Consider the following 570,158-nt stretch of genomic DNA (forward strand, 5'->3'; position numbering starts at 1 on the left):
CCTCCTGCCGACACCAGGATGGCCCGACCCCAGGTATGGGGGGAGACTTGGTTGCTCTCGTGGCTGGATGCATTGCCGTAGATGAACCTCGGAGCTGGGGAGAAACTGAACGCCGAGAGCGGCCCTCCAGGACGGCTGGGACCAGTCCCTCGGGCTGGAGATGAGACTGACTTCAGAATCTCAGTGGAAAACGGGCAAACACTCAGCCGTGCACGCGGGCGAGGCTGACCAGTTCTCCTCATCCAGCAGAGGGCGGGCCATCCGCAGAGACACAACGGGAGGTTGAGGGGGGACCGCAGGAGGCGGGGGAGCGGAATGGGAACCCAGAGGGAGGCGAGGAGCGAATGAATGAATGAGTGACTGAGGACTTGGGAGAGTGATGAGCGAGAGGGAGAATAAGCGAGGGAGGGAAAGAATGAGTGGGGAGGGAGGGAGAACGAATGCATGGAGGGGAGGATTAGAGGGGAAATGAGGGACAGGGAAGGAAGGAGGAAATAGATTTACTAGGGCTTTACTCGTCCCCAAAAATTCCTTCATTCATTCGCTCAGCCCGTCGGGTCTCAGGAGCAGTGGCAGGTGCGAAGACGCACTCCTTAGTCGGGGGCCGAGGCCGTTCTCGGCAGAGACCCGCGCCCAGGCTTCGCTACACAGCCCCTGCGCCCCCGAAGATCCGGTCCCCGGCCCGCGGTCGCCGCCGCCGCCGCCGCCGCCCCCGCCGCCTGAGCAGCGCCGCGCCTGCGCAGTGCGAGCACATGACCGGCCGCGCCCCGCCCCCGCCTCCCGCGAGTGCGGCCTCGGCTTGCAGCGGCGCCAGGTGAGCTGCCGGGCGCGGGCTGCGGCGGCGATCGCGGACCCGGGTGGCCGGGGACGGGCGGCCGTGGCGCCGGGCGAGCGGCGCGCGGGGGCGCGCGGGGCGCGGGGGCGGTGGGCGGCCGGGTGGCGCGGGGCAGCGGCCGGAGGTGAGTCCGCGGCCTGACGTGGCGGGGGCTCCGCGGGCGGGACCCCCGCGGGGGCAAGCGGGGGACGCTGCTGGGGCCGGGAGCCGGTGCTCGCCGCCGTCCGAACGGTCCGCGGGGCTGCGGCGGGGCCCGTGGGCCTCGGCGCACCTGCACTAGCCGTGTCGTTCGAAGCGGATCCGAGCGCGGCCTTTCTCGGGTCGCGACCCTCGGGCGCTGCGCGGGCGGGAGCTGCAACAGGCGGGTGGGTCGGGGCCGCGCTGCGAGTCCCGGCGTGACCTTGGACCTCGGCCTCCGGGGCCTCGGTTTCTTCGGCTCCGTGCCCTGCGGTCTTCCCGGGACTGCAATCCAGGGAGCCCCGAGCCTCGGCAGCTCGCGCGGGGCCGGGAGAAGTTGCCGAGGAGACTGTCCGTGCAAAACCTGCCGGGGGTGGCCAGGACGCGGCCGCGGGTTCCGACTCTTTGCAGTGGGCGCGGGCAGGCCCGCGGAGCCACCGCAGCCTGCAGCGGGCTCCTCCCTGGGAGGTGGGGGGGTTCCTCTTTCTCGACCCCTTGGGGCTGGGCCTGCACACCTGGTTTGGCGCGCTTAGTTGCTCCGCGACTCTGCTTTCTGGAGGCATCCAGAGTGCTTCCCACATAGGCACCCCGACCAAGGCTCCCCCTCCAGAAAGAGACCCGTTGCCCCTCCAAAAATAAAACCGCACTGCTCCTTCAGAGATAAGGACCTACTGCCCCTTCAGAAATAAGAACCCATTTATCCTCCAGAGATAAGAACTCACAGCCCCTCCAGAAGGACCCATTGCCCCTCCGGAGATAAAAACCCACTGCTCCTCCAGAATTAAGAACCCATTGTACCTCCAGAAATAAGAACCCACTGCCTCTCCAGAAAAGAACCGATTTCCCTTCCAGAGATTAGAACCCACTGCCCCTCCAGAAATAAGGATCCAGTGCCCCTCCAGAGATAGGGACCCAGTGCCCTTCCAAAGATAAAGACCCATTCCCCCTTCCAGAGCTAAGAACCCATTCCCCCCTCCAGATACAAGGACCTAGTGCCCTTCCAGAAATAAAGACCCATTTCCCATTTCCCAGATTGCCCCTTGCCCTTTGTTGCGGGTGTGGCTCTTTCTCCCCAGTACTGGCATTCATTGAGGACAGGCTTCATGTTTTGACCTCACAGAGAGGGCCGGCCTGACTCAGGGGATGGTATTGAGTTGACAGTTTTTAAAAATGCTCTTGACTCTTTTATGTGTGAGATTATCAAAAATTTATTTTACGGTTCTTGGTTTGTACCTACCAGAGATATAAAAGTGGAGTTCTTAGTTTCCTTATTTTTGCTTTTGTGGGGTTTTACTTATTTTTAATTTATTTTTTTTGGGGGGGCTACACCTGGCTTGTGCTTAGGGCTTTCTCCTGGCTCTTCGCTCAGGGATCACTCCTAGAGCTGCCTGCAGAGCACATGGGGTACTGGGAATCAAACCTTAGTCAACTTCATGCAAAACAAGCACCTTAACCTGCAGTAATATCTATCCCATGCCAGTTTGAAACAACCGAAAATCGAGGGCCTTGACTGTGATTGCTACTGCAGGAGGAAATTAAGTGTAGGGAAGGGCTTCCGGATATAGAGCAGCCTCTGTGAAGAGAATAGAAAGATGAAGAGCACTGAGTGAGCTCCTGAGAACATTTATTTTATTTCTTTCTTTTTTCTTTTTTTTTTTTTGCTTTTTGGGTCACACCCGGCAATGCACAGGGGTTACTTCCTGGCTTTGCACTCAGGAGTTACTCCTGGCGGTGCTCAGGGGACCATATGGGATGCTGGGAATCGAACCTGGGTCGGCCGCATGCAAGGCAAACGCCCTACCCGCTGTGCTATCGCTCCAGCCCCTCCTGAGAACATTTCTTGATTTCAGAAAGACAGGCATGAGAAAGAAATGACAAAGGATGTTCTGCATCCCACTTTTTTTTTTTTTTTTGCAATATGGTCAATTACAGAAATGTGGTTATACTGTGAAATTCTGTTTTCCATCTGTTAAGTCAGCAAAGAGTAAAAAGAAACACTCAGTAATTCTTGTACTTTGCTGGTGGACATATAAATTGGCTCCGTTTCTATAGATGCCAGTCTGGCATCATACATTTATTTTTATTTATTTATATATATTTTTTGCTTTTTTGGGGTCACACCTGGTGAGGCACAATGGTCATTCCTGGCTCTGCACTCAGGAATTACCCCTGGCGGTGCTCAGGGGACCATATGGGATGCTGGGACTCGAACCCGGGTCAGCTGCATGCAAGGCAAATGTCCTACCCGCTGTGCTATTGCTCCAGCCCCATGGCATCATACATTTAAATGGCAAATACATGTTCAAAATAAAATGACCTTTGGAGCCCCGAGAGATAGTATAGCAGGGTAGGGTGCTTGCCTTGCATGGGGCTACGTGGGTTTCATCCCCGGCATCCCATATGGTTCCTGGAGCCCCACCAGGAGTAATATCTAAGTGCAGAGTCAAGCATAACCCCTGAACATCACTGGGTGTGGCACAAAAAATTTTAATTTAAAAAGTTTTAGGGGCTGAAGCATAGCACAGCGGGTAGGGCATTTACCTTGTACGTGGTTGACCCAGGTTTCATTCCCAGCATCCCATATGGTCCCCTGAGCACCACCAGGAGTGATTCCTGAGTGCAAAGCCAGGAGTAACTGGCTGAGCATTGCCGGGTGTGGCCCAAAAAGGAAAAAAAAAAATTTTTTTTAAATGATCCAGCATTTCTTTTCTTTTTTTATTTTTTTCCAGCAGTTCTTTATAAAAGAAATTTTCCTCAAAACTGATGCCTGTGTGTTGTATCTAAATAACTTTCAGTGGGGCTGGAGAGATAGCACAGCGGGTAGGGCGTTTGCCTTGCACGCGGCCGATCCGGGTTCGAATCCCAGCATCCCATATGGTCCCCTGAGCACGGCCAGGGGTAATTCCTGAGTGCAGAGCCAGGAGTAACCCCTGTGCATCGCCAGGTGTGACCCAAAAAAGCAAAAAAAAAAAAAAATAAATAAAAATAAAAAAAAATAAATAACTTTCAGTATAAAAATAATGGGAGAAATCCAGATTTATCTCTGGAAAAAAAAATGATAAAATGAAAACATGGCTCCCCAAGAACTGGACTGTGGGAGAGATATGAAGCGATCATATGCAGAAGATCATAAAAGGAATAAAATGTTATAGATTTCCAGAATGTTATAGTTCACATTTCCCTGTGAACCCCCAGATGCCACTTGGAAAGTTGTGGGGGGGAAGTTCATGCAGTTTTCCCAGAGAGAGGCTCTGATTGCGGGATAGGTGGGAGGGAAATTGAAGTCTCACTATGTGCCTTTCTGTGCCTTCTGAATTCTAGTCATGTGAATGTTTTATATTAAAAAAATAAGTTGGAGACCTTAATTATTAGATGTTTCACACGAACAGAAAAGTGCAGACACTAATGACCTCTCCATGTCCTTATGCATCATCTTACTCCTTCTGACCTTTGCCCCCTGACTCAGAGCATCCTGCGGTTTGTGGTTGCTTCTGGTTAGTTCCAAGTCCAGCAGTAAAGTGTGTGTGGTAGATTTGTTTTACTGATTGGATTTCTCACACTCCTATTTAAGTCACTTTACACATTTTTGAATGTACTGACTCAATTATTGGGAGGCAATCTTGAATTTAAAGCATTCTGCCAAGGGATAGAGTGACATTACAGTGGGTAGGGCTTTTGCATGCCTGCCAGGAGTTATCCCCGAGCATAGAGCCAGGAGTAAGCCTGGAGCACAGCTGGGCATGGCCCCAAAACAAAACAAGAAAAAGGAAAACTTGACAGCAGGCAGCTGAGAGATAGTATAGAGAGTAAGGCGTCTTGCATGTGTCTGTGGTGTCCACAACCCTGGTTTGAAACTGCTACCACATCAGGTCTCCTTAGTATCTTCAGGGGTCACTCCAGTGTGGCCCAAATGCTGCCTTCTTAAATAGCGTCCTTCGTACTACCTGTGGTCCTCCAGTACTGCCAGTGGTCACTTCTGAGCCAGCTGAGCAGTGCTGGATATAGCCCAGACCACCTCACCACCCCAAATGAGTGAAACACCATGCAAAAAAGAAAGAAAACCCACCAAAATGCACCAAAGAGGAGGTGCAGCAGTAGGTCCTGCTGAAGCTACTGTATCTGACTCCGATACCCAGCAGGCCCTGGTTACCCTCCCCGCGTCCCCGTTACCCGTGTAGCTCTGCCCTGGGTCTCCTGACAGCCACCTGCTCAGGCCTTGTGACTCTGGCGCCTTGTTTTGTTCTTTCTCAGTAAGAGGGCGGCAGAGTCCTGGAGAACCTGGTCTGTGCTGGTGCTCTGTGTTCATCGGTGACCAATGTCAGGTTTCCCCACTGGGATTCCTGCTTCGATTCCCCCTGCTTATGCTCACGGAACCCGAGAAGCTTCTCGGTCAGGCCATGGAGTTGGGGCGCCAAGCCAGGGTCTGAAGACGAAAGGGAGGGGTGGAGGGGTGCGAAGAATCTCAGCAATGAAGAAGCCCGAGTCTGGACAAGCCGTGGGGATGGGGAATCTGGGTGTGAGGCAGCAGGGACTCCAGGGGCCCCGGAAGGAGGAGCCGGAGCCAGGAGCCGTGGGGCCCCCGGGAGCAGAGAGGTCCCTCGGGCACGGGCTGGACATCCGTCCCTGCCTCACTCGCGTCTCCTCTGTCTTGCCAGCTGACGCCCGCGGTGGTGAGGTCTGGTGTGGTGGCGAGGATGGCGGAGGAGCAGGAGTTCACGCAGCTGTGCAAGTTGCCCACGCAGCCCTCGCACACGCACTGCGTCAACAACACCTACCGAAGCGCTCAGCACTCGCAGGCGCTGCTCCGCGGGCTGCTGGCGCTGCGAGACAGCGGCATCCTCTTCGACGTGGTCCTGGTGGTGGAGGGCAGACACATCGAGGCCCACCGCATTCTGCTGGCTGCGTCCTGTGATTACTTCAGGTGAGCTGGCCGCCCCCTGTTCCCCTGAGCCGGTCACGCAGCTGAGATGCCAGCTCTGCCAGGTCTGTGTGCTGGCACTGGCCGCCGGACAGAGGGGCTGGCAGAAGCCCCCAGGTTGCTCCCACAGAGCTTCTCTCATTGTTCCTGTCAACAGGGAGGTGCAAACGGTGGGTGTGGGGGGCGGGGCCTTGGGATTTTTGTGTTCTCCTCTGAGAGGTTCTGTGTCTCTAGGGCATGTCTTTTGTTATTTGTTAGTTTGGGTTGTTTGGCTTTTGGGCCACACCCTGTGGTGCTCAGGGGCTACAGCACCTGGCTCATTGCTCAGGGTCACTCCCGCCCATGCTTGGGACCCTGTCTTGTGGTGGTGAGGCCTCCTGCACGTAGAACAGGCACTGGGCAGGTGGCATCGTCTCTCCAGACCCACATCTCTTTCCTTTAAAATGATTTTACTTGTAGTGGTTTTACTTGGCATATTTCACTTTCAAGAAATGAACTTTCTGCCCAAGAACAGTGTCTTGGTGTCAAGTTAGTTCTCTTCCTACATTACTCTGGCTTCCATTGAGTATTTCACTGAGGAAAACTTCAGATCTGTGAAAAAGTTGAGCACAGTAATGCAACCTGTATACCAATTGTTAAAGTTTTGTCATGTTTTCTTTCTCTTACTTATACATGCTTTTTTTTTTTCTTTTTTTTCTTTTTTGTGTCATACCCAGCAATGCTCAGGGGTTACTCCTGGCTCTGCACTCAGGAATTACTCCTGGCGGTGTTCAGGGGACCATATGGGATGCTGGGAATCGAACCTGGGTTGACGGCCTGCAAGGCAAACGCCCTACCCGCTGTGCTATTGCTCCAGCCCCTACATGCTTTTTTGTGTTTTTTTTTTCTTTTTCTTTTTGGGTCACACCCAGCGATGCTCAGGGGTTACTCCTGGCTCTGCACTCAGGAATTACTCCTGGCCCTGCTTGGGGGTCCATATGGGATGCCAGAGACTGAACCTGGGTTGGCCATGTGCAAGGCAAATGCCCTCCCCACTGTACTACCGCTCTGGCCCCTTTAAGTGTTTTTTTTTTTAAGACACTATGATGCTTTGCAACTTATCTTTCAATATCACCTGCCTCCACACCCCTCTCTGCCCCCACAGTTTTCTCATGCTGCCTGGAAGCGCCCATGTGCCCTGGGCCAGTGTCAGGACCTCTAGTTGCCTGTGGGCACTGAAGGCAGCCACTTGATAACATAAGCATGTTTTCCAGAGGCTGCAGGAAGTGACAGGTCACTCTTCTGGCCCTTTCCCTGGCTGACATTCATCTGGCTCCACCCTGGGTTCTTGCAGCTTCTGATGCTTTACATTCTGTGTTCCCTTATCCACCCATGGGTGTCTCATGGCTGTTTAACCCTGTCCCTCCATATGACATACTGGGTAGAATTGGCATCCTATCCTCATTTCACACAGGTAAGGCTCAAGGAAGGCGAGCCTTACCCGCAGCCAGCAGGAAGTGATGGGAGGGAAACTGGGAACATTGGTGGTGGGAAATGTACACTGGCGAAGGGATGGGTGTTGGAACATTGTATGACTGAAACCAGATCATGAACAACTTTGTGTCTCCCGGTGATTAAAAGAAATCCAACTCTAATTCTTTTTTGAGCACTTTTGTATTCAGATTTCAGTTGTAGTTTGTATATTGTAATTTTTCAAGATGATCAAGTGAAAAATATTATTTGGGGGGTTTGGGCCCCACCCAGTACTGCTCTGGGGCTACTTTGTGCTCAGGAGTGATGCCTTGGGCTGCTTGGGGGACCATGTGCAATGCCAAGGATCACTGCTTGGCTATATGCAAGGGTTTACTCTAGGACTCACATGTAGTTAGAAAAAAGGGGTGGGAGGACTGTAGAGTCTAGTGTTTGGGGGACTATAAAGTGCCAAGATTGAACTCAGGCCTCTTGCATATAAAGCATGTGCTCCCAGATCAAAGGGATAGTACAGAGATAAACTAGTTTGATCATTGCCACTACATATGGTTCCCCAAGATTCGCCAGGAGTTATCTCTGAGCACAGAGCTAGGAATAAACCTTGACCATAGCCGGGATAGAAAAATTAAAGAAATAAAGCAGGACTGGAGTGATAGTACAGTAGGTAGGGCATTTGCCTTGCACGCGGCAGACCCGGGTTTGATTCCCAGCATCCCACATGGTTCCCCAAGCACTACCAGGAGTAATTCCTGAGTGCAAAGTCAGGAGTAAACCCTATGCATCACCGGATGTGACCCAAAAGGCCAAAAAAAAAGAAGAAGAAATAAAGCATGCACTCCAGCCCTTTGAACCATCTCCCCAGACTGCAAAATTATGTTTATATTTGGACTGTCAAAGCGTCTAAGCAGTGTTTGATGATGCTGATGGCCACTCCTGGCAATTCTTTGATTTGTTTGTTTTTGTTTTGGGACCACACCCAGCAATGCTCAGGGGTTACTCCTGGCTCAACACTCAGGAATCACCCCTGCTAGTGCTCAGGGGACCATATGGGATGATAGGAATCAAACTCTGGTTGTTTTGGTCTGCTATGTGCAAGGCAAATGCCCTACCCACTATACTATTGCTCTGGCCCCACTCCTGGCAATTCTCAGCCAACCTGGCCAGTGATTCAGTGTTTGGACCTGAGGATACGGCACGGGGGACTACTAGGGCCTCTATGGTGGTGCTCGAGAGCCTCTTGGACTGCACTTGGTGATGTAGGAAGCCACATGATGCAGGGGAATTGAGCCTGGATGTGCACCCTAACTTCTCGTACTGTCTTCCAGGCCCGGTGCAAGATATTTCTATTTTTTCCCTGCCTTCTTTATTTTACTTTTTATAATCACTGTGAAATTACAAAGTTACTCATGATTGGTACAAAGTTACTCATGATTGGGTCTCAGGCATATGTTGTTTAACACCAATCCTTCACCAGCTCCCATTGCCCTCCACCAGTTTTCCCCTCTCTCCACATTTGCCTCCCATTCACCAGAGACCCTGTGCAAAATATTTCTTAATGGGCACCTGAGAGATAGTATGGCAGGTAACATGCTTGCAGGGCAAGTAAACCTGATCCAGGGGCTGGAGCGATAGCACAGCGGGTAGGGCATTTGCCTTGCACGCGGCCGACCCGGGTTCTAATCCCAGCGTCCCATATGGTCCCCTGAGCACCACCAGGGGTAATTCCCGAGTTAAGAGCCAGGAGTAACCTCTATGCATAGCCGGGTGTGACCTAAAAACCAAAAAAAAAAAAAAAAAAGTAAACCTGATCCAGGTTTGATCTCAGCACCTCATACACCACTTCCTCACCCCCCCACCCCCACCCCATACCCGAGCCCTGCCAGGAAGGAATCCTGAGCACATTGAGTATGGCACAAAAACAAAAGTGTCTTAATGTTTGGAGTCTCCAGTTCACCAGAGGGAGTGTATGAAAACAGAGTCCCCGTGACGCCTGGGCAGATGTGGTCCTCCAGTTCACAGATCTTGGCTTTCCTAAGCTTTGAAGTATGGTGGACACTTGAGCACATTTGAGCACGTCAGATGCTTGGTGGAGCTAGCGTGCTGAGAGCCTCTGAAGGGAGGATGCAGCCAGGAAGACCCAACCCTAGGGCCCACCTGGCTGGTGTTGGAGGGGTCCCCGGGTGTGGGACCTGCTGGATCCTCTGTGGAGCCATCCTGCAGGATGGAGCTTTTGTCCCCAGACAGGCTGTCCCAACTGTCACCGTTCTGTTGCTCTTCCGCAAGGACAGTGGCAGATGCCACCTTCTAGTGATCAGGCACCGGCTGTGGGCCTGTGGGCCTAGTGCAGGCTGTGTGCACAGGAGTACTGCATGGGCCCCTGGGCACCACCAGGAGCAGCCCTGAGCACCCAGCCAGGCGCTGTGTGTCCTAAAAACAAAAATTAAAAAAAAAAAAAAAAACCAAACCCCAAACCCAGCAACCAACAAACCAAAAAACAAAAGCTACTTTCTGTGTGGTTCTCAATTTTCTGCAGGAGCAGCTCCAAGGTCTCTCCGTAGCTGCTCTCAGGCAGCCCCTGGCAGGAGGCACCTGCCTTAAAAATGGGGAGGGGGGCCGGAACGATAGCACAGCGGGTAAGGCGTTTGCCTTGCACTCGGCTGACCCGGGTTCGATCCCCGGCATCCCATATGGTCCCCCAAGCACCGCCAGGAATAATTCCTGAGTGCAAAGCCAGGAGTAACCCCTGAGCATCGCTGGGTGTGACCCAAAAAGCAAAAAAACAAAAACAAAAAAAAAAAATGGGGAGGATTAGGCTCAGGTGTGTGTGTGTGTGTGTGTGTGTGTGTGTGTGTGTGTGTGTGTGTGTGTGTGTGTGTGTGTGTCCGGGCCACAGTGGGTTTGGAAGCATCCACTATGGGACACATGCCACATGCTGAGGAGAGAGGACACCACACTGGGCACAGGGTAGCGGCATTCGATAGTCTCCAGCTGCTTCCTCCACCCCGGGGAGGTTGATGGTGATGACAAGGCAGGTGAAGGAAGGAATGAGGGCCAGGCTGGTTGGTCTCAGTTGCAGTTTATTCCAGTATCCTCTCTATACACTCCCGTCTCTCTCTCTGCTTCTTCCCCCCCATGTTACTTCATTCTCCTTCTCGCTCTGGATCTGGATCTCAATATGGCTTCTCCAGATCTGGCACTGGGACTGGCCCCCAGCCCACTCTTTCAGCCTAGTTAAATCCCCAAGAATGAGGGGTTGGGGCTTACACATAAGTGTGGTCACAATCAATAGGGGTAAAGTTCTTTCCCTCAGAGGATGCTTCTTCTAGGACAGATTCTCTTTCAGCAGGACACGCACCCAAGAGCGGAATCCCATGGGTGTGTTTCTCCTCTCCTTGTCCAACTAACATATAAGCATTCATAATATTAATCATTTTGTATGGACATAGCAAGAGATGCATTAAGCTTATAGAATTGCTTTCCTGGGGGTCACTTCAATCTCAGACTACAGTGCTTAGGCCAGATTAGTCTTTCCTATCCCTAGCAGGGCCCTAGTCTCGTCGTTACTTTTGGATCATAACATGACATGTCCATGACCAAGCTCTTAACTTATAGTTAAGCATTAGGCACTTTGGCCAGGCCCATCTCGATGCCAGGGTAGCACATAATTCACCGCTTGCCCTGGGTCCGTCCCGTCCCTCGTCGGGACCCTGCCTTTGGGGTGCTAGGAAGTAAGGGCAGCTGAGGCTTAAGTCGAGAAAGCAGATGCCCGGGAGTGAATAATATTCGAAGCCAATTAAATCCCATGTTACAAAAGCATATTAACAACTGTCTTTCTTTGTCCATACAAAAAGGACATTGCTTTAAAGTAAACTATTCAAAAGACATGAGAAGAGGAGAAAGGCTATATATATATATATATATATATATATATATATATATATATATATATATATTTATATATATTTTGCTATTTGGGTCACACCCGACGATGCACAGGGCTTACTCCTGGTTCTACATTCAGGAATTACTCCTGGCGGTGCTCAGGGGACCATATGGGATACTAGAATTCAGGGGATGCTGCAAACGCCCTACCCGCTGTGCTATCGCTCCAGCCCCGAGAAAGGCAATATTAACTTAAAATACAAGTTCAGTGTCCCAGAAAGGTCTGACCTTACAAATTGACAGAGTCTGATTAGGGGAAAAGCTGATTAACTGGTTGGGGAAGAGAGCATAGAGAAGTGGTTACAGATAGACAAAGGAATGGGAGTGACTCAGGAGCACTTTGATGGGCGTGACCCGATATACCTAAGCTCCTTGTGGCAAGGAGAACAGGACATACCAATGTTGTCTAAAATTGTTTAGAGATTATTACCAGATAAGCCCAAACTCTGTGGCAAGGGAGAAAGGACAAACCAATGATATCCTACAGTTGGTTTTGTTTGTTTGCTTTGGGACCATTCCTGGCAGTGTTTGAGGGCTTGTTCCTGGTGGTACTCAAGGATCAAACTCAGGCTTCCTACGGGTACAGCACGTGACCCAGCCCTTTGTGCCATCTTCCCGGCTCTGCTTCGGTGGTTGTTAGCTACAGCCCACTGTAGCCCACTGTGTGTCTCCTTTGGTTCCTTGTGCTCCTCTACTCTGCCCTGTACAAAACTCCTGGGCTGGTTCCTGCTCTCCTCCCTGCATTGTGTATGCAAGGCCCTAGGGACTCTTTCCATGCACCACCTCCTGGAGTCGGCCGTCCTCCCTGGGTGGAGCATCTGTGAAGCTGTTGCTTCACTCAGTTCATTTGATTTAGAAGATGTTCATACAGGGCTGGAGCGATAGTAAAGCTGCTAGGGCACTTGCCATGCATATGGTCCACCTGGGCTCCATCCCTGGCATCCCATATGGTTTCACGGCCCTGCCAGGAGTGATCCCTGAGTGCAGAGCCAGGAGTAAGCCCTGAGCACCAATGGGTGTGAACCAAAAACCAAAAAAGAAAATTTAAGAAAGAAAACTTGGATAAAATTAATGATTTTAACCCCTTCCCCCCCCTCACACACACACACAGAAGAGAGATATTTTACAGAAGAGCACAAAGCCCAGATGTGTCTCTTGGGAGTTGTGCCTTTTATTATTTTTTGTTTTGGGTGACCACACCCCACGGTGCTTGGGGGGAATCATCTGGTGCAGGGACAGAACGTTGCCTCATGCAAGGCAAGCACTTTACCTGCTGTTCTGCCTCTGCAATCCTTGAGAGGCCTGCATTTTATTTTTTGGTTTGTTTTTTTGGCCACACTCTGACTCTGCACTCAGGGATCACTCTTGGAGGGCTCAGGGGGCCCTCTGTAGTACCAGGGATTGAACCAGGTCAGCCACATGCAGGGCAAGTGCCTTCCTTACTCACTGTACTGTCTCTCCAGCCCCGGGCTTTGTGCCTTGCAAGAACAAATCCCAATGCCATTTAAATTTCCAAGGCAGGGAAAAAAGAGGTTCAAAAAGGAGGTTCTTAAGGGCCCGAGTGATAGTAGAGTGGGTAGGGCATTGGATCTGGGTTTGATCCCCAGAATCCCATATTGTCCCTTGAGCACTGCCAGGAGTAATTCCTGAGTGCAGAGACAGGAGTAACCCCTGAGCATTGCTGTGTGTGACCCAAAAAGCCAAATGAAAAAAGAGAGATTCTCAAAATTTACATAACATTGGCATCAAAATTGGGCAGACAGGCATCAGGAGATTGCTCAGTGGTAGAGCACTTGCCTTGCATGTGGGAGGCTGCAGGTCTGATACCCAGCACCAAACGGTCCCCCGAGAACTACTGGAAGTGACTGGGTATGGCCCAAACCCGACATCCCCTCAAAAAGTATTGGTTAGGCATCGACATGCAGAAGAGAACTCCAACTTGTTTATTCGTGATAGTGTGGCTATCTCAGTGAGACTTGGCACCCAGAGCTCCACTGGGCCCCATAGAACTTGCAGAGTTGTAGACCCTAGCCTGAATAACAACAGCAACAATTTTTACCTGAACAAAAAGTTAGTTCCATTTTAAGGAATCTTTCTTACAATGCAAGACCTCTATCAGTCAAAGGCAAACTAGCCTCTGCAAGCACAGTAAGCTGGCCTATGAGAGCATTCAGTATCCATTCCCACAGCTAAAGTACTTTCCCCATACACACACATACACACACACACACACACACACACACACAATTGAAAGCACAATTTGAAATTGAAAGTCTTTTTTCCTCCACTTTGTTGCTAAAAACCCTGGGTAGGACTTTGGTTTTCAACCATGGCAAGTTGGCTAGTCATGTACTGTGCATGTACAGTCAGTACTGGCCCATGGGTTAGTGCCTTGACAGCAAGGCAGCCACTGTCCCAGAGATTTCAGAGGCTTCCTGGAACTGTTTTTGTTCATGGATAGATGCCTAACCCTTGATCTTTGTTGACGAGGTGGGGGCTGGAGGAGTGGCCGGGAAACTGGGTATTTTTTTTTTTTTAATAAATTTGGCCTGAATGGATTAAACCACCAAACCCACCCTGAATTACCCAAGCCAGTTTATATTATCGACCTTTTAAGTGTGCATCTCCATACATTTTACTCTGGAAATATTGAGCAGTTTGGATATGAAGTGCTGAACAGGACCCCATGGAGTGTGACCTCAAACAGGGCATGGGCCCAGTGTTATTCTAATTGAAATCTGAATTCTTCTTCAAGGAGTGGGGGAGTTCTGTGGTTCCTGCACACACTGACACAGGAAATATCCCCTGACCTTACATCAGAGGCGTAACTACCTTGTACCGTGGGACATCCAGACTACCCTTATTGTCCCTGTGCTGGAGAATATTCTGTGGTACTCTTTTTTTTTTTTCTTTTTGGGTCACACCTGGCGATGCACAGGGGTTACTCCTGGCTCTGCACTCAGGAATTACCCCTGGCCGTGCTCAGGGGACCTCTATGGTACTCTTTGATGAGTGCCCTGCTGCTGAGTACCAGTGAATAGTTTGTTTTTAAAAATTGTGATTTAGGGGCTGGAGCGATAGCACAGCGGGTAGGGCGTTTGCCTTGCATGCCGCCGACCCAAGTTTGATTCCCAGCATCCCATATGATCCCTTGAGCACCACCGGGGTGATTCCTGAGTGCAGAACCAGGAGCGACCTCTGTGCATCGCTGGGTGTGACCCAGAAATACAAAAAAAAAAAGTTGTGATTTAAAAACATGGGGTGGAGAGATGAGATAGTACAGCGGTTAATAAGGTGCTTGCTTTGCCCACAACCAACCCAGGTTCAATCGCCACCACTCCATATGATCCCACTAGTCTGCCAGAGTGATTCCTGAGTGCAGAGCCAAGAGTAAGCCCGGAGCACAGCTGGTGTGATCCAGAAATCAAAAAATAAATAAAATAGAAGTAACATAGCAAGGGGATGGAGAGTAGGAGAGCAGGCAAATCACTTACCTTGCCTGTGGTTGACTCCAGTTCAATCACCAGAATTGCATATGGTCTTCTTAACAGCACTAGGAGTGATCCCCAAGCACACCTGGTGTGGCCCCCAAACCAAAATACACAAAAGAATTAGCCAGGACATAAGAGACAGTACAGGGGTTAAGGCACTTGCCTTGCACATGGTCAACCCCTGGTCAAAGTCCTAGCACCATATACGTTCCCTAAGCACTGCAAGGGGTCATTCCTGAGCAGAGACCCAGGAACAGCTCCCAGCATTACCATTGTGCACCCCCAAAAAACAAAACCAAAAAGAAACAAAGCAAAAACAGATTTTACCCTTTGACCTATTTCTGTGTCAAGCTGTTAAATACAGTCGCACATCCAGTCTCTCGCAGATTTTCCTCTTGCAAAACTGAAACTCTGACCCCATTAGCCACCTGCAGTTCCTGCTCCCCCAGCCCTGGAAACCTCCCATTCTGCTTTCTGCTTCTATGAATGTTACTGCCCTCGGAACCTCTTGCGTCTTGTGTAATCATAGATCTGTCCTTTTGTCACTGACTTCTTTCTCTTAGTGTATTCTCCAGGTTCACCCATGTCATAGCATATGTCAGAATTTCCTTTTTTTGGGGGCTACACCTGGTGGTGCTTAGGGGTTACTTTTGACTTTTCACTCAGGGATCACTGCTGGAGGTGCTCAGGGGACCATAGGGGATGTTGGGGATTGAACCCCGGTCAACTGTATGCAAGGCAAGTGCTTTATTTGCTGTACTATTGTTCTAGCCCTATAATTTACTTTTTCAGGTAGAACAGTTGTTCACATGTGAATCCACTTATTTATAATTGAGCACTTGAGTTGTTTCTGTCTCATATATATATATATTTAGACTTTTCCTCCATTTGTAATTTGTGTTTTGGACCACATCAGTCATTGTTTAGGGCATATTCCTGGATCTGTGCCTAGGGATCTATCCTGGTGGTGCTTGGGAAACTGGGGATCTAACCAAGATCATCCATACACATGGCATTGCCAGCGGCCATGAGAGGAACCGGGAGGAGTGGCGGCAGTGGTGGTGGGAGAAGCGCCTGGAAGGTTATGTTAACGCTGACTGCAACCTGCAGGTATCGCACGCAGCAGCAGGGCCCGGGAAGCGGCGCCAGGCTGAGGTGAGGCTCCTCGGCACAGGGACGGCACCACCAAGACCAAGCCCTGGAGGTGGCTGTGCAGCTGAGCTTTGGCGGGCTCCAAGACACACAGCGGCCCAAGTGCCGGCTGTCTTCCCACTGAGCCCACCCCCAGCCACCCCCACTGTCATCCCCACCTCCCCGATTCCTCTGGGTTCCCTGCCCTGCACAGAGAAGGACCTTGACCCCGAGGAATGGACAGGTTCCCCGCCAGTCTAGTGTGTCGAGGGGAGTGCTTGGAAATGGGTGGGGATTGCTGCCAGCAGGAGGGAGTTTCTTGTCACCTAAAACAGTCATTTCATATGTACAACCCTGGGGTTTTATTGTTACTGATATTGTCCAGTTCATTAAAAATTTCACTGTATCACTGTCATCCCATTGCTCATCGATTTGCTCGAGTGGGCACCAGTAATGTCTCCATTGTGAAACTTGTTACTGTTTTTGGCATACTGAGTATACCAGGGTAGAAAAATTTCAGAGAAGGAAAAAAGAGTGAATCCCACTCTGCCAAGGAGATGATTTAGAGCATGTGCTGTGTGCAAGGGAGCCCCAGATTTTGTCCCTGGCATCACGTGGAGTGTCCCTGAGTACTTTCTGGAGTGACTCCTGACCATTACAGAGTGTGCCCTCATTTTTTTTCTTTAAAAAAAAAAAGGGTGTGGGGCTGGAGAGATAGCACAGCGGGTAGGGCGTTTGCCTTGCACGCGGCCGACCCGGGTTCAAATCCCAGCATCCCATATGGTCCCCTGAGCACGGCCAGGGGTAATTCCTGAGTGCAGAGCCAGGAGTAACCCCTGTGCATCGCCGGGTGTGACCCAAAAAAAAAAAAAAAAGCAAAAAAAAAAAAAAAGGGTGAATTGTACAGAAAAGCTAAACATTGGAAACAAAGACTGGAGCAAAAGTACAGCAGGGAAGGCGTTTGCTTTGCACACAACCGTCCCAGGTTCAATCCCCAGCACCGCGTATGGTCCCCAAGCTCTGCCAAGGGTGACCCCCGAGCACAGCCAGTATGGTCCAAAAAACAAACGAAGAATAGAAAAATGAACGATGAACACTGTGCCTTCCACCTAGATTCATTAGCTAGCATTTGCCTTGTTCTCTTCAGAGTAAGTTGAAGATATGACAGATCTCTTTACAATGCTTTGCTCTTCTAAGGGGATTTACCTCTAGCATCTTTAATACAATTGCAAAGCTAAGAAAGCTTATGCACATTCTATAATTTTATCCTCTAGTGAGTGCATATTCAAATTCCCTAAATGTCACTGATTCCTCCACCCCTCTCGGAGAGCCTGGCAAGCTACCAAGAGTATGGAGCCCACACGGCAGAGCCTGGCAAGCTACCCGTGCGTATTGGATGTGCCAAAAACAGTAACAATAAATCTCTCAATGAGAGATATTACTGGTGCCCGCTCGAACAAATCAATGAGCAATGGGATGACAGTGACAGTGACAGTCACTGATTGTCCCCCAAAGGTCTTGTACCTCCTCCCCTCTCCATTTGGGATCCAAACACTTTCCCGGATCCATTTATTTATTTATTTATTTATTTATTTATTTATTTATTTATTTATTTATTTATTGCTTTTTGGGTTATACCCAGAGATGCACAAGGGTTACTCCTGGCTCTGCATTCAGGAATTACTCCTGGCAGTGCTCGGGGGACCATATGGTATGCTGCGATTCGAACCTGGGTTGGCCGAGTGCAAGGCAAACGCCCTACCCACTGTGCTATTGCTCCAGCCCCTTTCCGGATCCTTTTGGGAGCCGCAGGGGCCTTGGATTACCGGCAGTGATGCTCAGTGTTTACTCCCTACATTGTGCTTGGTGGGGGCGGGGGATTCCCAGTGGTGCTTGGGAACCACACAGTGCTAGGAGGTTCTGGTCATGCAGAGCACAGGCCAGGAATGTGTCAGAGGACCACTGAGCCTTGGAAAGCATGCTGGGGGCTGCCTGTGGGACAAACCTCTGAGACTCATCCCAGGATTCATGCACCAGACCTGCTAGAGACCCTGATTTGCAGAGACAAGCCTTGCCATCCGTAGAGTTGGGAGCACTCACCACCCCTCGGCGTTCTGATGGTTTAATGAATTTCCAGTAAAAATTCCAGGAAGGCTTCTTGCAGGGGATTGCCCAAAATGGTTTGAAAATCCAAAATTCGCAAAGCAAAGCCAGGTTTTTGAGAACAGAGGCAGTGGAAGGCGCCTGCCCTGCCTGATGCGTCCTTCAGAGCAGCCAGATTGAACCTGCCACTGACGCCTGGAGGAGGGGTGTCACCGGGGGTGGGGGCAGCGGCACCTGGAGAGCAGAGCGGCGTCACCAGAAGACCCATCACAGGTGGGCCGAAGCAATAAGAAATGCCAGGTTGATCTAATTCATGTTTTCCAACATGAAAGGCTAAACAAACAGAAAGAAGCTAGGAGGAAGCAATTTTGAGTATAATCTCAGAAGGAGAGTCTTTCCAAATATGACAAAGCTCGCAAAAAAAAAAAGGAGGAAGGAAGGAAGGAATGGGAGAAATAGTACAGCAGGTAGGGCATTTCCCTTACATGTGACTGACCCAGGTTCAATTCCCGGCATCCCATATGGTCCCCCAACCACTGGGCATTACAGTGCCCAGCAGTAATCCCCTGAGCATTGCCAGGTGTGGCTCAAAAGAAAAAAGGAAAACAAGTTTATCTTCAGGGGGAAAAAGTCCTGCCTGGAGGAAAAAGCATAAAATCAGAAGATTTGAAGTGTATTTTAAAAATAAATAACTAACTCATCTTCCATGGATACATTTATTTGATTTGACAAGACCAAGAGTCTCCTAGGAAATGAGAAATAATCCTGATCAATCAGAAAGGAGTGTAGCGGGGGCCGGACCAATAGCACAGCGGGTAAGGCGTTTGCCTTGCACTCGGCCGACCCGGGTTCGATCCCCGGCATCCCATATGGTCTCCCAAGCACCGCCAGGAGTAATTCCTGAGTGCAAAGCCAGGAGTAACCCCTGAGCATTGCTGGGTGTGACCCAAAAACCAAAAAAAAACAAAAAAGAAAGGAGTGTAGCGACAGCTCCTACAGTCCAATAGACTTGGTCCTGTTGGCTGTCAGGGTTTTCCCCTCCAGAGCTGGTGAGGAAATAAACCTGCTCTTCCTCCCGTTTCACTGTGAACAGTCATGTCGGGAGAGGCGGGAGCAAAATTGTCAAAGCAGCAATGTGGAAAGGCCCAGTTGCTTTCACAGCAGCGAATCATGGCACACACATAGCTATGTGTCAGGGGTATAGGACTCCCCGTTGGGTGAAATACTGGCAGAGAAGTGACACCCAATCTGTGCCCCCGAGAAGCAGGCCGAGCCTTGAAGACCACCCTTACAGTAACAGGATGATGCCAGTCGGGAAACCTTTCTGAGGTGTAAGTAAGTTAAAACATGAGGAGAAAAAAAAAAAGGTGTGTGGAGTACTGGCGGGCAGGGAAGCTGATCGCCAGGGACTGAGGGGAGAGAGACACTGTCATAGCAGCCTTTCTTATATTTCAAGTCTTGCACCATTTGTACTGTTACCTAGTTGAAAATATTGAAATATGGGGCCGCAGATAGTACAGTGGGGAAGTCCCTTGCCTTGCACATGGCTGATCCAAGTTTGATCCCGGCACCCCAAAAGCCCCCACCCACATCCCAAAACCTCCATCAGGAGTTTTCCCTGAGCATGGAACCAGAAGTAAACCCTGAGCACGTTCAGGTGTGGCCCAAAAAACAGAAAGAAAACAAAAAATAGCCACACTGTCATCTTCATGCTGTGGGAGTTGGGCTCCTGTTTCCGACTGACTGCCATCCTCTTCCTGTAAGCGCCCTGAGCAGCCTCTATCAGCTCTTCCCTCCTCCTGAGCTGCACCGCTGCCCAGCCCCCAGCACACCATGGTGGAAGTGTGTGTGTGTGTGTGTGTGTGTGTGTGTGTGTGTGTATGTGTCCGTGCGCACACACATGTGCGTGTGCATGTGCATGAGTGCATGCGTGTGCGCCTGCATACATGCTCCTTCCTGGTCCTGGGGGTTTCAGCTGCACTTGAGACACCCCCCTCCGGGGCCCAGGCTTTCAGCCCCTGCACTCTGACCAATAGAAACCCAAATCTGTGAAGAGCTCACAACTCTTGTGGGAAATTCCCCGATTGTATCTCCAACTGGGCTTCATTCCAGACTCTTCCTTTACCCTGGGGCTCAAAGGACCTGGCCCCAGCTCTCCCTTTCCTCGTTTCTTCCTCACCCTGCTACCTTGCTGTTGGGGCGAGTGTGGAGGGGGCAGGCTGAGCTCATCCGGGCCCCAGGAGATGGTTGGTGCAGGCCCCGTAACCGAGCATCCCCACAGTGTCACATGACTTTTGCTGCCGTTCATCTTCCTCCCTCGGTTGAGCAATGCTGTCTCATTGCTTCACTAGTTCTTCTGCTCATTGAATGCCCCTGGCATTTCCTGAACACTCAATAAATATATGTCCAATTTTTAAGATTTCTCATTCCCCACTAATTCACTGCTTCTCTTATAAACCCCCTGGGGTGTCTGGAGACAGGGTGATGTCTCAGACAGCCACCCTGCCGTGGCCAGGAACTCTTGAGTTACCGTTACCGTCTCTGCACTGATAGGGGCTGTGGACACACGGCTGCCACATCAATCCCCTGGCCCGATGCTGCCCCTCTGTTTGGCCGGGGCAGATGCCCCAGCTGGTAACATTCCCTTGTCTTGTCTTCACTTTGCAGAGGGATGTTTGCCGGGGGGCTGAAGGAGATGGAGCAGGAAGAGGTCCTGATCCACGGAGTATCCTACAATGCCATGTGCCAAATTCTGCATTTCATCTACACCTCAGAGCTCGAGCTCAGCCTCAGCAATGTCCAGGAGACTCTGGTCGCTGCCTGCCAACTTCAGGTGAGGTTCGCCCATTTGACAGGCCGACTCCTGGGCAGCTGGAGTGTCCCACAGGGCTGCACAGTATACCATGGGGTGTGACCCCTGCAGGAACTGCTCAGATAGACCCGCTTACTCTGGCCTTTGCTCCTCCTGTGCCTTTTTTTTCTTGTTCCCCTCTTCCAGGTCTTCCTCCCAAGGTGTGTGTGTGTGTGTGTTTAGTGTGTGAGCTAAACAGGAAGGTGGTCTGAAGGCTCTTTGTAGTGTGAACTGAAATGTATGTGTATTTGTGTGTACATGTACATGCACACAGGTGGTGCCAAGGGTCAGACTGTGGCTGACCTATATTCAAGGCACTCCACGTACCCACTGATGAGTTAATGAAGTTGTGCCAGAGCAGTCTTTGTTTTCCTTTTTTGTTGGTTTTTTTTTCTTTTTGAGTCACACCCAGTGATGCACAGGGGTTACTCCTGGCTCACTCAGGAATTACTCTCTGGCGGTGCTCAGGGGACTATATGGGATGCTGGGAATCAAACCTGGGTCAGCCACGTGCAAGGCAAATGCCCTACCCACTGTGCTATCGTTCCAGCCCCTGTTGGTTTGTTTTTTGGAGCACACCTCGTGATGTTCAGGGCTTGGGGGAAAGGCATGCAGTGAGAGGTGCCCCTGCCCTTTGTGCCGTCCTGCTAGCCCCTAGTCAGAGATGTCTTTGCTCCTGGGGTCTCTGGTATTGTTGCTTTGCTAGCCTTCATCGGCTCCGCACTGCTTCCCTCCAGTGTTCAGCCACCCATAGCCTCACTGTCAGGGTGCCTCTTCTCCATGTCTGACGCCCCAGTCATGTCTCTGGCCTCCCGGTGCTGTGCCCATTCCCTCGGCCCCATAGGCAGCGTGTGTTCCTTGAGCTCGTCTGTCTGTCTGGTTGTCTCCATTCCTTTTTCCCAGCCCAACCCTGCCCCTACCCTCCAAACCGTTTTCCCAAATCAAGTGTTTTTCTCCCCTTCCCCTCAACTCCCACACCCACTGCAGTGGTCACGGGTGCAGCTCCTCTGTCTGTGGGCTGGCTGGAGGGGCCACAGGACATCAGGGGGTCCCACTTTACCTGAGCTGCTCTGACTGTTCAGTTTGGGTGGAAACATACTGGGAACCTACACAATGTTGCTGTTCCACCTCCCCCATCCTCCCCCCCCAACACACACACACACACACACACACACACACACACACACACACACACGCTACTACAGGCATCCTGTGTTCCAACACCAAATCCTTCGACAACGTTGCTTTTTTTTTTTGCTTTTTGGGTCACACCTGGCGATGCACAGGGGTTACTCCTGGCTCTGCACTCAGGAACCACTCCTGGCGGTGCTCAGGGAACCATATGGGATGGTGGGAATTGAACCCCGGTCGGCTGCGTGCAAGTCAAACGCCCTCCCCGCTGTGCTATAGCTCCAGCCCCGACAATTGTTGCTTTTAAAGCAAAGGTCGGGGCCACAGTGGGGCCAAGGTCAACAGACACTGCATCATGTTTGCTCGTACATTATGTTTGCTCTTAGAATAGGTGGGGGGTAGGGCTTGTTCCCCATCCCCCTGCCCCACCAGCCACCTCCCACCCTCCATGTTTTATGGACTCTAGGTCAGAATCTCTTGTCTCTAAAGAGATTGGAGGGTCTGAAACCCAGCCAGATCGTTAGAAGAAAATGCATTTTATTTTCACCAGGGGGGTTAGGGGCTTGAGGCCACCAAACAGGAAGGAGCAATATGTTCCACGGTCCTTTCTCAGACCAGGCAGGGCAGCCTGCCCCCTGCCCAGAACTTGGTCTTTGCTCTCCCACTGTATGACATATAGTAGTGGGTTTTTATTATTATTATTATTGTTATTATTTGGTTTCTGGGCCACACCTGGTGGTGCTCAGGGCTTACTTCTGGCTCTGCACTTGCAGATCACTGCTGGGGGCAGGGGGACCATATGGGGTGCTGGGGATCGAATCCAGGTCAGCCGCATGCACAGCAAGCACCTCAGCTGCTAGACTCGCCTATCCCTCCCGCCCCCAAATTGCAGTGTTTTGGGATAAGAGGCAAAGCATAAATGCCCAAATCAGAGAAAATGAATGGTCAGGTGAAGCTATTCAGGACCTAGTGAAGCCAGAGGAAGACCTTGTGGGACAGGCAAGTGCAGGCACTTCACAGGTCTTCATGCGATGGTAGCACATCACCGGGAAAGCACTAGAACCCTGAAGCACGGAGTTGGAGAGAGAGTTCAGGGGCTAAGGCACTCGCCTTGTGCAAGGACAACCTGGGCTAGGGAAAGAATACTGAATGTCACAGTGATTCTGCACTCTTTTCCCTAAAGAATTCAGCAGCACTGGGGCCAGAGTGCTAGCGCAGCGGGTAGGGCGCTTGCCTTTCACACTGACAACAGAGGTTTGATCCCTGGCACCCTAGATGGTCTCCTGGACACCACCAAGAGTGATTCCAAAGTGCAGAGCCAGGAGTCAGCTCTGAGCATTGCCAGGTGTCCTGCAACTCAGGAGCCCAGGAGCCCCTCCCTGCACTCCCTGGCACCCAGGACCCAGGCAGAGTTTTGGACCAGTTTTCTAGGGAGCCTGGTGAGTGTCAGGGCTACTCAGCAGTGGGCCTTGTGGGGATAGTTCAGGATCTGCTCCTAGAGCCAGGGCGGTTGGGATGGGGGAGGGGGCAGCTCTGTCCAGGCCTCAGGCAGCAGTGGGGCAGCCGGGCAGTGGGTGGCTTGTGAATGGGCTGCTAATGCTCACTGCTTCTCTTGAGACCCCAGCTTTCAGGCTGGCTAACGACTGACTTATATCCAGGCGCTGCTCTCTGCTTGGAAATTTCTGTGCATAGTCCCATATTCCATGGTTATTTTTCCTTCTTTATTCCTTTTTTTTATGGATAAGGAAACTGAGATACAGAGATTGAACATTTATCACAAATCCAGGGCTGGAGCAATAGGACCGCCGGTAGGGCATTTGCCTTGCACACGGTCTACCCAGGTTTGATCCTGGGCATCCCACGTGGTCCCCTGAGCTCCTCCAGGAGTAATCCCTTAGTGCAGAGCCAGGAGTAACCCATGAACAGTGCTGGGTGTGGCCCAAACACTCCCCCCAACCCCACCCCACACACACATGGAAAAAAAGAAAAAAGAAAAGAAAAGCAAGAAAAGAAAGAAAATGTCCTGCAGATCCCTCCCCAGTCAGCCGTCAGGGGCCCAGTGGACTTTTTCATGTTGGGGCAGTGTGGGTCCACCAGACCAGCGTGACGAAAAAGCTGGGGATGGCGGAGGGTATAAGGCCGCACACGAAGGCCACAGAGGTAAGGGCCGGGCCGCCCTCCCACGCCTCCTGCTCCTGGACGCCCTCCCCAGCCCAGGTCCCAACGGCCTGCCTTCTCCTCGCAGATCCCAGAGATCATCCATTTCTGCTGCGACTTCCTCATGTCCTGGGTGGACGAGGAGAACATCCTGGACGTCTACCGGCTGGCAGAGCTGTTCGACCTGAGCCGCCTGACGGAGCAGCTGGACACCTACATCCTCAAGAACTTTGTGGCCTTCTCTCGGACTGACAAGTACCGCCAGCTGCCCCTGGAGAAGGTCTACTCGCTCCTCAGCAGCAACTGCCTGGAGGTGTCCTGCGAGGCGGAGGTGTATGAGGGCGCCCTGCTCTACCACTACTCCCTGGAGCAGGTGCAGGCCGACCAGGTGCCCCTGCACGAGGCCCCGAAGCTCCTGGAGACAGTGCGCTTCCCCCTGATGGAGGCCGAGGCGCTGCAGCGGCTGCACGACAAGCTGGAGCCCAGCCCGCTGCGGGACACGGTGGCCAGCGCCCTCCTTTACCACCAGAACGAGAGCCTGCAGCCCAGCTTGCAGGGCCCGCACACGGAGCTGCGCTCGGACTTCAAGTGCGTGGTGGGCTTCGGCGGCATCCACTCCACCCCGTCCACGGTGCTCAGCGACCAGGCCAAGTACCTGAACCCCCGGCTGGGAGAGTGGAAGCACTTCACGGCCTCCCTCGCCCCCCGCATGTCCAACCAGGGCATCGCGGTGCTCAACAACTTTGTGTATCTGATCGGGGGGGACAACAACGTCCAGGGCTTCCGAGCGGAGTCCCGATGTTGGAGGTAGGAAGAGACCGCGTCCATCCCTTGGTCTGGGCGTGGCCCTGAGATGGGGGAGTCCCCGGGCTCAGAGGGCTGGGCTGGAAGCAGGTCCTACAAGGACATAACCCCGCCCCCTGGGCAGGGCCGATCTGGATCTCCCTGGGGCTGGTTTGGGGGCCCCCATTGCTGTGGACTCTCATCCATGTTCATCCAGAGAAGGCCTATGGGCAGGGACGCCAGGTGAAAAGGGACCATAAAATGCCCTCTCTGGTTCCCTCACCCTTTCAGAAATTCCCTGGCAGGGAGCCGGAGAGATAGTGCTGTCCCACTAGGCCCAGTTTGGACCTGCACTTGACTGGCCACAGGGGAGAAAAGGTCAAAGGCAGGAAGGGTGGCTGACGGGAAGGGCCCTGTTCCTTCTGTCTGTCTCTCTCGCTCTGAAACCCCACTCATCTCCACTCTCCACTGCCTCCCCCACATGCCGTGGCAAGCATGACATCCTGGGGCCTCTCTTTTCTAGAGCACACAGCTCTGCACCCAGAGAAGCAGGAAGGCCGAGGGGCTCCACCCCCAGACTCACACCCTGCCGAGGTCTTTACATTACCCATGTACAGGGACATCCCCAGAGGAGGGGTTTGAGGGGCGTCATGGGCTGTTGCAGAGTCCGGGCTGCTGCTGGCCCTGTTGGTTTGTGGGACTGCCATTCCAGAAGTGCAGGTATTTGGGCTGAAGATGGCAACAACATTCGGTTTCCAGGTCCTTTCCAGAAGACCGTGGTTTGATTTCTGGAGATTTTGCTGCACGTGGGAAATCACATTCCTGTGTGCTGTTTGTTTCCTGCGGGGAAGGGGGTTCTGGTTTGGCCATAACCCTAGGAAGCAGGTCTGGTGATGGAGGAGGAGATAGCCACCCCTCAAAGGCCCCAGGAAACAAAGCCTCTATTTTATTTATTTATTGGGAGGTGGGGGGTGAGTGGGCCACATCTGGTGTTGCTCAGGGCTTACTCATGGTTCTGCACTCAGGAATCACTCATGACAGGCTCAGGGGACCATATGGGGTGCTGAGGATCAAACCCGGGTCTCTGCATACAAGGCAAGTGCCCTACCCATTGTACTGTTGCTCCAGCCGCAAAGCCCCTTATTTATTTTCATTATTTATTTTTTAATCTGTTATTTAAAAAAAATTGTTTTTTATGTAGTTGTTTTTAATTAACTTTTGTTGTTGTTGTTGTTGTTGTTTTTTCTTTTTGGGTCACACCTGGCGATGCACAGGAGTCACTCCTGGCTCTGCACTTAGGAATTACCCCTGGCAATGCTCAGGGGACCATATGGGATGCTGGGAATCGAACCCGGGTCAGCTGAGTGCAAGGCAAACGCCCTACCCTGCTGTGCTATTGCTCCAGCCCCTTTAATTAACTTTTTGGTTTTTTAATTGAGTCACGGTGAGATACACAGTTGAAAAGCTGGTCGTGATCTGGTTTCATACAACAATCCAACACCCATTCCTCCGCCAGTGTTCATTTCCCATCACCTATGACCCCAGTTTTCCTCCTGCCAACCCCCTTCCAGCCTTCCTTAATGGCTCTGTGGCAGACGTTTTCCCTCTCTCTCTCTCTTCCTGCCCCCCTCCTTTCCTTTTGGGCTCTACGGTCTGCAACAAAGGTACTGAGAGGCTCTCATATTTGTTCCTTTACCTACCTTCATCATGCAGTTCCTCTCCAGAGTGCTCAATTCCAGCTCTCTTTGTCATAGTGGTCCCTTCTCTACCTCAGCTGCCTTCTCCCCCAGCACTTGAGGCAGGCTCCAAAGCGTTTTCTTTAAATGGATGGAAACGAAGGCTCAGGACAGTGTGATTAATGCGGCGGCTGGAGAGTGTTCAGAAAGGAGGAAGCAATGCTGTCATTGTCCCCCTCGCCCAAGGCTGTCCCGGTGGGCGTTGAAGCCCCGGCCCAGGCTTTCCTCCAGCCAAGTCTCAATCCTATTTCCTGGGGTTTATTTTCCTTGTTGGAGACCAAGGCCACAGGCCTCCAGGGCGATTGTCCCACACAGAGGCCACCCCTGGGCAACAGCTGTTGCTGCTTCTTGTTCCCAGCTGGTCACGCCCTGAGGGCCGTGTCAGTTCCTCTCTGGACTGCTCCAAGTTTCCCTTTCATGGACATCTGCCGGGTGGCCTGAGATGGACTCAGTCCTCGTCACCAGTGATGACATCTCACACTCCAGTGGGGGGGTCCCTGTGTGTGACCTGTGATGGCAGACCCTGAGGGGCAGGTGCAGTGTGAGGGGACGCCAGGGGTCTGTCATCTACAGAGTGAGTTTTTTATTTTAGTTTTTGGGTACAGTGCTCAGGGTCAGCCAGAGTGCAAGCCAAGAGCTGTACCGCTTGGCTGTCGCTCAAGCTCACCTGGAGAGTGCAGAGCCCTGAGCACCACCTCCTGTGGCCCCCAAACCAAAACTAACCCAGAGTGCCCGTTTCTTCTTCTCCTTGCTGCTCTCCTGGCTCACCAGTTGCAGAATCTTTTTCTCAGAATATAAAAAAACAAGATTAAAAAAAAAAAACTTAAAAAAAAATTTTTTTTGCCTCCAGTGATCCTCCCTAGGACCCTAGCTGTATATATAGCTCATGCTCTCTACCCTGCAGCAATCTGATCTCTGGGCATTTAAACAAGAAGTGGTAGCAGTTCAGGTGGGGTTTCCGTCTTGACCAGTTAGGGAACTCTAAGGGCATATGTTGAAGTGTCAGGCAGAAACCACATACAAAAAATTCCCTCTGTCTTGGAGCAAATGATATTTATCTTCAATATTTCTCTGGTGTTTCTCTCTCTCTTTCTCTCTCTCTCTCTTTCTCTCTCTCACTCCCTTCCTCCCTCCCTGCCTCCTTCATCTCTTTTCTGATTTCATCTGTATCACCTACATTGTCTTTCCCTCCCCTCCCCCCCGGTGGGCAGGGTGTTGGGCCATACCCGGTGGTGCTCAGAACTTACTCCTGGCTCTGTGCTCAGGGAACCATATGTGGTGCGGAGGATTGAACCAGAGTCAGCCGCATACAAGGCAGGAGTCTTAACCCACCCACGTAGCTTTTGGACCATTTCCTAGTACAGCTGTACACAGGCTACTGAGTATTGACTTGTACCCTGAACTGACTTTGAATAATAATTTTTTTCCCCAGACCTTTTGGTGATTGTTAATATTTTAAAGAATTTTTCAGGAGCTGGAGAGATAGATAGCAGGTAGGGTGCTATCTTGCACACAGCCAACCCGGATTCAATCCCTGACACCACATATGGGCCCCAGGCCCCACCAGGAGTGATCCCTGAGTGCAAGAGCCAAGAGTAACCCTGAGTACCACTGGGTGTGGCCCCAGGAAAAAACAAACAAAATGTTTTAGCATCAGAAAAAGAGCGTTCAAAGGCTGAGCTGTTATTTGTATGTAGCCCCACATGGTCCCCCAAACTCCAGGGATTACTACTGGGGGTGATCTCTGAACAAGGAGAGGAGTTGGGAGTAGCTCTCAAACACGCTGTGGTTCCAAAACATAAAGTAAAACACAGTACTAAGGTTTTAGTAACAGAGCTTGCTCTTCAAGCCTGTGTTTGCCCTTAAACATGAATCTCGCTTGCTTGTCTCCATGTTTCTTTTTTTTTTTTTTGCTTTTTGGGTCACACCCAGCAATGCTCAGGGGTTACTCCTGGCTTTGCACTCAGGAATTTCTCCTGGTGGTGCTTGGGGGACCATATGGGATGCCGGGGATCGAACCCGGGTCGGCCGAGTGCAAGGCAAACGCCCTACCCGCTGTGCTATCGCTCCGGCCCCCTGTCTCCATGTTTCTTTGCTGGCCTGTTTCCACTGTAGAGGAGCCCATGTTCTCTCTTATTTTTATTTTTATTTTTTTGCTTTTTGGGTCACACCTGGCGATGCACAGGGTTTACCCCTGGCTCTGCATTCAGGAATTACCCCTGGCAGTGCTCAGGGACCATATGGGATGCTGGGAATCGAACCCGGTTCAACCGTGTGCAAGGCAAACGCCCTACCCTCCTGTGCTATTGCTCCAGCCCCACCATGTTCTCTCTTGAACGTGTATTTTTCCATTTCCTTCCCCTCCCCTCACATCTTTCTTTTTTATTTTTATTTTTTTTTTTTTGCTTTTTGGGTCACGCCTGGCGATGCACAGGGGTTACTCCTGGCTTTGCACTCAGGAATTACCCCTGGCAATGCTCAGGGGACCATATGGGATGCTGGGATTCGAACCCAGGTTGACAGCGTGCAAGGCAAACACCCTACCTGCTGTGCTATTGCTCCAGCCTACCCTCACATCTTTCTAAATAAGTTTCAATAAAAACTACCTTGCGTCACAAAAATAAATGAAAAAACACAAGAAAAATGGCTTTGACAATAATGAACTTGAAACACTAATATCATAATCATGGAACTGTGTAAATCGTGGAAATATAAAGAACATTTCAACATTCTATAAAAACAGAGGACTGGAGCAAAAGTCCAGCAGGTAGGGCATTTGTCTTCCATGTGCCCAACCCAAGTTTGATCCCTGGAACTCCTCTGAGCCCACCAGGAGTAATTCATAGGTACAGCCAGGAGTTTGTAACCCTTGAGCATCACTGGTTATGGTCCAAAAATAAACAAACAAATTTTAAAAATATTTAAACGTCTGGGGGCCGAAGTGAGATAGTACAGTGGATACAGCACTTGCCTTCCATGCGGTCAACTTGGGTTCCATCCCTCACATCCCATATGGTCTTCTACAGCACCATCAGGAATAATTCCTGGGTGCAGAGTCAGGAGTAACCCCTGAACATCACCAAGTTAGGCCCCAAAACAAAACAAACAGAAAGAAAACATTTGAATATTCTCATAAAAACAAAAATTTACTAAGGCTGTCATAACTTTTTGAGGTGTGTATGGCTGTGCTCTGGATTTATTCTTCTTTGTTTTGTTTTTTTGGGGCCATACCCACCCATTGATGTTCAGAGCTTACTCCTAGCTCTGTGCTCAGGGATCAATCCTGGTGGATCTGTCCTCAGAACATTTTTTTGTATCAACTCTCAACTTCACTTCTGAATTTGTGATAGAATAATACAAAATCTTCATAAAAGTAACTGAAACTTTATATACAAAAAAAAATGAAGATTTTTTTTTTGGTGGGGACACCATTCCTGACGATGTTCAGGGGTTACTCCTAGCTCTCTGCTCAGGAATTACTCCTGATCGTGCTCGGGGATGCTACGTGGTGCTGGAGACAGAACCAGGGTGAGCTGCATGTAAGGCAAACACCCTACCCGCTGGCCCCAAGGGGAAGAAAAAATGTTTTTTTCTTTTTGGGTCACACCTGGAAATGCACAGAGGTTACCTCCTGGCTTTGCACTCAGGAATTAAGACTCCTGGTGGTACTCAGGGGACCATTTGGAATGCTGGGAATCAAACCCGGGTCAGCCGCATGTAAGGCAAATGCCCTACCCGCTGTGCTATTGCTCCAGCCCCCGGGAAGAGAAATTTTTGAGAATAAGCGTTATGTACAGCAGAGGCAGGACCCAGCACCTCCTGACCTGCGACAGGGCCTCCCTGACTCGACGCCTCCCACCTGGCCTGCCCTGCCCAGCCGGACGTCTCCTGGCTGTCACTCAGGTATCATTAGAAAAGAGCTCTGCCTGGCCTCAGGCCTACAGCCTGGCAGGTGATGCTCTCACCTTCCTTTGTTCTTGGTGGTGCCAGGGAAAGTCTTCCCAGGGGTGCCACAGGCCACTCTGATGAATCTCCACCTGGTAATGCCAGGCATGAGTGCTCAGCCCTGCGAGTCAGTGTGCCCATTCCCGGTGCTAGGACTTACCAGGCAGTGCTTGGGGACCAACCAACAGAGCTACACCGGCTGGTCCTTGGAGGTCCTTCTGTGTGGTGGCAGGGATCAAACTCTTGGTCTCGCGTTTGCCACACTGACTCTCCGCCCTCTGAACTGGTTCCAGCCTCTCTCCTCCCCGGCCCCTCTCCTCCCTCCCTGGCTCTCTCCTCCCCAACCCCTCTCCTCCCTCCCTGGCCCTCTTCTCCCCTGCCCCTCCTTCTCTCTCCCCTGTGGTGCCTGTGCTAACGTGGAGCACTCGGTGCTGTCTTCTCTGCAGACCTGCGTCACAGGGTCGGTCCCTGCCTCACACGCGTCACCCTGGTTTAACCCTGTCAGCAGCCACGGCATGACCTGCCCAAGCCAGGGACCGTCTGAAGGCCAGGGAATTCAGAAGTGATCCTCGGGCTAGAGTGCATGTCTTGCCCATGTGAGGCCCGGGCACCGCAAAACAGCCCCCAAACAAACTTGGCCAGGGGCTTCTCCAAATGTCCTTCAGGTTAGCAGAGCCCCCATGTGTGTGCACAGGCATTTAGGGTTCCTCTTGGCCGCTCTTCTAGGTAGGGGAGAGCACCCCACTGCACAGCACAGGAACTGAAGCACATGCAAGAGCACAGGACATGTCTGCATGCCCCCTGAGAGGGGCTGGACCCCAGATATCAGGAGGGGCCCCAGGCATGTGCCCCTCCTGTGAGCTCCACCATGAGGCATCTGTGTCCTTTAATCCCAGCTGGCACTGGGGACTGGCCAGGTGGTGCGGGAGGAGGAAGCGGCTTGGGAGTATCTCAGCGGGCGAAGGACAAGAGGTAGCTCTCCGCCGATCAGCCTGCAGCGGTGCAGGCCACAGGGAGTTCTGTTCCCTCCTCCCAGAGCAGCCCAGGTCTACTAGTGGTGTCTGGAGTTGGTCTTTTGGTGAAGGAGTACAAGTGCTGACCTTGTGCTCCTGAAAGAGGCTTTCCCCCAACCGCTCACAGGCTGTGGGGCAAAGGTACCCCAGGACCGGAGAGGGAGTCGCAGATTAAGGCTCTAGCTTTGTAGGCTGCCAGCTTCAGTTTGACCTCCGGCATCCCATTTGGCCCCCCAGACCCCACTAGGAGTGATCCCTGAGAGCAGAACCAGGAATAAGCCCTGAGCACTGCTGGGTGTGACCCCAAAACAAACAAACAAACAAACAAACAAACAAAAAACCAACCCAAACAGGTATTAAAGAGACTCTCTTGGGATGAGAAAGATGCTGTGCTTTACATTACTGGGAGCAACCCTGAGCTTCCCACTCGGAGTAAGCACTCTGAGCTTCCCACTCCCCTAAGCACAGCCAGGCATGGCCCAGAAAACCAGAATGTAACAATAATAAAAGAGATGGGGCTGGAGCCATAGGGTGTACCAGGGTGTTTGCACTCAGCCCAACCCGGTTCACCACCCCCCCCCCAGCACCCTTATATGGACCCTGAGCCTGCCAGGAGTGATCCCTGAGCACTGAGCCAGGAGTAAGCTCTGAGCAGTGCCAAGTTGGCCCCAAACTCAAATATAATAATAATAATAATAATAATAATTAATAATAATATGAGAGGTTGCAGAAGCAGGAACTCAGATGGGGTTGTGCCTGGGGAAAGGCCGTGACAGGTCGGGGGCAATGGGCCTTGAGCCCAAGGCTTTTAAAGACTTGACCCTGAGGGCTCTGTGGTTGTCCATCCCTGGCTCGTCAGTTCCCTCCAGGTCCCACCAGGGCACCAGGCTTGGGGCCCGGGGAGAGAGAGAGCAGGGAGACCCCAGCAAGGGTTCTGAGCCCTGGACAAGGGTGAAGTGCTGAGTAGAGGGGTGTGGGTGCTGGCCGGAGACGTGGGGACTTCGGTGTGTGTTCAGGAGCTTGGCCAGGTAGGATGGCACAGGGGCAGAGGGGCCAAGAGGCTCTGCTCAGGACCAGGCAACTGAGGGGGTTTCACAGGCGTTTGGTGGTCAAGTCGGAAAGCAGCAGTGGGGGTGAGCACGAGCAGCCTGGAAAGGGGAGAGGGACTTGCGGCCTGTGGACAGCTGCTGTGACAGGCGGTGGGAAGGGGGCCCTGGCGCCAGGACAGCTGCTGTCCCCTCTCAGCCTCTTCTCCTGGGACCCTCACAGCCCAGGGCATGCCAGGAGCCTGGGACGCTACCCTCAGGATTCCTACCATCCAGCACCCTCAGGGAGGGGGCCCTTGAGTGGAGAGACAGCCCCGCTGAGGAGGTCGGGAGGCTGAGGGATGGGTGCAGGGTGGGCCGAGACGGAGGTGGAGCCTGGAAGCCCACCACACCTGCAAAAGAGCGTGGCGTGGCGTGGCCTAAAAACCGGGTGGGGGGGTGGCACGCTGGCCAGGGTTGACTGGGCTCCCCCATGCCCTGCCTGCGTGTGGCTGGGTGGGTGCATGGGGGGAAGATGGAGCAGGAGCGCGGGGCCCCGGCGGACTCTCGCCTGTTAGCGACAGGCTCTCTCCTCCTGTCCCCCAAAGGTACGACCCGAGGCACAACCGCTGGTTCCAGATCCAGTCCCTGCAGCAGGAGCACGCCGACCTGTGCGTGTGTGTGGTGGGCGGGCGCATCTACGCTGTGGCCGGCCGCGACTACCACCACGACCTCAGCGCCGTGGAGTGCTACGACCCCGCCACCAACGTGTGGACCTACGTGGCCTCGCTGAAGTGGGAGGTGAGGCGGCCCCTCCGCAGGGCATGGGAAAGTGGCAGGAGGGGGGGTCCCCAAGGGCAAGGTCGTGGGGGTGGCGCTGAGGGTCACCCTGCTCCCTTCTCCCCAGAGCATTAGCTCTCTTGTGGGGCCTGTGCTGAGACTTGGCTCACACCCCCTTGCCCCCAGGCAGAAACTCATTTGAATCCTGCCCCTTGCCTGTGGCATAGCTAAGGGGTGGACAGTGGGGCCACTGAGAATCAAAAATCACTGGAGAATTTTCATCATGTATTTGTTTTACTTCATTGCTTTTTTTTTTTTTTAATTTGGGGCACCCTGCAAGGTTCAGAGATGACTCCTGGCTCTGCACTCAGGAACTACTCCTGACAGTGCTCAAAGAACCCTCTGGGATGCTGGGGATGGAATCCAGGTCAGCCACGTGCAAGGCAAACACTCTACCTGCTGTACTATATTGCTCTGGCCCTACATCATGTGATTTTTTTTTCTTTTTGGGTCACACCGGGCGGCGATGCACAGGGGTCACTCCTGGCTCTGCACTCAGGAATTACCCCTGGCGGTGCTCAGGAGACCATATGGGGTGCTGGGAATCGAACCCGGGTCAGCCACTGCAAGGCAAACGCCCTACCCACTGTGCTATCACTCCAGCCCCCATCATGTGATTTTTAAAATGCCCAGTACTGCTTACACAATACCTCGATGTAGGGGCCAGAGTGATAGTACACCAAGTAGGGTGCTTGTAGCCCCTGATTCAATCCATAGCACCCCATATAGGGTCTCCTGAGCACCGCCAAGAGTGATCTCTGAACACAGCCAAGAATGAGCCTGAGCACTGCTGGGTATACCCCCCACCCCACCTAAACAAACAAATAAAAAATCCCACCACAATACCTGGATGTATTCCAATGTGAGGATGTTTAAAATTCATTTCATTGTACAAAGGGAACCCTTCAGGAAGGTGCCTCTGTGTTGCCCCATGGACTTTGTGTATGTGGGTCCTGGGTCCCCAAACTAGACATGAGACTCGGCCAAGGTGAAGCCTGACCGATCCCCCTCACCCGGGGGGCCAGCCTGTGGAAAGTGGGTGTGCCCCTGCTGGCACCAGCATTGCTGTTTGTCGGGCTCCTGCTAGGCCCCCAGCTCCCCAGAGAAGGTTTAGGGTTAGGGTTAGGACCCTGCAGGACCTCTGCCTTCCTAGACTTCTCCCCATACCTGCCCCGCCCCCCTGACCCTGCGCCCAGCCCCTGGGGTCTGAGACTTGAACCCCAGGGAATAATGGTCTCTCTGATGGCCCCACAACCCAATTTGACTGGTTTTGGCACCTCAGCTTCTGGGGGGGAAGGAAGCCCCCTGGAGGGGTGTCCACCCCCACCCAGAGGAACGGATTCTGCATGGACAGGATCCCGCCACGCTCCTGGTTGAGTGGGGGAGGCGGAGAAGGGCCCTTTGTCTGGGGTCCTGAGGAGGAGCTGCAGTTCTCAGTATGGCCACAGAGAGGCAGCCTCTGTCTTCAGCCTGCATCCCTCCACCTTCCTCCATCCATTCAGTCAGCAGCTGGTTAGTCAGCATCTGCCCTGATTCCCAGTCCTAGAGATCCAGTGGGGACAAAAGATGACAAAGGTTTAAACCCCACGGTGTTGACAGCCTAAAAGGAGATACCTCTGTTGACCACCCAGCAATTCAGTAGAGTAACTGCACATCATGGTAAGTGCAGTAAAAGGCGTTAGGAGGGGGCTGGGCTAAAGAATGCCCAAGGAGGGCCGGAGAGATGGTGCAGCACATAGGGCGCTTACCTTGCACAAAGTCAACCCGGTTCAGCCCGTGAACCCCATATGGTGCCCCCTTAGCCCCACCAGGAGTGACCCTAGAGCACAGAGCCAGGGGTAAGCCTTGAGCACTGTTGGCTGTGACCCAAAAACCAAAAAAAAAAAAACCCAAAAATTAAATGGAAAAGATTGCTCAAGGGGGATTTGAGAGACAATACAGGCAGTGGGGCTGGAGCAATAGCACAGCGGGCAGGGCGTTTGCCTTGCATGAGGCCAACCCAGGTTTGATTCCCAGCATCCCATATGGCCCCCTACGCACCACCAGTGTAATTCCTGAGTGCAGAGCCAGGAGTAACCCCTGTGTATCGCCAGATGTGACCCAAAAAGGAAAAAAAAAACCACAGGCAGTAAGGTACATGCCTTGCATGTGGCCAGTACCCTGTTCAATTCCGGCCTTGCCTGAATCCAGAGCCAGAAATAGGTTCTAAGCACCGCTGGGTGTGTCCCAGCTCCTCCCAATGGGATCTGCAGGGGAGCTGGACCAGAGGGATGGATCTCAGTAAACAGCTTGGGGAAGGTACAGCTGGGCTGTGGCCAGTTGTGCTACGGCCTAAAGGAAAGTGGGTAACCTTTTGGAGAGGGGAAGGACCCTGGCTCCGACTTCAAAGTTGATTCTGATGAAGAGCAAGTGTGGGGCGTGCTGTGGAGAGAAGAGGGTTTAGAGGAACAGGAGAGCACTGGGAGATGGGGGGGTGTAGGCTGGTGGGGGGGGGGTCACAGAGGAGGAGGAGGAGGCAGTCCAAGAATTCAAGGTGTAATTTGAGAGGCAAATTGAGTGGACTTGCTGGCAGGCCAAGTCTCAGAGAAGGAATGAAAAGGAAAGATCCTGGAAAAGGAGCCTTCGCTGGCCATGTCACTCACCCAGGGGACACACGTGGGCTTAGACATAGAAGAGACAAGTTTCCACCCAGAACGTCACGACTGAGAACTGTCATGGACACCCACAGAAAGTGTCTGGTTGGACGTTGAAAGCGCAGTGCTCGGGGAGCGGACAGCCTGGAGAGAGAAACGTGAGAGTCCATCTGTACTGGCCGAGGGGCTTTTCAGAGGGATGGGGGCTGGGGAGAGGGTAGGTGGGCACAGGTGGGAAGTCCCTGGAGCACCAGCTGAGAGCATGTCCCAGAGCAAGCAGGAACACAGTGTCCTAGGGAGACTGTGTCCACAGAGCCTGAGGGGACAGGGCCACACTGCCAGCTCAGAGACCCGTAGGACAGATACACATGTGGCTTCTTCCCCATGTCATGTCCTTCTGCTTCCCAGGACACCCCCATGACGTGAGTCCCTCCAGCGTGGCAGCAGTAAGAACTGGTGACTGCCCTCCTGGGCCAGGTGTGCCCCACCCTGGCAGTAGGCAAGAGCCAGTTGCCCCCAGGCTTGTCCACAGGGCTGAACCCAGGCGGGGCTTTGGGGACTGTGGTGATGCTGGGGAGTCATCCCTGGGTTGGCAGGATGCAGGGCTGGTCCCTGAACCCGTCCTCTCTCTCTCCCGCCTCTGCAACCTGGAGCACGGTCCCCAGTGCCACCCGTTATACCAAGCTTGATTCTGGCAGCACTGCTGATGGTGTCCTCTGGCACCCTGCACCCTGTTTTGTGTGAGCCCCAGCGAGCGCTGCAACCAGGCGCGGCCCCTGGTTACTGCGACAACAGCAACAGGGAAGGGAAGCAGAAAGGCTGTTTTGGTTTTGGGTTTTGTTTTGTTTTTTTTTAATAACATAAAATAAAATAAAAATTAGAAAATCCTAGAGAAAAATTGTCATACAAACGTGTCCACCAAAACAAACTCAAACTAGAATTCAGTAACAAAAAATTAACAGAGGGACTGGAGTGATATCACAGTGGGTAGGTCGTTTACCTGACACGCAGCCAACCCGGGTTCTATTCCCAGCATCTCATACGGTCCCCTGAGCATGGCCAGGAGTAATTCCTGAGTGAAAATCCAGGAGTAACCCCTGTGCATCTCCAAATGTGATCCAAAAACAAAAAAACAAAGTTAACAGGAAAATCCCCTAACAGTTGAAAACTAAAGAAAAGACTTGTAGAGGCTGGAACAACAATACAACAAGGAGGGCATTTGCCTTGCATGAGACTGACCCAGCTTTGATCCCCGGCATCCCATATGGTCTCTCGAGCACCACCCAGAGTCATTCCAGAGTGCCAGCCTGGGTCGGCTGCATGCAAGACAAGAGCCCTACTGGCTATATTAATCTCTCTGGCCCCAGAAACAGATTTGTGTGGGGGATTTGTGGGGTGGCGCTACACCGAGCAGTGCAGGGCCACTCCCGGCTCTATGCTCCAGAGCCCCCCGATGGTGCTTAGGGGGCCATCCAGTGCCCAGGATGGAGCCCAGACCCGCAGTACACAAAGCATGTTCAGCCTCTTGAACCTTCTCTCTGGCCCTGAACCACACTTCAGGCTCATCCGCAGGCCAGACAGAGAACAAAAACTCCCTGAGAAAGCACAAGACCCAGGGCTATGGACTCCGCTTTAATCTTCAGCACTGCAGGGCCCCCCGGCATAGCCCCAGGGCCCCCAGGCACTGCTAGGTATAGCCTTAGAGTTCTCTTGGGCACTGCTGGGGTAGCCCTAGGTTGGCCGAACCCAAGCAGCTCCGCATGCTCTCAGGTCCTTGGGTTGAGCCAGCCCGCCCAGTTGGCCAAGTCTCCCTGGAAATGGGCCGGTCACTCCCAAGCACTCGGGAGACCAAAACAAAAATTAACAATTGAACTGAATGGAAGTGGAAAGGCAAAATTGAAAAAAATAAATGATGCTAGTGAAAGGTGTGCCGAGAGGAAAATTTATAGCACTGAAAATAACCATTAAAGAAGAAAAGAAACCCACATCATCAGTCTGAGCGCCTACTTCAATAACCTAGAAATATTTGGAACAAAATGTGGGGCTGGAGTAATAGTACAGTGGGCAGGCCTTGCACATGGCTCACCCGGGTTCTATCCCCGGCACCCCATATGGTCCCCCGAGCTCACCAGGAGTGATCCCTGAAAAGCCAGAAATAGGTGCTGAGCACCACTGGGTGTGGCCCAAAAAGGAAATTAAAAAAGGAAATGAAAACTTTGGAGTCTGGAGATAAGACAGTGGTGAGGACATGTGTCTAGCACGCGTCCAACCCTGGCTGACTCCAGCACCATCTGGCTCCCTGAGCATTACTGGGCTCAGCCCTGGAGACCTCTGAGCACTGCCAGGGCAATTCCTGGAACCACAGGCCCGAGCAGCACCACATTCTCGGCCCGAACATTTAGCTACTGGTCCAATTGGCCAAGAGTTGCCAAGAGGCCTTCTGGGCATTGCTTGGTAGCCCCCTACCCATACCATAAAAAGACAAAAACAATTAAAACTTCACCTGGCATATACTTATGGTGGCTTTATTGGTGATAGACAGAAATTGGAAGCGAGTCAGATGCCCTTCAGCATGTAAATGCTTAGTGAGTTCTGGGAGATAGACAGCTGGGATAAAAAGGAGCAAACTGGGACCAGAGAGTACAGCGGGTAGGGTGCTTTCCTTTCACACAGCTGACCTGTGTTTGATCCCTGGCACCACATATGTTCTCCCAGGCACTGCCAAGAGTGATCCCTGAGCAGAGAGCCAGAAGTGAGCTCTGAGCACCGCCAAGTGTGGCCTCTGCTCCCCTTCAAAGCAGAATCAAACTTTGGGTCCATGCAGTGAACCGGGTGAACTCAGTTTAGTATAAAAAGCCAGTCTCAAGAATCCCATCTTGGGGCTGGAGCAATCGAACAGCGGGTAGGGCATTTGCCTTGCACTTGGTCAACCTGAGTTCAATTCTAAGCATCCCATACGGTCCCCCGAGCATCACCGGGAGTAATTCCTGAGTGCATGAGCCAGGAGTAACCCCTGTGCATCGCCGGGTGTGACACAAAAAGCAAAAAAAAAAAAAAAAAAAAATCCCATCTCATCCAAGATCCTATTCATATGGTCTCTTGAAATAGCAAAAACTCTAGGAACAGAGAACAGATCAGTGGTGACCCAGGGTGAGGAAGGGAGCACTAGAGGCCCTGGATCAGTCACCAGTAAGCACTACTGGGCGTGTCCCCAAGCACTTCCAGTTATAGCCCAATCCAATTCCCCCCCCCCAATAAGGGGTTCTGGCAAGAGGGATGAGGGTGTAGCTATAAATGGTGCCGTGCAGGACCCTGTGGAAGCAGAGACGGGTCTGACTTCCCAAGTCCTCCCAGGCTAGTTTGAGAAGCGCTTAGCCCTGGGGAAGTTGTGTGAAGGGTATAAGGCTTCTGTGTTACCTCTGACCGTTACGTGTCGGCCTACACTTACCTCCAAACGAGAAATTTTAAATAAACAACCTTCCCCACCCCCACTGATAGGAAACTAGGCCCATCACAGCTCCTGGACCCTGCCTGCAGCCACGTCCCAGCCTGGTATGTGCCCACAGCCTTTGTGACCAGACTTGTCACACCAGCCCTGGAGCCTCCACAAACCCCAGGGCTTCTTCCATTGGTGCCTGCCGGCAAGGCCCCTGGGTGCCGGGTAGAGGCCTGTGCAGAGCCAGTTCGGGAGAAACACTCACGGAGGAGGTCCCAGAGGTGGGGGCAGGCATGGGCGAGCAGTGGCATGGAGGGGGCCCGCAGGCACAGCAGGAAGCTCTAAGGTTGAGGTCTGGGGAGGAAATCAGGAACAGGCAGAGGTGTCCTTTGTCCTTTTCCTGCTCCCAGTACCTGTTGCCAGAGCGCCAATGTCCTTTGAGCTTGATTTTGCATCTCACTTTTTTGTTGTTCTGTGTTGTGTTTTGTTCGGGGGCCACACCTGGCAGGACTTGGGAGGAAGGGGCTGCTCCCAGCTCAGTACTCCGGGGTCACTCCCAGCTGTTCTTGCTGTGCTGGGGGCAGTGGAAAGTGGGGGGACACGACGGCACCATGTGATGCCAAAGATCAAGCCCGGAGCTCTCACATGCAAGGAAAGTGCCTCTGTCCTGTGAGGCCTCTCCCTGGCCTTCACTTTTTTCTGCTTTTCATGAAGTAGTATTGTAGTATTGCTTTGTTGCATCATGGGAGCCGCAGGTAGGCGTCGTTGTGAATCCACCCATGTCTAAACTCCAATGATCTGTCAGCCGACCTGTGTCACTTAGCCAGTGGCAGTGAGTCTGGGGTCTCCCAAAGCGCTGTCTCTTCTCTTGGGTCAGGAGCCCTGATAATAGCATTTGGGTTGGTGCAGTTCACCCTCACGGGTGTCTTTCTTTTTTGGAAGAGAGACGTGCAGGGGGGAGGGGTTGGGGCCACACCCTGAGATGCTCAGTGTGGCTCTGCACTCAGGAATTACTCCTGGTGGGGTTCAGGGGGCCATATGGGATCGAACCCAGGTCATCTGTGCAAGGCACACAGTACCCCCTGTACTATCGCTCCAGCCCCGCAGGTGTCTCTCGAAGGGGTCCATGACATGCAGAGGCTCCTGCTCTGTCCATGGTTTCCTACTCAGTGGTGGGAAGAGCAGGTGTCTGGCTAGAACCTGGGGAGCGTTCCTGCAAGGCTGTGAGGGGGCATCTGCAATGCCATGGAGATGGAGCCCCCTGGGCAGCTGAGGGAGATGACAGCCCCTGCCAGGGCCCCGGCTGCCCTCCCTTTGTCCCAGGGGTGCCCTTCCCCACCTGCGTCTCTCTGGTCTCACCAGGTGTACGCGCATGCGGGCGCCACGCTGGAGGGGAAGATGTACATCACCTGTGGCCGCCGGGGTGAGGACTACCTCAAGGAGACTCAATGCTACGACCCGGACAGCGACACCTGGGACATGCTGGCCGACGGGCCCGTGCGGCGGGCCTGGCACGGCATGGCCACCCTCCTGGACAAGCTGTACGTGATTGGAGGCAGCAACAATGACGCGGGCTATAGGGAGGACGTGCACCAGGTGAGTGGGGCCGACAGGGCACACGGGCAGGCCCGTGGGAACTCCACCCTTCGTAGAAGGTTAACTGCTGTGTGTGTGTTTGAAACACAGACTGGGAGAAACCATTATTAATAGTACTGCGAACAACAGAATCTCAGTCTTTAAAAAGAATAAAACCAGTGCCGGAGCAATGGTATAGCAGGCAGGGTGCTTGCCTCACTTATGGCTGACCTGGGTTTGATCCCAGCATCCTGTTTGGTCCTCAAGCACTACCAGGAGTGATTCTTGAGTGTAGAGCCAGGAGTAGCCCCCGAGCACTGCTGGATGTTGCCCCCCCCAAGAAAAAAACCCAAAATGATAAAATTGGGCAGTGCTGGGACCACACAGAGCAGGGGTAGGGCTTCTTCCAGGCTCTGCCAGGGGTCACCTAGGTGTGCTGCATGCTAGGCCAGCGCCTTAGCCTCTGTGCTCTCTCCCTGGTCTTAACTGGCTTTTTTGGGGGTTTTGTTTGGTTTTGATTTGGGGCCATACCCAGAGGTGGTCAGAACTTACTCCTGGCTCAGTGCTCAGGAATCACTCCTGGTGGGGCCATAAAATAGGAGTCTGCTTTTTTAAAAATTTTTAAATTTTTTTTTGCTTTTTGGGTCACACCGGCGATGGACAGGGGTATACTCCTGGCTTGGGGGACCACATGGGATGCTGGGAGTTGAACCCGTGTCAGCCGCATGCAAGGCAAAACGCCCTACCTGCTGTGTTATCACTCCAGCCCAAGGAGTCTGCTTTTTAGCTTATTACAATAAAACAGCACAACATATGTGCTTACTAAAAGGAAGTCACACTGGGGCCAGCAAAATAGTATAGTTGGGTAGGGCACTTGCCTTGCATGCACTGTCTAGCGTTCAATCCCAGGCACACCTTATGCTCCCTCAAGCCCTGCCAGGAGTGGTACCTGGTGTGACCCCTCACTCCCCAAAAATCAAATAATAAAAGGAAGTCACACTAAAATATCTTCCCAGAATACTGACTTTGCTGATGAACACCAAGTCTTCACAATACCATGCCCCTTGCTGTAGGGCTGGAGAAATGGTAGTGGGGTTAAGAGCATTGGGGTTAGTACATTGCACGTGGCTGACCCAGGCTGGGTTCGCAGCATCATGTAGTCCTCCCATGACCAAGCACAACTGGATGTATCCCTGGGCTCTCCCCAACCCCCTCACTCCACTGAAGTGGCTGGGTGACCCCCAGCACTGCAGGGCCCGAGCAGCACCAAATCCGTAAGCCTCACATTGAACGATGGGCCTTATTGGTGGAGAATCATGAGGAGGGGCCCTTGGACCCCCTGAGCACCACTTGTGACCTCCCTGCCCCCAAGATTAAAAAAAAAAAAAAGTGATGACACAGGGCATGTGGGAAACACCACATAAGGCTGGCGAAGAGGAGCCCTCATGCCCGGACTATCGGTGGTGAGCTCAGGGCCCCCTCACCCCTGTTTGACTCTGGCCTTGGCTTTGCAGGTGGCCTGCTACAGCTGCACCTCGGGGCAGTGGTCGTCTGTCTGCCCACTGCCAGCAGGGCACGGCGAGCCTGGCATCGCGGTGCTGGACAACAGGATCTACGTGCTGGGTGGGCGCTCGCACAACCGCGGGAGCCGCACGGGCTATGTGCATATCTACGACCTGGAGAAGGACTGCTGGGAGGAGGGGCCCCAGCTGGACAACTCCATCTCGGGCCTGGCCGCCTGCGTGCTGACCCTGCCCCGCTCCCTGCTCCTCGAGCCGCCCCGGGGGACCCCCAACCACAGCCAGGCCATCCCAGACTTTGCCTCTGAGGTGATGAGTGTTTCTGACTGGGAGGAATTCGACAACTCCAGTGAGGACTAGGCCAAGGGCAGGTGGCAGCGGGGCCCAGGCCAGAGCACTTTACCCCAGGCTGTGGGTGACCCTTCTGCTCTTCCTCTCTCCTCTGACTCCCCTCCCTGGGGGCCCGCAGTCGGTATTGGTAGGGCTCTGGTTTTCCCTGCAGTGGGGAGGGCCCCCCTCACCCCTGCAGGGGCTGCCTGGGACTCCCAGCTCCCCATTCTGGTCCCTGCCGGGTGGAGAAAGCACCCTTCTCGGGAGGGACCTGTACCTGGACAAGGGGGCAGTGGCCTCCCGAAGCCCCTTCTGAAGGCAGGTAGGGGGCAGGACACGTTTGCTGGCCTGCCTGCAGCCAGGCTCTCGTGCTGGCGAGCTGCCAGCAGCCGAGTGGCCAGACTGGCCTGAGTGATGACCTCCCCCCACAGCTGGCTCTTCCACTCCACCTTGTTGATAAATGAAATAAATCGTCTTACAAAAGGTGTGTGAATGGTTTTCCTGTCGCTGTGGCCTCCCTTCCTGTTGCCGCTTGTCCCCGCCGGCGCCGCCGCCAGCTGCTGTGGCAGGAAGCAGATTTCCAGGGCCAGGAGTGTGGGGGGAAGAGGGAGGGTGGCCCCAGGAGGGAAGAGCATAGTCCAGCATTGGCTCAAAGGACACCCCTGGAAACCTGCCCATGTCCGGGGCACCTGCCTGGAGCACTGTCTCTGGAGTTGCTCTCTGGATTTCCGGCAGCTCCAGTTAACAATCTGGCACCGGTGGGAGCCCCGTGCTCCACGATGCAAGCAGCCCCAGCGCCTGGGAAAGTGGCCCATGTTAGAACATGAGGCGGAGGCACGGTTCTGAAGTCCGGCCGGACCCGTGGGCCTGTACTCGGGCCCTTTGCTCCTCCTCGGTCCCTCGCAGCGCCTCAGGGGCCACGCTGGTGCCGCAGGTAGATAGGTTGGGCCCCAGCACCAGTGCCTGCATAGCGGGCAGCATCTGGTCATCAGTCCGTCTTGCCAGCTACCATTCCTGCAGCCCTGCTGGCCCACAGAGGGCGTGACGTGACCTCCTGAGGCCTGCCCCCTCAGCCCCTGCGCAGAGTGGGTGCAGGGGGACAGAGGTTTCTGAGCCCTGGGCCTGCTGTCACGGGAGGAGAAGTGGGGGCAGCTGGCACGAGTGGGCAGCTCTCTGGGCTCTCCCTTTGGGAAACCCTGTGGATTAGGGAGGGAGGTGAGACCACTACCAGTGCCTGTCCAGGGGCCCCCTTAGCCCTGAGGAAATGTGTCCTTGTTCCCTAAGTCCAGCAGGACACCCTGCTCTCACACCTGGGGGTAGCAAACCCATAACACCTCAGTGAGTCACTCCAGTGGGACAGGAGGGTCACATTTCCCAGGGTGGGCTTCCCATGCCCTGAGGGGTCGGGACAGACTCAAGCAGGACTCCCACCATGGAACTGGGAGCCCCCACATCTCACAGACCCCCTGCGGGGAAGAGCAGTGCCAAAGGTGTACCCCAGGGTTGGGCACATCCCTAGCTTGGGGTCTATCCTAGAGCCACTGAGGCACAGACATAGGTTTGTGGGAGACCTTGGTGCGGGGGTCTATGACTGAGACTTAGTGGGGGCCGGAGAGTACAGCAGGTAGGGCGCTTGCCTTGCCCACGTGGCTGACCCCACTGTACACATGGTCCCCAACATCTCCCTCCTGCCCCTCCCCCCAAAGCACTATAAGGCTGGACTGAGGAGATGGCTCAAAGGGAGGAGCACGTGTTGCTTGTGAGAGCCCTGGGTCTGATCCCCAGCCCCGCTTGGCCCCCTGAGCACCAACGGGAATGACCCCCCCACACCCAGCACCACGGTGGGAGTAGTCACTGAAGACCACCTTAAAACCAGAGGGACTGGGGAAGGCACTGAGGAGAGAGGAAGGTCAAGCAGGGACTCTTATTCACTCACAATTCACCTTTTTCTGGAAAATGTCATTTAGGAGCTGAAGAGATAGTACAGGGGTGTTTGCCTTGCACCATGGGGCTGAATCAGAAGCCCTGAGTGCTACTGGGTATGACCCAGCCCCCACTCCCAAAGTATCACTGTATCACTGTCATCCCATTGTTCATCTATTTGCTGGATCGGGCACCAGTAACATCTCTATTGTGAGACTTGTTACTGTTTTTGGCACATCAAATACGCCACAGGTAGCTTGCCAGGCTCTGCTGTGTAGGCGGATACTCTCGGTAGCTTGCCGGGCTCTTCGAGAGAGATGGAGGAATCAACCCAGATCGGCCGCATGCAAGGCAAATGCCCTACCGGCTGTGCTATCGTTCCAGCCCCCAAAGTATCATTTATACCACCATCAAGGGACCAGCAGTTTGACCTACTGCAGCACTGGCTGGCCACCACCTCACTACCCTCAGCCACACACACCGATGGTGATGGAGACCTACCAGTGGTGATGCTCACCACCTTCTACTCGGCTACCAGATGTGGAGCTGCTGCTTGCCAGCTTGGCGATCAAACATGCTGGAGCCGTGACTGCAGATTTGGGGACTCTGTTTGCTAACAATGTGCTGGGAGCAACTGAGAGCTCAAGAGGGGCTCCTGGGCAGATTGTGGGTTAGTATGTATTCTGCATCCGCACCAGCCTCAGCATGAGATGGACCCATCACTATGGAGACACCTCAACCCATGCAACTGCAGCTGCAGAGCCAATGTCACCTGCAAATGGCTGTGCATGTCCTCGGGGCAGTCCTCAGCTTCCTGTTCCTGCTCATTGTACAATACATCCTGCATCATAGGCAGGACCTGCAACACCGACTACGTTGGCCTGGCTCGGAGATATGCTGCTTGGCTGGAAGAGCAAGCTGGTCTTGGCTGGTCGGTGTCGTGGGACCTTGCCTTTAACTTGGCCAAGCACTGTAGTGTGGCTGCAGGAAGCAGCTCCAGCCCGGAAGACAGGCAATTCTGAGCCAGCGGAAGTTCCCACTGCTCTGAGAAACTGTTAGGCTGCATCATTCCAGAGACAAATCCTGAATCTGACTAATTCCATGGCTTCATCACTTGAACAAAATAAAACAGGACTGGAAAGAGTTTGAGGCTAAGCTAAGGCATGTGCCTTGCATGTAGCTGACTCTGGACCCTGAGCCTCTCCAGGTGCAGCTCTAGAGGGCCCTGAGTACACTGGGGCAGCCCAGATACTCCTCAGCATCGCATGGTCTGATCAGCACAACATCCTCAGGCCCTCATGTTGCACTCCCAGCCCAGCTGGTTAAGAATTTGCTAGGAGTTGCTCCTGGCCTCCAGAGCACTGCTTAGGAGTCCACCTCCCCAATTAAAAAAGAAAAGACATATAAGACCAAGGGGAATATAGGGGAGGGTGAAGGGCAAGTCCTGGCACACGGCCAGGGAGTTGGGTAGCAGCCTGGCATTCAAGCACGCCTCCCACACCACCTCCTGTTTCAAGAACTGGGCAGCCTGAGCCCTCTAGCTGGGCACACTGCCAACTCTGCATTCATGCCTTTGCTCAAATGCTCAGCCCTTTCCTGCCCAAAAAATCTGCACCTCCAAGGAAGCCATCCTGGCTGGGATGGGTGAGCCTCAGTTGGCACACTGGCAACAACTGAGGGAGCCTAGCTACCTACAGTTGCCTCTGCTTTCTAGTTCCCTGGCCCCAGGCCAGGTTGGAGTCCGTTACTCCCTCCTTCCTTACCTCCCAGTCTCTCAAGGGGCATGGAGGTCATTTGATACCTCTGATTTCTGGACTGTCATCCACTGCCTGGACGCATGGAGTTTCTGAGCCAGGGCTGGACAGTCCTTTTAATTGATTTTTTTTTTTTTTTTGGCTTTGGGAGACACCCAGTGGTACTCAGGGCTTACTCCTGGCTCTATGCTCAGGGATCAGTCCTGGTGAGGCTGGGGGGACCCCATGGGATGTTGGGGATTGAACCCACGTGCAAAACAAGTTGTCCTGCCCACTGTACTCTCTCCAGCCCCTGGTCACAGTCATGGTCTGAGAGCAGTGGGGATGAGATAACAAAGTTGCTTTCAAGGGAAGAGCTCTGACCCCTGCAGGCGGCCTGCTGTTAGGGTGGGGACATCCTCTAGAACGCCAGTCCTTTACAAAGATGGAAATTTAGGGCCCCAGCGGGTCTGAGGGGAGAGATGATGAAGTCTGAGGTGCATTTGTGAACTCAGTCCTGGGGGTTCCTCCAGTCCAGGGGTCTGTCCTTCCAGAGTGAGAATCAAGTGGTATACCCCAAGCTGGGGCTCCATAGGCCAGGCCAGACACAGGAGGACACTGCTGGCCCAAGCCTGTGCCAGGCTCAGCTACCCAGAAGTGGCTGGCCTGTTTACTTGTCCTGAGAAGTGTTTGCATTTGTGACCATACGGCAAACTGTCCCTTCCAGCCCACTGCTCCTGAACCCATGCACCCCTGGGAGAGAGTCCTAATGCCCCTATCCCGCCCTCCCCACCCCTGCCAGCTTGCTCTGCACTTGGTCCCAGGAGTGAAGCCTAGGGGTGGGGCCTTCCGCAGCAAGTCCTTCCTGCCACAGCAGGACCCTCCACCTCAGCCCTTTCCTCACCTGCTCCTTCACCCCAGGATGCCCCAGGTCACCTGCTCCCCAAGAGAAGCAGGTGCTGTCTTACCCAGGCCCTCCCACCACCAGCTGCCAAGTCCTCAAAGAGCTCATCCTTGCTGGGGCTTGGGGGCCGCTCATTGTCCTACCCCCAGTTCCATTTGCTCTCTGTGCTCTAAGGCCACCCCTCTGCTCCATCCAGGGTCCCTGCTCCTGCCACTCCTCCTAGATCTTGTTCCCGTTCCATCTAGGCCCCGTCACCTTCCCTGCCACCTACCGTCCTGATTGCCTGGAGCTCCCACTGACTCCTGCCCTGACACTCCTTCTAGACTCTACCTCTTGGGGCTCTCCAGTCTTCACAGGCTAAATCCCTCTCATGGGCTCCTTGGCCCTCCCTGATCCTGTGACAAGGATCTGAGCTGTCAGTCTGAGAGGTCTCCAGTGGCCTCGCTGGCTCTGTGCTTCTATCAGAGGTCATGGCTGGGCCACTGGATCTCGCTGGGACTTCTCCCCTGCCCTCCCCCCACCCACCCCCGGCTCTCGGCCATACCAAAGCAATCCACAGGCCTCAAGCACCCTAGTCGGGCTGCCTTTGCCACTTTCAATGGTGCCCAGCGCGCCAAGATTAGCTGACCACTCAGCGGACACTAGAAGACGTTTGGAATTGAGGCTCTTGGCCTTGACCTGGGCCCTGTGCGGGGGCCGCCCAACCCAGGAGGGATCCGAGGCGCTGGGGGCCGGGCGGCGGGGCTGGGGCGTCCGCCTGGGTCTCGCATCTACTTCCCGTCCCGGACGGGCTCGGGCTCTCGAGGGAGCGCGCGGGAGCGGCTCCCGCCGTGGGTGCTTGGGGAGTCAGAGGCGGCGTCGGGCGGGGATTCCGCCCGCGGCCCCGCGGCCCCTCCCTCCCCGGGCCTCCTCCATCCAAACTCTCCCGCAAGTCTGCAAGCGGCCGCGAGGGGCGGGGGCTGCGCGCAGGGGCGGCGGCGCGGCCGGAGGGTGGGGTCTGGCGCGGGGCGGGCGCTGCCGCCTGGCCGGCCGCGGCTGGCCGGGGATCAGGGAGCCGATGTGGAATTTCCTGCCCGGCCCGGCGCCCCTCCTGCCGCCCCCCGCCCGGCCGCGCACTCCGCTTCCGGCCGCTCTCGCTGCGGCCTCACCCGCGCCCGCCCCGCGCCAGCCCCGCGCCGCATGGAGGGCGCAGGGCCCCGGGGGGCCGGGCCGCCGGGGCGCCGGGGAGCCGGGGGCCCGCCGCTGCTGCCGCCGCCGCTGCTGCTGCTCTGGCTGCTGGCCGGCCCCGCGGCGCCCCAGGAGCTGAACCCGCGCGGCCGCAACGTGTGCCGCGCGCCCGGGTAGGAGCCCGGCCTGGCTGGGAGAGGGGGCCGCGGGGGACGCTCGGGGCCGTGGGGGGTGGTCGGGAAGGGGGTCGCCCGGGACCTCCCCGCGGCCGCAGCTCAGAGCGCCGGCCCCTAGGAACCCCTGGCTGGTGCCGCTCTGCCGCAGGCGGAGCCGGGGCGCACTGGACGGCAGTGCACCCGAGGATACCCGGGGCTCGTGGCCAGCGGAGGACAGAACGGAGTGTCGTGGGTGACACGCCGTCCGAGACTGCATTCCTAGAAAAGGGAAACTGTGGGCCAGCCTGTTGCGGCAGGAGGCCGAGTCGCCAGAATGGCATGTGCAAAGGCCCCTGCACGAATGCGGCTGGCGTCGGGAGGGGGTGAGAGGCGACTGAGAGGCGCCCCGCGAAGTGGGAGCGGCTCTGCGGGACCGTGTCGCGTCTCAGCAGAAGCGAGTGCGGCGGGTGGAGGGTTAGTGATGGAGCGCGGCTCCGGGCAGGGACTCGGACAGCGCTGGGCACCGTGTCCGCAGGATGCGGCGCTTCCAGGTGGGGGGTCCTGGGTGCATCGAGGGACAGCAAAGGTGAGGCTCCACGAGGAGCGAGCTGGAAACGCCAGAGCGGGGCTGACGCGGACCAGACCCTGCCGAAGAAGGGCGGGGGTCTCCGGACCTTCCACCGAGGGCGAAGAGGAGACGCCGGGCGTGGGCGCGGGGTCTGGGGGCCTGGCAGGCCGGTCAGAGGCCACGGCGAGGTCAAGGACGTGTTCACGGCCAGGCGGGAGCCGGCGTGGGATGGGGGGCTGCGGTGGCGAGACTTAAGGTGCTCGGCGTGAGCGGGGAGCTGGAGAAGCAAGCTGGAGGGGCTCGGGGCTGGTCCCGTCGGGGCGCCCGCAGCGGCAGGGCCCTGGGAGGCCGCTTTGGGGGGCTCCGCGGTGGCAGCAGACAAGGGGCTGCGGAGGGGGCTGCGCGGGGTTTCCAAGATCGGCTCCCGTGGAGCGCAGACCCCTCCCCGCCGCGAGCCCCGCCTCCGGGGCGGGGGCCGGCCTGGCCCGCCATCTGCTTCGCATCGCCGCCGCCGCCGCCTCCCGGGCCTCCCCGGCCCCAGGAATGCAGTGGCGGCGGCGGGCGGGGCCGCGCCTGCCCGCCGCCGCCAGCCTCGCCAGCCCTCCTTCCCGGATGGGCAGCGGAGCTGGGGGACCCAGTGGCACGGGCCCCGCTCCTGAGGCAGCCTTATTCAGTAGCCCGGAGCCGGGGTCCCGGTCCGCCCCTTGCTCCTGTGTGCGCCTGGCCAAGTCGCTTGACCCCTCTGGACCCGCCCCGCCAGCACCCACCTCATCTTGTTTGAGGGCAATGACTGAGACCAGGTGGGAGCACAATCTGGGCAGCCTGGGCACTGCCCTCCCAGAGGGGAGCCATCTCTGTCCACCTTGGAGGTTCCCCCTGTCCTACTAAAGAGAATGGGCACCCGACCATATCCTTCGCACGTACTGTGTGTGCCAGTGGTCGCAGCTGCGCTCACGGCCTCTCTTGTCTGTGTCCAGGAGCAGTGCTGGGGCCCCCTTTCGAGCTCTGTCCTAGAGGGTGACCTGGCTGAGAGGGGGCAACCAGGGTGGGTGGTCCCTGGGGAGAGGAGGTGGGGTTCCATGGTATCTGGGATGTGGTCCTGAGTGCAGGAGGAGCCCGCGGGGAACAGTGGAGAGGCTAGAGCTTAGCCCACTCTTCCAGACTTGGGTGTTAGTCTGGCCATAGGGAGGAGCCGGAGGCCCTGATGAATGGGCAGATGAATGGGTGTGGGGGCTCGGAGTGGAAGGTGGGTCTCATTTGGAGACAGCAGGGAGGGTGACAGCCACAAGCCGGCAAACTCTCAAACTCTCGGGGCTGGAGTGATAGCACAGCAGGTAGGGCATTTGCCTTGCATGCAGCCCACCCGGGTTCGATTCCCAGCATCCCATATGGTTCCCTGAACACCGCCAGGGGTAATTCCTGAGTGCAGAGCCAGGAGTGACCCCTGTGCATCGCCAGGTCTGACCTAAAATGGAAAAAAAAAAAAAAACCCAAGCTGGCAAACTCTCAATTTGACTGTTTTGGGAGTCCACATCCAGAAGTGCTCAGGGGCTCTTGCTAGCTTGTTGCTCAGGGATCACGTCTGGCAGTGTTGCAGGGTTGGAAAGCATGCACACTGTCCCTACCCTCAATTTTGGGTGGGCCCTGGGGTATCTTGCAGCATTGGCCATCAGGCTCCCCGGGGTCTTTCCAGATGTGGAGAATGCCCTGTGTTCTGATCATCTTCCTCCATCTCATTTTTCTAAGGGGTTTGAGCTCTTTCTAGCCCCGCTTGTCTGCCAGCCACTCCTGGAAGGGAAGGAGGCTTTCCTCCAGCCACACTCCTGTTCTTCGTCACTTACCTGAGTTTTACCCTGCTAGGATGGAGCCTAGTGTCTACCCTGCTGGTGGACACAGGGACTTCCTGGAGCCTGCCCAGGATGGCAGGGAAGTAAACAGTAGTCTTAGTGGGACTCGCAGTTTGTGTCACACATGTAACATATCACCTCTTTCTCAAGCCATTTCTGGCAATGTCTGAAACTACCCTCCGCTCTGTGCTCCCAGTGGTACATGGAGGACCATGAGGTGCTGGAGATTGAGCCCTGGCCTCCTGTATGTAGGGCGTGTGCTCAACCCACACCCCCTGAGCTCTCCATCTTCTCTCTCTCTCTCTCTCTCTCTCTCTCTCTCTCTCTCTCTCTCTCTCTCTCTCTCTCTCTCTCTCTCTCTCTCTCTCTCTCTCTCTCTCCCCTCTCTCTCCACACCCAGCAATACTTAGGGGTTAGTCCTGGCTCTGCACTCAGGACTTACTCCAGGTGGTGCTTAGGGAACTATATGGAACACCCACGTAGGCTACTGTACAAGGCAAGTGCCCTACCCACTGTACTATCTCTCCAGCCCCTTCTCTCTTTTTATTTTTATTTATTTATTTTTCAGTCCCTTCAACAGTACTTAGGGCTTGTTCCTGGCTTTGTGCTCAGGGATTACTCTGGTGAGAATAATATGGGGGCTTGAATCTAGATTGGCCGCTTGCAAGAAGGACCATACCTGGTGTTCAGGGCTCATTCAGTCTAGTGGTGATCAGGGGACCACACAGTGCTGGAGACTGAACCAGGATCAGCTACATGTAAGGAAAGCACCGGATCCCCTATTCCCTCTCTTCAGCCCTATTTATACATAAGAAGCCTGAAGCTCAGAAGGCAGGTGGTAGAGGCAGGCTTGGTGTGGCTCTAACATCATAATGTGGGGTGGTTGCAGCTGTTATCTTTTCCTCCTGGGACAGGCTGAGTCCCTGCCAGAGCCACCACAGCCAGTTCCAATCCAGGTCCTTTTAAAGAAGCTCATTCAGTCTCTAAGTGAAGGGCTGGAGGGGCGGGGGGGGGGGGGGGGTGGGGGAGAGCACAGCGGGTAAGGCACTTGCCCTGCGTGTGGTTGATCTAGGTTCCATCCCCACCCCATATGGTCCCCTGAGCACCATGAGGAGTAATCCCTAGGCACAGAGCCAGAAATAAGTCCTGAGCACTGCTGAGTGTGGTTCAGTGCCCACCCTCACCCCCCCCAAAGTGTCAGCTGTTGCTGTATCCTTCAAGTTAGGGCACAGATGTTTTAGGTCCAGTGGTACTCTTGACCTATAGCCTGGGTGCCTCTCCTCTGCCTCCTTTGCCTTGCAGATATGTGAGACCCCAGCAGCTCTGTGTTCATGTGGTCCAGCCCAGCACGTCACTCATGTGCCCTGTCCACTCGGGCAGGACCTCCAAACCTTTGTGTCCGCATACCCTGCATCAGCCTAGGGTTGCAGAGACTGTACCATCCCTGAGCAATTTCTTTATTTCTTGTACCATTACATCATGTACCTTGCGAAGCCAAATCAAATGAAACAAGTTTGGACTGGGGACGGGGAGGCTGGGGGTGTAGCTGGCAGTACAAGCACATCCCTTGCATGTGGAAGCCAGGGGTTTGATCTCTAGCACTACAAAATAAATAAGATACATTTTTTTTGAAGTATAAATAGAATTTTGAATCTCTCCTTTCCCCAAGTGTTAATTTTTTTAGTTTCTCCCTTTGATGGGGGTGGGGATGGGGCTTCCTGGCAGGTCATACTGCTCCAGAAAGTCCTGCCCGCAGGAGTGGACACCTCACTGTATCCACACCATCCTGCCCATCTTGGTGCTTGGCCCCTGCTGAGCATCAAGGTATGCCCTGGCCCTTCTTGTCCTGAAGCTGTCCCGGTCATGTCACAGCTGGATCCACAAACACCCAGGGATGCCCCAGACGATCGGGTTTGAGCAGGTCCAGCAGGCACAGCCTCTCCCCACCCCCCTCTCGGTGCTGCTCCTCCTGGGATGCTGGTTTCTCTTTTTTACAGGTCTGGTGAATGGGGAAAGGGCCACGGAAGAATTTAGTGGGGTTTGGCGACCGGGATGGCTTGGAGAGGGAAGCTCTGTTGGTTGGCTCTCTGCCGCCTCCCAGTGTCTGCAGCTGGAACTCCTATTTTCTTGGGGTGGGGGAAGAGGCCGTTGGCGGCCACACCTGGTGATGCTGGGGCTACTCCGCCCACCCACCCCCCCCTTACTGGGAAGAGGATCGCTCCCCGCAGTGCTCAGAAGTTATTCCGTGTCAGGGATCCAGCCTGGGCCTCTCGAATGCTAATTACGCACTTAGTCTTTGACCCTGGACCTCATATCTGGGGATCCCCTGAACCTGGGGAGTCTTCTGACAGTGCCTGACATCGGTCTTGGCCACCGCATCCCTGGGGTAGACGGTGACTGGCGAGACAGGGAGGTCTGGCGGAGGTGACTGGCGAGCCTTTGGGACGGGTGCAGGAGAAAGAGCTTCAGGCTCAGTCACTCTCTCCGCCTGCAGCTCTCAAGAGCCCACGTGCTGCGCCGGCTGGAGGCAGCAGGGGGACGAGTGTTCAGTTGGTGAGTAGGGCATCCTGGGGACCGGGCAGTGGGCACGGAGAGGAGGGGAGAGTGTGGGAGCTGGTCGCAAGGCAGCCTGGGTCCCTCTCGTCCGCAGCGGTATGCGAAGGAAACTCGACATGCTCGGAAAACGAGGTGTGCGTGCGGCCGGGCGAGTGCCGCTGCCGACACGGATACTTCGGTGCCAATTGCGACACCAGTGAGCTGCGGGTCCCGGCGGGGGCGGGGGCTGGGCTGTGGGGCGGGGTCCGAGAGTGGGGCCTGGGCAGCGAGGTGGAGCCAGCGAGTGAGGCGGGGTCTGATGCGGGATGTGCTCCAGCTTGGGGGCGGGTCCCGCGGCGCGGAGGGAAGAGGGGGAACGCGCGGGCCGCTTCGCGCCAAGTCTGGGGCTCTCTCCTGAGTGTCTCCCCAACCCTTCCCTCTCCGCTCACCCCTGCAGAGTGCCCGCGTCAGTTCTGGGGTCCCGACTGCAAGGAACTGTGCATGTGCCACCCACACGGGCAATGTGAGGACGTGACTGGCCAGTGTACGTGCCACGCGCGGCGCTGGGGCGCACGCTGCGAGCATGCATGCCAGTGCCAGCACGGCGCGTGCCACCCGCGAAGCGGCGTGTGTCGCTGCGAGCCTGGCTGGTGGGGCGCGCAATGTGCCAGCGCGTGCTACTGCAGCGCCACGTCGCGCTGCGACCCACAGACGGGCGCGTGCCTGTGCCACGCAGGCTGGTGGGGCCGGAGCTGCAACAATCAGTGCGCCTGCAACTCGTCACCCTGCGAGCAGCAGAGCGGCCGCTGCCAGTGCCGCGAGCGCACATTCGGGGCGCGCTGCGAGCGCTACTGCCAGTGCTTCCGCGGCCGCTGCCACCCTGTGGACGGCACGTGCGCCTGCGAGCCGGGCTACCGCGGCAAATTCTGTCGAGAGCCGTGCCCTGCGGGCTTCTACGGCCTGGGCTGCCGGCGTCGGTAAGAACGATCAGCCAACAGAGGAGGGTGGGAGGGAGGGACGGGTCGCGGGGGCGGATGTAACCGGGAGAGGTGGCTACTGGTCCCGCCCCTAGCCTCCCCTCCCTTCTCCAGATGCGGCCAGTGCAAGGGCCAGCAGCCTTGCACGGTGGCCGAGGGCCGCTGCCTAACTTGCGAGCCAGGTTGGAACGGCACCAAGTGCGACCAGCCGTGCGCCACGGGCTTCTACGGAGAGGGCTGCGGCCACCGCTGCCCGCCGTGCCGCGACGGGCATGCTTGCAACCATGTGACCGGCAAGTGCACGCGCTGCAACGCGGGCTGGATCGGCGACCGGTGAGCAGCAGTCTGAGCCTGCTTTGACCCCAGACGTTTGAGCTGCGCTTCCCTCAGTGCCCTCCCCTGAGGGGAACAGCCTCCCCTCCCCTTCCCCCGTTTCCGTTGACGCCTCCTTTTCTCCTTCCGAGGTGTGAGACCAAGTGCAGCAATGGCACTTACGGCGAGGACTGCGCCTTCGTGTGTGCGGACTGTGGCAGCGGCCACTGCGACTTCCAGTCTGGGCGTTGCCTGTGTAGCCCCGGCGTCCACGGAACCCAGTGAGTACCCAGGGGCCCGGAAACGGTTGGGGGAGGGAGACCTGCTTGACCTAGGGCTCCAGCCAGACCCCAGGTCCTGCTGTGTTGGCAACGGAGACGGAACTCATGCTTGGCCCTTGGCTGCGGCCCTCGCTGACCCCGCGCTCCCGCAGCTGTAACCTGACCTGCCCGCCGGGACTGCACGGCGTGGACTGCGCCCAGACCTGCAGCTGCCATGAGGACTCATGCGACCCGGTCACCGGTGCCTGCCACCTGGGTGAGTGGGTAACAGGCGCTTAGAGTGGGGCCAGAGTACGGTCCACCCGCGCTGACCCCGTGCCTCCTCTACAGAGACCAACCAGCGCAAGGGCGTAATGGGCGCGGGCGCGCTGCTGGCCCTGCTCCTTGGTCTGCTGCTCTCATTGCTCGGCTGCTGCTGCGCCTGTCGGGGCAAGGACCCCGCTCGCAGGTGAGGCCCCCAGATTTCCCCCAGGCCCCGCCCCCGGGTGTGGTTTTGAGCCGCTGCGGCCCAGGCTCCGCTCCGTGTGCTGTGTATTATTCCGAGCGGGGCCGCGTGCAGACCCCGCCCCTTCATTAAAGTCGCCCCTACCCTGCAGGGACCTTGCGCTGGGCAGGAAGAAAGCGCCCCAAAGATTGTGCGGACGCTTCAGTCGCATCAGCATGAAGTTGCCCCGGATCCCGCTCCGCAGGCAGAAGCTGCCTAAGGTTGTAGGTAAGGAGTGGCATGGAGTCTCCCCGGGGGATACCTCCCAACAGAAGGCTGCTGAGGAATGATCGGGAAGAAGGGTAGAGCATGGGCAATGAACGTTCGAGTCGGTGTTTGTGGGGAGGAAAAGGACGTCGGTGTGATGCGGGCTGGCTGGCGGGGAGGAAGGTGGGACTCCAAGTGTGCATGATCGCATTGGGTAGGGCATGTCACTCACGGGGATACACTCTGAGCCCTGGTGGGGTGCTGTTAGATGAACTCGACCTGAGATCTGCCTCTATCCTGCTGAGTTGTTCCTGGAAAGCAGGCAAGATTTAGCCCCAACCCCCAATTCCCTACCCGGTAGTCTGTGAGCATTGACACCCATCAGAAGAGGTAAAGAAGCCCCCAAGATAACATCTTGGTCCCCAGCAGAGTAGAATCAGTGGACACAGGTGTGGCGGCAAGTTTTCACATGCCTTCTGTAAAATGGGAGGCAGGCCAGCCAGCCTCTGGGATTTCCCCTTGTGGGGTATGCATCCCTAGAGCCCAGTCCTGGAGGTGCAACCTGTTTATGTGGGTGAGCACTGCCTTTGGGGGCTCAAAAATGCTCCAAGGCTCTTTAGGTCCCAGGAGGCAGGGTCCAGAGCAAGGAAGGCTCTGAGGTCTTTGCCAGTCGGGTGGTCTAACCAATAGTGTCTCCCCAGCATTTTCCTTTTGGAGGGTGCAGTGCTGGGATCAAAGCCAGGGCCTCATAGGCAAGGCATTTGCTCTACCACTGACCCACACCCCCAGCCCATTTTGCTAACACTTTTTGGTTTGGGGATCACACCCAGCAGTGCTTGTGGGGATCTTGTGGTGCTGCGTATTGAACCCAGGGTTCCTGCATGCAAAGCATGTGCTCTGGTTCATTGAGCTCTCTCCCCAGCTGCTTCTCCTACACTATAATCAGGACTTTTCAGGACCTGGCTGTTCAGACTAGCAGGTTTTACGCCAGCTGTTCCCTCCTCTCTCTTTACTGGGTTCATCTCTATCTGTTCTCTGGCTCAGTGCCACTCTGGTGTTGAATGGCTGATCCTACCAATGATCCTACAGTAGTGCTGGTCGTAGCCAGTGTCTTTTGTGACAGAAGGGCCAGGGAGGGCTCAGGCTGGGGTAGTACAGGGCTCCTGCCCCCTGTGCCTCATTTTGTCCCCAGTAGCCCATCACGACCTGGATCACACGCTCAACTGTAGTTTCCTGGAGCCGCCCTCGGGCCTTGAGCAGCCCTCACCATCCTGGTCATCCCGGGCCTCCTTTTCCTCTTTCGACACCACTGATGAAGGCCCTGTGTACTGCGTGCCCCACGAGGGTGAGTGCGCTCTGCTTGGGCCTCACTCCAACCCACTGAAGTGTTCTGGCCCAAAAGAGTCCTGTGCTAGGGGTCCAGTATCCGGGGCACAGCTGGTGGGTGCTGATGGTCTGGGAAGATAGGTGGTCTCCTATTGCTAGTCACGACCCAGGTTAACTCCTGCCAGGAGAGGTCTCTGGGCTTGGTTAGAAAGGAGCAGAGGGGATCGGAAGAGGGTCTTACAGGATCTGGTAGCACATCTTTGCCCACAAACATCAGGAAGGGCCCTGACTGGCTGGGCTTCTGGCTTCCTCTCCTGAGACTCCCTGGGTGGCCTTGGGTAGGCCTTTGAGTCCTATTCCCCCCCCACCACCACCCCAAGAATTCAGGGCCAATTGGGTTCAAAGGTTCAATTCTTGGGTCCAGGATTAAAATGCTCCTCAAACCCAGCTGGGGTCCTCCAGGGCTACCCCCAATGGTGCTGGGGTGCGGGCTTGAGTGGGATCCAGGCACCCACGGCAAGCCAAGTGTGGCTCCAGCATTTTGAGCCATCTCTCTGGCCCCAGTAATCTTATTTTTCTTTTTGTTTGTTCAGAGCCTTTTGGGTAGTGGTCAGAGGACACACTTGACTGTACTTAGGGCTTACTCCTGGCTCCCTCAGGGATCATTTCTGACAGGGGACCATCTGGGGTGCCAGGCATCAATCCTGGTCCACTCTGCTATCACTTGGGTCCCAAGAAGCTTTATTTCCTACGAAGCCTGGTTTCCTAAAGAAGGATTATAAATCCCCTGCAGGAGTTCAAGGGTCAAGTCTGAACACTGTGACACTCACTGCCCTACCTGGGGTGTGATGGGGAGGCATATGTGGTTGGACCAAAGTTGGGGCTCCAACAGGAGGTGCCTCTCGCTCCTGAGCTGCGCACCCTGGAGCTCTGAACTCAGCTGATTAGTTAGAACACCCGAGCATGTCTGGCTAATAAGCATGAAGGAGAGGTGATGAGAAGGGGAAGCCCAACAGATAGTAGTACCCTTACCCAAGTGGGTCACCGTTCTGCTCCTTCTTGTCAGAGACAGCGGCAGGGAGCCAGGATACGGAGGTCCCTATCGCCCCCACCGGGACGCCGGCGACAGCGTCATCGCCAGGGCCCTTGACCACGCCACCAGTGACGGCCGAAGAGGCGTCGCCTCTCCCCGCGTCTTCCGATAGCGAGCGGTCGGCGTGCAGCGCGGACGGGCCTGGCGGGGCGCTCTATGCGCGCATAGCGCGGCGCGAGGCCCGGCCGGCCCGGGCCCGGGGGGAGCCGGGGGGCCTGTCGCTTTCGCCTTCGCCCGAGCGCAAGAAGCCGCCGCCCCCGGATCCTGCCACCAAGCCCAAGGTGTCCTGGATCCACGGCAAGCACGGCGCCGCTGCCTCTGCCCATGCGCCCTCGCCACCACCCCCGGGCTCCGAGACCGCGCCCAGCCCCAGCAAGAGGAAAAGGACGCCCAGCGACACGTCGGCGCGGCCAGAAGAGCCCAGCAGCCCCCGGGCCCGCGACCCGACGCCACGGCCCCCGGGGCTGGCCGAGGAGGGGCCCGCCGCGCCTTCGCCGCCCCGGGCTCGGGCGCGAGGCCGCGGGCCGGGCCTCTCTGAGCCCACGGACGCGGGCGGCCCCCCGCGCAGTGCGCCGGAGGCCGCCTCCATGCTGGCCGCTGAGCTGCGCGACAAGACTCGCAGCCTGGGCCGCGCCGAGGGGGCCCTGGGAGCGCAGGGCCCGCGGGAGAAGCCGGCGCCGCCGCAAAAGGCCAAGCGTTCGGTGCTGCCCGCCTCGCCGGCGCGCGCGGCCACCTCCACTCCCGAGGCTCCCGGGCCCGACAAGGCGGCCACGGCCGGCGTGCCCGTCCCCGATACTCCCCGGAAGAAAACCCCCATCCAGAAGCCGCCGCGCAAGAAGAGCCGGGAAGCGGCAGGAGAGCCTAGTAGGCCCGGAGCGCCCACCCTGTAGCCGGCGGCGACCCCACCGGCAGTGCCCGCAACTCCCCTGGCTTAGCAGCGCTGCTTGGCACCCCGCGCCCCGCATCTGCTGGGCGTCTCCCGCGCGACCTGGCGGCAGGCGGTATCTCATTGGCTCGCGTCCCGGCGCTCGAGCGGGAAGGCCCCTTTCGATTGGCCAAGACCCTAGCGGTTAGCGGAAAACTCCCTTCCCATTGGCCGAGCTAAGGGCGGGTTCTGCCCAGAAACGACCTTTTATTGGTCAAGCTTGCACTTGGCTGGGGCTTCTTTCTCATTGGCTGAGGCCAGAAGCACTTCTGCCCCGCTGCCTCTCTTTGGCCAGGGCCTGGCGCCTCTGGCTGGAGGCTACTTTCCTTGACCAGATCCCGAGGCTCTTCCTTTGGCGTGGTGTTTGGTTAACTGGAGCCTGGGGAGGAGGGCTGGTCTCTGCTCCTCAGGGGGCTCAACGCTCCCAGGTTCAGCTGTCCCACCCCAATACCCCCCAGCCCTGGCCCCTTAGCTGTCAGCTGGTTTTGATGGCCTCCCACTACCCCAAATGCGTGGGAATCCGAGGGGCCACCCCACTGGCCTAAGGAGATGTATTTATAGGCCCCCGGCAGGGCCACCTCCACCCCACCAGGGTGCCCCAGGATGGGCTCACCCTGGCAAGGGCTTGGCCAAAGCTTTCTTAATAAAGTGCCTTTTCTCCACCTGTGCTCCTTTTCCCTGTCTTGGGACCTTGGACAAGGAAGACCATTTCCCAAAAGAAACTGCATTGTGGGGCTGGATAGTACAGGGCCTAAGGCACTTGCCTTGCATGCAGCTGACCCTGGTTCTATCTCCATCATTGCATATATCCACCCCATCCCTTCTCAGCAGCCTCTCCAGGAGTGATCCCTGAGCACAGAGCCAGGAGTAAGTTCTGAGCATCTCAGGTGTAGCCCAAAATCAAAAGGGGAAAAAAGAAAAAGACAAAAACTAACCCCTCTGGTAGGCCTTCACACCCTAAATGCTGTAGTGCTGACTCAGCCATCCTGAGTGTGGTTCTCAGGGAACCATGCTCAAACTGAGTTGAGTCTGTTTTATCAGGCTTATTGTGCACCATCTTTGCCCCCCCCCCCCACACATACACACACCCTATCTTGGGTGCCTCCCTATCTGGGAAGTGTGGGCCAGAAGAGATGGGGTGAAGTTCTGCAGCTACACGGGAAGTTGGGGAGATCACTTTTGACCCACGCTTTCCCTGCTGGTCTTTGCTATTACACTGGGGCTCTGAGTTGTTTGGTGTGGTCGGGGAGGGTCAGAGGCTGGGGCCAGGGGGCAGTGGCCACGGACACAGCCTGCAGCCGGGGCCCCTGTCTGGCACAAACAAGACAGCATGGCAAAGACAGAGCCCTGCTGTCTGCCTCAATGGGCTCCTTGTCCTCAGCCGGAAACTCACCGCCCCCCACCAGTCTGGGCGAGGTGGGGGAGGGGAAGCATGCCTGGCCCGGAGCCATGGCTGGCCTCCCAGGCAGCCCCCTACAGTCCATCCCCAGCCATTCCCTACTCTGACCTGGCCTTCTGGCCTTGAGTGTAGGCCCATCTGTCCCCAGGTGTCATTACTGATTCTGGTTCCGGGGAGCATGTGGACCTCCAGTCCCCCAGACTAGGCTCCTCCTGCCTCTACTTCAGCCCACTTTTGATTCTTGGCTCTTCAGGTGGGGAGATTCCGCCAAGTTCTCTCTCCACGATCTCCCTGTGCCTGCCCAGGATTCTGACCAGTGCTGGAGCACAGGGACCTCCCTTGAGCCTCTAACCTGTCTGGATACAATAATTAGGCCAACTTTGGGCCCCCCTGGGGGTTCAGCCACCCCGTGCCACTGGGGAGACATCTGCCCTTGCTTGCACAGACAGTTCCTGCGTCTGGCCCGGCCGGCGGCACGGTGCGCTTCTTCCTCTGGCCAGCCGGTGCTGAGCCACAGGCCTCTGGCTGGCTGGCCTCCCGTCGTGCAGGGAGCTTGCCTGGCTGAGTATTCAGGAAGGGCACAAGCATGGGAAGGGCGGTGGGAGGCCCAGGGGTTCCGATCACACACTGGCGGTGCTCCCCCTACACCCAGCACCACCAGACCCCTCGATGCCACTCCCTGACTTTGGGGCTCTGCCTCATGCCAGCCAGGACCCCCAGTGTCAAGAGACTAGAGGGCACCCCCAGCCTGGCCTTCTCCAGGGCTTTTCTTTACCAGCGGCGGAGCCCTCCCGGGATCCAAGACTCAGATCTTCAAGACCCCCTTAGAGTGGGGGCCTCACAGAGCAGGGCCCGGCTGCGCCAGCAGCCAGCTGCTCTGCCTCCCCACCCCCACGGGCCAGATGCTGAGCCTGAGGCAGGACCCAGGCGGAGAAGCCCCGTGGACGTGCTGGGTGGCCACCTGGGGAGGGAGCTGCCAGATCCCTCAAGGTCCTGCTTCCCCCCAGCCCCCACAGCCACCCCCTCCTTCCCCGCCCCCCTGGGCCTGCAGCAGTGCCAGCTCCCAGGGCAGGCGCCACGAAGGGAACCGCGGCTGCTGGAACCTCTGTTGCCATGGGGACGGGGACCACAGGACCCACATCTGGTAGCGATTGAGGAGGAAAAATTATGAGTCGTGGAAAACGCAAATATTTTTTGTAGCACAGAGCAGAAAGGAGCGGGAGGAATGTGGGACCGGAGGAGGCCGGAGCCCGGCTGACTGCAAACAGGGGCACAGCACACACCGCATAGAGGGACAGAGGCACAGACACGCAAGCAGGCCCGCAGCACACACACACACACACACACACACACACACACACACACACACACACACCCTGGACCCACTACACATAGAAGCACAGAGACAAACATGCCCAGATACACATACATATATGCCAGGGCAACCACAGAAATAGCAGAGCCAAGCGCTGAACACACACACTCACACATACACACATGCACACACACACACACACATACCAGCACTGCACACACATTCTAAATCCACAGACACACAGACACACACAGGCTCACCGTGTCATACAAACCCACACCAAATATACACACACAGGTTCATCACCCACCCACCACACACACACACACACACACACACACCAAATTCTCACACAGAGGCAGAATAAAAACTCACTCTCTAATAACCTTTGTGTCCCTGAACCCAGGGACACCAAGGGACAGGAACATTCACTGCAATGCACACCCACATACATCACAAAGAAAACCTAAGACAGGCACAGCCCTTTCACAGAGCGCACATACAGAGACACAGGCCCTGCCTTGCCACCCCACACAGACATACACAGAACCACAGAGGCACGAGGGGATTCACTGGATCCCAGATCCTCAGTATCCATGGACACATCCACCAAATGCACAGATGCACCCCAACAGATGATAACAGTGAGACTCCACGTTCCAGGGAATTGCAGCTGAAAGAACATCTCTGTCATCCCATAACCACCCTTGCTCTCTGCACCCTCCTTTACCTGTCTGAGAAAACTCGGCCCACCCTTTCCTTGCAGATGTTCCTAATTAGTGAAGTTTCTTCCTGCACTGTAACCATGTAAATTATCTGGTTCTCTCTGCTCTGGCTTTGAGACCCCCATGTGGCAGGTCTTGGACCTGGCCATCAGACAGGAATTTATCACACGTGGATCAGGAGCTTCCTCAAACCCCAGTGTTCCAAGGACCCTGTGTGTACCCTGGTTCTGGTCTATGCTCTGTTCCTTGGTCTACTGGTAGTGTGGTGGGAATTTGATTTTGATTCTTTGTGAGGACTTGTTGATTTCTGGGGCCGGATTCCTTTGGCTTTGTGGTCTGACCACCGGTCTCCTCTCTTGGGTGAGAGACAGCGGAGTGTGTGGTTTATTAATCTTTTCTGTTCTATGTCCATGTGTCTGTTTTGAGATTAAATCAATGAAGAGTTTGTGCCCTCTGGGAAGAGAGTTTGAAGATGTGGCCGGAAGTCGGAAAGACTCGTGCTGTCAGTAAAGTTTCTTTACGAGGGGTGGAGATGCAGCTTAAAAGAATTAGAGAGACAGAGAGGGGGTGCAGGCCAGCACCCAGGTTCTAGCCCCAGCACCATGTGATTCCCCCCTCAGCATCTCTGGGGAGCCCCTTCAAAATAGTTGTTTGTGGACTTGGAAGCTGGGTAAGGAGCTTACTTTGCATGCAGCCAACCCAGGGTTGAATACCTGGCATCCTATATGGTCCCCTGAGCACTGCCAGGTGTGACAGCTGAGTGCAAAGCCAGGAGGAACCCCTCAGCATCACCAGCTGTGCCCCAGAAGTGCTTCTGGACTATTCCCGTCTCTGTACTGGCAGTGCTCGGGGTACCATATGTGGGCACCAGAGATCAAATTGGGGTTGGCTGCACGCAAGGCATTTTGCTCTGTGCTATCTTCCCAGCACCCAACCATTTTTAATTTAAAAAAATGAAGTGATTGACTGGACAGAATGTGATCTGAGCAGGTGAGTTGCGGGCTGGGACACCCAGACCCTAGAGCACCTCACAACCTGGCCCTCCCCCTGCCAGCTCATAGCCTGAAGCATGGCCTGGTCAGGGGTCAGCAGCAGGCCATGCATGGGGTTAGGAGAGCAGAGAGAGCCCATGCGCAGAGGAGAGTCATCGTGGGGAGGGAGCAGAGGGGGCATGGGCCATGGACAGTGGTACTTGCCTTCGTGGAGATGGTGAAGATGGTCCATCTCCAGGTGAGTGCATTCTTGTGCAAGTCCAACTGCAGTGAAAAAATTGGTTAATTGGGGCTGGAGTGATAGTACAGTGGGTATGATGTTTGCCTGGCCAGAGGCCGACCTGGGTTCAATTCCCAGCATCCCATATGGTCCCCCAAGCACCACCAGGAGTAATTCTTGAGTACATAGCCAGGAGTAACCCCTGTGCATCTCTGGGTGTGACCCAAAAAGAAAAAAATAAGTTGGTTAATTTTATAACAGCTCAGAGCAGAAACAGGTGCCAGAGAGCTAGCCCAGGAGATGGGTGTGTCTCTGGGCATGTGCCGTGCATTCGACTGTTCTGGATTGATCCCTGGCACCATGTGGGTCCCTGAGCATCACTGGACATGGCCCTGGAGGCCTCTAATCATTGCCAGGATGACCCTGGCAATCCCTGACACCTTAAGCCCCAAGCAGCATCACATCCTGGGCCTGAGTATTGAACCCATGGCCTGGTTGGCTAAGAATCACTGGGAGTCAGTTGAGCACTGCCTGACTCACCCCAGCAGAGACAATCTAAGTTGTTGTCTGGAGGCAGAGTACAGAAAATGTGGTTCAGTCTAACCTGCTGAGTCAGGAATGTGGAATCCATTCAATACAGTGCAATTCAACCACTTGAAAGGAAGGGAATTCCTTGTTTTTTTGGTGGAGGTAATCACACCTGGGGATGCTAAGGACTTACTCCTAGGTCTGTGCTCAGGGATCACTCCTGATGGTGCTCAGGGCACGATATGGGACGCTGGGATTGAACCTGGGTTGACTCTGTAAAGCAAAGTACTCTACCTGCTGTACTATGCTCTGGCCCCAAGAAAGGGAATTCTGGAATTTTCTACAACTTGGATAAGCCTTAAGGACATTGTGATGAGTAAAAGAAGCCAGTCTCAAAGAGAACTAACACTGGGGCCAAAGAGACAGTACAGAGGCAAGGCGCTTGCCTTGCTAACAGCTGATTCCAGCTGGGTTCCTGGTACCACATAGTCTCCTGAGCACTTCAGGAGTTGAACTCCCAAAAACTGCTGAATATGACCCCAGATCCTACCTCCCTAAAATAAATAAGAACATAATACTGGGCTGTGGATATATACTTCAGTGGTAGAACATGTGCTCTGCATGTCTGAGACCCTGGGTTCCATCCCCAGTAGCACACACACACACACACACACACACACACACATACACACACACACTGTATGGTCCCGCTCATGTGGGGTTCTTAATGTAGCCATATCTATAGATACATAAAGTGTAAAGCCTGGTTTCCAGGGGCAAGATTCAGGGAAGAGGAGAATGGGAAGTGATTTTTCAAGAAATGAGTTTCATGTGTATGAGATGGGAAGCCCTGTGTTGATCTGTACAGTGATGGTGCTGGTGTCTAATGCCACTGAGCTGTTCACTTCCAGATGGCGGGAATGGTAAAACTTCATGTGTAGTTTCACACACACACACACACACACACAGCCCCCTGGGTTGGTAGTGACTGGGGGGGAGTAATGTGGGAGGCAAGGATGGAGGAAGTACATCTAGGCTGGGCAGTGAGGGCCACAGAGGGCAATAGACACGTCGGCTGCAGGGACAACCATCCCACAGGACCCGTAGGCCTCCATCCACATTTGAAGCATTCCTAGCTCTACCCCAACTCAAATTTAAAATATGTTATGGTCACTTTTTTGTGAGCGTGGGTATGTATCTCAGTGGCAGAGCATATGCTCTGCATGCTTAATATTCAGATGTTAACCAAAAACTCCAGTGGTCGTACTTGGGAATACTATTGACAGGATTCAGCAGGTTAGACTGAATGCTCATTTATTGCACTATGGAACTTGGAGTTACTGGGCCTTCAAGGATGCCACGATAGACACTAAAGCAGGCATTTGGCCTTTTATCTTTCTAGACTTGAATCCAAACTAAATAGGCTATATTTTTATTTATTTATTTTGGGGGTTTGAGGCATGTTGGGGGCTACTCTTGGCTCTGGGATTAGGAGTTCTGGTGGTGCTTGGGGGACCATAGGGTTCTGGGGATAACTGGAATCAGCTACATGAAAGGCAAGTGCCTAGACCCTGTGCTGTCTCCCAGCCACAGGAATATATAATGTAATAGAAGACAAAGCTCAGAGTCAAGGAGATAGGACAGAAACTTGCCTTGCACTCAGCCCAGCCAGGGTTTGATCCAGTTACAGTGGAATGAACTGAAGGACCATGCTTTGTCTTTTGGTTTTGTCTTAGGAGTTACACCTGCTGTGCTTAGGGCCTACTGGCTTTGCTCAGAGATCTCTCCTGGTGGGCTCTGGAGACCATATGGGATGCTGGGGATCGAATCCAGGTCATCTGCATGCAAGGCAAACACTCTATTCACTATACTATCACTCTAGCCCCTGCTGTTCTTTTAGTTCTCCACAATTTTATCTTTTCCTGTCGAGTCATAGTTTGGGGCCTTTTCAGATCAGTTTCCTTAATTCAGTGAAACTCTATATTTTTTTGGTCTGGGGGGTCATACCTAGAGGTACTCAGAGCTTACTCAGGGATCACACCTGGTGGGGCTTGGTGTGATCCCTGAGCAAGGATCACACCAACCTACTCACACCTACCCCCGCAAGTAGGGCCACATGGGGTGCTCGGGATTGAACCAGGTTGCCTATATGCAAGGCAAGTCTTACCCCTGTACTAGCTCTCTGACCTTTAAAACACGATAGCACAGCAGGTAGGGCATTTGCCTTGCATGCGGCCGACCTGGTTCAATTCCTCCATCCCTCTCGGAGCCTGGCAAGCTACCGAGAATATCCTGCCCGCACAGCAGAGCCTGGCAAGCTGCCCATGGCATATTTGATATGCCAAAACAGTAACAAGTCTCATAATGGAGACGTTACTGGTGCCTGCTAGAGCAAATCGATGAACAATGGGACAACAGTGCTCTTGGACCACATTTAGTAATGCTCAGTAGTTACTCCTGGCTCTGCACTCAGGAATTACTTCTGGTGATGCTCAGGGGACGATATGGGATACTGGGAATCAAACCTAGGTCTATACTAGCTCTCTAGCCCTCCTTTTTATTTTTTTTTCAATGAGGGCCATACCTCCAGGTGCCAGGGCACCAGGAGCCACTCCAAACCGTGCCCAAGGCCACCAGGACCACACTCTGGGTGCTGGGGGACCATGTAGTGCCAGAGATATAATTTGGGGCTATGCCAGGTAAATTCCCTACTATTTGAGCAGTATGCAGTCCCCAGTGATTTCTGTTTAAGGTCTGATCTGCATCATTAGAGGGTGAGATGTATCAGCCACTGAGTGTGAGAGCCCTATTTTCTACAACTGGACCTCCGAGATGGAAATGGAACTATGCTGCCATCTAGTGGTTGCTGGTGGCAGCCACTTGAAGCGCATTAATGACTAGACCCCAGTTCTCCAGCTCCCAGCAGTGCTCAGCTTACCCCCGCAAGTAGGCATATGCAGGCGAGAGAAGCCAGGAGGACAGGTGAGTGCACTGGAATGACGATAATTCTATATAAAAAAAATGAGGCAGGGGCTGGAGCAATAGCACAGCGGGTAGGGCGTTTGCCTTGCACGCGGCCGACCCAGGTTCGATTCCCAGCATCCCATATGGTCCCCTGAGCACCGCCAGGGGTAATTCCTGAGTGCAGAGCCAGGAGTAACCCCTGTGCATCGCTGGGTGTGATACAAAAAGCAAAGCAAAAAAACAATGAGGCAGGGGAAAGAGAAATAGTACAGCAGGTATGGAGTTTGCCTTGCATGCAAACGACCTGGGTTTAACCCCAGGCATCCCATATTGTCTCTTGAGCCGGCCAAGAGTGATCCCTGAGTACAGGAATAAGTAAGCTCTGACTTCCACTGCCAGTGACCCAAAACCAAAAAATAAAGTTTCAAAAGGAAAAAAGCAATGCAATTAGAATATGGAAAAGATACAGTTGGCTTTTGTATCTCAATGAGACTGGCACCACAGCCCAGTGAGAGAGTAGGCAACCCAAGGTGTGTGCAACAATGTGTAACCTCTGGCTACTGAAACAGTGAAGAGAAGGGAAAGGGAAGGAATAACATGCAGAGTCTGAATCCAGCTTCACTAGAAAAGACAGGGTCAGAGAGGTAGTACAGAGGATAGGGCACTTGCCTTGCAATACAGCCAACTCTGGTTTGATTCCTGAACACAAGCAGAGGTCACTCCCGAGAAAGAACCAGGAGTAACCTGAGTACCACCAGGTGTGGCCCCAAGCACCCCCGAAAAAAAAAAAGCTTATGTGAGGGGCTGGAGTGATAGCACAGCGGGTAGGGCGTTTGCCTTGCACGCGGCCGACTTGGGTTCGATTCCCAGCATCCCATATGGTCCCCTGAGCACCGCCAGAGGTGATTCCTGAGTGCAGGGCCAGGAGTAACCTCTGTGCATTGCCGGTTGTGACCCAAAAAGCCAAAAAAAAAAGCTTATGTGAAAATGAAAAACAAAAAAAGAAAGAAAAGTGTCTACAGGTAATGACAGTGAAGAGATACTGAGGTTATTTTTATTATTAAAATCATCTGACTTTTTACAAATTTTTATAGGACTAATACATGTATTATTTATATAAGAAAAAGAACATTTATATATAAATAAAAACATCTTCCCCTTAATAAAAAGATGACATAGGGTACATTTAAATAACTGAAAACAAGCGCTGGAGCAATAGTCTAGGGGGAAAGAGACTTGCCTGCTTGTAGCTACCCTGGTTCAATGCCTGGAATGCCTGGAATCCCAGATGGTCCTCCAGCAGTGCTAGGAATGACTCCTGAGCACAGAGCCAGGAGTAAGTCCTGGCACTGCCAGGGTGTGACCCAAACCTCTTTCCCACCAAATTTAAAAAGTACATATGATAAAAAACAAATCAAGTCTAGATTCTGCTTGCCAATGCAGTTATGAAACAGAACTATTCTTTTTTTTTTTTTTTTTGCTTTTTAGGTAACACCTGGCAATGCACAGGGGTTACTCCTGGCTTTGCACTCAGGAATTACTCCTGGCGGTGCTCAGGGGACCATATGGGATGCTGGGAATGGAACCCAGGTCAGCCACGTGCAAGGCAAATGCTCTACCCGCTGTGCTATCACTCCAGCCCCAAAATAGAACTATTCTTACAGGCTGGGGCCAAGAGGCCAGTGCCCAGAGTGACATCCCTGGACCTACTAAAATAGAACCTTTTCACTCTGTCCCATGAGATAGTTCTGGGCTGGACCCCTAGGCTGGCCCCAGACACTTGGGACGCAACAGATCTGCAGGAGCCCTACATGACACTCTGCACACAGACTGCTGGGAAACTGCCCTCCAACAGTGCCTGGGCCCGGGAGCAGGACACCCAATGAGGCAAGTCTGCTAAGAAAACATTCAAGAATCCTAACACAGGGGCTGGAACGATAGCACAGTGGGTAGGGCATTTGCCTTGCACATGGGTGAGCTGGGTTCGATCCCCAACATCCCATATGGTCCCCTGAGCACTGCCAGGAGTAATTCCTGTGTGCATGAGCCAAGAGTAACCCCTGTGCATCACTGGGTGTGACTCAAAAAGAAAAAAAAAGAATCCTAACACAGGAAGAGGCTCCTGGGAACCCATATCTATTAGTGAAAAAAATGGCAAAAACATCAATATCCAATCAAGGCTCTGACAGAACAGATACACTATCAGGCTTCTCTTTGAAACTACTCTAAACACAATGTAGTTTTTTTTTGGGGGGGGATGGGGAACTGTTAGATGGTTAAGTGGGAAAGAAGATTGGGGAAAAATAAAAGCCATAAATGCATTATGTTTAAAGCTATGTAAAAATGCAATATGCAAGAAGCAGAAGGTAAGGGACCAAAGTGCACGATGCAGTTCTCCAAAATGTGGTTACTCAGCCTTCATGATTTAAAAAGTATAATCAAAGTGTCTCTTGAACTAGAGAACACTGAAAAACTCAGAGGATTATCCCTGGATGGCAGTGTATCGTTGCTAAAAACATGATGGAAACCACAGATTCCTGATGAATTGTCTCTGCAAAGAGCCTGATTCTGGGGGGCTCCCTGCCTGGGGGCTCCTCTCAGGGATCTGTGCTGGTGAGTTCTGTTCATTGGAGCAGATGCCCCAGCTGCAGTGAAGGCACGCTTCTAGAAACTCCATCCTGCTGCTGCATGGGGCTCCCGGGAGGCATCCTCCTCGTTTCTCCCCACCGATCTGAAGGCCAGGCCTGATGCTGGCCTGTCCAGCCACGCTGGTGCTGGTGGCACTCCTGACAGCTTCACGGACATGGAGTCCAGGGGACCAGCTTTCCCCCAAGTCCCACTGTTAAGACTATTCCCCCCGCCCACCTCCTGGAGGGGAAAAATATTCACTTGCAAGTGCCACTGTTCGTAAGTCTTCGGTTTTATTGTGAGCATAATAGCTAACCCTAACAGTTTACAGGTGTAATCCCTGATCAAAACTGTGCCAGGAGACTGCCCCAGCGCACGGTAGGCTGACTTGCCTCCTGTCTGCAGGAAACAGCCATTCCCATGGCCTTCTCAGTAGCTCCCAGACCCATCAGGGAGACCAGTGCCTCCAAGTGCCCACATTCCCCACTCCTGACACGTGACCCTTCCTGGGGAAGGGAAAGGCCTTGGAGCATGGGACCCTGGGGCAGGCGAGAGCCTCTGTGCTCGGCAGAGGGCAAAAGCCACGCTAATTTCCCGGTTTGGTTCCTGGTGGGAAATTCCTGCTGGCCGGAGTCTCCACGGCACACAGGAGTTTTGCAACGTTCAGGGTGTTTATGGGTTCCACGCTGCTCACCCCCGGACTCCCTGCTCCCAGGAGGCTACCGGGCATGTAGTAGGTGCCCAGTAAGTGCTTGTCAAACTGGATGGCAAAGGGCTTTTCGGGGCCCTGAGCTGTCTGGTGCTCCCGGAGGAGGCTGCCCCAGCCCAGCTCTGCGCAGGGCTCGCGCTTGAGCTTGAGCACCTTGGCGTCCCCAGAGTGCACCTTCTGGTGCTTGAGCAGGCAGTGGTTCTGGCTGAAGGCCTTGCCGCACTCGGCGCACTTGTAGGGCTTCTCGCCCGTGTGCACGCGCTGGTGCACGATGAGCGAGGAGTGGCAGCTGAAGGCCTTCCAGCACTTGCTGCAGTCATAGGGCTTCTCGCCCGTGTGCACGCGCTGGTGCACGATCAGGTATGAGTGGGAGCTGAAGGCCTTGCCGCACTCGTTGCACTTGAAGGGCTTCTCGCCACTGTGGATGCGCTGGTGCACCAGCAGGTACGAGTGGCAGCTGAAGCCCTTGCCGCAGGCGCTGCACGTGAAGGGCTTCTCGCCCGTGTGCACGCGCTGGTGCAGCGTCAGGCGGGAGCGGCTGTTGAAGGCCTTGTCGCACTCAGTGCACTTGAAGGGCTTGTCCCCGCTGTGGATCTTCTCGTGCACGCTCAGCGACGAGTGGCACGTGAAGGCCTTGCCGCAGGCGCTGCAGGCGTAGGGCTTCTCCCCGGTGTGGATGCGGTGGTGGCGGGTGAGGTGCGTGCGCTGGCTGAAGGCCTTGCCGCACTCGCCGCAGCGGTAGGGCTTCTCGCCCGTGTGCACGCGCCGGTGCATGCTGAGCAGCGAGCTGCAGCTGAAGGCCTTCTCGCAGACCGTGCACTTGTAGGGCCGCTCGCCCGTGTGGATGCGCTGGTGCACGTTCAGCGACGAGTGGCAGCTGAAGGCCTTGCCGCACTCGCCGCAGAAGAAGGGCTTCTCGCCCGTGTGGATGCGCTGGTGCTCGATGAGGTTGGTGCTCCACGTGAAGGCCTTGCCGCACTCCTTACACTTGTACGCCTTCTCCCGGCCGTGCCAGCGCTGGTGCAGTGCCAGCGCCGCGCTCTGCCCGAAGGCCTTCCCGCACTCGCTGCACACGAACCGCTCCTCCCCGGGGCCCTGCCTGGGCTGGGGCCCCGCCGGGGACTTCCTGGGCGCCCCTGACTTGCACATGCTGTTCCCGGAGCGCGGGAGCTCGGAGGCGGCCTCCGCCACAGGTTGCAAAGTCCCTGGGCGCTGAGGGGCAGGCAGCTTTCCGGGCACGGGGAGGCTCTGCGGGGCCAAGAGAGCAGCCCTCAGGGGGGATGCTGCCTCTGATGCCTCTGGTCCCAGCCAGCTGTCCTCTGGAGGGACGTCCCCACAGCTGTCCAGTAGCCGCCTCCCCAGCACGGCCTCCACTCTGGCTGGAGCTCCTGTCGGGCTCTCCCAGGACCACCCAGCCCTGGGACTGGAGCCGTGGGGGCAGGTTCTCAGCAGCCACCCAGTCACGTGCTCCGGAGCAGGCTCGTTCTTGCAGACCACCGGCAGGGGAGAGGGCTCCGGCTCTGCAAGAGACAGAGAAAGTGGTTCTCTCAGCCCACGAGGCGAAGCTGACACTAAGAGCCCAGTCATGAGGAGAGACGTGGAGGGCACAGCGAGGAGAAACCAGTCAGGCAGAGAACGCGTGCCCCTGGGCAGGTGGCTGCAAGTCAGCTTGCGAGGAGATAAGTGGATGGAGCCGCTGCAGAAGCCAAGGGGATCCCAAAGACAGACACCTGGGACTCGGGAAGGGGTAGTGCCAGGAAGTCTAGAGGGGCACCAATGATGAAAGGGAGATAACGGGGATGGGGCAGATGGCTCAAGGCACTGAAGTGAATGCTCTGCATGTGGGAGCCCATGGTTCCATTCCTGACATGGTTCCTGGAGAACCAGGCTAGGAGGAGCCCCCCGAGTGTCTGGTGTGTTTGGGCCTCTGACATCTGTCCATCCTTTTGGTTTGGTTCCTAGCGGGAAATTCCTGCTATGATTCGGCCTCTTGCCAGTCTCTGCCTGTAGTGCTCATTGCTGACTTCCCAGAAGCACTCCGGGCACCCTGTCAGTGCTCCAGTGGCCTGGGCAGCAGTGTGAGAGACCACTGGACCAATGGGGCAGTGGGGGGTGACATGGAGAGGCTGAGGTGATGTCTCCATACCCTGCTCACCTGGACAAGGTCCTCCAGGGACGCTGACGGGCACCCACCACGGCTCCTCACCATGCTCCAGATGGGAGATGATGTCTGGCTTGCACACTGGAGGCCCTGCTCGAGGGGAGAGTGGGTGTGGCATGCACTGTGCTGTTTCAGAATGAGGCACACTGTACCTTGTAGGGTCCCCAGACAAGGCGCCCCCCACAGGGGCGTGCATTCTAGGACCCCATCTCCTTCAGAAAGCTCCAGAGCGGGAGAGCGAGTAAGGCTGCCAGTCCTGCCCACCCCCTCCCTCTCCGCGGGGGCTGCCATTGCCAAGCAAGGACACCGTGGTACCATGCGTCCAGGGACAGAGATCACATATCCCATATCTTGCCTGCCCTGGCCTGGCTGCAGGGGTGAAGCTCAGGGCTGTCTTACCCAGGGCCAGGAGGTTCTGGTAGTTCTCCAGCATCACATCGCGGTACAGGGCCCTCTGCAGGGAGTCCAGCTGCCCCCACTCCTCCTGGGTGAAGTCCACAGCCACATCCTTGAAAGTCACCGGTTCCTGGAATGACACCCATATTCTCACTCTGACCTAAGGGCAAAGGATTTGCCTCTGGGGGACCTCCCAGGCAGGGACGGAGGTGGTCTAGGTGCCGCCTGGGCCAAAGGGTGCAGCGCACACATCTGTGGGTGCTGAGGGGTGCCCACGGGCTGCTGCTGTGATTGATTCTGAATACAGAGTTCCACTTCCAGGGTCAACAATGCCCAACTCACAGCACTTGTCAGAATAATATGAAGAGCCCTGAAACCCTATTTACATCTCAGCACTGCAGACGGGCCCTGTGTATTCAAAAAAATGAATATAAAGCCACAGTACTCTCTCTCTCTCTCTCTCTCTCTCTCTCTCTCTCTCTCTTTCGCTCATTCTCTCTCTCTGTCTCTCTCTGTCTCTGTGTCTCTCTGTCTCCGACTCTCTGTCTCTCTCTCTCCCTGTGTTTGGTGGTCTCACGTCACTTCCTCCACCGGGGACAGCTGATGGCAATGGGGTGGGGGGTGGGGGGAAATACAAAGAAGGAAATGAGGGCCAGGCTGGTTGGTATCAATTGCATTTATTCCAATCTAATCTCCATTCTCTTCTGGCTTTCCTTCCCCCAATCTCTTTCCCTTTCCTCGCCCCCCACTCTTACAGCCTTAATTATATCCCGAATAATGAGGGGTTGGGGTAACAATTACCCATAGATGTGGTCATACAATCAACAGATGTAAAGTTCTTCCCTCAGGGGAAGCTTCTTCTAGGACGTTCAGCAAGATGACACACCAACGGGTGAAATACCATCTATGGGCACGTTTCTCCTTTCTTTAGTCTAACAACTATATAAACATTCATCTTAATTCTACTCTTAATAATATTAGTCATTTTATATGGACACAGAAGGAGATACATTAAGCTTATAGGGTGGCTCTCCTGGGGACATCTTGCCATATAGATCTCAGACTATAGTGCTCAGGCCAGATTAATCTTTCCTAACCCTAGCAGGGTCCTAATCCAGTTGTTACTCTTTGGATCATGAGAGAATTTTCCCATAAGTATTATGGCTCTTGGCCTGGCCCATTTCGATGCCAAGGGTAGCTCACAGCTTGCCCTGGTTCCATCTAGTCCCTCGTCAGGACCCTGCTTTTGGGGTGCTAGGAGTAAGGGCAACTGAGGCTTAATTCAGAGTCAATTAACTCCCAAGTTGCAAAAGTATAGCATTAACTGTCTATCTATGTCTATACAAAAAGGACATTGCTCTGAAGTAACTATGCAAAGGACATAAGGAGAAGAGAAAAGCAATATTTCACTTTCTGAATACAAATCCAGTGTCCAGTGGGGATTTGTTACAGATAAACAGAGGAATGGGAGTGCCTCAGGAGCATGGTGAGGGGTATTACTCAGTAACCCTAAACTCCCTGGGGCAAGGGAGAAAGGACATACCAATGTTAAGCCTAAAATGTTTAGAGCTAGAGTCCAATAAACAAAGGAATGGGAGTCTCTTGGGAGCTCTGTGATGGGTGTAACCCAATAAACCCAAACTCCCTGTGGTCAGGGAGAAAGGACAAACCAATGTTAAGCCATATTTAGAGCTATACTCCACCAGGGCCCCATCCCGACAGGAAGCTACTGCACCCCCTCAGGAAGGAAGGAAACCTGTACTTATCAAGTGGATTTCCACTGGGGAGCTGCTGTATCCTTCCTGCCCCAGATCCCAGGCCCCTACTCTGGACCTCTTCCCATCCTCCCCACACCCAGGACCAACACTGATCTTGGGGGACCCCCACTACTATCCAGGTCCCAGACATAGTTCCAAATTTCACTACAGGGCCAGAGTGATAGCACAGTGGGGAACGTGTTTGCCTTGCATGTGGCCAACCCGGGTTCAATCCCCAGCATCCCCTGTGGTCACCCAAGCACCTCCAGGAGTGATTCTTCAGTGCAGAATCAGGAGTAACCACTGAGCATCACTGGGTGTAGCCCCAAAACAAAACAACAAAAATGTCACTAGCGCCCCGGAGGAGTTCTGGGGGTAGAGTCTGCTCTGGACCCCCCCACCCCGCCTCTGCACCCTTCCAGCTCCAATCCTGTGGTACTGGTGCCCCTGGTGGTGGTGGGGGGGCGCATATGGGCTCTGAGACTCACTGCCTGCCTGCTGGCTCTTAGCAGAAGCAAGACAAGGCGGGAGGTTGGCAGGAGAGAGAAGTGGCCAAGACCCCATGAAGGCTCCTGCACCCAAGAGGGAAGCACTGACCTCAGGACTGAAACCTGAAGATGCAAATGTGTGGCAGACAATTATGTAACTCCCCAGCCACTGTCATGGGAAACCCAAAACCAGGCGTTTGGGATTTGCTCCATGAAAGTTCACATTTTCTGCACGGGATGCAGACAAGTTACAGAGAAGAGGAAATGAGCATAAACTATCAGCAGGCAGTTCACAGAAGTCTCTGAAAATGACCGATAAGAACCAGAGAGGTGCTCAGTCTCACGAGGACTGAGCATGTGAGGCAGAGAGAGGCCACTGCAGAGAAATATCAAATGCGAGTGTGGGCCCGCTCTGAAAACACTGTCTCTGCGTCTTCAAAGTACGTACAGAGTCGCCGACCTGGCGGGTGGCAGAAAACACCAAGACCCCATCCCTGGGCAAGAACAGACCACAGAGTCCTGGGCACTGTGTAGGTTGGACCACAGCGTCCCAATGTGCAGTGCTCAGGAGCACCCCCTGATTCCAGCCCAGAAAGCCCTTCTGTGCAAGGACCAACTGCAACTGATAATTTCTGCAGCCACGTGAGGACGAGCGGACTGCTATCCCATGAGCTAACACCTTCTTGCCAGGGGTCCGCAGTGTCCTCAACACAGGACTGCATGGACTTGCAGGACTGCAACTGACCCAGCCAGAGATGGAGACCAGGATATGGGAGCGGTGATGAGCCACCATCTGCAAGGTACCCCTGGGAACCACTCACATTCCCTTCACCAGGCCTCCTGAGGGCAAGAGGTAAATGATGTAGGCAGGATTGGGAAGGCGGGCCCCCCCCCCCACTTCAGGCAAGGGCAAAAGCCAACCTTGCAGAAAAAAGGAAAAAAAGGAACTAAGGCCTGAAAAGACCCTCGCCTATCTCCTGCAACAGACCCAAGAAGCTCCTGCAGAAACAAAAGACCAGAAATGGAATTTCAAAGATCATCACTACTCTCAACCCCCATGGTAACCTCCTTAGCAAGAGACTTTGACCTAGGTAGAAGCCCACATGGGGGCAGGTTGGAGAAACCCTATAAAGGCCACCTTGAGCACATGTGTCGCCCACATCTCCTCTCTTGAGGTATGTACTTTCATGCTTTACTGTCTAATGCTGGGATGTGTACAGGGGCTCTCCCTGCCCTTGGAGAAGCCCAAGTTCTCTCTTGAATGCGTCTGTCTGTCTGTCTGTCTCTCTCTCTCTCTTTCTCTCTCTCTCACTCTCACTCTCTCCCCCTCCACACCTTCAAAAACCCTCCAAATAAAATATATTTATTTCATTGCTTGTCTACTCCTCAAATTCCTTTCTGCAAGTCGAGACATGAACGCAGTAACCCTGGGTCCCGGATGGCAGAGGCGGATGGGGAGAAAATGACTCTCTTTCTCCTCCCCGTTTCATATAAGTCACCCGTGGGGCCCACCAACATCATCAGTAAAGTCTGCAGATTTGGGGAGGGGGGGGAAAGAGGGATCGTGTCCCCTGTGACTGAGAGTCCTGCCAGGGAAGTTGCCAACCCACTTCAAAAAACAGGAAGCAGAGAGGGATGGAGAGAGGCGCTCACCTTGGGGCCAGCATCCTGCAGACCCGCACCCAATTCATCCTCTGGACTCTCCTGCAGGGCAAGGGCGAGCTCCTGGGAGGGTGGAGCTGGGAAGGAGAAAGGAGTCAAGGAAGCCAGGAACCCCGGGACATCACCGAACCTGCGCCTACCCCACCGCGAGAACCGCAGGACACCTGGGAAACACTCCCCCCTCCTCCTAGAACCCGTATGGTCTGATACAACCGTTAATTCCATTGCCGTGTTTCCGACACTCCAGTTACAAGGAAAGACGCTCCAGTCCCTTTCTCAAACGGCAATCTGGGAGCGCTTGCTGGGAGCCTCTGAGAAACCAGCCTGACCTCTCTGGTGTCAAGGCTTCTCCAAACAAACCCAGCGATGCACTATTGCAAGAACCACAGTACCTGGCTCCTCAGGTTTCTGTGCAGGGGTCTCCATGGCGCCCCCAGCAGCGGCCCCAGGAGGCGTGGGCAGTTAGGCAGCCTCTTGCGCTCCAGGCAGGCCCGGAGGGGCGGGTCCGGCTCCCGGGACTCAGGGTCAGCTTCTGTCCGGGCGACCGAGCGGTGGCACACCACTCACGGCTGCATGAGCACGTACCCCGAGACCGGGGTCAGGCGGGCTCGGCCAGCGCCCCGCAGCCCCGGTAGATCTCTCCCCATCACCCGCGCCTCGCGCAGCTCCTCATAGTTCTCCAAGGGACCCGGGGCGGGCTTGGGCTCAGCCGACAGCAGGCGCGGAGCGGGGACAGCACACGGGCTCGGGGCACACTGATAGACCGCCTAGCGCTGGGGCAGATGCTCGTGTCTACTCGCCTCCTTCAAAAGGACAGCGACCACCACAAAGAAGCAACCCGGCGGCCCCCAGCAGGAAAGTGCGTCTGCGCAGAACTGCCGTGAACTACAACTCCCGAAGCCCCTTGCGCCGCGCAGGTCGCGAATTTTTTTCCCAGATGTCGTCTGGCGCTCTGCTATGACGTCTGCATCGCCTGCTGGGAACTGTAGTTCAGCTGTCATGTTGAGCCGCTACAGGCGTCTCTAGTTGTAAGTGGACAAAGGGTGCGGTGCCAGGGATAGTAGAGGTGGTGCGCTGGTGGGCTCTAGTATCACTCAAAGGCTTTCCAGGGGCACTGCCAGCACAGCTTCTGCAGCTTCTTTTTTTTTTTTTTTCCTTTTTTGATTTTGGGCCACACACGGCGGTGCTCGGAGCTTACTCCTGGCTCTACGCTTACTACAATTATTCCTGGCAGGTTCAGGGATCCATATAGGATGCCGAGGTTCAAACCTGGGTCAGCCGCATGCAAGGCCAGTGTCCTGCCCTCTAGCAATATCTCTTCAGCCCCTCTTTCTTCTTCTTAAGCTGAATAAGAATGGATACTGTATCTCTCCTCTCCTTTCTCTGTCTGGATCTCCCTCATCTCTTTCTACCTTTTTTTTTTTTTTTTTTTTTACATCACTGTATCACTGTCATCCCGTTGTTCATGGATTTACTCGAGCGGGCACCAGTAACGTCTCTATTACACTCAGCCCTGAGATTTTAGCAGCCTCTCCTTACTCGTCCTTCCCAACGATGGAGGCTCTTTCAGGGTCAGGGGAATGAGACCCATTCTTACTATTTTTGGCATATTGAATATGCCACGGGTAGCTTGCCAGGCCCTGCAGTGCGGGCAGGATACTCTAGGTAGCTTGCCGGGTTCTCCTAGAGGTATTTTTTTTACATAGGTCCAGAAAAAAAAAAAAAGGTACTGCACTTGATTTTATCTGAAAAGCAGAAAGTCTGTCTGTCCTTCCTTCCTTCTCTTTTTGTTTTTGACCACACTCAGATGTGCTGTAGGCTTACTCCTGGCTCTACACTTAGGAATCACTCCTGGAGATGCTCAAGAGACCATATGGGGTGCCCGGGATCAAACCTGAGTTGGCCAGATGCAAATGAAGCACTTAATACCTGTACTATCACTACTTCATACCCACTGCCCCTGCCTATCCTTTCTTGAGTAAGTTTTGGTAGTTGGTCTTTCTAGGAATTAGTCTATTTCATTTGGTTAGTATTAATGTTCCCTCTTTGTTTTGGATTTTCATCCTTTACATCATCTCTTCTTTATTCTTAGTTAACCTAACTAAAGATTTGTCAATTTAGTTGATTTAAGAAAAAAAAAACATCTTTCTGTGTGCTGAAAGTAGATAATGGACCAAACATGATGACCTCTCAGTGTCTGTGTTGCAAGCCATAATGCCCAAAAGTAGAGAGAGAGTATGGGGAATATTGTCTGCCATGGAGGCAGGGGGAGGGTGGGAAAGGGGGAGTATACCAGGGATACTGGTGGTGGGGAATGTGCATTGGTGGAGGGATGGTGTTTGATCATTGTGCTATTGTAACCCAAACATGAAAGCTTGTAACTATCACAGGGTAATTCAATAAAATAAAAAAAAATCTCATTCATTACTTTCTCATTTTTCACATCTTATTTATCTTTACTCTAATACTTTAATACTTTGCTGTTGTTTCTGTTTGCTTTTTCTACTCTAACAAGGTGTAAAGTTACATTACTGTGCAACAGAAGTTTTCTGCTTCCTTTGCTTTTTGTTTTGGGCCACAACCAGCAGTGCTGGGAATTACTTCTGGTGCAGTGCTCAGGGGAAGCACCCAGTGACGCCCATGTGGTTCTGGGGGTCAAAGCCAGGACTCCCAAATGCAGTGTTGCTTCAGCACTTTGGGCATCTCCCGGCCTGCCTTCTTCTTTTTTAATGAGTTACTTGCTGCTATAATTCTCTCTAACCAGCACTTCTGCTACATCCCTGAAGTCTTGGTATGTTGTGTTTTAATTTTCATCTCACTCAAAATATTCTCTAATTTCCCTTGTGATTTCTTCCCTAATTGGGTACTTAGGAGCAATGGAAATTTTCCAAATTTTCATTGCTTTTGACTTTCAGTTTACCCCTATGTTCTCAGAAAACAAATTTTGCATTATTTAACTCATTTTAAATGTATTGAATATTGTTTTATGATCTCTCTTAGAGAATGTCCTATGTCCTTTCTGTATTTGCTGTTGTCGGATAGAATATTCGACAGATGTCTTTGTTTCTTGGTTTTTGTCTCATCCAGTTGTGCTCAGGGCTTACAGCTGACTCTGGACCAGGGGTAACTCTTGCCGGTCTTCAAGGGACCATGTGTGGTGCTGGGGATCACACTGGGGCCCTCTGTTTACAAGGTTAACCCCTTAACCCCCATTCTCTCCGGTCCCACATTCTACACATGTCTGTTAGATTTTTTTTAAGATTTTTGGGTCACACCCGGCAATGCTCAGGGGTTACTCATGGCTCTGCACTCAGGAATTACTCCTGGCAGTGCTCAGGGGACCATATGGGATGCTGGGAATCGAACCCGGGTCAGCCGTGTGCAAGACAAACGCCCTACCTGCTGTGCTATCGCTCCAGCCCCATGTCTGTTAGATTATTTGGTTTATAGTGTTCTTTATTTCTGAAACGTTGTGCTATTCTGCTCACTACTGAAAGCAAGATACTAAAGCCCACGACTCCTATTGCTGAACTATTCTCCCTTTATATACAATTGTGTCCATTTTGCTTCATATATTTTTGAGGCCCTGTTGATAGGTACACTTATGTTGTTCAGCTCATTATGTTTAGCATTGTTATGTCTTTTAGATGGATTGACTCTTTCATTATTATATGATGCCCTTTTCTGTCTTCATTGCCAATGTTGATTTGGGGGCTACTCCCATGACAATGCTCAGGGGGTACTCCCTGTGGTGCTTGGGGGATCAGGCACTGAGGGGCATCAAACCAAAAACCAGGAATCAAATCTTGCTGGGGTTTCTAAGAAGCTCCTGTTCTCAGGCCTGTTTCACCCTATTCATACATTTGCTTCCCAGGTCTTGGAGATGAACAGCTATCAGCTATCAGAGGGGGCTACATCAGGTCAGGCCAACAGGGCAGGCCATAGGAGAAGCCTGAGTGACATGGTGCTGCTCTGACTGACCCATCCTTGGGAGTCGGTAGGTGGTGCTGGGGGTGCGGGAAACATGGTGCCAAGGATCAGACTCAGGGGTCATCGTGCCAGGCAGATGCTCCAGCGCTCTGAACCGGTCCCAGACACACTCAACCGAGCAGACACACTCAACCGAGCAGAATCATACACTGAGCATAGGCAAGCGTCTTCAGAAAGAAAGGATGAGTGATGGAGGGACACAGGGGCCATTCCTGGTGGGGAGTGAGGCTGGTGGTCGCTGTGCTATGATGTTTCGGGCATCCATATACTTTGCACAGTATTTCACAGGTCATTGCATATTATTACCTTAGACACACACTCCCCAAGGAGAATACAGTTACCTGTCATGCAACTGTGAGGAACCATTCTGGGAAAGGCGTCACTGGGTGGTGTGTTGTGAATGTCCTGGAGGGAAGTTCCTACATACCCGGGGAGGATCAGCAGCGACACATCAGCCCCCACCGTGTGGCTGACCCGGAAGTCACAAGGCAGTGACATCTGCAGTTGATCTTCAGTTTCCATTGGTGACAGGACCCTAATGTGGGTGTTGGGAGAGAACCTTTGCTCGTGAATGGGCTTGACTCCCTGACAGAAGCTGACCCTGAGTCCCGGTCTCCCACCACCCCCAGGCCACAGGGAAAGGGCTGCTTAGTGGGGTGGCTAGGGTGCAGTGCAGGCTTCCCTGGGACCGCCTGTGCACTCCCCATGTGCCCGTCTGCCTGCTGATCCCTGCCTCATGCCCAGCTCTCTGTCCTCTCCCTCCAGTCCCTTCCCTGCCATGGGGTGCTCAGCCCACAGGGAGCACAGCTTCTCCAGAGCCAGACCAGGGCACAAGATGGTGGAGAACATGTGGGACCCTCCTGGTGGGGACCCTGACCATCCTCAAACCTCCCCCGGCAGAGGGACAGCAAAACATAACCAGGGCTGGCAGGGTTGGTCTGGGCATCTGGGCTCAGGCAGGAAAGTGACACACTCAGCCTTTCTGATGGCACACACGGGTGGCTGCAGAGTGAGGCTGGGGAGGCAGCTGCACAGTGCCAGGCAGCGAGACGGTGACCCCGAAATTCTTGGCTGGGTTTCTAAGAAGTTCCTGTTTTCAGGCCTGTTTTGCCTTACTCACACACTTGCTTCCCAGGTTTTGGAGGTCAACGCACATCAGAGGGGGCCCTCAGGGCAGGCCCTCAGGGCAGGTCCTCAGGGGAGGCCCTCAGGGGAGGCCATCAGGGGAAGATTCCCTTGATGTCTCTACCCAGATTTTGTCAGTATGTTTTTTTTTTCTTTTTGGGTCACACCCGGGGATGCACAGGGGTTACTCCTGGCTCATGCATTCAGGAATTACTCCTGGTAGTGCTGGGGGACCATATGGGATGCTGGGAATCGAATCTGGGTCGGCTGCATGCAAGGCAAATGCCCTACCCACTATGCTATTACTCCAGCCCCTTGTCAGTATGTTTCAACCAAATTATTGTGTGTGTGTGTGTGTGTGTGTGTGTGTGTGTTTGGGGGGTGCTCAGGGGTTAGTCCTGGTTTTGCTCTGAGAAATGACTCTCTATGGGCTCAGGGGACCAATGGGAAGCCGGGGATCGAACCTGGGTAGGCTGTGTGCAAGGCTCTACTGTCTTCACTCTCTCTCTCTCGGTTCCTGTTTTTGTTTTTGCTTTTTGGGTCATACCCAGCATTGCATAGGGGTTACTTTCTGGCTCTGCACTCAGGAATTACTCCTGGCGGCGCTCAGGGGACCATAAGGGATGCTGGGAATCGAACCCGGTTGGCCGAGTGCAAGGCCCTACCCGCTGTATTATCACTGATAATACTGTACCCGCTGTATTATCACTCCAGCCCCTTGGTTCCCATTTTGACCACATTATTTAGCACCTTTGATTTATTGCCTTTCTCTCCCTCCCACCCCAGGCATAAAAAGTAAAACCTTTTCTTGGGGATGGGGCACAGAGAGGAGTTCTGGGGGTCAGGGAAGGCTTTCTGATGGGAGCCACATATAAATCCTGGGGCTGAGAGAGCAGGACCACCCCAGCCCCGTGGGACTCTGAGCCCAGGCTTTGCAGAAGGGGGTGAGTGTGAGGGTTGGAGAGGTGGGGGGGTTGTGGGATGGGACAGAGGGGTCCTTCTCAGATCTGGGTTTAAGAGACTTGCTTTGCAGACAAGGGCAAAAACCCAGAGCTGGAGAAATAGGCCAGGTGGGGGCCATCTGGGCCCAGGGGCAGATGTGGGGGTGGGACGTGCCACAGTCTGGGGTCACACAGTGACCATGCCAGTGGTGCCTTAGCAGCATTCGAGGAGGTTAGAGAAGAAGGAGGATTTAGAAGTGACAGTGCAGGCCCCCAGCCCCTTGACAGGGGTCAGTGCGTCCCAGTGATTGTGAGACAGGACTCAAGCCTGGGTGTCGAAAACCCAGCGAGCTGTAGGAGAGGGGGCACCCCTGAAAGCTCCGGGAGGGAGGGGCTCAGAGGTCTGCCTCTCTGCCAGGTGCACCCAAAGCAGGGCCAGGCAGGAACCTGGGTCTGACCCCTTGGGAGCCAGGCCAGGCCCCCAGGGCACACACAGATGCCAGCGGGTGCCATGCCTATCTGGGGGCTGAGAGCTATAACCTGGACTGGTCAGAACCACCCTGGACCAGCCATCCCGGGGCTGCTGACGCCAGGCCCAGGCGAGCAAGTTCATTACCAGGTAATGAGCTCATTAGGGCTCCAGCAATGACCTGGTGGGGTAACGCACACCCCCCGCAGAGCCACCTGGCCCAGGACAATTCCCAGGGGCCACCTGAGGTGCCCGCGACCCAGGAGGCCAGGGCACACTTTCAGGGTGAGCAGGGAAGGGGATTTTAGGAGCAAGGGGCGCCCTGAAAGTTCAGAGATTTCCGGGTGCTGGTGGAAAGAGCCGGGCCCAGGGGCCTCGGGGGTGGCTCTCCTAGGCCGTACCCTCTCTGCCAGCCTGCTAGCCCCCGCTCCTGCTGGCCTTGCTCTCATGGGCAAACCCCACGCTCTCTCAGCCAGCAAGGACACCTTGGTGGGCAGGGAAACCGGCGAGGGAACGAGACGCCATGAGGCAGGACGAGGTGGCCCAGGGCCGACCTGCCTGGCACTGCCCACAGAGGCCCACTGTGCAGCTGGAACCCGGGGCGCCAGACATGCCCTTCCCCACAGCCCAGCCAAGCTGGCCTGGCTTGCCCTCCAGGGCCCGTGCCACCTCCCCTGCTTGGTGGCAGTGTATGGGTGCTCTGTGGACGTCAGGATCCACCTGGCCTGGTACAGCACGCAGAACCCGTGGGCTGTGCAGAGCTCCTGACCCGCCTCAGGCCCTTGCCTGGCTTGTTCCTGCTCCAGATCTTTGGGGACTGCCCCCTGCCCCCCAGCATGGCCTCCTTCTCTGGGAACCAGGAAGGACTGGAGGTGGTGTGCGGACAGCTAGAGGAGGCAAAGATCTCTGTGCCCTCATGTCTCCCAAGGGGGCAGAGTCTCTGTCCAGACAAATTCCTTGGAGACAGCAAAGCCAGTCATGCCTGCTGCTCCCCCCACAAGCCCCCACAGTCCCCCGTGCAGGCAGCACCTGGCTGTGCTTACTCAGCTCTCCCGGGAGGCAGGGCAGGACTGAAGGGCAGCAGTGAGGGCACTGGTCGTGAGCTAATGGGGGGTAGCAGAGCAGGCTGGACAGCTCCCAGAGCAGGAGGCTGCCCAGAGACCTCCGCACTGTCACATAGGCCCCCTGCAGCTTGTCCTTGTCTTTGCCTGGCCCTCGGAGGGGTGTACACCCCCTCTGCTCTCCCCAGGCTCCCTGCAACCAACTCTTGATCCTCAGGTAATGTTGGGGGCTGAGGAGCCTGTTGCCCCCTCACCAGCACCTCGGTGGCCCTTCTCAGGGCCCTTGGGGCTCTCACCCTGCACTAGCCTTCATCTTCTCCTTGTCCAGTGCTCCAATGCCCTCTGTGCACCCACCAACTGTGACCCCCACATCTATAGTCTCTTAACAGCAGGGACTTTTGGCCACAGAGACACCCCCAGTCCCATTGGCCTTGACAGCGAGACACAAACTTGCCACCTCACTCTCCCTGGGCCAGCCCTGCGCTCACCCACAGGTGGAAGCAAAAGTGGGATCTCTGTCACCACCCAGGCACCTTAATTTCACCTGTAAATGGGGAGGGCAGAGCCCCTGGCTGACGGCTCTGGCAGGCGGAAGGAATCCAAGGTTCTCTAGACAGCATTCTTGCAATTACTGGGAGCAGGTCAGGGGGGTAGTTAATGAGGCTCCAGGGATCAGCAGAGCCAGATGCTGGAGGTCCCAGAGGGGTAGGTGACTCAGCAGGAGCCGAGGGGTCTGAGGCTTGACAGAGGACCAAGTTCTCACACCTCAGATAGGTACAGTGAATGAGTGGAGGGACTCAAGTCTCTATAGTGGCCTGGGCCAGGGATGCAGGGAACTGGGTCAACAGCCACCCCCAACCCCAGATCTCTCTCTCTGTCTCTCACACACACATACACAGACATGCATGCATAGGTACACAAATAGGCACCCACATACATGTGCATAGGCATGTACATGTGCTCACACACATGTACACACATGGTGGCAATGCATGCATGTGCACTACCATGCACACCAGGCACACATAGATACACATATGTACACACATACACATACACATATGTGAACACACACAGCTGCATAAGGCAAAGCCCCCTGAGGGCCAGTAGACACAGATCCCAGTGGCTGTCTTAGCATCTCCCCTCCTGACCCAGCCTTGCAGGGAGGCCCCAAGGAACCCAGAGTCCTAACTAGCCTCTGGGGCACAGGGAGAGCAACACACAGGGTAAGGGGACACAGCCCTCCTCAGGGACCAGAGCACAGCACCCCAGGGAAGCACTGAGACAAGATGGGTAGGGTGAGGGGCTCCCACACAAGGGGACAGCACAGACACAGAAACTTAAACTGAGTCTGGGGGGCAAAAGGGGCAACCCAGCAGGGTTGGGAGACCTGCCCCTCTCCTTCAGCCCTCGACTCCTTTCTCCCTCGGCTTCTCTGGTCCAGTGTCCAGCACTTTGGGCACCACTTGGCACTAGGGGGGCCCCTACGGTGGATCCGGGTGGACAGAGAACAGAGACCCATCTTATTGCCACTGTTGGGGTGTGTGGGGGAGGGGCCTGACTTCCTTGCTAGGGACTGGGGTCGGTCAGGAAGTGGGTCTTGGAAAAGGGGGGTGAGTGGAGCTGGAGCAATAGCACAGCGGGTAAGGTGCTTGCCTTGCACAAAGACTACCAAGGTTCAATCCCCAGCATCCCATATGGTTCCCCAGCCACCCAGGAGTGATTCCTGAGTGCAGAGTCAGGAGTAACCCATAAGCGCCTCCACAAGTGGGGTGAGTGGCGGTACTAGTCAGGAGTAACCCCTGGCCTCTCCAAAACAACTGGGGTGAGTGGCAGTACTAGGCAATGGGTGGGGAAGGTGTGTTCTACACGGAAAGGGTGGCCTGTGCTAAGTCCCAGGGCTGGGAGGCCGGATTGGAGGTGGCTAAAGAGTTGGCAGGAGCTTGCACTGTCCCAGTGCGGGTCTCAGTAGCGGCCGCACTAGGGTGTGGGGCTGCCCTGGGCAGTGAGGAAGCGGTGGGGTTCATAGGCCGCCCAGTCCCCAGCTGGAGATGCAAGAACAGCTGCGGCTCCTGACTGTTTTGAGCCTGGGTTTCTTCACCCCGTGGCCTCGACCCAGAAGGCGCTCGGAGGCCGGCTGCGACCCACTGACTGCGAGGTCCCCGCGGGCAAGTGCCATGCACCGAAGCGTGTCGGTTTCGCCCCCCGAGGAATCCATCCAGTCCCTAACCCATCTCTGCAGGGCTTCCCCGGGTCCCAGGCCTCATGCCCGAGAGGCCACGGTCGTTCCCACGGCGCGTCTCCCGGGCCCCCGCGGTCGCTAGGCTGCGGGCGGCGGCGGCGGCCCTGCAGGTCGACGCGGCGGCGGCGGAGCGGATGGCGGCGGAGCCCGGGCGCCAGTGGGTGCAGGCGCGCGGCGCCTACGGGGCGAGCGAGGCGCTGCGGCGCGCCGCGGGCCGCCGGCGGGAGCCCGGGCCGCAGACCAACGGGCCGGGCCCGGAGGAAGCGCGCGCCCCCGGCCGCCTGGCTCGCCTGCGGGGCCAGCTGCGCGCCGAGGCGGCGGCGCGGGCCGACGCGCCCAAGCTGCTGCGCGTGGTGGAGCGCGCGGGGCAGGGGCCGGCGGAGCGAGCGGACGCGCGCAGCCGTGACTCGGTGTGCTCGGTGTGCGGGGAGCCGCGCGGCGGGGCCACCTACCCGGCGGGCGTACTGGAGGTGAGCGAGCGGCGGCTGCAGGAGGGCCTGGCGGCCGTGCGCGCCGAGCTGAGCGCCGGGCTCGAGGCGCTGCGCGCCGAGCTGCGCGCCGAGCTGGACGCCCTGCGCGCGCTGCTGCCCTCGCCGCCCGCTCGCCGGGAGCCCCGCGCCGGCCCGCGCCCCGCGCCCCGCGGCCCCGCCCTGCTGCGGGCGCTCGGCACCGTGAACGCGCTGGCGGCCGCCCAGAGACCCGCGGACGATGCGCCCGACGGCGCTCCAGACGGCGCCGCCGCCGCCGCCCGGGCTCCGGCGCGGAAGAACTTCAAGAAGACGCCGGTGCCCGCCGCGGCCGCGCAGGCCCAGGGCGGCGGGGATTGAGCGCGGGGCCGCCTGCATCAGGAGCATTCCACATGCTCGGGAAAGGACGGACGCCTTGTTCCGCTGCGGGGGGCGCTGTCCTGCGGACTGCACTGGACGGTATGCATGCGCTCAGGGGACGAAGGAGAAATGAGACGCCTCTGGGCCTGGAGCTGGGTAAGGGTGTGAACTGCGGCGGGGCGGCAACTGCAAGACCCAACGGCCTCCAGGGAGGGGTGGTCTCTAATAAGGGTAAGCGTGGCCTCCTGGCACTGGAAATGACCCACACTCCAGTCACACAGAGCTCGGAGCACATGCCCACCTGGACTAAGCGTCTCCCAAGAGACAGCCAGCCCTACGCGGCCAGTTGTGTTTGTGCCGGTCAGCCCTGGCCGCCAGGAACAGCACTTCTAGGACATGAGGCTCCAGCCAGGGGCGCCTGGACTCACTCGAGTTTGCTTTGACTGCAATCAAGGACACTTACCTCAAGGACAGTTAGGCTCACAACAGTCACCTGCACACCGTGTCTTTCCAGGAGGTGTCACTGTCCACAGGTTCACTTCCCAGGGCCACCTGCTGTGCTCCCTCCCTTCAACTTTTCACCAGCCTTGTCTGTCCCCCACCGTCTGCCTGCAGCGTCCCTCCATGAGCCCTTGGGGAAAACTAGCTGTAGCCCCTGTTGAATCCTGCAGACTCCTGGCTCTTGGCCACTTGCTTTTTAAATAAAATGTCATCTTTGGTGTTAACTTTTTGTTTTTTATGGGGGTTGGACTTAGCCCTAGCTCTGTGCTCAGGGATCACTCCTGGCAGGTTCGGGGGACCATGTGGGGTGCCAGGGATGTAACCCCTAAGCTCTTCTAGCTTTTCTCTTCCTCTGACCTAGGAATTTTGATGTAATATTTAGGGATCTTGATGGGGGTGGGCCGTCTGGAACTGGCTGTAGTGGGGAGACAGAGGGGGTCTCAGGGTCTCTCCCCCACTGATATGGACAGACATTGAGGCCCAGCCACGGAAGGCCAAGGTCACTCTGTACAGTTTATTGAGGGCATGAAGTCAGTCTGGTCCCAAGGGGCCCTGCCAGAGCCCCAGGCTGAGCCCCAGGCCCAGCAAAGCTCTGCACACAAGGGCCTGGGCGGGGGCAGGGCTGGGGGCTGTGGCTGGGATGTAAACTCCTGGGGAGGCAGAGACCCTACGTCCCCCGAGTGGCTGCTGTGGGCGGAAGTTCTCTGTGAACCGTAAGGGGTGCGAACCCCGGCGGCCAGTCAGGCGCACACTCTGGAACTGGGCCACCTGAGGTGGGGGCAAAGGTGGGTCATGAGAGGGGCTGAGGGAGAGGGAGGGGGGTGGGCGGCCCGCAGAGGGGCAGGCTCCCACCTGCAGATGACCGATGGGCACTGCATCCTCAAGGACTGTCCAGAGCACCGTGGGCTGGCAGCCAGGCGTGGTCAGGGACCCCGAGTAGCGGAAGTAATGCAAGTGACGCGAGGTGCTGGGCAGCAGCGAGGCCAGCGGGAAGGTGGACACCAGATTCACAGAAGTCCCTGGGAGGGAAGGGACAGGATTGACAGGTGCCCCTGATCCAGCTAGTGCCCATCCAGTGCCCTCGGTGGCCACCCTTGGGGCTTCCTCACCAGGCTCGGACACATTCTTCAGCTGGGACACCAGAGTCGAGAAGTTGGCGTTGTCTGAAACCTGCTCCTGGAGAGGCGGCGGCCGGGAAGGAGGGTGTGGAGTTGGGGCAGGGTGCATAAGGAGGGGTCTCTAGTGGGAGGCTTGCGAGACAAGCTGGGGTGTGGTCCTCCCAACCCCTGTAGGCCCATGGCCTTCCATAGAACCCCCCTTATTTGGTTTTGGGGTCACACCTGGCAATACTCAGGAGTTATTCCTGGCCCTGCACTCAGGAATTACTCCTGGTGGTGCTCAGGGGACCATGTGGGATGCTGGAGATCGAATCCTAGTTGGCTGCATGCACGCCAAGCACCCTACCCGCTGTACTATGCTCTGTCCCCCCCCCCCAAGAGCCCTGTAAATCCACTAATCCCTATAGACTTCCTAACTGTCTCCAGCCCACTGGCTCACGTGTCCCTCCCACACCGCTATGGTCCCTTTCTAGGAGACACAGGTATCACAGCCCTTCCCTTACCGCCAGGAGCACTGCCAATACTGCCAGCCCATCAGGGTGACCCAGGGCCTCCCCCAGGCTCTGGTACCGCGTGTTCATATGCAACACATGCATCTGAGGAGTGACAGACCAAGGCAGAGTCCAGCCATGCTCCCTGGGCACTCATAGGGCCCTGCCACTCCACCCCACTGCCCAGCTCACCTCCATAGAGCGGCGCTGCCCGCCCAGGCTGTGCTCGGAGCCTGAACGCCCGGGACGCCCCCAGTGGAAATGCAGCTGCAGAGCCCGGTAGGCTGGCCCCGGCAGCCCTGCACCCCACATGCGCAGGAGGCTCTGTGGGCCGCTATCCACGTGGAGAAGCACTGAAGGCGGGGAAGAGCTTGGGATGTGCTCTCTCGGCTCTGACCCATCTGGACCAGAGCAGAGATTCCCCCCACTCCCACCCGACGCCCTCGCCAATGGCTCCCTGCCTGGTCCACCCATTTATTGCACCCGGGGTGAGCTGTTGGGCTCAGTGAGTTTAGGGTCCCCGTCCCCGAGGTGCTGTCTACCTGGGGGTTCGATCTGTCTGTCGGAGGTCAATAACTTCTCTCTGTGGAGGTCCCTGGCTCTGAAATGGTCTGAGCTCGGGGCTAGCGGGGGGCTGACCCTGGGCAGATGGCAGCAATCCCTTCCCCATAAGGATTCCCTGTTTGGGTCTATTGGGGGGCTCCTGACCTGTGTGGCCATTGTTCTCCAGGGTCCAGGGTCCTGGAGGTGCCGAGTCATAGCCCTGGAAGATGAGGGGCCCAAGGGTTGGGTCCCGCTGTACCAAGTGAAGGTCGATATTGATGGGGGATTGTGCTGGGCCCCCGCAGGCAGGGGCCACCTCCTTCCAGTGGGTGGGACCTGAGGGGACAGGTCTTGGGGTGTCAGGGGGCATGGAGGCAAATTGGGGGTGCAGAGGAAGTGGTTCAACAAACACACCCAGAGAAGCACCTGGTCCCAGAAAGCTCCTCCCTGCTGTCTCCACACACACGGCCACCCCACCCCCAACCTGGCCTGACAGTTTTGGAAACACAGACAGGCACTGTCTGTCCTCAGCACATGGTCACCCTGGCTGGCAGACTGCCCCCAAGGAGGGCGGCAGGGTCTCTGGAGATAAGGTGACATGCTCTCCCGGGGCTCTGGAACACCCGCTCACACAGAGGCCACCCCCCTCCCTGGAATTAGCAGCTGGAAACACGGGGTCTGAAACCACAGCAGACAGAAGCGAGGGACAGTCACACAGAGTGCCTGGTGCCTCGCCACTGCAGCCTAACAGGCACTTATGTGGCAGCCACAGGAGTGACATAGACACAGCAGGGGCCCCGGACACACAGACTCGTGCCACCACCTCACACCCCTCTGTCCTCACCACACTTTGGATCCTGGGCATCGTAGCACCAGACACCTGTGGACAGGAGACAGCGGGCAGAGGACTGAGTGAGAGCCACTGGGCTCCATTCCTGCCCGGGGCCGAGAATGCAAAGTGGGAGGCTGTGCAGAGCCCACATGCTTGTCTCCACAGCCTGTCACCTCCATCCCCCCAGATGACAGGATGTGAGGAGAAGGGGAAGCAGCCAGGCAGGGCAGAATGGAGATGGGATGGCAGAGCCCCAGCGCTCACCGTTGGAGTCCATGCACACGGCCAGAGGCACTGTGAGGAGGGCTAGTGCAAGCCCTGCACCCCACATGCTGCAGCCTTGGCCAGCTGCAGCCAGCAGGCAAGTGGCAGAGGCCAGTGGCGTGAGGCGGCCAGCAAGGGTGCTTTTATTGGCCGGGGGCAGGGCTATATCCGATGGGCTTCCAGGCTGGCCACCTGGAGAGGGCTGAGGGGGTGGCACCCAGGAAGGGCCATTCTGGTGGTGGGAAATGAGAGCTGACTGGGTGGGGGGAGGGCGGTGCTGTGTACCAGCTGCAGGCATGGGCACTCCCCCAAGCTACATGCAGTCTCCAATTAGCCACAAGGAGAGGGGGGGTCGGGGAGACCGGGTGTAATTGTGCTCATTTGAGAGGAGGAAACGGAAGCTGGGGGCCCTGAGCAACTGCCAAGGCCACTTTTAAGGATGGAACTGCTAGAGGAGTGTCACCGTGACAGGTGGGGCTGGGGGTAAACTTCCTCTGTGCTGCCTGCCTGGCAACCCAGAGACCACAGCTGCCCTCCTGCCAGTGTGCTCACCACCACCCCTGACCCAAACCGAGGTCAGATGGGAGACCCTTCCTCTGTGTGGGCTTCCCCCAGAGTGCCCACACAGGCCCCTCTGCCCGGGCTGGTCTCTGCAGCAGCTCCACGGCCTCTGGTGCCCAGTGCCCAAGCTCTGGCCAGGACTTTTGCTCCTCTGGAAAATGAGCTTTGATGGCCATTGTCAGACGTCATATCTGGAAAGCTCTGAGGTGGGTGCGTGTCTTTGCTCTGGCCAGCAAGTGGGTTGAGGTGGGGGCTCTGCAACTGCACCCCCACAGTCTTGCCTCACACTGGGAGCAAGTGTGGGTGCTGTCCACGGTGCTGACTGCATCCAGAAGCCCCAAGGCTAGCGTGAGAGCCACAGGGCTCCAATCCTGCCAGGGGCCGAGAATGCAAAGTGGGAGGCCGTCAGAGCCCACATGCCTGTCTCCACAGCCCGTCACCTCCATCCCCCTAAATGACGGGATGTGAGGAGAAGGGGAAGCAGCCAGGCCAGAGGCTGAGGTGGCTGCCTTGGAAGCATCTCCCTGCCAATGGATCGCCAGCCCCTTCTTCGACTTTTGGGTCGAGTCCAGCAATACTGAAGGGTTATTCCTGGCTCTGCACTCAGAGGTCACTCCTGGCTGTGCTCAGGGGACCATAAGGGATGCTGACGATCAAACTCAGGTCAGCTGTAAGGGGGAAATTGAAGCCATGACATGCGGCAGAAATCAGCAAAATCAGCCAGGCCTCAGGTTCAGTTCCTGGAACTGTAATAGTTTGTTTCCCAGGAATCCAACAATGTGTAACTAGCCAACCTAAACCCACCTGGAAAGTTCCTGGGCCCAGTGAGTGGACTCAATCAATCAAATATGCCAGAAACCATAGAGAATGTACCCAACAACAGCAAGCCTCAGTCCAACACATACCCTAGATGCTTGCCAAATACCCTTATTCGGTAACTACGTAAGATTTTTCCTGAAACAGTAAGGCATGTACTGCTTATGTAATCAAACCCTATATAAACTGCTTGCTGCTTGAGGTCTGGATTGCTATCAAGAGACCACTTTGTGGGTGGTTGACCCCAGTCTACTAGAATAAAACTCCTGCTGCTTTTGCATTATCCTGTTTTGTCTCTGTCCGTCTTGCTACTTGGAATCCATATTCCCAGGCTTAACACAGCTACATGCAAAAAGCACCTTACCTGCTATGCTCTCTCCAGCCCCCACAGCCCATCCCCCCTTCTTTTTTTTTTTTGCTTTTTAGGTCACACCTGGTGATGCACAGGGGTTAACTCCTGGCTCTGCTGCACTCAGGAATAACTCCTGGTGGTGCTCAGAGAACCATGTGGGATGCTGGGAATCAAACCCGGGTCAGCCGTGTGCAAGGCAAATGCCCTACCCGCTGTGCTATCGCTCCAGCCCCCACCCCCTTAACAGAATCCCTGCCAAGCAGCCGAGGAGCTGTGGGGAGAGCATGGCCCGGAGGCTGAGGTAGGGAGCATGTGGAAGTAGGAGGGAATGGAAAGGTCCGCTGCAGTGAAGAGATTGTGCCCAGGTATCTCTCCACTCACCCCCCAGCTGGGGTCCCACCAAGAACTGAGCACAAATTCCAGAACACAAATTTATTTGGCATTTGGATGAAATGGTTCTCACAGCATCTTAAGAATTAGTGTCAACCCAACCAAAAATAAACCCCAAACTAAAACCCCTCTAAGTGAAGGAAAACAGACAGAAAGAACAGGCTTCGAGACAATGTACAGTATCCATCCCACCTCCCTGGCAGGGCCTGGGCTCCAGTGTTCTGGGATCCCGCCTCTCCCAGGAGCCAGGATGAGCCTGGGCAGGGGCTCGGCCAGACCACTGGAGTGTCATCACCTCACCAAAAGGGCTGGTGAGGATGGGGGCAAAGGCGAGGTGGACACACAGTCAGGCTCTAGCTCTCCCCTCAAAGACCAGGCCCCAGGGCACCCCTGCCTGCAGAATCTGGCCAGAATGGCAGCAGGCCCACCCTCCACAGCTCCCTTCCTCAGTGCCTCTCATGTGTCTCACTGGCCCCACAGTCCTTGGGTCCTCAGTTTTCCAGCCCCACAAGGCTGCCAGCTGCCTTGCCCTGTAAACACAGTTCTGGGACAGGCCAGGGCCTCTGGGGCTGGGAGGAAGCTGGAGCTATGTCAGGCCCGGGCCCTCTGAGACTCCGTGAAGCAGACTCCGGGCCCTATCAGGCCATTACTTCTGATCTGGGACTGCCCTAGCCCATGTGTTCCGCTTCCTGCCTCATCTGCAGCTGCCTGCGTGATGCTCGCACGCCCAGGGACACCATCCTCAAAGCAGTGTTAGCTCTGTGGGCAAGGGCATGGCTGGTATCCCGGAGCAGACCGATGTCACACAGCAAACTGAAGCTGCCAAGGTCTGGTGCCAGGGTCCAGGACACAGCCCTGCTGCAGCAGCCCGCGTAAAGCTGGGGGTCTGTGCTCATGGGTGAGGGCCGCAGGCACAGCCCTGCTATGGTGCTGCCCGGCAGCAGGGCCCCTGCCTCAGCACCGGTGCCTGTGTTCCTGTGTACCGCCACCATCTGCAAAAACTTGGACACACACACACGCACACATACACACACGCACGCACACACATACACACACGCGCAAGATGCAGACATTCAACGTAGAAAAGATATGGATGTGCTCAAAATCGCACAGAACCCGCTTCGTCTCATAACCTCAGAACTGCTCAGAGCCCTGTGCTGAGATAGTCCCGCTGCCCTGAAGCGGGTGATAGGGGTGCTCAGGCAAAAGGCCCCCGAGCTGCAGAGGACCAGGAGGTGGCACATGGCTGTGGGTATGCAAGTGGCCTTTCAGGGGTAGACAGGGCCCGGGATGTGGACCTCCCCATAAAGAATCAATCCTTTATGGCACAAATAAGGTGGGGAGTTTTTGAGGGGCAGGCCCAGGGGCGCATTCAGCAGGAGGCGGGTTCCAAGGCCTCAGAGGGCAGCAGGCAGGAGCAGGCCGGGTACTCCAGGGCAGCCTCCGCGGAGCCATGCACAGCAATGCCGGGGAGGGAGGGGGCAGGCTGGGGCGACGAGATGGCACAGAACCGGGCCGCAGAGCCCAGGAGGGAGATGACAGCACATGGCCCCCCTCTCCAAGTGGCCCTTCTCAGGGGGAGAGGCAGTGGAGGACAGGTCAGCCCCCCGCCCAGGGCAGGGTCACCCCCTAGAGCAGCCAACCGAGCAGACCTTACTGCCCAAGACAATACTGATAGGCCCCCCCCAATCGGCTGGTACGCCACAGGTGCCCCTCCTGCGCTAGGGCAGCTCAGCTGCGGGCTCCTCAGGATGGCAAACTGGCCCTGTCCCGCCCACAGTGCCCGTTTTTTTCCCAGCGTCTGAGAGTATGGACAAACTGTCATTCTTCGTCCATTCAAGAAAGAAAAGGGCCGAGACCCAAAGCTGCGTGTGGATCCCAGGCCCCCGGGGAAAGAGGGCCTGGCCAGGGTTCGCTGGCTGCACCCACATGCTGGGTTGAGGCTCCTGGGGGGTGCCCTCAAGTCTCCCTTGGGGAGCCACTGCCCCTGGACACGCCCACCACAGCAGGCTGGGGCCAGGGTCCCTACACCACAGTATTGAGGGGGCTGCGGCTATGGCGGCCACCGGCAGGCAGTGCCTCCATGGCCGAGTCGCTCCCACTCGGGGTGGAGTCAGGTGGCACCAGGAGGGCGCTGCTGCTGTCCACTGAGTCTTCCAGGTCTGTCAGTGATGTCCCTGGGGGCAAGGGCTGCTCCAGGAGCTGGGGCTCGACCCCGTCCCCACTGCCATCCCCTGTCGGGGGCGGCCTGACCTCAGCTGGCTCGAAGGCATCGTCATCTGTAGGAGGAGGCAGAGGGGCGTCAGCAGAGGTGGGGAGCACCAGCGTGCTGGACTGCAGAGCTTGCTGGCGGCTCACCATGGGGCCCCACTGCCTGCCGGGGTAGCTGTGAGCACCTGCCAGTGGACACACACACAGACTCCCACAGCATCACCCCAAGAAGAGGGCAGAGGGTGGGGATGGACCCTCTCAGACTGGGCACACCCAGGAGACAGGAGGAGGTACTGGGCTGGAGTGGGGGTGCTGCTGCAACACAGGCCCCATGCCCTGTGCCACCCGCCCTGGGGAGCATCAGCCCAAGGTCCCTGGAGGTGGCTGCCACCTGTCCCCAGAGACATCCCCAGCAGGATGCGCGAGCTCGGTCAGGCGGGAATATCTGAGCCTCAAAAGCGGGGCCAAAGCCAAGTTCTTTCTGCCCTCCCCGCCCCCTCAGGCACCCTAGCACTCATCCAGGTGTGTATGGGACAGTGACAGGGACAGGTCAGTTGTGCAGCTTCCCTGGGGTCACCCGCCTGCATCTGTGCTTCAGAGCCAGGCTTCAGCGGCAACACACAAGCAGGAGCCCCGTGTCCCCACAGCTGCTGCCAGGCCTGCCCGGTGCACGGGGTCCCGTCCCAGGCATGCCACCGCACCTGCAGGGTCATAGAACACACTGTCTGGGTTGATGGAGGCCTCGTAGGGCGGCGGGGGGTCATCAGGCTGACCGAGATCCGGGTACTTGTAGGCGGTGTAGGGAGGCGGAGGATCGTGGAAGTGGAAAGTGCCACCTTCACCGTCATCGGAGAGGTGGAGTGGCGTGAGGCCCGTGCCAAATCCGTCCGGCCCATAGTCAAAGCCAGGGATCCTGCGGCCCAGGTTGAAGTGGTGCACTGTGAGATAGAAAGCGGGTCACTCCCAGCTGCTCAGCTCTCAGCTCCCAGGCCAGCCCCCCTCCCCGAGCTTGAGCACACAATGGCCTGGGGCCTGCAGCTCTGGGGAGAGAGGCCTGTGGGTCAGTGAGGGGACAGGGGCAGTGATGGGAGCCTAGAAGACCTGCCCCATCCACCTTCCCGCCACCTTGATTCTGTGCCACATGGTCCCGCATGGAACTGGGGTTCCCTACCCGAGCTCGGACAGGGCAGATTTCAGCATGGGCCATGGCAGAGGGGCCTTCTGCTGACCCTGGGGCTCTGGGGAAGAAGTCAGCTAGGGAAGGGGTGTCCCTCACAGCCACCAGAGCCCGCTGCTCCTTTTCTGGCAGGCGGCCACAGCGCCCCAGGCAGAGGGAAAGGCGGGTCGCCAGATGCACATGGCCCGGGCTGGTGTGGGCTGTCAGGCCAGGACACTGGGCGCACGCTCCTTGCCCACATCTGCTTCAAGGCCCCCATGGAAGGGCACAGCTGGCACCACAAGGGCCACTCACGGTTTGCTCCGATCAGTGACTCAAGGCGCTCCCGACGCCTTTGGCGAAGCCGGTGGACCATGAAAAGCAGCAGTGACAGGATGAGGAAGGAGGAGATGCAGCTGACGATGAGGCGCATCCCACTGGCCATGGAGTCAAAGAGGCTGTTGCCATCTGTCACAGGAAAATAGGAACCTGATGCTGTGAGCTGCCACTTAAGGCCCGCCCTAAGGGAAGCTCCCGGAACTTAAAAGGGCACTCACCGCCCACCTCTCAATGGTGGGAAGCAAAGGGGAAGAGAGGCCACACACACACTCTCTCACACTTGCACATATTCTCACACTCACATACTGTCACAAACATATTCACATACACATATCCTCTCACTCACACAAATTCTCATACTCAATATACCCTCACAAACATACACTCCCACACTCTCACACACACACAATCCCACACTCCCCCCCCACAATCCCATAATCCCATGCACTCTCACACACACTCTCATATACTCTCCCACACATTCCCACACACTCCTTCACACACACTCTCCCCATTCTCACACACTTCCACATACTCTTGCACACACACTTACACACACACACACACACACACACACGAGGGTGGGCAGCTCGAGTGGGACCTGGTGCGCAGCAGCTTCAGCTGAGGTTTGGGGTCTGGCCTGTACCTGAACACTCAGGGTGGAGGCTGGAGGGTCCCAGGAAGGTCCTGTACAATCCCTGTATGTGTGTGGGGGCGATGGTTGTCCCACTCTCTGGCCACGCCTTGACACACACCTTCAGGCTATGTCAGGGGGTTGCTGCGCTGGCCTGAAGGCTCCCCTGGCCTGCCCTCGACAGCACACGGGTTGGGGGTACATTCCTGACCGGGGCCCACGGTGCTGGAGCAACCTCCAAAGCTGCACTTACTGCTGACAGCGCAGGGGAGGTGGCTGCTTGGAGAGCGCCCACCATTCCCTCACAGACCAGGGCGCTCTGCCCATTTTCCAACAGGGCAGGTTGTTGTTTTCATTACTGAGTTTTAAGAATTCTTTATGAACTCGATTCTTCCAATCTCAAGAGAGTCCCTATCTGTGGAAGGTGCCCATCGCCCCAGGGCTAGTTCAGGATGGGGGCCAGTGGGGGCAGTAGCCCCTCATAGCCACTAACTTGTGAACAGCTCAAGGACACGATCAAGGTCGTGGACCACCCTGTTGTGGCGGAGGAAACATCTCAGCACCCAGGGATCCCGCAGGGACTCGACATGGCCTGTCCTCTAGGCCTGCCTCCAGCTGGCCCTGGGCCCCCGACAGAGGGCACCCCCTGCTGAGACAGACACACGGGAACTGGAAGTACCTTGAAGGCCACCAGGCGTGACCCCCGTCTGAACCTCCCAGTGGCTGTCCAGCCTGTGCCTGACAGCACCAGTGCCAGGGAAGCGACCTCTCAGAGAGCCTGCTTCCAGGCTACGGGGCCCTGCCGGTGGGAGGCACCTGCTGGGCGCCCCTCCAACTGCCTCAGCTGCCGGCGGTGTGGTGTAGTCCTTCCACGAGACGTACCCATGTGGATTCAATGTCTCTTTTCAGGCGCCATCTGAGGGTCAAGTGCCACAAGGCTCTGCCCATTTTCCAACAGGGCAGGTTGTTTTCATTACTGAGTTTTAAGAATTCTTTATGAACTCGAAATACAAGACTCTTCTGAACTGGGTTTTGCAAATGTATTTTTCTCACTGGGTGGCTTGTCTTGCATTTCAAGTACCATTCGAAGAGCAACTTCTGATTTTTGAGGAGGTCCATCCTATCAGCTTATCTTTTGTGGATCAAGCCCTTCTGTTGATCTCAAAGTGGTTCACCCAAAGTTACAGATATTTTTATGCTTTTTTATTAAAAGGACTTCCTCTGATATGTGTATGTGTGTGTGTGCATATATATAAAGACATATATCCCTTCATTTTTTAGGGGTTGGGGTTGTGGGGGCCATACCCATGGATCCTCCTGGCAGGACCTTATGAGGTGCTGGATATTGAACCTAGGTTGGTCACAAGCAAGACGAGTGTTCTACCCATTCTACTATCACTCTGGCCCCTTAAGAAAAAAATTCATATAAATTTTTATAATCAGTTTACCAATGTCTGAAAAAAAGACTACTGGAATTCTGGTCAGGACTGGACTGAACTCAGAGGTAACATGGGGAAGAATGACCCTCGCAGAGACACTGACCTGTGCTACTTCTCTGGAGGTAGCAGACCTGCCCTGCGGCCACTCAACCATCAGCTTGTGGTGCGGGGACTGATGGAATGGAGGGTTTCATCTGGTCGTTTCATCTAAAAGCTGGTCGCTAACCTTTTATTTAAATATTCTAGCATAAAAGGAGGTAAAGGGATATACAAGATAACCTTTCAGTTCCTGTACTGCAAACAGTAATGCCAGAAAGGAAAGAGAGAGACAAGAGAGAGGTGCCTGCCACAGAGGCAATTTGGGGGGCAGTGGCAGGAGGAAAATGTAACAATGGTGAAGAGACAGGTGTTGGAACATTGTATGACAGAAACCCAAGCATGAAGAACTTTGTAACCGCATCTTACCTTGACTCAAATAAAAAATAAAAAAGAAGAAAAAAAGATTCCAGAATCTAGAGTTGGAGTGATAGTACAGTGGGTATGATGTAGGCAGGTAAGACAGGGAAAGGCCCTCTTAGGTCAACAAAATTTCTGGGAAGGAAAGTTCAAGGGTTGATCCACCCTGTGGACATGGAAAACAATACCTGATGAGACCTTCAGCAGACCCTGAGGTGACTGGACCCCCTCCCCATGAAGGAAATTCCTCGAATACCCTCGGATCTCCCCCTTAATCCGGTTAACTTTAGTGACTCAGCCCAGAGAAGACTTCAGAACATTCCAGACCAAGACATTCTGAGAAGATACTCTATAAAAGCCACCTTAACAAAGGAGGGGCATGCACATGCTGCCCGAACCTAGGTGCTGCTTGCGCCCAGCACATGTGGCCGAGCACACGGGATGCCCAAGCACATGTGATACCTGCATATCCCCTCTTGAGATGTGTACTTTCATGCTTTCATGTCTAATGCTGGGATGTTCTCTCTTGAGCACGATACTCGCCACTCTCTCTCCCACTTTCTCTTCCTCCTTTACTTTAAAATCTCCAAATAAAATCTGTTTTACTTCACTGCTTGTCTACTCCTAAAATTCCTTTCTTCGAGGCGAGACAAGAGCCCAGTAACCCTGGGTCCCTGATGGCAGAGGCAGATTGGAAGAAAGTAACCATCTTTCTCCTCCCCACTTCACGTAAGTCACTCGTGGGGTCCATCAGGAAGGGCACTTGCCTTGCATGTGGCTGACTTGGGTTCTATCCCCGGCACCCTATAATGGTCCTCCAAGTACCACCAGGAATAATTCCTAAGTACTGAGCCTGGAGTAACCCGAGCATCACCGGGTGTGCCCCCCACCCTCCAAAATAAAAGTCTCTAACATGCAGTGAGAACTGAGGTCAGCTAGCAATGCAAGCAAGGCCCTGCCCTGCATGGCCCCTCCTGAGGAAGCAGGATGGCTGGGGCCGGGCTGGGAGCTGGGAAATCATTACTTACAGCCAGTTTGTAGGGAAAAAAGCAGAGAAACCCCTCTAGGAGAGTGACACTTGACACCTGAGAGCTGAAACAGACCAGCAGAGGCTGGGCCATGACAGGACAACACAGGCCGCCAGTGCTTGCGGGCCAGGAGGTGCAGGATGGGATGGGGGGGCCACAGGCACCCCGACTTACCTGGGTCCAAGCACATGAACTTGCAGCACTCCTTGGGGTCCTTGCGGTACTGCTGGCAGCCCTGCGGCCGCTCACACAAGGCGGCCACACACATCTCGGGCTCTCCGCCATGGCACGTGCAGCTCAGGCAGGGGTCATCTCCTTTGGGGGTGAAGTAGAACCCTTCATCCACCACGTTGTCCTTGATGTCGACACACGTCTGACCTGTGGTGGGCACACCCATGAGCATATGTTCCCGACTTCCCCAGCAGGCTGTCCAAGACAGGCCACCCAGCCCACACAGGGGGGTCCTGAACCTGGGACCTGGGCGGGCAGGTATGCGGGAGAAGAGTGCCAGATCCCGGGCTGTGGTGTGCCTCACACAGAGAGAGCTGGCCTTCCTCCGTGTGTGCACGTGTGCACACACATGCATGCACGCACACGCATGTGCACACCAGATATCACCAAAAGCCCATGGAAAGGTGTTTGCTTTGAAATGACTCCAGTGATGTGTGACAGGGCTGCTGCACACCTTAGACATTTTAAAATCCGAGCATATCTCAAACAAACATGGCAAGGAGCTGCTGGCTCAGCATGGGATGAAGGTGGCTGTGCTCATGCCGCAAGCGGCGGGCCAAGGCTGCAAAGGAAAGAGCGCTCGGTGCCAGAGCAGGGGCAACAGGAAGGAGCCGGCTCGGTCTCTAAGTGGGGCCGGAACACCCAGAAATCACTGTCTCAGAGGTTTGGTTCTCTTCAATAGGGGTCAAATCTATGTAACTCAGAGGGACAGGACCTTGCAGGGCATGTGACACGTGGTGAATCAGTGAGAGGATGAAGAGACACATCCGAAAGGGCTGCAATTGGGGATCTGAAACTCAGACACAACAATTTCTGGGCAGACTGCAGCCGGGTGTGCATAAGACCACAGAGAGGGGCATGACCCACGGTGAGTGCCCAACGAGAGATGATGAGTGCCAGAGCCAGGAAGTGTGACCCTGGTGGGCATCATGATGGGCCCCAACTTGGGGAGCACAGATCTCAGTGCGCACCAAGACCAAGTGTGCTGCTGATCACAGGCACGACACTGAAAGCAGCAGAGGGTTGGGGTGAGCCAAACCAGCTAAACAAAGAGGTGCTCCTGGCTACAGGGCAGGAGACAGCAGAGAGGATCCCTGATGCTGAACTATCCAGCCACAGTGTGGAGGGGGGCACAGAAATCTAGGGCAAGTACCATAGGACTGTGTCAAGGCAACACCCAGCAACAATTGTACATAATGTTCCCATTTGGGGCAAGCCAGAGAAAATGCATTCGGGATTTGTCTTCTTTCAGTGAACCTCAATCTACCCAAACATTTCTGGGAAACCTTGACCTGGATAAACCAACAGAGATGGAGCGATGATCCAAACAGGGGCTGAGATTCACCACCTGCTCCTTCCTGCATTGCCCCCTTCCCCCAACACCCTCACAGACAGAACAGGCTGCAGGGAGGGAGCTGGGATACCCAAGACAGGAGGGAGAGCAGACCCTAGAGAACAAGGGGTCTTGGAGGAACCCAGGGAGCAAAGGGAGGTGACCAGGAAGCCAGAGGTTCCCAGACACAGTACATGGCCAGGCAAGACAGTGCGCATACCCTGGGAGAGAGGGAAAAGGGTGCAGAGACACCCATCGCTGCCCGGGTTGCAGAGCTCCCAGCTCAGGACCACTGATGCACTGCCATCAATCAGGGTCCCCTAGGAGCCAAGGTTGACCCAAGTTGGTGCCGGCCAGGCCAGAAGCGAGAGAGGAACCTGCCCAAGGGACTTACTCCTTTTGCATAGGAACGAAGACTTCTCGTAGCAGTTCTCGGCATGCCAGCTGTGCAGGTCGTGGTGGCGGAGCGTGGGGAAGTGGAAGCACTGCAGCTGGGCGCAGAGCACACTGTCACTCTCTGACATGGCTGAGGCGAAGATGGGGTCTGGGGGCAGGAACACCTCCGAGGAGCCTAGACCGGGGAGCCAAGGCGACAGGTCAGCACCAGCACCGAGAGCCCCCTTCCCACTGCGGGTGGCAGGGCAGCTGCTGTGGTCCCCAGTGGTCCCTCAAGCATGTGGGAGCGCTCGGGTGCCAGACCCGGCTCCCCAAGACACAGGGCAGCAAGCACAGACCAGGCAGAGGGCTAGAGTGGAGTGTGCTCAGCCAGGGATGTTGACTAGTCAAACAAACAGGAAGTAGGGAGAACACTCTCCCTTGTAACGGGGTGTATAAGGGCTGGAGAGAGTGAGGCGGTGAGGACACAGGCCGAGCACGTGTCCAACCTGGGTTCGATTCCCAGCACTTCTAGGTGCAGTTCTGGAGGCACCCAGCACCTCAGGGTGGCCCAGGTAATCTCCAGTATGAGCAGCACCACATCTTCAGGCCCTGGCACTGTCTGATGCTCTGGCGGGGCTGGCCGAGACTCTTCCGCACGGATTCTCCCGAAGGCCTCCACTGGGACACATCTCCCTCCTCTCTGCCCCCCCTCCAAGACAAATTAAAAAATCAAGATTATCAATCAAGGGGCTGGAGAGACAGTACAGTGGCTAGGGCGCTTGTTTTGCATGAGGCCGACCAGAGTTCCACCCCTGGCATCCCATACAGTTGAAGTGATTCCCGAGTGCAGAATTCTGTTGGGTGTGGCAAAAAAAAAAAAAAGGAGGGGTGCTGGAGCGATAGCACAGCGGCTAGGGCGTTTGCCTTGCATGTGGCTGACCTGAGTTCTATTCCCAGCATCCCATATGGTCCCCCAGCACCGACAGGAGTAATTCCTGAGTGCAGAGCCAGGAGTGACCCTTGTGCATCGTCGGGTGTGACCCAAAAAGCAAAAAAAAAGAAAAATCAATAGAGCAGGGCAAAAAAAAGTTGTCGCATAATGTACCTGCCCACAATATACTGTAGGGTACCTGGGGCTCACTGCCCTGCCCCCTAAAGGAGCATCAGCTGGCTGGGTGTGTGCCAAGAATCTGTGCATGTATGCACTGAGAATGTGCACATGTATGTCCGAGAATGTGTACACGTATGCACTGAGAATGTGTACATGTATGCACTGAGAATGTGTGCACATATGCATTGAGAATGTGTGCACGTATGCACTGAGAATATGTGCCCAACAGCACCAGTGCATGGCTCACACTGTGTCTGGGAAGCTGCAGGGATCCTACACCCATCTCTGTGGGCTCTGAGCCTCTCTCAGGAAGGGCTCATCACTAATGACAAGACTCAGAACCACTTCTCACTGCCTGAGTAACAATCATCTTTGGGTCAGCCTCTCAGGGCGGGTTAAGCCCTTGGTTTACAGTGAGCCCAGCAGGTTCCGGGAACAGGCACTACCATCCTCTGGTTGGCTTGTGGTGGTTATTTTTAGCCTTTTCTTCACTCCGTAGTTTTTTTAGCAGAAAACCTTTTAAGTGCTTTCAGCATGGAAGATTTCAAAGGCTCACAAGTAAAAAGGAGAGAATAATGAAACCCTATGTAGCTTTAGCATTGCCCCCCCAGCGCCTGTGACTCACCTCCCCACCCTACCTTGCTGCCTCTGTGGGGGGCTTCCTCCCTGTGCAGTCCCCACCCTTGCCACACACCCTACTGCTGTCTCCTTCAAAGGCACAGCCACAAAACTAGCCACACCCTGAAGCGACCTTACACACGCAGGGGCTCCTTGGCAATAAAGTTGCTGCCTGGCCCCAACGCAGCAACATTCCAAACAGAGATTCAGCTCCTGTCATGGACCCCAAATACGCTACACAAACCCCCTCTGTCCGGTATTCAAGCTTCTTTTGGTTGGGTCTGCTCAATTTCTGCGGGCAGAGCAAACAGCATCATTTTGCTGTCACCCTGGTGCTGGATGGACAGGTTTCCCTCCTCCGCTGCTGCGGAGGATGCACAATGCTCTTAGGGCACTAACCCTCTTGCAGCAGGCCAAGTCCACCCACTCTGCACATATGGCCAACATGTGCCCACCAAGCTGCTGGACAGCAACGACACCACCCCCACCTCCGGAGTCTGCCTGGCCAGCAAAGGCCACGACTGCCTGTGACTCCGAGAGGGAACCGGAACAGGCATGCACTGGAGGGAGCAAAGGGGAGTGCACTTCACTAGGACGGACGGGGCAGAGGGGGTGTGGACACGCAAGAATGCAGACATCCGGACCAGGAGTGGGCGGCCAGAGTGACCTGCCTCTCCTCAGAAAAGCCAGATGCCCTGGAAGCCCCGACCCCATCTAGCTCAGTAGCCCTCTGTGCAGGCCCACAGCTGCCCACCCGCCACGGCCAGCAGTGGAGGAATGGGGGTTCCAGTGCCCAGTGCCGCCTCACTCCTCCTGGTGGGTCGACAGTGAGACTCCCGGGGCCCCTAAACCCACCACTCACTGTGCCAGATCTTTCACACATCAACCGCAGGAAACAAACAGCGCATATGTTTGCAAAAGCAGGACAGGGCTTAATCTGGAGCTGGACAGGGCACTGAGGAGGGACCGAGAGAGAGTGGATTGGACAGAGTGGGGGCCACAACTGGGTTCAGGTGACACCCCCAAGCCAGGGCTTATGGGACAACAGGGGAGGGAGTTAGGGGAGGAATGGCAGGGAGACTCGATTCCACAGCAGCCCCTTTCCTTTCTGTCACATTCACACACTCACATGTAGGTTTACCCCCACACACAGACACACACTCCCATATGTAGCCTAGCTGAACTCAGCTCTACAGGCTTCCCTTCATCCTTCTCCACTTTCTATTTCGTCTTTATTGTTCTGCTTTTGGACCACATTCCACAGTGCCCGGGGAGCATCTGTGGTACCAGGGATGGAAGTGCGGTCAGTGTCTTACCCGCTGTACTTCCCAGCCTTTCTTTACACATCACTTCTAATTCTCTGGGTTAGGGTAGATGGATGGACAGTCCAGAGACCTTAACACGTGAGCAGCAATCCTGGTTCCAGGGAAGGCCCAGTCCACACTGGGCCTGGAAAGGGGACATCACCAGGGGGCAGGGCCCAGGATGCCCTCCGACCATTACAACCCATTTCTCTCCAGGTCCCTGGCACCAGAAATGAAAGGGAGGAGGGGTGACGCCAGAAATATGCTAACTGCCCCTCGATTTCAAATTTAACAAGCCCTCCAAAAATCACAGAGGCTTACCTTTGAATGCCACCTCCCAGCGGCCCTCTAAGGAGTGGTTCCGGCCGGTGATGACATACTGATAGCCAACCCACAACCTGCAGGAGGGCGGAAACACAGTGCTCAGCACAGGCAGAAGGGCAGGGATGTGTGTGAATGTGCATGAGAATAGTTAAGGACTTGTGTGTCCTTAAAATACTGAACTTCCAAAGCACTGACTTTTGAAAAAAAAAATGAAGGGGAGGGGCCACACCCGGCAATACTTAGAGCTTACTCCTGGCTCTGTGCTCAGGGGACCATATAAAGGATGTCAGGGATCGAGCCGAAGTCAGTCATATGCAAGGCAATGCCTAAACCCCTGTACTGTCTCCAACCCTAATACTTTTAATAAAATTTAATAGGGGGGCTGGAGCTATACAGCAGGGAGGGTATTTGCTTTGCATGCAGCTGACCCAAGTTTGATCCCTGGCTTCTCATATGCTCCCCTGAGCACCACTGGGAGTAATTCCTGAGTACAGAGCTAGGCGTGAGCCTTGAGTAGTGCTAGGTGTGGTTTGAAAATCAAAAATAAATCACTAAAAGGCAGTTAATAAATATAAAAATGCAAGAAGCAGAAAATGCCACACAATAAACCACAGCAATAAGACACAGTGTAACTCCAAACAATAAGCACAGAGTCAGGAAACTGTCCCGGCAGCCTAGTCCTGCTCAGACTGTTCTGGGAAGGGCCCTGGGAAGGCTCCTGCCATCTAAGCAGGCCTGAGCGGTCCCTGGTGTCAGACACACCTGTGGACACAGCTCTGAGAACAGACTAGACCCGTGGCGGCAGCAGCCCTGCACACACGCAGAGAGGTGCAGTGGAGCACGGCCTCCTGTGGGGCGAGTGACCACCCGGGGCCTGAGTGCCCACGTCAGCACTGAGCGGGTGGCAGACCTGGCCCACTGCCATGACCACCCGCTGAGCATGTCTTTCCCCCTACTCCACCCCAGTTCTACAGGCATCCCAGGAGGTGCCCGTCAGTGAGGCCACCGCAGGGGCCCTGGCGCCATGCCACTTGGCCCCCTTGGCTGGGAGCTGAGCACACACTCGCCAGGAGGGGACAGGGCACGTCCCTGCTACTGGGCCATACCCATCACCTCTCCACGAACCCACAAGCACCAAGTGAGGTGGGAGCTGCCTCTCTCGCTCTGCAGGCAGGAGGAAACGACCATGTGAACATCGGGGGTGCTGTCTGCGGAGCCTACACCCAGCTCAGGGCTGGAGGTGGGGGTGCCTGCCTGCCACCAGTTGTGGGTCACAGACACCATAGGGCGCAACGTGGGGCCGGCCTCACCTCCGTCTGGAGATCCCCGGGTCACCTGTCCCTCCCCTGGGCAGTGGGGGACGAGGCAGGGCGGCACAGGCCTCAGCACACCCCTAAGCCCCCGAATGCTGGGCCTGGGAAAGGCACCTTTTGACCTCTAGGCTGCTAAAACAGGAGGCACCTCCTGGGACTGAATCTAGGCATTCTGGCTCGAGTGTCAATGAGAATCTGCCTGCCTCAGGAAGCGATTGGCTGAGCCCCCTTCCTCAAGAGGAGCCCCTTGGCCAGCCCAAGAAGCCAGACCATTTCTGGGGCATGGCCCCCCACTCCTCCATTAAGCAGCTGCAACTGAACTCACGAAGGGAAACCAACTCAACAGCCGCTTCTGCCTCTCCAAAGGGTCGTGGGTCTGTTTCAGTGCCCCCCAAACCCGAGTGTTGGGGAGAGGATCAGAGAAACGCATGGTTAGGTGGGGGAGAGCACGCCAGGGTGCTGTGTGCAAATCTGGACAGCTCAGCCCTACTCACACAACCCCCTTACCCCCCTCAGAACCAAGTGCTGTCACAAACATATGGGTGTCCGGTGGGCAGGGCATGTGTCACATGGCAGCTGCCAGCCCCCCACCCCAGCGGCTCTCACTTGTGCTGGTCCTGCCAGGCAAAGCTCCGCTCCGGCTGCTCCCACTCCTGGGCCAGGACGAAGCGCAGCTCCTGGTCGGTGGTGAAGGTGGCCAGGGAGCCATTGACACGCTGGCAGGTCTGTGCTGCGTCCCAGTAGTTCTCGCCGCTCTGGTAGACCCGGTAGCAGCTGGCTGTGCCCTCATAATGGTGCCACCCTGTCGGGCATTTCCCTAGGAAACATGAAACACAGAAGGGGAGCCGTCCCCCAAATTAGGACCCTGGTCCCCCAAAGCAGCAAGGCACCTGTTCCCTATCAGGGACAGCCCAGCTCAGCCTAGGCACTGCCAAGAGAAACGGAGGGAGCACAGCTGGCGGAGATGGGGCTGGGTCTCAGAACAGGCTTCTGAGGGGTCCCTCCCACACAGCTGCTGCCACACAGCCAGGGGCTTCCCCACCTTAGAGAGGCCTTCTGTTCCCCCCATAGCAAATGTCCGTAAGATGACTTTCACTCTGGGGGCTGGAGCAATAGCACAGCAGGCAAGTGGCCAACCCGCCTTCGATCCCCAGCGCCCCCTGAGCACTGCGATTCCCTACGTGCAGAGCCAGGAATAAGGCCTGAGCACTGTCAAACATGGGTGCCCACCCACCAATAAAAAATAAATAAGTAAATAAACAAACAAAAAAAATGTCACTCTCAACTGAGTCTGCAGGCAACAGTGTGTAGCTGTGGAGAGGGGTCTCCACGCACACAGCTCTTGATGTCCCCATCAAGCCTGTCTACTGCCCCATCTCTTCTTCCCTGTCTACAGGGATGCTGGTCAGCACGCCCTGCAACGGCAGCTTCAGGAAGTCAGCGCTGGACAGGGCACTGAGGTTGTGAGACCAATGCCTGCCTTCCACAGGCAAAACAGACTCAAGCTTCCCAGGGGACGAAGGCCCAGTGGTCAGCTGCAGCCAGTGGCTCCGGGGAGCACAGGGTGGGGTGGGGAAGGGTCCAAAGTCTTCTCTCGGGTCACCTGGCCCCTCGGGTTATGAAGGGCCCTGCATCAATGGCCTTGGGTGCATGCTCGGCCACGCCTAACTGACAGGATCTGTGACCTTCAAATGTTGGGGCCCTCCCATCTCAGAGTACAAGGGAAAAAGCTAATGATTCTTCAGTCTGGGTTTTATTTTATTTTATGGTGGGGGGTGGGGTGGAATGTTCAGGGCACCATATGGGTCAGGGATCAAACCCTAGACAGCAGCATGCAAGGCAAGCACCCTACCTGGCTGTACTATTGCTCCAGCCCCTGTCTAGGTTTTTGATGCTCTATTTGAGTGCATCCTCTGGAACAAGCAAAACTTAAGGACGGATGCTTGTGTTTTTATCACTTTGTGCAACCTACTAAACAAAGGCACAAACATCACAGGATAGAAAGTGGAAGCTCCCCTGGACCCCCCAGATGATGACCACCCCACAGTGTGTACAACAGCGCCACCCAGAAGTATGGAAGGCTCCTTGCTTCGGGGAGGATATGGGAGAGAGGCCTACGGGCCTCAGTCCACCTGCCACGCTCTACAGAAGCTTATAGCTGCTGAGGGTCAGGGGTGGGGACGCCACAGCTGGGAAAGGCCTCGCCAGCATTGCAGAGATGGGTCTAGAGGTGGCCTTCTGGGGTTGCAAGTAACGAAGGGAAGGCTGACTTTCCTCAGACAGATGCGCTTTCTACTTTTTAAATCTCTGAAGCAGTGAAGTCACTGGGTCGAAGCGACAGTACAGTGGGCAGGGCCCTTGCCTTGCATGCAGCAGAGTAGGGTTTGATCACCGGCATCTCACATGGTCCCCCAGCTCCTGCAAGGAGTAATTCCTGAGCATAGAGCCAGGAGTAAGCCCTGAGCATTGCTGGGTGTGGCCCCAAAACAAAACATATAAGCAAAAAACAAAAACACAAACACCTCAGCTATTAAAGCATTACTTGCTTAAAAGAAAATAGGGACTGGGCAGATGGCTCAAAGGGCTGGGGCACTCCCTTGCATGTAGGAGCTCTGGGTTTGATTCCTAGTACTAAGCCAAAAGTAGCCCCCAAGCACCGCTCGGAGTGGCCCCCAAACAGCAGTCAAGCATATAAGAAACAGTGCCTTCCCCCTCACCAGCTGGATGCATCAGGTCTCGGGGCCAACGTCTCCACTGAGCCCGAACTGCGGAGGGAGCCTAGGTCAGAACAGGGCAGGTCTGCAACTTACTGCTGAAACGGACAGGCTGGGCCATGTTCACCGCGTGGAAGTGTGTGGGGTCACCGCCCCGGGTCCGTCCCTGTCTCGGGTCCATGGCCTCCTTCCCATGGTACGTACGTGTCTCCCCCGTCACTTCTGCAGGCAAGAACAGAGGGCGGCCATCAGCTCTCATGTGCTTTCAGGAGCTGACACCCGGGGCACATGGGGTCACAGAGTCAACCTTCCACTCTCCACTCCAGGGTAAGGCCATGGCCCAGGCCCAGATCAGCTCTGGGGGTAGGGTGGGAGGGCCCTCCAGAAGATGGCGTTGTGCCCACCTCGTGGGTCGCTTGCACTGCACCATCCGGAAACAAAGCTGTGGGCAGTTTGTGATTGCTATCGGGAAGCTCTCGCAGGTCACTTCTGGCGTATAGCCCCAGCTTGGTGGCCCCAGCCCCACCCTGAGCACCTTCCAGAATCCAGGCCGACCCTTCCCCAATCCTGTCCCAATACTGCCCAGGACTGCTGCATGTGACCGCCTCTCTCTTGCTGGTCGCTGGGTTAGGGGGCACCATCTGTCCTTCCCCCATCCTCAAGGCCAGGGCCACAGTCGGTGGTGGCTGGCCCCCCGCGGGTGGAATGCAGAGGCTGAGAGCGAGCCGCGGCTCCACACCAGTGGGCAAACAAGCCTCGGAGCACTCTCCTGCAGCTCCTCTCTGGACTCCTCCAACCTGGCGAGAAGCACACTCTAGGGTCCTGTGGGCAAGGAGCAACTCCAAAAAAATAACCAACGGGGCAGTCCCAAGGCACAGCAGGGAGGGTCGGGAGACTGCCCTCTGGGAACATGGTCAGCAGGGACGCCCCTCTGGGGACACCCTTTTGCACAGGGTATACCTAGGAGCAAGATAAGGGACACCTGGTATAGGTAAGTGACAAATGGTGTGCACAGCTGCCGAGACACCAGAGATAAGCCTGGCTGTCCCCCAAGGCTGACGGGGCAGGGAGTAAAGGGGTGGGGCGGGGCGTCCGGCCCTCCCCCTGCTCCTTGCGCCCAGCATCTCCAGCATCTACTGTGGATTCACTGGCTCTGACATTGTATTTTTCTTGTGTTTAGAACATGAATTCTAGGGACTGGGGAGAGTACAGTGATAAGGCACTTGTTGTGCATGTGGCTGACCCAGATTCAATTGATCCTGGGCACCATATATGATCTGCTTAACCCCACCGGAAATGATCCTTGAGCACAGAGCCAGGAATAAGCTCTGAGCACAGCCAGGTATGCCCCAAACACCAGGGAAAAATTTAAAAAGGCTCAGAATTCTAGGACTGGAGATGTGGCTCAACTAAAACACATGCTTTGCATGTGCAAGAAGTGGGTTTATCCAAGGTACTGTTTAAAAGAAAAACAAAACTGGACTTTTTCCATTATAAAACATCCTCTGGGGGGCTGGAACGATAGCACAGCGGGTAGGACATTTGCCTTGTACGCGGCCAATCCGGGTTCGATTTCCAGCATCCCATAGGGTCCCCTGAGCACCGCCAGGAGTAATTCCTGAGTGCAGAGCCAGGAGTGACCCCTGTGCATCGCCAGGTGTGACCCAAAAAGAAAAAAAAAATCCTCCTCTATGTGAAACAGTTGAAAAAACATAAAAGTTTGAAATGATAAAACATATAAACCATTACAAGATTAGGGTCCAAGCCTATCCTTCCAGTATTTTTCTACACAGATCTTTAATAACATTAGGAGTACATTTACCATTATGTTCTGCTTTGTAAGCTTAGGCATTTTTTTGTTTGTTTTTGCTTTTTTTGGTCACACCTGGCAATGCACAGGGGCTACTCCTGGCTTTGCTCTCAGAAATTACTCCTGGCGGTGCTCAGGGGACCATTATGGGATGCTGGGAATTGAACCTGGGTCGGTCACAAGTGCAAGGCAAACGCCCTACCTGCTGTGCTATCGTTTCAGTCCCTGGTTAGGCATTTTAGTCATCAGAGATGACTCCTGGTGGTGCGTAGGAACTTGTGCTGGGCACTGAGCTAAGGTCAGCCAGGTGCAAGGCAAGTGCCCTACCCACTGTACTACCACTCCGCAGATCTAGTTTTAAATATCTTTTTTTGCTTTTTTGATCACACACAGTATTGCACAGGGGTTACTCCTGGCTTTGCACTCATGAATTACTCCTGGCGGTGCTCAGGGGACCATATGGGATGTTGGGAATCGAACCCAGGTCAACTGCATGCAAGGCAAATGCCCTACCTGCTGTACTATCGTTCCAGCCCCAGTTTTAAATATCTTAAGTCTAGCCTGTCTGGCCTCTTTTATTTTGGGGGGCAGGGCACACTTGGCAGTGCTCAGGAGTTACTCTGTGTTCTGTGCCCAGGGACCACTCCCAATGGTGCTCAGGGAACTATAGGGGTACCAAGAGGGATCAAACCTGGGTCAGCTGCATGCAAGGCTAGCACCTTACCCGCTGTACTATGCCCCTGTTCCGCCTCTTGAGCTATGTCCCCTCTGAGCAGACTCCTTTTTAACAAGGGGCCTCCCTTGCAGTGCTTGGGGGACAGGGTCACTCTGGGTGCCACTTGGCCCTCCTGGGTGAAGCTGCTCAGTCCAAGCCCAGCAGTGCTGGAGGTCACCAGAGCCACGTCTGGGAGTGCCAGCAGTCCATGCAGTGCCAGGGACTGTTCTTGGGGTTCACACAAGCAGCCTGTGCTGCAGCCTTCCGAGCTGTGTCCGGCCACCTGCGCACACTCCTCTGAACAGCTGCTGGCGCTCTGCGACTGGGTTCCCGGGATTCCCCGAGCCCGATGGCTGCGGCTCCCAGCGTCCCAGGGAGGGCAGCGCAGAGCAGCCTGCATGGGGAGCTCTTTCTCACCATGTCCTCAGACCCCAGCAGTTCTGCTTGTGCCTCACAAGAGCCCTGTTGGTATGGGATTCCAGTGTGAAAGCCACCCTAAAACCAGTGTCCAAGGGGCCAGAGCCATGGTGCAGCAGCTTGAGCACTGGCCTTGCACGTGATATCCGTATGGTCCCCCAAGTCCAGTCAGGAATGATTCCTGAGTGCAGGGTCAGGAGTAAGCCTAGAGCACTGTGGATGTTGCCCCCAAAACAAACTGAAAATATTTGAAAATGCTGAGAATTCTATAAATATGTAGCACTGTAGCAGTCATCCCGTCGTTCATCAATTTGCTCGAGTGGCACCAGTAATGTCTCCATTGTGAGACTACTTGTTACTATTTTTGGCATGTAGAATATGCCGCGGGTAGCTTGACAGGCTCTGCCATGGGGGCGGGATACTCTCGGTAGCTTGCCGGGCTCTCTGGGAGGGATGGAGGAATTGAACCTGGGTTGGCTGTGTGCAAGGCAAATGCCCTACCCGCCCTGCTATTGCTCCAGTCCTCTATAAATATATTACCTAAAAATTAAAAAACAAGAACATGGGCTGGAGCAATAGTGCAGCAGGTAGGGAAGTTTGCCTTGTAGACGGCTGACCTGGGTTCGATTCCCGGCACGCCATATGGTCCCTGAGTACCACCATGAGTAATTCCTGAGCGCAGAGCCAGGAATAACCCCCGAGCATCGCCACATGTGACTCAAACAGGAAAAAAAAACAAACCGCCAAACAAATCCCCCTCCCCCACGACACACACACCAAAAAACCCTACCAGTGTCTGAGACAAGCTGGCACAGACTTGTTCAGCTGGTATCAACTGAAGGTGCAGGCGGGACAGACTGCCTCTCTCTATACTTGGCACTAGGGGGCAGGCTGCCTCTGCTCTTGCTCTTGTAGGCTGGACTGCAGGGTGGCGGGCTGCTTCAGAAGCCAAGCCGGAGGCCTTGCAGGCAGAGGGCAGTGCCTGTCTGTATCTGTATCCACACCCTCCCAGGTGCAGGCCCAGCCCCCGGACTCATCAGAGGACCTAGAGTTCAGGGGCGGGAGAAGGGAAATGCCCTCCCAGAGCACATGGCTGGGCTACCAGGGGGAAGAACCAGGCGCCCGAAGGGAGAATGGGGTCTTCTGTGGTGTGGTGGCTACTGTGAGTCCATCTCTTTCCCATCATCTCTCCCCACACCCTACCCACACAGCCATCATGCACACACCCTAATCCTGGAGCCCGTAACCCAGAAGCCACCAGTACAGTATGGACCTTGCCAGGGGGATGATGGCTCTGATGCCAGGCTGAACCCAGGCAGTGTTGGGGGCTGAGTATAGAGCGGGGTGGCCTGGGGAGGAGGTTGAGTTCAGGAGAACTCCACGGGCCTCTCAGGCTCCTTCTGACCACAGTGAAGGGACACCCCGCCAGGCAGTCAGGATGGACAGCTCTCATCCAAGCGGATCCCCAGAACACTGGCTTCGGGCACAGACTACCCAAAGCAATTCTCCGCTCCCCCGCCCCCACTTCAATGTTCCAGATACTGTCCTCAGCACAGGAAAGCCTCATGAACAGAAACTGAAGTGACGGGGTCCTGGCCAGAGTGAGCTCACCCCCTCCTTGAGGCGACTCCCCTTCTTCCATCCAGCAATGGCTGACTCGGACTGGGACAAGTCTGAGAGTAGAAACCAACCCCCAGCTCCCGGACAGCTTGGAGAGTCTTCCTGTAGTACAGGCTGCAGAGCAGAAAAAAGCCCAAGGGGCAGGGGATGGTCCATGGGACCTGAACCCCCTACCTCTTCTGTTTCCCCACTTCATGCTGGTTTGGGGAAGATACGCACACAATCAGGTGGAAACAGGCGTCAGAAAATCTTCCCGACCGCCTCTTCCCCCAAACGCGGCATGAAGTGAAAGAAGCAGAACAAAAGAGTTCATAGATACACGACCTATTTTATTGGTTTTTTTAAATTTTTTTTCTTTTTGGGTCACACCCGGCGATGCACAGGAGTTACTCCTCACTCATGCCCTCAAGAATTATCCTGGCAGTGCTTGGAGGACCATATGGGATGCTGGGAATTGAACACGGGTTGGCAGTGCAAGGCAAACGCCCTACCCGCTGTGGTATTGCTCTAGCCCCTGGTTTTTAAATTTTTATCTTTTTTGTTTTAGGGGTCACACTCAGTGGGACTTGACTCAGGGCTTACTTCTGGCTCTGTGCTCAGAAGTCACTCCTGGCAGTGGTAGGGGGACATGGATAAAACCAGGGCCAGCCGTGTGCAAGACAAGTGCCTTAACCCCTGTGCTATCTCTCCTGCCCCTGCCAAATTCTCTCTTTTTTTTTTTTTTTGCTTTTTTGGGTCATACCCAGCGATGCTCAAGGGTTACTCCTGGCTCTGAACTCAGGAATTATTCCTGGCAGTGCTCGGGGGACCATATGAGATGCCAGGGATCGAACTCGGGTCGGCTGCGTGCAAGGCAAACGACCTCCCTGCTGTGCTATTGCTCCAGCCCCGCCAAATTCTTTTATTATTCTATTTATTTATTTATGCTTTTTGGGTCACACCTGGCAATGCACAGGGGTTACTCCTGGCTCTGCACTCAGGAATCACTCCTGGTGGTGCTCAGGGGACCATATGGGATGCTGGGAATCGAACCCGGGTCGGCCGCGTGCAAGGCAAATGCCCTACCTGCTGTGCTATTGCTCCAGCCCCTCTTATTATTTTAAATAGTGCTTGATGCATGTGTGTATATGCAGGTGTAATCTTTAGGAATTTCTACATAAAAATGGTATTATCTGAGGGTCAAAGCAATAGAATGTGGTGAGGGTCTTTTCCTTGCATGCGGTGGACTTGGGTTCAATCCCCAGTTTTCAATATTGTTCCCTGAGCCCACCAGGAGTGATCCCTCTGCATGGAGCACTACTGGGTGTCACCCAATATATCACTGTATCACTGTCGTCCTGTTGCTCATCAATTTGCTTGAGCAGACACCAGTAATGTCTCCATTCGTCCCTGTTGTGTTTTGGGTCAGGGGAGTGAGGCCCATTACTATTATTGTTTTTGGCATATCAAATACACCATGGGTAGCTTGCCAGACTCTGGCGTGTGAGATTCTTCATCGCTCTCTTCTGGGAGCTTTGTTTTATAGTCTCTGGATCATGGCCATTGATAAGATTACATGGCACGGGGGGGGGGGGGGGGGCAGTTTGTGGGTGTGGCTGCCAAGCTACTGGAAAACTGGGAATCCGGGTTGAGGAGGCCCAGTCCTGATCCGAGCAGGCTTGGAGATCTCAGCCACCTGTCCCACATACCCAATAAAAATAAAATTAAAAGCGTATACTTGAGCAAGGGTTTATTTCTTCCTTTTCAATTTTTTTTTTTTTTTTTTGCTTTTTGGGTCATACCCAGTGATGTTCAGGAATTACTCCTGGCAGTGCCTGGGGGACCATATGGGATGCCAGGGGTCAAATCCAGGTCGGCCACATGCAAAGGCAATCGCCCTACCTGCTGTACTATCGCTCTAGCACCTCCTTTTCAATTCTGAGTTTTTAAAATTGGTCTACTTGCTCTGAACTTCGGATATTTTGAATAAAACTGGTGAACTAAACATCTTGTTCCTAAATTTAGAGGAATCTTTTTTTTTTTTCCTTTTGGGTCACTCCCGGCGATGCTCAGGGGTTACTCCTGGCCCTGCATCCAGAAATTAATCCTGGCGGTGCTCAGGGAACCATATGAGATGCTGGGAATCGAACCCAGGTTGGCCGCATGAAAGGCAAACGCCCTACCCGCTGTGCTATCACTCCAGCCCCGAATCTTTTAGTTTTTAACTATTGAGTATGTTAGCTGTAGGAGTTTCATATGTGGCCTTTATTACGCTAAGGTATAATATTTTGACTCCATGCTTTAGCAAAGATTTTTTAGTGTGAAAGAATGTTTGATTTGGCTAAGTGCTTTTTATGCGATAAACAATGAATACTACATTGTTAGTGTGCTGTTTTCTGGTGACTGGTCTTAGTATGGTGACCCATCTGCCCATTCCAAGAATAAATTTGGTCATAGTATATTAAACTTTTTTTACATGCTCTGAATTGTTTGCTAGGTCTTCTTCAGTGACTGTGTTGGTATTTGTGGAGATTCCAGTCCTTCCTTTCCTTTAGTGGGCCATAGGTATCTAGGAACTTGTGATAACTAGGGGTTGCACATCTGGCTGCATTACTCAGCCACAGTGCTCGCTAGGAATCACACACTCCCAATGGTGCTCAGGGGCTAGTCCTGGCTCTGTAACTGAGGCACCACAATTTACAGTACCATTGAACTCATTTATTTGTAACTACAGGAATCCCTCCACCAGTGTCTCAGTTCCCAGATCTACTGATCATGTTTCAGGGTTTGTTTGCATTAGGGACTAATCCCTGTCTGCATCTTTATACTTTGCATCTGAGCCAAATCATCTGGAGTTAGTCTTTTCTGACTCACTTAACTTAGCATGACACTGCAATTCCAGAATTTTGTCTTTGCTCATACCCAAACAGTGTTCCATGTGTCTGTAACGAACCTTCTTTATCCACTCATCTGTTGCTTGGTACTTGGCTATTTGTTGTAAATAGTGCTACAGTCAACAAAGGAAATGACTTTGCCCTGCTTGTTGCTGGGTGAAGCTCTATGTCCCCAAGGCTATTTACCTTTGTTCTTTCTTTTTGTTCTAAAGACTCTATGGTAAGATAAACTTTATAATAAGGTGTGTGCCTTGCAGCTGACAGAGGAGTTTGTCCCAGGCACTGCATATGGTCCCTGAACCCGACCAGGAGTGATCCCTGAGCACTGAGCCAGGAGTCAGCCCTGAGCACAGCTAGGTGTGGTCCCCAAAACCAAACAAAACCGAACAAAAAGTGTCCTACTTCAAATTCACTCATTTCTTTGGCTCCTCCTGCCTACTATTTAACCCTTCCTTCTAGTGAAGTTGTCGGTTGAGCTGCTATTGTATTTCCATTTGGTTCCTTTTTAAAATTTCTTTTATTTCATTCAAATACTGTTTTCCTGTTTCTTTTTTTTTTTTTGATTCTTTTTTTTTCCTTTTGGGTCACACCTAGCGATGCACAGGGGTTACTCCTGGCTCTGCACTCAGGAATTACCCCTGGCAGTGCTCAGGGGACCATATGGGATGCTGGGATTCGAACCCGGGTTGGCCGAGTGCAAGGCAAACGCCCTACCCGCTGTGCTATCGCTCCAGCCCTGTTTTCCCGTTTCTTTCGGTTATTTTCCTTTAGCTTTTGAAGCATATTTCAGTAGCAAATGCAGAGCCTTTGTATGCCTGATCTCTGTTGTTTCTTCAGAAATAATTTCTGCTGCTTAGTCTTTTTTTTTTTTAAACAAGGAGGGACAGAGTTTGATAGTTAAGCTCAGCATGTTCCAGCAGCAGACAGCGTAGAGCTGAAGGGGCAGGGATGCGGCACAGAGCAGCCCGTGGTGAAGGGCCCCAGGGTGTTGCCCAAAGCAAAGGCCAGAAGGGTGCAGATTCCAGGTTTAGCCAGCCAGCCAGCAGCCAAACACTGTTCCTCGGTCCTGGCACACTGTGGCAGCCCGGCACGAATGCTGGGCCGGTGCTCCAGGAGATCCTGTAGGCCATGTGGAATGTGGGAAGCTGCTGAAAGGCTCTCTGGCCTCCTCCTGAAGGGGACAGGTCCGTGCAGCCCCTGATGAGACCATAGGTGGCAGAAGATCAGAGCTAGAAGAATGAGGTGGACCTCAGGGCTCCACAGAACTCCCAGCTTTGGCTCTATGACAGCCCCCTCCCCATCGCTTATCGCTTCCCTGTGGTGTTGTGGCAATGACTGTGGTAGGGGTTGGGGGTGTGTACATGCTAGCTTTGCTGCTTGGTCATGGTGCCTGAACATGCCAGGATGCTGTGCTGAGAATGCCTGCAGCATGCAGGGCGGGTGCTGGGGACCCAGCCATTACTAGTTAAGCCACCCCCAGGCTGAGTTCCTCTAACACAGAGACAGGGCCGAAGAGATAGTACAGCAGGCAGGCCTACACCTTGCACATGGCCAGTCAGAGGATCTGGGTTCTATCCTGGTACCACTTAACAGTTTCCCAAGACCGCCAAGGAGTGTCCCCAAACCAAAATAAATAAATAATGTATTAAAGGCTGGGTTTCCTTGTTTCTCCGCATTCCTTGTGCTTTTCTTGCTGAAAATCAGGCACTTGGAAAAACAAGCCACCTCCCCCAATCTTTGCCAAAAGGCTCTACATGGGGGAGACTTTCATTAATGAGTCCACATTGCTCTGCATCTTGGGATGAGCCTGGTATTAAATCTTTTCTGCATATCACCCTGCCTGGTCTATATGTAAACATTTTTCATTTTGTTTTGGGGTCACACCTGGCTGTGTTCGGAGATCCCTCCTAGCAGGAATAAGGGAACCTTTAAAATAATAAAATAAAATAATAATGAAGCATTTAAAAATAGTATTTCATTTATGATTTTTATTGTCAGATACATAATAAATTACATAGCCATTAAAAGAGAAAATAATATCTGAATGTTAGCTGAGCAAAACTGCAGGTATTCAGGGTTGGTTCAGTGAGTAAAAGAAAACTTCAAACATTTTTTGAATGTTTGAGGTCATCAAACATAGGTCAGCCATGTGCAAGGCAAAGCACCCTACCTGCTAAACTATCTTTCTGGCTCCCTTTTTCGATTTCTGAGCAGACACAGCTGCTTTGAATGTCCTGATTTCAGGTTAGAGTGTGGCTCAGTGGCAGAGCATTTGCCTTGCACATGAGACACTGGATTTGATCCTCAGCACCAGCAGACAAAGTTTTGATTTTCCAGAGTGTCACATCTGAGATGGCTGCGCATGTATCAGACATTCTACCTTAGTCCTCCCCCCAGAGTCCAGGGTCCTGCCCTGGACGTTCACAGGTCAGCCAGCAGTCTTCCTAAAGATTTCCCGAGCACTCCCATATTCTCTAACTTTTTGTTGCTGGGTTCCCTGGCTGAGCCCAGTTATACACACACACACACACACACACACAGACACACACACAGACACACACACACCAGTCCTGAAAAGCTGGACATCATCATCATCTCTCTCTCTCTCACACACACACACACACCACACACACACACACACACACACACACACACACACACACACACACCAGTCCTGAAAAGCTGGACATCATCATCTCTCTCTCTCTCTCTCTCTCTCTCTCTCTCTCTCTCTCTCTCTCTCTCTCTCACACACACACACACACACACAAGTCCCAAGCAAGCTGGACATCACATACATACACAAACACACAACCAGTCCCAAGCAAGGTGGACATCACACACACACACAACCCCTCATGCTCAGTCTTTCGGGGCCCCTTCCCCCCCACTCCTTGTGCTCAGTCTTTTGGGGGCTTATGATGGCCACACCCAGCAATTCACTAGGGTGAGAACTCAGGGCTTCTTACATGCCACACACGTGAGCCTTCTCCCCATGTCCCTAGATTGTATGTTTGAAGTTTTCTTTTACTCACTGAACCAACCCTGAATACCTGCAGTTTTGCTCAGCTAACATTCAGATATTATTTTCTCTTTTAATGGCTATGTAATTTATTATGTATCTGACAATAAAAATCATAAACGAAATACTATTTTTAAATGCTTCATTATTATTTTATTTTATTATTTTAATATGAACAAGTTATAAATGATTTTTTTGGTTCTGGTCTCAGGGTGACACCCTGCAGTGCTCAGGAACCAGCTCTGTGCCCAGGAATGACCCCTGGCAGTGCTGAGGGGGCCATATGTAGTGGTGGGGATTCAAATCAGGGTCACTGCTGCCACAGCCACGAACAAAGTGCTGTACCTCCCATTCTCTCTCTCTCCGGCCTTCCAAGTATGACACATTTTAAGGCAGTGAGCCTGACGTAAACTTGGCTGTGGACAGCAAGTTTTATAACAGTAAACAGTTTATCTTCTAGTCTTTTTTAACAGACAAGACTATTTTTCTCCATTCAGGCTCTGCATTCAGGAATTACTCCTGGTGGTGCTCAAGGGACCATGTGGGATGCTGGGAATCGAACCTGGGTCGGCCGCATGCAAGGCAAACGCCGTACCCACTGTGCTATCACTTCAACCCCCACAATACATCTTGACATAGTATACTATCATTTTTGGGACCGAGCAATAGCACAGTGGTCAGGGCATTTGCTTTGCATTAGGCAGACTGGGTACAATTCTCAGCATCTCATGAGCCCTGCTATGGGTAATTCCTGAATACAGAGCCAGGAGTAACCCTTGAGCATTGCCAAGTGTGGCCCCAAAACCAAAACCAACAAACAACAAATACTATCATTCAACAGGTTACCAATGTAAGAAATATTACTGGTGTTTCACATTTTGTTGATACTCTTTGACATTCAATATGTATTCTATGTTTGCATCGTGTCTCAGCTGGAAGGAGACACATGCTCAATGGCCACTTATGACTTATAGCTACCATTCTGGAGATTGCAGGTCCTGAAAATAAGCCTCGTTTCTGTTGGTGGGAGAAAAGTCAGCTAGCCAGGCAGAGTGAAAAAGGAATGGGGCGGTGACAGATAACTATCCTCTGTATTCTGTTCCTGCAAGTATTTCAGGAGCAACTGCCCATGTCTTCTCTTTCTCTCTTTCAAGCAGGCCCCTGGGTACAGTTTTCTCTGAGGTGAAGTCAGTTTTCTTTCCCTTTCTACTAACTACTCTTACTGGGAAAACAAACTGAAGAATAGCTGAAATATTCTAAAGAATACATGTAACACTATGAGATACAAAGCCAAATAAAATAGTTGTATTTTGTTTTTGAGCCATACCTGGTGATGCTCAAGGCATACTCCTGGCTCTGCACTTAGGAATCCCTCCTGGTGGTACTCAGAAGACCATATGGGATATGCCAGGAATGGAACCCAGGTTGCTCACATGCAAAGCAAACGTCCTACCTGCGGTACCATTGCTCTGGTCCCTAAAATGCAGTTGTGAACCCCGAAGCCCATCCTAATATCAACTGTAGAGCGCAATGCATCTACTTCTCCTGGCCTCAAGCTTCTGTCTCTGCTCCAGGGAGGAGAGGGGAAATCAACTCCTGGGAATCCCTTTTCTACTTTTTTCCTTAAAGTTCACCCCGTACATCTAAGCCAGTAAATAAAATAAGGCTTGCTTTGACTTCCATTGTTGTTGATACTTTTTGACTACTCGCCTTTGTCACCTACCTTTTGTTTTTAAGATTCATCCCTGACGCTGCATGAAGCTGACATTCGCTCACTGATTAGGCCCATAACTCTCCATCATGTGAACAGATACTTGGGTTGCTTCCAAGATGTGTATTAGAAGTACTAATGGAATGGAAATCTGAAAGTATGAAAATGTTGAGCTATGTGAGATATGCCTGTTTTCCAAAGTTGAGTGGATCAATTTACCCTGCTTCCACCCAAGCAAAAGATGAGATTTTTAAGTTACCTAATCCTCTTAACCCCTGGCAGTATATGGGGCCCAAGGTGGTATTCTGAGGGCCATGGTACCAGGACAAAAGTCAGGGTCTTGTCCATGCCAGGCAAGTGCTCTGACACTTGAATCATATCCTAAGTGCCAGACATCTGAATTTTCACCAAACACATCGTGGTAAAATGGTATCTCACTGTAGTCTGAGAATACCAATGATGTGGAATCTCTTTTCATGTTTAATTACCATTCTTGTTCATTTTTAGGTGAAATCCCTGCTTGTTTTTGTTTTTACTATTATTATTATTATTATTTTTGGTTTTTGGGTCACACCTGGCGATGAACAGGGGTTACTCCTGGCTCTGAACTCAGGAATTACCCCTGGCGGTGCTCAGGGGACCATATGGGATGCTGGGATTAGAACCCGGGTCGGCCTCGTGCAAGGCAAACGCCCTACCTGCTGTGCTATCACTCCAGCTCCCTGCTTGTTTCTTTTTGATCAGGTGGTTGGTTGTTTTTTTTTTTAATATGTGCTGGCTCATAGTCCTTATGATGCTGTAAGTGTCCTACTCTGTGGTCTGTCTGGTTACAATCTTTTTTTCTTTTTTCTTTTTTTGGCTTTTTGGGTCACACCCGGCGATGCACAGGGGTCACTCCTGGCTCTGCACTCAGGAATTACCCCTGGTGGTGCTCAGGGGACCATATGGGATGCTGGGAATCGGACCTGGGTTGGCTGCGTGCAAGGCAAATGCCCTACCCGCTGTGCTATCTCTCCAGCCCCTGGTTACGATCTTTATTAAAGTTTTTAGATAAGAGATCTTACCAGCTTTGCTTTTATTTGGAAGGGGGCCACTCCCAGTGATATTCAGCCAACCAGGCTGGGGCTTCAATGAAGGGCTGGAGGATGTGGTGCTGGTTCAGGCTGGGGCCACCCCAGGACTTCTGGGGTCACCAGAACTATACCCAGAAACACTCAAGGGAGCATGTGATGCCTAGGATCAGACTGAAGAATAGATCTTAGTTTTCTATAGGATTTTTTTTTCTCTGTGGGTGTGTGCAAGGTATTAAACCCAGGGCTTTACTCAGGCAAGGCCCTGCCAATGAGCTATATTCCTCCAAGGGGATTCTTATTTCCAATCTGTTAAAACTGGCCACTTTTATTTTGTTTCAAAAGGGAAAAGAGTGTCTTTATAGTGAGGGGGCCTAGAAATATAAACACATGTTGATTTTTGGATAGGGGGTTTGGACTTCACTCGATGGTGCTCAGGGCTTACTCTTGGCTCTGCACTCTGGGGTCACTCCTGATGGGGCAAGGGGGACAATATGGGGTGCTGGAACTCAAAGCCAGATCGGCCACATGCAAGGCAAATGCCCTACCCACTATACTATCTCTCTGGCCCCCACATGCTGATTCTCCGTGAAACACATATGTAACATATATGTTATAATGCAAAAATACACACACACAGAGAGGAGACTAACACTTCTATTTTATTTTTGAATCTGAGCCACACCCAGTGATACTTGGAACATACTCCTGGTTCTCTGCTCAGGGATCACGCCTGGCAGTGCTCAGAGGACTACATATGTTGTCGGGACCAAACTCAGATTAGGTTCATGCAGTCCCTTAGAATGAACACTTTTAAAGTCAACATTTTTGGGGGCTGGAGTGATAGCACACTGGTTAAAGCAACTGCCTTACAAACAGCCAACCTGGGTTTGATTCCAAGCAACCCATATGGTCCTCTGTGAACTGCCAGGAGTAATTTCTGACTGCAGCAACAGGAATGGCCCCAAGTCACCACAACCACCCCCAGCCCCCAAAAACAGTTAACGTATTTTGTTACTTAAAGAAAATAACCCTTGGACTAGAGAGAGAGAGCTCAAAACTGGGCTGGAGTGCATGCAGGAGGCCTGGGTACTATGCTCTGGATCACATGGTCCAGGAGATCAAGGCAGGGCCTCCTACATGCAACACAAATGCTCTACTGCTGAGCCTCAGTCCCAGTCCAGGCCCTAATAACTATAGTCCTTTATTGAAACATTTTAGAAATGACTCACCAAGTTCCCCGTGCTCTCCTCACCCCAAAAAGAACAACTGTGGAGGCCTCTATAGGATACACACTGAATCCATAGGTTGATATAAAAACAAGCTTTTACCTTAGTAGGTTGTCCCAGGGAAAAATCATCATGTCTCTATTTATTGAAGTCTTTTCACGTCATTTAATAAAATTGCAAATTGTTATAGGCCAGGCGCTGTAGAAAAAATGATTTCTCTAACCAAGATGCCCTAGGAGGGCATCACACAGAAGGTGGCATTTAGACGTGGGGGTTGCCATAAAGGAAGGAGGGTTTGAGCACAGGAAGCAGACATAGTTTGGTTGGGTGATTGTAAAGATGGCCCCCCACAAGGGCCTTCTCCAAACTGAACCCTCCCTGGAACTGTCCGTGATTCACTGAGCGCAGAGCTAAGAGTAGCACCAAGTATGGCCCAAAAACAAAACCAAACTAAATCAAAACAATCAATAAATGGACCACAGCATATACTCTGCATGGAACAGGAGATCTGGATTTGATCCCTGGCACAACACAGTTTCCCAAGTACTGCCGGGAACAACTCTGGAGTATGAAGCTGGGAGTAATCACTTAGCTCCACCAGGTATGGTCCAAAAACAAAAAACAAAAAACAAAAAAAAGGAAGAAAGAAAGAGAAACAGCCAGACAATAAGGCATGCTTCCACTATAAAGCAAATTCAGAGCCATTTCCTTCTTTGTTCAGACTACCCTTTAGGACAGTTCAACCACTGGTGTGTGGGCTGGAACCAGCCTGCAGATGTGTCAAGGCTGGGAACCAGAGGTCTTCTGCTGTGGCTGCTGCTGGGTGCGGGGCAAGGCATCTGCGGGTATAGAGGTATTGGAGCGCTGTTCTAGCAGGATATCCAGGATGCTGCAGCCGTGAGTCAGAGGAACAGTTCCCAGTCACAGTGCAGTTAGATCCAGCACCGAGTCTCCATATTCTTGCCACCCTTCCCCTCCTTTTAGGTGTGTGTGCGGGTAGGGGGGCTATGTTGGGGTTTGAACCCAGTCTCTAACATGCAAGGTTAAGTACTCAACTGCTTGTACAAGCCCAGCTCTTAGGAGCACCTATAGTCCACGCCAGGGAGATGACTCCCAGGACTGCAGCAGAGACCCAGGTGGCTTCACTGTACCAAATGGCCCCAGGAGGACTGCTGGGAGTGACCCCTTAGCAGCACAAAGGCAGCTCCTTCCTGACTCTGCTAAAATCACACTCTAGGGCAGGAACCAAACGTATGACTGCGAGGGCTTCCAGACATCAAGTTATCAGGTCTAGACCCACCTACCACCATTCACACCCCAAAGTGGAGAGTCAGACACCTCCCCAGACATGCACAAGCCAATGAACCAGGGACAGCTCCATGAAGGGTTCAGAGAGGGCCCCTGCTGTGGGGGTCCATCATTACAGACAATGCACCCAACCATGTCTACTTCCCGTGCTCCAACCTTCCTTCCTTCACAGCAACCCCACGCCCAAATGCCACCTTCTGTGTGATGCCCTCTTAAGGCATCTTGGTTAGAAGAACAGGGTTTTCTATAGCACCTGGCCTAGAGTAGTTCCCAAGCTCCTTTCATTCACTGAATGCTGAAAAGGACCCCAGGCCAAGGCTTGCTCTTCTGCTCTCAGGAAGTTCATAGCCTGGGAGGAGTGATCAGAGTTGCACATGGACATAGGAAATCTGAGAGCTGCTCATTCCCAGGTACTGGCAGGGGTGGGATAGGCAAGTGCGGGCATTAGCCAACCTCCAGCCAGGAGGTCCAGAGACACCCTCTGCTATCACTGGAGCTACGACTGGATGTACAGCTCACACAGACTCAGAACGATGGGGCCCAGGAGAAGAGAAAGGCACCAGTGGAGCAGCAGCCAAGAGCCCAGCCCCTGTCAGGGCAACACAGCAAATCAGGTCAGTGCAGTAAAGCCAAGCTGAACGTGAAGAGCTGACTGCCAGGCCAAAGAGCTGGGTGGGGGTTCTCAAGCAGGAGTATAAGGTACATTTTCCTCTGAGGGGCTTCAACACGCACACATGCTCATGTACATACACGAGGGCACGCTTTCTCCTGGGCCTGCGCGAAGCACCAGGAAGGCGGTGACCATCATCATCCACGGGTGCATTCTACACCTGAGGGTTCAGGGGCAGAAATGAGGTCGAGGGGTCTCCACTATGCGTCCTGAGGAGCCCACAGCTGCTGGGAAGATGAGTGGGGAGCCCAAGCCCACTTCAAATACCAGCATGACAGGCCAATAGATCTCAAAAGGAACTCCTGAGAGAGTGGGCAGGGCAAGGGAGGGCCAGGCCGAGGAGAGCCCCCTACTGTGATGGCCAGCACTGCCTCCCTCCATGGGGTGCAATGAGCAGCACCTCTGCTGTCGCCCCCACTGCCCTGACTCTGCTGTCCTGCAGGTTCTGGGAGCCAGTATCGAGTCCATTCAAAATTAGCTCCCGGCACATGGACGCAGCGGATGACAATTGAACCCCACCTCACCCTCCCACCCAGGGGAAGCACAGACACATAGCACAGCAGGGGTGGTGACCCGGCACGGTCCACGATGACCATGCACTCACCTGGACAGTTGGCTTCATCGCTCTCATCTTCACACGTCACCCAGCCATCACACTGCCAGGGCAGGGGGATGCACTGGATGGCACCACTGCGACAGGCAAACTGGCCAGGGTTGCACCGCAGCTCTGTGGAACCAAAGGGTGAGAGGACATTGAGGGAGCGGCAGGAGCAGTAGGGAGTTGCCCTGAGTGGGGGGACGGACTAGTGGTCCCAGGAGCAGCTGCATGCTGTGTGCAGGACCCAATGCTGAAATGCAGGGGCCATCTCTGAGGCTGCCTCACACATAGCTGGGCCCCTCTCTACTCCAAGCAGGGCTCGATGCCGAATGCTGAGTTGGAGCAAGGGGGACAGAGTGCCCCTCTTGAGTGAGGGGCTAGCAGGTGGCTGCCCAGACATCCACCCAGACACTCAGGTTTCAGACCCAGAGCAAAGAGAAGCATCTAACACACGGAAACAGAAAGCAACTCTCCCTCTCAGGGGCTCTGGAATGCTGTCTCAAGAAGAGGGGCATGAAAAGGGTGCCACGGCATGGCCATGCTTCTGGAGAGGCATTTGATGGAGAGAGGGAAAAGCTTTCCAGAAAAAGCAGGGCCTGAGGAACATCCCGGCAGGAAAGCATGCCAAGTAGGCTGTGTCTGCTGACAGATGGGGAACCACTGAAGACTGAAAATGTTAGTCAGATGGGGACCGGAAGAGAGAGTATAACAGATAAGGCACTTGCCTTGCACACAGCTGACCCAAGTTCAATCTTCGGGACTCAACTCAAATACCTGAGCACCACTAGAGTGATACCTCAGCACAGAGCCAGGAGTAGGCCTGAAGCACCACCAGGTATGGCCCCAAAGCAACAACAATCACAGAAAGATAATTCTGACTTTTATTTGGAATGCTGTAGGAAGTCAGAAGTCATATGATCTGTACGGTGTGTAGCTTAAGCAGTACACAGTGGGCAAGGTTTCTAAAGGCAATCAAAACAAGAGAAGCAGACAAAATATTCACTAACTCAGTGAAGCAGGGGTTCAACATGAGGCCGTCGCCAGCCCACCGCAGCACATGAATGAAATCCCATCCCTCCAGTGGTTTAAGTGAAGTCTTGTTGAAACAGCCGCAAATATGGACTGTCTATGGATGCTTTCAAGCCACAGCTGCAGAGTGAATGGATGCAGGGGAGGAGAGTGCCTGCAAAATGGGAACTATTTTGGGGCCGGAGCGATAGCACAGCGGGTAGGGCGTTTGCCTTGCATGCGGCCGACCCGGGTTCGATCCCCAGCATCCCATATGGTCCCCCAAGCACCGCCAGGAGTAATTCCTGAGTGCAGAGCCAGGAGTAACCCCTGAGCATCGCTGGGTGTGACCCAAAAAGCAAAAAAAAAAAAAAAAAAAAAAAAAAAAAGGGAACCATTTTGTTTCTGTTCCTTCAGGGAAAGTGTGCTGAGAACCTAATGGGCTGGCAGCCAACAAATGGCCACCCCTGAAGCCCTGGGAAACGCCCTGGAGTGAGGCATGAGCCCAGCTCACCAACCCACTGCACGTGCTCTGCCTGTGACCCCTGTCCAGAGGGAGAGAACCAGTCCTCTCTCTCAGTCCTATTTTACTGCTGCTAAAGGAATCACATACCATCACTATTCTTCTTCTCATTTTTTTTTTTGGGGGGAAGGGTATTTTCAAGCAGTGGACCTTGGGAAGGTCCACTGGGAGCCAATCCCAGCAACATGGTTCAGTGGTTCGGTCACTTATGTAACCACAGTAGTGCTCAGGAGGCTTCGCAGCTACCAGGATATCATGTTCAGGGGCAGAGCACATGCCTTGGAAATGCAAGGCCCCAAACTATCACTGACACTGCGGGGCCAAGCATCAAATCCACTGGGCTGGGCTGGGCTGAGCAGCACCAGGAGTGGCCCTATCACACACACTTACACCCAAGGGTGTGAATCTTGTTTTTTAAAAAAAGTTAAAGAATAATAAAGATGAGGGCTGGAGTGTGGCTCAGTGGTAAGCACTTGCCTTGCATGTGTGAAGTCTTGGGTTCAATTCCTGGTACCACAGGACCCCTGCAAACACCACCCGGAAGGACCGTGAGCACAGAGTCTGGGAGTCAGCTCTGAGCACTGTGAGGTGTCCAAAAACAAAGGAAGAATTTGTTATGTAAGAAAAATATAGTTGAGGGCTGGAGTGACAGCACAGCAGGTAGGGCGTTTTCCTTGCACACGGCCAACCCAGGTTTGATTCCCAGCATCCCACATGGTCCCCTGAGCACCGCCAGGAGTAATTCCTGAGTGTAGAGCCAGGAGTGACCCCTGTGCATTGCCAGGTGTGACCCAAAAAGCAAAATATATATATATTATATATAATATATATTATATATATATAGTTGGGCCTTTTTAAAAATATATATAATATATAGCCTAAGTATATAAAATCTACCTTAAAGATACAAAATTGGTATAAATAAAAAAAGCTTAAGCCCAACACTAATCAAAAGTGACGGATAAAGTCATGAAATTTGCACATAAGTGGATCAACATGGAGAGTATCATGTTAAGTAAAATGAATCAGAAAGAGAGGGACAGACATAGAAAGATTGCACTCATTTGTGGAATATAAAGTAACAGAATGTGAAACTTACACCCAAGAATAGTAGAGATGTGTACTAGGAGGATTGCTCCACGGTTTGGAAGCCGGCCTCATATACTGGGGGAAAAGGCAGCTCAGATAAGAAAGGGACCACCAAATAAATGGTGCTTGGAGGGTCCGTTCGGGATGGGAGATGCGAGCTGAAAGTAGACTACAGACCAAACATGATGGCCACTTAATACCTATATTGCAAACCACAACACCCCAAAAGGAGAGAGAGAAAAAAAAAAAAGAAAAGAAAACTGAAGTGACTGTATTAGTATCATAATATCACCAGGAATGAATAAGTCCATTTAAAATACTATGACCAGGACTTGAGAGATAGGACAAGGGTTAAGGAACTTCTCTTGCACGTGTCTGACCCAGCACCACTCCCCAGCACTACATATGCTCACTGAACACTACCAGGTCCCTCTAGCACCAATGAAAGTAACAGAACAAGGCTGGAGTGAGAGTACAGCAAGAAGGGCATTTGCAATGCATGTGGCCAACTGGGTTTGACCCCAGACACCATGTATGGTCTCCTAAGCACTGCCAGGAGTGATCCCTGCGTGGAGAGCCAGGAGTAAGCCCTAATCACCACCTAAAAACAAAGAAACAAAACAAACAAACAAAAAACCCACAAAAAACCAAAAAGACCCTCAAAGGACTGGAGCCCATACTTTACATCTAGAACCCAGGTTCAATATCCAGCAACTGCTTTGTTCCCTTAAGCACTATGGGGGCAACCCTTGACCACCACCAGGTGTGGTCCCAAAAACTAATAGTAAAAACAATAATAAAGGTTATGATAATCCTGATGTTTACACATGGCTATCAACATTTCAAAACATAAAGAAAAAACTGCTAGAAAATATAGCAGAGAAATTTCAAATCCCTCTTTCGACCAATAGAACAAGTAGTCAGAAAATCAAAAAGAATAAAAGCAACCTGAACAACTTTTTCCTTCTTTCTTTCCTTCTTTTTGGCTTTTGGTGTCACATCTGGTGATGCTCAGAGGTTACTCCTGGCTCTGCACTCAGGAATTACTCCTGGCTGTGCTTGGAGGACCATATGGAATACCAGGGATCAGACCCAGGTCATTCATGTGCAAGGCAAATGCCCTACACTCTGTACTATCACTCTGGCCTCTGAACAACATTCCAACCAGCTGAACCTAACCAACAATCATAGAGACCTACCTCACTCAGAAGAACACATAAGTATTCTTTTAAGGGGCCACAGAAGTAGTACAGCAAGTGCACTGCACACAGCCAAGCTGGTTCAATCCCCAGCACCACATATGGTCCCACCAAGCCCTGCCAGGAGTGACCTCTGAGCACAGCCTCTGAGTGCTGCTAGATGCAATCCAAGCCGCCCCCAAAATTTATATGGAAATGCAAAGTACTTAAGACTACCCAATTCAGCATTGGAAAAAGAAAGTTAAAGGTACCATCTGACTTAATTTCCTGTAAAGGTCAGTAATCAGGACAGTGTGGCACAAACATCAAGAGAAACAAGGAGAACAATGGAACCAGAACAGAGTAGAAAATAGTTCCACACACAGAAGTTAAAATGGCACAAATGTTTCCCTGGAGAAAGAACAGTCCATTCAACAAATAGTACTGAATACTCACTTTGAAAGAAAAAAGAACTTTGATCCATTCCTTGTACCAAAAATAACTCAAATTATAAACCTAAGTATAATATCTAAAAGCATATGGGGGCTGGAGCGATAGCACAGCGGGTAGGGCATTTTCCTTGCACACGACCGACCCAGGTTTGATTCCCAGCATCCCATATGGTCCCCTGAGCACTGCCAGGAGTGATTCCTGAGTGCAGAGCCGGGAGTAACCCCTGTGCATCGCCGGGTGTGACCCAAAAAACAATAAATAAAAGCGTAAGTTTTGGGGGTGAGGGAATTTGGGATATTTTTGGCCATATCCAGTCATGCTCAGGGTCTGCACTGAGGGATCATGCCTGGAGGTGCTCAGGGAACTATAAGGGGTGTCAGAGATCGAACCACTTGGCCACATGCGAGGCAAGTACTTTACTTGCAGATTTCTCTCCAGCCCCAGGATGAAATCATAGTGACCTTAGATTAGGCAAAGATTTCTTTTTTCTTTTTTAAATACAACTTAAAAGTGGACTTGTAGCTTTATTACATTGATATTATTCAAAGCTTCCAGCCCTGGTCTTTTTCTTTTCTTTTTGGGTCACATCCAGCAACACTCAGGAGTTATTCCTGGCTCTGCACTCAGGAATTACTCCTGGTGTGCTGGGGGGGACCATATGGGATGCCGGGGATTGAACCTGGGTTGGCCACGTCCAAGGAAAACTCTCTACCCATACTATTGCTCCGGCCCTAGGCAAAGATTTCTTAAAAGTATGCTTCAGGGGCCGGAGCGATAGCACAGCGGGTAGGGCGTTCGCCTTGCATGCGGCCGACCTGGGTTCGATCCCCGGCATCCCATATGGTCCCCCAAGCACCGCCAGGAGTAGTTCCTGAGTGCAAAGCCAGGAGTAACCCCTGAGCATCGCTGGGTGTGACCCAAAAAGAAAAAAAAAAAAAGTATGCTTCAGAAAATAAACTGAACTCCATCAAATCCAGAACTTCTCTCCAAACGAATGAAAAGGAAAGTCACATACTGAGAAAAACATCTGTAAAGTACATTATCTGATAAAGAACCGGTACCAAGACTATTTAGAGAACTCTCAAACTCCGACAGGAAAATAACACCTAATTACTTTGTTTTCATTTTGGGACCACACACCCAAGGTGCTCAGGGTATGTTCATGGTTCTGTGCTCAGTGATCACTCACCACAGGGTCCAGGAGCCAAGGATCAAACCTAGGTCAGCCACATGCAAAGCAAGTTTGCCTTACCTCCCATACTATCTTTGTGACTCCCAATAAAGCCTAATTAAAATGGGCAAAAGATTTTAATGAGCATTTAGACAAACAAGGTACCTAGATGGCAAACAAGCAGACACACACAGATGGCATATAAGCACATAAAAGGTGCTCAACATCATTAGTCATGAAGGAAACGCAAATTAAAACCATAATGAGGTATCATTACACACTTACTAGATTGGTTAAAATGAAAAGAACAATGATAGCTAAATGTTGGCAAGTATATAAAGTTAACTGGAAGTCTCCTACAACACTACTGAGAATGTGAAATGGTCTATCCGTTTTGAAAATAATTGGGCAGTTTCCGAAAGAGCTGACTACAGTACAAGCAGTTTACATCTGGATATTTACTCAACAGATAGGAAAGTACAAGTTCATACAAAGATTCTACAGAGTGATTTTAGCCCCAAAGTAGAAAAAACCCAAATGTCTGTCACAGAGTAAATGGATAAACTGCAGCGTAGTCATACAGTAGAATATTATTCAGCGATAAAAAAGAACAAACCACAGATAGTCACAAGTACAGGGAGAGCAAGAGAGAGAGAGAGAGAGAGAGAGAGAGAGAGAGAGAGAGAGAGAATGAGGGAAGGTAGAAAGGAGGGGAGAGAGAGAAGGAGGAAAGGATGGAAGGAAGGAGGGGAGGGAGAGAAAAGAAGGGAAGAATGGAAAGGAGAAGGGGAGGAAGAGAAGAAGGAAAGGAGGAAGGAAAGATGGATGGAAAGGAGGGAGGGAAGGAGGAAGGGAAGGAGAGAAAGGGAGGGAGGAAGTAACCGGGGTAGGCTGCCAAACACTTCCTGGAGAATAAGTGAAGGGGTCAATCTTTACCCTTCCCTCTACCTTATTCCCAATCCTCGTCAGTTAACTGAATCAATGATGAGCCAGCCCATTGACTCCAAGATCTTTCTGCATCTATTCTTGCAGTGGGGGTGGGAGATCTCTATTGTGAGGGTCACATTGGCAGTGCTCAGGGGCCACCAGGCTGCATTGTGTGGAGCTGGGGGCTGGGGCCTTCAATGCCAGGGGCAGATTCTAGGGCCCTGGACATGCCAGGCATGTGCTTTACTACTTGAGTCACATCCCCACCCTGTTTCTTTCTACTTTACGTGTATAACAAAAATGTCAGCAGCTCTTTGACAGGTAAAAGCTCTATCCCTGATTCACTTCTATGTTGTCCAGGCAATCAAACCAGCAATCCAACAGGTGAGTCACTGGCTAACACGTTATGATTCACTCCAAAAATATTCCCCACCTCCCACCTGATCCCAGGCTCGAGTTCAGGAAGTAGGTGATCTGGGACTGGTGTGGCAGGGACCTCAGCATCAGGTGAGTGGTATTTCAGCAGGTTTGATCTTTGTATCCAGTTGCCATCATTCTGGTTTCATTCTAACAGCCTTGAGTGCCTTTGTAAAGCGTCCAAAAATTTCCACTAAATCCGAAGCTGCCTCAGTCAGCCTTTCTCCCACTGCTGTCTGCTCAGGCACTGCCCAGGCTCCTCCTGGCAGAGGCAAGGACAGGACTGTTCTGTTCCAAGCCAGGGGACTTCTGGTGGCTTTTTAAACCACCCATGCCCTCCCTATGGCACTGAAAGGCCACAATCCCCAAGGAAGAGTTTCTATCACACTAGCAGATCTCAAATTTTTCATCCTAAGATTCCACCCCACTACCCCGATTTTTGTTTTTTGTTTTGCTTTCTTGGGGCACATCCAGCAATGCTCGGGAGTTACTCCTGGCTCTGCACTCAGGAACTCCTCCTGGCAATGCAGTGTCTGGGGGACCATATTAGATACCAGGGATCAAACCCAAATCTGCCAAATGCAAAGCAAATTGTTCCGCCCCTAAGATTCTAAGACTTTTTTGCCCTAAACATTTTTGAGGACCTCAAAGAGCTTTTGTTTGTCTGTTTATTTATTTATTTTGCTTTTTGGTCACACCAGCGGTGCACAGCGGTCACTCCTGACTCTGCACTCAGGAATCACTCCTGGCGGTGCTCTGGGGACCTTACGGGATGCTGGGAATCAAACCCAGCCCTCTAAAGAGCTTTTGTTTATATGGGATGTTTATAAGCAGCATTCACTGCATTAAAAAAATGGTTTGGGTTTTTTCAGTTTTGTTTTTTTTTTTTAGTATTGAAGATTGAACCCAGGGCTTCACATATGCAAAGTAGGTGCTCTACCTCAGAGTCACGTCTATACCAAACAACAAAAAAATGTGTTTTTTTGTTGTTGTTGTTTTGTTTTGGGACCACACCTAGTGATGCTCAGGGCTTATCTCTGGCTCTGCATTCAGCCATCAGTCCTGGCGGGCTCTGGGGCCATATGGGGTGTCAGAGATTGAACACGGATGGGCCATGTGCAAGGCAAATGCCCTACCTACTGTATGATCACTCTGGTCCCCAGAACAGAAAAGATTTTAAACCCAAGATTCTCAAGCACCTATTCAAAAAGTTAAATGTAGAGCAACCAGGCCAGAGAGATAGTACAGCAGGTAAGGCTTACCTTCCATGCACCAGACCTGGGTTCTATCCCCAGCACCAACTGGTTCCTAAACCCTGCCAGGAGTAATCCCTGCACACAGAGTCAGAAGCAAGCACCAAGTACCACTGGTTATGGTCCCAAAACAAAAATGGTCAATTTTATGTCACGTGCATTTCACCACAATTAAAATGCTTAGTGTCAGGGCTGGAATGATAATAAAAAGTGGGTAGGACATTTGCCCTGCATGTGGTTGACCCAGGTTCTATCCCTGGCATCCCATATGGTCCCCTGAGTACTGCCAGGAATAATTTCTAAATACAGACTCAGAAGTAACTCCTGAGCATCACTGGGTGTGGCCAAAAAAACCCATTTAGTGTGTGAGGCACTGCCTCCCCTCCCCGCTCCTGTATTAAGGGTGGCCCTGGGGGTCCCCAGCACCACGGGTTCTCAGAAGTATTAAGGTTTTTTTTTTTTTTTTTTTTTTCTTTTTGGGTCACACCCGGCAATGCACAGGGGTTACTCCTGGCTCATGCACTCAGGAATTACCCCTGGCGGTACTCAGGGGACCATGTGGGATGCTGGGATCCGAACCCGGGTCGGCCGCGTGCAAGGCAAACGCCCTACCCGCTGTGCTATCACTCCAGCCCCAGTATTAAGGTTTTTGGATCTGAGCACTGAACCATCAGGCTTGTACCACGGAGCAAGCTTTTTCTTTTTTTTTTTTCTGTCACACCCGGTGATACATAGGGGTTACTCCTGGCTCTGCACTCAAAAATTACTCCTGGCAGAGCTCAGGGGACCATATGAGATTCTGGGAATCGAACCCGGTTAGGCCAATGCCCTACCCGTTGTGCAAGGCAAATGCCCTACCCATTGTGCTATGGCTCCAGCCCCAACAAGAATTTTTCACTGGGGCCCAGTACTGCTGTAGAGGCCCCGCCGGGGTGGGGTGGGGGGGGACAGATCTGGGGTTCAAGAGAGAGCTTCATGGGCTCAGTACACACCTCACATACAGGAGCCTGGGTTTATCCCCAGCACCACATGGTTCCCAGAACCACCAGGAGCAGCCCAACACTCGAGTCATAGAAGCGCCGCCACCCCCCTCCCCCCCAAAAAAAGAAGATCCCTGAGAGAAAATTTCATGCACACATCCCATGACCCATGGGCCTTTCTGAAAACATACTGTGAATTCTGAGATGACAAAGAGGTAAATGAGAGCTTGGTTATTATGAAAATAGGTTTGACTGCATGAAGCCCCGAGAAATGCCCGTGCCCATCTGGAGAGCTACGGGTGGAACCTGGCTGTCCTGAGGCCCCAGAAACTTCAGTCTCTGTAGCATTCGTCAGCAAGGCTTGGGCTCCTCTCGAAGCCTGTGAACTGAGCCTGTTAGAAGGCTCTGTGAGAGGGAGCTGCTGCCTAAACTGTCTGGAACTGGTTCCTCGCCGAGAGAGGGGAAGGCGGGTGCCGTCATGGGGCTTGGGAAAGAAGAAGCTCCCCGGGCCAGGGCCGGCCTGGGTGCTCACACATGCCAGTTCCCACACAGTGCTCCCTGCCTACTCAGAGGGCCACCTGCTTCCTGTGATCCCCGACACTGCTAGAGATTTCTGGCCACAGCACAGCCTTGAATGTGTCACCCTGGTCATCTCAATACAATCATCAACAGAGGGAAGGGCAAGGGATATTTTCCAGAAAAAAAAAGGAAGCAGGGAATTCTGTCCCTCTCCTCCCACAGCCCAAAGCCAACTCCAGGGTGTCTACCAGCTGACTGAGGGCCAGATACAGGCCACGAAGTCCACCCACGAGGGCCTCACTGTCTAGCAGGCTGACATTTGGCAGAGGGGGGCAGTGACGACTGTGGATTCGCTAAGATACTCCTCGGAAATGGCCAGCAGCGGTTTCCAGCACTTTCCCACAGGTCTTACTTGCCTCTACTCAAGGTAGTACAGGGGCCACAGTAATTAGAAGCAGCAGCAAGGGAAAGAGGCACTGAGAACCTGAGAACTTGTGAGGCTCAGCGCCCCTGCAGCCCCCCACACACTGCAGAACCATGGCCACCATCAATTTTCAGGACATCTTGGAGAGGTGAGCGACCACTCATCAACAGATGACCAAAGCACAAAACCGAGGGCCAAACTGGGCAGGCCCCACAGAGCCCCAAGGTAAGAGGCCAAGAATAAGGGGCAGAAATGTGGAGAGTCTAGAGGGTATGCTCTTGCCAATTGGCTGGAGCCCACAGGCCAGTAAGGCCAAAGGGTACCTCCATGTGAGAAGGCTCCCAGAGAAGCCCTGTGCTCCGGGAAATAGGGCCTGCTGGTCCTGCGGAGGCTTCACCACAGCACCCAGGGGCAGTGGACCAGAGAAGGGGCCTGGAGGCAGAATTAGGAGGCAAGGAAAAGCCTCTGCACCATCCAAGCATCCCAGATCTAACCATGGCCTCCCCACAGTTCTATGAACCACAGGGCAAAGGGCCTCCTCCGGCCTTCTGTGCCCCCTCCATTTAGAGTCTTGGGCCCCTGAGGCCTGTTTTCCAGTGGCTGTCACTGAGTGCCAGGTGTGCCAGCAAGCTCCTACCCTGCACCCCAGACACTGTGTCTGAGACTGAGTTCTCAAAGACCAGCTCTGGGACCCCAGTGACATGCCCTCCCCCAAGTTTTGATGCCTTCCTCTGTGGGATGTGAGGGGGACCACCTTGTCCTGCTTCCAGGGCAGTCCTGAGGCCTCAAGGAGAAACTGATTCGAACAGTGCCAGGCTGTGCCCATTTCCTGCATTCCGTGCCTTGGCACAAGTCCTGAGGCTCTGTGAAGAGGCAGGTGTTGTCAGAGTTCCATGCAGAGAAAGGGAAGCGGCATCCCATAAGGTCCCCCAAGCACTGCCAAGAGTGAGCCCTGAGCACAGAGCCAGGAGTAAGCCCTGAACACCACCAGTTGTGACCCCAAAACCAGAAAACAAAACAAATAAACTTACAATAAACTATTCTAAAAAAGAAGGGGGAGGCCCAAGGTAAAGGATATGAGTGGAAGGGCTCAACCAATAAGACAGCCAGTAGGAGGCTGGAGCAATAGCACAGCGGGTAGGGCATTTGCCTTGTACGTGGCCGACCCGGGTTCGATTCCCAGCATCCCATATGGTCCCCTGAGCACTGCCAGGAGTAATTCCTGAGTGCATGAGCCAGGAGTAACCCCTGTGCATTGCTGAGTGTGAGCCAAAAAATAAATAAATAAATAAATAAACCAACAAACAATAAGGAAGGTCCTAGAAGAACAGAATGAAAGTCTAGTCAAGGCATGCAAAGCCTTACTATCTACACTACAAAGACAAGACTTGATTTTGGGTCACACCCGATGATGCTCAGGGCTTATTCTTGACTCTTCACTCAGGAATTACTCCTGGTGGTGCTTGGAGGACCATATGGGATGCCGGGGATTGAACCCGGGTCAAGCACATGCAAGACAAACTACCCTACCTGCAGTACTATTGCTCTAGCCCCAGCAAAGACTTCTTAGAGAAACGAAGAAAGCATAACCACAAAAGAAAGAAAAGCAATGGTAGCATAGAATCTTTCCACAGGACCTCCCGGATCCAAAGCTCACTAAATATGCATGTCACTGAAACAGAAACAGAGTCAGAAATCAGACCCACAACATACACTGGCTTTTACAAAGGCGCAAAGGTGGTTAAAGAGAACAAGTGGACATCCCTCTCAAAACTCCAACTCATCCTCCAGTGCATATCAAAAGTAACTCAAAACAGACAGATCAAAGATGACCCCTATGCATTCTACACAGAAAACAAATAAACTATAAACAACTACATGTAAACTTTAAAGTGTAAAGAATTATGAACCTGGGTTTGGCAAGGAGCACCTGTATACAGAATGGAGACTGTAATCAATGCACTTCTGACCCGCAGCCTGGTGTGAGGGAACTCAGGGTCAGGGACGGGCTAACTACAGGTGACACTGTGGGGTGGTGACACTGCTCAGCGTCTGGAATGTGCTGTTGGCTCTGTGAGTCCACATGCTGGTCAAAGCTCAAAGAATGACAGATTACAATGTGCTCTTCATTGCCTTTTTTTTTTCTTCCTGCTTTTAGGCCACACCAGGTGATGCTCAGGAGTTTCTCCTGGCTCTGCACTCAGAAAGTACTCCTGGTGGTGTTCAGGGGACCATATGAGATGCTGGGGATTGAACCCGGGATGGCCATGTACAAGGTAAATTCCCTCCCTGCTGCTGTACTAGTGCTCCGGCCCCCCTTCACTGCATTTAAAACGCATCATGGACAGCAGTACTCTGAGTATATACCTGTCACTGTCACTATCATCCCGTTGCGCATTGATTTGTTCGAGCGGGCACCAGTAATGTCTTCATTGTGAGACTTGTTGTTACTGTTTTTGGCATATCAAATATGCCATGGGTAGCTTGCCAGGCTCTGCTGTGCGAATGAGATACTCTCGGTAGCTTGCTAGGCTCTCTGAGAGGGGCAGAGGAATCAAACCCGGATCAGCCGCATGCAAGGCGAACGCCCTACCTGCTGTGCTATTGCTCCAAGCCCGAGTATATACCATGAGTGAAAAAAACAAAGCAAATGATTCAAACTCTCCAGGTGTGTTGCTGGGAAAAGAGCAGTCATAGCACATCTGAAATCAGTCTGTGGACCCTGTGGGATGAAGCAAGTGAAGCAGATGAGTAAACCTACTGATACTGTACTATAGGAAGCCAGCACTCTCACCACAGAAGCGAGATAATGAGAAAGCAGAGAAAGCAAGCAAAATCCTATAACGCTGGGTTGAAACCAAAGAAACAGCATTAACTTACACAAAAAGACACACACACACACACACACACACACACACACACACAGAGGCTAGGCTGAGGGATTAATAACTGGAGTAACAAAGAAACTGCTTAGCACCCAAGTTTGTTTCTTAAAGGTCTTTCAATCAAACATTAAAAGGAAATCAGGGTCCAGAGCAATAGGACAGTGGGTAGGGTGTTTGCCTTGCATGCGGACAATCCGGGTTCGATTCCCAGCATCTTATATAGTCCTGTGAGCACTGCCAGGAGTAATTCCTGAGCGCAGAGCCAGGAGTAACCCCTGTGCATTGCCAGGTGTGATTCAAAAAGGAAAAAAAAAAAGAGGAATCAGACTGGGGTAGAAAGAATACTAGACAAGGGCAGGGTAAGGGTGGGAATGGACGGGACAGGGCAATAGTAGAGCAGGTAGGGATCTTGCCTTTCAGGTGGCTGACCTGGATTCAATCCCCTGCACCCCATATGGTCCCCTGAGCCCACCAGGAGTGATCCCCAAGTGTAGAGTCAGGAGTTAGTTAGACCCCTCCCAAAAAACAAAACAAAACAACAAGAAGATGAGCCTGGCAATAAAAATGTTCAAACTGGGGCTGGGAGACAGAACAGCAGTCAGTGTGCACACAACCCACGTGAGTTCAACCACGGCACCACACTTGTCCCTTGGCATCGCTGGGGTGGCCTGGGTTTCTGGTAACACAGGGCCTGAGCTGCACCACATCCTTGGACCCAAGCATTGAACCACCTGCCTGGATGATGGAATTATTTCCAGGGGTGGCCACTAGGGCCCCCTGAGCATCACTTGGGGGGTCACCAGAGAAATGTTCAAATGGTTGGAGTCATATCAGAAAAATGCAGAAATAAACCTAAAGGGATTTCACTATCTAAATCAAATATAATATAGGCATCAAAATGAACACTGGGGACAAGAGATAGTACAGCAGGCAGGGTGCTTACTTTGCACATGGCTGACCCTGGTACAATCTCTGGCACACCATATGGAGCCCCGAACTCTGCCAGGAGTGATCCCTGAACACAGAGCCAGGAGTAACCCCTAAGCAGTTAGGTGTGCAACTCCCTCCAAAAATACGAAACAAAAACAATTCTTAAAAAGAACAGACATACAGAATAAGACCTCATGAGTGCCAACTTATATTAAAAATTAAAACAGAAAAAAAAAGATCTTTCTGGAGCAGATTACTAATAAAAATATAAAACCAGGGGCTAGGGAGATAGTAGAGTGGGTTAGGGCATTTGCCTTGCACATGACTGAGATGGGTTTGATTCCTGGCATCCTATATGGTCCCATGAGTACCACTAGGAGTAATTCCTGAGTGCAGAGCCAGGAGTTAAGCCCTGAGCATCAATGAATGTGGCCCAGAAACCTCCGGAAAAAAAAAAAATTTAAATAAAAGAATCACAGTCAGCAGCCTTATAGCAATAATCGGGATAGACATTTGCAGTGATCCCTGGCACTACATATGATCCCAAGCTTCACCAGGAGTAAGCCCTGAGCACCTCCAGGTGTGGCCCAGAAACCAATTAAAAAAAGAAAGAGCAGCAGCAGTAACGGGTGGAGTTTGGGGGTGTGGCTCAATAGTACATACAGCACATGCCTGGTATGCAAGAGGCTCTGGGATCCATCCCTGACACACTTCCATCAAAAAGAGAAAAAAAAAAGCAAAATTATATCACTGAGAAAAGCATCTATCTCCCTACCAAGTACGTGTACAGAGAATAAGAAACTTGCCTTGCATGTAACTGACCTAGGTTCAATCCCCGGCACCCAGATCCCTAAGTGCAGAACCAGGAGTAAGTCCTGAGCACCACCAGGTGTGGCCCAAAAACCAAAACAACAAATGTAGCCACCATACTGTTATTTATAAGTAACACATATACACATCTGGTGATACACACAAAGTATTTCTAATATGTATATGGCTTTCCTTCATCCAGTTCTTGGCACACAGCTCCTCCAAATTTTAATGTTGAGAGTTATAAAGGTCTCGTGCTAATGAGGTAACTTCAGGGGAATACCTTACAGATGAAAGGTGGAGCAAATCAGGGGAATCAAAATTACATCGGAAGGCTAGAACTTGGGGCTGGAGCAATAGCACAGCGGGTAGGGCATTTGTCTTGCATGTGGCCAACCCAGGTTAGATTCCCAGCATCCCATATGGTCCCCCGAGCACCACCAGGAGTAATTCCTGAGTGCATGAGCCAGGAGTAACCCCTGTGCATCATTGAGTGTAACCCAAAAAGAAAAAAAAAAAAAAGGTGGCTAGAACTTCCAGTCCCAAATCCATCCAATACATGACCTTCAGGTAGGGGGTGAATTCAACGGCAAAGTTCAAAGAGCTAAGCCTATCCTGCCTACAGGCTGGAGACACAGTACAGCAGGTAGGGCGCATGCCAGTTTCAATCCCCAGCACCCCATATGGTTCCCTGTGCCTCCCCAACCCCAGTGATCCCTGAGCAAAGAACCAGGAGTAATCCTGAATGCCTCTGGTTGTGCCCCAAAGCCAAAATAATTAAGTAAATAAATCTATCATGCTTATGTGATGAAGCTTTTACAGAAGATCAACAGCAGGAGCTTCCATGACTGGTTTGGAGAACACGTGAAGACAAAGAGAAGGGAATATGTTTGGGCAGGACACAGAAGCCCCAAGCCCGAGCCCGTGCACCTAAGCCATCAGGCCTTTGTACATTAACTGAACCTGAGGAACAAGGTGTCTGGTTTACAGACTGTTGGTCAGAAGCAGAGATGATAACCTGGCTACAACTGCTTGAAGTCTGAAGGGGAGCAGGTGGAAAGCTTCAAATGGAAGCCTGTGCTGTGGGGTCCGAGGTGGAGGGTGGTCCTGGAAGTTTGAACTCAGCCTGTAATGTGAGCAATCTCTAACAGATAGTGTCAAAACTGAGCTGAAGCTTCTCAGAACTGGCTGGTTGTTGGTGTGGCGAGGTTCACCCATATCCCAGCTGTAGCTGGGCTCATGTCCTCACCACAAACCGCAGGCCCCAATCCCAGCCACAGGGCCAAGGCTAACCCCCGGGTGGGGGACAAAATGACCCACAGGGCCTCCTTATGGAGGTGCACAGGACTATATAGCCTAAGGAACACTCAAAGGAGATAATCTGGGGCTGTCTCTAGAATAACTGTTCGTATGCCTGTTCAAAAGTCCACTGCATGAAAAGCCAGAAAGGTAGCTTGGTGGGAGAGTACTTACGTTGCAGGGGAGGTCCTGGGTTCAATCCCTGGCACCAGAAAAAAACACTGCCTTGCACGCAGCCCACCCAGTTTCTATCCCCAGCATCCCATATGGTCCCCCAAGCACCACCAGGAGTAATTCCTGAGTCCAAACCAAATACAAACAAAAATTAAAAATTAAAAATAAGCGCGAACACAAATGTATTTAATGTATGACACAGAAAATGAGCAGAGGCGCTGCATGCATGCAGTCAAAAGTTAACCACTGGGGAACTCCAGAGAACTATTTACAAGCATTTGATCACAGAACGTTTCCCAAGTAAGGGAGTTTTTAGGGCTGGGGATTTGATTCAGCCAGAGGCAGGCACAAGCCTTACATGTATGAGGCATATGAGGCCTTAGGTTTGATTTGGTTGGTTGTTTTGGTTGTTTTTGGGAGTCACGCCCAACAGTGCTCAGGGAACCATGTGTGGTGTCGCAGATTGAACTGAGGTCAATCACCTGCAAAGCACTGCCTTCATCTCTCTACTGACTCTCCCATCCAATGGGAAGCATTCTAGAAGGAATTTTTCTGGGTGGAGGGGAAACTCCCCCTCTCCTTCCCACAGGCTTTCCCGGTGGTCACATGTGCAGCCAAGGGTCTAAGACAGGGGCATCTTCCTGAAAACAGCCAATCCCTCTCCAGGGCAGCAGCCTGTCTACACTGACCTCAAGGAATCTCAGCCCTGTCAGGTGCTTCCAGGCCTCCTGTTCTGTGCTGGGAGCCCTGTGAACTTTGCGGAACCACTTTGGGTCCACCAACCCCAGGACCCAGGAGATAGAAAAGGTGTCTGGGTGAGACCTGTAGCCAACTAAAACTGGGAGGTCCCCATCTGCCGGTGAGTCCCTACTGTGCCCTCTGCAGTGGCTCAGGTCCTTGTCCAAGGCACCTGCCGGGGGGCTCCTCTCAGTCCTGTCCTCTCCCACACCAAGGGGTCCCAGCTGGGGGCACACAGATAACAAGCTGGTCTAGCCAATGGCTTGCTGCCAGGGCTCCGGAAGCCAGCTGACAGGGCCACCAGTGACAGGCAACGGGAAGCCCAGGCTGGCTGGAGTGAGGGCCCAAGGAGGCAAAGAAGTCCAAGGGCAGGTGTGCGCAGCCCCCAATCTTGCATCACAATTACACCAGGCTGGGGTTGGGGGGGATGGTCAGACTGCACCCCCAGGCAGGCAGCAGGTGCATGCTCAATCTCTGTGCTGGGCATGGCATGGGGGAGGCAGCCCCTCAGGCTCTCCCCACCCCCTCCTATGCACTTAGCAGGGACCCACAGTTTTGTGAGAGGCCCAAGCTCGTGCGTGCCCCTCAGCCCGGCTCACATCCATGGAAGCAAGCTCACCCCAGCGTGAGGCCCCGGCCAGCTGGCTCTGCGGCACCCCCCTCCGGTCCCCCTCCAAAGGGGTTTCTGCAGGCAGCCACAGGCCTTCATCCTGGCTACCCCCACCAGGGGCAGCTGCAAGGCGTGCTGGCTAAGGGAGCTGTTGCTCTTTATGTCAAAATATAAATAGCCATTTGTGCATTTGCTCAGGAACTGATTTCTGAGTGCCCACACTGTGCCAGACCAGGCCCAGGGGACACAGCATGAACGTGACGACGAGCAAAATATGTCGATGCGAACAATCCTAGCCCTGTCCAAAGTGCTGCGGCTGTTTTGGGAGTTCTCACACACACCCCTCACACCATGGAACGGCTACTCATTCAGCACTCACTGTGGGTAAGATGCTGCGCAAAGCGCCGCGAGCCACGGCCTCCCAGGTGGGCATCTGTGAGAAACGTGCCTTTATGAATCCTCTAATGCATGCACAACACACACACACACACACACACACACACACACACACACACACACACACACACACACACACACTGACAAGCACCTGGGACCTGCTTCCGGTCTTGTCCATTCAGGGAGAATGAGAACAGCCAACCGCTACAAAGCACATGTTTTACACACATCACTTCATACATCTATTGCTCTAATTCCCACAACATACTTTCAAAGTCAGTTGCATTGTTACGGTCACCTTACAGATGAGGAAACTGAGGTGCAGGGAAGTCTGCTCTTAGACTCCACAATCTATAGACAGCATGTGCGGGGCTGAACCTGATCTTCACCCCTCCACACCCCTGCCCCTAGCAGCCAGTCACAGACCCCGAGGCCTCTGGCCCTCCTGCCTTGACCAGGCCTGCCAAGCCAAGCTTGGGCACACAGATCACATGCAGCCCACACCAAGAAATGCCTGGCTTTCTTATTCAACATCCCAGGCCCATCAAGCCAGACACAAAATGCATGTCACCTGACAACCATACTGCAAGCATCCCTGTCTGCCAGAAAAAGGACCCCAACCTTGGATGCTCAGGACCACACACCTGCTTTTCAGAGCATCGTAAGCACAGAAGCACAGCAGAGGAGGAGCAACCAAGCAGTGTGACCAGGCAGGACGCGCATTAGCTCCCTGTCCACTCTCAGACTCCCGGTGCTGTTACTAACAAAACAGCAATGGGCTTCCCTATTCCTGGTGACCCCCAGCACCAAGGGAGGCAGAGGGAGAGAGGGCAGGCAGCACCCCTGCAGGGAGGGCAACACCAACACCATCTCCCCCTGCCAGGAGGCCATGAGCACTTCGGGCTGCAGGGCCCCAGGAAGCGGGGGCCTCCCTGGGATGAGCCATCTGCACTGGCTCAGCCAAAGGCCCTGGTACAGGCGCATCTGCCAGAGCCCCCAGAGCAACACTTTCTTCATTCCAAACCACAAAGCGAAACGCCAACCCCAACTGGCGACCGCCTGCGCCATCTGGAGCACCAACCACAGAGCTTCCTATGCCCTTAAGATTATCCTTTGAGGACTACAGAAACAGGCACAACAAGTACAGCACTTGCCTTGTGTGTGGCCAGCCTAGGTCTGATCCCCAATATCCTATATGGGACCGTGAGCATCACCAGAAGTGATCCCTGAACAGACACCCATGAACAGACACCCAGGAGTAGGCCCTGAGCACCTCTGGGTGTGGTCGCAAAACCAAAATAAAAATTAATTAAAATAAGGAAGAGAAAGATCATCCTTCAGTGCCATGAACAAAAGGTGTTAATTCTAAGAGTTTATTATGGGGCAAGCAAAGTGTGGAGTGGAAGACATCGCCCATTCTTCTTGGAACATGACGTTCCAGGAGCTCCCGCATCTTCTGCACCCAGCCCCCTGAAAATCTCATTCTTTAAGAAAACAAACAGAAAGCACTCCCCCAACTGTATCCAAGGCTATTCCAACTCTCCAGGACAGCCACAGCTCTAATTCATGTGAGGGGCCCTAGTGGCCCAGGGCTGTGACCAGCAGTCAGCTCAGTGAGCTGGCCCAAAGCAGCCTGCCAGCAGGCCCACTGGGGTTCCAAAAGGCAAAGGGGAAATAAAGGTCCTGCAGAGCAAGGGGTTAGCCAGCCTGGCTCTGGAAATGAGACAGGCTTACCCCTCTGCCAGTCAGCTATTCCAACAGGACAAGGAGAAGAGATTCCAGGCCTGCTACCTCACCCAGCAACCTGGCAGATCCTGGGTCTAAAGGGCCCATCTGTTGTTTCCAGACCGCTGCAGGGGGCATGGAAAATCGGAGCTGATATGGCAAGAGCTTTCTGAAGGAACAGTGAGCAACAACTGGGTCAAAACTAACAGGGTAATGGACTAAAGGTGCTGCTGGAAATGCTCACCTGTGCTGCATTTCTTGGGCAAAGAGGGAGAAGTTGTGAATGGAGAGTTTAAGAAGTCCCAGACTGGGGGGTCAAAGCAACAGTACAGCAGGTAGGGCGTTTGCCTTGCACACGGCTGGGTTTGATTCCTGGCATCCCACAAGGTCCCCCGAGCCCCACGAGGAGTGATTCCTGAGTGCAGAGCCAGGAGTAAACCCTGAGTATCTCAGGGTCTGGTCCAACCCACCCATCCCTGCCCAAAGAAAAGAAGTCCTGAACTAGAAAGCTCTCAATCTTGGCAAACATGCTCTCAGCTGTTTATGGCGACTTCCCCCAAGATGGAGCCACGTAGGAACCTGAACATTCGTAAAACTATTTCTTTAAGGATTCAGAGATAGAGAGATTGTTCTACATGTTGCATTCCAACACAGAGAAAGGGTCAAAGATACACCCTTGCATTCAGTGGCACCCGTGTGTTTGTCCTTCCTTTCTGACCAACACCAGCAGATGTAGCACATGTCATCAGAGATCACTGTGACTAAGCACCAAGTGACTCGGTGGGAGGGCTGGTTCTTGTCATCAGGCCAGAGCTCTCAGATGGAAAAAGGTTCTGAAGGCCCACCTGCAGATCTGCTATGTGAATGTGGGGAGTGTGAGCCTGGGCTCCACAGCTGGAGTTGAGGACAGAAGAGCAGGCCGAGCACGAGAGTAAAGGGCCTGGGATGAGGAGCCCAGCAGCTGTTAGGACCAAAACTCCATCAGAGTCACACAGTCTGATGAGCTCCCTGTATTTGTTTCCTCCCCTGTGAAATGGAGCCAATAAACAGCATCTCCCTCACAGTGACTACCTGCGAGCTGAATTGATGAACATACTTTAGAATCAACCAAGATTAAACATGCATTTGAAAGAAACTCTGGTGGAGCTGGAGAGATACTGCAGGACTTGCCTTGCATACGGCAGACCCGGGTTTGATCCCTGGCACCACATATGGACCCCTGAGCACTGACAGGTGTAATCCTTGAGCACAGGGCCAGGAGCACAGAGCACATATGCCTGAGCACAACTGGTTGTGTGCCCCACTCCCTACCTCCCCCCAAAGAGAAAGAAACTCTGGCAAGAGTCAGAGATAGTCCAAGAGATGGCAGGAGGCCAGGATTTCATGCCTATGTTGCATGGTCCCCCAAGCACCACCTTACAAGGTCAACTGACAAGAACGGAGCTGGAAGTAGTAGCGCCTGAGCACCTCCAGGTGTGCCCCCTCACCAAAAAACAAATCCCTCCCTATGAATGGTCAAGTCTGACTCACATTGGCCCCTACTATGTGAAAGGGGCTTGGCATCTTGGCCTGGGTCTACAGGACTGCAGCAGGCAGATATCAGGATTGTTCTTCAGAGTCAGTTCTGGCTGGTATCTTCCTTCTACCCTAGCCATGTCAGGACTTGGAGAGAAAGATAGCAGGCAAAGAACCAGAGAACGGAGAAGCACGGGAAAGGCCAGTCCCCATGTGGCACACTCCAAAGGAGACAGTACACACAAGAACATGATTCATGGTGAGACCCTGTCCTTGCTGCCCAACCAAAATCGGAGTCACGGGCTGGAGAGACAGCACAGCAAGCAATGGGTGCTTGCTTTCCACACTGGCTGGCCTGGGTTCAATCCCCAGGAGCAATCCCTGAGTGCAAAAGCCCTGAACTCTACCGGATGTGGCCCAGAAACAAAACCAAAAACCAAATCATGGAGCCAGCTGGAGTCATTAGGTTTTGATATTTTTTTTGGTTTTCCTTGGCGCTCAAGGACTCCAGCTCTGGAGCCTCCAAATTCTTCAGGACACAACAGGACACTGCTGGCGATTTCTACAAGGTTCAGGGGCTTACAAGATGATGTTTCTCTCTCAGAATCACCCCCTTTAACTGGGAGCTAATTCTGAAGCCCGAGAAACCCTCTCCTGCCTCACAGGTCAAGTGACTTCCAGGCTTGGCTGCAGTGAGTGGAATGATCTAGACCTAACCTGTCTACTCTCTTCCTTGGAGCATCCCTAGTGATGTGCAGGCAACAAGCTGTTGAAGATACTTGCTACCACGCTGCTAATCAGTCAGCAGAGTATAAGGACAGAGTGTAAAGAAAGAGGAATGGGGGTGGGGGAAAAGGGTCCAAGAACTGGAGCATATGCTCTGCTGATAGGCCCAGGTTTAATCCCTGGCAGTGCAGGGTCCCCTGGGCGCCTCTGGAGTTGGCCTCCAAGCACCTGGCGTGCCCCTTCCTATACACACACACACACACACACACACAAATAAAGGAATTAAAGGTAATGTCTTTAATTCCATCAGCTCCATCACTCAAACAGCAGAGGCTGGACCCAAAACCGGTGGCAACCACAAAAGACAGGCAAGATGTGTGGTTTCACCCCAGAGTCTAGGGACCTGAAGAAAATGGAGACCCAGGAGCGAGCAGAGGATGAAGCCTCACCTCTCTCCAAGTGAAGACTGGTTTTCTAAACATTCTAACCTTTTGAGCCCGGAAATTCATGGGTGCTGGTCCTCAAGCATCCCTATACTCATTGACAGGTGTCACATTTCCTGGCTTCTGTCCTATCACCACCCCCCTACCCCAGACCCATCACCCCATCTCTCTGCCCAGAGAGCCTGGCGGAGTGGGGAGCAATCCCAGGTGCTCAGTGAGCACGATGGCTCTACACACACTCCAAGTGGAGCATGGCCCAGACTCCGGACGTGCTGAAAGGGGACCTGTGTTCTAGCAGATGGCAAAGGTACAGCGCCAAGAGCTCTCCTGGGGTGGGAGCAGACTGAGACACGGGAGGACCGCATCACACACGTGCATCATACACACACATGCATCACACACACGCATCTCACACACACATCTCTCTCTCACACACACACGCATCTCACACACATGCATCACACACACGCATCTCACACACATGCATCACACACACGCATCTCTCACACTCACACACACACACACACCTGAAAATATAGTACAGTGGGTGAGGTTCAATCCCAGGACCTCACATGGTCCACAGAGCCCTGCCAAGAGGGATCTCTGAGCACAGAGTCAGGAGTAAGCCCTAAGCTTATAGTTGGGTGTGACTCCTAAGGAAAACAAAACATAAGCTCCCGACTTCCCAATTGTGTCCAGATAGAAGAATGAGTGTTTTTCATCATCAAGTTTTTCCTTGATCTAAAGGTTAGCTTTTTCCCCTGGCTGACTTAAAATTTTTTCACAAGCCAACAAAAGGTATTAAGGGTTCCCGGCACCTGGCCTCCTGTGCCGGAAAGGTAAGTGAGCCTGGTCCGTGGCTGTATTTTCTTACAACAGCTCAGGATGGAGGTAAAAACCAGAGGCGGCAGGAAATTACCAAGGACCTGCCGGCCGCCACGGGTCTGAGTGCCCCGCGCCCCCAAGCTCATTTATTAAAACACAAGCTCCGAGAGGAGTTGCAGATCATTTTAATCATCCAAGACAGGGGGGCCCGGTTCCCCGAGGGCAGAGACAGGGCCCGGGGAGAGCGCGTCGGCCTCAGCTCCCCGTGCACGATGCCCGGCGAACTCCTAGCGCTTCCTGCGGCCGCTCCGAGGGTGCACCGCGACAATAAGACCGAGTGACAATAGGGCTGCGAGGCTGGGCGCCGGCCCGCCCACTTAGTCCCCGCACGCCCCGGACCCCGAGCGGCGCGGCCCGCAGCTGCTCCAACTCTCCGCGCCCCCAAAGTTCGGTGGAGCCCGGCACCTCACGCTCGGCCGCGTCCGGCTCGGAGCCACGCACGCGGTCGCCAGGCCAACATCACCCCTCGACAACAAAGTTCCACGACGTCCCGGGACACATGCACGGGCGGCTCCGCGCAGGGTGGCGGCGTGGGGGGGGGCGGTTCGAGGCTACGACCCCGGCCCGGCCGGCGCCCGGCCCGGCCGGCGCCCCGCGCGCCCCGCCCCGCCCCCACAAGCTGCCCCGCCCCGCGCCCACCGCGCCCACCGCGCCGCGCACCTGGCCGCAGCGGCTCGGTGACGGTGAGCACGAGCAGGAAGAGCAGCAGGAAGGCGCCGCTGTCTGCCTTGGGCACCATTTATCCTCCGTTCATCGTCCCCGGGGCGGCAGCGTGACCCCTCAGGGCGGCCGGACCGGGCCGGGCGGAGGGCCGGGGAGACCGGCACCGGGTGCGGAGAGGCGGCGGGGAAGCGTCCCGGCTGCGCCGCGGCGGGGCTCGGGCCGCTGGCTCGGGCGCTCTCTCGGCCGCAGCCTCCGGCTCCAAGACTTCGGCTCGGCGCAAGATGGCGGCCGTCGTGCCCGGCTCTGCGCCCCGCCCCCAGCCCGCGACGCTGGCGCCGGCCGGAGAGCGCGGAGGCGAGGGGCAGGGCCTGCGCGCTCCCGGCCGCGCGCGGGCCATTGGCGGAGCAGGGGGCGGGGCCAGTTCTGGGGCGTGGCTATCGGGACTGCCGTGCGTGCCATTGGCCAGGATTGGGGCGGGGGCGGGGCCGGGGCGGGGCTTGGGCAGTGGGACCCGCGGAGGACCCAGGGTCGGCCTGGCGGGGGTTCTGAGGGGAAGGGCGGCGGACCAAGATGGACGGACACAGAAAGGGGCGGAACGCAGAATGCTCACCCGGTTGGGCAATGGCGGGAGCGTGAAGAGCAGCAGGGGAATGTGGAGTGGGGCACAGAGGTGAGGCTGGGTCTCCTCCAGCCGTGCACACCTGTGGCCCCAGAGTGCGCGCCCAAGTGCAGCAGAAATACCAGGCAACGTTGAGGGAGCGCCCCGAACTGTTTGAAGAGGCTCTGGGGGGTGGGGAAGGAGGCCTGCAGATGTGGCTTCACTGGCTCACACAGCCGGAAAATGTCTCAACTCCGTGAGGACATAGCTGGAAGGGGCGTCTGAGGAGGAAGCAGGGTGCGCGGGAAACCATGCCCCAGTGCAGGCCCCTGAAGGAGGTATACCCCATAGCCGGGGTGGGCAGTGGGCTCAGCTGCTGCCACAGCAGGCCATCTAGGCGTGGGAGCAGAGACACCGGGGGCAGTGCTCCAAGTGCTGACCTCGCAGCTTCCAGGAACCAGGTGACCATGGGAGGGGAGAGAGCAAGTGGGTACCCTGGGCAGGACAGAAGGAAGGACCACCAGCCAAGCACAAGGCCTGGCGCAGGGTATCAGAGCTGAGGGAGAGGCTGGAGATAGGTGGAAAGGAGGGTCTAAGGGCCAAGTCATCCGGGCATGGCCCAGTTCCAGCCCCAAACCCCTTCACCAGCAGCAGATACGCCACCATCCCGCACTCTGGCCCGTGATACTTGGGGTCATCAGACAGAGGATATCCAAACCGGCCCAACCCAAGGCTAGACCAGACTTGCCTGCTCCTTTCCCCTCAGGGAGTGGCTGGAGAAGTCATTAGATCGAGGGTCTGTCAAAGCAGAGGGCTCTTGTGCTAGCAGAAGCAATGGTCCGTCTAGTACTGCCCTGACCACTTGCACCATCCTCCAGGAACAGCTGCTGGCACTCAGTGGGTTCCCGCCCAGCCTTCTGTGCCTTCACTCCAGCTCCCTGGGCACCTGGCCAGGACTAGGCTTCGCAGGCCCCCCAGGAGGGACTGAGAAATACCTGCCTCTTATTCCACCAAGCCTCCCCCCAAGAATCTATGAGAAAAGCAGACACACCACCAAGGTTTCTGATGAGGGGAAAGGAGGGAAGTGGCCAGCCCAGCCTGCCATGTTGGGAGCTGGCAGAGCCCAGGCATCTCTACTCCTGCGCTCCCTACCCCCCCTTGCTTCTGGGCTCTGTCCTGTGGCCCCTGGATGTCAGCATGCATGCAATCAAGGGCATCCAAAGCTGGAGAGGCAGGAGGGAAGTTATCTATGTTCTTCCCAACACCCCTGGCCCCTGCTGAGGACACTGAGATGGCACTTTGTCTGCCTCTTGGGTTCCAGAGACCAGCCCTTTTTCCTTCTTTTTGAATTTTGACCTATACGCAAAAAGATTTTTGATTTGATTTTTTTCTCTTTTTTTGTTTTTGGGTCACATCAGGCAATGTTCAGGGGTTACTTCTGGTTCTGCACGCAGGAATCACTCCTGGCAGTGGTTGGGGGACCATGTGGGATGCCTGGGATTGAACCCAGGTTGGTGCCGTGCAAGGCAAAGGCCTTCCCCACTGTACCATTGCTCCAACTCCAAGGTTGTTGTGGGTTTTTTTGTTTTGTTTTGTTTTAGTTTTGTTTTTAGGTTTGGAGCACATCCAGCTGTGCTCACAGGGATCACTCATGGTGATGCTTAGGGGACCATATCGGGTGCCAGGGATTCAAACCAGGGTCGGCCAGATGTCAGGCAGTCTTACCCCTTGTACAGAATCTCTGACCCATCCCTCCCCTCTTTCAAGTGTCAGCTGCTATCCCTGGAGGTCCCTAGTCTAACTCTTATCATTGATTAAATCCTCACTTGTCCTCATTTGAGACTATTGTTTCCTGCATCCCCCAGCAGCTTACCCTCATCGCTTCTGGACCTCTCCAGCTACTGTGCATGGCCCACCACTTTTTGTTTGGGGGGCCACATTTGGCAGTGCAAAGGGGTTATTCCTGGCTCTGTGCTCAGGAATTGCTCCTGGCAGTGTTCGGGCAACTATATGGAATGCCAGGGATCGAACTGGATCTGCTGCATGTAAAGCAAGTGCCTTATCTGCTGTACTATTAATCACTCCAGCCCCACCACTTCTTTTATTGGGGGTTTTGGGCCACATCCAGCTGTGCTCAGGTTTAATCCTCACTTTGCATTCAGGTCTCAGACTTTGCACTCAGGAGGTCTCAGGGGATTATAGGGGTGCTGGAGACCAAACCTGGGTTGTCTGCAAGCAAAGCAAGTACTCAACATGCTGTACTATCTCTTGGACCCTGGCCTACCACTTCTTAAGCTGTCCTGAGTCTGGATTTGGAAGCAGGGGCAGACCAAAGTGTCCCCCACAGTATGCCCCTCCCCCAACTCCTACCTCAGGTCCCAGCCAAGTGTGAAGCGGCTCTCTGCTTATTTTCAGTCTGCTACCTCCCACTGGCCAGCCTTTGGGGGTTCCAAGTTCAAGTGGCTGAGGCCAAAGGTTCATTTCCCCAGAACCCTCCTTTGTGACTTCACCCACTGAAGTCACCTGGGAGATAATGCTCAATGTTCCAGCCCAGAGTCTTGGTCTCTGGGAAGCAGGGGCAAGAGGCCCAGCCGACCCAGAAGACTGTCCAGACTGTAAATGGCCCATGTCCCGCAGGGATGTAGAGGGCTGTCTCAGAGGCACTGGGCTCTCCCGGCACCATGGATGACGCTGCCGTCCTCAAGCGACGAGGCTACATCGTGGGGATAAATTTGGGAGAGGGCTCGTACGCAAAAGTCAAATCCGCTTACTCTGAGCGCCTCAAGATCAACGTGGCGATTAAGATCATCGACCGCAAGAAAGCCCCCGCAGACTTCTTGGAGAAATTCCTTCCCCGGGAAATTGAGATTCTGGCCATGCTAAACCACAGCTCCATCATCAAGACCTATGAGATCTTCGAGACGTCTGATGGCAAGGTCTACATTGTCATGGAGCTCGGTGTCCAGGGTGACCTCCTCGAGTTCATCAAGACCCGGGGAGCCCTGCATGAAGATGATGCTCGCAAGAAGTTCCACCAGCTCTCCTCGGCCATCAAGTACTGCCACGACCTGGATGTCGTCCACCGAGACCTCAAGTGTGAGAACCTTCTCCTTGACAAGGACTTCAACATCAAGCTGTCCGACTTCGGCTTCTCCAAGCGCTGCCTTCGGGATGATAGTGGCCGACTGATACTGAGCAAGACCTTCTGTGGGTCGGCGGCCTATGCGGCCCCCGAGGTGCTGCAGGGCATCCCCTACCAGCCCAAGGTGTATGACATCTGGAGCCTGGGCGTGATTCTCTACATCATGGTCTGTGGCTCCATGCCCTACGATGACTCCAACATCAAGAAGATGCTGCGCATCCAGAAGGAGCATCGTGTCAATTTCCCCCGCTCCAAGCACCTGACGGGTGAGTGCAAGGACCTCATTTACCGCATGCTACAGCCCGATGTCAATCGGCGGCTGCAAATCGATGAGATTCTCAACCACTGCTGGGTGCAGCCAAAGGCACAGGGCCTGTCCTCTGCAAACAACAAGGAGGGAGAGACCTCCCGAGGTACTGAATCCTCATGGGCTGCTGAACAAGTCAGCTCTAAAAAGGAGTCTGCTGCCAAGCTAGAGACCGGGGAAGAGACAAAGCCCGAGATACTTTCTGAAACAAAAGCCCAAGAGTCTACGCCAGTGCAATTAGCAAGGCAGACAGAAGCCTTAAGTCCTACTACTGCTGACCAGCAGGAGTCAGAGGAAGCGGCCACTCCCGTGCTGCCCTCAGAGATACACTCCTAGTGAGCCTCTTTCGGCCCAGGGGGCCAGCAGGCAATCAAACAGATCTCATGGCTTCCAACTGGAGCTTCAAAGCCACCATGGGGCCATCCAGAAGAGGCAGGCAGTCTGGGATGAGCCATATTTTCGTCAGTTTCCTCTTCTCCCTCCCGGTGAGCTGGGTAACCCACATGGCTAAAGCAGCAATAAATCACTATATTAATGTAGTGTCAAGGTGAATGGCCTTTACCCTGGCTGGCTGCCTATGCTCTTGCGTCCACAGAAAGGGAAACTTTGCACTGCCAACCCCCGATCTGCCCCCCACACACCAGAGGGGCCCTGGGGATCTGGGATGGGGGTGGGGACCGGATAAGACAGGCCCAAAAAGGATGGCTGCCTGCATAGAGTGGGGGGAGTCCCTCCCTCTGCCTTTGGGGCTGCGGTGGGCTCACAGTACCTCCACACCTGCAGCGTCACTGTGATGGGGGAGAGGGTGCTGTTCTGCAAAAGGGCACAGGAACCCACCTCTTGTGCACCCTCAAATTCCCACATTGGGGGGCAAATTGTTCACTCTGCTCCAGACACTCAAGACTCCCCCATGTTCAGCCAGCACCCAGTGCTCCATGGCATCTAGGGGTGATGATGGTCTTTCCCTGACCTAGAGGCCCTGGCACTCCACGGTATGGGACTCAGCCCAGCTGCATGTGTCCCCATTACTGTATGACCTGGGCCACATCCCATCCCAGGGAGTCCTGATCTGCGCCTGTGGGACATTCCCTGTTGGGGTGGAAGAGCTGACCCAGGCGAGTAGAGGCGACCCTTGCAGTGCAGGTCCGTTGTTTCACAGGGACACTGGCATGGGGTACAGAGCTGGGAGCATGAGCCAGTCCTCACTTCCACTGTGGCACCTCTCTGCCTCCTCCATTCTCTGCTGTGCCTCTTGGAGACCTCGGGCTGCGCACAGAAAAGACAAGTCTGTAGGGCCCAACTCCCTACCCAGGGAGCAGAAGACCCCAAACCTTAGCACCCTGGAAGAAGTGCTGCCCTGTACCCTGGCCAGCTCTCCGACCACCATGTTGCCTTCTCTGCCCTCCCATTAACTCCCACGGAGCCCTGTCCCACACCGTGGCCTCCAAGCTCCTGGGAAGAATCCCCCAGTATCTGGTCTTTTTGTTTGGAGACATTACCCAGTGGTCTTGTGTGTACAGGATTGAACCCGAGGGCCCCCATGCAAAATGTGCACTCCAGTCTTCAGAGCCAGCTCCCCAGCCCAGTGCCTGGCCTTTCGACCCCAGTCTGGTTCCTCCTTACCCCAGCTCTGGAGTCTGCTGTAACTCTCACCTGTGGCTATGGCCCTGCACTTCTGGCCCATCCTTCTAGGTTCAGATGAGGGGCCTTCACAGAGTTGTCTGGGGGACCCTCATGGCACTTGGTAGTCTGTCGCGAGCACCAAAGTGAGCCTGTGAGTACACAGAACAGGCCCTGTCAGTTGGGGACCTACCAGCATCTCCAGTGGGCTGAAGCTCCTGAGGACTGACTTCCCCGCTTTGGTTCTCGTAGGGGCAGGACCACTGGTGCCTAGATGCTGCTCACTGCTGGCCAGGCCAAGCTGGAGGAGCATGGGGTGTACTTGATGGGGACAGACAGCTCAGAGAAGGGGGCAGTGCATGTGATGTCCATCAGATGGTCCGGTGAGCTGGTTATCTTGTAAACTGCACCACCTGAGGCAAGGTCTTGGCTCCAATGCCTGCAGTTACCCCCAAATGGTATTGGGTTCCAGACCCTCTGTGGGAACTGTCTGGCCCACAATACTCTGTGTGTGTGTGTGTGTGTGTGTGTGTGTGTGTTTATCCTACCCCCACCCACACCCCCACAAGTGGCTGACTCCTCACCTGCCAGTCTGCCCTGCCTCCCAGGGCCTGTCTCCCAGTTCTTCCTCCTGTCACACAGGACACAGCTACCCCTTGGGACCCTAGATTTTGAGGAGGATGGCAGAAAAATGCAGGGGGCCCATGCTCTGAAGTCCAGTCCCTTTTTAGTAGTGACATCCCAGTCACTTTGACCAAGAGAGCCCCAGGAGAAAGGCCAGTCAGGCTAAGGTATTAACAAAGAGCCTCAAGCAAGAAGCAGGTTTGTGGGGTGCAGCGGCTCCAGGACCAGCTCTGTGGATGCACATTGCTGGGCTACCTCCCTCCAGGGCACTGCAGAGACTAAGACACGGTATACCCTGGTGTGTCAAGTGGCCTTGGCTCTGCCATGTGACATCTGCCTGGTGTCACTATGGGGGAGTCTGCATGCTTCTCTGGACTCTGGCTCCACACTCATCTTCCCGGCCACCAACCTGGAACTGAGTGCTCCCTCCCTCAGCCTTCACCCCAAGAGCACAGCAAGAATCTTAGGCCAACAGCAGATTCCCAGGGGGTTCTGAGCAACAGAGGCTGCTGGGTCCCCATATAAGAAGCCTGGAATGGAGTTTTCACCTTTCCAAGCACCAAGGAGAATCTAAGAGAGGTAAACAAGGTGTTGGCCCTGGTTCCAACAGGCTGATCCAGGCCACAAAGACCCAGAGTAACAGAACTCGTCCTTACCACCTAGATTCTGCCTAGGTTCTACACAAGGGTTCTGAGTGCAGCCTGTCCACCAGGACTCTAGTACCAGGGTCCTGGATCCCAGTCTACTTGCTACCCTAGTCACTGTACCCCATGTCTCCCATTGCTGCTGGTCCCAGTCCAGCTGCCAGGTCAAATGCACAGGCCATTGCTCACCCTGAAACCAACAGGCATCATCCTTTAGGAAGGGGGGGACAGGGAACCCAGTGATGCCAGGGGCTATACCCAGCTCAGTGCTCAGGGGACCTTCTGCCCTGGATCCTGCCCTGACTGTCCCCCCCTCCTCCTGACCAGAAGAAGGCCATTCTCAGAACCAGTCAGGCCCTCCTCCTCAGAACACACATCTGTCCACCTGTCCAGACCCAGGGACCCACCCACCCACGGCACTGCTGGCCCATGTGCCTGGCCACCCATCTCATTACTGCTAAGGTGCTGCACTCAGCCAGCCGGCTTTTGGCACCAAGGGGGAGCTTCTCCCCCTTGTCTGGCCTGGAGTGTCTGGCCTGGACCCCCACACTCCCTGCCCAGCCTAACTAAACCACAGCAGTTCCTCTTAGGCCCCATAAGGTCCAAGGGCACACACAAGCCCTAGAGTGGGGGTGTCATCATGCCTCAAGGAGCTGCAGGACTGGACCTCCTGGAACCATGACCAATGCAGGGCCAGTCCTCACTGTCAGGAAATGAGCCTGGGAAACAGTGATGGGAGCTGGGGGCTGGGCAGACCCCCTACCACCCCGGGCTTGCCCTGAGATGGTGAAATCACTGTTAGCAGAAGCAGGGGTGGGGGAGGGGGAAGGTACCAGAGTCCTGGGGCTGCTTCCTTCCTGTGGAGGGGGTGCAGGCACTCCTGCCAGGCCAGCCTGGTTCCCAGGGTTCTAGGGCCGTCCCCCCAGCCCAGTCCCCACTCCCAGCAGCCCGGCTTTATGACTTCACATGCTGAAGTCACGCAGGGACAATGCTGAGCGTTCCACCCCTCTGAGCCCAGGCCCAGCCAAGCACACTGCTCCCTACAGTGCACATGAGTACGATGCCCACTGGCACCTGTGGGGAGGGGATGTAGAAGGCGGCGGCACCGGCCGCTCCTGGCACCATGGACGATGCCGCGGTCTTAAGGAAGAAGGGTTACATCGTGGGCATCAATCTTGGCAAGGGCTCCTATGCAAAAGTCAAATCTGCCTACTCCGAGCGCCTCAAGTTTAACGTAGCCGTCAAGATCATCGACCGCAAGAAAACACCCACCGACTTTGTGGAGAGATTCCTTCCTCGGGAGATGGACATCCTGGCCACAGTGAACCACCGCTCCATCATCAAGACCTACGAGATCTTCGAGACGTCCGATGGACGCATCTACATCGTCATGGAGCTTGGCGTCCAGGGTGACCTCCTTGAGTTCATCAAGTGCCGAGGGGCTCTGCACGAGGATGTCGCTCGCAAGATGTTCCGCCAGCTCTCCTCGGCCGTCAAGTACTGCCACGACCTGGATGTCGTCCACCGAGACCTCAAGTGCGAGAACCTTCTCCTTGACAAGGACTTCAACATCAAGCTGTCCGACTTCGGCTTCTCCAAGCGCTGCCTGCGGGACGGCACTGGGCGCATCATCCTCAGCAAGACCTTCTGTGGGTCGGCGGCCTACGCAGCTCCCGAGGTGCTGCAGGGCATCCCCTACCAGCCCAAGGTGTACGACATCTGGAGCCTGGGTGTGATTCTCTACATCATGGTCTGTGGCTCCATGCCCTATGACGACTCTGACATCAAGAAGATGCTGCGCATCCAGAAGGAGCACCGCGTGGACTTCCCCCGCTCCAAGAACCTGACGGGCGAGTGCAAGGATCTCATCTATCGCATCCTGCAGCCTGATGTCAACCGGCGGCTGCACATTGATGAGATCCTCAGTCACTCGTGGCTGCAGCTTCCGAAGCCCAAAGCTATGTCTTCCTCCTCCTTTAAGAGGGAGGGAGAAGGCAAGTACCGGGCTGAGTGCAAACTGGATGCCCGGCCAGGTGCCAGGCCCGAGCACCGGCCCGAGCACCGGCCTGAGCACCGACCTGACCACAAGCTGGGGGCCAAAACCCAGCACCGGCTGCTGGTGATGCCCGAGAATGATGACAGGATGGAGGACCGGCTGGCCGAGACCTCCAGAACCAAAGACCATCATCACAACCCTGGAGCTGAGGCGGGGAAAGCGAGCACCTAGTGTGCCAAGGGCCCTGGGCGCAGCGCACTGCTGCACCCACATAAACTAAGTAGGCAAATAGGAGCTGAAGAAGGCACAGGTGCAAGGAACAAGTAAAATCCGTCATTAAACCGCTATTTTGATTACGTTCTATTAGCTTTCTTCCACTTCGTAGCAAAGACGATCATTACTGACCACCAAATAAACCACAAAGTGAATACAAGCATCGAGAGTACCCCCCGCGGAGTCTTTTTCTCTAGGACTCAGCCATCTGCCCTCCCTGCGGCGTGGGGCCCCAGCCTAGGCTGATTCACAGTGAGGTCTGGTGGGCAACGGAGGACCATGGCTGAGGGCCCCCGCCTCTAGACCTGCCCCAGACCCAGCACCCCGGGCCCACCAGGGCGGTGCCTCCAGGGCGGTGCCTCTCCCTGGCCCTCCCACTCAGCAGACGGCCCCTTCTATGATCCTCTTTGCCCTCCATTTCCACAACTGGTACCTGTGCCTTCTGCCTCCCTCCTCCCTGAGGCTGCACCAACCCAGCCCTTCCTTTCTCTCTGGACAGCAAACCTGCCGCCTCCCACCTTCTGATCAATGTGTTCACTGGGGAACACATTGCCCCTGACTCTCACCAGTCAGTGGCAAGTACTGGGCCTTAGGAGGCTTGACCCAGGCATCACTCCCTCTGCACCTTATTCATACCCTTGCCAACCCTGCTCCCCACTTCGTGAGGAATTCCCTTGGCGCCAGGCCCACCTTTCTCTACCAGAGAAAAGCAACTCAAAAGTGGCCTCTCCTGACTGGGCAGTTCATCCCTGGGTCCATGTTCACCTGCCAACCCAGAAGCTGGCAGAAACATAGGCCATGGGACCCAGGCAGGTGGCAGGTGCGGGGTAAGAATGCAGGCCCTTAGACCCAATCAGGAAAGGGCCACGTTCTGGCCAGGCTGCTCCCAGCTGTGAGGACTGAGCTTCCAAGAGGGCTGGGCAGTGAGTACAAGTTTTGGCGGGACACAGCACGACCCACCAAGGTCTGGAGACCTTTGAGGGAGCCAGCAGCACCCCAAGGATGGGGCCCTTATCTGTGAATCAGCTGGCCCAGAGCCTCCTACAGATGGGCACCAGGTTCTCAGCCCAGACAAGTGCTGGCTGGTTGTTTGGTGCAGGCAACAGCTTTTGACACGGTGTTCAGAGAGCTGTCATGTGGGGGCACCTGCTGGTGGAAGTTACATGGGAGGGGGAGTGACTTAGCAGCATAAGGCAGGATGGCCCTGGGGGCACCGGGGCAGAGGCGAGCGAGGGGCGGGCCGACACAGCACTCCCCACTGCAGTGGGCAGCAGGGCCTGGAGCAATGGTGCGGCCAGGGGAAGGGCAGGTGGGGCCCAGCGGCCCTGCCACCCAGAGACCTGCAGTCCAGGCTGGTGTGTGGAGCTGCAGCCTGAGCCACCAGAGCAGAAAGGGGGGTGAGAAGTGGAGGCTCGGACACAGAGGTGCCGTGCCTCCAGCTCAGACCTGAGTTCTGGGTCCTAGGGGTGCCCCCATGACTAAGGCTACAGGAAGAGTCCCCCACCCAGCAGCCTCCCCTGGCCCGGCTCTCCTGACCCTGAGGCACCGCCCAACGGGCAGCAGGAGAGAGGGACAGCCCCACCAGATTGCCCCAGGTGGCCTTTAATGAGGGACTCACAGGAAAGTCTCTGCAAGGCCCAGCGAGGCGCCCGAGGCCTGGTGTGTCGGGTGCCAGCCCGCGGCACAGCACCTTTCTAGAGCTCTTGTGAGAGTCAATGCTTTGGGACTGGGCCTGGGTCCCCTGAAGGCCAGAGTCCCCTGCTGGGTGGCTGCCCGCCCCGCAGGCTCCACGCCAATTCCATTCACCGGGCCTGGGCTGGGGCCTAGAAGAAGTCCGAGGCTTTGCGCCGTGCCGGGAGCTGAAGCAAATTGTCCGTTATAGAGGCCGGGTCCTGGCTGAGCGGGGTCCGAGCAGCCGAGCCAGGAGCGGGTGTGCTTGTGGGTGTCTGGGGCCCACTGGCTGGGGTTTTGAGGTGGGTGGAGCGAGCTGGAGACGGGGTGTAGCTGGCCCGCAGGGCCCGGTCTGTGTACTTGCTGGCTGTCCTGCTCACGAGGCGCTGCAGAGCTGGGGACATAGCTGGGCTCAGGCCTTTGGGGGTGAGGCTGGTAAGAAATGCAGGATTAGGTTAGACCAGGGAAGAAGGAGAGGAGACGGCGGCTCTTCAGGGCTCAGGACCCTACAGAGCTCGAGCCCACAGCAGCAAGCCCAACCATGAGGGCGAGTGATGGAGTTGTCCACTGTCTCCAGTGGGGAGTGAGGAACAGTGTTCCCAGGGACGCCAGAGCTGCTGACAGCACAAGGGGCACACAACAAGCCTCCGAAGGATGAGGCCAACAGAAGAGGGAGATGGAACACAGAGAGGCCCTGTGTCCTCACATGGGACATGCGCCAGGCCCAACGCACTTGAACCCTGGGTCTGGCCCAGAATCTGCCCTGCAGACTGGTGAGTGGGAGGGAGGGGGGAGAAACTCCTGATTGAGGCCAGGCTGCCCCTCACCTGGCCAGGTTCTCCGTCACTCTCCGAAGAGCCTCCTGCTTCTTAGCCCGGTTCTTGGCAGCAGCCTCGTTGGCCATCTTCAACCCCAGCCGCTCCCTGCGTCCCGGCTCTAGGATCTATAAGGCAGCAGGCGTAGGTGGTCGTGACTTGGCCAGCAGTCCCCTCTCTGTTGGGGTGTCCACCTCTGCCTGCCCTGAGAGTCCCTCAGAGCCCCCAACCTGCATGCTGGGGCTGTACCCCAACACAGAAGCTCTATGCCCCCCACTCAGAGGGACCTCACTCTTCTATAAACTTCAGTCTCGCCAACAAACTATAGCCTACAGTGGGGCCCCAGCTGCCCACAGGTCACACCACCTCTGGAGAGCACCTGCCACCCAGCTGCCCGGCCTGCCCGACCATGCCTACAAAGAGGCTGGGCGGAGCTGTCCCTGGGGGTCCCCAAGCCCTGCTCTGCCAACAGAATACACAGCCCCCTCCACACCCACAGCCAGGCCGAGGGGGCCCTGGCACTTGCTTTAGTAGCCTGCATGCCGCTCTCAAGTGTTCCTGGCTGTACCCCCCACCCCCGCCTGTTGTCCTGCCTGGGTCCCAGCACACGCTGTGCCTGCAGCTCTCCTGCCAGGGACCCCGAAAGGCTCTGGCTGTGCCTCCCTCTAGCCTACTGTGTACCGTCACCTCAACCCACCTTGAAGGCCGGTCCTGGTGTCCTGTCCACGTAGGGCGTGTCCGACCCTTCCACTCTCAAGGGGGTGTTCTCCACCTCACCCCAGGTCATCAGTGGGGACTCGCTGACCCCTGCAGAGAGAGAGCCCTCCTCAGTCATGTCGAGAGGCCCAGCTAACAAACACCAAGGCAGGCCACTGTCCCGCTCTCCTCACTCAAGAAACCAGCAGGCGCAGAGCACTGCAGCTCAGGGCACTCAGTCTGGGGCAGATGGCTCCTCTGAGGGCTAGGCTGGAGCCCCACTGAGCACACCTCACCTCAGGGGCCCCAGGCCTCCCACACTGCCCAGGACACTAGGCAAATTCAAGGTGCCTCCATATGCCCTGGCCTGTGTCACAGCAACCAGCACCCCAGAGTGTGGCTGCTGCCAGTATGCGAAAGGAGAAGAACCCCATGAGCACCCACATCTCACACCCCAATCTATGAAGAGTGGCAAGGCTGGGTCCAGACCCCCTTCTGGCAGTGCGGGGCCAGAACAGAAGCAAGCCTAAGACTGACAGGACATCTAGCCCACCTGGAGGGGGACACACTGCCCGAGTACCCCTCAGGACTAGCCCCTCAAGGCGCCAGGTGCCTGTGCCCCTGCAAACTGGCTGAGTCTGGTGCATCTCCCACCTGGCAGCCCTCTAAGCCCCAGTGCCCTTATTACCATTACCCCGCGGCCCCCTGCTCCATCCTTCAGCTCTCACGGTGGCCAGTCTGTCCAGCAGGAGCCCAGCACCCCTGGTTTGTCTATCCTGCTAGGCTTAGGGTGAGCCCTGGAAACCACCACACTGCAGAGAGCAGACCCCACACATCAGGTCGGGTCTGCTGGAGCCCAGCTGCACAGAGGCTGGAGCCGCTGTCCTCTGCTCAGCTGGGAGTGCAAGTCCCAGAGTCCCATGCACAGGAAAGAGCACTGGGGAAGTGTCAGCAGTGGCAGGGCCGAGACACAGCCCCGTTGGGGGGATGGGTGGTGCTGACTGCAGAGGGTCTGTTTCTCACCAGGAGCTGGAGAAGGGGTGGCAACAAATCCAAATCCACCCACTCGGGGGGATTCCTGAGGGATCAGCTCCTTGCCATCAGGACCCACCTTGCCTTGTTTGTGCTGGAACAAGCAGAGAGAGGTTAGTGTGGGGGAGGAGTGTGCTCTCCGGCTGACAGCTAGGTGTACTCACGCACTCATGCTCACACACACACACACACACACACACACACACACACACACACACACACACACACACACACACACACACACACCCCACTTCCCTGTGGAAAGAACACACACACACACACACACACACACACACACACACACACACACACACACACACACACACACACACACACACACACACACACACACACACACCCCACTTCCCTGTGGAAAGAGCTGGGGTCCCAGGGTGGGGAAACAGCCCACAGGGGAAGAGCAGGGATCTCACCCGCGCATAGCCCAAAGCACCTGTCAGAACAAGCCTGCAAGTCAGAGAAGCATTTCCTGCCATCCGGGGAAGGTTCCCTGCCATTCAGGGCAGTGCAGAGGCACTCAGCTTGGGGCCCACATGGGCTACTTTTGGATGCTCCTGACCTTAGGTTCTTGAATGGGAAAAACTGACCTGGAAGCCTGTGCCCAGCTGCTCCCATTCCACTACCCCTGAGTGTAGGCTACTGCTATACAAAACCATCCTCCTGCTCCCCGACTCTCAGCCTCTGCCCTACCACAGCAACCCCCTCACCACTGCACGGGTGTGGGAATGGCAAGGCTGGGGTGGGGTGGAGGGGAAAGGATAGTGCTGGAGTGCAGCCCAGGTTTCAAGCTGTGAAGCCTATGCCCTTCCACTGAGCCACACTCCCAGCCCCAAAGGTGCTGATGGTATAGATCTGAGCCCCCAGGATGTGTCCAACTGAGAAAGTACCTACGAGATCCACATGGACTAAGACTTAGGACACTGGCAGTCCCCACAGGCCCTAATGAAGAGGGGCATCCAATGGGACCGAACCCTGAACACAGAGTCAGGAAAAAGCCCTGAGCAAAGCAAAGCAAAAATAAAAGAGCCAACTCTCAAACAGCCAAGACTCCCTGTACTCAGCCTGCCCCTGCCACTCCCACTACTCACCTGTGCATTGAGGGCAGCAGCCTGCTGCAGCTGCGACCTGCTCAGGGCTTGGCTAAAGGGGTCCCTGAGGAAGCGGGTATTTTTATGCACCACTTGTCGGGGCTTCTTGAACAGCTGCTCTTCATCAGGAACACCTGCGCAACCATGCAGAGATAGCAGTGGGTACTGGGGTGGGACGGAAGGGAAATGCAGGACCAAATGCAGGCACGACAGAACTGGGGGAGGGGGGATAGCCAGAAGGGCTCCACTTCTTCCTGACTGCACACATAGATCCAGCCCACCCGAACAGACCCAGAGCCTGAGTTTCTGGCTAGAAAGAAACAAACACCCCCCCACACACCCCCAGGGTTCCTGCCTCCAGCCCACTCACCCTCTGGATAGTACATGAGGGAGTTCTTGGCCTTGTACTTCCAGGTCTCCACACCCGCCTGGCTGCTCTCAATGGCCTGGTGCTCTGCTGACGGGAGGGCAAGGTTGTCTTCTTGCCTCTGTGTCACAGAGGGGAGAGAGAGGGTCAGAGAAACCCAGGCACCCCCCAGAGTGGGCCACCCCCCACCAACAGCCAGAGCCCCCATCACCACACCCCACCTTCTCAAACTCTTCCTCAGCCTGGTAGAGCCAGGCGTGGCGTGCCCGGCTCTTCTCCTTGGCCACCTCCATGATCTCCTGGAAGGAGGCATTGTCCTCGCTCGTGTAACGGCTCAGGAAGACATCGAGGCTGGGCAGAGGCTCCTTCTCCTCCTCCTCCTCCTCAGCCGTCTCTCCTGCTCAAGGGGCGACACAGACCAGGACCTGAGTCCATACCTCCTTGGAGGCGGCAGGTCCCAACCAGCAGGATGCCCACATCCTTCTCCTGGGCATGTCCTGAGAGCCCACACTGGCACACAACACCCACCTGGACAGAACCAACCATCCCCGCTGCCCAGAGAAGCTGAGGGATGTGTGGGGCCAGATTCAGACCAAAAGAGGGGTGACCACAGCGTGGCTCCCCCACCTGAATAGTGCTGTCCAAGAGGCTCTCCTATATGGTCTCCACACCTGGGCTTCCCTTCCTGACCCGCTGGCAGAGCCGCTGTCCCAGCTAGAGCTGAAAGCAGCACCTAGGGAGGCGGTGCCATCACAGGCACTCATCAAGGACACTAAGACAAGCCCTCTGTGTCCCCCCAGCAAGTCTCCACACATGCTACCCACTCCTCCGTGCAAAGTTCAAGTCCTAGCGTCGGAGGAGTGGGAAAGATGAGGCATCATGCCTCATTCCATTGCCACGAGATAGCGCAAGACACGGCTAAAGGGACAGCTCAGCGGGCAGGGTGCTTGCTTGCCTTGCACACAGTGGACCCAGCATCCCATATGGTCCCTCAAGCATTGCCAGGAACAATTCCTGAGCACAAAGTCAGGAGTAATCCTGAATACTGCAGGATATGACTGCTGCAAAACAAACAAAACCAACCCAAAAAAAACAAGACTGCTAGAGAGATCCCTCCCAAACTGGGTCTCTAACCTGTGACTATGACTGTAAGCAGCTACCTACCACTTATGCTACTCATCTGTTTTGTTTTTAGTGCTCTGGGGCCACACCTGGCAGTACTCCTCGGACTGTGTGAGATGCTGGGGTTTGAATTTGTGTTATGGCCACAGGCAGATGCTAAGCAAACTGCCTTAACTCCGGACAATTTCTCTAGTCCTAAGGTTATACAAAGGCATTTTCTGATTACAGGGAAGGGAGGGCATATTTCAAGAAAACAACCTGAATGCTGCCTCAGGATTCACTGCAATAGAGAACCAAACTTCACAGACATGGCCGTTTGGAGGAAAGTTTTGAAACAGAACACGTCACATTCGTGGGAGCACAACAGCATGCAGCAGACCAGAATGGAACAGAGAAGAGCACACTGTCCATCTGTCCGTACGCTGACATAAGTCCTGACTGTGAGGAAATGTTGTGGAACGTGGCACACTCATACATGACAAGACTCATGACTCAAGGTTTCTCCTGGAACCACCCCTGTAAAAGGTTACCAGGGACTCCTCCCCAATGTGCTGAAGACAATGTTATTCAACTCTCCACATGTTTGCGGAAGACCCACAACACGTCATGTGCTGCTCTAGAAAAGGTCACTGATGGGAACGAGAAAAAGAACCTGCACTCAAAGGTTTGGAGCAATAGCACAGTGGGGAGGGCACTTCCCTTGTCTGCAGCCGACCCAGGTTCAACCCCCAGCGGCCCTTTAGGTCCCCTGAACATCACCAAGAGTGATCCCTGAGTGCAGAGTCAGGAGTAACCCCTGATTATCACTAGGTATGACCCAAAAAACAAACGAAAAAAGAACCAGCACTCAGCCTGAGACAACTGCAAGCAGAAATGATTCTGTGAAATCTGTCCTGTAGCGAACAAACCAAGCTAGGCAGGAGGGGACAGGGTCCTGGAGGTGCTGGGACTTTACCCTGGGAGGCATGGAGAGGGTCCCTTAACCAGGTGATGACTGAGCAGACATGAAGGAAGAGGCATGAGCTGCATAGTTATCTAGGGAAAGGGGCCAACTCAGAAGACACCGGGATAAAGACCTGAGCCATCTCAGGGCGGAGACCAGGACAGGAGGACCCACTGAGGCCCAGGAAACTCTGGATGGAGATTGGCAGTGAACAGTCCGGAGACAGCCAGCAACACTACTGTTCCATGGGAGGGCTCAGAGAATCACCCCACCTTGAGAAGCCAGACCCAGATCTCTCACTTCCTACACCAGGCTGCTCTGACCCCACAGACTACCAATCAGACTAGGAGATTACCTGCTCTGGACCACTGCTCTAGGATCTCACAGAGAGGACTCGCAGGCAATCTAACCTTTTACAGAAAGTGGGCCCTTACCGTCACCATCCTCCAGACCTCGCCCTCGGGGCCGGGACTTGGCACCCACCACTCCGGGGCCCGTGTGCACCTCAGGGGTTTCGAATGTGGCTGGAGTCACGTCTGGAGGTAGAAGAGGGGATGAAAATGAGTGTGAGCCTAAGACAGCAGCTTAGCAGGTGCTCACTCTCCCTGCAACCTGGGGGAAGAAGTTGGGGAGAATTCTCTTACAAGGAGGAGGGGGCTCTCGGGACATCTTGCCCAGCGCAGAGCCAAATTTGATGGCGATCTGGCGCATCCGCTCCAAGTCTCCATTCTCCTCAGCCTCCAGGTACTCCTTCTGTGCCTGAAGCTTCTCCACATCAGGAAAGAAGTCCCTCTGGATAACAGTCTGGAGGCCCTGCAGAACAGAGCAGACGGAGGTGCCACCTGAAGAGTTGACATCTACTGCTACTGATGCACCTACTAAGATGCTTGCTGACCACCTCCCCAAACGACATTCCTTGCTAGCAGCACTTTCTTTCTTTTTTTCTTTTATTTTGCGTTTTGGGTCACACCCAACGATGCACAGGGGTTACTCCTGGCTCATGCACTCAGGAATTACTCCTGACGGTGCTCGGGGGACCATATGGGATGCTGGGAATCGAACCTGGATCAGCCGCGTGCAAGGCAAACGCCCTACCTGCTGTGCTATCGCTCCAGCCCTGCTAGCAGCACTTTCCTACAAGGAATCCCAGCGGCCTTGCTGCAACAGGGCTCATGACTACAACCCTCCTGACTCCCAGGAAACTTCTCAGTAACAGGTCATTGTCCTTTGCTGACTCCGCCAGCATACGCACAGGACCAACACTGACGTTGACATTTTCAGTCCACCTATGCCCGAACCCATTTCTAGGGTGATTCGGTCTCCGCTCACCACCAGCACTATTTTAGATTCCCAAGTCTGCAGCTCCCGCTGGACGGACCTCGCTGCTGAGCGGAGCATGGAGTACATCAGCTGTCCACAATGCAGCATCTGCCTGTATGTCCCAGAGGCGTTCCTCTAATTTCCCTGCCAACTCTTTCTTGCCAGTGAATAGAGATCTACTACAAGGGACCTCGGATGCCTGCCCGCTTACCCAATGATGCTGCCGCTTTTGGACTGCCGGATGTCACTTTCTAGAGAGTTCTCCCTACCTCCCCATTCTTCCAGTCGGTCGAACCTACTCATTGTTCCCTATCTCGCTTTCCTGAGTCCCAACACAAACACATCTGCCCCTTCTCTTCCTGGCGAGGGCTTCCTCCATCAAGGACATTTCCGTCACCACGGGGCTTGTCTGGCTCTCCGACTGTGCCCACTACAGGAGCAGAAACCCCGCGCGATAACGGGACCGCCACCACCCAGGACGAGGGCGCTGAACCGAGAGGCGGTAGCGGCGGGGGCCAGTAGTGACTGGCGCGGTGCACCCAGGTCTTACCTCGATGTATTCTTCCTCGTCTAGAATGCGCTGTTTGCCCGTCGTAGCCCCAGCCTCCTCAGCCGCACGCTTCCTCCGCGGCCCAGACGCGGCGGAAAGCAACAACGCCCGGGCCGAAGCGCCGGGCGTCTCCATCACTATACCAGAACCGCGTCGACGGCGCAAACACGTCACAGGGTCGGAGAGGGGTGGGGAGGCGGGGAAGCAGGACTGCGCAGGCGCCTAGAGCAACCTACCAATAGGGAAGCCGTGCGTTCCTGAGGTCAGACCGCGCTTCGTGATGACGTCAACAAATCCCGCCCCTTTCAGGGAGTTTGTAGTCTTTGCCTTGCGCAGAGCATGCACACTTGAAGTTATGAACGCCAGGGGGCGATGTGGTGCTGGTGGTGGGAGTGTCGTTAATACTAATTGTGAAACCTTCCATCACTTAAGAATGGAAAAGTCTTAGAATTCCTTTTTTTTGGAAATAATCGCTGTATGTGTCCATATTGCCAACAAGAACCCATCCTTCACAAAATTTTCTGAATTAGTGTTTGTTTGTTTTTTTGTCATACCCTGCGATGCTCAGGGGTTTCTCCTGGCTCTGCACTCAGGAATCACTCCTGGAGGTGCTCAGGGGACCATATGAAATGCTGGGAATATGAAATGCTGGGAACCTGGGTCGGCCACGTGCAAGGCAAACGCCCTACCCGCTGTGCTATTGCTCCAGCCCCTGAATTCGTGTTTTAAAGCACAGAATTTTCTGTATAGGCATTTTCAAGTTGTTTACTCAAGCTTTATACAACCCCGTGGTAATTCTTTTTTGATAGTTATAAAATAAAATACCATAGTTCAATGAGAAAAGTCTGGTTAAAAATTACTGGGTCCTGGGGGCTGGAGCGATAGCACAGCGGGTAGGGCGTTTGCCTTGCACGCGGCCAACCCGGGTTCGAATCCCAGCATCCCATATAGTCCCCTGAGCACTGCCAGGAGTAATTCCTGAGTGTAGAACCAGGAGTAACCCCTGTGCATCGCCGGGTGTGACCCAAAAAGCAAAAAAAAAATTACTGGGTCCTGCAGAACCTTCTGCACCCGCGCCAGGCTGTCTTCACCAAGGCCCCTTTGGAGGGGGGCAAGTTGAGTTTCCCTCTCTGCCCCAATCAGAGCCCTAGCAGCCAAAAACCTCTAGAACCCAGCTGCAGCCATGCTTAAGGCCACTCTCTACACGCTCAGATGAGTCTCACCCATGAGGGAGCCAACAGAGGAACTAAGGTATGCGGGAACCCGTGACAGATCTCCCAGCCTGCTCCAATTGGGACTGGGCCTCCTCCATCCAGATCCCTCATTTTCTAGTAGCTTGGCAGTCACACCCACAAACTACCCCCTTCATCAATGGCCAAGATCCAGAGACTATAAAACAAAGCTCCTGGAAGAGTGCTGACACAGTTTTTCCTGGAGTGACCTCTTGTACTCTAGCCCACTGATGTACCTGAAGCAGCACTCATGTGTTCGGTTTTAACATTCTTGCTTGTATTCTCTCATATACAGGCTTAAAGAGCCCCAGAATGAAATCAACAACCTTTACACACGTCCCTCTTATTGTGGTGGGAGGATGTTTGCTGGTTGGGTGGGTGTTTGAATATTATCTGTAATGAACCATTATGAACTACTTTATGAAATTAAAATGTATAAAAATCGCAAAAAATTACTGGGTCCTTGAATGCCAGAATGTGCTTCCCAGAAAGGATTGTCACTGAGGGGATTAATTGCCTAAGCATTTTCTCCTTACAAAGTATCATTTGTTTCCAAATAAAGGCTGTGAATTACATTTAAACAAATATGTTAAACCCCAAAGTCTTTGTATGTGTAGTCTTTCATTACCTGGGGAGTCCCTGGTGGTATCTCCCCTCCTGCTATCAGATGGAGAAGGCTGACCTGGGTCAGATCACCCACAAATAGGCATGCAATTAGAGCAGACAAATGCAAGAAAGAGTTTGTGTATGGGGACTTTAACCCAGGAGGCAGTCCAAGGAGGTTTTCCTGGATCTGAAGTGGTTGCAAATCCACAGATGAACAGGCATAAGTGTAGTGCTGCGGCAGAGCATGAACGAAGGCCCAGAATCAGGATGGACAAGACTACCACGAAGTGTCAGGAGCATGTGTGGAGGTGACCCCAGAAAAGATCATTTGTTTCCAAATAAAGGCTGTGAATTACACTGGAAGGGCAAGACCAGTTTGCGTGCAGGCTGGGGGTCATGATGAGGTAATCTAAGGGCACATAAATAGCTGAAGGGAGAAGCCTGGGATGGGGATGTTAATATAGCAGGGAAGACAGAAATCAGAGCCTAATGGTGGGAGAAACTGGAGATGAGGGAGTGCAGCAGACTCAGCCTTGAAGACGCCTGTGTTCACAACCATCTGTCCCGCTCAGCCTGCCAAGAAGCAGTGGCTAGAGAGAAAGGAGAAAAATAAAGAGGGCAGCAGAGCCACCAGTCCCTCAAAGGTGAGGCTCTGGAAAAAAAAAAGGTGAGGCTTTGATGATGGCTTCCCCGACAATGACAAGAAGCCTCTCAGCAGGGGTGGGCAAGGGCCCCCCAAACCAGGGAGTTTAGGATTTCCTGGCTGTGCAGGACAGCAGCTCTGCAGGCCAACTTTGAAGGCTCCAGGGAGAAGACCAGGACTCAGGGAGCTTGGGGAAGCCAGAAGGGTGCACCTGGGGTCAGGGGAGGTGGAGGGGAGATTCTGCTGTCCCGAAAGCACCAACAGAATTTGGGTATCCCTGGCTGGGAGACTGTGCCTGCTGCATAGATTTTGAGGCCAGCTTTGGGGAGACCCAGAAATGGTAGTCCTGGATTTTACTCCTTTTCTTTGTTAATGGTCACACCTGGTGATGGTCAGGAGTAACTTCTGACTGTGCACTCTGGAATTACTCCTGGTGGTGCTCGAGGGACCATATGGGGATCCTAAGGATCGAACTCAGGTCAGCCATTTGCAAGGCCAGTGCCCTACTTGCTGTATTATCTGTCCAACCCCAATTCTGCACCTCTTATGAATGGGCTGTGCCTCCTTCCAGATGTCCATTCCCTGCAGGACCTCTGAGGAGGCAAACAGCTATGAAGGCAGACCAGCAGGCTATTAGGGACTCTGGACCTTCTATACAGGCAGGCCTATTTGGAGAATCAAAGTCATGTTCTCACACCTTCATTCTGGGGCCTGGAAGACAGCAAAGATAATGACCCTGCAAGGCAGAGCTGTCCCTCCCGAGTGGAAGATCAGCTTGTCCACTAGAGGGCAGAGATGGACTGGTGGGAGGAACACACCATTCCCGAATCCCTCAAGGAAGGAAGCCAAGGCCTTTCCCCATGAAACAGACAGCCAGACTGGTCCAGACCCGAGGATTGAGGCCATACTCCAGAGGGCAGAGTGCTCTGCTCCATTGCTCCGAGGACTTCTTGGGCTGTTCTTTAAGAACAAGTATGTTGGAAAGTATAGGAGAGGCAGGTGGTGGTGACGGTATGGGGGGGGAGCACATTAAGGGTGAGCCAAGGTACTGACAGACCCTGGACTAGCTTCCAATTGCTTTTAGCAGCTCATTTATTTCTTGGCATCTGCACAAGGTTCAGGATGATGGCGCTGGGGCTGAGGGGAGGCTTCGGAGGATGACCTCCTTTAGCATGATTCTGTGGGTCTTGAAGCTGAATGTGGGCTGGCAGAAACGTGGGCAGCAGCAAAAGGATTGTGAACTCCAGCACCATTAAAAAGTTACACAATAGCCAACATCATGGTGTCGAGGTACTTCCGCCATAGCCACCATTCAGCATTCCTGGAGCAAAGGGGACAGCAGGTGGAAAAAGTCTAAGCAGCCCTACTCCAGGTGCAGCACTAGGAAGCGGCTGTACCCCAGAAGCATGGGCAGCACCCATCCTGCTGGGTGTGTGTGTGAGGGTTGCTGTGTGTGCATACCTGGAGAGTAGCTGAGCAGCAACCCCCTTGAGGGAGAGGAATCTCCACCCTGGAAATCGGGATCTCCATGATGAGAAGGCTCCTGTCCTGGGGTGCATTGGCAAGATGAAGAAGCTGACCTGCTCTATGTCCACTAGCCTCCGTCCCTCCAGGGCACCACCCCTCTACCCGGCTGCCATGGGGAAAGGGGGCACACAGGCGCCAGGAGCTGGGAGGGCTGCTGTCTCTTCCTCCACGGTTAGGGGAGGTCGGCCTCCTGTCCTGGGACCAGGACCCTCAGCAGCTCTCCTTGGGGGACTTCTTGGCCCCGTGCAGAAGCCTGGCGGACGCGGACGCGCGCTTCTGATGTCGCCACTTGGCCCGACGGTTCTTGAACCAGACCTGGGGAGAAGCACTGCTCAGGTCCCGCCCCAAGCCCTCCAGAGGCGAAGGACCAGGAGAGCGGGACTCGAACCCTGCGCCCTTCTGTCCCTCCGGCGGCCGCAGAGCGGGGCCCCACTCCGCAGGAGCACCTTCCTACCCAGCCACCCCGCGCTTTACCCTTCCCACCGCCCCCCGTGCCTCATACGCCGCTTCCGTGCCCTCTTGGGTTTCCCGATTCAGCAACGCGGTTGTGCAACTCATTTAGCACAAAGCGGGGTGAGGTGCTTAAAACTAAGGGAACGAAAACTAGCTTTACTCCGTGCACTTTCCTGCACGTGCCACCCCGGCTCGGCCTCGCCCGGGACTGGCCCTGGGCCCCACGGCGACCCAGAGGGCGGCCTTTACACTACAAAGGCGGCAGATGGCCCGCGCGCGCTGTCCTGCTCGCCGGGCAGACCGCAGGGCACCCACCTCCACGCGCTCCTCGCGCAGGCGGATGCGGCCGGCCAGGCGCTCGCGCGTGCCCACGTCGGGGTACTGGTTTTGCAAGAAGAGCGCCTCCAGCGCCTGCAGCTGCTCCTCGCTGAAGATGGTGCGGTGGCGCCGCGTGCGCCGCTGCGGGCCCGGTCCCCCGGCGCTGGGCAGCGCCCCGGAGCCTTCTGGCGGCGGCGCCAAGCGCAAGGGCGCGGCGGGTCCCAACCTCAGCGGCCACGGCAAACGCGAGCCTGCGGTGCGAGGTCGCGGTGAGGTGGGGGCGGCGAGGCGCGGCCGAGGGCAGAGAGAGCTCCGCACCCCTTGCGCCGCACCCCGGAGTCCCCCGCGCCCCGCGCACACTCACCCAGCCCGGCGACCGGCTCCGGGGGCCCGCGGGGCGCGGCGCGGGGGCCGCAGCAGCAGCAGCAGGTGCAGGGCGCGGCCTCTGGCGTCCCAGGCTCTCCGGGCTGCGCGGGGCTCGGGCGACCGGCGGGCTGCGGCGGGCGCGCGGCGCGGGCCGGGGGGCTCTGCTCGGGTCGACTGGAGAGAATGTGCTCGATGGAAAAGGGGCAGGGCCGCCCGGGGCCCCTGCGGCTCGCTGCGCCCCCCGCCGCCGCCATGCCCGGCCTGGCTCCCCGCCGCGGCGGCGGGAATATTATATACGTCGGGGGGCGCGCGCCGTAATCCCCCGGCCGGGCGCCGAGTCCACGCGGGCTAATCCCGCCGTGCCGGCCCGGAGCGCGCTAATCCTCGGCTGCCGCGGCAAATCCGGCTCCGCATCGGCACGCGGGGGCCGGCCGGGCAGCGGGGAGGGGGCGCGCGGGAAGCTCTCTGCCCCGCGCGCATCCTCCCGTCGCAGGAGTCTGCAGAAAGCACTGTCGGGAGACGCCGGGAAGGGACGGAGGGCGCCGCGCACTGCCTGGCTTCTCTGGGACAGCGGCCCGAGGGTGTCGCGACCCCGGAGCTCCCTGGACCAGGTGAAGATGCCGATAGCCTGATCCCGTAACCACAGTGGCCCAGGCTAGCGGTTCAAGCCTCTGCTCCTCTCTCTCTGCAGGTGGGTGGGCAAATCTGGAGAAACCATCCTGGCATCTCCCCGGCTCCAACCAGAGGAGCCTCATCAGCAAACCTGCGATTGCACCGCACCTGGTCCCCCAACGATTTGGTCAGTTTGGAGACCGGTAATCAATCTCCTGGGAGAAATCAGGCTGGAAACTGCCTAATCTCAGTCTGCAACCAGTTGCCCCACGAGGGCTGTTTAGAATCTCTTTGGGCTCCTTTGCTGACTTCACTTTGCCATCCCTTTCTGTTTGTTTTGGTGCCAAACCTGGAGGTGTTCAAGAAGACTGTGTGATTTTGGGTTATCAAACCTGGTCCTCCAGGCCAGAGAGATAGTACAGTGTGTAGGGCACTTTCCTTACATGGGATTGCCCCAGGTCCTATTCCCAATACCCCATATGATCCCAGGAGTCCCACCAGGAGTGATTCCTGAGCACAGAGCTAGGAGTGATCCCTTAACACAGAGCCAGGAGTCAGCCCTGAGCACTGCCAAGTTTCATGACAAATGAAACTAAACAAAAAAAGCCCACAACAAAACTCTGGACTCTCAAACCTCACAGCATGTGCTATCTTGGCACGGCCCACAGAGGACACTTTGAAGTGTGAGACCTTGTTGTTGCCACCCTCCCTGGCATCAGATTTGTCATCTGGAGGCCTGGCTGCAGGCTGGCTGCTCTAGCCCCACACTGTGTGCAGTATTGCTCTCCCAGTATGTATCCTTCACCTAATGGAACTGCATGCTCACAGTGAGAGCAATAAGATATGAAGTTTGGGGTTATGCTTCAAAGGGCTGGAGCATATGCAGAGCACTGGGTTTCAGTCCCAGCATTCCATGGTCCTTCAGCACTGCCATGAGGAGCCTCCACCACCACAGGGTGTGGCCCCAAAAGAGCCCATCCAAACCTTCAGGAGATAACTCAAAGGGCTGGAGCACAGGCTTTGCATGTAGGAGACCTAAGTTTGATCCCTAGAACTCCATGGTCCCTAAGCAGAGTGCTGGAAGTAGCCCCTGAGTATTACTATGTGTGGCCTCCCAAATCAAATCAAATGTTAAATATCTAGGGCTGAAAGATGGTTCATGCATTGCATGTAGGGTTCTATCCTCATCTTTACATTGTTCCCCAGGAATGCTCCATCTAGCACTGCTGGGTGTGGCCCCAAAACAAGAAAACCATGTCAACCCACACTTGCCACACGGGCCAGCAGTTACATCTGCAATCTGCCTCACTTCTGCACGCATAAAGCATCTCTACTCCTCAGCCTTGACATTCGTGCCCATCAGCTGTTTTGTGGCACAGTGACACCACTCAGTGTCCTGGTGGCTCTCAGTGTCCTGCTGCTGAGGAAAAGGGGACAGTCTCCAAAGCCTGCAAGAGGCAATAGTCAGCTAATCTGGCATTTTCAAAGGCAACCGCAGGGTGTTGGGAGTCTGGGGAGTGTGTGAGGTGGGAGACGAGGGAGGTCCTGGGGTGTGGTTCCACTTTGAGTGGGGTCAGGGTACCCAGCCTCTCATGTTAAGGGCAGTCTTTCCAACACTGCCTTATGCAGCCTGCTCGCCTTTCACAGCCCTCAGGCCTCTGACTGGACATTATTTCTGTGCCTGTGGAGATGAGAGAGGAAAGCATGGGGGCTGAGTGTGGCTTCTCTAAGTAGGGCTGTATCTGGGGGCAAAGGTGGCCCAGCCACAGAGCACTGGCCTGGCATGTGTGAGGTCCTTGGTTCAATCCTGGCACCACATGTACACACACAACTCTAACCAGTTATTGTCTATTTCCTCTTCCCCCCACCCTTTCAAGATCCACTTCTCCCAAGAACTGCTTGCACCTCTGAAGGGCTGGTGGGGAAGGTATCAGCCCTACTCCAGCTGAAGTGGTTCTAATGTATGATGAATTTGACAGAGGGATAGAGGGGAACATCAGAATATCCAGTTGCCCCAGCTCCCAGGATCTGAGTCAGGTTATGCCTGCTGGCAGTATGGGGACCCGTTTACTCACTGGCAGGTGATTAGATAGCATTCTAGTTTCTGTTGTGTGTGACTCCTACCATGTCCCTGATGAGGGGCCCCTCTCTGGGAACCAGACCCTAGTCCAGGGTAGGAAGGCAGATTCCCCAGTGCAGTGCAGGGAGTACTGGAGAACAATCCAGACTTGTGTGTTCTACCAACTGGAATTGAATGGTGCACTGTGGCACACTGGCTCTCTACCTTTAACCTGCTTCCTTGTCTACAAACGTCTGTTGTTTGCTTTGTCAGAGTCCCAGAACCAGCCAGCTAGACTATTACCGCAGCCCTGGGGTCCTTGTGCTACAAATGGATCTGAGGAGTTCTAGATTCTTTTTTTTTTAAATTTATTTATTTTTAATTAGTGAATCACCGTGAGGGTACAGTTACAGATTTATACACTTTTGTGCTTATGCTTCCCTCATACAAAGTTCGGGAACCCATCCCTTCACCAGTGCCCATTCTCCACCACCAGTAAACCCAGCATCTCTCCCACCCTCCCCAATCCCATCTTCCCCACCCCACCCTGCCACTGTGGCAGGGCATTCCCTTCTGTTCTCTCTCTCTATTTAGCTGTTGTGGTTTGCAATAAAGGTGTTGAGTGGCCACTGTGCTCAGTCTCTAGCCCTCATTCAGCCCGCAACTCCCTTCCCCCGCATGGCCTTCGACTACAGGAGTTCTGGATTCTTGAGGACAGCAAGTAAGAATATAACATTCACCACCAATTGTCTTCAGTGTTACAGCTCTTTATGTGGGCATAGGTACACCTCTTCAGGCTGGCTCTAGGAACCGGTAGCAGTTATAATAGTATTTTCTTCCAAGTACCCAATATAACCACAACATCCCCCACAAAGAGACCTGAGCCTATAGGTTTCACTGTATCTCTTAGCCATTTATGTCATCTGATTGGCTACACCCTGTGTAAGTGATGGTTTGTGGAACTGACCAAGCAGGTTATGTATATAAATGAGGGACCAACTGGAGATCTTGACTCTCTGGTGCTTCCCTCCCTCCCTTCCTAGCACTTGGCCCCTTTTCCTACCCTTCTCTCCCTACACAGCAAAGTGCCCCTAGAAGTCTTCTTTCAGGGGCAGTTCCCAGTGAGCCACCTGAGATATCATAGGTCAAGGTCATGTGGAGTGGCCACTACTCCTATTATTTAATTGTACCCTCTGGATTTGACAAGACCACTTCCATTCTGTGATAGCATCTTTCAACTTGGTGACAGTTAGCTTAAGGTGAGAGCCCAGTTCCTGCCAGAGCTTGGGCACATGCCAGGAACCGTTTTTTAATTCCAGAATCCCTGACGTTTGCCCTGCAACAATACAACTGTATTTTACCTTAGGCAACAATACAACTGTATTTTACCTTACCAGGACTGAGAAATCTTTCTTGCCTTAAGATTTGCCACAAGTTCTGCCAAGCCTTTGGTCCACATGCAGGACTGCTTATGGCAGTGCCTGGACCTGCCACAAATGCCTTTTATGTTCTGGCATGTTGGAGTGCATCCACCAGAGGCTCAAGGCACTCTTTCCAAGGGCAGAGCCCTCAGCCTCCCAAATTCTTGAAACCTTCCTACAGTGTTTTTTGTTTGTTTGTCTGTTTGAATAGGGACCCAAGAGTGACCTTGTGGTGCTTAGGGGCCACCAGCTCTACACCCGATGATGCTGGGGCCAGCAGTGGCGAATCGGGGCACTATGAATGCTTATACCCGTGCTGCCTCATGCAGGCGAGGCAGGCATTCTATCACTGAGCCACATTCCCAGGCCTACCTCTTCTTTTTAATTTTTGTGGAGGCCACACCTGGTACTGCTGGGGATCAGGGCAGTTGGGGGAAGTGATCCTGGTGATGCTCAGGGTATCATGCCTGGCCAGGACTGAACCTGAGTCTCCTGCTCACAATGCATGAGCTCCATGCATTGTGCAAGCTCTCTGCCATTACTTGTCTTTTTATTATTAGGTGGTATCACTGTATCACTATTATCCCGTTGTTCGTCGATTTACTTGAGCGGGTACCAGTAACATCTCTATTACACTCAGCCCTGAGATTTTAGCAGCCTCTCCTTACTTGTCTTTCCCAACGATTGGAGGCTCTTCAAGGTCAGGGGAATGAAACCAATTGTTACTGTATTTGGGAAATGAATATGCCACGGGGAGCTTGCCAGGCTCTCCCAGAGCAGGCAATAGATTCTTGGTAGCTTGTCAGGTTCTCCAACGTGGTAAGAAATATTTATTTAAGATAAAAGTTCTTATGTATAATTTGCAAGTATTTTCTTCTATTTAATAGCTTTCTTTTTCTTTTATTCTTTTTTTCATTTTTTTTGCAGGTGGTGGTGGGTGTTTAGGGCAAGCTGTGGGTGCTCAGGGGCTCTTCTTGGCTCTGTGCCCAACAGGGACCCCTGGTGGTGCTCACAGGCTGTGTTCCTTTCACAGACGACAGGAAGAGGAGGCACACAGTAAAGCCACCCTTTAGACACCTCAGCTCAGGCCCTTTGCCTGGTCTGTAGTGTGAATGGGCAGATGTGGAAAAAAAGAAATTATTACAAAATCCAAGGTTAGGGATATAGCGATAGTACAGCGGGTAGGGCACCTGCCTTGCATGTGGTCAAACCAGGTTCAATCCCCAGCACTACATTATAGTTCCCCAAGCACTGCCAGGAGAATCCCTGAGTGCAGAGCCAGGAGTAAGCCCTGAGAATTGTTAGGTGTGGCCCCAAAGCTTAAAAAACTTAAACACTAAGGTCATTAAGATTTACCCTTATCTTTTACAGTTTTATTAACTGTAGATTTTATAGCTTCAGTTCTTACATGGGTCCATCTGGGTTCCTGGGCTCAGTGGGCAGAGTATGTGCCCGCCTGTGGAAGGCCCAAGTTCGATCCCAGCACCATATGGTGCCCTGAGCACCCTGGGATCACTCCTGAGCAGTGTCGGGTGCAGCCTAGGAACAGCACCTGACCACTACAGAGTGTGGCCCAACACTGCCTAAAAAACTCCAAAATACTGAGTTCTATCCCTTTTTGTCGGTTCATTAAGATTTTTATTTACACAATCATGTTATTTGTGAATGGAAAATTTTACTTCTTCCTTTATAATACTGATGCCTTCTACTTTTTTTTGGACTAATTGACTTGTTAGAACCTTCAATAAATAAAATGCTAAACCAAAATATAGAGTGACATTTTCCTAATATTTCTCATCTTAGAGGGAAATAAAAGATTCTGTGTTAATCACTAAGTATGACAGTAAACATGGGTTTTGTTTGTTCAAGGGGCCACAACCAGCAGTGCTCAGGGCTTACTCCTGGTTCTGTGCCCAGGAATCACTCCTAGAGGGCTTGTGGGACCATATGGGGTGCCAGGAATTGAACCCAGGTTGGCCGCATGCAAGGCAAATGCCCTACCCATTGTACTATCTCTCTGGCTCCATTACCTTAAATTTCACTACACTCCGGAGCCAGTAGATGGCTCAGAGAGCTGGTGCAACAGACTTCCCAGCACCACAGAGGAATGACCCCTGAGCACAGAGCTGCAAGCATCTCTTGTGCACATTTGGACATTTGGGGGTCAGTGAAAGATGGACTCCAAGTGCATGGCCCTGTTTCTGAGAAGCACAGTTTACTCAAGCCTATTCCACATGCTAAGAGCAGGAATCGGCATACTCCAGAGAGCAGCGATGCTACTACCCAGACTTCTAGCTGATATCAGTACAGAAATGGGCAAGCTGGTTAGGGTGGAGGACTGTAGGGTGGAGATTTCCTAGAGTTAAGGAGTAATGCAGATTCATGATAACCTTTCGATAACGGTATTGAAAACTGTGGGGGGGGGGAGAGAGAGAGAGAGAGAGAGAGAGAGAGAGAGAGACAGAGACAGAGACAGAGACACAGAGACAGAAACAGAGACACAGAGACAGAGAAAGAGAGAGAGAGAGAGTTGAGGGAGAGAAACTGGGGACACTGTTGGTGAGAAACACACTGATGAAAGGGACAGGTGTTGGAGCATTGTATAACTGAAACCCTATCATGAAAAACTTTGGAACTGTGTATCTTGTGGTGATTCAATTTTTCAAAAAATGGAAAAAATTAGAATAAAAATACTACTAATAAAACTAATGGATGTACTTATTAGAAAGAAAAAATAAAAGAGTAATTAGATTCTGACCAGACTTGGGTGCTCCTAGGGGTTGTCACAGCAACTGAAACCAGCTCAAAGAAATCAGGACTGTAGACAAAGACACTTGTCCTTGTTTTACTCTCTGCTCTGCCCCATACCTAAAGATAAGGAAAGTTCCTCCTCTTAGATAAGATGAGGTGTGCCTTCAAGACCAGCCCACAAAGGAATTCACTGAGCTGCAGCCCACCACCCTTCCTCCCCCTCCTTCCCTATACATAATCCTTCTTGTGACTGTGGCTTTAAGGACCTGAGTTCTGTCTTCCATGCTGCTGCTGTGATGCTGAGGAAGCACTTTCTGGACTCATTAACTTATCTCAAAATTGATTGGCCCTCCAGTAGCAGCAGAACTTCACCCTTACAATGGGTGTGATTTTATTATGCAAACATATATATATATATATATATATATATATATATATATTGCTTTTTGTGTCACGCCCGGCAACGCACAGGGGTTATTCCTGGCTCTGCACTCAAGAATTACCCCTGGCGGTGCTCAGGGGACCATTATGGGATGCTGGGAATCGAACCCGGGTTGGCCGCATGCAAGGCAAACGCCCTACCCGCTGTGCTATTGCTCCAGCCCCACAAACATTTTTTTTCTTTTTTGGTCCACACCCAGCAGCGATGCTCAGGGATTAATCTTGGCTCTGTACTCAGGAATTGCTCCTGGGGTTCCTTGGGAGACCATATAAAATGCTGGGGATTGAACTAGGTTGGCCATGGGCAAGGCAAATGCTCTACCCACTGTACTGTCACTCTGGTCCTTGCAAATGTAGTTTAAAAAGCGTGTATGGAAACTGTAAGCTTACCGGTCACCTTGTCCTTCATCCTAAATTCCCATGGCTCCATCTGGTCCCAGATACCTTGTTTTGGTCATTGTTCTCAGCTCTCAGGAAGTTAACATACAAAAATATCATGTGGTTTGTATACTGAATACGTGAAAATTCAAAGGAGAGGCAAACCCTGCTTAAGGAAATATTCTTTTTAGGTTTTGGGTCATACCAGGTGGTGCTCAGAACTTACACATGGCTCTGCATTCAGTGATTACTGCTGGTGGGGCTTGGGAGACCACATAGGATGTTGGGGATCAAACACCGGTTGACCACAAGCAAGGCAAGCACCTTATCTGCTATACTATTGCTCTGGCCTAAGAGAATATTCTTACCAAGAAAGTGACTTTTTGTATGTTTAGGGACCACAGCTGGCATTGCTCCTGACTCTGTACTCAGGGATCACTCTTGGCAGTGTTCAAGGGACCTTATAATGTGCTGGGATTGAATCCAGATAGGCCATGTGCAATGCAAATGCCTTAACCTCTGTACTCTCCAGTCCTGAAGGAGACTAACTCTTGATATAACTTATAACTCAGGTCGTTGGTAAATCACACTTACTTTGGCCATTTCCCTAGCTCAGCAGATTGACTTGTTTTCTGTCAGAGCCTTGTCACTGGCTGGTGTAGACATCTGGTTTTATCCTGAGCAGCACACTGCCATGGAGTTACATCTCTCTTGGAAGAAAAAAGCACTTTCTCACTTTTCTCCTTGCCCAGATGTTGTTGGCAGGGTATAATGTGTGTGCTTGGGAGATCAGTACAGCAAAAAGCAGTCAGTTCTGGGGCTTGAGAGGTAGGTAAGGTGCTTGTCTTAAATATGTCCAACCTGGGTTTGATCCCCAGCATCCCATATAAATCCACTGAGCAATGCCTGAATGCAGTCAGGAGTAACCCCTGAGCAGTGCCAGTTGTGACCCCAAAACTAAAACTAAATAAACAAAATAATCAGTCAATCTTCATCTGGTTCATGCTAGTGCCCACACATTAGAGAAAAATAATTTCTGGGGATAACAGATGATAAGTAAAGAAATGAATTTGGGGGCAGGAGCAATAGTATCATGGGTAGGGTACTTGCCTTGCATGTGTCTCACTCATATTTGATCCCTGGCACTACAAATGAACCCCAAACCCCTGTCAGGAGTGATCCCCTGAGCACAGAGCCAGTAGTAAGCCCAGAGCACCGATGGGTGACCTGCCCCTGCCCAAAGGATCTTTCCCTTTTGTTTGGGCTCACACCCAGCTGTTCTTGGAGGCAAATCCCACCTCTGTCCCTGTCCTTGGAGGTCACTCTGTCAGTGTTTAAGAGACCCAGCCTACTTAGGGTGCCTTTGCATCTTGCACCAGGCTGCTGCACTGCTACACCCCTTCATCTGTGCACCTCCCACCTTGATGGCCAAGCATGGGGCTAGAAGGCCTCCCTGTTGACCTCACCTGCCCATCCCTGCCTTATAAGATCTGAGTTCTTGTCCCTTCCTGCTGCCCCCACACTCGGTCTTCAGTGCTCCTGGCAACCACCATTTCTGACCCCCTGACTGAGGGGCACAGCTGATGGCTGCTTCTTCCCAAAAGCTGCTCAGCATCAAAGGAGAGAAACAGCTGGGGTTGGGCGAATCTGGGGGAGCACAGGGGCCCCTGGATTCGTTGGATGTGAGAGTTGGAAGAGACCCCTGACTTTACCCTGGACATGGGTTGTCTGATTGGGCGCTGGCAAGCACAGGGACAGGCTGGGTGTGGGGAACAGAGGGTGCTCAGGCATCTAGCTGAGCCGGCAAGCAGGCTGGAGCGGGGAGGGAACCTGGCCCTGCTCAGGGCTGGGAAAGAGAGCCTGGGTGGAGGTGGGGGAGCACTCGGAAAGCCCTCCCCTCCGGAGCCCAGAGCCGACCCCCCACCTCCCGCCTGCCTCCCTGGCGGGCCTGCGAGGCCATCAGGATTCCCCTGATTGCTTTCTTTCATCCTGGTGCCTTTCTCGGCGGCAAACGCCCGTTAATGCCTTCTTTATCACGGAATTAGGGGATTTAGGGCCGATCACACAAAGAGGCCCTCGATAGCCGCCGTAATCAAACGCCAATCGGCCCGATCTCGAGCGGGCCGGCGAAGAAAGCGAGCGCGGGGATTAGCGCGGGCCGGCGGCCCGGCCGGGCCCAGATAGCATCGGCGCGGCCGCGGGGCTGAAGCCGCGGGGGAGGGCCCGGCCGCCGGCGCGGAGAAAGGCCGGCTTAGCGGCTCCGCGCCGCACCAGGGATTCTGAAGCCATTAGGGGGGATTAGCACCCGGGTTAATCTGCTTTGGCCGCTCAATTGTCAGGCTGGAACGCGTTCGGCACCGGCTTCCCGAGGGTCGAGCTCAGGACTGGGCTGGGTTGGGGTTGGGGTTCGCTCTCATCTGACCCAGCCTTGTCCCTTCTGAGGACCAGAGGGAGGAATGTTCACCTGTCTGGCAGACCACGGGCGCTTTCATAGACATCAGGTACGAGCAGAGCCTGGCTCTTGGGCCCTTCCTCTCCCATGCTTGTTTTGTTGGGGATTAGGAAGATGGTCTTTGTTGATCTTTGGGGACACCCTTCCCTCTCCTGGCGGCTCCTTCCCACCCCATCCCAGGTAGAAGAAAGGAAGAAAGGATGCTTCCTGCTTGGCACTCACCTGGATGGTCCTGGATGTCAGCCTCCCTTCTGAGCGTGGTGATCCAACCCCCACACCTCACCCCATTCCTCAAGCCAGAAAGCAGGAGGCTGACCATCAGGGAGCTGCTGCTTGCCCACCCTCACGGATTCTCACAGACCCCTAAGGAGTATGTCTGTTGGTGGGCTCACCAATCAGGCTGACGCGAGACTGCTTGCCCCTGCTCCTGCCCCACTGTTTATCTCCAGGCTGTCTACTGGGTGAGTGGGACAGGATGGGGCTGGATACCTTCATAGGTAGGTCTGTGTCTCTGCCTGAAACAGGTCTGACCTAGAGGAAGAAAGTTCCTGCCAGGAGGTCCCTTCCCGTGTCCAGAGGTCTGGCCCGAGCTCACTGCTGCTCTCTGTGGGGATATGCCTCAGCACCCCCAACCCGGAATGGTTAATGACAGCTTCTAGAGAGGGCCTCCCAGAGATGGCCCTGCACTGTAAGTTCTCCCCAGCACCTCCTCCTTGTGAGTGTGGCAAGGCCATGATTACCCAAATCCTTACCCAGCTCATGTGCTTCTATGCTCGCAGGCAGCTGCACTAAAGCTGGTCAGGCAGACAGGGCAGGAGGAGGAATTAGGGAAAGACTGGCAGGTGACTTTTTGGGTTTGTTTTTGTTTTGGGTCACATCTTGCAATGCTCAGGGGTTACTACTGGCTCTGTGTTCAGGAATTACTCTTGGCAGTGCTTGGGGGATGATATGGGATGCCGGAGTAAGTGCAAGACAAGCACCGAACCTGGCCAGTGCCTTTGGTTCTGCACCCTGACTCCATTCCTCTCCCCATGACTGAGACTGAAACTTTGGAGAGAAAAGATGAAGAGGGAGGAAAAGACAATATATTTTTTTTGTTTGTTTTGGTCACACCGAACGATGCTCACTCTGGCTCTGGGCTCAGGAATTACTCCTGGCAGTGCTTGGGGGACCATATGGAATGCCCAGGATCAAACCTGGGTCGGCCGCGTGCAAGGCAAATGCCTTCCCCGCTGTACTATCGCCCCGGCCTGAAAAGACAATTTTTGTTGTTGTTGGTTTTATTTAGGCCCACACCTGCTATATATCTTTCCAGTTCAAGAAACCAATTAAATTTCATACGTATGGAATCCACATGGACATGAGGAGTTCATTTACATTAAGAAAGTAAAATGAGGGGCTGGAGCAATAGCACAGCGGGTAGGGCATTTGCCTTGCACGCGGCCGACCCGGGTTCGATTTCCAGCATCCCATATGGTCCCCTGAGCACCGCCAGGAGTAATTCCTGAGTGCATGAGCCAGTAGTAACCCCTGTGCATCGCCGGGTGTGACCCAAAAAGCAAAAAAAAAAAAAAAGAAAGAAAGAAAGAAAGTAAAATGAGGTACGGCTGGAGATAATTCAATGCTGGAGCTTATGCTGTGCATTAGGAGGCCCTGCATTTGATGCCCGACACAACATGATCCTCTGAGCGCTGCCGGGGGTGACCACACTGAGTGTGGCTCCCAAAACACGCAAATATGTAAAGTGAGGTAGAATCACTTATAAATTAATTCACCGCTAGTCGACTGAAAGAATTAAAAGGCAGCAGCCGTCCGCTTCCACAGGAGCGCAGGCCTGAGCAACCGCAGCATCTCCGTTTGGGGGAGGCTGAGGTGCTCTTAGGATGAGCATTCGGAGGGGACCCAGAGAACCGTCCAGCGCGGGGTAGTCGGTGACTGGGTAGACGTGCAGGGGGAGGAGCCATCAGTGATGGGGCGGGAGGAAGAACTGGACAAATGTAGAGCGACCGCGATGTGGCGGTGTCTTCCGAGGGCACAGGGGCGTAAGAAGTGATCACGAGGTGCATTCCACACAGCAACTCCACCGCGCGCGGGCCGAGCGGCCACGGGTGCAGCGGTGCCGCAGGTTCTCCAGGCCGGGCGCGCGCCGTGACGCCATCAGCGTGCGCCGCCCCCACTTCCGGACTTGAACTCGCCGCCCCCGGCCGCGGCTCCTCCCAGAGCTCCGCGCGTCTGGCGGCCGCGTTTCTTTCCCGCAGGTCTTGGCCAAGGCCAAGGCCTGGAAAATCCGGTTTCTCCTAGAGAAGCGGGCCCAGGAAACCTGGTGGTGCCATGCTCCTCCAAGGCTGAGAGAAGCCCTGATGGTTTGCGACACAGCAACTGCCCGGGCCACTGACGAGTGACCGAGAGGGATGACCCTTCGCTTGACCCTGGCAAACTTTCACCTGTGACCTGGCTCCACCCGCCAGATGAGTCCCCTGCTCAGGATCGTGAGCGAATAGTTTATTTACCTACCCCCCCCCCCCCGTGACAGCAGTTGGGGAGTCTCCAGCTGGGGGGCTTCACCAGGTCCAGGTCCTGGGGTGGGGGAAGGGGACGCGGGGGAGGAGACTCAGGGTGCTGTTAGTTTTGTGGGGTCGCCGGGGGCGGGTGGGGACAACAGAAAAGATGAGGCCATCCAAGCCCCTCTAAATTTACCAGGCAGCTTTTTATGTCTATAGGCTACACCTGGTGGTGCTCAGGGACTACTTCTGGGTGGCTTTGGGGACTGGCGTTGGGGATTGGGTGCCAGGGATCACGTGCAAGGCAAGTTCTTTAACTATGTTCTGCCGCCAGGGCCCGAGAGAACGATTTTCAACTAGGTTTGGGGGCCAGGGCATTTGAGCAGAGAAGTGGACTTCTTTGAGTTCACTCAGGAGGTGTCACCTTTGGCCTAGTGGACCCTCCACAGGTTAGGCACAGCTAGTAGGGGATTAAGTGCGAGGTAGGTGGGCCAGCCAGGCAGAGACAGCGGTCAGGGGTCAGTCAGGGTCAGGCCCAAACTTGAGCAACCTGAAGGTTGCTTTCAGGGGTTTTTGCTTGGTGGATGTGGGAAGAGGGGAGCAAGCTACAGGGCCACATCAGGGACCACCATATTTCCTATGTGTCAGTTAGTCACTCACCACATTTACCCAAATCCTGAGAAGTTTCTGTGGTCTTTCTGTTGTCCTTTGTGGTCAGTTCTCCCCTGTCTTTGTCTCCATTCTTTCTTCAGGGAGAGGTTGGTACTCTGAGCATACTCCTGGCTCTTTACTCTCCATCTCCTCATCTGCATTCTTATACCTGGGGTGCTTAATCCCAGTTCAAAGGTTGTAGTGAGATAACAGTTATTCAGATCCCCTGATTCTGTATGTTTGTTTTTTTCTTTTTTGGGTTTTGGGGCCACACCCAGTGACACTCAGGGGTCCATTATGGGATACAGGGAATCGAACCCAGGTCAGATGTGTGTAAGACAAGTGCCCTACCCACTGTACTATCTCTCCAGCCCCTGATTCTGTTTGGTTTTTGGACAGCTGTGCTCAGGATCACTCTTGGTGGTGATCAGGGGACCGTGTATTGTGCTAGGGAACCAAATGGGGTTGGCTGCTTGTGTGCAAGGCAGGCAGTTTAACCTCTGTACTATATCTGTGTTCCCAGATTCCCTGATTAAATAAAAGTCAGTGAGGGAAATACTCTGGCATCCTTACCTGAGATCGTATTTGCTGTGAAGGCTAAAGGCACAACCAGAAAAAGAAACCTCTTTGTTGGCTAAAAGGAGACAGACCTGTTTATACTATTCTGAAACAACTGTGACTGCTTTGTTTTTGCTCTGATTGCCACTCCCCACCCACACAAGGAAAGGGAGAAACACTGTATTGTGGTGGGGAGGGGTCTGGAGGGACAGAACACTCAGTTCCAGCCTCACAGTGGGGTGGATAGGGCCAAAGATTAGCCAGCTTCTGCCCCAGGCTGCCCACCACCTCACTTTGTTGCCTTGTGCTGTCCCAGAGGCCACTGTACCTCTCAGGCAGGTTCCTGATGACCCCAGGCTCTAGTGCTGGATGGTTAGACTGCCTGAGCCCGAGTAGAGGGTGCTCAGCTTCCAGCTCTGCAGCATCTCTGGCTATGGGCAGGACTTGGCGATCAGGGTCCTTATATTCTTTAGCTCACACCTGCTCTTGGATACTGCCTGTGTGGCTGGTTAGTAGGGAATAAGGGTCAGACTGGATGTAAAGTCTGTATTGCCTGTTAGCTGGAAGATGTGTTCTCACTTTCAGCAAGGGCAGGCAGTGCACCCTCAGAGGCCTTTGTCTGCACTGTTTCCCTCCAGTGTCCTGTCTTCAGGCTTTGAGGTCTTGGTTAAGTGCAGCCAGATTCCCTCCAGGCCCCTGCCTGCTCACTTCCCTCCAGCCTTTTTGGTATCCCTCAACCCAGACAGGGGCAAGCTCTTTCCTGCATGCAGGACACCCGTCCCACTCTACTTCCCTCAGGTTTCAGCACCAAGAACTGAGGTGCCTCATGACGTATGATTGGAGGGGTTCCCGCCTCCACCTCCACTCTCTGCCCCAGGGAATTCAGACACAGACCAGTCTGCCTGCTTCTGGCAGGACAACTCTGCCCTTTGGCTGAGAAAAGAGGATCCTGGAGCAGGATCCTACAGCAGGATTCCCACCCTTCCTGGGAAGAGGGTGAGGGGAGCTAGATTGCTACTGGGCATGGGTCCCCAAGCCCTCTGGGCCCAGTGGAGTCTCCATCCTTCCTCTAAAGGGTGCAAGGCCAGGACCTGGACTGGTGTGCAGTGAGTGGTGGCCATTTATGGAGGTCTATATTCTGGGGTCAGCTGCCTACCCAGGAATTAGTTGGAACCCTTGAAGACTGCAACTTCTTGCAACCCCCACAAAGGAAAACTTCTTTATATGTGTGTTCTTAGCCCCTTCCTGTGATTCTCTGATTTTATCCCCATAATCCACAGCTGTAGGTTTGTTTTAATCAAGGTCACTTGAGTGCATGAGGGTGCTGGTGTTCAGTCCACTGCTGTAGCCTGGGTGGAGGCCCTCAGGGGAGCTATTGCACCTCTCCAGCTCAGGAGCCAATGATGCCCATAAGTGCTTTCATTCCCTCACTAAACTGCTAAGGACCTCACAAAGAGCCAGTGATTTGCATACGTGGGCGGGGGGGGGGGTAGGTGGGGAGTGTATGCACTTGCCCAGCCACTGTCCCCTGAGGATAGGCAGGATTTGCTCTCAGGGCCCCAGTTTGTCTAAGGGGTCAGTTAAACTCAGAGCCAAGCCCAGGGGCTCTCCCTGGAGAACTTTAAACCCACGTTCACCTCACACCCCCAAATCTGAGAGATATGATTGCAGTGTGAGGTCAAAGGGTGGGACACTCTCCCCTAAAGTGGCTGCAGGGACAGACCTGCTTATGGTAGGCTTCTGCTGGCAAGTTATCACCGGTCTGAGCCAAATCCTGACATGACTTGTACCCACAGAGTCACTTGGACAGGAAGGTGGCATCTGCTCCCACATAGCCTGGGGCACAGGCTGATCCTCCACTTGGCCCAGAAGTTATAGCTTTCGGCCCCTGAGCTGGATGGGAGCGGAGGGTGAGGAAGGATCTTGAAGCCACAGGACCTTCTGGTTCAGGGCTGTGGCATCCTAGCCCAGCTGGCTCCCATGCCTGGGACCCCTGAAATTCCAGCCAGACTGACATTTTACTTGAGCTGCAAGGGCTGTAGCATTAGATACCCCCACATTCCCTAGATCCTGGTCAGGTAACACTGGGTGAAGGAGTAATGAAAGCTCCTCTGCCAGTTTCCGAGGACCAGAACTAGAAAACCCAGTTTAGAGCCCCAAACACTTTCCCCAATGCATAGAGGTACAGTAAAGACATCAGAGGGACCCTGCCACAACTACAGAGCAGCTCTCCACTCTGCCCACCCAGCGCTGGCCCCGCAGGATCTTGCCCATAGGCCACAGACAAGGCCTACACAGAGTCCAGATGTCCTCTTAGTCTGGTGCTGGGTCTCTTGGGGGCAATGCTAATGCTAATAACTGGGTCATCCACTAAAATCTAGTATTCCCATGCCCCCCTGCAGTATCCTCAGGGCTGGCCCTGTCTTTTACATCAGTTTCACCGTTAATACCCACCTACACATCAGCCCACACAGGGACAGGAGATTGCGACAGGATCCGGTTTATTCTGCCTTGGGAGGGTGGTCCTGAGTGGCAAATGCCACCCTGTCCCGGGCGGAGGGAGGGCCCAAGGGCCAGTTAAGGCCAGTGGCGGGAGAAGCAGGGGGCATGTAGCCCCTGGAATGCGGAGAGGCCAGGCTAAGGCCCAGAGGCAGCTGTGGTAGGCCAGGGCAGGCAGCCCTGCTGCCCAGGGTGGAAGGCACCGGGCTGGGACCGGGCCATGGCTACAGGGCCGTGGATCCAGGCCACACGGACACCCTGGGAAGCAGATCACATGGTTACGTGGCACGGTACATGGAACACGGGCACAGAGCTCATGAGCAAGCATATGGAAAATGGGCACAGAGTCACAGGCCAGAGGAAAACCCAGCCTCGGCTGGACACATGGACACAAAGGCAGACAGATCACAGGGGATACATAGCACTATGGGATGAGGACTTAATGCCTACAGGCCATAGAGGTCAAGGTTCAGGGATGAGGGCCTTTTGGCACGACTGCACTGGAATTGTGGAAGGAGGGTAATGAGGCACCCCCCAATGTAGGCCCTCGGGGCTCAGTCCGTCTTCCACACTTTGTTCAGCAGCTTCACCACTTCATCATAGATGATGAACACAATAGCCACGTCCAGGCAGACCCGGCCTAGGCGAGGAACGGTGCCCTTGTAGAATCTGGGGGTGGAGGGTGGGGAGGAGAAAGGTCAAGGGTAGTGTCCCTGGGAAGCTGGGTAGGAAAGGATCTAAATGTAAGAACTTAGGGAATGGACTGGGGTGTGGGCAGGGGAAGCCTGAAGTGGGGACAACCATCCCTCCTTTCCCCCACTCACGCCTTGAGTCCTTCATTCCTCAGGATCTGCACGGAGCAGTCCCACGTGTTCCGATATTTGTGTGCCTCCAGGCCCTGCAGCACATGGGCATGCCACAGTGCTGACCAGCCAGGCACTGCCCTGAGCACCCCTCCCTTCTCAGGTCTCACTGCCTACCTGCATCCGGGTCTTGATCACATCCAAAGGAGTGTTTCCAAAGACACTAGCTGCACCCGCAATAGCTCCGAACACGCCAGTGATGAGTGGGTTCATGGGCTTGTTTGGGTTGTCCCCTAGATGTGAACAGAGATGATGAGAGAGAAAAGAGCATCTGAGGGCTGGGAGAAACCTGGACGAGGGTTGTCAGAGTTGGGGGGGAGGGGAAATCAATGGAGTGGGGTATCAAGGCCTGCAGACTCACCCCGGTACCAGTTGCGTAGGGAGGTCATAACGAAGAAGCGAATAGCTTGGTTGGATCCCTGTTTCAGCACAGTGGCTGTGAGACCCTGGTATGTCCCCCTCAAACCTGGGGGAGAAAAGCAGGCATAGGAGTCACACTGATGCCTCTTAGGCATAAGCTGTTGACTGGGGGAGGTGCACATAAGAGCTCTGAAGCAGGAAAAGGAAGTGCAGGCCTGAAGAAGGCAGCCAAGTGGCTTACCTTGCTCCCGAACAATTTCCCTGACGCCGTGGAAAAATCCTTTGTACTTGGGGTTGGGGGACGTCTGGTCATGGATGAACTTCACCTGGGAGGAAAGCAAAGGTGATGGTTCCCAGGGGCTTGCCCTGTGATGTGAAGGCTCAAAGCCCGCAAATCTCAGGTGAAAGGAGGAATGCCAATAAAGGGCCACCCAAGGGCACAGTGGGATACCCTCCTCATTACCAGGCCCCTCCTCATTAATGCAACTGCTATCTTTTCTGTTTATGACAGTGGTTTTCACACACCTTAAGGTCTTACTATTGAACTCAAGTGAATCTGGCCTCCAGGTTGGGCCTCACATTTCAGGCATTTCCCCCTGCAGCCTTGCTTCCACCACATTGTCTATCTTACCTTGACGGTTTCCATGGGACACACTACCACCACTGCCTCGGCCACGCCGGCACCCAGGCCGCACAGTAGCCCACGTGTGCTGTCCAGACGTCCCTGTTCGTCCCGCATGTAGTTGCTGAGGAACTCGAACATTCCAAACCTGGGGGGGGTTAAAGATAGTGGATGAGGGGCTGCCTCCGCCAGACTGCCTCTGGCGCCTCGACCCGCCTCCCCCCCCCGCCCCCTCGCAGCCCACCTCACCTGACGGCTGCTTTGGGGATGGAGCCATAGAGGAGGGAGCTGAGGCCTCGGTACAGACCCAGGACGCCATGGCTACGGACCGTCTGGCGCACGCAGTCGCCTGGGGGAAAGGGTGGTCAGCGAGCCCCGCCCCCTGCCGCGGCCGCTCCCCAAGTACTGCTCCGTTGGGCCCCGCGGCTGCCGGCTTTCCTGGTGTCGCACCCCCCAAGCCCACCGCTCCTTTCTCACCAATGCCTCGATACCGCGGCGGGTGCGAACGCTCGTCCAGCTGCAGCTGCGTCTTCACGTACTCGGTAGGGAAAGTGATGCAAATTTCGATGCCGCCCGCCAGGCCGCCTACAGGGACCGCGGACCGGAGCCCTGAGACCCGGGTCCGATAACCGAACCCCCCGCCCACCGCCACGCCCCTCCCCCGCCCCGAACTTTGCCCAGCGCCGATGCAGCTGCGACGCCGAGTCGGATCCCCACGCCCCACCCTCGCGGCCCCGGCGTATCTCTAGGGGGGCAAAAGAGAGAGGCGCCCCACCGTGCCGGCTGGGGACCAGGGCCGCACCCCCCGCTGGGCCCGGAAGTGGGGCGGGGCCCGAGCCCTGGGCCCAGCAGGAAGCGCGGCGGGGTGCATGGAACTGGGGGGTCCACGTCCCGGGGGGCCCACCTGCCAGGATCGCCTTCCCCGGGTGCGTCAGCTTGGCTTTCCCGGACGAGGGCGCAGCGGCCGCCAGGGAGCGGGGTGCGGCCATGGCAGGCGGGGAGGCGGGGCGCCCGGCGTCGACCACGAGTCCGGGCTTCGGCCTCGGGTCCGAGCCTCCTGCGCAGCGCTCAGTCCGCGGTGGCGGCGGAGGCGGCAGCGGCGGCGGCGGTGGCGACCGGTTATGGTCCGGGGGGCGGGGCGGTCGCGTCAGCTCCTGGGCTCCACCCCGCGTGGTCCGAGCCGGGCCCCGCCCCCGCCCCACCCCGCCCGCCTGGGAAACTGAGGCCGGGGCGGGACGCACAGGGCAGGCGCTTGGGCGGGGAGCGCAGGCCGGCCAATGGCGGAGCTCGGGCTCCCGGAAAAGGAGCGCGGCGGGAGCGGGGGCGGAGTTCCTGGGAGGAGTCGCTGCTCCCGGCCTGGGGGCTTTGGGCCTGAGTCCAGTTTCCAGAACCCACCGGAGTCGGGAACAGCTGGGTGCAGAAAGGGGCGTGTGTAGGGATTTGGTGGGTTTCACGAGCGACAAGGATTGCCGAGATGGGGCTTGGAGAAGGCGCGGGCCCTCCCCTGAGACACGTGGGGCAAGCCTGTCCGTGCAGGGATTGGCCTCCTGACCAGCACCGGCTGGGCTGCCACTCCCACTAAGGGATTTAGAACTCCTTGCTGTGAGCTCAGTGATTGAAGACCCCAAATACTACCTGGCCGCCTCCGTAGAAGACGCAGATCCCCCACCCACAGATAAAGCCTTGCCACATTTTCCTTGACCTCCTACCCATACCAGCACCAAGCAGAAAGCTTTGCTTTGATAAAACCGACTTTAATATTCATGATCGGCAGGAGGCTCAGAGCCAGGTTCTAAGGTTCAGCTGTGTCTTGGAAATGGCCTGGAGCGGCAGCTCTGACAAGGAGTGAAGAGAAGCACCCCTTCCCCCAACGCCAGAGGACCTCTGAGAGCAGAGCCCCCCGGACACTTGCTCCAGCCAGAGGGCCTGAAGGTAACTGGAGTTGGTCTTCTTGGGTAGACAGTCCTTGGACTCCCCAGGCTCAGGGATGGCGCAGTGGCTACCATCATCAGGTCTCAGCAAAAATAAATAATGTCCTGGTGTCCTCATCATGGTCCTCTGTACTGCTGGGGTGATAGTCTCATTAAGTGGGGTTAGAGAGGGGACTGTTGCTGAGTGCCCACTACACACTGAAGCCATACACGGGAGGCTGGGTGAAGGCAGGAGCAGTTGTATATCCATAAGGAAAGCTGGCAGGGGCTGGGCCTGCAGCTGGGCCTGCTGTCAGCATCAGCTGCTGGCCTGTAGAGGGAAAACCAAGATGAGAGAGCTCCTGCAGCCTCATGTGGGCAGGGACCTAAGAAGCAGGGTCCAGACCACCCAGAGACTGAAGCAATGGAGGGCAGTTGCCTGGAGGCAGGGCTGTAAGCGTTGCTGGTGTGGGAGAGCAGAGTCTGGCCAGGCTCTAGGATAAGCTAGTCCTGAAAAGGGACACTTACTTAGCTCAACCGGTTGGGTCTCATTCATGCCCATCAAAATCTAAAAAAACCAGATTGACATTAATGGTAGGTGGGCACATGACCCTGAGGACATAGCTGGTGGGAAAGATAAGCCAAGCTCTTATGCTTCATGCTCACGCACACATGCACACACACACACACACACACACACACACACACCACACCCCTCCCCTCCTCCATGGGCCTCTGTTAATCTGGCAAGGCATTCTAAGAGCCAATAGCTGTTCTAGGTAGTGTATTAAACTATCCATCTACCCAACGTCCAGGGAAGCTCTACCTATCCATCTACCCAATGTCCAGGAAGGCTCTACCCAAGGGCCAGGCAGGGTGGCATACAGCAGTAGCTGATAGTAGGCAGCTGCCAAGCACAAGGAATAAGCAGAGGCACCCTCATCACTCAGCAGGTACTCTCAGAGCAGCAAGGACAGTGGTTGTGATTTTCTAACATTCCCAGATACACTAACCTTTCTTTATATCTGACAGCCATTATGGTCCTCTTGTTCCCTGCCCTGTTCATTCCCACCCTGATCTGAAGTCCAGCAAGGAAGAGTGCTAAGAATAGTCTCCAGTTCCCTTCCCTTCTTAGGAGACAGGGGACTGGACCCTACGGGATATAACGTACCAAAGAGGAGAGGGGCAGTTTCCACAACATGCTCCTCTCTCTGGCGCAGGCTCTCTGAGGCATCTAGTCTGTCCACCTGTGAAGAGGCAAGAGTGAATGAGCAACAGCTGAAGGTTGTGAGCAGTCTGAGGCTCAAGGTGAACACAATGGGGAGAGGCAAGCAAAAGAAAGTTAGAGATGAGGACAGCTACACAGGGTAACTCTGGGTCCTCCAGTGACTACTAACTTCTCTGCTCCACAAGGTAGTCTTCTGTAACTGAGTGAAGGGACTGTCTTGAGGGCACAATCCCTGGTTAACTCCTGCTGCTACTGCAGTCTGTCTGTGCTTTCCAAGTGGGCACTTGTCCCATATCCAGCGACTGCAGACTGTAAATGCGGCATGCCTTACATGCCAAGTCTTCCTCTGGACAAAGGGACATTGCTATGACAATGCAGCAATTTCTGCTTCCAGTAGGTTCAGGCTTCCTCCCACCCCCCAAGAGACCAGTCACCTGATACAGAAGACACTCCATGTATAGAGAGGACATCCTGGTTGAGGCGGGGTCAATGACAACTGACTGAGGACAAGTTGCATCCTCATTCTTCCTTGCATGAGGGTTCACCAGGCACTACCTCATGCAGTGCCAACAGGCTGGCACAGGTTCATGAGAGGACCAGAGTGACGTGATGCTGTTGAGGCTGTGGGATATATAACCCTGTGCTATGGGGGTGATAGCAACAGTGTGTTTGGGATCTCTCCCCGGACAACAACACAAGTAAACAAGAAGAAAGCATGAGTTTTCCTGCAGGGCTCAGGAAAGATCAGGTCAGGTGCTGGAACTCTAGCAGAGGAAGTCTTGCCACCAGCCCTATGTCCCCACTTTCTCTATTTTTTTTTTTTTTGCTTTTTGGGTCACACCCAGCAATGCTCAGGGGTTACTCCTGGCTTTGCACTCAGGAATTGCTCCTGGCAGTGCTTGGGGGACCATATGGGATGCCGGGGATCGAACCCAGGTCGGCCGCGTGCAAGGCAAACGCCCTACCCACTGTGCTATCGCTCCGGCCCCTGTCCCCACTTTCTCAATAGACCTGTCCTATCTTTCTATTGAGAAAAAAAGACAGGAAGCACTGGTCTCAGACTTCTAGTACTAGATCTGTCTAGAGGCCCTGTACTCAGTTCTCTCAAAGTGGCTGGGGATCCCTAAATGGATCTCTTATTTTCCTTCCACTGAGTCAGCCCTCAGCTCACCAGTTCCTGAGAAAATACTCTCTAGTACTCTCTGCTTCTACCATGTTGGGCACCTGATCTGGTCTTGATGGAGACACATGGGGAGCAGTGAGGGCAAGGTTGAGGGCAGCCCCGACCAGGATGATAAGTGTCTGGGAACGCTGGGCTTGGGCAGAGGGTCCTTCCAGTGGGAAGGTAGTTACAGCTGAGACACTGTGAGCAGAGTGTGCAACTGCAGTACTAACCACCTGCTACCAGGATGACCACTGTTATTTACCACAGAAAGGAAATGTGTTCCCTGAAGTCTGTGGAGGTTTAGGGAATCCAGCACTTGCAACGACAAAGGTTCAGGTGGGTGCAGTTCCCCTTATGTTAACCTGTGAGCCTCAACACGAGGAAGAGATTAAAGCCACATTCATTCTTTTTTGTGGGGTTCAGAGCAGGCAGTCTGCTTCCATGTCCACAACTTAGAAAAGGGAAAAATAACCCACTGTGGGCAGGGTGGTTTCCATGGACTAGGTCCACAGAGCAGATACCTCCAGAAGCGAGCTGCATTCACTGTGGCTGAAAAACCAGGTATTCTTGTAAATCCAATTGCATTCCCTGGCAAATACCCTGCCATAGTGACAGTGTGGGGTCGGGGAGATGGGATTGGGGAGGGTGGGAGGGATGCTGGGTTTACTGGTGGTAGAGAATGGGCACTGGTGAAGGGATGGGTTCTCTTTGTATGGGGGAAACATGAGCACAAAAATATATAAATCTGTAACTGTACCCTCACGGTGATTCACTAATTAAAAATAAATAAATTAAAAAAATTAGAAAAAAAATTTGCATTCTCTGGCAGTCTGTGTGGCTCAGGCTAGGGCTCCAGAAAGTCTCAAAAGGCCTCATACTCAAGCATGTACTCTGGGATCCCACCTCTCTTGCAGAAGGATGATGGAACAAAAAAAAAAAAAAAAAAAAAAGGGGCTGGAGCAATAGCACAGCGGGTAGGGCGTTTGCCTTGCACGTGGCCAACCCGGGTTCGAATCCCAGCATCCCATATGGTCCCCCGAGCACCGCCAGGAGTAATTCATGAGTGCATGAGCCAGGAGTAACCCCTGTGCATCACCGGGTGTGACCCAAAAAAACAAAACAAACAAACAAACAAAAAACAACCGAAGGATGATGGCCTTGAAAGACCCCTGGGATGGCTCTTGCCAGGAATGGGACAACATCCAGGAGGCCTGTGAGCAGTAGGCAGGGCAAGATCTTACACACCAAAGCTGGCAACCAGAACCTTCCCACCACTTCCCTTTTCTTTCCTACCTCTACATTAACACTGGGAGGCACCCTTCCTTTCCTCCACCACTGAAAGAAACCACAGAATTGTGGCTTTTCTGTTTTTCATTTGTTTTTTGTGTCATACCCAGCGATGCTCAGGGGTTACTCCTGGCTCTGCACTCAGGAATTACTCCTTGCAATGCTCAGGGACCATATGTCATCAAACCCAGGTCAGCTGTGTACCAGGCAAACTCCCTACCTGCAATGCCTCTGGTCCCAGCCTGGTGGCCTTTTGGTGTTGTTAGATATCCACCTGGCTTGAAGAAGGGCTAGCTGAGCAGGTGCTGCTGAGTGGTGGCTTTTTCACAGTGTTAGAAGATACCATTGCTCCAGCCCCCAGAATGAAACTTCTAAGGCTTCAAAAGACTAGGGAGAGTTTATTGTTTATTTTATTTTATTTTTTTGGTGGTGTCAGGGATAGAACCCGGAGTCTCACACATGCAAGGAATATGTTCGACTGTAGAACCACATCTCCAGCCTAAGATGGGGAGTTTTTAAATCAAAGACTTCCAATTTGTCAAACAGCTCATTTACCTACAAAGAAAGCCAGATTGGGAAACTAGGAACAAGTGGCATCTGGATTAGCAGAAATAATTTGCCAAGGTATGTGTAAAGTCCCTAGGCCAGGGAGATATAGTTGTGGGGGTGGCATTCCTAAGTGGTGCTCAGGAGGCCCAGAGCCTCCTCCTGGTGATTCTTGACCAACCAGAAAGGTGGTTCACTGCCAGGACTCAAGGCTGTGGTACAGTTTTGTCCCACACCCCCCAAGTGTACTGTCTAAGAGGGTTCACAGTGCAGAAATCCACTCAAGTATGAAGACAAGCAGCAACAGTAACAAAAAAAAAGCAGCCAAGGCTTGTTGGGCAACCCAGGTTGGGCAATCCCAATAAGTACCAAAGCAACTCTAGGCCAGGCCAAAATCCTAGGCCATGCCACATAGTGGCCAGGAAGCCACAATAGGACTGATACTTACTTTGTTAAGGTACTCTCTCATCACCTGGATGAAGTAGGGCATGGCCAGGTCCACTAGGTTGTGTCTCCAGGCCAGCTCTAGCACCACATCTGGGGGAAGCAGGTCGTAGCAGGTGAAAAGAGAGGCAGCAAAGCACTCCCGTTTGCCTTCCTCCAGGAACCACTGCAGCAGCTTCTCGGCCAACTCAGCATCCCGTGACTCGGCAGCATGCTGCATGGCATCCTGCAAGCAGGCATAAGCACATATGGGCCCCATTCTGCCTCCAACTGGCAAGCAGCGGGAGTATGTAGGACTGCTCTGGGGTGGCCATTGAAGGGGGGATAATAGTTGTGCCAGTAAACCTGCTAAAGGCCAGTCATCATGGTCATCATAGCTGGTGCTCAAAGAGCAATGTGACTTTTTTCCGGATATAAACAGTCCCTAAAAAAATCCCTAGTCACTGAGGCTGAAGCCATAGCACAGTGGGTAGGGCGTTTGCCTTGCATGCGGCTGACCCAGGTTCGATTCCCAGCATCCCATATGGTCCCCTGAGCACCGCCAGAGGTCATTCCTGAGTGCAGAGCCAGGAGTGACTCCTGTGTATTGCCAGGTGTGACCCAAAAAGCCAAAAAAAAAAGAAAAAAGAAAAAAGAAAAAAAATCCCCAGTCACTACTTTTAGTTCTTACCTGCTCTTGTCTGGGCACCAGCCTCATCAGCCATATCAACTCAAAGTAACCACTGCAAACCACGCGTCCCCCAATGTTTCTCAGTGGTCCCAGACTCCCCCACTCAGTTATTGCCCTATCTGGCTGGTTCTCCAGGTAGAACACATAAACTCAGTGGCCACCTCGCTGCACACTCTGCTTATGAGAGCCTGTGTCTTGAAGACCTTACATTAACCACAGCAGGACATGGAAGCTATGATCCAGCTGGCAGTAGCTTCCTTCAGGTCTGTCTGAGCCTCTACTTCATCTTCATCTAGGGCCTGTGTTTGAGAACCATGTGGTGTGATCTCAGAGATTTGATGGCATTTTCTCTCAGTTCCTACAAAAACCACCAGCACTCTGCTGGAGCTAGATGCCATGTAATAGTCCCAACTAAGAGGTGCCAATTTGGAATGAAGCACAACAAGAATCTGGTGTCAAGGATCTCTGGCCGTTGTGGTCTTAGAGGAAGGCTTCTGCACTGGGCAGAGGGCAGCAGCTATCCATGTATCCTGGGAAGGGACTCAGGATGCTAAGGGGTAACCCCTCACATAATGCTCATGGTCTGCAGAAAGGGTCCTGAGGAGGGCTGGAGCAGTATTATGGTAGGGTGTTTGTCTTGCATGTGGCTGAGCCGTGTTCAATTCCTGGCAGCCCATATGGTCCCCTGAACACTGCCAGGAGTCCTGTTTCTGCCCTGAACATTGTTGAGTATGGCTCCAAAACAAGAAACAAAAATCAACAAAAAAAGGGGTCCCTGGGATTCCCAGCACAGGAACCGTTGTTTCACTGCATATGACAATGCGGGGTCTCCCATGCAGCTGCACCTTACTCCAAATTTGAGAGATCCCAAAGCCAGGTAAAGGTCTTCAGAGCCCTGGTCTCTCCAGGTGACCTGTCCTGAGCAACAGATGCCCAGCCCTGAGGGTGGCTGAGGCACCACATAACAGCAGAAGCTGTATTTTATTTATTGTTTTGGTTTTGAGACCATACCTGGTGGTACTAAGGGTTTTTTCCTGTTTATGTGCTCAGGGTTTATTCCTGGTGGGTTTGGGGGACCACATGGGATGCCAGGGATAAATCTGGGCTGGCTTCTTGCAAGGCACATGTCCAACATGCTTTACTATCACTCTGGCCCCCTAATTTAGTTTTCTTATTTCCAATATCTGGAAAGGAAGTAAAGCAGGTGCCAAGTGTACTGCTACACTGAATTAGGGGAGAGTGAAAGATAAGTAACTGCTTGTGGGGAAAAAACTCTGGGACAAGAATCAACACCATGAAAGCAAGCCCTCTCCTGCCCAGCACCACCTGGCAGTGCTTGAGCAGTGCTCACTCCTGCTTCTGAACTTAGGGATCACTCTTGGTGGGGGACAGGAAGAAATAATCAAACCCAGGTTAGCTGTGTGCAAAAAAAGCACTCTACCTGCTGTGCTATTTTTTCAGCTCTGAGAAGCGAGTCTTAGGATCCAATTTTTTTTTTTTGCTTTTTTGGGTCACACCCAGCGATGCTCAGGGGTTACTCCTGGCTTTGCACTCAGGAACTACTCCTGGCGGTGCTTGGGGGACCATATGGGATGCCGGGGATCGAACCCGGGTCGGCCGCGTGCAAGGCAAACGCCCTACCCGCTGTGCTATCGCTCTGGCCCCAGGATCCAAATTTTTTAGGGGCTCTAAAAAGCTCTAGATTGCTTCCAACTTTGACCTTTGTCCTAAAAAAATTCTCCCATTAGCTTCATCTTCTGTCTTGAAATTACCTCTACCCAACCCAGATCATCAGGGAGACCATGGTGGTGGGGCGCTGGGACTAGCTCTGCTGTGGCTGCTTTGCACCATGACACTGACCTTGTAGAGATGGTCCTTCTTGCAGAGCTCCACGCTCTGGGCCCACCGGTTGTTGCCCTTGTACAGATAAGCAGCAATGCGCCTGAACTCAATCAGGTGGTGCTTCTCCAATTGCTGAGCTAGGGCGATGTTATCAAAGTTGTCATAGGCATCAATAGATGACCTCAAACCCTAGGAGGTGACAGTCATTCCATGAGTGACGGACACAATAGTGCATATACCAGGAATGATTCAGTGGTGGTTGCTGCCACCATGGCCTAATAAAGGAGATTCCTGGTCATCTACCCACACTGTCCCATGGGGTACACAGTTCCTCTGGTGAAAGGGGAAGCATGTAGAGAACATGCTAGCCTTCTGCAGGAGTGGCTTTCCAGGTCCCCAGGACACAAAGATAGCTGCATGGGTTTCTGGGGCATGGGAGAAATTGCTGCTACAAAACTTTTCCATACACACCTGAAAATCTTCCTCTTCCGTCAGCAGGTGGTTTAGTGCTTCATTCACACTCTTGTTGTTGTGGCTCTGGACTGAACGTAGATAAGGTTTCACCAGGGGCAACTGACCTGCCTGACAAATCAGGAGAACAATCAGGCACTCAAATAAGTTGTCATGAGAGAGCAGGGCTGCGGTCCATGACACACTACTGGCTACAGGTCTCCTCTGGAGGATGGCAACAGTAGGCCCTCTGTGCATGCACACATAAAGGCCTTCTGGATTATTCAGTACATATCAGTTTTTAATGCTGACTTTCTTTTTTGCTGGAAATGGTAGGGTTTGATGCTCAGGGGTTACTCCTGGCTCTGCACTCAGGAATTACTCCTGGTGGTGCTTTGGGGGACTATGTATGGGATATTAGGGATTGAACTTGGGTCAGCCCATACCATCTCTCCAGCCCTCAATGAACTTTCTGTCTGGGAAAAAAATATAAAATTATAGCAGGGGCTGGCATGACAGTATAGTGGGTAGGGCATCCCTGGCACCCTGCAGGATTTCCAGAGCCTGCCAGGAGTGATCCCTGAGCACAGAGCTAGGAGTAGGCCATGAGCACCACCAGGTGTGGCCCAAAAAAGCAGAAAAAAATTATAGCAGTGTGATTATGATCTTTAGATTAACTGGGAATCAATTTCAAAAACCATGTTTTAAAGTTTTTGGCCAAATATAGACTAGAGACTGAACGCAATGGCCACTCAACACCTTTATTGCAAACCACAACACCTAATCAGAGAGAGAGAACAAAAGGGAATACCCTGCCATAGTGGCAGTGTGGGGTGGGGGGAGACGGGACTGGGAAGGGGGGGTGGGATGTTGGGTTTACTGGTGGTGGAGAATGGGCACTGGTGAAGGGATGGGTTATCAAACTTTGTAAGGGAGAAACATGAGCACAAAAATGTATAAATCTGTAACTGTACCCTCACGTTGACTCACTAATTAAAAATAAACTATAAAAAAAAAAATAAAGTTTTTGGCCAGCTTACTCTTCTCAGCTCTTGGGATTCTAGCTGACTTACCTTTGAAAAGAAGCCAACAGTCCGAGTGTGGTCTAGCCGGGGTGCAAGCACCAGAAGTAGGTCATTGATGAGCAGAGGTTTGTAGTCTAAATAGAACTGAAGGGCCTTATAACAGAGTTCCACATTGGCCACCTGCAGGTGAAGCAGAACCAAGGCTCAAACAATTCCCACTCATGGAAGCCCCAGACTCTGCTTCCAATGCCACACACTCCACTGCCATACTTCCTCTGTATTTTGCTCTTTAATACATGTGATTCATTAGTAAGGCTGGTGGGATAGCTCTTATGAGACTAAGCACTATCCCAACTACTCCCTTTCCACTTCTGAAGCATTTTTCTCCTCAGTACTTCCCGACCTAACAATTAATCAAAGAGGCAGGTCTTTATCTCCTGCCCCACCCTGATTCCATTTTGGTTTCTGACATGAGGTCAATGCTCAACCTGTATCTGCTGAGGGAATGAACGACCAAGTCATAATAAACTCAAACACCAAAACATGGTTTCATTAAGTAAGATTTCCCTAGCTCTCTTCTAAAAGCTCAGTCTGAGCTGTGAGGATAATTGCAACATGTTCTGTTACATCCCCACTGCTGTGGAGCTCACAGTAGGTAGCCCCATTTAGCAAAGGACAGGGTTTCTCTTGGAGGAGCCTGTGCCCACTGTCCCAGGTTTCAGCATCTGATCAGCTACTGAGACTATTTGCTGACACATTCTTGACAGATTGTCCTTGCTCAGTCAGGGTCTTGCTGATCTTGGGGACTAGTGTAGGCAGTAATATGGGTATCTACATGAAGATGTGGATGCAGGGCATGGGTCACAGAACTACCTACAGTCATGCTGGGCTGAGATCGATGGTAGCAGTATGGGGCCCAGTGAGGTATGCAGACGAAAAAGCAAGGAAAGAGGGAAGACTACAGTCCTGGTATATTTATACTCTGGCTAGTACTGACAATGATGCCTCTCCACTCCTTAACTAGGGCAGGGTACTTGGCACTCTCAAGAAATAGCAGTTTTGGGGCTGGAGCAATAGCACAGCGGGTAGGGCGTTTGCATTTCATGCGGCCAACCCAGGTTCAAATCCCAGCATCCCATATGTCCCCCGAACACCGCCAGGAGTAATTCCTGAGTGTATGAGCCAGGAGTAACCCCTGTGCATTGCTGGGTGTGACCCAAAAACCAAAAAAAAAAAAAAGAAATAGCAGTTTTCCAGCCCTCTGGAGGCAACTCCATTCTGGGGCACTGATACTCTATGGAACTACATGCCAGGATGGAAGTACCAGCATGTCCATATCCACTTGCCCTGATGTCATACTGGATGTGCACTTTGTCTATTGAGCCCCGACCCAGAAATAGGGCATCACTCCTAGTTCATGCTCAAGGCTGGAGATAGTACAGGGATGAAGGAACTTGCCTTGTATTGCAATAGCCCTGGTTCAAGTTCCCAGCATTGAATATAATCCTTTAAGCACCTCCTGGGGTCACTCCTAAGCACAGAGCTAGAAATAGGCCTTGACCACCACCAGATGTGGCCCAAATACCAAAACCAAACAAAGAAAATCGAAAAGCAATGCTCAGAAATTTCGTCATGAGATTGCTATTGTGTTCTAACTTCTGACATTCATCACACTGTTTTAAAGACGCAACTATTGTATGCCAGGAACCTATCATTGATGGTTTGGCTGGTAAGAAGCATATATTATGCCCGTGTTATCAATGGGATAACTGAGGTTCAGAGCAAAGAAACCTAGCTCAAAGGGAAAGAGATAAAATTACTCAGCCCTTTGCAATCAAGGTCTCCCATCAACAAGTCCCTTGTCTTATTCTCCTGTATAGGAAAAAGGTGATTCCAAAACACATCTCTTTAGCAAGCATACTGTAGATAATGTCCCCTCTAAATGAGCCATGAGACCAACCTGTGACTGTTGTGATGAGGCAAAGACCTGCCTCTCCCCCAGCTAAGAGCTTATAGGAGTTTTGTTTCCCAAGTTGCAGGAAAGTAAAGGCAGTGTACACACTAATAAGTCTTGGCTGTCACTACCTTACATAATTCTTTTCTCTTTTTTTTTTTGGCCATAATGAGTGATACTCAGGCCTTACTCTGGGCTATGTGTTCAGGGCTCAGGGGACTTGAACCTGGGTCGATCATGTGCAAGGCAAATGCTCTACCCACTGTACTATAGCTCTAGCCACAATTCCCTACATAAATTGTGGGCCTGTCTTTGGACTCAAGATGCTGTGCTAATTCTACTCTGCTGATAATCTGCTGGTCCTGATCACCATTCAAGGTGATCTCATATAAGCCATCACAGAACACATCAATGCTTCCTGGACAACTGCCCAAGACACCACTAAGAATCAGAAAGTACCACAACCTCCACTGTGACATTACATCAATTAAAAAATACCCATTGCTCTGAGTTAAAGTGAAAAAACAGTCCTATGTTCAACCAGGCATGGTTTCTTAGCAGTTTTCCCAATGTGCTAGAACACAGAATATCATTAAAATAAAAAAAAAAAACAAAGAAACCTAATTATTTTTATTTAGCCCCATTTCCTTTCCTTACCCAATTTTTTGCTTGTTATGATTACATGAGGTCACACTGTTTTGGTTGTGGGTGCTTGACTGGGCTTGCACACTTGGTGGCAGTGTCTACACATGTGTTCACAGAATTTATAGTTTCGTTTGTGATGCTGAGCAGTTTGGTTGTAATACTTTAATTTTACCCAAGACACACTAGGTGATCTCAAATGGAAGAAATACTGGGATTGCACTTGGGCATATGGGTAGTACAAGGGATTGAATATGAAGCCTCAGTAGTCCAAGATTTGCAACGCAGGCACTTTTGTCACTGAGCTATCTCCAGGCTACCCTAAGTACTGAAATATTTGATTTTCCCATCCTTCCACTGGAAACCTACAAACATTTCCCTGGGTAGGACTCCCATTATATACTCACTAGCTTCACACTACAGTGTAAACATCGCATACACATGTATGTATGTATGTATGTATGTATGTATGTATGTATGGCATATGACTTTAGGATGTTCTTCTAACAGCTCCCAGTGAGAGCAGAGACTGAGATCAGACTGGGCACCCAACTGTCACCCATACTTGCCCTCAGCAGCTTCTATGGCACAAAATCACACAAGCAGCAGCAGATCCAGATGGAGAAGGGTCCTTGCCCATACCCATACCCATGAGTGGTATGACAGACATAAGGCAGAGAACAAACAGGACTGACCAGTGGAGAGATTACTTATTCAGGGCCATTGGACCAAAATGAGGTACCTAGTATAAGAGTAAGGGGACTGAAGACAGATCACACATTGCTTCACTCCATACCATTAAAAGAGCTCAAAGAATGTGTTGCTTGGAAGGTGGGCCCATTAAGAGACAGAAACACAGAATAGCAAAGGAATAGCAGTTGCACCCAACCCAGACACCTTCCAATGGGTTATGGTAGAATAGCTCAGAATCCTATTTTTGTAAGACACTACAGAAGGAGGCCGGAGAGATAACTCAAAGGCCTGGCATGTGTGAGGCCCTGTGTTATAACCTTAGTACCATATTCCCCACTCCCCTAAAAGTACCACCAATGTAGACAGCCCTAGGGGCTCACAAACACTGCCCCACAGGGTGTGGCTCTGTGGACCTCAGCACCCCTAAGTCCACACATCATGGCACTTCTGGGCCTGAGAACTGAAACTACCAAACTTAAGTACTGTCAGGAGTGGCTTTTGGGCCTCTGAGCACTAAAAAGAGCACAGGAGGTTCCCCCTGAGAAGTACAGGATACAGAGATGGCAGATCTGGGCTTGTACCTCTAACTGATGGGCATTTACAGCACTAGTTATATGCTTGTAACTCCTCTGGGGCTGGAAGTTTTGAATACATAAGGGAAAAAATGTCAGATAGTGAAAAAAATACAACAGAAAGGGGGGTAAGATAGTATCTAGAGGCTGCCCAAGCTGACAATGTAGAAAGAAGAACAAACATCAATGTCTGATTGTAGAAGGATATGGATGTGGGGACAAGGTGGGAGAGTGAAGTCCTAGGAAGCTGGAAAGGCAGGTGCAGTACAGTAGCACACTATCCTCTCAGCCAGTTTCTGTGGAACCTTAGGCCAGTTTCTTCTGTGCAAGTCTGACTCCCACCAACTGCCTAAAGGATTGCAAGTCACATGAGAGAATGTAATCAGAACCTGAAGCATACACACTGGACAGGGTTGGTACAGGCAGGCAGCTACTAGTTCTTCACTGTCCTCTTACCTTGGCAATGATGTCTTTGAACTGTCCTTCTCTCCAGGCATCAGTAGGGTGATTGATCATGGTGAGGACGGCATTGTCATACTCCTCATACTTGTCATAAAGGAATACCAGCTCTGCCCAGAGGTGCGCCTGCTCTGCAGCTTTCAACACCTAATGGGATGACCATGGCCAAGAGTCGGGCTAGTGCCAGGCATTCATATAGCAGCCAGAGCCTTGAGGAGGGCTAGTTTACCTTCGGGATGTTGACACGGGACCAGAAGAGCTCCAGGTGCTCTGGCATCTTCTGCGGCTTGAATTTGGAGTACAGGATAGCTAGTTCTGTGAACATGCCCATATGGGCTCGCTCCAGGCCCAAGGCAGCTTCTAGCACAGAGATCAGCTCTTCAAAGTAGCCTCCATCCTGACAGACCAATAGCATGCTGAGGGTATGGCCAATGTACACCTAATGCACAGCCACCCTAAGGAAGAGCTCATTCCAAAGTAGGAGTGGGTTGCTCAGACCGAATTATCTTACAGAGGTGTGCAGGAAAAGAAATGTGGGCCTGCAACTGTGTCATAGTACTTAGCTCGCCTTACTCAGTGATGTGCTCAGGGCTTACCCCTTGCTCTGAGCTCAGGAATCACTTCTGGTCAGCTCAGGGCACCATATGAAGTGCCAGAGGTTGAGTCCAGGTCGGCTGCATGCAAGGCAGGCCCTATCTGCTGTACTGTCATTCTGGCCCCCATTTCTCAAACTTCTGAGGAAAGCATGTTTCACTGTAAGTTATCACTGCCTAGCTTGATATTTTGGACCTTGATAGCCCCTACTTCCACAAGCTTACAAAGCAAGCAGGCTTGTCCCAAAACTTCCAAGCTAATATTCTCTGAGTTAGGCGGTGGCGGCATGATTCCCATGTAACACCACACCTTTATTCTGTTCTGAGTGATCTATTTTGTATTACCACATATATGTAGGACTCCTTAAAGTGGAAACCCAGGTGTTTAACACTACCAGTCACTCACCAGGAGAAGAGACATTAAGATGGAGAGCCCTTTACCCTTTAAGTTTCCTTGGGATCCCACTCCTACTATACTGTTGTACATTCTTTGTCTCAATAGCATTGAATAATCATGCTGTCTGTGAACTGTACACTCCAGGAATCTAGCATTTGTGTTTTGCGATGTAGCTGGCTGTCCCTATGTGCAAACCATGGATTTATAAAAGATCTGGACTTCTAAAGATCCATGGATACAAGAGAAGGAGGAGTACTTATAAAACACAAAACACCAATAGCAATGAGGCATAGGATATCTGACATGGCAATTTGCTTCAATTTAGGTATAACCTAGTATAAGAAAGGACTCTCCTATAATGTGTTCTAAATTACTTACAGATATAACACAGTGACCTTATATGCAAAGGAGAGGACCATACCTTTATTTTCAGTGTTTATTGTCACTCATTTCTATTACCAGCAGAGATCATCTGTGTCCAGAATCTAGTTACCTGGTAATAACAAATTAACTCTTCTAGCTCATCTGCATGAATGACGATGTGGAGACCACACAACTGTGCAAGGCGGAATTCCTGTCCATCCACACAGGCAAAGCACACCTAGAGGGAGGAAAGGCCATACATGACAGGCCATGAGAAGGGGACCCAGTACCATAATAGTTGGCTACTGAAGATGCAGCTTCACATGCAGAGATGCCAGAAAACTGGACTTCTTTAGCTGGATTCTCAGCAAGTTAGATAATTGTAGGATGAACTATATGCCTCTGGGAGAGAAAAATACTGATTATTCCTAATCTGCAGGTCAAGAGAATGAAGAGAAGGCAGAAAATACACTAATTTAAAGTTCTGAGATATGCAGGTCTCTTTTTTTTTTTTTGCTTTTTTTTGGGTCACACCCGGCGATGCACAGGGGTTACTCCTGGCTCTGCACTCAGGAATTCCTCCTGGCGGTGCTCGGGGGACCATATGGGATGCTGGGAATCGAACCTGGGTCGGCCGCGTGCAAGGCAAATGCCCTCCTCGCTGTGCTATCGCCCCAGCCCCTGCAGGTCTCTTTAGCTGAAAGGAAAGTCATGCTGGAATTTCAGATTTGGGATCTGAAAAGAGTTTAACAAATCTCAAGAATCACCATCATGTAGTACATTTCATATGAGTGTTGTTACTTGGAAAGAGTTGCTTTAATGATTTTTTGAAAGAAAATAATTCAGAGAAATATGAGGAAGGAGAAAGTTTGGTGTTCTAAAGAGAAGATGGGATTATCTAGAGGGAAGACAGCTTTAATAATCTTAAATTATACATCTATTCCATGTAATGCACAGTGTGCATATCTTATAACAATAATCCTACTGTGCAGAAGATGATACTGATCAAAGGATCCAGAAGGGGTCTTGAGCTGTATTTTTAATTTTTAAATTTTGTTTTTATGCCACACTGGTGTTACTCAAGGATCACTTTTGGCACTGCTTGGTAGCTATATTCTGTGCCAGGGATGGAATCAAGCTTGAACTTAGATCCTCACACACATGCAAGGCAAGTACTCTACTACTGAGCTACAACTTTGGCCCATCTATTCATTAATAGTCGGGTAGAGTCACAATGTAGATGTAATTGGGAGCTGGAGTGACAGTACACTGGGGAAGGAACTTGCTTGCATGTAGCAGATCTAGATTTGATTCCCCAGCATCCCATCTGGTTTCCTAAGCTTCTCAGGAGTAATTCCTGAGCGCAGCATAAGCCCTGAGCATTGCTGGATGTGGTCCAAAACCAAACCAAAAACCAGAAAAAAGAAAACCCCCAAAAACAAACCAAAAAACCCCAACAAAAATCCAATGTAGATATGATTTAATCAAGGTCTTGATATTAGACATTTGATTAATTTTATTAAATAATGCTTCAAAGATTAAAGCTAAATATATCTTTGCATATCTCCTTACATTTTTTTTTTTTTGCTTTTTGGGTCACATCCAGCGATGCTCAGGGGTCACTCCTGGCTCTGTATTCAGGAATTACCCCGGCCGTGCTCAGGGGACCATATGGGATGCTGGGAGTCGAACCTGGGTCAGCCGCGTGCAAGGCAAACACCCAACCCGCTGTGCTATCACTCTAGCCCCTCCTTACATTATTTTTTTAACTTATGATTCTGACGCTATAAGAACTTCAAGTCACTTTGGCCCAGACCACAATCTGGAAATATCTGGACTGTGTGGCCGCATATGCCGTGTATGAGGCAGCACAACACCTCCTGAAACAATAAAAAGCTTAATAAATTCTTAGACAAGGACTTACCAACCCTGTAATTTGATATAACAGTGTTTACATAAATTTATTTTTCAGATCTATTATTAATACTGCAACTTTGTCATCTGTCAATTTTAATCCTATAATTGCATCAGCAATTACCACTTTTCTCTACATTAAAAATTAAAAAATAAAGTAAAATAAAAAATAACTTCACGTCAATGTGTTCTCCCAATTTACCAAAAAGACCAATGTCAATTTATACAGATTATTCTACTTATAAGGTGCTATGATTAAAACTATTCTTCGATAACTACCTGTAATACTAATAATTCTATACTTTTTTTGCTTTTTGGGTCACACCCAGCAGTGCACAGGGGTTACTCCTGGCTCTGCACTCAGGAATTACTCCTGGCAGTGTTGGGGGACCATATGGGATGCTGGGAATCTAACCTGGGTCGGCCTCGTGCAAGGCAAACGCCCTACCCGCTGTGCTATCACTCCAGCCCCCAATAGTACTATACTTTTAAGACAACTTTTGGGAACTGATTGGTCCAACAAGGGAGTAGGGTGGTTTCCACAGGCCTTTGCATCAATTATAAATGTCAGCTTACAAGAATCTTCAAGTAATCCTAGGGGGCTCATGTCAGCTTACAAGAATCTTTAAGTCATCCTAGGGGGCTCAGAACTCTGACGGGACAAGGCAAGCATTGAGATGCATCATGTTTGGCACAACAGTGTGGAGTACAAAAGGAAGGAGAGATGGCTTATTGGCCCAGAGTTCTCCAGGAGACTTTGTAGAAAAGACTTCTTTCATGCTTACCTCCTTCCATGTCCGTGTGCTGTTTGCCTTGCGGCTGCTGTCCACTGCTGCCTGATACTCACCAAGGTGGACCAGGGTAGAAGCCAGACGGGCAAAGTTAGAAACACTGCTGTATAGCAGCTTCGCAGCTTCATACATTCCTTCCTCATAACAGCGGTCTCCAACCTACAGACAATAGGGTAATCCCATTGAGTCCTTCAGTGTTTAACTGAAGTTCCCAGGTGGCAAGGGCATTTTCTGAGTTTGGAGAAGATAAGCAGAACTTTTTATTCACACAGTAGCCTGGGCTATCACAGAGCATCTAGAGAACGGAACATGTTCCTGAGCCCCCAGCAGCTCCTTATCACTTGCTCCTGGGTGTACTGGCTGTCATCTTCAGTGAATCTACAAGCTATGCTCCTTGTAGTTGGTTGTTTTTTTTCTTTCTTTTTTTCCTTTTTTTTTCTTTTTGGGTCACACCTGGCAATGCACAGGGGTTACTCTTGGCTCTGCACTCAGGAATTACCCCTGGTGGTGCTCAGGGGACCATATGGGATGCTGGGAATTGAACCTGGGTCGGCCGCGTGCAAGGCAAATGCCCTACCCGCTGTGCTATCACTCCAGCCCCTGCTCCTTGTACTTTGTATGCCCTCTTGCCCACTTAAAAATCCGATGAGGAATCCATTCATAGATCCTAACTCTTTCCATGACATTGTTACCTTTCTAACTTTCTTTGCTCTAAGGATCTGTCTTCCTTTTAGTAAGTAACTATGAGAGCTGCCACCCTGGGAGTTTTGGCACAGGAAACCATGTCTTCCTATATCCTTTCTTCCTTCCTTTTCAGCTTAATGCCTTGATACCCCCACAATTCTTACCAATCTCCTTAAAATGTCCTACCTGCATCCAGCCCTATAATCCTATTACTAGTTCCTCAGTTGTACTTCCTTGAAAACCCAGTCTTAGAGCAATTCACCACATAGGAACTATGGGGTTAAATACAGAGAGCTGAGCCTCAGTGATTTTTTTTTGGTGAACACCCAGCAGTTCCCAAGGATTACTCCTGATTCTGGGCTCAGGGGCCACCCTGGTAGGGCTCAGGTGAATAAATGGGGAACTGGGGATTGAATCCAGGTCACCATGTGCAAGGCAAACACCCTACCTGCTGTACTATTACTCTGACCCTTAGTCTTCTTTATGAATAATTCCCTCCCCTCCATATGTTATCATTGGTGGCATATGGGAGAGCTATTGATTTTCAAATATCTCTGATTTCACCATGAAGCTCACTTTGTTCTCTCATACCAACAGCTAGAACACATGCACAGAGTTCTGACACCTTTTCTAGGGGAAAAATTCTGATACCCAGGGCCAAGGGCAAGTGAAGGGAAAGGTTTCTTAATTTCTGTACCAACGGCAGCAATAAGGACTTTGCTGTGTGACTTATTTCTCAACAGTATAAATCTGTGCCACTCTAGGAAATGATCTTTGAATCCACCTACAGCAGTTCACAGTAACTGGGGTAGGTTGGGGGAGAAAAGCCTACCTGTTGGATGTGGGCATTGTTGGGTCCATTAATACAATCTTCTAGTTCAGAGAGACGATTGGTTTTAGCCAGGGCAAAAATAAGTTCAGTCTCTATATAGGATTCACGATCCTTTTTCCTGGCCATCTGCAGGAATTTAACCAGATCTTCCCAATTGCCTAAACACAGAAAACAAAAATAGGTAACCAACCTACAGCTTTGAATTAAACAGAGGGTTCAATTTCTCCCATTCTGTACTCAGTCAAGACAATGAAGCTTCTATTCTACCCCACTGAGTGTTTGAGATCCAGGTAAGGTCCAGAAGGTCTTTTTGTTTTGGGGACACACCTGTCAGTGCTCAGGGATTACTCCTGGCACTGTGCGGTGCTTAGGATACCATATGGGGTGCTGGGGATTAAATCCAGGTCAGTCATGTGCAAAGCAGATACCCTACAGCTGTACTATTTTTCTAGCTTCCTAGGAGGTCTTGAACTTAGTTGATTAAGCAAAACCCTAACCTTGGCTGAGAGAAAGGAGGGGAAACAATCACACAAAAACTGGCCCTGCATACAGGAACTTCTGTCACAAAGTAAAAAAATTCACCAGGGGAAAGGGATTTATTTCTAGCACTAGTGAGACTGCACCACAAATAAATGGAAAGGCCAAGAGTAACTCTGGTTCTTAGACTCTAACTCTTTTAGACTCTAGACTCTAACCTCAAAATTATTATGATAAGAACAAACAAACAAACACTGTTTGCTAAACCTGTCCTATAATGATGGTAACATCTGAAGGGCAAAACAGAACATAATGCTTCTCAGACTCTAGAAAAGATAATTCTTTATTTGGGTGTGGGGGCACAAGGGTGGTTAGTGCCACAACCAGTTGTGCTTTGGGTTTATTTCTGCCTATAATCCCTGCTCAGGGATTATACCTAACAGGACTTGGGGGACCAACCAATGCAAGGGATCAATTCTGGTCAGTCATGTGTAAGACAGCCACCTTATCCACTATAGTATCTCTCTGGCTCCCAAAATATTTTCACTTAATTGTGTCTCTGGAATCTCTGGATACCTAGTACATATGAATTCTCAGGAAGATCACTTTGCTTCACCAGGCTTGAACATAGTGAGAAGCAAATTCCAATGAACAGGAGGATCACTTACTATTCCTGCTGGCTGCCTGAACAACCTCTAGGTAAGAGGATGGGTCATCAGCTCTGATGTAAGAGTCAATGGCTTCCTTTACTAAGTCTTTCTGGAGCTGGGCTCGGGCCAGCTGACTCCACACGGCAGGTTCGTTGCATTTCTCTGCAAACTCATATGCTCGATCTAGGTTTCCAATGTGCTCAATCAGGACCTAGAGGTACAAGAGTTCTCAATTCTCCATTACAGCCAGGGAGATATAGGGAACAGTTGAATTTTTATTCAGTTTCATTTTCCACCTAAAGTTGGATTACTATTTTGACTAAATTAAAAGCAACTGGACACTAAGTACTTATATGAATGGAGAAAGGAAGAAATTTTTTTGCTGAAAAGGGAGGAGAAAGTCAAGTGGGAAGAGACAGGCCAACAAAGGAACAGAAAAAAAAATGAAGAATGAGAAGGTAAGACTTCCGGATCAGAGATAGGAAAATAAGTTGTCTCCTTTCTTGGATGGAGATAGTACAGAGGGCACATAGGCTGTAATGATTCAAAGGAGCTGCTATGGGGAATGAGATAGTACTGCCAACAACAGCAAAAAGGCTTCCAGACCAGCCTCAAAGATTGAGCAAGGCCATAGCACATATACAGAGAGAAAAATAGGATTCTGAGATCAGAAGCAAGCATAAATAATGGTTAAGGAAGGGGCAAGGAAGAAAAAAATACTGGGAAGACTTTTCAAATAATTGAAAAAGTTTCAAATAATTAAATCAAAAATTTGTTAGAAAAAAAAGAAAAAGAAAAAAAAAGTTTGTCATATTTTCTTGGGTACATGGTAGCTATGGAAGTAAAACCAGGAAAGTCCAATGGTCAAGGAGGAAAGGGATAAGGATTAAAGGAGGAAAGTTTATGGTGAGACTAAAGATAGGAAGGCTGGCTGAAATATTCATGTGGGTGAAGGGACTGGCAATTATCTGTGTGAGAAACTCAGAAACTCAGGCACTCCAGTCACCCCGCCGAACACAAGCTCTTGTTATCTAGCACCAAGGTCCAGGAGAGTTTGGATAATGTCTGGGAGGGGCGGGAGATAACAGAAAAAGTAGAGAAGGAGCCAACAACCTGCAGAGATCCTGGGTCAATAGCAAGGAGAAGAGCAGAGACTGAAAATCTGAGACACACAAACAACTGGAGGTTCTCATACCCTTGGAAAAGATAAGGACCCAGTATGGAAAAAAGGGCTAAGATCTAACACAACAACATTCAGTAGCTCACCTGGATTGCTGAGGCATTTACATCAAACTTGCGGAAGATGGTGAATGCCTCCTCATACAATGCACTGGTGATGGCAATGCTTGCAATATCTGGGGCATCATAATTGTCCAGGCGACTGATGTAGTCCATCACTCGAGTGCGGTCTGCCTTGATAGCGGTCAGGATTAGCAGATTCTGGAGATTCCTGAGGTGAAGGGTAATTAGCAGGGTTTCACAGGTATAAAGGCGTACACAATACTCTTGGTAGCCTAGCCAGTTCTAAACTCCCAATTTTATGTTTTTTTTTTTTTCAGGTTCTGGGCCATACCCATAGGTGCATAGGACTTACTCCTAGCTCTCTCTTCAAGGATTGTTCCTGGTGGGGATTGGGGGACCATATGGGGTGCCAGGCATACAATCCAGGTCAACTGTGTGCAAGACAAGTACCCTATCTGCTGTACTATCACTCTAGCCTCAAACTCCCAATTTTAAAAATCATTTAATATACAAAGATGACTGATAAGCATATACAAGATAATACATATAAAGTATGCGAAGGTTTTTTTTTTGCTTTTTTTTGGGTCATACCTGGCGATGCTCAGGGGTTACTCCTGGCTCATGCACTCAGGAATTACCCCTCGTGGTGCTCAGGAGACCATATGGGATGCTGAGAGTCGAACTCAGGTTGGCCGCATGCAAGGCAAACGCTCTACCTGTTGTGCTATCGCTCCAGCCCCAAGTATGTGAGGTTTTGAAAAAATCACTAGTTAAGAGTATCAATACCATCTGTCACAGGAACCTGCCTTCTGTCCCTACTTTGGAGGTGCCAATTTTCCTGAACTGTGTTCTACCAATTTTATCAGTTCTTTACAGTTTTTACCACATACACTGATTGTGTCCCTAACCAATATAGGGGCACAATATAGTTTTTCATTATTTCTGAACTTTCCTTTGGTCATACTAATTTTTTTATAACACTTCAACATTCGTCTTCTTTTTCCCTTGTTGAAGATACAGGGAAAACTGTGATGCTTTATGTTATGAATCTGAAAAGGACGTCTGGACAGATAATACAGTGGTTAGTGCTGGGTTGGCCTTAAACCAGGGCTGGCTGCATGTAAGGCTAAGTACCTTAGCCCTTTTACTATCTTTTTTTTGGACCACATGTGACAATGCTCAGGGCTTATCCCTGGCTCTGCACTCAGGAATTACTCCTCATGGTGCTCGGGGGACCATATGGGATGCTGGGGATCAAATTTGAGTCGCATGTGCAAGGCAAGTGTCCTACCCACTATACTATTTCTTTGGATTGAAACTTTAATTCTTACATATTTCTGTTTGGAATATAAAATAATACAGTTCCTCTGTACAACAATAATTGGTAAGAGGGCAGGAGCAATAGTACAACAGGTAGGGCATTTGTCTTGCACGCAGCCAACCTGGATTTGATCTTGAGAGCCCCATCTGGTCCCCTTAACCCGCCAGAAGTACCTCTGAGCATCATCAGTGTGGTCCATAAAACAAACAAAAAAAACATTTTTTTTTCTTGTGGGGAGTTGAGGCCACACTGAGCAGTGCTCAGGGCTACTTCTGCCTCAGTACCTGGAGTACCATTGGTGCCAGGGTAATAGATAGATTTGGAGTTATCTATCTCACCAGATCCTAGTTTGGGAATTTCTTACAAAGAATGAAAACAATACTAAAACGACCCTAAGATTTGGACCAGAGGGATAGAATTGTGGTTAGGACTCTTGCCTTGCACGTGGCTAATCTGGGTTAGATCCCTGAAATCCCAATTGGTCTCCCAAGCCCTGTCAGGTGTATTTCCCAAGGGCAAAGCCACAAGTAACACCCCCTCCCCACCATCACACACACAGATAAATAAAAATATCCTAATATTCAGGGCTGAGCTATATAGTACAGCAGTAGGGTATTTGCCTTACATGTTCCCAATATGGGTTCAATCCCTGGCACCCCATATGGTCCCTGGAGCCATATCAGGAGTGATTCCTGAGCACATATCCCACGATTCATTCATGCTGTTGTATAGTATTTATTTTCACTACCACATCATCCTTATCTAATAATAAAGAATACTTTATTAATGGTTAACTAAGTTGCTCTCAAATCTATGCTATAGAGAAGCAGAGATCAACAGATCTATGAATTATAGAAAACCATAGATCACAGATCAAGCTGCTATTAGTATATTTGGACCTGTTTCCTGATACACAATGGCCAAGTTTCTTTGGGATTTAAATAAAGAATGTAAATTACATCTAACAAACACAGCTATCCAAGATAATGAGAATCTCCAGCAGGGAATAAAAGAGGCTTAGTTGCTTGAAGACCTCATCAATGCTGATTAGAAGTGCTAGATCCTACTGCTTTATAGGAGAAAAAAGACGATGAGGCTAAATTTCTATCTTAATTTTTTTGTCTGTTTTTCCTTTGCAAAAGGACTGCTCAAGTGCTTTTGCAATTTCTATAGGGTTGAGTTTTTTTTTTTCTTTTCGGGTCACACTCGGCGTTGCACAGGGGCTACTTCTGGCTCATGCACTCAGGAATTAACTCCTGGCGGTGCTCACGGGACCATATGGGATGCTGGGAATTGAACCTGCGTTGGTTGCATGCAAGGCAAACGCCCTACCCGCTGTGCTATCACTCCAGCCCCATGGGTTGAATTTTTCTTTCAGTGAATGTTCAAACATTGGCCTTCTGATGGCTACATTATGGTATCTCCTTATCTGTAGCTTCCCCTGTCCCTTTCATCTTCTTCAGTGATAAAGTTTAACACAGTTCTATGTATCAGTTTCTACAGATTTGTTGTTGCTATCATTGGCTTAACAAATAATTAGGTCATGGAGTTGGAGAGATGGATAGGATGTCTGTCTTGCCCAAACCATGTTCAAACTCAGGTACAGTGTGTTGTTTTGTAGGGTGTTTGCCTTGCATGTCGCTGACCTGAGTTCAATCACTAGTATCCCAAATGGTCCCCTGAGCACTACCAGAAGTGATTCCTGAGTACTGAGCCAGGAGTAGCCCCTACACATCACAGGGTGTGGTTCAAAAACAAAATAACAAACAAAAGTGATGAGATTATCAGGAGTCAGTGATAGTACAGTGGGTAGGGTGCTTGCCTTACATGCAGCTGTTTTGGGTTTGATCCCTGACATTCAGTATTGTCCCCTAAGCCCTGCCAGGAGTGGCCCCTAAGCACAGAGCCAGGAGTAAGACCTGAGTACAGTATGGCCCAAGTAAAACAAAAAACAAACAAACAAAAAACAAACAAAAAACCAAAACCAAAAACACAAGGTGATATACCAAGGTTGGAGAGATAGTTCAGGGGTTAAGGTGCTTGCCGTGTATGCAGCTAACCTGTGTTTGATTCTTGGCACCACATATGGTCCCCTGAGCAAGTGATCCCTTAGTGCAGTTAGGAGTATGTCCTGATCACCGCCAGGTGTGGAGAAAAAAAAAGAGGTCAGATACCCAAAACCAGATGTTAAGCTACTGACATCTGACTAAGTCAGCAGCTACTACAGGCACACTCTCACCTGTGCTCACTGAAGACAGAGTTATCCAGAACAATCTTCTCCAGTAGCTCAATCAGTTCATTAGGGAGGTCAGCTGTCATGAAGGCCTTGACAGTGACTGAAACCTCTTCAGGATCCTGTGTTTCTGATAATGCTGTTTGTACCACCTGGTTTGAAAATTTGTTTGAAAGAACTTGGTTAGGTAAAGTCAATTGAAAACTGTATCATTAAAGTTAAATAGAAGGGAAGGATGCCTATAAGACAGTCTGGAAAGATTTTTTTTTTTTGCTTTTTGGGTCACACCCAGCGATGCTCAGGGGTCACTCCTGGCTCTGCACTCAAGAACTACTCCTGGCGGTGCTCAGGGGACCATATGGGATACTGGGAATCAAATCTGGGTCGGCTGCTTGCAAGGCAAATGCCCTACTCACTGGGCTATCGCTCCAGCCCCTTCCCCCTCTTTCTCTCCTGTATCTCCTCTCTCTCTCTCTCTCTCCTTTTGGCATTATTGTTTGCAACGCAGATACTGAGAGGTTATCACATTTGTTCCTTTACCTACTTTCAGCACAGTTTTTTTTCTCTTCTTTTTTTTTTTGGGGGGGGGGAATGTCACACCTGGAGATGCTCAGGGGTTACTCCTGGCTCTACACTCAGGAATTACTCCTGGCAGTGCTTGGGGAACCACATGGGACGCTGGGACTCAACTCAGGTTGGCCATGTGCAAAGCAAAAGCCCTACCCGCTGTGCTATTCCTCTAGCCCCTCAGCACACAGTTGCTATCCAGAATGATGATTTTCAACTATCCCTGCCATAATGGTTCCTTCTATATTCCAGCTGCTTTCTCCCCCAGCACTTGAGGCAGGCTTCCAACTGTGGACCAATCCTCCTAGCCCATGTTTCTACCATACTTGCATATTAGAAAAATACTATCTCTTTTTTTTTTATTTTGTTTTTGGGTCACACCTGACAGTGCTCAGGCGTTGCTCCTATTTTGGCACTCAGGGATCATTTCTGGCTCTGCACTCAGAGGACCAGATAGGATGATGGAGATAGAACTGAGGTTGGCTGTAATTCTGCTTGGGTCCCTGGACAAAAGTAATAATAATAATTTCGCTAAGTATGCTTCCCCAAAAGTTACAGGTTAGAATACCAGTGGGGTTTTTCTTTTTTTGGCAACTTTTCCAGAGACCTTTAGTAACTTCGAATTATTTATAGTTATTTTGAAGTTTCTGGTGCTTGGGAAATAATTTAGGGAATAACAGTGAATTAGGGAAAAATAGAACTTAGTACTGACATTGCTGTTATATATATTTGGTTATGAACTTTAATAACCAAATAAACCAAATAATAAGGCTCTGAGGAGTTTTAACAGAACTAGGATCAGAGCTTGGTCTACTTTTCAAATGGTCAGCATGTACTCAGTGAAACTGTTAGATGCAAAAGCTCTACTGCAAAATTCACAACAATTGCAACAGGCATGCAGAAGAATTCAAGAAAGGGTGCTAATAACCAAAAAGGGCATATTTGAGGGAAATAGCCTGTGATACCATCTACTAAGCCCATCCAGGTTAGGAGATGCTTTTGCGGGGGTATGCTGATATCTAATTGTCAATTCCTAAAAAGTTCTGTCACTTTAAATACTTAGTGGTCGTCTTAGGGGGGAAATCCATTTTTAGCTTCTATCTGAGCTGATGGACTGGAGCAATAGCACTCTGGGTAGGGTGTTTGCCTTGCACATGGTGATTCCTTGTTCCATTCCTCGATCCCTCTCGGAGAGCCTGGCAAGCTACTGAGAGTATCTCACCCACACGGCAGAGCCTGGCAAGCTACCTGTGGCGTATTTGATATACCTAAAACACTATCAACAAGTCTCACAATGGAGACGTTACTGGTGCTCACTTGAGCAAATCAATAAACAATGGGATGACAGTGCTACAGTGCTATTTGAGCTGATATGATGGTTATTATAAGGTTACCTCAGGTAAATGCTTCTTCTAAGTAAACTTTTATGAATTCCTACTCCAGACCTAAAAGCAGTCTGCCACTGACATTATGCACTCCCTGTAATTAGAGGAGCACTGCAGACAAATAGGCCCCAGGGTGCAGCTATAAATATTCAGACACAGCATACATAATCAGAGGACTAAAAATTCATATAAACACAGGGGATCAAGAGCCACAAATTGGCTTTTGTTCAGCTGTGTTAAAAACTTTTCTCCCTGGGGGCTGGAGCGATAGCACAGGGGTAGGGCGTTTGCCTTGCACACGGCCGATCCGGGTTCTATCCTCGGCATCCCATGTGGTCCCCCAAGCACCGCCAGGAGTAACCCGAGCATCGCTGGGTGTGACCCAAAAAGCAAAAAAAAAAAAAAAAACCAAAAAAAAAAACCCCAAACCTTTTCTCCCTGGTGCCAAAGTGTCATAACCATTAAGACATGCAAGGTGCTAGACCAAACCTGGGAGAAATGTCTCTGTGAACATGGAGGATTATCCACAGTGAATCCAAATGTACCAGGTCTTTTTTTTTTTTTTTTTTTTTTTTTTGCTCAGTGTTCTTGGGTTGGGTGAAATATATTAATTACTCAGGTAATTCTAAAAGATGGTTAAACTTATTTAATAGTCAAAATAACGTGGATATCCACTCATCTAAAAATGTTCTGGGCTGGAGCCGATAATACCTCTCGTAGGGCGTTTGCCTTGCATGCGGCTGACCTGAGTTCAATCCCCGGCATCCCATTTGGTCCACCAGTGCACATTCCCCACCACCAATATCCCAGGTATACCCCTTTCCCACCCTCCCCCTGCCTCTAAGGCAGACAATATTCCCCATACTCTCTACTTTTGGGCATTACAGCTCCAGCAAGTATTTTTGGGAGTGGTCCTGGGCCCCCTGAGCAATTGCTTGAATAAAAACAAACAGATAAAAAATGATTCAGTATACATGCAACTCATTCAATATTCATTTTACTGGGGCTGAACATTCCTATGCAAATACCAATACACCCTTAACCAAAAGAAAGGCCAAAATTAACTTACTCTTGGGAATCAAAATCATTTTTAAGCAAGTCACTGCAGGAAGAAGTGAGCAGTGAAAGGTCACAAAATTTTAGGTCCACCAGTCACTTGATCTGCAAGAAGATCAGAGTGCCCCCACTGCCCCCACCCTGCCTCCCACATCCATCTAAGACCTATTCTGTCTCTCTCTCTCTCTCTCTCTCTCTCACACACACACACATATACACACATACACACACACACACACACACACTCTGTACCCCTTAATACCCTGACCCCACATACATCCAGGACTTGTTTCTGTCCTTCACCTGGTCAATTAGCTGTCTTCTGGATGGGTTGGTCTCCTCAAGCACATGTGCCCAGAGCTCTGGATCCTTCCTGCGCACCAGGTAGCGAGCCTCACTTTTGAATAAAGAATTCTCATTGCAAACCTGAAATGAGCATATTTGTGTGTAACATAAACAATCGATCAATGGAAGTCTTCTTGTGGCACTCACCCCAATTAGTTACCTTCATCTTAGACAATGTGGTGAAGAAATAGAGCTCCAGGAACATGCAGTGCTTTAATATGGGACAACACCCTAGGGTTAAAAATGTGCCCTTTAGGGAACAAGTGACCTGAGAGATCCATATTCAGTGAACAGCTACTTATGGTGGCTGTGGCTGTGTCATTAGCATAACCACTGTTTTCAAGCAGCACTGTGTGCTGGCTGAATATAGTGGTAGAGCATATGTTGTGCAAGGACCTAGATTTGATACCCAGTACTTCATGCTATTCCCAGCATCTCTGAGTGTGGTCCTGGTGGCCCTTGAACACTGTCAGAACTGTCCCGAATACATGAAAAGAGGGAAGCACTGCCCAGACTCTCTGAGGTGATTATGACTTCTCTCTCTAATGGACATCACTACCACATGGAACTACTGAGTACTTGAAATGTAATATATGAATAAAGTAGGTTTTTAATTTTAGTTAATTTAAATTTAAATAGTCACATATATCTATCTCTAAATCATCTCTCAGGTATTCTCCAAAATAGCCAAAGCTGATATAAAACAGATTATGATATGTTTCAAGATTTTAAATTTATTTTTTTTGTTTTGGGGCCACACTCGTTGATTCTCAGGGGGGCTATTCCTGGCTCTGCATGCAGGAATCACTCCTGGTGGGTTCACAGGACCATATGGGATGCTGGAGAATCTGGGTTGGTTGTGTGCAAGGCAAGTACCTTATCCGCTGTACTAGCATTCCAGACCCTAAAATATTAATTTAAAACTTTAAAGTATGCTTTCACTTGGGAGGGACATCCCTAAATGTTGTAAAACATCTCAAAACAGAACAAAACAAAAACCATCCAACTGTCCACTGGAATGTCCCATATTGTGAGCCTGGCAGGAATCAGTTTCAAGCAGATGGGCACAAAGCTGAGTGTGTCTGCAAATTCAAATTTCTTAGATGTGTTGGGCTGAGGACAGAAACAGGCTGTTTAAGAGCAAACCTTAAAAAGTGTTTTTATTTTTTCTTTTTAATTAGACCTTAGCCTTACTCAAAGGACATATCACTTCACAGCACAGATGGGAAAAGATCTCCAAGCAGTTGCTGCACATTAAGAAAAGGTGGAAAATTAACCATAAAATAATTTATGATAGAAACTAACTATCATCCCAGTTATATACAAACTGATTCATCAGAGGCTGCCTAGGTAAGAACTAGGCCCCAAACTGGTCTGTCATTTCCATAGTTAATGTCCCAAATCAGAGAATGAGAAACTGAACTCTATTTTTGGCTGTTTTGAAACCTTAATAAATCCCTTTTCCAATTGCTGAGTTTCTACCATGTTATTGGATGCTCTGAGGAACTGCAGGACAATTGCCTATAAGCAGCTTACAATCAAACAAGCACCAGTTATATTTTAGATTTCTGGAATTTTAGGTAATATGGTTAAATATCAACAATTCAATCTTAAAAAAAGTAATTAAATACATGTAGGTTTAAACCAAGATAGAAGTAATCAGGAGGCCCTAGGAATTTTCCCAGAAGTCATCAATAAGAGTGATGGATGGCAAGGAGCAGCACACATAGGAGGTTGTTTGAAGAAGGGAAGCAGAAGTAAATGGGAGAAAGACAACCAATGTGGAAAGGCAGGAAGTATATCATTAGATTTGTGCAGAAGGGGAGCAGAGGAGCTCCCAAGTAAGGCTAAGAGGTTGAATATTGCCCCAGAATACCGGACTGTAAGGAAGGGTGATAGATCAGAATCAGGTTGACCTGGCCTACAGTTTCAATCTGAAGAAGAATGTCAGGATAAAGAAAATACCTCATGACCTGTCATTGAGCAGTTTAGCAATGACACTCGTCAGCTCCCAGAGCATAATCTAAAAACCTGCTCCAGGAAGCCACAGCAACACCTGCAAAAATTGGCACATCTGCTACTTACCTTGATGAGCTCAAGGTCACACTGCCCTCGCTCATAAGCCACACAGGCCAGATGTGGGTCCCTCTTCTCACAATATCGACCAACAACACGACTGTCATAGTGGGCATTCTCTTTCAAGAAGCGCTCAGGGCTGCTGTTGCTGTCAATATAAATCTTGGCAAGTGCATTGTGGGTAGCAGGTTCTTCGCAGCCTTCATGACTCCGGGACTCCAGCCAGGGGAGCAGCAATTTTAGCCTTTGAAAGAAGAAAGAGCACCATAAGGCAATCTGTGGACTTGGAAAGTTGCTTCTAGGGAAAAAAAATCACTCATTTCATTAACTTCAGATTGCTCAAGGGATCAAGACAGACTTGGTTACCAAATTCATCTAAACTTTTAATTTGTTTTTAATTAATTATAATTATAAATTTATTTTCCCCAAAGGGTTTTAGTACCAGCAATAAATAATATACCACTAATTCTAAGATTTATTATAGCAAAGACCAACTGTGATGACAGTGGTAGGGATGGAAGGCTGACTGCAAAGGGATCTTGGAGAATCAGTCACACTTAACAACAAACACAGACCCCAGAGGTAAGAGAAGATAGGGCACATTACCTGTTTCTTTTCTCTACTTCAGCCACCAGCTCATCTGTAGAGAACTGTCCTCTCACTACCATGATTAAGTTTTTAATTACGTCTTCAGAACAATCCACATCAAGCAGCCCTCCAACCACAGCTGGGATCCGGCTAGGGTTCACCTAGAATGATCAAGATGGTGATTTCACTACTGCACACATAGGTCACTGCAACAAGCTCTCAAGGCTTGAAAGTACAATCCTCTGACAGGGTTCCTATGAAAGACTACCTTGTATCCCCCAGTTCACATTCTTATTTTGAAGCCCTAACCCCTGATGCAACTATATTTGATATTAGGGCCCAAAAGAATAAAATTATGGTTAAAATGAGTCATAATGCTGGGGCCACTGATACAACAGAATCGATATCCATTAAAAGAGAAGACAGAGAGGGGCTGGAGCGATAGCACAGCGGGTAGGGTGTTTGCCTTGCATGCGGCCGACCCGGGTTCGATCCCCGGCATCCCATATGGTCCCCCAAGCACCGCCAGGAGTAATTCCTGAGTGCAAAGCCAGGAGTAACCCCTGAGCATCGCTGGGTGTGACCCAAAAAGCAAAAAAAAAAAAAAAAAAAAAGAGAAGACAGAGTAGGGGCAAATAAGCACAGAGGAAAGGAAAGGCCACCTGTGCGTAGAGCAAGAAGGTAGCCATCTGCCAAGGAGGGTGGCCTCTGAAGGAAATGACCGAATGGGAGGGCTGAATTTCTAAATTCTAGAATTGAGAAAAATTAACTTCTATCATTTAAGACCCTCTTCCCTCATTTGTGGGATTGCTGTAGCAGTTCAAACTAACAAAGGTTAACACTCTTCAAATAAGTATCTCAGATATATTCAGAGGCCAGAAGTAGTCTCTCACTACCAACAAGGCATAAAGGTGGCCATGGTGTCACCTAAGAACTAGTTCTGATGATTCCAATAGTACCTTTTGAACGTAAATCTCGATGTACTTCTGCAGGTTGTTTCGATATAAGTACAAGACAAGGTCATGTACAAAGTCGAACCTATCACACACGATGATAAGAGGAAGCTGATCAGTGAGTTTGGCCTCCTGTGAATAAAAAAATAAGTCAAATAGTGATGTCTTAGAATAAGAATGGCACTGCTTCTGCAGCAGAATGACCAGGTAGGAAAGTCAGGATGAGACTAGTATGTCATTTTAAGGTATTTGCTTTGGGAAATAAGGAAGATAATAGTATTTGATTAAAGAAAAATAACTCAGATAAATTTGTCAATATGATATTAAATTGGTTTATTTTTTGTGAAGCAAGATAGTTTTTACTGAAATTTATTCATAAATATGTGATGGGAGAGAAAGAAAGGAGGACAAGGAGAAAGAAAGAACAAATGAACGTACATTTTCAAGATATAACATAGGTTTCCTCAGATTGAAATAGGCAAGCAAAGAAACAGAGACAGGAAGTGTGATACAAGTTCAAGGGAGAACATGGGCTAGAAGAGCAAGCCACAAAATTGGTTTAAAACCAAACATCTTTTGGGTTAAGCCAGGCAGCTCCTTATGCATGAATCTGTCCCAGATCAGGCAGTAGAGAGGGGGCTACTCTCAGGAAAACATGCCAGGTAAGTTCCGCCTCTTCAGACCAGCAATTCTACCCCACAAAACATGGCTTGTGGCCCTGGGGGCTGGCATCCAACAAAATGCTTTCCACACTGGCCACTGACCACAATCATGTTTGCCTTGTACTATACCCAGAGGGCATTTCCTAGGCTCTCTGGCACCCTCTAGTTTTGGGTGGGCTAACACAGTCTACTTTGCTCTAATGGTTATGAATAGAAATGTTGAGTGCTACTTCCAGGCCTCATCCATGAAAACTCAGGCCAGCTCCTTTGTACCCTTTCTTCTTAGAGAGGCAATGTTCAGGGTGATGTGCCAAATTTGGGAAAGTAGCCATCAGCCTGGTCCTTGAAAAATGGTGAGAAAAAACTTTTCCACTAACCTCCAAATCCACCAAGGAATTGTGTTTTACGTCTTTAGCACTAAATAACTTGTGTCTGTAAGTTTTCCCAGACTAATTAGCAGAGCACAGTTGGGGTGTTTCTAAAATACAATGCAGCAAAATATATAATTCATTCCACTCACACATCAGATAATTAAAAGTATAGCTTCAAATTTTCCACAAAAAAGGGGGTGATAGCCAACTGGCTCTCTAAAGAACTTTAGATCCTAAAGTTCTGTGCCATAAAGAGCTCTGCCTAGGGGCTGGAGCAATAGTATTGCAGGTACGGCACTTTCCTTACACATGGCTGGCCCGGGTTCAATCTCCAGCACCTCATGTGGTCCCCAAGCCCAGCCAGAAGTCATCCCTGAGCACAGAATGAGGAGAGGTCTTAAGCATCGCCATGTATGGCCCCCAAACAAAACAAAGCAAGAAAGAACTCTGCCTTGGGAAACTCAGGGAACCCTGTCAAAGAAAATTAGCATTTCAGTTCTTGCAGCTGGTGTATTCAAGGAATGGGCAATGACCGAATATACTCACTTTCAGGAAGTTCTTAACCCTTTCAGGATTGTAGCAATTGCTCTCTCGGCATATCCTCTCCACCTCCTTTATCTGTCCTGTCTTACAGGCTGCTTGAATATACTTCAAGTGCACATCTGGATCTTGGCTGAAGTTCACAATTGAGCCCAAGAAGTAGAAGAGGCCTATGAAGAGAGACTGTTCCATTTTTTGCCCTTATATTATACTAAATCTGTCTACTCTACAGTTGTAGCTGTCCTATCCATAATATTAAAAGCTCAGCCTGCTCAATTCTCTAAGTACACAGATACTACTCAGAACTTTTCATTTGCTTTGGTATATCCAAAAATAGCTAAGATGACTGTTACAAAAATTGGGAGGTGTCCTTAAATAGTTCTGATGTAAAAATCTGGTTATATGTGTATATGGAATCATTTGGGGGACTCAGGTATTCTTTCAGTTTTTATCTTTAAGGAATAATTAAAACTGAAGGGTCAGTGCTGACTCTGGCTGACAGTGTAATAAAGAGATGTATTGTTCCTCAGAAGCACCAGGGACAGAAGGAGACTCTATATCTCTCCACCCCAATGCCAACCAATTGATTTCTTCCTTTGCAAACATCCAAAAACTACCTATGCTATGTAACATATATGCAATAGTGGGAATCTTTTGGCATTGTCTAACACTTGAGGAGATATGTGCCCCATCCTTTGTAGAAAAACTCTAAGGCAAATAGTAACACTGAGCAGGAGGCCTGGTGAGTCAGAGGTTGCCTGGTTTACCTTCATAACTCTTGAAGGATTCAAAGAGTTCCACCAAGGACTGTGTACCCAGCTGCTCATGGTACTTAGAGGCAACCTGAACACACAACTGAAGGTTCTGTCTAATGTTGGCAGACAGCAGAGCACGCAGACATGCCAAAGAATCTTCCACTGATAAAGAGCCAAAGAAGCTGACGAGCCACTGGGAAATAAGAAAGAGGTTATCCACAACTATACACCATATTAGATCCTGCCAACATTGATGATAAAAATGGATTGTATTTTTCCTTTTGGGTAGCAAAAGTGTAAATAACTATTGCTTAAAATAAAGACTGTGATATCTAGTATAAAAGTTCGCACAAATCAATAATATAAAAGAAACCTACATAAAAATGAATAGCCCATGGACACATGAAAAAATGCTCATTATCACTAATATGCAGATAAAAGCAACAATGAGAAATCTTATCACTCAAATTCATGAGAATGGCATCTATGAAAAAATATTGGCAGGCGAGAGCAAGAGCTCAACAGGTTAAGGACATGCTTTGCATGTAGGAGGGCCAGGTTTGATCCCCAACAGTATAATATCCTCTGAGTATCCCTGGGAGTGACTCCTGAGCACACAACCAGCAGTAGGCCCTGTGCACCACTAGGTGTGCTCTCCCTGGCAAAATTGGACTGGTAACAAGTACTGAAGAGGATACAGAGAAAAAGAAACCTTAGACTATAGCTGCATTACAGGTAGGATGCCTGCCTTGCATATGGACCTCATATGGACCCCGTATGGTCCCCTGAGCACTATTGGTGGGAACACAAATTGGTATAGTTACTATGAAAATGGTATGATTATTGCTTTAAAGTACTAAAAATTAAAATACTGTAAAATCTATTCAGGGGCCAGAGTGATTTTTGCTTTTTACTTACACTTTTACAAGCGTCTTACCTGTTCTAGCAGGTAAGACACTTGCCTTGCACATAGCTGATCTAAGTTTGATCTCCTCTGAGGATATGGCCCTCTGAGCACTGCCGGAGTGATTTCTAAGTATAGAGCCAGGAGTAACTCCTGAGCATTGCCAGGTGTGGCTCAAAAACAAAAATCAAAACAAACAAGCCAAAAACTCTAACCATATTCCTACTAGGTATTTATCCAAATGTATGAAAATACAAATTAAAAAGGATATTTACACCTCTACATTTATAGCAGCAATCAACAGCCCAAACATGGAGAACTGATCCACACTATTGAGTAGATGGGGAGTGGTTAAATGGAAGAATGTTGGGTTCCTTGAGGAAGAGAGGTGGGTACACTGTTAATGGTTGTATTCTTGAAATTATATGCATGAGAAACCATTAACAGTATTGTAAACCACATAATATCAATTAAGGGGAAAAAGAAAAAAAGAGGCCAGAGTAATAATATAGCAGGTACTTGCCTTGCCTTGCATGCAGGGATCCAGGCTCAATCCCTGGCACTCCATATGGTTTCCCTGAGTGATCACTGCCAGGAGTGATCCCCGAACACAGAGCCTGGAGTCAGCCCTGAGCACTGCCAGGTGTGGCCCCAAAACCAAAATAAATAAGTAAACTGAAAAAAGAAAACAAAAAACCAGGGCTGGAGCCATAGTACAGTGAGTAGAGTTACATGCAACTGATCTCGGTTTGATCCCTGGCACCCCATATGTCCACCAAGCTCCACCAGGAATGATTCCTGAGTGCAGAGCCAGAAGTAAACCCTGAACATGGCTGGGTGTTATCCAAAATCCAAAACCAAAATCAAAACAAAAATACCCCCCCAAATAATACCCCAAACAGAGAATCAACCTCAATGCTGATCAATGATGAGTGATTAAAGAAATTGTAGAGTATATACTCAATGGAATACTATATTCAACTATTAAAAAATGAAGCTGTGCTTTAGAAAACAGACAAGATCTGAGGTGATTACTCAAATTGAAATAAGTCAGGAAGTAAAAAATAACTACTGAATGATTTCACTCATGTGAAATATAAGAAAAACAAAGCAAATGAACTGGCAAAACAACAATAAAACTGTAACTATGAAAACTACAGTGATTATATTTAAGGGAGAATGGAGGTGGGAGAAATAGGTAGTAGAGGGCCATTTTGATATTGGGATGATAATAAAACTTTGGTGGTGAGTGTGGTGAGGCTTAAATATATACAGAAGCAGAAGGTGCATTCCTCAAGATTACTCTTGAAATTCTACACTACTGTAAACCAAAGTTTAAAAAAACCCTAGAAACTATACCTTGTCATTAAAAAGTGGGAGCCAAATGTTAACTTGAGATAAGATACTGACTCACTGGTATTACAGAGCCTATGCTATTCCATAATTGATATTTAAACCTATTCTGTAATCCAGATGACATAGCAATTAAGATTTTTGGGTTTCTTTTTACAGAAGGTTTAGGCCACACCTGGCAATGCTTAGGGGTTATTGTGGCTGTGCACTCAGGTATCACTTTTGCAGTGCTCAGGGGACCATATGGAATGCCAAGGATTGAATTTAGGTGTCCATGTCAAAGCAAGTGCCTTACTATCTGAGATATCTCTCCAGCACTCCATCAATTAATCTTTTATAAACTTAGACATATCTGCGAAAACTGTCAATGTTAAAAGGTTCTCTCCATTAAACTAAATTAATGATAGAAAAAGGGAAAAAGAGGTTATATAGGCCCAAGCACATAGCTAAAGAAGTGAGGGCTGTTTGAGAACTTCTCAGGGTAGAAAAGAGGATGACGCATAGAGAAGACACAACTATGAACAATAGAAATTTGGGAGCAAGTAATTCTAATGACCAGAACACAACAGGACACTCCAGTGTGCAACATACCTCGGGACTGAGAAGGTGAGTGTGGACCACAGCCCTCTTGATGTCATAGAGATCAGTGTAGTGCTCCAATGCTCGCTGCAGGAGACCTGCCTTTTCACACAGTTGGGCGATATGGGCCCGATCATAATGAGTAAACATCTGATTTCCAAGTATGGCATCTGCAACCTTTGAAACATTAAATCAGTAAGAAAGCCCAAGAAGTAATAACCTTTTTTTTGTGTGTGTGTGTGGGGTGTGTGTGGGATGTTTAGGTCATACGCAATGGTGCTCAGGGTTTATTATATATATTTTTTGCATATCCAGAGGTGCTTAGGGTTTCTACGCTCAGCAATCACTCTTGGAGGGGAATATGAGATGCCAGGGATTGAATCCAGATCAGCCATGTGCAAGGCAAATTACCTACCTGCTGCACTATCTCTCCAACCCTGTTTCTGTGTTTAGAGATTGCTCCTGGAGGTGCTCAGGAGACCATACGTGATGCTGGAGATTGAACCAGGGTTAGTTCCATGCAAGGCAAGGTCTCTTCTTCTGTACTATTTCTCTAGTCCTGAAAGCAGCTGCTCAATCCTTCCCACCAGGGTACAGCACTAGAACTGGTGCACCCAGCGTGGGAATGTATAAGCTTTGCCTTGTTTGGGCCCTTGCCCACATCCACACTTTTACAGTGACTTCAACTGTTTACAGGTCCCAACTGGTGCTCTTTCTAAGTCAGTTGATACCCAATGTACAAGATTCTGTCCTACTAGGCTGCACTGTGATCCTAGCATACTTGGTTGTAGGAAGGCTGAGGCCCTACTTTTGAGTACTGATACTAGTTCAGTTCAGGCTGTTTTTCTGGCTTTTTACCATATACTTAAGTAGAATTTTCTATGTAAAGTCAGTTTGAAGGCTTAAGTCAACCACGGTTTCCTTTACTCACCTCAGACTATTAACAGTCAGAAAAAGACATGGAAACAACAAACCCTATTCATACTTAATAGAGTACTCTACTTGGCTAAGTGCAAATTTTAGGAGTGGGGAGAGTTTCATTTAAAAAAAATGAGCTACAAAAATTTTGAAGGGTCTGAGAAGTGTCTTTTTTTTTTCTTTTTGGGTCACCTGGCGATGTACAGGGGTTACTCCTGGCTCTGCACTCAGAAATTACTCCTGGCGGTGCTCAGGGGACCATATGGGATGCTGGGAATCAAACCTGGATTGTCCGCATGCAAGGCAAATGTCCTACTCATTGTACTGTCATTCTAGCTCCTGAAAAGTGTCTTTAAATAATCTCTGGGCTGAGAGTAAGAGGAACACAGCAACTCTGATGAATAATCTAATCCTGTAATCTAACCGGTAGTTAGTTGTGATGAGATGCACATCTGGGTGTGGTCTTTCACTGGTCTTCAATGGCCACTCAGCACCCTTCTTTCAAGTCCTTCTGAGACACTGAACACCTATGAACGCACATACATATAAATCTATTCTAAAACCTCACTTCTCTAATATTAGAAATTATATTTCAGATTTCTTACAGTGAAAACAGCCAAAAAATCAGGTACTTAAAGTAGTTTTAAAGCATGACATTCATTTACCTTTACTACACTCATTTTGAAATGTTTTTTTCCTAGTTACATTAACAGCACAATATACAGAAGCTGGAAAACACAGTTTTGCCAAGAAAGAACATCATCTGGATGAAAACTACCCCAGCATTCTGAACATCATATAACTATGCCTGTCCACCCAGTTTGCCTTCCTTTGGGTGTCTGAGGTCTCCTGTGTATGCTATGTTTCTGAGTCTGCCTTTGTTTCTGCTTCAAAGCCCACTTACAAAAAAAGCTGTCAGATATAATTATTGAGTTGCATCAGTCCAAGAAAACACAAAACAATTAGTACTTTGTTCTTAGAAATGGGATGTGATACAGATGGCAGCAGTCACCTACAGATTTGAATAACCTGGGGTCATGGAAGAGTATAATTAATGTGTTCCCTAGTAATAGAAAATACCAAAGTAATACATTAAAAAAAATTGGGGGGCTGGAGCAATCGCACAGCAGGTAGGGCATTTGCCTTGCACTCAGTCGACCCAGGTTTGATTCCCAGCATCCCATATGGTCCCTTGAGCACCGCCAAGAGTAACTCCTAAGTGCAGAGCCAGGAGTAACCCCTGAGAATTGCCGGGTGTGACCCAAAAAGCAAAAAAAAAATTGGAAGACAGATATGAACAAGCCTCTATAACATAACATCACATAACTATTAATTCAGTCATGGTTAATAGCTAACTATAAATTACTCCAAATTTCTTTTCTGAATGTACATCCAAATTTAATAAAAATCAGCATATACATATGATTAATCACATTTATGCCTCCCCTAACTTTCAGTTTAAGAAGTGCTCCATAAAAATGTCGTCAACAACAACAACAACAAAAAAATAAAAGCTCACTTCACACTTAACAGAACTGCTATTAAGAAACACACAGGGAAGTCTGAACAACAGTACTATGGGCAGGGCACTTACCTTGCATGCATCTGACCCAGGTTCAATTCCTAGTATCTTATATGGTCCCCTGAACCCTGTGAAGAGTGATTCCTGAGCGCAGAGCTAGGAATAAGCCCTGAGCACAGCTGAGCACGGACCTCTCCCCCTCCCCGCACACACACACAAAAAAAAACAAAACAAAAAGGAAAAACACACAGAAAATAAATGGTATTGATGAGGATTTTAACCAAGAACAAATATTGTATTATATGAATTATACAGAACAGGGAAGTTAATGAAAAATTATCATGCTTGTTTTGGGAATCACACCTTGCCATGTCCTGCTCAGGGGTCACTTTTGACAGTGATCCAGAGAACATATATAAGTGCTAGGGATCAAACTGGAATTAGCCACATGCAAGGCAAGTACCTTAACCCCTGTACTATGTAAAGAAAAAGTAAAGAGAAAAAGCAGAACTAAAGTTACCAGGGGAAAGGAGAAAAAATGGGAATTATCACCTAATGAGGACAGAATTTCTGTTTGGGGTAATGAAATGCTCTTGAAATATCTAGTGATGTTATGTAGGGCTGGAGCAATAGCACGGCGATATGGCGTTTGCCTTTCATGAGGCTGACCTGTGTTCGATTCCTCTGCCCCTCTCGGAGAGCCTGGCAAGCTACCGAGAGTATCGCGCCCACACAGCAGAGCCTGGCAAGCTACCTGTGGCGTATTGGATATGACAAAAACAGTAACAATAAGTCTCACAATGAGAGACGTTACTGGTGCCCACTCGAACAAATCGATGAGCAATGGGATGACAGTGACAGTGATGTTATGTAACATTGCACATGTGCTAAATACCACTGAATCCCACACTTAAAATTGGGGCCAGAGCGATTGTACAGTGGGTAGAGTGCTTGCCTTGCATGTGGCTGACCTGGCTTTGATCCCTAGTATCCCTTAACACCTGAGCACCACCAGGAATAACTCCTGAGCATAGAGCCAGGATTAATCCCTAAACATTGCCAAGTGTGGCCCAAACACTACACCAAAAAAATGACTAAAATTGAGGGCTGGACACAGTACAGAGGTTAAGGTACTTGCCTTGCATGTGACTGGTCCCAGTTTAATCCCTAGCACTATATATGTTCTCTGGATCACTGTCAAGAGTGACCCCTGAGCAGAGCCAGAAATAGGCTCTGATCATGGCACTGTGTGATCCCAAAACAAACATGATAATTTTTTTATCTTGCCACAACAAAAGTAAAAGAAATGATAACCCATTTGTAAGTTTCTTTGAAAGTAATACAGCATAGATTCTGGAAATTGCTTGGTGGAAATTCTGGAGAATATCCACTGAAGCAAGGTTAAACCACTGGCATGAGCATATCTATCCTAAAGCCACTGTGTTTCTAGCCATACCCTAATCCACAAATTCTTCTTATAGTGAAAAGGGCACTCTGCTTCTGATTTTAGCCTAGAAATGTCACTTGTGAAGCCAGTATGATAGTACAGTGATAGGGCACTTGCATTACACATAGGCAACCACCCAGGTACGATTGCCAGCACCCTACATGTTTCCCTGAGCACTAATCTGGGTGTGCCCCAAAACAAAAAACTAGAAATATCACTTGCCTGGGGGGCATGAATCAGGTTCATCTCCAGTAAGCGTGTCTGAAGATGCCCCTCAGACGGATGATTATTCTTCAAGGCATCCAACAAGAAGGAAGTACACTGCTGAATTAAACTGTTCTCCATGAAAACATCTACAATCTAAACAGATCACAAGCCACGTATTTTATTCAAGGAAAATGTTCTATTTGCCAATTAAATTAGTTCCTGAAATTAAATATCATTTATAAATTTAATAATTCCTTTGCATTTATTTACATAATCAAAATCATGTAGTTCATTGTTTATTAGTAAGTAACTTTGTGAAATTATATCACCTATATCATACTCAAAAACAGGCATCTGCTGTTTGAAACTATGAAAGTAGATTAAAGGAATTAATAATGTAAAATACCTCAGAATTTTCTAAAATAAATCTTAATATATTAATCAAACCCTAGAGACAGTCAATACTAATGTCTAGGTCATATTCATCAATGTATTATTCATACACATTTGAGACTATGCAAATACTGACTTTCTTGGTCAGAGCTATAATACAGAGGATAGGGCTTGCCTTGCTCCCAGTTCAATCAGGATTTAATCCCTGGCATTCCATATAGTTCCTTGTGTACTACCAGGAGTAATTCCTGAGTGCAGAGCCAGGAGTAAATGGGTACCACTGGGTGATACACCTCTCCCCCCAAAAAAACCATACTTAGTCACTATCATTAAAATTCAGTGTTAGTCACACAAGTTAATAAGCCTCAACAGGAGGTAAAATATAGATAAGATATTAACAATTGTGTTACTTTACTTATTTTATTTTTCATTCTCATCCTCCTCCTTCCTTTTGTTGTTATGACTTGGGATAGATCATACACACACTTGTCTGTAGTGCTCACACATTTTTAGCTGTAGTGCTCACCAAGGTTTACACTTCTTTTAGCTGTAACATGGGCATTCTAAGCTACTGCATCCCTTACAGGCCGGTACTTACCATTTCTACAGTTGTTGGTTTTGCTACCTTTCTCAAGTTTTATACTTCCTTCTTACTCAGAACTGCTTATACATTGTATACCAAAGATGATTTATCATATATTTACATCTAAACATTAAGATACTAAAACAACAGCTTCGCAATCATTTAACTCTAGGTTAATCAATCACCCACAAGATACAGACTGAATAGATGACACATCATGACCAGGTACTCAGGCAGCATTCAGAGGATTGAGATAATTCAGATGTGATGAGAGACTGTGGGGGTGAACTATTATCCTAAAATGACATCTTCATATCCTCACAGCATTTGCTACACAAAGAAACAAAATCATCACAACTGGACACACAGATCACCTAAAATACTTCAAAATAAAGGTAAATGGTAAGTATTCAAATAAAGAGACAAATGAAAGAAAATTTTAGTGTGTGTATGTCAGGGACCGAACTAATGTCTTTATATGTAAGAAGCAAGCATTTTATCACTGAACTACACCCTGGGCAAAAGGAAATCTTGACAGATACACAAAGTAATAAAAAGCTGTCACACAGTACCCATTCTTACCTGGTCAATGCTAGTCAGTGGCTCCTCATCCCGCACTAGCATCTGAGAAAACTGCAGGCCCTGATCTGGACTAATTCTCATCACACTCCTCAGCAAAAAGATCCAGTCTGGGGCATAGCCAACCTAGAAGCAAAGGAACCCCAATGTAAAAAGAAATAAAACAACTTAAATATTATTATTATTTTTTTTTCTTTTTTTGGGTCACACCCAGTGATACACAGGGGTTACTCCTGGCTCTGTACTCAGGAGTCACTCACTCCTGGTGGTACTCAGGGTATCATATGGGATGCCAGAGATTGAATCCAAGTCTGCCACATGTAAGGGAAGAGCTTTATCCACTGTAAAATCTTTCTGGCCCCTAAGGCGCATGTCTTATGTGCAGCTAACCCCAGTTCAATTCCTGAAGTCACATAGTCTCTGAAGTACCACTGAGTGGTCCTGGTGGTCTCTGAGAACTGCTAGGATAATCCTTAGCACTGCATGGCTCTTGCAGCACTGTCTAAGAATTACCAGTAAGGGCCCCCGAGTTTTCTCACACAACTTGGGAAGCCAAAAATTTTTTAAAAAATTACAGTAGTTCCCATTGTTTAATTAAAGTTTATGCTTATAAAGGAAGGAGGAATAATATCAGCAAGTATATGTGCCAGTAATCTGCAAACATAATATAAAAAAAAGTGCTCCATGAATATACAGAGACACAATTACATAAACACACAGTGCCACAAAGACTTCACCTCATCCTGGGGCTGGAGTGATAGCACAGCGGGTAGGGCGTTTGCCTTGCACGCGGCCGACCCAGGTTCAATTCCCAGAATCCCATATGTTCCCCTGAGCACTGCCAGGAGTGGTTCCTGAGTGCAGAACCAGGAGTAACCTCTTGTGCATAGCCAGGTGTGACCCAAAAAGCAAAAAAGCAAAAAAACCAACAATAACAACAACAACAACAAACCTCCAAATAAAATCTGTTTAAAAAAAAAAAAGAATTCACCTCATTCTGTGTGCAAGCACTGATGAACACCTAAAGAAAATGGCCAGTAAGCATGGAGATAAGGTGTAGCAGAAAACCAAAATGTAAAATTATTAGGTTGCTAAGGGGAAAGAGAAAGAAGCAAAGAACAAGGCAAAATTAAAGAAATGCTCCCAACTAGAGAAAAGGAGATATAAACATAAAGAAAAATCATTATCCATAAAAGCTAATTGTGACATTGAACTTTCTCGTACCAAAGCACTAAGAAAAAAATATTTCCAAACTACTATGAGAAAACAGAATTTTATAAACTTCAAAATGAGCAAACATCTAATCATTAATTAAGTGAGTACACCATACCTTTTTGGCATAGAGCACAATTTTCTGGAATTGGCCTGTTTCTGCAAAACACTGTATAACTTTGCTTGGCACATTTGCTCGAAGGTACACACTCAAAGCTAGTGTAGGATCAGCACTTTTGACCAAATCTCCAAGTTCTTCTGAACACTCTAGCTGTGGCACGTCAAAGGCACAAAGCAAAATTAGGAACTGACAAACAGTGAGCCTATAACCAAAATTTCAAACCGTACAAAGGTTGTGATTCCATGACTGTTTGTACCTTGTCTTCTTTCAGCCACTTTTCTATGAGTTGTTTGCGTCCTTGCTGAAGGACTGGACGACAAAGTTCTAAGGATTCAAGTTTATTGAGCTGACCCTGGTCAAGCAGGATTCCAAAGTATTGTAGCAAAGGAGAAGCCTGCCCAGGTTGGGCAGGTATACTCTGGAACTTCTGGACTGTGTCACTGGTACGCAAGATTCCCTAATAACAAATGAAAATGCAGACTGTTGTAATCATAACTTCATCTAACTAGCTTGTATTAAATTTTTTAAAAAGCTGCCAGTAAGAGGTCTACACTGAATTTTCAAGGACAAAAAGTACTATAACAAGGCAATGAATTTTGTCATCAGTAATAACCACAAGTACATGGATCTTGGTCCTATGAGCACTTGAGTTAAAATCTTTCTTCTTTCTTATCATGTTGTAATATGACTAGGCTTCTAAATCTGTCAAGTAATAATGAGATTCTACCACCATGTTATTCAAATTCAAAATAGTCAAAGTATCAGATTTTACCAGAAGACAAGAAATTTTCTCAGAAGACAGGAAATCATTTGTTCATAAGCATTATTTGAAAGAAAAAAAATCATTTAAGGGGCAATTTGAGTCTTTACTTAGAAGCAGACGCAGGCTCAGAACACTATTCTATTGAAATAAATATTTTAAAATGCTTTAAATGGCAATGTTTGTACTATATAAGATTAGAGAAAGTCCAGAATAGAAAGTTGACTGCATAAAGTTAAATTATCTGTTAAATTGAGAAGTTAGGTAAGAAATATATTAATATGAGACTAACACCCAAGGACAGTAGAGACAAGGGCCAGAAAGATTGCTCCATGGTTGAAAGCCTGCCTTATGAGTTAAGGCAGCTGGGATAGAAAAAGGGATCACTAAGTCAGTGATGGTTGGAGGGATCACTCAGGATGGGAGATGTGTGCTGAAAGTAGATACGGGACCAAACATGATGGGCTCTCACTATCTGTATTGCAAATCATAATGCCCATAAGTAGAGAGAGGATAAGAGGGAAATCGTCTGCCATAGAGCAGGGGTAGGGGTGGAGAGGGATACTGGGAACATTGGTGGTGGACACTGGTGGAGGGACAGCTGTTCTATCATTGTATGATTGAAACTTAAACATGAAAGTTTTATGACTGTAGCTCATAGTGATTCAATAAAAAAAGATGTATGTACATAGACAAAAACTACTAGAGAATGAAAAGGAGTATGTCATTGTAAAAGATTGGGATTTTTATCTTTTCCTCCTTCCAAAACAAATTATCACCCCAGCAACAAGTGTTTATGGAGCCTAGCACTATACTATATACACCATACAAAGCATAACTATAAAGACATACATAATATACATATATGACACAGTCCCTGCCAATTATAGAGGCTAAGATTATATTGTCAATGGTAGCACTGCAGCACTGTTGTCCTGTTGTTTATCGATTTGCTTGAGCAGGCACCAGTAATGTCTCCATTGTGAGACTTGTTACTGTTTTTGGCATATTGAATAAGCCAGGGGTAGCTTGCCAGGCTTTGCCGTGCAGATGGGACACTCTCGGTACCTTGCTGGGCTCTCTGAGAGGGACAGAGGAATCGAACCTGGGTCAGACGCATGCAAGACAAACGCCTCCATGGTATAAATGGTATAAATTTTAAAGCTAAAACTACAGAAGGCTAAGATATTCCACATTAATAGTGAAATGTTTTTATGATTTATTTCACTGAGAATGGTGCATAGTATTTAAGTGTCATTACCTTTGGTGCAGATGCCGCTACTTTGGCTGCCTCAGCATAGCTCCCCTGTGCAAACAGGGCACCAAATTTTCTCACAAATAACTCCTCTGCCCCAGCTAGATTACTACGAATGGCCAAACGGAGACCAAGGTCTGGATTCTGAAGCACGTTGGTTGCATAATTCACAATATTGTCTTCCTCAACACAAACTGAAAGCACCTATAAGAACCAACAAGTCAGACTGATTCAGCCTAGTAAAAACTTCATACATGCACATTGTCACATGCTGCTTACAGAAATTAGAACATTATCAAAATTCTAAGGTTCATGCTAAGTATGCCTAAACGGTGACCCTAACAATTACAGGATGTGAGGGGACCAAATGTCTAAAGGTAACACTGTGTTCCACAGCTGTAGTACAGCTACAGTAGTGCAGCTGTAGCAGGGCATTCTACATAGTTGTTTAAAAAAACATAAAAATATCTAGTGATAAAAATATTAAATTTATTTTATTTAATATTTAAATACTGGGGCGGGAGCGATAGCACAGCGGGGAGGGCGTTTGCCTTGCACGCAGCGGACCCGGGTTCGATTCCCAGCATCCCATATCGTCCCCTGAGCACCTCCAGTAGTAATTCCTGAGTGCAGAGCCAGGAATAACCCCTGAGCATCGCTGGGTGTGACCCAAAAAGCAAATAATAATAAAATAAATGCAAAATGCATCTTTTTTTTTTTTTGCTTTTTGGGTCACACCCAGCGATGCTCAGGGGGTTACTCCTGGCTTTGCATTCAGGAATTACTCCTGGCAGTGCTTGGGAGACCATATGGGATGCTGGGGATTGAACCCGGGTCGGCCGCGTGCAAGGCAAATGCCCTACCCGCTGTGCTATTGCTCCGGCCCGCAAAATGCATCTTTTAAAAAATATTTAAATACTAATTTTTAAATATTAAATTAAACATTAAATCACACTGATTAGTGATTCATGAGCTCAGGATGACAGTTATGTAAAAATGATATGTTTGGGGCCAGAGTAGTAATACAATGAGTAGGGCACGTGTCTTGCATACAGCCAATCCAGGTTTAATTCCTAGCATCCCAAATGATCCTCTCAGCCCCAACAAGAAGTGATCCCTGGACATAGGGCCAGAAGTAAGCCCAGAGCACTACCAAATGTCGTCCCAAAAATAAATTTAAAAAGTTGTGTTTGTATGGAATTGATAATTTTTTTAAACTTCTTTATGAAAGCACAATTTTAATTACTAGTTGTGGAAGTAACACCTTCCAGTGGTCAGGGGGTAACCAGGCGATACTTGCTGACTATGATATGCTGGGGTTCAAACCCAGGGCCTCACACATGTATGTGGCTTTACCAGTTGAGCCACATTCTGGCTCCAATTTCTCTCTCCCTTTCCCCCTTCATTCCTCTCTCTCCTTTTCTTTCTCCCTTTCTTTACATTCTCTCCTTTTTTTCTCTCCCTCCTCTCCCTTCCTCACTTCCTTTCATTTTTTTGGAAGTCATATCTGTGATGCTTGGAGGGACTATGTGGTAAAAGTGTCAAAACCAGTAAAACATGTGGCAGTACTTTTAAACTTTTTTAGAAACTTATTTTTTGGGGGCCACACCTAATAGTGCTGAGGGCTTACTCTGGGTTTTGAGCTCAGGGATCACTCTAGTGGTGCCCAAGGATCATGTGCAGTGCACGGATCAGGTCCAGGTTGGCTGCATGCAAGACAAGAGTCCTACATATTATACTAACTCTCTGACCAATGCCAGTACTTTGATTCATCTCCCTGGCCCTCAAACTTTCTTCGTTGTTTTTGTTTTTGGGCCACACCAAGTGATGCTCAGGGGTTACTCCTGGTCTATGCTTAGGAATCACTCCAGGTGGTGCTCAGGGAACCATATGGAATACTGGGGATCGAACATGGGTGGGCCACATGCAAGGAAAGCACCTTACCCACTGTACTCTCTCCAACTCTTAAATTTTCTTTTTTTAAAAAACTATTTTTTAAAACTCTGCATGTCAAGATCTTTTAGTAGCACAATATCTATTTTTAAATTCCTCATTAACGAACATGTGCATGTCTAATAATGTTAAGAATGTTTTAGAATCACTACAAAAAGTTCCATATAGGAAGAAAGCTGCTCTCTTCTCAGAACTGATCCTGTTTAATAATAGTGCTGGCAGGGGGGCTGGAGCAATAGCACAGCGGGTAGGGCGTTTGTCTTGCACTCGGCTGAACCGGGTTCAATTCCTAGCATCCCATATGGTCCCCTGAGCACCGCCAGGAGAAATTCCTGAGTGTAGAGCCAGGAGTAACCCCTGTGCATCGCCAGGTGTGACCCAAAAAGCAAAAAAAAATATAATAGTGCTGGCTGGGAAAGATAGTACAGGTGATCAGGTAGCTTGCTTGCATGTGGTCCTTTTGGTCTCCAGCACTGCATATGACCCCCCACCCCACCAAACACACACACACAAGCACAGCTAGATGTCACTTTCAAGCACAGATCTAGAAACAGCCCCTTAGCATTGTAAGATGTAGTTAACACCTTCACCACCACCCCCCAGAAAAGAGAAAGTAATAGTGCTAAATGAGAGGAGAGGCAATATGTTATGAAGAAAGGAAAATTAATAATGAGTTCATTTTACTTGATTGCTTAAGAAGAAGGATAAGGTAAGTTCTCAGTCCCCAGTGAATGCAACAAATAAGAGATCTAAGTACAAACCTGTCCCTTTTTGTTGACACCAATAATTCCAGAGGTAGGTTCATGTGGAGCAGTAACAAAGATTGTATCAGCACTAATACGGTTCATGTAAATGCACGCCCCAGACTCTAGGTCATACATATGAAGATAGCCGTACTTTGTGATCAAGTAAATGACACCATGCTTTGCTCCAATCTATAACAAGAGAAGAATAGATAAAGTTAGGAGACAGAAAGCAGTCCTGCATTCTTAGTGATTACTTATTATTGGTGGATGCAGTGCCTACCTGTCATAGATATCAAGTTGACTATAATCTTTATACATGAATAAATAGTTTTAAAGCCAATAGTTTGTCACAATGATTTAATTTAAAAAGGCAGAAAAATAAATCCAATAGTTTGCCTATTAGTCTAAATAAAGGTCCAAGGAAACCAGGCTACTCCATCAACCTTTTAGGTATGACTGAATCTTCTCTAGCTTAACAAATCTTTAAAAGTAGCTGCAAGTTCAAAACACAAAGATAAAGTTCTGGATAAATATCTCAAATACTGGAGCTGGAGAGTGGGTAAGGAGCTTTCCTTGCACACGGCTGATCTGGGTTCAATCCCTAACATCCCATCCCCAAGCACTATCAGGAGTGATTTCTTAGTGCTGAGCCAGGAGTAACTGGCTCCAACCCCCTGCCCCCAAATCTCAAAAATAATGTTCATGTTTTAGTTTGATACCACTTATTAACCTTTGACCCTTGCCAAGTGCTATCAACTCTTACAGAGAAATATTTAACACACAGTAAATTCTGATGAAATAGAAGAAAAAGAAATGATCAATCAGACCATTATAAAATTTATAGTAATTTTATTACCTTTTTATTTTTGGGTAATACCCAGTGATATTCAGGAATTACTCCTAGTTATATGTTCAGTAATCACTCCTGATAGTGCTTGGGGGAACAAACATACGCAATGCCAGGGATTGAAGCTGGGTCAGCTGCATGCAAGGCAAGTACCCTATTCCCTACACAATCTCTCCAGCCCCCAAACTTACAGTATTTTAACTTAAATTTAGGTTTTTTTTTTTTTTGGTTCGGGGCTATACCTAGCAGTGCTTAGGGCTTACTTCTTGCTCTGCACTCAGGGATCACTCCTAGTGGGCCTTGGGGGAACCATATGGATTGAACCCAGGCTGGCCTGGATTGAACCCAGGTCAGCCACATGCAAGGTTATCTGCTATACTATTCTCCAGACTCTCCCTGCTTTTTATTTTTAATTGAATCACCGTGAGATAGAGTTACAAAGCTGATTATGGTCAGTTTCAGTCATATAGTATTCCAACACCCATCCTTCCACCAGTGTATTTTTCACACCATCAATGTCCCCTATTTTCCTCCAGATACCCTCCCCTCAGCCTGTCTCTATCGCAGGCACTTTACTACTTTCTCTCTCTCTTTCTCTGTCTCTGTTTCTCTCTTCCTACTGGGGCATTATGGTTTGAAAGACCATGAAAGGCTACCATGTTTGTTCCTTTATCTGTTTAGCACGCAGTTCTTATCCAGAATGATCATTTCCAACTATCTTTGTCATGGTGGTCCCTTCTCTATCCCAACTGCCTTCTACCCCAGCACTGGAAGCAGAGACTAAATATTAGGGAGAAGCAAATCAAAACAACAATAAGATATCATCTCACACCACAGAGATTGGCACACATCAAAAAGAACAAGAGTAATCAATGCTGAGTGGATGCAGGGAGAAAGGGACTCTTCTTCATTGTTGGTGGGAATGCCAACTGATGCAGCCTTTATGGAAAACAATATGGCATTCCTCAGAAAGCTAGAAATTGAGCTTCCATGATAAAATAGTCTTTTCCTTATTTTTTCTACTTGCACTTTGATTTTAGCCTTTATGTAATTATCAGCTTCAATTTGTCTCTTCTTGTACTATCTTTTAAGTTTCTTTGCTTTGGGGTGCAGGTAGTTTACACTTGAAGTTCTAAACTTACTTTCTCTCTTTCATTTTTTTTTCTTTTTTCTTTTTTTCTTTTTGGGTCATACCCGGCAATGCACAGGTGTTACTCCTGGCTCTGCACTCAGGAATTACTCCTGGTGGTGCTCAGGGGACCATATGGGATGCTGGAAATTGAATCCAGTTTGGCCGCGTGCAAGGCAAATGCCCATCCGCTGTGCTGTTGCTCCAGCCCCTCATTTTTTTTTTCTAATTTGAGACTAATCCACTGTACTATCTCTCCAGCCCCAAACTTAAAACATTTGTCTTACACATGGCTGACCTGGATTTGATTCCTCTACCCCTCTCAGAGAGCCCGGCAAACTACCGAGAGTATCCCGCCCGCATGGCAGAGCCTGGCAAGCTCCCCTCGGCATCAAGAGTTCAGTATGTCCTGAATCCATAAAGTAAAGGCAGAATCCACCATGATATTGAAGCTAACAGCACCTTCAAGGATGAAACACCATTGACCAAGCAAGTGGAAACAAATATAAACAAATGGGATTACATTAAATTTAGAAGCTTCTGCACCTCAAAAGAAATAGTGACCAAAATACAAAAAGAGCCCACAGAATGGGAAAAATTATTTACCCAGGGTCTGGAGCGATAGTACAGCGGGTAGGGCATTTGCCTTGCATGCAGCCAACCTGGGTTCGATTCTCAGCATCCCATATGGTCTCCTGAGCACTGCCAGGAGTAATTCCTGAGTGCAAAGCCAGGAGTAACCCCTGTATATCTCCAGGTGTGACCCAAAAAGCAAAAAAAAAAGAAAGAAAGAAGAAAAAAATTATTTACCCAATAACCATCAGATAGGGGCTTAATATCCAGGACATACAAGACACTGATAGAACTTTACAAGGAAAAATAATCTCCAACTCCATCAAAAAATGGGGAAAGAAATGAACATAAACTTCCTCAAAAAAAAAGAAATTCAAATGACCAAAAGGCATATGAAAAAATGCTCTATATCGCTAATCATCAGAGAGATGCAAATCAGAACAACAATGAGATATCATTTCACACCACAGAAACTGGCACACATCAAAAAGAACAAGAACAACTAGTGCTGGTACAGATATGGGGAGAAAGGGATTCTTATTCTTTGTTGGTGGGAATGCCAAGTGGTCCAGCCTTTTTGGAAAACAATATGGACATTCCTTCCAAAATCAGAAATTGAGCTCCCTTATGACCTAGCAATACCACTTCTGGGAATATATCCCAGAGATGCAAAAAAAAAATACAGTAGAAATGACATCTGTACTTGTATGTTTACTGCAGCACTATTTACAATAGCAAGAATCTGGAAAAAACCCAAATTCCTGAGAACAGAATACTGGGTAAAGAAACTTTGGTACATCTACATAATGGAATACTATGCATCTGTGTTAGAAAAGATGAAATCATGAAATTTGCATATAACTGGATGGACATGGAAAGTATCATGCTAAGTGAAATTAGTCAGAAAAAGAGGGATAGACATAGAATGACTACACTCATTTGTGGAATATAAAGTAACATACTGGGACTGGAGCAATAGCACAGTGGGTAGGGCGTTTGTCTTACACATGGCTGACCTGGATTTGATTCCTCTACCCCTCTCAGAGAGCCCGGCAAACTACCGAGAGTATCCCGCCCGCATGGCAGAGCCTGGCAAGCTCCCCGCGGCATACTCTATATGCCCAAAACAGTAACAACAAGTCTCACAATGGAGAGGTTATGGTGCCCACTGGAGCAAATCCATGAACAACTGGACAACAGTGCTACAGTGCTACAAAGTAACATAATCGGAGACTGACACCTAAGGACAGTTGAAATAAGGTTCAGGAGGATCACACTATGGCTTGGAAGCTGATCTCACATGCTGGGGGAAAAGGCAGCTGGGGTAAAAAATGGACCACTGTGTAAATGATGGTTGCAGAGATTCCTCGGGATGGGAGATACATGCTGAAAGTAGACTATGGACTAAACATGGTGGCCTCTTAGTACCTGTATTGCAAACCATAATACCCAAAAGGAGAGAGAGAGAGTAAGAGGGAAAGTGCCTGCCGAGAGGCAGGAGGTCAGAAGGAGTGCGGGTGGCGAGAGGGATACTGGGAACATTGGTGGTGGAGAATGGGCACTGGTGGAGGGATGGGTGCTTGATCATTGTATGACTGAAATGTAATCATGAAAGTTTGTAAGTCTGTAACTGTATCTCACTATGATTCAATAAAAATAAATAAATAGATAAAAGAGTTCAGTCTGCGAATACTTCAATATAATTTCATGTTTCCCCCATTTTATGAATTTCATGAATATCTGTCTGTGAGTGGGGTTTCCTGCTTTTTATAGGAGACATCTGCACTGCCAAGACTGAGTGGTTGGGATGGCAAGTGATATTTGACAAGGTGAAAGAGGACATGAATATTATAGAAACCAGAGTGCTTTAGGTCCAGGAATGGCAAGACCAGCAATAAGAATGATTTCCAACTGTGGATAAGTCTACTAGATATGACTTTAAAATTTAAAAATTTTTAAAAAATTAAATCATAGTCAGGTAATTACAATGTTGTTGATGATTGGGTTTCAGTTATATAATGTTCCAACATCCATCCCTTCACCAGTGTACATTTCCTATCACCAATGTTCCCAGTTTCCCTCCTCCCCTTCCCCGCCCTCTCACTTGCGTCTGTTCCTGTCCCTCTCTTTTCTTTAAGCATTATGGTTTATAATACAGATACTGAAGGGTTATCATATATATTCCTTTAGCTACTTTCAACACTCAGTTCTTGTGCAGAGTGTTTAACTACCAGACCTTTCTTCTGTAGGCAAGAGAGTGAGTGACCTTTACCCCCACATACTTGAAATGTCCTATTCTCTTTGTGTTTTCCTTGCAGTTCTTTTGGTTCCCTATTTTCCTATCCCCCGCCCCTTGAAGTCTAGCTGGTTTTCAGAGATTTTATGGTTACAAAATATAAAATAATAACTTTTATCAAAAGATTGTTTGTGGCTATAGGGAATACTTTCTTTTCCATTTTCCACCATCATGGCTCAACCCTCCTGACAGCAGATATATATACATACATACACACATGTATATATATATATATTTTAATTTTTTAATTAGTGAATCACCGTGAGGGTACAGTTACAGATTTATACATTTTTGTGCTCATGTTTCCCCCATACAAAGTTCGAGAACCTTTCCCTTCACCAGTGCCCATTCTCCACCACCAGTAAACCCAGCATCCCTCCCACCCTCCCCAGTCCCGTCTCCCCCCACCCCAAACTGCCACTATGGCAGGGTATTCCCTTTCATTCTCTTTCTCTGATTAGGTGTTGTGGTTTGCAATAAAGGTGTTGAGCGGCCATTGTAATACACATATGTATATATATTTTTTAATTTTATTGAATCACCATGAGATAGTTACAAGCTTTCATGTTTGGGTTACAATCACACAATGATCAAACACCCAACTCTGTACCAGTGCACATTCCCCACCACCAATATCCTCGGTATACACCCCTTGCCCACCCTCCCCCTGCCTCCATGGTAGACAATATTCCCCATACTCTCTCTCTACTTTTGGGCATTATGGCTTGCAACAGACGCTGAGGGGTCATCATGTTTGGTCCATTATCTACTTTCGGCACACATCTCCCATCCCGACTGATTCCTCCAGCCATCTTTTTCTTAGTGATCCCTTCTCTATTCCATCTGCCTTCTCCCCTCCGCTCATGAAGCAGGCTTCCATCAATCCCCCTGGCCATTGTATCTACTATCCTTGGTGTCAGATTCATGTGATGTTATTCTATACTGCACAAATGAGTGCAGTACTTCTATGTCTGTCCCTTTCTTTCTAACTCATTTCACTTAGCATGATACTCTCCCTGTCTATCCATTTATAAGCAAATTTCATGACTTCATCTCTCTTAACAGCTACATAGTATTCCACTGTGTAGATGTACCAAAGTTTCTTTAACCAGTCATCTGTTCTAGGGCACTAGGGTTGTTTCCAGATTTTGGCTACTGAGAACAGTGCTGCAATGAACATATAGGTACAGTTATCATTTCTACTGTGCTTTTTTGCATCATCGGGATATATTCCCAGAAGTGGTATTGTGGGGTCATATGGAAGCTCAATTTATGGTTTCTGAAGGACAGTCCATATTGTTTTCCAGAAAGGCTGGACCAGTTGGCATTCCCACCAACAGTGAAAGAGCGTTCCTTTTCCCCCACATCCATGCCAGCACTGGTTGCTTTTGTTCTTTTGAATGTGTGCCAGTCTCTGTGGTGTGAGATGATATCTCATTGTTGTTTTGATTTGCATCTCCCTCATGACTAGCGATGTGGAGCATTTTTTCATGTACCTTTTGGCCATTTGTATTTCCTTTTTGAGGAAACTTCTGTTAATTTCTTCTCCCCATTTTTTGATGAGGTTGGAGGTTTTTTCTTGTACAATTCTACTAGTGTCTTGTATATCCTGGGTATTAATCCCTATCAGACAGGTACTGGGTAAATATTCTTTCCCATTCTGTGGTCTCTTTCTGTATTTTGGTCACTGTTTCTTTTGAAGTGCAGAAACTTCTTATTTTGATGTAGTCCCATTTGTTTATGTTTGCTTCCACTTGTATGGTCAATGCTGTTTCATCCTTAAAGATGACAGCAGATATTTTTATAAGACAGAAATAAAAGTGAATTTCACTTAGAAGGAAAAAAACTTGCATTCTTTGATGATGTGCCTGTTTTAAGAAATCTAGCTTAAAGAAATGCTCATAAACACAGAGAATAAAGAAAATAGTGAAGCCAACATAAATCTGTACCCGGGTTCGATTCCCAGCATCCCATATTGTCCCCTGAGCACCTCCAGGAGTAATTCCTGAGTGCAGAGCCAGGAGTAACCCCTGTGCATCGCCAGGTGTGACCCAAAAAGCAAAAACAAAACAAAACAAACAACATACATCTATAGTACATCTTTAAAAACAATTGTTTTGGGGCAAGAGAGGTTAAACAGAGAGTAAGACACTTGTCTTGTATGCAAGTGACCTAGATTTGATCCCTAGTATTACATATGGTCTCCAAAGCATCATAGGATTGATCCTTGAGTGCAGAGCCAAGAGTATGTCCTAAACCCAAGTGGGTGTAGCTCCAAAATGAAAAACAAAAAATTGGGGCTGAAGAGATAGTGCAGGGGTTATGGCCATCCTGGGTTTCATATTCTACATCTCATATGGTTCTCCAAGCACTGCCAGGAGTAATTCCTGAGTGCAGAGCTAGGAGTAACTCATCAGCATTGCTAGTTGTGCCCCCCACCGCAAGTTTATTCCATGTAATATTCACAAAGACTATATAAAAACTTACAAAAAGATCTATTAAGGTATTAAAAAAAGTAAAAGGAGAATAGAATAGGGACTGAAAAGAGAGCTCTTTTGGAAAACATTCTGTTTGTAGAAAAGAAAAGCTCCCTATTGCAAGTGAAAAATATGACCTAGAAGAAAAATCTCTATATCAACTTTTTTTGTGTCCTAATATGTGTTCAGTCCTGGCAACTTCTGAAGCACAGGAGATCTACTTTTCTACTCCACCTGACATTCCTAAATCATTTAAACCAGTCAGCGAGCTGCACATTCATACCTGCATAGCTACTGGGAAATCAGTCTGAGCCTCAGGAGGGAAAAACACATCCACAGCTTTCTTTACAAAAGGCTGGTTTCCTGCTGCAGGCTGTCCAACTTCGATTATGTGTAACTAGAAAAGAAAATCTACGTCAATCCAAAGAAATATATTCTATGGTAGAGTAATGCTGAGTAATGAACACTGGTGGAGTTGTAAATTCATGGCTTTGTAAAGGTAATAAAACTTACTTTGAAATAAAACTTTTTGTATTCAAACTAAACCAGATAAAACTATATTGGGATGTTTATATTATTATTATTTTGCTTGTTTTCTGGGAAACAGTTTGCAGTGCTTAGGCCTTACTCCTGGTTCTGGACTCAGGGATCACTCCTAATAGGGCTCAGGGAACCATATGGGGTACCAGGGATTGAACCCATGTTGGCTGCATGTAAGACAAGTGTCCTACAGACTGTACTATCTCTCTGGCCCCCATATTAGTATGACAGAAAGAATAAATGCTAGGAGATCTGAGACATATAATTCTATCACATAGGGAAGTCACTTTCCTCAGTGGGCTTCAGTGCCCATGAAATAAGGAGTTCTAACAAGGATCTGCTGTCTTCTCCAGCTCCATTTTTCTATTCTACTAGACAAAGCTCAGGCTAATACTAGTCAAAGAGATGACAAGATATGATCATTAATGTCAAACTGACAAGAGAGATAAGCATGGCAAAGGCCTGAATATTTCCAATACTATATTGTGGGGAATGAAGTGTTCAGAACATTTTTTGGGGACCATACCTAGCAGTACTCAAGAACAACTACCAGCTTAGTGCCTAACCATGCTGGGGATAGAATGTGAGCCTCCTGCATGCAAAACATATGCTACAATTCATTAATTTGGGGAGAAAAAGGGTGTAGGGAAAATATGCAAGAATCTCTGGAGAACTGGGAGGCATGAGTATGGACAAAGGACATTCTTATGAATAAGGACATACATAGGGACATTCTTAGATTTAAAAGAAAAATCTCAAGTTTCTTTCAGTTACTGAAAGAGTTGGGCATCTAAAATAAGCCTAGAAAAAATTATGGGAAGTAGATCAAAGATATGAAACAGTTGGAGGGGTAACTTAGTACAGGAAATGGATGAGTGTACACTTAAGAGGACAATCTAGGTTTGACCTGGCAATGAGAAGGGTGAGGCAAGCAGAAGACAAACACTGGAAGACTGGCTAGAAGGGGGTAAGGCTAATGCAGCCAGAGAGAAAGGTTATATTATAGATTAATGAGGGAGATTTAAAATCCTAGAACATGGGTATTCTGGATAAATGGTACCACTATAGCATTGTCGTCCAGTTGTTCATCTATTTGTTTAAGCGGGTACCAGTGACGTCTCTATTGTGAGACTTGTTACTGTTTTTGGCATACCGAATACACCACAGGTAGCTTGCCAGGCTCTGCTGTGTGGGTGGGATACTCTTGGGCTCTCTGAGAGGGACAGAGGAATTGAACCCAAGTTGGCCTCATGCAAGACAAATGCCCTACCAGCTGTACTATCGCTCTAGCCCCGCAAAATCATAATTTCAAGGAAACAGTTAGAAAGTATACTAGGACAAGGTTTTGAAGCAGCTCTAAGAAAGCAACACAACCCTGGTGGAACCCAGATCTCTCCAACATCCCAACACCATGAGCTTTTTTTTTTTTTTTTTGCGTTTTTGGGTCACACGCGGCATTGCACAGGGGTCACTCCTGGCTCTGCACTCAGGAATTACTCCTGGCGGTGCTCAGGGGACCATATGGGATGCTGGGAATCGAACCCAGGTCGGCTGCATGCAAGGCAAATGCCCTACCCGCTGTGCTAGTGCTCCAGCCTCCAACACCATGAGCTTTTAAGCCTCTTTCCATACATTATCCAAGACAACCCTGCTAGACAAGCACTGTCAATGCCTCCAAGTCTAATGAAACTCATCTTGTACCCAGGACACAACTTTTTTCTGTAACTCTCCTGGAACTCTGGCAGTCTGATATAAGAGCTATCCAATCTTGGGTAAGAATGAGATGCAGTGGGTTTTTACAACATTCCAAATGGTGTTTGAGGGTCCAGCGTGATAGTACAATGAGGAAGGGGCTGGCCTTGTACACAGCTGGCCTGAGTTCGATCCCTGGCATCACATATAGTTTACTGAGCACCTCAAGGAGTGATTCCTGAGTGCAGAGCCAGGAGTAACCCTTGAGCACCACCAGGTGTGGCCCCAAAACAAATATAAAACAACCTCCTCCTCCCCCCCCCACAAACTGGTGTCTGAGAGCAAAAACTGTGCCTTGATTATTTCATAGTTTCAGTATCTATGCCAGACTGTCAAAGGAAATTTTAAGGAATAAGGAATCAGTTAATTATCAGCTGAATTCAGGTAAGTTTATATAACAACTGGTTACAGTCCCAATATGTACATCAGGTGAGTAGTTCTGAAATTTCAAGGGCCTTCATTTTCACAAGAAGTAACTGCAGGCTATTCCCCATTCCAATTATAAGTTGGCTACAAAACATCAGTTAAGCAGCTACCAATTACACTTGCACAGTCTCCTATAAACCTGTATAGTTTGCTTTTCTGGGAGAGTAAATAAGGTGGAGTATATCTTACCTTGCCTCCTGTGGGATTTCGTACAGCAAAGCAGAAAAGCGTGGCAGGCTTGGCATTCCCTTCAGCCTTGAACTCTGCAAAAGCAGCAGCATGGCCTTCAATAGGTTGTGAAACCTTCCTATCCACGGAATAGAGCTGCATTGCCCCAACCACACGGTTTTGCTAAGAAAAGAGATTTTTCAGTAAAAGGAAAAGAGATGCAAACAATTGTTTAAAAAACATGTCTAAAAGGAAAGTCTCGTATAAAGATTTAAGTTCTATAATAACATCTTTTTGCTATTAGAAGGTATAACATAAATGAATTTGATATGGAATAGGCTATAAACACTAGCCTCTAAGGTAGTAAAACAGATATACGGTTTTCAACCATTTTGCAATCATGGATCAGCACCAATTAGTTGTCTGAGAATCACCAGTGGGGTTTTCCCGAGACCTCCTGAGCACAACTTGGGAGTCCCTGTCCCCCCCTAAAAAGGCAGAGAATATGAATCAGCAATAAAGCCTAGAGTCCTCATGTGTGAAGCCACGGGTTTAACTCAGCAGAGCAAAAACAAAGGGAGATAGCGCAAAGGTTTATAGTGCATGCTTTGTATTTTGAAGTCCTGGGTCAGTGATAGAGGTTATGCCTCGCATTTTTTTTTCTTTTTGGGTCACGCCTGGCAATGCACAGGGGTTACTCCTGGCTTTGCACTCAGGAATTACTCCTGGCGGTGCTCAGAGGACCATATGGGATGCTGGGAATCAAACCTGGGTTGGCCGAGTGCAAGGCAAACACCCAATCCACTGTGCTATCGCTCCAACCCCACCACTTTTTTTTTTAATAATGTAGGAGCACTGCTATTTATTCAGCCATTGATTAAGCTGACTGAATTGGGCATCAACTCCACATTACTTTTTAAAAAATTTTTAAAATTTTATGTTAGTTCACAAAGTTTGATTACATTCAATATTCAAACACCAATCCCACCACTATTACACCTTCCCACCACCAAATTCAGTATGTTTCCATCCCAAACCCCAATCCCCGTCCCAAAACATTACTGAAATAATATATTTTGTATTGTCTGTTATGAAGAACTGTTGAACATGCTTACAAAAAAGTGTTCATATAGGAAACAATGTGAAGGTTCTTCTATTTCGGCAGGAGCCATTAAGACATTCTACAGGATATCACTAACATGTTGTTAAAGTTCGGGTGATGTGAATTTTGGTATATACATTTGAAAATATGTATATATGCATATATATACACATATATTTCCCTCTATGATTTGTTGCCTACTATCTGAACCCCATCAAATGTAGTGTGGTAATTATGGAGAATTGGTAGGGAGTGCTTTATGATGTGTCACGTGGCTGCGTGGTCCAGGAATATGTTGACTCATATGTGAGGCTTGGCCCCAGCGTGTGGGGAATGGCCTTGAGCGTGGTGGTAGTTGGGTTGTGGAGATTTTCGGCTGCCAGAACTGGGTCCCTTGAGGCAGAGGGCTCTCAACTGCCCCCCTCTGGAGTGCCCCATGTGAAAACAACCTGGTACGGAGTCCTGTGGCATGGTTATGGGGGCCTCATGTTATGCTCTCTTTTGGGAGAAGCAGTCGTGTGATCTGGATGGTGTATGCCTCACTTTGTGATCCCTGAGTTCAACCTCCAAAACCATACACAAAAGAAAAGATAGGTAAAAGAATACACATTTAACCAAAAAAATGACACACACACACACACACACGCACAAGCCCATGACAAGAATTTCAGAATCATTAATCAACTAAAAAATTGCAAGTCACATCAGCAGTAAGGAATTATCTACCATAATATTGAAATAATTTTTTGTGTGTGTGCCAGGGATTTGAATCCAGGACCTTACAAGTACAAGACATTACCTCAGAATACATCCCCTTTTATTGTTTATACTTTTGTTAAAAAGTTGTTGAAATAAGAGTATCTAATCTATATAATGGAAATACTAAGACAAAATAAACTCTGGAGGAGCCGGAGAGATAGTATAACTGGTAGCAGTGATTGTCTTGCACAAGGAGGCCTGGGCTTAATCCCAAGCACCCCAAAATAGTCTCCAAGTCTTCTAGGAGTGATCCCAGAGGGTGGAGCAGGGAAGGTGGGAGAGGAGACAGAGAGAGAGAGAAAGAAAGAAGGAGGGAGAGAGGGACAGAGAAAGGGGGGAGGGGAAGAGAGAAATTTATTCCAGCCAGAAAACTATATGGTCTCCTAAACATCACTTGGAATAGCACCCGTGCATGGAGCTAGAAATAGAACCCAAGCTCCACTGAGTTTGGTTCAAAAACTAAGAATAAAAAGGAGGGGCACTGGAAAGAAAGTATAGTAGGCTGGATACTTGCCTTGCATGTGCCAGACCTGGTTCAATCACTGACACCCCATGTGATTTTCTGAGTTCCGCCAGGAGTGATCCCTGAGCATGGCTGGATGGGCCTCCTACCCATCCCCCCAATAAAGATCAATGTGCTTCTTTTGTTGACTGGTTATTTTTATTTTTATTTAAATACTGTTTTTTATTTTTATTATTATTATTTTTTTGCTTTTTGGGTCACACCCGGCAATGCACAGGGACGCACATATTTTTTCTTCCCCTTTCCACCTCTGGGACATCAATTATGAATATTATGGTCCATTTGATGGCATTCCATAGATATACAAAATGATTTGGGGGTTCGGGGATGGAGAGCTTCCAAATGGTGCTCAGGAGGCCCAGGAACACCACCAGTAACTCTCAACCAACTAAGCAGGCGATTCAATGCAAGAGCCCAAGAATGTTGGTGGAGGGATGGGTACTCGATCATTGTATGACTGAATTTTTTTTCTTTTTGGATCACACTTGGTGATACACAGGGGTTACTCCTGTCTCTGAACTCAGGAATTACCCATGGTGGTGCTCAGGGGTCCATATAGGATGCTGGGAATTGAATCGGGTCGGTGGCGTGTAAGGCAAATGTGCTATTGCTCCAGCCCCTGTATGACTGAAACTTAATCATGAAAGTTGTAACTGTATTTCACAGTGATTCGATCATAAAATTTTTTTTTTAAAAAAGAGCTCAAGAATGTGATACTATTTGGGCCCTACATGGTGCCTTACCCACTTTACTCACTCTCTGGCCCCTAGTCTTTTCTACTGAGTACAAACTGTTTCTTTGCATATCATAAATTTTTGTTGAAAAATATACATTTCTGGGCCAGAGAGATAGTTCAGGGGTTAAAGTTCTTGCATGCAGAGGATTCTAGTTCAATCTCTAGCACCATTGCCGGATACAGCCCTGGAGTCTTCTGTGCACCACTGCAGTAGTCCAGGTGACTCTATTACAAAGGGCTCTTGCATCATGACAGCCTCCGGCTCTCATAGTGAATTGTTGGCCAATAACCACTGGAACAAATTCTCAGGTCCCCCAAGCATGATTCAGAGACTGCTCTCTAAAAAGAATACTGTATACCTTAAAGGATACAACATAACAACTCTGAAAAAGATACTTCTCTTCCCTAGGTTTACTGTGCTATTTACCTTGGGCTTCTGAGATTATTCTATAAAAACTGTATTCTTTGTTAGATGAGATGACGAGCTCTACTAAACTTGGTGATGAGTTAATGATTTGAAAGAAATTCCCTGGGGCTGGAGTGATAGTACAGCGGGTAGGGCTGTTGCCTTGCACGCAGCTGATTTGGGTTTGATCGCCAGGATCCCATACTGCCAGGAGTAATTCTGAGTGCAGAGCCAGGAGTAACCATGCCAGTTGTGACCCAAAAATAGGTGGGGAGGGGATAAGAAATTTCTTAAATACCTGAATTTCAGCCTTTACTTTGAGGTATGTGTGTGTGTGTGTGTGTGTGTGTGTGTGTGTGTGTGACTGTAGACATGCATTCAGTGTTCCAGCTGAAAAAAAAGTGAAAAAAAGTGAAACTGAAAAGTTTCAACTTTTGAAACTTCACATGCTTCTTTTTTTTTAATTTATTATTTTTATTAGTGAATCACCTTGAGGGTACAATTAAAGATTTACATATTTTCATTGTATTTCAGTCATACAATGCTTGAGTACCCATCCCTCCACCAGTGCCCATTCTCCACCACCAATGATGATCCTAATATCCCCTCTCACCGCCCCACCCCCCCACCCTGCCTCTGTGGCAGGGCATTCCCTTTTGTTCTCTCTCTCCTTTTGGGTGTTGTGGTTTGCAACAGAGGTACTGAGTGGCCATCGTGTTCAATCTATAGTCTACTTTCAGCATGAAGCTCCCATCCCAAGCAGGTCCTCCAACCACACTTTACTTGGTGTTCCATTCTCTATCTGAGCTGCCTTTTCCCCTTGCATATGAGGCTGGCTTCCAAGGCGTGAAGCAAACCTCCTGGTACTTATTTCTACCATTCTTCGGTGTTAGTCTCCCCAAAACTTCGAATGCTTCCTGCAGAAAGCTTCAAGGTTAGTTAGAGAAGAGCTGTCAAAACTTTCTTGATCATGTGCACAGTCCAACGTATGAATATGGCTGTCTAGATTCCCAAGAATATCTTCAAGTTTTTCTTTATAAATTTTAATTAGAATTCTTAAAGTTTTTTAAAAAAATGTTTAAGCTTCCTTAAAGACTGATATCTCAGGCAGCCACAGAAGCTGATAGTTTGTCACGAGTATCCCACAATATAATCATATACAAATGAACAAGATGGAGTAGATGTGGTCCCAAACAATCCCTCCAGCCTTGTCCCTTTAGCTTTTTTATTAATATACTCTAAAGGTACCAACCATAGTGATGGTCCTAGACTCTCCAAAAGAGCATTGTCTTCCATTCCTGTGCCTTTCAGAGTTTCCTCCCAAAGTGTACTTTGATAGCTGGCAAGTTCAGTTTACAGGTCTCTTCTGTTAAGGCTTTCCTTGAAATTTTGGATTGTTTTGGGCAACAGCCAGCAGGGCTTGTGGGATGTTTCTGGCACTGCTCAGGGAACCATGCAAAGCATGCACTCCAGCTCACTGAACTCTCCTTCTCTTTATCTGGTCTTTTCCTTGACTTATGATACTCTCTCCATGGCTCCTATTATACTCTTCAACTATTTGACATTCATTAAGTGAATCTCTGTTTTGTTTTGGGGCCACAACTGACAATGCTCAGAGTAACTCCTGGTAATACACTCAAAAATTATCCCTGGCAGTGCTCGGGGACCATATGGGATGCTGAGGATCGAACCCAGGAGGTTTGCATGCAAGGCAAATGCCCTATCTGCTGCACTATCTTTCCAACCCTTAGTTCCAGAATCTTGCAGCCAGCCATCCCTTCCCCATGAGGAACTGAAAAGACCACTCAATGGTCAGGTTTGATTAATAAATTTCTATAATGCTAGTACCAAATATCCTGTAATATTCAAGTATCTAATGACTGCAATAGCCGGGATAAATTAAAAAAGTGAAGAAGTCAAAACGTTACTGCTTTCAATATAAAGGGACATAGGTTAGTCTAAGCCCTTAAAATCTAGACTCAGGGCTGGAGCAATAGCACAGCGGGTAGGGCATTTGCCTTGCACTCGGCAGACCTGGGTTCGATTCCCAGCATCCCATATGGTTCCCTGAGGACTGGCAGGGGTGATTCCTGAGTGCAGAGCCAGAAGTAACCCCTGTGCATCGCCAGGTGTGACCCAAAAAAGAAAAAAAAACTAACCTCCAAATTTCTTTTTATGAAACTCAAATTTTCAAGCAGTTCTAAAAAAATTTCTCAAAAAAATAACACTGTATCAGAAATAACTTAAGTATGAGCACAACAATCTGATGCAACACAGTAGTTAATAGTCCAGATAAAAATTAGAATTTTTTTTTTGCTTTGCTTTTTGGGCTACACTCAGCTTGTTCTGGGGTTACTTCTGGTGGGCTTGGGAGACCATATGGGATGCCAGGGATCAAACCCGGGTTGGCCAAATGCAAGGCAAATACCCCTACCCACTATATTATCACTTTGGCCCCTGAGTTAGAACCCTTATTTGATCCAAAGTTTATATTTTTTTGTGATAATCTCTTTCAGTTACCAATTTCAGCAACCTATTTCTTTCATTCCTGTGACTATTTCTTCTGCCTAACATCTATACAAATCTTAATATTAGATTTGTGAATTCTGTCAGAGGCCCCTGATAGCAGCCAAAAGCTTACCTGTGCTGAAATGCCAACAAGGAGCAACCACTTCTGGTACTCATCAGTCCGGTAGTGGATCATCTGGCATCCTGCAAGACTGGCATGTCTATCAAACATCTTGATAGGCTGTGAGTCACCTTCCATACTCCAGTGGTAGACAGTGGTCTCAGTAACCAGGGCTACAGTGTTCACAGAGACCCATTTCCAGAAAATCACCTCTTCTGCCATAGTATGAGCCTTCATTTTACTCTTCATCTCAATATTAAAGATTTGAAGTGTCTTCCCAGCTAGTTATTGATGTAATAAGATTAAAAAATAAATTAAGAATCTTAAATTCAAATTCTTACACTCTTATATCTGAATCTTTTATGAGTATTACTTTTTTCTTTTTTGCTTTTTTGGGTCATACCCGCAATGCTCAGGGGTTACTCCTGGCTTTGTAATCAGGAATTACTCCTGGAAGTGCTCAGAGTACCATATGAGATGCCGAGGATCAAACCCAAGTTGGCCGCATGCAAGGCAAATGCCCTACCTGCTGTACCATTACTCCAGCCCTTGATATTACTTTAAAGTTGTAATTCTGGCTAATATGGCTAGTAAGCATATGAAATGTGCTTCAACAAGACATTTAAATTATTAAATGTTTACATCTATTTAACTTAAATTTAAACAGTAAACAGTCCAATAAGATAATGCAGTCCTAGACAAAGGGCTCTGGCATCACCTGTGACTAAAGACCCATTTTTGCAGCTCCAATAGTATAGTGGGGTAGGATAATATTGATATCTATGATATTGATATCTAGGATGATTAAGATATCTATTAATTTTAATTTAATAAAAATTAAAATTAACATAAAATACAACTTTCCTCTAAGATCAGAAGCAAGAAGAGTATTATTTCTCTCACCACTTCTACTTGACATTGCATTAGATTTCCTAGCCAGGCCAATATGCAATATATATATATATATATATAAAGACCAAAACTGTCAGAAATAAACTGCCTTTATTCACAGACAACATAATCTTCTTGAAGGAAACCTTGAGTCAGGGAGACAATACATGCAAGAATGTGCTGACCTGAGTTCAATCCCTGGCACTGAATGGCCTCTGAGCATCTCCAAGTGTAGCACTGGCAGCCCTAGAAGACCACAAGGTCTGAAAAGCACCACTTCCTTAGGACCTCAAACTGAACTGCTAGTTGTGTGGGTTGAGTATCACAGCAATGATTCCAAGAACCCCTGAATATTATTTAATACGTTCCCCCAAACATATAAAAGAATAAAAATAATTCACCTAAATATGATAGCACAGCGGTAGGGTGTTTGCCTTGCATGCAGCCAACCCGGGTTCGATTCCTCCGCCCCTCTCAGAGAGCCCAGCAAGTTACCGAGAATATCTCACCCGCATGGCAGAGCCTGACAAGCTACCCGTGGCATATTTGATATGCCAAAACCAGTAACAAGTCTCATGATGGAGACATTACTGGTGCCCACTCGAGCAAATCGATGAGCAATGGGATGACAGTGACAGTGACAAGAGAAAACACAGCAATGTAGAATATGACACAAAAAGCTCTAAAGTATACAGAAAACAAATCATAAAATTATTCTTATCACTAAATATATTATTAAATTTAAATGAATTAGTATTAAATGTAAATGAAGAGGTAGTACAGCAGGTAAGGTGTTTGCCTTGCATGCGGCAGGACATGGGTTTAATTCTCAACATCCCATATGGTCCTCCAAGTATGGCCAGGAGTAATTCTGAGTATAGAGCCAGGAGTAACCCCTGGCCATCACCAGGTATGGTCCAAAAACCAGGAAAAAATTAAAAATGTATTAAACCCCACAATTAAAAGACTGAGATTAGCAGAAAGGCAATAAAAAATGGCTATATGTTGTGTACAAGAGTGTGAGTTCAAACTGTTGGTGCGCGATATATGTGTTCAGTAGATGAGTTACCTCCCCACCCCTTCTGGCAAAGGCACCAATGAAGGAACAAGGGAATGAAGGAATGGGGCCACAGGCTGGTTGGTAATCAGTGATCCTTTATTTCATGCTTACTTCTCTCTTACAGTGTAGTTATATGGAAATCAAGAAGGTGGAAGTATACATAGGTGGGTTTGAACATTATTACCATAAGCAGATGTAAAGCTCCTCCTTCAGGGAAGTTTTTCTACAAGATTAACTCAAGGACAAAATCTCATCTTGGGGTTCAGCACTCAGGATTACTAGGAGATCCACTCAAGAGTAGGATTCTATCTAAGGGCAGGATTCTATCTAAGGGCATATTGCTTTCTCCTTTCCTTAGCTAGTAATCCACTTACTTCTAGTTATTTTGTATGAACACAGTAAGAGGTATATAAGATAAAAGGTTGGCTCTTCTTGGTGACATCTTGCTCCATATCCCAGACTACAATCCTCAGGCCTGGTTAGTCTTTCCTAACCCCAGCAGGGCCCATCAGTTACTTCTTTTTAGGTCATGACAGTTTGTTCCATGACCATTAACTTATTATATTGTTTATAGTGCTTATCTTGTCCCTTTTCAATGCCAGGGTAGCTTACAGCTTGCCTTGGCAATAAATCCCTTGTTGGGCCCCTCTTTTTGGGAGTTTTAGAAAGTAATGGCAACTAAGGCTTAAGTCAAGTAAATATGATGGATGCCCAGGAGTAAATATTATTTGGAGTCAATTAACTCCCATGTAGCATTAACTGTTTTCCTGTGTCTATACAAAAAAGGACATTGCTAATACATGCAAAGAACATGAAGGAAAGAGAAAAGCTATATAGGATTATTTGTGCCTGATGGAATTGAGTATGCCTCAGGAGCACTGTGGTAGGAGCAATTCAATAAACCTAAGCTCCCTGCAGGAGGGGCAAGGACAAACCAATGTTATCCAATACAAGAAGCTCATTTTAGATCCAATCACTGTCATCCTGTTGCTCATCGATTTGTTTGAGCGGGCACCAGTAACGTCTCTCATTGTGAGACTTACTGTTACTGTTTTTGGCATATCCAATACGCCACGGGTAGCTTGCCAGGCTCTGCCATGGGGGCGTGATACTCTCATTAATAGCTTGCCGGACTCTCCAAGAGGGGTGGAGGAATCGAACACGGGTCGGCCGCCTGAAAGGTGAATGCCCTACCACTGTGCTACCGCTCCAGCCCGTTGCAAGGATAGAAAAATATATTTCATGTAAATAGTAAACCAAAGAGATTGGGGGGAGTGCAGGGCCAGAAGTCAGAGAGAAATTAGTGGGGGTAAGGACCTTGCCTTACATGCAGTATACCCAGGTTGGATGTCTGGCACCATATATGGTCCCCTGAGTACCAATAGTAGTGATTCCTGAGTTCAGAGCCAGGAATATACCCTGAGCACAGCTGGGCCCAAAAACAAAAATAAGCAAGCAAACAAAAAATATGAGCAAGGGTAGCTAATATCAGAAAAAATAAACGTTAAGTTAGAGATTACAAGAAACAAGCACATCATACTTGGTGAAATAATCTACCAATTATATGACAAATACTACAAGATTCCACTTATATTAACTAATGTAGTCAAAAATCACAGGAATAAAAAGTAGAATGGTGTTTACCAGGAAGTGAGAGGAAGAGTGAGAAGTTATTAATGAATATCAAGTTTTATTTTTAAAATTTCAATTCTGTAAGAATAAAGTATTTTGGAGATAGGTGGTAATGATGGCTGTACAACATGACAAATAAACTAAAGATCACGGAGTAATACACTTTCTTTTTGCCTTGCACACGGTCAAATATCTCTCCAGCCATAGTTATGCATTTTTAAATGGCTAAGATGAGGGGCTGGAGACGTAGTACAGTGGGTAGGCATTTGCTTTGCATATGGATGTACCAGGTTAGATTCCTGGCATCCCATATAGTCCCCTGAGCACCACCAGAAGTAATTCCTGAGTGCAGAAATAGAAGTAACCCCTGAGCATCACCATGTGTGGCCCCTCCAAAAAGGAAAAAATTGATAAATTTTATGTAATAAAGTATCTAGCTACAATTTAAAACATTAAAACACTGAAAAGGTAGTATATTGCCACACTCTAATAAAAATATTAGGAAGAAATAGAATTTTGAAAACTGCTGATTAATTCAATCCTACATCTTTGGCATGTCATCCAAGAACAAAACGTATATTCTTTTCCAGCATATCTGAGATATAATTCTAGGATATGCCATATGACAGACAGATCAGTATTTCTTGAAATGGGCAATACCTCCCCACCCTCTGCCTCCACAACACACACACAAGAACAGTTCAGGGAAATAATAATAGCCTTAAGTGCAACTGAGAAAAAAAGGTCAAAGTCAGCAAGCAAAATAAAATGGGAAGTTTCTGTATTAGACTATAAAACAACCACACAACATAAGGACTGGAAAGATAGTAGAGTGGGTAGGGCATTTGCCTTGCATATGGCTGACTTGGATTCAATACCCAGTATCCCATATGGTTCCCTAAGCATGGACAGGAGTGATCCCTGAGCACAGAGCCAGGAATAAGCTGAGTGTGCTCCAAAAAAAAAAAAAAAAAAGAAAAAGAAAAAGAAAAAGAAAAAGAAAAGAAAAGAAAAGAAAAAGAAAGAAAAAGACAAAATGACATTTAGAAATATGTAAAGGAAAAAAATAATCTATAAAAAAATCTACAACTAGGATAGATAAGTTTTGTTTGGTTTTTGGTTCTGGACCACACCTAGTGCTTATTCTTGGTTCTGCACTCAGGGATTACTCCTGGAGGAGTTGGGGGTAGGGAGGGGAGTCTCTGGAGACATAGTACAGTGGGTAGGACATTTGCCTTGCATGCAGCTGACCTGGATTCAATCTCTGGCACCCTGTAGGGTGCATAGCACGAATCCCACCAGGTTTGATCCCTGAGCTCAGAGCCAGGAGTAAGACCTAAGTATCCCAAGTATGTCCAAAAACAAACAAACAAACAAACAAAGAAATTTACTTAGGCTGGAAAGAGAAAGTTCAAAGGATTGAGAATATGATATCATGGAAGAGGACATGGTTGACTCCCGGCAGAATCTTCTGAGTACCATCAGGAGTGAACCCTGAGCACTAAGTAGGCTCCAAACACAACTAGGTATCACCTAAAAGTCCCCTCCTCTCCGAAAGAACTGCTTGCTAGAGGTACAAAATATTTAGCATCATAGAAGTTTGACACCACACAGGGGTACTATCTCACTATCTCTCCATTTCTACCTACCTGAGCCAAAGCAAAACTGTTGGGCTGGATCAAAATGAGCCTCAATTTTATCTCTAAATTTTAAGGGGGAAGGGACCAGAAACATAGTACAGTGGGTTGGGTGCCTGTTTTGCACTGACCTGCCTGGGTTCGATCCCCAGCATATGGTCTCCCAAGCTCCACCAGGAGTGATTCCTGAACTCGGAGCCAGGAGTAACCCTTGAGCAAGTTAGGTGTGGCCCAAAAGCCAAAAAATTAATCAAACTAAAGGGGCGGGATGTGAATTTGTAAAAAATAAACACATGTTCAAAGGGTAATATATCATAATAAAAATAGGAATGGCAAACTGTGCTAGCAATGAAAAGTCAGAAAATTTTTTCTATATAAGGATATATAAGATCTCTACCCATATTTGTTAAGTTTTGTTTTCACAAACATTTACACATATTTTATATATATTTATATATAATTTGGTTTCATGTGTATATATACCTAGATATACATATGTATACATACATATACACATATGTATATTTATATATACAATGCATATTTATGCATGTATATTTGTATATATATGCGTGTGTGTGTTTGCCTGTGTATGGAATAAGCCTTGAGCACATTTAGAGCTTACTCATGGTTCTGTACTCAGGGAAACATATGGCGTGCTGGGGATCGAACACAAATCAGCTGCATATAAGGCAAGTGCCTTAACCCAGTCTGTACACAAAATTTAAAAAAAATCATAGCTTGGGGGCCAAATGACAGTACAGTGGGTAGGGAACTTGCCTCAGACATAGTTGACTCACTGTCAATTCTTGGCATCCCATATCATCCCCCAAACCCTGCTAGGAGTGATCCCTGAGCAAAGTGTCAGGAGTTTACCCTGAGCACCTCTAGCCCCCAAATCCGAAACAAAACAAGACCGAAAAATCATAGCTTGGAGACTGTACTGGAGAAGACAAGTAATGGGGGTCAGAATGATAGTACAGTGTGTATGGTGTTTCCCTTGCACGTGGCCAACCCAGATTCAATCCCAGGCATCCCGATGGTCCTCTAAAAACTGCCAGGAGTAATTTCTGAGTGCAAATCCAGGAGTAATCCTTAAACAATGCCAGGTATAACAAAAAAATTGATAATAGTTTAGGATAAAAAATAGTTACTGATGCCTAAGTTAGGGTATTAACTTCTATTAAAATGACAAGCATGAGCTGGGGACTGCAGAGGTAGTATAGCAGTTAAGGCACTTCCTTTCACATGGCCAATCCAGGTTCAGTCCCCGGCACCTTGTATGTATTATATATCACAGTATTTCAAATAAACAGACTAATACTAAGCAAAATATATGAGTAAAATGATGAGGAACAACTAAGAAATATGAGAGATTCTTTTATTTGTTTTTGGGCCACATCTGGTGATGCTCAGCTTCCTCCTGGCTCTGCACTTACGAATTAGTCCTGGGAGGCTCAGGGACCATATGAAATGCTGGACTGAACCCAAATCAGCCGCATATATTGCAAGCACCTACCTACTTATATGACTGCTTTGATCTCATAACAAATAAGAAATTTCATCCCCACTCTTTTGGTCAAAGGTGAAAACAAATGTCTGATTTAAAAAATATTTACCACACACTCATCAGCAGAGATAGTTTGAAGAGAGACTGGGGTGAGCAAATCTGCTCCAGGCTTCTTCAGAAGGATTAGCAATCTCATGGGCTGAACACCTCTGGAACTCTAGGTAGCTCAAAGGACTGGTGTTCATGATCTGCAAGGAGGAGGCCCAGGTTTGATCCCTGGCAATGCATATTCCTCAGCAATGCCAGAAGAAACCCTTTGAGCACTGAGTTGAGAATAGTTCCTGAGCACTGTCAGTTGTAGCCCAGAAAGCAATAAGAAAGAGAGAAAGTGTACCAAACACCAATATCATTCTAGATATTTGCCTTACATGCATCAAATGATTCAATTCCTGGCACCACATATGGTTCCCCGAGCCCTGCCAGGAGTGATTCCTGAACTCAGAGCCAGGAGTAAGCCCTGAGCACCAACAAAAAGCATAAAATACAGGGAAAAAATCACTGAGAATCTCTTAATAATTTCTTCAATTAAAATTAAATTCTATAAATAGTTTGCTTACTTAGCACATTCAAAAATTATTTTGAGGACTAGGGAAATAATTCAAAGGGCTGGAGAGGATGTTCTGAGTGACTCAGATTGAACCCCCCCAGGTACTGCATGGTCATCCTGCACCAAGATGAAAGTATATCTACATCCCACCCTATCACCCAGCCCTGCCAAAATGCTCTTAGGCATTTTGCTGCTTCTTGTTTTTCTGGAACTACTGGATGATGGTACAAAAAGTTTAGGCTCAGGGGCATATAAAACACAGCTCTCACTAAAGCTCTTAAATGAATATTACGATGTTACTTATAACTTGCCTAATAACAAAACAAATAAAATGAGGTAAATTCCTTTGTTAAATTTTCTTTGTAAAAATTCCATCACACTTACCTTTCAGAGCTATCACCTTAGAGGCCGGATTCATGATGGCACTCTCTGCAGAGATGGGCCGTCTAATTGGTGCCATTGGATCACTCATATCAATAATCACTACCTGTGCCTGCTCACCGACTTTTTCTCGAACACATATAAACTTGTCTGATTCCATAGTCAGTGTGCTGAATCCAATGTTAGCTGGATTAATTCCAAGGTTTTGGAGCTAAACAGAAAATAAACATTTAGTTAAAGTATGTTTTGTTTTTCTCCCTGAAAGAGATTAGATCTAGCCCATTATTTAGCAAAGCCTAAGAAAAGGAGGAAGAAAAGTTTGAGTTAAAAAAATTAAAATTAGGGGCTGGAGTGATAGCACAGCGGGTAGGGCGTTTGCCTTGCACGCGGCCGACCCGGGTTCGAATCCCAGCATCCCATATGGTCCCCTGAGCACCGCCAGGGGTAATTCCTGAGTGCATGAGCCAGGAATGATCCGTGTGCATTGCTGGGTGTGACCCAAAAAGCAAAAAAAAAAAAATTAAAATTAAATGAATATTCAAAATTAATGCTGATTTTCTATGTCTTTTTATTTTTTCTTTTTTGGACCATACTCTACAGTGTTCAGAACTTACTCCTGGACATACGATCAGGTATCACTCCTGATACTGTTCAGGGGACCATATATGGTGCCAGGTATTGAGCCTGGGTAGGCCACAAGCTAGGCTAATAACCTATCCTCCCCTGTACTATCTCTCTGATCCCTGCCCCTTTCTTTTTTTTGTTTTTTTTTTTTTGCTTTTTGGGTCAATGCTCAGGGGTTATTCCTGGCTTTGCACTCAGGAATTACTCCTGATGATGCTTGGAGGACCATATGGGATGTCGGGGACTGAACCTAGGTTGGCTGCGTGCAAGGCAAATGCTCTACCTGCTGTACTATTGCTCCGCCCCCACCCCACCCCTTCTTTTTGGCCACACCTGGTGATGATAAGAGATTACTCTAGGATCTGTGCTAAGGGATCATTTCTGGAAATGCTCAGGGGATCATATGGGGTGCCAGAGATCAAATATGGTTTTGCCATATGCAAGGTTAGGTGCCTTAATCACTATATTATATCTCTGTCTCTCCTCTGTCTTTTATAGGTAGAGCCAAAACAGCAACAGAAGTCTGTGGGTCAACTCTCAAGAAGTCTACAATCTGCAGGCCTGATAAGGTTACCCAAGAATAAGGATAAGGATAATGGCTGGAGTGATAGCTTAAAGGTATAGTATATATGTCTTGCATACATATATACTATATATACACATATATATAATATACTATATATACATATATATACACCATGTACTATATATATATGTATATATATATGGTTCAGTCATGGGCACAGCATGTTCCCCTGAGCACCACTGGGAACAGTTCCCAAGCACTTTCAGATATGGTTCAACACCCACCCAAACAAAAAAGGATAAGGATAATATTAGAGAACAGGGAAGATGCCATGAGTGACAGAAAAGAGGGTGTGGGCAAAGAAACCCATAGGAGAAAAACATCAAAGACCTTCCAGGAAAGTCCAGCGTTGGGGAGAGCCTGGACAAAATGGATTTTAGAGAGAAGGTGGGGGACACTGAGGGAAAAGGAACAAACACAAAAACTAGATTTTCCAAAAAGTAGGCAATAGCAAAGATTAGCCAAGAGTTTCTTTATTTTCCTACCTAGCATAAAATCTAAATCTGATTCAAATTTATTTTTTATTGAATCACTGTGAGATAGTTACAAAGCTTTCATGGTTGAGTTTCAGTCATACAATGATTGAACACCCATCCTTCCACCAGTGCAAATCTTCCACCACCAATGTCCCCAGTATCCCCCACCCCATCCCAACTCTCTTCTTGCCTCTATGGCAGACAATTTCCCCCGTACTCTCTACTTTTGGGAATTATGGTTTGCAACAAGATACTGAGAGGCTATCATGTTTGGTCCTTTATCTACTGTCAGCACACACCTCCCACCCTGAACAAACCCTCCAACCATCATTGATTTAGTGATCCCTTCTCTATTCCAACTGCCTTCTCCCCCAGCTCATGAGAAAGACTTCCAACTATGGAGCAATATACTAATATCTACTAGGCTGGGGGTCAGAGAAAATACAGAACTCCACAAAAGTAAGTTTTACATCAAAAATACCAAATACTACTGAGTACTACTTATGCAGAAACAGAGTTCCAGAGAAGTGATATGCCCAAACCTAAGGATTTATTTATTTTTTTCTGCACAATATTTTTATTTTTTTATTGAATCACTGTGAGAACAGTTACAAAGCTTTCACGTTTAAATCACAGTCATACAATAATCAAACACCCATCTCTTCACCAGTGTACATGTTCCACCACCAAGAACCCCAGTATAACCCCCCTAACCCACCCCCCACACTGCCTGTGTGGCAGATGATTTTTACTTTACTCTCTCTTTACTTTGATTACATTCAATTTTCAACAGAAAACCCACTATTATTATTTGGAAAATTCCCCCAACAGTCAGACCTGCCGAAAAGACATCATTAAATCATTTGTTTTCTATTACTGATAATGAAGAGCATATGATGTTGCATGGCTGCAATAGTGGCCACAAGGTTTTGGAATTCTGGTATTTTAGTAATTAAGGTCAGAGGTATTTCTGCCAGCAGTCGCTGTGTTCTGAGATTGGTTGCGTGCCTCTGGGATCATGGTTGTTCAGGAGCAGAGGAGCTGTTTGCGGGCACACTATCTAAGGACTTATTTATTTATTTTCATTATTTAGTAGAACTAAGACTAAGACTAAGGATTCCTAGTATAACTTTTTTTTTTTTTTTTGCTTTTTGGGTCACACCCAGTGATGCACAGGTGTTACTCCAGGCTCATGCACTCAGGAATTAACTCTTGGCCGTGCTCAGGGACCATATGGGATGCTGGGAAACGAACCGGAGTCGGCTGCGTGCAAGGCAAACACTCTATCCGCTGTGCTACCGCTCCACACCAACTTCTGATAGATAACTTAGTAATGCAAATATTAATTTATTTTAAATTTTTGTAAGGAGCTGACAGCCTCAAGCATGCAAAGACTACGCTTTATACTGAGGTAAAGTCGTAGCCCCAGTTATATGTTTAAAACAGTCTGCATAAGCAAAGAGTTCATCAAAAGTAGATAAGACATTATCTAATGATCCTCTTTCAGCTCTCAAATCCTACAACTAAACAAATCAAAAATGAAAATTTGATATTGAGGAAAACATAAAAAGAAATTACTCATCTGACAGTCCTGTAGTTTCTGTATTTAAGGGAATTAGGAACAGCATTCTGACTGGGAGGACTGCAGCTGTGTTTATTTATACAGAACTGCTGGTGAAAACAATTCCCTATATAAATGAACCAAGAACTCTGATTTAACTGAACACCCATGTTTTCATAATTTAATGCCTCTGAAGATGGCCCTACTTCCTTCTTAACCTATCTGTTTCCCAGGTTCACTCACCAACTTGTTCCATTAAGGAGTCTAAGACATGAAGGTTATATAAATAAGAGATTCTTTGCTTTAGGCATTCAGATCTAATTGGCAGTTTAATATTTCAAACCTACCAACAAGCTTTTCCTAGTTTAAAAAGGGAGACTTGGAACTGGGGGCCTAAGAAAAATGATAATCATAAGGTCTTCTCCAGAACTTTTTAGAACTACAATTCTAGAACAAGGTTATTTCAGGGTACCTTAATAACTATATTTATACAGTGCTTTACAGACCCTCTCTCACATTACGCTATTGCAAGTTATCTGTATTTTAAAACCAATGCATAAGACCCTATATTTATCCCTGTTAAATGTCAACTAGTTGGATTTAAGCCTGTCAAGTTCTATTTGGATTCTAATTTTGTCACTGAACTTTGCTATCCTAGCTCCGTGGAGTCCTTCTTAAGCCAGCCAAGAATGATAGAAAGCTCTTCCTGACATGACGGCCACCAGCAAGCTTTAATCACAGGAAGAGGAAAGAAGAAAGTTTGGGATAAGAGACTGTGGCAGCAGATTCAGTAAAGAAGCAAGGAAAGAAAATTAGAAAGAACAGAGGAAAGCAACAAAACAAAACCAAGGTGGGGAGACAGCTACCAACAACCACTGCCCCAGAGGCTATTCAAAAGTAATAATCAAGGGACCAAAGTGATAGTATAGCAGATAGGGTAGGGCATTTGCCTTGCACACAGCCAACCCTCGTTCGATACCTCAAGCACCGCCAGGATTGATTCCTAAGTGCAGAGCCAGAAGAAACCCTTGAGCACTGTCGGGTGTGTCCCCCCAAAAAACAAGAAACAAAATGGTAACAATCAAATATATATGCTGCAATCTGTATGTGATATTTTTTTTTTTGGTTTTTGGGTCACACCTGGCAATGCACAGGGGTTACTCCTGGCTCTGCACTCAGGAATTACCCCTGGCGTTGCTCAGGGGACCATATGGGATGCTGGGATTAGAACCCGGGTCGGCCGCGTGCAAGGCAAACGCCCTACCCACTGTGCTATCACTCCAGCCCCTGTATGTGATATTTAAAAGAAAAATTTAAAGCTATATTATTTAAAGAAAATAAGATAATATTTATAAAATTATTTAGTTATTTTTGAAAGATACAGTGGTTTCCTTAATAGGTTTCTTTCAGGGGAGAGATAAAACAGTTGAAATTAAGGACCTTCATATTATACTCCCTATTTGGGTTACTGTCTTCCATGGCCTTGTATTTGTTTTGGGCCACTGTGATGCTCAGGGCTTACTTCTGGCTCTGCCTTTAGGAATCACTTCTGGAGGAGGTTGGAGTGCCAGAATTGAGATACTCTACCCTCTGTACCATTGCTCTGGCCCTCCATGGATTACTTTATTTTTCCACCCACCCCCTACTTAATTTTTTAAATTTATTTTTTAATTGAATCACAATGAGATACACAGTTACAAAATTGCTCATGATTGGGTTTCAGTCATATCAATGTTACAATACTTGTCCCTTCACTAGTGTACTTTTCCCAACAACAATGTTCCTAGTTTCCTTCCTGCCCCCACTCCCATTTCTATGACAGGCACTTTTCTTCTTTTTCTTCTCTCTCTCTCTTCTTTTGGGGATTATGGTATGCAATACAGATACTAAAAGATTATATTTCTTTACCTAATTTCAACACTCAATTATAGCTGTAAATGATTACTTTGGACAGGAGCTCATATATTACTATAAAGCTTATTTAAGACACCTTTTCTTTTTGGTTTTTGTTTTGGCCACACACCTGGAAGTACTCAGGGCTTACTCCTGATAGAGTTCAAGGGTTACTCCTACCCGTGATATGGATAACATGTACAGAACCGGCGATGGAATTGGGTCAGTTGTGTACAAGGCAAACTCTACCTCTCTAGAGGGGCCATCTAGATAGATTATTTTCTTCCATACAGACTTTTGCCCCAGCTGCTAGGAAAGAACCCTGACTAAGGATCCTCCTAAGATTTGATTTTTCTTAGAATCTAATAAACACTTGGAATCTTGTGCAATTTAAACTTTTTTCTAAAGTACTAAGCACTGGGAATCTTTTGCAGTTTAAATTTTTTCTTTGCTTTTTTTTTGCCACACCCAGCAGTGCTCAGGGCTTACTCCTGGCTCTGACTCAGGAATCATTTCTGGCTGAGCTTGGGGAACTTTCTAGGGGGCTGGGAATCAAACCTAAATTGACTATATACAAAGCAAGCACCCCACCTGTTGTACTATTGCTCCAACCCCAGCTTAGGGATTCTGAACATTTGAAAATGTTCTACGATGAGATTCTGTTCTCCAAAAATGCCCAATTCATTCAATATTTGGTCACTTACCAAAGTGCACTCACAAAGGCTCACCATCCCATGTACTTCCTATACACCCGATGACTACCTCCATCCCCTTGTAAATAAGGAAGTCAGAAGGTAAAACCAAGTATCTGCAACTAATACAAGAACCATCAAGCTGATATTAGTCAAAATTCAACAGTTTGCCCAAGAATACTTTTAGGGGATGGAGAGATAGCACAGTGGATAAGATCCTCTCCTTGCACACAGACAACCTGGGTTCAATCTCTGGCATCCCATATGATCCCCAAGTACCACCAGAAGTAATTCCTGAGTGCAGAGCCAGGAGTAGCCCCTGAACATCACCAGGTGTGGCGGCCCCCAAAAAAACAAAACCAAAAAACTTTAGGGTACAGGCATCTGCATTTACTGTCAGCATAGTGTATGAGCTGCTGTGCATCCCTTAAATCAACCCTTAAAGGGATTTTTCTCCCTTGCCAGCTTATCTCAATACTCATAGCCATGACTACAACCACTGTACTCAAGGGTGAGGACTCTCCAATAGCAATAGTAGCTCCTGGGTTTTACTGCCTCAGGGTGGTGGCTACACTTTTTCATTAAGCTTTGATAACCAACAGAACAGCTGACAGGGAGGAAGAAAATTGTCTCCAGCATCTTTGGACCCCCAAGGAAAACCTCCCTTCATGGGCCAAGTTAGCAGGTGTCAAGTCTAGTGGTGGCAAAAAAGATCCAGAATCACCTGGATCCCAGACAAGGAACTTCTCTGAAACAAACACTGGAGACATTTTGGAGCTGAAAGGAGCTGAGGTTTTTATGAAAATATGAACACAGATTAGAAAGTGAACAGAAGCTGGTATCCTATGGTGATGGCCCTAGTGCCATCTGAATGCAATCCCTCTGGTGGCAAGTCCAGTCTATGGTCCCTGAGTCTGTCACTCTATGTGTTCTCCATGCTTGTGAACATTACAACTTGAGAGTAATTATACATATTTCGGATTTTTTTCATTAAAAAAGCAGCACTAGGGTTGGGATGGGGGTGGGGGAAAAAGCAGCACTAGGGGCTGGAGCAATAGCACCATGGGCAGGGTGTTTGCCTTGCATGTGGCCAACCTGGGTTCAATCCCCAGCATCCCATATGGTCCCCCGAACATCACCAGGAGTAAATCCTGAGTGCAGATCCAGGAGTAGTAACCCCTGTGCATTGCCTGGTGTGACCCCAAAAGTCAAAAAAAAAGGCAGCACTAAAAAAAGTTTTGCAGGGGCCAGAGTAATAGTGTAAAGGGTGTTTGCCTTGCATGCAGCAAACCCAGGGTTGATCCCCAGCATCCCATATGGTCCCTCAAGCACCACCAGAAATAATTCTTGAGTGCAGAACCAGAAGTAACCCCTGAACACACCAGGTGTGGCTCAATAATAAAAAGTATTATGTAGGTTTACAATAATTTTAGGACACAGAAACCCTATTTTTTTGCTTTAAGTATCAAACACTTTCACAAACTGAGAAGGTAAAACAAAACACATGTTATGATGTCCCTATTTCAATGACTCCCTGAGATCTTCACCAGCAGACAAAGCTGCTCATTAACTATTTTTCAGTTCAAGCTCAACCTAGTCTTAGAATGTGTAAAAAGAATCAAACATTGACTTTAAAAATTATGAATAATCGACATAGCATATGGTCTCATGAGCACCAGTAGAAGTGACCCTTGAGTTGAGAGCAAGCTCCTAAACAACTCTGGATGTGGTACCCTTCTTCCAAATTATGAATAATTACTAACATATAGAGATTGGTTCAACTCAACTGCAGGTGAGACTCTCCTAGGAAGAAATGCCAAATTTGCATCCTACCTCTCAAAGATTCTGAGTTGGCTCCTTACAAGATGTTTTTGAAGCCTCAGACCACTCTGATACAATAATTTAAATAGCTTATAAATTTCAAGACTCTGGTATTTGTTAAGAACATCACATTAGAAATATGCCACATAACCAATTTTTTTTGGGGGGGCTCATGCCCAGTGGTGCTCAATACTCATGGTTGGGCTCAGAAGATGAACCATACGGGGTATTGAGATTGACCTAGATCAAGCAATCACCTTACCTGACAAAATATCTCATGATCCCCATAACAAAAACCTTAAAGAAAAATATTTATATATTGTGCATTGAGCAGGCAGAGTCTCTTGCCCCCGCACCTGGCTATCATCACCGGGGCCCCTCGGAGGGGCCCCAAGCCCTGCCAGGAGTGATCCCTGAGTGCAGAGCCAAAAGTAAGTCCTGAGTACCACGGAGTATCCCTGGATGTGGCCCCAAAACAAAAAATCATAATAAATAGTAAATAAATATGAGGAAGAAGTAACACAACAGGAAGTACTTGTGGCTGATTCCTAGATTCCTGATTGCAAAATTAAGAGACACATATGGGGGAAAAGAAGAACCCTAATTCTCAACCTGGTATACCTGATGAAACTATGGATCATCCAATGTCTTGTTATTAACAGACTGCTGTCATAATCGTGTTAACAGTTAATAAGAAGAAAGCAGGACTTTAATCGCTGGGAGCAACCATCCACTTAAGCACAGAACTAGGAGTAGCACCTGAGCACTACTGGGTGTAGCCCAGAAACCCAATCCATCAATCATCAAACAGAAAAAATATAGGGTTGGAGACCAGAAGGATAGTGCAGTGTTTCCCTCCCCGCCCCGAGCAGAGCCCCTAGAGCCAAAGACCTCCGGAACCCAGCCATAGCCATGCTCAAGGCCCCTCTCCACATGTTTAGATGAGCCTCATGTATGAAGGAACCGGCAGGGGAACCCAGGTGTGTGGGACCCGGGGCTGAGATCTCCAAGCCTGCTCGGATCGGGACTGAGCCTCTTCCACCCAGACCCCCCATTTTCCAGTAGCTAGGCGGTCACACCCAGAAACTGCCCCCGGCACCATGTAAAATCAAGCTCCCAGAAGCGCGACATCTTATAGCCTCATTCTCCCTCTCAAAGAACCTGGCAAGCTACCGAGAGTTTCCTGCCCGCATGGGAGAGCCTGGCAACTCCCCGTGGCATATTCATATGCCAAAACCAGTAACAATGATGGCTCTCATTCCCCTGACCCTGAAGGAGCCTCCAATGCGGCACCGTTGGGATGGACGAGTAAAGAGAGGCTTCTAAAATCTCAGGGATGGGACAAATGGAGATGTTACTGGGACAGCTTGAGAACATAGACAATCAACGGGATGATACTAATGATGATGATGATGATGATGATGATGATGATGTGCATTGAGCAGTGCCACATTTCAAAACTGAAAAATTAGTAGCTGTTTCTTAGGTTTTTATTTTTATTTTTTTTCAATACCAGGGGCTACCACCAAGTCAGTGTGCAGATCATTTCTGGCAGTGCTCAGGGGACTAACTGATACCAGGGAGCAAACCTAAGCCTTCTCCATGCAAAGCATGTGCTTTAGCCTACTGAGCAAAGTAGTTGTACAAGCAGTTGCTTGTTGACAGAGAAAATTACCTAGGACTCACAGGTAACCAAGTCTTAATTAATTTCTATGCTATCAAATGGCCAGCCATCTTTCTCTGAATTAAGGTGTAATCAGTTGTAAGCCCTTTAGCTACTTGCATTCTGAGATATCACAAACAATCCCCAATCTTCTTCAAATTCAGATATCTGAGTTTTAAAGAACATGTAATGAGAGAAAAATATTTCTTCAGAACGAATTTTCCTCTCAAAACTAGTGTAACCAAAGCTGGATAGTATAGTGATCCCTGAGTATAGCTAAAGCCAGTAAAGAATAAACCCTGAGCACTGTCAGGTGTGGGCTAAAACTAAAACCAAACAAAATATCATTTGACAAGATCAAAAACAACAAATCACCCCAATCTGAAGTTGTTGGAGGAAAATCTTATTTCAATTCATTAGATATGAAAGGGAAAGCTCCGGTGCATTTTTTCTCCTTCCTTTTGCTGCTGGTGTCATTGATATAGTGCCAGGTCCACATACTTGGTTGTGAAGCTCAGTGGGGGTACACACTGGTTTTGGCATCAGGGATCAGTATATCAGTGCCAAGGATCTGATTCAGTATGGTAGAGCTGTGGTGGGTATAGATAAGACTTAATTTTTTAAGAATATGAAAAATTTGACCTACTTAAGAAATGCAAGAACTCTAATTCTGAGCCCCATAACAGGCCCTGGAGGTACATTACTGAAAAGTTCATTGAAAAATAAAATTTAATATATACAGGGACTAGAGAGAGGTCTAAAGGGGCTGGAGCTAGTGTGCATGCTTTTCTTACAGGAGATCCAGGTTTGATCCTTGGTACAATGTAGTCTCCCAAGCACTGCTAGGAGCAACCTCTGAACAAAAGGCCAGGAGTAGTCCTTGAGCACCATCAGGTGTGAACCAAAACCCAAAGAGAAAAGAAGTCCATATATACTGAGTTCTATGTTTGCACTGACAATTACAAAATTATTTTCCCTATAAGTTAAAAACAGAAAAAAATGTTCTTACAGTTAAATTCACAGATGTAAAGTGTCTAGAATTAAATTTCTAAACATGGCATAGGAACTAAGATCTAGAAGAAAAACAAAGTTTAGATGAATAAAATTGGTATTTATTAGGCTATACTATACTCCTTTTAACATATATACGTATACATATATACATATATGGAAAACGGATTTATATATTTTTGTTGTAGTTGCTATTGCTTTTGGCTATATTCAAGCAGTGCTTGAGTGACTCCTGGCTCTATGTTAAGAGTGACCCCTGGAAGTACTTGGGGGACAGTATATGGTGCCAGGGATTCAAACTAGGTCAGCAGGATACAAAGCAAGCACCTTAATCCTGGTAAATATCTCTTTGATACCTGATTCCTATTTTCTTAAGGAATTTCTGCTTTGGTAGGATGATCAGGTACACAAAATAAAGCTAAGACAAAGCAAATGCTGCAGGGTATTTAGGCAAAATAGTCACAAATATGCAAGCTGGAGTGCTTGGAAAAGCCTACAAACCTTATCATTAGAGAAAGTTTGATAGCTTAACAGTCATCAATTATACAAAGATGGCATTATGGCATTTATTTCATTCCTTCAAACATTTGAAGGTTTATTATATTGTGCTATAGGGCTACAACTATAAATAGAAGAAATCCTTATTTCCAAGACTTTACCATCCACTAGGGAAAATAAACTGTAACATCATGAGATGAGGATTCTTATAAAAAAATCACTATAAGAATCTTAAAAGAGTCACTATTGGGTGGCCCAGGTAATCGCTGGCACCACAGGGCCCAAACAGCACCTCATCCCGGGGCCTTGCATTGAACTGCTAGCCTGGTTGGCAAAAACTAGCCAGGAGGCTCCCCTTTCCACTGGCTCCCACCCCCACCACCAAATAAATAAGATTGGAGAGATAGAACCACAGCCAACCCTTGTTCATTCCCTGATATTTTATATGGTGCCCCAAGCCCTGCCAAGAGTGATCCCTGAGTTCAGAGCCAAAAGTAAGTCCTGAGTACCACGGAGTATCCCTGGATGTGGCCCCAAAACAAAAAATCATAATAAATAGTAAATAAATATGAGGAAGAAGTAACACAACAGGAAGTACTCGTGGCTGATTCCTAGATTCCTGATTGCAAAATTAAGAGACACATATGGGGGATAAGAAGAATCCTAATTCTCAACCTGGTATACCTGATGAAACTATGGATCATCCAATGTCTTGTTATTAACAGACTGCTGTCATAATCGTGTTAACAGTTAATAAGAAGAAAGCAGGACTTTAATCGCTGGGAGCAACCACCCACTTAAGCACAGAACTAGGAGTAGCACCTGAGCACTACTGGGTGTAGCCCAGAAACCCAATCCATCAATCATCAAACAGAAAAAATATAGGATTGGAGACCAGAAGGATAGTACAGTGCTTAACGCACTTGCCTTGCATACAGGCAGCACCACCAAAAGTAGCCCCTGAGCACGCTAGGTATGATCCCTAAACCCAACCTCTCCCCCACAAAAATACTGGGTTTTATTATACATTCAAAACTGTTTAACACTTTACATAGCAGTCATTGCTCCTGATCACTACAAAGTGATCAAGATAATCTAGACGTTAATTTTCTAATAAAATGTAAATTATATGGCTGAATAGTCTAGGCATCAATTATCTAATATGTACTTCTTTGGGCGTGTGGTGGAGGGTGTTGAGATGCTCAACGCTTACTCCTGGCTCATCCCCGGAGGGCTGGAGAACATATGGGGTGCTGGGGATCAAACCTGGGTCAATCATATGCAAAGCAAACATCCTATTCCCTGTAATATCTCTTCAGTCCCTAATACGTACTTTTAAATTTATATTTTACAGGTGAAGAGACTACTAATCAGAGCCCTGTTAAAGGGGAAAGAATGAAGACTCTAGAAAGAACCACCTATTCTGAGATAACAGGAAGGCAGGAAAGGGTGACTTGCAGACAAGTTCTTGAGCCTATAGACCTAAAGGTCTGCATAGGGGAACATGCCAGTTTATGCTTTCTGCTTACTCATATTATCAGTGATTAGTGAGGGGGAGCAGCAGGATTGGGGATTTCAGAAACAAGCAAAAGGTCTGAAAAATCTCCAGCAAAGGAAATGTGTGCAGATCAGAGAAACAGGAGTGTAAAGCAGCTTTAACACCCAGTTATTTCTTAGACTACAAAACACAGGGTTCCATTCATACAGTCTGTGTGCATAAAGTCAGAATTTTCCTGATAACAGACTACATTCCTTCAAGGCATTATGAACTTTATGGGACTTTTTAAAATATATTATTATTATTATTATTTTGCTTTTTGGGCCACACCAGGCGATGCACAGGGGTTATTCCTGGCTCTGTACTCAGGAATTATCCCTGGCGCTGCTCAGGGGACCATATGGGATTCTGAAAATTGAATCTGGGTCAGCCGCATGCAAGGCAAACGCTCTACCCGCTGTGCTATTGCCACATCCCCTATGGGACTTTTAAATGCCTTAATGAATTAGTAAGATAGTCAGGGCTTAGGGGTTGGAGTGATAGCACAGTGGGTAGGGCGTTTGCCTTGCATGCAGCCGACCCAGGTTCAAATCCCAGCATCCCATATGGTCCCCTGAGCACCGCCAGGAGTAATTCCTGAGTGCAGAGCCAGGAGTAACCCCTATGCATCTCTGGGTGTGACCCAAAAAGCAAAAAAAAAAAAAAGATAGTCAGGGCTTAGAGAGCTTGCCTTGCATTCAGCTGACTCCAGTGGATCCTCAGCACCATATCCCCTAGTTCAGGGATCACTCCTGGGCACAGAGATAGACATAGCCCTAAGAGCCAGAGGTTGTGACCCTAAAATCCTCTGTCCCCCCAAACACCTTACTGCTTCCCTGCCTTTTGAAAATAAATTGTTTAGATAGTGGTTAAAGGAACCAGAGCTATAGCAGTGGAGAGGGCGTTTGCCTTGCATGCAGTCAACCTGAGTTCGATCCCCGGGGTCCCATATGGCCCCCTCAGCACTGCCAGGAGTTATTCCTGAGTGAAGAGCCAGGAGTAACCCTTGACCGTCGCCGGGTATAACCCAAAAAGCCAAAAAACATAGTGGTTCAAGTACAAACTTTGCAGTCAGAAGGAAACCTGGGTTAGAATGCAAGTTCTTTTACCAACTGACTATAATTTTATCTGAATTACCTAGCATCATCATCATCATCATCATCATCATCATCATTATTTTCTTTTTGGGTCACACCCAGCATTGCTCAAGGGTTACTCCTGGCTCTGCACTCAGGAATTACTCCTGGAAGTGCTTGGGGGACCATATGGGATGCCAGGGATTGAACCCAGGTCGGCCGCATGCAAGGCAAATGTCCTACCTGATGTGCTATCACTCCGGCCCCCTAACGTAATTATTAAAGTTACAAAACACCACATACAATGATGTACAAGAGAAATGGTCAATAAATAATAACTGTGCCATTATATTATAATTAGGAGCAGTAGTAATATTTTTCTACTCTCCACACAACCCAGTTTATCACTGACCAAGTAACACTGGCTTAATACTCCAGGCACCAAATTTTCAATCTGCAGAATGAGATTTGTCTGGTCATTATATGACACTGAAGACCTATCTTATTTGCACATAAGGTTGAAAGTGCTTAGTGGTGTGAAAATATAAACTTTCAGGCTGGAGAGATAGTACAGTGAGTGAGGCGCTTGCTCTGAGCGCCCAACTATGCTTTAATCCTTGGCATCCCATAGGGTCCCCTGTGCACAACCGGGGGTGATCCTTGAGTGGCGAGTCAGGAGGAATCCCTGAGTATCTCCAGGTGTAACCCAAAATTAAAACAAAACAAAAATCTTTATAGTAAAAGAAGAACAGTGAGGGCCAGAGGAATAGTACAAAGGGTAGGGGGCTTGCCCTGTACACAGTCAACCGGGGTTTGATCCGTGCACCACATATGATCGTCGGAGTCCACTAGAAGCAAACAAAAACAAAACAAAAGGCCAATAAATCCTATTCTTTATCAAAAAAAAATTTTGGTTTGGGGACCACACCCAGCGGTGCTCAGGGATCACTGCTGGCGATGCTCAGGGGAATCATATGGGGTGCTGGGGATTGAACCCGGGTCGGCCACGTGCAAAGAGAGCGCCTAACTAACCTTTACACACTCTCTCTTTTTTTTCTCTCTCTCTCTCCCTTTCACTGTCTTTCACTCTCTCTTTCACTCTCTCTCCCTCTCCCTGACGACCGGTTTACCTACTCAACATCTCTGCGACTCAACCTCCTCCTCTGGAAAACTGGGACATCACAAGGAGACTACGGGGCCCGCGATAGATTAACACGAGGCGGTGGGGCCAGAGCCGCGCCCCCATCTCAGCCTTCGCCGGCGGGGCCCACGCGGGCAGGAGAGCGGGCGCGCCGGGCACCGCGCCCTGCGCCTCACACAGGGCGGCCGCTCTTTCTTCTCGCCGACGCGCGCGTCCCTTCGGAGTTTCCTCGCCAGCCCGCAAGACTCGAGGGCGGGGGAGGAGCGCGTCTCGGAAGGGTCTTCTCCAAGCACGGCGTCCTCGGGTTTCCTCAGGAAAACACCCCCGCAAGCAGCCCCCGCCCTCGCCAGCCCGGCCAGTCGGGCATCCGACAGGCGCTGACCGCCGCGGGCGGCCGCGAGACGCAGCGGGGGCGAGGCCGAGAGGCGACCCCAGGGAGCCCGGGGACAGGTGCCCCGCTCGCTGCTCACTCCGCAACGCGTCTCAAAGCCCCCGAGAGGGGCCCCTGGGGGGCAGCCGCCGGTCCCCACCGGATAACGGGCGGCCAGCACACCAGACGCGGCCGCCCGCACGCGGGAGACGCCGCGCCGTCCCTCACACGGAGCCGGGGCTGGGGTGGGCACCGCCACCGAGCGGCGCGGGTCCCAGAGCTGGAGGCCGAGCGGTCAGGGGGGCGGGGTGGGGGCGCGGCTGACAGGACAGAGAGCGCGGACCGCCCAGGAGCCCTCCAGGCTTCGGCGCTGAAATCTTGACCTCACCTGGAAGTGCTCCTGAAAACGGATGGGGAGTATCTGTGCCATGGCTGGAGAGGGTCCGAGGAGGCGGCAGCGGCGGCAGCGGCGACTCCTCTCGAGCGGCCAGACAGGCGGACCGGGTGGTGGGCGGCGGCGGCGGCGGCGGCGGCGGCGGCGGGCGCGCAGGCGCACTGTCTGCCCTCGCCTCGCACGCGCGCCCCTCCGCGCGGACCGTGCACAGGATCCTTCCGCCCGCCGCCTGAGGGTCCGCTAAAAGTAGTCCCGCACGTATCAGCGTTTCCGGAACCCCCAGTGTTAGAGCGGTCTGTACCGGGGCAGGTGTGCGTCGGAAGGTGGAGCTGGTCCCAGGCTAGCTGCGGCCGGGGCCGGGCAGGTGTACGCGGGAAGGTGGTGGACTCGAGGTCCGACGGGCGGTCTGGCCGATGGCCACGACAGATGCTCGCAGGGACGGGACCCGAGACTCCGGCTGCGGTGGGCAGTGCCCAGTGCAGGTGTGCGAGGGCGCGAGCCGGCTGAGGGTTGCCCCAAGCGAGTTCTAAGGATATTCAGGAGCAGTAAACCAAGGCACAGGGCTGCACTTGCCTGGCCCCTTCCTAGTGTAGAAAGAATGGGGGCCAGAGGGAATTACGCCTTAAGTTATGGACAGTTGAGTTCAAGAACACGGTTTTTAAAATTCCACTGCAAATGTGCCCAAAACACCGCAAAAAGTTTGGGAAGTCCAAGTAGGAGACCTCCCATTTCTTCTCAGGCTCAACCACTGCCCCCTCTTTCTTTTCCCGGCTCATAGGATTTCTCTCGACTTTAGCGGCCGCAGATCAGTGCCAAGAGTCTTCAAAGATCATGCAGCTGTTGATGATGCAGTGAAGGTCAGTGACGGTCACCGGGTGGCCTGTGGTCTCACAAGTACTGGCAGCAGGTCCGCAACTAGAGCCCACACCTGCACTGTCCGACGTTCCTTGTTTTCTAAGGCACCATTTGGAGATGCGTTCTGCATGCAGATGCTGCCACTGCATAAAAGATGTTTGTCTGGGAAAGGGAAGCCTTCTGCAATCTGCATTCAGTCCCACAGTGTAATCGATACCCTTGCCCAGCGCTTCCCCTGGTGCTGTCTGATATTTTAAGAAGTGAATGGTCCACGTGAATAACCCAGTGATGAAGCAGTTATTTACATAATCCTCTGACAATCCAGTAGTCAAAAATATGTTTAAAGAGCACAGCGGGGAGGGTGTTTGCCTTGCACGGGGCTGACCCGGGTTCGATTCCCAGCATCCCATATGGTCCCCCTGAGCACCGCCAGGAGTAATTCTTGAGTGCAGAGCCAGGAGTAGCCCCTGAGCATCGCTGGGTGTGACCCCCCCAAATAAATAAAGAGCACAGACAGTTCACTTGCAAATTAAATCTGTTCTAGCATTGCCCAAGACTCCTGAAAATTCACCTCCAACCATGGAGCCAATTTTGTTGCAGGTAAATTCTACATTTCCCACATCTCTATTTTGGTGACAGTGCTTTAGACCCCCAAGTACCCTTTACCCCAAACATATTCATCTTTTAGTATTAATAGTATCATTTCCTAAATCACTTTCTCTCCCAACCCAGGCTTTGTGTGTGTGTGTGTGTGTGTGTGTGTGTGTGAAAATGCAATATTTACACCTTGGAAGAAAGAACTTTAAGGAAATTGTGGTTATGCAAATTGACAGGATTGTTAGTAAGTCAGGACCTCATCATCAGTGTTTATACTTGTAAAAGAACTGAATGTTTTAACTTGAAAAGGGTTCTAATATTCACACCACTGGTGGGTAACTTGCCAAATACTTCTGAAAAAAAAATCTTTCAACCCTTTGTGCTGATTTCTTCTCAATAGATTGTTGAGCTCCCACAACATAAATAAGAGAAAAATCTAAATAGAAAAATGGTCAAAAATTATGAACATAGCCTCCAAAGGAGAAAAACAACTGATTCTTTTTTTTTTAACACTTTTTTTTTTGCTTTTTGGGTCACACCTGGCAATGCACAGGGGTTACTCCTGGCTTTGCACTCAGGAATTACCCCTGGTGATGCTCAGGGGACCATATGGGACGCTGGGATTTGAACCCGGGTCGGCCGCTTGCAAGGCAAACGCCCTACCCGCTGTGCTATCTCTCCAGCCCCAACAACTGATTCTTAAAGGTGGGGAGGGGGGAAAGAAAAGAGAAATGAAAGCTGGGAAATGGAACCCAAATTGGCTAGGAGTGTGACTCAGAGATGGAGCACAAGTCTCACACATATGAGACCCTGGGTACAACCCTTGGCACCACTAAAGAAGAAATTCAGCTTCTACTCATAAGCAAAAGACACATTAGAAACCATGCTGGGGTGTGGCAGAGAGATAGTATTCTTGTTAAGGCACTTGCCTTGTATATAGCCGAGCTGGGTTTGAATCCCACCAATATGACCTATGGTTTCCCAAGCCCTGCAAAGCCCTCCCAATCTCTCAGCATAGCAAAGTGTGGCCCAAAACATAAACACCCCTTAAGTCACACCGATATTGCATGTACATTATGATATTTCAACATTTTACCAAAATTCTTTTGTTTGGTTGGTTTGGGGTTTAGTTTTTGAGTTATACTTAGCGGGCTCTACACTTAATCCCAGCTCTGTGCTCAGGGATTACTCCTCAAAGGCTCAGGGGACCATATGGGATGCCAGGGATTGAACCCGATTCAACTGAGTACAAGACAAATGCCCTACCCACTGTACTATCACTCCAGTCCATAAGGCAGTTTCTGGAGTGGGAAAGGTAAAAGATAGCAGAGACAAATATAACCTGGGGCTGCAGAGATAGCACAGAGGCTAGGTGACTGTTTTGCTTGCATGTAACAAACTACAGTACTATCCCCCAGCACTACATTTAGTCCCCTAAGTAAAACTAGGAATGACTTCTGCATACAAGGCTAGGAATAAGCCCTGACCCCTACATGTAGAACTGGGTTCAATGCCCAGCACTTCTGTGTTCCCATGAGCATCACCAGGAGCAACCCCTGAACACACCAGGTGTGTTCAAACCTTTCCTCCTCCCAAAAGATGATTTCTCAAGAATTAAAAAGATTTACAGGAATTCTGTGTTACTTAGTAATTCTACTCCCAGAGGGAAATAGGGAAAGAAAGGAAGAAAGATAGTTAAATATTCCCTCAGAGAGAACACGGGCTTCCTCAGAATGGGAAGAAAAGCAAAGTACACATTCCCCAAACCACCAAAAACACATAGATATGCTCACTAGAAGATATATATTAAAATTAGGACATTGAGGGGCCTGAGAGATAGGACAGTGGGCCGAGTGCTTGCCTTGCACATGGCTGACCTGTGTACAACCATAGCATTACATATGGTCCCAAGTCCAGCCAGGAATGATTCCTGAGCACAGAGCCAGGAGTAACCCCTGAGCTCCACCAGATGTGGCCCCAAACCAAAAATCAAAAGCTAGGATGTTGATAGTACTATTATCTATAGTATCTTCAAACTGAAACTACCTTTTGCTGATGGGATTCCTTGAAACAGATGCTTTCATCAGTGACCTCTGCCCTCGACCCCAGGCATCCTTGGAGGAACAATATGGCTTCCAGCATAACAACACTAGCATGCCAAGTCAAGTACCTCAAATGCATTCCTTCCTGGTGGGGATCTCTATTCCAAAACTTGCATGAGAGTCCTTTGGATTGGACATCTCCATCACTGACATTTGCACTTTCATCCCAGACATCCCTGGCATTGCCACATGAGTTCCTCCCAGCATGATCACCTTGCATGTCTAACCTAATCCTAGAGCCAAGAATTTACAGAATCGGGGCAGAGTGATAGCGCAGCGGGTAGGGTGTTTGCCTTGTATGCGGCCTACCGGGGTTCGATTCCTAGCATCTCATATGTCCCCTCCCCTATCCCCACCCAGCACTGCCAGGGGTGATTACTGAGTGCAGAGCCAGGAGTAACCCCTGAGCATCGCCAGGTGTGACCCAAAAATTAAAAAAAAAAATTTATAAAAGCCCTGTCCTTGGATCTGGGGAGAGGAAACTGAATCTCTTCTCACTAGCTTCTGCTGTGTGCCTTTTTTCTGCCTAGGACACACCTGTGACTTGGCTGCATTTGCATCCCAATACCTCCCTTTGAACTGAAGAAAAGTTAAGGGAAAGCACTGTATAATGGCCTGAAAACAAAATTTCTCATAGCTACAAAAGACCTGGGTGGAGTGATAATACAGCTGGTAGGCGCTTGCATTGCACAGGGCCAACTTATTTGGATCTCTGGCACCCCATGTGGTCATCTGAGTCCACTAGGAGTGATCTTTTTTTTTTTTTTTTTTAAGACTTGACTACATTTATTGAGTGGTTGACATTTTTTTTTTTTTTTAATTAGAGAATCACCATGAGGGTACAGTTACAGATTTATACACTTTTGTGCTTATACTTCCCTCATACAAAGTTTGGGAACCCATCCCTTCACCAGTGCCCATTCTCCACCACCCGTAAACCCAGTGTCCCTCCCACCCTCCCCAATCCCATCTCCCCCCCACCCCACCCTGCCACTGTGGCAAGGCATTCCCTTCTGTTTTCTCTCTCTAATTAGCTGTTGTGGTTTGCAATAAAGGTGTTGAGTGGCCGCTGTGCTCAGTCTCTAGCCCTCATTCAGCCCGCAACTCCCTTCCCCCACATGGCCTTCGACTACAATGTAGTTGGTGATCGCTTCTCTGAGTTGACCTTTCCCCGGAACGTGAGGCCAGCCTCGAAGCCATGGAGTCAACCTCCTGGTACTTATTTCTACAGTTCTTGGGTGTTAGTCCACTAGGAGTGATCCTTGAGTGGAGAGTGAGGAATAAGTAAGTCCTGACTAATGCTGGGTGTGGCCCAAAAAAAAAAAAAAAGAAAAGAAAAGAAAAAAGAGTTAAAAAAGACATTTTTCCAGGGGAGCATACCTACACCACAGATTTTCTTTGGACTACCTCTGTTCTCTTGAAGTTCTTCACTGCTGTCTCTTGTGGCCTCCACTTAATGTTGCTGGTGGGAGGTGTGATTCCCACCAGTGAAGATGTAGGAGTTCCTGGTGGCTTATGTGAAGTGGGGAGGGGAGAGGAGGCAGCCTCTAGATGGGTTTTTACAGCTTCCCTCTATACCCACCTCAGACATGGGGAAAGTGTCTGGGGAAATTAGAACTGATGAGTTGACTTTGATCCCCTGCATAGAACAGACCCCATGTCTCATCAGCCCCATGAGGCAGTTTTTTTAAAAAAAAAATTTATTAGAGAATCACTGTGATGTACAGTTACAAACTTATGAACTTTTGTGTTTGGATTTCACTGATACAGTGATCGTTTATCCATCCCTCCACCAGTGCCCATTCACCTCTACCAATGATCCCAGTATCCCTCTCACCACCCCCACCCCATCTCCGACCATCCCACCCTGCCTCTGTGGCAGGGCATTCCCTTTTGTTCTCTCTCCTTTTGGGTGTTGTAGTTTGCAATAGAGGTATTGAGTGGCCTCATGAGGCAGTTAAACCACATTTGGGTTCCACTTGTTCTGTCTGGTGTGGGCAGTGATCCCTGCCATGCAGTTTCTCAGGGAGCCTTGGAACCAAGGCTGGAGTGAGAAACTGCTCTTTGCAGGAAAGGAAAGTCAGTCCTAAATCTTACTTGGGCTTTTCACACCTGGTGATGCACAGGGGTTACTCCTGGCTCATGCTCTTAGGAATTACTCCTGGCGGTGCTCAGGGGACCATATGGGATGGGAATCAAACCCGGGTCGGCCACGTGCAAGGCAAACACCCTACCCGCTGTGCTATTCCTCTAGCCTCTAAATTAACATTCTTATTCATTTAATCAAAAACCATGTAAAATATTGTGGAGGAATCTCTTAATGTTGGGTTAATGAAATCAGACACAAAAGAGTACATATTGTCCTATGTCATTCAAAGTATAAAACTAGACAAAACTTATTTATTTGTATTTATGTACGAAGAGATCAGGTGTCATATGTGGTGGGTTTTGTGTCTAGAAGTGTCTAGAAAGGAGAATGAAAGAACTTCAGAGAGGCTGTTAACATTATTTTTGTTTTGTTTTGGGGGCCATGACCAACAATGCTCAGAGCTTACTCCTGACTGCCCTCAGGAATCACTCCTAGCGGTGCTCAGGGAACCATACAAAATGCCAGGGATTGAACTGGGGTTGGCCACATGCAAGGCAAATACTCTACCCACTCTTTGACTGCACTAGCCCATCATTCTGCTTCTTGAAGTATTGATTATGAGTGCATTTGGGTTGTGAAAAATCAGTGAGGCAGTCAACTCTTTTTTTTTTTTTTGCTTTTTGGGTCACACCCAGCAATGCTCAGGGGTTACTCCTGGCTATGCACTCAGGAATCACTCCTGGCGGTGCTTGGGGGACCATATGGGATGCCGGGGATCGAACCCGGGTCAGCCGCGTGCAAGGCAAACGCCCTACCCGCTGTGCTATCGCTCTGGCCCCTCAACTCTTTTTTTTTTTATTCTTCTGCCACAAAGTCTCCCAAACATCATTGAAAACTATAGCTATTAACTCACAGAGTTTTTGCCCGTTTGGAATCTGGGGTGCTTCTACCTCAGGAGCTCTCATGAAGTGCCAAACTATCAGCAAGGCTTGTATTGTGTGGTTTCATGTGCAGGGCAGACTCTCTTTCAGGTGAGAAGATGAGCCGTCCTTGGCCCTTCACTGACTATTGACTGAAGACCTCACTTCCCCCATGTGTGCTCCCTTTTAGAGTCACCCCATGACATGGCAACTATCTTCCCTCCAAAGCAAGTGATGAGAGGGAGAAGGAGAAAATGAGGGAGTGAGGGGTGAAAAATCCCAAGGTAAAACACCATTACTTTCCTTTATTAGATTAATAAAGAGTGAGCTAGTGGGGCCAGAGGCAGTACAGTGGGGAAGGTGTTTGCTTTGTGCCAGCATTTCGGGGGCACATGCTTTTAACTTCTTCTTTATAAGGGCAATAACCTCATGGTGAGAACCCTATTCTCACAATCTAATACTATCTTACTGGGGCTTAGAACTTCAGTATAGGAATTTGGGGAGGATACAAACTTTCAGTTCATGACTTTCCACCACTGTCCCACAGTACAATCCTCTTAAATGCAAAATAAATTAATTCTACCCCATAACCCAAAAGTCTTAAAAATCTTCTTGTTTTTCATTCCCTCCTTGGCAGTCAGTACTGGAGGTTGCTACTGGTGGTGCTCAGGGGAACAGGCAGTGGCAGGGATTGAACCTGAGACTCCTGTAGGTAAAGCATATGCTCAGCCCTTTAAGCTGTCTCCCCAGCTCATGGTACTAACTTTTAGGTTTAAAGTTTAAACTGTCACCAGAACTAAGTATGTGACCCTTGGACATTACAACAATGACCACAACAAAGGGAAGGGAAGGGGGAATTCACTTGTGTTTATTTCTTTTTGGGTCATACCCAGCAATGCTCAGGGATTCCTTCTAGCTCTGCAGTCAGGAATTACTCCTGGTGGTGCTTGGGGGACCATATGGGATGCCTGGGATTGATCCTGTGTCGGCAGCATGAAAGGCAAATACCCTACCTACTATACTATGGCTCTAGCCCTGGGAGGAAATAATTTGAATTTCAGATAAATAATAAATATTTTAAAATTTCAAGTTTAAACTCTCATCTAAGTATCCTCTCCATCAGATATGTGGGACTCAAGGTTCAACTCATCCTGAAGTCAGAGTCTTCCTGCCACATTTAGATCTTCCAAAGGACAACAGCATGCAGCCACATTCCATTCCTAAGGGGAGAGATAAGAAAGAATGAAGGGACAATGGGGCCCACCAAATCCAAAATATTGCAGGGCAAATTCCACTGGATTTAGGACTCAAGAATAATTCTCTCTGGGGGCAGAAGAGAACACTACTGGGATTAAGGTGTTTGCCTTGCCAAACCCCAGGAACACTAGTTTGCCTATGACCAACCCTGATTTGATCCCTGTGGTCTCCCAAGAACCAGGAGGAGTGATCCCTGAGGACAGAATCAGGAGTAAGCCCTGAGCACCACTGGATGTAGCCCAAATCCTTATCTGCCCTCACCCCTTGCCCACAGTGATAATTCTCTTTGGCTCAAGGTACAAGAGAGTGAGGAGTGTTAGAGACTCCATCCTGTTCCTCACAAAGGCACATCTTGGTTTTTTTTTTTGGGGGGTCACACCCGGCGATGCACAGGGGTTACTCCTGGCTCTTCACTCAGGAATTACCCCTGGCGTTGCTCAGGGGACCATATGGGATGCTGGGATTAGAACCCGGGTCGGCCGCGTGCAAGGCAAAGCCCTACCCGCTGTGCTATCGCTCCAGCCCCAACAAAGGCACATCTTACCATTACTCTTCCCCCTTCATCCTTACCCTGCTCTCAGTCCTAGGAATTTTTTTTTTCTTTTTGGGTCATACCCAGCAGTGCATAGGAGTTACTCCTGGCTCTGCACTCAGGAATTACTCCTAGTGGTGCTGGGGGACCATATGAGATGCTGGGAATTGAACCGGGGTCAGCCACGTGCAAGGCAAACGTCCTACCCGCTGTGCTATTGCTCCAGCCCCAGTCATAGGAAATGTTATCATGCTGTGTGTGTTTGATGTTGAACTAGGCCCAGGATGGGTCAGAGAAAACAGGCCTCTGAGAACACTCCTAGGCCTTACCCTGTTCGCAGTTGATTCCCTTGAAGAAGAGTCAGCTGGCCTTCTGAAGGTCTCTTAAGGCTATCATGCAGACCTGAAGAAAGTGACCGTTGGACTGTGCCACAAGCAACAGACCTTATCCTCCAAGAGCAACTTGGGCCTGATGCAAACTTGGGCAGGCTGTTCTGCCCATCACCATGAGTTTCTTCTAACATACTTCCCCAACCAGCCCTTATGTAAGCTCCAAGCCTCCATCTGAGAGGAAGATTTTTTTGTTTTTTTGTTTTCGGCTTTTAGCTCACACCTGGCAGTTTTCAGGGTTTACTCCTGGCTCTCCAGGGATCACTCCTGGTGAGCTTGGGGACCATATGAAGTGCCGGGGATTGAACCCGGGTCAGCCACATGCAAGGCAAATGCCCTACCCGCTCTCCTATGACTCTAGCCCCTGGAAGATGGATTTTTTTTTAAAATTTTTATTATATCACCATGTGGAAAGTTACAAAGTTTTCAGGTTTATGTCTCAGTTATACAACATTCAAACACCATCCCTTCACCAGTGCCCATATTCCACCACCAAAATCCCCACCTGCCACCGCCCCCCCCCCCCTCAACTGTATAACTGATGAATTTTACTTCATTTTCTCTTTACCTTGATTACATTCCATATTGCAAAACAAAACTCACTATTGTTGTTGGAGTTTCCCCTCAAGGAAGACAGCCCTACTAAGGAAGCATTTGATAATTGGTTTGTCATTAAAAGATCGTATGTTTTCATTTTTTAGACAAGGTCGCGCGGCCGCTAATGCGGCCGCGCGGCTCGGATGTGTTCCAGTCCCGCAACCCAGAGCTGTGTTAGTTGCCGCTCAGTGTCGCCAGGGCTCCATCTGGAGAAGGTGTACCAGCTGTACCTCCTCCGTCTGGATCCCTGGTGTTGTTGGCCCGGATTCGGGTACGGAGCATCTCTCTGGCCGCGTTGCTCACCAGACTGCCTGGCCTCTTCTCTGTTGAAGGTGGGAAGATGGAGCCGAGGGTGGATCGAGGGCGTGATGGAAGATGGATTTTTTAGGACAAGAAGTTTGCCATCGTATCTCAGGTCCCTGAATAAACCTGTTTCTCACATCCGCCCAGGTCTCTCAAGTACTCATTGGCCTTTGAGTGGCAAGCACCCAATTCTGGGTTACTAAGGTTCTGCTCTCTATGCACCCTGGGATAGCCGCACCCACAAGTTGGCTAAGAGGCTCTGTATGTTTGGCTTAGCCATTCTGTGTGGCTGACTGAGGGGGCACAAGTTTAAGGTGACCTGTTTTGTTGCTGTTTATGTGGAGGGCCAGCCACAGCATTGCTTGGGTCCTGCTCTTGCTCAAGTGCTTGGACACTACTGGCAGTTCTCTGGGATCATGCAGCATCAGGGATGAGCTGGGGTTCCTGTGGATGGAGCATGTGCTCTCCCTGACTCTGAGGCTCTCTGTGGAAAAGAATTCAAAGCAGCTTCCGTGTGCTCTGGGCCTGTGGTGGGCATGGCAGTCCTGATGATCTGAGTCACTTTCAGGGTTCTCCCTTTTTTTCTTTCCTCAAAGAATAACATGCTTGCAGCTAAGTAGCTCCATGGTCCTAGTTTATTGGAGCCAAGGAGTCAGGTGGTCTTCCTTTATTCTGTCACTTTTTCTTATTATCTTTCATTCAAATAGGCTGTGTCAGCTTGGAGGAATAATGCAGGGGCTTGCCTGCTTTTCAAGAATATGATCACATGGGGCTGGAGCGATAGCACAGTGGGTAGGGCGTTTGCCTTGAACGCGGCCAACCCGGGTTCGATTCCCAGCACCCCATATGGTACCCTGAGCACCGCCAGGGGTAATTCCTGAGTGCATGAGCCAGGAGTAACCCCTGTGCAAGGCTGGGTGTGACCCAAAACACAAAAGAAAAAAGAATATGATCACATGTTCAAATCCCCATGTTCCACAAATGCCTAACCCAACTTAGGGCAGCTCTGCTGTTTAAGCCAGCAGCTCTGAGGCCTGTGATCCCTGCACTCCAATTTCCAGCCTCTTCATAGCCAGGGATGTGTGAGCACTATGGAAAAAGGTTGCAACCCCTGATTAGCAAAAGATGTGCAAACACCATGAGCAGTAAGTGCAACCTCTGGCAATCAACTGTGTGAACAATATAACCATAATTTGTGTGCCTCAACTAAGAGCACTGGCGAGCACACAGCTAAAGGAGTGCGCTTCCCAGTGGACACATCAGCTCAGTGACCACCACAACCTGACGTGTGACCCCAGTAGGCATCATAAGCAAAAATGTGCAAGCACCACCACTGAGCATGAGTGTAATCCTGAATCATCACAACAACAAAGGGAAAGGATTAAAAATAAACAGAGAGACAGGCTGTCTTTGCTGGCATAATTCCATCTGCAATCCCTTCTCTGTTGACATAGCTGCATATGTTTCTGAGCCACATCATGATTTTTATTGAGTGGCAGGTCAGATCCTTTCCACCTCTTCAGAAAAACTTTCTCTTGGGAACTGGAGAGATAGTACAGCTGGTGGGTCAATTTGGGTTCCATCTATGGCACCCCAAATGATCCCTCAAATCCCACCAGGAGTGATTCCTGAGTGCAGAGCCAGAAGTAGCTCCCAAATCCCCTTCTCCCCAAAAAAGAAAGAAAGTTTTTGTTTGAAATAAAGGTTAGGCTAAGAATTTTCCAAGTTTCCAAAGTGTTTGTTGCTAGAAATTCCATCCTCAATTTCTGTCTCTCCTGTTGCATTTTACTATAAGAATTCAAAAGAGAAGACCCTGGATTTAACTCTGGCACCTCATGTTTTCTCTCAAAGCACTGCTGGGTGTTCCTCTGGGGCCAGAGACAGTTCAGGAGGAAGGGCATTTGCCTTGCACTTTTCCAACCCAGGTTCCACACTCAGTGCCACATACCAGTCACTCCAAGACCAGCCAGGAGTGGTCTCCTGAGCATCGCTGGGTGTGACAAAAACCACAACCCAGGAGGAATTAAGTGTCTCCATTGACTCAGCTTAAAAAATCTACTCAGCAAGAGCTAGAGCTCAGTGGTAGAGCACTTAACTTACAGTGTGAGACTCTAGGTTCAATCATTAGCACTGAAAAAAGTTCTAGTTACACAGGTTTTTTTTTTTTTCTTTTTTGCTTTTTGGGTCACACCTGGCGATGCACAGGGGTTACTCCTGGCTCTGCACTCAAGAACCACCCGTGGCAGTGCTCAGGGGACCATATGGGATGCTGGGAATTGAACCCGGGTCGTCCTTGTGCAAGGCAAATGCCCTACCCGCTGTGCTATTGCTCCAGCCCCCGACACACATTGTTTTGTACTTGTAAAAATCCACCTTCCAAAAAAATCACTAGGACATGAACATAATCCAGTTGAATTCTTTGCCATCTGATAAGATTGAACCTAGGTCTCCTTGTATGTAAAATATGCACTCAGTTCACTAAGAGATCTCTCCAGTTCCCCTTTGTTGCTTTAAAACAAGGATGACTCTTTGCTTTCCAGCAAGACTTTTTTTTTTCTTTTTGGGTTACACCCAGCAATGCACAGGGGTTACTCCTGGCTCATGCACTCAGGAATTACTCCTGGCGGTGTTTGGGGGGCCATATGGGAATCTGGGAATTGAACCCGGGTCAGCCGCGTGCAAGGCAAATGCCCTACCTGCTGTGCTATTGCTCCAGCCCCAAGACACTTTTTTTTTTGCCTCCCCAGAATGGACCTTACTTCTCATGTTTACCAACATTCTGTTCATAGTTATTTATATGTTCTCTAAGACCACTCCTTTTTCTATAGCTCTAACAGTTGTTATTAATTACAAAATTCAAAACTACAACTTTTTGGCGGTGGGTTTTTTTTTGACCCTCAGGCTATTCTTAGCTCTGAGATTAGGAATGACATCTGGTGGTGCCCAGGGGACATTGTGGTGCTGGGGATTTCGGGGGCATTCCTATTTAAACCATGCTCATTCTCTATGTCTACAATACCACCTTACTTGTGGATCTGATGTATGTGGCCAAAGGAACAATTTCATATTTTCCAAAAGGTCCTGTGAACATACAGCAGGTACCTCTCCTCTTTCCCACCATATTGGTCATTTTAGCAGTTTATGTTCCAGTCAAATAAACAACTAAGTCTTGCTTTACTTCAGTGTTACTGCTGTGTGGATAGACAAGCTCCCACTGCACAAACTAATTTGTAAAGGACAGAATCATTTCACGTGATCAGGAAGCTGTAGTTGGGCCAGAACTTTGAAAAGAGGCAAGGAGTTTCTGTCCAGGAAGATAAAGGCCCCCAGTGTCCTGCTTGAAAACCAGGTCAGCAGACAGAGAAAAAAGTGTGGGGCATTGGTGAAGAAATAGGGAGGTTATGGACATGGCTACTGGGGCTAGGGCTAGGGGGAAAATGGGTATTGGCACTGTACTAACTCTCAGGGCCTAATTTTAATTTTTAACTCTTCTACTTCTTCTCCCACCCCTCCCCCCACACACCTTTTTTTGCTACTGTTCTAATGACTGGGAGTCAAATAAACTTGACTGTGGTGCTGAGAGTTGCCTATCCGGCTGTGGGGCTCAGTCACAGCATTCACTGACCGTGTGTGTGTGTGTGTGTGTGTGTGTGTGTAACAAACTTGACTGCAGTGCTGTGAGTTGCCTATCCAGCTGTGGGGCTCAGTCACAGCATTCACTGACCGTGTGTGTGTGTGTGTGTGTGTGTGTGTGTAACAAACTTGACTGCAGTGCTGTGAGTTGCCTATCCAGCTGTGGGGCTCAGTCACAGCATTCACTGACCGTGTGTGTGTGTGTGTGTGTGTGTGTGTGTGTGTAACAAACTTGACTGCAGTGCTGTGAGTTGCCTATCCAGCTGTGGGGCTCAGTCACAGCATTCACTGACCGTGTGTGTGTGTGTGTGTGTGTGTGTGTAACAAACTTGACTGCAGTGCTGTGAGTTGCCTATCCAGCTGTGGGGCTCAGTCACAGCATTCACTGACCGTGTGTGTGTGTATGTGTGTGTGTGTGTAACAAACTTGACTGCAGTGCTGTGAGTTGCCTATCCAGCTGTGGGGCTCAGTCACAGCATTCACTGACCGTGTGTGTGTGTGTGTGTGTGTGTGTGTGTGTAAAACAAACTTGACTGCGGTGCTGAGAGTTATGCCTGACTGTGGTGCTCCACACATACTCCATGCTGTAGCTGTGGGGACCCCAAGGAGCAGAATTGCTGAACTGCCTGGGCACAAGTAGGTGTCACTAGGGATTGACTGCATGGTTTCACACTTAAAAGATATACGCTTTTGTGACTGAGTCTTTCCTGAGTCCCTCTGGACATAAAAAAATTTCCTTTTGGGGCTAAAGAGGCAGTATAGCAGGTATGATCCCCAAACAAAAACCAATTCTTTCTGGTTTCAATGTTTAGTCACTGCCCATTTCAAAGGGGAATCTGAAGGTAGGTAGATGTGAGGAGGAAAAGGCAGGGAGCCAAGATGATTTGGTATCCAATGTGTTCATTTATTTTACACTTACAAAAGAAATCGCCCACCCCTCTGCCCTATTCCCCAAAAAACAGTTTTCTTTTTACAAACATTTAAAAATTAAAACCAAATGAAGATAGACAAGTTAATTTCAGTACAATTATTTTTCAATGTAGCTGTCATAATTAGAGTTTAAATTTCCTACAAGTGTCCAATGTCCAAGTGACTTATAGGGAAATCCTGATTATTGGCCAAAAAGAAAATTCCATATTACAAGTTAGCAAATTCTAGTACAAAAATAGTCCGTGTGTTGGAATAACCTTTCCCTTTACATAGGTCTTAGGTCAGTCAACTGACTGCATAATACACTGTTTCAGGATTCTCTTTCACAAATGGCTCATTCGTCATAGCTGAAGCAACACGGCCCCTGCAGTGGCAGGGGCTAGCGTCCACCGTGGGACCGTGCTAGAGACGGTGGGCCTGAAAGTGCCTCACTGACCGCAGGGCAGCAGAGTAGAGCTCCAGCCCTAGCCCCATAGGGGGATCCTGGAGGGAGGGAAAGTTGTGGGTAGAGCTGCCCCCTTCTGAATGAACAGTAGGCCCCAGGCGTGGGAGAAGCCAGCTCAGGGAGCTGGGCCAGTGCAGGACACCGCTTCCTGCCACTGCCTCCTCGTCCTACTGCAGCCTGACAAGGTGAGAAGCGGCTCCGAGTGTCGTCAGTGGAGAGAGGGTGGCCTAGCCTCTGAGGCAGCCAGGGCAGGCTGGGGCAGGCTACTTGTCTCGTAGGATGTCGAGCTGCTCCTGACACTCTGTGAAGAGGCGCTGGAAGCGGAGGTTTTGCCCGATGACTGGCAGCAGCTCCTTCAACAGCTCCCTCTTCCGAAGACCCTGTAGGCAGAAGAGTGACAGCTGAGTGTGTGAGGGGACCAACACTATATGGGCTTCCCTGGCCTGGCAGAGACTATTGTGCCTGTCCATCTCACTCCCAAGCAGCCCCAGGAGAAACTAGAGGAATCAGAACAATTTTGCTGAATGTCAGAACCCTGGGAGAGCAGAAGAGCTAAAGTAAGGCATAAGGGCATGGTGAGCGTAAAGTGGCAGATCACAGGGGAGTGACAGAATGCAAGAACTATGGCAGAAAAAAAACCACGTAGGTTCTGCACCTCTGTCTGCTACACCTGCTGGTATCAGAAACCTTTGGCTTTAGTGGTGTGCAGTGGCCACCAAGAAGCTGTCCTCCATGGCAGAATAGAATTAGGGAAGAGAGATCAGAAGGTTCTCCCCAGAACATGAGTCATCACTTCAGGAGCCAGAGAGCATACCCAGGAGCACGGTGGAGCCTGAGGACGATGAATGGCTTTGACAGTATAGGGGATTCTGCCCTTCACTAGTTCTCACACTTTCTCCATGCCTGGGCACCAAATCTGAATGGGCCCCTCTGTAAACCCTAAGGGGCAAGCATAGCTGTTGCAAAAGAAAAACCATTAACTGACAACACTGACCAGTGAAAGATGTTCAAAATGTTCAAAATGCTCAAAATGTTAAGACACACTTGGGGACAAGAACAGGAATGATAGGGGTAAAAAAAAATTATAGATAATTAATTTGAGCAATAATGGTGGAAAGAGACGGAATCAACAGAATAAGTACTGCTGACTTCCAAATGACAGTAGGGTCAGATGGCGCCCACAGTTGGAAATTGTAAGAGAAAACTGTATAGGGAAAGGCCTGCTGAGGATGTGGCTGAACAGTGAAGTGTATGCCTTGCATTAAGAGGACCCAAGTTTGATCCCATGCACAGCAAAGGGAAAAAGTTATGAGAAACCTAATTCACACACCTTGGGCCTGGGAGATAGGTCAAAGGGCTGGAACACATGTTTTATACAGGTTTATACAGGAGTCCTGGGATCAATCACCAGCACCACAGAGTTCTCCATGCTCTATTCTGTGCAGATGTGTCTTCCCCGGGGGAAAACAAAACAAAACAAAACAAAACAAAACAAAACAAAACAAAACACCAAAAACCCCAAAAAACCCCACCTGCATAGATGGGCCCTGTGCTTAGGTGTGGGCTCTGAGGACCAAATGTGATGCCAAGAATTGAACCTGGCTTGGCCACTGTACCGTCAATCTAGCACATACAAAAAAGGAAGTATTTTTATATAGTTAAAGAAAAACAATGGCCTGTATTGAAAGGCTTCAGAATGCTGATTAAGATATGGGAAAAACTGGTAAGTATATCTGTTAGAAGAAAATACATAGAATTGGAGGATAGCAGCAAAGAGAGAAAAATTAAAACAAGAACACATAACTTTAAAGGGAAGAGACACTAAAAGCCACAAGTTTGGTCTTAAAATTTTAAGTAGCTTGTCAGATAAAACAAAAGCCAGACATGATGGTAGTAACAAATACATAAGCAGGGATAAAGAAAGGTTTAAAATTAAAGGTGAAAAAAGATGTTGGTAAATAATTACAAAAAACCCCTAACATTTTACAATTATCAGACAAAATATACCCTGAGACAAAATATAACTGGGGAAAGAGTCAAAAGAAAGGGACAAAAACACTCTCGAGGGAGACTTTGGTACACATTCAACTAGTTATGGGTTAGAAAGCAAATATTGGCAGAATTGGTCAATAAGTGTACATTCTTCAACCTTTTCACACCTGCAGACTGGTACTCATCCTGCATATTTGCCCATGGATCAGCAGTTAGAACCAAGGCAGAAGACCAGTGGCTTTCAACTATGTATGCCTGTAGACTGGCACCAGTACAAGAACTGGTATTTGAAACCACTGATCTAATGGACATAGTCAGAATGTGATACCCACAATCACAGAACATAAATTCCTCTTTAACAAACACTGGAATATTGAAAAATGATCTAATGGACATGGTCAGAATGTGACACCACAACCATAGAACATAAATTCCTCTTTAACAAACACTGGAATATTGAAAAATGCTCTATGAGGCTGAAGCGATAGTACAGCAGGTAGGGTGTCTGCCTCGCATGAGGCCAAACCGGGTTCTATCCCTGGCATCTAAGCACTGCCAGGAGTAATTCTTGAGGGCAGAGCCAGGAGTAACTCCTGAGTATCGCTGGATGTGACCCAAAAAGCCAAAAAATAATTTAAAAAAAAAGAAAAAAAATTGCTCTGCAAGCAAATTTCAAAGAAATACCAGTTATCGGGTCAGGAGACAGCTCAAAGGACTTTGTATGCCTTCCATGTGGGAAGTGTGGGTGTGATCCCTATATAGCAGTCACCAGTGCAGTACACTGGGAGCAGTCTCTGTCTGAGCACTACCAGGGTGGCTCAGAAACAAAATAAACAAAAGAACAATTGTGGGTTTGCCTGGGCATAATCCAGACTCGAACCTATTTTTGTAACTTTATTGCTTATTGAATGCAGCTATGTCTATTTGTTTTTAATTATACTCCAAGAATGAGTAGAAATCAGAGATTCTATGGGTTTGCAAAGGCTAAAATGTTTATTCTCTGTTACTTTACAGAAACATTTCCCAATCCCCAATACAATAGAGATCATGTTGAATCTTTTTTTTGGGGGGGTGTGGAAGTGGTGCTGATCAGGGCTTACTACTGGCTCAGCTTATCACCTTTGGCCTCTTGATGGGCTTGGGGGACCATATGGGGTGCTGAGGACTGAACCTGGGTCGGCTGTGTGCAAGGCAAAAGTCCTACGTCCTGTACTATTGCTCTGGTCTCTAGAGATCATGTTCTAATCAAAACACAATTACACAATTCAGCAAAAGTGATGCATAAAGGGGGGGAGGGATGGAGAGAGAGAGAGAGAGACAGAGACAGACAGAGAGAGAAAGAAAATGTATGTACAGGGGTTGAGGTGCTTGTCTTTCTTGCACATAGAGTCCCTGGATCAGTTCCCAGCATTGCATATGATCTCCCAAGCACCACCAGAAGTGACCCCTGAGCAAAGCTAGGAGTAAGTCCTGAGCACCGCTGGGTGTGGCCTCTCTCAAAAAGAAAAAAATTTTCTTCTGAGCATCCCTAAGGTACAATGAAGATAAGGTCGGCAAAACCCTCCACGATATTGAAGCCAAAGGTATCTTCAAAGCTGACACGCCACTGGCCAAGCAAGTGAAAACAAAGATAAATAAATGGGACTATCTCAAACTAAGAAGCTTCTGCAACTCAAAAGAAACAGTGACCAAAATACAAAGACAATCTACAGAATGGGAAAGGATATTTATGCAGTACTCATCCGATAAAGGGTTGATAACAAGGATATACAATGCACTGGTTGAACTCCACAAGAAGAAAACTGCCAACCCAATCAAAAAATGGGGTGATGAAATGAACAGAAACTTTTCCAAAGAAGAAATCCGAATGGCTGAGAGGCACATGAGAAAATGTTCAACATCACTAATTATCAGGGAGATGCAGATCAAAACAACCATGACATATCATCTCACACCACAGAGACTGGCCCACATCCCAAAAAACAAAAGCAACCGGTGTTGGCGTGGATGTGGGGAGAAAGGGACTCTCCTTCACTGCTGGTGGGAATGCCGACTGGTTCAGCCCTTTTGGAAAACAATATGGACGATTCTCAAAAAGTTAGAAATTGAGCTCCCATTTGACCCAGCAATACCACTCCTGGGAATATATCCCGGAGAGGCAAAAAGGTATAGTAGAGATGACATCTGCATTTCCATGTTCATTGCTGCTCTGTTTACAATAGCCACAATATGAAAAAAACCAGAGTGCCCGAAAACAGATGATTGGCTAAAGAAACTCTGGTATATTTACACAATGGAATACTACGTAGCTGTCAGAAAACATGAAGTCATGAAATTTGCATATAAGTGGATCAACATGGAAAGTATCATGCTGAGTGAAATGAGTCAGAAAGAAAGAGACAGACATAGAAAGATCGCACTCATATGTGGAATATAAAGTAGCAGAGAGGTACAAGCTTACAATGTTGAGATTCCTGGCAGACATTTCTCTGGACTTAGTTACTAAAATACTAAAATACAGAAATCCAAAACCATGCTGCTGCTAGTGCGGCCTCCTGACCTCATATCTCTTCATTCTCAGCAATGGAAAACAAATTACCAAATGCTTTCTTTTCAGCAGATCGACTTTAGCGGGGAGAAACTCCAAATCAATAATAGTGAATTTTTTTTTGTTTAAATATTGAATGTAATCAAAGTAAAGTGAAAGTAAAGTGAAATTTACCAGTTACACATGCGGGGTGGGGGGCTGGGGAGGTGGGGGAAGGGGGGAGGTATATCGTGATTCTTGGTGGTGGAATATGTGCACTGGTGAAGGGATGGGTGTTTGAGCATTGTATAACTGAGACTTTAACCTGAACGCTTTGTAACTTTCCACATAGTGACTTAATAAAAGAATTAAAAAAATAAATAAATAAATAAAATTTTCTTCTGAGCCTTAGGTCTGACTCTAAGTTGTCATTCTTTTGTTTTGCTTGGTTTGATTTTTGGGTCACTCCTACTATATTATCTCTCCAACCCATCTTGTCATTCTTTTGTATTCTCTAATAAACTATTATATTTATAAGTGTCCCTTTCATTAAATCTCTGATCTTTTTCAGTATAGTTATTTTTTAAATTACCAGTCTTATAAAGCATTTAAAAAATTTCTGTTATCTGATTTAGTTTCATTTTTTTTTTCTTTTTGGGTCACACCCAGCGATGCACAGGGGTTACTCCTGGCTCTATACTCAGGAATTACTCCTGGTGGTGCTTGGGTGACCATATGGGATGCTGGGGATTGAACCCAGGTCAGCCTCGTGCAAGACAAATGCCCTACCCGATGTCCTATCACTCCGGCCCCATCTGATAAAACAAAATAAAAGCAAAGGAAAGACCATACAAATTCAAATTAATGAATAAAAAAACAAACATCCAAAAACCTGCAGAGGGTCAGAGAGATATTTTGCACGATGGAGTCCTGGATTCAAATCCTGGCACCACATACTTCCCTGAGTACTGTTCTGCTGGAATTAGACCCCTGAACACCAAGCTGCAGAGTCCTTGAGCAGCAACTATAGGTATAACCCCCAAACCAACAATAATCAAACCTATAACTAAAGTAAAGGATGAAAGACAGTTGCAGCAAAGGGCTGAGAATTACTTATCTTGGTTATAGCATGTGCTGCCTATGTGGAAGGACTTGGTTTGATCCTCAAGGAAAGAGCAAAAAAACCAAAACAAACCACCAAACCCGAAGCTACATAACTAAACACACAGATGAGAAAAAAACCACCCTCAAAACAGTCAAAAAATTTGTGCTATTTTATTCTTGCTTCTCTTTCTGACTCCCTGGTGCAGCACAATTAGAAAGAAGTTGCTTAGCTATTATTTCTTCTTTGGGATGGAAGGAAAAAAATGAAAATTACTTCTAATTTTTAAGATTGCAACATGAATGCCCAAGGGACTAGTTTTTTGTCTTGCCCAACTCAAGAGTGCTGACAGAAACACTGTGGTATATGAGAGCTGCAGGAGAGGCAGGCCTGTGGGTACCTGAGAGCAAAGAATTATGAACAGTACTACACATATGTATGTATGTATATATACATATATGTGTAGTACTGTATATATATGTGCATATATATATACATTGTTATATATATACATTGTTTTATATATATAAAACAATGTAGGGGTTGGAAAGATGCAGAAGTGAGACTCTCAGCAAAACTAAAGACATCTAAAAAGCAGTCATAAATATTGGGGGGGAAAAAGCACATGCAAAGGCCTGATTTGTGAGTCTTCAGAATGAAGCCAGTCAATAAATACTGCAAAAGGTACCTGCTTTTTTTTTGGGGGGGGGGGGCAAGGGAGAGCTTCCCAAGCAGTGTTCAGACCTGGGAGCCCCTCACGGTAATTCTCAGTCAACTGGGAAGGCAGTTGAATGCCAGGGCCCCAAGATGAGCTGGTCAAACTCTGTAGTACTGTGGATTATGGGGGTCACTCTGGCAGTGCTGGGGGCCTCCAGGGATGTTGGGGTCCATATGGTGCCAGGGATCAAACTGGGGTAAGCTGCCTATAAGGCCTTTAACCTTTGTACTATCTCTCTAGGCCCAAAGTGGCTGTTTTATTTTTCTTTGTTTGGGGGTCACACCTGGAGTGCTCAGGGCTTACTCCTGATTCTTCACTCAGAGATCATTCCTGTGGGTCCTAGGTACCAATATGGGGTGCCGAGTATCAAACTTGGGTGGGCCATGTGTAAAGCAAGCACCCTACCTGCTGCACTATCAGTCTGGCCCTCTTTCCTTCTCTGTCTCATTTATTTTTTTTTAAATTATTTTTTTTTCTTTTTGTGTCACACCTGGCAATGCTCAGGGGTTACTCCTGGCTCTGCACTCAGGAATCACTCCTGACGGTGCTCGGGGGACCAGATGGGATGCTGGGAGTAGAACCCGGGTTGACTGCGTGCGGGGCAAACACCCTACCGGCTGTACTATCGCTTCAGTCCCTGTGTCATGTTTTTTTTTTTTTTGCTTTTTGGATCATACCCAAAAAGCAGTGCACAGGGGTTACTCCTGCCTCTGCACTCAGGAATTACTCCTGGCAGTGCTGGGGACCATATGGGATGCTGGGAATCGAACCTGTGTTGGCTGTGTGCAAGGCAAATGCCCTACCCGCTGTGCTATCACTCCAGCCCCCCGTCTCATATTTTAATACAAATGCTCAATAATCAAATGATTACAAGGCAAAGAAATGGAAACATGAACCATTCTAAGCACCAAAATAAATCTAATATGAACCTTTAAGAAACGTGGCGGGCAGGATCGATAATACAGTGGGTAGGGTGCTTGCCTTGCATGTGGCCAACCTTGATCTCCAGAACACCATATGGTCCCCTGAGCCCCACCAGGAGTGATTCCTGAGTGCAGAGCCAAGAGTAACCGCTGAACACCACCAGATGTGGCCCCCAAACCAAATATGTACAAGGGAATGAGACTAGATAACAAAACAGAAATCAGGAAAACAACATGAAAACATCAATAGGAAAAAAAAAAGCCAGGTTAGAATTCTGATATTCAAAACATATATGGGATCTGGGGATATGGTGCTGGGAAAGAAGCATGTGGTATGAGGGACAGAACTCAGGGTCTCATACTTTCCAGGCATGTGTTCAACTTCTTGAGCTACGTTATTTAAGTGTTTTATTTTTGGCTTTTTGGGTCACACCTGGCAATACTCAGGTCCTGGCTCTGCACTCAGAAATCACTCCTGACGGTGTTTGGGGACCATATGAAATGCCAGGGATTGCACCTGTGTCAAATGCATGCAAGGCAAATGCTCTACCCACTGTACTATCACTCTGGCCCCTTAAGTTTTTTTTTTGTTTTAACTACACCCCAAGATGCTTAGGGGTTACTCCTGGTGGTGCTAGGAGGACCAGATGAGGTACCAGGGATTAAATCTAGGTTGGTTCTTGAACCCAGGCCACCACATGCAAGGCTAGCACCCTACCTGATATACTATCTCTCCATTCCCTATTTGGTTACTTTAAAATAAATTGTATTTCTGTTGTAATTCCTTATTATTAGCATATTTTATACTCAATTACTAAAAGCAATTATAATAGATGTTTGATTTTTTTCCCCCTTTCAAATCAATATTTGGTTTCATACAGGATTGGTCTACATTGATTTTTCTTTTTTTTTGAGAATGGGTTTTATTATCCTGATTCTTCCTTTGAATCATTTTGGATTGCATCCCAGGTATTTTATATATTCCAAATAGGACCTCTGGACTCTATTTTAATTCCTCCGTGAAAAAGAGTTTAGAAAAAAACTCTTTCTAAAGAGTTTTTTAGAAACTCTTTCTAGAAAAAAAGCAGATACTACCTGCTTTTCAATGATGTCATTTAAACTATTCTTCTTAAAAAGTTATTTTTATAATAATTTAACACTATCTTTCTAATTAAGCTACAATATTACACTGAAATATGAATTTGGGGGCTGGAGAGATAGTACAGTGGGTGAGGTGCTTGCCTTGCTTTGATCCCCGGCACCTAAGCCCACCAAGGCTTACCTGCTGAATGCAGAACAAGGGTCAGCCCTGAGCAGAGCTGGGTGTGGCCCCACCCCCAAACAAAAAAATTATATATATATATTTTCTGAAATAAAATAATTTTATCTAGGAAATATGAGGAGAGAAAAAGGCCATTAAAGTAAAAGAAAGGAGTTACACAACCCAAGTTGGGATGAGAGGTATTCCAAAATAGAAACAACTTCAGAGTCCAGAATGGATAAAGACAAATATAAAAAATATGAACACTGGGCTGGAGCCATAGCACAGCAGGTAGGGTGTTTGCCTTGCACGCGGCAAACCCGGGTTTGATTCCCAGCATCCCACATGGTCCCCTGAGCACCGCCAGGAGTAATTCCTGAGTGCATGAGCGAGGAGTAACCCCTGTGCATCGCCCGGTGTGACACAAAAAGCCAAAAAGAAAAAAAAAAAGATAAAGAATATGAACACTAATTATAAAACATAAAATTATCGATTATTAGGGCTTTATAGTAAGTGAAATAAGCCAGGCAAAGAAAGGTAAATACCACATAACTTCACTCATAGGTGAAAGATAAAGAAACAAAACAAAAACAATCTTTAAGATTCTACATCTCAAAAGCAATTATATGAGAGAAGGAGATATATGATGGGTAAAAGATAAAGGGGGCTCAAGTGGTTATAGTGTATGGCAACTAGACTTTTGATAGTGATTATATTATTGTATATACAGATGCTCTCAAGCATAACATTGTACACCTGAAATTTGTATAGCATTATAAACCATTATTATTATTATAAATTGATTTATGGAATCACCGTGAGAACAGTTACAAAGCTTTCGGGTTTAAGTCTCAGTCATACAATGATGAAACACCTGTCCCTTTACCAGTGCACATTTTCCACCACCAAAAAACCCCAGTATACTCCCCCATCCCACACCCTCCTTCTACCTGTGTAGCAGATGATTTTCACATTACTCTCTCTACTTTGATTACACTTTGATTCAACACCAGACCAACCATTATTATTTGGGATTTTCCCTCAACACTCAGACCTGCTGAAAAGGCAATACTAGACAATTTGTTTTTTTTTTTTTTGCTTTTTTGGGTCACACCCAGCGATGCTCAGGGGTTACTCCTGGCTTTGCACTCAGGAATTACTCCTGGCGGTGCTTGGGGGACCATATGGGATGCCGGGGATCGAACCCGGGTTGGCCGCGTGCAAGGCAAACGCCCTACCCGCTGTGCTATCGCTCCGGCCCTGACAATTTGTTTTCTATTTCTGATTATGAATAGCATATAAACAGCATATGATTCAGGTTTTGGAATTCTGAAATTTTAATAAACCAATATTATTTTAATAAAAACAAAACAAAGAAACATCAGCTCTGGTCCCCTGCTGGATATTAACCTAAATATTTTAGGCTTCATCAGGTAATTGCCCCTTTTCCTCCTCCCAGAGAAGCTTATAATGCTCTTGTGAGCACCCCAATCCCCTGAGTTTATCTTTAACCTTCCCTTTGTTTTACCTCTCATTGTCATAATTCACCAAGTCATTCTTTGTTACTTATAAGTCAAACTTTCTGATAACTCTGGACTTTGTATTTGTAGTGAATGACTTGCTTTTCTATTTCTCTTATAGCCTTTTCATATTTTACTGTAGAGTAATATTATTTGGTAAATACAGAAAGATCATCAATGCTATGCTCCTAAAATCTGGGAGCTGATTTATTCTGATATATATCTACTCTTGGGCACCCATCATAATTATTTAACTCAGGCTTTGGGTGTCGTAGTTCCCAATACCCTACAAAGGGAGGTCCTGCGTGGGACTGAGATGGACACAGTGTGAGCGGGGAAGCTATCCTGGCATTTGAATGACAATCTAGAAAGCATAAAAGCATGGTCTTGATGCAATCTGCTATGGACTTGAGACAGGACCTCCATGGGGAAAGACAAGGTGAACTGACCTGAGGACTTAGTCTGAGATTTATGGTAAAAGCCTTGCCCCCAGAGCCCAGAGCACTAAGTTTGGAATCTATATCTCTTACTGTGTTTATCCAAATAACTTCAAGTATTAATAAGAAGTAAGCTTAATTGTTTTGTAGATACAATTAAAGAAAAGAAAAAAGCAATATAGATGTACCTGGGAGACAGAGTGTCTCCTTGAGTTAATCTCCCCAAGAAAACTGCCTCCACCGAAATGGTTTACCTCTGTAGATGATCAATCACACCTATGTGTAGTCCTATACCTCAACCCCCTTCAGATGTTCTATAAGTATACTTATAGACCATTATAAGTATATAATGCACTAAAAAGGCCATTTTTACGATCTATCCATGAGCCCCCTGTCTCTTTGTTCCTTTGCTGGGGAGGCCTGGAGAAGAGACTCTTGGCCACTGAACACACGTGTTTCGCACCCACACTTTTGAACTCATCCTCCCCACCAAAAAACAAACAAACAAACAAAAAAAAACCCAAGCCCCCAAACTAAATATAAAGGAGTACAGTAAAGCAGGAAATAAGGAGTAAAGAGCTATGAAACCTGGGGTGAAGGGATAGTACAGGAGGTAAAGCACTTGCTTTACAAGGAATTCAAATATCCCATACCACATATGTCTTGTGTGACAGAAAAATCAAAACCAAAACTAATCAAACTAGAAAAGCTATGAAACAGAAAACAACAATGAGAATACTAATTCTATCTGCCAATAGTTAAAATTATAAATGGGTTAATATCCGCCCCTCCCATACCCACTAAATGGATACAACACAAGATCCAAGTACATGCTGTCTAGGGAAGTACTCACTTTAAACCACACATAGCACACACATAGGTTGAAAGTGAAAGGCCAGAAAAAGAAAAAGGTATCTCCTGGCTCAAGTTTGTGGCTTACTGTAGGTATAAAGGTGAGTCTGATCTCTGGCTCTACAGCAAGTGTGCAATCGCTGACACACTAAAACCAAGTGTGTAACACTAGTGAGCCCCTCAACCAAGGGTGTGCGCTCTTAAATTAGAACAACAATGACAACAACAAAGAATGATGGGGAAGTAAAAAATGAAATTCCATGAATAGAAAAGGGGTGATTATACTTGTGCCATACAAAGAGTAAAATGCTATTGTCAGGGGGCCAGAGATATATGCAGGAGGTAAGGCATTTGTCTTGATGCAGTCATGGTGGCTGGGATCCTGAATAAAACCCCTGGCACCACGTATGGTCTCCTAATGAGTGCCAGGGGTCACCCCTGTGCACAGGGCCAAGAATAGTCCTTGAAGCACCCTGCTGCCAGGTGTGGACCCAAACTTCAAGTTAAAAACAAAACCAAAACCACTACAGTGAAAAAGGACAGTTTATAATAACACAATGGTCAGTATCCCTGAAGATGTAGGAATTAGGAATATATTTAGAAACTTGACCAAAAGTCAAGTTTCTAAATAGATGAATTAAACATCTGATCAAAAGAACAAACAGTTTTAGGTACTGGACTTCAAATACCATTTCAACAAACAGAATATGAAAGACCAGTAAGAAATACAGGACCTAAAAATATTTATTTTTCATTGCTAGATATTTCAGATTGTGGAGGTCAAATCTGAGTTAGAAAATGAAAAGGTATAGGGATTAAGATAGTACGTCCTACTGCCCAGGCACTTTCAAAGTCACAAGAGTCATCTTTTGGAACTCTGAAAACAGTCTGCATCAATAATCAAACTGATGATGGTCATTGGATCAATGATTAACTGGACCAAACAGACAATTTAAAATACATTTTATCCAATAAAAAAAAACATATTTTATAAAATAGGTGAACCATTCTCCAGGATAGGTGTTGGGTCACAGAACAAGACTCAGTAAGTTTTAAGAGGATGAAATCATAAAAGTATTTTTTTCTAAATACAATGAAACTATAAATCAATAAATTAAAAAATGGAAAATAGTAATAGTAATAGTACAGCAGGTGGGACATTCGCTTTGCATGTGGCTGACCCAGGCTCAATCCCTGGCATCCCATATGATCCCTTGAGCAATGCCAGGAGTAATTCCTGAGTGCAGAGTCAGGAGTAACCCCTGATCATCTCCAGGTATAATCCAAAAAAGCCAAAAACAAACAAGCCAAAACAAAAAAAAAAGAAAAGAAAAGAAAAGAAAAGAGGGAATTTTTTTTTCCTAAAATTATTTGGAAATTGGGACTGGAGCATCGGATAGCACAGTGGGTAGGGCGTTTGCCTTGCACAAGTCCGAACTGGGTTCGAATCCCAGCATCCCATATAGTCCCGAGCACTGTCAGGAGTAATTTCTGAGTGCAGAGCCAGGTGTTATCCCTGTGCATAGCTGGGTGTGACCCAAAAAGAAAAAAAAATTATTTGGAAATTAAACAAAAATTATTCAAGATTTAAAGAAACCTGGGAACACAGCCGAGTAGTATAAGTTCCTTTAATAAGAGTCACAAAGTTTGATCCCTGCCCCCCCAAAAAAATTACAAGAGAATGTAAATGTATTTTGAGACAAACAAAAACACATTAAAAATTATGAGACACACACACACACAAATTATGAGACACAGCAAAGGCACTGGCTAGGAAGAAATACCATTAAAATCACTGAACAAAAGATCTCAAATCAATTACATAAATCTTCGCTTATAAATGCACAAAAATAAAAAAGATTAAACACTGTAATTATATGCAAATAAGATAATAGATTAAAAATGGACAAATTGCTAGAAACATGATCAAGACTTATTAAAAAAATAGAAAATGTGATCCAATCTTTAACTAGAAAAATTAAACCAGTAATCAAAACCCCCCCACCTCAAGAAAAAAGTAGAACCCAAATGTCTTCACTGGTGAATTTTACCAAGCATTTAAAATATTAACACAAATCCTCTATCGGGAGTATTTCCAAATTAAATCTGTGAGACCACCAGTACTCTGACATCACACACTATAAGAAAAATACTACAAATATCCCTTTTGAACACTGAAAAAGATCCTGAACCAAATATCAGCAAATAGCATTCAACAACTCACTGAAAGGATTATACTTTATGGCCAAGTAGCACTTACTACTGGAATGCAAGATTGTTTAACAAAAACCAATTACTATAATATTCCTTTCACATTAACAAAATGAAGGGAGAAATAAATTACAAGACCAACCTCAATTGTTAAAATCCAATACTTGTTCATTATTAAGGGGTCAGAGATATTATTTCAGCGGGCTGAGCACATGCTTTGTACACGAGAGACCTATGTTCCTATGTCTGGTTCTCATGGTCCCCAGGCAGTGGTGGGAGTGACACTTGAGCAATACCGGGAGTACTTCCAAATACTGCTGTGTGTGACCCCAAGCCAAGAATAGACAAAGAAACTCAACAGACTAGTAACAAAAGGAAATCATCTCAATGTAAGAAAGACTGCATATAGAAAATCCAAAGCTAACAATGTTAAAATTGAAAGCTTTTTCTTTAAGGTCAGAGCAGGACTAGAATGCCTATCATAGCCACTTCTATTTAGGGCAGAAGTCACAGGCAGAACTATGGGAAAAAAAAAATCTCAAAATGAATCCAAATTGGAAAGAAAGAGAATAGATTTATCTGACTGCAAATGTAATCTTTTTTGTTGTTGTTGCAGGGTTGGGGAGGTCAGACCTGGCAGTGCATGGGGGGCTACAATTAAATCAGGGTCAACCTTATGTACAGCAAGTGACTTTCTCTGGGAGATAATGTGATATACATAGAACACCCTAATGATCCTACAAAGATGTAGTAGGATTAATGCAGGAATTCAACAACTTTAACAAAAATCTGCCATGTTTTTGAGTTTGAGCTCCAGTACTGCAAGAAGGAAAAGGGGGGATGCTAAATAGTTCAGAGCCAGGGAGATAGTACAATGGATAAGGCACTTGCCTTACATGCAACTGATCTGGGCTTAATTCCTGGGATCCCATATGGTCCTCCAAGACTGTCAGGAGTGATGCCTGAGCAAACAGCCAGGAGTAAGCTCTAAGTGCAGATGGGTGTGTAGCCCCAAGACACACACACACACACACACACACACACACACACACACACACACACACACACACACACACACACAACTGTTCAAGGGTAAAGTTCTGAACATGCAAGGCCCTGAGTAAGCTCTAAGTACAGATGGGTGTGTAGCCCCAAGACAGACAGACAGACAGACAGACAGACAGAAAGACAGACAGATACACACACACACACACACACACACACACACACACACACACACACACACACTCTAAACTGCTCAGGGCAAAGTCTTGAACATGCAAGGCCCTGAGTTTGATTACTGACACTTTAAGCACCACTGGGGTGGCTCTGATGGCCTCCAGCACCAATGGCATGAGTAACACCCCAAAATGAGTATCTGGTCTGACTGAAATAACTGGGGTACTTTAAATGCTTGGAAGGTTCCCCCATTACTCCCAACCCTGAACAAAAATTGTGCTTCTACACACTAACTTCTATCTTATCTATCTTTCTGAATAAGAGAAAATGTTCAAAAGTAACGACAACAGTGCTGGGGAGATAGCACAGGGGTTAATGTGCTTGCCTTGCATGTGTCCTATCACTAACTCTGCATATGGTCCCTGAGTATTATCAGTTATCAACCTTGACACAAGTCATGAGCAGTCCTTGAGTATTGCCTGATGTGATCCAATCCTTCCTACCGCTCAAATAACGAGCACCAAAAAACCAAATCAGAAATCAGAGTGAATCAGAAAAGGCAGATGATCCAGGGAAGAGAATAAATTAAAAGAGAAAAATGTAAAGTCACAGAGATGGTATAGTAGGCTGGGCTCTTGCCTTGCATGTAGATCTCCAGTACCACATATGGTCTCTTAACCCCACTAGGAATGATTCCTGAGCACAGAGCCAGGAATAAGCCTGAGCACATCTGGGTGTTGTTGCCCCCATTCCCACTCCAACATAGTGCTTTAATTCTGTAATAAGATCAGCCAATTCAGAACAACCCTATCTGCTGAGAAAAGGGGATAATAATGATTAAACAGAAACAAACATTAAGACATTTAACCTCCAGTGACAAGTAATCAGACCAAAATATGAGGAAGGTAGGAATATGGAGAGAGTATCTTTGTCTTTGGAACATTTACTCATGAAGAAGAGACTGGTTATGTTTCTGTCAGATATTAGAAGGGAACCAAAACAGGGCCCTCTAGGGCTGCTGGAAAAGTGGAGGCCCCTGGAAAATCACCCTTTCTTTGTGCTGGTACCCAAAGGGATGAACTCTAGAAATGGGTAAACTGGAAGTAAAACAATCACTTATAGCAACTAGTGTCCAGTTTTAAGTTCCCAGGCAGCCTGGAAACTTTGATTCCTAAACTAGATTGTGAAGGCCTTGTGAGCTGGATAGTTCTAGAGCTGATGGTGGCAAATAAAGTTTTCTGTGGAAAAAGGCATCATCACCTGAGATCTCAAACCACTTATACCAATAACTTTTAAATATTATATCCAGCAGACAGGTAAAATCAACCAGACAACTTAATAAGACAGTATGAACGAAAACCAGCTCAGACAAGGCAACTGAAACAGAGAGCCTCAATACTACAACTCTCAGACATACAATGTTGAAATAAAATAACCAAACTCAAGCAAATTAAAAGAGTAAGTTGAAATCTGGAGGGAATTGAAACTATAACTGACATGGATTTTAAAAGGACAGGACATTCTATTTTTCTGAGGATAGGGAAAATGAAAAGAAAACTATAATCAAAGAGAACCTAGGAAAACCCACAGGACTGAACAAAATATACAGAATTTTGTGAAGTTTCAAATTACCAAGAGGCTTCCAAAAGAATTTAAAAAACAACGGAAATTAAATTTGTGGCTGACTTATTAGCACTAGAGGATGCCAAAAGTCTGTGGCACAGTACCTTCATAGCTCTAAGAACTGACTTTGAACATAGGATTTCAAATTAAGATCCATTACATTAAAATGAAAATGCAATAAAAAACATAGGAGACCCAAGTACAGACCATTGTGATGACCTACCCTCCGTGACCTTTCTGATCTCAACACCCTTCTATCTGTATTCTGTTCCTATTGCACACTATAACTTCTCAACTCCAGACCATTATATTTGCCTGGATGTTTTCCTACCAAATACGCATGGACCTCTATCGCTCTTTTTCCTGGTTTCTGGTCAGTTAGGCTTTCTTAAATCATTCAATATAAAATGCCAGTATTTGTATTCTCCTATCTAGTTCTTTTCACAGCACCCACCTCTATTAATATATTATATATACTTATTTGTTTAGAATGAGTCTCTGTCCACAGAATGTAGCTCTCTGGCGGTGGGGTTTCAGCTGGCCCTGTCTCACTGCTGCCATCCCTTGGTCACAACAGGTGCTCCATCAACTCTTGACTCAGGTCTAACCAACCTGTTTCTTTCCAAACTCAATCTGTGCACTAGCATTCACTTGTGAAAGACAAGTAACTCTGGAAGTGACCACATGTCCAACTCTTCCTTAGCCTTACCCATTTTATCTTATTTTATCTTATTTTTTGCTTTTTGGGTCACACCTGGTGATGCACAGGGGAATCCCTGGCGGTGCTCAGGGGACCATATGGGATGCTGGGAATCAAACCCCGGTTGGCCGTGTGCAAAGCAAACACCCTACCTGCTGTGCTATTGCTCCAGCCCTTATCCATTTCATATCTACTTTGCCCACCCACCAAATCCTGCTGGTTTTGCCTCCAAAATACATTTTGAATCTGTTTCCTTTTCCCTTTCCATGGCTATCACACTGATCCAAGTCACCATCATCTTCTACCAGGACCGTTGGAAAACTTGTTGAAAGAGAAACTGTTTTCCTATCCATTCAGATAAACTCTGTGCAAACTCCTTTTATAGCCTCTGCTGCCCTTGCATGATCTACTTACTGTGCTCTCTTGCCTCACTTTATAACATCCCTTCCTTTGCTTAATACCATGTTCCAGGCACCGAAGTTTCAATGGATCAAGTCTTCTTTGCATTTACTAACGTTTCTACCAGTAAACTCGTCCCAGTCCTCTGTAGAGATGGCCCATTCTGATCCTTGGATTTCACCTCAGATATCTTCTGAGGTCTTCCAGGGCCACTCTTTCCAAGGCAAACTTATCTTGCTGTTCTTTCTGAGCAAACACATAGTATAAAACTTGTCTTGTGGACTGTGTTACTTACTTGATTATTTCTGACTCCCTGAATACTCTGACTTCCACATAGGCAGGATCTTTCATCTTTATTACTTAGCAAATGCACAATCCCTACCAGGTAGCCTTCCTTAGCTCAGGTGTGAGACTGAGTGCTCCCAAGGCCTGATGATAACACTCCTACCAGATTGTGCAGTGCTAGCTAGTATCATACCCTCACACTAATGTTGGGCCTCAAGGCAGTATGCTGAGGTTGTATGTTAAAGAATTTCAAAGCACTCTGGCTTATAAAAAACTTTCACTGTTCAAGAGAATTCTTGTGGCAAGAATGAAAGAAGCACCTACCACTACCGTTGACTCCCACTGGCTTCCAGTGGAGTAGTGAACCGGACCCAGTAAGTCCTTGCATATTTCTCGTAGTCGATATTCAAACCCTAATTACAGAAAAAAAACAAAAACAAAAACAAAAAACAAAACAGAACAGAAATAGGAACACATTACAAAAAGAAATAAAAAATCAAGAATATGCTAAGTAGTTGTATCTATCAAAGCAGACTGGACAAAGGCTTATTTACTATGGTCAGAATGCCTCTTGCATATCTCTTATTTTGGGGCACTAAAACCTAAGGACAGTTTCTCACCCAACCCCTTGACAACATAAACAGCATCCCGTGTGTTGGGCCCATGGGAAATCTGAGATGTGACTAGCTCTAGGATAAACTCACCAAGGTAATGGGGAATATGGGAAATTGTTGAAGGAGGGGGGCAGGTTGGTCAGTTTTATATGAGAAGATGTTTTGGCAGCTGGTGTAAGAAAATAGCAGGGTCAGGAGGAAGGAGACAGTAAAGGGCTGAATTTAGATTGAGGAGGGCATCAATGAGCAAAACAGAAGGAAGCAGGTGCAGGCCTATCAACTCATGGATTATGGGTATAGCAGGTAGAGTAACTGACATGAAGGCTGGAGGGGGGTGGTACCTGCCAATTAAATACAGGGTATGGATGAAATCACCCAAAGATAAGAATGGAGAATTAATGAGATGAAGCTAGAATCTGAGGAATTTACAAAGTGAGTGTCTCTCCCTTTAAAGCTTGTGTTCTTTCCCTACTGCGGAAGCAAGGAACAGAGAAGAAAGTGAATTGTGCGTGGATATCGATCGGGTCAGGTATACAGAAGAAGGGAGAAGAGAATTGGTAGAAGTGATCACATAGGATCCAAAAAAGGTAATGAGTTTATGCAGGGATCTGACCTGATCAACACCAAAGTATAAAAGGAGAGAGCCAGGGAAGTATTCTTGGAGAACAGGGTACAAGGCCTAGGATGTGAGAAATACCCCCACAAAGGTGTGAGGGCTTCTTAAGATTGAGTACTTAGAGAAGTCACCACACATACTGGGCAGTAACAGAGACAGAGAAGGAAGAGAAAGCTGAAGAGAGAAGAGAGGGGGCCTTTGAGTCTAGTTAGCTATATTGGTGGTTATCAAAGGTGTAGATATACATAGTTACAGGATCACAAGCACCATGGCAAGTGATTTCTGAGAGTTACATGTGTATGGGTTTGCATATTTTCCTATCTTTTCTATATATAATTTTCTTCCCTCTAGATCAGGAATAAAATGAGAAGTATTTTTAAAGTAAAACAAAGCCAGCATAGGCTACTCTGTAACCAGACCTGTGGCTACATGGTAATTCAGGAGGCGTTCAAGGGGGCTAGTCCCAGGCAAAAGCTCTGGGGGCCAAGCTCATGTGAGAAGACTGTTATGAAAGATACTGGTTTAGCAGAGTTCTGAAAAAGAGGCTGCTGGAGGTTACCTAAGAATAGTACGGCCACCACTTCCAGCACACCAGGCTTTCTGTTGACCAAGATGGAAGGTGGTAAGGGGGAAAGGTGGAACTAAAGATATTGGGAGGGGACACAGGAATTCTTTAAGAGGCCTGGCTGGGCTGGAGAGGTAGGCAGGCCCTGTCAGGGGAACAGGAACTGAGGACGGGAAGAGAAGTCAGGCTAACTGGACACTGTGAAAAGATGCTGTCCCTTGTGGTGTTCGGCTTGCTGAGTATTTGCCCTCTAAGGTGATAGAGGGTTTGGAGCCAGAGCTCTGTATCTACTCCTTCTGGCCTGTCTTCCTGAGCATCCTCCCCCAACTCTTTTTCTTTCCTGGCACTCAGCGTCTACTTCATTCAGGGGCTGGGGCTGGATGACTGCAGAACTACCCAGATCACAACAGACCTGGTAGATGGGGCACTGATGGTTCACCTCACTGATGGGAAAGCAGGAAGCCAGGACATTTGGGAGTGTCGATGGGAGACCAAGAAGAAACGTACAGAGAGCCCTGAGCCACCAAACCTCTGCTGTAATTCATGGGCTTTCAGGATGGTCATGCTGGGATGGGGATCAAGCCAGGCCTGGGAGAATGGAGGGAGCCACCAGGGACCTCACCTTCATTTACTAGGTACCGCGTGTAGAGGAGGAGCCAATGGCGGTACTCATGGCTGGACTGCAGAGTGAGGGCTGCTGCAACCTGGTTCTCCAGATAGGCGAGGGTAGTCTCCTGCTGCACCACATGAGGCACGGAGAAGAGACGAGCCGCCTGCCTTCCAGAACTGTAGAGAGCAGCAGAGCATGATGAAACAGCACAGACCTCCGAAAGCAGAAGGCTGCCACAGCACATCAAAGGGTAACAACTGAGGAGCCAGTAGGGGGACAGACTAGATACTAGTTCTGCAGTTCCAAATTTCTAGTCAGGGGCCTCTTGGCTGCTCTAGCACCCCAGGTATCTCCTACCCTGCACTTTGGCTAGCCCCTGAGCTGAAAGAACAGTGGCTTACACCCCTGACCCAAAATACTGCCCACCAATACTTTCCATGACTCAGAGGAACTCAGACTGCCATGTTAGCCTTGAAGTGGCAGGGCCTGCATCTGAGCCCCTCAAGATAATACCCAGTAACTTGTGCTGAGCAGATGATGCGTACTGGGGACAGTTAACCAGGAAGCAGGCCTAGGTGGGACAGTGATTGCATAACCCAATCACTACCCCTTACTGCAGTCACTTACGTGGAGGCGTGGCCTTGGACTATGGCTAAGGGTCCTGAACACAACATGGCATCCTGAGAGGGCAGGCTGCTCCTGAAGTCTGCACACTGAGCCAGGGAGTCTTGCTTGTCAGAAACCAGATTCCTGTTGAGACAAAGGCAGGGACGGAACTCAGGAAAACCAGAGAATGTTGGCAGAAAGGCCACCAAGGTGCAAGTGCTTTGTGACCTGTTGCCAGAGCACCAGCAAAGCCCAGTCCTGTATACTTACCACAGGCCCTCATAGGCAGGTTTCAGAATAAGGGAACACTAATGAATACTTATCATCACAGTTAATACTCAAGGGATACCCTGTTGGCCCTGGAACACCACTGGGGTGGTCCTACTGGCCTCTCAGAGCACTGTATCACTGGACCCTAAACACTGAACCACATAGCCAGGCAAAGAATATTGCTGGGAGTAGTCTTGGGCCCACTCCCTGCACCACACCGCCCAGTTTTTTCATTCACTTTAAAAGTGAGCAGGGAGACTTGGGGGTGGAATATGTGCACTGGTGAAGGGATGGGTGTTTGAGCACTGTATAACTGAGACTTTAACCTGAAAGCTTTGTAAGTTTCCACATGGTGAATCAATAAAAGAATAATAATAAAAAAAAGTGAGCAGGGAGGGGCTGGAGCAATAGCACAGCGGGTAGGGCGTTTGCCTTGCACGCGGCCGACCCGGGTTCGATCCCCGGCATCCCATATGGTCCCCCAAGCACTGCCAGGAGTAATTCCTGAGTGCAAAGCCAGGAGTTAGCCCTGTGCATCGCTGGGTGTGACCCAAAAAGAAAAAAAAAAAAGTGAGCAGGGAAATAGTTCGAATAAATACTGTGCATGCAGAAGGCCTGGGTTCATCCCTGGCATTGCACGGTCATATAAACAGCAGGCCTCAGGAGTGGTACTTAAGCCCTATGAGGTATGGTCCGAAAATTAATCCCCATGCCCCTAGAAAAGTAAGAGCCAGAGAGGTAGCTCGATTGAAAACGTGTAGCATGTTGAGGTTCTGAATTCCTAGCACTGCATGGTCCCCTGAGCATCTATCTACCTAAAAGATCCTAGTTCAATAGTTGTTCTTAATTTCTTCTTAAATGACTTGTTTTTATTTTGGGGGGGAGGGTGGGGAAATGGGGCACAGTCAGAGGTGCTCAGTGCTTACTCTTGGCTGTGACCCTGGAGCACTCTTGGTGAATGTGGGGAAGATATGTGGCGCTGAGGGTTGAACCCAGGTCAGCAACATACAAGACAAGTGCTCTATCTATTGTAGTACTGCTCCAGTCCTGACTTGGTTTCTTTCATTATGTTATCACATAAGTACACAAAACTGGGCAATTTGGAAGAGAAGGAAATGGAAATTTGGGGGAGTGTTTTGCCTTTCTTTTTAAAATTCAATAAAGAATATCTGTAAGAATTAAAGTGTGGCAATTCTTTATATGATATGACAGGAAGGTGGCAAATTGGGGTGTACAGAATCAAAGGTGCAAACAAATGATAAGAACAACTCAGAGGGTCAGATGTACATTGTACATTCTTTATATACCTGGATTAGAGTTCTAACCTATAAAAAAAATTTTACAATGATGGAAAAGGGCTCTAAATTCCAAAATGGGTAGAAGAAATGTAGAAACCATTACCATAATAGTGCAAACATGCTAATTCAGGAAGTCAGTGGCCCTTGGTTCCTTTTAAGCTACATAAATTGCTGAGTGCAGTAACACTACTATGAAACTGACTCTGATGCTGACACCAGCTATGGAGGACAAGTTGGCCATGACCACAAAAATGTTCAAATGCCAAGTCCAAATAAAATGGGCCCATATAAAGCAGAATGTGGCGCTGAAGGCAGAGTCTGGGCTGGCAGTCTCCCATGGGCAAGGCCGAGTCTGTACCAGCAAATCTTAATCGTCTCCTTCAGCAGAGCTGCACCTGTGGCCTCTCTCAGGCTGAACTCTCAAGATTAGCCCAGCCAAGGAGTCTAACCACTAAGGTTGCGAGCCTTTGTTTGCTGCTCTAGATTCCAAATGAGACGGAAATGCCTTAGGTGGGGGGGGTGGGTCTGAGTTGAATATGGGGAGCCTGGCCATGGGAGTGGCTTACTTACCACGTAGAAAGTGACGGATTGAAGCAGTACGCCTTCCCATCAGACAGGTTCATCACTGGAATTCCATGCTGTGTCAGCAAGATCTGTGACACCGTCATGTCACTTCCTAGGGAAATACCACATCGAAGAACAGGTTCTTTGTATGTTCTGATCAACACGTCCATGCACCAAAGGAGAAATGTGGACTTCAGCTCCCACAGTCCCAGAATGGACCCTCAAGTGCTGACTTGGCAAACAGGGAGTCACCACTCTGCTCTGCACAAGCTGTTCACCACCTCTCCAAGACTGATTTTAACAGGCCTCAGTAGAGGGTTTATCTTCCTACATGCAACTGTCCCTGGGGCGCACTGTACATCTCTAGCTGGGCCCCGAGCCTGGCACTCTTTCTGGGCCTCTTTGCATCAGGTTTGGGACATGAGATGTTAAGCCCCCCACCCCACCCTTGGGTACCCACTGCAAGGGTTACCTGCCAAGATGGAGTGTAGAGATTCTTCTTTCACCACAACCACCTGTCTGTGAACATCCCTAGAAGGAAGAAAGGAAGTAGCTTACTCTCCGACCAGGGTAAAGACATGAGTGCGGGCCTGGGTGCTCAGGACCCTCCTGTGTGGTCAGTGTTCCCAGTTCTAGCCTCCACTAGGAGAGATGCTCTGGGCCACAGGTGCTTCTGTCTCCCACTCCACTCCACCCCCTCTGCACAGGTCTAGAGCAGAAGCCTAGATAAAAGAACCATGGAGCCCATCACCAATCCACACTGACTCTGGGAGAAGTGTGACTATATTTTGAAATTCATGGCAAGAATCCTGGCCTATTCCATTAGGTATTCTGATTTGTCATCTAGTGTGCTATTGTAGACATAGTAGCAGGAGGGGCCATCAGCACTTCCTCAGCATTACTCCTCTTGCCCCTTAACTAATCCCCTTCCTGCCACCTCCTGCCAATCATTCTGTATGTGTTATGATTCTCAGGCCAGTAGGACCCTAGGGTGTATCTTCTGGGTAGCCTTCTCTACTTCTTTCCCTGTTCCTGCAGTGAGGAGAGTCCATTCCTGTTCTGTCTGGCCTAGAGGCCATCCCACCGTGGGTCTGTCTCTTACCAGACAGACAGCGTGGCTGCAGCAGTGAGTGCCATGACATAGGAGCCCGTGCAGTGCAAAGTGGAGATCGGGGACGGCAGGAGGATGGGAGGAAGGAGGCGGCGACCACAGGTGGAGAACACTGACAGCATCCTCTTTTCACAGGCTACACACACCACATCACTGAGAAGGCAGAGGGGATACAAGTGTCACGGGGGTTGGAAACGTGGTAGACAAAGGTAGACATCCTAAGGTGTGGCATGTCTGAGGGTAGGCCCTTCTATATAGTAGAAGAAGAAGGCCTGTCATGAGGCCGGGGACAGGGTCAAGTAGCAGAGATGAAGTTGCAAAACAGAAAACTCCAACTGAAGAGAATACACTCTCCCTTCCTCATAGACGCTGCTTGAGTTTTTCTAAGCTCACACAAACACTAACTGAGGAGTGTGGGCGCTTTGGAGGACTACAGTACTTTGGAGAGACCAAGGACAGGAGGTATGTTTCACTTACAGGATGAGGAGACACAGTGCCCATTCAATAGCCTCTTGGCCAAAAAGGCCATTGGCTTTTGTGATGACACAGGCCAATGTAGAACAAGAGAAAGTATCTTCACAAGGGACACCAGCTGTGTGCTCAGAGATCTTTAGGCTTGAGGTGGGAGAAATATGTTACCTTTTTCTGGAGAGGGGGGTCACACTGGGCAATGCTCAGGGTTACTCCATTGCTCTACACTCAGAAATTACTCCTGGCAGTACTTGGGGGACCATATGGAATGCTGGGGATAGAAAGCAGTTGGCTGCAAGGTTAATATCCTACTTGCTGTACTATTACTCCAGCTCCGCATGTTACATCTTGAGTAGGAAATGCTTCAAAGGGCCGAAGAGAGAGAGTACAGTGGGCAAGTGCTTGTCTTACATATGCCTTACCTGGATTGGATCCCTGGCACCCCATAGGGTCCTTTGGGCACTGTCAGAAGTGATCCCTGAGTACAGAGCTAGGAGTAAGCCCTGAGCATCGCCAAGTGTGCCCCAAAACAGAACAAACACTAAGAAATACTTCACAAGAAACTGCTGTTAAGCATCTCTTCACAGAGTGGTCTATATGTACCTTGAGTGTGACCAGCCACAGACCTAGGGTCAGGCCAGAGGACAATCCTGGCACTAACAGATGATCCAGAAGCCACCCTTTTGTTTTACTTTATCCCATCCCTGTGGCAAACGTGGGCAGAAGGCTCAAGCAAGGTCAGCTAAGTTCTATCAAATGCCATATTTTTGGGGGCAGGGGGGTGGGGGGATATAGGATGGGTGTTTTAATACTGGCAATACTCAGGGCTTACTCCTGGCTCTGAAGACCATATGGGGTGCCAGAGATTGAACCTGAGTCAGTTGCATGCAAGGCAAGCATCCTACCCACTGTACTATCGCTCTGGTGACCAAATGCCATTCTTAACCAATCACTACTATTAATGACCTCTGGAACAGGAGAAACAATGAAGATGCTTTTATTTAGAAAGGTCTACTTAAGATGACTGAGTTTTGTCTGTTCATCTCTAGTAGTCAGAGCCTTCCTAAAACATTCACAGCAGAGCCATCATTAAAGGGCTACAGTGCCTGGAAGTAGATTTGCATGTTGGGCCCGAGCTTGGGAGATTGGTTGGCAGGCCTCTAAACAGTTGCTACATCACTACAGAGGAGTCTGTGCTTGTATCTCTTAGCTCCCAACTGGGGTGAATCACCTGTCTGGGGGTAAGGGAGAGAGAAAGCCCATGACATCAGGCAGCATATAGGTCTCTTAGGAATTTAGTCACTTATGCTTTTTATTTTTGCTTTGGTGTAAGGGAGAGAACCTGGACTTCGTGTATGCAAAGCACATGCTTTATCACAGAGCTACAGCCTCAGTCCTCATCCCTTTTTTAGGGTGGTGGTGGTGGTGGTGGGGTGTTCACACCTGGTGTGCTCAGGGCTTACTCCTGGTTCTGCACTCGGATCACTCAGGATAGGCTCAAGGTGCTCGGACAAAACTTGGGTCAGCTATGTACAAGGCAAATGTCCTACTCATTGCACTACTGTACTAGGTAACAGTCAAAAATTAGTACTGACCTCCTTGGAGGAAAATCTAGGTTAAGAGACAGAACAAGCCAAGTTCACAAGGTCAAAGAATCACAACACCTGGGAAGCTGTGGCTGAGACGACCCTCTCAGGATTGTTTCCTCTCTTGTCCTGCAGGCTATTCATGTGACTTCAGGAGTGATGCGGTAGAGAGAAAACAGGTGTACCCACTCAGCCTAGAGCAAGGCCAGATGTAGACCTCAGTGGGGACTAGAATATGGGGATAATGCCATTCCCGATATGCCACATTTGCGGACCCACATTTCCAGACGGTAACTACCACTCAGTGCAGTACAAATATTTCCTTTACACTCAGAGTTGGCTGAGTGATTTTTTGCCCTTACCAGCTGCCGGCTGCAGTGAGGATTCGGCTGGTGAGTACTGTCTCCCACTCTTTCCCTTCCCGGTTACATTTCAAGCGACTCAGCTTCACACCTCCCACAGTCGTCACTTCATTCTCCACCTCAATGTACATGGAGGGGTCAGAGCTCACCTACAGGGAGGAAAGTAAATATGATGTCATTTCAGGTGACAGTAGGCCCACCCAGACTTGGACCATGGACAGTTAAGACACTCAGAGGTCTGAATGGCTGAGTCTAGAGGCAGAAGGAAGATATAGAGGCAGACAGAGCTAGCTTGTGAGCAGGAGGCTGGTGGTAGGTAAATTGGGTGGATGGAAAGATCAGAGGCCAGTCTGTCCAGTGCCTTACGGGAGGAACCTGGTTTCTGCCTTGTTAGCTATAGTAGAGCAGATGATCAGTGTGAGATTTAAGGAATCTAAAGCCTCCCAGTTCCACAACCACCTCTTACAAGGGAGAATACAGAGAAGGCATGTGACTGGCACAAAAGGACATGGCAGATGAGGACCACAATCAGCTGGGAACGCAGTAACACAATCACTCAGTGACTCATAGGGAGTGACACCCAGATCTACTGCAAACTGGTGAAAGGATATATGGCAAGAATAGTCTGTGTTGGAGCTTGGACAAAAGTCTAGAACACCCCAAGTAATCTATCTGGGAGACGGATCAGCACTATATAGCCCAACAGCTCTGTGCCTCCAGAGACTTCCAAGAGAAAGGATACCTGAGATGAGTCTTGAAGAAGATAGGCATTCATTAGATGGCAGCAAAGATCAGAAGGGCAAAGCCACAGAAGAGAAAGAAGTTCAAGGTAGGCGAAGACTTGCGGGAAAGATCTTGTTAAAATCTTAAGATTAGATCTTGTCCCATCAGCTATAAAATAGGTTTGGGTCAGCAATAAATGAAAGTTCAAAGTTTACACTGGGGGCTGGAAGAATAGAGAACGAGTGTGCAAGAAGAATGAAGAAAAGCGGAAAGTCTGCTCACCTGGAGGGTAAATGCTCTCTGGGGAACCGGCATAGGCAGCTTCAGTGCAGGTGCTGGTACAGACAAACACATAGCGTCCTTTTCTGCGGTGAGGGTAGCTGGGGACTGGAAAATCAGAAACCTCCCTTAGTCCTACCCAGCACTGAATGTGTAGGGTAGCTTCCAGAAAAGGTGAGACACCTTAGGATGAGGTCAGGCCTATTCCCCGGGTATTTCTATCCACTACAAGGGTGGAAATTGGTCCCCACCTTACAGACAATGTAGCTCACTTCTGGGAGATGCTCAAAGACTCTGGATGGATGGAGAGCAGGTATGGAAGGTGGTCTCTGCTCTCTCTGGGACAGTGTGTACACAGCAATGAGGCAACACTGGCCTTCAGGCTTCCTTTCTCCCATTTAAGCACATGTGGGACCAATATTGAGTGTTCAGGTGTTGGGGGAAGCAGCATGGGCCCCAACTGATCTCACCTGGACAGAGAGAGACACAGGCATGAGCCGGGAGTCCTTCCTAGGCCGCCCTTTCTTCTTCTTCTCCACTGTCTCCACCTCAAGCTCAAGTTTTCGCTTGGACAGTGAGGAGGACTTTGTCACATGGACCTTCTCATCACTGTCACTGCTGCTCTCCAGGAGGTCCCGGGGCCGCAGTTCTTTCACAAGGTTCTGTTCTTTCAACCTGTACAAACAAAGGCACCAAGCTCTTTCCATATGACTGAATTTAATAATAAACAAAACTGATATTCATTCCAAAAAATAGGTAACTAATTGAGAGGACTTCTGGTTTCTGCCTCAATATGCAGAGAGCTTGGAGGTTGACACTCATCCTCAAAATAAAGAGAAAAGCTAAAAAAGTTTTTTTCAACCATTTTATCTTTGATCCATCAGAGAGGTAGGTAACAAGGTAAACTACCACCCAAAAATTAGAGAACTAGGCAAACACAGAAAATCAAAAAAGTTATGTTTGAAGCACACCCTCAGCTCTAAGTGTAGATTTGCTCACGGCTACTTTCAATTAAGAAGGACAAACTTTCTCCTTTTTAAGAATGACAATTAATACAAAAACTTTCTAGATCAACATGAATGGATAAAAAGACTTCTGACACACAGTGGAGTGGTAGGCAGCTGCTGAGGGACCAACCTGGTAGTGTCAGGGCCCAGGTCATGTAGTCAAAAGTGTCTTTTAGCAGCACAATTCTCTTTGCTTCTCAAATCAGGGTTTCACTCCCTCAAGAGATAGGGAACTGTGTAACAAGGGCCATGGAAACCTGCAAAGTAAAAATGGGGTGGCAGGGCTGGGGAGATAGCTCAAAGGCTGGAGTGCATGTTTTGCAAGTGGGAGGCCAGAATTCAATCCCTCACTCTCCTGAGCACTTCTGTGGCAACCCTCAAACAAACAAAACAAAAAGAGGGAGAACCTTCCTCAACAAAACCAAGGAATTTCTATATATCATTTGTATTTTCCAAAGTGGGTAGTAAGTTTAACTTATTCTGTTTAGAAATCACTACATTTTCAATTTTAGTGTATGTGCTGCCAGAGAGAGCAGAGAAGTCACTACACTTTCAAAACTGGAACACATTACATTTGTAAGACATTGGTCTCTTGACAACTACCTTGGAGCATGCTTTCTTGGGTAAACTCTTGCCAGGTGGACGTGAACCCTCCTTCTACACCTGAGCTCCCACCTCCTCACCTCTGCAGCACTGAGCTAGCTCCTCAGATTACACACTTTAGTTGGTCACATCTGCTACTGAAAATGTCTGCTGACATTTTGGGGGTTGATTTCCAAATCAATTAGGTCTGTTTTGATGGTGTGCTAATAATTCTTTTACATGTTAATTATGTGATCATCATTCATACACCACAAAATTCAACATTTTATTTTTTGGCGGTGCAGGGAACTGAATCAAGGGCCTCTTACTTGCAAAACAAGTGTTCTTCCTCTGAGTTACAATATTCTGTCCAAATCTATTGTTTCAATTATTATTATTATGGGGAAGGGACACATCTTGTGTAATTCAGGGACTATTCCTGGCTCTGTGCTTATGACTAACCACTGAAAGTGCTGAGAGGAATCCTATATGGTACTGGAGATCAAATTGAGGTTTGAGGGACCAGATAGAAGTTACTTATATCTCTGATCCCACAAATTAATAATTTTTAGTGAAGCATTCAGGGTTCACACAGCTCAATGGGCTGGAGCACATGCTATAAATGCAAGAGGCCTGGGTTTGATTCCTGATACTACAAGGTCCCCCAAATAAAATACAGAATTTGCTAGTTTCTGATTTATTTATAATATGTGATCGTAACCTAATGCTAGCACATTTTCATAATCTCAAAAGTAAATTTCTACTAGCAGCATTCCCATTCTCTGGCAATGGCTTATCTATTTTCTTTTCTTATGGATCTGCCTATTTCTGACATTTACATAAATAGAATCATCCACTGTGTGGTCCTTTGTGACTCAATTTTTCCAGTTACTATAACGTTTTCAAGGTTTGCTCTTATAGTACACAAACATACTCTATTCCCTTTTGGGGGGCTAAACCCAGAAGTGCTCAGTTAAGAGGCTATACCAGGTGTTCCTCAGAGGTACTCCTGGCTTAGTGCTCAAGGGACTATGAAGTGCCAAGAATAAAAACAGAGGTTCCCTCATGCAAAGTGTGCACTCCAGCCCTTTGATCAAGCTCCCTAGTCCTGTATCTACAAATTTTTAAAAATCTATTTATCAATAACATATATCACATAACCTAAAAACAACAAATGTTGGTGGGGTTGCAATGAAAAAGGAAACCTCATTCAGTGCTGGTGGGAATATCACATGGTCCAGTATCTATGGAAAACAGCAACTATGGAGATTTCTTAGAAAGGAAGAGTGGAGCTCCCATTTGATCCAGCTATCTCACTTCTAGGTATCTACCCTCCAAACACAAAAACAATTCATAAAGATTAATGAACATGGCAACTTTTTGTTGTTTTGGGCCACACCCAAGAATAAGGAGGGATTACTCCTGGCTCTGTGTTCAGGGATCACTCCTGGCAGGACTTGGAAACCATATGCGGTGCTGGGGATCAAACTCAGTTTGGTCATGTGCAAGGCAAGGATTTTATCTGCTATACTGCCTCTCTGGTCTCTTACTGCAGCTCTTACAAAGGAAGACTGATACATGGATGGAGGCAAAGTCATAGGTACATTTATGAAAAGCATGTGCAGTTACTATGTACATCAATACCAGACTCTTGAAACTATTGTAACCTTATTATCTAAACTATAATTTAAAAAATTAATAAGAAAATTCATTTATCAGTGGACAGACTCCTGGTCTATTTCTAATTTTTTGCTCTGGGAGTAATATGCATATTTGTAAGGATTTCTGGTTTGTTTTTGGCCACATCTGGTGGTGCTCAGGGCTCACTCCTGGTATAACTTGGGGGATCATATGGAGTACCAGGAACTGAAACTAGTCAGTCGTGTGCAAGGCAAGCACCCCACCCGCCATACTATTGCTTGGGCCCATGAGTTAAGTTTTTAAATAAATGTATATTTTCAATTTTCATGGGTTATACAGGTATAAGTATTGTTGGAACATATGGCAATTCTACACTTTAACTGAGTTAACTCCAAATAGTCTTCTAAAACAGCAAAACCATTTTATATGCACATTAAAAATCTATAAGGGTTCTGATTCTCCATCTTACCAACATTGATTATTAGGTCTCACAAATGTCAGGCATATGCTCTACCACTGATACACATTCTATAAACATTCTTAACACCCTTTTCCCACTTTTACATTGAGTTATTAATTCTTATCTTTCGGTTATGAAATTTTAAAAAATTTAATATCCATTTTAATCTTTATCAGATGTGATTTGAAAATTTCTCCCATTCCTGTAAGTTGTACTTTTATTCTGTTGATAGAAGGTTCTTTTGTGGTGGGGGGTGTGAGGGAGCTGCTGCCTCCCCAGAGGTGCTCTGGGATCTAGGGGTCATTTCTGATGATAATTGACCTGGTAAGCTGTGCCTGGAAATGCTGAGAGGACAGTTGAGAAGGTGATGTGGTACCAGGGGTCAAACTTAAGGCCAAACACATGCAATACACACTCTCTACCTGTTTTCCCTTTTGGACCTTCCGAATGATGCTTATGGCCCAGGATCACTCCTAGTGGTACTCAGCCAACTAGGCCAGTGGTTCAGTGCTAGAGCCTAAGGATGCAGTGCTGCTCAGGCCTGAGGAACACCAGGGTCACACCTGGCAAAGCTCAGGAGGCCGTAACGTGCCAGGGATTAAACCCAGGTTAGGAGCATGCACTTTAATTCCCATACTCTACTATCTTCCTGGTCCCAGATCTAATTTTGATTAAGTTCAACATAACTATTTTTCCTTTAGTTGTTTCTAGTAATGCTTATGCGACTATGTAGTGCCAGAGAGAGAATTGGTGGCAAATTCATGTAAACCATGCTCCATAATCACTATACTATCTCTCCAGTCTTACTTCTGTGTTTTGAAGTTTTAAACTCTTATGTTTAGTTCTCCAAACTTTAAATTCATTTATTTATTGCTTTTTGGCTCATAACCAGTGATGTTCAGATTACTCTGAGCTGGGGGGACCATATAGAATGCTGGGGACCGAACCAGCGGAGGGTGGGGGGGATTGATCTGGCCCTCTTCAAACTTTTTAAGTCATGACAGTAATCAAAAATTATATTTTTCACTCACATTTTAATTTTTTTTTTGTCTTGATATTTACTTTGTCTTGATTTTACTTTTGGTGCCACACCCAATAGTATTCAAGCGCTACTCCCCAGCACATTACTCAGTCACTTTCAGTGTGAGGGCCATGTGATGCCAGGCATTGAAGTTAGGCCTCAAACCTGTGCCTCCAATATGCAAAACAACACACTAGTCCTTTAAGCTATCTCCAGACCTGTCTTTAAATAATTTAAAACATATATACATACTAGAATCTCCATCTGATAATCTTATCATCACAGGCTTAAAGAGATCTAAACCTGGAGGCTGGAGTGATTGTACAGTGGGTAGGGCGTCCTGAGATCATGAGTGAACCTCTGGAGATGATATACTATTGATATACTATAGCTTTAGCTCCAAAATACATCTACTGCAAGACCAACACTTTCTCAAATGCTTCCTTTATTGGGTACCTACTGGCTGTATAGCTATTCTACGAGTCTTTGGCCAATTATCCCTTATCTGGCTAATCCTGGCACAGAGTAGGAGTGCATTTGCCTCAGGTTTCAAAGTCCTAGATGCCAATTGGTGGGAGGCAACCCCCAAGAGGATAGGACTTTAATGCTGAACTCAACAAAAGTAGGTGGAACAATCCTATATAGCTCTCAGTTGCCTACTTGCTGGACAACGCAGTGAGCTCTGTGTAATCAGTATCACAGCTTGGCAGGCTTGAAGGAAAGGATCTTCCAGAAGGCTGAGAAGCTCAATGCCAGTAAGAGCAGTGCCATACGTCCAATTAAGAGGACTCTTGCAAATTCAAGAAACAAAGAACTGTGTTCCATGATTTGGCTGCTGTGTGCTAAGGGAGGTACAGAGAATGGGCAACTCTATAAGAGTTCAGAAGTAAAGCTGACTTTACTAAAGACCTACTCTTCACTATCCCCTGCCCCCCACACCCCTTTTTAAAATTGAATCACCATAAATTACAGAGTTACAAAGATATTTATGATTTGAGTTTCAGGTGTATATTATTCCAACACCAATCCCTTCACCAGTGCCCACTACCCTCCACTAATGTCCTCAGTTTCCCTCCACCCCCACCCCTACCTGCTTCTGTGGCCGGCATTTTTTCCCTGCCCCAATGTCCCAGTGTTCTCTTCCCTAACTTATCCCCCTCACCACTGCCCCAGTGTCAAACTTCCTACTTAAGACCAGTTCTCCTGCTCCTTGTTTCTACTGGCAATGGGCACTTGACATTCCCCTACGAGGTTTCCTTATATCCCACATATAAGAGTTACCCTCCATTATTTTTATTACAGGTCCTAATTTCCTATTTGGTTTCTGAATACAAGGCCACTACTTCCATGGTACAAGAGAATCAGAGCCATTCTTCTCACATACCAAACTCCTGATCCTTGTCTGGGCAAACTCCAGGCTCTGGTTAAACAATGACATTATTTTCAGCAGTCTGTATAGACCAGTCCTGCCATGTCTTCCTGATGGCTATTTCTAGCAGCTTCTCACTTAGTCATTTCTTTCTTCTCAGGACTAGGGGTAGTGATTCCAGTGTATACAGTGATCAGAGGAGAAAGGATAGGCTACTTGGTGAGAAAGCAGACATTGCACTATGGGCCTGAGTCAGCATCTCCCAGCCTCAGGTTCCCATACAACCACTACCTACCTTTCCACAGCTGTTGGAGTCACACTGGACAAGGTAGGAGCACCTGGTGTAGCTTTAGACCGTTCAGTGAATCGGGAGTCAAATGCTTTCATAGGTTCGATCTTTGATGGGGTTGTTAACACAGAGGGCGATGATGCAGCAGGAGTCGAGGTAGCATTCATACTAGGATGGGGTGAAGAAGGGAGAGCAAATTAAGCAAACCATCAAGGATATGGGGGTCCCTTGTTTGCCTTACTTGAAACCAAGAAAAAGGAACACAATATCTAACTTATTATTATTATTTTCTTTTTGGGTCACACCTGATGATGCACAGGGGTACTCCTGGCTCTGCACTCAGGAATTACTCCTGGCGGTGCTCGGGGGGACCATATGGGATGCTGGGGATCGAACCCAGGTCTGCCGCATGCTAGGCAAATGCCCTACCCGCCGTACTATAGCTCCAGCCCCACAATATCTAACTTCTATTAATTTTAAGACAGGGGCCAGGTGGCTGGAGAGAGAGTACAGACGGTAAGCTGCTTGCCCTGCATATAGATGACCGTGGCCAGCATCTGATATGGTACCCCAAGACACGCAGGGAGTGATTCCTGAACGCAGCTAGGTGGAGCCCAAAAACTAAAAACAAAAAAGACAAAATGGCAAGATGTTTGTTCTGAATTTTAATCCCCGCACCTCATATGGTCCCGAGTGTCACCAGGAATGATCCCTGAGTGAAGAGCCAGAAATGGACCAAATTTTATTTTATTTATTTATTTTTTCTTTTTGGGTCACACTCAGCGATGCTCAGGGGTTACTCCTGGCTTTGCACTCAGGAATTACTCCTGGCGGTGCTTGGAGGACCATATGGGATGCCGGAGATGGAACCCGGGTCAGCCTCGTGCAAGGCAAACGCCCCACCCGCTGTGCTATCGCTCCGGCCCCAAGGGACCAAATTTTAAAAAAAGAAGTAATCCGCTATTTCTACTACTTTATTGTTTTGTTTTTTTCAACCATACCCAGCGATATTCAGGGGTTATTGCTCGCTCTGCAATCAGAAATTACTCCTGGTAGTGCTTGGGGGACTATATGGGATATCAGGGATCAAACCCAGGTTGGCCACGTGCAAGGCAAACATTCTACCTGCTGTACTATGACTCCAGTCCCAAATTTATTATTTTCAAGTGCTGAAATTCTGTTAAGGACAGCTTTCTGTGAAGGCAGTGAGCAAATTGACACACATAGGCCCTACTGGACTGTTCTGAGAGCTTATGGGGATAGCACAGAGTTTGGAAAATGGATCTTATAGGTCTTTATCCTCAACATTAAACTGGCATATATTTATATTCTCATCTTCATAATTTGCATATAGTATTGCAATCTCAAACCACCGCAAGCACCAGCTTTTTCCACATAAACACTGAGTTGAGAAGCAAAGACCCCACCCTGGATTCTGAAATCACTGTCACACGTATTTGTAGGCATAACTGGTGGTTTTGGGGGCTGCCCCTGGAGTTGGGTTCAGGGGACTGGTTAGCGCCAAGACAAACCTCAACCATTTCCCTTGGTCCCAAGTCAAGGGTCCTCCTGGTACCATCCTTAGACATCACTCTCTGATATGGACGGTTAGTCCCACCTCAATATCACAAATCTCATTCTTCGTACTTTTCTCTAAATATTTACCCTATAAATTCACCCTATAAAGCTATAAAGCTTTTGATTCCAAACCAGGGAAAGGAGAGGCATAAGAAAGAGCTTGTCTCCTGCCAAGATGTATCCCATATGCTGGATCTCAAAACCATATCCCTACCACCTGAACCTCACACTAGATGCTTGGCAAACATCCTGCAGAGTTCTCTCCTATCTCCAAAAGTCCATGGCCAACTACTAAAAAATATCTCAGATCTCTGCACAGAGGCCCACCTTTCTTCCCATCTTTCAATAGGGCTCTGCTCCAGCTGCTATCTCTAAATCCTTCTTTCTCTGATAACTAGCTTGAATAGCTCTTAGTTTTTATTCATAATTACCTAATCCTTTTAACATCTAGTGTGGTTTCCAGATAATGGTCAAAGACACCAGTGCCCTAAGTGAGAATTATATTCTCTAGGTCCATCTGTGCTCTAGAACCCAAATACCCTGTTTGGGATATATTATGTCACCATATTCCTGATAGGAGACAGCAGAGGCAGTTTATATTAGCTAGCAGGCAAAGATGACCCTGTAGCAGGTGATATTTTCACTGGTCCTGAGATGGCATGATTTCTCTGGAAGTGAAATCCTCATGGCCCAGATGCATCAGACATTTGCTTTATGAAGGTCCCTCTTCTAAAAAGCCCCTCATCTGAAATCAGGCAATTCTGTTTCTCTTTTTACTGAAGGGGCCATGAAGTATTCCTGAAATGTGTCCAAACTTGAACCTTCCCTAGGTATAAAAGCACATGCCTAGTGCTCACTCACCTGTCTTTACTGACAGAATCTCCCACAAGTCTGGTGCTGGCTGATGCCACAGGTTCTGTGGAAGGCTTTGAAGCGCCAAACGAGTTGTGAGTATTGGAGTCCAAAGTCAGTAGCTGCTGATTGCTGTGAGAGGAGAGCATGGTGCCTGCCAGGGAGCCCGAGAGTGGGATGCTGTTAAAGAACGCTGTGGAGAAGTCCCTGTGTCAGCAAGAATGAAAGTCAGCTTCAGAAATCAAACATCATACCAAGGCATTTTGTATTTACTAAGTAACTTTTTTTTTCAGGACCCAAAGGCAGTTTATTTCATGGCAGAAAATTTGCCAAGAAATTTAAAATCCACTATATTTAATATATAATGAGCAGGTATTTTATGTTCTAATACAAAAGAAAAACTTGCTACTAAATACAAATGATTAAAAAATGCATCCTAAACACTGGTTTTGAAGGAAGATATAGAAGAGAGAGGGCTAATAGACCATATAGGACTTTGCATCCCAAAAAGAAAGAATACACGTTTTTTTCCAGTGCACACGGAACATTTTCCAAAATAGATCACATGCTGGGTCACAAAACATACCTCAATAGAATCGGGAAGATAGAAACTGTATCAACAATTTTTTTCAGCCCACGATGGACTGAAGATAGAAGTTAATAACGCACAGACACGGAGAAACAAATCAAACACCTGGAAATTAAAATCTCATTGTTGAACAATGAGTGGGTCAGGAAGGAAATCAAGGGAGTAAACAAAAGATACCTGGAAACAAATGAGAATGAAGATAAGAGCTACCAGAACCTATGGGATGCACCTAAAGCCATGTTAAGGGGAAAACTTATAGCTCTGCAAGCATTGCTCAGGAAGGAAGAAAGGGACTATATAGATAACTTGACTTCACAGCTCAAGATACTAGAAAAGAAACAACAAAAGGAACTCAAACCAGGCAAAAGGAAAGGAATAACAAAACTTAGAGCAGAAATTAACAACATGGAAACCCAAAAAATAATTTGAAAAATCAATGAAACCAAGAGCTGGTTCTCTGATAAAATAAACGAGATTTATAAACCACTAGCAAGGCTCACAAAGAAAGAGAGAGAGAGAACCCTAATAAACCAAATCAGAAATAAAAAGGGGGGTATCACAACAGAAACCTAAGAAATTCAAAAGATCATCAGAAACTACTTTGAAAGTCTGTAAGCCATGAAACAAGAGAACGTAGAAATGGATAAATTCTTGGATCTCTATCTCCCAAAGTTCAAGACCTGGAATACCTGAATAGACCTATTAATATCAAAGAAGTTCAAACTGTAATAAAAAGTCCTCCCAAAAACAAAAGTCCAGGTCCAGATGGATTCACTAGTGAATTCTTCCAAACATCTAAGGAGGACCTATTGGCAGTCCTTCTCAAGCTTTTCCAGGAAACTGAAGAAATAGAAACTTCCCCAAACAGTTTCTGTGAGGTATATATATCTCCCTAATACCAAAAAGCAAACAAAGACACCACAAAAAAAAAAGAGAAACCTACAGGCCTGATGAACTATATCCCTGATGAACACGGATGCAAAGATCCAAAGATCCTCAATATATTAGCAAATAGAATCCAACAACTCATCAAAAAGATCATATACCATGACCAAGTGGGATTCATCCCAAGGATGCAAGGATGATTTAACATTTAGAAATCAATCAACATAATCCATCATATCAACAAAAGAAAAGATAAAAACCATATAATCATATCAATAGATGCAGAGAAAGCATTTGACAAGATCCAGCACCCGTTTATGATGAAAACTTTCACCAAGAATAGTAGAGATAAGTACCAAAAGGATCACTTCACAGCTTAGAAGCCAGCCTCACATGCTGGGGGAAAAGGCAGTCAGATAGAGAAGGGACCACCAAGCAAAGGGTGCTAGGAGGACCCACCTGGGATGGGAGATGCAGGCTGAAAGTAGACCATAGACCAAACATGATGGCCACTAATACCTCTATTATACCACTTATTCCCTCTATTGCAAACCACAACACTCAAAAAGAGAGAGAGAGAGAGCGCAAAAGGGAATGCCCTGCCACAGAGGCAGGGTGAGATGGAAGGGACAGGGTGGGGATGGTGGGATCATTGGTGGTGGAAAATGGGCACTGGTGGAGGGATGGGTACTCGATCATTGTATGGCTGAAATGCAAGCATGAAAGTTTGTAAGCCTGTAACTGTACCTCACGGTGATTCATTAATAAAAAAATATAATCACTATCACTATAATCACTATCATCCCATTGATCCTCGATTTGCTCAAGCGGGCCCAGTAATGTCTCCATTCATCCTAGCCCTGAGATTTTAGCAACCTCTCTTTACTCATCCTTCACAATGGTACCGCATTAGAGGCTTCTTCAGAGTCAGGACCCATCATTGTTACTGTATAAAATCAAGCTCCTGGAAGAGAGCAATGCAAAGTCTCTTGCCCCACGCCTGGCTGTCTTCACCGGGACCCCTTGGAGGGGGTGGTTTGAGTTTCCCTCCCTGCCCTGAGCAGAGCCCCCGAAGCCAAAGACCTTTGGAACCCAGCCACGGCCATGCTCAAGGCCCCTCTCCACACGTTTAGATGAGCCTAATGCATGAAGGAACCGGCAGAGGAACCCAGGTGTGCTGAGATCTCCAAGCCTGTTCAGATCGGCACCTCTTCCGCCCAGATCCCCCATTTTCCAGTAGCTAGGCAGTCACACCCAGAAACTGCCCCCAGTGTCGTGTAATCCCATCAACGGCCAACATCCAGAGACTATAAAACCAAGCTCCCAGAAGCTTATAGCTTAGTTCTCCCTCTCGGAGAACCTGTCAAGCTACCAAGAGTTTTCCTGCCCGCAGGGGAGAGCCTGGCAATCTCCCTGTGGTGTATTCATATGCCAAATACAGTAACAAAATAAAATAAAATAAAATAAAATAAAATAAAACGCATCCTAATCTCTGGAGAGAGTTAACTGTGCAAACTCTCCAAACTAGTTTGAAGCAACTCACAAGATGGGTCTCTCTTTCACCAAGGTCTATATAAGTGTATCATCATTTACTTAACCAGTCTCTGTGGAACAACTGGGCAATTTCCGAGGTTTTTCTGTGACCGACAATGCTGTAACAAGGCTGAAATAACTGCAGTGTTGAGCCTAGCCAAACCTTCCACCACAGCCTCCCTCCTCTACCATGTACTCCCTGTGAAACCTTGGGAACTTCAACCACTCCGAGGTTCAGGTTCCCATGTGCACCAGAAATGACAAAACCATCCCCATGAGGTCACCATCAGAACTAAAGTACTTAGTCAAGTATATAATTTAAACACATAGTAGATGCCTAAAGATGTTCATTATTGTATTGTCATTAACATCTGTTGCTTCACTTATTAATTTCCTAGGAATGAATCATAGCAGCAGATTATTCACTTAAATTTGTTGACAATTCCTTTTTTAAAAATTTTTGTTTTGTTTTGTTTTGGGGGCCACACCTGGTAGTATCAGGGGTTACTCCTGGCTCTGCACTCAGGAAATATTCCTGGCCATGTTCGAGGGACCATACTGGATGCTGGGGATAGAAAAAGTCTGTGTGCCAGGCAAGAGGCCTATTTGCATGACTTATTCTCCAACCCCTTTTTAACAATTCTAAAGTGACCCCCTCCTTAAATTACAAGTCATGTATGAGAATGCTTATTCACCCACTTTTACCAATGGCTTTATCAGATTTCTTGATAGTTGACAATCTGATTAATAAAAAACAGTATCTTTTACTACCAGATTAATTTGCCATCATTTTTATTTGAAGTTGAAAGTTTTCCTTTCGGGGCTGGAGCTATACTACAGCAGGTAGGGTGTTTGCCTTGCAGGCGGCCAACCCAGGTTCGATCCCCAGCATCCCACATGGCCCCCTGAGCACTGCTGTACTATCTGGGGGCAACCTCCATCATGCCTTCAACTCAAGTGTCAATATCAATTAAGTCCACTGTGAGGAGTACAGAGCTTTGACAATAGTGGAAAAGTTGGATTCAACTCCCTCACTTCCAGATTGTGTGGAGCAAACTGGTTGAGACTGGTGAGGACCATGATACTTTGATGATGGTTTGTATCACTGGGGGTGTATACTTGGATGTCGTTTTATTAACACAAAACTGTAGCAACAGCATTAATATGTTAAGTGCTACTTATCAATATAAGAAAGGAAGACCTCCCAGGTGAGGGCAGAGAACTCAGTGAGAGATTAAGTACCCAGTGTCCAGCTGTGCTATGCAGAGAGGCGTGATTCTTCTCCGACCATCTGCTGTTCGAGTCTCAACTTGTTTCTTTAAAAGATTCTGGCAAAGTAAAGGAACAAAAACAAAGGGGAAAGTTATAATCAACTATCTTAAAATATTAAATCTAAATAATTGTATTCTAATTTTCCTTCCCATAGCCTTTTGATACAATTAACTAAGCTACCTACTTAAAGAAAAAAGTTTTCTGTTGATTTAAAAATCAATTTTATTAGAAAGTAATTATTGTTCTCAAGTAACTATATTGTTCTGATTTTCTACTCATGTATTAACAGACTCTGAACCCTGTTAATTTTGAGGTTTATTTGATATTCTTAAGTAGCAGACTAATGATTTAATTTTCTGCTTAAGTTCTTAGATTTTTTCTCAAGTTCTTGTAGTAATAGTCTTTTTGCAATTTTTGTGCTCAATTGATAATATAAATAATAAAATGCTAAAATACTGGGTTGAATGAAAAAAAAATAAGAAAAAAGTTTTCATCAGGATGCACACTAAATTTACTGTACTATAAATGAAGTAAGAACAGAAAACTCCTAGTTAAATCAGATCCAGCTCCTTCTTCTCTATCACAGTACTAGGAACCTGGCCAAGTTCCAGACCACAGAGTTCAATGATGAAAATAATGAATGAGACCTATACTCATGAACCAAAGTCTTGATTTTCAAAACTTTAACTTTTTTAATCAGAATCCTTTCTTTCACTAAGTTCAAAATCAAGGGTTCCTCTCAGTCACTATGTCTGAATTATCCAAGAGAATTTTCATCACACTGTACAAGTTCCTACAACAATACTAAAAATTGTAAACTCTCTAGGTGATCCCAACATTTCCTGCCCTGTTCCTGCTTTATTATTACTCCCGTTCCACTAATCTCAATGTTTTCAAAGGAAGAAGGGGGAAACCCACAGATATCTCTTAAGGGCAGATCCTGAAAATCACTGTTCTCTACCTAAAATTTCCTAGAAAGTGAAGGAGGGAGGTTTGGAAGTTCCTGTACGAGATGATTTAGAACAAGGGGGTTTCTAATAATGATGCTTGAGGCTCCATTACTACTTCATGCAGCAAACAGCAGTGCAAGCCAAGAGACCTTAAAGTGTTTATCCCTGAGTTCTACTTTAGACAACATTATATATATATATATATATATATATATATATATATATATATATATATATATATATACATATGTTGTATTTGCTTGTTCTCATTCTGTCCTCAAGTTTTTGCCCACATCCCCAGTATTAATGGTCTGAGCCCTCACCTTCCTGATGTCTTCAAGACTTTCACCATTGACAACACCGGCCACTGAGGCAGCTGAGCCTGTCTCTCTGGCAGTGCCACTCTTCTGGTCCAGCTGCTGCTGCCTCCGCTGGTATTTGAGCATCTCAGGGTTCTCGATGACAGCTGTGGAGAGTTGGGCCTCGGTCATGATGGCCAAACTCTTGCCATAAGTGGATTGGTGAATGCGGCTCTAAGGGAAGCAGAGAGAAGTACAACAAACCAGCTATAAACTACTCTATGGTAGAGACTGCTCTGCAGTAGAGGAGTTGTGATGTGAAGAACTCGCCTGACTTTCAGAGTGCAAAGGCCCTGGACAGGGGTCCCAGAATTTTAGGTGCCAGCTCTCCATTGCCTCCCACTCTCTATCGCGTGTTGCTGATTAGATGATTCTCGAGGAGTTTTATATCCTCATAGTTTCTTGCATATGGATAGATGGGGATGAATATGAGTAACTGACAAGAAAACATACTACTGGTATGGGTAGAACAAAGGCAATAAAATTTTGTTGAACTAAAATGAAGAAGCTCTAGTAATCCAATTAGCAATAATCGCGCCTCGGATAAACCTCATTGGCTACAATACTTCCACTGCGCAAAGCTAAGCTCTAGTAATCCAAACACTCTTTTTGGAAAATAAACTCAAGAGTCTGCTTTCACTGCTTACATCTCCAGTCATCAGCAGCAGGTAGCTGGAGTGTACCAAGGGTGTGCTGATGCAATCTCTGAGAGCACAGAGGCCTGATACAGCAGGCCTCAACATGTTCTGACTCATCTGAGCAAGGTCCCTCCTTTCATTTTCCCAAGCTGCATTAGTGCTTTGCTGTAACACACCAGAAGGACTTTTAGGAACAAGGATGGTGTCCTCTGGACACTGGAGGTTGTGTGGTGGGGGCAGACTAATATAAGGATGTGCAAATATTATGGAAGTCAGGAGGATATCTCTCTCAGGGCAGACAGACAGAGAATATTGCTTAGGCAGGGGAGAACTGCCTACCTGCTCTGGCCTTTCACAGGGTTTCTTTCAGATAAATACATTTCAGAGTGCATGCAAAGGCCTCTTTATAGAGATGACAGGTTTCTAAGTTTGGAGTAGGTAAAGCAGAGCCTTTCTCAAAGTCCTTAAGGGGCACATTACCACAGTGTCCTGGGTATGGCAAAAAGGAAATGAGACCTGAACCAAAGGTCTGGTTCATGCTTCTACTTTTTTATCTGAGGGGGCGGGATCACATGACCCCTGGCAAAGGGCCATACTAGTTTCTAAGACTTAGTTATCTAATAGATGAAATTAATAACCTGTTAAATAAAATATATTAAAAATGTGTGGTCAGGAACGGGCTGGAGAGTACAACAGGTAAGGCACACGCATTGCACATGGCTGACCTGGATTTGACCCCTGGCACTCCGGGTAGTTCCCCAAGCCTGAAAAGAGTGATCCCTGAGAAGAGTGCCAGGAATAAGCCCTGCACATCATCAGGCATGGCCCTGAAACAAAAATGAAACAAAACAGCGTGGGAAGGCCAAAGAGATACTACAGGGATTAATAAGGCCTTTTATATGGCAGACTCCAGTTCCATTACCAGCACTGCAAATTGTTCTTGAGCACCACCAGGAGAGAGTATAGAGCCAGGAGTAAACTCTGGGCATAGTGCTGGGTGTAATCCCAAAACTAAAGAACAAACAAAAAAATTGATGGATCGTAGTTTAATATATAAGTGATGAGATGTGACCAGGGGCTGGATAGATAGTACAGCAGGTAGGGTGTTGCCTTGTACACATCCAACAAGGTTTGACATGCGGCACCCCATATGGTTGGTCCCCTAATCCCTGCCAGGAATGATCTCTGAACATCTAGGAGTAAGCCTTCAGTATGGCAAGGCGAAACACATAGTACAGGGATTAATAAGGCCTTTCATGTGGCAGTATGCCCGAGCACTACCTGATGCTATGCACCACCCAAAACGAAATCATCAATATTACTATTATCATTGCCACTCTGTGACAACTACATAGGCACAAAATAAGAAAAATAAAAAAGGTCCTAGGAAGTCACTATTGCTCTCTCTCCCAAGATAATAATAATATCCCTAGTATGTGACTAATTTTTACTTCCAAAAGTGATGGCCACAAATGTTTTGGGCGTGGGGGCTCCCAAGAGATGCTCAGAAGACCCAGTGACCCCTTCTGGTGATTTGTGGACAACAAAGTCACTGATTTAATGTGGGGACCCTAGGATTCAGTGCTGCTTGAATCCTGTGGTGCAGGGGATTACCCAGCTCAACTCTGAGGAGCATGGGGCCTCAAGGGCTGCACCCAGCAATGCTCTGGGAACCATGTGATAGCAGGGATCAATTTGGACTCAGCAGATGCAATATTCACCTTGATCCCATATTATCCCTATGGCCCAGTAATGTTTTTGTTTTGCTTTGGAGCCACACCTGGCGATGTGGATATCAACCCTAAGTGTTTTAGGCATCATCAGTAAATTGCCCCTTTTCCTCCTCCCAGAGAGGTTTACTGTGCTCTTGCTAGCATCCCTAATTTAGTTAAAGTTTATCTTTATCCTTTCCTTTGTGTGTTACCTCTCATTGTCTCAGCTCCTCAAGTCAGTCTTGATTACTTATAAGCCAAAACTTTCTGATAATTCTGGAATTTGTATTTGTAGTGCTTTGTATTTGTACCTGCTTTTCTATTTCCCCTATAGACTTTTTATATTTTACCATAGAGCAATGTTCTTTGGTTCAACACATAAAGACCGTTAATGCTATGCTCCTAGTATTTGAGAGTTGACTGACTCTGAAATATATCTACTCCTAGGCATTGGTCATAAATACTTGACTCAGGCTTCAGTTGCTGTAGTTCCGAACACCCCAAAAGGGACATCCCGCCGTGGGACTGGGATGGACCTGGGGTGAGTGGCAAAGCTGCCCCAGCATCAAAATGGGACAGTCTAGAAAGCATAAATGCAGCTTTAATGCAAGCTGTTATGACTTAAGAGACAGTACCCCCATGGCGAAGGACAGATGAATGGGCCTGAGGAGACTCAGTCTGGGATTTACAATTAAAGCCTTTCTTGCTCTCAGAGTCCCGAAAACTAAGCTTTGGGATCTTTTACTGTGTTTATCTAAACAACTGCAAGTATTGATAAGAAGTAAACTTAATTGTTTAATGTATACAACTAGAAGGAAAGACACAAGCAATGTAGATGTCCCTGGGAGACAAGCATTTCTGCCCTAGAGAACTGACTCAATGCTTTATTTCTGTAAATGATCAATCACACCTAAGTACTATACCTTCCCTCCCAGATGTTCTATAAGTATGCTAGCAACTCTCCATTAAATGGGCCGTTTTCACCATTAGGCTATGGTCCCCCAACTGTCTCTTTGCTGGGGGCGAAGGGGGGCAGTCAGGCCACTGAACATGGCGCCCACACATTTTGTGAACTCACACTCAGGGATAATTCCTGGCTCTGCACTCAGGATCATATGGGATGCTGGAGATTGAACCCAGGTCGCTAGTGCGTAAGACACACTGCTGTATTATCACTCCAGCCTCCAACCCAGTAATGTTATTTTTAATTCCAGAACTGATATCTGACATAATTTTTAAATAAATCAATTTTTGGAAAGAATTATAATCTATAATAGGGGAAATTCCAAATAATACTTAAACAACATGTGTATACAAAAAAGAAGAGGATCCAATTAAATGAGCTATTGTGGGCATTTCTGTGACTCTAGAGTATGTGTAGCATGCTGGCCTCATACCAGTGATACGGGTACTTTCCTACCTTTTCCTCTTCACTCAGTGGATCTCCAAGCTCATCCTGGGAGAAATCTAGGAATGCCACAGACCCATCCATGGAGCACACCAAGATGCCTAGCCCATTCAGAGTCCTGAAAGAGATTGTGGTTAGTAGTCTGGGAGCAAATACCTATAGAGTTCATGCATATCTCAGGGTGGGAATAGAAGAATAGCAGAGTAAGAGTCTAAGGTAGAGGCTGAAAACCTCTGGTACTCTTCCCTGGCCTGATGGCAGGGGGAATGTGCATGACAAATGCATTACAGAGGGTTCTGCACCCTATAGTTCTAAGGACATGTACAAACCATCTCTACTTCTCATTATATATAATTTCATTTTTGTTTTTGGAACAATTAAAAAAAATAAACTTAGAAAATGGGGGTATCGTTCAGTGATATAGCACTTGCCTTGCATGCCTAAGGCCCTGTATTTAATCCCTGACAAAAACTTGAGGGAGTGAAAAGGAGAGAGCGCACAAAAGGGAATGCCCCGCCACAGAGGTGGGGTAGGGTGGGAGCAGGTGGGAGGGATGCTGGGACCATTGGTGGTGGAAAATGGGCACTGGTGGAGGGATGGGCACTGTATGACTGAAATGTAAGCACATAAGTCTATAACTATCTCACAGTGATTCACTAATAAAAAATTAAAAAAAAAACTTGAGGGAGTGTACATTTAAATGAGATCACTGAGAAGCAGAAAATACATCTCCATATCTATGCTAATTTGATTCACGTGGTAACAATGAAGTAGAACTAGGATCACAGTGTCCTCCTTTTCCTTGACAAATGAGTATCTGAGAAGGGATTTTCCAGTGACAAATCCTACAGCCTGAGCACAGTAACAGACACTCTTCACAGAGAAGGAACTGTCCTTTAATGAGTCATGTACAAATAGCACGGGAGCAACTGGGGAGGTGATCTTCGTGGCCTCCTCACTCACATCCAGAAGGCCTTGTATTCCAATTTGTGGCTTATCCTTTTCTAGCTTATGCATCATAACAAGAGTCCATCTTACCAGGAAATATCCATGATGGATTTGTCAAACAGCTCATGGATGACAACCAAAGGTCGTTTTAGACATGTGAGCTGAAAGAAAAGCAGCACCAAAAATTAATTAAAAGTCTAAAAACCCCTCTTCATCCTCTCAGTTAACACTACTAGTCCCAGAATCCTTAGGTGATTTTTTTGCTGATATAGAGAGTCAAATCATTCCAACTTTACTCAAATAGCAATCACTAAAATCCCGAACTCTGAAAACCAAAGCCTGCCCAGACAATGTATAATGGAGGCATAACCCACACTGATGGGAATGGCAGGGGAGGCCAAGTTACACAAACAATGAGCAAGTGAGCAAAGGTTTCTGGAAGGATTTGAAGAGAGGAATAGCCCAGCATGAAAATCAGAGGAGATCTATAATACGGAATAGGACAATATGGCCTGGACAGGGGTAACAGTAAAGGAAGTCACCTTGTAAAGAAACCTGCCTCTGAGAGAAGCCACAGATCTCAGGGCCCAAGTAGTTCTGGTCCAAGGCTTGGGGTAACTGGCTATATATACAGGCAAATTTTATAAAGAGTGTAAAGATTGTCAAGAAACATACAAAGTCAGTTTAAGTTGAGCTTAATCCAGGCATAACCTGTGATGGCCTAACTACAAAATATCTATTTCCAACCATACCTGGTTGGGAAAACCTCAGATGCAAAATCTGTGGATAAGGACAATGGTTGTAAAATGGTCTTTTTTTTTTTAAAAAAAAAAAAGCAAACAGAACATGTCAGCTTTGGTCCCAATCACTGAGAACATTCCTGGGTGTGGACACAAGTGGCTCTTCCTAGGGCTTAGAATAGCTTCTCCTGGTCCAGATATCAGGGCTTCCTTCTGGGGCGATGGGAGGGCCAAGCATAGGATAGAAACACACATGGAGTACCACCAGGAGTGGAGGTCTCTCCTCTTCCAGGCCTCCAGGCCCCACCAGCATGCACCCTCCATTACGCCCCACACCCTGGCCCGCAAAATCAGCAACAATTCGTGGCAGAGGCTTACCCAGACAGAGAGAGACCGGTCCTTGCTGCCGACAGCACAGCAGCAGTATGGACAGCTAGGCTTTGCAGAACTCCCATTTTTCTGCTTCTTCTTGAAGATTTTTGGGTTAAATTTCTAAAGTCAAATAACATTAAATAAGCATTAAGCAAATTCAAGTTTTACAATCCCAGCCCCCTTGTGGGAGCTTAGGCTTATACTATTTAATTTTTACAACTAACTTAAAGAGACATTTTGTTAAGGAGAAAATGAAGACTCAGAGATGCCAGAAAATGAAAGTACCACCTATTATCAGATGAATAGGTGGTGAGATGCAGATATGAAACTAGCCCTCTATTCCTGGACCTACCCACTATATCTGGACAGGCAGCCAGACCAATAGATCTGGCCTTTGAAATTGGTCCTCTGAATTCCTTCTGGGCAGGGTGTCTCTAGGACCTGACCTGACCTTCAGGAACAATATCCTGAGGGAAGACAGGATTATCACGAGAGGTCTGTTCAATGCATTAATCACTTCCCTGCTCAGTTAAAACTGTTTAGAACTGAGTTGCCTGGCATACCTCACTTAGCCAGGGACAATGGCTCTATCATGATAAGATCAGGCCAGAGTGCCACCCACAGTGAAAGTTGCGCTTTGCTCCTGGAAGGTGGGAAGCTACACAGAGCTTACTATCATTTTCTTGGATTGAAAGGCATGAGAACATTTAACTAACGCTTAAAAACCAAAACTGTAAAAGAATTCTAGTCTGGTGGCAGGTAGTCCAGTAATAGAGACTAGGAAGAAATGGCCAGGGCAACACAGAGAACCGAGAACATAACTCTGAAGGTCTGAATCCTCAGTTTTAGTCTCCACTCCTGCTCAGTTGGATGTGAGGCTATCAACCAGAGTTGCTCTTATAGAGGTGGTAAAGGTCACTTGAGTCAAGTAGAGGCACTGGGCTAACGAGGAAATGCTACTGTAATGCTACTATAGCAAGGTCCTGACTACATAAAGACTACAACTGAGGGACTGGAGCAATAGCACGGCAGGTAAGGAGCTTGCCTTGCATGAGGCCGACCCGGGTTTGATTCCCAGCATCCCATATGGTCCCCTGAGCACCGCCAAGGGTAATTCCTGAGTGAAGAGCCAGGAGTTACACCTGTGCATTGCCAGATGTGACCCAAAAAGCAAAAAAAAAAAAAAAAGACTACAACTGAGTATTTTTAATGGTAACCTATTTATGCTTTGTGGTATATGGTAATAACAATTTAAACAGTGAGAAAGATGAGTTCATTTTGATAAACATGATAGATAAGCCTGGATTTTTGTTTGTTTGTTTTTCAGGTCACCCGGTAATGCACAGGAGTTACTCCTGGCTCTGCACTCAGGAATTACTCCTGGCAGTGCTCAGGGGACCATATGGGATGCTGGGAATTGAACCTGGGTCAGCCACATGCAAGGCAAACACTCTACCCACTATGCTATCGCTCCAGACTCTAAGCCTGGATTTTTAATCAACCTGAGCCTATCCTCCTAGTTATTTTACTTTGGTCACCAGTGTTGAGAAAATACTCATAGGTTTTTTGCTACTATTCAAGAGCTTGCCTTGAACACTCTCAGCACACTCATTAATATAAGAATCCAGGGTGACAAAAGGCAGTGGCCAGATACTCTCTGCAGCCAAGAAGATCATCAGAACCGCTCATCCTAACATGTCAGGGTCAGGCAGCAACTCCAGAGTCAAGGTGAGTAGTCCTGTGACCTGCAGCATAGTCTTAGGGCCATACCTACTCACTGCCAGGCTGTTAACATGTGCTCATACTGTAACTCTGGAGTGTGGCAAGTAAGTCACTAATTGGGTCTCCCAGGCTTAAGCCCCAGTGAGCAGCTCAGAACAGTACAAAATTACAATGTCCCTGATCAGAATTATTTTGGTAACATTAGTTTTTGAAAACGACACTTAAGCATTTAAACTAAAACAAGAATGTCAATGACTCAGAGCCCATCACTTTAGTCCCACATGATGACTCAGCATTGGGAACTATGGGACTGCCCAGGCTCTACTCACTCTAGTCATGAGTGCGCCCATATCCACTCAGCTTGAGGCCAACTACACTTACCACAACAGTCACAGCTTTCCGGTGCCCAACAAAATCCATGTTCGTCTTCCAGCCTTCCCGTTCAATAATTTGTGCAGTGGGTCCAGAATTATTCATGGCATGGGCAGATACCAGATAGTGCCCATCAGGTGACCAGCTAAGCCGCAATACATGGGTTGTTCCTCCACACTGAAAGATATTTGTGCTTTAAAAATCTAGGTCAACACTATGATTGAAATTCTGGCATCAAGAATAAAGTAGAAATAGGGAAAAAGCTCATAGGACTGGAGTATGTGCACTGCATGAGGGAGCATGTGGATTCAATTCAATCTCCAGTACCACATGGTCCCCCTGGTACCACTGGGAGTGATCCCTGAGTATCAAACTAGTAGTAGCCCTATAGAACCATCAAGTGTGGCCCACCCCCTCCTGAAAAAGAAATAAAGGGGAACTGATTCACAAATGTGACTGTGTGACTGTGGAGCATGCATTCAAGCTTCTGGCTATACTGAATTGTAACCTGTCTCTCCAAATGATTCAATGAAAAGGTTCTGTCAGGCCAGAGTGACAGTGTATCAGAGAGGGTGCTTGCCTGGCACATGACTGACCCAGGTTCCATCCCTGGCACCCTGCCAAAAGTGATTCTAGAATACAGAGCCAGGAGCAAACCCTAAGCACCAAGGGGTGTGACCCAAAAGGAAAAAAAACAAAACAACAACAACAACAAAAAAAACCAAAAGCCACGCATCCTGTCCCTTTACAAAAAAAGGTTGTCAGATGATGCTGAGATATCTGGCATCTGACATTATCCAGGTAAGCTGAACAGGGTGCTGGGATAGGCCTCAAGGGGAAACTGAGACATTATCCCCTTTAAATGTTAACTCTGTATGAACAAGTCTATCAGGTCATGACCCCCTTCTTCTGCCCAACACCTGTAAAATCCACCACATGTGGTGTATAAACCATTACTTTAACAGAGCAAAGCTGGGCTGCAGTGATATAGTACAGTGGGTAGGTCATTGCCTTGCATGCGACCAACCTGGATTCAATCCTGGGCACCCCACAGACAGGAGTTAGCCCTGATCAGTACCGGGTGTGGTCCGAAAACTAAAATAAATAAATAAATAACAACAACAGAAAAAATAATAGTTAAGCCTGTACACAGGCTTAATTGTTAAGCCTCTCAAGGCTGTCTTTTCACCTGAAGCCTGTGATACACTATCAGGAAAGCTGGTAAATTCCATAAAATCCACAAAATGCACAACAGTAAGGCACTATTCCCCTGACTCGGACTAGAGCAGAAGTAGGGCACTCTTTCAAATTATTCCTTCTGCAAAGTGAGGTGATATGAACTAAATGCTAACCCACTCTGAAATTCAGTACCAATCAGGACAACCCTAAAGATTAAGGGGTTCAGAGGAGCTGGAAAGATAGTACAGAGGGTCAGGAGTTTGCCTTGCATGTGCTCAACATAAGTTCAATCCTTGGCATCCCATAAATGGTCCCACAAGTACTGCCAGGAGTAATTCCTGAGTGCAGAGCCAGGAGTAACTCCTGGGCATCACCAGGTGTGACCCAAAAACTTAAAACAAAAACCAAAAAAAACAATCAAAGGTTAAGGGGTTAGGAACCTAGTCTCAAAGCTACATAGGAGGGCAGCATAAAGCAAGGACCGAGTGTCAAAACATACCTTGACTTCCAGCTGGGCCCTAGACCCAGGCAGGACGAGACACCTGGGAGTCTGGACAATTATAACAGCTTTACTGGGATTCCAAGAACTCCAGCCCATTTTCAGCTGCTCCAAAAGCCCATCTTGAATGCCCCCATTGTCTTGAAGCCAGATCTTAGAGGAGCTGCAAAAGGTATGAGCCCACAACCCTGTACTAGGATAGAGCCAGGGAAGGTGAGTCTAAGTAAGACGAACTTGCATAACGTGCCTAGAGATAATTTAATATGTAATTTCCACTTTCTCTTTTTATGGTTTTTGGGCCATCCGGTGATGCTCAGGGGTTACTCCTAGCTCTGCACTCAGGAATGACTCCTGGTGCTGCTTGGGGATCCACATGGGATGCCGGGGATTGAACCCGGGTCAACTGCATGCAAAGCAAATGCCCTACCTGCTGTACTATTGCTCTGGCCCCAGCTGTTTTGTTTATTTTGTTTTGGGGCCACATCTGGTAGTTCTCAGGACTTACTCCTGGCTCAGTGCTCAGGAGACCACATGGACTGTTAGGGAACAAACCTGTGTGCAAGGCAAGTACCCTACTTACTGAACTATCTCTCTGGACTCTGATTTTCACTTTCTACAGCTAGTCTTGACCAGTGGACAAATATCTATTCTTTGTGCAAAATTTAGCTCACCCCCCTTCTTCTGAGAAGCTACAACTTGTAAGTTATGTGACCGTCTTTTTCCCCTGTCTTTAAGCTTCAAAGGAGACTCTATTTTATTTTATTTATTTTATTATTAGTATTATTATATATATATTTTGCTCTTTGGGTCACACCCAGCGATGCTCAGTGGTTACTCCTGGCTTTGCACTCAGGAATTACTCCTGGCAGTGCTTGGGGGACCATATGGGATGCCGGGGATCAAACCTGGGTCGGCCGCGAAGGAGACTCTATTTTAGTCAGCTTTCATTTCCTGTAACCAGTATAGATTTACAAATGGTAGGCATTTAATATTTAATAAATAATGGTGACAATGAGTACTGATGCCATATGAAATAAGAATTCAAGTAACTGAAGAGACAGTAAAATAACACACAAGTCACTTGTGTTCAACTGACCTCCATATGTTCTGCAAATTATACTGCCAAATCTAAAAAGGCCCAAAACAGTTTTACCCATTTCTGTGGCAGTTAGCTGTATGACACAATGGTGTGGGGGCATCTCCAAGGCTCTCTTCTGCTTTAAAAACCTATAAATTGTTTTCAATTCAAAGTGGCACACAACAGTGTCGGAGAAATGGAAAGATTTTCATTGTCTGATCCTCGGTGTCTAGAGAACCCTGACCAGGCCTTGTACACTGCATTCACCTACTAGGTCAGGAAACTGGTTTGTGCACAGTGGCCAAAGGCTGCCAAGTGAGCTCTCTAGGTAGTCTTATTACCTCATCAAAAGGTTTGGTGATGCTGGTCTCCAACTGCCAGTCTAGTGTCCTCCATACCTTCAGGCTTCGGTCATCAGCTTGAGAGGCAATGTATTTACCAACAGGGTCCCAAGTCAACCCTTTAACCAAGCCAGAATGACCTCTGAGAGTAGCTAGAATTTCTATGAAGAAAAACAAGAAATTGGAATGGTGTTATGTGGAGGATAGCAATGACTTCATACTGAAACATGAAATGTAATCCATGGGCCCTGGAATTGCTAGCCAAGGAAAGAGACTTCAGGAAATTTCCTTTTCCAGCCCCACTCCTGGGGATAAGTTAAAGTGCTAGATCTACTGAGGCAAAAGCAACCTGCAGAAAAGATTGCTCCTAAGAAGGCAGGCTCCTTGATTTCCCTCCAGCTAAAACTTAAGTTAAAGCTGTACATGTCCCTGAAGAAGCAGGCAATCAGGCGCTTACACTTGGGCCAGAGCTGAATTTTGCCCTCTTGTCATCAGCCATTGACTCTGTGTTCCCTGTTCAGGTCAAAAGTCTATGACCATCCCAGCTGTGACAACTCTTCTGATGTAAACCCTTCTGGTTTAAAGAGCTGGCATGATGGATCAGGAGACTGGGTACTAGGTAGTGAGTTCTCTGTAAGCCACCACTGAGGATAAAGGTGTGTGAGACACCACCTCCTAGATATCAGTAATTCAAATGAGACACTAATGAGTCTCTAAACCTAATCATCTGAAGCCAGATCCAGTGTCCCGACAAACAATTGACTTGAATTCAGATGGTACATTTCAAGGATGGTACATTTCAGCTCGGAGGAAAAGCTGCCTCAGATACCAAGCAGAAATATGGAAAGTAGTTTCTTAGCTATAAACAGCGAGCCATGCCAGGTTATGCTACACTGATTTTAAACATCTTAAGAAAAATTAATCTGTCACAACTGAATTTGTCAGCCTGCATCTGCTCAGGGCTTCACAGAGGAGAAGGCCACTGTGTTGAGAACAGAGCCCAGCAGGTAGAAGCCATCCTCAGCAGCGAGTGTCTGTGTTATCTGGGGGGCAGCAAGAGGGTGGCAGGGTCCAAAGACAGGTGAAAACGTGTGGAATTGCTGGGGCACACCGAGTACAAATTGGGCAGAGGTCCAAAACCCAACTGTACCAATCCTCATAAACTGTGGCACATCCATTCCTGTAAATGGTTACTTAAAATTTTTATTATTTATTTATTTATTTTTGTTTTTTTGGGTCACACCCGGCAATGCTCAGGGGTTACTCCTGGCTCATGCACTCAGGAATTACTCCTGGCGGTAACCATATGGGGACCATATGGGATGCTGGGATTCGAACCCGCGCCGGCCGCGTGCAAGGCAAACGCCCTACCCACTGTGCTATCGCTCCAGCCCCCAAAATTTTTATTATTTTTAAAATTTTATCTTAGGCATTGTTGTTGACAATACTGTTAATGATAGGGGTCTATGCAAAACACAATCCCTTACCACAACCTCCTCCAGTGTTCACTTCCCACCATGCTGTCCCAGTGTCTCCTGTTAATCCTGTCCCCTTTCCCTCCTACTGAAGAACAGTTCTCAGTTTCCGATGCCTTTGGGTATTTGTTATACTCCTACTATGTTCTTTGTTTTATCCTTACTGTGTTTCTGCTGCCTTTGGGTATTTGTTATACCTCTCAGCTTCTGCTGCCTTGTGGTATTTGTTTTACCCCTATGATGAGGTTATTTTTTTAAAAAAAAACACAAACCTTTTAAAACTTTAAACAAACATAATTAAGATAACTAAAACTGAGTCCTTGACAAGACTCAGGAATCCCGATTCACTGTGAGACACTACCTGACACTAGCCAAAGGAGAGAGCTCAGCCTGCAAAGGTATCGACAGACCTGGGAACTTCACAGCATTCCAGATGACAACGGTGTTATCAACACTGCATGAAGCCAGCCAGGCATCGTGGGGAGACCACGCTACGTCCATCACATCTGCAAGACAGAACTGGAGGTAAGTCTTTTACTTGTTGTATAAGTTGGCAATAGGGACACACAGCACCACTCCTTTCTGCCAGCTATGCCAGCAGTACCTGGCATTCACATGTCTAAGGAGACTTTGCCAAGGACTATCACAAGACCTTTTAATTTTAAACCAATCTGGAAAATGGCCCACACTAATTTCCTCCCCCCATGAATGTAATGCTTGATAATACTTTTTTTTCTTTTTGAGTCACACCCAGCAATGTACAGGGGTTACTCCTGGCTCTGCACTCAGGAATTACTCCTGGCAGTGCTCGGGGGACCATATAGGATACTGTGGATAGAACCCGGGTCTGCCATGTGCAAGGCAAACGCCCCACCCACTGTACTATCGCTCCAGCCCGATAATAAATTTTTAAAGCCTATAACTGGCCCCACTACCTCACTCCATCCATTACAGACCAAGCCACTGAAGATACATGACACCTACTTGTTGCAATCCCAGCTCCGACAACTACTGAGCCTAGAGGCCCTTAGTTGGCTTCTCAGTGTCACTATATTTGCATCTCTAAACTTAACTGGGCTTTCCTTAGAGAGCTCTCTGACCAATGCTGGTATATCCTTAGTAGAATGCATGGAGTCAGTGCTCAAAAGGTGCTGACATACTGAATGTTCAGGTCCTTCTATTCACAAGTTGAATTTCATCTTGAATATCCTTCCTGAAACATCCCTTCACTAAGGATTCCCCAAACTGAATCATGGTCATTTATACCTTAATTTTCACATTTATAATTCCCATTTATATGTGTGTACATTTATAATGTACAGATTAAAAGCTTATCCTCAGAAGGTGACTGTGAGGAATATGAGGAACAGCTGCAGCAGTGTACAGACACACTTCAAGTCACAAACAGACAGTGTAGCCAGGAGTGAGCCCCCAGCACGGAGCCAGAGTAAGCCCTGATTACCACCAGACATGGCCCCAAAACCAATCTCCATCCCTCCCTCTAAAAAAGTTCACTACATAAAATTAAAATGAAGTAAATTGGATGACCTTGAAGCTAAGGCTATATTACAAAAAGCTTTTGAAAGTGCTAATAAAATCACAGCTCTTTTCTGGGTTTCCTGCTGACTATTGCTGTTTTAGCACTTAGGTATCAGTGAAATTCTTGCCTGTGTGTTTGCCTTTTTGGAACTACAAGCATTTAGGTATAGGGGTTCTTTAATTTAAAGCATAGCATTTCTGTTTGTTAAACAACCACTACACAAGAGACCTCCCAACAGACAAAAGATTGGAACCAGTGTAATAGAACAGAGGGTAGGGCACTTGCCTTGTGTGTGGCTTACCAGGCTAAACCCTGAGCACTGCAGGGTATGCCAAAAGAAAAAAAAGGGACACACACACACACACACACACACACACACACAGAGTAGTCCTAGAAGACAATTTGAGGTAGATGAAAAACCTTCACTTTTGCTAATCAAAGTAAAATTTAAAATAATATAAGTTAGCTTGCTAGAAAAAAAAATCCTCTCGCTAACAGGGATACTTTGAAATTGCTTTTATATTTTTTTGCTTTTTGGGTCACATCTGGCGATGCACGGGGGTTACTCTAGGCTTTGCACTCAGGGCCCCTTGGGATGCTAGAGGAGTCAAACCTGGATTAGCCGTGTGCAAGGCAAATGTCCTACCCACTGTACTATTGCTCCAGCCCCAGGATGCTTTGAAATTAACTTTTTGCTTGTAGGCATAAAGTTATTAAGAGCACTTTGAAAAGCATTCTGTCCAGATTCCCAGTTTGGAACATCAGTCTTAAAACTTACCAAATGTTGAATGTAACATAAAATCATGCTTATTAGCATATTTCATGCTTATTAGCATAAAAAATAAACCTAGTTGCAACTTACTGTTAAAGTAGTTATGTTGTTTTTTTAAAAAAAATAAAATAAAATAGTTATGGTAGTGAATGCTCTCAATGACAGAAAATACAGAGCAAAGCAAAACCAACCTCAAGATCACAGTGGGTTTCAGAATCCTAAAAACAGTATAACATATGCATGTGTATGAAAAATTGAGCTACCACTAAAGAATTTTTGTTTCATTTTTGGAGTTTTTTTTTTTTTTTTTTGGCTATACCAGGCTGTGCTCAGGGCTGACTCCTGGCTGTGCTCAGGGATCATTCCTGGTGGTGCGCAGGGGACCATATGGGATGCTCTCTGAACCAAGGTCAGCTCTCTGTGTGCAAGGCAAGTGCCCTTCCTGCTGTACTATCTCTTCACTCCCCACTGAACATTTTCTAAAAACCTGGTCACTGTCACTGTCATCCCGTTGCTCATCGATTTGTTCGAGCGGGCACCAGTAACTTCTCTCATTGAGAGACTTATTGTTACCGTAGGGGGGGGGTGGGGGAAAGCAATAGAAATCTGAGTATTTTATAGGGTTTTTTTTTTTTAGTTTTTTTCTAGATGCTCTGGAGTTACTGTTGATTTTTAGAGTACATTCACACATGTGACATCATTTTTTCCCTAATGACCTGTTTTGGAACTTTTCTCTTCAGATTCTACCACTTCCCCTTTCCCCCTTTTAGAAGGGGGAAGAGGGTGTGTGTGTGTGTGTGTGTGTGTGTGTGTGTGTGTGTGGTGGGGGCAGAGGGTTACTCCTAGTGGTGCCTGGGGAGACACGTGGTGCTGGGAATTGTGTGTGTGTGTGTGTGTGTGTGTGTGTGTGTGTGTGTGTGTGTGTGTGGTGGGGACAGAGGGTTACTCCTAGTGGTGCCTGGGGAGACACGTGGTGCTGGGAATTGAATTTAGAGCTCTCACAAAGCATGTGCTCCAGCCCCCGCTGTACCATTTTCTTGTCCAAGTCCCTTTTCTTTCCTGTTGCAGATCAACATCTATCCAAGCACCAAGCCCTACCTCACCTCACCTCCACATCTGCATGCTAGAAGAGTTTAACTTTTCTGTCACTGGCATTCTCATTAACATTCTGTCCTCATTCTTGGTAATTCTAAAAGGGCAGCTTTTCAAAGGACCAAGGCTCTTGGTTCCTTAAATTCTGCCACATCCTTCCGTACCCTGGCTTCCGTTTCTTCAACCAAGTATTTACTTCGTCATGCAAAGACCCTTCATGACAGATCACCGCAGTCTCTCCTTGGTCTCAATTCTAGTCTCTTACACTTCCATCTACTCAGTGCTTCCAGATCACTCTTAATTCCAACAGTTCTTTCAGCTTGCCAGGTACATCAATGCTGGACCTTACACTATCTGTCTCATTATCTAGATGTTCCCCTTTGTTTTCCTGTGTCTTCACATATACCTGACAAAAGCCAACCCATTCAATCCAACTTTATCCTCCCTTTGGTCTTTCTTGAGCCCCCTCAATCAGGCTTTCACCCATCTATACCAACTACACAAATATATTATATACCATGACCTCCATGCTAGAAAGTCCAATGGTCAATCCTCAGTATTTACTTGACCTTGAGGTAACATGTTGTGCTGCTCATTCTGTCCTTCAAATATGTTCTCAGCTATCTTAACTGGGTTTCTTTTGGTTGTTCTCATCTCTCTAGTCATCCCCAGGCTCACCTTTGCCCCCCTATTATCCACACCGTTCCTCTATAGTAAGGACTCACATACCTGAATGTTAACAAAGCAGGTCACTTACCAGCTACTGCCAGGCAATACAAAATCCAACTCTTAAATATCTCCCCCAGCATATATTTCTGTCCTACCACAAACCTCCCATCTCAGGGGATGAAACTACATTCTCTTCATTGTTCAGACCATAGCTGGGAAGTGGTCAGAATTTCTCTGTCACCTAACAATTCATTTTTCATCAACCAGGAAATCTGAATCAGATCACTTCTTCAGACTTTCAGATGTTTTCCTCCAGATCCAAACCACGACTGTCTCTCACTAGTTCAGTAGCTTCCTCACTAATTTTCTAGTTCTGCCGTTAGCACACCCTCACCAACCTCCACTATGGATTCTATACAAATGCACTCTACATTATGGCCTCCTTACTCCTTTGCTCAAAACTGAGTCTTTTCTGCTCAATCAGAAACAAGTCCTCACAATGCTCCAGAAGGCCCTGCTCCTGTTCACTCCCATCCCCACTCAGTACCTCTGCCACAGCTGCCAGCAGTTCCCCGAACATAATGAGCACATATACATACCTAGACTCTAGGGCATTGCCCTGTTCATTTAACTTGAAAAAGTTCTTTGTATATATACATAGCTGTCCCTTCAATTTCATCTCATTTTCTCAAAACTGTTATTAAAAGCTTTGTAAATCATAATGCCTAAATAAAAGAATTTTCTTTTTTTGAGAGAGAAAAATGGCACTCCACCAAACTTTGCTCCCAAGCACTTATCTTCCAGTTTCTTACAGGATTAGTTATCTGTCTCTTTGAAGAATGTAAACTCCCTGACGGAGGAAAAGAAGTTGGAACTTAATAGGTATTTAAATGTTTGTTGAATGACATTAACTTGGGAATAAATTATTTAACCTTTCCATTATTTATAAATGTTTTGTCTTTTTTCAAAAAAAGATTTATGGAGAAGCAGGGCCAGGGTGGACAAATTACAGCTCCCGAAGTCACAGCAAACCTACACCAAAACTTGGATTAAGCTTGAGAAACTGACCTAAAGCACTTCTGAAAAAAAAGGACTCATTGCAAAGAATAAATGGAGAGCACCCAGAGAGAAGTAAAAACAAAGACATGCCCTTGCCAAGAAAGAATTCCTACTGTGGGGCAACAAGCTGCAATCAGGAAATCTTTGAAGTACAGAAATACCTGGAGAGCCGGGAGGGGGGGGGGGCGGGGGGAAGGGAGCTCCAAACACTCAGCACCCCAATTCTATGACCCTCTATTTACAACAGTGCAATGGGAAGCAAAATCTGGGTGTAAACAGGGGTTGAAGTCATTGGGGGCAATCACCATTTTTTTAAATTTAAATTTTATTTTTAAAATTTAATCACCATAAAGTTACAAAGTTATTCATGACTGGGTTTCAGCCATCAATCCTTCCTTCACCAGTGTCCACTTCCCACAAACAATGCTTCCTACGCACCAATCTGCTTCTACTAGAGGCCTCTTTTAAAATACATACACACACACACACACACACACACACATTTTTTTTTCTTTTTGGGTCACACCCGGCAATGCTCAGGGGTTACTCCTGGCTTTGCACTCAAGAATTACTCCTGGCGATGCTCGGGGGACCATATGGGACGCTGGGGATCGAATCCGGGTCAGCCGCGTGCAAGGCAAACACCCTACCCGCTGTGCTATCGCTCCAGCCCCCCACACACACATTTTTGCAATGCGATTTATAGTACTGTTGCTGAGAGGGTTTCATATATAACACTTTACCACCACCTTTTAGCACCAACTCTTCCCATTGAATGCTTCCCTCAGGTAGATATTGCCTCCTTCCTGTCCTATCCTCCAGTCTGTTCAAGTGCCATGTTTCCTACTGAACACCAGTTCTTTGTTTCCATTGGTATGTTATTCCACCATTATATTTCTTCAAACCCCACATATAACAAATACCATTCTGTTTTGGTGTCTCTCTCCCTTTGATTCATTTCACTCAGTGTGACACTATCCAGGTCCTTCATGTATCTTTTCCTATGGCTGAGTAATATTCTTTTTTTCTTTTTCTTTTTGGGTCACACTCGGCGATATACAGGGGTTACTCTGGCTCTGCACTCAGGAATTACCCCTGGCGGTGCTCAGGGGACCATATGGGGTGCTGGGAATCGAACCCGGGTTGGCCGTGTGCAAGGCAAGCGCGCTACCCGATGTGCTATTGCTCCAACCCCTGGCTGAATAATATTCTATTGTGTATATGGACCATAGTTTCTTTATCCAGTCATCTATTCTTGGGCACTTTGGTTATTTCCAGATTTTTGGCGACTGTGGATAGTGCTGCAAGAAACACAGGAGTGCCAATGCCTTTTCTCCATTTTGTTTTTTTTCCAAGTAGGTTTGCTGGGTCAAATGGTAGCTCAATTCCTAGATTTTTTTTTAGGAATGTTCATATTGCTTTCCAGAAAGGCTAGGCCAGTAGACATTCCCACCAGCAGTGAAAGAAGAGTCCTTCTCTAGCAGCATCCACACCAGCACAGGTTGGTCTTACTCTTTTGATCTGTGCTGGTCTCTGTGGCAAGAGATGGTATCTCACTGTTCTGATTTGCATCTCCCTGATGATTAGTGATGCAGAACATTTTTTCATTTGTCTGTTGACCATTTATATTTCTTCTTTGAAGAAGTTTCTGTTCATCTAGTTCCCCCATTTTATTTTGGTTTTGTTTTTTGTTTTTTTGAAGCTCAAGTTCAATATGTTTCAAAGCCTTTGGTACTACACTGTCACAAACAGCTTCTGGATAACCAGTCGGTCGAGGGTCATGTTCATTCCCTGGACTGAGCCCCCCACCCCACATGCCCCCTTGTAGTTTCCCCATTATTTTTTTTTAAATTCTATATAAATTTATTTATTTATTTATTTTTAAATTTATTTATTTTTAATTAGAGAATCACCGTGAGGGTACAGTTACAGATTTATACACTTTTGTGCTTATACTTCCCTCATACAAAGTTTGGGAACCCATCCCTTCACCAGTGCCCATTCTCCACCACCCGTAAACCCAGTGTCCCTCCCACCCTCCCCAATCCCATCTCCCCCCCACCCCACCCTGCCACTGTGGCAAGGCATTCCCTTCTGTTTTCTCTCTCTAATTAGCTCTTGTGGTTTGCAATAAAGGTGTTGAGTGGCCGCTGTGCTCAGTCTCTAGCCCTCATTCAGCTCGCAACTCCCTTCTCCCACATGGCCTTCGACTACAATGTAGTTGGTGATCGCTTCTCTGAGTTGACCTTTCCCCGGAACGTGAGGCCAGCCTCGAAGCCATGGAGTCAACCTCCTGGTACTTATTTCTACAGTTCTTGGGTGTTAGTCTCCCACTCTGTTATTCTATATACCATAGATGAGTGCAATCTTTCTATGTCTGTCTCTCTCTTTCTGACTCATTTCACTCAGCATGAAACTTTTCATGCCCATCCACTTGACTACAAAATTCTTGACCTCCTTTTTTCTAACAGCTGCATAGTATTCCATTGTATAGATGTACCAAAGTTTCCTCAACCAGTCATCCGTTCTGGGGCATTCGGGTTTTTTCCAGATTCTGGCTATTGTAAACAGTGCTGCGATGAACATACATGTGCAGATGTTGTTTCGATTGTACTTTTTTGCCTCTCTGGGATATATTCCCAGCAGTGGTATTGCTGGGTCAAATAGTTTCCCCATTTTTTGATTGGACTGGATGTTTTTTTCTTGTAAAGTTCTACTGGTGCCTTTTATATCCTTAATATTAACCCCTTATCAGATGAGTGTTGGATAAATAATTTCTCCCACTCTGTGAGCTGTCTTTGTATCCTGGTGATTGTTTGCTTTGAGGTGCAGAACCTTCTTAATTTGTAATGGGCAGGTACAATATTGATGATATCTCTTAACCTTGCTGATAGCAGCAGTACTGGCAGATGCCATATTGGATCTGTCTCCATAATAACAGACTCTCCACAAATTCCTTAGAGACCTAGCTAGCAAACAGCAGAACTAGCTGTTTGAATGACAACTATCAAATGTTTACTTCTAGTAGACAAACAGACCTGGCTCCATCTGAGTGCTAATAAGCAAACCATACGCCTATGTCCTTTTCAGTACAACCAGTCAGCAAAGGGGCTCCACTGCCTGCTGTGCTCTTTGCTGGCCCATAGCCAGACTTCACTGTCATCTCTGGGGTACATGCTTTGTCACTACCAGTTAAAACAACTGAGGGTCAAGCCTGCTCTTAAACATTCCCGAGCCACCACCCAAGATTGTATGATAGAGGAAACCCAGTGGCAACCTCCTGGTTGCTGCCCAGGCCCACTTAAATTTGACTCACAAGTATCTCTGAACACTCATAATCATAACCCCCCAGTCACATCCAGGGCCCACTCAGACATAATACCATAACAGAGGTCATGCAATCAAGATTGAGTCCCTGCACACTTGTCTTTCATGTTATAGCCTGTACCAGAAACCTGCCATTGCAAATACCCTGTTACAACTTAGGCCTGCTCAAACTCAGAGCTACAGTTACAGACAGGGACCCATGACTTGGAATTCTCTAATTACAAACCAGTCTTCACCCCCAGCCAGGCCTGTGTGAAACATTAGGCAAAAATGGAAAGTAAAATAACTAAACTACACAATAGAATAGGAAAAGAACCTAGAAAAAAATTCCTATGGGGCCAGAGTGATATAGTATATAGGTTAGGGGGTTTGCCTCGCACAGCAGATCTGGTTTGATCTCTGGCATCCCATATGGTCCCTTAAGCACTGAGCCAGGAGTAAGCCCAGTGCACAGCTGGACGTTGCCCAAAACCGAAAACCAAAAAATCCCCAAATATTCCAAATATGATAAAGGTGTGCAAACTATCTGCAGTAGGTATGTTTAAAACTTATGGTATGGCTCCTACCGCTGCCGAGATGTGACCCCGGGAGCCGCACGAGCGTGAATCCAGACCCAGCTGAACCAACTACAACATGGACTGCTCCTTGCAGATTGTCTCCAGCCAGAGAATTAAGCTGTGACCCCATGCCCGCCCGGGAGGGGAAAGGTATTTCTCTCTCTCGCCTGTCCCTTCCCGGGGATGAAGGGCGTGGGGACCGCCATATTATGACGACCACAGATGGGGTTTACAAGCTTGCAATGATCGAATATCCAGATGAAATCTCCCTGGACTTAGTTGTTAAAGTACAGAAATACAAAACTGCGTGGCCGCAGTAGCGGCAGTGCGACCTCATTTCTCTTCACAACAGGTCTGACTCTAGTGGGGTGCTCCTAATAATAATGGTGAGGTTTGTGTTGAAATATTGAATGTAATCAAAGTAAATAGAAAATAAAGTGAAATTTATCAGTTACAAGGCGGGGGGGGTACGGGGGTGGGTGGGATGGGTGGTGTACTGTGTTTTTTTTTTTTGTCTTCGGTGGTGGGATATGGGCACTGGTGAAGGGATGGTTTTTTCAGCATTGTATGACTAAGACTTAAGCCTGAAAGCATTGTAATTTTCCACATGCTGATTCAATAAAATAAAATTAAAAAATAAAAAAATAAAACTTATGGTATGGGGGCTAGAGCGATAGCACAGTGGGTAGGGCGTTTGCCTTGCACGCGGCCGACCCGGGTTCGATTCGCAGCATCCCATATGGTCCCCTGAGCCCCACCAGGAGTGGTTCCTGAGTGCAGAGCCAGGAGTAACCCCTGTGCATCACCAGGTGTGACCCAAAAAGAAAAAAAAAAAAACACCCAAAAAACAAAACAAAACAAAAAAAACTTATGGTATATTAATGTTTTTTTAAAAAACATTTTTCTTTCAAAGACTAAATGTTGTGTATTCACTTCTCTTTCCTTCCACTGACTTTTTCTTCTTGAATAATTCTATCAACCCTTACACTACCAAACACTGATTAAGAAATGGCACATATCATAACGAAGAAAGGGAACCCAATTTGCCTGGCAAAGGAGTACCACAGTGCAGGGAAAAGCTGAGATTATGCTTTTGCCTATCACTCAGGTTAGGTTGAAGCCTCACAGGAAGTCCTGATTGAGGCCCCACTCCTTGAACACCCTCACAGATGGGTTTGGCTACCTATCATTCTGAGGGTCTGCAGTTTTGTTGAGCATGTACTGCCAATGGATTACAGTCTGTGTCTTCTAAATCTCTCACTACTGCTCCACCTTTCCTCAGAACTCCAGTCAAAAAGTCCAATGAACTTTTTGACATACTCATTCCTCTCCCTTCAAATTTGGCTTACCCCATACAGAACAGAGATTCGTTCCCATGAGACTGCTATCGTTATTGTTCCAACAGAGGACGCCACCAGCCACCTAGGTTCCCAGCTAGGAATCTCCCTATTTTCTCTCCTTTTCTCGTCCTAAGTATTCCCCAGATCAATCTTTCCTCTCAATCTCAAATCATCAGGCCTGTCTAGTTTTCTTTTTTTTTCTTTTTTTTTTTTTTGCTTTTTGGGTCACACCTGGCGATGCACAGGGGTTACTCCTGGCTCTGTACTCAGGAATTACCCCTGGCCGTGCTCAGGGGACCATATGGGATGCTGGGATTTGAACCTGGGTCGGCCACGTGCAAGGCAAACGCCCTACCCGCTGTGCTATCTCTCCAGCCCCAGGCCTGTCTAGTTTTCATCTGAACCATTAAAACCTCCTTTTTTCAAACATCTGGCAGAATGACCAACCTCTTGTACTTTAGAACTTTAAATGGTTCCCTATCTCTTCCATGATACAGGCTGCCCTTAGTAACAGGGAGAATGAGACTTCCATGACTTGGTCTCTACACACTCAGCATTACTCTCTCCCTTCTATGTAAAGAACCAGCAGTGGTAAAATGCTGCCAACATTTACACCAATCCTTTCTTGATTCTGCTTTTCTCTGTCTGGGAAACTCTTCACATCATTTTGAGGCTATACCACAGGTTTTCTGAGGCCAACCTAAGATGTATACACTCTGGTACTACCTGGCATCTAACCAAGTGGCTTGAGAAATTGACCTTTCTCTTCTTCATTCCAAATCTGCTAAATATCTCTTCAAACCAAGTTTATATAAAACATCTTGCAAACATATTCAAGGTCAACGATAAAATTTCATTAGGTTCCTGTGCGTGAGTTCTGTGGAATAAAGTGCGCTTATGGACTTGGTGATCCACTAATGAAAATAATGAAGGTAGTGTTCACGAGGATAAACAGCAAAACGTGGAGAGTTCTACATTAAAGATATCAACTTATACCCCATTAGGGTAAGAGTGGGGGCAGTGAATGCAGCTTGAGGCAGGCAGTAAGGTCAGTGATTGCACAGAGCTTAATGAACTGGCAGGCTGTATAGGTGATGGTGATCAGGAGGGACAGTCCAGATCTGGGTCTTCGACAAAGTTGTAAAGGATTACCACATAGCTGCAGAGGCTGCCCACCCCAAAAGGCAGACCCACTCACCGCCTGAGTGACTCCGAAGGATGGAGAGGCATCGCCACTGTTCCACATTGGCAAGCTTACCACTGGAACCAAACACAGTGCTGGGGCCAATGTACCTGTGTGAGAGAGGAGTCAGAAAGGCATTCCAGGAATGCTCTAGGAACTGAACATAGATACTCCCTGCAGCATGGGTTATCATAGCAAACAGACTGAAGCAAAAACAGACAAGGCTGGAATGCATGGAACTGTTGAATAGGGGCTGATTAGGCAAATTATGATCCATGCACTTGATGAAATATTATACAGAAATCATAAATCTTGTGACAGAAGAACACCCAAAGCATGGGAAATGTTTATAATATATAATTAAATGAACAGAGACCCAGATTATACATAGTATGACTTAGGTAAAGAAAAAAAATACACATAATATAGATAGCATCTTTGCATGAAAAATGGATCAGAAGGACACACAGAAAAAATACCAAAATATTAACCATAGGTTTTTATGGTGAGACTGTTGCTCAAAAATTTTAATTTTTTAATTTCCAAACTGTATATTAAATATAATACTTATATTGGCTAAAGCAATAAAAACAATGATATTTTTAAGACTTTAAAAATGAACTGAATACCTCTGTCTACCTTAGGCAAAGAAAGCACTGGAACTATGAAAAACTAGCTCTAGCCATATGAACAGTTAAAAGGCCCCCAATTCCACAGAATGCTTCACAAACCCATAGAAAGAGCTTGTGGAGACTGCTGAATGAGCCACACAAGACATGTCACTTGAAGCCATGGGCAGAGGTCACTCTGGCTGAGCAGATCTGATTCCCAGCCTGAATGACTCCCAGTGTCCCTTTGGGAACAGGCTGGAGAAGAGAGCCTCATGACCCATTGCTTAAGTTTAAAGAAACATGGATTTCCAGGTAATGATTTGTTTATTGTGGGTACAGAGCAGGGTCTTTCCAGGAAGGTCCTTGGAGTCCCAGGATGTGGCTGATAGAGCATGAGGTGAATGGCAAGGAGAGTGGCTCTAGACCAGCAGCAGCAGATTCCCTTAGAGCCCCTCAATTTTCATTTTAAGAGCAAAATAAACAAAGCCACCAAGTCAGCTCTGGAAAGGATCAATCCTTTTTCAGATGGAAATCCTGCACCCACTTGAGGGGCCAGTGCAGCAGGTAACCAAGCAGGTGGGTGGTCTCTTCTAATAATCCCAGCTGCTTATAGCCTACATGTGCTTTCTACTTAAGAAGTCAGTACTCTGGACACTTCACAGTGCCAGGATGGGGAAAGGTGACTATGATAAAGACCAGTAAAGAAGCTTCTAAAAATAAAATGTGAAGAAAGGAAAATGATGCTTACGTAGCCCGCTTCCACACCATAATCAGTTTGTCATCTCCCCCAGAAGCTAAATACATCCCACTGTTTGACCACCGCACACAGTTCACACATGCTGGGAAGAAAAAAAAATAAGGTGATGAAAATCCAATAGTCACGCCCATTTGTTTTATGCAGAGTTTGGTAAGATGCAAAGGGTTTATAAATTTTAATTTACCTAATCTTCTAAAGTTTCCTACTGTGTCAGAGCCCCAGAACAAGTTTAAGAACTAACCTACCGTTGTTCTGTTCAAATTTTCCCAGACAAGCATCTGGAGGGGAAAAAGCTAACAATCCCTATGAATTGTTAGTGCTAATGATACAGTCAACAGAAGAAGATTATTTCCATGAAAACTGGTGACAACTAAATCTCATTTCTAAAAGACCAATGACATGCATTTTTGAGAGGAGATTACACTTGACATGAAGCATGTACTAAACAAAGGCTAAGATGCTTTTTTCCAGAACTTTCAGGAAAGCAGCTTGGTTTGTACAAAGTTCTGGGGTATTCTACCTGTTAGCCCTTTGAAATTCAAATTTGCCAAACTTGTAAGCACAGCAAGTTGATTGATTCTGTAGTTTTAAACTATGACCAACAGAAATGTCCTGGTCCCTGACAAGCCAAGGCCTGTGGGTACCCTGTAATACAAGGAACAACTGCCAGTAGTGGCATACATATGGTCTGTGAGTGACTCTGCAGCTGGTAGAACACTGACAAGCATGTTGGAAAGTCAGAACACACAGAAAAGGAAGGAAACAATCGTTAATGAAACATCTCAGGGGAGAAAGCTAGGTTGGAAACCAGAATGAGGTAGTCACCCTAATAGTTCAGGGTGGGAAACTAGGTCCTAAGCAGGGAAGGAAACTACAATACTGTCTGATGGCCGAAGGGTCATAGCAGAGGGTCTCAGAGTGAAACACTGGCAATCTGAGACTTTTCTTTTTTTTAGTTCTTTTTTATACACCCTTCCCCAGAACCCTACTGCTTTCCAGGTTGCTGGCCCCAAAGCCCCATGGAATCAGGCAGTAACGACTCATGAGCAGGAAATCACCAGAGGTACCTGCAGACTGTCCAAAGATGGTTCTGTGGGCGGGCCGAGTCTTCTGCCGAATAACTCACCCAGGTGTGCAGCCAACATCTGTGCCTTCAGACAGCAGGCCGAGGGGAGTTAGCGCCGCACGGGGCCTTATCTTTCTAATTACAAACACATGTGCTAACCTTGGGCACTCTGCCAACACGTAAAGCCTGCAAAGGGCCACTCTGTAATACCTAAGTGATTGTCCATCTGGCAAAGCATCTTGGGAATATTTTCATCCTTCTCGTCATCCTCCTGGAGGACTGGAGACATATTCCAGATCACAACCTTCCCAGAATCCTGTCCTGAAATGAAGGAGCAGAAATAGCATCACATTCAAGAACAGAAATTTGATATAGATGAATTAATTATGAGACACAGTGTCCTTTCTTAGTTTGTATAAATAATTGACTTATTAAATAAGATTAAATTTTAATTACTAATATAAATTATAGAAAAAATGAATTAATCATTAAAGACTGGTGTGGATAAAAAAATTATAAACTTATGCAGACTGAATGAATAGTTCAGTGGGTTAAGACACTTATTTGATACTCAGCATACAAGTCCCCTGAGTACTACCAGGAGTGATCCCTGAGCAGAGCCAGAAATGAACCTGAGCAATACCTGGTAAGTCCCATCCCCGTTGCCTCCCAGAACGATTATGGACTAGTAGTAGATTGAGACTAACTTGACTTTATGAAAAAAAACCCGGAATAGATAACACTATTTAGCTTTTACTAGAGGTATACTTCAACACAGAGGTACAAACTAATGTCTTGAAATGTATCTGTCAAAATTAAAGGCATACCTGAAATGACCTCCCTGCCATTATGCAAAACTATTCTCTTTTCCTAGCTTTTTACTATGCCAAGCATACTATAAAGGTATGCTACTTGGGTGGATGAAGAGCAAATAGGCCCTCCATCTAAGTCCAGAGCCCCTAGGTAAGTCTGTGGGATAATGGTCCAGTGTAGCCTGCAATAAGGAAATCAGGCCTCCCCTGATCTAACAACTTCCCTGCATGATCCAATCCATCTTGCAACATTTGGCCTGAGGATCAATCTGTATAGGCATGAAGCCACCAGAGACTGAGTTCTATTGATATGCTACTTTGTGCTACCATCTTGCTATTGCAGCTCGAAAAATGACTTTCTCTGTCTTTGTAATTTAACACACACTCTCCATTTTCAGATTAAAACTATGTCCATAATGTTTCTATCTTGGCTTCCAGAGCCAAGATGTGGATCTAGAGTTCTTGCCTATGGGGTTGGGGCTTTTATTTACAGGATTATCAGTCACTCTCCCTGTTTAGTATGCCAGGACTTGGAGAATGCCAACTGACTTTAACACTGACCCAATAAATAGGAATTAGAAGATAAATCTGTCAAAAAAAAATATAAAGAGTACCTCTCTCTCTCTCTCTCTCTCTCTCTCTCTCTCTCTCTCTCTCTCTCTCTCTCTCTCTCTCTCACACACACACACACACACACACACTCAATCCATTTGGATAAAACATTTTAATAACACGTTTTAAATGCAGTCACTGAGCTGGAGCGATAGCACAGTGGGTAGGGCGCTTGCCTTGCATGTGCCGACCCAGGTTCAATTCCTCTGCCCCTCTCGGAGAGCCTGGCAAGCTACCGAGAATATCTAGCCCACACAGCAGAGCCTGGCAAGCTACCTGTGGCATATTTGATATGCCAAACACAGTAACAAGTCTCACAATGGAGATGTTACTGGTGCCTGCTCGAGCAAATCGATGAGCAACAGGATGACAGTGACAGTGATTAAGTGCAGTCACAATCAGACTCAGTTGAAAACATAGTCTATTTTCTCTCTTTAAGGTCAATCAGAAGAAGCAGAGAAGGGGGGCAGGGCTGTGAATTTTCCCTCTGTTACTTCATGAACATACCTTGTCCTCCAGTTGCGAACTTGGTCCCGTCAGGGTGAATATCAACTGAAAAAATTGGCTTGCCTGGAAACAAAGGGAATAAAAAGACACAACATCTACCTTGGCATTTATACATTAAAGAATACCAACACAAAATTTAAAATACTAGTTATTCAACTAATATCTCTATATCACTGCTAGTAGAAAATAAAATAGGCTATCTAGAATAAGAGTAGAGATATAACCATTTAAGCTAGAGTATAAAGTGAAGACTCTTCAGTAATATTAAATGTCCAGAAGACTAAAAGGTGGGACAAGGGGCTGTGCAGACAGATACTAAAACAGAGGTCAGGGGACCATGCTTTGCATGTTTTGGACTGTGGTTCAATCCCCAGCACTGAGTGCTCCTTCTACCTACTCCTCCCTGTGTGTCTGTGTGTATGTATATATATATATATATACATACATGCCCTGGGAGCCTCTGGCAACAACAGATCTCAAGCATCTATACATCCACAAATCCTTTGGACTTAGCATGAACCATCCGGCCTGAATATTTGGCCAAATATTACTATGAGTGGCCCAAAACATCAGCTGAGAGGTCACCCCAAATAAATATATTGATAAATACATAAATAATAGTGGAACAAAGCACCATTACTAGAGATACTAAACCAATAGACTGCCTAGGTCTTTGCAGAGAGGTACGCTGAACAAGAGCCTACAACTTCCAGAGATATACTTTTGGAAAGGTTGTGAGTTGCTTATATCAAAGCTGAGTTACAAGGGGCTAATACTTCCAGTGATCTCTCTATCCCACACTGTGAACATGGCTTCCATTTGTGGTTCTGCTTCCAAAATACCATATGGTATATTTGTGCTGCACTGACATTTTGGTCACCTTTTTACTACACATCTCCTTTGTCTGAACTTCCTTCTTGTCAACTGTTCAACTAGGTATTTAATGCCTCTAAAGGACAGAGTGTAGCTACGAGTTCCCACATGATGCAGGTCCATAGCATAACATTAAATAGGAAGGCTAGATTGACAGAGTTAATAAAAAAAAAAAAAAGGGGGTGAGGGGTTCAAATCCCTGAGCTGTGGAAGGCAATCTTTGGCCCTATGCTCGGTGGTACCCGTCTGGCAGATTAGTCTGCTTCTAGGATAAGAACACCATGATAATCATTGCTGAGTTCATCACCTCATCTTTGGCCTAGCTTCTGACAGGCCTGCTAAGGGTATCTCAGTAATATTTGTTCAGTGACAAATTAGGTTCACGACAAGGAACAAAGCAACAACAGATAAAGGGCTATTTAACCATGTCTGTCTTAGCTTACTCTGTCCCTGTCACTCAAGAGGTTAACAAAGGCAACACGACAAGATGATGGCAATGCATAACTAGACTCACATGATGTTGAGTGTAGACATGGCTGGGAAAGATGGGGTGAAGTTGTAGTGGCTTAAAAGCTAAAAGTCCATGGGGCTGGAGAGATAGCACAGCGGGTAGGGCGTTTGCCTTGCACGCGGCCGACCCGGGTTCGATTCCCAGCATCCCATAGGGTCCCCTGAGCACCGCCAGGAGTAATTCCTGAGTGCAGAGCCAGGAGTAACACCTGTGCATCGCCAGGTGTGACCCAAAAAGAAAAAAAAAAAAAAAAGCTAAAAGTCCAAATGCGGTGGAAAAGCAAATGGGGAAAAAAAAAAGGGCAATGGCAAACATGGTTCCCAGATGGCACCCAGCTCAGTTTGTCTTCTGGGGAGTCACTTTTCTAAAATCAAACTGAGCATGAGCTTCCACAAGACAAAGAGAAATGTGCTCCTGTACTTACCAGTCATTACCCCATACTGGGAGGTAAAACTGAGCAAAAAAGGTTCAGTAGGCATGCCAAATGCAAGATTTTTTTTTCCCCCCAAATGCAAGCATTTTAATTCCCCATTTTGTCTCAGGGATTAAGCCAAAATACTATGGAAGTTTAGGACTCACATTATTACTTCGTATCTTGAACATCCTAACTACCAAAATCATAAAAACCATAATAGGCCTCTATCATGTGGCAGCTCTGGCCTGGTCCCTAAGATCACCTGAGGCTCACGGCCCAGAGTCAGAGCACTATACAGCATTATACAGATCAAGGAACAGCTGTATACGCAAAGTGTTCAAAGTGGTCCCAAACATAGGAAATTCAGTCATGATCTTCTCTGAATTTCCTCTATTCCAATATTCACAAGATTGGACCCCAATAGCTCAAAACTCTAAACAGGTTCTAAGAAACCAGATCATGAGCCAGAGAGATAGTACAGCGGGTAGGGAGCCTACCTTGCACAGGCAGACCCTGGCACTCCATATGGTCCCTCAAGCAGTGAAAGGGGTACTAAGTGTAGAGCCAGGAGTGCAGGAGTGACCCCTGAGCATTGATGGATGTGCCCCCTCCCCTCAAAAAATAAAGCCAGATCTAGCAGTAGAGTGCATTCACAGAAGCTTGATGGAATGTGCCGATTGGTTTTTGGTTCCTACTCATACTCCCACATCCTGTTTGGACAGGGTAGACCCTAATTAGTCCTATCTTTAAAACTTTATCTTTATATTTTGTAGTGCAGGGTCTCATAAATGCTATACATTGTGCTCTACTATTGAGCTACAGTACCCTTGGCTAATTATTTCCACCTTATTTTCAAGACAAGAATCTAGAAAACTAGGTGCAGGGAAGTGGTAGAGCACATATACCGTACATGTGCAAGGCCTTAAACTTGATAGCAGCACTGAATGCCACCCTCTCTCCCAACAGCAGTGGTCCCCAAATTGGAATGTCAAAAGTGTCCCCTACAACAATTTCTTTCTTATTCGTTTTGTTTGGGGACCACACCACCTGGCAATGCTCAGGATTACACCTGGTTCTGCACTCAGGAATCATTCCTGGCGGTGCTCAGGGGACTATATGGAATACCAGGAATCAAACCCAGGTTGGCTGAGTGCAAGGAAAGCACCTTATCCATTGTACTATCTCTCTGGCCCTGTCCCACCACAATTTTTTTTAATTTACAAAAATAGTCTCCCACCCCCCAAAACTCTGGAAAAATACACATAGTGGGATAACAGAAGGTAGGTGCTGAGAACACAGCTAAAGACTGGAAATGCTCACACTGGTGTTTTCTCTCCAGGTGGAGAGATAAGCTGGCATGCTCATGCTCTTCATGAGCCACATATGGGTCAGGCAGCTGCCACATGTGATAAAGCCAAAGAATCTTACAGGCAACCCCTGAAAATGTTCTACACTTTCCCAAAGGCTGAGGGACCAGGCAAGAAACAATAGTAAGATGAGGTTTTGGCACATCTGGAATGTGAGACGAGCCTCATGGTTTAAAAAGGGGCCATGTATGCATTGAGTCATGCACACACTACTGCTCCTCCTCCAAAGCTCCTGAGGAACATGGAGGCCATGGCACCTAGTGCTGAAAGCAGGCCCATAGTCCTGGTGACTCCAGAAACCAATGGTAAAGCCATGCCATTGAATCCTGTGGAACTGAGAAGAGCAGGTCTCCAAGTAGAGTGAGAATAGTATCAGGAAGTCTTGACCACATCAGCACTGCCAGCTCCACCTAGGCCTTCTAGTAAAGCTGAAATAGGCCACTGGAGTGCTAGCCAACAGCTCCATCCAGGAGAGTCAGTGTCACATAAGGTATGTTCTTTCAAGCTGTCTTTCCTAGGCCAGACCCTCTCCTTCCCAAGTTATGAGATGCTTTAGTGTTTGATATACTCCTACAACTCTACTGGCATCACTATCCAGGACACTTAATAAATCTCATATAATCCTCTGAGGCAGATACTTTTTTTTTTTTTTAATTTTACTGAATCACCGTGAGATAGTTGTAAGCTTTCATGTTTGGGTTACAATCACACAATGATCAAATACCCATCCCTCCACCAGTGCACATTTCCCATCACCAATATCCCCAGTATACCCCCTCTCCTTTCTCACCCTCTCCCTGCCTCTATGGCAGACAATATTGCCCATACTCTCTCTACTTTTGGGCATTATGGCTTGCAACACAGACACTGATGTCACCATGGTTGGTCCATTATCTACTTTCGGCACACATCTCCCATCCCGATGATTTCTCCAGCCACCATTTTCTTAGTCATCCCTTCTCTATTCCATCGAGGCAGATACTTTTGAGATCACCTCTGAAGGGTAAACTGAGCTACACAATTCTTAGGGAAGATGACCAATACCACACAGTTACCTGGTGGAAGTCACAGCATTGACTCCAGAGCTCTTCAAGCCTTTGAATACTGTGATATGTCAGCTGCCCCTTTGCTCCTGCCCCACCCCCCTTCCCTGTGAAGCAGGGAAGGAACCAATGCAAAGGTGGAAAGTAGGGGCCCAGACTGTGCGTGTTGGCTACAGATGACCTGATTTGGGTTCTTGGACTTGCTTAACTGAGCACTGCCTGGAGACCTCAGTCCTTTTATTGGGGGCCAGGGGGTGGGACTTGGGGGATCTATAAGGGGTACAGGAAATTAAACCCAGGTCAGCTGCAAACAAAGCAAGCACCCTACCTGTTGTACTATTGATCCAGCCCTGATCCTTTTAACTAACAGTTCCAATTATAGGCTGAAGTCTAAAGAAGGTTGGGAAGTTCAGTTTTTGATTGCAGAAAGTTACTTGCCATGTAACAAACCCAATTCATAAGACTACTCTAGGGCCACCATGTCGAGAGAATTCTAAGCTGGCCACATGGAGAGAATAAGAGAACTGAGACAATAATGAGAATCAAAGCCCTAGAAACAGGACCCAAGATGAGCTCGTCTATTTTACTCACAACTGTTTGTGTCATGTCAGCAGACAACCTGTAGCTTGAAATGAACAGTCAGCTGCAGAATCACAAACAATAAAATCACTAGCCTATCAGGAGAGTAGTCTTTTTTTGAAAAAGTACATATAACCCAAAATTCCACTTCATTCACCTTTTTTTCCCTAAGTCAACCTGAACTGGGCTTTTTTTTTTTTTTAATCATTTTGACTAGCAAATTTTTTTTAACTGACTCAGCATCAGCCTTGAGTAGGTCATCCAGAAAGGGCACTTGGGTCCTCCAAATACTTTTTCTGTTCCTTAAATCTGGAACACATAGTATTAAATGTGTCCCCAAGAAGCACAAATTTATTTACCTTAAGTCACAGATCAATGTGATTTACCAAGAACACAGAGTTGAGCCACTGAGAGGTCTGGGTGCACAAGTAACAATCATAATCCAAGTCTATCAGACCAACTCATTACTAGCATTCACTGGATGCTTTCTCATTCATAGTGAGCCAAAAAAATTGAGAACCAGGAGTCTCAGCTCTGTAGGAAGCTCCCAGATTGCATACAATAAATGACCCTAACAGAATGTGATCACACAAATCACATAAAACCTGCCTAAGCAGAAAGTCACCTGCGCATAGACATTTTTACAGAAAGCACAGCTAAACAAGAGGCCGAGGCACTTAGAGATGGGTCAATGGCTGAAAGAGCCTGCCTTGCAAGAGTGAAACCATGAATTAGAGCTACAGTGCTGCCCACATGTGCCAAGCACAGTTCCAGAGACAGCAGGGCTTTAAGAGAGTGCAATCTCTGAGACACAGATGTGTGTGAGCACCACAACATAAGATTTGTGAGCACTTGGGCCAGAAAGAGAGTACAGTAGGTAGGGACTTTGCTCTGCATGCACAGACCCAGGTTCAATTCCCAGCATTCCATATGGCCCCCAAGCCCTGCCAGGAGTGATCCATGAGCACAGAGCCAGGATTAAGCCCTGAGCAATGATGGGTGTGGCCCCCCACCCCCAAGAAATATGTAAGCACAGAGCTGTAAGATCCCTGTAAGCAATATAATCAAAATGTATGAACTATAAGTTAAGTGAGCACTGTAGTCAACTGTGCAAGCATCATAATCAAGTGTGTGCAAACCCAGTCATCATAGCAATAGCAACAAAAAAGGAAGTGATGGTGAAAATGGAGTTCTAAGAGTTGAGGAACAAGCAGAGTGGGGAAGAGTTTTTGGCAGAGGAAAACAAGGCATAGTCAAGAACAGTCTAACATAATGCTGTAGAGTGTAGATTAAAAGCCTAAGTGGAGCCCTGGCAAGAAACCATTATGGGAGCAAAATCCTTTTTCTATAACCGTCTCTAAAACAAAGAATGTGACGGTCAGATTCACGTTTTGGTTCCAGACAGCTGTGTAGAACACAGGTATTCGTTAAAACCAGAAAGTAATTGTTTAGAGGGAGCTTCTAATCTGTGGGAACAAAGGCCAGATATCCACCTGTCACATTGGCTCACCAGCCAAGCAGACTGAATATATTTTGTCTCTTCAAACACTAGTTTCCAAACAGTTTTTGATTGTTTAGCCTCAAAAGCACCTTATGAAACAGACACGACATTGTGCCACATTATTTCTCAGAGGCAAATGAGCATTTCTGGGCTCAGAATGCAACTTGGCAAAAGGTGTAACTGGGTTAACTGGCAGTGCATTCCCATTTACAGTGATGTACCACAGACTGGGAGAAACATGTAACACTGCATTGCTGGTAGGAATGTAAAGGGACATGTTAAAGTAAATTAGGATGACATTTTCTCAAAAATATCAAAAATACAATTACCTATGATCCAGCAATTGTACTCTGGGTATACATTCAGTAGATTTAGAAGCAAGGTCTCAGATATTTTTGTACCATAACAGCACTAGCTGTTGCAACAGCTGAGAAATGGAAGCAACCCTAGTGTGCATAGATGGATGAATAGACAAAATATGGTACACCCATAAAATAGTATATTATTCAGATTTAAAAAAGGAAATTCTGACACGTTACAACATGAACTTCAATGACATTACACTAACATAAGTCAGTTAGAAAGCCACAATAATGTATGATTTCACTAATATGAGTCACATGGTAGTCAAATTTATAGAGAAAGGAAGTAGAATAGTAGTTGTAAGGAGCTGTGGGGATGGGAGGGGAAATGAAAAGTTGCTTACTTTGGTTGGTTCCAGTTTTATAAGATCCTGAAGATTCGCTGTACAACAATGTGAATATACATAATACTACAAAATCATACACTTAAAAGATGAAGATGATAAAAATTTTGTGTTTTATCACAACTGAAAAAATTGTGAACCAAAATTAACGTGTGTTTGTATGTGTGTTGATGAAGGAAAGGTGGGTGTCAATCACTTGACTATGGTAGATTTTCACAAACAGGTTAAACAAACAAACAAACCTACAGAACTAAATACTCCTTGGGACGAGAGTGATAGTACAGTGGATAGGGCATTTGCCTTGCATTTGCCAACCCAGGTTTGAACCCTGGCAGTCCCCCAAACACCTCCAGGAGTAATTCCTGAGTGCAGAGCCAGGAATAACCCCTGAGCATCATTTGGGTATGGCCCCAAAACAAAAACCAAACCAAACAAAAAGAACTAAATACTCTTGGGCTGGACAGATAGGACAGCAGATAAGGCATTTGTCCTGCAAGTAACTGACCCAGGTTTGATCCTCAAAATCCCACAAGGTCCTCTAGGCACCACCAGGAGTAATTCCTAAGTCAAGAGCCAGGAGTGAACCCTGAACACTGCCAGGTGTGACCCCAAAACACAAAACAATTAAATACTTGTCTTTCACATGTAAAATAGTAAAATTACAGGACCAGAGAGAGAGAACAAGGGTTAAGGTGCTTGCTTGCCTTGTGTGCAGCTGATGCTATTCAATTTCCAACACTGAATTGTTGCCTAAGCACAGAGCTGGGAGTAGTCCCCGGCAGTCGAGTATGGGTGACCCTCCGTCTCAATTAATAAAAATAAAGTCTCAAGATTAAAAAAAATAAAAGTAAATAAAAGTGGGTGATCTGTAAGTGAATGATGCTTGGAGGGCTTGCTTGGGATGGGAAATGCGTGCTGAAGGTAGACTACAGACCAAACATGATGGCCACTTACTACCAGAACACCCAAAAGGAGAGAGTAAAAGGGAATGTACCTGCCACAGAGGCAGGGCGTAGGGGTGGGGCAGGGTGGGGGTGGCGGCGGGAGAGATTCTGGGAACACTGGTGGTGGAGAATGGGTACTGGTGGAGGGGTGGGTACTCAATCATTGTATGACTGAAATGTAATCGCAAAAGTTTGTGAGTCTCTAACTGTATCTCACGGTGATTCATTAAAAAATATATAACAAGAGACACACAAATGAATCTTGGACCCGAGCAACTTGCTGCAGAGATGATTCTGGACTTTGCAATAGGCCACTTTCGCCAGGCCACTCCAGAAGGGGGCAGGTGCCATCCCTCCGCCTGCCCCCTAGGAGTCCCAGCGGCTGCCATCTTCTAGAATTCAGTGAAAAACTCCAGGTACAGGTGGTGGTGGCGACAAATGTCAGGCCTCATGAGACAGAGGAAGAGTTGGCCCTTCTCCTTCCCCTCTCCCCTGCCCCAACGGGACCCTGACATGACACCCACATACAGCCACTGTCTACTTAAGGTCCCACAAGGCCATGATCCAGAGACACACAAATGAATCTCAGACCTGAGCAACTTGTTGCAGCAATCTCTCCAGACTCTGATTATTAAAATTTTAGAATTTCTAGGGGGCTAGAGAGATAGCACAACTGGTAAGGCGTTTGCCTTGCACGGGCTGCCCCAGGTTCGATTCCCAGCATCCCATATGGTCCTCCAAGCACCACCAGGACTAATTCCTGAGTGCATAAGCCAGGAATAACCCCTGTGCATCACTGGGTGTGACCCAAAAAGAAAAAAAGAAAAAACATTTTGGAATTTCTAGAGCATGCGGAAGCTCTCATGGCTGCGCGACATTATATTGTATCCATAACAAGCAATATAAAACACACTATCTAGCACTGCCTTTTTGGTAGGTATGAGTGGTGGTGGGACTGGGCTTGAAATATGGAAGTAGAAAAAGAAGAGAGTATTGTGAAAACTGTCTGCCATACAGGAAGGGGTAGGTGTGGAATGGGAGGGTGGGGGTGGGGAATACTGGGAATTTTGGTGGTGGAAAACATGCACTGGTGAAGGGATGGGTGTTTGATGATTGCATGATCGAAGCTCAAACATGAAAGCGCTGTTACTGCACCTCACGGAGAATCAATAAAAAGGGGGAAATATATATAAATAAATAAAATAAAACATAAAAAAGAGTGGGTGATCTGGATATGATACGTAGATAGTCAAATTGTGTGAAAGTCAGTATTAAACTAATTTTGTAAAGTGTTATTCCTGAAAGAAATTAAACATAATACACGAAGACTCTCTAAGCAGTATTTTGTAGACTAGTTTTGAATTGACAACATCATAAGAAATAAACACATTAGGGCCTGTTTTTGAAAAACTATATGTAAGTACTAAATGTAAAGGTAATCAAGATTAATATAAAAAACCTTAATTATTGTGATAATGAAATAATCTTTCTCTTGTGCAAGTGATCATGTACTCTTACAGAGAAACTCTTGTATCTAAGGTCACTAATGTTAACCCTATCCAGATGCCCATCAGACATCTTATCCTTTCAACTTCTCGAAGTGTTCAGAATTCTCGACCTTCATACCCAAACCTGCTCTGTTTATTGTTTGCCCATCACAATTTAGGCTATGCCTCAAATAGGAAAAACCAACAGGTCAAGTGTAACAACATGCTCACGACTTTTTTTAATTTCATCTTTGTTCCCCAATTACTGACCTCTCTTCCTAGATTGCATTAGGCAGACTTCCACTGAGTTCCTTCTCTGGTTCTTTCCTCAACAAAAAAACTCAGGGCTGGAGTGATAGTATAGTGGGTAGGGTGTTTGCCTTGCAAGCAGCCAACCTGGGTTTGATCCCTGGCATCCCCAGCACCGCTAGAGTGATTCCTTAGTGCAGAGGCAGGAGTAACCCCTGAACATTGCCAGGTGTGACTCAAAAAAAAAAAAAAGCAAAAAAACCCCACAAAAACTCTTCTCCCATACATACCTTAAAGCTCCTCCAGGTCTCCTTTCAGTTTTTGTTCAATATCACCCTCTAACAGAGGCCAACTTGGAAGTATACTTTACCCATTTTGGCTTAATTAGTGCCTTAAAGTCTGAACTTTTTCTTAGCAATTAACATTTTTTCTTACATATTACATACTTTCCTTTATCATATGTCTGTCTACCCCAACCACAGAATTTAAACTCACAGAGTTCAGCAACTTTTGTCTGTTTTACTGACAGAAGCATTCCTAGGACCTAGTGCTGTGGTTTGGCACTCAGTATTTGTTGAGAGAATGGAGAAAGCCGTTGGCAGAGGACCAAAATTCAAGTATACTTTTGTCACTTGCCTCCCAATCTTCAGAAGGCAGTCTTCATAGGTGGGTTCTTAGCTGTCATATAGCGCTGGCTGTCTCACAGAGCCATCTGCTGCTGGTATCTCTAGTTTCTAACCACAAACACTTCCCTAGTCTTCTCAGGACTATCACAACGACATCTCATAAGAGTTAGATGGCTGAATTATTCAACCACAAACACTTCTCCAGTCTTAGCAAAGTACTACCACAATGATGCCTACCATAAGTATTCAGTGGCTGAAAGATTCACCATACAGAATAGAAAGGAAGCTCCTGGAAGAGAGCAACACAGAATTTCGTGGAGGGTGCGGCCACATTTGCAGCCATGCAACCTCTTATCCTAGCCCACTTATTTTGGTTTTAACATACTTGCCTGTGTTCTCTCTCTCTCTCTCTCTCAATCTCTCTCTCTCTCTTTTTCGCTTTTTGGTCACACCAGCCAATACACAGGGGTTACTCCTGGCTTTGCACTCAGGAATTACTCCTGGCAGTGCTCAGGGGACCATATGGGATGCTGGGAATCGAACCCAGGTCGGCCGCATGCAAGGCAAACATCTCACCCGCTGTACTATCGCTCCAGCCCCGCTTGTATATGGGCTTAAATGGCTCCAGAATGAAGTACAACAACCTTCACACACATCCCTCTTATTGTGGTGGGAAGGTGCTCGGTGGTGGGATTGGTGTTTGAATACTACCTGTAATAAACTATTGTGAACTACTTTATGAAAATAAAAATATATAAAAATTGCAAAAAAGAGAAAAGACGAAAAAAATGGACAATATCCTGCTGTGTGGGGTTTACTTATCCCTGATCTGTGCTCAGGGATCATTCAGTGTGGTACTCTGGGACTGAACCTGAGTTGGTACTTGCAAAGCAAGCAACCTCCTGCAATCACTCTCCAGCCCTATTTCTTCACATTATTTTCTCTTCTAATTTTGCAGAACAGAAATACTCTAATGGGATGGAGATTCAATCCTACCATGAAGGTTCACTCTCTAGCATCCCATATGATCCCCTGAGCCCTGCCAGATCTGGCCCCCAAACAAACAAATAAACAAACAAAAAACTCAAAACAGAAATGCTCTTAAAATTTAGGGCTGGAGAGAGTGCAGCAGTAGGCAAGGCACTTGCTTTGCATGCACCCATATCACTGGGAGAGACCCCTGAGCAACAAGTGGAGAGTTTGTCCTTCAATTGCTTTTATAGTATGATATGTACCCTAAATAAAATGTTTATTTTTAGGCACCAAGTCACTGCTACTTTTTCCAAGACCATATAAAAAGTTTTAACAGCGTATGTGCCTTTCTGTTCTCTCTAGTATTTCCAAATATTAGAAAAATATTAGTTTTATCTTTTTTTTTTTTTTAGGTCACATCCAGCAGTGCTCAGGGCTTCCTCCTAGTTGTATTCCCAAGGATTACTCCTAGTAGTGCTTAGGGGACCATATATGATTCTGGTGATTAAACCTGGTTTGGCCATGTGTAAGGAAGTACCTTACCTGCTGTACGATCTCTCTGGATCATTTATTACCTTTATAGTAAAACACTTTACTTTGCATTTTATAAACCAAAACTATCAAATTATGGTACTTTCGCTTGTATCAAAGAATTTCCCCTGGCTTTTTCCCCTCTGAAGAAGGCTGTTTTCCCTCTTGAGCATGTATTTAGCTCTCTCTCGCTTTCCCCTCACATTTCTCTTACTCCTCACATTTCTCACGGCTGACCCGGGTTCAATCCCCGACATCCTATATCATCCTGAGTCTGGCCAGGAGTGATCCCTGAGCGCAGAGCCAGGAAGTATACCTGGATGTGGCACAAAAAAAAAACCAAAACCCCCAATATTTCCCTAGCAAAGTCACACATAACACCACAAGAAGCATCTCAGTATAATTAAATATGGCAATTCATCAGTCAAAAATATAGCCACTTGTCCTATTCTTTAAAAATAGTGGGACCGGAGCGATAGTACAGTGGGCAAAGCACTTACTTTGTGCAGGAGCTCAATCCCTGGCATCCCATATGGTCCCTGAAGCACCACCAGCAGTAATTCCTGAGTGCAGAGCCAGGAGTAACCCCTGAGCATCGCTGGGTGTGATCCAAAAGGACAAAACAAAACAAACAACAATAGCCCTAGACTGGAGAGCTCGAGGGAGTCACACAGCTAATGGGAGATCAGGGAAGGTCCTAAGTGGTTGCCTCACTTGGTCCACCCTATCTAAAATTCCATCTTGGCCCATCCTCCTCAAAGTCTGAGAAATCTTAGGGAACAATAACCATGTCCATCATGAAGTCATCTCTCTTATCTCATTCTTCTACATTCTACTCTGGTGACTCTACCACTACAATACAACCTCTTGGGATGTATAAATGTTTCATATTTTAATGGAATAGGTTAAAGAATGGATATGTAAAAATTCATCAAACTGTACATTTAACGATGTTTTTCACTGTTATTTCTAAAAATAATATATACATTAATGTGTTTGTATATATACTACAAACTCTTGCTCTCTGAATCTCAACAGCACATTCATCACTACCATAACTCTAGTTCCAAGAATCACTGGGGATCTCTTAACCAGTCTCCCAAATTCCTTCCTAACCCCCACACTGAGTCTATTCTCAATGCAGCAGTCACATAAATCTCTGAGATCTGAGTCTGATCCTGTTATTACTCTGCCCCATCATGAGAAGCTAGGTTTTCTAGCAGCCCATCAGGCTCTCTGAGTCAGTCCACTGTACATTCTGTGGCTCATTTCCTATGCATTACTACAATCACAAGATATCATTGCTATTCCTCAAACCAGCCAGGCAAGTTATAGCTGTTCTTTCTTCCTGGAAAACTCCTCCCTCAGATGGCTACCTTGCTCCATTAGCCCTATAGTGAATGCTGTGGCATTATCAGTCTTATAGTGGATGCTGTGGCATTACCAGTCCTACCTCCATCTGTGGGAGTGTTGGCAGCTTGAAAGCTACTACTTCGGATCTTCCATGTGGGACCTGTCCTCAATAGAGGACCCGCCCTCCAAGGGGCCAGAGCAGTAATAGTACAATTTACTTACAGCAGACCCAGGTTCAATACCCAGCACCCCACAGGAGGTTGCCCACCTGGAGTGATCCCTGAGCGCAGCTACACATACTGACCTGAATACTTCTGGGTGTGGTTCACAAACAACACCCCCCCCCCTTCAATCAAAATCAGTCTACTTTCTCTAAAGAGCGTGCACTCACCCAATGACTGGTCATGAAAGAGGCCTGGGCGGGCTGGAGCAATAGCACAGCGGGTAGGGCGTTTGCCTTGCATGCGGCCGACCCGGGTTCGGATCCCAGCATCCCATATGGTCCCCTGAGCACCGCCAGGTAATTCCTGAGTGCGACCCAAAAAGCAAAAAAAAAAAAAAAAAAAAAGAGGCCTGGGCTCCTTACCCCTAACTCAGAACCATTCTGAAGGTCTACTCCAAGCTCCAAAGCTCCTCATAGAGTAGACTGCTGCAACTGCTGTTGCATCACAGCTAACTTCTCCATATCCATTCCTGCTCTCCCTGCAGACAGGGAGAACATTCCAAGAGCACTCTCCAAAAGTTTTCGTACCTGCAAAATCCTCCAGCTCAGGATTCCATGACAGCCTTACTTTTTTACAGACATCCCAAAGCACTCTATTTAAAATTCTCCTGTGGGGGCTGAGCGATAGCACAGTAGCAAGGATGCTTGTCTTGCACATGGCTAACCCAGGTTTGATCCCCGGCATCCCATATGGTCTCCCAAGCACCATCAGGAATAACCCCTGAGCACTACTGAATGTGGCTCCAAAACAAAAAAATAAATAAAATTAATAACCTTTTCCTAAGTATTTTTTCTTTCTATTAGGGATGTTCTAAACCTCAGTAGTTACTCTTCCTGGTTTCACTGGCAAGAATGCATCAAAAGCTGCTCCTCAAAAGTTCCTTCAGGCTTCCTGAATCACTGCTACATTTCTAGCACTTATTCACAATGGGTACTCATCAGCTGGTGAGTTCACTGAGTGCTGCTCTGTGCAGCACTTCCACTGAAGGGATGCACTGGAATCTATTCCAATGAGATCTGTTCTTGGCCCTTAAATGAGGTTGGCTGCTCCTTACGATCTGATCTAGCTATATTGGTAAAGGTACTAAGATTGATACTTTCTTTAAAAGTAATAATCTTTGGGGCTGGAGTGGGCAGGATGCTTGCCTTGCATGCGGATGACCTGGGTTAGGTCCCCAGCATCCCATATGGTCCCCAAGCACTGCCAGGGGTAACCCCTGAGCACCCGTGGGTGTGGCCCCAAAACCAAAATATAAAAGTAATAATCTTTGACCTAAATGTGTTTTTTCTTTTTTGCTGGGGCTATTCTAAACCACCAGCTGTGTTTTCCTTTTTCAAAAATGGAAAACTTCTAGATAATGTTCCTTAGGTAAGAACTTGGGAAGACTGCTTCTGCTCTCACTGGAATCCTACTGAATAGATTGGAAAAGTGATTCATGAGAAGAGTCAACCAGGATGACTGAAGTATTATATGAAGTAAAACAAGTCTACCAGCACAAAGATTATACATAACATTAACTATTTACCAGTCACCTTCCATATACTTCTTTCACTATTAACATCTGTTTAGCATTTACAAGTGCCTACTGTTGTGTGTGGTAGATATTGTCCTAGGCTTTAGTATTAAAATGAGCAGGGACTGGAAAGATAGCTCAAGTAGCAAGAACCTAGCATGTACAAGGGCCCTGTTTTCAATCCCTAATACCATCAAACAAATGGTGAGCAAAGATAAAGCCTCTGCACTCCCAAAACTTTCACTGCTGAGTTATAACAGAATTCCAATTTTACATAGCTACCTAACCCTCCCTATTTACAGTTAAGGTAAGTGGTGTAACATGACCATACTGGTTCAATCAGATCAATGGGGGAGACTTAGGACTCAGGATCAAGTCCTACTCTTCTGATCCTTCTTAAATCATTCTGATACTATACCAATGGAGAGTGCTATAAAGACAACGCCAAAGAAAGTTCATAAAGAATACTTCAAGAGACACTTGGAAACAGGAGAACAGGAAAGGCTAACATCCTTTGTGGAAAAGCAGGGAATCAAGGAAGGTAGTGTCCCCTTTCACTATGGTCAATGACAGGGGCCAAGACAGGTCCGCTCAGTGGCCAAGAATAGACACTGCCCAAAGGTTTCTCCCAGGTATATAACTATGATTCTGCTCATAAAGTTAAAGTTTTCCAAATGGCTTCTTTTTTTTTCTGGCTGGGGCGGGGGGAGGGGAATGTGTCACACCCGGCAATGCTCAGGGGTTACTCCTGGCTCTGCACTCAGGAATTACTCCTGGTGGTGTTGGAGGACCCATATGGGATGCCAGGGATTGAACCCAGGTCAATTGCATGAAGGCAAACGCCCCACCCACTGTACTATTGCTCTGGCCCCCCAAACGGCTTCTTGAGTAAAAGAAATGCTTATGAAAACCCCATCTCATACCTCTCATCCCTACATTCTCCAGGAGAACAAGCTCAGAAATACAAAGCTACACAAAGTTACCTCCTCTGCTATATCTTCAGTATCTACCCACTTCTCAGCTCTACCACCATTGACCTCCCTCACCATCTCTCATCAAACTCAAGGAACAGCTTCCCAATTGCTCCAGAACTTTCTGAACAAACAGGCTGGAAGGGAACCGAGATATAGTACAGCAGGAAGGGTACCTGCCTTGCACATGGCCAACCTGGGTTTGATCCCCAGAACCACATATGATTCTTTGAGCCTGCCAGGAGTGAGTGGAGAGCAGTAGTAAATCCTGAGCACAGCTGGTTGTGGTCAAAAACCAAAAAACAAAAAGAAATTGGTGGGCTGTTATACTCAGTCTCTTTAAAAACCTTAATTATTTCCCTTGAAGTTGTTCACACTCCTAATAAGACACTAAATGCTCTACCTCCCAGCCACATTGCTGGTTGTGACCAAGCAATGACCTCCTTGCTTGGTCACAACCAGTAACATACTGTGTTCTAAATGCTCTCCACCTTGGGGGCTGGAGCAATAGTACAGAGGGTAGGGCGTTTGCCCTTGCACATGGCCGACCTGAGTTGAATTCCCAGCATCCCATATGGTCCCCTGAGCACCGCCAGGAGTAATTCCTGAGTGCATGAGCCAGGAGTAACCCCTGTGCAACACCGGGTATGATCCCCCACCGCCCAAAAAAAATGCTCTCCACCTTTCTTGTGTTATAGAGTGTTCAGCAACATCCTCACCTATACCCATTAGATGCCAGTAGTGAAAACCTAAACATCGCCACAGAGACTTGTTCGAAAAGCCCTAATCTAGAGCAACTACAAAGTTCATCTTAACAACTACTGCAATCATAAAATATCACCTGGAGAGCACTCCTAGTCTATACTTAGAGACAGGTCTGCAGTGCCCCTCCAGCAACAGTGTAGGACTTTACCACACCTGCTCCTGACTTCATTTTATTTTTTTGCTTTTTGGGTCACACCCGGCGATGCTCAGGTGTTACTCCTGGCTTTGCACTCAGGAATCACTCCTGGCGGTGCTCAGGGGACCATGTGGGATGCTGGGAATTAAACCCAAGTCGGTCTCGTGCAAGGCAAATGCCCTACCCGCTGTGCTATCACTCCAGCCCCCCTGGCTTCATTATTATACTATCCTCTCTTCATACTAACATTTCATCCAGTTACCATATGGATAGGAAGTCTCCAAATCCTTTCCAGAGTGAGACAAGGAAGGAAACATACAAACATACAATCCAATCACAGGTTATTGGAGGGGGCAGGGAGACCCTATGATGACACTATACAAACCATAAAGCAATGTGATTAGTCAAGTATTATCGAAAATTTGCCAAACACCTTTTTACAATACTAACATCAAAGTGTGAGCAAGAGACAAAAGGGGGAAGAATCCTTTTAGTCCTCTAAAAGAATCAAGATAGTACAGGACATGGAACATGCCTTGTTTGTAGACAACCTGGGTTCAATCCCTGGCACCACATGATTTCCCAAGTCCCACCAGGACTTATCCCTTATTACAGAGCCAGGGGTGGGTCCTAAGCACAGTCAAGTATAGTCCCCCAAAGCCAAAACAAACACAAAAACAACAACATACAAATTATATTTCTCTATAACCGGAAGTTCCTATAATTTTAATTTTCTGACCAATACAGGTTTGTAACAACAACTCAGAGATAAGTTCATTTCAGCCAAGTCTAACATAAAATTAAGCGTAAAAAGAGTATTGTGGCAGGGTAGAGAAGACAGTATTTGCCGTGCAAGCGGCCCATCCAGGTCAATCCCAGGCACAGAATAAAGTGATCCCTGAGCACAGGGCTAGGAGTAAGTCCTAGGCACCACCGGGTATGAACCCAGAATAAAACAAAATAGCATGGGGCTAGAAAGACAGTACCACAGTGCTGTGGCCAACATGGGATCAGAGCCAGGAATAAGCTCTGAGCACAGCAGGGTGTGACCCCAAACCTCTCCCTACATCCCTAAGAATACTGTATCTAAGGACACAGAGTAAAACATGTATGCAGTGGCTGACAATAACTTCTATGTAAGTGATAAACTCTTTAAATTCCCAGAACTAGAGTCAAAATAGTCTAATTCCCTATTCAAAGTTCATTTCACTATAAAGACAACTTCAATACTTATTACCTTACTGATCATCTTACAGCAGGGATTCTCAATCAAGTACAATTTTAGCCATCAGGAAATACTGGTAATGTCTGAGGATATTTTTGGTTGCCACAATTAAAAGCATGTGGGGGTGCTACTATATTCTAATAGGCAAAGGCCAGGGATAACACATTCTTACACCGTAAGTAATGGTTCCTACAATTCTGTACCCCCAAAATGTCAATAAGGCCAAGGTAGAAAAACTCTACTTTATTTAGGTTTTGGGCCACACCCAACAGTGCTGGGGGTGGGGTGGGGTGGGAAGGAAGGCTATTTCTTTCAGATTTGGTGCTTGGGTACTCAGGGGACCATGTTATACCAGGGATTAAAGCTTATCTCAAAGTTATAAATCACATTCCAAAAAACAGAAAACTTGAAGAAGAGACTATACACACAAACTGATTAAGAAAAGCTTAAAAAAAAAAAATTCTGGCCAGGGATCTGGATCAGTGGTAGAGCCGAGCCCTCACATGCATGAGGCTCTGGGTTCAACTTCTTACATGACAAAATGAGGGGGAAAAATTTTTCAGCTCTCTACTTACAAAGCAAACTAAATCAATGTTTCTCTTTCTCACCATGGTACCCATCCAATTGTTTCCTTCCTGTACTACCATCCTAACCTGCCATTTACAATGTTTCACCTGCAGCCCCTAAAAATATCCTGGAGGCCCAGAGGCGGCCACATGGTCCATGACTGAAAATTCCTAAACTAGATCATTATAATATTTATTCCTAATGCACCATTAATTTAAAATTACTGAACATACTCAGTTTTGCAGGGGAAGATATGCCCACTACTTAGGAAGTTGTTCCTAGCCATCCAGACAGGAGGAACAGAAAAACTTGTTTTTGTATATTACAGGAACCTCAGCTATCTTGCCTGTTTTAGACAATGTTAACTATATACCCATTAGGTGCTAGGTGAAACAGGGAACATAAAGGGAAGTGAGGCAATCCCTACACTAAGTGCACATAGGATATACACTAAAAGGACTGAGCAGGGACCAGAGAGTACAGTGGTTAAGGTGCTTGCTTTGCACACTGCTGACGTGGGCTAGACACTATATGATCACCCGAGTGATCAGGAGTGGTCCCTGAGAGAATAGCCAGGAGTAAGCTCTGCGCACTACCATGTGGGACCTGAAACCCAAAAATAAAAGGGCAGGGCAAATCCAATGAAGTAACTAAGGAATAATGGTAACAAAAGCCAAAGACTACTGCACCTCAATCCTAAAATATATTAAAAATGTCACCTAAAAAGATGAAAAAAGGGGCTGGAGAGATGGTACACAGGTAGGCCGCTTTGCGTGTGGCCAACCCAAGTTCAATCCCTAATATTCTATATGGTCCCCTGAGCCCTGCCCGGAGTTCTAAGTGCAGAGCCAGGAATAATCCTTAAGCATCTCCAGGTGTGGCCCAAAAAATATTTTTTAATTAAAAAAAAAAGATGAAGGAGAGAGCACTTTTGACTGGAAGAACATAAACAGATGCACACGTCAGTTGAGTTTCAGTTCAAGTTCAAAACCCCGATCAAGTTCAAAACTAAAAAGCTACGTGTATTTAAAAACAGAAGGGAAAAAGAACATCTAAGCATCGAATCCATTTGCTCTAACAAAAACTGTAGCTCCCTCTAGTCGCACTGCAAAGCCGAAATGAGGAACAGGATCAGGGTGACCTTTTGCCTATCAGCATTCAGAATAAGGCCAGGATCGGGGCTACGGGCTAGAGGGGCGCTGGCTCCGCCATGCCTGAGTGTTGTCCGCAGGCTGATGGGGGTTCGCTCCCTAACCTCGTGGGGAGCACAGATTAACTCCTGCAGTAGCTGTGCCAGCAACGTAGAAAGAACTACGACAAAACTGCTGGGGTCCCCTGTTCGTTTATACCTGAGTCCCTACTCAGCTAGGGCAGAAAGAATCCATTTCCCTGGTGTGTGCTCTGGGCCACTGCCACCGAGTCAAGAAAGCCCTTCTCCGAGAAGACAGTTGTGCCCTGTCAGTCTCCACCCAAATCACCCTGACCCCCAAGCTCAGGGCAAAGGCGATTCCTTTGGCAGGGGGAGCCACCATATTCTAGGACCGTATTTCTCCAAGTAGGGGCACTGTCACCGGATCCAGGCCTTGACAGGGGTAGAAACAGTGCGCGTCATGTAGACTGCAGGTATCCATCACCCGGAGATCATAAGGCGGCAATCGACCAGTTTTACAGATCTGAGGGCCTTCAGCCAAAGCAGAAGAGTGGCAGGAGGTGGCTGACGTTCGGGGCGGCTCCCTCCATGGGCCCTGGGCCCCCTCACAGACTGCGGGTGGGCGGCCCGGGGCTCGGCACCGGTGCCAGGGGCGGTGGAGGACTTCCACGCACCCCGGTGGAGCACGTGCCCGGCTTGCAGGCTCCCGGCGTGGGGGACAAAGTTCGCTCCCGCCGGCTCCGCGAGTCGGGCAGTGGGCGTCAGGGCCCGCACACGGCCCCCACCCGACTCCGGACCCCAGACCCGACTCCCAGCTCGGCCTCCCGCGACCCCAGCGCGCACTCACCATTGTGGTTGACCCAGGTCGGCTTCAGGAGCTTCATTGTTCGGCCGCCGCCGCCGCCGCCGCCGCCGCCGCCGGGCTGAGGCGAGAGCCGGGTCCCTCAGCGCGCCCGGGCCATGGAGCCACCGCTGCCGCTTCCTCCCGCGCCGCCCGCCCTCGGCTGCCGCCCACCCCGCGCCCTCAGCGCCGCCTCGCCATCGCCGGCCCGCGCCCCCCGCCGCCGCCGCCGCCACAGTCGCCCCCCGCGCTCGGCCGCCGCCGCCGCCGCCACAGCCGCATCCCCTGCGCCGCTCCTCCTCCGGCGGCTCCCGGGCAACGCCGGAAGTCACGGCGCGCACCTGCCAAATCGCCCCGGCGGGAAACTGCTCCCTTCGCGGACAGGGCCGCCCGGGCTCCTCCACGGGGGCAGGGGCAGCACTGGGCCGCTCTGCTCGGGGCCCGGCGCCCCGCGCCGACGCGGGCTAGAGCCGGCTGGGATAGCCGAGTGCCAGAGGCGATCGGGGATGGCAGGCGGGGCCCGCAGAGCCAGGCGGGGCCGGGTGGTGTGCCCGGCCTTTCGCGAGCGCTACCCCGTTCGTTCTGAGTCCGACTCATTAGCTTCCGTCATTCATCAACTTGTGTTTATTGGGCATCTCGCGAGCGAGCGCCGGGCCACGTGCCCACTTCGGGATGCAGCCTGCCGCAGCTGCCTCCCCGGGCTCTCGAATGAAAGCAAGGAAACGGCTCGGCCACGGGAAGGGTTGCCAGGGAAGCCAAGGTTACAAGGACGTGTTCATTGGAAAGCCAGGGTCCACTTGCACAGACGTGCACACTTCTGTCCGTGATACGGAGGGGCAGAGGGACACTCCTCAAGTTACACTGCGAGGGCTGAGCCTACAAAGGGATGCACGACGGTGTAGACCAATAAGGAGACTGATTCCGGGTGGGCTAGCAGGCGAGCGGAGGCGGAAGGGAAGCCCCGAGCGGCGCGAGGTGTGAGGCGCCCAGGGCGTGTCCGAGGCCCGCTGGGACGCCTGGGGGCGGGGCTGCGTCGGGGGCGGGGCTAAGCGGGCCTGCCCTCCGCTGCCGGAACGTGGGTTCCCAGGACGGCGTGACCGGCGGGCCTCTGCGCGCGGAACCGTGGGCCCGACCTCTGGAGGCCGCGCGCCCGGAAGCAGCTGGTCGTCTGCCAGAGGGGCCATGGCCGCCGCCGTGCTGGGAGCTTCCGCTCGCGCTCTGCGCCCGCGGAGCTGGTGAGTGCAGATGCCGAGTGGGTCGCAGGTGCCCAGTGCGCGCGCCAGCGTCTCCGCGCCCGCGGGCTGGCCCCATCTAGCCCCGCTCTCCGACCTCCTGTCTACAGACGTGTCAGAGAGGAGCTCACTGATCGAGCCTGACCCGGTGATGGAAGTACGAGGACCCTGACGAGGAGGGATCCGAAGTGTTCTCTGATGCGATGTTGGATTTTGAAGTCTCCCATGTTGACCTTGCTGTCACCCTTAGATCGTTACAAGCCTCTGGCTTTGAGGGCATCTTGAATTGCTTCCCCCACCCCCATTTCCAGTTTAATGAATCACCTCTTTAGGTTTATTCTGGTCTCTTTCAGGCTCGTGGGAACTTGGCAAACGCAGGCTAGAGACGCCCATCAGCGAGCCTCACTGTTGTCTTTCTGGGACCTCATTCCCATGAGGTAAACTCAACCGCGGAAGGGGGCAAGCGGAAATTGCACGTGTACCGAATAGATGAAAGCAAGATCATGCAGCATTTGGTTTGCGAAATTAACGACCCCTTTCAAGGGTTCTCACTTTAATTCCGGCAGATGTTTCCCTGTCTTCTTAACATTTTCCATATGTTAAGTACTGTTGTCTGCTATCAGCGGGAGAAAAATTAAGTGTGAAATTCACTTCCAAGCACTGCTCTCGATTTGTTCAAGCGGACACCAGTAACGTCTCCATTGTGAGACTTGTTGTTACTGTTTTTGGCATATAGAATACACCACGGGGAGCTTGCCAGGATCTGCTCTGCTGGCGGGATACTCTTGGAAGCTTGCCGGGCTCTCCAAGAGGGACAGAGGAATCCAACCTGCGTGGGCCGTGTGCAAGGCAAATGCCCTACCGGCTGTGCTATTGCTCCAGCCCAAATAAAATTTAATTAGCTGTGAAGGGATCCTTGTGTATTTACAAGGATCAACATAAATTTTTGCCTTCATTATAGTGCTTTTCATTTCTGAGTACCTGGAGAGGTAAGGGCTGAGGTGGTTTGGTTTTAGCACTACTTGGGACTGTTTTTGTTTGGGGGCCACACCTGTCCCTTTTGGTCTCAATACTTTCTAGGGACTTGATTCACGGATCAGTATTGGTTCTTGAAGATTTAGTTTTTCTTATTCTTAATTTTTGTTATGGGAGATGTGCTCCTACATATCAGTCCTTTGTCAGTACTCTAGGGTCAGGAATTTGTTGAGTCCTAAAAAGGGCTGGGAATATGGTTGCAGGAGCCCCAGTAGTGGAAGATTAAAGAGTACATAATGAGCTTCTGATTCTTCAGTTTGGTATTTTCACTTTTCACTGGCATCCCAAGGCATTTATGAACTCTAGTACTAAAGTGTTTTTCCACCTTGTTTGTTTTTGGTTTGAGGACTACACCTAGTTGTGCTCAGACCTTACTCCTGGCTCTCTCCTCAGGGGACCATATGCGGTGCTGACCATCTAACCCAGATCAGCCACATACAGAGCTAACACCTTACCCACTGTACTCCCACCCTTTTATTTGATGTGCCCAGATAGTTCTTACGAAGATCATGGGTGGAGACCCTCACTCTGACATCATGAAGTCAAGACCAAGCACACTTTCTTTCTTAATGAAGAGTTTAGCACAATTTTGGGATGCTTCACCCTACTGTTATGTCTCCTCATGGTTGTAAGAATAAAGAGGAAAATGTTTAATATTTGCTTTTTCCATTAGGGCAGAACCACTGAAAAAGAAGAAGAAGGTAGATCCTAAAAAAGACCAAGCAGCAAAGGACCGTTTGAAGAAAAAAATCCGACGTCTGGAAAAGGCTAGCCAGGAACTGATTCCTATTGAAGATTTTATTACCCCTTTGAGGTTCTTAGATAAAGAGAGGTAAGATCACTATCCTTGAGGCGCTCAGGATGAAGAGTTTCATCATGCCTGAGCTCTTCTTGTGTGTAGTGGTAGTTGGGGAATAATTGGGCTCAGGATGCCAGTGGTAAAGCTCAGACCTTACAAGAATGAAATCTGGGTTCAAGCCCTGGCACAAGAGAACAGAAAAATATACTGGTTTCTCATAAGACAGGCCAGATACTTGACTGAGTTCAGATCAGCTTTGTTCAGTATTCATTTTGGTACAGAATAGTCTTTCCTGATGGTAGAACATCCTTAGTCTCTTGGGGGCTGGAGTGATAGTACAGCAGCTAGGGCACTTGCCTTGCATGAAGCTGGCCCAGGTTTGATCCCTCGCATCCCATATGATCCACTGAGTACGGACAGGGCTGATTCCTAAGCGCAGAGCCTGGAGTAACCTCTGAGCATCACCGGGTGTGGTCCAAAATCAAAACAAAGTCCTTCGTATTTTGCTTTGTGATACAAAAGCTTGTAGTAGGCATCTGTATTTTCAGATCTGGTAGGGGTGCTTCCTTGAACCTGCATGCTCTTTTAATTTTTAAAAATTTCTTATGTGGGTTGAAGGAAAAGAGTTTTATTTAAAGAAATTTACTTAGAGAGGGGCTGGAGCGATAGCACAGCGGGTAGGGCGTTTTTGCCTTGCACTCGGCTGACCCGGGTTCTAATCCCAGCATCCCATATGGTCCCCTGAGCACCGCCAGGGGTAATTCCTGAGTAAAGAGCCAGGAGTAACCCCTGTGCATCACCGGGTGTGACCCAAAAACCAAAAAAAAAAAAAAAAAAAAAAGAAATTTACTTAGAGAAATGTGAAGGAAAAGAAAGAGAGATATTGGGGCTGGAGCAATAGCACAGAGGGTAGTGCATTTGCCTTGCACGCAGCTGACCCCAACATCCCATATGGTCCCCTGAGCACCGCCAGGAGTAATCCAGAGTGCATGAGCCAGGAGTAACCCCTGTGCATCTCCGGGTGTGACCCCAAAAAAAAGCAAAAAAAAAGAGAGAGAGATGTTGAAGAGAGAGCACAGATTTTTCCTCAGTAGGAAAAGTGAGAGCACTTTTTAGGTCAAGATGCAGGCCAAGCTTCAGGGATGGAGAATGAGCCCTGTGTACTATTTCATTTTTATTGTTTATTTGTGGGGAGCAAAGGTGGGGGGACTTTGGGCCATACCCAGTGGAACTCAAGTTTTACAGTTTCTTTTTCTTTTTCTTTTTTTTTGTTTGTTTCTTGGGCCACACCCAGTTATGTTCAGGGGTTACTCCTGGCTCTGCACTCAGGAATCACTTCTGGCGGTGCTCAGTGGATCATACAGGATGCCAGGGATTGAACCCGGGTAGTCCGCATGCAAGGCAAACTCCATACCCTCTCTACTATCGCTCTGGCCCTAGGTCTTACAGTCTTATTTTGCACTCAGGAATCATATGGGTTGCCAGGGATCTAACCCAGTTCAGCTGTGCATAAGGCAAATAGCCTATTAGCTGTATTCTCCAGCCCCCAGTTTGCTCTTCTAAAGTAACTGTAGATCTGGGACGTGCAGATTTTTTTTTTTTTTGGTTTTTTTTTTTTTGTACTTTGGGGTCTGCACAAACTCTTGACTACCTGGCATTTTGGTGGTCATTTTCATTTTACTTTTCTCCAAAGTCTCTACCTGAAGCAGATGTGCTACTAGTATTTTTAGAACATCACCATTTTCCGGTTTGTTTGTTTGTGCCATGCTCAACGATGCCCAGGAGTTACTCCTGGCTCTCTCTGCACTCAGGAATCACTACTGGCAGTACCGGGGAGGCAGGGCAGGCAGCATATGGATGCAAGAGATTGAACCCTGGTTGACTGTGTGCAAGGCATATATCCTACATGCCATACTATCTTTCTAGTCCACCTTTTTTTTTTTTTTAAGCTTGGAGTGTAGATGGCACTGGTTCCCAGGATCGGTTGTAACTGCCATCACATTCAGCATTCCTTTTGGGGGATGTGGGGGTTAGGGTGCGGGTGGAGAGGTACACCTGGCAGTGCTCAGGAGTAACTTTTGGCTCTGCACCCAGAGATTACTCCTGGCGGGCTCAGGGAACCATGTGGGATGCCAGGTATTGAACCTAGGTCAGTTTCATGCAATGCAAATGCCCTACCTACTGTACTATCATCCCAGCCCCAAACATTACATTTTTAATTTTAATTTGGTGGAGGAGGCATTTAGGATTACAACTGGTGATGCTTGGAGATCAGTCCTGGTGGTGCTCAGAGGATTATATGTATTGCCAGGATTGAACTTGAGTTTGCCATATGTTTGACAAGTAGATTAGCCCCTGTATTACCTCTCTAGCCCCAGCTTTCTTTAACTTGTTCTAAACTTCCATTTTCTCCTTTTTTGGAGGGAGGCTCCCAGAAAGCACACAGGAGGCCCGGGGGCCATTCCCTGACTGGGCCAGATGATTCAATAGTGGTATGGCACTGCTTGGGCCACAGTGGTGTTGAGAGCCGCCAAGGCCACCCTAGCAGTGCCACCCATCACTATGCAGTATCACTAGGGCCACCCATGGGGGCTTCCAGAGCACTATCTGGTGGGTCTCAGGACCTGTGATGGCTAGAAATCAAATTCAGGACCTTGCACAAGCACAGCATGCACCCTGTCCTGTCTCGCCCTCCCTGCTGACCTTGCACTTTCTGTCCTAAATCCCATTTGTCTCTGAATTGGAGTAATTCAGAGACTGGGTCATGCTCATCACCCAGACTCCTTGGTCAGTGAGTTCCCCACTTCCCAGCTTCACACCTCTGGATTTGTGTTCTAGACAGCGGCCTCAGGTGGAGCTCCCCTTTGAGGAGGAAGAGAGAAGAGCTTTGCTTCTGAAGAAATGGTCCCTGTACAAGCAGCAAGAGCATGAGATGGAAAGGGATGCCATCAGGTCCATGCTCGAGGCTCAGCAGGAAGCTCTGCGTGAACTGCAACTTGCAGCTCCAGAGCTTTATGAGGAGGCCATCAAGAGGGACCCAGGTCTTTTCCCTTTTGAGAGGGAAGGGCCAGATTACACACCGCCAGTCGCCAACTATCAGCCCCCTGAAGGCAGGTACCATGACATCACCAAGGTGTACACACAGGTGGAGTTCAAGAGATAGAACTGCAGCCTGCTGACTGCAGAACTCATTGCCCTGGACAGCCAGAATGACAAGCACTCAAGCTTGTGTCACACTTTGGTATTCTGTGAATAAATTGTGTTCCATCAAGTGTGTCTGTCTTATGTAGCCATCAAAGTTAATTCGCCTGAGGATAAATGGGTGAGAAAGGCTGTTCTTCTTTGTCATCTGATGAGAAAAGAATGACCAAGATACCAGCTTTTGCCACCAAATAAAAAGATTTCAGTATGTAGGATCAAACTGACTTTAGCTGGAAAACAGTAACCCCAGAGAAGCAAAGGTGAAGGATGTGCCGTGCTGGCTGCACAAGTGTGCAGAGGAGGGGCTGGGCCTTCCTAGGGGGACAGTGAAGCACAGGAGTGTCATGATACAGGGGCAGAGTCCATTTGGATTTTCAGTTGGAGAGTAGAGCAAGGCTGAGACGCACTATTTTGGGTTACTTTGTCCTCCAGGAGGTTATGACAACTGACTGGGAGAAAGGGCTCTGCCTCTGTTGTAAGTCAAGTGCTCTGGTTTAGATTGGTGAGTGTACTAATGTGCTGGGGCTGTTTAAAGAAAGAGTGTGTGGCTTTCATAACAGAAAAGTGTTTTTCACAGTCTGGAGCCTAGAACTCCAAGGTCCAGGTGTCTTCAGGGCCAACTTCTCTAGAGGCCTCTTGGTTTGCAAAGACACATTTCTGTGTCCTTGGTCATTCCTTTGTGCCTATGTCCTAATTTCTTTTTTTAGGCTTTTTAAAAAGATTTTTTTATTGAATCACCGTGATACACAGTAACAGAGCTATTCATGATTTGGTTTCAGTCATACAGTATTCTAACACCCATCCCTCCACCAGTGTACATTTCCTATCATCAGTGTCCCCAGTAACCCTTCCCAAGCCTGCCTCTACTTTTTGTGCATGTCCTATTTTTTTTTCTTTTTTTTGGGGGGTCATACCCATACTACTGGCTCTGCACCTAGGAATTACTCCTGGCAGTGCTCAGGGGACCATATGGGATGCTGGAAATTGAACCTGGGTCGGCCACGTGCAAGGCAAACGCCCTATCCACTGTGCTATCGCTCCAGCCCCTGTCCTAGTTTTTAAAAATAAGGACATCCGTCATTACAGAGTGGAGTGTACCCTAATGACCTCATTTTCCTTAATTTTATTTTGTTTGGTTCTGGCAGTGCTCAGGGTTACTCCTGGTGGTGCTCAGGGGACCATATGGAATGCTGGGAATCAAACCTGGGTTGGCTATGTGAAAAGTAAATGGCCTACCCACAGTACTATCTCTCCTGCCTCGTTTTCCTTAATTTTCTCTAAAAGAAAAGACTGCAAATACTGTGATGTTTTGTGGTACAGGTGGTTAGAGCTTCAGCATAGGGTTAGACAGACACTTCAGCCAGAGAAGGTCCAATGTATGAGTTAAAGCATTTCTTCTGGTTACTTGCATTACTGTCAGAAAGTCTGTGTTTATAAACCTCTCACATGAGTAAAAGTTAAGATTGTTAAGCTAGAGAGATAGTGCAGTAGGTAAGGCACTGCCTTGTAAATGGCTGACCTGTGTGTGATTCCCCGTACCACAGGTTTCCCCAAGCACAGCCAGGAGTGATGCTCTGAGCACAGAGCCAGGAGTAAGTTCTGAACACAGCTGGATGTGACCCAAAATAAACACATACACATACACACACACGTTTTCCTACTGTATGGTTGTTTTTCTTAAAAAACAAGAAACTAGGGGTCAGACACATCCTCATGTACCTCTAACCACACCTATACCTTCCATCCCCAACCTGACACCACGAAGTCTGTCTCTATATTACACTTTCACTGATGTTACACAAATGGAACCATACCATTGTATTTTTTAACAAAAAAAAAAAAAATCAGCCTAATTTCCTTGAGTTTCATCCAGGTTGTTGCAGTAGTTTTTGTTACGAAGAGCACATGTTTAAAATGTCAGTGTATCATGGTACAAATTAAAAATTCCTTTGTATAGTTTGTTTCTATGATATCTGCTGTAATAGCACAGACCAGATCACAACATGAAACCCTTGAGTTTTGCCCAAAAAAGCATTATACCCTTCTAATTACTCTTCAGTGTCTTAACAGATCTTACCACTTTAAACCGTTATGTCTTATGTGCTTATATCTGACCCTTAAACTCCTAAGTGAAACTCTTAGAATCAACTTCTGTTCAAGACTGTTATCCCAGAGCCTTAAGCCTCATCTGGTATGTTGGTGATTTGGTATCTGAAGAGCATAGACGTAGGCTGCTTATTCTACAGAGATGACTACCTGTTGATGTGGAACTTGTAGCAAAGAAAGAACATTCTGGGGGCCGGAGCAATAGTATAGTGGCTAAGACATCTGCCTTGCATGTGGCTGACCTTGGTTCAATCCCGATCCCGGCATCCCCTATGGTCCCCTGAGCACCGCCAGTGTTAATTCCTGAGTGCAGAGCCAGGAATAATCGCTGGGCATTGCTGGGTGTGACCCAAAAAACAAAAACAAACAAAAAAGAACTTCCGGGGCTGGAGCGATAGCACAGCGGGTAGGGCGTTTGCCTTGCACGCGGCAGACCCGGGTTCGAATCCCAGCATCCCATATGGTCCCCTGAGCACGGCCAGGGGTGATTCCTGAGTGCAGAGCCAGGAGTAACCCCTGTGCATCACCAGGTGTGACCCAAAAAGCAAAAAAAAAAAAAAAAAGAACTTCCTCACAAGGCAGATAGGATTCCCAAAGCCCTGAAAAAAAACCCAAATGGCTGGGAGAGTGGTACCCTGGAGGTGAGTTTCAAGACTGATTTCTCCTTCCCATCCATTTCCTAAATGCCCCACATCCTCCAAACTTTGCAATTCCAAACATCACTTACACATTACAAAATTCAAATGTCCCCGCTGTGTTTCAGAGGAGAAAACTTTGTAGATCATTTCCCCGCCTCTCCTTAACCAGCAACACTCATGAAATTAGACACAGACATGATGGAAATACCCTGAATGGCTTATGCCATATAGTAATTCATGGGAAATAGACATGTCGGACATTCCAATCACCAAAATACATAGTTCTCACACATATTTGGTCTTCAGTTTTGTGCTCACAGCTTCTAAAAGCTTTGGAATTTCCTAAGTATTGAGAGTGTTAAAGGTATCTGATTATACTAACAAAAATAATTTAGGGAAAATGGGGAGGGGTGTTCCTGTGAAACCAACAATGAGATCTGGAGCTTTCAGTCACACCTGACCTCTTGGGAGAAGAGTGGGGCTGGAGATTGAGCTTAAAGTCTGTGAGTTAATGTCATGTCCATGTGGTGCTGCCTTAAAGTCAAAAGTGGGGATTTCAGAGTAAAAGCAGCTGGTGAGCACAAGGCAACTTGGAAAAAAGGCTTGCCTTGGAAGGGTATGGAAACTCTGCCACTTGCCTTTACACATTTATACCAGGCTGTTCTTTAGTTAGATCCTTTGTCATCCAGTCAACTGAGTGAAAGGATTTCCAGTTTTGATGGGGACTACTCTACCTAATTACATTGGCGGGGGGGAGGGGAGGAGGGGGAACACGTGGCAGTGCTCAGGGCTTACTCCTGGCTCTGTGCTCAGGGATCACTCCTGGTGGGGATTGGGGGTCCATATGGGGCTCCAGGGATTGAACCCAGCGTGCAAGACAAGCACCCTACCCTCTGTACTATCTCTCTGGCCCCAACGGCTCTAGCTAACTAATCCAACCTGTGAAAGAATCCGATTTATAATCTGGATTTGAGATGTGGGGAGACGGGAGACCTCTCCCACCCCCACTGCATGTGAGGTGCAAAATGCCAAAAATACAGCTTAGAGAAACATCGAGGCTTCTCCCAAACCTGGCTTTTCTTTTTTTAATGCATTTGCTTAATTTTTTTATTCATTATTATTATTTTGCTTTTATGGGTCATACCCAGCAATGCTCAGGGGTTCCTCCTGGCTCTGCACTCAGGAGTTACTCCTGGAGGTGCTCAGAGGACCATATGGGATGCCAGGGATTGAACCCGGGTCAGATGCAAGCAAGGCAAACAGCTTACCACTGTACATCACTCTGGCCCCAGCCCTGGCTCTTTGTACTCACCTCTGCTCCTGGGTTTCTGTGTACACATACACCCAACCACTCACAAGTACACAAAGAGATTCCTAGGCACACAGGAAATAAAGCATAAGAGGAGTTTTATTCTTTGATGTATGGCCCTTCTAAAGAGATGGACTATTTTGCCCCCAAGATTCAATGCATAGATATTTGACTCACAACTTGTGGTCATGTTGAGACCTAGTGCTGAGGGCCCCCTGGTGGTGAGGAAAAGAAGCAGGAGGCCACTGGTCATTCATTCAGTGTCCTTTCATAGTATTAGTTTTCATTGGTTCACATATATCATATCAATTTTTAAAACCTCTAGGTATAAAAAATTCTAATATACCAGAGGACAAAAATGAATGAAAAAGTTAAATGAGTTGTGCACCCAATTTTCAGCTTCTATTTGGAATCAGTAAGTGAAGTGATTTTTGATAAATCCCATTTTCCTGAAAAATGACCAGAGGAAATTTTGAGGGAAGATCAAAGTTTCATGTATCTCCTACTTACATTTTATTCTTTCTCTTTCCTTGTTTTGTGGTTCTAGGGACTGAACCTGGACTCTACCACTGAGATCTATCCCTGGCCACTCTGAGTGGTGCCAGGAACCATGTGATATCAGAGATTGAATTTGGGGCCCTACATGAGAAACCAGGAACTATTTCTCTGGGTTGGGGATTGCCTTTTTAAGCCAAGAGTCTGTTAACCTTTCTTTCTTTCATTTTTTTTTTTTTTGGAGGGGGTTTCATACCCAGCAGTGCTCTGGACTTACTTCTGGCTCTATGCTTAATAACCATTTTTTATCTCACATGTTGTGTAGCCATAAGCATTGAAAAAAAAAAAAAAAACAAAAACAGAAAGAAGTCTCCAACATTCCTACTGTAAGCCCAGGAGGTATGATGTGTCAGCCCAGAGGCATGAGCCAGCCTACTGCGGAGGAACTTCAAATATGGGTCTCAGCGGCAGGGACACCACGGCCGCTGGCAATGGGAACCCATCGCCAAGCGGGGACCAGAAAATCTTTTCACCACAAAACAGTCATTTAGTCACTCATGTCCACAGGGGTCAGGTCTACCAGTGAATAGTATACCTGATACTTCTACCCCTCAGGATGGCATTTCTCGGGGTGAGTGGAACCTGCCTGGCCAGGCGGCTCTGAGACTTCCAGTGGTACTTAACTCCAGGTGCACACAATTGTCATTTAGAGCACAGAAATAATGGGGGACTCTGTACAAGGTGAGGGGTAGGGGGTCAGGATGGAAACACTTCACTCTGTCTTCCATGTCAGGGACGCTCTAGACTCTGTGTGTGTGTGTGTGTGTGTGTGTGTGTGTGTGTGTGTGTGTGCAAGGGGAGGTAGGCAGGGGGGGCACAGTCCTTAGGGTACTGCAACAGATCCCAACCACACAGAGGCATTCATCACTTGTCGTTCTCCTCCTCTGGCAGAGGGAGGTGCCAGTCTGCAGGGGGCTTCTGCCTTGGGGTCCACACCAGTCCATGTTTCTGTGCTGCCTGGACTCTTGAACGTTCGCTGTTACAGAGGGACCGCTGTGCAAAGGAGACCACAGTCACTTACTGTCTTTCTGTCCCCCACAGCATCCCTGGAAACTCCCTTTACCTCCACAACCTCCCAGACACAGATGAACACAGTAAGTGGTACACACCACTTTGAAACTTGGCTGCCTCCACCTAATGAACTTGGACACTTGTTTTCTCCTAGTCTCCCATTTTGGAACTTGAAATGTAGCTTTATTGCCTAATTACTTCTTCTTTTTTTTTTTTTTGGTCACACCCAGCGTTGCACAGAGGTTACTCCTGGCTCATGCACTCAGGAATCACTCCTGGCAGCGCTCAGGGGACCATATGGGATGCTGGGAATCGAACCTGGGTCAACTGCGTACAAGGCAAGCGCCCTACCCACTGTGCTATTGCTCCAGCCCCACCTAGTTACTTCTTTAGGATAAGTTTTCATAGGTAAAAACTGCAGAGACAAAAGACATGCATTTACAGGTAGGTAACCCGAAAACTTTACTCCTGACTTTCCAATCCCCTGTAGGCACTTCTGACACCCAACTGAGCGCAGACCACTAGCTGCTTATATGTCAGACCATTTGGTTTTCTTTTATTTTCTCCTTTTTTTTTTTTTTTAAAGTTTTTGGGCCAGGTGTTACTCCTGGTTCTTTGCTCAGGAATCACTCCTGTTGGTGCTCAGGGGACAATATAGGATTCTGGGCATAAATCTGGGTCGGCTGTGTGCCAGACTAGTGCTCTACCTATGTACTACCTCTCTGGCCTCTGGTTTTCTTTTCTTTTTTTTCCTTTTATTTTTTAAAAAAAATTATTATTTTTAACTTTTTTATTGAATCACTGTGATAGACCCTTACAAAGCTGTTCATGATTGGATTTCAGTCATAGTGTTCTAACACCCATCCCCCCACCAGTGTCCATTACCCAGTACCAGTGTCTCCAGGTTCCCTCCCATTATCCACCAACCCCCCAGTTTTCTTTTACAATTAAATTTCTTTTTCAAGCTTTTTTGCACGTTTCTCTATTATGAAATCATTAATTTCATTGGGGAGTGGGGGAGAGAGGTGGCCACACCCTGCAATGATCAGGTATCACTCCTGGGGCTGCTCAGGTGGACTGAGCAGTGGTGGGGATAGAACCTGGGTACGCCGCATGCAAAGCAAGCACCTTACCTCCTATACTATCTCTCTCTGGCCCTCATTACTCTTTTTAATACTGAAAATAGTTTTATTAGGAAAATATGGGAGAGAAGAAAGAGGAGGAAACCTCATGAAGTAAAAGAAAATTTTACACATCCCAAGTTGGGATGTAGGCAATAACAAAATGGCATATACCTCTTACCTCATTCCTATTTTGCTTACCAATAAATGAGCTTCATGGAGGAAGAGTTTTTATTTTGTGTATGTGTGTGTGCGTGTGTGTTGCTGGGAACTGAATCCAGGTTTCATGCACGCAAGGTACTTACCTTGCCACTGAACTATATAACTATGATTCATATATGAGGTCTTTGGAAAATTAAAAAGTTCACAAATTTTGGGCCAAAGCGATAGTACGGCAGATAGGGCGTTTGCCTTGTACTTGGCCAGCCTGGGTTTGATCCCAAGCATGCATCCCATATGGTCCCCCCCGCAAGCACCACCAGGAGTAATTCCTGAGTGTGGAGCCAGGAGTAACCCCTGAGCATTGCCAGGTGTAACCCAGAGAGCAAAAAAAGAAAGAAAGAAAGAAAGAAAGAAAGAAAGAAAGAAAGAAAGAAAGAAAGAAAGAAAGAAAGAAAGAAAGAAAGAAAGAAAGAAAGAAGGAAGGAAGGAAGGAAGGAAGGAAGGAAGGAAGGAAAGAAAGAAAGAAAGAAAGAAAGAAAGAAAGAAAGAAAGAAAGAAAGAAAGAAAGAAAGAAAAAAAATGTTCATCAATTTTGCCATATAGGTTTATAGGTTTCAAGCTAACTTTCCCAATTTTTAAGACTTCCACCCACTATGAATTTATCAGCTTTTTCTTTTATACAACAATTGGGTTTATCAGCTTGTTTGTTTCAATAATCCTGTTTTTGTGGGGCCATTCTCGGCACTACTCAGGGGACTGTATGTGGTGCTAAGGTCAGCTACATGAAAGGCAAGTGCCACAACCTGTGTGCTCTCTCTCTGGCCCCACAATCATAAACATTTAACAACAACAACAAAGCCAACAAAACAAAACAAAAAATAACTGCTGAAGCAGTGGCCAGTCCTGCTGGCTCCCCTTCTGGCACTCACGTCCCCTGCACCCTCACAGATCCTCTCCATCCTGCTCCCCGCAAGGCCTTGGCCAAAGAGCCACAGTATTCTAGACTGCTGGGGTTCTGTTCTCATATCTTCTGTTTCCCAGGAGTGGCAACATAGGCTGGGGCTCAAAGGGTTGGAAGGAAACCGATAAACTCCACACGGTCCTGTTCGCAGCGCCCCTTAAGCACCGAGCCAGGGATAGCCCCCTGTAGAGACTGGTGTGGCCCCCAATCAACCAAAAAAGTGCCCAACATAAATATCTGCTGAATGGATGGAGAGACAACTGAAACCACCTCCTAGACCCTCCATGATACACTCTCCCATTCGGGTGGGTCAGACGGAAAGAAATCAGATCAACAGAGTTTAGGCCAGAATCAACGCAGGTAGCTCTCCATGCTCTACCTTTCCCTGGAGGTCCCCCGCCTCGCTCCTCCTTAAGTGACCCTCTCCTCTCCCTCCAAGCACGCCCCTCCTCGCTTCTGTCCTTCGTTCTTCGGTGAAGTCGGAATGCCCTGTTGATTTTTTCTTTTCCTTTTGGGTCACACCCGGCAATACACAGGGGTCACTCCTGACTCTGGACTCAGGAATTACCCCTGGCAGTGCTCAAGGGATAGGATGCTGGGAAACGAACCCGGGTCGGCCGCGTGCAAGGCAAACGCCCTACCCGCTGTGCTATCGCTCCAGCCCCGCCCCGTTGATTTTTGATATTTCTCAAAAGAAGGGAAACCCCAGGCGGGGAAGGGCCCGTAAATGCTGAGCGCGGGAGCCTGGCGCTGCACTTCACGTGGGGCACCCTGGGCCTGCCCCGCGCACCTGGGCCTCGGCGCTCCGGCGCTCCTCCCATTCGCGGCAGCTGGCCAGATCGCGCCGCCACTGCTCGCAGTCCGGCCGCTCTCCGTGGACGTAGTAGTGGTGCAGAAAGTGCCGGGCGCTGCGGCAGAGCTTCCACTCGGCGCGGTAGGCCTCGCAGGGGCGCGGCGGCTGCAGGGAGAGACGCGCCCGAGAGCCAGAGGGGCTGCGCCCCCACCCCGCGGCCACATCCCACCCGCTCGCGAGGAACTCTTGATAAACCAGTCCCATGAGATGTCCACAGTCCCGGCGCTCACACTTACCCGCCAGCCGCCGTCCTCGGCCATGTCCCGGCAACTGCCGAAAGGCCGCTCACCAATGGAGACTCAGAAAAGTCCGGAACAGGGCGGACTGACGGCCAAAGGAACCAATGACATCTTAGAAGTGACGTCGTAATCCCCGCCCTCCCCGACACGCGCCAATGAACAGGATGTCCGAGTAGGCTAGTTGAAAGGCAACCTCAGGTGGTGGGGTCGCCGCGACAGAGCCTTGGGAGCCCCAGAGATAAGTTGTCATTGGCCAGATGTCTCGCGGGTATAAGTTGGCTGTTTCTGAAGCAATGCAGTCAATGCCAGGTCCTTTCTTCTTTGTTTTTGGGCCAAATCCTGCCGTACTGGGTTGTTATTCATTTGAACTCCAGCTCAGGGTCGTTTCTGGGCTTAGGAGATTCAACCTCTAGCACACCAGCCCATAGTTTATCTCCCAGGTCCAAAGAGCCAGTTTATTTTATTTATTTGTTTATTTATTTATTTATTTTTGCCTTTTAGGTCACACCTGGCAATGCACAGGGGTTACTCCTGGCTCTGCACTCAGTAATCACCCCTGGTGGTGCTCAGAAGACCATATGGGATGCTGGGAATTGAACCTGGGTCGACCGCGTGCAAGGCAAACGCCCTACTCTCTGTACTATTGCTCCAGCCAGGAGCCAGTTCATTTTAGTAAGTATATACATACTACATACTAAGGCTTCCCCGAAGCTTCGGCTACAGTGGTCATCTTCCCAGTGTCCACTTTAGGCGTATGTGAACTCACAAAATTATCAGGGCTCATCGGACGTTAAATGTGTTGGTGGGGAGCTAAGATATAGGCTGACTTCCTGATTTACCTAGGCGTGGAAGTCTTGGTTTTGGCTGGGCCAAGGGGAGCACATCTAGCTATATTCAGGGTTCTATGCTAAGGGATCACTCTTAGGGATCATCAGTGGTTACTTTGGGCCACAAGGCCTAGCCTTGGTCATAAAGATCAGTATTTAATGCTTCTCTGAGAATATGTAGGTAGACTCTGGGCTCCAAGAGCAATCTCTTCTCTGAGTATTGGATGGAGTGCCAGTACAAAGGGAGATTCCATGGGGATCAGAAGTGTGCCTTACCCCCACCCTGTCAGTCTCATTTCTCACTCTAGTGTCCAGAAGTCCCAGAGGACTTATTTCAAACCATACTGTACAACAAATGTCACCTGCAAGCACTAGTGGTGTCCTTCCTCCAATGACTGGTGAGTTGTCCAGCCACCAATTCATGTGTATCCAATCAAACAGAGGCAACCTGGTTTTAATCATCAGCTGTTTTATTTTGAGGAACAAGAGATTTAAATAACTGGATTAACATGTCAGAATATATCACATAGTGAATATCTGAGACCAAAGACTATAGTTAAAAAATGACAGGCTAGCAGAACCTCAGATAACTTAATACAGTAAAACAGACTTGGGATACAGGGAAGGATAAAGAAGATACTGTTAGCACATTTTTGTTCTAATCACATTTGTGCGTTGCCACAAAATTGTTTCATTATAGAACATACTTGTTAAGGAACCAGTTATTTTCATATGAAATAAAAATAAAAGTGGAAAGGCATTTTGACTGGTTTTCTGAGCAGTTCTTTTGAAGAAAAAAAAAACTGAAACAACAAAACAACCTTCTTCAAATACTTAAATTATAGCCAGAGTAATGGAATAAACACTTTATAGAGTATCTATTTAAACCCCTAGGCCTGAGGCAACTTCTAAGCTATGGACCAGGAAAAAGAAAGGATAAACTGAAATAGAGAACACTTCAAATCAGAGCAATTAAACTCCCTCCACTGTCCTTTGTCAGGAAGTAGGAAGGAGGCTTTGGCTGTGAGTGAGTGGGAGTGGCCCTCTGAGCTGAAATTGAGAAGCTGAAATTGAGAAATTTCAATCTCTCAGGAACAGAGTTGGTTTTTCTCTTTCCCCAAACCAAGCACACATCATGAAGTCTTGCTGTTTTACTTCAATGTCAAATGCGGTCATTTTTAGGTAACTCTAAGCAAACCAAAAGTCACAGAGCATCCAGATATAGTTTCATCCCGGTCAGAGCCAGTAACTAAAAGCCATTATGTTGCAATCGATTCTTTTATTTTCCAGTCAGCCAACAGTTCCAATTTAAGGCTTTCTTCCTTTTTTGCGTAAGGATTGTCCTTCTCCAGAGAATGCGACGAATCTGCCCCCAGCTTCATCCTAAATGTGAAGATGAAATATTATTTTCTGAAACTTCTAGAAGACTTACATAATGTTTAATTTTGCTTATTGTTTCCTACAATGCCTTCCATTTGTCCTGCGGTCTGTAACTGTCTGCAACATTTAATAACACATGGTGGGTAGTGTCCCCTGGGGCCTTCAGGCTTCCTTGTCTGCACTGGACATCCTTTCAGAGCTGTACATTTGGAGACTCCTTGTGACCCAGATCTAAGGTGACTACTATCTATTTCTCTCATTTTTGTGGGGCATGTTATCAAGAGAGTACAGAAGTGCCTGCCTAGTATGTATCTGATCCTGAGTCCTGCCGGAAGAAACTCATGGACGATAGAGTGGGAAGTAATCCACAGCTGGGTATGGACCACAAACCCAACAAATATAAAAACTCATGCCCTGCATTTAGAGGAAACGACTTCATAATGGTTTCTTCTTCTTTGGCTTCTTTAATCTCTTCTAAACTCCTATAATTTGAATGTTACCATGTAAACTTGGTGCTTTCCAAAGTTGTTCTCCTGGGGTGAGCTGGGGCTTGTCAAACTATTCACAGCAAGTGACTCCTGCCTCCAATTACAGCATCAAGTCCAGATGTCTGGGTGTCAGGCAGAGGAAGGACACCAAAGGTGACAATATTCAGGTTATAGACTGCTCCTTCTCTTAATTTGCTTGTGCTATCCAAGGTGCTGATGCAACGTAGAAGGTCTAGACAGGCTTCAGAAAATAAGTCTCCAGCCTTCCCCGGGCTGGGAGAAGGCCCCCGAACAAGACAAGGGAAAGGAGGGTGCGGCGTTCTGTTCTGTGACAGACATTCCATTGTTAGCTCTCCTTTCCAGAGGTGCCTTTCAACTCTGCCATCTAAACCAACTGCCTCTTGGTTCTTTTCATAGCCTGTTTATACCAAGCTTTCTATGGCCACCTATGAGGTCAGTTACCATTTGTCCTGCTCTTATCACATTTAACTGCAACTGCCCACTCTTTCTTTTTGCTATCCATTTACTTTATAACCTGTTCCATGGCTTTATTGGGGTTTAAGGATGTAGTAGAGTTAGATATATAACTCCAGTCCCATTTTCAGCAAGAACTGTGCAGCCAGGAAGTAGCTTATGGCCTGACAGCCCAACCTGAATGATGCACTGTGCATCTGCCTTCCTTGCGCCCCTAACTCTCCACAAGTCCAGGACTTGCAGAGAAGGAACCAGAAATGCAGAGGGTCTCAAGTGCCGGTGTTCTCTAAACACAAGGAACATGCAGGTGTTTGTGCCATTCACAATTGTTGGGGTGTGAGTACAACATATGAAGGATGCACTGGGTTATGAGAGTTTTAGCTCCTAAAAGAAGTGCACCCACTATTTACAACAGCCATAATCTGGAAAAAACCCGAGTGCCCAAGAACAGATGACCTGCTAAAGAAACTTTGGTACATCTACACAATGGAATACTATGCAGCTGTTAGAAAAGATGAAATCATGAAATTTGCGTGTAAGTGGATTAACATGGAGAGTATCATGCTGAGTGAAATGAGTCAGAAAGAGAGGGACAGACATAGGAAGACTGAACTTATTTGTGGAATATAAGGTAACAAAATGGGAGACTAACACCTAAGAATAGTAGAGATAAGGACCAGGAGGATTACATCACGGCTTGGAAGCCAGCCTCACATGCTGGGGGAAAAGGCAGCTCAGATAGAGAAGGGACCACCAAGTAAAGGATGCTCAGAGCACCCGCTTGCGATGGGAGATGTGTACTGAAAGTAGACTATAGACTGAACATGATGGCCACTTAATACTTGCATTGCAGAACACAACACCCTAAAGGAGAGAGAGAGAGTAAAAGGGAATCCGCCTGCCACAGAGGTGAGGCGGGGCGAGGGTGGTGGTGGTGGTGGTGGTGGTGGGAGGGATACTGGGGACACTGGTGGTGGAGAATGGGCACTGATGGAGGGATGGGTATTCAATCATTGTACGACTGAAACATAAGCACAAAAGTTTGTAAGTCTGTAACTGTATCTCACAGTGATTCACTAAAAAATGAAAAAATATATATGTGTATATATATATATATTTTTTTTTTTTTTAAAAAAAAAAGAAGTGCACCCAAGGTAAAAGCACCACACTTTGCTAGTACCGACTGCCTAGTGTCTCAGAAGCCTTCCTTTCCCATTATACCAGAGTACTCCCAGGCTAAGAGAGCTGCTCTCTCCACAAGGCTCAGTGGAAGAGTTTATATCTATTTTTGTTTGTTTGTTTTGTTTGGGGACCACACCCAGTGATGCTCAGGAATTATTCCTGGCTCTGGACTCAGGAGGTAATCCTGGCAGTGCTTGGGGGACCACATGGTGTGCCAGGTATTGAATTCAGGTCAGCTGTAAGGCAAATGCCCTACCTATTATATTATTTTTCTGGCCCAGTGGTAAAGTTTTTAGGCAGATCATCTGTAGTCAGGAGCTCCTCTTCTTGACCCTGACTTCTAAGAGCTTTCATATTCCCTTAAGTAGAAATGCAGATGCTGGACCCAGAAGATAGCTCAAAGAACTGGAGCCCATGCGTTAGGCAAGTGCCCTTGTTCAATTCCTGGCAACACCAGATGCATCATCAAAATCAAAACCAACAAAAGCAGCTGCTTATTGGACTCTCCCAGGAATTAAATAATTAAGGACAAAACATCTATAAGTTGATAAGGTGTTGATTATCACTAGCAGGTGATGTTAGAAGGTAGCTTGGACCCCACAGCCTCTGCAGCACAATCTAGGTTCCAGGAAGAGAATCCCAGGTGGGGTAAAACATGACAAACATCGTTAGAATAGAAAGAATCCCCCTCCTCATCACCAGCAAATAAAAATTCTCATTTGAAATAAGCTCACCTCTTCAACCTTTTTGACCTGAGGCCTTGAATTTCTGATGAAAGTGATCTTACCAAGTTTAAATTCATAATTGGGAATTCCTCTGTAGAGAAAGCGAGAAATGTTAGTTCCAGGAAAAAGAAAAAAAAAATGACTAATACTTTTTCGTTTTTGGGGTCACACCTGGCTTACTCCTGGCTATGTCCTCAGAGGATAATATGCAGTGCTGGGGAATTGACTCTGGGTCAACTATGTGTAAGGTATGCACCTTGTCTGCTGTACTATCTCTGTGGCATCCTAAAATTCACTATTTTCTATTTTGGTGTTGGACCCACCCCATTGCTCAACATCTCCCTCAGAAGGAAGCAGCTGGGCAGGAGCCTGTAGAATTGGAGGTCCCTAGGGACCATTCAGGCTGCCAGAGCACCCAAAAGATCACATTTACATTGAAATCATTTCACTATTTAAGAGTCAGGGTTAAGGGCCGGAGAAACAGTACAGGGGTTAAGGTGTTTGCCCGTATATAGCCAACTCTGGTTTGAAATCCCAACACCACATATGGTCCCCAAACCCCACCAGGAGTGATCCCTGAGCAGAGAGCCAGGAAAAAGTCCAGAGTCTGGCCCCCAAACCAAGAAGAAAAAACAAAGAGACCACGTAAATCCCCATTCACAGCATTTTTCTTTGCGCAAATATGCACAGCAGAATGGTCTGGCAGCTACCATTAGGGCCCCTAAAGCAGGAAATCTGCTCTCCAAGTCTCTGGACTGAATTGAAAAAACTATCTAGGTGAGGCATGTCCTGCTTGTTTGGGGGAAGCTGACAACATGTGACTTAATTACTTGAGCTCACAAAACAGGAAAATAAGCATATAACTATGGAATCAAAAGGTTTTAAATAGGGGAGAGCTCTGATCAGGTGCCTGGGGACTGAACTGGAGGCAGAGGGAGTGGGACAGCAGCTGTTCCCCAGGGGGAGAGGTTCGGTGGGTGAAGAAGGTAACAACACACTTGCCCCGGCAAACACTGACCTGCAGTGCTCTACCCAACAAAGGAGATCCTGGCTCACTCTCCAGAGCAGCAGCGGGCTGTCTTGCCCAGACACAGGGGTCTGACATATACCCTCTGTGGGCTAGACAGTGACAAGGCAGCCAGTGGGAGCAGAGACAGGGTCAACTCACCTCTTAATATCTCCAGGCTTGATTGGGGAAGGACTGGGCTCCACACCTTTCTTCTTCCCATCCAATCTGTTCCCAGAGCCAGAGAAAGCCTGGAGAGTCAAGCAGAAGAGTGTATGTGCGCTGAACCCTTAGTGTGACCACCAGCATACATGTGTCCTTTGCTCAGGGACTACATCGAGGATACAAGCTCAAGCCCTCAACCCCAGCTGCTATAGCACAGGGAGCCAGAGGATATGGGACCATTGCCTAGGGGAGAGCTATGAGCTGACAGCTGCCTCAGTCCACAGCTGATAATGAGGTTAGTCTGCAGGGCCACCTAGTTCTGACCCTGAACGTGGGCTAAGGCCTCCACTGTACTATCCCACAATTTAGCCCCCTAGTCTTGCCTCCTTTGCTGACTCCTTCCCTCACACCATCCCCTACACCCGTTTCCCACAGAGGGCAGCAGGGCTCGAGGGTCACAGAGCAACTTACTTTCAAACAGTGTAGGCAAAGAAAAAGGACAGGATTTTAGATTTTAGAGAGGGTCAAAACAAATATGGTCTTGGGGCTGGAGCGATAGCACGGCAGGTAGGGCATTTGCCTTGCACGCGGCCAACCCGGGTTTGATTCCCAGCATCCCATATGGTCCCCTGAGCACAGCCAGGAGTAATTCCTGAGTGTAGAGCAACCCTGTGCATCGCCAGGTGTGACCCAAAAAGGAAAAAAAAAAAAAAGCAAATATGGTCTTATTAGGTGAGAGTAAATGAAGAGAAAATATGTGTCTGTTGTATTATTTTTTCACTTTTGGGTAGATCAGTTAGGATTTTTTAAAAAGTGTTTTGGTTTTGGGTCATACCCAGTGACGCTGAGGACTTACTTCTGGCTCTTTGTTCAGGGATCACTCCTGGCAGGGCTTCAGGGACCATATGGGGTGCTGGGGATCGAACCCAGGTCTCCTATGTGTAAGGCAAGTACCCTGCTCACTGTATTATTGCTCTAGCCCAGAAATTTTTATTTATTTTTTTTCCAGTTTTTTTTGGGGGGGATCACACCTGGCGATGCACAGGGATTACTCCTGGCTCTGCACTCAGGAATTACCCCTGGCGGTGCTCAGGGGACCATATGGGATGCTGGGAATCGAAGCTGGGTCGGCCCAGTGCAAGGCAAATGCTCTACCCGCTGTGCTATTGCTCCAGCCCCGAAAATTTTATTTTTATATGTTAGTTTTGGTGGCAATGCTTGGGGGCTACTCCAAATTATTGTGCTTGGGAGAACCATGTTGTGCCATGGATCAAAGTCAGGCATATCACATGCAAAGTGTATGTGCAGCCTATTGAGCTATCTTTCCTGCTCAAAGGCTCTAATTTATTATTATCTGGGGGAGTTGGGGCCATACTTGATGGTGTTCAGGAACTACTCCAGATTCAATGTTCAGGGATCATTCCCAGTTGTGCGTGGGGTTGAACTTGGGTCGGTAACATGCAAGGCAAATACCGTAACCCCTGTATCTATCTCTTACGGTACAGACTTTTTTCTCCTCCCTCCCCCCCCACCAATAAGGAAAGGTTGGACTTGCTTTACAGTGCTTTAAACTGGAGAATTTCAGACAAACGGAGACGTAAGAGGGCTATTTGAAAAAGTGCCATATACACATATGCACAACCTAAATCTTGCTGAGGTCCCCAGAATGGTACAGAAGACTTGGGAAAGGAGTAGATGGCATAATCATGCATGCAAGGAAAATGTGTGGCCAGATACTCACACGGAAGCCCAGCTCTCCAGCATAGCCGCTGTGGTCAGCTTCACTTTCCTGACAGGGTGGCAGAAAAGCAAGATAAGCATTTCATCAGGGACAACCAAATTTGTTATTGCCTCCCTCCCCCCTTTTTATTTTGTTTTGTGGACCACACCCAGAGATGCTCAGAGGTTACTACTGGCTCTGTGCTTAGGAATTTCTGCTGGCAGTGCTTGGCGGACCACATGGAATGCCAGGGAATGAAACCAGGTCAGTTGTATTTAAGGAAAATGCCCTACCTGCTATACTATCACTCTGGCCCCTCTTGGGCCTTTCTTGCCTGATGCTCCACACTCCAACAAGAAGGATACATGGTCCCCCCAGGAGCAGGACTGGCAGAGGTAAAGGAATGTTTCAGGTCAGCATCAGCAGAGATCACATAGTGGAGTGCTGCCAGGACCTTATACGGCATTATTCCCAAAGACCCCATCATAACCAAAGGTTGCAGACCAGGCTGGGACCAGAGGAGAGACTTACAGTGGACTCTTCATGCGGGACTTGTCTTTCAGGTTCTTTGTAGCCCAGTGGAGCATCAAAGTCAACCTGTATCCCAAGAAGTACAATCTGAGACATGGCCATATTTAGGTTGCTTTATATTTTGTTTCTTCTTCTTTTTTTCTTTGTTTGATAGTGCTGGGGATGGAACCTACGACCTCAATGAATGACTGAGGCAAATACTATCTCTGTCACATTCCTGGCCCAATTTATATTTTTAAATAATACAACTGTGGGTTCATATACATAGTTAAGAAACATGCCTTGTTCACTTTTCCCATTACCCCACTAGGAATTTTTTTTTTTTTAATTTTCCATTGAATGACTGAAATAAATCCTTACAAAGCTGTTCATGATTAGATTTCAGTCATACAGTATTCCAACACCTATCCCTCCACCAGTGTACATTTCCCAGCACCAGTGTCCCCAGGTTCCCTCCCATCACTCCCCACCCCCCACAGCCTGCCTGCCTGCCTCTATTGCAAGGGCTTTTCTTCTCTCTCTGTCTCTGTATCTGTCTCTGTCTCTCTCTGTCTCTCTTTGTCCTTTTGGGCATTGTGGTTTGTAATATTGACTGTGAAAGTTTATTAAGAATATCCCTTTACCTACTTTTAACCCTCAGATCTTGTTCAGCGTGATCATTCCCAGCTATTATTGTCACACTGGTCTCTTCTCTATCTTACCTACCCTCTGCCCCCCACACACTGGTGGTTGATTTCAACCATTGACCAGTCCTCCTAATCCCTGTTTTCCCTGACCATGGATATTAGTCTTCTAACTATATATTTTTATATACTTCAGGTGTCAATTTTAGTTTCTTAATCGAAACTTCTTCTGAAGCATCAAAAACAGCAGCAAGGAAACCTAAACAGTTAAAACAGTAAAACAAACCCTAATAGTAATTCCTGCCCTAATAGAACTAGTGAATTATATAAGAAGAAGGCGCTGAAGTACAGTAAGACTAATGATAGCATGTTACAGAAGAAAAGGAGGAAAAGGAGGAAAGGCTGAATGGAAAAAGGTGCATTGTGTTGGAAACAAAGAACTGAATATAGATCCACCTGGCCCTCCAAATACAGTCTCAAACAGGGAGAGCGCCTGCAAGATGAAAGGACTCAGACCACCACTGAGGCTTGCCCACTAGGAAATTTTACGAAACAACTATAGTATCATTCTCAAAATAAAAATATCAATACAATCCAACCCTTACTCAGACTGCTCTGGTTTTATATTACCTTTTCACAATTTTATTACCACTGTAGGTGTCTACATCCCCCAAATCAAGACACTCAACAGATCCAACACTACCTGGGTCCCCAGCCTGTCCCTTAACTATATCTACTTCTCTCCTTGCCGTTCTCTGCTGCCCTCACTTCCAGGAACATCACCATTCTAGCCCTCATTTCTGAAATTTATTATTTCAAAAATGATGAAAATGATGTACCAATGGAACCAGAGAATGTGTAGCCTTTTAGTGTTTTGTTTGCTTCTCCCCTCATCCCTCTCCCCTAGCCACACAGGGCTTCCTCTTGGCTCTGTGCTCAGGATCATTCTTGACAATGCTTGGGGACCTTATGTTGTGCTGGGGATTTAACTAGGGTCTGCTGTGTGTCAGAAAAGCACCTAACCCCTGTACTAACGATTTTCCAGTCCTTTTTAAATTTTGGTCTTTTTGGGTTAGCTTTTGAGCTGGCTCTGTTTATGCTCAGTACCACTCCCCGGCATTCCACCAGGCTACTGTATACACTCCATTCTTTCCCACTCAGGGCTGAGAAGACTTTCCTAGCTTCGAAGAATACCACACGGGGCAGGACCGAGATTGCAGTGGATTCAGCAATGTCAGAACTGGCAGCAACTGTGCCAGCCACACTGGTCCTGAGATGGAGCATAGGATGGGCAGCCTGGCCACAAAACTCTGGCAGTATCTTCCTCCTCTCTACCCACATGGTCCCAAGGGCTGTATTGTATCTTCCTGGGCAATGGCTTACAGGGCACACTGACTGCCCATCCTCTTTTAGGCCTAACTGCACCGCAAACATCTGAACCACTCACATTCATGTCGCACTCGATGATGGACACGGCCTTGTCAGGTTTAGTCTCCATCACCCGCAGTTCATAAATCTGTGGGATGAACAAAGGGCTCAATTTTAAAAAGGTAAATACCAGTTCCATTGCTGTGCTTCTAGGATGTTTTCATGTATCACTGTCATCCCGTTGTTCATTGATTTACTCGAATAGGCACCAGTAACATCTCTATTACACTCAGCCCTGAGATTTTAGCAGCCTCTCCTTACTCATCTTTCCCAACGATTGGAGACTCTTTCAGGGTCAGGGGAATGAAACCTTCGTTACTGTTTTTGGCATATCAAATGCCACGGGTAGCTTGCCAGGCTCTGCCATGCGGGTAGGATACTCTTGGTAGTTTGCCGGGCTCTCCGAGAGGTATGTATATATCTGTTACTGTATTTGGAATATGAATACGCCATGGGGAGCTTGCCAGGCTCTCCCAAGCGGGCAATACTCTCAGTAGCTTGTCAGGTTCTCCAAGAGGGAGAACTAGGCTATTAGATGTCTAGGATGTCTAAGATGTCCACATATTCTAGGATGTTTTCATGTATGGAGGAGAAAACAAACAGAAAGGAAGTAGAGGTAGTATGTTCTACTTTTTAAAAAAAATCATCTGAAGTTCTTTCTTTTTACCTAGAATACATCTGGGTTTTATAATATATAATGTGGACAGTCCCACAATTTATAAAACCTTCAACCTTAGGGGACAAGTCATCAGAGTAAAGTGAGAAGCCTCGATGCGCCTAGTCTGTCTTTAAGGGCCTCACACATGCAAGGCAAGAGGTTCTATGGCTTGAGCAACATCCCCAGATCCAAGACTATTTTCAAAGATTTCATTATTTAATAGAAGGTAAATACTTTACTGTATGGATGTGCAACCGTTTGTACACTCAACCCCTGCTCTACCTCCAGTGGTTTTATTATCACCAACTGTTACTATGGACATGTTTACATTTTTTGATAGTAGTGTTTTAAATTGTAGGTCACAATTAATCAGTAGGTCATAAATCTAACAGTGTTGCAACCAGAATAAGAAGGGGCTGGAGTGATAGCACAGCGGGTAGGGCGTTTGCCTTGCACGCGGCCAACCCGGGTTCGAATCCCAGCATCCCATATGGTCCCCTGAGCACCGCCAGGGGTAATTCCTGAGTGCATGAGCCAGGAATGACCCCTGTGCATTGCCGGGTGTGACCCAAAAAGAAAAAAAAAAAAAGAAAGAAAGAAATATACCAGAGGTACTAAATCCAGTGAAAGTACTAGTATATGCAAGTACATTGGCTACGATTAATTTTATGCATTGCACACTTTATCTGAAATTAATTTTCACTTTCTAAAAACATGATTTCAAATGGTTTAATTATTGAATGCAAATACAAATTGCAATAATTGTAAATAGTTTTCTACACTATTTTTCATAATTCTTTTAAAAAACTTTTTACTCATAGAACCATGATTTACAAAGTTTTATTTGTTTGTTTTGGGGCCACAGCTAGCAGTGCTCAGGAATCACTCTTGGTGGTACTACAGGAACCATATAGGATGACTGGGATTACAATACAACCCTCCCTGCTGTACTGTTGTCCTGGCCCTGATAGTTGGGTTTTAGGCATATAATATTCCAACACCAATTCCACCAATATCAGCTTCCCTCCACCAGTGTTTCCATACTCCATGCCTTCCACCCCCATCACCTTGATGGCACATTACAAAATTTGTGGTTGGGGCTGGAGCAATAGCACAGTGGGTAGGGTGTTTGCCTTGCACGAGGCTGACCCAGGTTCAAATCCCAGCATCCCATACGATCCTCTGAGCACCGCCAGGAGTAATTCCTGAGTGTAGAGCCAGAAGTAACCCCTGTGCATCGCTGGGTGTGACCCAAAAAGCAAAAATAAATAAATAAATTAAATAAAATAAATTTGTGGTCATAGGTTAGATCTCATGTTTTCAGCATTGTTAAGTCTGTGCTTTGGATATATAACTATACCATTCTTCCACATCATTAGTATAATGAAACCTTAAGCTCTGTTCTCCATTACTTTCCTTTTTTATCTTCTTTTTTCCCTCCTTGATTTCTTTCCTCCTCTGTCCTTCTCCCTGAGCTCTATTATTCAGGATTCTCATCTTTGAGACTTATACCCTAAACATTATTACTATTTTGTTGTTGTTTTTGGGCCAAACTTGGGAGTGCTCAGGGGTTACTCCTGGCTCTGCACTCAGGAATCACTCATGGTGGGCTCAGGGGAGCATATGGGATGCTGGGGATCGAACCTGGGTCAGCTGTGTGGAAGGCAAGCATTCTACCTGCTGTACTACTGCTCTAGTCCCACATTATTACTATTTTATATGGTAGAATACCTTAACTTACTACCATTGTATTTGTATATGCACCTAGGCTGAAAGGATTCCAAGGACACAATAAAGACCTTTTCAATTGAAGCACAAAGGGCAGGTAGCTTGGCTACCATGGTAAATGAAGCTGTAACTGATAATCATTCACCTCACTGAGTAAATGCAAGAAGTTCCCCAAACAGTTAAACAGTTGCTAAGTAATTAATGCAAGGCTCGAAACATAGATGCATAAAAATCTCATTAAAAAAAAAAGGGGGGTGTGTGTGTAGGTTTGGGTCAGACCTTGGAATTGTTTAGGGGCTACTCTTAGCTTGGTCCTTTGTGATTGCTCCTGGTGGTGCTCTGGGAACTGTGGGTGCTGGGGACAGAATCTGGGATCACACAGGCAAAGTATGTGCTAGACCTCTGAGCCACCTCCCTGGCCTAACCGATAGATTTTAAGAAGCAAACTGTAGGGGCTGGACAAACAGTTCAACAGTCCCAAGTCTGATTATCCCATACAATGATTCCTAGAGCAACACCTTAGCAGAGAGTTAAGAACAGACCCTAAACCCAACCCAGCTGCGACCCGCCAAAAAACAAGCAAACAGCACACAGCCACTTGTTAATGACCCTGACCTAATGGAGTTGGGTTCCAGGCACTGTGGGTCCCATGACTGAGACACTCACTTTCTCGTTGTAGTTGATCGCAATCACATCCCCGGTGGTCAGACAGGCAAAGTTTCTCAATGCGTTTTCCAATCTGCACACATGGTTAAGGAACCATGACTGGATGGGCGCCTAAAGTCTGAAATGCATGTGAGGGGTTTAGATGGTGACTATCAGGCAGAGAGTAAACCATGCTGACACTAAAACACATGGCTTTGACACAACAGTCTTTCAGTCAGCAATCACAAACACTCTGCTAAGGAAAAGACTGAGTCATAAAAGACTGATAAGGTTCCACCACACAGAACCCTGAGAGAGAGACAGATCCCGAGTGTGGGAAGCAGCTGCAGGTAACCTGGATCTAGAGTCAGTGAGGATTGACAATAAAGGGCGTAAGGAACCACTTGTGAAGGTGGAATAACTGGTGATATAGGGTGTATGCACATTTGTCAAACGCACCAAATTATGCATTTTATTGTAGGTGCATTATAGTTTAACAAGTTGACTTTAAAATCCCAATAAGGCTGTAGATTTATTTCCAGCACAGAAAAAAAGAAAGGTAAATAAATAAATCCAATGAAAGCAAAGAACACACACAAAGAATGAGTCATAGATAGGTTCCCAGGTTCCTTCAAAAGTTTCTCAAAAATCAGAGAATTTTTATTCTTTTGTTCTTTTTATATTTTGGTTGGTAACTCAACTTTAGGAGTTTGTTCCAAAATACATTTTTGATTTTAGGAAAGATCTGGCAGTGTCTAGAAGCTATTCCCAGCTCAGTATTTGGGGAATGCCTCTGGGCAGTGTCTAGATGACCATGCACAGCATGATCAAACCCGGGTCTCCTGCATGTGCTCAGCCTGTGGAGCCATCTCTCCACCCCCAGAAATAAAAACAAATTTAATTATAAACTTCAGGGACCCAGAGACAATACAGTGGTTACGGCATATGCCTAATATATGCCCAACCTGGGTTTAATTCCTGGCACCACATGGTCCCCAGAGCATGATCTGTGCTCCCAAGCACCAACAGGCATGGCCCTGATGGTCATGGCACTGCTGTGGTGGCCTTGGTATCCTGGTATCTCAGGACCAGAACAACATCACATCCTCAGGCCCTTGCAATGAACTACTTGGCCTGGTTAGAAGAGAATCATTGAAGAGGCCCCCTTACTTCCTGAGCATCACTTGAGAAGAAGGAAATTAAAAAAAAAAAAAAAAAGAATTTACTTTCATTGTAGTAAATACTAACTAAAAACAATTAACAAAAATAACCCTGAATAACACAAATGTTCAGACAAGGAAATTATGCCTTAGCCAAATGGAATTGTTTTTATTTCCTTTTTTTCTTTTTTAAATTTTGGTTTAGGCTTCACCCAATAGTGCTCAGTGCTTATTCGTGGCTCTGCACTCAGGGATCACTCCTGATGGGGCTTGGTGGACTGTATGTGGTGCCGGGGACTAAACCCTGGAAGGCCACATGCAAGCCCTACCCACTCTACTATTGCTATGGTTCCCCACATGGGTTTTCTATCCGAAGGTCACTGAGGCAGTCTTGTGGCCACTGACAGCAGACAAGGACCTCCAAAGCAAAGCTCTGAAAGCCCAGGTAATCAGGCCTTGTCACAAGACACCATCCTCTTCCCCCGACTGCAATGAGTCAACAAGTTGGCCACAGGACACACTGTTCACAGACAGTAGTAGCTAGAGGACTTAACACAGCCTACCAGATCCAGGATCTAGTCGGTAGCAACTTGCTCTTGGGATTGCATTGAAGACAAGTGTGCAGGTGGAGAAGAGGAGGCAGTTTTTAAAACATTGTGTAATTCAGTTCTTTTGTTTGAAACTGGGGATGCAGCTCAGTGGTAGAGCAGGTAAAGGCATTAAAAAAAAAAAGAAGAAAAAAATACTCCCCACCCCCACCCCTTAATATCTGTTTCAAGTATGCATTTTGAAATAAGCAGGTGGTGGAGTGAGCACTCTATAAAATGATCGCAAATTAAACTGGGGCCTCCAAACCAGCGGTCAGGACTGCAGGCCTAAGCACACACAATACTCTCCGTGACTACACTCACCGGAACCTAAATCCTTTCCTTTCCTCTGGCTGACGGACAGAGAAAATGTACTTAGGCAGTGATTCCACACTCAAGTAGGTGGAAAGTACATAGCTGGGCTGGGCCACAAGGAGCCTGTGGCGGGGCAGGGGGGATGGACAACAGAGTGTCCAAAGCACCTGTCCAGGTCCCACATCTAGGAGTCATGGCAGAAATATCAGCTAGATGCCATGATTCTCCTGTCACAACTTCAATCTCAAGCATGTATGTGATCCCCAAAGTAGACCAATGCTGAATAATGCACTTGCTGTTTACCAACTGCGAGAGCAACCTTGTTTTGTCTCTTATTGCTAAAGGATACACTGCTTTGGGGTTGGTGATGTCCAAGAAGTCAGGGCTTTGAGGCTGGAATTTAGAGTATGTGGCCACTTGAAGGTTGACACTCTCCACCTGAACCAGGCCTCCTTCTTCCAGTAGCAAATTCTGCATCATCTAAAGAAAGAAGGCTTTAGTGAGGCTCCAGAAAAATCAAAAGGTCAGTAGAATGGCCCTGAACTGATACAAGGAACTGATGAAATCTCAAATTCACTTGAACTTTTTTCATTTTTTGGGGGGAGGGGGGAGGGCGTGGGCATGAAAGAATAGCCTGAGTTAAGGACCTGGAGACCAGTAATATAATTGTGATTTGAAGTCAGGAAGCTGGAAAATTGCTAGTGAGCCAGCAAGCAAGCTAGAGATGTGGAAGGCAGGCCAGTAAGGAGACTGCTGTAGTGGTAATGGGAGCATCTCTGCCGGCCCCGGAGAAATGGTCTATTGGGAGGAAGATGCAACATCAGCTGTCAGCTCAAGGCTCACCCAGGGAGGGGAGGAGTGTTCCCGGGGGCAGCTGGCTGCCCAGACGTGTCCCACACAACTTACAAGTCCCAGGGAAAGTAGGGCTGCACTTGACATAGGATGATATTGCCAGGTGGGCTGACTACGTATAGTCACTCAGCTGATGCTGTAGTGGAGGTAACGAAGTCCCAGCAACACCTGCTATATGAAGTCATTTCCACTGTCAAAGACAGCCCCATTCCAATTGTGGAATGGGCAGTGTGGTAGGTTTATGTTCTTGTTCTAAGAACAAGCTTGGCATTTAGAAGAATTAGGCAAGAAAGGTGGGTCAGAAATGAGAAATGCTGTGTGTTCTGGCATATTTTTTCTTGTTTTTAGCCTGAACGAGAACTTCCAATACTACAGAGCACCTGAGTGAGACTTTACCTCCCACCCCAGGTTGTTTCATTGGATATTTCAACTTTACTCCTTGGCCTGAGGCCACAAAAAGCTGCCTAGAAGCAAACCCAGACATCACAGCCCTTTGCGAATGCTTCACTAAGATGGTCAAGAAGAATGCAGCAGCAAGTGAACCTGGAAGCAGAGAGGATGGTGACTCTGGAGTGGCGCTTCCTAGAATGGAAGGGAATTGAATTGATGGCTGAAGGAAGGATAGTCACAGAAAGTGTGAGGAAAGGTGGGTGCTCAGACACCTGCTCGAGCCCCAGAGTAGTTGGGAGGCTTGTCTTGAGCTTGGATTCTGTATGTATACATGGGTCTACGCACATACTGCCTGACAGGCACACATCCAATGTCTCTGGGTCCTGGGTAGGATTTTGGTCTAAGTCCTAAGATGAACCCCCATAGCACTGAAACCAGGCTGACTCGCCCCAAAGAAGCTGGGAGCTCCCCGTCAGATGATACTTGCTGTTCAGCAGCCAGCAGAAAATGCCTTTCAACACAACCCCCCCAGAGAGGGGAAGACTTCAGGTCAGTTCTTCAGCAGAGGCTAGGGAACCTCTATAACCCTTGCTTCATTGCCACGGGAATTCAATTACAGGCAAGTGTCTTCAAAACATACATGCTATAAATGAACTGGAAAAAAATTACTAAAAACTGGGGGCAAAGCTATAAATAGCTGAAATGCTGTAGTTAGACCACTTCAGAAATAGTCCTGCTCCATTACTTGAAAAGAGCCTGACCCAGGACATTGCAGATAAACAGAATGGTGGTGGCTTCTAACTAATCACCTGCTCACCCAGGCAGGGATCACCTACTTGCTCACAAATTCATTGTGGAAAGCCCTGTGCACTATACCCGATCTCCGCCCGCCAGCAGTGTCACTCAAGGAGTAGGACTTGCACAGAAGTTGGGGGCTGCCCCTGCTTATGAAGCTCCCCACTACACAATAGGATCAGGGGCACAGAAATCCAGAAACCAGGGTGGCTCTCACTTACCCAGTGTGGGAGGTAGCAAATGCCCTCATCAGCTACAAACTCCAGCACACCGCAGTGTGTCATGCGATCTGAGTTCTTGTTGGTCAGTTTGAATAACATGGGGTAGGTAATGTTAAGTCGGCCTGAAAATGAACAGACAGCTATGAGGCCAGGGTCAGGGGAATGGAACCCTTCGCAAACAAGGAAGTTGGAGCTGAGTCCCTGGCACCATCCCTAGAGATTTGGTTAACACCTCAAAAGGCACCAATGGCCCTGGCTCTCTTCACCAAGATAGACACCTTCCAGGGACAACTCCCCTCAGAGATGATGAATGATACTTGGCTTCTGTTTTCATGGTACCTTAGGTCTCAAGTAAAATACTTACTGAGTTGATCGAGGGCTGACGGCGGCATAATTACTGTGGAAAGAATAAAAAAGAAACATTCAGAAAATAAAAATGAAAGAACAAAAGTTAAAATGTATTCTCTGTTATATCTTTAAAGCACCAATACTTTTATAGTAGCCAGGATTTCATAAGGCTTTTATAAAGAATTTGCTGTAATCTATTCTGATGTAAGATTGGATTTTGTCATAATTAACGTATGATAATACAATAAGCAGTAAAAAACCCCTACCACCACCCACCGTTATCAAAACTGGGGCAACCAACGTTGTTACCAGAACAACCAGCTGTGGTTATACATGCAAAAGAAGGGCAGTCTGGCTAGATATAGTAAAAGCTAAGGCAGGGAAAGGTAACTATTCAAAATAAAAACAAGCACATACTCTTCCCTCCTTTCTCCACATCTGACCTGTCATTAGGCCCTGCAAGCATGGACACGGAGAAGCAGCGGTACTGTGTTGAAAAGCGGTTCTGGAAGACCCGGGGAATCGGGTGGTCAAACATGTTGAAAGAGAACTAGAGGGAAGAGAAGCTGGTGTTAGGATAGAATAAATGTACACTTATTTGTGTCAATATCCAAACATAACAGGGTAATTGATAGTGTTAAATGTTTTCTAAGAAACAAACACTCCCCATATCCCCAATGAGACAGAGTGGTACTTTGTAAGGCACGGTGTGGGGCAAACCTATCCTTATGCCAGTCTTGTCCCTCTGCCTAACCTCTACCAGTTTGGAGATACAGTAATATTGCTGAAACACAAAACTAGTCACATCTCACCTGTTTTTAACATAGTTGTGCTTCCTGCTCCCCAGGTTCTGGCAGGACCTTGAATACATCTCCAGGATGAGTACTATGGTTCCACAAGTTCCTAAACCTTCCAGGTCCCACTGTTGGGCCTTTTCCCTGGAATTCTTTCCTGTTCTCACCAATTAAAATTTCTTTTTAAACATCTATTTATTGAGTCTGTGCTATCTGCCAGGTTCTGCTACTTTAAGTAGATGGTTAGGAAAGGACTCCCCACAGATGTCAGGAGGGACCCAGGCCCTTCTCCTGGCTTACCTGGCTATCATGTCTTCAAGAGCCTCCCCTACTCTTCCTAGGGTTGGGACTCTGCCTATAGGGGCACTCATATTCTACTCCCTCATGTTAATAAACAGTGACATAATGCCACAAAACAGGTAAGACCCCTGATCTTAACTATGGATTCCACTAAAAAAGGGTTTTAATGAAAAAACAAACAAAAAACCATTCCCAGTACAGTGGCTAGGACAATTGCCTTGACCAGGGCAGACACAGGTTTGATTCCTCGTTTGCCATGTGGTCCCCCAAGTACCCTCAGGAATAATTCTTGAGTGCAGAACCAAGAGTAACCCCTGAGCATCACTGGGTGTGACCCAAAAACCAAAATAAGAACCCAGCTCTTCCCAGTGGTATTCTCTGTATTCCAAACTGCATTATAATCACCTTCTTATTTTTTTTTTCTTTTTGGGTCACACCCGGCGATGCACAGGGGCTACTCCTGGCTCTGCACTCATGAATTACTCCTGGCGGTACCATATGGGATGCTGGGAATCGAGCCCAGTCGGCGCATGCAAGGCAAACGCCCTACCCACTGTGCTATTGCTCCAGCCCCACAGCAGAGGTTTTTGAGCTGACAACCCTTCATCCCAATCCCAATGACCTCCATTTCCTTCCCTGATTTTTTTTTTTTAATCAGACAGAAATCCTCAGATTCCTGTCTGGGAAATTACCTCTATAATCACCTGAGTAAAGAATCTGAGAATCTGAAATAAGTCATGAATTCCAGAAAAGCTGCTTTAGAGCAGAAGAAACCGGTGAAGTTCTTTAATACTCTGCACAGAACTTAACTGGAATAAAAGATTACACAACTAGCCAAGCTGGAGAGATAGTTCTGCAGTAGGGCACTTGGCTTGCCTTGCACTCCAAGCCAAGAACTCGGCAACCCAGGTTTAACCCCCCAGCACTACAGACATTTGCCGAGTCCTGCCAGGAGTGATTCGGTCTTTCCACCCACAGCAGAGACTAAATACCAAATAGCTAAAGCAATCTTGAGGAAAAGAAAAGAAAAATGGAGGTATCGGTATCCTGTTACCTGATCCCTGAGCACAGAGTAAGGAGTAGGCCCTGAGCACTTCTGACTGTGGCCCAAGACAAACTCACAACTAGTTATGGGGTAAATTCAGGCTTGAATGTCCCAAAGTAAGAGAGACATTTTCATTATCCAATCATCTATCAGTGATCACTTAGATTATTTCCATATCTTAGCTAAAGTTACTAATGCTGCAATGTCCATCTGGATGCACATATCAAGTTAATGAGTTTATATCCTTTGAACAGAAAACCAGAAGAGGGACTGCTGGGTCACACAGTAATTCTCATTTTCAATTTAAGAAATCTCCATAGCATCTCCCAAAATGGCTACACCAAGTTGCACTCCCACAAACAATATGCAAAGGTTCACTATACTGGGTGGGAGGATGTACAGTGGGTAGGGCGCTTGCCTTGCTGGGAGCTGACCCAGGTTAATCACTGGCATCACATATGGTCCACTGAGCTAACCAGGAGTAATTCTTAAATGCAGAGCCAGGTATGGCCCAAAAACAAACAAACAAACAAACAAACAAAAAAACAAAGGTGGGGCTGGAGCAATAGCACAGCAGGTAGGGCATTTGCCTTGCACGTGGCTGACATCCCATATGGTCCCCTGAGCACTGCCAGCCAGGGGTAATTCCTGAGTACAAAGCCAGGAGTAACCCCTGTGCATCACCAGGTGTGACCCAAAAAGCAAAACAAAAACAAAAAAAAACAAAAACAAAGGTCCTCTTATACCCTCATGAATACGTGACGTTCATTTTGATGTCACTCTCACAGGTGAGATATATCACCTGTGAGATATTTTGATCTTCATTTCCCTTGTAAATAAAGTTTTTTATTTTTTATCTGCTGGTCTATGTATCCTCTTTAAAGATCTAGTTAGATCATCTGTCAAATTTTTTTTTTTTTTTTGTCTTTTGGGCCATACCTGGTGGTACTCAAGGATCACTCCTGGTGGGGCTTGTGGACCATTTGGGGTGCTGGAAATCAAACGCATGTTGGCCATGTGCAAGGCAAATGCCCTACCTGGCCCCTAAAATATTTTAAATATTATTTATTCTTCGGTCCCACACCCAGCAGAGCTAGGATGGGGGTGGGGTTTCTCCACAAGATGATTGGGGAGACTTAAACCTAAAACTAAACCAGACCTAAACCACACCCTGCAGGGGAAGCACATGCTCTAACCCTTTCATCTCCCAGCCCTTCTATTTTTACCTTGGGCTATATTTCTGGTATAATTGAGTTATAGGAGTTTCTAAATATACTTAGATATGAACTCCTCATCACCTGATAAACAATGTTCTACTATCTTCTCCCAATCGGTAGGCTAATTTTTATTTACTTAAAATTTTTGTCTGTTTTTTGAGCCAAAATCCAACTGTGCTCAGGGAATACTCATTGCTTTGCGCTCAGGGATCAGGTAACATGATACTTCCACTTCTCTTTGCCTCAAGATTGCTTTAGCTATTAGGTCTTTGGCTGCAGGTCTATTAAAAAAAAAAAAAAAAAAGGGAGGAGTGTGAGGAGTGGGGGGGGGAACACCCAGCAGTGTCAGGGCTTACTCTGTAGTCGGTGTGTGTTATCGCCGCGACCCCCCCAAACTAAGAGTCGTGTGTGTGTGTGTGTGTGTGTGTGTGTGTGTGTGTGTGTGTGTGTGTGTGTGGTGGGGGAGGGGAACTAACACTGTAATGAAAGTAAAAGCTAGGAGAGTTTGGCTATGATCACATGACCAAGAGATACCGAGTCCTGAAAGAGCAAAAGCTGAGTGTTTACTCCCACCTGGACGCCCACTCCACTTCCGCCTCCGGGACCCCCCCCCCCCCACACCACCCCAACTACTTGCTTCACAATCCCAACAAAGTTTTACTTAATTCGGTGTGTTCCGTGTCCAGCACTCTGGAGACCCCTGGGTGGCCCTACACGTAGACGGTTCCTTTTCACCCTTAAGGAGCTCAAGTTCAACTGCAAGGAAATGCGAACCGGGCCCGAGACAAGTGGACAGGAGCCAAGGCGGTGGCGGGCAACGCTCGGGCTCTCGCCAGATGCGCCCGGGACGGGCAAACGACTCAGGCGCAGGCCCGCGTGACTCGGCATCTCCTTGCCCTCAAGTCCGCGCCACCCTGACGTCAAGTCCCAGCCCCCGAGTTTTTCCCGGCTACACTTACCATGATGTGTCACCGCTGCCGAAGCCGCTCAACCCAGAAAAGGCTCGGATGGAGCCCAAGCACCAGCGCTCCTCACAGCCGACGCCGCAGCTTGGGGATGGACGCTCCGGGACGCTCACCGGAAGTTCCGGATCCGAAATCTGAGGAGCGGTGCCGCGGATCGGGGTCGTCTGCAGAGGAAAAAAAAATCAGGCAAAGATCCTAACAGCTAAATCTCACAGGGGCATACATTAAAATTCAACTTCCATATTTTTTCCCTGTCAAAGTTATTCTTATACTCATTTAAAATTACCTTATGCTAGATAGTACTCCCCTCAAGATGAATTAGGTACGGCCCATTCTCCTGACTACACTACCCAGAATGCATGTGGAGCTTCCGGCCTTCGCTTCAGCCATCGTGGACTCGGGCGGAAGTCAGCTACATATCCGCCTTCCACCTAGATCGAGAGTTTATTGAAGTCCTAAACTGAGGCCCTTGCTGACGTGTCAACATGCTTACTTTAAGACGAAAATATTTCTTTCATCCGCCCCCGCCCCGAGTGGCCCGTGGGAAACAATAGGCTTCTCTTCCTAAAGATGTCCGTCGGGTTTCTGGGTTACTGGGAGTCGGTGTGGATGTGGCAAACAATGTTTGCATCCCGCCTTTGATCATGTTCCATTGGAGGAGGGCCAGACTTTCCCACTGAGGATTGGAGACGGCTAGAGCCCGCCTCCCAAATAACCCAATCACGAAGGAGGAAAGCCTGGGAACTACGTAGCTATTGGTTGGTGGGCCCTGGCCAATCATAACAGCCCTGATTTGGCGGGAGTCTTGACCGGCTCCTGGGTTCTCAGTTACCGCGCTCGCTCTGAGTCCCTCACCGCTGTGGTCATGTTCGTGTCAGATTTTCGCAAGGAATTCTACGAGGTGGTTCAGAGCCAGGTAACCCGCAGTTTTGGGCGCAAGGTCTTTTCGGAAGGAAGGGTTGCAGGGGATCGGCCAGGGGAGGCGGTAGGGGCGTGTCTCTGTGCCGAGCTAGCTCTCTTCCTCCATCCTACAGAGGGTCCTTCTCTTTGTGGCCGCGGACGTGGACGCATTGTGCGCGTGCAAGATCCTTCAGGTGAGTCCGACGGGTCCTGGAAGGGTGCGGCTGGGGTGAGAAGTGAGAGTGCTGCGTGGGCCCTGCAGGAACTTGTAGTGTGGGGTGGTTTGGAACTTAGAGGAGAGAGAGTAGAGGAGGTGAGGAACAGAATGGGGGACCGCTTTCACCCTGGATGAGAGCTCAGCTGAGAGCTGGGGAGGGGGTCTTGGTAAGTATTGACTAAAATACTTGACTAGTATTTTATACAATAACCTAAGGCCTCCCCCAAAGTTTGAGAGTCCTGTAGTGGTTCCTCGAATATGGATTTGAGACGGGGGAATCTGACAGTGAGGCTTAGATAAGCAGTACTGGAAGTACAGGATTTCGTTGTTTATTAAGGAAGACCATTGGAAGTTTTGAATATGGTGCCTTGTTTATATGAACCTTAATCCTTGGTTCCACAACTACTTTTCTGACGATCTAAGTGTAAGGACAGTTTTTCTTCTGATGTTTTCCTTTGCTAATTTGTTTCTTTATTTTGGCGAAGCAAGATGGTATTTATTAAAACTTACTTTAGAAAGATGTAAGGGGAAAGAAAGAGAAGTGTTGAAGAGAGAACACAGGCTACTCCAGAGTGGAAATAAGCAGAGACAAGCAGGCAAGTCACTTGTACACAGGGAAACATGGGCTTGAAAAGCAAGCCTGTTCTGGTGCTTGCTTTGCCTGTTGTCCATCCCATTTTTTGTTTTTGTTTTTTTTTTCTTTTTATTGAATTACCAGGAGATACACAAAAATCCTTATGATTGGGTTTCAGTTATACAGTCTTCCAACACCAATACCATTCCCTTCACCAGTGTACATTTCCCACCATCAGTGTCCCCAATTTCTCTCCGTCCACTCCCCTCCCCCACCAAACCTGCCTCTGTGGCAGGCACTCCCCCACCCCCACCCCTCACACTCTCTGTCTCTGTCTGCCTCTCTCTCTCTGTCTCTCTCTGTCTCTTGCTTGCTCGCTCACTCGCTTGCTCTCTCTCCACCCCACTTTCTTTCCTCTCTATTTCCTTTTGGATGCCCATCTCTGTTTGTTCCCTGGCATGCCATTTGGTCCCTAGCCCACCAGGAGTGATGGAGTGATTCCTCAGTATAAATCCAGGAGTAATCCCTGAGCACCACTGGCTATAACCCCAAAATAAAACAAAACAAAAAAGCAAGCCTACCTTGTTAATTTAAAAATCAACAGAATTATCAGAATGATACAGTAAAAACTCCTCTCCCCAGTCTCCCAGTTACCTAGTAATATTTTACAAGCTTTATTTATCACTTGTCATTTGTCTCCCAACTTAGCATGTTTCTTTGTTTTCAAAATGAATTTCAAGGTATATTGCAGACATTCTAAATCTGATAGGCTTTGAAAATAATTTCTCTACAGGCCCTATTCCAGTGTGACCACGTGCAGTATACATTGGTTCCAGTTTCTGGGTGGCAAGAACTTGAAACTGCGTATCTTGAACATAAAGAGCAGGTATGAAAGATGTCTTTTACAATAAGTGGACTTTTTTATGGGGGTGGGAGGTTTGGGTCATACCTGGTGATGCTTTACACCCAGGAATCACCCTGATGATGCTCAGAGGGCCATATGGGGTGCTGGGGATCAAACTGTACTATTGTTCTAGCCCATGGGCTTTTTTTTGTATTGCAACTCCCTAGCACTTAGCATTAAATAAATTTAATAAATTGCATGTACATTTAACTGTTTACTATCTTGGTGAAGCAAGATAGTATTTATTAAAACTTATTTTAGAAAAATGTAAAAGGAAAGAAAGAGAAGTAAGTGAAAAGCAACAAATAACAGAGAAATGAACTATGTATATGGGTACTTACTTTCAAATTATGAAGAAAAATTTTAAAACAAAAGCATAGGTAGTGAATATGAACTCAAATTGTGTTACAGACATTTTACTATGAGGAACAAAATAGCAGTTGGTTCTGACATGGCCTAGTTAGAATTATTTTAGGGGCCAGAGAGATAGTATAATAAGTTAGGTGCTTCCCTTACACACAGCCAAAGTTTGATCCTCAGGTCAACACATAGTCCCCAACCACCATCATGAACGATCTCTGAGAATAAACTAGGAGCAACCTCTAGACACAGCTGAGTGTGGCCCGAAAAATAAAAGAGAAAATTATTTTAGATTAGCACACCATTTTGAATTGGAGTGGCCTAAGGACAAGATCATTGTCTTGTCCATCTCTGAGGAGAAAGATGGCACATAGCCCTTGGAGATTGCTTTTGTGGAATTCACTTTACCTTAAGGTGTAGGGACAGAATTCTACACAGCAACAGGGCCTACCTCACAGTGTCGTGGAAATGAAAGAGTATGTGTTAAAGCACTTAGTACAGGCCAGCCATGGCCATATTTCAAATCCTTTGCCATCAGGGCTCTGCTGAATTTCAGAGGTTTGATGTATTTCAGTAGAAGGACTAGAGTCCTAGTGTAATAAAGCAAGGCCTCATCAATGCACCTACTTTACAAAATGACTTTTCTCTTTTCAGTTTCATTATTTTATCCTCATCAACTGTGGAGCTAATGTAGACCTGTTGGATATCCTTCAACCTGATGAAAACACCACGTTTTTTGTTTGTGACACTCACAGGCCAGTCAATGTTGTGAATGTGTACAACGATACCCAGGTAACCAGGCCTTTGGGGGCCAGACTTCCCCTGAATTTGCCCATCAGTCTGTCTATATCTTCTTTTTTTTTAAATCACTCTTTAATTACTGAAGTGAGTAGTACATTGTCTTCCATTACAAAAATGAGATTTTGAAACCAGGAAATTAACACTGACTTAGAACTTTAATTCTTCTGCCAGTTTTCTCACAAATGTCCTTTAAAGGAAATTATATTATCTATTTAATACATACCTACAGTACAATAAATATGGTCTGTATGTGTGCTTCTGGTACTTGACCATGATTCACGATCACGATCACGAAATCCCATTAATCGTCCATTTTTCAAGCGGGCTCAGTAACCTCTCCATTCGTCCTTTCCCTGAGATCTTGAAGTCTGTCTCGACTCGGCCCTCCCAACGATGTTGCACTGGACGATCTTTCAGGGTCAGGGGAATGAGATCTAGCTTGTTACTGGCTTTAGCATATGAATACACCATGGGAAGCTTGCAAGGCTGTCCCATGTGGGCAGGAAACTCTCAGAAACTTGCCAGCTTTCTCCCAGAGGGAGAAGTAGGCTACAAGGTATCGTGTGGCCGCTTTGGGCCACTGTGCGGCTGCGCGCTTCTGGGAGCTTGCTTTTAAGTCTCTGGATGTTGGCCGTTGATGGGATTACACACACCTGGGTTCCTCTGCCAGTACCTTCATGCATGAGGCCCGTCCAAACGTGTGGAGAGGGGCCTCAAGCATGGCTGTGACTAGGTTCTGGTAGTCTTTGGCTGCCGGGAGCTCTGCTCGGGCAGGGAGGGAAGCTGGAGCCCATTGCCTCCGAGGGGCCCCAGGGAAGACAGCCAGGCATGTGAGTAAGAGACTCTCTTGATCATGATTGACCATGATTATTTTGTTCATTTGTCGTGCTTTGTTAGTCTCCTTTTATCCTGGATTCCATCTGAGTTAATGCTGCTTTTCTTATGTATCCTGCTTTCATAATGCAAGTTTTTTCCATGATGTATATTTTTGGGCCTTTCTTTCTCATTCATCGGTCCCGATGTCCTGTTTTCTTTTATTTTTTTTATTATTGGTTTAGCATTCATTTATAGCACTTATAGCCATAGCTTAGCACCTCTGTGAGTGTAGGACTCATTGCATCAACCATCAAAGTTCCAGCATTGTTCCATCACCAGAACAATCTTCTATCTATCTTGCTTTACCCATCTTCTATCTATCTTGATTTTCATTCAGTAATGACCATGGTTTCCCGAATCTAGGAGTTTGGTTTAATTTTTGCAAATTTTCTTTTCTTTTTGGGTCATACCCTGCGGTACACAGGGGTTATTTCTGGCTCACGCACTCAGGAATTACTCCAGGTGGTGCTCAGGGGACCATATGGGATGTTGGGAATTCAACCCGGGTTGGCCGAGTGCAAGGCTAACTGTTCTATCGCTCCAGCCCCATAATTTTTGCAAGTTTTGTTTTAGTTATTTATATTCTACATTTGGAAATTGACATGTACCTTTTGAAAAATTATTCTAAGATATTTATGTTGTAAATAGCCAACTGAGGCCTCCATAACCATGCCACTGGACTCTGCACCAGGCTGTTTTCACTCAGGGTGCCCTGGGGGAGGGCAGGTGAGAACCCTCCCCACGCCAAGGGACCCAGCTCCGGCAGCCGACCTCCACTACCCAACTGCCACCACACTCCAGGCCGCTTTCCACATCCTCAGGCCGAGCCTCACACATGCAGCAGTGCGAAACATCATCATAAAGGGAAATAAATATATATTCCTCTTGGAGAGCCCGGCAAGCTACCGAGAGTATCCCACCCACACAGCAGAGCCTGGCAAGCTCTCTGTGGTACATGATATGCCAAAAACAGTAATGATAACAGGTCTCATTCCCCGACCCTGAAAGAGTCTCCAATCATTGGGAAAGACAAGTAAGGAGAGGCTGCCAAAATCTCAGGGATGGGATGAATGGAGATGTTACTGGTGCCCGCTCGAGTAAATAGATGAACAACGGGATGACAGTGATACAGTGAACTTTTTTTTAATTTAAATTTTATTTATTTGCTTTTTGGGTCACACTATGTTCACAAGTTATTTCTGGCTCTGCACTCAGGAATTACTCCTGGTGGTGCTTGGGGGACCATATGGAATGCCAGGAATTGAACCTGGGTTAGCCACATGCAAGGCAAACACCCTCCTTGCTGTACTATTGCTCCGACCCCTCTATATCTAGTTTATGCCAACATTCCACCTGGTTCTCCTGGCAAGACATGTATCCACCTCCCCTGCTGTTGTGATTGGAGTGGCCTAAGGACAAGATCATTGTCTTGTCCATCTTTGATGAGAGAGATGGCATCAAAGACCCTTGGAGAATCTCTGAATGCTTTTGTAGAATTCTCTTTTCCTTAGAGGTGTAGGGATGGAATTCTATACTGTTTGTTCTTGGAGCTCAGAAAGAGCCTGGCTTCATTGAATATCAGGGTTGTCTGCCTTTAGAAGGGATAAGACCGCACTGTTAACCTAAATGGCTCTGTTGTCCTGCAGTTAACCTCTGAGCAGTGAATCCAGTGTCTGGCTCAGAGCAGCCAACTAACCATACTCTTCTCTTCATACTTCATATTCTTCTGGGTTGGTCTTTTTTTTTTTTTTCTTTTTGGGTCACACCTGGCTATGCACAGGGGTTACTCCTGGCTCTGCATTCAGGAATCACTCCTGGCGGTGCTCAGGGGACCATATGGGATGCTGGGAATCGAACCCGGGTCAGCCGCATGCAAGGCAAACGCCCTACCCGCTGTGCTATTGCTCCAGCCCCAAGGGGTTGATCTTCTTACACCCAGGTTAACAAAGGGTTTTGCCCAAAGTTCTTGGGTAAAGAAGTTCTTTAAGAGAAATCGACTCAACTACATTTAGAGACAGGAACTTCATTGAGGTGGGGGTTGCACATTTTCATGTCCTCATCAGGGACCAATTCTTGGAATGTTCATTTTGTTGACCTGATGTGTGGTATTAGAGGGAGCTTTATTCCCCAGACTTAGATAATAGAACAGTCACAGGGTTTTGCAAATCTTGTATACTATGTGGTATGTAACTCTAACATCTTACTAAATAAAATGAAAAGAAAATTCCTGAAAAGTTTGGAATTCTCAAACACTTGGCTATGGTTATGTGCAGAAAACTTTTGAGGCAGCAAGTTAGAAAATAAGATTCTGCCAAATAATAAAAAATTGAAGTGATGAGTAATTTCTGTCAGGGAGCAAAGAGGAACTTGATTACTCTCGGTTTCATCTTAGATCAAACTACTCATTAAACAAGATGATGACCTTGAAGTTCCTGCCTATGATGACATCTTTAGGGATGATGAAGAGGATGAAGAGCATTCAGGAAATGAAAGTGAAGATGGGTCAGAGCCTTCTGAGAAGCGCACACGGTTAGAAGAAGTAAGTTTGGGCTTCTTTTCATGGTTTTAAGGAATTTGTTACTTCTAGAAGAGGTCAGCCTAGAACTTATGTCTTTTGTTTTTGTTTTTTTGGACCACACCCACTGATGCTCAGGGATAACTCCTGGCTTTGTGCTTAGGAATTATTCTTGGCAGTGCTCGGCAGACCATATGGGACGCTGGAAATTGAACCCTGGTTGGCTGCATACAAAGCAAATGCCCTATCTGCTGTTCTATTGCTCCAGCCTCTGTGCTCAGAACTTCTGATCCTAGGCTGATACTGGAGGAAGCAGTTCTAGAAACTGACTTTACATTCTGTGATCCCTGATTATGTGGCTATAACAAGTCTCACAATGGAGACATTACTGGTGCCCACTCAAGCAAATCGATGAGCAACGGGATGACAGTGACAGTGACAATAACAGTGACAGTGAAGAGGTTTCTCTGGATTCTTAGGATTTCTCTGCACCACAATACTTTTGTCCATATAGTGGAGTTCTCATCCTCTGAAATTCAATTTAGAACTGTGCAGCTCTACTCCTAATGAGCAGACATACATTTATTTATTTATTTATTTATTGGTTTTGGGCAACATTTGGTGGTAACCAGGGCTTATTCCTGAATCTGTGCTCAGGGGTCATCCCTGGTGGATATCAGGGAATCATATGTGGTATCAGAGACTGTACCTGGGTCATCAAGGCAAGCATCCTCCCTGCTATACTGACTCTCTGACCCGAAGGATTATGGCATTAGGGTCCATTCTAATAGATCTGTCTTACTAAGAGATGAGATATCCTGAAAATCTTTTTCTATGTCCTTTGCCTAAATAATCTTTTTATCCTCTCACCCCCCAAAAAAATTCAAGAGGATTTTATCATAAATTTAGGATGAATTGATCTTGCATAGTGTCCTTGAGCACAGATATGCTTTGAGGTGTTCCAGGTTCTTGGTATGATAAATGTTTTCCAATGAAAACCTGGACATTTCTGGCATTATATTATGAGACTGGGTCTTATGTGAACCCTCTGTTTTATCTGCTTTCTCTGACACCACTCTGGCAAAAGTAATAGACAGAATAGACCTTACCAATAAGTAGAAGTAGAAGTTCAGGTTCACTCCGACCTCTGTTAGTCCCTGAGGGGAGTGACTTCTTGTTACCTTAGCCAGGCAACGTACAGGCTCCCTACCCAGTCTCCTGACAATGCCTCCTATAGGGATTTGGGGAGGTATACCAGGTAGAAGGTAGAGATCTAAGGAATTGGAGGTATTTGCAAGAGTGGGAATTAGGTAGTAGGTAGAACAGATATGAATAGGGACAATATTTTTGGCTGGAATGGAGCAGTTTTTATTGAAATGTTCTATCTTGTAAGGCTCTTTCTTGGTCTTTTGACTATTGTTGGAATTTTTTTCTTTTTTGTCTGTATTTGTTGTTCTCATATTGCCAGCTTTTTTTTAAAAAAAGTTTTTTAATTTTATAAAGTAGTTCACAATATTTGATTACATTTAATATTCAAACACCAATCCCACTACCATTACACTTTCCCACCACCATATTTCGGGTGTTTTCATCCCAAACCCCAATCCCTGCCCCAAAGCAGAACCAAAATAATATATTATTTCCCTCTAAAGTTGGTTGCCTCCTACTTTGAATCCCATTAAGTATGGTACAGTAATCTTGGAGTATGGGTAGGGTGTGTTCTATGAAGTGTCTCATGGCCACAAATGCGGCTGTGAGGTCCAGGAGAAGATTCACTCGTGGGTGAGATTTGGCCCAAGTTTGTGGAGAGTGTTTGTGAGCATGGCAGTGGTTGAGTTCGGGAGGTTTTTGGCTGCTGGGACTGGGTCTCTTGGGGCGGGGAGGGCTCTCCCCCAGTTCACTCTGGGCACCCCTAGTGAAACAGGCTGGCATGGGTTATGGCATGTGTCATGTTATGTTCCCTTCTGGGAGAGACGGACATGCAATCTGGATGGTGGCTGATGATAAGAGATTATCTGGCGCCAGCCAGTGGTGGCTTATGGGCGTGAATATTGCCAGCTTCTTTAGCAACAAATCTGAGACATGCGAATGACAACAAAAAATTAGCAACTATGAACCCAAAGCACCCAGAAAAACATATTCTTCCTCTGGTCCCAGGATACCTTGCTGGTCTACCTGACTCTCACTTTCTGTTGTTGCTGTTTTTTTTTTTTTTTCTGGGGGCCCACACTGGCAGTGCTCAGGGGTTACTCTTGGCTCTGTGCTCAGGCATCACTCCTGGTTGGCTTGGAACCATATGGAGTGCTAGGGATCAAACCCAGGTCAGCTTCATGCAAGGTAAACACACTACCACATGACTCTCACTTTTTAGTCATGTATGTATATATAATATAGGGTTTTTAATTACATTTATTGGATGTTCAGGGGAAATGCATTTGCCACATCTTCCTGGAAGCAGAAATCTTAGCACCATGTATTTTTTAAAACTCATATCTACTTTGGGCCTTCATTGTGAGAGCTAAAGATTGTGTTGTAAAACTGGAATAGTCTCTTGGGACTGGACGATAGGCAGCAGATAAGGCACTGGCTTTGCACACAGCTGACCTGGGTTCAATCCCTGCACCCCATATGGTTCCCTGAACCTGCCAGGAGTGATTTCTCAGTGCAGAGCTAGGAATAAACTCTGAACACTGCTGGGTGTGGTCCAAAAGCTAAAAAAAGAACAACAACAAAAATTGGAATAGTCTTTGTCACATGGTAGAATGTAAGAAACATTAGTTCTTATTCATCCTGATGCACAAGCTGGTGTGAGGTACACAGTAGCTGTGTACATATCCCAGACCATTAGACAGTGTAGGTGATCGGTAGCTAGGGCAAATGGACAGCAGGGGCTCTGGGGAGGCATCTGTGCCTGAGCATAGTAGGGTGCTGCCAGACTAGAAGCTATCCCACTGATTCCTGTCCTCAACCCTGTCCCTGTCCTGAGTGCAGGAGCAAACCGCACTCAGGAAATAGAAATAACTTTTCCACTGGGGTCTTTTTTGTAGCTCCTGCAATCTTCTTGGACTCTGCCTCATTTGCCCAACCTTTTGTTCTGTGTGTCCCTGTTGCAGGAGATAGTGGAGCAAACCATGAAGAGGAGGCAGCGAAGGGAGTGGGAGGCCCGGAGGTGAGTGTACTGAAGTGCCTGAAATGAGGAGCCTGCTCTCCCTATGTGTCTGCGGGCCCACTAGGGCCTGCTTTATTACCTCCCTGCGTGCTGTATGCATTTTCTTCCCTTGTAGGAAAATTCATTTAGTCCATTAGCTCTGGAGCAGTAGCTCTAGGAGTAGGCATGAGGTCCCTGTGCTGGGGATGAGCTTTTAGTCCCCCTTTTATCACTTATGGTCCTATGAGTGACAGGCCCAGGCCCAAAGGTCTCTAAATACAGGCAGCCTTATAGAGACAATGGTCATGATTCTTTATTTTTCCAGAGATGAGAGTACTCTTATTTACAAGTTTTTTTTAATTCCTCTAAACATTTAGATCTGAAGTACTTTATTTTTTATTTATTTTATGTTTTTGTTTTTTGGGTCATACCCAGTGGTGCTCAGGGCTTACTCGTAGCTCTGTGCTGAAGGATCACTCCTGGCAGGCTCAGAGGACCACGTGGATGTTGGGGATTGAACCCAGATCGGCCATGTACAAGGCTTTCGCTCTGGCCATGAAGTAATTTAAAGTTGAAATATTGGAAAGGTTATTTTAACTGAAGATGAAGGTGTAGTAATGTCCTTAGGTTGGGAATTCCTTGTTCTGTTGGTCCTTGACAGTCTTACATGAGCACTGGATCACTGTCCCTGCTGTTCCAACTAAGGCCTGTTTCTGGCTGACTCCTGATGGAAGGACAGTGTGAAACTTGTCCTTTTTAGGTTTCTGTCTTTTCCTGTCCTTTCGTTTCAGGAAATGAAAGGATAGTAAAGTAAATATCACCTATTTTCATTAATGGAAGATTTCTAAATTTTAGTTGATCTTCCTGGTTGATCTTCCAAACCATTTTACATAAACCTAGTACCTAACTGCATTTTTCTACTTAATATTACCATTTTGGATAGATCCCCTTCAAAAGAAATGGGAGTTCCCCAAAGTTTTTAAATTTTATTTTCACCCTTTTCTTCATTGTTGTGATGTGGAAAAGGGGGAAGGGAGGAGAACCGCTTTGAATCTTGGGTTACAGTACACCCCCCCCCCCCTTGTCTGTGATGCTTGCTAAGGGTTGCATTGAACTATCATGTCACACACACAGGGTCCTGCTTCTTTTTTGTTGTTGTTATGTTTTTTGGGTCATACCTGGTGGCTCTCAGTACTTACTCCTGGCTCTGTGTTCAGGTATTACTCCTGGTGGGGCTTGGGGGACCATGTGGGGTACTGGGGATCGGACCTGGCTGGGCCGTGTGCAAGGAAAGTGCCCTACCCACTATATTATCACTTCGTCCCAGGGTCCTACTTCTTAGCTGTGGGTACTCACACATCTTTTAGTGGTACTCACTGAGGATCACACCCCTTTATTTTTTTTTATTTGTTTTTAAACTTCTTTATTGAATCACTGTGAGATAAACCATTACGAAGCTGTTCATGATTGGATTTCAGTCATACAGTATTCCAACACCCATTGCTCCACCAGTGTACATTTTCCAGCACCAGTGTCCCCAGGTTCCCTCCCATCAACCCCCACCCTCCATTGCCTACCTGCCTCTCTCTCTCTCTCTCTCTCTCTCTCTCTCTCTCTCTCTCTTAAGCTGTGCTCACATACCTGGCTGTAGTGCAGCTGCAAGTTACTTATGGTACGGAATGGTCACAGCAGAGCTGCCAGGATCACGCTCTGTGTGTGGTGGCACTGGTGACCTTGCACTTGTGGTGTAGGTGTTCTGAGCCACTGAGCTATTCCGCTGCTCTGCTGAGCTATCTAACCTGCATAGTAGCAACTGGCCATTCTCCCTCTTCTCTCCTCTCCTCTGGAGATAACTGGTGGGTTATCTCTTGTATCTAACTAGTGAGTTACTTCTGGTATCTTGCCATAAGAATGAAGGCTGGATGTCAACAATCTTGTGCACAGTTTTGCCTTATTTCTTTAAATTGTTAAGAGAGCTTCTCAGAAGTAGCTTCTGAGACTGCCGTATTACATCTTCCATTGCCACAAACATTTTATGTTAGTTTTACTCCATTTCCAGCATGATAGTTCTACAACCATCCCCCTTATCCGTTCCAAAACACATGGAGGAATGTCTGTGAGGAGCCACATCTATGCTACTTTATTACAGCATGCTGTTGTGATTGTTCTATTATATGATTATTGTTGCTAATCTCTTATTATGCCTAACTTATAATATATCTTTATAGAGAGTTCACTACTGTGATTTTAGGCTTCCACTGGGGATCGTGGGAGGAGTCCCCCTCAGGTGGGAGTAACTGCAGAACTCTGGAGGAGTTCGAAAGTAAAAACAAGGCATACTATGACATTATTTGCATTTCTTTTAGCACTATCAAGTTTTATTCTTTTCCAACTCTTTGTCCTCTTGGACTGTTTCCTGTTGAAGTTCCCTGTTTTGTGTCATTACAGGAGAGACATCCTCTTTGATTATGAGCAGTATGAGTATCATGGAACTTCTGTAAGTACAAGGTGGAATTTACACCATAAAGTTTTGCCTCTAGAGGTCAGTATTTTAAAAGATGAGGGAGACCGAGCATAGGTTTTTTTGAGCCCAGAAAGTCTCATTTGAATCTAATCCCCACAACATTCCACCGAGTGACCCTGACCAGAGGGTATGTTTCTGAGTCTTGAACTTCATCTCTGCACAATGAGGGCATGGTCCTCATTTCAGAGGGAGTTATTAAAGTTGTCCTTTGCACCCAACTGGTGCCCAAAGAACAATCAATGGGGCTATTATTTTTGTTCATAATCAGAAACAGAGAACAAATCTATATTGGTTTCTATGCAAAAAGATAGAATCCATGGACCAGGGAGATAGTACAGCAGGTAAGTTGTTTGCCTTGCAAGTGGCTCACCCTGTTTTGACCCTCTGCATCACATATGGTCCTTTGAGCATCTCCAGGAATGACCTCTGAGCACAGAGCCAGGAGTAAGCTTTGAGCACTGCTGGGTGGTGGTGTCCCAAAACAAATAAAACAAAACTAAGAAAATAAAACCCTGAAGCCTCACCAGTGAGTGTGTGTGAATGTGTTATGGAAAATAATTTAGTATAGAAAACTTACTACAGCGTTGAACAAAGTCCAGAGTCTAGAAAATAACTCACAAATCAATGGTCCTGTATTTAGTTTTAGAATTGGACTTTGAAACCGCAAGATATGTTCCCAATTTCTCTTTTATTATTAAGCTTCCAATGTCCTTAAAATTTTTTTGCTATAGGGGCTATATCTGTTAATGCTCAGGGTCCCAGAACACTGAGCAGATTTCACCCCTGCCCTGGCTAGTAGTGCTTAGAGGAACCACTAGGGCCACACCTAGCTGGGGGTACTTGAAGGCCACCAGGGATGCCCCATGTGGTGGTGCTTGGGAGACTGTATGGTGTGAAGGATCAGACTTCCAGCTTACAAATTCTAGGCACTCAGCTGTCTAGACACTTTAGCTGTCTCCCTGGCTCTCCCATTGCCTCTGAAGGATCATTCTTTTGCCCTCATTATTCTGCCCCGACAGAATAATGGATGGAGTGGATGGAGTGGGTGGAGTGGATGGACCAATAGATGATTGGCTCCTACCAGATACTTGGATGACTCCCTTGGAAATTCTTTCCAGTGGGGAAGCCTAGTATCTTCTATGCGCGTTGGCTTTACAAACACTGTAAACACTGGTCAAACATTGCTCCCCCCTTGTCATCTTCTGCCAATACCAAGACCCTCTGCTCACAGTGAATCATCTGTAGAGAGCCCTGTTAGAAAGGCTTCACTGGACACTAGGGCCCCTTCTCCCTATAATAGTCAACTGGAACAAGGCTCTGCTCTCCTCACCTCTGCCAGTGCACAGGTGGATGCAGTCAAGCAGATGTCAGGGTGCCTGGGTGACACACCCATATTCCTGAGAGCCCTGGCAAGCTGTGTAGAGGCCCCAGCACAGGGAGGCCTGACTGCCTTCCCTTCCCATGATGCTTTGCCCAGTGATGGCTTTGCTCGGAGAAGCTTCTCCTGCTCAGGTTTTCCTAGAACCCACCTGCAGGGAACTTGACTGGGCAGCTTGGGTCTAGTCCAGCTATGCGGCCTGGCTCCTGTGTGTCCTTGTCCTGTGCCCGGGGGCCCTAGGTCTCAGGCTTCTTTTTCTTGCAGTCGGCCATGGTGATGTTTGACTTGGCGTGGATGATGTCCAAGGACCTGAATGACATGTTATGGTGTGTAGCCCCTGGGAATGTGAACATGCATGACCCTGGTTTTTTTCCTCACTGTGAGGGTCACAAATTCCTGGGGCTGGGGTGAAGGGAAGAGGGAGAGAGAGAGAAAAAAAAAAAAGAGGAGAGGGAGAGAGAAGAAAATTGTGTGCCATAGAGAATAGCTGGAGGTGGGGTGGTGGTGGGGTGGCAGGAGAAAAGCTGTGTACATTGGGAAAATGCACACTGGTGAAGGGGTGGGTGTTGGAACACTGTATGACTGAAACCAATCATGATAACTGTGTAACTGTGTATCTCACAGTGATTCAATTAAAACAAAAACAAAAACAAAACTGGGGCAGGGTCAGGAGTACAGAAGGCCCAGGGGTGGGACCTGGTTATGGCTACATCCTTCCTGCTCTATCACTCACCTGAGATGCTTGTGAGAAATTGAGGAGAAAGGATCGGGAGATTTGAACCTGGCTCTGGTAAGTGGCGTGGTGTGAAAATCAATACCAGAATAGCCATTTGCCTGCCTCTGAATTTACTGCTGGGGCTGGGAGCACTAGGCCAAAAGGACTATCACAGATATGGGCAGAGTTAGAAACTAAACCTGCAAAGTCTTTCAGGAGGAAAAAGGTGGGAACCCTGCAGTGGTCTGTAGAACATGTGAAGACCACATTAGCATCAAGGACCTAGAAGTAGGCACGTGCTATGTGCTCAGAGGTACCCATGGCAGCCCCCTATAGCTTATTTTCCAGTAAGTAAGCATATAGTAATCACTCTAATCACCTTGAGTTACCAGATAATCCCCCTGTGAAATGCCTCCCCATCACTCCAGAATTACCCCAAGAACGAATGCAAGAGAACTTGTTGCCAAATGCACACGTGGAAAGGTTAGGAGAAAGTGAGGATGACCCAAGAAAACCCACTAGCATGGCCTTTTCTGAAGAGGCACCTTAGAGGCAGGGCACAGGTGGCCTGAGAGATGACAATGCTTTGGGTGCTGGCCTCCCAGCTCTGCTCCCGCCTCTCTCTGCACAGTGTCCCAGGGCTTTCTTGCTATGGGGTCTGGAAGGTGGGTGCCGGGGTCAGCATGCATGTGTGAGAGGCACCTCACCAGCCTGAACCCTGCTCTATTCTATCCTCTCCCTTCAGGTGGGCCATCGTGGGACTAACGGACCAGTGGGTGCAAGACAAGATCACTCAGTAAGGATGCGCTCCCTTGGGCTATCTGTGGCCTGGGGAGTATGGAGAGGAGTGGTGGTGTCACTCTAGGGTCCTGTAGAGAAGAGGACTGACCTTAGGCCTGGGTCCTTGTCCCAGAGGAAGGCTTAGACCTGCTAATGTGATGGGGAGCTCTCTCCTGAATGCAGATCTGATTTCGTGTCTGGTGACTTTCAGGAAGCTCTAAAGGAATCAATAGAAACCTCAACCCCTGTGTTAACCTTTCCCCAGTGGTCTGAGCTTGTCACTTGGTGCCACCCCAGCCTCTTTTTGCAGTTTTGTAAAGGCCCCATGTTCCCCATTCCCTGCTTCCCTCATCCTCCCCACCCAAACCCTGTGGTGAGGTGGTGAGGTGTTGGTGCCGGAAGGTCGAGTCTCACGGCTTAATGTCACTTCCTGGCCACGGAACCCAGCGAGTTCCCTGGGTCATGCTTCAGTCTGGTCTATAGAACATGTGGAGGCCACATTAGCATCAAGGATCTAGAAGTAGGCATGTGCTATGTGCTCAGTGATACCCATGGCAGCCCTGTTTAAGGGCCACACTGGGTATGTGCAGTGCCATGCACCATTCGCAGCCTGTGGCTGCCTCTCAGATGAGGCACATAGTCACCTTTCTCTTCAGTGGCCACTTGCAGGTGAACCTGGACTTGGCCTCTAGCTGTGCTCTGGGCACTCCTATGCTGGCTCCCCACCCCCTGCTGCAGATTATTTGCCCTGGCACAGGTCTGCTTACGGTGGCTGTAGCTGCCAGGGAAGGCCTTGGTTTTCTAAGTGGCCTGCTTTTAGGGGCCTGAAAAAAGTATGGGCAGGATGTCTGGCCCAGAGCACTGTGTGAGGGGCTATTAGGCGAGACTAGAGTCCCTCCCTTCTAGCTCTGTGTGTCCCCCCCCCCCAGCCACCTGTGCCACCACAAGGTTCTTAGTAGAGGCAACACAGGATCCACAGCTCTGGACAGAAGCAGCCTGTGTGATAGCCTGCCCTCGAGTTTGTCAGAGCCCTTGAGGAGGGAACTCACCAGTCCCTGTTCCTTTCCAGAATGAAGTATGTGACCGACGTTGGCATCCTGCAGCGCCACGTTTCCCGGCACAACCACCGCAACGAGGATGAGGAGCATGCCCTGTCTGTGGACTGCACACGCATCTCCTTCGAGTACGAGTATCCTTTGGGTTCATATTGTGGGACCCAGGCAGCACCCCTGTCCTCAGATGCTCTGCTCAGCCATGGCAGTTAGAATTCATCGCCTCTTCTGGCCCCAGCCCATGCGTCCTGCTCTTTCGCTGCGGAGCTGGGAGTCTGGTTGTGTGGTTGTGGCTGCTGTGTCCTCAGGATGGGCAGCAAATGGGTTTGAGGCTTCAGGAAGAGGGACCCTGGCATGCTCTCCGGCTGGCAAAGCTCCAGGTGTCAGGGCACAGCCTCTGCTCTGGCTCTTCTTATAGCTTTGGCTCCAAACACAGAAACAGCATGTTTCTCTAAGCACTGGCCCAAGGAGGATACAGACCTCAGTTTAGCAGAAACCAGAGACTGTCTCCTCAGTCGGGAAGAAAATGAGCCACTAGCTTATGATCCCAAAGCACAGGGTTGTCTATGAGAACATCAGGGGTGATGAGCAACCCAGGGCGTTGGACCAGCATGCTCAGAATGGACGGTTTTGGGAGGCCACATTTGGACCATGGCTTGGTCTTTCCCAGTGGGAGGGAGAGCAGCTGGGCATAGACTATAATACAGAATAGAGGCCCTAGACAAGCCCGTGGAAGGGCCTGAGACCTGGGTTGGATCTGACCTCAGAGTAGATGTTCCTGTGAGCACAAGGCACTGCCCTGAATTGATTTATTTGTGTTTAAAAGTCCCAGGGTTGGGGACTGGGGGGTGGCAGGGGGGCTAGAGAAATAGTACAGAAATTAAGGCACCCCCATATGGTTCCCTGAGGCCCATCAAAAGTGATCCCTGAGTGCAAAGCCAGATGAAAACCCTGAGCACCACTGAGTATGGCCCCAAATGAAAAATTTAAAAATAAATAAAATTTTCCAAAGATGGTGTTAGAGAGATAGGGTAGGGCAGTGGAGGGCACTTGCCTTGCACATGACTGACCTAGGTTTGAACCCCACCCCTAGCCTGCTGGAAATGATCCTAGTACAAAGTCAGGAGTAAGCCCTGAGCACTGGCTGGTGTGGTTCCCTCCCACCCCCCCAACCCTTCCCCCCATACACAAAAGTCCCCAAGGTTGCAGGGTTGCTGGATGTAAGAAAGGAGACAATAACAGAGACTTAGACTAGCCCCTGGTGGCAGCAAGTCCAGGTAGGGCTGGGGGCTCACTGTGCAAGTGATGGGTAAAGCCATGGCCGGGACAGTGCTGTGCAGAGACAGCCAGGGACAAGGAATGTGGATTTGGACATGTCCACTGTGGGTCACCCAATCTAGGAAGACGTGCTGGCATGGGGCTGGCAGACACCTGGGAAAGGGTCCCAGGGCACGGAAGCGGTTTGATGTCTAGGATCAGCATGCCTGGACCCCGCAGTCCACAAGGGGCAGAGCCGACACAACCCACAGGGCCTAGTAATAATGGCAGCAGGAGCGGTGGCACAGTGGCCTCAGATGCAGACAGGACCAGCTGCTGTGTGGGAGGAAAGGCCTCAGACTTTTTCCTGTGAAAACAGATTCAAGGAGTATGAAGGGGGCTTCTACTGTGAAGTCCCAGCAGAGGGCTGTTTAGGGAGGAGAGCTGTGCCAGGGGGAGCGTGTATGTGCATTGGGACAGAGGGTCAGCCTTGTCTGGTAACACACGGCTCCTGTATCCTATGGCCAGACTATCTGCAAGAGCCCCTGTGCCTCAGTTTCTCCATCTTCTCTGTGAAGATGACCACGTGCTTCTACCCTGCGTCCAAGCTCTTATAGTCAGATGAAGCCAAGAAGTTCAGCGCTCCAGGGCGGAGTGGTGCCGGTGGGTGGGGCAGGGCCAGACAGTGCACTGCAGCTCCCTTGACCATGGCCCAGCCTCCGCCTGGCGCTCTACCAGCACTGGTCCCTGCACGACAGCCTGTGCAACACATGCTACACGGCTTCCAGGTTCAAGCTCTGGTCTGTGCATGGGCAGAAGCGGCTCCAGGAGTTCCTGGCGGACATGGGGTGAGTGCCCACTGGGGTCTGGAGTGAAATCCCTAACGTGCAGTGCTGCCTGTGTCTGCCCTGTTGCTCCCTCTCAGATCCCAGAGTGTTGCTTGTAGGCTCCCTCCAGCTTGTCCCTGGCTTGCACACACTCTGACCCTTCCTGGTTTTCTGTCCTGTCCATCAGTCGTATCACCAGGGTTTGCTGTCTTTCAGTCTCCCCCTGAAACAGGTGAAACAAAAGTTTCAGTCCATGGACATCTCCCTGAAGGAGAATTTGCGGGAGATGATTGAAGAATCTGCAAATAAATTTGGGTAAGCACATGTATTTCTGGATCAAGGGTTTTTTTTTGTTTGTTTGTTTTTTGTATTTTTATGGCCATGCTCATGACTTCCTTAGCTCTGTGCTCAGGGGTCATTCCTGGCAAGGCTCAGAGAGAGGACTTGATGCAGTGCTGGGAATCGAACCCCGGTTAGCTGCATGGAAGACAAGCACCCTGCCCCACTGTACTCTGGCCCTGGATTAACCTTCTTTAAACTCCAAGGCTGCCATTTGAACCACATCCCAAAATTAAGGCAGAAATCAAGAATGTACCATTGAGCCTAACTGGAGCCTGCCTGCTCATGAAATTTGAGTTCCCTTTGTACTAAGAAGACTCAAGGAAGTCTTAAATCCAGGCCAGCCCAGGCTGTGCCTCCGTGGACTAGGGAATGAGGCTAGTGAGGGAGAACACACCGGGGCCTGTTCCCAGCCCTGCTCACATGAGTCCTCTGACATCCTGGCAGAACCGGGGCCTAACTGCCCTGGCTCTGTTGCGGGTCCCAGCTAGGATTCTGTTGCTTTTTGTGCTACAGGAGAGGACAATCCATCCCTGCCTAGAACCCCAATATGGCTCTGCCCTGCACAGCTGAGCAGCTTTGGGTGGGTATGGGCTGCAGGGCTGGTTTGTCTGCTCCTCCCAGCTACTTTCTTCCTCTAATAAGAATGACCAGACTATGAGCATTAGTGGGAGCCGGGGTGGGATAGCAGCACAGCTGAGCTCATGCGTACCTCAAGCACCTTCCCACGTGCACAAAGGACGATGGCTCCATCACCTTCTCCCCTCCCTAACCCCATTGCAGGATGAAAGACATGCGCATACAGACTTTCAGCATTCATTTTGGGTTCAAGCATAAGTTCCTGGCCAGCGATGTGGTCTTTGCTACTATGTCACTGATGGAGAGCCCCGAGAAAGATGACTCAGGGACAGATAACTTCATCCAGGCCCTGGATTCACTCTCCAGGTAGTGTGCATGGCCATGGCCTCTCTCCCCTCAGCCTGACACAGCACAGGAAGCAGATGTGTGGACCCCTACATCCTGCAGAACCCATTTGAGTGGGTGTTGAAATCATAGTTTAAGCAAACCGGGTCTGGCACACAGTACATCTGCTGCTCATCTGCAATATGTGTCAGTGTCTCTTGATCTTTTTTATCTATTTTTTTATTTTCAGCTTTTGAAATTTCCTTCCCTTGCTTTTTTCAATCTCCTAAATCTCCTAAAGTATTATTTGCTCTATTTATTGATTCTTCTCTTATAATTTGATATTTATTTTGCAATTAATTTTCTTTTTATTTCTAATCCTTTCTTATCTTGTTTCCTCCGAGGTCTTATATTACCTCTTTTTAAATAGTAAGGCTGGAGAGATAGTATAGTGGGTAGGGCTCTCGCCTTGCATACATACCCAGCATCCCATATAGTCCCTGAGCATTGTCAGGAATAGTTCCTGAACACAGAGCCAGGAGTAAGCCCTGAGCACTGCTGGGTAAGGCCCAAAAACTAAAAGCAAAAAATAAATAAGTAAATAAATAGTAGTCTTAGAGAATTTGGCCTCAGAACTCCTTTGTTGCTCTGTGTGTGTGTGTGTGTGTGTGTGTGTGTGTAGTTAGTTTCCTTGACTTGTAGGAGGAAGCATGATTCACGTGGCTTTCTGACTTCATACAACTCTCACTTCTGTTGTTATTATGCAGTTTTAAAATCTGTGGAGCTGAATTCTGAGGGTTTCTGGTTCCTCAACTCTAGCACACTTTTTTTGAGGTAAGGGTGAGCACATCTGGCAGGTTCATGCCTGGCACATGTGGGAATACCAGGAACTTACACTTGCAAGCCAGGTTTTCTAAGCCACTGAGCTATTCTTCTGGAACCCAGATAGATTCTGAAACCCTAACACATTATTGATGACTGTCACTCTGACTTTTTGTTTTGTTTCATTTGGTTTTTGTATGGGGATCACAATACGTGATGCTCAGGGATTATTCCTGGCTCTGCACTCAAGAATTACTCCTGGTGGTGCTTGGAGGACCATATGGCATACAGAGGATCGAACCTAGGTCAGCCACGTGCAGGGCAAACACCCTACCTGCTGTACTCTCACTCTGGCTCTACTCTAACAACTTTTGGTCATTCTTAGTTCCTAGAATTTCCACGTGAATTTTTTATTGTATTTGGGCCACAAGCAGTACTCACTGATCACTCTGGCAGGGCTCAAGGTACCACATGTGTGCCGTGTCTCCCAACCTGGGTCAGCCACATGCCAAGCAAACACCTTAACTGTTTCTTCAGCCCCTTAACTTCATATTTGTTTTGCTCATTGATGCGGCATAGAAAGATAGCTAGGTTTGCTTTCCTGCAGCATTGTTAAATTTCTTTAACAATGAACTTTTGTTAGATTTAACATTTAATTAGATATTCTAATAGTTTTCAGTTATTTCTTAGGATTTTTCTATACATGAGACCATTATCTGGAAACGGAAATGGATTTACTTCTTCCTTTCCAATCTCGCTGCCTGTTTATTTTATTTTCTGGGCTGACTATTGCCCTGACTAGAATTTTCACTTCTGTCTAGCATGTTTTCATCAGTCCCTTCTCTTCTCTTTTCTATCTTGTCCCTATCTGCTCATGTTTGATTCTCTTCTAAGCAGTTTCCCCTCAGTGAGGGGTTCATTCTAGAAAGCTCTGGGCTGTCATGGGACTCCTAGGGGTCAGACATCTCCAGCATCCTGGTCTTTACCATGGTTCCTGGTACTTTAACTTGACCTTTGCACTGACCTGATCTTAGATTCAAGGGTCAAAATTCCTTTTAACCTCTGTTTCCCAACTACCCAGGGTTTGTTGTGACCCTTAGGTCTTGCTTCTCTCCTTCCTCTTACACTGATGCCAGCAACACATAGTCATGTGTCCTTGGTGGTCCCTCCTGCTTATGTCTTAGGGTCTGTAGTGTTTCTTCATCTCAACCTTGTTGTATTTAAATGTGGATCCCTCATTCTTAGATTTGTAATCTAGTTACTCTTTTTTGTCTAGAAATCTGGGGAAATACAAAAACTATACTACCAACTGCTGACCCCTCGTCCTGAATTGATGGATCGCTTTTGACATTGTCTAGTGACTTCCTGCTATGACAAAAGATCGCTTCCCCACTTTTGTGTTTCCTCCCCGCTCTCTCAATGGCAATGAAGCTATTTTCAGCTCCTTTGTAATATATATTGTGTCCTATCACCAGTGTGTCTAGTCTTCCTACTTGTGAGAAGAGGAGGTGAGCAACCCTGCTTTTCTCCTCCCTGCCAGCTCCTACATGCTGAAATCTGTGCCTTCGTCTGGTTACAGGGTAGAATATAAGTCCTCTCATCCTTGGCTCTAGGTAATTCTAAAAGATGAAAATCAAGGAGCCAGACAAATAGTACAGCAGGTAGGGCATTTGCCTTGCAGGCGGTCAACCCAGGTTTGATGTCTGGCATCCCATATGGTCCCCTGAGCACTGCCAGGAGTGATCTCTGAGTGCAGAGCCAGGAGTAACCCCTGAGCATCGCTGGGTGTGGTCCAAAAATTAAAAAAAAAAGAAAACAAACAAACAAACAAAATCAAACAGTATGACTTCATTCCACACAAAAAATACTTAAATTAGTAATGTGCAGTGATAATTTTGCTTTCTAGTACCAATTTTTTTTTCCTGGAACTCTTTATTGCTTCTTTTATCCCATTCAGGTTTTACCCAGCTCTGTCCACCAGTAGTTCCTTGAGCCCCTTCTGTCCATGAGAGCCACGGCTGTTTCCTGACTCTGGCTTGTGCCCTCTGTTCTCCAGGCCTGCTGCCTGCTATCCCTTGCAGAGCCATTGACTGTACTCTGGTTTAGAGCCAGCAATTTTTTTCAGTCCCTGACTTTGTTTTATTGTTGTTGTTTTTAACTTATTTTGCTCCAGCACAATTATCAAGTCACTTGTCAAAAAGGCTGCACCTGAGGTAGCTATTCCAGGTTCTTGCATCTCTGACATTATCTGTGTTCTCTCCTTGTCTGGTTGTAGGTTTAACTTGTATAGAATTCAAGGTTGATGGTAGTTTCCTCTTTTGGGGCATGGGGTACCTGAGGGGTCACTCCCTGTAATATGTAGCCATCCAGGCCCAAAGGTTTGGTGCAAAGGCCGGCATGTGAAATGTGCGGCATTGCTTAGGCCAAGTCATGCCAAGGGCCTCCCAGGTCACCCAGGCCGCCCTGTAGGTACTCAAGGAACCATACAGTGTGGGGATTGAACTTGGTCCCTGACCCTTAAGCTATCTCCCTAGCATCATGTAATTTCCTCTATTTTTTCTTTCTTTTTTTTTTTTTTTTGGTGGTGCTGAGAATTGAACTCAGATCTTCATACATTCAAGGCAAGCGTTCCACCACTGTGCTCCATGCCCAGCCCTCTAATTTCCTCTTGAATATGATTCTATTATCCACCTGTCTTTTCAAAGCCAGCGGTGCTAATGAGAACTCATGGCCAGTCAGGTTCTGTTTTGGCAGTGTCGGAGATTGAACACACTTAGGCTTGAGTGCTGCCACTAAGCCGCATTCCTGGCCTCTTGGTCTTGTTTTGGACTTTTTGTTATTGTCTTTTGGCTTGGGGATCCTACACCATCGTACTCTGGGGGCAACCCCCAGCATGCTACTTAGTCACTGCTGGTGGTAGTTGATGGAACATGCAGAACCAGCGATCAAACCTTGGGCCTCATATGTGCAAATCATGACCGCTACCACAGAGCCACATCCTTTTGGCTATTGGTCCCCATTTGGTTCTTCATATTTGCATCCTACTACTACCCACGATGCCTTTTCTCTCAGCGTGTGGGACTCACAGCTGGGTAGGCTAGGATAGATCTTGTTTTAGGTATTGTGCCAAGTGTCCAGGTGCCCTTTTAGTCAAGGCCCCATGTCACAGCTGGGAAACGCTTCCTGCTCTTTCTCTATTGCCCCCATCCCCACCCCACCCCCAACACAAATGCATCCGTGGTTTTTTTATTCTTCCTCTCAGGCTTCCTGGCACAGTGCCCCAGCTCTTATTTTTGCCTGACATTTTCCTTGTTTGTCTTATTGTCACTGTTAAGGAAGCTTTTCTTGACCTTATTCTCTACCTTTGAGTGAATTTTTCAGTTTTATAATCATCTTACTCTCCATAAACACTTCCTAGTTTCTGATTGTTTTATTCTTAGCATCCTGTTCTTTGTTTATGAATATATTAGTTGCCCAAATCTCTCCAAAGGTACTAATTAAGAGTTCTGTTTTCTTTTGGTTCTCCAAATTATTGGTTTCTTCTACTGTCATTTCATTCAGGCCTCAGAAGTTCCCCAAATCTTTGATGGTCCTTATAGTCAAGAGGGAGCTTTGAAAAGCTGGCGAGCTCGTCTCTGTGGGCACAGCTTGATCTTGGCATACAGGAGCCCATGTGACAGTTTTGGGCTTTACTTGAGCCACCTCATTTCTCCACAAAGAGTTCCTTTATTTATTTATTTATTTAAATTTGTGTATTTGTTTTTTTTGTTTCTTTGTTTGGGGGCCACACCTGGCAGTGTCCAGGGGTTACTCCTGGCTGTGCACTTAGGAATCACTCCTGGCAGGCTCAGGGGACCACATAGGTCACTGGGAATCACACTCAGGTAGGCCGTGTGCAAGGCAAGCACCATACCCACTGTACTATCTCTCCAGCCCCTGTATTTGGCTTTTGGATCATACTCAGCAGTGCTCAGGGCTCACTTCTGGCTCTGTGCTCAGAGATCACTCCTGGCAGGGTTCAGGGACCATATAAAATGGGATGCCAGGGATTGAATTCAGGTTGGTTGCATGCAAAACATATGCCTTAACCACTGTACTATGTCTCTGGCCCTAAAGGGTTCCTTATAGTGTATTCAGAAAGGATTCCTTGTGCGGAGAGGGGGTCGGGGAGGCAGGCATGTTAGGGACCAGTCCATCAGTCAGGTGATAGGATTCCCACCCCGGCCTGCAGTCTCCTTCCAGGTCCCTGCTGGCCAAGTCCCCTTTTTTCAACTCTCAGTGGCTTATCTTCTGGCCCCAGTACTAAAACTCCCACTGCATCAGTTCCATCCTGGTGGGTTTATCTACTTTTTTCTTCCTTCCTTTCTTGGGAAGGGGAACTCCAGTTGGGAAAGACCCCTCTTCCACCCACCTCCTGGATGCTCAGAAATGCAGCATTCTGTAGCTCTGCCGGAACTGTCTGCCACATTATAGGAGTAACCTGGACAAGCTGTACCGTGGCCTGGAACTCGCCAAGAAGCAGCTGCAAGCCACCCAGCAGACCATCGCCAGCTGCCTCTGCACCAACCTGGTCATCTCCCAGGGGCCCTTCCTCTACTGCTCCCTCATGGAGGTCAGGCTTCCCCCTGCACCGGAACGGGGCCTCTGCCTGCTGCGGCCCTGCTGACCAGGCTCTCTTCCACAGGGCACTCCAGATGTCATGCTGTTCTCCAAACCAGCCTCCCTGAGCCTACTCAGCAGACAGCTTCTCAAGTCCTTTGTGTGTTCGGTGAGGACCTGGAGTGCCCCTCCGCTTTCTGCTGGAAGTCTGGCGAGATGGACTTCAGAAGCTGGCTTTGGGTTTTCTGGGGCCATTCAACACGCAGCTGTGTGGTCTGGGGTCTGGGCCAATCCCTTACATTTTCCAAGCTGTGTTTTCTTTAGCAAATCCCTAAGAACTTTCTGGGTCCTACAGATTCTGATTTCTTTACTCACTGACAAGTAGGAAGGGCTAAACAGCTACGAGTAGCCCCTGAACATAGCCGGGTTATGGTCTAGCTCCTACACCCAGCTTTTGATTCTTTGTTTAACCAGAATTTGAGATCATCTCAAACTGTTAAACAGATAGTGAAATGATTGTCTGAGCAGAGGTGTAGATAGTCTGGTCATGAACAAAGATGAACTGCTGTCAGAATATTCGTTCTAGAGTTCTGATGGCTGGGTGTAGCTCTCAGCTCCGCCTTTACCAGTCATGTGACAGGGGTCCATTATTTGGCCTCAAGCACCAGCTTCCTCGTCTGTAAAATGGGTCTGTAAATACTCTCTCCCAGGACTCATTCCTGTATAAAGTATTTACCAAGTATTTACCACATCTGCCAGACTGATTCTAGAGGGGGAGTGATCACATTCAGGGGTACACCTTGGTCCTGCACAAACTGGGAAACTTAGTTGCTGGCATAGTAGGGTGTAGGTGCTAGGGGTACAGCTGTGAAAAGAACACTTGCTCTCCATGTTGAGAAAGTGTTCCTATAGGGGTGAGTGGCAGAAGATGACGAATGAATATGTGCAGCCTTGAGTGGTAGCGGGCCCTGTAGAAAGTGAAGTGGGTGGCAGAGGTGGGTGATTGAGAGGGTGCCAGAATAGGTAACAATTGCTTCAGGACCTATGGAAGACAAGGGAGGGAACCCAGGGGACAAGGAACCCCAAAGCCAGTGCAAACAGGGAGACTGGGGACAGGCTGTCAGGACAGGGGCCATGGGCATCTCCTGGAGTAAGGGGCTCCTGGAGGCTCTTGAAATGGGAGCTGGCAATGTCAGGGCACCTGAGCACTGAAGTATGTGCCCACCCTCCTGCGAGGCCATGATTAAGGGTCCACTTTGCCTCCACAGACGAAGAACCGACGCTGCAAGCTGCTGCCCCTGGTGATGGCAGCCCCGCTGAGCATGGAGCAGGGCACAGTGACAGTGGTGGGCATCCCACCGGAGACCGACACCTCGGACAGGAAGAAGTAAGCCAGTCTTACTTGGCCTGGGCCATGAGAACCTGGGGGTGTCTCTTGCCTGTGTGCCCTGCCCAGTGGGGTCTGTTTGTCTCAAGGTGACACCAAGGAGAGCCTTTCCCACTCACCCCGCCTTCCCACATGCAGTGAGGCTTCCAGCCCAGAGTTTTGAATGTGTCCCCCGGATCGCACTTTTGAATGCTTTGCATTTGTAGTTGCTTTGCTTTATTGTTGTTCCTGAGTGGGGCCGGAACACCTGACAACCAAGTGCTAGTATCTTGGAGGCAAGGAATAATTTCTGCCCTCTCAATATCCACAGTTTTGGTTCTCATGTGTTCTGTTTGGGGATCATACACAGTAGTGCCTCGGGCTTATCCTGGTTCTGTGCTTAGGAATCACCCCGGCAAGGCTCAGAGGATCTTCTGTGGTGCTGGGAATCAAATCTGGGTTGCCCAAGCACAAGCAAGCAATAATACCACTGTATTATCGCTCCTGCTCCAGGAGCAAAGTTTGTTCTACAGGACACACCCATGATACTCAGGTTTTATTCCTGGCTCTGCACTCAGGGATCACTCCTGGCAGGGCTCAGAGGACCATATGATGTTGAACCTGGGTCGACTGAATGCAAGGCAACCTTACCTGCTGTCCCATCTTTCTGGCCCCACTTAATTTGCATTTCTAAGTGAGTGACAGAATCAGCAAAGGCCATCCCGGCTGTGAGCCAGCTCATGCACTGAGCAAAGACAGGCAAGTGCAATCAGAAGGTCTAGCCTGCAGAGGTGCAGGAGGCAGCAAACGCTAAGTGGGGCTGTCTAGAAACCACCCATCTCTTCCCTTTGCGGCACTCCTCTTCCTGCTAGCAGCTTGTCAGAGCCTGAAAGCAGAAACCAGTTGTGGATTTTCTAACAAGGTCCTCTGGCCACAAGTAGTCAAGTTTTCAAGGAGCGCAGAAAACCTGAGGGTCTCAGGGGTTGGGAGCTAGGCTTCATCTGCCAGGTTCCTCGAAACCAACTGTATGTGCACTGTCCTCAAAACCTTCTCGAGGGGACAGAGTGATAATACAGCGACTAGGGCATGCACCTGATCTGGATTCAATCTCCAGCCTGCCAGAAGGGATCCCTGAGTACGGAGCCAGGAGTAAACCCTGAGCAGTTCCAGGTGTGGCCCAAGAGACAAATGAGCCTTTCTCAAATAAGCCTTTACCAGCTGATCTACACTTCACTTCAAGTCTGCACTTTAACCAGTAGGTACCGTCTCCTATGCCAATAGTTCCTGAATTGAGGGGTGCGCCAGATGCATTTAGAAGTTTAATTAAGGGCTGGGGTGTGGCTCAAGTGGAGAATTGCATGTGTAAGGCCCTGGGATACATCCCTTGCCTGGCATAGCCCCCCAGCATCACTGGGTGTGGTCCCCAAGCACCGCAGCCATAAACCAGCTGAATTCAGCCATGAGAGTTCAAATACAAGAAAGAGAGCTGCTAAGGTGTGTGGGACACCTTAGCACAGCATCCTGCTGGACCCATGGTCTTCCAGCCCACAGCAGAGGTGACTGTACTCCCCCCGCCCCCCCATCCCCCCCGCATGATCTGGACAACATGCAGCAGAGCTGTATCCACCCCACAGGATCCAGAACTGCAGCAGCCACTCAGACCTCATCAATGCTGGCTCCCTCTCTTCACTTAGTCTTTCCTCTTTACTTTCTTTTATTGGTTCTGGAGCTAGACACAGTGGTGCTCTGGGGATACTCCCAGCTGGGCACTCAGGGGTTGCCTACGTGTAGACCAAGTGCTCAGCCCATTGAAGTCTCTGGACCACCCCTTCCTCTCTTCAAAGTCTAGGAAACACATTTGGACTTGGTACTGCTGGCATCATGACTTGTGGTGTTTCCATCTGAGCATCACAGCCCTTCTCTGGGTATGGTTTTTGAGGAAGGTTTCTCACACTGGGCTGTCTGCAAGTGGACGTGACCCTTCCCCCAACATTAGCCTGATTGGGCTATTTTCAGCTTTTTGTGATAATGTTCCATGGGGCCTTATGCTTTGGGGAAGCTTCTCCCACTGTCTCCAGCACGTTTTTCTGGCTCTGCCCTTTGGAGCACATGGGCCTTGTTCCCACTCTCCTCCCACTCTGTCCAGAGCAGCTGAGCCTTCAGGCCCCTCTTCTCCCTGCTGTGCTTTCCATGCTCGGCCAGGAGCAGGGACAGGAGGCCTGTGGGGGCTACCTTTCTGTCCTTGGGTGTCTGCCTCCAGATACACAGTGCCCAGGCCATTTACTCCCCAGAAATTCCCTAGAGCTGGTCAGAGATGGTGATGGTGGATACCCCCAGCTATAGGACACCCTAGGACCTTGGATAGCACAGGGTCAGGGGCTGAAGGTCATTTCAATTTTTTTAATTAGCTCTTAACAGCCTCTGTCCTAGGGACCCTAATCCTGGGTCTGGAACATTCCTAACAGCTGTGGTGAGCTGTGACCTTATAGGTTTGCAAAGGTCATTTGGTAGCAAGTTGAGAAAGACAAAGACCTTTTTTTAATTAAAAAAATTTTTTGTTGAATAACCATGAAATACATAGTTACAAAGATATTCATGATTTTCGGTCATACAATATTCCAACACCCATCCTTTCACCAGTGTACATTTTCCATCACCAGTATTCCAAGTTTCCCTTTTCTTCTTCTCCTCCTCCTACCCCTCCTCCTCTTCTTCACTCTTAGTTCTTCTCCAGAGTAATCATTTTCAGCTACCATTGTCATGGTTGTCTCTTCTCTTCCCTACCTGCCTTCTCCCTTGCCTTTGGTGGCCGTCTTCCTACTATGGACCAATCCTCCTGGCCACATGGGCTTTTTTGAAGACAAGTACTTTGTGTTGCCCCGCTGCTTGCCTGCACACAGATCCCTAATCAGGCTGGGCTTTCTGAAGTCATTGCCTGCTCCTCATTCTGGTCATTCGTTACTGTCTAGGGCCATGCTGGCCGTAGCTAGCTCTCCCCACTGGGCAGTCTCCTGTGAGGGTTTCCCTGAAGGCTCAAACCCTATGTATGCCTGTCCTCTGAGATCCCTTCCTCACCGTGCTCTCCCCAGTTCTCCCATCTGTGGTGCCGTGTACCCCCAGGGCTGGGCCAGACTCCCAGCTCTCTCCCTGCTGGCCTTGACCCTCTTAGCAGTACCCACTGAGCTGTATCCCTGGGTCCTCTTCTTCCTGTGCCCTCATAGCTTCTGCAAAGGAGGCACATGGCACACCCAGCCCTGCTGGTCCTGCCACACTGGTGGCTGAGACACCCCGTGCAGTTGCCAGGCATGTGAGATGCTCTAGCTGGGGCTAAGACTACGAAGCCCTGAGGAGTAGGGGGTCAGTGCCCCGAGTTCAGAAGGGCTCAGCCGGAGCAGAGAGTGGAAGAGAGGGAGATGATGCCTTCTAGTGAGTGGGGTGGGGACAGTGTGCAGTTCAAGCAGAACCATAGCCAACTCTGGTTTCTGTCCCACAAGAATGAGAAGGGTCACCCACTGCCTCTTGTGTGTCCACAGCTTCTTTGGCAGGGCGTTTGAGAAGGCGGCAGAAGGTACCAATTCCCGGACACTGCACAACCACTTTGACCTCTCAGGTAAGAGTCCCCTGCACTAATAAGGCACCTTTGACCTGAGGACCAGACAAGCCTGGTCCCTGCCCGAAGCCCTCTTTTTGCCTGGAACTGTCTGAGGCTGGTGCTTTTGGGCAGCCTCCCAAGGGAGGCCCTCAAAAAGAATTCATATGTCCCAGACTGCTGTGGGTCTGCTCCAGTCTGACATCCCGGCCGGCCCATCACATCAATTCACTGGTTAGCTGTCCAAGTCATAGTGTCCTTTGCTTTTCCTGTAGGTAGCAGAGTGGGCTGAGGAGCGACTCAGGGTACCACCTCCTCCACTACGGAGGCTACTTCTGTGCAACCCAGTGACTTTTGTTTGTGTTGTCCTGAAGGACCCACCTAGGGTCACTGTGTGGTCTGTCATGGCTCCAATACTGGCCTCACTGTGCCACATGAGCCTATGGAATCGAAGGAACTGGCCTGGTAGGGGACTTTGGGAAACCACACCTGCAGTCTACCAGCACCCCACACACTACCTACAGCCCCCCAGACGCCAGTGTAGAATAGGGCTAACATTTGGCCGTACTTGTTTCTCATTCTTTTTTTTTTGTTTGTTTGTTTCTCATTCTTTATGACAAATTTTATCTTATTATTTTGGGGACTTGGGGGCCACACCCGGCTATACTCAGGGCTTACTCCTGGCTCTGCACTCAGGGATCACTCCTTCACTCAGGGATCAATCGCTTGGGGGACCATAAGAGGTACCAGGGATCAAACCCGAGTTGGTCATGTGCTCGGCAAACGCCTTACCCACTGTTTTTCCTCTCCAGCCACCAGACTAGAATTTTAAATCCAATTTCTTCCTCCTGGTGTGAGAGCAGCTTAGTTTCCCCAGAAACCTCTTCTTGGCTTGCAGGCGGGCATCTCGCCTGCATCCTCAGAGCCATTCTCCATGTGCACACACTCCTGCTGTGTCCTGCATCCAAATCTTCTCTTGGATGAGCCACTGGATTGGGTTAGGGCCCACCCTTTGGGCTTCATTTAACCCAGTCACCTTGAGAAAGGACCTATCTCCAAATACAGTCACTGTGCCTTAGAGCTTCCGCATTGGAACTGGGTGGAAGACACTTTGTGGCCTCTAACAATCATCTCTCATACAGGGTCTTTTCTCACACCCCCCCCCCCCCGGCTCCCCCGCCCAACAATTCCTTACGAATGAGCATTTCGGACACCCTACACTCTTCAGTCCCCTCCCTTTTCTAGCTTCATTCAACCCAGCCCCTTCAGACTCTAGTTTCCTGCCTGCTATGAAGCAGGCTAGCACTAACAGGCTTGCAACATGTTTTTTCTCAACACGGAAAGGACTGGGGGCCAGGAGCTGCTTAATTTCCCCTGTGAATGGACAGTGGGGTAGGATTTGAGGGTGCCCTGGCTGGAGGAGCTGAGGACTTGCAGGACCAGCAGGCCTGGGCTGGCTGTCTGATGAAGACCCAGGTGCTGGGTTGAGCCTCAGAGGCGCCCCGAGAGACATGAAAGTACCTCTCCTACCCCCTGCTACAGAAAGGGACACTAAGGCTGAGATGCTGGCTTCTGCCAAACTTAGACCCACCTGGACTCCCTGTGACACAGGGCACTGTCAGGCAGGGTGGGACCAGATGTGTGTCATTCTGCGTCATCACATCTGCCATGTCCCCAGCACTGGCTCTTACCACTGGCACCTTGACTGCCCAGAGATTCCTTCCTGCAGATCTCAGCTCTAGCCTGCAACAGGTCAGCAGGCAGTTTCTAATGTTTAAATCGAGAGGGACAAGAGAGAGAAGTCACTTTAGTCCCAAGTAGTTCGAGCCATCAATGAGCCTGGTAGAGGTTGGAATGTGCTGGAGGTTTATTTCAGTCTTGAACGGTGGGGAGGAGGGAATGCTCGGCCTCACTTGTTTTTCTCACCTCTCCCTCATCTATCCCACGCCTCCCACCTCACAGATGTTTTTCTTTCATTACTTTAGTAATTGAATTGAAAGCAGAGGATCGGAGCAAGTTTCTGGATGCACTAGTTTCCCTCTTGTCCTGAGGGTGAGTTGGGGGAGCCAGGTCGTGGCCAAGTTCCTGTGGGGATCAAGGGAGACAGGAGACCCTGTCCAAGTGTTGGATTTTCCCTGATTTCCTCCGCCTCTTTAGGCCAGGCTTTTACTTGGATTTCCAGTCAGAGCAAGTCTCCTCAAGAGATTCGGGGTCAAAACATTTTTCCCAGGAATGCCTGGCCCTTGGCTGCCCGAAGTGCCACAATGGGCCATTTTTTGAGGAAACTAATTTCATTAAGCCTCTGGGAGTCTTCAAAAAGAGCTGGCATTTACCCTTTCCTGGCCACACTGGCCTCATTGCACTCAGTGCGTGGGACAAAGGCCTCCTGGCACTGCCAGGAACAAGAGTACCGCCCACGTGGAGGGCCACCTGCAGCCTTGCTGCCTCTCACAGCCTTGCCACAGCTCAGAGGCGTCTCTCTGGGCTTTTGTGTGCTTGACTTTTGACAAAGCCAAACTCTTGGCAGTCACTCAGCTGAGGCTTGTAAAATGTTCCCTCTGCATGGGCCTAACCCGGTAGGGCTCCCCCAGTGCCCTTAGACACCACCTCTTCTTCAAGGGGCCTCAGGAAATGGGCCAGGGACATGCCGTTTCTCCTGACTGTTTCATAACCCAGGCCCCACCCCAGCCCTGCCCAGTGACTGCCTGTGCCCAGCCCTGCATCTCCTGGAGCCCCAGGTCTCTGGGGGACCGCTGGGCCCTGTCAAGGCTGTAATAGCCAAGATCCTTGTGCTGGCCCAGGGTCCTCCTTTTCCAACCCTGGTGAGCTCAAATCTGTAGGAGGCAGATACCCATTCCTGTCATCCTGTAAGGCTCGACTGAGAAGCAACTAGGGGGCACAGGGACCCAGTATTCCTCTCTTGGGGTACATGGGGCCCACCATGTTGTAGGGTGGGTTAGTTGGGAAGGGTGAGGAGCGCTAGGCTGTGGGTGGGGGAGAAGCTATGTGAAACCCACAGGGCCACTGGGTGGGACCTATAGGTGAGGGGCATTAGGGGGCCATGACCATCAGTTTCTCAAGTGGGTGATAGTCTGGACTTGGTAAGGGGGCTCATGAGGATAGTAAGTAGCTCAGTGGCCCTGGGGAGCCTCCCGCCCATGGACGCCCAGTTCTCCCTCCTGAAGGATGGGCATGACTCAGAGGCAGCAGCCCAGCAGATCAGATTGAAGGCCAAGCAATTTGTTTGGTTTGGGGAATGTTCAGAATTGTTTGAAACTCATTTTTTTCTTTTATTTTTCTCTTTTCCAGCATATGGTTTCTTCAGAATTTACCTCCTTCTCCTTATTTATATTAACCGGCATTTTTGTAGATTGTAAGTTATGGACAGAGATTTAGGTTCAGGGACAGTGAGTTTTTAATGAAATAAAATGCTGATTTTAGGATACACATCTCTACCTTGACTCCATACCTGGGGTAGCTCTTGACTGTGCCTTGAACCCTCTGTGGGTTTAGAGATCCTGAGGTCCAGCTGGAAATCAGCACAGGAGCTGGACATCTAATTGTTCCAGGGACCAAATCTTGCTATCTTGCTATCTAGGCTCCCCAGACAGAAATGGACAGGGGTCCCCACCTGTTCTACCACTGCCAGTGATGCCTCAGGGACCTGCCAGCATTGGCTCCCCAACTGCTTCCCCCATGCATATCACTGGACAGCATCTCAAATCCATCCTTCTTGGGGCCACACCCAGTGGTGTGCATTCTCCTGGCTCTATTTCTCTGGTAGTGCTCAGGGGACCATATTTGGTGCCCAGGATTGAACCGAAGTCCATACCCTCTATACTATTGCTTTACTAAGCAAGCACTATACCCTCTATACTATTGCTCCAGCCCCAGATCTTCAGATCTTCACTTTAAAACAAAAAAAAATTTTTTTAATTGAATCACCATGAGATACACAGTTCCAAAGTTGTTTATGACCAGGTTTCATTCATACAATGAATGTTCCAACACATGTCCCTTCACCAGTATACATTTCCCACCACCAGTTTCTCTGATTGTTCTCCTTCAGCCTTCAGTCCCTTTCTCCAGCCACCACCCACTGTCTAGAGACACCACAGGCCCCAAAGGCTGCTGGGTGGGTCATACTCAGGTCTCAGTATCCTTGATTTTTTTTTTTGTCATCCCAGTGCTCAGGTATTACTCCTGGCTCTGAGCTTAGGGATCACTCCTGGTGGATTTAGGGGACCATATGAGGTATTGAGGGTTAAAACTGGGTCAGCCATTGGGGCTGGAGTGATAGCACAGCGGGTAGGGCGTTTGCCTTGCACGCGGCCGACCCGGGTTCGAATCCCAGCATCCCATATGGTCCCCTGAGCACCGCCAGGGGTGATTCCTGAGTGCATGAGCCAGGAGTGACCCCTGTGCATCGCCAGGTGTGACCCAAAAAGCAAAAAAAAAAAAAAAAAAAAAAAACTGGGTCAGCCACATGCAAAGCAAGCATCCTACCCACTGTACTCTTCCTCTAGCCCTAGAGATACCCTTGGGAAGGATGCAAGCCTTGGGATTGGCTGGGTTAAAAGCTGACTCCTCCTCCTGACCTATGAAAATTTTACCACCACCATCTCCTCACTAGCCCCTAGCAGGAGCTTGGCCTTGCCCTTCCTGGCATGCATCAAAGCTGTCCTTTGAACCCAGGCTGATGCATGGGGCTCTATACCCAAACACCCTGCACCAGGCACTGGCTGGCTCCAGATGCTGGGATGGACCTTCTCTCCAGTATGTCATAGATATTCTCATATTCTCGGGGTTCTCAATCCCTGTTGCACAGACCTAGGGTGTGCCATGGAAGGTTCTGGGGACCCCTGTGTTGTGGGGCTTGTCCCTGCGTTTAGAAACTCTGGCCAGATTACTGGGAGTCCCTAAGAGCCCCTTTTTGCTGCCTTTTCTGCAATTTCTAAGCATCTGCCCTGAATTCAGGGTAGACTCACAATGGCCTCTCTGAACCCCTCTAAGCCCATGTCTTCAGGTTCTCCCCCTTTCCCACAGTGGTCGGAGCCTGGCCAGTCCAAGGAAACTCCTTGCTGCTGGACACAGCCCAGATATCTCTGGGCAGGGCTCCTGAGACCGGGGTCAGGGGCAGATGCCAAGTCTTCCCACTGGCTGGGCTTAAGGTTTCTCCCTGCAGCCCCCGCACCCTTCCACTGCTCTTTTGGCCCAGCCTTTGGCAGAGATAAAGGTACACTAACTCAAAATTGTTAATAGGGCCAGGAGTTATTGTACAGCCCTGTTCTGCCTTCTTTGAGTCCTCTTCAGGCGCCTGGCAAGGGCCAGCCCTGGCTCCCAGGGGTCCCACCCAGGAGGAGAGTCCAGGAGGGTCCTCTCAGCACAGATGGCACAGGAGCTGAGGGTCAGCACAAGTCTGGGCTGTCTGCTAGGCTAGCAGAGTGGGCACAGGCCCCACACAGTTCTGCACCAAGATTAGTGAAGACCCAAGATGGGCTGAAGCCAAGCCCAGGCACCCTTGGGGCAACCATCCCCATGGCAATGCGCTGGTCAGTTTGCAGCCAGCTCTGCTGGAGCCAGGTACATATCCTGGATTTACCCCCTTCCTACTCACCTTTGTCAGAGGCAGGAAGAGCCTGGTGGGTTCTTTACCACAGAGAACTGTGGCCAGTTGGCATCACCCAGAGATGGGTAAGCCTGAGGGCAGGTGGGGAGTACCTGCCTTGTAGCACATGGGGCCTGGCCGCTTCCAGGCAAAGCCAGCATCTTGGTGCCTTCAGCACTTCCTGCAGCCCCCTTTCTGGTTGGTGGAAGCCAATTCCAACCTGCATTCCTCTACTGGCACGAACCCCACTCCCACCCCAGCCCAGCAGCAACTCCTGGCTTCAAATCTCACCATCCTGGGTCACAAAGTGCCTGGGCTGTGTTCTCCACGCAGTTGGAAGATGAGTGGGGTGGGGGGGAGCCGGGGGCAGAGAGGACCTGAGCAAAGGCCAAGAGATCAGGACCCAAGGGCCAACTCTGGCAGGAGGTCATGCCTGAGGGGAGCCAGAGCATGAGTGGGGTCTAGACAGAGAACAGGACACAGAGGAGAAGGTGTTCAAGCCATTTACTAAGCAAATCCTCTCCCTCCCCCACAAGCTGTGCCAGAGCACAGTACCCCAGCCCCACTCCCAGGATCTGGTGTCCATACGTCTGGCCTGGGAGCTGGCTAGGGTGAGGCCGAGAGGTTCAAGCCAAGTGTCGGTTCTCTTGGACTCAGGTCCCGCTGATGATGAGGGTCAGCAAATGTGTCCCAAAGCCCAGACAGCTCGACCCTCAGCTCCTGCCCTTTTAGAGCCAGCAGAAGCTGCTGGGATGTACTTGGGCACCCACTTTCCCTTGGGCCAGGCTGAGGAGCGGCATCTTCCATCCTTCGCGAGGCCACTGGACCCGTGCCCCACCCTCTTCCTCTCCAGAGCCAGCAGTTCACACAGAGAAACCGAGCAGGTCCTGCCAAGTGTGTGTCACTTGCTCTGGACAGGGGGCGGCCCAGGATCCTGTGAGTGGCATTTTGAAAGAATGGGCCGCTAGCATAGGGCTGGTCAGTCCCGGCCATGAGCAGCGTCCAGGCAACAGCTGGGCGTTCCACCGAGCCTGTGCGCGGGGCGGACCTCGGTCGGTGAAAGGTGCACCTGGCCCGTTCTCCGGTTCACAGGCGCGCGGCCGGCGCGAGGACTCCCGCCGTTCCCGGCGCCCTCAGACGTAGTTCTTCTTGTCGTAGTCGGCGCTGGCTGCGGGCCGTCGAGGCGGCGCTGAGTACTTCACCGGGAAGCCGAGGTCAGGCCGGCCGGTGCAGACCCAGGCGCCGCAGCACATGATCCCGCCGCCGCACATGAGCAGCGCCGTCGCCGCCCAGCCGATGTACAGAGCAGCTCCCAGCTCGTACTTCTGCGATACAGGGATGGTCGGGTCGTAGAACTCGCGGACCACGATGTTGGCGAACCAGCAAAGCGGCACGAGCGCCAGCAGCCCGCAGACCGCGTAGAGCACGCCGCCCGTGAGGGCCAAGCGCGCCTTGCTGGGGCCCGGCGCCACGCAGTTGGTGCACTGCGCGCCCGCCAGGCTCACGAAGAGCGCGACGAGCGCCAGCAGCACGGCGCCCACGGTGAGCGCGCGCGCCGCCTGCACCTCGGGGCTCAGCGCCAGCACCGAGTCGTACACCTTGCACTGCATCTGCCCGGTGCTCTGCACCACGCACGACATCCACAGCCCTTTCCAGGCGGTCTGCGCCGTCACGATGTTGTGGTCCAAGAACGCAGTCACCTGCCACATGGGCAGTCCACACGCCAGGATCAAGCCCACCCAACCCACAAGACACAGCACCAAGCCGAGGATCTCCAACGCCGCCGACCCCATGGCTGGAGGAGAGACGGGCGTCCGACGGCCCCGGACACTCCGGGCGAACGCCGCGGTGCCTCTGCCGAGCCGCTCGCTCGGCGTCCCGCTGGGGCTCCTAGTGCGTCTGCGCCCGCGCTCCCCGCTCACCGCCCGCGGTCCACTTGCCCTGAGCTTCTGTCGGTCTGCGGGCTCCGCGGGGTGGGCTTAGTATTTGAAGGCTCGGGGCGGGCTCTGTTCCCGGGACACGCCCCCGCCCCAGCAGCCAATCCTGGTACAGACCACCGACCCCTCCGCCAATCACATCGCCTCGGGCAGCCGGTGAGGAAAACAACAGCGCGTGAGGGTAGCGGAGTGCCCTGGGACCGCTCCGGCTTGGAGGCTGTCCACAATCCCCTTACCCGAGCTCGGGACCTAGGTGCGGCCGAGGGCCTTCGGGACTGGCCTGGGGGCCCTCCCCCGCCACTTTAAGACCCTGGGCCCGCATCTAAATCCCCTCTGACACACCCCCGAAACGCCTGATGGCCCCTAATCCCAAACCCCTGGTCTTCATTGGTCCCTGTCCACGGTCTGTTACATCTCTTTCCCGTCACTACCCACGCAGAAGCCAGGGAAGGGGGGCACCTCGCCTCAGCCCAGCGTAGCACGGCCTTTACCTCTGGGAGTTTGCTCTGGAATAAGACGCACCCTGTCCCCTTCTCCTCCGACTCCATACCATGGTGATTCTCTGGTGAATGGCCAGGCAAGTCTGTACCGGTGAGGCTCGGGGCTCCCCCTTCATTCAAAGTTCTGCCCAGTGTCACTGCCCAGTGGATTCACCGTCTCTCTGAGGGGCGTAAGGCCCCAAACTGGCCACACAGGGGCCTCTCCATTGCCTTCTTTGCGACCCCCCTGAGCTCCTGCAGCCTCCAGGCTCCCCAGATTTCCCACCTTCACCAAGGCAGCTCCTCTTTCCAAGATGGGAGTCCAGGCTGCTGGGGGACACCGCTGCAGGAAGCTTCCACTGTCTCCCTGAACCCTGCACCTCAGCAGCCCTAGAGCAGCCGGAGAGCCCAAGCTGACAGGAGAGACATGAGGGGACAGGAGGACTATTTTCAGGTCTCTACTAGTGGTACCCTTGACACCCCAGCCCCCCCCCCCAGTCACCCTCCGGAAGCCAACTTGGAGTTTCCTGGCCCGGAGGAAGAGCCCCATCCTCACTGGAGAAGGGAGGCGCGGATTTCCGGGCATTCTTCTGTACAATGGCCCAGCCTGTTTCTCAAAAGGCCCACTGGGATGGACTCTAGGCCCCTCTGAGGCCCAGATGGGGGCACCAGTCCCTCTCTGGCCACCCTTCCCCCACTCCCTTCAACCAGAAGCAGTGAGTCTGAGCTGTCCTGAAGGGCTGGTCCTGGGCAGCAGGGCCTTGTGCCAGCCCAGGCAGTGTGTGTGTGTGTGTGTGTGTGTGTGTGTGCGCGCGTGTGTGTGTGTGTGTGTGTGTAGGGAGCTACTCCCGCTCCACTCCCTGGCATCTGGGGCTGAGCCCTGAACCCTCACCACATGGAGAGGCACCCAAGGCTGCCCTCCTTTGTGGAGAATGGGTGGGGTTTGTCCCCTTTCTCACCCCCTACGTCACCTCCTTGCATGGGTCAACTCTGGGGATCACAGCCCCCTCCTGCCACATCCTGCCTCCGTCTCTCTGCCTCTTCATCCTGCAGCAGACCTCAGCTACTCCTCCACCCCGCAGACTGCCCCCATCTGCTCCATCCACCCTACCCTGCCTCACCCCATGTCTGATTCAGGCTCCTACCCAGGGTTCCACCCCAGCCTCCATGCTGCTGTGCCTACCCAAGCCACCCCCAGTAGTCTGGACTCTGTTCTCCCCCCTTGGGCTGTTCCTCAGGATAGCTGCTCCCCACATCCACCCACCCTTCTGAACCCTTCCCTGATTAGACTCCGCCTAACACTCTCCGTGGCTAGTGATGCCCGAGGACACTGTGCTGACTGAGATGCGTCTACCCACCTGCACCTGCCCTGCCTGACCTGCGGCACACACTTCACCCCCACCCCTGACAAACCCAGAGACCCCCAAACTTTCTGGGTCTGCCACCCTCTTCTTTTCTTTTCTTTTGCTTTCTTTTTTTCTTTTCTTTTTTCTTTCTTCCTCTCCTCCTCCTCCTCCTCCTCTTTTTGGGTCACACCCAGCGATGCTCAGGAATTACTCCTGGCTCTGCACTCAGGAATCACTCCTGGCGGTGCTCGGGGGACCATATGGGATGCTGGGAATCGAACCCGGGTCAGCCACATGCAAGGCAAATGCCCTATCAGCTGTGCTATCGCTCCAGCCCCATGCCACCCTCTTTACAGAAAAGAATCATGCAGGAATTAAAGAAGGAAATCAACCTTCCTTAAGTGAACACACAGAAAATGTCCCTCCTAATTGCATCCAAAGTCACTACTGCTCCCCATCCTTTCTGACTACCCCGTAGGTATCACCCACTTTGGGAAATGGCTCTAGATGCTCAGACAGGCTGTCTCTCACTCCTGGTCTCTGCCTACAGTGTTCTTTGAGTGGAACTTACTCATTTTCTCAGTTATGTAGCTGAGGTCACTTCCTTCCGGACACCCCTCCGTCCTAACCCCATCGTGGATCACAAAGGCCCAAGATGGAACTGTCCACTTGCTTATTGGCCTTCCTCCCAGTATCTAGGAATGAGCTTCAGGCACCTGCCCTGAGCATGGAGTGAGGTTGTCTGTAACCTCAGCTGACCCCTGGCTGCCTGCCACCTGCTCCAGCCAGCCTGGGTCTGCCAGCAGCATCAACTCCCCCACTCGCCCTTTTGACCCATCTAAGGGCCCACCCCAGCCTGACTCCCCAGGGTGGCCTGCTTTGCTCATGCACCTTTGGTGCAGACACAGGTACAGTACAGATATAGATACTTGGGGACCTGATTTTGACCCCCCCCCAACACTGTGTAGGTTGCTACCCCAGCTAAGAGAAAGTCAGTTCAGAGGCTGAAGCAATAGCACAGTGGGTAGGGCATTTGCCTTGCACGTGGCCGACCTGGGTTTGATTCCCAGCATCCCATATAGTTCTCTGAGCACCGCCAGGGGTAGTTCCTGAGTGCATGAGCCAGGAGTAACCCCTATATATTGCCGGGTATGACCCAAAAAGAGAAAAAAAAGAGAGAAGGTCAGTTCAGACCAGGGAAGGACACTGGCCAGGGTCGGCCAACCCCCTGAAGGGGTGTTGTGACTGCCTACAGCACATCAAGAACTGTGTCTAGGCAAGGTGAACACTGGGGAGTGCCTGCCTTGACAAGTGGCAGTGAATGTGCCTTAGTCATTAAATCGATCTGTTTCAGAAAGAAGAAAGGGCTGGCAATGGGACATGGAGTGATGAGGCTCTCTGTGAGGAGGTGACAATTGTGTCAAGACTAGGGTGGGGATCATATGAGAACTCAAAGGTGGGAAGGGGTGTGATACAAAGGGAGGCTTGGGAGAGTGAGGGTCACATGGAGGTCTGGGGCCTGCAGTGCTTCCAAGGGACTAGAATCCTTGATCCCTGGTGAGGGGCTCACGGCTCTGCTCACACAGGCCAAGGCCACCTGCTATTCAGCCGCTATTGTTCTGCTTTCCCAGGGGAAGTGCGGCAGGATCTCATTAATTGTGAGGAAAAGGCCTGAGTCGGCAGAAAAGCAGAGTTTATCCTGAGCAGCTGCCGGCTGACCCTGCGCCAGCAGGGAGATCTGGTGAGCGCCCAAGGACAATCTGAAGTGAAGTCCCAGAGTCCTGGGGACTGGAGTCTGGAACGCCCCTAATTAAGGGCTTTCATTTCCAGAAAAGGGGAAAACAAGGTTCCTGCTATCCGGAAACTTTGATCCAGAATGTTTCCCTTGAGGGCGGCTGATGTTTGTGCAGCCTCCCACACTGCATCACTAGGTGCCCTTTCTTGGTGCTCCAGGAGGCTGTATGTCTCCATGGCCCCCAGTCACACTCAGAGGGACTGAGGCACTCTGCACCAAGGGCGAAGGGCTGCTTGCTTCTCTGACGCACGGAATTCCCTGGGTGGGCGCTGCTCATCTGACTGTGACAGCGTTGTTGGTGGGCCTTGTGATCAGGATGGCCCTGTGATCTCTGTGATCACCCTGTGATCACCCTGTGATCCCGGTGTTGATCTCTGTGGTGAGCTACTTAGGCCATAGCCTGGACACTCTTTGCCTCAGTTTCTCCAGTAGGAATGATGAGGTCTCTGGGGGTTGCAAGGTTAAACTGGTGGGAAGCAGGGAGCTGTCACTAATTCTGGAACTTCTGCAGCTGTTCGTCAGCACCCTTTGGGATCATCCTGGGTTCCTTGGACCCTCCTGATTCCATCTGAACTTGAGAACTGTCCCTCAGAGAGGGTGCCTGGGGCTTAGGGTCAATATGGGAGGGCCCCATGAGCAGGGGACTTGGGGTTGGAAGCCCCATCAAGCAGTCCCAAGGATCCTGTTGACTCTTTACGAACCTCACCAGGTGGGATCTCTGCATGGTTCACAGTCCCGTGGGGGAGGCAGCCAAGCTCTGGGGAATGGAAATGGTGACTCCCTCCCATACCTCAGGGGCCTCTCTATTTTCCTTCTACCAACGGTTCTTCCTTCTCTGCTCAGTACACTTTACAAAGCTCTCAGTCTTTCTACTTAATACCTAGAGGATTCTTGACCTTTCTGTTCCACCCAGCATCACATTGTAAACATATACCTCTCTATCAAGAGCACCCTCATGGTCACAGCAGTTTCTATCTATGAGCAGACGGCGTTAGGAGTGGCACTCTCTCTCCATCACTGAGATGTGGTTGGGCGGGGTGGGGGGAGGGCGGTGGCCCACTACAGGCAATGTGCTCTGAGGTTCTGTAGAGTGGAGCTGATGCTGGAATGGGCTCAACATCAAAGGGACTTACTGGGAAATGTTTCTTGGCCCACGGTGGCCACTGGATTAATGTTAATGATGATGATTAATCTGGTAATTATGCAACCATTCCTCAAGATGGCTTCACAAATGTAAGTTTCTATTATAAATAACACTGCTATGGATGTTATTCACAAGCCTTAGTATTTTGGATGATTTCCTCAGGAAAAATTCCTCGAAGTATAATTTCTGACTCATACCCAGTAGATTGTATCACTTAGACCCTTTATCTGAGTATGTGCGTTTACTGCCTCCCACCAACCCCACTATTCACAGTTTTAAATGTTTATTAATTTGGACCAGAGAGATATGTGCAGGTATTAGACACTAACCTTATATACAGCTGATTTACTGCCCCTCAATACCCCATTACACATCCCCAGAAGTGGTTTCTGAGCATCAACAGTTGTGGCCTCCCTCTCAAAGTTTACTAATAGATTAGGTAGATTGATATCTTACTTATATTTGCTTTTTTCTTTTTTTAGTTTTTAGGGTTACTCCCAGTTCTGTAATCAGGAATTACTCCTGGCAGTGCTTGGGGGAACCATATAGGATGCCAGGGATAGAACCTGGGTTGGGTGCATGCAAGGCAAGTACCTCATCCACTGATCTATTTCTCCAACTCTCCAGCCCCTAAATTTGCATTTCCTTAAGAAGTAATGAGGTTAAATGTTTTCCAAATTCTTATTGGGCACTTATAGTCTGTCTATCTGTCTCTGTACCTGTATCTGTCTGTCTCTGTCTCTGTCTCTGACTCTCTCCTAACAGTACTCAGGCCTACTCCCAGCTCCGTACTTGGGGATAACTCCCACTCTGGAGGTCACAAAGTGCCAGGATCAAATTTGGGCCTACCCAATGCAAAGCATGTGCTTGAGCTGATTGAGCTAGCTCTCTGGCCCCATTTTATGTTTTATTTGGCAAATCATCTATATGCCCCCAAGGAACACAGGTACTTTTCTCTGTTAGAAACATTTCTTGCTATCAGATACATGACAGGTACTGTTTATCTAAACAGACAATAAACACATGTAAAAGATGCTTAGTACCGTTAGCTGCTAGGTAAACACAAATGAAAAACCATATTGAAATGTAACTTCACAATCATTGGGATCACTTAACAAAAACACAGAAAGTAGCAGATATATGTATAGAATTTGTGCAAATGTGAAGAACTTGGAACTCTTCTACACTGATGATGGATAAAACAAAGCAACACATTTTTTCTCAAAAAGGTTAAACAGAGTAGAACTACTATATGAGCCAGCACTTACACTTTTAGGGAAATATTCAAGAGGAATGGAAACATATTCACAGGAAAATATGTACATAAAATTTCACAGCAGCATTATTCAGAACAGCCAGAAAGTGGAAAAAAACAAATCTCAGTCAATTGATATATAGGTAAGCAAAATATGGTATATCTTATTCACCATAACAAATAATGTAAAACCATAACACCCAAAAGAAGAGAGAGTGTAAAAGGGAATGTGCCTGCCATAGAGGCAGGGGGTGGGGATAATGGGGTGGTGGTGGTTGTGGGGATACTGGGAACATTGGTAGTGGAGAATGGGCACTGGTGGAGGGATGGGTACTCGATCATTATATGACTGAAACATAATCACGAGTTTGTAAGTTTGTAACTGTATCTCATGGTGATTCATTAAAAAAACATTAAAAAATAATGCAATACTGGTATATAAGTCTGCAACATGGATGGACCTATAAAAGATTATGTTTAGTGAAAAACTAGGCTAAAGGCATATTTCTATGCATTTATACAAAATGTAAACAATAGTATGTATATAGAGAAAGAAGTGACTAGTCTAGAACTTGGTGGATAATAGAGAAGAAATGAGGCATTGCTAAGAGTACTAATGAGTACACATAGCTTCTTTGGGGTTGGTGGTGGTGAGGGAAATGTTCTAAAATTGTGGCACAATTCTGTAAATGGGCTAAAAGTCACTAAATTGTATACATTAAGTGACGGAATTATATGGCATGTACATGTATTGTTTTTGTTCTTACTTTGGGGGGATGGGGTCATAGCCGGCAATTCTCAGGGATCACTCCTAGCTCTGCACTCAGGAATTACTTCTGGCAGTGCTCAGAGGACCATACGCAAGCCTGAGGATTGAACCCAGGTCAGCTTCATGCAAGGCAAACGCCCTACCTACTATACTCCAGGCCCTATAAATGTGCTTTTATTTATTTATTTATTTGGGCTGGAACGATAGCACAGCAGGTAGGGCATTTGTCTTGCACGCAGCTAACCCAGGTTTGATTCCTCCACCCCTCTCAGAGAGCCTGGCAAGCTACCGAGAGTATCCTGCCCACATAGCAGAGCCTGGCAAGCTACCTGTGGTATATTCGATATGCCAAAAACAGTAACAACAAGTCTCACAATGGTGACGTTACTGGTGCCTGCTCCAGCAAATTGATGAGCAACGAGACAACAGTGCTACAGTGCTATTTATTTTTTAATTAGTTAATTTATTTATTTGGGCTGGAGCGATAGCACAGCGGTAGGGCATTTGCCTTGCACGCAGCCAACCCGGGTTCGATTCCTCTGCCCCTCTCGGAGAGCCTGGCAAACTACCAAGAGTATCTCGCCTGCACGGCAGAGCCTGGCAAGCTACCCGTGGCATATTCAATATGCTAAAAATAGTAACAACAAGTCTCATGATGGAGACATTACTGGTGCCCCCTCGAGCAAATCGATGAGCAATGGGATGACAGTGACAGTGACAGTTTATTTATTTTTAAATACACCTGGTAGTACACAGGGCTTACTCTTGGCTCTCTGCTCAGGAATCACTCCTGGTGGTACTCAGGGAACCAGATTTGGTGTCAGGGATTGAACTTTGGGTAGAGCGAGTGTAAGGCAGGCACCTTACCTGCCTATACTATCTCTCCAGCCCTAGGACAAAATTTCTAGAAAAATATTATAAAATAGAGTGAGCAAAATATGTAAAAATAATTATTCTCCATGATCTAGTAGAAGAAATTTCCAGATTTACAAGGTTGGTTAAGTATTTAAAAATTTATATAAGAGTCAAGAAGAAAAATTATATGATTGCATCATCTGACAGAAAGAATAATAGACAAAGTCAACACTCGTTCATGTGAAAATCTCTCAGCAAGCAGGAATATAAAGAAATGTCCTCAATAGGCATCAGAAAACCTACCATTTGTATCATTCTTCATGAGGAAAAATGGAATATTTTCCTACAGAAGTTGTACACTTGGTGAAGATTCTGTTTTCATCATGTTTATTGAATTTAGTGCTAGAAGTTCTAGTCACTCAGGGAAGCAAGGAAAATGAATATAGACATACACATTTAGTTGTAACAAGCAATATAAAATGAACTATTGTGTGCATGCTATAGGGGCAGGCTTGGGGAGTGATTGACTATAAACAGGGAAAGGTGACTCTGGTAGGATTGTTGGAGCATTGAAAGTCCGTAAAAACTGTATTATAAACAACATTTTTTGTGGGGGGATACTTTTTTGGGTCACAACTGGCCGTACTGGGGGGGATCTATATGGAATGCCAGGGATTGAACCTGGGTCAGCTGCATGCAAGGCAAACACCTTACCTACTATACTAGCGCTCCAGCCCCATAAACGACTTTGTAAACCACGGTGATTAAATAACTTTTTTTTAATTTTAAAAAGAAAAACATACAGATCACAAAGGCAGGACTAAAACTATCCCTCTCCAGTTATAAAACATAAGCCCTAGGGATGGTATCATTAACAATGCTGTACTGTGTATTTGAAAATTGTGAAGATAGTGGGTCTTAGACATTCTCATCACAAGAAAAAAATAACTTGTTGGGGTGATGCATATGAATTACACTTATTGTGATAATTTTGTAATATATATCTATTTATCATGTTGCATGTCTGAATCTCCTATGTTTATGTCAATTATCTCAGTAAAGCTGGAGGTAAAATGATCCCCATTTGCAACTGATATAGTTGTCAATGTAGCTGTTCCCAGGGACTCTTTCTAATGAGTTCAGTGAACTAAAGGAATTCTATTCTAGTGAGTTCAGAAAAAGTTTTATGATATTTAATCTGCTTCTCACCAATTTTGATGGGTTTAGAAGCGTACTTCTGTGCCTACTTCAGTGGTCATGCTGTAAGGGTAATGACCACTCACATGAATATTACTGCCCCTCTCCCATGCAATGCCAAAATCTTACACAGTGGTTTAAACTTGTCACCTGCTCCCAGCTCCCATGTTTTGTTGCCAGTATCCTGTATTGTTTGGTGCACTCAGGACCGATATGTGGGGTCCCCTTGGAGAGGATCTCCCCCCACCTCCTTGCCTCCCCAGATGATGGCCACACCCAGATTACCAGACAGAGAGTGGGGAGCAGGAAGTGGCTGTAAACACAAACGGGCACCCTCACTGTTCCCAGGAGCCAGGCCTCAGACTATCTCATTCTCACCCTGCCTTTGTCAAGCCTTGGAGACTTGGCACCCAGGCCAGCATTTGCCCAAACAAGGAGTGAGTCACAGCTAGGCATCCAGGGCCTGGCCATCCATTACGAGGATGTGGGAGGCCCACTTGCTTCCAGCCCTTCCCAGGAACAGGACGACGTGGCCAGCTCGCTTGCCCTGGGAGGCGGCAGGATCTGGTACGTATGAACTCGCCCCTCAGCTGTCCCCATTTGTCCGTGCACGCACCCCTTCTCATCATACTCACCCTTAGGGACAGAGCCTGGGTGTCCTGGCAGGGCCAAACCTGGGCCAAGCTTTCTGCTTTCTTTCCACACCCCACCAAGGTGGTGCAGAGAAGGGTTGTGCAGAGAGAATTCCCTCCCCTGCCTGGAAGGCCATTGAAAGAAGCTGCCTCTTATGTGGGTTTAGAGGAATGAGGAAGAATTCACCAGTGCAAAGGCATGAATAGAGATTCCACAGAAGTGAAGACCTTAGCAGGAGTAATGAGAGTTCCGGCAGGCAGAAACACATGACAGAAAACCAGAAGGGCCTGAAAACGGCAGGGAGCCCAGCACAGACTCGGGGAGGGTGGAATTGACTTCATATAGTGCTCTTGTATCTTACAACGTTTTCTGGAGTTGTTTATGAGTTCTACTAGTTTATTTTTGGAGATGCTTGGGGGTGTTATTTTTCTTGTCTAATTATCCTGTCTAGAAATCCCAGGACTAGGTTAAGTAGAAGTGAAGTGACCCTTTCTGACTCCTACAGTGTGGGGAGCAGTCATCTTTCACGCTGTCAGCTGTGGACTATTCATAGATGTCTTTATGGATGTTTCTTTCTCTTCCTAATTCCTTGTATGCTCTTTTCATGAATGCGTATTTGACTTTGCCAAGTGTTTTTGCTATGTTTATTAAGATGACCAGGTGTTTGCCTCCTCCTCCCCTTAAAATGGAATATCAATATAGCCACCAAAATAGCCACCATGTTCTGGCTGGACTCCACTGTCTCGGGACCGAGACAGACCCAAAAATTAATCTGCTGAAAAATTCAAGTACGGGTTTTGTGACTGGAAAGGCTTTTATGGAGTCGAAATAGGCTACCTTGCCCCACCTCCCTACTTCGGAAGCCCTGGCAGCCACGTTCACACCCTAAAGCTGCTTTCCTGTTAAAAATTTAACCACAGCTGTACCACCCCTCTAGAAATTCTGGACTTCCTGGAGCATGTGGCCACAAAATCTACAACACTAAAGCAGTAGTAGCACACCATATTGGATGGGATGTAACATAGAAGGCAACCAATCTTGATTAACGAAACATAAATACAGAAGGCTGAACCAATTAATAACATCTTAGTAATCTCTCATACAAGAACTTAATGTCTTCATGGTGAAATACAACAATTTACACTAATTTCCTTCTTTTTTATTTCTATTTGGGTCATACCTGGCGATGCACAGGGGTTACTTCTGGCTTTGCACTCAGGAATTACTCCTGGTCGTGCTCAAGGGACCATATGGGATGCTGAGAATCGAACCCGGGTCGGCCGAGTGCAAGGCAAACACTCTACCCGCTGTGCTATCGCTCTAGCCCCACTAACTTCCTTCTAAGGAAACATTTCTTGATCATTCTGTTAGAAAATTACTGATAATAGCACTGTAGCTCTGTTGTCCCGTTAATCAATTACTGATAATAGCCCTGTAGCTCTGTTGTCCCGTTGTTCATCAATTTGCTCTAGTAGGTACCAGTACTGTCTCCATTGTGAGACTTGTTGCTACTGCTTTTGGCGTATCTAATATGCCAAGGGTAGCTTGCCAGGCTCTGCCGTGCAGGTGGGATACTCTCGGTAGCTTGCCGGGCTCTCCTAGAGGGACGAAGGAACCGTCAAACCCAGATCGGCTGCGTGCAAGGCAAACGCCCTACCTGCTGTGCTATCGTTCCAGTCTGCTGGGGGGGCTGGGAAAATTGGAGACCATGGTGGAGGGAAGATGTAATGGTGGTGGGATTGGTGTTGGAATACTGAATGCCTGTAACGAATCATTATAAACAACTTTGTAAACCACAGTGTTTATATAAAGTGTAAGGTTAGAGGGGAAAAATTCACGTATGTAGGCCTTACCTATGCGATGTAAACTCCAAAAAGGATTAACACAGAATTGCTTTAAATTTTATTAATGACAGGTGAGACGTGATTATTCTTATAAAGTATAAAATAAAATTTAATGTAATATTCATTAAATTCCACAGTTGAAAATTTATATATGTAAATGAGAGTAGGCATTTTACATATTGTATTAAATGATTTCGATTCCTCTGCCCTTCTTTGGAGATCCCAGCAAGCTACCGAAAGTATCTAGCCCTCTCGGCAGGGCCTGGCAAGCTACCCAAGGCATATTCGATATGCCAAAAACAGTAACAACAGGTCTCACAATGGAGACGTTGCTGGTGCCCGCTCGAGCAAATTGATGAGCAATGGGATGACAGTGACAGTGATTAAATGATTTAAATTTTCTTATTTCCATAGGTCAAAATCATATAGTAATCACAAATTGATTCTTTTGATTTATTTTCTGATCAATCTATTAGCCATTTCTAAAGTTTTTCTGTAATAAGCAATATAAAGTAAATTTGTTATGTGCCTAAGTGAGCAGATTGGGATTGGGAGGGAAGCCAAGGATATTGGTGTAGGGAAGGTCACTCTGGTGGTATTGGAACATTCGAACAACTTTATAAATCATGATGTTTTTAGTTAAAATTAATTATTTTATTTTATTTATTTATTTATTTATTTTTGCTTTTTAGGTCATACCCAGTGTTGCACAGGGGATACTCCTGGCAGTGCTCAGGGGACCATATGGGATGCTGGGGATAAAAACCCGGGTCATCTCAGTGTCTGTGTTGCAAGCCATAATGCCCAAAAAGTAGAGAGAGAGTATATGGAATATTGTCTACCATAGAAGCAGGGGGAGGGTGAAAAATGGGAGGTATACTGGGGATATTGGTGGTGGAGAATGTGCACTGGTGGAGGGATGGGTGTTTGATCATTGTGAGATTGTAACCCAAACATGAAAGCTTATAACTATCTCACGGTGATTCAATAAAATTTTAAAAAAATCACTCAGGTTGCAGACAGAGGCAGTCTAATGTTGACTTAAGACATCCTTAAAGGTCCTAGATAAATTAATAAAGAGCAAAAAATCTAAAAAAAAAAAAAGAAAATGAAACCCGGGTCAGTCACATGCAAGGCAAATGCCCTACCCACTGTACTATCACTCCAGCCCCTAAATTAAAATTAATTGAAAAAAATTTTTAAGAAAAAAAAATATATCACATAAAGTACACTTAAGTTCCTGGGATTAATTCCATGTGACCATGATTTAGAATTCCTTATAATATGCTGCTGGATTCTGTTGATTAGCTTTTTGTTGAGGTTGCTTGTATCTACACTAGTAAGGGATATTGGTCTATATTTTTCTTGTGATATCTTTGTCTTTGCTATCAGAGTAACACCAGCTTCATAGAATGATTTAGAAATTGTTTCTTCTGATATGTTCAAGTGTTTGAGAATTGATATTAATTCTTTAAAAATTTAGTAGAACTCACCAGTGAACCAATTAGTAGGCTTGACTTTTTTTTCCAGTTGTTGTTTTCACTAAATTTGGAGGTTTGTTTCTGGGCAGTGCTCAGGGCTTACCTCTGGCTCTGCCCTCTCCCCTGCACTCAGGGATCTCTCCTGACAGACTTGAGGGACTATATGAGATGCTTCGGATAGAAATGGGGGTTGGCCACATGCAGGTACTCTGCTATCTATACTACCACTATACTATCTGTACTATCACTCTGGTCCCTGTATTTTTTATTTTATTTATTTTATTTTATTTTTGCTTTTTGAGTCACACCTGGCGACGCACAGGGGTTACTCCTGGCTTGTGCACTAAGGAATTACTCCTGACGTTGCTTGGGGGACCATATGGGATGCTGGGAATTGAACCCGGGTCAGCCTTGTGCAAGGCAAACGCCCTATTCACTGTGATATTGCTCTAGCCCCTCCCTGTATTTTTTATTGCCAAAAATAAATCAGAAATTTTCTCATTGTTTTGTTTTTGGGTCACACCCAGTGGTGCTCAGGACTTACTCCTGGCTTTGTACTCAGGAATCACTCCTGGCAGTGCTTGGGGACATAGTGGGATGTCAGGAATCAAATTTGGGTCAGCCATATGTAAGGCAAATGTACTATTGCTCCAGCCCCAAACCAGAAAATTTTGATTGCTAACTCAAGATGTACCTTTCTTTCCCAAATGCAGTTGCTATCTTTGGTTAGTTGGTTTTGGTTTGGGGCCACACGCAGCAAGCAGGCTTTCTCCTGGCTCTGCCATAGGGATCACTCCTGGCAGTCCTTGGGGGACAATATGGGGTGCTGGTATAAAATCCGGGTTGGCTGTGTGCAAGAAAACACCTTATGCATGGTACTATCACTCAGGCCCACGTTTGCTACCTTTAGATCGAAAAATGTATGTGTCTGTTGAAATAGTACAGGAGTTAAGATGCTTGCCTAGTACCCATATTCAATTCCTGGCACTGCCTATGGTTCCCCAAACACTGTCAGTGGTGACACCTGAACACAGAGCCAGAATTAAGCCCTGAGTTCTGCCAGGTGTGGCCGGAAAACAACAGCAACAACAAAAAGGAAGTACAGGTTTTCTCTGCTACTTGAAAAAGTATGGGAATGATATTTCCATTATTTTTGATGGAAAATTTTCAAACTCTCCCAGACACCAAACTTTCCCAAAACATCCTACTAATTTTTGACCTCTCCCTCCTCCCCCACCCCTCCTCTCCCCACTTCTTTCTTCTTTCCTCCCCTAGCTGTGCTCAGGGTTCACTCCTGACAGTACTGGAGGGGTGGAGGGCAGGGGTAGGGAATGACCATATGGTGCCAGGGAGTAAACCCGGGTTGATCTTGTGTAAGGAGAACCCCTACACTCAGCTCTATCTCTCTAGCATCCCCCTCCGCCCCCTGCCTCCACCTACTTTTGGATTGCAAAGGAAACCTGCACAAACAAAAGCAAAGGGACAGTCAGGAGGAGGGGTGTATTGGCCAGTTACTCTGCCTTTTCTTTCCAGTTCCACCCAACGGACCACCCATCAGCCAGCCACAGAGGCTGCCCCCTGCAGTCTGGCCGCAAGCTGGGCTCCTGTCTTTTGTAACTGATCCCCACTGCAGAGAAGCGAGCACTAGCAATGGGGAGCAGACATGTCAAGGAAGAGCATGAGCCATGAAGAAGCCAAGGGTAGCCGTCCAGAGTCATAGAGCCTAGGTGACTCAGAGCAGACTGATCTGCCCAAGGTCACAGAGTGACTCAGTCCATCTCAGAACCAATAGTTCAGGGGAACTTAAAACATAGGCATCCAATAGCCAACAAACTTTGTTTTGGGCTTAGTTTCCACCACAGAGTCACCAGCCAGCTGGTGCAGAGGTCCTGTCAGGAGCCCATCTGACAGGATGTACTGGGGACCTGGAGCTGTGCAGAGCTGGGGGAAGGATGGGGTGACAGTCATTCCCCCTGGAAACCAGAGGGCTATGTGCTCCCCCTTCATGTCCTCCTGCTCTGCAGGACTATTTTGGAGGTGAAGGTTATCTAGACTTTGCAGACCAGCGCTCTGTGGTCCAAAGCAAATGCCAGAGACTTGTCCTTCCCACGGCGGAGTTGTTTCTCCACTTGCTGAACATCCTGTGCCGGCATGTGGAGTGCCTCCCAACAAAAATGTCAGGAGCGCTTTCTACAGGGAGCCCAGAGTGGGAAGGGAGGGGTCCCTGGGAGCTGGGACTGTGGACCCATCGTCTGCTGTACACATGTGTCCCTCTGAGAGCTTTGCCTCAGACTCAGCCTGCAGTGGTCTTGTGTCTGCTGGACACTGTGCCACATGGGGTGTGTCCAGCAGACACAAGACCTGAACAGAGATCTGAACAGAGATCAGACTCTGGGCCCCTCAGTAGACTACATGAATGCAGCATCTCTGGAGGGTCAGCAAAGTGCCAGACATCTAACTGCAGCATTTGCGGAAAGGAACAACAAGTGAACTGAGCGTACATAGTCTCCAGCACGTGAGAAATACACTGGTACTCTTCTGTAGGGGATACAAGTGACAGGCCTATGTGGAAACAGAGAAAGCATGTCCTGGCTCCTTTGGGCTCCTCTCAGGCTAATTGCGCCATGAGATCATCAGATTGACATCAGATTAGGAGAAAGGTCTTGTTTAATTACATCCATATGGCGTGTCTATGGAGTGGATGCAGAAGTCAGGCGGGCAAAATGAAGGAGGAACAAGTGGCTCCTCTGAGGAGAGGATTTCACTTGAGATGCAGACCAGATGCTCTGTCATTAGATGCTTGTCATATCGATTTATTTCAATAATATTTTGGTGATTTCTGTGAAAAATCCCAAGGGTCACACCCTTAATTTTATTTATTTATTTATTTATTTATTTATTTATTTTTGGGTCACACCTGGCGATGCACAGGGATTTACTCCTAGCTCTGCACTCAGGAATTACTCTTGGCCATGCTCGGGGGACCATATGGGATGCTGGGAATCGAACCCAGGTCGGCCACGTGCAAGGCAAATGCCCTACCCGCTGTGCTATTGCTCCAGCCCCACACCCTTAATTTTAGAAAATTAATTAAAAAATTATTTCCTCCAGGTTATGGGTGAGGTGTTGGAATTATGTATATGGAAAACTACCAATAACAGTACTGTAAATCACAGAAACTCAATCAGTACAATTTTTATTTGTTTGTTTTGGTTTTGGGGCCACACCTGACAGATCTTGGGGCTTACTCTTGGTTCTGTGTACAGGGATCATTTCTGGCAGGCTCAGGCAACCATAGAGAATGCTGGGGATCAAACCCAGATTGGCTGCATGCAAAGCAAATGCCCTACCAGCTGTACTATCACTCAGGTCCTAATCAATAATTTTTTTTTAATTTCCCCTTCCCTTTCCCTTTCTTGGGGGCAGGCAGAAGTATGTGGACCACACCTAGTGGTGTTCAAAGTTTGCTTCTGACTATGCACTCAGGGATCACTCCTGTGGTGGTGCTCAGAAGGTCAAATGTTGGAACTGAGAATCAAACCCTAGTTGGGTGCATGCAAGGCAAGTGCTGTACACACTGTATTGTCCCTGTGACCTGTTTTCTTCTTGTTGTTGCTATTGTTGCTGTGTCTGACTCACACATTTGATTGCTATACTTGGCAGGGGTCACGTAATTTGGTGGTGATACACACACACACACACACACACACACAATCGCGCGGTAACATGGTGTCACTTGGTCTTGCCTGTTGTGGTGTTTGAGATCTCAGAAGCAAAGCCCTGGATCAAGGATGATGCTTAGTGATATGTGGTACTGTTGTGGATCCAACCCATGGCCTCAGGACTGCAAGGCAGTTGCTCTGCCACTGAGCCACATCCCCAGGTCCTAACTTTCATTCTTCTCAGTAATTAAGGATACATCACTTCTTTTTTTTAATTTATTTTATTGTATTTTTTTAATAGTGAATCACCATGAGGTACAGTTACATACTTACAAACTTTTGTGTTTGCGTTTCAGTCATACAATGATCAAGTACCCATCCCTCCACCAGTGTCCATTCTCCACCACCAATGATCCCAGTATTCCTCCCACCACCACCCCTCCGCACCCTCTGTGGCAGGGCATTCTCTTTTGTTCTCTCTCTCCTTTGGGGTGTTATGGTTTGCAATAGAGGCATTGAATGGCCATTGTGTTCGATCTATAGTCTACATACACTCGGCACACATCTCCCAACCCGAGAGGGAAGGACACATCATTTCTTAGTAGGCTTAAAGGATAAATCCTCCTTGCACACAGCCAACCCAGTTCTATCCCCGATCCCCTGTATGGTCCCCCAGCACCACCAAATTGATCCCTGAGCATAGAGCTAGGAGGAAGTCCTGAGTACCACCAGGTGTGGCCCATAGACAATATTAATGACAAATCTTACAAGTGTTAGTGAGAGAACAAGGATGTCTGTGCACTGTTAGCGGGAAGGTCAACTGGTCCCATCATTTTGGAAAATTGTATGGAACTTCCTTCAAAAGCTGAAGATAAAACAATCCAGCAAGCCTACTTCTTGGTATCTATTAGAAAAAAAATTAAAATTTAATATGAAATGTTAGGGACTGGAGTGATAGCACAGCGGGGAGGTTGTTTGACTTGCATGCAGCTGACCTGGGTTTGATCCCCGGCATTCCATATGGTCCCCTGAGCACCACCAAGAGTGATTCCTGAGTGCAGAGCCAGGAATAACCCCTGAGTATCACTGGGTATGACGAAAAAAAGAGAAGAAAACAAAAGAAAAGAAGAGAAAAGAAAAGAGAAGAGAAGAGAAGAAAAGAAAAGAAAAAAAGAAAAGAAAAAAAAAGAAGAGAAAAGAAAAGAAAATAACCACCCCAAGGTTTATTGCTGTATTTACAACAGCTAGTTGTGGAAACTAGGTGTCTGTCAATAGGTGATTAAATAATGATGGAATATGTGCAATGAAATATGAGTCACTATAAAGAGATAAAATTTTGTCACTTGTAGCAAAATGGAAGGAACTTCAGGGAATTATGCAAAGTAAAAACAAGCAAAAAGGAAAAAGAGTATTGAACAATTTCACCCACTGTTACAATATAAGGATATAATTGATGAATGGGCAAAATAAAATTAACCAGTAGATACTGACAATGGAATGAAGGCCACATGAGGGTGAGAGAGTGGAGGAGGGTGGGTGAGAAGGGTAGGGAGGTATAAGAAGTTTCATAGTTTTATTTTTTGAAAATTAAAAACAATTTTGTACTTCAGGCTGATATGTTATTTATGTATAGCAACACTGTTTTGGAATATAAAGTTTTATTAATTCTGTTACCTCATTCAAGGTACATAATATTCCCATCACCCTCCCCAGGTTCCCTCACACTGTTTTCTGATCAATATCTAGCCTCCTTCCCTTCCCCAAGAAAACACTTATTTTTTGGGGGGGGGGTCACACCTGGCAATGCTCAGGGGTTATTCCTGGCTTTGCACTCAGGAATTACTCCTGGCGGTGCTCAGGGGACCATATGGGATGCTGGGAATCAAACCCGGGTCAGCTGCATTCAAGGCAAACACGCCCTACCCGCTATGCTATCACTCCAGCCCCAACACATTTCTTTTAAAGTCTGGAATTTTAACATTTCACAAAGTCCAACTGATTAATTTTTTTCTATTATGGCTCCACTTTTGGTGTAGTAGCTAAGAAAACATCGTCAAATATAGGGTCAGGGGCTGGAGCAATAGCACAGCTGGTAGGGCATTTGCCTTGCACGAGGCCGACGAGGCCGACCCAGGTTCGATTCCCGGCATCCCATATGGTCCCCTGAGCACTGCCAGGGGTAATTCCTGAGTGAGGAGCCAGGAGTAACCTCTGAGCATCGCCGGGTGTGACCCAAAAAGAAATATATATATATATATATATATATAGGGTCAAAGGGCCCAGAGCAATAGTACAGCTGGTAGGACGCTTACCTTTCACGTGTTTGACCCAGGTTCAATCCTGGGCACTCTTGATGGTCCCCCAAGTAATTCCTGAGTGCAGAACTAGGAGTAAGCCCTGAGTATTGCCGGGTGTGGCCAAAACCAACCAAACAAAATACCGGTCATAAAGTTCTTTCTCAGAGATTTTCCTTTTGGCTTATTGAGTTCTATGACCCACTCATTTTGTTCTACTATCCAATTATTTGTTTTCTCTTTTTGCTTTTTTTTGCCACACCCTATTGTACTCAGGAACTGTTTTTAGTCTCAAGGATTACTCTTGAGGGTGGGAGATACGAAGTGGGGGACAGGAACCAGGCAGTGCAAAACCTGGGCTTCCTGCGGGCGAAACACAAGTTCTAGCCCTTTACACTAGTTCCTTGGCTTCTAGTTCTTTCTTCTGTTTTTGAGCCACACCTCGAAGTGCTAAGGGGCTCAGGCAGTGCCAGGGACTGAACCTGGGTCTCCAGCATGTGCTCCAGCCAATTAAGTTATCACTCTGGCCCCTCCATCCTCCACACCAATTCAGTTTTTATTATTATTTGCAATAACAAGGCTCAGATTATTACATGTCAATACCCAGTGTGTTGTTTCAGCCTTGTTTGTTGTATGATTAACCTTTTCGGGCACTTTTGTTGAAAGTGTGTGCTTTATTTCTGGATCTATTTTCCACTGCTGTGTGTCTCTATTACTGTTGCTTTACTGGAAGCCTGGGAATCAGGTAGTGTAAATCTTCATGGCCAACTGCTTTTGATCTCTGTGAGGCAGGCCTGAGTGTTGGCTTTCTCTCCCAGTTGAAGTTCTTCTAAAGGCTGTACAGAGAGCCCTCAGCCTACAGTGTCATGGAACACTGGGTTGTAGCTCAGACTTTCTCATTCCCAAGAGCAGCTAGCCCCTGGCTTCACTGGTCCTCTGTGTGATCTCCATCCAGAGCCCCTGTTGGAGCGAGAGAGAGAGAGAACCTCCAGCATTGGACAGGGCACTCCAGAATGCCAGGGGTGCCTGATAAGCTCTTGGCACTATTAAGCACACCCTTTCTAATGCTGCACCCTCTGGGCTCTTAGGGAAGCACCAGTTTTCTCCTGCCCAAGTCTCCTCAGCTGTTGGGAGGCCTGAGTGGAGGTGGTGGCTGCTCGGGTTCTGCAGTCCTTTAACAAGCTCTGTGAGCCTGCACCGCGAGGGGTTCCTTCCACCTCAGTGAATGCCCTACCTCATAAATTCCAGGGCAACAGGAAATGGCTCATTAAACACACAGCTCCAATAAAATCTGTCATAAAAACGCCAAAATGCTCATCTAGTGCCTGCCAGGCCCCTATCCCATTGGCCTATTAAGTCATTTGATTGTCACAACAGCATGACCCAGGGAAGTATGATCAGGAGCTCTTTTCCAGTCTAGGAAACCAAGGCATGGAAGAGGGGAGAGAGCCATGGGATTGTACTTAGGGTGTTTGGCTCAGCAACACATCTGTTGCTGCCTTCTGCCCAGCAGAGGCAGTTGGAAGCTGGACTCCCAGAACTTCCAGTTCCACTGTTTGCTTGAGATGAAATAAGAATAACGAAGTTGGAGCTGGAGCGACAGCACAGCAGGTAGGGCGTTTGCCTTGCACACGGCCGACCCGGGTTCGATTTCCAGCAAAAGCAAAAAAAAAAAAAAAAAGAATAACGAAGTTAATGGCAGAGAGCCAGGAGAAGGTACAAATATCTGTCTCTCCTGGAAAACAGAGGTGGAGTAGGGGGCCCCATGCATCTGACCTCTCTGCACACAGCTCCTGTTCCTCTCTGCAGCCAGTGTGCCTGCCATGGCCAGCCCAGCACACCCACACATGACCCTCACCTGTGACAGATGCTCAAGTCTCTCTCCCCAGGGCCACAGCCATCCCTAGACGGTGGAGAAGGGGATGGTCACTTCCTTGGCTTCCCCAGCCCCCTACGATGCTGCCTGTTCCCGACCAGGGACTCGTTCAGAGCACCATCAGCCCTACCTGACCGGGAGGCTCTGAGCCAGGAGCATCTTACTCAGCTGCTCTTTGCTCCCGCTGTGAGAAGGTGGAGGGTGCGCCCCCGTCCAGCACCACCAGAAACTGGGGGAACCTGGAATGATAGTACAGCAGGTAGGGCTTTTGCCTAGCACACCGCCCACCCAGATTCGACCCCCAGAACACCATATAGTCCCCTGAGTCCTAGCAGGAGTGATCTCTGAGCTTAGAACCAGGAGTAAGCCCTAAGCACTGCCCGGTGCAGCCCGCAAACCAAAATAAAGAAATAGAAACTGGACGGCAGCTTTCCTCGCAGGACTCACATACTGGGGCTCAGGATATCCCAGCCTGTCAGAGAGATGAGTAGCGAGAAGTGTTGCCAGTACCAGAGGCAGAGAGCAGCCCAGACAGGAGTGCTGCGTGGGCAGGGGTAGTGGGCAGGCTTGACCTGGGAGGTGCCTCTGGACCCTGGATTTTGAAGAGTCATAAAAAAAAAACTGTGGAGGGGATAGAGAGGACATACAGAGGTTAATGCCTTGCATGCATGAGGCTGCGACAACAGTTTATATCCTGGCTTCACCACATGGTCCCTGTACCCCCAGCACAGTGCCAGGGCTTGCCCTTGACTATAGACCCAGGAGTGACCCTTGAGCACAGAGCCAGCTGTGCCCCCTGAATACCAGGTGTTCCCCCATCCCCACCAGTAAAAACGCCTTCCATGGAGAGTGCTCTTGTGTGATAGCCCTTTCCCAGAGATCCCCCTGAGTTTCCTCACCTCCCTCAGAGTCCGGAGAGGGGTGACTGTCAGGTCCCCAACAGTTCAGCAGCCCCCTTGCTGACCCTCCACGCAGCAGGCCACCGAGGTAGCATCCACACTTCCCCTTTGTCCAGATGGCTAAGCCTGAGGTGCAGGGTTTGGGGAGCTCTGGCAAAGCCTGCCCCAGCCATGGATGTGTGTGAAGAGTTCGGGAATGGCTGCTGGACCCCTGTTGGGGAGGCAGGAGGTAGATTTGGAGGAGGGTGGGGAGAAAGCCTGGAGAGCCTTGAGACTCAAGGCCTCTGCAGGGGGTCTTCAAGCAAGGAGTGAATGTCAGAAAATATTCCTGTCACGTCCCACTGGCTGGAAGCACACAGGAACCGTAAATGTACAAAGGGGATGTTGAAGGAAGGAAGTTAATACCTCATAGTGATGAGGCCTAGCCTGGAGCTGTGTCGGGGAAGGAGAAGGAAACGGGTTTCCGACGGCTTTGGGAGCTAGTTATTGTTAGGCCTCCTTCGCTTCCCAGCCCAGTGCAGCCTGGGCCCAGTCCTGAGTGGGGAAACCTGCTTGGGCGGGGTTGGTGGGGGGACTCGATTGTCTACCATCACCAGACTTTGTCCCCAGAATTTGGCAACTGAAGGTAAAACTGCCCGAGTCTCTGTCCTCACCGTGCTGGTGATGGCCCCGAGTAGACAGACACCTGCGGGGTGATTCTTCCACCGAGTGGCCTAGAGCAGTGCTCCTCAGCCTTACCCAACTCTTTTCTGTTCTCAGTCTGGTTTCTTCACTTCCCACTTCCCTCTCGCCCCCGGCTGAGAAACACTAGTGTAGAGGATCACAGGTTTCTTCCTGAGAGAAGTAAGACCCGCGCTTTGGGGAGACGCGAGTTCCCAGGCTTGCACGGGCTATGGAAGGGAAGGCCAGGCCTGCTTGTAATGCACCTTGAGCACTGGAAGTGGAGGTTGCCAGGAATACACTGAACTAGTAGAACCAGGGGAGGGTTTGCAATGCTGATGGAGTGCTAATTTTGTTCTCCAGGGTGTGAGCAGCCTTTGCAGGGCCTTCTTGTGGAGGAGGCTTCTTTAGCCTGTAAGTATCATGGGGACCACTTCAGAGGGGAGAAGCAGTGGCAGAAAGTGCTGATGAGAGTGAGTGAGCACCGAGCTTGGGCAGAGGCAGCCTGGATGGTACAAGTGGAAGACTGAGGTGGCACTCTGGGGACATCAAAGTGGGGATCCCCTCTTTTTTTATGCTTTTTGTATCACTTGTATCACTTGTAGTCCCATTGATCTTCGATTTGCTTGAGCGGGCACCAGTAACATCTCCATTTGTCCCTGTCACGAGCTAGTGTAGCCCAATGATACCTGCTCGCTCCAGGAACAGAAAGAGCCTCAAATCATTCATTCAGAGATTTGACGAAGAAATCTGACCATCTAGTTGGTGGGCAGCCATGAGGTCTTCTGACGTCCTGTGGAATCCAGTCTGTAACAGCTCGAGTTCAGCGGTCGTCTCTGAATCGCATTACATGACTGGCCTATCTGATTTTTGGTGCCTTGGCAAATGAGACAGCATCCCTGATTTTTGACCATAGGTGGAGGTCAGAACTCTGGATTCCTTCTCTCACTTGAGTGAGACATGATATTCCCAGCATAGCTCTTTCAATTCCTCTTTGGGATACCCTAATAGCATTCTCATCTTGCTTGCGTAGGGCCCAGGTCTCTGAGGCATATGTTAGTGCAGGAAGAACGGTGGAATCGAAAAGATGTGCCCGGAGTCGAAGTTTCTTCGTTCTCTTAACCACCTCTTCAATGCTCTTGAATGCATTCCACGCTGCTCTCTTCCTCCTGCGCAGCTCTAGCACCAAGTCGTTCCTCATGTTGATTTCTTAACCCAGGTACACATAGCTGCTGCATTCGGAGATGTTCGTCCCATTAAAAGCAAATGGAGCTTCAGGGACCAGTTCGTTTTTCATGAACATCGTCTTGTTGAGATTCAGCTGCAATCCGACCTTTCCACACTCACAGTCGAAGTCGGCCAGCATTTGTGCCACTTGGCTAATGTTTGGCATTATGAGAATGATGTCATCAGCGAAGCGGAGGTGGTGTAATTGCCGACTGTCTATCTTCACTCCCATTCTTTCCCATTCCAGTCGTCGCATGATGTTCTCAAGAGCGGCACTGAAGATTTTCGGTGAAATGGTGTCACCCTGCCGCACCCCTCTCTTTACTTCAATGATCACTTCCCTGTAGAATGATGAGATCCTGGTGGTGAATCCACAATACAGCTCTCGGAGGATTTTTTTTTAATTTATTTATTTTTAATTAGTGAGTCACAGTGAGGGTACAGTTATAGTTTCACATATTTTCGTGCTTGTTTTTCCCTCATGCAATGTTTGAGCCCATCCCTCCACCAGTGTCCATTCTCCACCACCAATAAACCCAGTATCCCTCCCACCCCTCCAGCCCCCCCCACCCCACCTCGCCCCTGTAGCAGAGCATTCCAATTTGATATCTCTCTTTCCTTTTGGGTGTTGTGGTTCCAAATAGGGGTACTGAGTGGTCATCTGGTTCAATCTCTAGTCTACTTTCAGCACACATCTCCCTTCCCGCGCAGGATCTCCAATCGAATATTACTTGGTGTTCCCCTCTCTATCTGGGATGACTTTCCCCCAGCGTGTGAGGCCAGCTTCCAAGCTATGGAACCAACCTCCTGGTATTATATACTACTATTCTTGGGTATTAGTCTCCTACTCTGTTGTTCTATATTCCACATATGAGTGCTATCTTCCTATGTCTGTCCCTCTCTTTCTGGCTCATTTCACTTAGCATGATACTTTCCATGTTGATCCACTTATATGCAAAGTTCATGACTTCATCCTTTCTAACAGCTGCATAGTATTCTACTGCATAGATGTATCAAAGTTTCTTTAACCAGTCATCTGGTCTCGGGCACTCGGGTTTTTTCCAGATTCTAGCTATTGTAAACAGTGCTGCGATGAACATATATGTGCAGATGTCATTTCGACTATACTTTTTTGTTTCTCCAGGATATATTCCCAGAAGTGGTATTGCTGGATCAAATGGAAGTTCAATTTCTAATTTTTTGAGAATCGTCCATACTGTTTTCCAAAGGGGCTGGACCAGTCGGCATTCCCACCAGCAGTGGAGAAGGGTCTGCTTCTCCCCACATCCTCTCCAACAGCGGTTGCTTTTGTTCTTTTGGATGTGTGCCATTCTTTGTGGTGTGAGGTGGTATCTCATGGTTGTTTTGATTTGCATCTCCCTGATGATTAGTGATGCAGAGCATTTTTTCATGTGCCTTTTGGCCATTCATATCTCTTCCTTGAAAAAGTTTCTGTTCATTTCATCGCCCCATTTTCTGATGGGGTTGGATCTTTTCTTCTTGTAGAGTTCAACCAGTGCTTTATATACCCCTGATATCAACCCTTTATTGGATGGGTATTGGGTGAATATCCTTTCCCATTCTGTAGATTGCCTTTGAATTCTGGTCATGTGTCTTTCTGGTCATGTGCAGAAGCTTTTTAGTTTAATATAGTCCCATTTGTTTATCTCTGTTTCTATTTGATTGCTTAGTTCCGTGTCATCTTTGAAGATACCTTTAGCTTCAGTATCATGAAGGGTTTTGCCGACCTTGTCTTCGATATACCTTATAGATTATGGTCTGATGTTCAGGTCTTTAATCCATTTTGATCTGATTTTTGTGCACGGTGTCAGGTCAAGGTCTAAGTCCATTCTTTTGCATGTGGTTGTCCAGTTATGCCAGCACCATTTGTTGAAGAGACTTTCCTTGCTCCACTTCACATTTCTTGCCCCCTTATCAAAGATTAGACGATCATACATTTGGGGTTGTGTGTAGGGATATTCCACTCTGTTCCATTGGTCTGTGGCTCTGCCTTTGTTCCAGTACCATGCTGTTTTAATTGTTATTCGCAGAGGATTTTGATATACTGAGTTTGAATGCCCTGTTTTGCCACCTCAGTTGAGACTGAGACCGCCTCAGTCTCAACAGCACTAAAGGCCTTCTTTAAGTCAAGGAACGTTAGACAGAGTGGCATCTTGAACTCTCTCAAAACTTCAATGAGTTTCGTCACTGTGTGGATATGGTCTATCGTGCTGAATCCTGAACCCGGCTTGCTTGCATGGTTGTCCTTCGTCTAGTGTTCTGCCTATTCTATTCAGGATGACACGAGTGAACAGCTTGTAGACAACAGACAACAGGCAGATTGGGCAATAGTTGCTGATGTCGTGGATGTCTCCGTTCTTATACAACAGAACGGTCCTACTGGTTTTCCACTGGGACGGAACCTTGCATTCAGACAGGTAGCGTGTGAAGAGTCGGGTCAGTGTATTGATGAGTACTGGCAGCAGATTCTTTAGGTGTTCGGGTCTGACCTTGTCCAGACCAGGTGCTGTTCACGTCTTTACCAGTGAAATGGCATGTCGGATTTCAGCTTTTTGGGTCATATCCAGCAATTGTCAGGGGTTACTCCTGGCTCTGCACTCAGGGATCACTCCTGGCAGTGCTTGGAGAACCATATGGGATGCCGGGGAGTAAACGCCGATTGGCCGTGTGCAAGGCAAATGCCCTACCCACTATACTATCACTCCAGCCCCAGATCCCCTCTCTCATGGCAGTCTCCTAGCTAAACAGAATGACATTTGGTGAACTTGTCTTTTTATGTGCAAAATGGAGGTGGCTATACCTCCTCTCAAAATTGAGATCCTTATGGGCAATTCACTTGGTAAATGTTTCCATATGCCTTCTAGTAATATTCTAGGTACCAGGGACTCAAGTGGGCTACATAAAATACAAGGATAAGGCTGTAAAAATAGTATGGGATGGGGACTGGAGAGATAGCACAGCGGGGAGGGCATTTGCCTTGCACTCGGCCGACCCGGGTTCAAATCCCAGCATCCCATATGGTCCCCTGAGCACGGCCAGGAGTAATTAATTCCTGAGTGCAGAGCCAGGAGTAACCCCTGTGCATCGCCAGGTGTGACCCCAAAAGCAAAAAAAAAAAATAGTATGGGAGGTAAGGTGCTTGCCTTGCTTGAGGCAGACTCCAGTTTAAATTCCCGGCATTGCCCAGCACTGCCAGGGCTCACTCCTCAGCACAGAGCCAGAAATAGCCCCTGAGCACTGTAGGGTATGGCCCAGAAACTGCAACAAAACCCAAACAAGTCAAAAAACAACAATGACACTGTAGAGTACATACCACATAGGGTGCAGATGAGGTCCTTGTCTGCATCTAAGGTAAGAGGCAAGTGAGAGTTGTAATGAGCAAGAAAGCCCCAGGTGAAGGACAAAATCAGGAGTCCCTGCTGACGGTGTGTTCCTGCTGAGGCCAAGTCGCAGCTAGTAAACAACCATGGTAGATCCTCTTTAAAACTCTGGGGACAGGACAGTCTCAAGGTTGAGAATCTAAGCTCTTTTGTGGGGTCTTTACTTTGGGGCATCACCAGTGTGCCTTCTGCAAGTCCAGTCACCGGGACCCAAGATTGAGGGCAAGTCCTTGTAGGCCTCAGGCTGGAGTCCCGCAGGATTCCGCATCTCTCCAGCCACTGCTTTCCCCATGATTCTGTTTCCAGGCCCATGTGCGCTGAGCAGTGGTCGTTCATTGCTATGGTTCTGTGGATCCATACCCAAGGCCTCGCTCACTTAGGGCCTGGCCTATTCTCTGCCCAGAGCTGTACCCACTGAGCATGACTTTGATTACTTTTTTTCTAATTATGTTTTATTTCTTTTATTTTAATTTTGGGCTGGAGTGATAGCACAGTGATAGGGCATTCACCTTGCATGCGGCCGACCCAGGTTTGATTCCTCCGCCCCTCTCGGAGAGCCTGGGAAGCTACCGAAAGTATCTCACCCACAGGGCAGAGCCTGGCAAGCTACCCGTGGTGTATTTGACATGCTAAAAACAGTAATAACAAGTCTTACAATGGAGACGTTACTGGTGCCCGCTCGAGCAAATTGATGAGCAACGGGTTGACAGTGATACAGTGATACAGTGATATTTTAATTTAAAAAATTTACTAAAGAACTGTGATTTACTAAAGTTCTTGATAGTTGAGATTTAGGCATATAACATCTCAACACCAGTCCCATCACCAGTGTCACCCTCCCTCCATCAGTGCTTTCATATTCCCTTCCCACCCCAACCCCCACCCTGTCCTTACCTGTCAACTTGACAGGCACATTACAACATTTCAGTGGTGGCAGCTTAGATCTTATGTTTTCAGTTTGCAAATCTGTGTTTTGGGTATATGGCTATACCATGTATCCATATCACTGGTGTAACTGAAGCCCTGATGCCTGTTCACCCATTACTTCCCATTTGATTTCCTCCCATCACCTTGATTTCTTTTCTTCTCTCTCCTTCTATCTAAACACTGGGGTCAAGGATTGTCTAGTCATCCACCCTTTACTACATTTCCTCATCCAGTACATAGATGTATATCACTGTGTCACTGTATCAGTGTCGTCCCGTTGCTCATTGATTTGCTCAAGGGGCGCCAGTAACATTTCCATTTGTCCCTGTTGAGTTCGGGGTTAGGGGAATTACAAAAAAGTAATTATTGTTACTTTTTTGGCATATCAAATATGCCACGAGTAGCTTGCCAGGCTCTACCGTGTGAGATTCTGCATCACTCTCTTCTGGGAGCTTTGTTTATAGTCTCTGGATCTTGGCTATTGATGAGATTACATGGTGCCGAGGGGGGTGTGGGTGTGACTGCCAAGCTACTTGAAAAATGGGGATCGAGGTGGAGGAGGCCCAGTCCTGATCTGAGCAGGCTTGGAGATCTCAGCCCCAGGTCCCGGCATACCTGGGTTCCTCTGCGGGTTCCTTCATGGGTGAGGCTCGTCCAAGCATGTAGAATGGCCTTGAGCTGGGTTCTAGAGGTTTTCAGCTGCCAGGGCTCTGTTTGGGGCGGGGAGGGAAACTCAACCCACCCCCCTCAAGGGGACCCCGATGAAAATAGCCTGGCGCTGCGCTGGGGCAGGAGATTCTGCATTGCTCTCTTCTGAGAGCTTTGTTTTATAGTTTCATTGATGAGATTACATGGCACTGGGAGCACATCCACAATATATGTGTGTATATATATATATATATATATATATATATGTAGAGGACTGGAGCGATAGCACAGCGGTAGGGCATTTGCCTTGCACACAGCCGACCTAGCTTCAATTCCTCCACCCCTCTTGGAGAGCCTGGCAAGCTACTGAGAGTATCCCGCCTGCACGCCAGAGCCTGGCAAGCTTACCGTGGCATAGTCAATATGCCAAAAACAGTAACAAGTCTTACAATGGAGACGTTACTAGTACCCACTTGAGCAAATCAATAAACAATGGGAGGACAGTGCTACAGTGCTACATATATGGCAGAGCCTGGCAAGCTCCCTGTGGTGTATTCGATATGCCAAAAACAGTAACAATAACAGGTTTCATTCCCCTGACCTTGAAAGAGCCTCCAATCCTTGGGAAAGACGAGTAAGAAGAGCCTGCTAAAATCTCAGGGCTGGGACAAATGGAGACAATAGTGGCGCCCGCTTGAGTAAATCGATGAACAATGGGATGACAGTGACACAGTGACAGTGATACAGTGATGTATACATATACATACACACACATATATATGTATATATATATATGTATGTATACACACACACAGACCACAGATAAGTGAGATCATCCTGTGTTTGTTTTTCTTCTTCTGGCTTACTTCACTCAATATGATATCAATATCAACCACATTGCAGCAAATTGCATGACTTAATTATTCCTTGCAGTTACATAGTGTTTCATTGTGTATATATACCACATCTTCAGTGCTAATTATATTTTGACAATAGGGGTGCCTAGAACTTAGGAAATTGTGGAACACAACCTGCTTTGGATTATACCCAAAGAATTTGGACTTGTGTCTTATCACTGCTCTCCACAGCAGGCTAATTGCTGTTCCTTTTTGTGGTTGACATGGTTAAGGTCAGAGAAGTTGTCTTGCCAGAGGCTGAAGATTTATCTAGAGGACTTTTTCCTCCCCCCCACCCACCATTCTACTTTTTTGGTTTTGTTTTGGGGCCACACCCAGTGGAACTCAGGAGCCCACTCCAGGCAGGACTCATGGAACCCTATGGGATGCCTGGGATTGAACCCAGGGCAGCCTCATGCAAGACAAACGCCCTACCCTCTATACTATTGCTTGGCTCCTTGGGAGACTTTTTTCTTTTCCTGAGTATCTATCAGGCTGTCCCTCCCTGTGGCATTTCCTCTAGCTCCAGTTGAATCCATGTAAATTATAAATTAGTGGGTTTTTCAGAGCATGTGCTCCACCCCTCTGAGCCAAACTATTTCCCTGGTCCCATAAATTAATATGTGTACATTTGTGTGTGTTAATAAAGTAGCAATAGTTATTTATGCTGGATTAATTAGCAACTAGGGTAATCAGGACTTGCTCCTAGCTCTGGAGCTAGTTCACTTTTGGCAGGCTCGAGAGACCATAGGGATGCCGGGGATCGAATCTGGGTCAACAATGTGCAAGGCAAGAGACCTGCCCCCTGTGCTATCACTCCAGCCCCAAGTACTTCTTATTTTACGATTAAATTTTCACAAACTTTTTATAATACCATTGATGTAGGCAGATAGACAGGGAAAGGCCCTCGGCAAAAAAACTTAGGTCAACAGAATATCTGGGAGGAAAATCCTAAAACAGATCCATCCTGTAGACAGAAAACAGACCTGATAAGACCTTCAGCAGATGCTGAGGAGGTTGGACCCCTCCCCAAGAAATTTCACTCCTCAAAAATCCTCAGACCTCTCCTTTAATCCAATTGATTTTAGTGATTCAGCTCCAAGAAGACTCCAGAACTCCCTGTTCAAGACAACCTGAGAAGAGCCTATAAAAGCCACCTTGGACAAAGGAAGGGCACGCATATGCTGCCCGAGCCCATGTGCTGCTTGCGCCTGCGTGGCCAAGCACATGTGTCGCCTGCATCTCTTCTCTTGAGATGTGGACTTTCATGCTTCTGTGTCTAATGCTGGAATATGTCTAGGGGCTCTCTCTACCCTTGGAGAAGCCTGTGATCTCTCTTGAGCACATTACTCTTATTCTCCACTCTCTCCCACTTTCTCTTCCTCCTTTCCTTCGAAGATCCTCCAAATAAAATCTGTTTTACTTCACTGCTCGTCTACTCCTGAAATTCTTTTCTGCGATCGAGACAAGAACCCTGGAAACCCTGGGTAAGGCCTGGGACTGGTTTCCCTTTTCCTGCTAAGAGCGAATCCTCGCTCCAGCCTGAGTCTTTGGCTCCCTGAGAAATTTCGTGGTGGGGATCGACTCCCATGCCAAGAAGACCAAGCGGACTTCAGGTGTGGCCTGACGGCCACCTGGTGGGGCAGGCAGGGGCTCATCACACACTTTACCGGTCCTAGTCTTCCCAGCAGGTCCTCCGGGTGGCAGAGGCGGAGTGGGAGAAGGTGACCGTCTTTCTCTCCTGACTCACGTGAGCCACCCATGGGGTCCACCCATATCACCATCACCATTTTTTTTATCAATAGTAAAGTTGGCATATATTTGGAGTAAAAGGTCGGATTATGGAGTGAGGTGGAGTAAGGTGGGGTGCGGTGAAATAACTGGCTAAGGTCCAGCCAAGGCAGAAATTTGAACAAGAATGCTGAGCCCAGACTCAGTTCTTCATCTGTGGGCACATCACCCCCTATTTGTTGTACTAGAAACACCACTAATTCAGTAACCAAAATTGGGGGTGACACCTAGCAGTGCTCAGGACTTACTCCTGGCTCTGTGCTCAGGGATCACTTTTTTTTTTTTGCTTTTCTTGGGTCACACCCGGCGATGCACAGGGTCACTCCTGGCTCATGCACTCAGGAATCACCCCTGGCGGTGCTCAGGGGACCATATGGGATGCTGGGATTCGAACCCGGGTCGGCCGCGTGCAAGACAAACGCCCTACCCGCTGTGCTATCACTCCAGCCCCCTCAGGGATCACTTTTGGCAGAGCTCATGGACCATATGGGGTGGCAGGGACTGAAACAGGATCAGCCCCGTGCAAGGCAAATACTTTAACCCTGTACCACCTCTCCATCCCTACTAACCATTAACCTCAACAGTCCACCTCATCTTCACACCATTTCCCTTGTCCTTGTCCTTCCAGCTGAGTCAAGGGTAACTTTTCTCCCGGATTTGAGGGAGATTTGTGATGGCTGAAACCGGACACAGATTGTGTGTACTTGGTTAGTTTTAGGGAGGCAGTGAGTTACTTTGCATTGGCACTGGGGAGGGAAATCTGGTACCTGAGATAAGATACGGACAGCAAACACCTCAATATTTCTCACCTCTTGTCTCAGTCCTCCCTGCTCTCCTTCCTTCCTCCCTGCATGCCCGCCTCAGGTCTGGGAGGCACGGGGGACAGTTGGATAATAGGTTGATAATAGGGCGTCCAGGGTCCCACCAGTAGGATGGTTTAGATGGGCCCAGGAGAGCGTCAGAGTTGGCATTGTGTGTTCTCAACACAGCCGGCGGAGAGCTGCTGGCAGTAGCTCTGTAATCTGGGTTGAGCAGTGGAATGGTATTGCACTCACAAGTCCCTAAATTTATTGTTGAACTGGAGCTGTTTTCGGAGTAGGGTAGGATAAACAGTGCTCAGAGAGTCTGGGGGCTTGGGGCCACTCCCAGCAATACCTGCACAGCTGGGTCAGCTGAGTCAGTGCTCAGACATGGTGATGTGCTTGGACCCAGAGTTCTGGGGGCCTCCAAGTCTGCATCAACATGCAGGGGGAAGGTATGGGGGCCTGTGATATGGTGCCAAAGTCTAAATCAGGTCATTGCCCATGGGAGGCACATACCCAACCCCTAGCTATCTCCCTAGCCCCAACTGAGCTTTCTTGGGAATCAAACCTGTGTTGGTGGCTATACTATCTCTGTCCCTCAACTGAGTTTTTTTATTATTATTAAAAACCTTTAATCTTCGGGCTGGGGAGATAATATGCCGCTGACCCCAGTCTAATACAAGGGGTAAGGCACCTGTCTTGCATGAGGCTGACCCCAGTTCAGTTCTTGGCACCACATATGGTCCGCCAAGCTCTGCCAGGAGTGATCACTAAGTTCAGAACCAGAAGTCAGATCTGAGCACTGCTGGGTATGGTTCCACTATCTAAATAAACAAACAAACAAACAAACAAACAAACACCCAACCGAAACAAAACAAACTTAAATGTGCTGTTAAATATTGACTATTTAAAAACTCATGCAAACCCTCTTTTTCTTCAGATAATTACATGCCTTTGGCCTATGGATTTTCCCCCTGCGGCTGAGGTGCAGACAGGGGCTCCACACTGGCCAGGTGAGGCCCTGAGCTTCTATCTGAGACTGGGAAGCATAAATGTCACTTCAGCTTTTACCCTTTGCATGAGCAGATCAGCAGATGCTCGAAACGCTTATTTCCAGCTGCAGTGGACACTCCCTGCTGTCTTCCTAGCTGGCCTGTGGGCCTAGAAACTGTGACATTGTTTGTTTTCCTTGGGCTCCGAGCTATGAGCTGGGGCCTCGTTTGGAGGCAGGCCTTGGCTCCTCCGTCTCTGCAAGATGGGACTTTCCTGTTTATGTCATTCGTGGTGACTTACGCCGGCGGGCTTTGTGTCACTGAGAAAAATACCCGCCGTGAAGGAAGCTTCCCAGAGGGCTACCAGGTGCACAGTTCAGCCAAATAGGCGACTCTGCGGGACGCATCTCTTTGTGTTTGGCCGGCCGGGAAGGGTGTGACGGCATGCTGGAAGAGACTCGGCTCAGGGCCAAATAACTTTACCACCTGAGCCACGGAGGCGGCTGTTCAGAGGCTGCACACTCGGCAGCATGAGGACTGAAGCATGTGGGGGCTGAGAGCACCGTACAGCACACGCGCAAGCGTCACACTTCTTCCTTTGCCTCCCAGGAGGTGCACTCAGCACCCCTCCCCCAGTTTGTTTTTATTCATTCATTTATTTTTTTGCTTTTTTGGGTCACACCTGGCAATGCACAGGGGTTACTCCTGGCTCTGCACTTAGGAATCACTTCTTGTGGTGGTCAGGGAACCATATGGGATGCTGGGAATCGAACCCGGGTTGGCAGCATGCAAGGCAAATGCCCTACCTGCTGTGCTATCGCTCCAGTCCCCCTCCCCCACTTCTGTCCCATGCAGTTCCATGTTGAGATGCAGCCATGTGTATGCCACAGTGGTGAGTGGACAAAACAGAGCAAGGTCTGGGACAGAGAGAGATGCATCAGCACCAGATGGACAGAGCTGAGCTGTGGCCACATTGGGGAGTTGGGGGGGGGGGCTATTAATCTCTTCATGTGGATAATTGGAATTCTAAAATATAATGTTTTCCTAATGTGTATAGGGCCTAGGAGATAGTCCAGTGAATAGACTGCATGACCACTATGCACCTGACCCATCCGTCTCTAGTGCTAGGCAGTCCCCTAAACATCTCTGGGTGCAGCCCTGGAGATTCCCAAGCATTGTTGGGGTGGCCTGGGCAATTCTTGGCACCACAGAGCCCAAACAGCACCAAACACTTGAGCCCTTGCATTAAACCACCAGCCTGGCTGGCTGAGAATTATAGGTTGGACCTCCTAAGCACCACTGGGAAGGCCCCCAAAATAAAACAAATTAAAATATGGGTTGAACAAATAGTCCAGGGATGAAGGCACTTGCCTTGCATATAGCCAACACTGGCCCAGCATCACATATAGTCCCACCAGGAGTGATCCTGAGCACAGGGCTATCTGTGAGCCCTGAGCACAGCCAGGCATGGCCCCAGCATGCTCCCCCCACCCCCTGCCAATGAGTACATAAGACATAAAAGTCAGAGTGTGCCTAGTCTTCAAGTGCATGTCCGCATACGCTTACGCACGATGGGTGCCGTGCTTGCTGTTCTCTGGTTTTGGTGGGTGATTGGGTACAAGGACAAACCTTCACTTTGATGTGGCTCAGAGCTATGGGGTTGGGTGGGGGTGACATGACTCTAACATCACAAATATGGAATTTCAAACAGGAATTCTTTGAAGCATGGGGACAGGGTATTATGAAAACCTTGAGTGGCGGAAATGGTTAGAGGGGAGGTTCGGAATATGCTGCACGGCGGGGGTGGGGGACCAGCGGGGGGGTGAGTAGTTGGAAACAGAGCTGCAGTCTACGGGATTCACTGATGCCCCGTGCAGGGGAGAAAGGGGTGAGAGTTCCAGAAGGAGAGACTTTCCTTCTGGGCCGAGGGAGTGGCTGAGAAGCAGGTGTACCAGGCCCTAACGGTGAGCTGACTTCCTGTTTTCAAGATGCTGTTTGGGTGGGATGGAATAATGGCTCAACAGGCTAAACACCTGCTCTGCATGCAGGATGCCTAGGTTCGATCCCAGCACTGCATGGGCCCCTGAGCACCACCCGGAGTGACCCTGGGAGTAGCCCTGAGCACTGCCAGGTGCCCCCAAAACAAAGCTGCCACTTCAGCTGCACTGTGGAGGGTGAGGAGTGGAGTATGAAGTGGATCTGTAAGTGAGGCCCTGGGGCTGTCTGTGGGGCAGTTGGGATAGGAATTGGGTGTCGGGGACTGGCGTGGTGTATGGGAGTGAGGGTTCATGTGGTGGGGGGCTGTCAAGCACTGAGATAGGCGTAGAATGGGGGAGGGGGCCTTGTGGCCAAGGCGTCTTGTGTGTGATTGTGTGGCCCTCCACCCTAGGCGCTAAGGAGGTCACAGATGCGGGTGACAGCCGGACACAGTGCTGCCGCGACAGGATCCCAGGATGGGGCTGGCTGGCTCCGGTGTATGAAGCAGCCAGAACTGGGCTTTTCCTTGCTGAGGTGAGATGGTGCTGAAGCCATCATGAAAATGTCGCACACCAGCAAGGAACGTGCAGCTCTGCGACCTTCCCAGCCCCTGTGCAGTCACACTCGGGCCTCGGCAGGTGCGAGCTTCACATTTTTAAATTCATGGGGCCATACCGGCACCCCAGCAACTTGTTTGCTGTCCTGCCCCCTGCCCGCTGCAACCTTTCTAATGACATAAATTACTAATGAAAAGAAGGGGGAAGGGAATAGGGAAAGGCCCTTGGGGTAACAGTGGGGGATCCTGGCACCCTGGTGGTGGGCTCTGCCAATGTCAAACAGTAATACTGCACTGTTGCAATCTATCAGAGCTCAATAAAAGCCAGTTGTAAAATAAAGTTTTAATGAAAGTTCCCTCTCGAATTCTACACACCTTCACAACATCTCCCTTAACATCTTCTGGGTCCCCAGATGTGTCTCAGGGGCAGAACAACCTGCCTTGCATGTATGAAGTCACAAGTTCAGTGCCCCATGTGCCAAGCAGAGCCCCAGTGCATCCCCAGCGCCATGCAATTGTGCAGTCACCAGTATTCCCACCACCAGATTGTGTGTAAGTAGTTTTGCCAGTGCCAGACCCCAGTGAGCACCTCAACCCCTAGGAGCATCACAACCCAGCATGTGAGCACTGCAGTCAAGGTTGCATCCCCTGCCCCTCCACCCAGAGAGCCCTGCCACCAAATTGTGCAACTCCAGCAAAGTGTGTAGCAACAAAATATGGGGGGCAGGGGGGAGTCCCCAACTACAGAAAAAAAAGGGAAAAAATCAAGTTAAAATTTAAAAAGCAATTTGTTGCCATTTTCCTCTACATCTATACAGTATCTTTTAGAGTAACTGCATTTACGCCTGGTTATGAACCCATGAGTCCACACTGAAGGATATTTAGGTTGTCTAGGATTTCCTGCGGGTAACAATAGTGCAGCAGTCCTGTTGGGAGGTAGGCTGCATCTGCACGCACGAGCAGGACTTTCGCGGGCTGGTGTTCTCTGACTGCAGTTACTCGGTCAAAGTTCTGGAGGGCTCAGAGTTTTACCAGATGTTGCCCAGTTGCCTGGAGAAGCCTACTCCACCCCCTCCACGCCCACCCCCTGCCAACCAGGATCGTTGACCACACTAGGTTTACCTTTCGACACATGAGTTGACATTATTCTGTCCATAACTTGCCACCTTAAGTGTCCTTTGAAATGTTTGTTGGCTAGAAGCCATTTTCATGAGAAATGATATTTTTGGCCCATTTTTCTTTGGAGTGGCCTTTCCTCATTATTGAGCTGTAACAGGTCTTTCTGCAGTCAGATAGCTGTTGACAGCTTAAGCCTAATGATGTATCTAACTTTATTTTTGCTTTTTGTTGTTGTTTGTTTGGTTTTGTTTTGGGGACCACATCCTGCAATGCTCAGGGATTACTCCCAATGGTACTCAGGGGACAATATGGGATGCTGGAGCTTGGACTCAGGTTGACCTTAGGAAAGGCAAGTGCGTCACCCGCTGTACTACTGTTCTGGCCCCTATATCTGACTTTAGAATGGCCTGGGAACTTCTGTGGCAGACCCCGGCCAGTCACTGCTGGGCTGGGCTTGTTCTTAGAAGTATCCTGTGGACTGTGTCCTTGGTCCTTTAGAGTCTCTGCAGTGATCCCTCAGTGTTCCCCAGGATGAGGTGCCCTGACCATGAGGATGGACTGCTGTGGATAATGGGACAGTGGCTTGGGGTCCTGGCATGCTGCCCAGGTCCAGCTTCAGCTGGGCCGTCACTGGAGAGCTTCTGGGGATCCCCTCCCCATTGTGCTTTTATTTTAATTCCTGAGGAGCACTGTGAGAGGAAAGCATCCCTTTCCACATGTCCCAAAGATATCCGGTTCGTGGGTGCAGCTTTCGGGACTGTGGGATCCTCCCAGCCCCTGAGACTGTAGGACCCTGATTTGGTGCCCTGGAGACTCTAGGAAGATGTGAGTCACGGCCAGAAGGTTCTTCGTGAGCTCTGCTGGTCTCACAGGGGGAAGACCAGGAGTAGGAATGATTTTCCTGGCTCTGACGTCCCTCCGTGTTTCTCAGGGGAAGGGATGTGCGTCTGGGTCAGGGATCCCCAGAATTCTGGGAAGTTGCTCCTGACATCATGACTCTGCCAAGCACTCTATGGTGGTGGGCTGGGAGGTTCCTGGCTAAAGGGCCCTGACCCTAGAGGGTGTTCAGGTCACCTGCTTCTGAGCCCAGTGTTCCCGGTCTTGCTCGGCCCCCACCTCCTGTCCTCTGTAGCAAGTGACCAGGATGTGCATGGGGTGCTTTGACCCTCGCTCTTGGGTGTGTCAGCCTCTCCTAGTGCCTCTTTTTTTTTTTAATTTTTTTCCTTTTTTCAGCTTTTTTGATAGGTAATTCTCATCTTACACATTTCCCAATCTAAAGTATGTATTTCAATGGCTTTAAGCATATTCACAGGGTTGTGTAACAGTCACCATAGTTTTTCTGGGCAGCTTAGACCAGCGGAATCAAACAAAATGTGTTCAATTGTTTTTAAAGGGGTGAGTAAAGGCCACATTGCTGACTGGACTGTCCAGACCCTGAGCTCCCGGCCCGGTGACAGAGGCGTGAGAGGCCTGTGGGCGGGGCACAGCAGTTGGGATTTTCCAGGGCTGAGTCTGCGCAGCCGCTGAGTCACAGCCGGTCCTGGAGCTCCGGTGGGTCAGATGGGAAGCAGGCAGAAGGGAGCCAAGGTTTGGGCTAGGAGCTCACGGAAGCGCTCCGTTCTCTACCAGAGCCACCCCGGATTGAGTTTTCTGTCTTTCCTGGACCCTGGACGTGCTCCTTCACTGATGGCATCTATGGCCGGAAATTTATTCTGCTGGAAATTTCTCCAGTTAGATGAATAGGCACCTTCCTGAGCTTCTCTGGAAGTTTCTTTTGTTTTCATTGATTCATATCTTACGGTTTCATAACGTAGTGGTTATCACATCTGCTTTATACATTTTAGAGTAAATTTTTAAAATTCGTCCACTTTCCTCTTCTTATCTCCCTCTGAGAAATCACTGGAATCTGCCTGAAGTCCCACATCCAACACTTAGTTTGGGGTATTTGTCTCAGACCATAGGAAAAAGCCTAATTTGTTGTCCTCTGCCCTGCCAGGTGCTATGGAAAATGGGAGCACTGGCAGACACATTTTCATCAGTCATGCTGAATGAGACATGGCCCTAGGAATCCTGTGACTCTTGGCTGTTACAGTGGCAGTCCCCACTCAGTAACAGAACAGTGGTGGCCAGGGCCCATGTGACCTGGTGCTGCTCCATTCCCATTGGCAGTCTTGGTCCCAGGCAGATCAAGTATGTGCCTGCCTCAGGACCTTTGCATAGCCTGTTGCAGATGTCATCAGGTGGACCATCTCCTGCTTGCTGCCCTTCAGTCTGCTCAGAGGGTGCTTCCTTGGTTTCTAAGACAGGGCATGATGGTGAAGCCTGTTCCTTAGTTTCTAGGACAGATGCCTCGTAAGCATCTGCTGGGCTTGGGGATGTGACTCAGTAGTAGTGAAGTTGTATCATGGGCCCGAGGTTAAATCCTTGGCACAGTCAAAAAAGAAAAAAATACACACGCATACACACAGATATACATACCAAGGTGAGGAGAGGAATGGGGAGGGAGATGGAAGGGGTGGGGGGGAAGAAGAATGAGGGAGGGTGGAGGGATGGGACAAACACCATTATCACAACTGTAAAGTGTAAATATAAAAGGGGTCAGGGCGGGGAGAGAGAGAGAGACAGAGAGAGTCAGAGAGAGAGAGAGAGAGAGAGAGAGAGAGAGAGAGAGAGGAGAGAACAGGGCTTAGGGTGCTTGCCTCGCATATAGCCAATCTTGATTCAATCCCCAGCACTGAATATGGTCCTCTGAGCACCACCAGGAGAGATCCCTGAGTTCAGAGCAAGGACTAAGAAGCCTGAAGCACCACCAGGTATGACTCAAAAATAAATTTTTTTTTTTTGCTTTTGGGCCACACCTGGTAATGCTCAGGGGTTACTCCTGGCTCTGCACTCAGGAATTACTCCTGGCAGTGCTCAGGGGACCATATGGGATGCTGGGAATCGAACCCGGGTCAGCCTCATGCAAGGCAATCGCCCTACCCGCTGTGCTATCACTCCAGCCCAGAATTTTTTTTTTTAAGTATCTGTTGGAAGGAGTGAGTGAGTCCTGCAGGAGTATGGGGAGCCAGACCCCAGACCCTCTCTCCAAGCTCAGATTTCTGGTGTCCAGCTGACAGGCTCCTTCGCGCACCTGGTGGCTCTGAGAGTGCTGGCATTGGGGAGAAAGGGGCCCCGAGAACTGGCGTGTGTCTGCTGGGTCTGCTGGAGGGTGTTAGCAGCGCCAGGCACCTTCCTCCGTGTGGGTGGCAGAGCCCAGTGCTGCCCCTGAGCACACGCGGGGCCACTGCCCTCCTCAGTCACTTGGCCCCTGGTGGTTGCCAGATTCAGCCGGCAGAGCCTAGCTGGTTGCTTCCTGCCCTCTGGTTAGGACCCTAAGGCTCTAGTGGATGGTCCAATAGCCGGTGTGAGGTGAGGGTGAGGAGTTCCCTTTATCCCCTGGGCAAAGAGCCAGCCATGGTCAGGGGCGGTCTGCAGGCCTGTTTGCAGGCCGCTGTCCTGTCCCCTGGTGCCCTGGCCCCTGGAGCCTGTACCCTTTGAAGCAGCCCTTTGTCCTTTCTGCTGTCCCTCTGCCTGCACCTTCTGTCCCACCTCTCGCCCTGGACACTCTCCCCCCTAGGATCCCTGGTGGCAGAACTGACTCAGTCACTTTTCAGCCAACACAAATGAGTCTGTTCATTTGTAAGCCTGTTTGGGGCGTTTGGTTCCACTAGAGTAGGGTTGAGTCATTTTGCTAAGATCAGTTTTGGGGGGTTGGGGGGAAGAAGATGACTCCCGTACAGGACACAAGGGGCCCGGGGGTCCTTGGATGATACCCAGACAACTAGGTCAGACAGTTCAATGCTCAGGCCCAGCCCTGTGGTGCCACTCAGGCCCACTAATACTGGGGCCACCAGGGTCTCCCTGACAGTGCTGAAGCCAGCAAGGACACCACCCTGACTTCTGAACTATCTTCCAGCTCCTGATCACTTTTGTTTTTAAGGAAACTTGTTGACATTTGAGGCTTAGAAAATACCAAGCGGTGCAGGAAAAGATGGGAGGAAGGTTCTTAATTAAAAGCAACTTCATGCGACTTGGGGAAAAAAAAAAGGCTTAGTGACATGCTGTCATGTATGAGACCCTGGATTCGATCCACGACACCACCACAAAAACCAAAACCACTGACTTCTAGAAGAAGGTATGAGCAAACAGCAAAGCACACAATGCCCATGACTCACCTCTACCTCCTAGAGGCCCGCAGTCCCCCCCATCCTCCTTTGTCCTGCCTTCTGTCCCTGTCCCCGGGTTATTTAAGAGCTAACCTTGCATACCACCTGTTTTCATTGGTAAGCAAGAGGCGGGTTCTTGGAAGCCAGCGAGGAGGGAGAGATGAGGGTCAGGGCAAGCTTCTGCGGCCTGAGGTGTCACCAGCATCCCTCTTTCTGAGCGGGCCCACGTACGGTTTGGACAAGCGAGCGACAGGCCTTCCTGCTCCCGCCGCCGCGCAGGTGGTGCTTCAGGCTCATTTCCTCCTGGGGCTGGTCAGGGGCCCCCCCGCACCAGCTGGCAAACTCTGAGGTGTTATCCCTTTTTCCATTTCCTGTTACTGTTTTGAAACCAAGAGGAAAAGCAGTACCTCAGCCTGATAACTATGTGCTTACTATCAGAGTCAGAGGCACAGATTTGTAGGAGTGGGCCAAGATCACTCAATCTGTCATTCGGGAAACACGAGCCTTGCAGCAAGATAAGAAGCAGCAGATTTTCTATGAGGTTACAAACAAGTTGTTTTCTGCTACATTGCTTGATGTGGAAAAGATTTTTCATAAATTATTACAAGAATGATGGAGGGCTAGAGAGATAATGAAGGAGCTAAGTTGCTTGCCTTGCATGTGGTTGACCCCATTTTGATCCCTGGCACCACATATGTTCCCCTGAGCACTGCCAGGAGTATTCCCTGATCACAGTCAGGAGTAAGCCCTTGGCACCGGGTGTGGCCCCACCCCCCCACATAAATAAAAATTTAAAACGAAAGAATCAAGGAAATAAATGTATATATATATATATATGTATAAAATAATTTACATGAAATGTAAGATCTTGTTAAAATTTTTTTGAAAAAACAGGACTGGAGAGATAGTACAGCAGGAAGGGTGCTTGCCTTGCACCTAGCCAACCTGGGTTCGTTCTCTGGCACCTTATATGGTCCCCTTAGCCCTGTCAGATGTGAACACTGAGGGCAGAGCCAGGGGAACGCCCTGAGCACCACAGGGTGTGGCACCCCAAAACAGAGACAAAATAAAACAAATAAACAGTACCATTAGGAAAAGGAAAAAGAAAAGCCAAATACTGCATCGGTGACAAGGACTCTTATGTCTAATGTTTAAAGAACAATACAAAACTACTGTCACTGTCACTGTCAGTCACTGTCACTGTCAGTCACTGTCATCCCGTTGCTCATCGATTTGTTCGAGCGGGCACCAGTAACGTCTCTCATTGAGAGACTTATTGTTACTGTTTTTGGCATATCCAATACACACGGGTAGCTTGCCAAACTCTGCTGTGCTGGCTCGATACTCTCGGTAGCTTGCCGGGCTCTCCAAGGGAGGAATCGAACTCAGGTCAGGAGTTAATTGATACATGAGCAGATATGTCACAGAAGATATTGGAATGGCTAATGACCACATGCAAGATATTCAATGTTTTTAATTCAAGGGACATGCAAATTAAAATAATGAGATAACACCAGAACAATCAGAATGACCAAAATTTTAAAGACTTACACTGACCAGTGTTGCCAAGCACTATACACTTGGTCACTGAGCTACATCTCTAGCCCACATATACAACTTTATAGTGGTTCCACTCATGATGCTCAGGGGTCCTATGGGCATTCTAGTGGTCCTGGATGCCACCATGGCTACATCTGGCAGTTCCAAGGAACCATGAGTGTGAACTCAGGACCTAGTATATGCTGGGCATGTACTCTACCTCTTTTATCTTTTTTAACACTGGGATTTACAAAGTTGCTCAAAAAAAAAAAACAAAAAAACTAAAGGGGCTGGAGTGATAGCACAGCGGGGAGGGTGTTTACCTTGCACTCGGCCAACCTGGGTTCGAATCCCAGCATCTCATATGGTCCCCTGAGCACCGCCAGGAGTAATTCCTGAGTGCATGAGCCAGGAGTAACCCCTGTGCATCGCCAGGTGTGACCCAAAAAGAAAAAAAAGAACAAAAACAAATACAAGGTTGCTCATAATACAGTTGTTTCAGACATTCAATATTCCAACACCAGTCCCAACACCAGTGTGACCTCCCCTCACCCATTGCTCCAGTTTCCCAACCAACCCACAAGCCTGCCCTCTTAACAGGCAGAGAATATCTTATTTTAGACTGCTGTTACAACAAAAAGGCAAACAAAATTATTTTTAAAAATCATTAAAAGTCATATTGTAATTGTTATATCTCACAGTGGTGTTACTAAAGTTATTGTCTGAAGATTTACTTAGCTGGCTGTGTCTGATTTTCCTTTTTTTTTTTTTTTTTTGCTTTTTGGGTCACACCCGGCAATGCACAGGGGTTACTCTTGGCTCATGCACTCAGGAAATCCGCCCTACCCACTGTGCTATCACTCCTGCGTCTGATTTTAATGAGCTGTTGAACTATCTCCTCAGTCTCATGCACACATTTTTTAATCCTTGTACTCATTTTCTTTTCTTTTTGGGTCACACCCAGCGATGCACAGGGTCACTCCTGGCTCATGTACTCAGGAATTACACCTGGGGGTGCTCAGAGAACCATATGGGACGCTGGGATTCAAACCTGGGTCGGCCGAGTGCAAGGCAAATGCCGTACCCGCTGTGCTATCACTCCAGCCCCGTGCTCATTTTTTTAATTAATTAATTTGGTTTGGAGGCTTCACCCAGCCAAGTTCAGGCACTATTCCCAACTCAGTGTCTGGGGGTCGCTCCTGGAGATGCCCAGGATAGACTTAGGCAGTGTCAGCAAGTAGACCCTGGGCCTCACATGTATAAGGCAAGTGTTCTATCACTGGGCTACATACTTGGCCCATATTAATTAATTAATTAATTTCAGGCCCATGTTATTTCCAATTTTTTAAAAAAACTAAATTCTTAAAGTAAGGATTCAGAGGATTGGAAATCTTTGCTGTAGTTCAAATTGACAATTTGAACTACATACATATTTAATACAAGTTTCCCTTAATTCCAAAATGAAACTCCATACCCCTTAAGTAATAACTTCTTATTGCCCCTTTCCAAGCCCCTGATTACCTGTGTTCTACTTTCTGTCTTTATGAATTTGCCTATTTTAGGTGCTTCCTATTAGAGTAATATATTTATGATTTTGTGTTTGATTTATTTCACTTAGTACATAATAATGTGCATCCACATCCTAGCATGTGTTGCTTCCACCCTTTTTAACCCCAATAATGGCCCACAGGATATCTGACTTTTTATTGATTCATTATCTATTGATGAACACTATTTCTTTTGCTGGAGAGGCACACTCAGCAGTGCTCACAGACCATTCCTGGCTCTGTACTCAGGAGTAACCCCTGAGGGTGCTCAGGCGACCACATGCAGTGCAGGGGATTGAACCTTGGTTTGAAGAATAAAAAGCAAGTAGTGACTTAACCCCTGAATTATCTCTCTAGGCCAACACTGGCTATTTCCAGCTTTTCACTATTGAACAGTGCTGCTATGGACACAGGTGTACAGCTATCAATTAAGCTCGGGTTAAAGATAAGTGATCCCTGAGCACCAAGCCAGGAGTAAACCATGAGCATGACTGGATGTGGTCCCTCCCACCCACCCCCCCACCCAAAAACGTCTGACAACTATAGTGCCATGGTGGTAAACATTAACTGGTGTCAGCCTTGTCACCATTCCAAAAGATCAATAAAACTGAAGTCTGCAAACTTCACAGCCCCGTCTCCAGCATCCTGCCCAGCGGCATAGTGGCTGTAGTGGAAGGCAAGTGTGTGGGCCTGTGGTCAGAGGCCATGTGAGTGAGCCCTGGGTTATATGCACAGACAGACTTACCTATGTGTCCAGCCCACAGACGGGAGGGGGCATGTAGGCGAAGGGTGGCTGCACCCGCTGTAATCACTGGGAAGGGACGCTCTGGGCCGAGCAGGAACCTGCAGCTCCTGTATCCAGCTGCGGCACTGCCAGCAGGGAGTTGTCTCCTGGCTTCCGCCTATGCTTTTGCACGTGCTACAGGAAGCACGGCCGCTGGGCACTCTGCTGTGGACAGGCGCCAGGCCATGCCAGACCTGCAGATCCCCTGAAGAGGGACACCAAGCCCAAGCCCAGTGGCCAATGACCCTGGCGGGGACATGGGCAGGAGCTGCGTGTCCCGATTCTCCTCAGGATGGCTTTGTCTTCCTTTGCTCTGTCAGTCACACCAGTGGTGTCTCAGAGGTTCTCCCGAATGCTGCAGGGGACCATGAGGCTAGGGATTGGATGTGGGGCTTTTGCAAGCCAGCCCTTGGTTGGAGCCATCTTCCACCATCCTTGGGATAGATCTGACCCAGGGGTCAGGGATATTCTTGGTCCCTTTTCTCCCCAGAAGGTGTCACCTGCTATCATTGCTGTTACTATAACCTGGTTCCCAAGGAAGATTGGAGACTTGTTCATCAAATGGAAATAGTCCCCAGAAAGGAGACTTTAAGTTCACATCAGTCCAGATGTTCACTTTTTAAAATTTGAACTTTTTTTTCTTTTTTGCTTTTTGGGTCACACCCGGCAATGCTCAGGGGTTACTCCTGGCTCATGCACTCAGAAATTACTCCTGGTTACTCTTGGCTCTGCACTCAGGAATTACCCCTGGCAGTGCTCGGGGGACCATATGGGTTGCTGGGAATCGAACCCAGGTCGGCCGCGTGCAAGGCAAACGCCATACCTGCTGTTCTATCACTCCAACCTCTAAAATTTGACCCTTAGGACCAGGACATCACTCAGCAGCAGAGCCCTTGCCTGGCATGCATGAAAAGCAAAGCAAAATAGAGTAATAAAAATTGATGTTTACAAGTGGAAATAACATTTCCACTTGTAAATGTTGTGGGGGTCTAATGAGCATATTTTGTGGATATTCATTGCTAATGTATCTTCTTGTCCTTTCCAGACCCCTGAGACTGGGCCCAGCCCTCTGCCTCCTAGGAGCTGGTACATTGCTGTCTCACTCTCTCCAATTATTAGTTTGTAAGTTTGAATAGTGCTGAGGGCTGGGCACCAAATAGTTGGTTTTTTGGTGTTGTTTTTTTTTTTTTTTTTTTTTGCTTTTTGAGTCACACCTGGCAATGCACAGGGGTTACTCCTGGCTCTGTGCTCAGGAATTACTCCTGGCGGTGCTCAGGGGACCATATGGAATGCTGGGAATTGAACCTGGGAATTGAATCGGCCCGGCCGCATGCAAGGCAAAGACCCTACCTGCTGTGCTATTGCTCTAGCCCCTAAATAGTTTTTTATGTTTGTTTTTGTTGTTGTTGTTTAATTTTTCTTTTATTTTAATTATTTTATTTTTTATTGAATCACCATGAGATATACAATTATAAAACTTTTCATGATCGGGTTTCAGTTATACAATGTTCCAACACCCATCCCTCCACCAGTGTACATTTCCCACCATCAATGTCCCAGTTTCCTCCTGCCAGCCCCCATCACCCCCCCACCCCAAGCCTGCCTCTGTGATAAACACTTCTCTCTCACACTTTCTCTCCTTTTGGGCATTATGGTTTGAAATACAGAATTAGAGAGGTTACCATGTTTGTTCCTTTACTACTTTCAGCATGCAGTTGTTATCCAGAGTGATCATTTCCAACTATCATTGTCATAGTGGTCCCTTCTTTATCCCAACTGCCTTCTCCCCCAGCACCTGAGGCAGGCCTCTGACGGTGGACCAGTCCTCCTGGCCCGTGTTTCTATTGTCTTTGGGTATCAGTCTCATACTGTTTATATATGTGTGTATGTATATATATATATGTATATATATTCATTATTAAAGCATTACTACAACATTTGAAAAAATAGCATGCCACTCATATTCCCAGTGTCCTGCATAATAACCTCTCATTTCCCCAGACTTCCTTCTGGCCTTTTTATTTTATTTTATTTTATTTATTTGTAGTACTGTGGGATTGAACCCAGGACCTTACACATGCAAGGTAAGAGTTCTACCACTGAACCACACCCCAACCCTGGGATTATGTAGAAACCTATTATACATAGTAATTATCGTTGTTTTTGGGAAATTTAGGTTCTTTGTGCTCAGATTTGTACATACATCTTTTTAAGGCAGATTATTTATTTCTAACAGCCCTATGGTCGCCTGTCAGGTTCTATGTCATTATTTATTTGGGTATTCTTCTATAATTGGCACTTAATTTACCTGTTTTTCACTCTCATGGAGTTAGTTTTATTTACTGATTCTTGGTGTAATGTATTCATAACATATATATATGTGTATGTATGTATGTATATATATATTTATATGCAGGACTGGAGAGATAGTAGAGTAAGATGCTTGCCTTAAACACAGCTAACCCAGGTTCAATTATAGCCAGGAGTAAGCCCTGAACACTGCTGGGTATAGCCCCCTAAAAGCAAACAAAAACATGAGCCAGAGTGATAGTACAGTGGAGAGGGTGTTTGCCTTGCACTCGGTCAACTTGGATTCAATCTCCAGCATTCCATATGGTCCCCCTAGCACCACCAGCAGTAATTCCTGAGTGCAGAGCTAGGAGTAACCCCTGAGCATCACTGGGTGTGACCTAAATAGCAAAATTTAAAAATTAAGATTTTTTTTTAAAAAAAGCAAACAAAAACAAAATAAAACCAAACAAAAACAACTTTCATGGGGCCAGAGCGATAGTGAGTAGAGGGTCTTGCCTTGCATGCAGCTGATCTGAGTTTGATCTGTGGTATCCCATGTGGTCCCCTGATCCCTGCCAGGAGTGATCCCTGAGCGCAGAACCAGGAGTAAGCCCTGAGCACCACTAGGTGTGGCCAAAAAAAAAAAAAAAGAAGAAGAAAAAGAAAGAAAGAAAGAAAGAAAGAAAGAAAGAAAGAAAGAAAGAAAGAAAGAAAGAAAGAAAGAAAGAAAGAAAGGAAGAAAGAAAGAAAGGTAAAGAGAGAATTTTAAGTTAGAGAGTTAAAAATAGGATAAGAAATGAACCCCAGATTCAATTGCTTCAAACACTAAAGTGATTCCAGTGATATGCTATCTAGTGAAAATCATGTTTCATAGTTTATCCTTCAGAACATTTCCAAACGGATCATTCCCAGAAGTTTAGATTGGGTCTGGCCCTAGTACCTCAGGCTTCTGATGGCAGACTTCTAGGGAGGGCCACCAGCACCAAGTGCCTTGGCAGTGGCATTTAAGAACTACATCCCTTCGGGAGGACCACTATCAGGGCTGGACACATGGCTGTCCTGGGTGGTGTCTGCCATGGGCTGGTCAAGCACAGATGCATGACTAGACTGTCCTGGTGTGGGCCATCCAAGGTCAAGTCAACAGATGGGATCATTGTACTGCATGTACCGTGCAGGCTTAAGCAACTGGAAACCTGGACAAAATATATGAATCAACTGTTTCCCAGCGCTGAACAAATAGGCAGTACAGAGCTGGGATTCCTAAGAAAAGGGAAACTAACGTAAGTACTATCATCATCAGGACTTCTGCCTAAAGCTCAGGCCCAGCAGCAGTGGGAATGAGGACCCAGGTACTTCTCAATGGCTTTACAGCATGGCAATGTGGAGCTGGGCACACTGGGGCCTCATCAGTGACTCCTGAGAGTCCAGGAAGGAGGGAACCCTGAAGGGCAGGAGCTCCAGAAATCTTCCCTCAGTGCCCATATTTCTGTGACTTACTGGGCTATGTGCGCAGAGCAGGTTCTGGAGTGAGGGCCACACCAGCCGATGGGGGGGAGGGCAAGGGGAGGGGCCATGGGGTGACAATCCCAGGAACTCAGCTGCAGTGGCCAGCTTCCACTGACCCAGGATTCTGCCGGGATTTCCAAGGGTCCCATCATAGTATGGGGGTAAAGAAGCCCCAAACAGAGAGAATGTGAAAACCCACCATCACCACAGTTTAAAAATAGGTCTCGAAAAGGCCAGGCCAGACTGTAAGCACAGGAACTATTCATCTACACAGGCTTGGAAGAATGAAAAATTATAGACCAAAGTCCTTTGATATTACAGAGGCAGTAATCCTCGAGAAGGCATTTCCAGTCTACTTCAGTCAAGTCATGATGAGCTGAGTTATTGCAGAGATGAAACATTGGTGCAGGGACCAGAGAAATAATGCAGTAGGTAGGGTGCTTGCCTTGCACATGGCCAACCTGGGTTTGATCTGTGACACCTCATATGGTTTCCAGAGCACCACTAGAAGTAATTCCTAAGTACAGAGCCAGGAGTAAGCTCTGAGAACCGCTGGGTGTGGCCCTCTCCCCACCAAAAAAAAAAAAAAAAAAGAAAAGAAAAGTTGGCTCAACATCTGAAAGTTAATCAACATAGTTCTTCATAACAAACTCAGGAAGGCAAACTTCATGATCAGAAATAAATCTTGTAGTGTTATTTAATACAATTCAGGGTGCAGGGGCCAGAGAGATAGTATAGCAGGTAGGATGCTTGCCTTATATGTGTCCGACCTGGGTTCAATCCGTGGCATCCCCTGTAGTTCCCTAAGCACCACCAGTAGTGATTCCTGAATACAACGCCAGAAGTAACTCCTGAGCATCGCTAGGTATGGTCCAAAACAAAAACAAAAGGAAATTCAGGGTGCAGGATGTGGGTCAGTGGTAGAGCACCTGAAGCATGCCTGAAGCCAGGAGTGTGATTCCCAGAGCCACAACAAGTGTGACATCCTGGCACCCCACAAGCACATGTTTAGCCCTGGTGGACCACAACTACAGGAAGGGAAAGAAAGGAGGAAATAAAAAGAAGTAATATAAGTCACATAACATACAGAGCAAGGAGCTTTAAAAATTCAGTATTTATTTGTGGTTTTAAAAAAAAAATGTAGCAAGCCAGGACCCAAAGAGATTTTTCTTAACTTGATTTTTAAAAATCTACAAAGTTCCCTTTATTTAATTTTGTGTGAATAAAGCTAGAGACTTTTCCTCTAAGATCAGGAACCAGGCAAGAATGTGTGAGCTTACCACTTCTATTCACTATTGTTTTAGAGGTTCTAGCAAGTGCAAAAGGCAAGAATGAAAATTCAAAGGCATACAATTGCAAAGAAAAAATCAAAACCATCTTTATTTACAGGCATCATCATTATCAGTATAGAAAAGCCTTTGAAATATACATGAAAGAATAACAAGTAAATTTAAGAATAACAAGTAATTTTACAGGTATACAGGCATTGGTATTGGTTTGTTTTTTGCTTTTTTGGGGTCACACCCGGCATTGCACAGGGGTTACTCCAGGCTCATGCAATCAGGAATTACTACTGGCTGTGCTCAGGAGACCATATGGGATTCTGGGGATTGAACCCCGGGTTGGCAGCATGCAAGGCAAACACCCTACCCATTGTGCTATCGCTCCAGCCCAGCATTGGTATTAGTAATTGAAGTTAAAACACTTCTTTATTTGGCACTAAAACATTTTATAAATTTAGAGTAATGAATAGTATAAAATACATGCAAAAGTTTCTTTATTGATAACTACAAAACACTAAAGCAAGAAAAATTAATTCCTAAACAAATGGAGACATGCATACGCACCTGGCAGTGATGTGTTTCCTACTGTTCTCAATTTCTGTTGCCTTTGCAAAGTTGTTTCCTTACCATCTTTCTTTATATCCCACAAATGAGAGATCGGTCAGTTCAGTCTGTCTCTCTCCTTCTGACTAACTTCACTCAGATCCATCCACCTAGTGGAAGAAAATTGTATGATTTTTGTCTTGTAGTGAGTAGCATTCCATTGTGTATATGTAGCATAGTTTACTGTACACTCACTCCCTGGCTCAAAAACTGACCTTTTTGGGAGCTGGAGTGATAGCACAGCGGGTAGGGCATTTGCCTTGAACGCGGCTGACCCGGGTTCAATTCCCAGCATCCCATATGGTCCCCCGGGAACCACCAGGAGTAATTTCTAAGTGCAAAACCAGGAGTAACCCCTGAGCATTGCCGGGTGTGACCCAAAAGGCAAAAAAAAAAAAAAAAGAACTGACCTTTTTGGAGCAATAGCACAGTGGGTAGGGTGTTTGCCTTACCTGTGGCTGACCCAGGTTCGATTCCCAGCATCCCATATGGTCCCCCAAGCACTGCCAGGAGTAATTTCTGAGTGCAGAGCCAAGAGTAACCCCTATACATTTCCAGGTGTGACCCAAAAAAATAAAATAAAATAAATGGCTAGAGCAGTAGCACAGCGGGTAGGGCGTTTGCCTTGCACGCGGCCAACCCGGGTTCAATTCTCAGCATCCCATATGATCCCCTGAGCACCGCCAGGAGTAATTCCTGAGTGCAGAGCCAGGAGTAACCCCTGTGCATCACTGGGTGTGACCCAAAAAGGAAAAAAAAAGATAAAATAAAATAAAAAAGAACTGACCTTTCAACAATCTAATCAATTGCGCCAGAGAGATTGTGTAGTGGATAGGGTGCTTGTCTTGAAAACAGTCAACTTCAGTTTAATCTCCAGCACTGCAAAGGATTCTGAGCATCACCAGGAGTGATATCTGAGCACAAAGCCAGGAATAAGCTTTGAGCACTGCTAAGTGAGAATAAAAAATAAATAAACAGGGGTTACTCTTGGCTCATGCACTTAGGAATTACTCCTGGTGGTGCTCAGGGGACCATATGGGATGCTGGAAATGAAATCTGGGTCGGCTGTGTGCAGGGCAAATGCCTGACCCATTGTGCTATCGCTCCAGCCCCTAAAATCAAAGCTTACATATTATATAAAAAGCACTTAAGTTAGACACTACTTCTGGTCCCAGCAAGTGCTTGCAGCCATGTCTCCAGACTGTGAACTAAGCCTTTGCCCCATGCCAACTGAGAAGGGGAAATATCCTTCTTCCTCGGTTTTTCTTCCCTTTGTGGGAAGAAGCGACATGGCGTCCACCATATTATGGAACTTTTAAGCAGGTATGAACTTGGTGGCGCGGGAATGAGGGAAAAAAATGTGTTTTGAACTTGAAACAGCGGGACGCTTGGGCAGTCTCGAGCCAGGGCCAATACCGGCTCGCGCTCCACCTAGATTCGGCCCGGTGGCCATGCTTTTGTACGGCCGCTTTGCTGCTGAACGACCAAGATCCAGAGCCAGCTACACTACTTCTGGTCCCAGCAAGTGCTTGCAGCCATGTCTCCAGACTGTGAACTAAGCCTTTGCCCCATGCTGCCCCAGGAAGGGAAATGATGCAATTTCCAACATAAATCTCCCTGGGCTTAATTACTAAAGTACAGAAATCCTATACTGCGTGGCCGCTACTGCGGCCACGTGACTTCATATCTCTTCATTCTCATCAATGGAAAACTAATTATCAAATTCTTTTTTGTCAGTAGGGCCATATTTTTGGGAGGTAAACTCCAACAACAAGTTGTGTGTTGAAACTCCAACAACAATAGTGAGTTTTGTGTTTAAATATGGAATGTAATCAAGGTAAAGAGAAAATGAAGTGAAATTTATCAGTTATGCAGGCGAGGGTTGGGGGGTAGGGGGTGGGAGGTATACTGGGGTTTTTTTCGTGGTGGAATATGGGCACTGATGAAAGGACGGGTGTTTGAGCATTGTATAACTGAGACATAAGCCTGAGAACTTTGTAACTTTCCACATGGTGATTCAATAAGATAAATTAAAAATAAATAAATAAATAAACAAACAAACAAAAATAGGTCAATTCTTCACAAATTGACATAGAGATTAAATTTGGGTGTTTTTGTTTGTGTGTTCGATTTTTTTTTTTGGTGGAAAGTAGTAGAATTTGTCAAGTTGATACTAAGATTCACTTCTTCATGGAAAGCTAAGGCACTAGAATAGATAAAACAATATCAAAGAAAAAAATATATTGTCCAGAGATCTGCACAATCTGATCTCAAGACTTCTTGCAAAGCTGTGGTCTTCAAGATAGGGCAGGATTGGAGAAGGGATGGGCACCCAACCCATGGAACAAAAAGGAGACCAGGAATAGCTCCACACAAATGCCAGTGACAGAGATTTGACTAGGCATTAAAGCAATCTACAGAAAGTAGATTGTTTGGGTGCCAGTCCTTGCAGGATATCTAAAGGACTGTCAGAGATGGAGGGTCTGACACTCAGGGGGTGCCTCTGGGCCCCAGAGACAAAATTGGGAGGTTCCTGAGTTGGGGGGGGTAATACATACATATACGTAGTTATGTTATATGTGTGGTTATAAATTGTACATGTTTGAAACTAAAAGAAGGTGCAAACGATTAATTCTGAAATATTGAGACAAACTTTTTTTTTTGGCTTTTTTGGTCACACCCGGAGATGCACAGGGGTTACTCCTGGCTCATGCGCTCAGGAATTAACTCCTAGCATTGCTCAGGGGACCATATGGGATGCTGGGAATCGAACCCAGGTCGGCCACGTGCAAGGCAAATGCCCTACCCGCTATGCTATCGCTCCAGCCCCTGAGACAATTTTAAAAAATTATTAATTGATGAGGGAAAAACAAGCTAAAAAATGTGTGAATCTGTATCTGTACCTTCATGTGACTCGCTAATTAAAGAATAAGATAATTTTTTTAAAAAATTATTAATTGAGGGCTCAGAGAGATTGCCCAGTGGTCTGGATGCAGGCTTTACAATCAGAAGACCTGGATTTGATCCCCAGTACCACATGGTCCCCCAAGCACCTCCAGGAGTGACCCCTGACTACTGAGCCAGGTGTGGAACCAAAAATCACTGTCACTGTCATCCCGTTGCACATCGGTTTGTTCGAGCGGGCACCAGTAACGTCTCTCATTGTGAGACTTATTGTTACTGTTTTTGGCATATCCAATATGGCACGGGTAGCTTGCCAGGCTCTGCCATGAGGGTGCGATACTCTCGGTAGCTTGCCGGGCTCTCCGAGAGGGGCGGAGGAATCGAACACGGGTCGGCCGCGTGAAAGGTGAACACCCTACAGCTGTGCTATTACTCCAGCCCAAAAATCAAATGAAAAAATAAAATTTTATATATGTATATATATAGAGAGAGGGGGGTAAAATTAGTCTACGTGTGTAAATGTTATATGCTTCAGGGGCACTCTGGTGCATTTGGGGAATGACTTACGCAATGGAGAAGACACCCAGAATTATTTCCGGGTTCCTCTGAGCAGCACTCGCCTCTGTGAAGTGTGTGCTTGCCTGCCATTTCTGAACCCCGCTGGCGCTACAACAAAGCGGGCACTCTCCACTCCCTGCAGCCAAGTGTGTGTGAGCCCCTCAACTACAGGGAACAGTCCCACAACCGAGTGTGCAAGCATGGAAACCCAGCAGTGCCACCCTGTCTTCTCAGTAGTAAACTGCTGCAAAGGGGGAAAAAAATCAAATCAAATCAAGTGTGTGTTGGCCAGGCCTCCAAGTGCACACTGGGGACCTGTTGTATGTGTGTTTGTATGTTTGTGTGTGTGTGTGTGTTGTGGGTTAGGGGTGGGGTTGCTTATGAAGAGCCAGTCTCTTCATTTCAAAGTCACCTGGTATTTTTGGTCTTCTGTACCTTTTGTAACTTCCTCTGAATAAGAGGAAATATGGTTGCCGGTTGTGTTGAATTTACTTTAAACAAATCAAAGCACTGATTTCTGCTTCCTGTCTCTGAAATATTTGAACTGCAGGCGGCTTCAAAGGGCAGCATAGCTGTGTTCTTGAGTGATTGTGCATCTGTTGGATTATATTGTAAACAGTTCAAAGCTTTGCATTGTATAGAAACCTCTGCGGCAAACAACATTCAGATAGCATTTTCTGTCCGAGCACTGGCAGAGAACTCAGTGTGACTTCTTAATTTGTCTTGCGCTGGTTATAGAGTAAATTTAGATCTCAGCTGAATATTTATGTAAACTCAGAGTTTATACTTCCTGTTTGTTCCCGCACTGCCCAACTTGGTCCCTAAAATGTTTATCACATACATGGCAGGTGGTTGGGAAGGGCAGCGGGAAGGAGAGAGAATAAAGCAAAACCAAAATAATATCTGTAGTTACTTTCCTTGCGAGTTCAGGTTGCTGAAATGTCACCTAGATTAGCAGCATGTTTGACACAGACCTTCTCCAGAACCACATTATTATTATTATGGGGGGTGAGGAGTGTTGAGGTTTCAGAATCCAACCTCCTGGGGCCCCAAAGAACAGATGCCGCCTCATGGCAGTTACAGCGCATATGGAAACACATCTGGATTCCTGAAGTTCACTTGTTTTGTATCTTTGTTTTTGTTTTGTGGGGTCTTAACCAGCTGAACTCAATGACTTTTCCTGGTTCTGTGCTCAGAGATCACTCCTGCTAGGGCTTGGGGGACCATATGGGGTACTAGGGTTGGAACCAGGGTCAGCTGTGTGCAAGGCAAGTGCCTTAATCCCTGTGTTTTCTCTCTGGCCCAAGATCAGCTCTTTTCAAAGATAGTTCCCTAAAAGGCTAGAGATAGTACTGTGAGTAAGGTAAGAGATGGTGATTGGAAATGGAGGGAGAAGACCGGATCTTCAGTAGGAAGCTTGCCACTGGACCGGGGCGAGGTGAAGGAGTGAGGGAAGGGAACACTAGGACAACAGGGGACAGGGAAAGTGGCTGCCACAGAGGCAAGCTGGGGTGCAGAAGGGAAACTGAAATATTGCTGGAGGGACTGGTGTTGGAACAGCATCCACTTGAAACTCAGTCATAAAGATCTCAATCACGAAAATCATAAATTCATGGTGATTCAATTTTTTAAAAAAGAGAGAGATGGTACTGTGAGTAAGATGCTTGCCTTGAACACAGACAGCCTGGGTTTGATTCCTAGCACCCCATAGAGCCCCCTGAGCACCCCCAGAAGTGATCCCTCAGTGCAGAACCAGGTAATAAGCCCTGAGCACCACAAGGTGTAGCAGTCCACCCCCGACAGTAACAACAACAACAACAACAAAACCCAGTTCTCTGAGCTCTGCTGGAACCACTCCTAGTCCAACTTCTGCAAAGGTTTCCCGACTTACTGGATGCTGCACCCGCCTCGTCTCCTTTCTGTGGAAGCCACCTGATTCTGCACAGAAGTGACTTCTGGTGGTATTCACGGGACCATAAGCAGGGATTAAATGGAAGTGGCCACATGAAAGGCAAGTGCCTTCACCACCATGCCCTACCTCTTTGGCCCCCACCACCCTTTTTCAGAAACAAACAAAACTCTCAGCACTCTCTGGAAATGTGGCTTCTTTAAGTGATTAACAGAAAGTGCTCCCCAGTTGTGCCACCTCCATGCACAGTCTCCCCTACTCTGTGGGGGGGCAGGGGGGAGGAGCTGGCATGCTCCAAAGAATCAGCTTCCCTGATTCTGTTCCACACAATCCTGAGGCCCAGATCAGCCCTGGGCACTCTGCAGCTGGTTGGTGTCCAGGAAGAGGGCGGTTTTGTGGGTGACCCCACACTCTTGCATGAGCCATGGGAGAAGCCCTTCACTCCCTCAGGGTCTAGGGCCATGAGGCATTGTGGGAAAAGCCTTGGGGAGGGGTCACTGGGGGCTGCCAGACACTAGTTAGTGCTGGGGTTCAGGACCAGGCGTCTTGGGCCCTGAGCTGGATGTGGTCTGGAGAAGAAGCCCTGTGTCCTGGCAGCAGCTCCTCACCCATGACCTTGTCCACACAGGCTCGGTGAATTTGCACGCACACTCTCAGAGGCGCTACTTGGGGGCAGCCAGGAGACTGGGGCCATGTGACATGACACGAGCTGCAGAAAGGCTGAGAGACCCCTGGGTGAAACAGAAGCAAGCCCCTCGCTGCTGGCCTTGTCCTTGTCCCAGGGCTGGGCAGGGCAGGCCTGGCAGGAAGCGGGCTGGCAGACTACGGTGGGTGCTAGCACTTTAATCTCTTGCCTATCTTTGCTCAGGGACTGTGAGAGCTCCAGTTCCGTTTTCACTTCTTTGGAAATGCTGATAAGCGGGGAACAGCATAAATCAAGCGCCAAATGCCATGCTTCCTGCCTTAGGAAGCAAAACCTAAGTATGACCTTTGCAAGTACCCCCGGCCACTATTCTTTTTGTCCATTTTTATTTTTTTCTTCCAAAGTGAATTTTCCTTCCTTTTTTTCCTTCTTGTGGTTGACCTCAAAGAACTCAAAATGGGTCATTTCCCCCATTTGTGAGCAGACAGTTCAGTGGCCTTAAGCAGTGATTTCATCACACCCGTTCCCATCCTCCCCGGGAGAAACACTGCCTCTTGCTCTCACTCTCTGCTCCCCTGGGTTCTCTCCAGGGCCTGCCTAAGGCTGCTTCTCTCCCCTTTTGCCCAGAAATTGGAGTGGCAGTGGGGCCCACACCAGGATTCGTATCTTGGTGGGTACGAATGGGGCAGGGGTGCCATGTATGTGGACCAATGGGCACCAGAAGAAGCTGGGTAAGGTGTATGGAGTGAGCACTGGGTACAACACCCTTGATGCAGCATACACACACACCCGCCCCCCACCCACACTGTCGTATTCATTTCCTATGTGCTGCTTGTCTTTGCTCTCATCCTTCCAGATTGGACCCACGAGAGAGCTAGTTTCACCTGCCCCCTGGACTTGAGTGGAGGAGCAAGGGACTCCCCTAGGCTGAGAGTTTTATTTTGTTTTGCTTTGTTTCACTTGTTTGCTTTGCTTTGTTTCACTGCCATGACCTGTGAGTAGCAGAGATTTTGTGCCCATTTTTGCAAATAAGAAAACAGGCATGCTGGCACCGATGCCTGGCACGCACCAGGCCCCAGATTCAGTCCCTGGAACCACATGGCCCCTGAGCACCATTGGGTATATACCTGGTGGCTCCCAACACTGCTGGGAAGACCCCCCCACCCACCCACCCACAGAAAACTTAAGCAGGTACAGAGAAGCCAGATCAAATAGGAAAGTGTCAGAGTTGAGATTCTGGCCACTTGGTGACGTGTATGCGCTGGGAGCTGGCAGCTGCCACATAGTCCTTGGGTTTCTTGACACGTACTATAGGTAGAGAGGCAGGAGGAGAGAAAAGGGCCTTGCTGCCCAGGAGTCAGGTCCATGCCATGGAGTGCATGGACCCCACCCTGACCTTCGTTCACCCCGTGCTGTCAGGGCTGGGATGTTACCTGCAGGAACAGTAATTATGATGTAACCACAGCAGTGCTGAGCAGGTGCCCTTTCTGGCTTCATTTTCTTCCTCCCTTCCTCCTTCCTTTCTTTTCTTCTTTCTTTCCTATCTTTCTTTCCTTTCCTTCTTTCTCTTTCTTCTTCTTTCTCTTTCCCTCCCCTCCCCTCCCCTCCGTTCCCCTTCCATCCCCTTCCCTCTCCTCTCTTCTGCTCCTTTCTTCTCCTCCCCTTCCCTTCGTTCTCCTCCCCCTCCCCTCCCCTCTTTTCCCCTCCCCTCTCCTCTCCTCCCCTCCCTTCCCCTTCCATCCCCTTCCCTCCCCTTTCCATTCCTTCCATCCCCTTTCCTTCCCTCTCCTCTCCTCTCCTCTCCTCTCCTCTCCTCTCCTCTCCTCTCCTCTCCTCTCCTCCCCTTCCCCTCCCCTCCCCCCTCTCCTCTCCTCCCCTCCCCTCTCCTGTCCTCTCCTATCCTCCACTCTCCTCCCCTACTATCCCCTCCCCTCTCCCCTGTCCTCTCCTATTCTCCCCTCTCCTCCCCTACTCTTCCCTCCCCCTCCCCTCTCCTTTCATCTACTCCCCTCACCTCCCCCCTCCTCTCCTCTTCTGTCCCCCAGTGCCATCCAGAAGCTACTCTCTGCTCACTGCTTTGGGGAGGTCCCTCCCAGCATTGGTTTTCAGAATTTCTCAGGGTGCCATACAGTGATGGAGTCAGACCAGGCTTCCTGCATACAGAACCTGCCCTCAGCCTGTTGGGCTGCTCTCTGACCCTTCCTGGGTTAATTTTCTGGTGCAAAGGTCTACTGTGCTCTGCAGGAATACGAACTGGCCAGCATGGCTTTTAAGAGCATTTTCAGATGGTGGAAAGAGTCATGCAGACCCGCTGAAGGGTCCAGCAGCGCCTGAGTGACAGTGTCAGCACTGGGCGTGGGGCCAGGCTGTGGCGTGTGTGAAATTTGACCCGGTGGCCCTGCTCCCTCTGTTTTTCCAGCCCGCTTCCTCTGCCGCTGATGTCATTGTGGTTTCAGATTTTGCCCTCTCTGATCCCCGAGCAGGGGGTGTGGAGGAGAACATCTGTAAGAGACCCTCCCTCCCCTCCCGCCTCAGGAGCTCCTAAAGGTGCTTACTTTATTTAAGTAGGGGGAAAGTGCAAAGGAGATTCCATAAGCCGTGACCATGGTGTGAAAATCCAGCATCACGATTCCTCGTAAAGTTTTTTTTTTTTTTTTTCAGTTAAAAACATCACTTCTTGGGGCCGGAGCGATAGCACAGCGGGTAGGGCGTTTGCCTTGCACTCGGCCGACCCGGGTTCGAATCCCGGCATCCCATATGGTCCCCCAAGCACTGCCAGGAGTAATTCCTGAGTGCAAAGCCAGGAGTAAGCCCTGAGCATCGCTGGGTGTGACCCAAAAAGCAAAAAAAAAAAAAAAAAAAAAAAAATCACTTCTTTATTTCGAAGGAAAAATAAAAGACCCTCCCAACCCTTTCCAAAAAACCCGGTAATAATAATAACAACAATTAAAAAATCCTATTAGAAACCATAAGGAAGCACTGAGAGTTTGAGTATTACGTTCTTCAAGTATGCTTTTCGGATTTTTTGTTTTTTAAATTGGTGACTAAACACATATTTTAAAAAACCTTGAAAGTGCGGCCAAGGGATTTTGCTTAAAATTAAGTATTTCGAGGGCTTTCAGAATACTGTAGGAGGGGCTGAGCAGTGACCCTTTGGGGCATGGTGCTCTCACTTCTGCCTCCGAGCCGATTCCTTGTAAAGTTTTAGTGCAGCAGCCACGTTCCATTAGTAGACGGTCTGCGGCTGCGTTCCTGAACTGGAGGCTGCACAGCCCACAGAGTTGAACATCTTCACACCCGGGGTCTTTCCAGAAGAGATTTGCCAAAGCAGCCACAGAGCACCCTTTCCGTGGATGCAGTATTTCAGGTTCAGCATTTTGCATGGTCAGCTCAGACATTTGGCTCTAAATCGCAGCGGGAGGAGCCATGTGCTAGGAAGGCCAACCTGTGTGGTTCATGGGGACAGGCAGGGGCCACTCGTGTCCCTGAATCTGCTGGTACCCGTGGCTGCTCGGGGCTGATACCTCTCGGGAAGGGAGCCCCTGTATTTTCAGGGAGAGGCCCAGGACCTGCCGTGGCCCCCACAGGCAGGCTGTGAAGTTCACTGACCAGCATGGGAAGGGATGGATGCTGACTGGAAATGGCCTCGTGTTGCCACAGAGGTGCCAAGAGCCCCCAGTCTTGTGCTAGAGCCTGTATGTGCTGGGCCTCGGCTAAGCCCTGCATGTACCCACACCGGCCCATCTCTGGGACAATGGCGCCCACAGCCCTTTCTGCTCCAATGTGGCGCTTCTGAATTGGTTCTTGGAACTGGACCCTGAAAGATGGTGGTGGTGAAAAGAAGCCACTGAAGCTGACCTGGAGGAGAGACCTTCAGGGATCTGTAGGGTCTCTGTAGCCCATGTGTATAGTTAGAAAGCGGGTTTCTTTTTTCTTCCCTTCAACATTCAGGTAAAAATTAAGAATAGGACATGTGTGTGTGTGTGTGTGTGTGTGTGTGTTTGTATGTGTATGTTGTGTGTGTGTTGATCTGTTGCTAAGACTCACAGCTTTCTTGTGGTGGCCTTGATTATAAAATGATGGTGAAACATATACAACTTGCAATTTCCCATTCAAACCATTTTTTTTTCCCCCTCTGAGAAATGTTTATTGGATGCCTGCTGGGTCCAAAGTACTTGGTCAGGCTTCAGTGGTACAAAGATAATAGCAAAGAGATTTCACAGGCAAGTGGAGAATGCTTACCCTTGAAGTTGTATATGATGGGGAGAGGGGGAAGGTCCAGGATCTGCTGGTCAACAACTCTGCAAACCTTGACAGCTGACTTTCTGAGGCGCAAGCGTCTGCAAGTTTAAATGTAATGGGGGAGTGCGGAATTGGGGCATCAGTTTTTTGAACTGAAAAGAAGCCAACTTTGATTGTAGAATGACCTCCTCAGCAGAGAAGTGGGAGCAATCCTAAGCACCAAGCTAGGAATAAGCTCCTGCACCACCAGGCATGGCCCCAATATTTAAAAAAAAAACTAAAAAACAGTGATTTATTTTCTGGTTATATGTCCAAAATAATTCAAGTCTTGCCATCGCCGAGGGCAGCCATGCGCTGCACAACCCAGCAGTGGACGTGACTGTGCCAGCCTGGGGACTGTGTCAGGTTCCAAGACCAGGTCCACTGGCTCGGGCCCAGTGCAATCGGGGTCACTGTCCCCACGGGAAGGAGGTGCATTGTGCCAGATGGAGCCAGGAGGAGGTCTCTCTGCAGCGGTGAGCGAGCCTCTTAGTCAGTTGGGAGGCGCTCCTTTGCTATCCCGGGTCAGCTGTGTTTGCTTTGGGAGCACGGTACACAGGATGTACCCTCCTCCCCAGGACGATGGGAGAGTGATGTCAGCCCAGGTGCTTCCTGGACAGGGCTGGGGGTAGGGTCCCCCAAGTGCGGGCTGGGTCACCAAGCTTCAGCCATGCTTACAATAGCATTTCCCCTTGTTGGGACGAGTTTCTCTTCGCATCGCTGTGTCCCCTTGCTGGCCACTGGCTCATTCTCAGCTCCCACTGGCTACCGAAGAGGACAGTGCCTCTTTAGAGCCGGCGTTTGGTGGCAGGCCCTCACCTGCAGACCCCGTGCGCTCTGCTTTGCAGAGTGTTATTTGTCAGAGCCACAGAGTCTTGTAAAGCCTCTATGCACTCACGCGCAGGCTGAGCTGAGCCTCGTCTTTGTCAGGGCTTTGCTGCTGGACAGCCCACAGACCAGTCTTTCCCCTCAGCCACACAAGCCCACTTCCCCTTCAACAAACCAGATGCTTGGAGAACAGAGCTGAGTAGGCCAGAGAGTGGATACTATTTATTTCTGATCACGCATTCTGGCGTGCGGGGTTCCCCCTCCCACCTGCCACACACTGCTGCTCTTACACCAGCGGGAGTCCCACAACTTCATTCTGACAAGACCTACCTGGGCAGCACCAGGTTCCACAGGTGAAGCGCTGAGTCCCACGAGACTGTCCCTATCTCAGAGGCCAACTGCCGGTCTTCCTTACAGAGGGTCTGACCACTTTCTCCTCAGGTCTGATTCATTTGCTAGAGTGGCTAGAGAGAAACATTCTATTACCATATTCGTTATTACTGGAGTAAGTCCACGAGAATAATGCTCAGGAAGAGAGGCGGGGTGGGGGGAGGGCAAGGAAGGGAAGCTTTGGGGGCTGACAGCACAATATGTAAATATTTATGAAAGCATTCGAACAGGGATGCTGAGGGAGGGCCTTTCTGAGAAAACCCAGTGGAAGGGTAGTAGAGCATACGGTGACCCTGGTGGGCCTCCTGCATGTGGCCATCTCCCCCCGGTGCTGCCTTGAAAGTCTGCTGGGGCCCTGCTGCTTGGCCTGGACACGCAGAGGCAGCACAGCGATGGGGTCCAGCCTTGCCCACGCTGCTCCTGCAGGGCTCCTGCGGGCACTGATGTGGCCTAGAATCTTCCCTCCAAGTCTCAGTGGCTAGGATTCCTGGGCCTGCGGTGGCTGGGCAGGAAGAGACTAGCATTTCTACTTCAATTCTCTTCCCAAACGTCGGTTTCGATGATTGGACTGAATTTCATGGCTCCTTTTCTCCCACCATGTTGCATGAGACTAAAGCCTGGCCCCAAGGAGGGGCGGCCTGTCAGTGCCGGAATCAAAGCAACCAACAGCCTGGCGGAGAAACCCAGGCTGCGGCCGGCTAGGCATTCACACGACCTGCTGCCCTGCTAACCTGTCATGTGCAGAGGCCCTTTTGTGCCTAGCGTCTCCCCGCCCAGCGTGGTGACCCTGGGAGGAAGGCTGGCGACAGCTCCTCGCATTCCTCAGAGAGCTCATTGGGAAGGCGAGCCAGAGCCTGAAGTGTACGGAAGCAAGTGAAACCGGGATGTGAGGCAGAGAACAAACTGGCTTTTCAGAGCTCTGCTTTAACTCGTAGGCATTCTCCCCATTACCCTCCCTGTCCTGTTTCCTTTTTTTGTTTGTTTGTTTGTTTTTGGACCACACCCAGCCATGCCAGTTACTCCTGGCACTGTACTCAGGAATTACTCCTGGTGGTGCTTGGGGGACCATAGGGGATGCTGGGAATCGAACCCAAGTGCGAGAACATGCAAGGTAAGAGCCCAACCCACTGTACTACCACTCCGACTCCTGGTGCTCAGATTTTTATGTATGAAAGCATACCAATTACAGTTTGGTAAACGACATTGCTTAAAATAAAATGTAACAAGTAAATAAAATAAAGACAAACAAAAAGAAATAAAACAAACAAAAATTCTGAAAAATCAGCATTTTGTCTCTGCAGTGGTGACTGCTCCCTACATCACTCCTTCCATGGCCTTGGGGTTCCCTGGGACAGAGCCTCTTGGCCTCATGGCTGTGAGGTCTGTTCAGGGCTGTTCTTCACTCCCTGTCATCCTGAGTTAGTCACTGTGGCCTGGTTGAAACTTGTTAGAGGGAATGACAGGAGACCCGGAAGTGCCCAGGCACCAGCAGCAAGGGGGAATTCCACATTCCCCACTACTAGGAACCCCTGCACCCCACTCTGGTTCTTTTTTCTTTCTTTCTTTTTTTTTTTTTTTTTTTGCTTTTTGGGTCACACCCAGCATGCACAGGGGTTACTCCTGGCTCTGCACTCAGAAATTACTCCTGGCAGTGCTCAGGGGACCATATGGGATGCTGGGAATCAAACCTGGGTCGGTCGCATGCAAGGCAAACCCCCTACCCACTGTGCTATCACTCCAGCACCCCCACTCTGGTTCTTAACATGATTTTAACTCTGCACTTTGTCGGTGTAGGCTGGTGAATATAAAACACTTGGGTCCATTATTCTCACTGGCATAGGCCCTTTCACCCTGTGCTTGTCCACTCATAGAAAAATAGGATGCAGGAGCTGGGGGGAAGTTCACAGGGGTGGTGGACACACTTTACATGCATGTATGCCCAAGATCCCTGGCATTGCATGGCCCCCAGGAGCCATATTGCCCAGGGTGCCATAAAAAAAAAAGAAAAGAAAAATGCCATAAAGTCATGTCTTTCAGTTTGTTTTGTTATTTATTAATTTTCAAAAATATTTTAAATCCACCTATATTTAAAAAATAAAAAATTTTCCTGCCAATGGTATCTTTTCAATGAGCAAAAAGTAGGCTGGGCTGCCTTGTTCTGCTGGCACCCCCACAGCCCCTCTTCCCTAAGCCTCAGACTGGGGGCCCTGCTGGAGGTGTACAGGGACAGTCTGTTTGCTAAACGTAGGAGGTTAGGGACAATCTGTAGAGTGGGCAGGGCAGAATCCCAGGTTAAAATAATGGAAGTATGAAATCTCTTGCCTAATGTCCAAAATGAACAAAAACTAGTAAAATAGACATGGAAAGAATTCAGTCATGTACAGAGGGTAATCGGAGGCCTCAGACTTCAGAAGCAGGTGCACCAGGAGAGAAAGGAAGCTGCCGGTATGGGCAGGTGGGGTCCCCCTGTCCTATTTCAAGCATGGACAGCCTCCTCAACTGCAACAGCAACACAAAGGAAAGAGAAGGGGAACAAAAAAATCATCGGGGCCAACAATATGGCTCAACTGGTAGAGAACTGCACATGAGGTCTCAAGGTAGATCTGAGGACTTGATGCCCCCCCAACCCTTCTGGGGTGGACCCTGGGCCTGAGCACTGAAAGAGCACCAACCCTCAGGCCTGGCTGAGCTCACACCCGCTGAGCATCTCAGATAGGGTCTGGCCCCAGGGTCCTGCTAGGTATGGTCTCGACAAGAGAGAAAAAAAGAAAGAAATTCTAAAGCTACCCCCTTACTCCAGAGCATCCTAAAGTGCTAGATAGGGTGTGTTTTGAATTGGGGGCTAGCATTCTATGTGTTTGGTATTTTAATCCACAAGCTTGTAGCTGGAGGCCACCTGCAAGCCCAGTGTCCATGCCAATGTGGCCTCTGCACCTGCAGCTATAGCTCCATCCAGATTCCTGCCCAGGCCCTGCAAGGGCACCATTGGCACTCGTCACTCTAGTTCCTTGGAAGGTGACTGTGGGCTCCAGATGCACCACTCCCAGGGGCCTGTTTTAGGGCTCTGTAAACACTTTCCACATAAGGCCCTTTTCCACCCAGAAAAGGCTATACCCAGGAGTGCAGCCAACAACCTCTGGGATTCACAATGCGCTTGATGTGGAGTTCACTCTTGGTCCTTGAGCATTCAGAAATCGTTGACTGTGACCAATTTTTCCTGACTAACCTGCCACCCTAAACCCTCCCCCCTCCCCAGCCTCCATTCAGTGCTATGACCCCAGGGGTCGTGACAGATAAGGTCATGTGATGTGACTCCAGGGGTCAAGAAATTAGACCCTGTAATACAGCAATGTTGAAAACAAGACAAAAGTCACCAACGCCAAATGCCAAGTCACCAGACTAAGACTTGAACTTACCAGCTTCCACTCCCACAGAAATGGGACCTTTGAGTCCAAAACAGCCTGTTTTGGCCTCTGCCAGACAGACCCCTCCCTGCCCTAAGGGCCTCCTGGCTCCACTCCCTTGAGACTATGACAGTCTTTCTTCACAGACAGGGATTCAGAGCTCCTTTCTCTCTGCGGGATAGGATATTCTTCTTGTCATGAATAGTTAAATAAAGCCAAAAAGATTTCTAAAGTATACTTGGGGCTGGAGAGATGGGACAGTGGAGAGAGCACTTGCCTTGCACACTTGCTAGCATTTGGGCTGACTCTAGCACCCCTCATGGTCCCCTAAGCCCCACAAAAAGTGATACCTGAGCATAGAGCCAGGAGTAAGCTCTGAGCCCCACCAGGTGTGACCCCAAAACAAAAAAGCAAAACTAAGAAGGAGGGGAATAAAAAAATCTTTGAGCTACTTTGAACTACTCCCTCACCCCAGTGATTTTATTTTATTTTATTTTATTATTATTTTTGCTTTTTGGGTCACACCCGGCAATGCACAGGGGTCATTCCTGGCTCATGCACTCAGGAATTACCCCTGGCGGTGCTCAGGGGACCATATGGGATGCTGGGATTCGAACCCGGGTCGGCCGCGTGCAAGGCAAACGTCCTACCCGCTGTGCTATTGCTCCAGCCCCTGATTTTATTTTATTTTATTTTTATTTTTTTTCTTTTTGGGTCACATCCAGCGATGCTCAGGGGTTACTCCTGGCTTTGCACTCAGGAATTACTCCTGGTGGTGCTTGGGGGACCATATGGGATGCCGGGGATTGAACCCTGGTCGGCCAAGTGCAAGGCAAACGCCTTACCTGCTGTGCTATCTCTCCGGCCCCCTGATTTTATTTTTTTGATTAAAACAATATTATAATATTTGCCATCTTAACTTTTTTTTTCCTTTTTGTTGACGGGGCTTGAACTCAGGACTTCACACATATAAGGCATGTGTTCTATCACTAGTACCTTCCTACCCTTCACATATTAACTATATTCAAGGGTTTAACCCAATAGTATTGAGCATATTTACAATGTTGTAAAGAGGATCTTCAGAAAATTTGTACCTGGTAGAATGGAAACTATGCTCTGTAGGAGAAACTCCCTGTTTCTCCTCTTTCCAGGACCTGGGTCCCACCATTTTACTTCCATCTCTATATATCTGATGACTCTAGGCACCTGTGTAAGTTTAAATCACTTTGTATTTGTCTCTTTGTGACTGGACTTATCTCATTTAGCATAATGTCCTCATGGTTTATCCATGTTATAGCATGGGTCAACATTGCTATCCTTCTCATGACAATATTCTGTTGATAGCAATACCACTTACTGCATCCATTTACCCATCGATGGACATTTGTGTTGCTTCTTTCATCTTCTTGTGCATAATGCTGCTAGGAGCCATGGGGTATCTCTTCATAATCTTGCTTTTTTTTCTTTTTGGTAAAGCAAGATAAGTTTTTTATTGAAACCTACTTAGATGGGGGGGGGGGGCTGGAGCGATAACACAGCGGGTAGTGCATTTGCCTTGCACGCAGCTGAACCGGGTTCGATCCCCAGCATAGCATATGGTCCCCCAAGCACCACCAGGGGTAATTCCTGAGTGCAGAGCCAGGAGTAACCCCTGTGCAGCTCGGGGTGTGACCCAAAAAGAATGAATGAATAAATAAATAAATAAATAAATAAAAAGAAAGATGTGAGGGGAGGAAAAGAGAGAAAATATATGTGGAAAAAGAAACACAATCTTCTCCAGAGTTGCAATTGGCCAGCTAAGAGACACAGAGAAAAGCAGGTGAGATATGTGTTCAAGAGAGAACATAGGTTTGAAGAGCAAGCCTATTTCTTTCAGTTCTTTGGAGGTATACATTTGGAAGTGGGATTGCTAAACTAAATAGTAATTTTATGCTTAACATTTTGAGAAGCCAGGGCTGGAGCTCTAGAACAGTAGGTAGAACATTTGCCTTGCACACAGCTGACCTGATTCGAATCCCAGCATCCCATATGGTCCCCTGAGCACCGCCAGGAGTAATTCCTGAGTGCAGAGCCAGGAGTAACCCCTGTGCATCGCCAGGTGTGACCCAAAAAGAAAAAGATATATATATATATATATATCTATCTTTTAAGATATATATATATCTTTTAAGATATATATATATATATATATAATAACATTTTGAGAAGCCACCATAACCTTTCCTGCATTGGCTGCACCTTTTACAGTCCCTTCATTTCACAGCACCCATCCCATCGAGTCCAGTGCACAGGAGTCCCAGACTCCCCATTTTCTCACTTATATTTGTATTTTCTCATTGTTGTTTGGGATTGCCCACATGAGCAAATTGATGAACAACGGGACTACAGTGCTACCGTGCAGTGCTATAGTTGTTGGGGATTATACCATTCTAATGGATGTGACAATGTCTCACTGGGACTTTGCTTCACAGTTCTCTGATGATTAGTAATGCTGAGCTTCCTTTATTTATTGTCCCTATGCTTGCTTGCCATTTGATTAATATCTTTGAAGAAGTGTCTACTCAGTTCTTTGCCCATAATTTAAGAGGGTTATTTGATATTTGGGGATAGAGTTTAAGAATCTCTTTTTTATTTTTTATTTTTTTGCTTTTTGGGTCACACCCAGTGATGCTCAGGGGTTAGTCCTGGCTCTGCACTCAGGAATTACTCCTGGCAGTGCTTGGGTACCATATGGGTTGCCAGGGATTGAACCTGGGTTGGCCGTGTGCAAGGCAAATGCCCTACCCGCTGTACTATCGCTCCGGCCCTTAAGAATCTCTTTTATGTATCCTGAATCTCAACTCCTTTTCAAATACATAATTTATTATTATAGTTTCATCAGATAACCATCCATATATTAATCTCATCAAATACATAATTTGCAATTATATTTTCTCTTTTTTTTTCACTTTATTTGTATGTGTTCTTTGATTAACAAAGTTGGTTTTGTTTGGTTTTGTTTTCTTAGTTTGATATGGCTTCCCATGACTTGATTTTTTTGCTTTTTGGGTCACACCCGGCGATGCACAGGGGTTACTCCTGGTTCTACACTCAGGAATTACTCCTGACGGTGCTCAGGGGACCATATGGGATGCTGGGATTCGAACCCAGGTCGGCCGCGTGCAAGGCAAATGCCCTACTCGCTGTGCTATCGCTCCAGCCTCCAGAGGCATTCTCTTATCTATCACATTCAATGTGACTTTCTGGATTTCATTCCATCCCAAAGCTCTGAGATAAAGAATTGATCCAAGTTGGTTGTTTTTTGTTTTGTTTTGTTTTGTTTTGTTTTGTTTTGTTTTGTTTTAAATCTTAAAGGAAATATTGTCTCTGGATTTGCAGAAGCCCTACCCTCACTTGAAGAAAGGATAGACTCCAAATTTAGGACAGACCACCGGATTCTTTTTCTTTGAGGGCCAGTTGGGTGGTGTGGAGAGAACTAGATCTTGGTGTTAATTCAAAAAAGAACAAAATTCTTTTGAAAGAGTAAGCATCACTGGTTTACTAAATTAGAAAGTAAAAACAAAAGGTTTTGGTTTCAGTTTTGGGTCACACCCGCTGGTGCTCAGGGCTCATTCCCGGCACTCCTGGTTACGCTCAGGAGACCTTATGTCAAATGCAGCATTGCAGTCAGAACTTGACCTGTACTAGGTCTCCAGCCCAAAACAAAAGGTTTCGACAAGTTGAAGGGCGTATCTCCTGGGGTTGTGGCCCTCTTGACTCAGCACCCAAAGGTTCATAAGTGCTGCATCATTGCTCTGAGTTGGAAAGAGCAGACTGCTCGCCGTGAGGAGAGCGTTCATCTGTTTTTAGTGACTCTGCACTGTGGCACCTCCCTTCCTTATCCATCGTTTCCTCTCATAGCACTGTAGCACTGTTGTCCCGTTGTTCACGATTTGCTTGAGTGGGCACCAGTAACGTCTCCATCGTGAGACTTGTTGTTACTGTTTTTAAGCATATTGAATACGCCACGGGTAGCTTGCCAGGCTCTGCCGTCAGGGCGGGATACTCTCGGTAGCTTGCCGGGCTCTCCGAGAGTGATGGAGGACTCGAACCAGAGTCGGCCACATGCAAGACAAACACCTTACCCGCAGTGCTATCACTCCAAACACACACCTGAGTCCATATTCACTCACCTGCCCCACACCCCTGCCTCAAGGGAAAACTTAGAGCATGTCTGAGGGCAATGGGGTGGTCCTGAAGGCAGGTTTCCTTCCCAACACTCCTCCCATCTGTCCGTCAGGTTGATGGAGATAAGAGCCCTCTGCCACAGACTCACTTCGAGTCGGCAAGTAGATTAACACCAGAGAGCAGGAGATGCCAAGAGGCAGCTGAGTCTGGGTGACATGACAGAGCCATAGAGTGCATTTGGAATATCTTTGAGATGGTCAGAGTCCTGCTTTGTGACCTTGGTAACCTGGGAATGTATACCAATGCTCTTTGAGGTCGTCCAGATCCTGCTTTGCAAAATTAGGGACTTTGAAATTTCTGCTTCAATATTCTTTCTGCCTACTGTCTGCAAATGCCCCAAATCCCATCAGTTATTCTATAAAATGGACCTTTCAGGTGGCTGGAGCGATAGCACAGCGGGTAGGGCATTTGCCTTGCATGCGGCCGACCTGGTTTCGATTCTCAGCATCCGATATGGTCCCCTGAGCACTGCCAGAGCACCGCCAGGAGTAGTTCCTGAGGGCAGAGCCAGGAGTAATCCCACCAGCATCGCCAGGTGTGACCCAAAAGAGCAAAAAAAAAAAAGCTCTAAAATGGACTTTCGATTTTGTTCAGGGCCCCAGTTCTGGAGCACAAGCTCAGCTGGGTCCTCTAGCGTAATATAACAGCGTTTGCCCACTTTTGCAAGGCTTGCTGCTTGATTTTTTTGGCAAGCTTTTGGTGGGAATTTCCACAAGATGAAACAGAAATAACTCAGAAAAGGGAGGGGTGTCTATTCTTTTTGCTTTCCTTTCTTCCTCTCTAGTTCCTTCTATGACAGAAAAAAAAAAAGCCAAACATGTTCTGTGCCACCGCCCCCCCCACACCTTTATGGGCTGAATTATGTCCCCAGACTCCAATTCATATGTTGAAGTCTTAATTCCCTATCTCAAAAAGAAATTGTATTTGTAGACAGGGGTCTTTGCAGAGGTAATCTAAGGAGAGTGAGGCTGGGAGGTAGTGGGGGTGGGGCAACTAATCTGGAAGAACTGAGATCTTTATAAGGAGGACACAGACAGACATGAAGAACAATCCATTGAGAATCACCTCTAAGCCAAGGAGAGGCCCGGAGGAACAGACCCTACAGAAACTTAGATCTTTGCTTTCCAGACTAGGAGAGGGAGGAAGCCCCAGTGTGAGAGAGACACTTAGATCCCACAGAAGAGCAAAGGAATCCTCCCTTTCTCCCCCATGGGAGGGGCTGGACTCCCACATCAGCTCAGTGGCAGCGTGACTGTACTAACATGAGGCCCTCCTGAGACTTACGGTTCCTATTGGCAAGTGACTCTGAGCCACTAGCCAGGCATCCTGTCTTGAACGGCTACAAACTCTTATTGAAATGCCACTTGGAGCCCTGCATTTCCCGGCGCACTTGGCAACAGCTCAAATGTATGTTCCAACTAGAAAAAGGCAGATTGATTTAAAGAGTCGGCCATCGTTAGGCGTTACCTTGATTTATGTAAAAACAATATTAACCCGTTGAATAACAATGGCTTCCATCCACCTGTGGCCCGTGGACTAATAAAACAGCCACATCAATCTCTATTATGATGACATCAATTTGTACCGGTTAGTTCTTCCAAGTTAAGAAACGAGTCATGTTGTTCCAAATGTACCTTTCCCTTGGTACAGGGTTGTGTTAAGTGGTTCCAAAAAACGAGCCCGTCTGTTTTCTCTAGGGAAGTTCTTGTATATTATTTCAGTTCAAAACAGCTCTGGCACACAATTACTAATCAGGAGTGGAAATCAGCATTTGTGCTACTGGCCCGGCAGCAGCCCAGCTGTGGTCCCGAGACGTGGCTGCTGGGGCGGTACTGTGGGTTCCGGAGGGAGGAGCGCCCGGATCGGCCGCAGGAAGCCGGGCAGGCTGGGGGCCGTTCCTGTTTGGTCTCACTGGAAGTCAGAGATATTGTGCGCCTTTTCCCTCCACTTGACTTGAGAGCAGCTGAAGGCAGCTGCCGGGCTGTTCCCTGCGGTCCTCAAGGAAGCCTGTCCCGAGGATGACTTCAGGAGAGAGAGAAAGGAGAGCTCGAACATTTGCTGTTTCTTCCCCTCCCGACACCCCACTTTCTCATTTCCCAAGGGCAGGCTAATCTTTGGGAACACAGAACTTCTGGAGGCTTATAAAATGGAGCGGGAGAGGCCAGCGGGAGATTGTTTCATTGTTGTCCCCTGAAATGGAGTTTGTTTTCATTGCGTCTCTTTTTCCCTTCAGGAAGGCTCTGGGTTAAGAACCCTGATAGATTATTCTGCACCCCTGCTTCTGCCTTTCCCCCCATTGTTCCAGTGGCCTTTTTATCACCAGCATCTCCCTCAAGTTCAATGGGGTTCTTATTTCATGTACTTGTTCCCTCTGCTGGGCTGCCCTTCAGCTTCTGACTGGGCTCCCCATGGTACTAGTTAGCCCCCCAATACCACCCTTGCCTGTCACAGATGGGCCCAGAGTGGTTCGGGGACTAGTTCAGGGCATGGCAGATGCACTATGGGGGAGGGTCACCCGGCCCGATTGCCCCAGGCCATTTGGCATCTTCGGGTGTCTCTTGGTATGGTTCACCAGGAGATGCTTGGGTGCCAGGCCTCTCACGGAACTGGAGGAAACATAGATTAACCCATAGAAAGGGAATCGAGTCAGGAAGAGCTCACATGGTGAGACTGGGGTGTTATCCTTAATGCCAAGCCAGAATTTGGGGGCCCAGAACAAAGAACACGGGTCTGAAATGCTTTCCTGTACTCGATGGTCTTTCAGCTGGGAACAGGAACCTCGGGGGCCCGGGCATAATTCAGACAAGGGGGAGTGAGGCCCAGGAAAGGAGTGAAGGGTTGAATTTTGGTGTTGTGAGTCCCCTCCTAACTCAGCAGCTCCAAGGTGGAAACTTCTAGAAACCCAGAGGGGGGTGAGTCCTGTGCCCTGACACTCATCTGCAGGGTCTGGTCACGGACTTCCTTTCCTTCCTGTTTCCGGGGAAGATGAGTATTCTGACTCATAAGTGATGACCTCAAACACACAGCTGGGTGAGTAATGGGGGGACAGTCTGCATTTGAATTCCTCTGTGATGTCTCAGAAAGTTCATCGAGGGTTGTTGAAGGCATTCCCTTGACAAGGAGCCCCCAGCACCAGCCTTCAACCTGTCCCTGTGTCTGCCTCCTACAGGCTAACCTGTGTATGTGCATTTGTGACTGTCCCCAGTGCCGCCAGGCCCTCTGAGTCTGCCCCTACTATCCTGTCATCAGCTCCAGCAAACTCAGTGAAATTCACCTAGAAAACAACTTTGCACACAGACACTGCTGCAGCCTTGATGATGGTCATCCCTTACTCTTTATTTAGGTATGATTGCAATAATCCTCAGAGAAGAAGGTAAAGGCAGAGTCTGCCCCAGTGGTTCCCTGGGACATCCAGTGGTTCCCTGGGACATCCGTCTCTGGGAGGACTCAGGAGGTTCCAAAGACCAGGAGGGGAGGGCCGAGCCCCCTGCTTCAGGAGAATGGTCCCCGGAAGGAGTTCAAGTCAACCTTTGCCCCTTCTCTGCAGGAACGGTAACTCAAGGTTAAAAGGCTCAGCCCTCTTGGGATCTTCTGGCTCTTGTGAGGGAGAGCAATATTACTCAGTGGTGCATGTAGGGGTCCCCTCACCAATACCCCTTCCTTCTCTGGGCCACAGAGCACCTCTCCAAGCTGGGATGCACAATACCAGCCCCTGGGTCTTAAGGTCCTTTCCTGATGGTATTCCCCTAAGAGGGGGGATTTTTGTTTTTATTTTTTAAAATGGCACAGCAGGTAGGGTGTTTGCCTTGCACATGGCTGACCTGGGTTCGATTCCTCTGTCCCTCTCAGGAAGCCCGGCAAGCTACCAAGAGTATCCCGCCCACGTGGCAGAGCCTGGCAAGCTCCCCATGGTGTATTCAGTATGCCAAAAACAGTAACAAGTCTCACAATGGAGATGTTACTGGTGCCCGCTCAAGCGAACTGATGAGCAACGGGATGACAGTGCTACAGCGCATTTTTTACAAGGGGTAATTTTAATGGCCTCTCTCTTTTGTTTAAATTTTGCCAATAGAGGGGCCAGAGTGATAGTATAGTGGTTAAGGAGCTTGCCTTACTCAATACAGGTTTGATCCCGGGCACCTATATTGTCCCCAGAGCATCTGCCAGGAATGATTCCTGAGAGCAAAGCCAAGAGTAAACCCTGAGCACCACTGGAAGTGCCCTCTCCCTCAAAAAAAAAAAAAAATCAGCAATATTTTTTTTTGTTTACCAACTTAATCATTTTAAATTGTCTATTTTGGTGGTATTAAGCATGATCCTATTGCAAAACCATCTCCATCAGCCAGAGCTTTGCAATTGCCTCCAACCAAAACTCTGCCCCCATTAAACAGCAGCTTCCCCCTTCTCTCTCCTTCCCATGCCCACCACCCATGACATCTCTGCACATTCCCTCTGAGCTAGATCATGGGTGCTTGGACTTCGGGGATGCCTGTTCAGTTTGCAAAAGTCCTCCCTGCCATCCGTGTCATGGCATGGGGCAGAATTTCCTTCCTCTTGAAGGTTGAATAATATTCCATTGTCTCCATGCGCCACATTGTTCTTATCTGTGCCCCACTCCAACTTTTTGACATTGTGAATAATGTTGCCGTGGACATGGTTGCATATTTGCTTTAGAAATGCGAGAGGTTCCTGCCTTTGTGAATGTTAGCAGTGGCGTTTTTTCGACGCTTTCTTATGGAAGGAGATGAATAATACCCCAATCGATCTTAGAACCATGCTTCCCTCTTATTTCCTCAGGCTCCCACACCCTTGCCTGTGCCTGGCATGGTGGGTGCCCTGCGCCCGTGTGCTCACTCAGCCCAGCACAGCAGCTGCAAGGTGGCTCTGTCTGCTCCCAGGAGTGCCCCAGAGCCCTAAGTCCCCAACTCTGGGTGGGAAGGGAAGGTCTTATGAAAGGAGCATGTACTTCTGGTCCTGCAGGCGGTCAACACTTCCTCTGGGTGGGGTTGGATCACACCCAGGGATTACTCCTGGCTCTGTGCTCAGGGATCTCTCCTGGTGTTACTCGGGGAACTCAAGGCAAGCACTTGAACCCCCATACCGTCTCTCTGACTGGGGAAATGGCCTCATAGAAAAAAAAAAAAAAGAACAGAATACAGTTCCACCCAAGCCCTAAATCCCCGCACAGGGTGGGGAACACCGTGGGCAGCAGAAGCAGGCAAAGTCCAGGGCTCTATTCACTGCTGGTGCAAACATTGAGCGAGACGGCATGTCTGAGAGTCTTCGGCCAGAGAGAGCAAGTGGTGGGGCTGAGGGCGGGGACTGGACTCAGAAGGCGAGGCCCTTTCCTTCTCTAGTGCTGGGGGGACTCTTCAGTAAAACCATCTGAAACACTCCTGGGCCTCAGGTACCTGGGATACAGGGCAAGTCTAGGGCAGAGAGTGCCCTCCAGAGGGTGGATGCAGATACTGATCTTCTTGAGGCAGAGGCGTCTCCCCTGGAACAGGAGAGGAGAGGCCCATTCCGAGGACGCGGGCTTTGTGGAGACTCTGTGACATGAGCAGGGGCTGTGATGGAAGGAAGAGAACAGGGTGGTGAGTGCTCTCTTCCTGGGGGCTGCTGGGCGGGCCGGGGAGGGCCTGCTTCCTTGTTGCTGATGCGCAGTGCCCTCTAGTGGGTGCTGCTCTCAGGACATGCAGTTTTGTGGCTTTCCTGGTGGACATAGTGCCCCTGAAGGGATGCGATGTGAGTCACCAACCTGCTTCTGGACCTGCATGAGGTTCTGTGTGGGAGACAACAGAAGAAACTGCCCTTTTAAAAATCTCCTAATTCCTGGTTCCTGGAGCCTCAGAATGTGACTGCATCTAGGGAGGGGACCTTTACAGAGGTAATAAGGATGAAACGAGGTTGTGGTGGTAGGCCTTGGCCCCATATGTTCTGTCAGAGATTTGGACCCTAACATTTCCCAGGGGAAGGTCCTGTGAGGAGCCGTGTACCCAGGGCTCTGGGGCAGAATGTGAGTCCCTGCCGTGTGTCTCTGCAGTGAGCTGCTCTGTCCCCATGTCCTACTTGGTTCTTTTTGGTTTGGAGTCACAGCACATGAGGTCTACAGTCCTGAACCTGCCCTAGATCCTTGCAGCCAGCTCCCCTCTGGGCTAAAATTCCCAGCAGCTACCCTACGGCCATGGTACAGCACTCAACCCTGCTCTGGGTGCTGGGGCTGACTTCCCTGAACTGCCATGGACCCTCCACTCCCCATCATTTTTTCTTTTTTAGGAGTCGGGTGGGGGGTGAGGGGTAGGGAGGGTCACATCCAGTGTTTGCTCAGGGGCGTTACTCCTGGTTCTTCTCAGGAATTATTCCTGATGGTGTTTGGGGGACCACGTTGGATGCTAGGGATCAAACCTGGGTCAGCTTCATGCAAAGCAAATGCCTTCCCCATTGTACTATGGCTCCTGCATCTCATTTGTGTTTTCAGCTAAAGTCCATCATGTGCTCTCAGCTCGGCTTCTGGATTAAGGAACATGAACAGGACTGATGATGAGCTCAGATGGGCCAAGGCGAATTTGGTGACAGACCTTAGCACACACAAGCTGGGCGGACAGTGCTCCCCAGCCCAACCCTGAAAGATTATGTCCCTAAACACAAAAAAAAGGCGAGGGCTGTACATCTTCAGACAGCAGGATGCGTTTTCTGTCAGCATTTTCTCTTGGGGCTGGAGCTATGGTCCAATGGGTCGGCCTTGCCCGTGGATGACCCAGGTTCGATCTGCAGCATCCCATATAGCCCCAGAGAACTGCCAGGAGTAATTCCTGAGTGCAGATCCAGGAATAACCCCTGAGCATTGCTGGATATTGCCCAAAACAAAACAAAACAAAACAAATAAAAGTAGGACTCCTGTCATGTCCATAAGAGATGCCTTGAAGCTGCCTCCGGTCTTGCTCAAGTGCACCCACGTCAAAGAAAACCCCACAGGGCTGGAGCAATAGCACAGCGGGGAGGGCATTTGTCTTGCACGCAGCCGACCCTGGTTCGATTCCCAGCATCCCATATGGTCCCCTGAGCACCGCCAGGAGTAATTCCTGAGTGCAGAGCCAGGAGTAACCCCTGTGCATTTCCAGGTGTGACACAAAAAAGAAGAAAAAAAAGACAACCCCACAGCAACCGCACAGCTGAGCCCTTCTTGTCCCACATCCCCTCCTGGGTCTCTCAGACCAGCACCTGCCAGACTCCACCTCAGGGAACCTCCCACATCTCTTTTCTGTCAAGTGTTCTCCCCCTCAGCTCCCTCCAGGGTGTTCCTCTCCCCTACAGCAGCCTCTGCTGCTCCTGCCTCAGCCCCTGGATTCTTGAAGTGCCAGGGGCTCTGGGCCCGCCTGGTTTCCCTTCTCTCAGGGTCTTTTCATCTCTCCCACAGCGTCTCACTGTGATGACGGTTTGTCTGGAGCCACCGACACATGGCCCCTGCTCTGTGGGCCTCTGCGCCTATATACTCTCTCCCGTGCATCACTTTCAAAAATAACCAACAAAACCAGCCAGGAGGGGCTGGAGCGATAGCACAGCAGGTAGGGCGTTTGCCTTGCACGCGGCTGACCCGGGTTCGAGTCCCAGCATCCCATATGGTCCCCTGAGCACCGCCAGGGGGTAATTCCTGAGTAAAGAGCCAGGAGTAACCCCTGTGCATCGCCAGGTGTGACCCAAAAAGAAAAAAAAAAAAACCAGCCAGGAACCTTTTTGGGAGGATGGCGGGGTGGGGCAGGGGAGGTGCACACCCAGCTGTGCTGGGGCATTACTCCTGGCTCTGCGCTCAGGAATCACTCCTCCAGCCAGGTAGCTTGAGGCAAAGGGTCTCCAAGGGTTACTCTCTACACTACAGCCCTTCCTCTGCTCAGCCTTGCCGTGCTTCCTTTCTATCGGCGGGAGCACTGCCACCTGCTCCTTAGCCAGCTCAGGGGCCATCCACTCTTCAGTGATCCCACCCCACTTGTAGCGTGTCCTGCTTACCCACCAGAGCTGCCACAAAGCAGAACACCCTCCATGCCGGAACATGCCAGCTAAATGGGTTTCCAGCAATTGTTTTTTGCAGTTTTATTTTCAATATAATTTATATGTCCTACAGCTCATCCATTGAATATTTATAGATCTCCCCAGTCCAGGTGTTTGTTTTTTTTTAACGAATCATGGTGAAAGTGTTACAATATATATTATTCATGATTGAGTTTTAGGCATGTTCCAACACCAATTTCCTCACCAGTGCCTGCTTCCCTCCACCAATGTCCCCAGTTTTTGTCCCACCCCACAGCCTGAGTCTATGTCAGGCACTATTCTCTTATTATTTTTCTTCCCCCACCCCCTATCCCTTTCAGGCACTGTGGTTTACCATACTCTTCGCCCCAATCCAGTTTTAGAGAGTTTTATCACTCCTGCAAAGTTTTCTCTTTTTTTGTTTTTTTTTGTTTTTGTTTTGCTTTGTTTTTTGCTTTTTGGGTTACACCCAGCGATGCTTAGGGATTACTCCTGGCTCTGCACTCAGGAATTACTCCTGGATATGCTGGGGGAACCATGTGGGTTGCCGGGGATCGAACCCGGGTTGGCTCTCTGAGAGGGACGGAGGAATCAAACCCGGGTTGGCCGAGTGCAAGGCAAACACCCTACCCAATGTACTATTGTTTCGGCCCCCTGCAAAGTTTTCTTACGAGATTTTGCAAATTTCACTCTTTAATCCCATGTAGCTTAAAGCAACTACTGAATTTCTTTCAACATACATGTAATCTCTTTGTGATTAAAGATTTTGCTTTCATTAGTTCTCTGCCCTGGAGTGATAGCACAGCGGGTAGGGCGTTTGCCTCGCACACGGCCAACCCGGGTTTGATTCCTCCGTCCCTCTCAGAGAGCCTGGCAAGCTACCAAGAGTATCCTGCCCGCATGGCAGAGCCTGGCAAGCTCCCCGTGGCGTATTCGATATGCCAAAAACAGTAATAACAAGTCTCACAATGGAGACGTTACTGGTGCCCGCTCGAACAAACAGAAGAACAACGGAATGACAGTGCTACAGTGCAGTTCTCTGCAGAAAGTGATGCCCAGACAGACCACAAGCCTTTATCTGGAAAGGTGATGAACAAAACTGGAATGGAATAAGAAAAATAATGAAATAAGAGAATGCTCTCCACCACAAAATTAAAAATACTGTCAAAATTATTAGAATCAACTTTTTTAAAATTCTAGGAATTTACTAAAGACAGAAGCCTGGGGATTGTTTATTTAAAAACACTTCTTATTAAATCTCAATAAGAAGAGGAAATTTTGTGGCACTTTGATTCAGTTCCACCCTTCTATCCTTTGCTCTTCTTATCTTTGAAAACCAACAGCCCATACAACTGACAAAAGGCTCAATTCATCAAACAAATTTAAGAAGAGGGTCACAATATGGCTGTACAAGCTGGAACAAATGTTTTGCATGCAAGAGCTCTGAGTTTGATCTCCGGCACCACATGGTCCTCTAAGCACTGAGATGGGAGCAGCCCCTGAGCACTGCTGGGTTTGCTGCTAACCCCACCCCTGCCCAATGAATCCTAATTATTGGTACTAGGGAGGAAAAAGGACAGATTGAAGGGAGAAATAAACAAGTCAACAATAATAGAATTTAATATTCCACTTTCAGAGAACTAGCAAGGGAATACAAGAATCACATATCACCAGAAGCCAATGAGACCCCACAGACATCCACGAAACACTTCACCTAATAACTGAATACACATTCTTCTCAAGTTCAAATCTATTTGAAATCAAATCTGTTCACCAGGAAAGAGCAAATATTAGGCCAGAAAACACATCACAAAAATTCTAGAGCTCAGAAATCATGCAAATTATCTTCTCCAACTGATGCAGCAGAAACAGAATGGAAGGGTGGAGTGCCAGGTGAATTTAGTTGGTTAGTTTAAATCTCGCCAGCTGAGAAGGTAGCCAATCAAAATAGATAAGGGGATGGCTGGGTGTGGGAGACAATAGCAGATAAAAGGAAGCCTCCAACCAGACTCTTCACTCACTCTCTCTTTGAGTACGGCCAGGTGAACTACAAGGTCAGGCGGGGCTTGTATGCCCAGACAGACTGCAGGGTACAGGCAGGCCAGGCAGGCGTCATAAACCTGGACAGAGGCAGAATATAAGCAGGGCCCAGACGCCCAGGCAAGCTCAGGTTCAGGCAGGGCTTGGACATGGGGGCAGTGACAAGGTGCTGAGCACAAGAGTCTCACCCATGTGCATGTGGCAGTGATGAGGAAAGTCGGGATGGAATGACAGGAACTGCTGAGGTACAGTTAAGGGAGGCCCAGTAACAGGTGTAGAGCACAGGGAACTTGCCCATGTGTGCACATAGCTGAAACATTATTGGGGTACAGTCCAGAAAAGGCCCAGCAACAAGATTTCAGAAGTCATACACTGAACATCATGAGACAGAACGAGTGATATCATATGTGGATAAAGGAGAGGCCTGGACATTTGGGATTGGGGGGACCCATCTACTTAAACTATACAATAAACTAACTTTTTGTAGTGAAGCAAGGGTTTTTTTTAAAAAAAAATTATAATTCATTCTTGAACTGAAGTGATACCATAGCTGGTAGGGCTTTTGCCTCGCACACGGCCAACCCGGGTTTGATTCCTCCGCCCCTCTTGGAGAGCCCGGCAAGCTACCGAGAGTGTCCCGCCCACCCGGCAGGGCATGGCAAGCTACCCGTGGTGTATTCGATATGCCAAAAACAGTAACAACAAGTCTCACAATGGAGACGTTACTGGTGCCCACTTGAGCAAATCGATGAACAATGGGACTACAGCAATTCATTCTTGGAGTGTTTTTTCAATAGCTTTGCAAAAGCATAATTCACATACTTTCCACTAACTTTAAGTGCATGATTTTTAAAGGAAATGTACAGAATTGTGTAACTATTGCCACAATCCACTCAAGCAATGTAGTTTTTTTATCGAAAAATAAAGCTTTCTTATAAAGATGTGAGATGACCAAAATCTCCAGGCTTTCATGGAATCAGGGATGGGAAACCTCCCCACACCCTGCTCCAATCTTCTGGGAACCTGGCAGTCACACCCATGAATCTCTGGCACCATATAAGCTCATCAACCAGTCATAATCCAGAGACTCATAAATAAAATCTTGAAAGAGATCAGCAAGGTGCAGAGATGCTTCTGGACCCCAGTTAAAAATTTAACTCCAGTGGTATCACCCCATTCAAAATTTTAGAATTCCTGGACCTCGTAGACGTAAATCTCAAACTCTACACCACTGCTATACCAGGAGTAGCACACCACATTGGATGGGATGTAAAGTAGAAGGCAACCAATCTCGATTAAGAAAATATTAACACACAGGCTTAACCTGTAGCATGTTAGTAATCTCTCATACAAGAGCTTAATGGCTCCAGAATGAGGTACAACAATTTTCACGCACTTTCTCCTAAGAAAATATTTTTTGATCATTTTTAGTGAATTATTCATAACAAACAATATAAAATAAATTATTTAGGGGCTGCTATTGGGGCAGGCTTGGGTGGTGATTGGGAAAAATAGAAATAATGGTGGTGGGGAAATGCAATGGTGGTGGGATTGGTGTTGGAATAATAAACCATAGTGAATAACTTTATAAAATTTTGTTAAATATATGAAAAACATGTGAGAGGAGACAAAGAAGGGAAATGTGTTTTCAAGAGAGAACATAGGCTTCCCCAGAGTGAAAATAAGCAAGTAAAGAAACAGAGATAAGCAAGCAAGATGTGTGTTCACGAGAGAACATGGGCTTGAAGAGCAAGGCTAAACTCTAACTTTTAACCTTCCATGTTTTTACACTAAACTGTTACACAGTTCTCAAGATCCCACCACTTTCTGAGTAATACCATCGTGGTGGGATAAACATTCGGATAGCATCTGGAATCGGTGGGGGTTAGAGAGACAGGACAGTGGTAAGGCATTTGCCTTGCAGGAGGCAAACACAGGCTTGATCCCATTACCCCACTGGTCCCTCGAGCTTCTCCAGGAGTGACTGCAGACCTGAGCGCCACTGGGCGTGTACCCATCCCAAAACAAAGCAAACAAAAAAAATTTTACTAGAAAGAAATTTGGAAAATTCACACTGTAGTACTGCAGCACTGACATCTCACTGTTCATTGATTTGCTCGAGTGGGCACCAGTAACGTCTCCATTGTGAGACTTATTGTTACTGTTTTTGGCATATCGAATACACCACGGGGAACTTGTCAGGCTCTGCTGTGTGGGTGGGATACTCTGGGTAGCTGGCCGGGCTCTCCGAGAGGGACAGAGGAATCGAATCGGGGTTGGCCGCATGCAAGGCAAACGCCCTACCCACTGTGCTATCGCTCCAGTCCGGAAAATTCACAAGTATGTGAAAATGTAACCACACAGTACCTAATAACTGGTAAATCCAGGAAGAAATCAAAGAAAGTCAAGAAATACTTTGAAATGAGAGAAAACAAAATAAAACAAAAATCCATAACAAAAGAGTCAAAACAAAACCCATACCAAAACATATACAATGCAACTGAAACAGCGCTCAGAGAAAAATTTGAAAGTGTCACCACCTACACAGTCACTGTAGGCTGATGGGGCTTCAAGTAGAATTTCCAAGTTTTATAATGGTGTGAAAACTGTATGTGCATATTCAGTAGAAATCATAATTCAGAGTTTTATATTTGACCTTTATCCAGGTTGGTGATATATGGAATGCTACTTGCTCTCAATGTTGGGTAGTGACATCAAGATACACAGATACACACCCCACCAGGTGATCATAGGAGCAACAAGTGTCCTCCACCAGCTTCCCTTGACCTTCCTCAGAGGAGATAATCAGTGACCCTGTCACTGGAACAGCCCCTATCAGCCTGCAATTAATTTTAGCCTCAAACATTCTTCAGATTTGGTATGTTTTCAGCTAAGATGTTATGTAAGAACCAATACAACATTCATTTTTGGACATTCAGTATAGTGTTCAATAAATTAAGTAGGATAGTCAACACTGTATTGTAAAATAAGTTTGGTGTGAGGTGACTTTGTCCAGATGTGGGCTAGGGTGAGTGCTTCAGTCACAGTTAAGGCAGACGAGGTTAAGCATTAATGCTTGGGATTAGATATAGTCAATAACTTTTCACAAGGGTCGCACTTGGCAATGATAAAAGGCCACATCTGCTGCTGATGAGAAACCCAGAACCACACCTGCAGTGCTTGGGGGCAGTGCTAATGTGGTACCAGGGGTCAAACTCAGAGTTTCTGACATACCTGGTGGGTGCCTACTATTTGAACCATCTTCCCAGACCTATAAATTCACTTTTTAAATTTACAAAATGTCCAACCTATGCTGGAGATATAGTACAGGAAGTAAGACACTTGCCTTATATGTAGCGGCATCAACTTCTACCCTTGTTTGAATCCCTGGCACCACATATGGTTCCCTGAACACATCCAGATAACACCCCTACATACAAAACCAGGAATAGGAGTCCTAATCACGCTGGTGTGGCCCCACAAAAAAGTTCAGATGAGAGGGTTATCAGAACATAATAGCATCATGATCATGAGACAGGAATATCTATATTAGGAAAGAAGAAGCATTTCAAATCAATAACCTGAATTTCCACTTAGAGAAACTGAAACCAGAAAATGAAGAGTAGAGTAAAGCTACTGTAAGTAGAAGTAAGGAAATTATAAAGGCCAAAATGAAAATACATTAAAAAAAAAAGCACTTGGTTTACAAAGCTGTTCGTAATACTGTTGTCTCGGACCTTCAATGTTCCAACACCAATCTCATCACTAGTGTGACCTTCCCTCCATCGTTGTCCCAAGTCTGTCCCCTTGGCAGGCACAAAATAATTTATTTTAAACTGCTTTTGTTGCAGCAAAATGGTAAGTGGAATGATCAAAAAATAGTTCAGTAAAAAAAAGTTTGTGAAAATTGTTATCTCTCACAGTGGGGTTGTTAAAGTCACTGTCTGGGACTTACTGAGCTATCTGTTGCTACTGAACCGTCTGTGTTATTGTTTTTGCTTGTTGGCATCTATGATATTTTCCTGTGTAATTTGCTGCGCCCCTACTGGGCTGTCAGTGTTGTGGAATTTGGAGATGCCTGGCAGCCGCTCGCTCCAGGAGCTCCAGGCTCTGTGCACCAGGGGCTTCGGTGGGCTTGGTGTCTTTTCTGAGATTAGTGGTGAAGCCGGGCCCTTGTTTGCATGGCTTCTGTGGGAGGTGGGTGTGGCCTCAGGGGCTCCCGGAAGTACAGGGGCCAGGAGGCTGCTGCCCGCCCCTACTCAGGAAGAGTACAGAGTTTTCAGCGGAAAACCCGTGTACCTGGGAGTGTCGCTGGCTTGGCATCTCTTCAGAAGACAATCATGAAGCAGTGAAGTTGGGCTGTTTGTATGGCACTTGCTGTAGAGTGTGGGTGCAGCAGGAACTCAGCCCACCCCTCTCCTGAGGGCACCCAAGAGTTTTCAGCCCAAAGATCAGTGTGCTTTGTTTTTTTAATTTAACATATATGTTTGTAATTTCTTATACAAGGGCTTACATGGCTCGAGGATGAAATGCAACAATCTTCACACACTTTCCTCTTATGGTGGTGGGAAGGTGCACGGTGATAGGATTGGTGTTTGAATATTATCTGTAATGAATTACTGAGAACAACTTTATAAAAAATTAAATTAAATTTTAAAAAAGATCAGTGTGCTGTGAGTTTTCTCACTTTGGCTTGCATTTCTTCCAAGATTAGTCCAAAATACATTTCCTAAAAGAATAGGAAAATAATGGATAAATGTACTAAAACAAGTTAATTTTTTAAAGAGCAACAAATTTGATAATCATTTGTTAGACTGATGGAGAAGATGAAAGGAGACTTAAATCAGGAATGAAAGGGGTTGAGAAGAGAGAACAGCATAGAGGGTCCTTGCCTTGCATGTGGCTGACCCAGACTCAATCACTCACATCCCATATGGTTCCTGAGTACCATCAGAAGTAATCCCTGAGCATTGCTGGTTGTGGCCCCCAAAACAAACAAAACCAGGAATGAAGGAAGACTTTAATACTATGTATGGGGATGAAAAAAGACCATAATGAAATACTACAAGTAGATATATGTTATGGTGGACAGAATAATACTCTCCACTAAGAGGTGCAAATCCCTGGAAGCCATGGATATATTACCTTATACAGCAAGTGGGATTTTGAAGGCCTGATTAAACTAATGACCTTACCTGCAGGTCTTATCTTGGATTCTCTGGAATGGCCCACTGTAAATCACAGGGGTACTTACAAGAGAATGAGGGAGGCAAGAGAGTTAGAACCAGAGATATGAAGATACAGAAGGGAAAAAATACAAGCCAAGGAATCTAGGTGTTTTTTGGTTGTTTTTTTTTTTTTGAGCAAGAGAAAGGAAAGGTATAGTAGATTTCCCCCTGTAGCATGCAGACTTCCACCACCTTGATTTTAACCCACTGAAATCCATTTTAGTAGTCTGACCTCAGGAACTGTATGATGCTAAATTTGTTCTGTTTTAATTTGTTTTAGTCTTAGTTTGTAGTACTATATGAAACAGCATATTTACCAGCAAATTAAATAATCTTGATAAAATAGATCTGTTTCTAGAAAAAATTCAAAATTATGAAATTGACCCAGGGAAAATAGAGTCTGAATAGGCTTAGAAGTAAAGAAATTTCATTAATGCTCAAAAGTATGTTTCAGAAAAATACAAATCTCTGAGGCAAATGGTATGACTAGGGGTTGTAGCATATGTTCAGCTATTTAACATCAATCCTTTATCAACTCTCAAAAAGAGTTCTAAGAGGGCTGGAATGATAGCACAGTGGGTAGGGCATTTGCCTTGCACGCAGCTGACCCGGGTTCAATTCCCAGTATCCCATATAGTCCCCTGAGTACCGCCAGGAGTGATTTCTGAGTGCAGAGCCAGGAGTAACCCCTGTGCATCGCCAAGTGTTACCCAAAAAGAAAAAAAAAAGTCCTAGGAGGGAGGATATATTTCCCAACGCCTTCAATGAGACCAGAATTCCCTCATAGTCAAACAAGATAAAAGTAGCAGATGGAGAAAAAAAATGCCAATAGCCTTATAAATATAAATATAAAAATTTTCACCAAACTCATACTGAATTGAATGCCACAATATATAAAGAAGATATAAACCATGAACAAGTAGTATTTACATCAAGAATAAAACATTGGTGGGGGCGCGTATGATGCCCGAACCCATGTACTGCTTGCACCCATGTGGCCAAGCACATGTGGTTCGTGAGCACATGTGTCACCCACATCTCCCCTCTTGAGATGTGTACTTTCATGCTTTCGTGTCTAATGCTGGGATGTGTGTAGGAGCTCTTTCCGCCCTTGGAAAAGCTCGGATTCTCTCTTGAGTATGATACTCCCCCCACACACACACTCCCCCCACACACACCTTCAAAAACTCTCCAAATAAAATATGTTTTAATTCAAATTTTAAAAAAGTTGGTGGGGCCAGAGAGATAGTATAGTGGGTAGGGTGCTAACCTTGTGAGTCAACTGGGTCTCAATTTCCAGCATCCCAGATGGTCCCAAAAGCTACCAGGAGTATCCACTCCTGGTAGCTCAGCCAGGAGTATCCACTGAACAAGCATCACTGCTCCAAATCAAAACAAAACAAGAAGAATGAGAGGTTGATTTAATAGTCAATCGGTGCAATCAACCACATTGTTGGAGTAAAAGATGAAAAAAGGGAACCATCTAAATATAAGCAGAAATGCTTTTATAATTTTTTAAAAAAAAGCAAAATTCAGAATACCAGGAATGCAAGGGAAAGTTCTGAACCTGATAATGGGCATCTACAAAACACCCACAACTAATATTACAATAGATGCCTTCAGGGACTGAATGTCTCCCTGAAGATTGAGAACAATAAAAGGATATTCATACTTATTGAATTCACATTATATGGTCTAGCTGAGGCAATTGAACCAGAAAATGAAATGAAAGACAGAGATATGAGAAAAACGGCAAAACAATCTGTTTACAAATATGATCTTGTATATAGAAAATCCTAAGATAGTAAAAAAACAAAACAAACCGCCCCCCCCCCCCCGGAGACAATTAGCTAAGCGAAGTTTCTTAACCAAAGGTCACATGGCCTCCTGTGGGTCCCAGGATAGTCCTGAAAGCCAACCTCAGTTTGGTCCCCTGGCACCACATGCAATCCCCTGAGCAATATACAAAGGGTGACTGAGCAAGAGTCAGGCATCACTGGATGAGGCAGGTGCATGTGTACACACACACACACACACAAGTGAATCAAGTCCTAATTCAGGCTACAACAGGTGGAAGAAACTGAACACAAATGGCCATGACTGTGCAATACCGTTGCCTCAGATGCAGGAATATAAAGCTACAGAGACAGAAAGCTGACTGGTGGGCGTGAGAGCTGGAGGCAGGGAGGGGAGAATCATTGCTGATAGACGCAGAACTTTGGGGGAGTTGGGGGGAATATTCCAGAATTAGTTTATACTGTTACACAACTCCTTCCCTCCTTCCTTTCAGATGTCTGTTTCCTCACAGCCAAAGTAGGAGGTGAGTTTTCTTTGTTTAAGCCAGAACATATTCAGAACTTCCCTCTTCCCCTATAAGCTTGGAGGTAAAAATAAAACCTGCAACTGTCAACATTTTTTTTAACAGGGGCCACATCCAATGGTGCTGAGAATCTGGGATCACTCCAAGTGGGGCTCATTCACAAGGAACAAGCTGTGGGCCTGGAGGTTTGATGCTCAGTCCAGGGGTGTGAGCCCAGGGACCAGGCAGCACCAGGGGTCAAACCTCAGGCTTCGAACCCACTAAGCATGTGCCCTCTCACTTGACCATGTTTCCAGTCACTCAACATTTTTTTTTGGTCCATCCCCAGCTATGCTCAGGGGTCACTCCTGGCTCTGTATTCGGGAAATACTTCAGCCGCTGTTCGATGGGATGCCAGGAATTGAACCTGGGTTGGTTGCATGCAAGGCAAGGGTTCTACTCACTGTACACTGACCCCTCAGTCTTCTTTTTTTTTCCTTTTGCTCTTTTGGGTCACACCCAGCGATGCACAGGGGTCATTCCTAGCTCTTGCACTCAGGAATTACTCCTAGCAGTGCTCGGGGGATCATATGGGATGCTGGGGTTTGAACCTGGGTTGACTGTGTGCGAGGCAAATGCCCTACCCGCTATGCTATTGCTCCAGCCCCCTCAGTGTTTATTTTTAAACAATGAGTTTAAAAGTTCTGTATTCTTTTATTTTTTTATTGTTATGGGGTTCACACCTGGTAGTACTGGGTGGCATGGGGTGTCAGATATCCAACCCAGCCTCACTCATGCAAGGCCTATGTTTTACCACTTGAGTCACATCCCCAGATTCATGCATCCTTAAAAAACAATCCTCCCTCCAGGACAAAATAAATAAAGCCACCACACTTTTTTTTTTTTGCTCTTTTTTTTTCGAGGGTACAGTTACAGATTTATACACTTTTGTGCTTATACTTCCCTCATGCAAAGTTCGGGAACCCATCCCTTCACCAGTGCCCATTCTCCACCACCCGTAAACCCAGTGTCCCTCCCACCCTCCCCAATCCCATCTCCCCCCCAACCCACCCTGCCACTGTGGCAGGGCATTCCCTTCTGTTCTCTCTCTCTAATTAGCTGTTGTGGTTGAGTGGCCGCTGTGCTCAGTCTCTAGCCCTCATTCAGCCCGAAACTCCCTTCCCCCACATGGCCTTCGACTACAATGTAGTTGGTGATCGCTTCTCTGAGTTGCCCTTTCCGCCACCACACTTTTTAACATCCACCTTTTAAGTAACCTTAGTTCTACTTTCCATGTGCTATTGAATCCAAGGTCAGGTCCAAGGCCAATATTTAGGAGATAAGAGTTGGTGCGAGGAAAACAAATTTATTTAGTGCTGGCAAGCAGAGAAGATATCAGACTTCTTGTCCCCAAATCAACTTCCTCTCAGGCTGCTCCTCGGAATTTTTAAAGGGTCAGTGGAGGAAGTAGTTAAAAGCAGAAGAGGGTGGTGGGCTGAGAGCAGAGAGGCGTCTAGTCACACGGATCTGCTGATCCCAGCGGTTTCATAGTCACTGGAACAAGCTGGTCTGTGCCAAATCTACCTTTGATGGTCTATGTGATGTCTAATTTCTGTTATTTGTTCATTTGGGTTCTTTTTTCTTGGTGCCATAGATTGAACCCTGGGACTCATAAATGTCAGCTTCCCTACCTGGGCCTGGGACCTCCTAGTGGTGCCAGGGATCAAACCAGGGTCAACCCAGACAAGGCAAGTGCCTTAAGCCCTGTACTATCTCTTTCAGTATTAAACATACAATTTCTAAAAATATATTTTTTATGTTAGGTGAGGGGGCAGAGAGATAGTACAGCAAGCAGGTAAGGCATTCCTTACCCGCTGAACACTGTTGTGGGCCCAAACCTAAAAAAAGTGGGGTGGGGGGGAGAAGCAGAATCAAGGTGAGAGAGAAAGATATAAAAATTATGTGGTGAACAAGATGGATTTCCAGTACCTGGTCACTTACAAGTGCCCAATGTATGTTTTTGTTTTGTTCATTCATTAATGTTATGTCCTTAAATAACTTATGTGGATGGGATCACTGAATACTTACTCTCTTCGTAATAACTGTTTTGCTTCATAGAATTCCTTCAAGTTCCTTCCATTTTACCTCAAATGACAGACTTTCATCTACTTTTTTTTAATAGCCAAAAAATATTCACTGTGGCTATAGACTTCACATTTCTTCAATTCAGTCATCTACAGATGGACACTGGTGGACACTGTTTCTATCTTTGGGCAATGATGAGGAACATAGTATTGTAGATATGATACTATGATGTTTTCACATGCTCAGTCTCAGAATCCAGGTGTGGGGTTGCTGGGTCCAAAGGGAGCTCTGTCTTCAGCTTCTTCTTCTTTTTTTTTTTTTTGGTGTCACACCCGGCGTTGCACAGGGGTCACTCCTGTATCCGCACTCAGGAATCACCCCTGGCAGTGCTCAGGGGACCATATGGGATGCTGGGAATTGAACCCGGGTCAGCCGCATGTAAGGCAAACGCCCTACCCGCTGTGCTATTGCTCCAGCCCCCTGTCTTCAGCTTCTTGAGGAAACTCCATCCTATTTTCCCAAACCTCACCACTCACCATCCCCCAACCTCCTGCTCCTGACACTAGTTTCTGTTCATTAGGTGTTGAGCTCTGTCTCTGTGCTTTGATTTGCATTTCCCTGACAATCTGGGGGATGAACATCTTTCCATGGACCTTGGACCTCTTCTATGAGCTCTTTGCATCCATCCCTATTCAGATCACGTGCTCATCTTTTCACCAGTATTATTGCAGTTAAGTTATTCGCAGATGTTAACTCCTTATTAGGTACAGGATGTAGCAATATCTTCCCTCATTCAGTAGGCTATCTTTTTGTTCTTAAATTTTCTTCTGCTGTTCACTTGAGAGAGTCTCAATTGTTTATTTTTTGTTTTCATTTCCCTGTCATCAAGACTGAGTGCCCAAAGGTATCTGAGTGACGATGCCATGGAAAGTCACCTATGTCATCTTCCATATATTTTTTTATTTCAGGTCTTATATGCAGGTCTTTAATATGTTTTAAATCAATATTTATATGTGGGCCGAGAATAATTTACCTTCATTTTTAATGTGTGAGTGACCAGTTTTCCACACACAGTTTATTGAGATTTTCCATTCTTCTGTTTTTGGGTCACACCTAGCATTGGGCCAGACACGTAATGTGATTCAGAGATGACTGGTGGACTAGAGCTGTTACCAACTGGATTCCACAGGACGTCAAAAGACCGCGTGGCCATCCACCAACAAGATGTCAGACTTCTTTCTCAAAACCCTGAATGAACAATTTGAGGCTCTTCCTGTTCCTGGAGCTAGCAGATATCATTGGGCTACACTAGCATGCGACAGGGATAAGTGGAGATGTTACTGGCACCCACGAGAGCAAATTGAAGATCAATGGAATGACAAGTGATACAAGTGATACCCAGCATTGATCAGGGATTATCCCTGGCTCTGCACTCAGGAATTACTCCTGGCGGTGCTCGGGGTCTATATCGGATGCCGGGGATCAAACCTTGGTTGTACGTGAAGGTGAACGCCCTGCCCACTGTACTCTGGCTCTATATCCTGAGATTTTCTTTTCTTCATTTCATGCTCATGATTCCTTTGCCTTACAGTAAGTGTCAATATATGTGGTTTTATTTGGGGGCTTTCAATTCTATGTTATTGATCTGCATGTATATATTTCATTCACTATCATACGGATTTAATGAATGTCTCACTGTTTGGGGAGAGGGTGGCAACCCAGCAATGCTCAGGGCTTACTAACTCCTGGACCACCTGGCTCCAATTTAAGGTCTTTTCCAAGGGTGTATAAGAGTTTCCAGGTGTCTTTAATGAAAAATTGTCTCCTGGGCAGACCCCTTTAGGTCTGTGTACCGGTTATTACTAATGGACACAATCCTGGCTCTGGCCTCGGTGTGGAGATGGCAGGTCCCTGGCACCACCACAATGTGTCCAGTGGCAGAGGGAATCTGGTGTGGGGGGCAAGAGTGGAGTTGAGTGAGCCCCACAGTGGACTCCCCACTCTGCCCAACTCCAGCTGCCCACCCAAGGAGTCACAGGCTCAGGCTGACCACCAGCCCCAGGCCAGGCAGCCCTGTGGTTTCAGCAACCCCACCCTCCCACGGCACTTCCCCCTTGTGCGTGTCTCCTTGTTTCTCGGCTGCCTGGTACCCACTTTGCCCCAGTGGACTTGTGACCTCCACTCTCAACCATGGCTCTCTGCTCCTTGGCACCCCACTGCTCCCGGGAAGGAAGCCTCTCTGCCTCCTCCATCACGGTACGTAGTCCTCTCTGAGCAGCACCCCCCACCACTGAGAGTCCCTGATATGGGCTTGAGCCCTTCTGTCTCCAAAGGAAGGTTCTGTGCCACAGCTTCCCTCCCCCTCTCAAGTCACAGCACGCCACAGACACCGCTTTCGATCTGTACTCCAGGCTTCCCTCCCATCCTCGCTGCCCCCCACGGCCGTCACCTGCAGGACACAGCTGCTCCAGTGTCCAGTCTCGTTCAGCCTCCAGAGTCTTGCATATCTAAAATCCAAGGAGGAGGTGTCTTACTGACCTGTTATCTTGCCTTGAATAATAGTTTTTCAAATACCAGAAGGTGAAATGATGCCCTGTAGAGGGTGAAGCCTGGGGGCAGGGAGACAATCAAGTGGTAAAAGTTGTGCAAGGTCCCAAGTTCAGTCACTGGTACCTTGTGTCCTCCTGGACGACACTGGGTACAACCCTGGTTGCTCCTAGGGCCCTGATTGTGGCCCTAGTGGGACCCCAGGGTCAGTACCCTGAGCACTGCTGGCTGGGCCAACTCCAGATGGGAGTGGCCCTCTGGATCTGAACCCCATAAAAATAATAAATAGAAGAGAGGGTGAATGTTAAGGCTTACCATATAAAACACTAAACTGGGCCAGAGAGACAGAACTGGGGGTAAGGCGATCCCCAGCACCATATATGATCCCCTGAGCCCTTCCAGGGTCAGCCCTGATCACCTCCCAAACCCAAACCTATGGCCCCAGAACCCAAACCCTGTAAGATTTATATTTTTCTAAATTAATAAACTATGAAAACAGGTGAACTTGAATGAAACATGAAAATTAAAACCAAAAGGCGACAGTTTTTTATTCTGCCACTAGAGGGATCATTGGTGTGTTGTGGGGTCCAGCAGGCAAATGATGGGAACCTCCTTTATCAGGGAGCTTTCCGAGTTGGGAGGGTTCTGATGAGGGGTGGGGAGCACTGGCCTCATAATAACTGATCAGCAGCCTGAAGCCTGTCTCGGTAAAACATATTTTTATTGCTTTCTAAACTCTTTTTCCCAAATTAAAAGAAATGTCCCTTTTGGCTATGAGTAGGTTTGTGGAATGTATTTATGCCTGTAGGGCACATCTCCCTGCCCCGTACTCACCCGGCAGAGGGTGCCACATGGGGCAGCAGGGGCAGGTGCTGTCCGTGCTGAGGGGGCCCGAGAGGGTCCTAGGCCCAGAGAGAGATGGAGACACAGACTTTCACACACGCGACACTGTTAGATGACTGAAAGGAATTGTGTTTCATTTCTCATTTTGTCAGATGTGATGAGGATGTTGTGGTAATATTTGAAATTCCTGATATTTGAATGTTTCTCAAAATATTTGGGGATATTAGAATGTGTCTGGACTATGTTGGACAATACTTTAGCAAGGGAAAACAAGCGATAAAGCAGACATGACAAAATGTGAAAAATTTAAACATCTGATGAAACATCAGGGTTCCATTTTGTTGCTTCTCATGACGGAGTTTTCTACTTTTTGTTTTTGATTTTGGGGGAACATGCTCACCCGTGTTCCGGGCTTACTTCTGGCTCTGAGTTTAAGGATCACTCTTGGCAGGTTCAGGAGCGCTTATAGGGTGCCAGGGACCAAACCTGGGTGAGCCTTGTGCAAGACAAACATTCTACCTGCTTTACTATCTCTCCAGCCTTGAAGGTTTTACTTTAAAAAAAAATGGCTGCCTGCATACGCCAAATGCTTCCCCCAACAACAACAACAAAATACCGGCTAAGTCAAAGTGTACATTCAGGGGCTGGAGCGGTAGCACAGTGGGTAAGGCATTTGCCTTGCACGCGGCCATCCCGGGTTCGATTCCCAGCATCCCATATGGTCCCCTGAGCACCGCCAGGGGTGATTCCTAAGTGCAGAACCAGGAGTAACCCCTGTCATTGCCAGGTGTGACCCACAAAGAAAAAAAAATTTTTTTTTTAAAGTGTACATTCAGTGTATTCTTTGAGCTGGGGTTTTGGGCTCAGTGGAGGGTGCTGCCTTGCAAATCTGAGATCTCAGTTCAATCCCCAGCACCACCCCAGATACCACATGCAATCTCAACAACACTGTTGTTTGGGATCCTGGGAGCCACAACAAGGAAGATTAGCCCTCGTGAGTACTGCAATCCCAGCCATGTGATTCCCCTCTTGACCTCCTTCATTGCAGGGCCGGGGCGGGGAGGAGATGTCCTCCACTCCCCTCCCTTGAAAAGGATTTTGTCCTCTTAGAACAGAAATAAAAAGAATGGCACTCATAGCTTTAGAAGAGTGACGGGGGGTGGGGGGGCTGGAGCAATAGCACAGCAGGTAGGACGTTTGCCTTGCATGCAGCCGACCCGGGTTCGATTCCCAGCATCCCATATAGACCCCTGAGCACCGCCAGGAGTAATTCCTGAGTGCAGAGCCAGGAGTAACCCCTGAGCATCGCTGGGTGTGAAGCAAAAAGTAAAAAAAAAAAAAAAGAAGAAGAGTGATGGGGCCAGAGCAAAAGTGCAGCAAGTAGAGCGCTTATTTTGCATGCGGCTGACTCGGGTTTGATCCTTGGTATCCCATATGGTTTCTTAAGCACCACCAGGAGTAACCACCAGTCAGAAATGGCCCCTAAGCATCGCTGGGTGTGGTCCAAAAACAAAACTAAAACACACACAAAAAGAAATGAAATGGAAGAGTGAGATTTTTGGGTGACTCTAGATTATTAAGATGAATACACCCTAAGCCATCGTTTGTCTGAGACTAGCTTGAGCATATAGCGCGGCTGTGAATGAAGGCATTCACTGGGAGATTGTCTGGCCTGGTCAGATCTCAGAAAATGCTGGACAACATTCAGAAAGGGCCTGATGAGGGGCTGGAGTGATAGCACAGCAGGTAGGGCGTTTGCTTTGCACATGGCCGACCCAGGTTCAATTCCCAGCATCCCATATGGTCTCCTGGGCACTGCCAGGGGTAATTCCTGAGTCCAGAGCCAGGAGTGACCCCTGTGCATCGCTGGGTGTGACCTAAAAAGAAAAAAAGGGGCCTGATGAATGTGGGGTGGCTTTGCCCCCATTGACAGTTCCTTGTGGCCCAGTGAGCAGGAAGCACGTGGATGGTGGTAAGGATCAGGCAGTCCCACAGCAGCCAAGGCAGTTGACGTGTGATTCAGCTTGAGCTGGGGAGTGTATGCAGACTGACATCCAACGTGGCAGATCCCAACTTCCTCTGCTCTCTCCCCTCCCCACACACTATCCCTTCTCCTGGACCCCTCAATTGGAGACTCCACCACGTGCTACAGTTGCTTTAAGGACAGGCTGGGTATTTTGTGGGACCAGCACCCCTAATTGAAGATGTGTCCCTCAGGGCTAGGGGTAGCTGGGCCCTGGAAGGCTTCCAGGGGAAGCACACATTTATTTGCTGATTGCATGAAAGGTCAGGAAATCACTTGCGATTTTTCTTTTAGTCTTTCTATTTTTCTTTTGGCTTTTAAGTTTTCTACAAAGAGAGTTGCTACCAAAAAAGAACAAATGTTGCTGTAAAAAAGGAAATGTGTCGGGCACAAGGAACTCTCATTCATTGCTGATGGGAATGCAAGAACTATGGAGACTGGCTGATTTCTCACCAACCTAGACGTGCTCTTCTCCTGGGACCTAGCAGTCACACTCCTCAGTATTGACCCAGCGGCACAGAAACGTCATGGCCACGTGAGGGTGTTTCCTGCAGCTTTCTCCCGGAAACCCAAACCAGGCTAACCCGGGATGCCTGTGTGAGCAGATGGATAAACTGGTGTGTCCAGACCACAGGTATCTGCCACTACAGAAAAGAAATGAGCTTGCAAGCAGTAGTGGCACCTTACATGCATACTGCGGTCAGAGAGACAAGAGAGAAAGTCAATCTAAAAAGGCCACATATTGGATGATGCCAACTCCGTGATGTTCTGGAAAAGGCAAAACTATGGAATCTCATGGGGAGAGATAGACAAAGCAAAAGGGGTGTTTAAGGCCATAAAAATTTCCGTAGGTTACTTTAAAGGTAGAGGCACCACATGTTTATCCAAATGCAGAAAATGTACACTAAGAGTGAACCCCAGTGTAAACCATGGACTATGGGGGAATAATGATGTGACCATGTAGGTAGATCACGAAATGCTGCACCCCAGTGTGAGGGGGGTCAGCTAGGAGGAGGCTGTGAGGGGAGCCAGCAGGAGTGTGACTCCAAAATTGCGCTCTCTCTCTCTCTCTCTCTCTCTCTCTCTCTCTCTCTCTCTCTCTCTCTCTCCCCCCCCCCTTCTCCCTCTTTTTTTTTTTTGACTTTGCTCAAGGGTTACTCCTGGCTCTGCACTCAAGAATTACTCCTGGAAGTGCTCAGGGGCCATATGGGATGCCAAAGATTGAACCCGGGTTGGCTGCGTGCAAGGTAAATGCCCTCCCCTCTGTACTATCACTCTGGCTTCTCCTTCCTTTCTCTCTTTCTCCTTCCTTCCTTCTTTCCTTCCTTTCTTTCTCTCTTTTTCTCCCTCCCTCCTTCCCTCCCTCCCTCCTTCCTTCTTTCCTTCCTTTCTTTCTCTCTTTTTCTCCCTCCCTCCTTCCCTCCCTCCCTCCCTCCCTCTTGCTTTCTTTTTTTTTTTCAACTCGGAGATGCTCAGGGGTTACTCTTGGCTTTTCACTCAGGAATTACTCCTGGCAGGGCTCAGGGGACCATATGGGATGCTGGGAATCAAACCCGGGTTGGCCGCATGCAAGGCAAACGCCCTACCCGCTGTGCTATTGCTCCAGCCCCTCTTTTTTTTTTTTTACCTTTTTTTTTTTTGCTTTCTTCCTGTATTTTGGGCCATACTCCTAGGTTGGTGTTCAGGGAGCACTTCTCATAGTGCTTGGGGGACCACACAGAGCTGGGGACCGTACCATGGGCTTCCTGCCGGCAAAAGTCTATGTTCTAGTCCTTTGAGTCACCTTCCCAGCCCCAACTGCTCTCTTTTAGACCTTACTAAGTATATAAACCATTTGAGAGGACACACCCAGCAGTGCTCAGGGCCCATTCCTGGTGGTGGCCCTAGTGGGGAGGGGGCATGTGATGCTGAGAATCAAACCAGGCCCTCCCACCATATAAAGCATGTACTACAGTCCCTGACCTGATTAAACTTTTCTGTTGGTTTGGAGACCACATCCAGAGGTTGCTCAGTGCTTGCTCCATGCTCTGTGCTCAGCCCTAGCAGGTTCGACAATAGACGGTACAGGGGATCGACCTCCCCATGCATGCGGGCGTTTGTTTCCCCAGGGGCACCAACTCACGGCCCCTCTGCTCTGGCGCATGGGGGATCACACCTGAGGTTGGGGTTTGAGTGTCACGAGGAAGGGCCTGGCAGAAGTCTGCCCCCTCAGAAAGGCCCTGCACCTTCCCTGCTGGCTGTATTTTGGGGTCACTGTGGCTGGGCCACACCCTCAAACCCAGGCTCATGTAGATGTGGCGGGGTCTCGGAGTTCGGCCTAGTCCAGAGGACACAAATGGGCTGGGAGAGGAAGCTGCAGACAGCAAGAGGGAGGGCGGTCCTGTGCCGAGACAGGGCTCAGGGGTTCTGTCTGAGGCTGGGCTCAGCATTCCTCCCCTCCCCCAGGGACAAGTGCCATGCTCAGGCCATTCCTGTCACTAGAACATTCTGCTTCCTCTCCCACCAGTCTGTGAGCACCTGGCCCGGGACCCCCGTGTTCCCCGGGTGAGGGGAGGTACCAAGTTGCGACCCAGGAATTTGTTCCCTTCTCTGAGGGAAGAGCTGAGGTGCTGGGCATTCTGATCAGAAGGGTCTCTCCGGACGGTGGGGGCTAGAGGATCCGGGGCCTTAGAGGCATCCCGGGTGCCGGGAGGAGGCGGTGCCGTCTGGGTGCAGAGCGCAGGGCGGCGGGAGGGCAGCTAGCTGCACGATCCCGTGCTTAGTGGAAATCCCTCTCTTTCAGCCTTACATTGTGTGTGACCCGGGGGTGTTTTTCTTGGCTTGGCCCAACAGGATTAGTTACACGCTTTGTAATTTTTGGAATTGAAGGTATTTTTAACAAATGCAGCCAGTATCGTGGGAACATCCTGAGGTCGCCGGCCTGTCTGCCGTCTAAGTTGGAGCTGTCCCACCCCCCTGCCCCCCACCTTCCTCCCTCAGGAGTCACTCACTGCATGGGTCTATTTTTGCTCATTTTGACTTCAAACTGGAGCGTGGACAGAGCCGAGGAAATGGACGTTCCTCCTCCAGGAAAGTCTTCTTCTTTCTCCAGCCTTGGAGCTGTGAAGGCCAAGTGGACGATGAAAAGGGCCAGATTGCCTGGCTTGTTCCAGAGCAGGTAAGGGGCGGGGGTCAGGGGCCCGCCCCTTCCAGACAGATGGGTACCCCCATTTCAGTCTGTGAACCACAAGCTCGATCGGGAAGGAGCCCCTGAAGTACACCAGCGACACATCAGCAGCCATCAATTGCCTCAGGGAGGTGCTTTAAGCTCTTGCTGCTGCAGAGCAAGTGACCCCAACACTGCAGCTTGGGAGATGGGGCACATTTACGGTCTCAAGACTCAAGGCTTAACTGGGTCTGCTGCTCAGGGTCCCTGAAGAGGCTGCAAACAAGGACTGTGATCTCCCGAAAAGGTTCCCCCGACTCCAAACTCACTCACGTGCTAGTTGTCGGGACCCAGCTCCCCAAGGTCCTGGCACTTTCGGTTCTTGGCAACTTGATTCATCAAAGCCCAGTAGGAGAGTCTGAGTCTTTCTTAACCAGCTCCCAGAGCAACGGCCCCACCTTACTGCCTTCAGCTGGATAGGAGGCTTTCAGGGGTCATACCAGCCATGCAGCCCAGAATTAGATATTTGTTCCTCTTCGATGCTGTGTACCCCAAAGGGATGTAAATGGGATCATGCCTGGCATGTGAGTGGAAAGTGGGTTTGAGCCTAGCTTCCTGCTTAGAGGGGGGACCGGGGAGAGTCCTCGTTCAGGGCCCACGTCTAGCTACCTTTGAACCACTCTGACCCTCAGTCTCCTCCTCTCTCCTATGTGGATGACAGCAGCCACTGCACCATTCTTAGGTGAGATGTGATCAGTGTCATAGAGCTGGTGCTATGGCTCCTGCTTGTAGGAGACACCTGTGTATTCTTCCAGTTCATAGCACGGATGTGAATCTAGGAGGATTCCCTGGGAATGTACACCTTCCCCAGGAAGTGCACCCAGCCCATCCCCTGGGGGAAAGGAGCAGAGCAGAACCTCGCCTGGGCCATTCATGACAGGGATTAGGGGTCCCTCAGGTGGACATTCATTGTCCTGCCTGCAGGAGGGACATCCCAGACCAAAAAAATCAGTCTTTCTTTCCTTCTTTCCTTCCCTCTTCCTTCCTTCCTCCCTTTCTTTCTTTTTTCTTTTTTTCTTTCCTTCCCTCTTCCTTCCTTCCTTCCTTCCTTTTTTTTTTTTTTTTTTTGCTTTTTGGGTCACACCCAGCGATGCTCAGGGGTTACTCCTGGCTTTACACTCAGGAATTACTCCTGGCAGTGCTTGGGGGACCATATGGGATGCTGGGGATCGAACCCGGGTCGGCCGCGTGCAAGGCAAACGCCCTACCCGCTGTGCTATCGCTCCAGCCCCCCTTCCTTCCTTTCTTTCCTTCCTTCCTTCTTTCCCTTTTTTCTTTCTTTCCTTCCTCCCTTCCTTCTCTTTCTTTCTTTCTTTCTTCCTTTCTTTTTTTCTTCCTTTCTTTCCTTCTTTCTTTCCTCCTTTCTTCCTTTCTTTCTTTCTTTCCTTCTTTCCTTCTTTCTTTCTTCCTTTCTTCTTTCTTTCTTTCTTCCTTTCTTTCTTTCTTCCTTTCTTTCCTTCTTTCTTTCCTCCTTTCTTCCTTTCTTTCTTTCCTTCCTTCTTTCCTTCTTTCTTTCTTCCTTTCTTCTTTCTTTCTTCCTTTCTTTCTTTCTTTCTTCCTTTCTTTCCTTCTTTCTTTCCTCCTTTTTTTCTTCCTTTCTTCCTTCCTTTCTTTCTTTCTTTCTTTTTCTTTTTTCTTTCCTTCCCTCTTCCTTCCTTCCTTCCTTCCTTCTTCCCCTTTTTTCTTTCTTTCCTTCCTCCCTTCCTTTTCTTTCTTTCTTCTTTCTTTCTTTCTTTCTTTCTTTCTTTCTTTCTTTCTTTCTTTCTTTCTTTCTTTCTTTCTTTCTTTCTTTCTTTCTTTCTTTCTTTCTTTCTTTCTTTCTTTCTTGTCTTTGAGCCATACCTTGCTGTGCTCAGGGTTTAGTCCTGGCTCTGCACTCAAGGGGGTTGTTCCTCATGGAGCTCAGAGAACCACATGGAGTTCCGAGTTTGAACATGGCTCAGTCACGTGCAAGGTAAGCACCCTCCCTGCTGTGCTATTTCTCCAGCCCAGAACACATACTTTTTTCAGCTGAGAAAGAAAATCCACTTTTCTTTCTTCCTTCCTTCCTTCCTTCCTTCCTTCCTTCCTTCCTTCCTTCCTTCCTTCCTTCCTTTCTTTCTTCCTTCCTTCCTCCATTTCTTTCTTCCTTTCTTTCTTTCTTTCTTTCTTTTTTCCTTTCTTTGTTCTTCCTTTCTTTTTTCTTTCTTTCTTTCTCCTCTGTGTGTATGTGTGTGCATGTGTGCGCGCGCACACACGCGCATGTGTGTGTTTCTCTTATTATCTGTGCCTGCTAGTTCCAGACCTCTCAGTTCTCTGGACTGGCACAGTCCGGGCCTCCGTATCTGTGCTGCAGTGGGTCTTGGAGCCCCTGTACGGAGCCTGGGGAGCTGGTCTGGAGGGAGAGGAAACAGCTTTGTATACCTTCATAGGGACCAAGGTGCTGGGGACTGGACACAGGAGATGTTCTTCTTTGAGAGGGGTCCTGGCACCTAGCAGGTTCTCACAGTGCGCCCAGCTCTCTGGCCTCTGCAGTCAGCGCTGTCCCTCTGCAGACCCCTGCTGCGTCCGCCCTCCCCCATCCCCCAGCAATGTGCTTCTCCTGTGTTCCCAGACATTTCTGGGCCTAGCTACACAGCAAATGCCTAAAGCAGAATGGAGGTTCTCTGCTTGTTACAAAACCTTGGGTTTCTAACCTCTTGCTCCATATACATCTTAATTCCCATCAGGCCCAGTTGCAGGCCGTCAGACTCTGCCACCAGGGGGCAGTGTGGGCTGCTGAGGCTGCTGCTCCAGGCAGGATGGACTATTGCTCAGGCCCCAGGGGATGCTCTGAGCAAGGGGACAGAGCAGGGTGGTGTCCTGAAGTAGCTCTCGAGTGCCAAATGTGAGGGATGAGGACCCTAGGTGTCTGCTGCTTACGCGGAGACAGCCAGGGCCACCAAGGCACAGGCTCACGCCCACCTGCATTTTCTGAACTTAGCCATGTGGTAGTCTGGGAGGGAAGCTGCTAGTGGTGCTGTTTTTTTTTTGTTTTATTTATTCTTTTATTGAATCACCACGTGGAAAGTTACAAAGTTTTCAGGTTTAAGTCCCAGTTATACAATGCTCAAACACCCATCCCTTCACCAGTGCCCATATTCCACCACCAAGAATCACAGTATACCTCCCCCCCACCCCCCCACCTCCCCACCCCCCCCACCCCGACTGTGTAACTGATAAATTTCACTTTACTTTCACTTTACTTTGATTAACGCAGAGACTTTGCTTCCATAGCACGGAGGAAACATACTTTTCCCTGTTCCTCCCACGAAGCGCAACTGTAAGCCCTGGACATTGCCTTTGTAACAAACTCAAGTAGATTCTGAGGGTGGATGGGGCAGGCAGCGAGGGTCCTCGAAAACCAGGAGATAGGCCCTCTGCGTCGGCTTGGCCACACATACCTCAGCCCTGAAACTTGGCAGTGCTCATGGAACCAAAGGAAGGCGAGCCTTTTCTATTTGTCCAAAAATAAAAAACCTAACCACATTATTCCAACAAACACAGACAGTGACAGAGAAAGCCAGGGCCAGGGATGGGGTGGGCTGCCCACTGGGAAGCTGCAATAGGCGCCCCAACCTCTCTACTCAAGGCAGATCAAAGGGGGCCCAAGACTCAGCTGTAGTAAGCCCTGCATGGAGCCAATGGGGACCACATGGGGTATCTGGACTAACACCCTCATTCCCTCCCGGCCGGCTGCTGGGTGGTGTCAGAAGAGGCAACGTGGAGCCAGAACTCTCTCCTCCAGTCACAATGAGACCACACCGCATAATGAGACCACCACCCCCAATTAGGCCACCCCCGTGCCAGCAGATCGGGTAGTCAGAGACCCAGAAAAAAAGGAGCAAATCCTGCCTTGGAAGGCACCGAGCAGGAATAATGGAGACTTAGAAACAGACAAGTGAAGGGCAGGATGAAACTTTCTGAGGGGAAGGACGTGTTTGTCACCTTGATTGTGGTGATAATGGCCCCACAGATGTGTATATGGGTCAAAACTCATCAGAGAGGTTCAGAGTGATAGTACAGCAGGCTGGGTACTTGCCTTGCACATGGCTGACGTGAGTTTGATTCTCGGGACACAATATGGTTCCCTGAATCTCCCAGGAGCAATCCCTGAGCACAGGGCCAAGAGTAAGCCCTGAGCGTTGCCAAGTGTGCCCCCTCATACACACACACACACACACACACACACACACACACACACACACACTACCTCATCAGAGATTTTATATATTTTTTTTTAATTTGAGGGAGGCAGTGGGAGAGAGCACTTATGGGGCTGGATGTTTGCTTTGCATAGAAAAGCTCCCTGTCCCATTTTTGGCACCACATATGATCCCCCAAGCACTGCCAGGAGTGACAATACAGAGAATAAATTTTTAAAAAAATTTTTAAATTGGGTCTCAAGGACATGTCTACAAATATCTGGCATTTGTGTCACCAGAGTTTCAGGAGGAGAGAAAAAAGGAAAGGGCAGGGTAGATAAGGTGCTCACAGAAATGACGACTACGACTTCCCAATCTTGGCAAGGAACATAAACCTACAGAGTCAGGAAACTTACTGAATCCCAGAGAAATCTATGCTATGTCAGTGCATATGCTAACCCAGCCCATGTGCTGCTTGTGCCCATGTGGCTGAGCACACATGGCACCCGAGCACCTGTGTCGCCTGCATCTCCCCTCTTGGGAAATGTACTTTCATGCCTCCATAGATAATGCTGGGGGGGGGGGGTAGGGACTCTCTCTGCCTTTGGAGAAGCCCACATTCTCTCTTTGATGTAGGCAGATAGATTAGGGAAGGACCCCCCACCCACATCATGGCAATGAAATTTCTGGGAAGTAATAAGTCTGACCCACCTTGTGAATACAGAAAGCAAGACCTGATAAGACCTTCTCCAGTGGCTGACCCTGAGAACCCCTCCCTACAGAAAGGGCCTAAAGGAAATCACTGGAGAACCCTCCATTTCTTCCTTTATTCTGATTAACCCTCAACTAGCCCAGACCAGAGAAGGTGGACTCACCTGCTGAGAGAAGATCCAGCAGGAACAAAGGTCAAGAAAAGGATTTTTGGGGGCTGGAGCGGTAGTACAGCAGGTAGGGCATTTGCCTTGCACATGGCCGACCCGGTTTCGATTCCCAGCATCCCATATGGTCCTCCGAGCACCTTCAGGAGTAATTCCTGAGTGCATGAACCAGGCATAACCACTGTGCTTTATCGAGTGTGACCCCCAAAAAAAAAAAAAGCAAAAAAAAAAAGAGTAGTTTCAAAGAAGACCACCTCCAACTCTGTAGCACTGTAGCACTGTCACCCTGTTGTTCATCGATTTTCTTGAGCGGGCACCAGTAACGTCTCCATTGTGAGACTTGTTACTGTTTTTGGCATATCAAATACGCCACGGGGAGCTTGCCAGGCTCTGCCGTGTGGGCGGGATACTCTCAGTAGCTTGCTGGGCTCTCCGAGAAGGACAGAGGAATTGAACCTGGGTTGGCTGCCTGCAAGGCAAAAACGCCCTACCCTCTGTGCTATCGCTCCAGTTCACCTCCAACTCTAACCCTTAGAAACAACCCTAGCAACAGACTCTTACCTAGCCAGAAAGCCCCAGGTGGGGCGGCTTGGGAAAACCCTATAATAGCCACCTTGAACAAAGGAAGGGCGCCCATAGGCTGCACAAGCCCATGTGCTGCTTGTGCCCACGTGGCCGAGTACATGTGGCGCCTGAACACATGAGTCACCCGCATCTTCCCATGAAAGATCTGTACGTTCATGCTTCCATATCTAATGCAAGGGTGTGTCCGTGTAGGGGTTCTCTCTGCCTTGGAGAAGCCCAAGTTCTCTTTTGGGTGTATAATTCTCTCACTTTCTCTCTCTTCCCCCTTTAAAAACCTCCAAATAAAATCTTTTACTTCTCTGCTCGTCTACTCCTGAAATTCTTTTCTGTGAGGCAAGACAAGAACCCAGTAACCCTGGGTAAGGCCTGGGACTGACTTTCCTTTCCTGTCCCAACCTGCGTCCCTGGCTCCCCAAGAAATTTAGTGTCGGGGATCAACTCCCGTGCCCAGACCAAGCAGACATCAGGTGTGCCTTGACAACCACCTGGTGGGGCTCTGGCTCACGCCGAGCAGGGGCTTGTCCCAGACTTTGTCAGTCCTAGTCTTCCCAGCTGGGTCTCTGGGTGGCAGGGTCAAACAGGGAGACTCTCTCTCCTTCCCGCCTCACAGAAGTGAGGGCCGTGGGGGCCACTGACTTCAGCAGCAGACTGGCTGAGTGCCCAGATGATGCCGAGAAAGCCAGACTCCCCGTGTCCTTCCCAGCCCCTCAGGTCCTCTTGTTTCTGGCCTGTACTGGGTGAGGGGGGGCAGTCCAGCTGCACACATGGAGTGTGGTGCTGGACCCAGGGCCCGGGCCCCAGCCGAGGCTCGGCGCTACCATCCCCCAGTGCGGGGGAACAGGACCTTCCCACACAGTGCTGGGGACTGCGCCCGAGGACACAGATTGTGATGTTGGTGGGCCCCAAGGGTGGCTTATGTGAGTCACTTTCCCCCAAGCTACTTCTGCCACCCTGAGACCTAGAGTTTCGAGGTTCTTGTCTCGCCTCGCAGAAAAGAATTTCAGTAAAGCAGTGAAGTAGAACAGATTTTTTTTTTTTGGAGGATTTTGAAGGTGTGAGGGGAGGGAAAGAGAGTATAATGTATTATTCAGAAAGAACATGGGCAGAGAGAGCCGCCCTACACATCCCCCAGCCTTAGACAGGAAAGTACACATCTCAAGAGGGGAGATGTGGGAAACACATATGCTCGGCTACTTGGGCACAAGCAGCACATGGGCTCAGGTAGCATATATGCACACCCTCCTTTTGTTCAAAGTGGCTTTTAGAGGTTTTTTCAAGCCGCTCCCACGTGGGGCTTTCTAGCTAGATAAGAGTTCGTTGCTAGGGTTGTTGCTAAGTGAATAGAGTAGGGAGCGGTCATCTTTGAAACTCCTTTTCTTGACCTTTGTTCCTGCTGGATCTTCTCTTGGAGGGTGGATCCAGGCTTCTCTTGTCTGGGCTAGTTGAGGGTTAATCAGATTAAAGGAAGGAATGGAGAGTTCTCCAGTAATTCCCTTCAGACCCTTTCTGTAGGTAGGTACTCAGGGCCTGCTGCTGGAGAAGGTCTTACCAGGTCTTTCTTTCTGTATCCACAATGTGGGTCAGACTTAGGACTGGTGGCTTTAAGACTTCCCAGAAATTTCATTGCCATGACGTGGGGGCGGCCCTTCCCTAACCTACCTGCCTATATCAGGTGGCGCCGAGGTTTTTGGGGGAGGGTGGGCCAGGAGAGAATCCAGACAGGCAGTGGATGGAGATGCTGCAGGTAGGTAGGTAGAAGGTCAAGTAATGGACTGTTGGGAAGTAACAAAACTGAGGTTTCTTAGCCCTGAGACCACATTTCTTTGATAAACATGCTTCGAGCTCTTTGGAAATGAGAAACTGAGGTACAACCCACAAAAGGGTGAGCCCCTCAGAAAGGGGGGAGCTACAGGAGAATCTGAGATGATTTAGGCACCATTGAGGCTTGAGATTAACAGGCTGTCTGCAAGCAAGTCTTTCAGAGGACAAAGAGCAGGAGTCACTTTTTTTCTCTTTGCCCTGGGGGCACAGGCAGGGTATGACAACCAGCCTAGCCCACCGCCTGACCGCCCCACCCTGCAACCCACCCAGGTCCCACCACACCCTGCTTGCAATAAAGCTCTTTCCCACCCAGAAAGAGCATCCCTGTGAGGCTGAGACCAGGGATTCCCTGCTGACAAGTGGAGAACCTGGGTCTGATCGGGCAGTGGAGCCAATTCACAATGAGATTCCACTTTGTCAAAACCGAAACCTCAGGTGTGATTCACCCTGAAGGGGAACAGTCTCCACCAGGCACTAGCCACCCTGCAGGAGGAGACCACCGCCTCTCTCAACACCGTGGCCAGCATCGAGAGTTTTGTGGCTGAAATTCACAGTGGCCACTGGGATACTGTCTTACAGGCTGTACAGTCTCTGAAACTGCCAGAGAAAACCCTCGTTGACCTCTATGAACAGGTGGTTCTGGAATTGATAGAACTTCGAGAGCATCCTGCTGGCATGGCAGAGCCTGGCAAAGCTCCCCGTGGCATATTCGACATGCCAAATACAGTA

The 570,158-nt window shown here is 48.5% G+C and overlaps 18 protein-coding genes, 3 long non-coding RNA genes, 1 other non-coding gene and 1 pseudogene across 35 annotated transcripts; 11 read left to right on the top strand and 12 right to left on the bottom strand.

Moving 5' to 3' along the window:
• Window positions 1–673: 673 nt before the first annotated feature.
• Window positions 674–43,529, top strand: KLHL22 (kelch like family member 22). Its single transcript, XM_055119036.1, has 7 exons — window positions 674–814; window positions 5,668–5,933; window positions 20,735–20,900; window positions 24,295–25,013; window positions 33,317–33,509; window positions 40,980–41,213; window positions 42,707–43,529. Exons 2-7 carry the CDS (start codon window positions 5,707–5,709, stop codon window positions 43,070–43,072), a joined length of 1,905 nt encoding a protein of 634 aa, XP_054975011.1. The 5' UTR covers window positions 674–814; window positions 5,668–5,706; the 3' UTR covers window positions 43,073–43,529.
• Window positions 43,530–48,781: 5,252 nt separating this feature from the next.
• SCARF2 (scavenger receptor class F member 2) lies at window positions 48,782–60,122 on the top strand. Of its 2 annotated transcripts, none has more exons than XM_055119119.1 (11): window positions 48,782–48,942; window positions 53,834–53,892; window positions 53,990–54,091; window positions 54,332–54,851; window positions 54,966–55,184; window positions 55,316–55,444; window positions 55,597–55,700; window positions 55,775–55,892; window positions 56,041–56,156; window positions 57,328–57,480; window positions 58,528–60,122. In XM_055119119.1, the coding sequence occupies exons 1-11, from the start codon at window positions 48,782–48,784 to the stop codon at window positions 59,442–59,444; spliced, it is 2,598 nt and encodes an 865-aa protein (XP_054975094.1). In that variant the 3' UTR covers window positions 59,445–60,122. The 2 variants fall into 2 exon arrangements, with proteins under 2 accessions (XP_054975094.1, XP_054975095.1); XM_055119120.1 differs by having other exon boundaries at window positions 57,331–57,480.
• Window positions 60,123–70,521: 10,399 nt separating this feature from the next.
• On the bottom strand, window positions 70,522–87,819 carry ZNF74 (zinc finger protein 74). Of its 4 annotated transcripts, XM_055118896.1 has the most exons (6): window positions 87,704–87,819; window positions 81,755–81,948; window positions 77,415–77,500; window positions 73,520–73,646; window positions 73,115–73,210; window positions 70,522–72,479 (listed from the first exon to the last, which is right to left on the bottom strand). In XM_055118896.1, exons 2-6 carry the CDS (start codon window positions 81,933–81,935, stop codon window positions 70,837–70,839), a joined length of 2,133 nt encoding a protein of 710 aa, XP_054974871.1. In that variant the 5' UTR covers window positions 81,936–81,948; window positions 87,704–87,819; the 3' UTR covers window positions 70,522–70,836. The 4 variants fall into 4 exon arrangements, with proteins under 4 accessions (XP_054974871.1, XP_054974873.1, XP_054974874.1 ...); XM_055118898.1 differs by lacking the exons at window positions 81,755–81,948; window positions 87,704–87,819 and adding an exon at window positions 77,816–81,683; XM_055118899.1 differs by lacking the exons at window positions 81,755–81,948; window positions 87,704–87,819 and adding an exon at window positions 77,634–77,807.
• LOC129399327 (protein FAM246B-like) lies at window positions 86,512–88,820 on the top strand. Its single transcript, XM_055118908.1, has one exon. It carries the CDS (start codon window positions 87,275–87,277, stop codon window positions 88,076–88,078), a length of 804 nt encoding a protein of 267 aa, XP_054974883.1. The 5' UTR covers window positions 86,512–87,274; the 3' UTR covers window positions 88,079–88,820.
• A 252-nt stretch (window positions 88,821–89,072) lies between these two features.
• LOC101542578 (carbonic anhydrase 15-like) lies at window positions 89,073–93,592 on the bottom strand. Of its 4 annotated transcripts, none has more exons than XM_004607595.2 (8): window positions 91,828–93,592; window positions 91,576–91,611; window positions 90,897–91,067; window positions 90,381–90,541; window positions 90,201–90,293; window positions 89,689–89,755; window positions 89,432–89,598; window positions 89,073–89,347 (listed from the first exon to the last, which is right to left on the bottom strand). In XM_004607595.2, the coding sequence occupies exons 1-8, from the start codon at window positions 92,123–92,125 to the stop codon at window positions 89,111–89,113; spliced, it is 1,230 nt and encodes a 409-aa protein (XP_004607652.2). In that variant the 5' UTR covers window positions 92,126–93,592; the 3' UTR covers window positions 89,073–89,110. The 4 variants fall into 4 exon arrangements, with proteins under 4 accessions (XP_004607652.2, XP_054974881.1, XP_054974878.1 ...); XM_055118906.1 differs by having other exon boundaries at window positions 90,897–90,951; window positions 91,828–93,591; XM_055118903.1 differs by lacking the exon at window positions 90,201–90,293.
• Window positions 93,593–93,973: 381 nt separating this feature from the next.
• DGCR2 (DiGeorge syndrome critical region gene 2) lies at window positions 93,974–151,609 on the bottom strand. 2 transcript variants are annotated; one of them, XM_004607464.2, is made up of 10 exons: window positions 151,317–151,609; window positions 127,585–127,707; window positions 110,632–110,757; window positions 108,428–108,638; window positions 106,506–106,582; window positions 103,168–103,344; window positions 101,384–101,587; window positions 97,629–97,781; window positions 96,859–97,095; window positions 93,974–96,225 (listed from the first exon to the last, which is right to left on the bottom strand). In XM_004607464.2, exons 1-10 carry the CDS (start codon window positions 151,393–151,395, stop codon window positions 95,972–95,974), a joined length of 1,641 nt encoding a protein of 546 aa, XP_004607521.1. In that variant the 5' UTR covers window positions 151,396–151,609; the 3' UTR covers window positions 93,974–95,971. The 2 variants fall into 2 exon arrangements, with proteins under 2 accessions (XP_004607521.1, XP_054974876.1); XM_055118901.1 differs by lacking the exon at window positions 110,632–110,757.
• Window positions 151,610–151,779: 170 nt separating this feature from the next.
• TSSK1B (testis specific serine kinase 1B) lies at window positions 151,780–156,629 on the top strand. Its single transcript, XM_055118907.1, has one exon. The coding sequence runs from the start codon at window positions 154,599–154,601 to the stop codon at window positions 155,700–155,702; it is 1,104 nt and encodes a 367-aa protein (XP_054974882.1). The 5' UTR covers window positions 151,780–154,598; the 3' UTR covers window positions 155,703–156,629.
• Window positions 156,630–158,987: 2,358 nt separating this feature from the next.
• Window positions 158,988–161,948, top strand: TSSK2 (testis specific serine kinase 2). The gene has a single exon (XM_004607468.2). It carries the CDS (start codon window positions 159,378–159,380, stop codon window positions 160,479–160,481), a length of 1,104 nt encoding a protein of 367 aa, XP_004607525.1. The 5' UTR covers window positions 158,988–159,377; the 3' UTR covers window positions 160,482–161,948.
• Window positions 161,949–162,104: 156 nt separating this feature from the next.
• Window positions 162,105–170,310, bottom strand: ESS2 (ess-2 splicing factor homolog). The gene is made up of 10 exons (XM_055118902.1): window positions 170,146–170,310; window positions 168,920–169,088; window positions 168,710–168,811; window positions 166,432–166,607; window positions 166,214–166,331; window positions 165,844–165,977; window positions 164,729–164,831; window positions 163,707–163,816; window positions 163,022–163,137; window positions 162,105–162,626 (listed from the first exon to the last, which is right to left on the bottom strand). Exons 1-10 carry the CDS (start codon window positions 170,278–170,280, stop codon window positions 162,347–162,349), a joined length of 1,443 nt encoding a protein of 480 aa, XP_054974877.1. The 5' UTR covers window positions 170,281–170,310; the 3' UTR covers window positions 162,105–162,346.
• A 3,342-nt stretch (window positions 170,311–173,652) lies between these two features.
• Window positions 173,653–175,595, bottom strand: GSC2 (goosecoid homeobox 2). 2 transcript variants are annotated; one of them, XR_008627075.1, is made up of 4 exons: window positions 175,289–175,595; window positions 174,922–175,175; window positions 174,088–174,468; window positions 173,907–173,947 (listed from the first exon to the last, which is right to left on the bottom strand). XR_008627075.1 is itself a non-coding variant. In XM_055119576.1 (3 exons), the coding sequence occupies exons 1-3, from the start codon at window positions 175,542–175,544 to the stop codon at window positions 174,364–174,366; spliced, it is 615 nt and encodes a 204-aa protein (XP_054975551.1). In that variant the 5' UTR covers window positions 175,545–175,595; the 3' UTR covers window positions 173,653–174,363. The 2 variants fall into 2 exon arrangements, 1 of the variants encoding a protein (XP_054975551.1); XM_055119576.1 differs by having other exon boundaries at window positions 173,653–174,468.
• A 4,780-nt stretch (window positions 175,596–180,375) lies between these two features.
• LOC129399488 (small nucleolar RNA SNORA51) lies at window positions 180,376–180,508 on the top strand. The gene has a single exon (XR_008627124.1). It is a non-coding gene; the product is annotated as a small nucleolar RNA SNORA51 (small nucleolar RNA).
• Window positions 180,509–191,581: 11,073 nt separating this feature from the next.
• SLC25A1 (solute carrier family 25 member 1) lies at window positions 191,582–194,495 on the bottom strand. The gene is made up of 9 exons (XM_055119581.1): window positions 194,363–194,495; window positions 193,936–194,043; window positions 193,708–193,807; window positions 193,468–193,606; window positions 193,078–193,162; window positions 192,838–192,942; window positions 192,594–192,709; window positions 192,438–192,511; window positions 191,582–192,282 (listed from the first exon to the last, which is right to left on the bottom strand). The coding sequence occupies exons 1-9, from the start codon at window positions 194,445–194,447 to the stop codon at window positions 192,168–192,170; spliced, it is 927 nt and encodes a 308-aa protein (XP_054975556.1). The 5' UTR covers window positions 194,448–194,495; the 3' UTR covers window positions 191,582–192,167.
• A 790-nt stretch (window positions 194,496–195,285) lies between these two features.
• Window positions 195,286–228,577, top strand: LOC129399431 (uncharacterized). Its single transcript, XR_008627077.1, has 3 exons — window positions 195,286–195,390; window positions 215,016–215,095; window positions 228,480–228,577. It is a non-coding gene; the product is annotated as an uncharacterized LOC129399431 (long non-coding RNA).
• CLTCL1 (clathrin heavy chain like 1) lies at window positions 195,389–283,224 on the bottom strand. Of its 2 annotated transcripts, XM_004607471.2 has the most exons (33): window positions 283,091–283,224; window positions 267,757–267,964; window positions 260,048–260,316; window positions 253,902–254,063; window positions 251,278–251,391; window positions 243,688–243,861; window positions 240,980–241,177; window positions 239,215–239,415; window positions 238,956–239,108; window positions 237,629–237,751; window positions 236,086–236,223; window positions 231,989–232,153; window positions 229,153–229,333; window positions 228,392–228,555; window positions 226,819–226,944; window positions 225,878–226,020; window positions 225,281–225,515; window positions 223,154–223,276; window positions 219,849–219,994; window positions 216,313–216,496; window positions 215,065–215,257; window positions 213,920–214,077; window positions 212,398–212,562; window positions 209,829–209,936; window positions 208,575–208,742; window positions 208,343–208,492; window positions 204,074–204,205; window positions 203,022–203,132; window positions 202,569–202,739; window positions 200,043–200,264; window positions 196,540–196,615; window positions 195,897–195,936; window positions 195,560–195,699 (listed from the first exon to the last, which is right to left on the bottom strand). In XM_004607471.2, the coding sequence occupies exons 1-32, from the start codon at window positions 283,130–283,132 to the stop codon at window positions 195,917–195,919; spliced, it is 4,923 nt and encodes a 1,640-aa protein (XP_004607528.2). In that variant the 5' UTR covers window positions 283,133–283,224; the 3' UTR covers window positions 195,560–195,699; window positions 195,897–195,916. The 2 variants fall into 2 exon arrangements, with proteins under 2 accessions (XP_054975552.1, XP_004607528.2); XM_055119577.1 differs by lacking the exon at window positions 195,897–195,936 and having other exon boundaries at window positions 195,389–195,699.
• A 9-nt stretch (window positions 283,225–283,233) lies between these two features.
• LOC129399430 (uncharacterized) lies at window positions 283,234–301,291 on the top strand. The gene is made up of 3 exons (XR_008627076.1): window positions 283,234–283,405; window positions 283,875–283,953; window positions 301,125–301,291. It is a non-coding gene; the product is annotated as an uncharacterized LOC129399430 (long non-coding RNA).
• LOC101551916 (protein HIRA) lies at window positions 297,274–388,657 on the bottom strand. Of its 3 annotated transcripts, XM_055119579.1 has the most exons (25): window positions 388,480–388,657; window positions 367,925–367,987; window positions 366,204–366,314; window positions 364,919–365,009; window positions 363,575–363,669; window positions 352,431–352,526; window positions 350,546–350,706; window positions 347,458–347,625; window positions 345,361–345,474; window positions 344,333–344,403; window positions 343,307–343,412; window positions 339,501–339,710; window positions 338,198–338,283; window positions 333,958–334,155; window positions 331,525–331,686; window positions 325,620–325,824; window positions 325,153–325,257; window positions 324,148–324,296; window positions 321,720–321,881; window positions 321,090–321,148; window positions 320,624–320,729; window positions 318,507–318,629; window positions 317,892–318,055; window positions 315,799–315,887; window positions 297,870–298,125 (listed from the first exon to the last, which is right to left on the bottom strand). In XM_055119579.1, exons 1-25 carry the CDS (start codon window positions 388,514–388,516, stop codon window positions 298,009–298,011), a joined length of 3,048 nt encoding a protein of 1,015 aa, XP_054975554.1. In that variant the 5' UTR covers window positions 388,517–388,657; the 3' UTR covers window positions 297,870–298,008. The 3 variants fall into 3 exon arrangements, with proteins under 3 accessions (XP_054975553.1, XP_054975555.1, XP_054975554.1); XM_055119578.1 differs by lacking the exon at window positions 315,799–315,887 and having other exon boundaries at window positions 297,274–298,125; XM_055119580.1 differs by lacking the exons at window positions 315,799–315,887; window positions 388,480–388,657 and having other exon boundaries at window positions 297,274–298,125; window positions 365,995–366,314; window positions 367,925–367,941.
• On the bottom strand, window positions 340,053–340,119 carry LOC129399535 (U4 spliceosomal RNA; annotated as a pseudogene).
• An 854-nt stretch (window positions 388,658–389,511) lies between the features above and the next one.
• MRPL40 (mitochondrial ribosomal protein L40) lies at window positions 389,512–394,810 on the top strand. Its single transcript, XM_004607473.2, has 4 exons — window positions 389,512–389,708; window positions 390,059–390,142; window positions 391,414–391,572; window positions 394,378–394,810. Exons 1-4 carry the CDS (start codon window positions 389,656–389,658, stop codon window positions 394,700–394,702), a joined length of 621 nt encoding a protein of 206 aa, XP_004607530.1. The 5' UTR covers window positions 389,512–389,655; the 3' UTR covers window positions 394,703–394,810.
• A 4,064-nt stretch (window positions 394,811–398,874) lies between these two features.
• On the bottom strand, window positions 398,875–403,764 carry C11H22orf39 (chromosome 11 C22orf39 homolog). Its single transcript, XM_055119047.1, has 3 exons — window positions 403,693–403,764; window positions 403,394–403,561; window positions 398,875–400,341 (listed from the first exon to the last, which is right to left on the bottom strand). Exons 1-3 carry the CDS (start codon window positions 403,714–403,716, stop codon window positions 400,213–400,215), a joined length of 321 nt encoding a protein of 106 aa, XP_054975022.1. The 5' UTR covers window positions 403,717–403,764; the 3' UTR covers window positions 398,875–400,212.
• A 1,207-nt stretch (window positions 403,765–404,971) lies between these two features.
• On the bottom strand, window positions 404,972–426,685 carry UFD1 (ubiquitin recognition factor in ER associated degradation 1). Its single transcript, XM_004607475.2, has 13 exons — window positions 426,551–426,685; window positions 426,259–426,428; window positions 422,361–422,493; window positions 421,960–421,992; window positions 421,596–421,717; window positions 419,687–419,817; window positions 417,297–417,369; window positions 414,264–414,332; window positions 412,194–412,259; window positions 411,684–411,731; window positions 409,940–410,028; window positions 408,781–408,862; window positions 404,972–405,905 (listed from the first exon to the last, which is right to left on the bottom strand). The coding sequence occupies exons 2-13, from the start codon at window positions 426,259–426,261 to the stop codon at window positions 405,831–405,833; spliced, it is 924 nt and encodes a 307-aa protein (XP_004607532.2). The 5' UTR covers window positions 426,262–426,428; window positions 426,551–426,685; the 3' UTR covers window positions 404,972–405,830.
• A 374-nt stretch (window positions 426,686–427,059) lies between these two features.
• On the top strand, window positions 427,060–458,760 carry CDC45 (cell division cycle 45). 2 transcript variants are annotated; one of them, XM_004607477.2, is made up of 18 exons: window positions 427,060–427,180; window positions 427,299–427,358; window positions 428,749–428,841; window positions 429,874–430,011; window positions 433,289–433,435; window positions 436,525–436,580; window positions 439,008–439,056; window positions 440,726–440,787; window positions 441,922–441,972; window positions 443,026–443,145; window positions 444,982–445,113; window positions 445,309–445,407; window positions 446,215–446,376; window positions 451,630–451,768; window positions 451,841–451,924; window positions 453,024–453,142; window positions 456,655–456,731; window positions 458,696–458,760. In XM_004607477.2, exons 1-18 carry the CDS (start codon window positions 427,130–427,132, stop codon window positions 458,758–458,760), a joined length of 1,704 nt encoding a protein of 567 aa, XP_004607534.1. In that variant the 5' UTR covers window positions 427,060–427,129. The 2 variants fall into 2 exon arrangements, with proteins under 2 accessions (XP_004607534.1, XP_004607535.1); XM_004607478.2 differs by lacking the exon at window positions 429,874–430,011.
• A 4,045-nt stretch (window positions 458,761–462,805) lies between these two features.
• On the bottom strand, window positions 462,806–465,122 carry CLDN5 (claudin 5). Its single transcript, XM_055119496.1, has one exon. The coding sequence runs from the start codon at window positions 464,109–464,111 to the stop codon at window positions 463,452–463,454; it is 660 nt and encodes a 219-aa protein (XP_054975471.1). The 5' UTR covers window positions 464,112–465,122; the 3' UTR covers window positions 462,806–463,451.
• A 33,836-nt stretch (window positions 465,123–498,958) lies between these two features.
• On the top strand, window positions 498,959–499,905 carry LOC129399426 (uncharacterized). The gene is made up of 3 exons (XR_008627072.1): window positions 498,959–499,093; window positions 499,178–499,330; window positions 499,519–499,905. It is a non-coding gene; the product is annotated as an uncharacterized LOC129399426 (long non-coding RNA).
• Window positions 499,906–570,158: the final 70,253 nt, after the last annotated feature.

The sequence above is a fragment of the Sorex araneus genome, chromosome 11 (genome assembly GCF_027595985.1).
Source record: "Sorex araneus isolate mSorAra2 chromosome 11, mSorAra2.pri, whole genome shotgun sequence".
In the NCBI taxonomy this organism is placed as follows: domain Eukaryota; kingdom Metazoa; phylum Chordata; class Mammalia; order Eulipotyphla; family Soricidae; genus Sorex; species Sorex araneus.

Bases quoted from the DNA above. Each gene is read 5' to 3' on its own strand.
- KLHL22 (XM_055119036.1), top strand. From the start codon at position 5,707: ATGGCGGAGGAGCAGGAGTTCACGCAGCTGTGCAAGTTGCCCACGCAG. The intron at 20,901-24,294 runs GTGAGGTTCGCC...TTCTCCTCGCAG, and splicing joins TCGCTGCCTGCCAACTTCAG to ATCCCAGAGATCATCCATTT. The intron at 41,214-42,706 runs GTGAGTGGGGCC...TTGGCTTTGCAG, and splicing joins ATAGGGAGGACGTGCACCAG to GTGGCCTGCTACAGCTGCAC.
- SCARF2 (XM_055119119.1), top strand. From the start codon at position 48,782: ATGGAGGGCGCAGGGCCCCGGGGGGCCGGGCCGCCGGGGCGCCGGGGA. The intron at 54,092-54,331 runs GTGAGCTGCGGG...TCACCCCTGCAG, and splicing joins CGGTGCCAATTGCGACACCA to AGTGCCCGCGTCAGTTCTGG. The intron at 55,893-56,040 runs GTGAGGCCCCCA...CCTACCCTGCAG, and splicing joins GGCAAGGACCCCGCTCGCAG to GGACCTTGCGCTGGGCAGGA.
- ZNF74 (XM_055118896.1), bottom strand. From the start codon at position 81,935: ATGGAAACTGAAGATCAACTGCAGATGTCACTGCCTTGTGACTTCCGG. The intron at 77,501-81,754 runs GTAACTGTATTC...TCTCCTTCCCAG, and splicing joins TCCTCACAGTTGCATGACAG to CTCCACCCTCCCAGGAGCTC. The intron at 72,480-73,114 runs GTGAGCAGGGTA...TGTCTCTTGCAG, and splicing joins CCCTGGAGGACCTTGTCCAG to AGCCGGAGCCCTCTCCCCTG.
- LOC129399327 (XM_055118908.1), top strand. From the start codon at position 87,275: ATGCCCGAGAGGCCACGGTCGTTCCCACGGCGCGTCTCCCGGGCCCCC.
- LOC101542578 (XM_004607595.2), bottom strand. From the start codon at position 92,125: ATGCCTGCAGCTGGTACACAGCACCGCCCTCCCCCCACCCAGTCAGCT. The intron at 91,612-91,827 runs GTGAGCGCTGGG...TCCTGTCCACAG, and splicing joins CGTGTGCATGGACTCCAACG to GTGTCTGGTGCTACGATGCC. The intron at 89,756-90,200 runs GTAAGGGAAGGG...CCGCCTCTCCAG, and splicing joins TATTGGCAGTGCTCCTGGCG to GAGCAGGTTTCAGACAACGC.
- DGCR2 (XM_004607464.2), bottom strand. From the start codon at position 151,395: ATGGTGCCCAAGGCAGACAGCGGCGCCTTCCTGCTGCTCTTCCTGCTC. The intron at 103,345-106,505 runs GTAAGCCTCTGT...TCCCCGGTCTAG, and splicing joins CTGGGAGGTGGCATTCAAAG to GCTCCTCGGAGGTGTTCCTG. The intron at 97,782-101,383 runs GTAAGTCGGGGT...TTCCTGTGACAG, and splicing joins GTTCATGTGCTTGGACCCAG to ATGGCAACAGCCTCTTTGAC.
- TSSK1B (XM_055118907.1), top strand. From the start codon at position 154,599: ATGGATGACGCTGCCGTCCTCAAGCGACGAGGCTACATCGTGGGGATA.
- TSSK2 (XM_004607468.2), top strand. From the start codon at position 159,378: ATGGACGATGCCGCGGTCTTAAGGAAGAAGGGTTACATCGTGGGCATC.
- ESS2 (XM_055118902.1), bottom strand. From the start codon at position 170,280: ATGGAGACGCCCGGCGCTTCGGCCCGGGCGTTGTTGCTTTCCGCCGCG. The intron at 165,978-166,213 runs GTGAGTGGGCTG...ATGGTTGCGCAG, and splicing joins CCTCATGTACTATCCAGAGG to GTGTTCCTGATGAAGAGCAG. The intron at 162,627-163,021 runs GTGAGGGGCAGC...ATTTCTTACCAG, and splicing joins GTGACGGAGAACCTGGCCAG to CCTCACCCCCAAAGGCCTGA.
- GSC2 (XM_055119576.1), bottom strand. From the start codon at position 175,544: ATGGCGGCGGCGGGGGGCGCAGCGAGCCGCAGGGGCCCCGGGCGGCCC. The intron at 175,176-175,288 runs GTGAGTGTGCGC...CTCGCACCGCAG, and splicing joins GGAGCCGGTCGCCGGGCTGG to GCTCGCGTTTGCCGTGGCCG. The intron at 174,469-174,921 runs GTGGGTGCCCTG...GCTTCTCCCCAG, and splicing joins TGCGCGAGGAGCGCGTGGAG to GTCTGGTTCAAGAACCGTCG.
- SLC25A1 (XM_055119581.1), bottom strand. From the start codon at position 194,447: ATGGCCGCACCCCGCTCCCTGGCGGCCGCTGCGCCCTCGTCCGGGAAA. The intron at 193,607-193,707 runs GTGAGGTGGGCT...AACCCCCCCCAG, and splicing joins ATCCCCAAAGCAGCCGTCAG to GTTTGGAATGTTCGAGTTCC. The intron at 192,710-192,837 runs GTGAGTCTGCAG...GTTCACATCTAG, and splicing joins CCTACGCAACTGGTACCGGG to GGGACAACCCAAACAAGCCC.
- CLTCL1 (XM_055119577.1), bottom strand. From the start codon at position 283,132: ATGGCACAGATACTCCCCATCCGTTTTCAGGAGCACTTCCAG. The intron at 237,752-238,955 runs GTATGGTGTACT...CTTTGCTTCTAG, and splicing joins TTGTGCTCTATGCCAAAAAG to GTTGGCTATGCCCCAGACTG. The intron at 204,206-208,342 runs GTAAGAGGACAG...CTTCACCTGCAG, and splicing joins TCAAAGACATCATTGCCAAG to GTGGCCAATGTGGAACTCTG.
- LOC101551916 (XM_055119578.1), bottom strand. From the start codon at position 388,516: ATGAAGCTCCTGAAGCCGACCTGGGTCAACCACAATG. The intron at 366,315-367,924 runs GTATGTTCATGA...CCTTCATTTCAG, and splicing joins GTTCGCAACTGGAGGACAAG to GACAGGATTCTGGGAAGGTT. The intron at 325,258-325,619 runs GTGAGATCAGTT...CTGATTTTCCAG, and splicing joins CTGTGTCTCTCTCTGTCCAG to TCCCCAGCTACCCTCACCGC.
- MRPL40 (XM_004607473.2), top strand. From the start codon at position 389,656: ATGGCCGCCGCCGTGCTGGGAGCTTCCGCTCGCGCTCTGCGCCCGCGG. The intron at 390,143-391,413 runs GTAAACTCAACC...TTTTTCCATTAG, and splicing joins TGGGACCTCATTCCCATGAG to GGCAGAACCACTGAAAAAGA. The intron at 391,573-394,377 runs GTAAGATCACTA...TTTGTGTTCTAG, and splicing joins AGGTTCTTAGATAAAGAGAG to ACAGCGGCCTCAGGTGGAGC.
- C11H22orf39 (XM_055119047.1), bottom strand. From the start codon at position 403,716: ATGGCCGAGGACGGCGGCTGGCGG. The intron at 403,562-403,692 runs GTAAGTGTGAGC...CTCTCCCTGCAG, and splicing joins CCGAGGACGGCGGCTGGCGG to CCGCCGCGCCCCTGCGAGGC. The intron at 400,342-403,393 runs GTGCGCGGGGCA...TCCTTTGCACAG, and splicing joins GCCGGAGCGCCGAGGCCCAG to CGGTCCCTCTGTAACAGCGA.
- UFD1 (XM_004607475.2), bottom strand. The intron at 414,333-417,296 runs GTGAGTGTCTCA...TTCATCCCACAG, and splicing joins CGATCAACTACAACGAGAAA to ATTTATGAACTGCGGGTGAT. The intron at 412,260-414,263 runs GTGAGTGGTTCA...CTTGGGATACAG, and splicing joins TCATCGAGTGCGACATGAAT to GTTGACTTTGATGCTCCACT.
- CDC45 (XM_004607477.2), top strand. From the start codon at position 427,130: ATGTTCGTGTCAGATTTTCGCAAGGAATTCTACGAGGTGGTTCAGAGC. The intron at 427,181-427,298 runs GTAACCCGCAGT...TCCATCCTACAG, and splicing joins ACGAGGTGGTTCAGAGCCAG to AGGGTCCTTCTCTTTGTGGC. The intron at 436,581-439,007 runs GTGAGTGTACTG...GTGTCATTACAG, and splicing joins AGGGAGTGGGAGGCCCGGAG to GAGAGACATCCTCTTTGATT.
- CLDN5 (XM_055119496.1), bottom strand. From the start codon at position 464,111: ATGGGGTCGGCGGCGTTGGAGATCCTCGGCTTGGTGCTGTGTCTTGTG.